This window comes from Schistocerca gregaria, chromosome 1 (genome assembly GCF_023897955.1).
Source record: "Schistocerca gregaria isolate iqSchGreg1 chromosome 1, iqSchGreg1.2, whole genome shotgun sequence".
NCBI classification, from domain to species: Eukaryota; Metazoa; Arthropoda; class Insecta; order Orthoptera; family Acrididae; genus Schistocerca; species Schistocerca gregaria.
The window spans coordinates 865,259,529-865,836,244 of record NC_064920.1 but is presented as its reverse complement, the minus strand read 5'-3'; positions in this window follow the sequence as shown (position 1 = coordinate 865,836,244).

Sequence of the window (576,716 nt, the reverse complement as noted above, 5' to 3'; positions counted from 1 at the left end):
AGAATTTGAGGTGGGAAGAAAAAAAGAGAGATTTTTGCGTTTCCTTCGTTGAAGTCCAAGGTCTATTCCTTTAGCAGCTATATCAGCATCAGACTCTTGGGATGCATGAAACATGTCTTAGCATTAGAGTAATATGTTTCGAATTTTTATATATGATTCAGCATTTCTCTTTTAGCAATAAAGCAAAAAATATACGTCTGCTATTCGCTGCCTGCTTTGTCGATTACTTTAATGATGTGTTTGTGTACTCCGTTTTCTTCATTCTGGGGTTGCAACCAAGAGCTGAGTTTAAGACGCACTTCTAAGCACAGGTGCTCGTGCTGGCTTTATTTTTTGTTGTCAAAGTAGAAACACTATCCACTACATTCGGCTGTTTAGCAACCGATGTGAGACATGAAAATGTATGTGGCTGTAACCTGTAGTAAATTTTTTTTCCTGAGCGTAAATAATTGATTTCAACCACCTTCATATCTTGGATCTTTTTTCATTAACGAATTCAGAGCGTTGGCGGCTCCATGAAACATGGTTACTAAACCAGTTAACGTAAAATAGAGCTAACGGACAAGCAATTCGTGACTCATGATCTGGCTGCCCACATTTCGCACATTTTGCCTGGCATAACGTATGAGTGCCTGTGCGGGTGGTATTTACAGCAGCGCAAGCGATGTAGCGTGTAATATCTTATCAGAGGTAAACGGACACTACTACACTACTGGCAATGAAAATTGCTGCACCACGAAGATGGCGTGCTACAGACGTAAAATTTAACCGACAGGAAGAAGATGCTGTGATATGCAAATTTTCACAGAATTCACTGAAGGTTGGCGCCGGTGGCGACACCTACAACGTGCTGACACGAGGAAAGTTTCCAACCGATTTCTCATACACAAACAGCAGTTGACCGGCGTTGCTTGGTGAAGCGTTGCTGTGATGCCTCGTATAAGGAGGAGAAATGCGTACCATCACGTTTCCGACTTTTATAAAGGTCGGATTGTAGCCTATAGAGATTGCGGTTTATCGTATCGCGACACTGCTGCTCGCGTTGGTCGAGATCAAATGACTGTTAGCAGAATATGGAATCGATGGGTTTAGGATGATAATACGGAACGCCGTGCTGGATCCCAACGGCCTCGTATCACTAGCAGTCGAGATGACAGGCATCTTATCAACATGGCTGTAACCGTTCGTGCAGCCACGTCTCGATCCCTGAGTCAGCAGATGGGGACGTTTGCAAGACAACAACCATCTGCACGAACAGTTCAACGACGTTTGCAGCAGCATGGACTATCAGCTCGGAGACCATGGCTGCGGTTACCCTTGAAGCTGCATCACAGGCAGGAGCGCCTGCGATGGTGTGCTCAACGACGAACCTGGGTGCAATAAAGGCAAAAGTCATTTTTTCAGATGAATCCAGATTCTGTTTACAGCAGCATGATGGTCGCATCCGTGTTTGGCGACATCGCGTTGAACGCACATTGGAAGCGTGTATTCGTCATCGCCATACTGGTTTATCACCCGGCGTGATGGTATGGGGTGCCATTGGTTACACGTCTAGGTTACATCTTGTTTGCATTGACAGCACTTTGAACAGTGGACGTTACATTTCAGATGTGTTACGACCCGTGACTCTACCCTTCATTCGATCCCTGCGAAATCGTACATTCCAGCAGGATAATGCACGACCGCATGTTGCAGTTCCTGTATCGGCCTTTCTGGATACAGAAAATGTTCGACTGCTGCCCTGGCCAGCACTTTCTCCAGATCTCTCACCAATTGAAAACATCTGGTCAATGGTGGCCGAGCAACTGGCTCGTCACAATACGCCAGTCACTACTCTTGATGAATTGTGGTATCGTGTTGAAGATGCATGGGCAGCTGTACGTGTACACGCCATCCAAGCTCAATGCCCAGGCGTATCAAGGCCGTTATTACGACCAGAGGTGGTTGTTCTGGGTACTGATTTCTCAGGATCTATGCACCCAATTTGTGTGCAAATGTAATGACATGTCAGTTCTAGTATAATATATTTGTCCAATGAATACCCGTTTATCATCTGCATTTCTTCTTGGTGTAGCAATTTTAACGGGCAGTAGTGTATTTAATGTGGAATTGACCACTAGATGTCACGAGAGGCAAGCCCGCCAGCACAAAAAAAGTGGGAAACAGTCTGTTGTCAGTACAGAAACTGCTACAGTAAAATGGGCCAGTGAGGAGACTCAGTGACTTCGAACGTGGACTAATCATTGAACGTCACCTGAGTAACAAAGCCGTCAGGGACATGTCATCCCTCCTAAAGCTGCGCAAGTCGTCTGTTGGTGACGTGTTTGTGAAGTGGAAACGCAAAGGAACAACCATAGCTACACCAAGATCAGGTAGAACTGATGTACTGATCGACAGACATCGTCGAGAGCGGTCGTGAGGAACTGCATGAAACCAACGGAAGGAATGACTCGTGCGTTCTAAAGTGCCGCCATCAGTCAAGCTGGAGCAATGATCGTGGTTAGAGAGTTAAAGTGATAGGGTACAGTGGTCGTGCAGCTCCACATGAGCCACAAATTTCAGTAGTCAACGCTAATTTCACGCTTTAGGTGGCGTAAAGAGCGATGCCACTGGACAGTTGATGAAACGACTGTTTTAGATTGATAAATCACTCTCCCTGTGACAATCGGATGGAAGGGTTTCAGTGTGCCGAATGTCTGGAAAACGTTACCTGCATCATGCTTAGTGTCAACAGTGAAGTACAAAAGATGTGGTGTTAGAGTCCGAGGGTGTTCTTCGTTGTTAGGATTTGGGCCCTCAATTGCGCTTAATAAAACTAAGTTCTGAAGGATATCAACTCATTTTACAGCTCTGTGTACGGCATACAGTACAGAAACAGTTCGGGGACAATGAGTTCACGAACGTCAAGCGAATGGGTAGGTTCCCAGGTATGTGAGGGGCTCGAAGACTTCTTAAATAACAAATGGTTCAAATGTCTCTGAGCACTATGGGACTATGGGACTTAACATCTATGGTCATCAGTCCCCTAGAACTACTTAAACCTAACTAACTTAAGGACAGCACACAACACCCAGCCATCACGAGGCAGAGAAAATCCCTGACCCCGGCGGGAATCGAACCCTGGAACCCGGGCGTGGGAAGCGAGAACGCTACCGCACGACCACGAGATGCGGGCTCTTAAATAACAGAACTCTGTATGTTGTCCTCGCCAGGACTGGCCCAGGAATGTGTGATAGGACCACTGTTATTTTCTAGTTACATAAATGATTTGGTGGACAGGGTAACCGAGAGTCTGCGGTTGTTCGATGATGATGCTGTGGTGTATGGGAAGGTGTCGTTGAGGGACTGTAGGCGGACATTCGAGTACAGCATTAGTAGTGTGCTGGTTGACACAGTCACGTCGATTAACTATCTAGGAATAACGTCGCAAAGCGATATGAAATGGAACGAGCATGTGAGGACTGTGGTAGGGAAGGCGAATGGTCGATCTCAGTTTATTGGGTGAATTTTAGAAAAGTGCGGTACAGCTGTAAAGGAGACCGCATGTAGGGCACTAGTGCGACACATCCGTACAAGGTCATATTAAAGGCAGAAACTAAATCAATTCATAGGTAGGCTGGTAGATTTGTTACCAGTAGGTTCAAATTACACGCAGATATCCTTAATATGCTTCGGGAACTCAAATGGGAATCATTGGAGGGAAGGCGACATTCTTTCCGAGGAGCGCTATTGACTAAATTTAGAGAACTGGCATTTGAGGCTGACTGCGAAAGTACATTTACAGTAAGGACCATGAAGATAAGATTAGAGAGATGAGGGTTCTTACGTAGGCATATAGGAATTCGTTTTTCGTAGTCTCTATTTGCGGGTAGAACAAGAAAGGAAATGAATGGTAGTGATACAGGGGACCCTCCGCACACACGACACGGTGCCTAGCGAAGAATGTATAAAGATGTAGATGTAGATTGTGTCAGCATGAAAATGCACCCTGTCATAAAGCAGCATCTTTGAAGCAACGGTTTATGGACATTAATTCCTGAATTTGACTGGTCTATTCAGGGTGCCGATCTAAGCTCAATGGGTCACCTTTGGGATGGATAAGAACGTCGACTTCGCTCCAGACTTCAGCGACCAGCATCACTGCCTTCTCTGGTATCGGCTCTTTCTACACCGACATCCAGACATCTATTTCAATTGTCATCAGCTGAGCTCAAGCAGCCTTGAAGGCGAAGGATGGACATAGGTCTTACTAATGTCCACTAATAGATATCCTGATACTATTAATCAGAGGGTGTATGGGAAAGATTTATTTTATTTATTCCAAGGATCAAATGCTGGTCACCTTTACCTTCGTAATACTAACTGAATTTTCCGTCGCTGCGTCGAGGAACATGGTATATTAAAATGGAAACACTTCCCAATGTTCTGCAGTATTATATTAATTTCGGCACGATCATGCTTTCGGTTTCTTAGTAGGCTACCTTCAGGTAACAACTGAATGTCGTAAACAAAAAAAATATGACACGCGACTTCATAGACAAGATACAAAAATGATGACTTGTAGAATGCTTACACTGGCAAGCATTGCATTTTTTCGTCGCACATAATGTTTCTCACCTCTGCAACACCCTCTTTGCGCTATTCCTTCCGCACTGTCGGCCGCGGTGGCCGTGCGGTTCTGGCGCTGCAGTCCGGAACCGCGGGACTGCTGCGGCCGCAGGTTCGAATCCTGCCTCGGGCATGGGTGTGTGTAATGTCCTTAGGTTAGTTAGGTTTAAGTAGTTCTAAGTTCTAGGGGACTCACGACCTAAGATGTTGAGTCCCATAGTGCTCATTTGAACCTTCCGCAGTTCATTGATTTTTATGGACACTATGTCACGGTATAACGCTGCAATTCCGCCGAAATCAAGTATGTTTTGCCTCGCAATGATCCATCAGGCTTCTCGGATTTTAGAAGACTTTCTGCTTGCTGGTGGCTTGACGTTGTAACGGAAAAGATGCTGTTACGATACCTTGGTACAGATGTCAGGTTTCTTGTCGCTGTTGATAACGGTTTTTGATTCACCCTTCTCACTTTTCACTATTAAAATAGTTTGCTCTCGAGGGCTACTCAACGCTCCTTTGTTTGTTGGTTGGATGTCTTTAATACCAAAAGCTACGTCAGTCCCGGTCAGGAAGTTTTGACGTTGTGAGAACACAAACGTTTTATTTCCACTCGGGGTCGACTCAGGCAGAGCCCCACAAACCTGAGTTTCAGAAGCTTCCCCACTCCTGCCCGCCAACGAAAGTCAGCAACGGTGAATGAATGGATCTGTGCAGTCCACGACCTGATGCAACCTGGCTGGCTCACAATTCATCTCTTCTGTGGAATTGGGAGCTGATGACACTGACAGCAACTGAAAACTCCGGGTTTGCTGAATTGTGTCCAATCATGACTGTCTGGATTCTCTGAGGTGTTCGCCGTTTACCACCACACAGGGGGAAGTGTACTTTATTGAACTTTGAATTTGTATCACAAATACTTGACAATTGTTGTGAATATTCTGAAGAAATCTAGGCAGTTCTGAAGGCAGTTATCCAGCAAAGCTTGCTGCACAGGCGTGAACGTAGGCCACTCATCCAGATCCATACATTTCGAGAAAAATCAGTCTGTGCTATGTCAAAGCAACAACGCCAGACGATCAGTTTTTTATATTCTGAATAACAAATGGCACTCGTTTTTACTTATTAAATATGCTACCATGAATAATATTTGAATTAGCCGGCCGGAGTGACCGAGCGGCTCTAGGCGCTACAGTCCGGAACCGAGTGACCGCTACAATCGCAGGTTCGAATCCTGCCTCGGGCATGGATGTATGTGATGTCCTTAGGTTAGGTTTAAGTAGTTATAAGTTCTAGGGGACTGATGACCTCAGCAGTTAAGCCCCATAGTGCTCAGAGCCAATAATATTTGAATTAGTAGCAACATAAGTCCCATAGTGCTCAGAGCCAATAATATTTGAATTAGAAGGAACAGAGAACTTGAATTTCACGAGTTAGCTAAACTATCCCGGTTCCAGTTAAAACAAGAGTTGCTTGGAAAGAAAGAATGACACAAAGATAGTATCGTATTGATGGCCGGGAATCCCACCTGCAGAAGTTCGGCCACCGTGTTGCAAATCTTTTCGGTTGACGCCACTCTGGGCGGCTTGGGTGTCGGTGACGATGAAATGATGAGGACAAGTGGAGAAAATCTCCGATCCAACCGGGAATCTAACCCCGGCCCACGGCATGGCGCAGTCAGACACACTGACCACTCCGTTAAGGGGGCGTACAGAATGGCACAATCTCCTGCATTTGAGCTATTTCAGACTTGCTCCATAGTGTCGCACTTTATTCACGGAAGCAGTTTTACACTGGCCCCCACAAGGCTGAGTGAACTCCGCACTAACCTTTCTCCTCCTAGGTAAAACTGATGCTACCAGAACTCATCGAGAAACCGTCCAAATGAACCACGGACCTTGCCGTTGGTGGGAAGCCTTGTGTGCTTCAGCAATACAGATAGACGCACTGTACGCAGTGTGGATGACTGACTGATCTGGCCTTTTAACATCAACCAAAAACACCTTGCTGTCCTGGTACTGTGAACGGCTTGAAGCAAGAGGGAATTACAGCTGTAATTTTTTCCGAGGACATGCAACTCTATTGTATGGTTAAATGATGATGGCATCCTCTTGGATAAAATATTCCAGAGGTAAAATAATCCCCCGTTCCGAACTCCAGGTGGGAACTACTCAGAAGGATATCTATCAGGAGAAACAAAACTGGGGTTCTCCGGATCGGAGCGTGGAACGTCAGATCCCCTAATCGGGCAGGTATATTAGAAAATTTAAAAAGGGAAATGGATAGGTTAAAAGTTAGATACAGTGGGAATTAGTGAAGTTTGGTGGCAACACGAACAAGACTTTTGGTCAGGTGAATGCAGGCTTTTAAATACAAAATCAATAGGGGTAATGCAGGTGTAGGTTCAATAATGAATAAGACAATAGGAATGTTGATAAGGTACTAGGAACAGCACAGCGAACGAATTATTGTAGCTTGGTAGACACGAAGCCCACACCTGCCACAGTGTACAAGTTTATATATCAACTAGCACTGCAGATGATGAAGAAATTGAAGAAATTTATGATGAGATAAAAAATTATTCAGATAGTTAAGGGAGATGAAAATATAATAGTGATGGGGGAACTGCAATTCGATAATAAGAGAAGGAAGAGAAGCAAAAATAGTAGGTGAGTATGAACTGGGCCAAAAGAATGAAAGAGAAAGCAGCGTGGTAGAATTTTGCAAAGAGCATAAGTTAATCATTGCGTACTTGGTTTAAGAATCATGAAAGAAGGTTGTATACATGGAAGAGGCCTTGGGACACTGGAAGGTTTTACATTGATTATACAATGGTGAGACAGAGATTTCGGAACCAGATTTTAAATTTTAACGCATTCCCAGGGGCAGATGTGGACTCTGAACACAGTTAATTTTAATAACTGTAGATCAAAACTTAATAAATTTCAAAAAGGTAGGAAATTAATGAGATGGGACCTGGATAAAGTGAAAGAACAGGAAGCTGTGGATAGTTTCAGAGGGAGGGTTAGGGAACAATTGAAAAGAACAGGGGAAAGATATACAGTAGAAGAAAAACTGGGTAGCTTTGAGAGATGGAACAGTGAAGACAGCAGAGGATCAATTAGGTAAAAAAGAAAGAGGTGTTGTAGAAATCCTTGAGTAACGCAAGAGATATTGAAATTAACTGATGAATGGAGAAAATATAGAAGTGCAATAAATGAAGCAGGCGAAAGGGAATACAAACATCTAAACAATGTTATTAATTGGAAGCGCAAAATGGCTAATCAGCAATGGCTAGAGGACAAATGTAAGGATTTAGAAGCATATATTACTAGGAGAAACTATAGACACAGATCGCAGCAAAATTAAAGAATTTTTTGGAGAAAAGAGAACCACCTGGATGAATAGCAAGAGCTCACATGGGAAACCAGTCATAAGTAAAGAAGGCAAAGCTGAAATGTGGAAGGAGTACATAGAGGGTCTATACAAGGTAGATGTACTTAAGGGAAGTATTATAGAAATGGAAGAGAACTTAGATGTAGATTAAATGGGAGGTACGACAATGTGAGAGGAATTTGACAGAGCACTGAAAGACCAGTCGAAATAAGGCCCCGGGAGTAGTCGATATTCCATCAGGACTACTGATAGTCTTGGGAGAGCCAGGCATGACAAAACTCTTCCATCTTGTGAGTGAGATGTGTGAAACAGGCGAAATACCCTCGGGTTTCGGAAGGAAATAATTCCCATTCCAAAGAAAGTTGTTTCTCACAGGTGAGAATATTACCGAAGTGTTAGATTAATAAGTCATGGCTGCAAAATACTAAACGATTTCCTTACAAAAGAATGGAAAAGCTGGTAGAAGCAGACCTCGGGAAAGATAAATTTGGATGCGAGAAAACATAGGAAAACGCGGGGCAATACTGACGCTACCACTTCTCATAGAAGATAGGTTAAGGAAAAGCAAATGTACGTTTATAGCATGTGTAAGCGTAGAAAAAGCTGTTTGGAATACTCTCTCTCAAATTCTGAGGGTAGCAGGGGTGAAATAAAGGGAGCAGAAGGCTATTTACAACTTACTGGTATCAGACGGCAGTTATACAACGAAGCGCCGAAACTGGCATAGGCACACGTACTCAAATACAGAGATATGTAAACAGGCAAAGTACGGCGCTACGGTCGGCAACGCCTATATACGACAACAAGTGTCTGGCGCAGTTGTTAGATCGGTTGCTACTGCTGCAGTGGCAAGACTTATGTGAGATTAAATGTGGTGTCACAGTCGGCCCACGAGCGACGTGACACACCATCTCAGAGGTAGCAATAAAGTGGGGATTTTCCCGTACGACCATTTCACAAGTGAACCGTGAATATCAGAAATACGGTAAAACATCAAATCTCCGGCATCGCTGCAGCCGGAAAAAGATCCTGCAAGAACGGGGCTGACGGCGACTGAGGAGAATTGTTCAGCGTGACAGAAGTGTAACCCTTCCGCAAATTGCTGCAGATTTCAATGCTGGGCCATCAACAAGTGTCAGCATACGAACCATTCTACGAAACATCATCAATATGGGATTTCGGAGCCGATGGCCCTCTTGTGTACCCTTGATGACTGCACGGCACAAAGCTACACCGACATTGGAGTGTTGATGACTTGGAAACATGTTACATGGTCGGACGAGTCTCGTTTCAAACTGTATGTAGTGGGTGGACGTGTACGGGTATGGAGACAACCTCATGAATCCATGGACCCTGCATGTCAAGAGGGGACTTTTCAAGCTGGTGGAGATTCTGTAATGGTGTGGGGCGTGTGCAGTTGGAGTGTTACCGGACCCCTGATACGTCTAGATACGACTCTGACAGATGACACGTGCGTGAGTACCCTGTCTGATCACCTGCATCCATTCACGTCCATTGTGGTTTCCGGCGGACTTGGGCAATTCCAGCAGGGCAATGCGACACTCCACACATCCAGAATTGCTAAAAAGTGGCTCCAGGATCACTCTTATGAATTTAAACACATCCGCTGTCCACCAAACTCTCCAGACATGAACATTTTTGAGCACATCTGGAATGCCTTGCAACGTGCTGTTCTGAAGAGATCTCCACGCCTTCGTACTCTTACGAATTTATGGACAGCTCTGAATGATTCACGGTGTCAGTTCCCTCTCTTCAGACATTAGTTGAGACAGTGTCTAGTCGTGTTGCGGCACTTCTGCGTGCTCGTGGAGGCCCTACACGATATCAGGCAGTTGTACGAGTTTCTTTGGCTCTTCATTGTAAGAGCTGTGGGGCATGAAGGGGAAGCGTTGGTTGAGAAATGAGTGAGGCAGGGATGTAGACTATCTCAAGCGTTAATCAATCTGACATGTTGAGCAAGCAGTAAAGGCAGCGCAAGAAAATTTAGAGTAGAAATTAAAATTCAGGGAGTATAAATAAAAACTTTGAGGTTTGACGATGACATTGTAATTCCCTCGGAGACAGCAGATGACTTGGAGGAACTGTTGAACGGACTGGACAGGGTCTTGAAAGGAGGTGTAAGATGAACATCAACAAAAGCAAAACAAAGGTAGCGGAATGTAGTCGAACTAAATTAGGTGACGCTCAGGGAATTAGATAGGAAACGAGACACTTAAAGGAGCAGATGAGTTTGGGCAGCAAAATAACTGATGGTGGCCGAAGTAGAGAGGATATAACATGCAGACTGGCATTGGCGAGAAAAGCTTTTCTGAGGAAGATAATTTTGCTAACGTTAGTTATAGATTGAAGTGTTAGTAAGTTTTTTTGAAAGTATTTGTGTAGAGTGTAGCCATGTATGGAAGTGAAAGACAGGCGGTAAAATGTTTAGACAGAGGAGAATAAAAGATTTGAAATGTGGTGCTACAGAAGAATGCTGAAGATTGTACTGGTAGGTCACGTTATGAATGAAAAAGTACTGGATACAATTGGGGAGTAAGGGAACTTACGCGACAACCTGACTAGAAGAAGGGATTGGTTAGTGGGATATATTCTGAGATATCAAGGGAGGTGTCAGAGTGGTGCAATGTGGGAGAGGGGGGGCGGAGGAGGAGGGGGTTAAAATCATATAGGGTGACCAAGAGATGAATACACCAAACAGATTCAGGGGTGTGTAGGTAGAAAAGTTACTTGGAGATGAAGAGGCTTGCACAGGATAAAGTAGCGGAGAGCTGCGTCAAACCAGTGTTGGGACTGAGGACCCGGCATATTCGATTCTGCCCCGAGCCACGCAATCCAATATATCACGTAGTAATACTGCCCGCCAAGACAGGAACTGGGGATTTCGTAATGGAAAGAAGGAAAACTATACAGGGAGACTGCGGCTTGAATAAAATAAACATGTTCAAAGGGGCTGTAATTGCAGTAGCCACATGGACATGAAGAGACCACAGTGGGGGAGTACTATATCAAACCAGCATTCAGACTGACAACCTTAACAACGGGTGAATCCCAAGTCGATCCAAAAAATTTCGGATACTGTTTAGGGACATTTTCTGAGTACGGTATTTTGGTATAAGGGATGACTCATTACAGAATCATAACAAAACAAAGAGCAATGCAACAAGCCTCAGACGAAAGGAATTTTTTACAATGTGGATCACCGTGATTACCACCGAATAAAGTGTACTGCGGTATACATCGCTGGTTGTATGCTGGAGAATTCCGGGTGTTTGACGTACTCCTTTCGCGGCTGCGCCAACCGTAGCTACCACGTCCACGTGGGTATCCACCGGAATGTCGTAAACTGGGCTCTTCACATGCCATTGGTGTCACGTCTAATAGCCGAGCTGGCTACTGCGACTAACCCGTTGTTGCCTAAGCTGTACTTCAGCGTTATGGCACGAGATGACTATTGGCCAACACATCATCAGTAAACCTACACACCCTGCTACGTGCAGGGTGCGAAAAACATAACATGGGTGGTAGATTCTTGCTACTATATTAACGAAAATTAATACCGAATGTTTTCAAACTGGTTTCCGTCTGTAACAGAGACTTTGTAGGGTCTTCCATTGAATTCCCTAATGATTTTCTTAATCTCTCCGAAAATAGCTGTGGCACCATCCTGGAGTGTTGCATCTCTGAAGACTCGTCTTTCAGATAGCCCCATTAGAAATAATCAATTTGGTTGAGATCGGGACTGTAAGGGGGCCATTCCAGACCATCTCCAGTGAATGCTAAGGTGTCCAGGGCAAAGAGCTGCTCTCTGAACCTCTCATGAAAGAAATCAAACACATCCGCAGAACGGTGTGGATTTACTCCATTTTTCATGAACCAGTAGTTTCGCAGGATTTGGCCTTATGTGCAGCCGGTACATATTAATGTTCCAGTATTTGTCTGTAGTGTCGTCTGTGACAGGCCCGTCAATAAAAATTGGCCCAATAATGCACTGCACACTCACTGCACACCAAGCAGTGTCTTTTTGGTGATGAGGTGGAGCAGGAGCTTGAACGTGTGGATTATCAGTAGCCCAGTGGCACCAGTTCTTTTTGTTGACGTACACACCAAAGGTTGGCTTATTCGTGAAATGAAGTAAGTGTTCGTATTACAGGTTTGAGTTGCGGGCTCTCAAACAGAATTTCAGTTTTAATATTAATGTAACTTTGCTTGACTTTTATGGTGACTTTCTTTTTAGTGAATTTTGCAAAGCCTCGAACGAATAATGGCCCTAGTAATTAAAACAATTAAAATATTATTTTGTAGCTTACATTCGCCGGAAAACAAAACATCAGTCTTCGATATTTAAAAGATACAAATTGCTGGTCTGAAAGGACACGCATTATAATACAAGACCGCTAATAAAATATCAGGTAACGGCCATTATTCTTCGTCAATTACCTTCGCTCTGATTGCTGCGAAATATTATTACACAAGTATAAACTGTTTATGACAGAAGCAATAAGGTTCGGCATACTGTCATTTTTAATAAAACACCGATATTTTTGATTTCTTACTTTATCAACTAAATAATTGTACAGCGGCTTGTAGATTACGCTAAGACGTTCTTCTCAAAACTCTTACAGACAGAACAGAAGAATAAGAATTGAATATTTTTGTCTTTTGTTTTAGAATAAAAATTATCTGACATACTATCTCTTAAGACTATTACATGTATATAAATTCATTCTTTGCTACTACTCGGCAGATTTATTCCATACAGAATTTTTCTTTTCCCTTACAGATCTATCACACTGCCTCTTAAATAATGAGGCTGAGTGTCAGACTTCGGTCGAACTACTTACTTCTAACATTTTTTACAATATTTTTCAAAAACATACATATATCAGTTCTCTTTTAGATTTATATACAGTAATCAGATTTAAATTCTCGCACCGAGCTTCTTGGCTCGTTGTTATAGCCTCAGTGTGAGCAGAATACGTCACAGCTGACGTCACGCAATGTTCGTATTTCAACAGTCTCTGATATGTACAACAGCTCGCTGTATTCTAGTCTTTCCACAGTGAACAACAGTTTAATACCTTGGCACATGTAGCTTAATATTTGGCTTGTTACACCAAGAGCATCAGTAGAAGAGGAAATCATACATTTTAACATAAAAACAACAACGTAATTATGTTAAAGGAAGTCTAATAAATATAATTTGTTTTTACACACAAAATAAATGTTGCTTATATTTACAGCATACATACTGATATCATCAACTTAATAATTTTAATGTCTTTTCAGATTGTCGATCATGCGCAGTGTTTACTAAGAGCCCAGACAAGCTTAAAATCGTTCTAAGGTTAGTGTTTCTGAAGTTAACTGTTTATAAGAGAGTCTTTTCTCATAATCCATGTCCACTACACGCTTTACTTGCAATGTTTGTTTTTTGTGATGCTCTTTTTTTTTTACTGAATAACACACGCATACAACGATATGCATCTAGTGGTCTTCGTGGTGGCGATTCAAGTACCATATAACACTCAATCTTTGCGGAGCCGTGCGGAAGAGTGATAGAATTTCTGTGTCGACCCCTGTTTTGCATGCTGTACTTGGCAGGTGGGTTGTCGTCGCGTTCCCGAGAACATTTCGCCCTCCAGATTCCACGCTACTTCTCACACCCGTAGTATTCACTCGCTTATTTTTGTTTTTTGCTGTTTGCTGCAGCCTTACACTTGTTTCAGTGTACACTATGCTGAACTTTCAATATTTGACTTTTTCACAGTTAATGGTACCTTAGAACATTCCTGTCATCATTTACATGATTTCGTTCATTCTTTTAAAACTTTTCAGTTGAAATACTTGCCATTCTAAACATTCTACTGTACGTTTGCTTATGCAACAATTCTACGTTTCTTTTGTGTCACCATAAGATTTTTTAAATTACTGCTGGAACCTGAAAGCAAAGATTGGGCCCAGCACAAGTCACATAACAACACATTAGCTCTAGCGCATTTGAAACGTAGTTCGTTTGCAGGAATGATTTCTGTTTGTGTCAGTGCGGCGGTGCGATTACTTTCGTCTACTATCTGCACCTATGTGTGAACTCGGTGCAGCAGATCGCCGGTAGGAAAGACGAGCAGAAACCTACCGTACTGCAACTCGCACCAGGCTGCATACAACGAAAGTATTATAAGAATCGGGAAAAGGTCTTAATTTTGAATGAAACGTAGAAATACTGGCAAAACTTCGGTATATTCTGAACCTTGAGATGTACACATTGACTACCAAGCCCATACTAATGTTAACACAGTCATGCACGAACCCTTTAATTCAAGTTAGCAAGTTTATCGTAACATACTACCCGAAATCTAAACAGCTACTAAGAACGGATTGTTATTAAATGAAAATGATCGCCATACTATTAAGTTTATCGGTGTCTAATGCACTCAAGTTTTTAGTCACCGATCTGCTCAATTTGCCAAGAGGAATTACTGTCTTTTCTCATACATAAAATTACTTAAAAAATTAGTACTTTCTAAAAAACACATCGGAATAAACATACCTTCACTTTAAAACCACTTTTGAAACATGTAGCACAATTAAAACGGACAAATTTTACTTTCTTCGAAGTCCATACTACACACGACCGTACCACTGAAAGGCTGGGCTCCGACTTCCTTATACTACTATAAGCATTCTATATCTCCAAGTGAAAAGACGCGCGAAGAATACTCCGTTCTGTTTGGTCAGTTTTCCGTGAAGCCAATGGAAAAACATTATTCTCCCGTCTTAGTCCACGCTTTTCATGACTAACCAATCAACACACTTGTAAGTAGGCTGTTTAGGTTTTTTTATTGGTAACGCCACGTAGCGCTCTGTATGAAGATCACTGGCCGTGCTGTGTGCAGTCTGTGGCTGGTTGGCATTGTTGTAATACTCGCCATTGTAGCGTTGGGCAGCTGGATGTGAACAGCGCGTAGCGTTGCGCAGTTGGAGGTGAGCAGCCAGCAGTGGTGGATGTGGGGAGAGAGATGGCGGAGTTTTGAAATTTGTAAGAATGACTATTAAGGTAAATACACTGTTTGTTCTCTATTAAAATCTTTCATTTGCTAACTATCCCTATCAGTAGTTAGTGCCTTCTGTAGTTTGAATCTTTTATTTAGCTGTCAGTAGTGGCGCTCGCTGTATTGCAGTAGTTCGAGTAACGAAGATTTTTGGTGAGGTAAGTGATTTGTGAAAGGTATAGGTTAATGTTAGTCAGGGCCATTCTTTCGTAGGGATTTTTGAAAGTCAGATTGCGTTGAGCTAAAAATAATATGTGTCAGTTTAAGCAAAGTCTTGTATAATTTTTCTAAGGGGACGTTTCACACTTTTGAACTGTACTTTCTCCAAAATAAATATTTAACATTATGATATTTTGTTTATACTTTACGTTATTAATTATTATCAGTGGAACAATGATGTACATATTTACTTTAGACCATATTCACGCATTATTGACACTAATAAAAGCATATAGAAAAGTGTACAAACTTAAATAAGCAAAAAAAAAAAAAAATTAAACAGAACACTTCATAAAAACATTCTCTTGACCTGTTTCTTGAATGTCTCTGTGCACTACTGGACACTGGTGGTCAAAATTCTTAACTACATTAAAGTTCTTTCTGTTTAGTCCTGTCCGCTACTGCCCTCTAGCAAATGAAAATTTGAACTACATACGCGACTGAAACCTCATCAGACCATCTGTCACTGTGTATGCAAGAGTCATTCTCCGGATACACAGGCTCTAGACAGGAGCGATATAGCGTCAGGTTCACACGTGCTCAGTCTTCAGCCATTACTTTTTCATAGAAAATTCTTGAGTAGCACAACCTCCATTATGCAGCATAATATATTAAATAAATCATTTAAATCATAATAAAGTTTTATTCCTCGCCATCTCTTCTTTCTTCAAGGCTGCTGACTGGAAATAAAATATCTTAGACGATTTTGTATGTTTGTAAGCTCTAGACATGGCGTTGTGCTTAACATTCGTGGTTAGTGATTCAGTTTCCTGCTTGTTTCTTAATGTCTTTTTTAAGCTTTTATATGAAACTTACGTAAATCTCTATGATGGTATAAGTCAATTATTTTGTTTGTTCTAGGATTTTGTACCAAATACCACCCAGCTTGTGGAATGCGAGCAGTGATGTATGGATCTTCATAAACAAGCGCTCAATTACCATTACGTATCTTTACTGCACAAGATTGCAGCTAAGTACACAGTAGTACTTGGATGCCTATTGTAAATACCCAAGATCGCTTTATAGTTTTGTCAAATTCGTGTTTTCTGATTCTGCCGTTATTTGCTAGGATAATTAATATATCTCGTATACTGTTGTCATAGGATTTCGTTTGCCCAGGAATCAAACCAGGGATCACACCGTTCATTACTTTCCTTCACATCTAAAGTAATTTCTGTAGAGGTATAATTAGAGTCATATATTGGCATATTATTGCAAACATCCTTGAAAGGAGACAAATAGTTCACCCACTTGGAATGATTCCCTGACATGCACGTTCGCATAAAACGGTTTAGTTCCTTGAATACCCTTTAGCACGGATTAGATTGAGGGCTAAATCTTGAGATAAGGATAATTTTGATGTCATTATCTTTCAAAAGCTTCCTCCACTTATAACCTGTGTAATACGATGCACTGTCCAAAACGATGGCGAGAGGTTTGCCAACGGTAGGTATATAATCTCTACTTACCCATTTGAAGATTTTATTGACTGTAGCACATTTTATGGAATACAGTTTCACATATTTCAAGGAAAGGTCATACAGAGCGAATAAATACTTGACATCGCCTCTACTTGTAGGATATGGTCCATTTATGTGTGTCGCTAGAATTTCATTAGGTTTCCTGGGAATAATCGGATGCAATTCTACTTTACAACCTAGATTCTCAGGCTTTGCTTTTTGACAAGTAGTACATGTTATGATAAGTTTGTGAATTTTTCCCCGCATGTTTGTGAAACAACAGTAAGTGTTTAGTTCTGTATATATTTCTTTGTGTCGCAGCGTCGCAGAGTAAAGTGTGTATACCAGATTAGATTTACTTCTGATTCTTGTGGAATACAGAGGCGCCATTGATTACTATCTGAAAGTTAGTAAAGCGTCCTGATATAGTTTATAATGCTTTCCAATAGGATGGCCAGTTGACATATTCCTACACAAGTCTATGTTATATTGACGGTAGTGTTTGTCCGGCATCAACATGACGGGATAGTTGTTCATGTGTTCCAGATAATTTACGTCACGAGATACTCCCTGTGTCATTTCCTATCGCGATAATCGCGGGTGTACGAGTTTGCATGTCATTAAAACGGTTAACGCCTAGTGATCAGTGTATACCATGTCTTTCAAAAATATGATAGTTAAATTTCTTAAAAGCCCATATAATTCCCAAGGTTTCCAACTCTGTGATTGTATAAGTACGTTCGCACTCAGAGTTCGACTATCAAAACCAGTAATTTTTACCTCTTGGTTGTACCCTGTTCCTGTTACCTCAAAAAGACATGTTCCAAGCCCTGTGCAGGACACTTCGCTTCAATACGGAAATGTTAATTAAGATCAGGATGACTCAAAATATTTGAATTACCAATGTTTCCATTATTCTTTTAAAAATCTTGTGTACATTTTTCCGTCCAAATTCAAGCATGAGTCTGCTTTAAAGGTGCCAGCATGTGTTTGCTGTTGAGTAATTGATTAGGTACAAAGCTCCTAAAAATAAGGCTAAACCCAGGAAAGATTTTAACTGTTATGTGGTACGTGGGTGAGGAAAATTCTCAGTGGCATCCAGTTTACTAGGATCGTGTCTAATGCCTTCACAGCTGATTATGTGTCCCAAGTCCTTAATCCCCTTCCATACAGACTTTGATTTATGTAGATATGCTGTAACATCAGCTTATGCGAATTTACATAATGTCTTTTCTAACATGTATACGTGATCTTCCCATGTCCGTGTGGCTATAAGGATGTCACCAACGTACATTACCTTTTTCAGTAATTCTGTGCCTAGAACAATGTCTAGAGCAGAGTAGTACAATTAGTCCGAATGTTAGTACGCGAAAATGTTAACTGTGGCCACCAAAAATAAACACAATATCCTTTAGATTAGATTAGATTCAATTTTCGTTCCATAGACCCAAAAAATGAGATGATTCTCGTGGGTGTGGAACATGTCAAAAAGTATGACATAAAAACATAAAGCAATTGAATATAGTACTTACTATCCCGATTATTTGTTAGGAGATTGTCGAAATACGCGAATAGAATGTGGTAAACTGGAACAGCTAATATTTACAGAATTAACATGCTGTCAGAATGAAACATTGTTATGCACTATTAATAAATTTATCATAAACAAAATACCTAATCCTGACTGTTGTGAGCAAGTGCATCAAAACTGAAATCCAACAGACATATTTACTTTAGCTGGCTTAACAGTCTCTGTTAAGACATTCATCTATAGAGTAGAAAGAGTTGCCTATCAAAGTCTTTCAAACTCTGTTTAAACTGTGCTTTATCTGAAACCAAGTTTTTAATGGTTGCTGTCAATTTATTAACAACATGTGTTCCTGAAGGAAAGTGATTTTATGTCTTTATGTAGAGTGTTCTTATTCCTCGTATTGATACTATGTACTGAGCTATTGGTTGGAAATGGAGATTATTACTTGCAACAAATTTCATTACAGAATAAGTATAATGAGAAGCAGTGGTTAGAATACAAAGTTCCTTGAACAGGTTTCTACATAATGTTCTCGAATTTACACCACAAATGTTTGTTATCACACGCTTTTGCACCCTAAAAACTATTGCTTGGCTTAATGGGTCACACCAGAATATGATCCCATATGACATAACAGCTTAAAAGTAAACAACGTATGCAAGTTTTTTGTATTTATATTTCCTACATCTGACATCATTCTCACTGCAGATACATACTTGTTTAGGTTCTTAAGCAATTCTGTGGTATGCCCTTTCCAACTGATTTTATTATCGAGTTGTAATCCCAGAAATTTAACATTGTCAACCTCTTCAATCTTTATATTTTATACACACATGTTGGAAGGAAAACTCTTACAGGTTCTGAACTGCATATAGTGGGTCTTCACAAAGTGTAATGACAGTGAGTTAGTTTTAAATCACTTATCAATCTCAGTAAAAATTTGGTTAGCAGCTATTTCTAAATCTGGGTTTCTCTTCCTACTTGTTTGAGCTGCAAACAAAATAAACTTAGCGTCTGGCAATGTAACAGATAAGAGGTCTTTAACGCATATACCAGAAAAGGTAATGCACCCAAGATGGAATCCTGAGGAACACGACATGTAATTAATTCCCAGTCAGCTGAAGATTCACTGCTTACTCCACAGGTATTTTGCAATGACACTCTTTCTTTCCTGTTAGATAAATAAGACTCAAACCATTTCGCGCCAATGCCAGTGACACCTTAATATTCTAATTTACTTAAGAGAATGCTGTGATTCACACAAAGGCTTTTGACAGGTCACAGAAAATGCCAGTAGCCTCTAATTTATTATCTAATGCATTAAGTACATTCTCACTGTAATTGTAAATAGCTTTCTCTATATCAGATTCTTTAAGAAATCCAAATTGTGACTTGGTCAATACATTATTTGCAGTCAGATGCTTAATGAGATGCTTGAACAAAACCTTTTAAGATATTTTTGAGAAAGACAGCAAAAGTGAAACTGGTCGATAGTTTGATGATGTATCTTTATTCCTCTTCTTGTAAAGAATCTTAACTTCAGCATATTTTAGCCAGTCTAGAAATGTTCTGCTGATTAGAGACTGACCACACAAATAACTTAAGACAGAAAGCTCTCATGTGCACTCCTTGATTAACTTCGTTGATATGTTATCATACTCACTGGAATACTTTGATTTTATAGGATTTTATGCTGGATGCTACTTTATGTGAGAACTGTCTTTTCCATTTTACTGAAGTTATTTTTAAAGACTGGTCTTAGATACTCCATTGTGCTGTTCACTGAACCTTACAACCCCAAACTGTCAGTAACAGAAATGAAGTACTTGTTTAAGAGGTCTGCAACACTATATGCACTTGTTACCAGAGTCTCATTTATTTTTAGAGCTATCTGTTCTACTTACTTTTTGGTCCCACCTATCTCTGTCTTCACTATATCCCATACAGTTTTCATTTTGTTGCCTGATGTAATTATCTTTTCCTCATAATAAAACTGCTTCGATTTCTGGATTACTTGCTTCAAAATTTTGCTGTATTCTTTGTATAGCATTACTATTCTAGAATCAGAGCTGTTCCTAGATAGTACATACAGTCTCTTCTTGGTCCACATGATCTCTTTATTCCTTGTGTAAACCACAGTTTATTTTTTGACTTCTGTGTGAATTGAGTTACCTTTAGGGGTAAAAAATTTTCAAAAGTGGAGGTAACTTTATTAATGAATGCTTTGTACTTTACATTTGAGTGAGAATTATTGTAAACATCTATCCAGTTCATGTACACTCCTGGAAATTGAAATAAGAACACCGTGAATTCATTGTCCCAGGAAGGGGAAACTTTATTGACACATTCCTGGGGTCAGATACATCACATGATCATACTGACAGAACCACAGGCACATAGACACAGGCAACAGAGCATTCACAATGTCAGCACTAGTACAGTGTATATCCACCTTTCGCAGCAATGCAGGCTGCTATTCTCCCATGGAGACGATCGTAGAGATGCTGGATGTAGTCCTGTGGAACAGCTTGCCATGCCATTTCCACCTGGCGCCTCAGTTGGACCAGCGTTCGTGCTGGACGTGCAGACCGCGGGAGACGACGCTTCATCCAGTCCAAAACATGCTCAATGGGGGACAGATCCGGAGATCTTGCTGGCCAGGGTAGTTGACTTACACCTTCTAGAGCACGTTGGGTGGCACGGGATACATGCGGACGTGCAGTGTCCTGTTGGAACAGCAAGTTCCCTTGCCGGTCTAGAAATGGTAGAACGATGGGTTCGATGACGGTTTGGATGTACCGTGCACTATTCAGTGTCCCCTCGACGATCACCACAGGTTTACGGCCAGTGTAGGAGATCGCTCCCCACACCATGATGCCGGGTGTTGGCCCTGTGTGCCTCGGTCGTATGCAGTCCTGATTGTGGCGCTCACCTGCACGGCGCCAAACACGCATACGACCATCATTGGCACCAAGGCAGAAGCGACTCTCATCGCTGAAGACGACACGTCTCCATTCGTCCCTCCATTCACGCATGTCGCGACATCACTGGAGGCGGGCTGCACGATGTTGGGGCGTGAGCGGAAGACGGCCTAACGGTGTGCGGGACCGTAGCCCAGCTTCATGGAGACGGTTGCGAATGGTCCTCGCCGATACCCCAGGAGCAACAGTGTCCCTAATTTGCTGGGAAGTGGCGGTGCGGTCCCCTGCGGCACTGCGTAGGATCCTACGGTCTTGGCGTGCATCCGTGCGTCGCTGCGGTCCGGTCCCAGGTCGACGGGCACGTGCACCTTCCGCCGACCACTGGCGACAACTTCGATGTACTGTGGAGACCTCACGCCCCACGTGTTGAGCAATTCGGCGGTACGTCCACCCGGCCTCCCGCATGCCCACTATACGCCCTCGCTCAAAGTCTGTCAACTGCACATACGGTTCACGTCCACGCTGTCGCGGCATGCTACCAGTGTTAAAGACTGCGATGGAGCTCCGTATGCCACGGCAAACTGGCTGACACTGACGGCGGCGGTGCACAAATGCTGCGCAGTTAGCGCCATTCGACGGCCAACACCGCGGTTCCTGGTGTGTCCGCTGTGCCGTGCGTGTGATCATTGCTTGTACAGCCCTCTCGCAGTGTCCGGAGCAAGTATGGTGGGTCTGACACACCGGTGTCAACGTGTTCTTTTTCCCATTTCCAGGAGTGTATTTGAGCAATTTTCTGAATTTCTTACTTTTTGAATGATTTATTACCCTCCTGTACTCAGATTTAATAGGCTTTTTTAGCCTGACAAATTTCGACATTTAACACAAGATGCTCCCTACCACTTTCGCGCAACGACGCTCTGAGCGTGTTCTTTAGGGAATTAACTAGTTTGAACCTGGGACCTGCTGCTGGTAAGGAGACGCCAGACCACACATGACATGTCGAATTCAGAAGAGTTCAGTGAGACTAGCGATGATATAACCAAATACTAAATGATCTCAGCGTCAGCTCCACTGCACTCCCTGTAAAAGAATCTTAATTCTAACTAAATATAGTGGAAAGGGTTCAAGGCTTTCCTATTTTTAGTTAGCTGGTAAAATAACGTCGAAAAAGCAGTTAAGTTTACCATTGGAAATTTATTCTAATCACAAAACATCGTTTATAAATTGCACTATTGATAAAAGGAAATGTTTTAATACAGGATGGTAAAAACCAACAGCGTTCAACAAAAATGTGAACGAATATTCCCTAAATGGGTTTCCAAGTTCTACAATCGATCGAAGGATGACCTATGCCATATCACATCTATAATCTAGGTTTAAATTAAGTTTCACAAAAGATAAAACTATCAAAATGGTCTACAGTGACCCTCAATTATCTTTAATTACTTATTTAACTTGTCGTAAATTACAGTGGCTGATGTGGCTTCTCAATAACTATAGAAAAGAAAAATCATCGCGTTTCAGATCTGTTCTTCAGGTGGCAAATGTGAACACCATAAGTTTTAATTAACGATCACCATTAGTACTACGCAAAAAAGGGGTGTAACAGGTGAGACTTCTGCAGTTCTGAGTGAAGCTTTATGCGCTCAAATATGCGGCATCGCGTGCGTTCATTACCTTGTCGGTGTTTAGGCAGCGTCAGGGCGGCAGCGGCCGGCGCAGCAGCCATCCAGCTCGCCGTCTCGGAACTAACTCTCCTCTAACTTCTCCTTACTACAATTTACCGAAGTTAGTTTAAAAAAACTATCTGGCTATGTTTTCATCTGACCAATCAGGGTCTCGATGTTAACCTTATGCTCCGCCTACAAAAATTCTGTCTATCCACCACTTTTCGTGGTGGGGCAATGTTTTTAAAGTTTGCAACGTAACAGAGACGCTAAAAAGTCTCACGCTAAAACCTGCAGCTAGTGTGGTCCTTTTAGCGTTATCGTAAGATCTATACTGCTCTTCTGGAGGGCTCTATCTTTTAATATGGGCTGGGGGTTGTCCTTGACGTACCTGAGACGTGAAAAAGCCTCACGCTAAAACGTGCGGGTTGTATAGTTGTACAGGTAGGCTCGCGGCGTGGGTGCCCAGCCCCTCCCTTTTCTAGCTTAACACGGTTCTGCTCTCGGCTTCTGTCCTCGTTTCTCCCCTCGGAACTGCGTCTGCCTCACGGTGGGAAGGTACGACATGCATTTAGGCATTCTTGTGTTAGTCTGTGGTATTCCATTTGCTCACTCGTTATTCGTATTACTTTGGTTAATTTAATGTCACGATTTATTCGGAGCTATGTGACATACTACTGGATTTGCTTATCATGTCAGGGTTTTCATGTAAGGTGTTGGATTTGCCTGACACCTTACAGTGTTACTGACTGCAACAATCGTTCGCTGATAGATGTTTCCAATAAATCCATATTAAAATCACCAGCAACCACTATTTCCTTTTTTTTACCATGAGATAGGGCAGCAGCGCTTCCAGACCTTTTATGAAGAGTTTAAAATTCCGGAAGGTGATCTGTATATCTAGTATTAAAAATGACTTATTATGAAATATTACTCCTGTTGTACAAGCTTCTAAGTGCTGCCTTGAGCAAAATTAATTAATATAAATATTCTTGAAATCAAAACAGTTTCTGACAAAAATGATAACTACTTCTTTCTCCATATTTTTTCTACAGAGGCAAGAATCCTCTAACATTTAACATATCTATACCAATGGTCACATGATGTTTAGAGAGGCAGATTACATCAACTGGTTTGGTGAACTCTAATTCTTCAACATAAATAAGCAACTCATTAAGCTTACTTCTTAGTCCTCAGATATTCTGATGCAGTAACGATAACTGATTTGGATAAATGGTTCAAATAGCTCTGAGCACTATGCGACTTAACTTCTAAGGTCATCAGTCGCCTAGAACTTAGAACTAATTAAACCTAATTAGCCTAAGGACATCACACACATCCTTGCCCGAGGCAGGATTCGAACCTGCGACCGTAGCGGTCGCTCGGTTCCAGACTGTAGCGCCTAGAACCGCACAGCCACTCCGGCCGGCTGATTTGGATCTTCTGATGCAATAACGATAGCTGATTTTGTGCACTGGCTGAATTACAACTCTATGAACTTAATTTTCCTCCCAATTTGTGAGTATCTCTAGTTTCAATCAGAAGCTGTCTGCATGAATTGTGTATGTCAAAGTCTGCTCTCTGTCTGCCTGTTTTATCAATGTGAATGTTATTTTCAGCCTGACTCTGAACATCTTTTGTTTCTGCTGATCTGTCACTAGTAACCACTGGTACTTTACCACTTGTGACGGTGCCCCCCCCCCTCTTAAGATATTTGCTATTAGTTCATACAGTTTTCCCGCTCCTTTCCTGTTGTCGTGAAGGCCATGCCTAGTATAGTCCCACCTGTTGATAAGAGTCAACAAGAACCACACTGATATGAGACCCCTTATCTGATCCAAGCAGCCATTACACCTCTAAATTAACTCTACTAACAGAAGAGTTTAAATGAGGCTGGTCATGGAGCCTCAGAACAGACACAGGTTCAACACCAGTATGTCTCTTGCTGAAGCTATCTTTACCAGGTCACTCTCAATCAAATAATTAGCCTTCCTCTATTCTGTTGCCCGCCCCACCCACTCTTACAATGTTGTCTTCCTTTGTGAAGTCTTTCTAAAGTGAACCTACATCCTCTATCACCTGTTCCAGACTTTCACTAGGTTTAAAAGAACTTGTGACCTGGTAACCTGACCCTAATTCGTCCTGCAACAGTTGGCCAACACCTCTACCATGTGAACTACCTAACAAAGTAACTTTCTTCTTCTTGCCAGCTTTTCCTGACTTCTTACTTTTAAAACACTTTTTTAAGGTTTGTTGTTCCCTGTCTACTCCTACATGTTTATTTCCCCAATCCCCAGGCCGCTACAGTCATCCACCTGAAAGAAACTGCAACAATCCTCACACAACACCCTGGAACTAACAATCCTGTGGCAAGTTATACACTTCTCACTCATGGCAAACAAATTTTAGCTTTAGTCTAAGTCAAAACAAGAATAAACTTCGCAGACTACTAAATTAATATATTAAATTTCTTAGAAAGTTTAGGCCTAAAGTTTGGATACTAATTCAGAACTTCTGGAGAAACAAAATTTATATAACCTGTATTGTTTACGTGACGAAATAAAATGTAAACAAGTAGCTGAGCCTACACTACATAAATTATTCACTTATTTCGGAACTTCTCACTTTGGCTACTTACTAGAGAATCAAATAGATAGCGTATAGGAATACACTAACAACACAAACTTTACTTTATTGAAATAATGACGTAACTTACAGCATATGACAACGTAAACAAATCCTAGTCCAAAATTCGCTCCTATGAAATGATTTCTTTTTTCACAAAATAGGCAAAAAATGTGGAACATTCAATTGATAGCTTACAATAGGTATTAATTTACCTAATTACCATGTAATATTGCCTTTGTTAATTGCTATTGCTCAAGTAAACACTTATCTTTATGAGAGCTGTGAATGTGCACGATTCGTCAACCAAAGAAGCTACACTGCAAGTGTTGCTTAACGGTACCTGCCAAAACGAATTCTTTAAATCCACAGTTGAAAAGTACTTTAACTCTAAAAATTTTTACAGCTGTTCTTCGAGATTTTCTGGTTTTGTGCAAACTGGCATGATGACTTTGTTGATCTCACGCGCATCCAGCTAAGCATATATTTCCGTTTGATTTGATTGCAGTTAATGAAGGACTGCAACAAGGAGGTATTAGTGGTTCTATGATGTTCCACTTAAGCATTTGCAGCTGCTTGGACAGAGGAATTTTATGTGTTATAACAAAAGATTTCTTGAGGTTTAACTTCCATGTTATACATTGTACATACGTATTGATCACACCTGGTTTCTTTGCAAATATGTAGATTTAGTTTAGCTATAGCTTGTGTAATGCTTCTTGTTGTTGCTTGTTAATAGCTGTTGTTTCATTTGATTTATCATTAGTTCTGGATTGTAGGTTTGCCATCTCATGATCAAATACAGATTTATTGCTAGTAGTGTCATCTTGTTTTTGCATTATAACTGGATCTTGTATCCCGTGGTTCTTGTGGTGTATCTATGTATCTTGTGCTTCAGTGTCTGCTTATATAGACTAATGTCGATCTGAATGCCGTTGTGCTTCGTAAAACATGCACCTTGTGAGAAGCTAGTTATACTGTCCTTCTCTCTTAATAAATCTACTCCAGTCAGATAATTCATGACCAGGTTTTGTACAACGAGGAACGGTCGTTCTATTATTGTAACATTTCCTACTTCCATAGTCACAAATATTTGCTTACTTACCCTATTGGATTTGCATCCAACCGCAGTCGTGATTAGATATCTTTGAACAGGAAATTCAGTTATAGATCCTAATTCAAACATATGTTTATATAAAAATTGTGAGATATGGCGCTAGTCGCCGATCCCGTATCAGTCATAATACTCGACACCTACAATACCTTTAGTCGTTGCTAGAAAGATCTCTTTTGCTGGTGAACGACAATGAATATGTTCCTCAAGTACCTCGTCTGTTAAACTTGTATCGTGATTGTACCTTAGTAAAATTATGCGTAGTTTGCTACATTGTAGTCTTGGTATGTATGGTGTCGTGTTTTGATTTGTCATATTACTGTTGCTTGGTTGACCATGATTCGTTAACTTACTGTTTTTCTGCGTACATTTGGTGGTGTTTGTCAATGACTTTGCTGGTTATTAAAGTATGAAAAGCCACTATGTCCATAGTTGTTTCCGTAATACTGTGGTTGTGGATTGTCTCAATACGGTCATTTTTGCGTGTTATGTCGACTGTAATTTTCACGTCGATGGTTGTTGTTATTGTTACCGGCTTTTCTGTTCTTGTTTGGTTTGTTTCCATTTGAATGCGTGCCATTGTTATTATTATTGTACGCATTCCGATATGGCTGCATATTTTGCTGTGCCATGCAGTCGCGTGCCGTATCTGTTATTGCGTGCACTCCGTCTTCGTTAATGATATCAAGTGAATCTAAGACCGAAAGAAACTATTCTACATCAAGATCTGCTAACTGTATTTACTTTTCCACCATGTGGAACTGTAACTATGTATATGGATTACATCTTACGAACACACACAGGATCATCCTAGAAATGTGTAATGTTAAAATACTTTTCAAAGTAACGACGAAGATTATCTTGCCATGAATTGAACTGCTATGGTTTTGTAGCATTAAAGAACAAATAAAATGAACATTAGAACACAATTACAATAGTACTTCCACGTATGTCGCCAATAAAAATTGGCTTATTCGTGAAATGAGATAAAGTCCGTATTACAGGTTTGAGTTGCGGTCTCTCAAACAGAATTTCTGTTTTAATATTAATGTAACTTTGCTTGAGTTTTACGGTGACTTTCTTTTTAGTGATTTTTGCTCTCGTAATCGAAACAATTATATTATTTTGTAACTTACACTCAGCGGACCATGAAACATAAGACTTCGATATTTAAAAGATACACGTTGCTGATGTGAAAGGACACACATTATAATACGAGGCCGCTAATAAAATATCAGCTAACGGCCATTATCCTTCGTGAATGATCTTTGCGCTAATTGCTGCGAAATATTACTACACAAATATAAACTGTTTATGACTGAAGCAATAAGGTTCGGTACACTGTCATTTTTAATAAAACACCGACACCTTTGATGACTTACTTTATCAACTAAATAATTGCACAGCGCCTGGTAGAGTACACTAAGACGCTCCTCTCAAAACTCTTAACAGAACAGAAGAATGACAATTAAAAGTTTTTCTATTTTGTTTTAGAAATAAAAATTATCTGACATACTATGTCGTACGCCTGTCAAATGTATATAAATTAATTCTTTGCGCTACTCGGCATATTTATTCCAGACAGAATTAGTCCTTTCCTTTAAAGAACTATTACGACATGTCTGCCTCATTATTAAACCTGATCCGATCCGTACCTACTGTTGTATTTTCAGATGCCTCGGCCACCACATTTCCAAAACAATATAGTCGCTTCTCATCCCTGTCTGTCAAAGATTGGCATCGTTGAATTTTCTGAGGAAAATCGTAAATTTCTTTTTCAAATGGCTGTGAGCACTATGGGTCTTAACTTCTGAGGTCATCAGTCCCCTAGAACTTAGAACTACATAAACCTAACTAACCTAAGGACATCACACACATCCATGCCCGGGGCAGGATTCGAACCTGCGGCCGTAGCGGTCGCGTGGTTCCAGACTGAAGCGCCTATAACCGCTCTGCCAACACGGCCGGCTTTCTTTTTAACTGTACTTCAGGAAGACGGCCGCGACATCCTGAATCGCTATGCTGCATGCCTTGTTGATGTAGTGGGCTCCTCACTAAATGCGGTTCGCAGTCGTTCCACAATCTACAGGGTTACAGCTGGGGCTGATCGTTCTGACTGTTCCTTCCTGGAATCATACAGGGATCTGGTCTTTTCAAAACAATCCATTGCCCTGTTAAGAAAGAGGGAAAACATTGCGCAAAATTGATATCAGAGGATGCTTAAATTTTGTCATCATAATTTGAATTCAGTCTTGCACTGTAATTTCTCTGAGAAATGGTCTTTCCGGATGATGCTGTTCTAGGACCAATGTGATGTTGAAAGTGCATCCCACCACAACGATAGGTCCAGATTTTGAGTAAAACGTTTTTACAATCAACTGACGCAGTTCAAGTGTTAGTGCTGCCCTTCTGAATTCTGAATAGAGACATCAGTGAATGACCCATAGAATTTTCAGAGCTACAATACAAAAATATCACATGGAGATTAATGAATGCAATCGTGTGGGCGAATAGTAAAGTGGGATTATTATTGTCATCAGAAAGTATTGTGCTTGAATGGGACAAGTGTGCTTCAATGGTTAACGGGCGTCGCGTCGGATAACGTTGTGGAAGCCGCACAATATTTCAACTAGACAGCAGCTCGTCACCTTCAGGGGCTTAGTGATGTGTTGCTGCATTGTATACGCTGAATCGCTAGAAGAGCGCAGAGGCCAAGGATTAAGGCTATCGTATTACTTCATCGTAGAATAATCATAGAGCACTGCGACATCCAGTGCCACCTGCCGTACAAACGGGCCACGGGCTTCTCATTCGCGATGCGGGAAAAGTGCGGCGGCAAATAGCGGATCAGCGAGCGTGCGGGCAGTGTTGGCGCCCAGTGTAAATGTGCGGACATTGATTCTCCATCTGTGTTGACTCGGCTTCGTTCGACTGCGGCTGACGATGCCTTAGTATCGCCAGTCCTGGTTCCCATGCCTTGATGAGGTGAAATCCAATGTCTCTATTGATCAGGTCAGTACTTATCCGAATTTCGACTGCTTCTTTAACGATGGAGTCCCTGTACGTAGTTCATGCTGTGCCCCGTGTCAAGGCAGTGTTCAGCCACAGCAGTCTTTTCTGGCTGACCCAGTCTGGTGTGGCGTCTATGTTCAGCAAGTTCGAATCCTGCCTCGAGCATGGATGTGTGTGATGTCCTTACGTTAGGTTTAAGTACTTCTAAGTTCTAGGGGACTAATGACCTCAGAAGTTAAGTCCCATAGTGCTCAGAGCCATTTGAACCTTAAGAGTGCTATAGGTCTCGTCAATGTATGCTTTCCCACACTGGCACGGGATTTTATATATCCCTGGTCTCCTTAGACGTAGGTCGTCCTTAACAGAACCCAGCATAGTTTGCACACGCGCTGGAGGGCGGAAGACACATTTTGTTTGATGTTTTTTGAACAGTCTGCCAATCTTAAAGGACACACCACCAACATAATGCAGAGAAACCGTCCTCTTCGAGCTCTCTGTTTCTTCTGGCTGTTCTTCAGATTTAATGCATGCAGGTTTAACTGCACTACGGATCTGTTTATCGGAGTAACTGTTTTATACAAATACGGAGAGCAGATGGCGACGCTCTGCTGATAAGTCAGCGTATACAGGGTGTCCCATTTATCTTGACTACCCTAAACAACTGTTTGTTCTGATGCAAATTACAAAATGTTTAAAGCAAATGTTCTTTAGCCGTCAGGTGGACATCAATCAGCACGATTGCCTTCGTTGGTTTTTTGCAAAGATATGATCAGCAGTATGACTTTTTTAAATGGCATCTTGTATTTTTTATTCGGGAGTTTATTTCCTCTCCTATTCAAAAATGTACCACAGTATACCATTCACTGAAACACAACGTTATTAATTACATGACACAACATTGACTTTGAGCCTGGGACCACAAACTTGTCCACTTGCTGGAGCTGTCAGAAAACAAATGAAAACCAAGTAAAAACATAACACAAAATTGACTTTGACTCTCCTGTACCACTGCCCAGGAGCAGAACATTCAAAGGGGCTCAATGTGGTGACCCTGGACCCTGATACTCTGGCGCACTCGTTGAATGAAATGATTATTTACTGCTTCCAGTATTGCTACTGAAGAGAATTACACGTAAGCACGATACTTTCATGCATGTCCTCTGGAGTTGTTGGAATGTCGCGATAGACAACGTCTTTAATGCATCCCCAAAGAAAAAAAGTCCAGAGGATTTAAATCAGGAGACCTAGCAGGCCAAGTAACTGCTCCCCCTCGACCAATCCGTCTGGCAGGATACCTTCGGTTTGGAACACTACGTGCACGCAAGCCATTATTTGCTGGACATCCATCGTGTTGATAACACATAAGCATTCTTCATGGTATATACGTGGACAAAGAAGATAAATTCCCGGATTTCTCCCGGATTTCCCGGTTAAAAATACATTTTCTCCTGGGTGAAAACATATTTTTTTCCTGTTAATTGACGGTACATTTTCTCTCGAAACTGTATAACGTATCCATCCTTTGAATTGTTATGATTTTTTAAACGGGCATAGAATTTCCTGGCGCTTTAGAAAACGAAACACAGGGAAAAAAGACCTTTTGGAAAGATCTTTGACGTGCAGTAATATATACGCTGCATATTTTCGTGCATATTTTCGTAATACGAAAGTCTAAATTCGAATTCCACCAAACACCGCATGTTACTTTCCAAAGCATTGAAATCGAGATTGCCAGTCATAGCTCATGTCACGTGATTTTCACCAGCCGATGATACCAGGTATTCAGCACTTATGACACGTGATGAAGTCAGCCAATAGCAACATCACTGTTAAGTAGCGCAAACACACAAACAGAAGAAGTTAATGGTTTAAATTAATATACATAGTGTTACTACAAGAAAAGTAAAGCTTGCACTTATAATATTGGTCTTTAAGATTAATACGGAATATACACAGCGTTGCTACAAAAAAAGTAAAGCTTTCACTTACAATATTGGTCTATAATATTAATGCGCTGGAAGAGAAGCTAAGCTTTCACATATAATGTTGGTCTTTTATGCGCGTATTACAATTTAAGATATATCACAAATGTGCCATTAAAATTTTTAATAACTACATAAATGTCTGTTCTTCTGGGCTCGAAATTCATCTAAATGACTCGTCATCAAAGAGTTTATTTTTAAATGAGATTCAAACGCTCTTTGATTTAAGAAATTTATCGTACATTCCCGTACGTAGTTCAACTTGCCTAAAAGGAAATTTTCTTTGATAGTAACGCTTTTCAAACCAACATTCGGGATATTTTCCCGCGACCTGTTAGAAATAGGTTCGTTTCTGCAGTTGCCAGACAGCGCCAGATGACAGGCGTCACCGCGATTGCGCAGCTACGATGTCGTAGGGAGCCGTACGTTTGTACGTGTAAAACATTAAGAGAACTTACATTAGAGCGTAAAAGAAACAAGACATTCGAACCTGTGGCTGCTTACACAGCCAACAGTCACATTTCTGCAGCAAGAAGCGGGAGAAGGTGCATGCGCATGATTCCGCTTGTAACTGCTAAAAAGAATCTAATGTAAAAAGTTGTGACGTCACGGTTATCGGAGGCAATTTGTTGTTACGAATAATAGCATATTTTTCCTAAAGCCTTTGACAAATTTTGCTGTTGGCGGACGCTTGTATGAGCACTTTGTTTTGTTGCTGTATATGACGCATTTACTTTGCAGTTTAAGTTTTATTTTCGTTTCTTCACTCGTTCATGTTTTATTGCTGAAGTATTATTCTGCAGTAGCAGATACAGTAATATTTTTTGTTAGAGTATCGGTTCTTACCAGTCAAAATTACAAAAATTTGATTGAAAACAAGGAAAAATTCCCGGAATTCTAAAATATTCCCGGGTTTTCCCCGGTTTTCTCCCGGATGAAAAAATTCCCTGGTTTTTCCCGGATCTCTCGGTTGTCACGGGTCGTATACACCCTGTTCTTGTTCTTAGCGGGACTTCATGCAGAAGAGGAGGAAGAATTCGTCTGAGGAAGTTGACATACGCTGAGCCGTTTAGACTAGTATTGATGAAATTAGAGCCAATAATTGTAATATCAAGCATCCCACACCAGACGTTAACTCTCCATTGACGCTGATGTTCCACCTGTCTAAGCCATCGTGGGTTGTCGCTGGACCAATAATGCATGTTCCTTGTGTTTGACTGTCCTTTGAGAAGGAACATTCATCGGCAAATAGAAGATTGGAGAAGAAGTTTGGGTTGGCGAGAATTTGTTGCTGTGCCCACTGACAGAACTGTACACGGGTCTGGAAATCATACCCACGCAGTTCTTGATTTAGGTGTACATGATAAGGATGGAATCGGTGAAGCGTAGGAATAAGATGTACACTGGTTTTAGAAATGCCAATCTCGTGTTCAAGCTGTCGTGTGCTCATATGTGGGTTCATAGCAACGGAAGCGAGAACAGTAACTTTGGCAGCTTCGCCTGTGCGAGTGCTACGACGATTGCGTTTCCTGAAGCGTCGCAACAAGACGAGAAAGCATCCGTCTGGAAGGTGGGTTCTTGTCTGGATATCGTTCACTGTACATTTCCGCTGCCTGTGTAGCATTTCGCCTGCTTTCAATAACAACAACAACAATAATAATAAAAGTAACATTACGTCGATGCAGTTTGTAGGAAGGGCAGTCTTTACTATATGCCTTCTCTACACAACAGTGTTTAAAAGGACTAAACTACTGTACTAAATGTACCCGCACATAAGAAAACAGTATTGGTTCAATGGCTCTGAGCACTATATGACTTAACTTCTGAGGTCATCAGTCCCCTAGAACTTAGAACTACTTAAACCTAACTAACCTAAGGACATCACACAGCCGGTCACGGTGGTCTCGCAGTTCTAGGCGCGCAGTCCGGAACCGTGCGACTGCTACGGTCGCAGGTTCGAATCCTGCCTCGGGCATGGATGTGTGTGATGTCCTTATGTTAGTTAGGTTTAAGTAGTTCTAAGTTCTAGGGGACTGATGACCACTGCAGTTGAGTCCCATAGTGCTCAGAGCCATTTTTTTTTTTTTTTTTTTTTTTTTTTTGACATCACACACATCCATGCCCGAGGCAGAATTCGAACCTGCGACAATAGCGGTCGCACGGCTCACGACTGTAGCGCCTAGAACCTCTCTGCCAAAAAACAGTTTAGCAATTACTGTTCTGCTAACTTACATTCCCCATAGATGAGTAGCATGTCTACCTTCCCATCGTTGATGTACATTCTACTTACACAACTCTTCAACTGACGATGGTAGACGGAACGACGGTTCTGCATTCTACTTATGTTTACATTTGTCCTCTGTCAACGTCAGCATGTGGATGCGTTCCATTACCTCCAGTGCCCGCACTAAGGGCTGGGAGCGTCAACAACAATGTTGTGTTACGTAATTAATAACGTTGTGTTTCAGTGAATGGTACATTGTGATACATTTTTGAATAGGTCTTTAGGGGAGGAAATGAATTACCGAGTAATAAGTATAAGGTGTCATTTAAAAAAGGCGTACTGCTGTTCATATCTTTTTAAAAAACAAACTACAACTTGTAACATCCCCCTTCGCTTCTATCGGCAATGTTAGAAATATATGACCGCGTAAGAATGTGCCTAAACAATTGGAACAAAATTTTGAAAGAGCTATCGATTCGAACATTCAATATAAAGTCGATAAATGAGGGATAGGTTAACAAAAAGATGCCTTCTAGGACAACTTATTCCGCCTACTTAATTACTGTAACATTTAGTATAGTTTTTCGAAAGGTTTGTGCTATCATTCACGTACTGTGCCAACGAGAAGGTGTACCACGTGGATCAGAACAGAATACTAAGAGTTACTGAAATAGTTATAGCTAAAAGAAATACGGTCGCCAGCCCAACTGGGCAAAATTTCTGTTCGGTTGGTGAATTAATGAGCCGAACAGCCAATGTGAAGAATTACTCGAAGACGCTTGGCACCAGAGGGCTGCACGCACTTTAACAAAAACAATTGAAACATTTACGTAATAAAGCGAGCAAGAAAATAGTTTGCACTCGAAATACCATTAACTAATAGAGCTGAAGTTTTGAAAACGCTTAGACTAATGGTTACTTACTGTTAAGACAATGGCGCCACCTTACAATAACGTCTACTATTTTCATATGAATTTTGGAAAATGGCAAAAAATAATTAAGAGAAACTCTATTGAATTCTGAACAGGGAAATAGAAATTAATAATTACTATATCAAAAGGTAATTATTATACTTTAGCACGACTGCAAGTCAAAATGTGAACAAACAAGAACTTTACTAAGAACAAATTACAATAATCACTGATATTTGCGTCACTCATTAATTCTGGTTAGTGCTTTTGTTCATAGTGCCAGGAATCATTTTAATCTGATTAGTTGATTTACTATTTGCAACAATAAGATTGCCTCAGATTAAAGATCAAATTTAAAGTTAGTGATACTGAAGTTACTGAATGCTTTAAGTTCAAACCTTTAATCTAACTGAATCATTTAGTTCATAATCAAAATTAACTGGCACTGCAATTTTCATTTTTCATAAACGGTACTCGGATTATTGTAACAATGGGACAGGACAGGAACCTACTTGGTGAATGATTTTAGGAGAATCACGGGTAAACAGTTTTGATTAAACTATGGTAATTATTCACTCGCAAAACACCACAAAGCTGAGTAATACCGTTACTAAACTAGTTGACAATAAGCTGTGATGCAGCAATCTTACTTCAGTCCATTCTCGCCGTGACGAAGTTGCTGACGACGATACTGCTGCTGGCTCCATGATCATTGGCGAGCGCGGAAGTTAGTGGCAATGATATTGGCGTGGCAGGTTCTTGATGTTGCTGCAGCCAATATATCCACCGCCCACGCTAATCACTTGCCACGTGCCGCTGAATAATCACTCCTCCAGTACAGTGCACGCCATCCATGCGTCCACACTTCACCAGTCTCACACCAGAGTTCTCTCTCTGTGTAGCGCGCGCTCTCACGTAACATCCTCCCGCGTCCAGAGACGTTGACAAAAAACTAACGCTTCCCTAACAATCCCTCGGCGATTACTTAGCGATATTTACATAATATGCATAACTGATTATACAGCAAAATAAACAAATTAATTCATACATCGTGCACATATAAATTTAAATAAATATAAATGCAAGAATATATACAATAATAAATGGTCAAACAGCACATCGGCATGAAAGCGTTACAAACTACACTCCTGGAAATTGAAATAAGAACACCGTGAATTCATTGTCCCAGGAAGGGTAAACTTTATTCACACATTCCTGGGGTCAGATACATCACATGATCACACTGACAGAACCACAGGCACATAGACACAGGCAACAGAGCATGCACAATGTCGGCACTAGTACAGTGTATATCCACCTTTCGCAGCAATGCAGGCTGCTATTCTCCCATGGAGACGATCGTAGAGATGCTGGATGTAGTCCTGTGGAACGGCTTGCCATGCCATTTCCACCTGGCGCCTCAGTTGGACCAGCGTTCGTGCTAGACGTGCAGACCGCGTGAGACGACGCTTCATCCAGTCCCAAACATGCTCAATGGGGGACAGATCCGGAGATCTTGCTGGCCAGGGTAGTTGACTTACACCTTCTAGAGCACGTTGGGTGGCATGGGATACATGCGGACGTGCAGTGTCCTGTTGGAACAGCAAGTTCCCTTGCCGGTCTAGGAATGGTAGAACGATGGGTTCGATGACGGTTTGGATGTACCGTGCACTATTCAATGTCCCCTCGACGATCACCAGAGGTGTACGGCCAGTGTAGGAGATCGCTCCCCACACCATGATGAAGGGTGTTGGCCCTGTGTGCCTCGGTCGTATGCAGTCCTGATTGTGGCGCTCACCTGCACGGCGCCAAACACGCATACGACCATCATTGGCACCAAGGCAGAAGCGACTCTCATCGCTGAAGACGACACGTCTCCATTCGTCCCTCCATTCACGCCTGTCGCGACACCACTGGAAGCGGGCTGCACGATGTTGGGGCGTGAGCGGAAGACGGCCTAACGGTGTGCGGGACCGTAGCCCAGCTTCATGGAGACGGTTGTGAATGGTCCTCGCCGATACCCCAGGAGCAACAGTGCCCCTAATTTGCTGGGAAGTGGCCGTGCGGTCCCCTACGGCACTGCGTAGGATCCTACGGTCTTGGCGTGCATCCGTGCGTCGCTGCGGTCCGGTCCCAGGTCGACGGGCACGTGCACCTTCCGCCGACCACTGGCGACAACATCGATGTACTGTGGAGACCTCACGCCCCACGTGTTGAGCAATTCGGCGGTACGTCCACCCGGCCTCCCGCATGCCCACTATACGCCCTCGCTCAAAGTCCGTCAACTGCACATACGGTTCACGTCCACGCTGTCGCGGCATGCTACCAGTGTTAAAGACTGCGATGGAGCTCCGTATGCCACCGCAAACTGGCTGACACTGACGGCGGCAATGCAGAAATGCTGCGCAGCTAGCGCCATTCGACGGCCAACACCGCAGTTCCTGGCGTGTCCGCTGTGCCGTGCGTGTGATCATTGCTTGTACAGCCCTCTCGCAGTGTCCGGAGCAAGTATGGTGGGTCTGACACACCGGTGTCAATGTGTTCTTTTTTCCATTTCCAGGAGTGTAAGGCAGTCTTGCTGATTGATGTCCCGCTGATGGCTAAAGCACATTTGCTTGAAGCATCTTGCAATTTTCTTGTGTACAAACAGCTATTTAGGGTGGTCAAGATAAATGGGACACCCTGTATATTGGCGAGCCATTGCAGCAACACGTCAGTAAGTACCTAAAGATAACGAGCAGCTGTCTCGTTGAAATATTGTGCTGCTTCCACAACGTTATCCGACGCGACGCCCTTGATCCACCGAAGCATTTACTACGTCGGTAAAGTCTTAAACAGCACTTCTGGAACAAGTTTGTTTGAAACAAGACGCATCGTGCTACTTGCATTGCTGTACTGATGTTTTCATTATAAAGATGAGTAGTGTAAGAAATCAGACAAAACCAATAACTTTGTAACGAACGAAAGGATACTATGTGTCACTTATACCAAAATACACAGAGAATATCCCGAAACACCATCCGAAATTTTGCCAATAATGATCGAGTTATGTCTATATAATTGGTCTTATCGATATTATACGACGAACTGCAGGAATAAAGTGAACATCTGGGGACTAGAAGAATCATAAATCAGAACGTCTCTCATAACATTGTCAGTTTTATGAAAAGAATACCCAAGTGAACGTTAGGAAGAGTGTGGACGTTAGGAAGAGTATATTTTCGAAAAAAAGAGAAGAAAAATCTAAGCGTCGACAGATTTCACTCCTGTGCTGTTTGGTGGTCTCACTTTTCTGCACTTTGATATATGTGTATGTAACAACTTAATCCACATTAAACGTTTGTAGTAGGCCCGTAATTTACTGCCAGCGGTTATTCAGTCATGGCGCTTGTGGCACGATCCAACAGAGTAAAAATGCCTGACTGCAAAGTAACGGTTCGACCTCACAGGACAGGCCTCATTTAGCTATTTTTATGCATCACACAGCGGGCATGCCATCGAACGAGGTTAATGGCTTGTCTAGAATGCAGAGCTAATTACTCGGCGACAAGCGCGGGCTGTGCGATCCGATCTGTTATGCCTGGTCGACCAGTAGCCTATCTCGGATCTCAGTTCATTTACAGGCTGCATCGGAATTAATTGATCGTTACCACGCTGCGTGAGACGGGGATACGAAACACTTGCTGTAATTTAATAAATTCAGCCAGCCTTATGACTTATTTGCGGGCTTAAGAAAAGTGAAAACTACATGTATCGAACGAAGATATGCTATAAAATTATCAGCATAATTAATATAACGAGCAGCCGCGTTAATTAAAGATTATCTTGGTCGCTGTTTTGAAAATAAACATGTACCAGAAAAAAAAGCAGCAGAGAAGAAAGGCATCAGTAATTTATAGAGGAGGGTGTTTAGCACGTGTTCTGCTTACACCTTAATTACTATTTTTGTATACAACCTCCTGCTTCTACACCAGTTTGTAATTTTTCCTAAAATACGTATTAGTGGCTTATTTGTCCATTAAAATCCAGCGGAACTTTGAAAAACTATTTCACCTATATGAGTTTGGAAGAATCCTACTGTACGTGTCTACAATCTCATGGACGACATAGTTAGATTTTCAGTCAGAGGCGGAAAGCAATGCAATGTCATCTAACACTGCTACCATATCGTAACATCGTCCAGCCACCCGTACCTCTTCATCTCTCCGCTTTTGCAATATCTGAAGGAGCTATATGACACCCATCCAGAGTGACTGAGGTTCAACCTTTAACCCGTAATTACTTTGTGAGGATGTGTGCACATTTGACAAATTAGAAACAAGCAGTAACTGCTCAGATGTCTAGTATAGTTTTATCTTCATATTCTGTAAAAATCTTTGAACTTTAATACTTACTAAATCACTTTGCACATAGCGCAGTTAGTTATTACTGTTTCGAGAATAAGCTATAGCCTGAAACATTTTTATAGTATCTTTCTACAACTACAATTAGTCTTTTTCAGTTCTTTGCATCTGATTCCGTCCTCCTGTCACTCCCAAACTTCCCTGTTACCCGCATCTCTCTTCCTCTGTCGAGTTTCGTGCCAATGCTTTTAAGTAACTACTTTTTGTTGTGGCGAAGAGCTCCGGAAGTCTTGATGAGGCAATACTGATCATTTATATTTTACTAAGACGGGAACTGTACCTCATCACTCCAAATATTTGCGGTTTACACCAAAATCAGTGAAATTTAGTTTCTTTATTTCGGTACAAGAGAAGCAAGGTTGTCTCAAAGAATCAGAATGAGTTTGGGAAAATCCATTCGTGTGAACCGCAGTATGCTTTATTCATGCTTGACATTTTGCAGGCAGTAGATTGTAATATTTCTCGTTTAGCAGGCATCGTATATAGACTCAAGATTCTCTTCTCAGAACAGTTGAGGAGCAGCATTAAGCAGATGACGTAATATGTAGTGTGAGGTACCATTAGCAGATGATTTGATCAGCACGCCTTTCGTGGGAAAGCCTGCCCGAACTATAGTCCATCATTGTGATTGGCAGTTGTATTCGGAGACAGTGCGTCAAAACGATAACTTTCCATCTTAGTATTAAAAAAAATTTCCATTAAATATCGCTGACATTTACATATGAGCATCTCTAAACAGCAGGCTGTCACTTGCTTATTTCAAAATTCTTAAAAATAAGCAAAACTAAGAACAAATATTAAATGGAAACGCAGACGAAGCACTTCGGATATCTTCGCGCCCCGCCTAAACGGCTGGCTCGAGCGGGAACAACAGTCGTTTGGTACGGAAGAAATGTCTGGTGCGGTCGGTTGTGTTTAAATTACACAAAGAAATTTTGAGTCTAGAACAGTCAAAAGTACTAGTAAATGTGTGAATAATCATCGGTGTTTAGAGAGGGAATTTATGAAATGGTTAAAAAGTTGGAGGATAAAGTTTATATTTTGCAGTGTCTCCTGTTCTGCTAGAATAAATACGAGTGGCACCCATAACAGTGTAAGAATCAGTCATTTAAGTAGTATCAGTTCCCCGCTACAACGGATCTACGATCTATGTGCTGTTTTCTGAGCAAGGGATATTTATAGAAGACTGAAGGTTGGTGACCTTTATCAGAAACCCCTTTCATTTCACCCAGAGCAATGAAAGCAACTTCTCAACTTGCATGTATTACATTCTCAGTAAAAATGGGAACAGTGACAGGTAATCTGTGGAAACACAGAGGAGGAAAATATTTTGGAAAGACATACACATTCTTTCTCAAAAATAAAGTTCTTTAACGACGCAGATGTGTAGGTAGGTTACGTCTTCTTAGATTTCCGGAAGACGTTCTGTGACGACCAATTTAATCCAGGCTTTGTTTTCATCATATCTGCATTGTTTTTCTTCACATTAGATATTTATTGTGTTGTGGTAACTTTATGTAATGTATATCTGTGTGTTTTACATGTATGTGTAATTTCATTGTAATTCTTGATCTCTGCACGGTAGAAGAATTAATATTAGTGCTTATTGTTAATAATGCAGGGAGGTAAGGCGACAAATGTATTCGAGATATATTTATTCTGTTTCATTAGAATGAAGAATTAATATTAGTGCTTATTGTTAATAATGCAGGGAGGTAAGTCGACAAATGTATTCGATATATGTTTATTCTGTGGCTTGTAATAACCAATAATTTTAGACGGCCACTGTGAACGAGCTGTTCTAGGTGCTTCAGTCCAGAACTATGCAGCTGCTACGGTCGCAGGTTCGACTCCTGCCTCGGGCATGGATGTGTGTGATGTCCTTAGGTTAGTTAGGTTTAAGTAGTTCTAAGTCTAGCGGACTGATGACCTCAGATGATAAGTCCCATAATGCTCAGAGCCATTTGAACCAATAATTTAGAAAGGAAGGTGAGTTCGCAAGAGGAGAAGATCGCAAGAGGAGGGAAGAACAAAGGAAGAAGATTTGGTACAAAGAAGACATTGGGGACGGTTCATCGTAGAAAACGCCAAATACGTTTTGAACATACTATAGCCTCAGAACGTGTCAGCGACGGCCGGTGGTAAACTGGAATAATTCAGCTATGCCACAAATCATCCTAGGGCATATCGAAATAGATATATGTCTGTAATTTACATTCGAAGAGAGACTCTGACCTATATTAAGCTGCCGAGACAAATACAGTATACTATTGTTATTCGTGTAGAAACTGTGTTGCGTGGTTAGATGCTGTCATGGTTGGTATTGTATCTACGGGCTAAGCGTCGAGTACTGTTCGACTTTATTTTAAAGTAGGAATAAATAAGCTAGCTGCCTAATAAAGAGTATGTTTATTAGCTGTCCAAGGTTAATACTGTGTGGTGTTTTCTATGATTAGCGGTCGGTTGAGTCTTGCGACGTTTTACGGTGGAGCAGTGAAAATTGGTTTCTTTCTTTTACGTGTTTTGACGCCGTGACTCTTCAGTATAGACGTCGCAATGTTATTAGGTTCTGGAGTCTCTCCATATCATTTACGGGATTTAGCATCGCTACATTTGCTCCAGACCGGCGATCAATGAGACAACGAAGCGTCGGCACAGAAGATATCTCAGCATTCATCCCAGGTAGGGAGTAGCAAAAAACACCTATATGCAGTCACACTGTCAGATGCTAACCGGCACTTGTCAACACAAAATTTCCGAGTACAAACTTTTAAAGTGTGTCACAGGTGTTCTTAACACCTTTTGATTTATCTCTTTTATAATTCTCTCGCAGTAGCTCAGCGGATTAAGATTACGTATGTGCTATAAATGACCAATTCAGTGCAAGGACTTAACATAATTTTTCACGTAACGAAGGGTGTTGACATAGTGATTTACATTCAAGACACTTGTCTTATTATTTCATTACTGTGCAGACATTACAAAACTAAAGTGTAAGGAACGGGTTTTACAAAATTATTGGAGCTAGTCAGCTTCTTCGCTTTACTGCTACTTTGAAACACTGCCTACGCATATTTCCAAGGTCATTTATTATCGCATCGACACTTACTCTCTAGTACTAGTATTCAATTTATCTACTTGTGTGAATAACTTACATGTATTCATTCTGTGTGTGGTATTTGTGATATGTGTCCGCAACCTCGGTAAAACGAGTTGCCGAAGTGTAGAGAAATGAGAAATGTTTGCTTGCTTGTTGACCCCTATAGAACAGGACGTACAGCTGGGCTACGGTAATACTAACATTTCATATAACAGTCTTAACCGAATAGTAACATCGAGTTACGTACATCACTATCGTTATAGTTCGACGTAGTACCACATAGTAAACTGATAACCAAGATCGCAACGACAGCCTTCGCAAATATGCGATTGGTTCTCTGAGTAATTGATTAATAGATCCTAATACTTTACACTGGACGGATAATGCCCAACTGAAACGAAAGTAACATCGTGTGTGGCACGAAGAGGCATATTTGATTGGGTCCCTACGTCTACATCTACATCGATACTTTGCTAGCCACCGTACGGTGCTCGGCGGATGGTATCCTGTACCGTTTACTTATCATTTCCTCTCCTGTTCCACTCGCAAATAGAGGGAGGGAAAATCGACTGTCTGTACGCCTTCGCACAGACTTACATTTTTCCACATTTAGGGCTAGCAGCCGTTCATCACACCAACTAGAAATTATGTCTCAGTCGTCTTGTATCTTCCTACAATCACTGAACTTCGACAACTTACCGTACACCCCTCTATCATTACCAAACAACACAGACTGATGCCCTCCCTATCCGCCTAATCATTTACGTATATAGAGAAAAACAGCGGTCCTATCACACGTTCTTGGGGCACTCAAGACGATGCTCTTGTCTCTGATGAACACTTGCCGTGGAGGACAACATACTGGGTTTTATTACTTAAGAAGTCTTCGAGCCACCTACATACTTGTGAACTTATTCCATATCCTCGAACCTTCGTTAACAGCCTGGAGCGGGGGGAGGGACTCACTGTGTCAATTGCTCTAATATAAGCTGTGTACATAAACAATTTATCAGCAGCTCTGCATGGTTATTCCCTACCAGTGCTGTTGTCTACTGGTAAGTATCATTGCTGGTTTTTCCGCAGGGAGGGTAAGAAGATTTGCACAAAATTTCTATCTGGTAAAAAGAATGGCAGCCTTCTTTAAATGAGGATAAATGGAATGCAATATCTATAGAAAAAAGAGAGAAGCCAGTAGTATCCGATGACGACATTAGGGGTGAACATCTTGAGTGTGTCACGTCATATACTTACATATAATAGAAATCACCAATATGAAGAAGGCCGATCATATGAAATAAATCTTAGAGAAGATGAATGGAACAGTGAAGAGCATCTGCAAAGCAAATCGCGTACGAGGTGCTAACGTGACCGACAAGTTAAGATGCAAGAAGCTTAAACGTGGATGTACGCCTTTTGGTGAAACTCCAAAAACGAATCCAATAGGTTTAGTTGTAATCTAACAGAGGAAAGTATTCTACGTTGGAACACACCTCTAGCCATTCCTGTGTACAAACTTCATACATTTTCTCATTCCATCTTGAAATGATAGCATTCGCTTTATGTGTGCTGTTGTCTTTTTTTGAAACTACAAAAATTACTCCGAAAAAGTAACGTTTTTCCAAATAGGAATAACCTACAACATGGTCATGTAGCTGGAAAAAAATATTCTGTAAAATTTAAAAGTGTTTCAGTCGATAAAATATTGTCAATACTGTATTTGATATTATATGTATTATAAAATATATTACATCAATGTATTACATTATCATTCTACTTCATGTGAACAATCAATAAGTAAAATCAAATTAGGAAGAAGTGTTATTAAAAATGGTTTGAAATAGAAGCTATTAGCAACTAACACAAATTTCCAGTTCAAGACATGAAAAGTATTAACACATAAAAGAAACTAAGTTCATCTGTAAATATCGCGTGTTCATTGGTGGAAGACGTTATACTACTTCAGGGTACAAGACGCTGCACAGCCATTTTTACAAACGCTACACAAAGCACAAGCTTATATGTCACAACAAAATACAGTACACAGCACCAGATTTGCACCTGGTGGCCAAAATTGGAACTAATTTTTTCCAGCGCAAATCAGTTCCACGTAAATGCGTTATGACATCTGCCATGTTTCGCTGCCACTTGATAATTACAGCCACGCACTAGACCTTTTTGCGTGGTTGCAACATTAATTATAACACCTAGTATGTATGCACAGTTATCTTTGACTTTCTCGTAAATAATGTAACTTCGCACAATTTTAGGCGTTATTTTAATACTGTATTCTGGTTGGCTGGAGAAGAGTGGGAGGGAGGTATGGGGTACAAAGCACAACTGGTTTAGTTCTACCATTTTGTACATTTTTATTTTCTCACTAGCAAAATTGGGCTAGTCCCGCAATAATGGGTCTTTTAAATTTCCAGACAGTTTTTAAATTTCTCTCATTGACAAATTTTGTTTTAGAATTTCCCATTTTTAATAATTTCCCAGCATTGATTTTTTCAAATCCGTCCAATTTTTTAAATTTCCTTACATCCACCATCTTGTGTTTCTAAGCTCTGCTACCACCAGAGGTGGTAGAAAGTTGACCTATGCACCAGAACGTACTTAGATATTCAAGTTATCTTTAGTATTATTATTGTTTTTAGACTGCTCTGTTTGTTAAATTGTGTGCTCAAAATGGTTCAAATGGCTCTGAGCACTATGGGGCTTAACATCTGAGGTCATCAGTCCCCTAGAACTTAGAACTACTTAAACCTAACTAACCTAAGGACATCTCACCCGAGGCAGGATTCGAACCTGCGACCGTAATGGTCGCGCGATTCCAGACTGAAGCGCCTAGAACCTCTCGGCCACCACAGCCGACAATTGTGTGCTAATTGTGTGTCTCCTTACACATAAGTCGAATTTTAAGGAAGTATTTGGTAAGTGTTGTTATAACTCATTTGTAGTCTCGAATTAAGAATCACAAGATTTTTTTTCTTTCTTTATTCTTTTTCTTTTCCGGTAGCGTTGTGTGAATATTAAGTTAGAGTATTGTGCTTAGAGCAAAATGTACCTAGGAACACATAATGTTTCCTTATCGGTGTTTCTGTTCAGTGACTAATTTTAGAATCACATGAACAGACATGCGTTAGAAACTGCCATAAGAGGTTTCTGGCATTGTATTCATGAGCTTGTGTTTTGTGTAGCGTATGATGATATTACCTCCACGCTGTCATCTGACAAGCCATAATGTGACTGAACAATACGGCTTCCGAGAAGAGAGACTGTTTTACATGAATGTCAGCAATTAAAATGCTCCATTGAGAGAATGCCAACTGAATGGTCTGAGGAGAGGCTAGATGTCATTAAATGGTTGAAAGAAGATGATAATGAAATTTGGAAACACAGGTGAGCTTGTTGGGGCACGTGGAAGAGGAAGTCATCCTATTCTGGTGGAAGTTACTGACAAGGTTGCTGTTGCTGTAACTGGCCATGCAACAAATGCCCTGGGCAGTGCTGGTGCTCATGCAGTGTCACGAGAATTGTCTATCCCATGGTGAACAGCACAAAATTTGGCGTTGTATTTTACGCTGGTGCCCCTAGAAGGTCCAGGTAGTGCAGCATCTAAAACCTAATGACCCACAGCAATGTTCTGAATTTGCTCTTCAGTTTCTGGCATGGATGGGAGTATGGGAGTTGATGAACGTGGCCAAGCAATATTCTATGGAGTGGTGAGGTACATTTTACACTACAGGGTATAGTGAACACAGAGAACTGCCGAAAATGGGGCACTGTTAAGCCGTGTGTTGCGGCTGAAGAGCCATTGCATTTGCAAATGCGACGGTGTGGTGTGGATGCACAGTCACCTTTATTCTTAGTCTTTTCTCCACAAAGAATACACCCAGAGGGCCTGTCAGGTATACTGGGACTTTTGCGTGACTCCTGCTTTGGAAGGGAACAACTGGGTGTAAACCACTGTTTCCATGCAAAATGGGACAGCAACTCATGCTGCTCGCCCAGTAAAAGATGTGCCTAATGCAACCTACCACAAACGTGTTATCTCCAGAGGTTTTCGTGATGCATCGCCTGCAATGATTTCATCAGTGTTACATTTGACTCTGGGGTATCTCAAAGACACTGCGCTGTGCACGGCTCGTGTTCATGCCATTTACCGTTTGTCATATTCTCTTACGGTACTGCCGTCTCATTCTTATTCCATTTACTGGCGTCACTAACTTCCCACCTAACTTGCCCGTGAGTGGCAGCAGAAGCGCTTATCGGTAAGTGCACTGTCGTACCATCTCTGGAGCGACCGATAGTATTTCCGGGTCGTTGTGTGTCTGGAGTTCAGTTGGAGACAGACCAGCAATGCAGTGGGGCACTGAACAGCAGTCGGGAAGGAAGCAGCGTCAGGCACCGAGCGCCAGTGAGGTGCGGACAGCCAATACTTGTCGACCGCTGGCGAAACACATGTACTGTCCGACTCAAGAAGACTGCAGCGATTACGACCGTGGGTTGCTCGTCGTTCGGTCTGTCATCTCATCGGCCCAAGTGTATTTGATCTTTTGACCGTTTCCGGTTGTGTGGTAGTCGGTCGGTTGGGACAGAGCAGCGAGAAAGTCTCCGTGGCCGGAGCCGCTGGTGGCGTGCGCGCGTGGTTGGAGTTTTGAGGCGCTTCTTGCGAGAGTTACGAAGTTCGTCGCCCACCGATACAGGACACTAAAGTTGAGTGCTCAGTTAACCTATCAAGCCTCAACTGCTGTAACACCTGCCGGCTGGGGTGGCCGTGCGGTTCTAGGCGCTACGGTCTGGAACCGAGCTACCGCTACGGTCGCAGGTTCGAATCCTGCCTCGGGCATGGATGTGTGTGATGTCCTTAGGTTAGTTAGGCTTAATTAGTTCTAAGTTCTAGGCGACTGATGATCTCAGCAGTTAAGTCGCATAGTGCTCAGAGCCATTTGCTATCACACCTCTTCGTTTGATCCTGGTTGTCGCTGTCTGGGAGATTCCCACGAGCAACAACTTGTGTGCATTGAGGTCGGCTACAATTGCAGCCATCTTCCTGTTTGGTGTTTGACTTAATTTAATTCATTCCTTCATTAATGAAGTGTACCAGCAGTATCTTCTACGTTGTGGCCGTTGATGTTCCAGTGGCCTGCCCAGGTCATTGACGTAGTTTTTGGCAGTGTATTTTCCTCGTCACGTTGATGCTGTCCAGCACGGCGTGTAGTTCGACAGCTGAGGTGTTGTTGGTAGTTTTGGGCGTTAATTCTGACTTGACTGGATTGGGCACCAGTATCCAGAACGTTGTGCTATTGATATGTTGTTGTCGTTTTGCTGGTCGAGTGGAGCAGAACTAATCTTGTTGGTTGGTTCGTCGGCTGGCTTTCGGTTGGGTTGCCTTCCAATTAAGAGGTTGTCGGTCTGGCTTCCTGTCTCACCTAAACGTGCGTTAGTGTTACCTTCCCAGGCCGATCCTTGGAACCTTCTGAGCTCCGCTCCTTGTGTTTTACAAAGTGATTTCCCTTTTAGTCTTAAGTACTCTGTGTGGCCTTCAGCCGAGTTTTAGCGTATTAAAGTTGCAAGACTTCTTCTTAGACCTTAAGCCGTAAAGAAAATTGTTTCTTGTTTGGTATGTGGCCTTCAGCCAAGTTTCAGCCTTTCAGAATTAAAATTGAAAATTCCTTGTGCCTAGGCCTTAAGCCGTAAATTTGTTTCAAGTTGGTATGCGGCCCTCAACCGAATTTTCAGCCTCTTAAAATCAAAATTTGAAAAATTTTGTCTAGGCCTTAAGCCGTCAGAATTATTTTCTAGTTTGCGTGTGATATTCATTTATTTTCTAGTTTGTTTGTGACCTTCAGCCGAGTTTTACAGCTTGAATTAAAAACTGGACATTTTTTTGTCTGGGCTTTAAGCCGTGAGATTGTTTGGGTTTCGTATGTGGCTTTCAGCATGTTAAGCCGTGAGATTGTCTGGGTTTCGTATGTGGCCTTCAGCCGTGTTTTATGTGAAGCATTTTGCGATAAAGCCTTTAGCCTATTTTAGTTGAAATTTAGAAGCTCTTCCCTTTAGGCCTTAAGCCGTAAAATTGTTTTCTGCATGGTATATGGCCTTCAGCTGAGTTTTAATCTATCTTAAATTAAAAATTCAAAATCCTTGTCTTGCCCTTAAGTCATAAGATTGTTATTCAGTAGAATGAGGCCTTCAGCCGAGTTTTTCACGAAATATTTTAACATGAGGCCTTCAGCCTTTTCAAATTGAAAGCTCTTCTTCCTAGGCCTTAAGCCATTAAATTGTTTTGTTGATATGCGACCTTCAGCCGAGTTTTCAGCGTATTTAGATTAAACATTGAAAACCTTTGTCTCGGCCTTAAGCCGTAACACTGTTCTTGGTTAATGTGAGACCTTCAGCCGAGTTCTATGTGAAAAAATTTAAGCTAAGGCTTTCAGCCTATTTAAACCGAAGATATTTTTTTTTTCTAAAGATGTGAAACCTCCAAAAAAACCCCTGTACCTCAATTCCCTGCTTAGGCCTTGTGCCTTGGATTTTCGATGTGACCTTCAGCCGAGCTAAATTAAATCAAAGGAGGTATTTCGTTAAAATCTCGAGAGTTTGTGATTCTTGCTTGTGTGATTGTCTGTTTTAAGAAATAAAGTTTATTTGTTGAGTGCAACTGACAGTAACTTATTTTAATGCCCTTCCCCAAATATAACCTCAGCCGCTCTGTCCTGCTAGCCCAGGGCTTTCAGAGGCATTTACCAATTTCTAACGAGACTTTATTTTCATACAAAACTGATTGCTTAAAAATACTAAAGTCTCTACACTTTCTGTGTGCTCCAATATCTATGAAACTAACATACAATCCGCACTGGATAAAGCAAGTAAAACGCCGGATAAATAATTTTTTAACGTACTTTTGCTAGGAGAAAAAAGGCGCAACATATTCCACGCCCATCTCACTCGGCTGATCGGCCACGACAGACCGTGAGCTGGCTGACTACATTGGCTAAGTGTGTTATTATCCAAACTGCTGGAGCCCTCCACCTATAAGCATTTTTATGTTTCATCTGTTATTCTGTAAATCAAGTGAAGCTGTGCTCAACTTGAAGAATAGATTTAATACTGCAGTGCTTTACTAGGCATGGTGGTGTGCCTAACTTTTTCCCACCTCTAGCAGACACAGACAGTTAGGAGGGGACCTACATTTCAACACGTACTACGGAATACGATGCAACTTGAAATATCGTAGTTACCGTTATTATAGATGACAGAAGCAATAATAATAGAGATAACCTTGAGACCAACCGGGGATCGAAACCTCAGCCTACGTTTTGTAGTCTGGAAATCACTGAGCCACAAAGGCACATTTCTCGACAAATGATTAATAAATTATTTATAAAAAAAGAAACTGCACTTCTCCAAGGGAACGAATACTAATTCTGTACAAGAAGTGACCAAAGGAAATACAGTAGCATTATACACTGAAGCGATAAAGAAAGTCTTACACGCATGCATATTCAAACACAGAATACACTATGTGATCAAAAGTATCCGGACACCTCGCCCCCCCTCCCCCCAAACAATACGTTTTTCATATTAGTAGCATTGTGCTGCCACCTACTGCCAGGTACATCGTATCAGCGACCTCAGTAGTCATTAGACATCGTGAGAGAGCAAATGGAGAGCTCCTCTGTAAATGAGATTTTCACGCTCCTAAGCAACCCTAGGTCCACTGTTTCCGATGTGATAGCGAAGTGGAAACATGAAGGGACACGTACAGCACGAAAGCGTACTGGCCGGCATCGCCTGTTGAATGACAGAGACCGCTGACAGTTGAAGAGGGTCGTAATGCGTAATAGGCAGACAGTTATCCAGACCATCACATAGGAATTCCAAACTGCATCAGGATCCATTGCAAGCAGGCTACTATGACAGGTGAGAAAACTTGTATTTCATGGTTGAGCGGCTGCTCATAAGCCACATATCACGCCGATAAATGCCAAACGACGCCTCGCTTGGTGTAAGGAGCGTAAACATTGAACGATTGAACAGTGGAAAAACGTTGTGTGGAGGGACGAATTACGGCACACGATGTGGCGATCCGATGGCAGGATGTGGGTCTGGCGAATGCCTGGTGAACGTCATCTGCCAGCGTGTGTAGTACCAACAGTAAAATTCGGAGGCGGTGGTGTTACTGTGTGGTCGTGTTTTTCATGGAGGGGACTTTCACTCTTTGTTGTTTTGCGTGGCACTATCACAGCACAAGCCTACACTGACGATTGCACATGTTCATAATGCACGGCCAGCGGAGGAGTGTTTACACGACAATAACATCCCTGTAATGGATTTGGCTGTACAGAGTCCTGACCTGAATCCTATAGAACACCTTTGAGATGTTTTGGAACGCCGTGCCAGGCCACACGGACGGACATCGATAATTCTCGTCAGTAGAGCACTCCGTGAAGAATGGGCTGGCATTCCCTAAGAAACCTTCCAGCACCCGATTGAATGTATGTCTGCGAGAGTGAAAGCTGTCATCGAGGCTAAGGGTGGGCCAACACCATATCGAATTCCAGAATTACCGACGGAGGGTGCCACGAACATTTAAACCATTTTCAGCCAAGTGTCCGGATATTTCTGCTGACGGGGGCCCCACACGATATTAGGCATGTGTACTAGTTTCTTTGGCTCTTCAGTGTATGTTACTCGTTATTTAATTTACATATAATTTAGTGACGAATAATTTTGTTTGAATAATCAACTTATTCCAATAATATACCAGATAGAAATCTATTCGAATAATACCTATCTTTTTTCAGCACTACACTTTACGCTTCCTTTCTCTTTCTGTTCATATTCTGAAATGTAAAGAGTCGTATTAATTCACCTGTTGAGTTTACTTACGAAAGCCTACGGTGTAGCTGGACTGAAGCTTTTTAGTTAATTATAAACGAATTTGACAATTATAGTCTGTTGTCTTACCCTCATTGTAACTCTTTTTAATTTGTTCTGTTAGAATATGTCTAAATGTCAGTGCGATTTTAGCATCTAATTGAAAGCGAAGATTAAATCATCAGCTATTATTGCGCGGAAATATACAGTTCCTCAACTGAAACAATGACCTTCAGTAACATTCAGTATTCGGTTCTCACCTTAATTTTTTCAACATTGTGGTAAAAATTCGTGAATCTCAGGTACACAGCACACACCTACTCCATGAAACATGTAAAATCGACAGCTAAAAATAAATTATAATCCTAAATGCATCTGAATGGTTGCCGGGCCCTTTAGTGCCACTAGTCTGTGTCGAAGGCCACGCTGCTGTTGCCCAGTACATGCGACAGCGCCATGAGGTACCGAGTGAACAAGCTGTCAGCCACTTGTTTCTGCGTGCGCGTGCATAGCGAGTGATGTAGACGAGCGCTATTCCCGCTGATTAGCCACGTAGCTGTAGTGCTCTGTGGCGGATAAGCCTACTAGGACAGCGTCACAAATTCGTTGCGGGGCTGTATTTCTCATTGACGCCGGTAGCGACGTGAAACGAGAGAGCGTGCCCAGCTAAACTGGGCTGCCATTAGGAGCAGTGTGTCATACCTGAACGTGACAGGGATTCAGTGCTGGAAATATAAAATTAATAATGTTTTATTGTTTACAATTTATTTACACTATCCAGAATGAAATTTTCACTTTGCGGCAGGGTGTGCGCTGATATGAAACTTCCTGGCACATTAAAACTATGCGGCTGACCGATACTCGAAACACGAAGGTCCCGAGTTCGAGTCTTGCTCTGGAGCACAGTTTTATTCTGCCAGGAGGTTTTATTTACGCTATAATCAAAATGTGTATTATGGTGTGTATTTCCTATGTTTTAGTGTAAGTGAGGGAGTGTCTGGACAAATACATCTAGTGGTGTGCAGTCTAAGAATGGCTCTGAGATACCCATCTGCCATTTATGGTCGATATTTCGATTTTCTAAAACTATAAGGCTGAGAGAATTTGTTCGCGTGAGTATGTAGAACCAAACGTACGCATTCTAGCTGCCACTTTCGCAAGTAGCTGAGGAAATCCGTCTGATGGAAGCTAAGAATAAAACTGAATGCTGTTATTTACCATTCTAAACTTCTCCCTTAGTAAAGCGGTCACATTGCAGAACTAACCTCTAATTGCAACTCTGTGGAAACTATTTTGACGTCAACCAAACATGGTGACATGAAGATACAGTCCGGCTCAAGTGACCTCAGATCCTCAACTCATTTCGCAAATGCTACGTCTGAATTAACGAGGAACTGTACGAAAAAGACCATTACTAATGGTAGGTGCGTATCTCGTCACACTACGGAATTGCTGTCCTGGAACTGATTTCTTCATATCTCCAGTTTCTTTTCCATTGCGAGATCAATTAACTGATCTTTTCCTCGCAGAGAAGAATTAAGAGTATTCAAGTAACTCCGTATCTCAGTAAAAAAGGCTAGGTTAACAGTCCATTAAGGGTCAGTAAGTTCAGGAACAGATCCTCCTTTCACGTCCACAAAAAGATTTACCTGATCAGGCAAAAGAAGGACCGTTCAAAGGTTTTACTCCTACTTCGCCAGCTTACCAACAAAAGTATGGAAGATCATTGAAACCAGATTCTAGAGAATCCATGAACTCTCAGACGTATGTGATTTAATCCTGCAGATACTATGAAATATATGGTCGTAACAACAATATTCATAATAATGCAGAACTGCACAGTCTTGATGAATGCGAAAGCAAAATTACTAAACACAGCTTTCCGAAGACAAAGTAAATTTCAAAATTCCAATCAAGAACAGTTGCCAATATGAGTAACGTAGAAGTAAATATCTTCGGAGCTGTGAAGCAACTTGCCGGCGTGGGTGGCCGTTCGGTTCTAGGCGCTACAGTCTGGAACCGCGCGACCGCTACGGTCGCAGGTTCGAATCCTTCTGGCATGGATGTGTGTGATGTCCTTAGGTTAATTATGTTTAAGTAGTTCAAAGTTCTAGGGGACTGATGACCTCAGACGTTAAGTCCCAGAGTGCTCAGAGCCATTTGAACCATTTGTGACGCAACTTAAATCGCTAAATAAAAGCAAGTCTTCTGGTCTAGACTGTATACCAGCTACGTTCCTTTCAGTGTATACTGTTGCAATATCTCTATACTTAACAATCATATATAACCGTTCGCTCGACGAAAGATCCGCACTCAAAAACTGGAAATCTGCACAGGTCACACCAATATTCAAGAAAGGTAGTAGGATTAATACACTAAATTACAGGCCCATATCGTCAACGTCGATATGCAGCAGGATTTTGGTACATATATTGTGTTCGAACATTATGAGTTACCGCGAAGAAAACGGTCTATTGATACACAGTCAACCACGATTTAGAAAACATCGTTCCTGCGAAACACAACTAGCTCTTTCCTCGTATGAAGTTTTGAGTGCTATTGACAAGGGATTTTAGATTGATTCCGTATTTCAAAATTTCCGGAAGGTTTTTGACACTGTACCACACAAGTGGCTTGTAGTGAAATTGCGTGCTTATGGAATATCGTCTCAGGTATGTGACTGGATTCGTTATTGCCTGTCAGAGGTCACAGTTCTTAGTAATAGACGGAAAGTCATCGAGTAAAACAGAAGTAATTTCTGGCTTTCTCCAAGGTAGTGTTATGAGCCCTTTGCTGTTCGTTATCTACATAAACGATTTGGGGGACAATCTGAGCAGCCCTCTTAGGTTGTTTGCAGATGACACTGTCGTTTATCGACTAGTAAAGTCACCAGAAGATCAAGACAAATATCGAAATGATTTATAAAAGATATCTTTATGGTGCGAAAACTGGCAATTCGCCCTAAATAACGAAAAGTGTGAAATCATCCACATGACTGCTAAAAGTAATCCGTTAAACTTCGGTTACACGATAAATCAGTCAAATCTAAAGACCGTAAATTCAACTAAATACCTAGGAATTACGATTACGAGCAACTTAAATTGGAAGGAACACACAGAAATTGTTGTGAGGAAGGCTAACAAAAGACTGCGTTTTATTGGCAGGACACTTAGAAAATGTAGCAGGTATATTAAGGACGCTGCCTACACTACGCTTGTCCGTTCTCTTTTAGAACACTGCTGCGCGGTGTGGGGGCCTTGCAAGATAGGATTGACAGAGTACATCGAAAAAGTTCAAAGAACAGCAGCACGCTTTTTATTATCGCGAAATAGGGGAGAGAGTGTCACTGAAATGATACAGGATTTGGGGCGAACATCACTAAAAGAAAAACCTTTTTTGTTGCGGCGGAATCTTCTACGAAATTCCAATCAACAACTTTCTCCTCCGAATGCTAAAATATTTTGTTGAGACTGATTTACATAGGGAGAAACGATCACCATGATAAAATAATGGAAATCCGAGCTCTACCTCTGCATTTGCATGGATGCTCTGCAAATCACATTTAACTGCCTGGCAGAGGGAAGATATAGGTGTTCGTTCTTTCCGCGTGCTATACGAGATTGGAACAATAGAGAATTGTGAAAGTGGTTCGATGAACCCTCTGCTAGGCACTTAAAATGTGATTTTCAGAGTATCCATGTAGATGTAGAATCACACAGCCCACTGAGTGGAATTTCTGTCCTGGGCTCAACGTAGATTTTAGAAGTGCCACAAATCCCACACTCCAGCCGGTATTATTTGGGGCTCCATCAGTGGCTACAGAAACCAGCGTAATCCAAGGCAGATTCATATTCTCAAGGGCATGTTCAAATGCACGAAATATATCTTCGCCAGTACAGGCACCTCTCATGGGGATTAAATCCAGACGCTCTTCTGTGGTATGCAGATTTATATCCCTCCTTGGAAGAAAATTACTAATTGTGTTGTGTCAGTAATGTCGGAACTTTCATCAAGGCACAGAGAATATGCAATGAATCATTGCCCTCTTTACCTGAATCGATACTCAACAGCTGCAGTAAGGTCTTCTTTGCGGCGTGCAATGGTACGACGAGAAAGACAAATTTCATTAATTTGTGGACAACTTAGAAGACATGCGGATTCACTGGCAATGTAAAGCTTTCTGCCACACACGGCCCAGCAGAGAACGGTCGAGGCTCTGAAACAATTAAGTGATCAGTTGTAAAGCTTGCCGATTACCACATTGTTGTTTGAAGCTTAAGATTCCTAGATATAATAGCGTCCGCTAAATAAAATTGTGAAACAACTCTAATAATGTTAATAGTTGATATCAGGTGAAATGAAATAAAAGAGCTTACCTCATTACCGATGAACCCTTTTAACTGTGCTATTAGTTGCTGGCGATCGTTTCCCTGAACACTGTAACACATGCCACAATGGTTTGAATTGTAATGTCGCTCAAGTTTTTATTTTTTCGTTTTAGCAGACATGTCAACATACCAAACATTTAGCACCTTCTCCAATTTGCACAAAATGCCACTGCCCTTCCTAATGGTTGGAGGGGTTGGGTTGTTCGGGGGATCAGACCAAACAGTGAGGTCATCAGTCTCATCGGATTAGGGAAGGACGGGGAAGGAAGTCGGCCATGCCCTTTCAAAGGAACCATCGCGGCATTTGCCTGGAGTGATTTAGGGAAATCATGAAAAACCTAAATCAGGACGGCTGGACGCGGAATTGAACCGTGGGTCCTCCTGAATGCGAGTCCAGTGTGCTAACCACTGCGCCACCTCTCTCGGTCCTTCCTATTGTTATTCTTCTTGGACTTTATTTTCACTAGAACGTGTTCTCTTCTCACAGTCAGCTGAATCCATGTTCTTAGCAACTGATGTCCTGCAGCAAGGCAATAGGTTTGTTTGCGTAGCCAAGACTGATAACACGCAACTACTCCGTCCGCATGCCGCAGGCGAAATGACCCGTCCGAGCAAGCCTGGTTTAAGGTTAGGACAGAAGTAGAATAAAACATACGTCTGTTTAAATAAGTGCTGGGTGGCTGACTCTAAATAAAAAAACGTTCCATTTTTACTGTGATGCAGTGCGACGTTTCCCTCCGTCGACACTGGGCTTGCCTCCTTTTCCGACTGTACATGTGTATTAAAGTAGTCAGTATTTCTCCGACTAACACGTTTATTTCGTAAAGCATTTGTCCACTGTAATATGGAGATCTAAGCTACAATAACGGAGCATAAGGTATCCCTAACGAAAATGTGGAGTTACACCTTTCGCCGCTATGATCTTCAAATATGAACAGTGCGCCATCTCTCTATGTGTTACGCAGTTACGCAGCGGTCACCAATCATTCTGTGACTAATCCCAATGCAGGATATTTCTCTCTTTAAAAAATTTATCTACCGTATGAACTTTGTCTCCTATCCACTCTGCTGTACACTTTGTGGTGTACAGAACAGCTTACTGAAAGTTGCAGTTCGTGTGGACCTCATACAGTAAGTGTGAGATCACACGATGCAGCTGCAGTGTAAACAGCGTTATCATCATTCTGAGGACAGAGTCTTGGCTGCCGGCCCGTTCGTCAACTCTGCCGTGCCCGCGTTCCATTGTCCTTGTTAGGAAGACGCGCGGACTGTGTACGAGGGGTTACGTCAACGTGACGCCGCGCCAGCTGGGACTTCGCTTTGCGGCTGCCGGCCGCCACGCCTCGCGCGAGCTCCTAACACGGCGCCGGCGATCGCGGCGGCGGTAAACACGCGCCTGCCTGCCCTCCTAGCCGTGGGACGTTCTCAGGCCTGTTTCACATGCTCAGTGATCAGACGCTGCGCCCCAGATCTCAGGACGACTCCTCAGCATGTGAAACTTTCTTACTACCTGCATTCTACGTTTTAAAAGTTGGAACCCACTGCACGTGTGGATTAGGTGACATTTATGAGGTTCAAATGGTTCAAATAGCTCTGAGCACTATGGGACTTAACATCTGTGGTCATCAGTACCCTAGAACTTAGAACTTCTTAAACCTAACTAACCTAAGGACATCACACACATCCATGCCTGAAGCAGGATTCGAACCTGTGGCCGTAGCGGTCACGCGGTTCCAGACTGAAGCGCCTAGAACCGCACGGCCACACCTGCCGGCTGGTTACGAGGAATGTTCAAAAAAGACTGGCACTCATTTTGTATACATATACTTCCTACCCAATGAGGTGCACTCGTGCCTTCTCTGGTGTCACTCCTGGATGATTTGATAAAGTCTATTCTTTGTCAATTACGCTTTCCGTTCCATAGTTTCATTGCCAAAACGAAATCCCTTACAGTGCGTTTTGGTAGTGGGATAGAGGGAACAGTCACAGATTGTCGTATGTGGAGTATAAGGTGGATAATTTACCACAGAAATTCTTTCCCTGGTCAAAAACTCTGCCAACGATTGGATAATGTGAGGCCTGATATTACACTGATGAAGCTTCCACCACCCAGCAAGTTGTTTCCTTTTTTTTGGAATGTACTACTTTGTCAGTTGGCTCATGAGTTGTCTAAACTATACCTCAGTCACTGTAGCTCCTCTTGGAAAAGTACACTACGTGATCAAAAGTGTCCGGACACCTGGCTGAAAATGACTTACAAGATCGTGGCTCCCTCCATTGGTAATGCTGGAATTAAATATGATTTTGGCCCACCCTTGGCCTTGATAACAGCTCCCACTCTCGCAGGCGTACGTTCAGTCAGGTGCTGGAAGCTTTCTTGGCGAATGACAGCCTATTCTTCACGGAGTGATTCACTGTACAGAGGTATCGATGTTGGCAGGTGAGCTCTGGCACGAAGTCTGTGTTCCAAAAAATCCCAAAGGTGTTCTATAGGATTGAGGTCAGGACTCTGTGCAGGCCATCCATTACAGAGATGTTATGGTTGTGTAAACACTCTGCCGCAGGCCGTGCATTATGAACGGGTACTTGATCGTATTGAAAGACACAATCGCCAACCCCGAATTGCTCTTGAATAGTGAGAAGCAAGGAGATGCTTGAAACATCAGTGTAGGCCTGTGCTGAGATAGTGCCACGCAAAACAACAAGGATTGCAAGCTCCCTCCAAGGAAAACACGACCACACCACAGCCTCCGAATTTTGCTGTTACGCTGGCAGATGACGTTGAACGAGCATTCGCCATACCCATACCCTGCCATCGGATCGCCACATTGTGTACCGTGATTCCTCACTCCACTGTTTCTCCACTTTTCAGTCGTCCAATGTTTACGCTCCTTATACCAAGTGAGGCGTCGTTTGGCATTTACCGGCGTGGTGTGTGGCTTATGAGCAGCCGCTCGACCATGAAATACAAGTTTTCACACCTCCCGCCTAACTGTCATAGTACTTGCAGTGGATCCTGATGCAGTTTGGAATTCCTGTTTGATGGCCTGGATAGATGTCTGGCTATTACACATTACGACCCTCTTCAACTGTCGGCGGTCTCTGTCAGTCAACAGATGAGGCCGGCCTGTACGCTTTCGTGTTGTACGTGTCCCTTCACGTTTCCACTTCACTAATACATCGGAAACAGTGGACCTAGGGATGTTTAGGTGCGTGGAAATCTCGCGAATGACACAAGTGACACCCAATCACCTGATCACGTTCGAAGTCCATCAGTTCTGCGGAGCGCCCCATAGTGCCCTCTCACGATGTCTAATGGCTACTGAGGTCGCTGATATGGAGTACCTTGCAGTAGGTGGCAGCACAATGCACCTAATATGAAAAACGTATGTTTATGGGGGTGTCCGGATACTTTTGATCACATAGTGTATAAGTTTATACGACGCCTTTTGTATCCGAAGAACGAGTGATTGCGCAGGCTTCCGTACCGACGCGTTTTTGGCGGTGTTAATACGTTCGTTTTGTGGGTCATAACAATATTCAGTCTTTCATCGGCAGTGATGATGTTTGCTGTAGCGTCATACACATCAACATGATTCTGTTTTTGCTCCGGAGTTACCAACTGCTGTATCTGCAATGTACATACCTTAGATACCTTAGACGTGGGCAAACGTTCCTTTAAAAGAGTGTGAGTACTTCCATACGACGTTTCCATAAAGATGCTAAGATGTCGATCACTGCGAATAATGAAGGCCACAATGTGAATTGTTGTCTCTTTCCAGAGCCTAACTGCATTTTTTTCCTTGCAATTCGCAACTTTCGCAGCCGTCTTGTGCCAACGAAAATATGCTTCACGGGACAGCCATGTGGTGGACACAAATATTGACACACCACAAACTCAACGCATTACCATGCCTAACACGGTGTAGGAAAACTGTTGGCATTCAAAACAGTTTCCAATGGTCTTCGAATGGATAAATGAAGGTCCTGTGCGGTTTTTATACAATACCTTCCGAAAATAGTGGCAAGTGCAGTACGATGATGGATAGCGATGATGTACCCTTCTTTCAAAAGTAGACGACAAAGGCTCAATAACATTGAGATCTGTTGGCTATGGAGGCCAGGGGAGATGCGATAATTTATCCTCGTGCTCACAGAATCACTCTTGGACGATGTGAGCTGCGTCATCTTCCAACACAGCACCGCCACTGGGCAACTAACATAGTACCATTGAATGGCCCGCCCAGTTGGCCGTGCGGTCTAACGCACGGCTTTCCAGGCGGGAAGGAGCGCCTGGTCCCCGGAACGAATCCTCCCGTCGGATTTGTGTCGAGGTCCGGTGAACCAGCCAGTCTGTGGATGGTTTTTAGGCGGTTTTCCATCAACCTCGGCGAATGCGGTCTGGTTCCCTTTATTCCGCCTCAGTTACACTATTTCGGCGATTGCTGCGCGAACAAGTTCTCCACGTACGCATACACCACCATTACTCTACCACGCAAACATAGGGATTACACTCGTCTGGTGGGAGACGTTCCCTGGGGGTTCCACCGGTGGCCGAACCGCGCAATAACCCTGGGTTCGGTGTTGGGCGGCAGAGGGGTGAAGTGGACTGCGGTAGTCATCGTGGGGTTGTGGATCACTGCGGCTGCGGCGGGGACGGAGCCTCTCGGTCGTTTCTAGGTCCCCGGTTAACATACAACATACAACCATTGAATGGACTTGTTCAGCCAAAATGGTTACTTAATCCTTGGCAGTAATACGATCTTCCAGAGAAACCATGGGGTCCATGAAATACCACGAAATGGCTCGTCAGATCGTCACTGGACCCCTACCATATTCCACTCATGGACCGTAAACTCGGCCAGAAATTGGAAACAGTGTGACACATGTCTCATCCGATGAAATGACCTTATCAATTGGTCCAAAGTCCAGGTTTTATGGCGTTAGCACCACGTTTTCCTGTTATGGGCATTGGCAACACTAATGAGTGGTTTTGGAATTCCAGCTCGCTTTGCAATTCTTTTCGTGTTGTTTTCATGCTGACAGGTTTCACAAGCGCGACACTCAGTTTTTCAGTGACTTTTCCATCTGTCGTTTCTCATTTCTTGTCACAATTCTTTTCAATGACCGTCAGTCACGATCTTTCAGCACACACATTTTTTCGCGTTGTAACTTAGTGGATGATGCTTTTCCGCTTTCCCTGTATGTGGCATAAATTTTCGATACCGCAAATCTTCAAACACAAAACCCTTCGGCTGTGTTGTTTACGGCAGCACCCAGCGCAGTAGCACCAACAATTTGCTCACGTTTCAATTCACTTGGCTCCGACATAATGCTGTCCCAACTACCCAGAGCGCTGCCGTGACCACGACTGACACTTTCGGCGTATTGAGGATGTTGCACAGGTGCTGTTCGTGGTCAAATACGAGAGCGCGACGTGCAGAACTCGCTTTCATTTATATTCAAGAATGTATGGTGGCGCTCCATATCCTTGTCCAACTCCACTAGCGGCTCATAAAAAGCAGTTTTCAATTCGTCATAGATCACAGAATCATTTTTGTTCAGGCGAACGCAAAATTTTATCGAGTAACGCTTTTCAGGAAACTCAGACATGCTGAAGTTTTGGAGTCATCAAACATGCACAGCCACTTCCATACAGTGCTGCAACTCTACTGGAGGAGCAGGAAGAACCACAGAGTGGCCGTCTACTGAGACCAGCACGTAATTTCCTCAGACGGAAGTGCATCGCTCTCCTGGCCTCTGCGCAGTGTTCATTAAACCTACCTCGCCTCGTAATTCTTACGTGTATCTTACCGATACTTTTCCAGTGTTGTTAGAAAGGTTTTTGTCTTGGGAAAGCCTGATGTTAGTAAAAGACAAAAAAGTAATTTTCTTTCATTGAGTACTTTGGGCTTTTTCCTTTCTATTGAACATCATCATATTCTTTTTCTTAACGTCGAACGTGTTTGTTCACATCATTTGGCGTTACTTCCAGAACGCCACGATTTTCATTATTAACGATCGGGTTTCTTGAATAATTGATTTAAATATACAAATATTTAAGGAAGTCTTGGAATTATTTTACAATATTGTTACTTTTGTTAGTTGTTGCTTTCATCTGACATCTTAAGTGACTATATGTGACAGTCCACTACACGTTTTAGTCTCGTCATCTTTGTACTCTTACTGGTTTCAACTATGTCTTTCACATATTTTCACTGTGTCTTTATCTTTGTATCATCATAGTTCAGTGTATTCTAATGATAATTTATAGGTGTTGGATCTTAATGAACTCCGTGGCTTTTATTCAGTTCAGCATTGTTGATGTAGAAAGCAGCGAGCCACAAATGCTTTAAGAAAACTTGTACTGTCATGACTGCTTTCAAGCTATCACTCCTGTTTTCACATAGCTTGGTTTATTACAGTATTATATCCGTTAGCGGCAAGGCTTCATCTCCTGCAATTTGTTCTAGAGAACGTCGTTTCGTCTACTTTTCCTCCGTATCTATTTCTGGTAGAATGCACACATATATCACACAAAAAATATGGCATATAAACAATGCTTGCTATAAGTTGCAGCTTTACAAGTGTTTGAAACTGACTGTATTTGCATTGAACACTTTTTTTTCTCAGCTGCAGCTGTTTTTGTTAAATAAGCACTTCTTTCATCTATGATCTGCACATTCGCCATTGAGTTATTTATTGAACGTGTTCCTTAGTTTAGCCTGGTATTCCTCTGAACTCATAAATAATTTATCGTAATGACTGTTCCGTACCTTACTCGGTAAGAACGGAACCGTTACGGGACCACTTCATTGTCCACCTGCTGTCAGTCAGACTGTTGAGCCCCTTTTTTCTCAGGAACGGGTAGAGGTATGAAGTTAAAATTTATTCCAACCATTAAGGTCTACGGTTTCTTGGTGGTGTAAAAAAATGAAGCTTGTAAGTTAAAGCAATCAAAAGATACTGCCATTTGGGATATCTTTTGTTGCTCGCAAACTCACTCATCAAAACCTATAGATGAAATATCGATATACATAATCCAATTTGTACGGAGACCCCTGAGAGCGACTCGTACTCGCATTTGTTCGGTTTTTCTCATATTTGTAACTTTGAGACTGATGAATTGATTCTTTTTTAGATTTGTACCCACTTTTATTCTGAAAGATGCTATGAGTATTACTGGAACCCAAGACTCCTCTGTTGAAAATCGTTCCTCGATGGTCGATTGGGTATTCACCACTAAGAAAAACAGCGAACAACGCATGCACGACCAACCTTTCGGTTCCATACCGCTATCGGGGCTATTTATTCCTAACAAAAAACTGATTGCTGTTTTACTTTTTTGCGAAAATTAATCTGTATCTATATACAGCCACTACTTTACCATGTAGACAAAACACTATGCATTGACTATAGCCACGGAGTTTCTCATATAAGAAATCATGGACAAGTTTATATTTGGTACTGGAAATGTCAGAAGACTTCGCATTGTCAGAAGCTGATCAAGCTTTTTACTACGAAAGATAATCCTAACCACCTTAAGTATTTCTTAGTTGTAGTTGTTATATAATGTAAATCATGATTTATTGATTGTATTTTTATTCCAGGCATCCTTTTGTATTTCTGTTTGTCACGTATTACGATGTAACAATACGCATTGTAGCTTTACAACACCACAGAATGGCATTGGCAACAACAATCACTCACGGTGCTCAATGCAGATGCGGGTGACGCTTAATTATCAGAAAATAAACTAAAAAAGTTCTTAAAAAGAAAATGAAACCATTAACTTCCCAGATTGATCAAAAATGTTCCTAGTAATGACACCTATTTGAACGGGAACGCTGACACAGCGAGTGCATAATTCATTCATATAGAATCGACTGATAATATTTGTTAAGACAAAAGAGTCGCCTCTACATATAGTTGCAGGACAAAAAGAAAGATAATATTCGTTAAAATTAACCAGTAATTTACTGATACTTAAAAGTGACATCTCTCTGTGACAAGGAGAAACATTACTGAGCAATGATTTACGAACAGAATTACATTCATCAGTAGTGAAGTAAGATTCCTGCCTATTTCGAAAGCACTGTATAAACGCAGGAGGCACCTGAAAGCTATGTAGAAGACTGCCACCCAGCAAGCAAATGACTTTTCACAGTATGAGCAGCTCGCTGATGTAATAAAGACTGGAGAAGATCGACTCACGATCCCAGTACAAAAAAATTACTGTAAAAAGCAAACTCTCGTTGCGGAATAAACTCGCAAATTGTGATCTGCACAGACGAAATGCAGCGCAAATGCCAAACGTGACACTGAAAAAAAGCAGCGAAAGGAGCGCCAAGCTGGCCCGCACACCTCCCGATATCGCCGCCACGAAACGTCACCCCTGTGGTCCCGAACGGTGAACACCAGGTGTGTCCTCCTGTCAGCATTCCAACTCCCTCCTGAACTCTACCGATTCTAGGAGAGGATTCATGAGTTTTGTCACCGTGGCAGCAGAGAATTTCTGCACAGCTTCCAAAATGCAGGGGAAAACCGCAGAATTTTCTCCACAAGAGCCTGTTGCATTTCCGTAATCAGACTAGCAGTTTGCACTGGCCGGGCTGTCGGGCAGCTCGTTTCCCACGCTATGTACGGTAAAATGGCGGTGGCTGAATATCTGCATATGCTTTTAGTAATGTCTGTGGGAATTTCTGGCTACCCCGCAGGGACCACTCATAGTTCGATTTGCGGTACTCTGGCCTGGGAGCGCCGTTCCCTCGGCGGTCTCTCCCGCAGCTCTGTCGTCCTTGGCCAAATTCTGGGAAACCTCCCGAAAATTCGCTCCTCGACCACCCAACGCTTAAAGCTTGCAGCTGGCCTTTCTCACTACGTTCCAGTGGTGGGTAATTAACGAGCTCGTATTCCAGATTTCACAAGCCCTATTCCTCCATCCAGAAAATTTAGGATAACACAACAGCAATTGATTTATTTATCATCACTTAGCAACATCTGACTAGCCACTTACGTCATATTTGTCGTGTATGTGGTCGTTACACATAAGGTCGCTCCAACTGCTACTGCTAGATATTTTATAGTAGTTAAGGTTTCCAGCAGTTTGCCATCAATAATGCGGCTGTACAATAGTGAATTTCTTTGCCTATGTACGATATGTTACATTTCTTTACGAACAGGATCTGATGCCATTCCTGGGCCGATACTTAATAAGCTTCTGTTTTTTCACCAAACGGCAGTGCGGGACTGTGTCAAATGCCAAGAACAGGAACGCGGCACCGACCTGAGCGCCGGTGTGTACGGTGCTTTATATCTCATGGGGGAACAGAGTGAGCTCAGTTTCACAAGATGTCATGTGGATTTTTATAGAGCAGATATTTTTATCAGAGAACGTCAACAACATACCGATCAACCGCATGTTGCCTGTGCAGTTCTGACTTATCTCGATACAGAGGTTGGCCAGCACATTCCCCCCTTCTCTCATTCACTGAAAACAGATTTTCATTGGTTGGCAAGAACCGCCACCAGACGCCAGTCTGGGATAAAGCTGCAACAGGCATATGCCAATAACCCACAACGTATAACGCCAACCACTAATCCCGAACACTTAATTCATGACGAATAAGCCATTAGTCATAACCCATAATCCATGATGCCCGTAATGGATATCCACGCTCATTAGACTCGATGCTGAGCTGCATTAGAACCATTGTTGCTGCCACAGGTGGCAGCCGTGAATGCTGCGTTTTGCATCCTGTATCCCGCCAATGTATCTACAGATTTATCATTCTTCCTACTAAACTCTATAAACGCTATAACTAAAATTTTGTATACTTTGTAGAGGAGCAACTCTGATAAAGAGCAATATGTATTTAAAATTTTTCACGACGTATATCACTGATCTGTAGAGTTCTTGTTGCTAAAGATATACACTCTAAGTAAAAAAAAAAAAAAATCAAAACAAAACGCACTAGGGGGAACTGTCCGAGTAGGATGAAAATTGATAGATGTGATGTACATGTACAGACAAGCAAATAAACACATGATTACAATTTCAGAAAAATTGGATGATTTACTCAAGAAAAAGAGCTTCACAAATTGAGCCACCTATAGCCCTTATACAAGCAGTTATTTGGCTTGTCATTGAGAATGACGTTGGATGTCCTCGAGAGTGATATGGTGCCAGTTTCTGTCGACTTAACGCGTTAAATTGTCAAAATTCCGAGCTGGTTAGAGGGCACTGCCCATAATGCCCACAACGTTCTCGACTGGGGAGAGATGAGGTGACCTTACTGTCTAAGGTAGGGCTTGGTAAGCATGAATAAAAGCTGTAAAACTCCCGCCATGTGTGCGTGGACATTATTTTCCTGAAATGTAAGCCCAGGATAATTTGACCTGAAGAGCAACAAAGCTGGACGAAAAATATCGTCGACGTACAGATGAGCTTTTACGGTGCCTCGGATGACAACCAAAGGTGTCCGGTGTCCTGCAATGAAAGGAATTGGCCCACCAGACGATCACCGCTGGCTGTCGGCTCGTATGGCGGGAGACATTCGACTTTGTATCTCACCGCCGTCTGGAATGTCTCCACACACATCTTCGGCCTTGGAATCTCAATGGCTGGCGTAGAAGTGTCTTCAGTGACGATTCGTGCTTCGAATTAAGCCCCCATAACCAGCGACGACGTGTCTGGCGATGCCCCAGACAGAGGTGGGATACTAACTTGACAGTCGCCCGCCATGCAGCTTGCCAAGGAGTGATGGTCTGGGTTGCCATTGTATTTCACAGCAGGATCCCTTTGGTTGTCATCTGCTGTACACTTACAACATAGGGGTACGTCGACGGCGTTATTCTACGCCCCGTTTTGTTGCCCTTCATGGAAAGTGGTCCTGGCCTCACATTTTAGCAAGATAATGACCGCCCGCACGGCGAGAGTTTGTCTTCGTTCTTGCCGAACCTTATCGTGGTCAGGGATCTCTCCCTCCCCCCTCCCCCACTGAGAACTTTTGGAGCATTATGTGTAGGGTCCTTTCACTATCTCGGGATCTGACGATCTAACGCGCCAGCTGGACAGAAGCTGGCACGATATCCCTCAGGATAATACTCAACAACTGAGTAAATCATGGCCAAGCCGAATATCTGCTTGCATAAGAACCAGAGTGTACCAACGCGTTATTGACGTGCTCAATTTGGGAAGCGTTTTCTCTTGAATACAAAATTCAATTTTTCTCAAATTCTAATCATTTGTTTGTCTTTACATGAACACCACATCTACTGATGCTCGTCCCATAGGGATAATTACTTCTTTTTTTGTATTAGAGTGTATTTCCAAAATGTTAGGAGACTCACTTCAAATTGATGTTAATTGATAATATTATCTTGGAACTCTTCCATTTGGTCCGTGTTTGCATAGAAAAACAGTAATATCACAAATTGAGTCCGCTTTGATGCAAAACACAGGGCACATGAGAGCTCTAAGAAGTGACAGCTCACATTCAACTTTTGCAGAACATCTAATGAACAAGAACCATAAGCCCACTAATATCGAAAACGATCTACTTATTCTGAGAAACAGCAGAAGTCTATACCGACAACTAACAACAGAAGAAAATTACCACATACAAAAGGCTATAGTCGAAGGGAAAAATGTAATAAATGAAAACACAACACTCTGCAACAACACACTCTTTACCGCTCTGAGAGAACTGACCAAGGACACAGAACAGAAAGCACACACACGCAAAAGAACCACTTCCCCATCACACACACAGACATAAATAATGAACACAAGGCGTCGTAATTCGCGCTACATTTTTTCATAGCCTTTCTCGCCACTTGCGATACGCCTCTCGCGACACCCGCGAACAGCAAGATGGCGTAATATTCTGGACCAGAAACAAAGTGCTAATGTTTCGTTTTTTTGTGTAAAAAGCAGCCACACACCATCCAACGAACATGTGTACACGAATAGCTAAGCAACAGCTAAATACACACCAAAATAACTGGTTTCCACAACACTACCACAACCCCAAGTATATACTGCTGACATACGAAGTTCACCCTTGAGTATTTGTTTACTAACAGCCGCTCACATGGTTGCAGATGACATGATGTTCGCCAAGTGAAATACAGTAGCAGAATAAAGAGCACAGAAAATATGTCACAAACAGCGCCAATAATAGCTTAAAACATACTGTAGCAAACAATAAATAAGGTAGTATAAAATTATCAATATAAAAATATATTTCAAAAGACGATTTGTAAAAATGTAATGTTTTACTGTGTTTGTAGAACCTTACCATTCTCTGCATGTGTATAGATTAAAAAAAAAAAAAAAAACACTGATGATGGTGATATTTGTCGCCGAAACTAGTTTGGGATAATAAAGAGATAAATAACAGTGTGTTTTGCATCAAGGCGGACTCAGTTTGTGATATTACCGTTTCTGATGTTAATTTTCGAAACTGTTGCCGGAATAAATGAGTATACTGGACGCGGCTAAATAAGTTTTTTTTTTTTTACGTTTTTGTATGAGAGCTATGCGTTAAACAAGTAACGCGTGTGACTGTGGGAGAGGATTGTGTGTGGGAACACCTGCCGTTCCGCGAACAGAGCGTCGGATTCCCGCGAGCGGCGCGCAGGTGAGTCAGCGCGCGCTTCCGGTGCAGAGCTGGCCCGGTGCTCCACTAGTCAGCCACTCGGCTGCGTCAGCCGCCGCGCCGCACGGCAGATCCCGCTTACCGGAAACTGATAGCCGCCTCCCTGGCGGTTCCGTCTGCACGGGCTGACTAACCACTTATCCAGGTCACTTTTGTCCTACTCTCTACTCTTACGCGCACACAACTTTCTAATGTTTGTTCGTTGTCCACCGGGAGAAAGGACTAAAGCTGCGAATGAGGGTGCAGATTAAGACCGCGTAATGCTGTCGTATGGCGAACGATATCATAGTGTTGCTGCACAAAGGGGCACTGTTCCACGGCAACAGCGAGCCGGTGACTCGTACTATTACTCTGTCACTGTAGTTGGCCACTGTGGTTAGTGATTCACGCGGATGTGGATTCCCGCAGTAACGCTGACTCTGCGTATATCCGCGGTTTCGTCTGTGGATATCCACAATAAAAACTACTTTGGGCTTGAAAGTTAAAAGATTGTGACAGTGTGTGTGTGTGTGTGTGTGTGTGTGTGTGTGTGTGTGTGTGTGTGTGTGTGTGTGGGTGGGTGAAATCTTATGGGACTGAACTGCTAAGGTCATCAGTGCCTAAGCTTACACACTACTAAACCTAAATCATCCTAAGAGCAAACACACACACCAATGCCCGAGGGAGGACTCGAACCTCCGCCGGGACCAGCCACACAGTCCAGATTGTGACAGTATTATGACTTTTGTCTAGTTTAACATCACAGGCGGTCGATAATAACGATTATTATTGTTTAAGTCACTGTTATTATCCGTTCGGGACGGATTACAACTATATTGGACTGAAAGTCCCTCATCCTGCTGACGGTAGATACGCGGTTGTCATCTACAAGGACTAAAGATGGCGACATGATGATGTTCCTAATTTTGCGTGCTGTTGCACGTTTGTCCATCATTCCAGTGGCTGCCTTACGCGTGAGTCATTCCTGTTTTGTTTGTACAGTGCATCCAGCGAAGGATTCCCTAATTTCAAAATTAAATATCTCGAACTGTAAGACTGAGAGACGAGCGCAACAAACAGTATGTTTATTGTGGAAGCCGTAGGAATTTTATACAGAAGTTATAAAGAAGTTTCTAAATAATTCGAAGAGCTGCTAACAGAGGGCGCTGTAATCGCCGTACATAGTTTCTGTAACTATTGCGCCGCAGATCAGAGCTATCCGTTCCACCGTTGAAACGTGCAAAGAGATTAATGTGCCAAAGGAAGACGTTGAACTCGTGCATTCTATCTAACAGCGTATTTTTCTGATACGGGAATACAACGGATTACAACGCAGTACTACGGCAACAAGACAAAGTTTTCAAACACGATTTAACGTCCCAAAAGGAGATGATACGGAAACCATTACAATCTTTTCGCCAAATTCCAACGGACAGCCGCGGTGTTAGAGGCGCCATGTCACGGATTACGCGTCCCTCCCACCGGAGGTTCGAGTCCTCCCTCGTGCATGGGTGCGTGTGTTATTCTTAGCATAAGTTAGTTTAAGTAGTGTTTAAGTCTAGGGACTCATGACCTCATCAGTTTAGTCCCTCAGGAATTCAGACACATTTGAACGTTTCCAACGGACAGACAGCGTGGCTGATGATCCAGCTGGGAATGTTTGCCCCAAGCAAACTATATCTACCCCTGAAAATGTAGCAAAACCTTCTGGAATTATCCAACAAAATCCAAGCAAATCACTCTGAACAGCTGCAGCAGAGAATGGTTTGAATTGTTCCAGCAAGCAGAAAATACTGAGACAGAGATTACACATGTTTCCATTCAGTATCAAAAGCCAACAGGCCATACTTGTATGGACAGTGGGACAAAGGACTGACTTTGCAAACCACAATCTCACAGTGATCGACAATGAATAATATTGGCTGCATCTGGTTTACAGGTGAAGCACAATTCCACCCGAATGGAATCATCAGTAAACTGGCGAGTTTGGGTTTCCAAAATCGCCTTTAGTGTGAAGCGAAACCACCGTATTCTCCCACAGTCATTGTTTTCGCTGCAGCATGCATCAGAAGCGTCGCTGTTCGTTTTTTCATGCCGAAAACGGTCACTAGAGAACGACACGTTGCAACTCTGGAACAGTTTGTTGCCAGCGTCGAAGGATCAACAAGGCACTGAGTGGTTCATGCAAGATGGGGCCAGACCACATCACACAGAACACGTGTTTCACTTTCTTAATGAAAAATTGGGAATAGAGTCATTGCGTTGGATTGTTGCAAATTTACTGGAGCAGGGTTGGATTGGCATCATATTCGCATGATGTTGCTCCTTGTGACTATTTTTGTGCGTCACACTGACTACCGGAACCATCCAACCATGCTGGAAGAGCGTGAATCTGTGGGATATACACTCCTGGAAATTGAAATAAGAACACCGTGAATTCATTGTCCCAGGAAGGGGAAACTTTATTGACACATTCCTGGGGTCAGATACATCACATGACCATACTGACAGAACCACAGGCACATAGACACAGGCAACAGAGCATGCACAATGTCAGCACTAGTACAGTGTATATCCACCTTTCACAGCAATGCAGGCTGCTATTCTCCCATGGAGACGATCGTAGAGATAATGGATGTAGTCCTGTGGAACGGCTTGCCATGCCATTTCCACCTGGCGCCTCAGTTGGACCAGCGTTCATGCTGGACGTGCAGACCGCGTGAGACGACGCTTCATCCAGTCCCAAACATGCACAATGGGGGACAGATCCGGAGATCTTGCTGGACAGGGTAATTGACTTACACCTTCTAGAGCACGTTGGGTGGCACGGGATACATGCGGACGTGCATTGTCCTGTTGGAACAGCAAGTTCCCTTGCCGGTCTAGGAATGGTAGAACGATGGGTTCGATGACGGTTTGGATGTACCGTGCACTATTCAGTGTCCCCTCGACGATCACCAGAGGTGTACGGTCAGTGTAGGAGATCGCTCCCCATACCATGATGCCGGGTGTTGGCCCTGTGTGCCTCGGTCGTATGCAGTCCTGATTGTGGCGCTCACCTGCACGGCGCCAAACACGCATACGACCATCATTGGCACCAAGGCAGAAGCGACTCTCATCGCTGAAGACGACACTCCATTCGTCCCTCCATTCACGCCTGTCGCGACACCACTGGAGGCGGGCTGCACGATGTTGGGGCGTGAGCGGAAGACGGCCTACCGGTGTGCGGGACCGTAGCCCAGCTTCATGGAGACGGTTGCGAATGGTCCTCCCCGATACCCCAGGAGCAACAGTGTCCCTAATTTGCTGGGAAGTGACGGTGCGGTCCCCTACGGCACTGCGTAGGATCCTACGGTCTTGGCGTGTATCCGTGTGTCGCTGCGGTCCGGTCCCAGGTCGACGGGCACGTGCACCTTCCGCCGACCACTGGCGACAACATCGATGTACTGTGGAGACCTCACGCCCCATGTGTTGAGCAATTCGGCGGTACGTCCACCTGGCCTCCCGCATGCCCACTATACGCCCTCGCTCAAAGTCCGTCAACTGCACATACGGTTCACGTCCACGCTGTCGCGGCATGCTACCAGTGTTAAAGACTGCGATGGAGCTCCGTATGCCACGGCAAACTGGCTGACACTGACGGCGGCGGTGGACAAATGCTGCGCAGCTAGCGCCATTCGACGGCCAACACCGCGGTTCCTGGTGTGTCCGCTGTGCTGTGCGTGTGATCATTGCTTGTACAGCCCTCTCGCAGTGTCCGGAGCAAGTATGGTGGGTCTGACACACCGGTGTCAATGTGTTCTTTTTTCCATTTCCAGCAGTGTATAAATCAGTTTCCGTTGAAATACTACAAGATGTGATGATAAATTTCATTGTTCGGTTTTGCTACCTTCGTACTGCGGCTGGTGGACATTTCGAAAAGATTGTGATATGCTTGCAGAGGACGAGTTTAATTATGCATGCCGATAGTGTACAAGCAGCACAACATACTACGCAATATGTTAGCATCTTTTCAAACTATTTCGAAACATCTCTACAAAGTTTTTACGGCTTTCACAATAAACATACCTTTTAAATTTTCTTTATTTGAAGGTCTATGGTCACAAATCTTTTTGTCATCAGACTACTGGTTTCGGTCTATAATGACCATCTTCAGATCTGTTCTATTAAAACATGTCCTAATGTACTGCAGCCACACTGTCATCGTAAAGTGTTAAACACAAAAGAAGCACCAGCAGACCGGTAGTCTGATGACGAAAAATTTGTGACCACAGACGAAAAAGCAAAGGGAATTTATTCCATTTCCGGTCACTGTTTTATTCTCGATTATATCTTAGCTTGTGGAACATATGTTTTGCTGCACTCGTCTATCAATCTTAGTTTTCGATATACGTAATTCTGAAATCACGGATTCCTTTTCTGGAAATCCTGTCATTTATGTAATAACTGAAAGCTGCCACAGAGTGAATTTTTCGCTGTTCTATAACAATCCATCCACTGAAATTTTCGCTTCATTAAATGACTCCTATCCGTTAATTACAGCCGGCTGTAGTGGCCGTGCTGTTCTAGGCGCTACAATCTGGAACCGCGCGACCGCTACGGTCGCAGGTTCGAATCTGGCCTCGGCCATGGATGTGTGTGATGTCCTTAGGTCAGTTAGGTTTAAGTAGTTCTAAGTTCTAGGGGACTGATGACCTCAGCAGTTAAGTCCCATAGTGCTCAGAGCCATTTGAACCATTTAGTTAATTACATACTACATGGATAAAGTTTGCCATAAAATCAGAGATGCTATCAATGTTTCTCATAAAAATTATTAATGTATACAACCCAACGCTTATTACAGAAAAGTATAACTTGTTAATATCATTTAACTTTACGGTGGATTAATTTGGTAAATGAACTGTGTAGCTAACATTTAACGCTACGCAAGGTGGGACAACCTCTAGTAACATTATTTCATTTGACGTCTCAGTGTTGAGGAAACACATTACAGGAAATTTCACAAAATCTGTTTTAGTAATTACGACAGAATTCTGTAAGCTAAGGAACATATCTAAAATACGAAAACTATGTCCCTTTAAAATGAAGCAATCACCAGTCTCTACGTTTTTAATCTAAGCTATGTGATATACGAGGTTCGACTTCAGCAGACGAAAAATCAAACTAGGGACAAGGACAGCGTTAGAGATCCAGCTCACTAAACACGTTAAAGTGGCTTATAGAAGGACACTTCCTGGCAGATCAAAACCATGTACTGGCCAAGACTTGAACTCAGTACCTTTGCTTTTCGCCAGCAAGTGCTCTACCAATTGAGCTACCTAACCGTGACTCACGACAAGTCTACACAGATTTACTTCCGTCATTGCTTCATCTCCTACTTTCCATACTTCACAGAGGTTCCCATGATAAATTTGCGGCACTAGCACTCGTTGAAGAAAGGATAGGACAAAGACATGGATTAGCCCGGGGAATGTTTCCAGAATGAATTTCTCACTCTTTAGCGGAATGTGCACTGGTATGAAACTTCCCCGCAAATCAAAACTGTCACTGTGTCCCTGGCGGTGCGTCGTGCAATGAGCTTTATGTCCAACAATATGTTAGCCATGGCTACTTTGGTGGCGACTCACGCTGGAAGTAGACTTCAGAATCTGCGCTGAAAGCAGGGTCCTCGCCCAGGGGTAGACTCTACAGGACGTCATCATTAACATGTCACGTTGCTGAATGGAACTGAACGTCATAGTTATAACTTGAAAGAAACAGAGCCCATCACTGAAGGCGGTATTATGTTTTGGTCAGAGGATTTGCCAACACTTTGAAATGAGTGTGTAAGGGATTACACTCTCCGGTCACCGTGAAATGGCGGCTATAGACATAGTCATGAAACATTTTTATTCCAAATATGATTGCCACAGCTTCTTTTCCTATATGATTGTAGCTATACTGTGCATCAGAGAAAGTCTGTGATATGAATACAGTTGCCCACTCCACCTCGTTAAACACATGTGAAAGGACCACTTTCAACCAATAGTCCAACGTATCAGTTGCCAAGATTAGGGGCTTGGTGCGCTTATAAGCTTTGAGCAACATGGGTTTGAGGAGGGCCCAGACGGCTTTATTACATGCTGGGGTCCATTCCATTAAACGTTTTTGCTTAAGACGTGGTGTAACTGTTATGCAATGGCTGAGTTGCCCCAAAACTGATTTTGACTTGCTGGTGTTTGTGGAGACCAGAAGTGTTTCCACTCTCAATATACTGTGTGGTAGAGTGGATATCTCACACACTAAAAACGTGACCCAAGTATACCATTTGGTGAAAAAAGGCGAACTTGCCTTTATTACATTTGAGGTTGAACTGTTGGAGAACCATGACCAGTGCCTGCACGTTGTTGGCCAAGTCCTGTGTGTCCTTGCTTGTGATCAGAATGTCGCCTAACGAGGCAGCGCTGTAAATTGGTCGGAGAACTGGCAATGCCAAATGGAAATCTATTACTAGGAACCATCTGGAATCATCAGCCAAAGGAAGATGGAGTTATGCATCACGGAGGTCAAACTTGACAAGTGCAATTCTGTCATTTGTAGACATGGCTAGAGACCGTGGCTGTTATATAAATAAATTGTTGATGGTGTACAGTAACCAGTCACCGTCTGATGATGAATCGTAAAAAATTCGAAACCAGTTATGGTACGTTTTGAACAAACTAACCTGAAACCAATTTTTCCCTGGTTGATGTACACCATCAACAATTTAATCTTTGCAAACGTTTTTCCACCCAAAAATGGGGCTTTATGTCCTCTGACTTGGGACTGGCATAAGCATCTATGACAGATTGGACATTAATGGTTGTCTTGAAGTACTCCACTGGAAATGGCAGTCTCGAGATAAAATCTGGAGGCTGGAAATCCATTCGTGGTAAAACTATCTGTTTAGTTTATGGCAACTGAAACACTTGTGGCTGGCTGTCGCCACATGCACCTGGATGCTAACAAACTGGACTTAACCTTTAACAGGGCAGACCAAGGGGTAACACTTCTGGGTTAAGCAGATACAGAAGGTGGTAAATGTCTGGGACCACAAATGCCAGAAAGAAGGTATGCTGCTGGGTGTCACCTGTGATGCTGTGGGTTGAGAACTGCTGTTCCATGTGTGCAGCATAGTTCGCTATGACTCGACTTTCTTGTCGAACTGCTGGTACGATGTTGGTGCCGTCCAGAAGCCACTGACGGTGGAGTCGGTCGAGGAGAGGCAGTTGGAGTGCTCTGGAGGAGGCGTGCAGATGACGGCCAGCCACTCAATCAGGAGTTAGTGGGGGTGCGGCATTTGCTGGAGTAGTAACAACACCTGGGCAGAAACATCCACTGGTTCCATTACCCTGGATGCAGTGTGACAGTAAATGTGCTTGAAAGTGGAGGAACACACACCAAAATATTGTCTACCTGGGTTGGAGTGAGCGTGTGAAACACTGACTCGAAGAAAAAAGTACCTCGTCATCAACTGCTGTGTCCACTGAAGGTGGAGCAGGAAAATTATCCAGCCAAGCAATGAATATGATGTTTATTGTAACACATGCAAACAAACTTTTCTGAATGGGGTCAGTATGGGACACAACAACTGAAAACAAGTCACTTCTCAAATACTGAAAGAATGAAAATAATATCCGAAGGTCAAAGGCCCAAAAATGTCGCAGGTAGTTAAAAGTTCCAAATTCCAATATCTATTCAGTAAGGATGCCACAATCAAAGGCTAGAAGGGATATAAAAATGTTTATGTCCTGAAAGGACGAGTGAAAGTCGAAGTCCAGAACAGACTCACAAAACTTGGGTCTGTACATATTACCGATGAAAACTGAAGACAAATATTAGAAAATCTAGTTACTGGTCATGACATTGGAGGTCAAATCTCGTTGCTGTAGAGGCCATGAATGGTGTAGGTGTGTAGCTGGCACCTTCTGGAAGTAAACGTCGATGTGGATGGCAATGTCATCGTAGGAGCGACTCGGAGAGAGATACCGATTGTGGGAATGCTTTCGAAACTGACTCAGGTCAAGGAAACTCACTCATAGTGAACTCTTGGAGCGCAGCCTGTACACGTGCCTAAATACTGTCTGGGCGCCAGGATACCGCAGGTACTACTTTCAGTCAACTGGCCTGCACCAGAGAAAAGTTTCCCACGGACAGCGACCCATGGCAGCGCTTATTTTGCCACATGGTGGCCGGGCAGTGCAGACATTCCTTCTCTGTCATCTGAAGAGCTCTCCCTTGTGAAATTTGTGCCTGCATAGTCTATCTGTATTGTTGGTTACAGGCTGAGTAGGCGAAAGGCCTTGACACGGTAAAACCGAAGTCTGCCATCTGGGTTACTTATGACAGGACCTATGTGATAGTTGTATTTCATATCCTTACATCCATGTATTTGTATGAGTTGATCGATTGCAGTTCATCGATAGTACAATCATTTGATACTACGTCTGTGCACAATTTTTTATTTCTGAAAATTCAAAGCAAGTTTTAAATCTTTGCAACACTCTGAAACAATATTATGATCTGATTGCATATTTGTGCAACTTTTTCAGACAGTACTTTATTATAGGTAACTGCATACCTACGAAGAGTCTGAGGTTACTATTAATACTGTCTGAAAGGTCATTAATGTAGAATAGGATCAGTAAGTGCCCCAAGGATCCCCACACACATCCTTGGGGCACACCTGAAATTACTTCTACACTTGTCAATGGCTCTCCATCTGAAACAATACACTGTGTCTAACCTAGCAAGAAATCCTCAAACTAGTCACAAATTTGGCTTGATCCCCATACGATCGGTCGTTGGTTATTAAGCGTTGGTATGGTACACGGTCAAATGCTTTCAGGAAGTCAAGAAATATTACATCTGGCTGACACCATTAATCCATGGCCTTCAGGCTGTCACGTTAGGAAAACGCTAATTCAGTTTCACATAATCAATATTTTCAGAATCCAAGCTGGTTTCTATGGAGAAGATCATTCCCTTCGAGATATCTCATTACGTTTGAGCTCAGAATGTGTTCCAAAATTCTACAACAAACGCAAGTCATGAGTACTGGGGGTAGTTTTCTTCTACCCTTGCTGCAGGTAGATGTGATCTGCGCTGTCTTCTAATCATTGCGTATACACTTTTGGTCGAGGGACATGCAGCATATTGCGTTTAAATGAGGCGCTACCTCAGCATCAAATCTGCTGTAGAGTCTGCTAAGTAATCCGTCTCGTCTTGGAGGTTTGTTCAATTTTATTACAGTTAAGGGAGAGACCATAAGCAGAAAATCATTCAGCAATTGTTTACAATTTCCTCTGTTGCTGCGTATCTGTTGGTATTGATTACAAGATCATCAGCAAAAACAGATAACTTTGCTTGATGTGTGATAAGTGAAAACTCATTAATATGCTTCCATCTAATCAGCAGAGATGTTATCTCGTTCTGTGGATCGTTATCCTACATCTTGTTTTAAGACGTTTCATTGAGATTTAATTCTGTTATTCAGATTGGTAATTTTAGACATAGCGTGCATAGTCCTAGATTTATTAATAACTTTTCTTGGTAACACGTAGCAATTTCAGTATTATGCAATGAAGGCAGTGTCTTTACTCGTCCTTATTAACGTGTAAATCTCCCTGTTCGCCGGCAGGAGTGGCCGAGCGGTTCTAGACGCTTCAGTCAGGAACCGCGCGACCGCTACTGTCGCGGGTTCGAATCCTGCCTCGGGCATGGATGTGTGTGATGTCCTTAGGTTAGTAAGGTTTAAGTAGTTCCAAGTGCTAGGGGACTGATGACCTCAGATGTTAAGCCCCATAGTGCTCAGCGCCATTTGAGCCATTTTTTCTCCCTGATCTATATACAAGATATCGTGCTCTAATCGTATTAGTGATACATTTTGGATAAGTTTAAAACAAATTACGTACGATTATTGAATAAGCATTCCTTATGTCTCTTTACTGCTAATGTTCATAGGAAATGCTTATTGAATAGCTAAAGATTATCAATGAATGCTTGTCCAGAAACCAGAGTAACAATGAATAAGTAAATAAATTCTGTAAGTCACTCTGTGTAACATGTGCCTTCATGTAAATGTGTTTGTGCTAAAAGATGTCTGCACTCTCGTATATTTACATAGACGATTTTTTCATTGTTTCACGAAATAGTCCCAGAACATGCAGTTATAGATATCCTTGAGGTTATTCAGGTAACTCAAAACACAGAATTATTCACACTAACATATATTGGTATTTATGGACAAGGGAACAACATTTCGGAACATAGCCTCACTGGCACACCCAAAGAAAATCTTTTCACACTTCCCAATAATGTGTAATTAACAGTTGATGTGTAAATAACAGATGCTGCAGAAACGCGTCGTGCCAATAAATATTGCCAAATAAACGTGACTGAAGCTGAAAATGTGCTATTTTATAAATCTCACGTATAGATAAAGACTTACAACCTGTCCCGCCACTGCAAAAGAATGAATTTGCATACAAATTAAATGCAAGTGGTACCATACATCCCTTATCATTCTGCATCATAATTACTTGTGGAGGTTGTCCAGAGTATGAGTAAATTTGGCTCACTAATTCGAACTCACACTAGTCATATAACCCGTAATTTCCTTTTTTTTCTCAAATTACTCTGAATATCATGGTCTTCTGGAAAGAAGATCAGTCTTTTGTGGATTTAAGATACTTATTGCTACTTGGATTGTAGCTTATTACTCCTTCTTTGCAGCACCACTGTCCACAAGCTCGAACAAAGGTAAGATTGCGAGGCCAAAGACAAGAAAAACAAGAATCCTCTGTAGCACATTGTACGAACGGCTGTGGCATCAGAATATTTATGCTCTGTGATGAACTGTGGATGTACTAGCAGCGTGCCGTGGGTGTCTCTGGAAAAGTACGTGCAGGATGAAGTCAGCGGGGCAGAGTGTTGTTGGTGTCAGCCCGTCGGAGCGTGGCCGCTGACGTCGGGACGAGACGAGGCTCATCCGCAGTGACAACTGCGTTCCGTATCGCCACAGCGGACTCATACCCCAACGCAGGAAGGAAACACCACTAATCATCTCAGCAAAAAACCTTTTTCTGCTCCTAGAAAAGCGAGGCTTCGAGTCACTATAAATACAGAATATATGAGCGATACGAGCTCATTCGTAACCAGACTCAGTTTTTCAATAATTATCGTGTGCCGGACCGAGACTCGAACTCGAGACCTTTGCCTTTCGCGGGCAAGTGCTCTAACAACTTTTTTTTCTTTGTTGATCTCATTTTGTTCTATTTTGTTCGTTGTATATGCTCGGGGCGGACGTCTCATGACACGCGTTCAGGTTGTTCGTTGATCCATTCACTCAGTCTTTTTATTACAGAGGGTAGCTAACCCTCTGACCGAACACGCTGAGCTACCGTGCCGGCACCAACTGAGCTACCCAAACACGACTCACGCCCCGTCCTCACAGCTTTACTTCTGGAAGGTAGGAAGCGAGGTACTGGCAGAAGTAACAGCTGTGAGGACGGGGCGTGAGTCGTGCTTGGGTAGCTCAGTTGGTAGAGCACTTGCCCGTAAAAGGCAAAGGTCTCGAGTTCGAGTCTAGGTCCGGCACACAGTTTTTAATATGCCAGGAAGTTTCATATAAGACAACTGTTTGAAAGCCATTACTAGGCTGTGCGCTGCGCTCGGTATAGGTGTTTATCAATGTTACAGCACTCGAATCGTACGTACGATAGAAATGCGCGCGACTGAAAACAAGTGTTTATCGATTCGACCATTCCGTCTGCGTCATTCTGTGCAAATCTTATGAACTGATTGCCACAGTGACAGATATGCGAAAGCTCGTGAACCCAAGACTCAGAGAAACCAAAAATCTATGTGGAAGGTAGTAACTGGCTTTGTTCGCAGGTAATTTTAGTCTTCCATCAAATCTGTGTCTACGACTGTTCACCACGTTATTGTATTGGATCTCCACTATACATTTCCAATTATTATTGCATTATGATACTGATAACTGTCCTTAGTACCTAGATTTGGTCACAGTCAATTTGTTGTACCATTGCAGGTTAAATGTAAGGCGCAAATGTTAAGTCTCTCGATAATTTAAGAGGGTTGGAACTCAAATAGTGGCAACTATTTATTTACAGCTCGTACAAAATAGATACATGCTTCAAAGTTAGTAGTCACCAGCTGGTCGCAGGTTGTGTTCCAGAATTGAACAGCATAATGATAGAAGTGATGACACTTTCTGCAGGACCTGACCATCATTCGGCAGGATAATGCTCAAGCACGTAAAGTGCAATCTGTTACTGATTTGTTTGACTGTTGGGGCTGCTAATTGCTATACCACCTACTGCACTCCCCTGGCTTAAGCCCTCGTAAGTTCAACTCGATTTCTAAACAGAAGGAAACACTTCAAGGTATTCGCTTCAGAACTGCTACAAATTCGTCGGACAATAGACCGCACCGCTCGAGCTGTCAACACAACTGACTCTACTAAGAGTATCCTACGACTTCCACATCGCTGGCAATGGGGTAGAGACAGTGCTGGTAATTACTCTGAAGATCAGTAAAACTTTGAAACACGTATCTATTTTGTTCGAGCTGTACATAAATAGTTTCCACTATTAAAGTTCCAATCCTCGTAGTACTATAGCTGCATGTTCGAATTTCAGTTTCTAGAAATGAAGTTTGTCCGTACTTCCTTTTCATCAGGTCTTCGTGCATTACCAGGAGAATACCGCAACTGGATTCGCCTCTAAAATATTTGCACCTTGTTGAGATATAGCTGAAACGAACCAAGCTCTTTAAAGCCCGCCGCGCTCTCATGAGTATGCAATGAAAGATACAAATTAGTTAAAAGTCTGGGATGTATTGGTGGCGTGAATGTATTCAGTTTGCGTCCATCAAGAGCTTTTCAAGATCCCTGGACAAATCTTTCCCAGACAACACTGAGTGTTCACAACATCACTAATAAACATATGGGCAGACAGACTTCAACTGAAACCTCCTGATGGTCACCACAGTGTCAATAAAATCAACTAGGGCAGAATCACTTCCACACACTAGATGTTCGATTGGAAGAAACGCTTTCTTTTGCGTTACTGTGGATGTGGACGCAGTATCTCAAAATAAATAACTACACAAGCATTTGTCAGTAAATTTTGGTTGAAACGGACCAGCAGTGGAGACTACATAAACATTTACTCCAATTAAACAGTGGGAGGGATAAATACCATAGAAGATGTGATCATATGAACGTTCATTTATTTCATATGACTTATCTTTCGTGAAAATTAGTAGGTAGAATTTCTTTACTTGAACTTTTACGTATGGTACCCTATCGGAGACCATTACAGTGGACTAGGAATGTAAATTATCAAAGTAAAGGTTACTGACAAACACCTCCATGTTACCACGATTTTAAAAGATACAGATCTTGTGTCATTTTCAGCTTGTCTCGTCGTTGCCTTAGAGCCACATGGATATAGATAAAAGATCCATCAGGAAAAACGTCAGTAACGTAAGCTTTAAATACAGTGCACCCACATACACTTGCACGTCAGAGCCAGTTGTCTCAGATGCTCAGTTATTAAGCTACTACAGAAAACATGATCTGACAGTAAGACGCCCACAGAAGTAGTGTGTTATCCATTAACTATGAAGTCAGCACTGGGAGGGGCGCCAGCGGTGTTCTGCTCTCACCTCATCTGACGAAGGGGGGCGCAGGAACAGCAATAGCGAGGCGAGGCGTCGTGACAAGCTCCATCTTCTCCTCTCTTCTCCATGCATGCATCAGGGCTTATGTAGCATTATAGGGCTTTTGTTGAATTATATTACTTTCCGGACAACATTTTTCTGCGTGTAATTATCGGCTCACAATCTGTCTATAACGGAAACGATTTGGTACAGTCACAACAATACTTATCTCCTCCATATAGTCGTCTGGAAGTAAGAGGAAACAGACAGCATTATTTATGAAAACGAGATGGCGCGATATTTCCCCCAGCTTCTTTCCCACCGACTGTGGACTCCACAGAAGGCTTCACAACTCTAAATTCAGTCCATCTTAAAAGCACCATATTGGTCCTTTGGTCATATTGGTCTTGAAAGCTGGTCAGTGAATACAATTATCAAGCTGACATTTCGAATATCTTTACAGTATTCCACTTCAGTTTTTGAAGCAATCGTCTCCTTAGCACCACCACCCTCTGCATCCTTGATTATTGTGTATACCAGAGCTGGATTCCGGTATCCAATGGAAGGAGGCTTTTGGTTGAGCCTGGAGATGATGAGGCGGTCTTCCTGTAAATTTTCTAGGTGGGCTGTGATCAAGTCCTATAAGATTGCCTAATGACTTCCCCATGACGGCAGGTATTATTCCAGCACCTACTGGAAAGAAATCTTACTAAGGACTGCAAGGAAAGGGGAAGGAAGATTTATACATCCCATGGACCACGAGGTTATTAGGAGATGGAGCACAAGCTCGGAGGTGGGCAACGATGGGGAAAGGAAACGACCATGTCCTTTACAAGAGAACCATCCGGACGTTTCTCTGGAGTGATTTTAAGAAACGATGGATTTCCGAATGGGGGTTTGAACCGTCGTCGTCCCGAATTAGCAAACAATGTGCTAACCACTGCGGCACCTGGCTGGCTAGGTTTCAAATAGTCAAGGCTGAAAACAACATTATACGGAATAATGGGAGCAGAAAATGGCCAACTGACGTCCCTCAGTACTATTCCTGAGGCTGTTTGGGTAAGTAGGATGAATGTTAACGGAAATTTCTTGAAGCTACTTAGAGCTCGTAAAATCGGGAGACGGCCCTTAGCCTTGTGAGGTACAGGGCAAGCCTTGTATTCTGTGGGGTGATGATGATGTCTGATAAAAGTAAACTGGGGTGAACAGAAATGAAAATTCCAAAAAAAAGTCTATGCTATCGTGCTGGAAGACTAACGGAAATATCATTCAAAAGTTGTTTGCCAAGGTTGATAGTTAAGCAGTGGTATGGGAAATTATGAAAGTTCGGATGTGGTGCGGTATATGCTTACTTTTAACTTTATTTGTAAGCAATCTACACTGTGCTTTCGAAATTTGTAGGATGAACAGAAACACTAATTTCAGTGCTTCTTCCAGAACCACCTGGCACAATTTTCAACACAACAAATTATGCTATGAGTAAAGTATATGGAAAACGTAAAATTCCTTAAGATTTAAGAGTGTAAAATTTCTAATTTAGAAGGCAAAGGTTAAGTTGACCATTTTTTAATGAAAAATTATTTTTTTTATATGGGGAGTTCTTTGTTAGTGAATCAGGTTTTGTTCAAAAGTTGTTCTTCATTACTTATGGGGTACGACTTGTAGATTTAAAGACATTTTTAAACATGATATCGGTGACTTACTGTATTAACAAACAAACCAAGGTCATCATTTTAATGGAACTGTAAAGTAATTATGGATGTAACAATATTTGTTTGCAAAACAGAACAAAAAAGTATAATTCACGCCACAGTTTTAGTTTTGGTACTGAATAAAAATTCTTTTGTACCAGATATATTTTGCTACTTAATTTTTGTAGACACAAAACAAATTAACATATTCTGATGCACCTTAAAAGTAGTGGGACAAAGTTCGTACAGCCCCACGTTGCATCATTGCCAAATTTATACAAGATGGCGGACCCAAGATGGCGGCGATAGATAGGACAATGTCGCAATGATGTAATGGTGGGTAGTTCAAATTGCGGAGGGAAGATAGGTCAATTGCGCTTCCTCCAGTAACCTGTGAAGTGGTGAAAAAGGAAGGTTACTTGGGCTACCTCCACTAACCTAAGTCATCCGACCGCCACCTCTTCCTTGGAATTGGTGGCAAAGAGACTCAGCCTGTGCTGGGCTGCTGGATAGGAACGACTGTACTTTATCTATTATGTAACAATTTTTTTAGCGATGGATTTCATGTAGTTCATTAATTACAATGACACAAAACACTAGCTCTGACATGCTTAGGTCACAATACACTGCCTACAGACATGCAAACTACTCGTAAATCACCGAAATAATGCAGTACACTGATGTACACATATGCAAACAACTCGTAAATTATCAAAATACTGCATGTAAAACACTCTGTAGATACACTCACGAAATAATGCAAGAGACATGCAAACAGCTCGTAAATTGTCAAAAAATAATGCATGTGTAACGTTATGCAAACACGAATAATGCTTAAACAGCCAAAAATAATGTTGTGCACAAACACTCAGTGCACATGAAAAATCATCAACCACAACGTATCAGAGGCTCCAATGCGCACATGCACCAATACTGCCATGAGCCACTGCCAGACAGACAACTGCAGGAGCCCAAGTCATTGCTCTCAAACCACTGTCATCTACAGCAGTAGGTGAAAGTCGCATCTGTTTTCGGGTATAAAGTTAGAATTCTCGAAGTTTTAACTGATGTCACATGCCTATATAAATAAGAGCCAAGTCACCTTCTGGACCACATGCATGTGTTCACCTAGGCACCATTGCTATCGTGATGATTCAGAGCTGTAGGTCTAGAGCCAAGAGAGATGTCTGTATAGCGGCTCACCCTTGGAGACGCAGCTAAAGGGTTCTGTATGATATAATGACGTCATAGGTCGCGCCATAGAAATCGGTTCCAACGCTTCCAAGAATAGCACAGTGTCCGTTGTTCCTAGCCATCCTAATGGGACATGCAAGCTGTGTCTAGATGTGCACACGTTTAATTGCCCCGTGTGGCTGACACATCACTGCGATATGTTCACGTACTGACTCACCAATGCAGGTGCATCTAAAAGCATCTCAGTGTTACACTGCCGTCACATAGCTATGTAAATAACAACCAAGTTGACCTCTCAGAAAATGTAAAGTGTCACATATATAGTTAATGGTCGCTTTTGGAAGAGCTTCTGTGATGTCTCATCTTGTCTGCATGGAAATTCTTGTCCTAACAGACCCTGTTTACGAAAATACCCCAGAATAAAGCCGAATGCATTCCTCCTGATGGTCCTAACGTGGCACCCCATCCATACATGTGTTACCCTTCCTGGAAATCGTTAAGTCCTGATTTCAACAAACATCTCCAAAACACAAACCTTCTCACCACTATGTAGAGGTTCGTATGTCCCAGCACAATGGATATCTTGTGAATGAATGGAGCATTCTGATTGGCTCTTACTGAATTTACCCGTCATATTACCGATGCTGCCGGTGTGGTGGCATTGCCCGTCTTTTTCTTTCTGCAGTCGAGACTTTAGCGGCAAAACTTTTTTGCACAGATCGCCATAGTGCACTGACAGTTAAACCCTGCAAAAGTGGCCTACAAATCATCTATTACAGAAAAACTCTTACTCAATTACACTGCTCTGCCACAGAGGATGGAAGCTAGAAATTAGAGTGTGAAACGGATCTCTAACCCAATAATATCGATGTAGTAAACATACAATTCGTGTCCTGTGCCATACAAAATCGCCCCTTTTGCATCATGCATATAGCTGTCGAGTGCCAGACACTCGTACATATACCACAAAGACAGACAGCATAAGCATATGCATCGTATATTCTCCTTGCCACCCTAGATACTTTTACTGCAAGGTCGGGTAGTCATCCACCACAGCCAAAGGTCACAGTCCATGCGCTCCAGGCGCTTGACCAGAGCGCCCTCAGTGGACCCAGGCCACTGTCCAAACTGTTGTACTAAGATGGGCTCGTTTCTCCTCGGCTCAAAGGCTTTATTTACTCTTTCTGGCCCTGGCCTGCTTTAATGATTGCTTTCTACACCCATCTCCATACTCTGGGATTACAAGAACATATGTAATTTCACATGGTTTGCCAGAATATCATACCATTTACGCAATACTTCTCCATATCAAGCACACAGCATTATTGATTGCATAGCAGTAGTCTCGTTTGCACAGTATAATTCCGAAGATATAGACTGGAAATTATTACTCTAGAAGTGTAGTGTGCTGTAAACCCCTGAGTAACTAGGATCTTATCCCCTCTGTGACGACCTTTAAGTGAGAACTCGAAAAAAAAAGAAAAGGAACAGAGGTAACCAATATTTCCAATCGCGAATACCGATGTCGGCGATCTAATAGGTTCCGAATTATTTTTATAATTTACAAAGTCAGTTAAAGTGTTTCTTTTGTATAGAGAACCAGCAAATGTGTCTTCTGCTAGTCTTTCACATGCTAGATACTGACACCACAATCAATGTTCTCTCAAGTAAATAAAGGTGCGAAATGAGCAGAAGCAGTGAACTGGGCAATTTACATGGGAGGGAATAATGGTCTACCGCAAACACACGTCCATATTGAATCTTCTGAAATTTCCACGCGATCACGAAAGCTGTCCAACACATACTAAGTATTAGTTCGCTATTTGGCCGTCTAGAGGACGACACAGTTAAGTCATTTCCATTCGGATGGCTCCTGCCATTAGGAGGAAACGTGAATCATTCCCGCCACGTATACCCCAGACAGAATCGTCCTAGGAAACTGGCCACATACATATTTTATCAGTGTACTTACAATTAAATATTACAATAGCGGTCTCAATTGGATGACATTCGACAATGAGGTAAGTATCGAAAATACTCCTTTCCGATGGCTGTGGCCCTGGAAATAGAAATATCTATACAATTCGTAGGACTTGACATACTTTTCCCTTTGCTATCACAGTATTAAACGTCAAATCCACACCATCCTTACAGCTGGACATAGTCATTTCCTTTGCACGTGTCAGAACACACACACTCTCTCTCTCTCTCTCTCTCTCTCTACATACTTTATAAGACTGATGCTCAAGGCGAACCTATCATGTACTCCCTGCTTCTAAGTATAATACCTCACAAATAACTGATTGCCGCCGATACGAAATAATACTGCCCGAAAATCAGCGATGGGGTGACATGTCTCATACGTTTTTCCTATGAGTGGTACCACTGTGTCCTAGAAGGAGAGGCGTGATCGTCTTCCAAAAAAACACGATCGCAACGACCATGTTACTGTCACAATTGGTCTTAGTTTACAGGGGCAGACAAGAATCCATGTTAAAAACTATACCGGCTTTATAAGTCGAGGTATGGAATTACCTCCAAATGAAGACAAATATTGCGACACTGAATATAGACGGTGATCGCCGGAGTGTATATTATCAGACCAACAGTGCGGTTACACGTCGCTGACAGTGCAACCTCGTAATAAAATTACCTAATTTAGAAAGTGATTCGGCTAAACAACGTGGTATGAAAATGATATTTGCAACCAGGACCGCGCCCTGGGAGCCATCCACGACACTTGCACATACACAGACATACAGAAACCAGAGCAAACACACTGCAAATGTGAAATATGTGGGTGGAGGTGACTGGATGCGGTCGAGTACAGTGGTATTCTACACCTCCTGATCAGTGAATTTGCGCTATATGTTGGCAGCTGTACTACATTCAAAAGCATGTTTTGAACACGGGAGCAGACGTCATGTCATGATTACACGGGTAGAAGTGACATAAAAAAATCGACATAATTGCGGAAAATACGTATAAATTCAGAGAAAATACAACGAAATGAGAGGAAATAGAGGATGTACTTGTGTGTTTTCTGGTTGATGTAGAAAAATTCTTGTACTTGGGAACGAGTATGCGACAGGCAGACGAATACAAGAAGACATTGATATGGAGGCAACGAGACCCAGATAAACAGTCATTTTTTTCTCCAAGGCAGGTGATAGTGATACACATGAGTTGACTGAAGTCTTTGACGTTTTCCTGGAAAAACAGAGAATCATCTGCCTCTAAACTTGCATCTCCGTTAAAGAATGTCACAGAGCGGATGGAATGGTCAGTTCAGATGGAGTTATAACGAGGTACGATTTAATGGTAGACTGAAGATGCATTCTAGACAGAGAGAGAGTGAGAGATGTTGCTCAGTTTATTTGACAAAAAAATAGACATGACTTTCACCTGCTGGCTGTAGACGACTGTGGCCTGAGAGTAATGGTTTGTGCCCCTGTGGTTGTCTGTCTAGCAGTGGCTTGTGGTGGCATTGGTGTGCGCGCATGTTGGAGCATCTCATATGTTGTGGTTGATGATAGTTAAAAATCGTTTTTTCACATGCACTGAGTGTTTGTGCACCAACTTATTTTTGGCTGTTTAAGCATTATTCATGTCTGCATAGCGTTACACATGCATTATTTTTTGACAATTTATGAGCTGTTTGCATGTCTCCTGCATTATTTTGTGAGTGTATCTGCAGAGTGTTCTACATGCAGTATTTTGATAATTTACGAGTTGTTTGCATATGTGTACATCAGTGTACTGCATTATTTCGGTGATTTACGAGTAGTTTGCATGTCTGTAGGCAGTATATTGTGACCTAGGCATGTCAGAGCTAGTGTTTTGTGTCAGTGTAATTAATGAACTACATGAAATCCATCGCTAAAAAAATTGTTCCAAAATAGATAAAGTACAGTCGTTCCTATCCAGCAGCCCAGAACAGTCTGAGTCTTTTTCCCGCCATTTTTCTCCAGACTGCTCTGAGATGCCTGGCTCTCTTGTGGCAGTACTGGTACTATTGAAACGTCCCCTTAGAAAAATTTATACACGACTGTGCTTAAACTGACACACAATATCTTTAGCGCAACGCAATCTGACTTCCAAAAATCCCTACGAAAGAATGGCCCTGACTAGCATTAATCTATACCTTTCACAAATCACTTACCTCAGAAAAAATCTTCGTTACTCGAACTACTGCAATACAGCGAGCACCACTACTGCCAGCTAAATAAAAGATTCTAACTACGGAAGGCACTAACTACTGATAGGTATAGTTAGCAAATGAAAGATTTTAATAGAGAACAAACAGTGTATTTACCTTAATAGTCAAAAAATATATGATAGTTCATGACATCCAGTCTTACAAATTACAAAACTCCGCCATCTCTCTCCCCACGTCCACCACTGCTGGCGGCTCACCTCCAACTGCGCAACGCTACGCGCTGTTAGCATCCAGCTGCCGCTGCCCGACACTACAATGGCAGAAAACAATGCAAACCAGCCACAGACTGCACACGGCACAGCCAGTGATTTTTATACGGAGCGCTATGTGGCGTTACCAATAAGAAAACCTAAACAGCCTACTTACATAGCCCCCATGCTCCCCACAAAAAAATTTACAAATTGTTTTGGGCAGTGGCCAATACAGGTTTGAAAATTTTTTTCATAATTACAATAACAAAGAAATGAAATGCACACACTTATCGATACAATGTTGGTCAAAAGCTAAAATTTTCTCACAGTCCATAAAGACAGTGCTGATCATTCATCAAAGTAAAATTGCAGTGTTTTTTTTTCCTCAAAGTCTGAGTAGTAAAAGAAAATGCACACGGAAGTAGTGGATTTCCATGCAGTCTTGAGGAAGTGTTGTCCTTCCAACAGAAAGGCAGTGCTAACTCTTGACAAGCAGACAGGTAATGGGCCACAGCAGAGTCAGTCGACGTTGAAAACTATCGGTAGGTAGGTCATCACAGAGCAGACCCACTGTAGTCCTGGTAGAGATTACGGTATTGGTGGGCCACCAGAGGTGCAGACCCATTGCAGTCCTTGTAGAAATAATGGTATTGGTGGGTCATCAAAGGTGCAGACCCACTGTAGTCCTTGGAGAGATGGCCAGCAGCCATCTGTTTGACTGTGCAGGCGCACAATCACCATTGAAGAGTCTTGCAGATAATATAGCAAGTCCATAACCACCACTTGTGCACTCACAAAAATTGTTTTTGAAATGTCCTTACAACCAGCAATGCTGTTATCCAGTCCCTTACTGAATTATGAACACACGTGCAAACACTATCAGTCCCTACTTCTCACATATTGTCCATATACAATGACCAACAGAAACGTGTGCAGTGGAATGTAATTTACAAGTTACTTAATTTGATGAACTGGTGTCAATTACAATTTTATAACATGAAAATACAATAACAAAGGTACAAAATACATCTTTAAAGAACATAACAATACAGAGAACATTTGCAGTAGTACAGGCTTTACAAAAGAATCGAAATAGCAAATACATCAGTGTTACAAAAATTACGACATAAGTACATACATAAAATATCAGAATAACTTTTGAAACATCAACTTCACACATGAGCATTAGAACAAAACAGAATAAATAATGTGTAAACATCTTTACAAAGTAAATAACATGTTATTAATGCAAATTATATTTGAGGATAACAGTATTCCTCATCATAGTGAATGTAGCTTAGTATTAGAAAAATTCTACAACATAAGTCTTATCAGATAAACATATAAAGACAGGAAGAACATAAATACACAAGGGTACACAAACACATAGTGGGATAACACAAGGAAAGGGCAGGGTTTGTTTTACTGCAGTATTTTGCAACAAAACTTTCTTTACTTCTCGGAGATCTCCCTTCGTTCTTCATTATTTCCAAAAAGTCCTATCTATACCTGCTTTCTGTACTTTTCTTATATAACCTCTCAGTGCATTTCTTCAAATCCATCGCAACTCATTCTCTTACATAGGCTACCCCCTCATAAGCTAACTTAAATCTACTGAGCTCAGATGCTTAACTAAGGGACGAGGCAATGCAGCGGCACAAAACAATTTACACAAACAACAATGATAAAAAAATGGAAATTGGCAAAAAAGGCAGCAATATCACAACTAATATAAGGCAATGCGCAGCAAACAAGAAAAATAAATCAGTAATAAAATTGGCTTATCCTAGTAATACAAAGTGACATTCAGTAGCACTATGAATGGCAAACAGCCGCAGCAAATGCTATAACTTATACCTAAACATGAAAAAGCTACAAGCAGAAAAAAATAGTACACTAAAGACAACAATGCAGATAAGGGAAAGATATAATCACATCTTAATGGCTATGTAATTAAAGTGGTGCACCACAACTTATTCTATGAAATAAATTACCAAGTACTTGAAAAGAAAATTATGTATGCAGTTCCTGTTACTAGTTCCTTCTTATTGTTCTTTCCTTTCCAAGTGCTCCTTTTTTTTTTTTTTTTTGAAGAATGTGGATCATTAAATTATTATTTAACAGATCTGTTGACAGAAAGTTTTCACATTAGCAAATGCATTTACTTTTATTTTATAAAACCAATGTTGTAACACAGCTGGAAAACAGATATCAACTGAAATAAGCAATAATACAAAGTAAAGAATAAAAACATCATTCAATAGCTATTTGGCATTTCATAAGTCAGAAGAAGTTCTCTCAACTCTCGTAGAAAGACACTTGTCATAATCAGGTGTGCAGATGTAAGAATGTTTCCGAGAAATGAGCGTGTCGTATTTGCGGTGCTTTCTACAAAGGAATGTCAATAGCGAGGATAACGGCATCTTTTTTTTTTTTTTCTCCACCTGTGCCTCTGACAGGCACACACTAATGGCTTTCTTTTGTCAGGTGGTTGTCTCGCAGCTGGGTGCCCACGACGCATTACATGCAGGTGGTCACTTAACTGTCTTATCAAAATATTTACGACACCAGTTTCCCCTACAGTGGCAGTCTCATATAAAAAAATTCACAGGTCAAGAATTTGCGTTACAAATATGTAGAAACAAAATCCTTTAAATAGAATAGTGTCCAGATAATTTTCGCCACATAGTGATACATTCACGCATATACACTCATTTTATAACTCTTAAAGTACGATTCTCGGTTTTCAACATCCTTTCTCACAAATCAGAGTCCCTAACCACTACTCTTTATTCCTTACCTTATTCGTCGACACTTCTTCAATATTTCATCATAATAAATAAGTAGCATAATCAAATTCCTCAAATAGCATCAGCTTAAACATACCTCAGCAGTATAATTCACATTGTCGTCGTAATAATAACATCAAACACCTCAGTCAAATTCTCAAAATCGTCGTAGTTTCCTCCAATAATTTCAAAACCTAAAAAAATTCTCTGCTCATGTCAAAAGTGTCATCTACCTCAAACGTACTTTAAAACTCGTGATCCCATACCAAATATGTCATTCAAAGCTCTCATAGTATCACAATGTTTCCGAAAAAATATGAACAGTTCACAAAATACAACTTCGTAAGTGTGAAGTTATCCAACTGTGTAATTACGTAAACATCTGTCACTGATGTAGTATAATAAATGTTTGTTTCTCTCAGTTAAATGATCAGATAGCTGTGTAATTTATGTGTTAGATAAATACGGTACCGATGTGTAGAGTTGTATAAGCAAATACCATATTAGCTAGGGCTCCTTGTGCTTGCCAAACACATGGTACACAAAGCAAGCGTGTACCCCCTGAGGATTAATGTAATTATATCCTCAGGTGTTACAGATTACAGCAATGGAATGAAATGTATCACGGAAAACTTTCTTTGTAATTCAAGTATGTTGAAAAATAAATAGTTTAATGCGTGTCCTGTAGCGCTAAATGTGCGTCTTGCTGTAAGACAATCTCTGTGGAAGTGTCGTAGTTATTGTCCTCCGAAAGCTAAGTTCTGCAGAAGTCAATGTACTTACCTCATGATAAACGAAATTGAAATGCTTTGCATATAGATATCTTAGTTATTACGCTTATTGCCATGATGAAGTAAGTACTGTACTGTACATATTGTTGTGCTACAGAAAAGGCTGTCTCATTGTAGCTATACCACAAACGTTACTACTAAAACATGTTTTACTTTCCAGAAAAATTCAGAAAAACTGTGCAGATATAAAACAGATAAACTGCAAAAGCAACATTGTAAATTGTCACTCATTAGTAGCGTCGTGATAAAATCGTATAGCTGTCACATAAACTAACCACTGAGTCATCTGGTATCTCACAGAAAGTACTTTAAATCCAGAATTTATTTTCAAGTAAACCAAAATGTTGCATAAAAATCTCATTAGCAATACTGGTAAATGTTCTAAGTATGTGAGCCTTATAGTCGTTTCGTAATTGTGCAACTAACAAGCTAGAATGTACACACGCAATAACACTGTGATGTCTGTTCACTATAACAATGCACTCGTAAATACTGTCTAAATATGTTCCGTAGGTTCTAGACTGGATAGTAAACTTCAAACATTGTTGCATGTTAACAGTTTCTCAGTGTGACAAAGCATACTAGAAATGTGAAGTGAAGTATTTTATAGCAAAGACTAAGTTAAAAAGCAGATTATCTTTCAATAAACGGTTTTACATGTGAAATGTGGTGCAAACCTTTACTCTTCCTAGTACGCAGAGTTTCAACTTCAACGCAATTATCATGTAGTATATGTCGGATTCTGTAAGGTCCATTGTAAACTAGAAAGAATTTGTGACTCAAGTGTTTCTTCTTATGTGACAATGGATGAGCCTTAATGAGAACTTTCTGACCAATATATAATTTCTTTGCATTTGCTTTACCATGTAATTTTTTTCTTTTGTCTGCAGCATAATTTATATTTTTAATAGCCAAATCAATTATGTCTTTGTGTCGAAGTTTACGTGTATTCGGAAAAGGTACAAGCTCTCTGATTCTGTTAGGTGGTTCTTTATTCTTCAGTACAAGAACAGGTGGTAAAGCAGTAGAGTCATGAGGCATTTCATTCAGCACGTTTTGAAATAAGTGTAAATATCTGTCCCAATGCTGATGCTTTCTGTGACAATAAAGTCTGCAAAGCTTATTGATTTCTTTCATAATCCGTTCAGACGGGTTACAATGTGGTGAGTACAATGAAATAAAAACAGATTTGATTTTATGGTTACGAAGCATGCGTGACCAAACAGCAGATCTGAATTGCGGTCCGTTATCTGAAATTACTTTACTAACGTGTCCAACTTCACGTAAGAAATTTCTAACAAAGGCGTTGGATACAGACCGTCCAGTGGCTTTACGTAACGGAGTGAAAGAAACAAATTTTGAAGTAAGTTCAACAGCGACTAGAACGTACGAAAATCCATTAGATGTTCTGACAAGCGGTCCCAAGAGATCAACAGCAGCAAATTCTTTTAATTTAGAAGGAATGATAGGAAACAATGGAGCACGATGAGTGACAGTAGATGGTTTCGCCTTTTGACAAAGTTTACAAATAGACAAGACTCTTCGAATTCTCTTTCCCATATTGTTAAAATAACAAGTCGTTCGAAGAATATGATAACATTTTCGTGGACCAAAATGTGCATAGCTGAAATGAATGTACCAAATGAGCTTATTAACAAAATCGTCTGGAATGCGAAGTACCCATAGCTTGTCATCAACAATGCATCGTTTGAACAGTATGTTGTTTGTAACCAGATAATAATGCCGAATCTGTGTGTGTGTCTTTTCATGCCATTTACTTTTGATGTCTTTCCAAATCGGATCTTTATCTTGTTCATGAGCAATGTCCTTTAAAGATGTGGTGATGAAGTTTTCAAAGGCGACTTTCTGGATGTAAAGAATACTAAAATTTCTCTCGAGGTTGCTTTCTGTGTTACTTTTCTCGAGCCCAGCCGGTGCGCGTGACAGTGCGTCCGCAACAATGTTCTCCTTGCCGGGAATGTAGACTATTGTGAAGTGGAATTCTTGCAGAAACAATGCCCAACGTTTTAACCTGTCACGATTTAATTTTGAAGACATAAGAAATTGTAATGCACGATGGTCACTGTATACTTTAACGTGCTTACCATAAAGAAAGAAACGGAATTTGTTAAATGCCCAAACGATAGCTAAAGCTTCTAATTCAGTAACGGAATAATTTTTTTCAGATTTTGTTAGCACTCGGCTAGCAAAAGCAATGGTTTTCTGAACAGTAATGTCATTTTCTGTGGCTTCTTGAAATAAATGGGCACCAAGACCGACTTTAGAAGAATCCGTGCTAAGGCAAAAATCTTGTGAGAGATCTGGATGAGCTAGTATTGGCGCGTTAAGTAACGATTCTTTCAAAGAATTGAATTCCAACTGTGCTTGGTCGTCCCAGTTCCAAATAGTATTTTTTCCAGTGAGAGAACAAAGTTTTGGTGTAACTAGAATTTGCATATTCAGAAAACGACGGTAAAAATTTACGAGACCTAGAAAACTGCGGACTTGTTTTTTTGTGGATGGAAGTGGAATGGCTCTGATTGCTTCTAACTTTTCAGGATCCGGCTGGATGCCTTCAGAAGAAATAATATGTCCCAAAAACTTCACTTTTGTCCTACCGAATTCAGACTTTTCCAAGTTAACTGTAATTCCAGATTCTGCAAAGATATGTAACACGCTGTTGAGGATGCGATTATGTTGTTCCCATGAGGCTTCTGCTATCAGAATATCGTCCACATATAAGGTGATGTGACGTTTTAAGAGCTCAGGTAATATGGAATTTAGACCGCGAATGAATGCTGCCGAGGAAATGTTCAAACCAAAAGGAAGTTTCCGAAACTGATAACAAACGCCGAAACAAAGGAAAGCTGTATATTTTCTACATTCTGGATGAAGTTCGATCTGATAAAAGCTGGATCTGAGATCAATGGAAAACAACACTTTTACACCATTAAAATTTTGAAGAAGTTCTTCCAACGTTGGCGGCCTGTCTGTTTCAGGAATAATGATAGTATTGATTTGTCTCGAATCTAAGACAAGCCTGATCGATCCATTTTTCTTCTCAACAACATGTAATGGATTGTTGTATGAGCTTACTGCAGGCTCAATAATGCCCTCGTCAAGCATAGATTGTATTTCTGTTCTAACACGGTCCCTATAATGTGCTGGAATTACGTATGGTCTAACACAAAATTTTGTATGCTCACGAACACGAAATTGGTATTGAAATCCCTTGATTGTTCCTGTTTTGTAAGTAAAAACTGTGGAATGTGCTTGTAAAATCTCAAAAAGGTCCTGCCTATCAGTGTCATTACAATTCTCAATTGTTTGAATTTTATTCTGAATTAACTCATTAGTTTCAATTGTGCCGTCGATATCATCCCTGTCAGTACTTGCAGAGCGACTGTTAGTGTCTAGTTCCGTAGAAAATTCCGAACTGTTGTCTAACAGAAGGTAAAGCCGATTAGTTTCCTCGTCATGGTTTGAGAGCCAATCTTTAAATTTCAAAGCTATTGACTTACCTTCTTTCTCTAAACTTATTTCAGCATCGTGAAAGTTTAAGATTGCTTTGTTTTCATTCAAAAAGTCTACTCCCAGTATAATTTCCGTCGACAATAATGGAACAATAAGAAAATTCATAGAGAAGCTGTGGCTTTGACAAAAGAATTCTAAGTTGGTTTGTTGGCGTACATCTACACTTTTTCCAATGACTGCACCTTGTAATTTAATCTTGCGTAACGGAAGTGTGGGGCAATCTTTCGATTTGCTGCATTTACTAAAAGCTGTTTCACTAATTACTGAAATGGGACTGCCTGAGTCAAGTACTGCCGTAAATTTTACGTCATGTGAATCACAGGATATGCAATGTTGTTATGTTTTACGTCCTGTTCCTGGAGTAAGATGTCCCTAATGTCTTCCATTTTAACGTAATTACTAGCTACGGCAGCTGCGTCGTCAGTTTCATAAGTACGTTTTGAGGCTGCCAGCGGTATGAGTCATTGCCTATTGTGTCTTTGTTGGCGCACGTCGTTATTGGGATTTGGAGACCTAACTTCTACAAATTCATCTTGTCGAGAGGGCCCTGCTCCCTGCTCTGTTTGATTCCCGCCAGTTCTGCTGCAATTCAGGTCTGTCGTTACGATCATATCGTGTGTCGTCATGTCGGTAGATTCCATAGTTTCTTTCTTGTCGGTCACGTGGTGGAGAATTTCTCCCTGAATCGTAACTGCGCGCTGGACCGTTGCGTCTTAAGTTATTCCGTCTCCCTTGATAATAATTATTTTGGTTTCCATATTGTATGTTTCTCTGATTGTCTCTGTGATAGTCATTACCGCGGAGAGGTGATCTTTCCCTGTAATAATTACTACTCTGCCAACGGTTGTCATACGGGTGGTGTCTGTTTTGGTCACGATTTACGTTGTACGAATAGCCTTGTCGTGTATTATTTCTGTCATCGCGGAATTGTGACAGGTGTGACCTGTAATTGTTGTGCTCCTGCTTTCGCGTTCCGCGATTGTCAGTGTCAATTTCCAGTTCTTGTAACAGTCCCTGAAAAGCTTCAATGTCGTCTTTGCATCGTCCTGCTAAAATAATCTGTCGTAAATGTTCAGGTAATTTGATTAAGCAAATGCGGATGAGTTCTGAGGGGCTGTATGGGTTTGAAAGATACTGATTCTTATGTAACATGTCTTCAAAATATTTGACAAGACTGGAAAATTCAGATTGTTCGAAATGTTTCATCATTATGATGCTATGTTTTACTCGGTCTTGTGTAGCTTGAGACCAATATGCTGAGAGGAACGCATGATAAAATTCTCCTTCACTATGACAATCGTGAATGACCGATCGCATTCTTACAGCTGGTTCATTCTCCAAGTAGCCACACATAAATTCTAATCTGTGCTCTAATGACCAGTTGGGAGGAAAACAATGAGAGAACTGATGGAGCCACGCTTGTGGATGAATGTCTTTGCCAGAATTCTTAAATGTTTTGAATTTACGTGTAGTAATGAACAGCTTATAGTCAAAATCATCGTGTCGGCGGGTAGCATATCGTTCATTGTTACGTCGTGTCGGCAGTTCCATCTCAAAATTCGGTGCACCTTGCCAATTTCTTTCACAATTTCCGAAATGCCCTGTGTTATTATTTTGTGGCTTTTCCGTATTTATAAGTCCCTCTTCCCGTGTTGGAGCGCGACTGTCCTCTGAAATACGTAATTCTTGTATTACCTGTGTCAGCTGATCTTGCACTTCCCGGATTTCTCTTTGGTGTTGTGTATTAATTTGATTCTGATTTTGTTTGAATTTCATAATTTGTTCGCACCCTTCTGTATCATTCAGATCATCATCTACCTTTGTAGATAAGTTAGTGAACTGATCTGAAAGTTCGGCTACTTTCTCCGATAGTGAACACATTTCCTCAGTGTGTTTTTCTGAACCAAGTTTCAGAGTGTCCATTTGTGATGAAATCGAATCTACTGTGACCTTTAAGTTTTCCTGAGTTCTTGCAAGTTGCGTAACCAAATCGGTGGATGCAACTGAGTCCATTTTAGCTTGCAAGGTGTCGTGATTTTCACGAACAATAGTTTGCAGTTCTTTTATGGCTGCTTCATGATTCTGTAATGCATTTTCATGCCGCGAAAAAATAGGTTGAAAATGCTCACAAATTTGTGTTTTAACGTCATTACAGATTTTTTGGCATTTCGATTCAATGTTATGTAACTCAGTAGTTAAATCTTCACGTGTTTGTTCAAGTGTGGTGTCTAACTTTCGAAGATTTTGTTCCATTGTGTCTAACTTTTGAAGCTTTTGTCCCATTTGTTGCATTAATTGTAATAACAGTGCACTGGTGTCTGAAACATGTTCCTTAGTGCTATTCGGCAATGCATTTGAACCGGCAATATTCGCAGTTTGAAAAACAGAAAATGTGTCTTGACTTATTTGAGAGAGCGGTGAGGACGCAAAAACCTGAATCTACAGTATTTGCAAGAATGCGTCCTGTCATTTCCGATTCCTGACGCGAGCTGTTGCCGACCGATCGATCGATAATGCTTCCCTGTTCACTAATTGTTTCACTGTCTATACCATTATTTGCAGCCCGCTCCATTTCCCTATGCACTATTCCCAAATTACTACTTTGAACATTAGTTAATTCATTACATGGTGGCGTTAACATATTGCTTTCGTCTTCACTGTCATTTCTCAGTTTACTTTGGAGCCTAGTATTACGTTTTTCACACGCCATTATTGTCACAATATTTCACACAACAACACAGAAAAACACAATTCGAAGAGCAAAAATAAGAGAACACATTAACATAGCACTGAAAATAATATCTAGTTAATTGCAAGCGCAGCTGCGAAATACTTGGTGCAAATCTACATGCATGCCACAACTGTTGTACTGTACAAGAATGAAAGACTACAACTACAAAGGAAATTCTCTCTATGATTACGTGCTAGCAATAAACAAAGGCTACACTAACTACACAAACTGCAAGAAAAAAAATCAGAAGATTCCAGTGAGGTATCCTGGCAGGGTCGCCATATGAAACGTCCCCTTAGAAAAATTTATACACGACTGTGCTTAAACTGACACACAATATCTTTAGCGCAACGCAATCTGACTTCCAAAAATCCCTACGAAAGAATGGCCCTGACTAGCATTAATCTATACCTTTCACAAATCACTTACCTCAGAAAAAATCTTCGTTACTCGAACTACTGCAATACAGCGAGCACCACTACTGCCAGCTAAATAAAAGATTCTAACTACGGAAGGCACTAACTACTGATAGGTATAGTTAGCAAATGAAAGATTTTAATAGAGAACAAACAGTGTATTTACCTTAATAGTCAAAAAATATATGATAGTTCATGACATCCAGTCTTACAAATTACAAAACTCCGCCATCTCTCTCCCCACGTCCACCACTGCTGGCGGCTCACCTCCAACTGCGCAACGCTACGCGCTGTTAGCATCCAGCTGCCGCTGCCCGACACTACAATGGCAGAAAACAATGCAAACCAGCCACAGACTGCACACGGCACAGCCAGTGATTTTTATACGGAGCGCTATGTGGCGTTACCAATAAGAAAACCTAAACAGCCTACTTACACTATGTCAGCTGGATTCTGCACCCCATGGTGAACACACAGGATGCAGCTACTGCTTCAAATAGTGTAAATAGAGACTGCCTGCAAAATAAAGACTTACATCCATCTCATCCAGCAGCGCAGCACAGGCTGAGTGCTTCTTCCACCAGTTCAAAGGGAGAGGTGGCGGTTGGATGATTTAGGTTAGTAGAGGTAGCCCAAGTGACCTTTCTTTCCCACCATTTTCACAGGTTAGTGGAGGAAGCGCAATTGACCGTTTTGCTGCCAAAATTAGAACTTCCCACCGTTTTCTGGGGGCAGGGGGGAGGGGGGATTAGGTTAGTGGAGGTAGCCCAATTGACATACCTTCCTGCCAAAATTTGAACTTCCTGCGATGACGTCAGTGCGACATTGCCATATCTGTCGCCGCCATCTTGGATTTGCCATCTTGAATAAATTTTGCAACAATTTGTCCCACTACCCTTAAAGGCTAAAGTCTATTCACCGAGGGCTGGGACGAAACATAAACAGTGTCACGTGAGCGATTATGCTCGTTTGCAGAGAAAGCATTTGGTGTTCACGTGATACGTAGTGGTGTGGAAAATCCTTGGCGCACGCTTTGCAGCTGGCGGCATTCGGCTGGTTGCCGAGCTGTCACAGCGGACTGTGAAAAACGTGGGAAACAATGTACAAAATAAATTTAACAATATTGTTAAAATAATGTTAAACTGAGTTCATTTTGTCGAAGCAGATTTATTTTCATTCAGGTTGCTAACAAATCGCTCCAATCAAACATAATTAATTGTTAATTTTAATAACAAACCAGTAACAATAATGATAAAGGACGAAACAAGGTTCACTCTGTCGAACTTGAACTGTTTTCATTGAGGTTTATAACAAACCGCTCCTCTCTCTCCTCTATAATGCAGTCTAATTTCCACATTTGAGTTTCCACTTTTTCTACGACATGGAGGACGCACTTGTTCCAATCCTCTGCAGTCACTGTTCTTACTGCTTCTTCTAGCAGTACTTTAACTTCCAGTATTTTATATGTTTTGTTTTTCTCTACAACATAGACTTTGATTCTAGCCCACACTAACTCTTTGGCGTTTAATTCACAGTGGTACGGAGGAATTCTGAGAACTGTTTTCCCTGCATTTTTCGTCATTTCATCTATTGCGTATTCGTTGTGCGTTGTTCTGTGATTTTTAACTGTATCTAAAAGTTCTTTCTTCAACATACCGTATTCGAAATCGATGTTTTTAGATTCTAGCCACTCTGATATTGGGAACATTTTGTTTTCTCCGAGAATGGTACGGCGCGTTATCAAGAACAATAACTGCGTTTTCCTGAAGCCGAGGAAGAACATCTTGAAACCACTTCTCGAAGGTTTCGGCGCACATCTCCTCATGATAATCTCCACTTTTCTTGGATTCGAAAGTCCACAAACATCCTTCAACGAACCCTGTTTTGCTGTCAGTGTGTGCGATAATCAGACGTTTCCCTTTACCTGATGGGCCCTTGCTTCCGGTGGATAATCCGGACACAAACGCTTGTTTTAAGGAATTTATTGTGTCATCTACCCAGACGTAACTTCGTGTATGTCGCGCCCCGTTCACCCACGTCTCGTTCAAATAGTAAATGGGTCTGCCTTCATCGCTTAACCGTTTAACGGTTCGAAGATAACGCCGCCTCCATAAAATGATGTCATCCCTGTCTATTAGCACGCTATCGCGCCCACGCTGGATATATTTGAAATTCATTTCTCTCAATAACTTGTAAAATGTAGTTCTCCGAAAATTGCTCAGATCTGCATCTTCGTTTACGACTGTAAGCACTTTTCTCAATTGTTGGCAATTCGTTACGAAAAAAAAAAATCGTGTACTTTCCTTCGTATCGCATTTCTATCGTAGTCATCGACACTTTCATAAAGTTTCTGTCGTAATTTTCCTTTCTTGGGAGACTTCAAAGCGTGTGTGGGCTTGTACTCACTTATCACACGATACACTGAAGAACGTCCAACACCTGTAGCTGCAGCTGTTTTCGGAACAATGTCACTCATCTACTGCTCTGGATGTAACAGTTCCGTTTTATACACATAAAGCACCATGCGCTTCTCAGAAGAACTTAATGATTTCTTCTTTGCTCGCTTCTTTGGTGGACTCAGAACTGACACGTCGACCTCGCTCGCCGAGTCCGTGGATGACATAATGAGGACAGCCGCATGTGATGCTAATGAAATAAGTGAATATATAAAATAAGAAACCATGCGATGCTATTGGATGCGCACATAAACAGTGAATGCTCAGCGTGACTAAAAACACATATACTTACTCTAATAATCAACAACTAGTCTTTCAAGCGTCTTTACAGATGAACTTAAGATATCCTGAAATCGCCGCTGTCCAACACCCACTAACAAGCTCACACCTGCAACTGAGACAGCCACACTGAGTGAGCGCCGTGCCTGCGAACGGCACTATGCATCGCACATAAAGGACAAACGGTTGCACCCATCGCATTCGAACAAACTACTAATTCAAACCTTTCTGAAACTTTTTTAGCTTACACCCCCACAAAAAATTTAAAGGGGTAAAGTTTGTAGCTTACTATATTTCGGACGATGATTTGGTAATAGTTCTGCATCAGACGTGAGATTCTAATTTATTACTTCACTATTACTGACTCTGTTGGGCAGAAAATTTGCAAACGTCATCAACATACAGTACTAAAGGCAATTATAAAATTATTTTGCTGTGAGACACACAGTTTAGGAGATATGGCGTGTTAAATATAGAGTAACGCGAAAAAATAACTTTTCCTGAAAGCTTAAATATTTCTCTTTTTCAGTGACAATAAATTTTAATGTAATGTAAAAATGGGTGTCGGAAGGAAGTTCTCGGATCACTTTATCATGTTCAGGTGCCAAATTATAAAAAAATACGACTCTCATTTTTTAATTTCTGACGCCCATGCCTTGTACAGCCCTCGACGGCAGCTCTGTGGTCACGCGCCTTGCCGTGTTTACAGTACGTCTCTTGTTCCGGAGAATGGAGTGTAATGAATAGAACAAATAATGCCATTAACACTGCTATTAGTATCCAGTCACATCTGTGGGGTTAACAGAAAGAAAAAAAGTTATTAATATTGTATCTTATGAACTAGATCCCAGCGGAATTTCACCACACAGATGGCAAAGATAATAAACAGCAGGGGCATGTCGACACAATGGCATAAAGCCTTCACACGTGAATAATGTACAAAGATATCATCATCTGAGAGAGGATGTGTAGTTGGGCTCAAGGAAACCGGTTGGTGTAATTGGCGAATCGCTCGACATTTGATTAGGAGCGATGCCAGTAATCGTCACGTTTGCAGGAATGGGTGAACCACGGTCGAACACAACGTCAAGGAGAGAGCAGTCGACCCGGAGAGACGATAGAGCGTGAAGACCGAGAATCGTCAGAGAGCCGCTTAGAGCTCGGGATTCATCATTGCCCATCGATTCAATGTGAGACTAATGCTTCAGTGGCAACAAGGATCATTAGTTAGGCGGCTCACAGGAAGGAGGCAGAGCTCAGAGTGCCCACTGTGGAGATTACTATTGATCTCTCTACACCAACAAGCCCGTTTGCAGTGGTGTCGGCCACATTCTGCCTGAAACCATATTGACTGGAGTAGAATTGTCTTCAGTGATGCCTCCCACTTCGAAATGAGCCCCGATGACAAGCGATGACGTGTCTGGAGCAGTGGGATACGAGCCTGACTGGCGCCGACCATATGGCATGACAACCAAGGCGTGATGCTCTCGGGTGCCATTTCTTTATTGTCACTATCCCTTTGCTCATGATCCACAGCCCTCTCACAGCGCATCAGTACGTCGACGATATTCTATGCCCACTTTGTTGCCCTTCATTAAAGCCATCCTGGACTTACGTTTCAGCAAGATAATGCCCTCCCACACACGGAGAGAGTTTCTGCTGCTTGCCAAATCCTACTTTGGCCAGGAATGTCGCCGGATCTCTACCCAGTCCAGATCGTTTGGAACATTATGGACTGGGCCCTTCAGCCAGCTCAGGATTTTGACTATATAACGCTCCATTTGGACAGAATTTGGCAGGATTTCCCTCAAGAGGATATGCAACAATTGTGTCAGTGCCAAGCTGATAACTACTTTCATAAGGGCCAGAGATGGACCACCGCATTATTGACTTGTTCAATTTGTGAATCACGTCTTTTTTAATAAATCATCCAATTTCTCTGAAATTGTAATCGTTTGTTTTCTGTACATGTACATCACATCTACCGATTTCCGCCCCATTCAGATAATTCCTTCACGGTACGTTGTTTACTTTGTCTTAGAATGCAATTTTGATTTTCATGTTGCTTCTTAATATTTTATTTTTATTATAAATTATATAAATTGCAAATTAAATTTAATAAATTACAATTATAAATGACATTTTTTTCTTTTAAAGTTGAAAGCTTTGTAAATTTAACTGCGCAGAGGATTAATCAGGGCATGCGAATAAACGTTTTCAATAACCTGGATAGCAGTACGTCGCTTGATTAGTCTTACTCGCCGACACAGAAGCTAGGAAGATGGACGAAAGGAATGTTTCGGGTTGTTTCGGGTAGACCGTTCGCCTGGTGCAAATCTTTCGAGTTGACGCCACTTCGGCGACTTGCGTGTCGATGGGGGTGAAATGATGATGATAAGGACAACACAACACACAGTCCCTGAGTGGAGAAAATCTCCGACCCAGCCGGGAATCGAACTCGGGCCGCTAGCCACGACATTCCGTCGCGCTGGCCACTCAGCTACCAGGGGCGGACCAATTCAAGATGAAAATAATCTTTTAGAAAGAAAACGGCAGCCCCGAAATATATTTGAAACAGACCTGCTGGGTCATGGGAAAAAGGAGAAGTTAAAAATTATTGAAAAACTTTTGGAATGAATTTAGAAAGTGATGTATGGATTTGAGAACGAACTAACTATATTCTACATATACTAGAATCGATACAAAGAATGGCAGTAGTAATTAATAACAACCCAAAAATTATTTCTCACTCCTTAACAGAGGTTCCACAGATTCATATTTCGAGTTATCACTTTCCAGAAGGAGTTTAGTGAGACAGATGTGAAATACAATAATTTACCAGAGAAAAGGTTATTACAGAAAAAATTACGTATGACTAAAAAGTAATTCATTCCCTTGTAGGCGTTATGTAACAACGTTTATGTGACCAGGAGCTAATAGTGCGAAACAATCGTGTAAGTGTTGAAGAAGCCTGTGAATTTGAATCTCACCATAGTGAGGCAACTTTCCGTCGCTTGGTGATAACTTGCCACTAGCAATCTGAAATGTCTACAAATTGGATGTTGTGTTCGTATGAGAACTATTGCTCATTTCTGATTGTGCAGATGTTATATGACTTTTTTGTTGAAAAAGTAATTGTACCGTATAGCGTTCATAAACGAGAGCACTGTAATAATGTACGCATAAGCTGTATAGTGCTGTAAACAAGATAAATGAATAAAACGTAATTGTGACGAAAATGCGGATACTAAACATATTTCGTCTCATCTTTCAGGCTTCTGACTTTCAGTGCTGAGAGTTAGCAGTTTAGCAGTTATTGCCGCGGGTGACGTAGCGAGGAAGACACGTTGTGCCGATCAGACCGCAGCATGTGCGTTGCAATATCTTGCTCACAATTTATCTTATGTTATGGGAGGTCAGAGCGAGGTTAGGTGCGACGTGATCCTAGGCGTGAAATGAAGCCTCTTAACTGAGATGTCGAAGGAAAATACGAGCAATAAACTGCTGCGAAAGTGTGTCGGCTACGCAGGGCCGCCCAGCGTTGGCTGCTAAGTCTATAATGATGACGTATGACGGCACGCCACGCCCCATTCCATCGGAAACATCTGCCGCTTGTAACGTACCGAACAACACTTGAACTTCATTCTAGCCATTTCTCAATTCTTCTTTAGTATGTGCTGTCAGGCTTGAATCTATGGTGACAAATGACGTTGTCTCTGATCCGCGAACGTGTGGAAGGGTTTTTGTAGTGCCTGTGACGCATGATCACCAATGTCTCGCCTACTCCCTACTCATATACTATGTGGTAAAGGTCAGAAAAGAATGTCATTGGCATTCAAGCCAAACGACACACACAGCTGAAGCACAGAATTGCATTTAAAAACTGTTACATATCGACACCACTTTCAGGGCCTTTCGTTCCAAGCTTCGACACGGATGTCTTTCGATTAGTGCCGTCTGTGAATCGTCGCTGTTCTTTGTCAAGCTGAGATTTCGCCATCGCCCTATGCACTTCTTTCATCGTAGAATTCACAGGCATATGAACTACTGTGTACCATTTGCATTTCATATCCTTTTCCATTGCCATCGTAGCGACAGCTGCAGCTCTCCGTTTAATTTCGCATGGTAACTTTTTCTGCCCCCGTACTACAACTCTGTATCCGCCATACGTTGCCATATACTTTTTAAACGCAGTGCCATAGGTCTCAACAAGAAGTTTCCAACGACATCGTCGTATATAATTGAACGCGTTATGCAACAATCAGTCACTTTTTCTACCAGCTCTTTTTCTGTAACACTCTAGCCCTTCGACCGTCCTTCCACTACACTCTTCTCTTTTTCTGCCGGGAACATAAACAGTGGCCATTATCGACACATCACCGGTCACAATGTGAGACACATAAAAAAGTCAGAGTCAAGAAGGTTAACTGAATCAATTTCTGGAACTACTGCATCGAATCACATTACTATTAAGAACTCTACTATCAACCCGTCACATCCACAGCCACCAATCGAGACCTCGAAGAAACGGCACTGTAAACTGGTAATAACCTACAACCACGATGTATTTTATCACTTTGTATTCCATAATCCTTCTCCATCTCAATATCTTCAAGAAGTATCGGAAACGCTACAGAATTGTCATTACTGCTTCATTCACGATGGAGAAGAAGAAAAAAGACGAATGAAAACCCAACAATATATGTGAACGAATTCATATGTCTTCTTCCCACACTCTGCTCCTCACCATCTCGCTTCGATTCCAAATCTCCGAGTGGTATAAACAAAACAATTATACCCCATCCGTCGTCACTAAGTAACTAGTATGCAGTGGTTCTATCATCAAATAAATCATCATCAAAATCAAATAAACAAACTGTAACTTTTCCATTAAGATTTCTCACTCAACCTGTAATCCAACACTACCTTAATTATATCCACTCCACTACCCTGCCAAATGACACCAATTTCAACGCAATCTAGTCTAACCCACAACTGTGGTTCAGGTTGGTTGACCATAACATTTACTTTGAGGTGACACAATCTAAATTAAATTTTCAGCCACCCTAAAAATCTGCAACATCTTCTGTATAAAATGTGACAGGGGCAACCTTCCTTTTCCGAATGTTCACTGAAACTCTTCCGTAGTAGAATACCTAATAATAAAGCAATGAACCAGCATCCTATGTTTTACAACCCTCATGATGGTAGCCACAATTTTGTGATTTTGAAAACCTCATCGAATGAATTCACTGCCAAATGGAAACCTCCCAGATCGTCTATATCTTCTTTAAGGCTCTGAATTTCTCCCCTCTGAATTAATTTTCAACACAAATAGCGTTTCTATCCAAAGTCCTGCTCGAAATGTAAAGTTTCCTTAAATATTTTGCGATAATATAAGGCGTGAGCATTGTGGTTTAAAAAGATGTTAAGACGTATCGTGCTTGCGTGAGTGGGTTCCGTAGCCTGTGAAAACCAGTGGGCCATGGTGTCTTTGTACTGCTCAAGCAGACCTCCACCAATGTCTTTACCTGTGTAGCCTTGGTGGCAGAATAAGTTTCTTCGTCTATACGTCTTGAAATTAGGAAACAGATTATATATTAAGTTGCACATATACAATTTGAACTGAGGGCTGTGATTCATTGGCTGACTGTTTGATGGACTCTCGAAAATTTTGGGCACGTGTGAACATCCAGACCATTGGGTTCCCACTTCTGTGCAGTAAATGGCTGAGTCTGAAGTGGTCCCCATGGCAGCTCCCCTATAAGCAGCATTCGAACAGGCTACTTACAAAGAGCTATTCTGGCTCTCCAAATCTTTTGTCGGACGTACACTCACTTTTCACTTCTGCACCAGATACCACACCATTTTTGAGTTTAACCACAGCACGTGATATAAACTTGTTGTCTCCTTGGATATGAGTTCTGTTCCATTCTTTGTTGTAATGCATAACAGAAACCTTCTTCTAGAATGTAGTTTAGTATAGTTTGGAAATATGCAATGCAGATTTTTATGTTTACATCTCTATATACACTTGTTGCCATTATTGTCACTCTACCGATACTTTTAGTGAGTACCAGTTACTATCGTGCTTCGTATGGTACGAAAAAGAGGGATATTTCTATACACTGCAACTGACTTTGATGTTAATTATTATCTAATTTGTTTTAAACTCATAATGAACTAGCGTTATTAACTAACTACCATCTTTAAATCTAACTTTAAAAGAACCTTTCTTTATTTTACTCTAAAAACTGTATTGATACTTCACCAGATATCTTGACGTGCAGAAAAGACTACAAGCATGGTAAAATACGAGTATAACACATTTACAGCAATATCATGGATGCCTGACTCCAACCCTTATGTCTCGTGCCTATTCAATAGTTATATTCTGCTACCGACACTTCATTCCGGCTTCTTAACAAAATTAAGTTATATTGCTTAAACTGTAATAGGATATTTACTTATAATTCCTTAGTTAAGATGTGTTAATGTTATCGAAATTGTGATGGGTAGTCGCTCAGGTTCCACTTAAAACAGGATTCATTCATGAATTTTCGTAAGCAACGACACTTCGAACAGTTACCAGTTGCAACTGTTCAACGGCATTGGCATGTGCAATGTTTGCATTCTAGAAGAGCCTCTTGTTCAGTAAGAATAACTATCAACTTTCGCTAGTAGCTTTCTTTGACTGATTATGTGCCTTTACCAGCACTAAGTCAGCTTTGTGTGGCTATCTGGCCTTTGCACCTTTCCTTTCCTTCCAATAGCTTGCAGCTTTAAACAGATTTTCTCTTGAGCTTTTTCTGATAACAACCAATCCTATTCTCCTGTTGTGTGGGAGATTTGTGTATAAACCTATGAGATATGCCAGTCACTTCCCAGATACAGTCTTCTGTGGTGCATACAGTGTGTGCTAATGTGGCAGATCATTCATTACTTCCTCTAACTAGCGAGTCCTGTCAACTTCTTAAGGCAGTGATGCTTGTAACTAAGCAGAAGTTGTGCAGTTTCTCTCCTCACCTGCCATTCTTGACTCTTTCAGTGCGCCCATCCATGTCAGTGACAAGAATTAAGAGATGATTTTCCTTGGGTGATCTCATTGTGGTTTATTCTGTTTTGCTATTTTGACTGTTATATTGCCTGTATCTTTCCTCAGCATTAGTAATTAATCTGATATATTTTTGAGCAGAGCTCTGTAACAACCAACACATATGCATAGCTGTTGCTGCATAGCAGTGAGCCAAACAGGTCTACTGCTGCAAGGTTTCTCACCTGCTTTCAGGTTATGTTGTACATCATAGGTCAGTTTGCTGCAATTTTCAAATACCAAGTAAAACAGACTTCAGAGACTTTTCTTGGACATGTACCGTTTGTTATCTTGGTTGTCACGTTCTCCTCCTTTTTAATTTCATTAAACTCAAAAGCCCATCGTACACTACAGTATTTTTACCGATTAATTTATTTAATTTCCTATCTCCTCTAACAATTTCCTACATGCATCTCTTCAAAGTTCGATGAGAAACAGAACGGTTTTTCCTGATGTTCACGTGTAGAGTCTATGTCAAACACAAAACTGGTAATTCATAGCGCACATAAACTTCCTTTCCAGACAAATCGGAAACTTAGTTTTGAAAACCCTATTTCGTTTCCCAAAAGCGCTATTTAATATTTATTCCCTTTCGTGACCATCCAATAATTCTTTTAAGACGGGTACGGCACAAGAAAACCTGTTGAAACTGTACTGACTGGCCAGGGGTAGTCAACACCAGACCGCCAAGTGTGAACAGGAAGAAAGAGAGTGAAAAGGAAAGTGAACAAAAGAGAGGTCTTGGTAGATAAGCAAGATACAATAAGCAATTCTGAGAGCGAAGACCAGAAACGTGGCGAAATCTGAAATCAAGTTACAACAATATGTTACGTAAACGCTATGAGAGCACAGCAATTACACAACTGTCAGTTTCACTGTTTGTTCCTTTTTGAACCAGACGACACCATTTAGTGAAATTTGGAAATTTGTGGCAAGGTCTTATGGGACCAAATTTCTTAGGTCATCGGTCTAAAGTTAATCTAACTTAATGTAACTTAAACTAACATAATCTAAGCACAACACACACACCCATGCCCGAGGGAGGACTCGAACCTCCGACGGCGGAAACCATTTAGTATTTGCCATCTTCGTTGAAGAATTTGTTAAGTACAAACATGTTCTTCCGTGCAAATTCTACCAATATGACTTCTATCATTTTTGGTCCGTACCCAAACTTTCCTAATGAAAAAGTTATTCTTTAATGCCTATCCCACTCTTGCACTAAAATCTCCCATAATCATATAGAAGTGTGACCTGTTATAATTTATTGGAGTATGTAACATTGATAGATGTGATCTGATTCATCATCAGTATGTAAGCACGTTGTTGCGTCGACTTAAATGTTTTCCACTGAATACAATTTATTTCATTTTGAAACAAGTCTTGTTATTATATCTGTAGTTCCTTTGTAATACTCTTTTCAGTCTTTATGTTTAAAATAAAACAGATACCTAAATCTCCTCTCTGCTTTGTTCTTCTGCAGCATAACATATTTCCTAATTTTAATTCTATTTTACCTTCATTATTTACTGCGCTCCTGACAACTCTACCGCACTCCAACAGTACGCATGCGACAGCAAGTGCCACCAATATACTCCAAAACGCAGCTCATAAAAACGGTTTTTTCCGAGGCTCAACTGAGACAAATACAGCAAATCGTATGGTTATTTTTACATTAGATGTTGTCTACCGTGTACCTTAAGGCACTTTCGGAGAAACCATTTAGTTTGTGGGTGGTTCCTGAGAAAAACAGAAAAAAGTATTTTTCACCATGTTCTCGCTATCAATGTCGGGTAGCTGAATAGTTAATCACAAGTTAGGTCGTTCATATTTTAACGGCATATTCTCTAGGTATTTATTTAGAAGTGCCATCGTGCTGGCCGGCCGGGATGGCCGAGCGGTTCTAGGCGCTACAGTCTGGAACCGCGCGACCGCTACGGTCGCAGGTTCGAAGCCTGCCTCGGGCATGGGTGTGTGTGATGTCCTTAGGTTGGTTAGGTTTAAGTAGTTCTACGTTCTAGGGGACTGATGGCCTCAGAAGTCAAGTCCCATGGTGCTCAGAGCCATTTGAACCATTTTGAACCATCGTGCTGTTTTCAGAAATCTTTATCCGTTATCGACAAACACCTCAAAAACATTGTTTTTGGGTACCAAAACCGAGCCGCGGATTCCAAGACGACTATGCACAGCGAATGGCTGTAATTTTTGCGATATATTTCCAAGATCCAGAAATCGAACAATCTTTAAGATTTTCTTGATATATTTATCTGCTACCGAGAGACAGGTTCAAAAGTTACGCTACTCGTACACGTAAAATGCGCAATTAAAATCCGGTGTGAGGCGAAAACGTAGTTGACAAAGTGACGTAGCAGTGAGAAATATGCTGTAAAGTGCCTCCATTATCATCATAAGGATTCTGGAGACCCCATGTTGTGATACTGAAGCACATGCAAACTTTTTGTGCATTTAACATCCAGTCTATGTGTAATATTAGTTATACTTGATTTCAATTTCACATTTGTAATGTATCATAATTTTACTGATCTATAAAGCTCTTTTCATATGAGTGACACGCCCTGCTGTAGCAGAGAAAAGAGGGGAACCAGCAGAAAAATGCTCCTATCAGAGCACAGAAAAAGTGAATATGCTCCTGTTTGAAAGGCTCTGACTGAAAATTGGGGTACCAGCTGCCTTTTTCTGCCTTCCTCAGCACCTTCAAAAATTTTGACACCGGAACATACTTGCCCTATTTTATGCAGAGAGAGAGAAGGAGACAGTGACAACGGGAAACAGATGGAAAAATATAATACTGGGAGATAATAGACGGTTGTGTTATAGAAAGAAGTGGATGGGTATGAGCTACTTAAGCTCTTCTACTAACCTCTCTTCAAATCGCAGCGTTCTGGAAATTAGTTTCTGTAAATAATCGGTTGCATTGATCAATGTTATGATCTATGTAGTTAAACAACGGGTAGAAAGATATAGACGCAAAAGCAGTTGAGCGTGCCCTTGGAAAAATTATACAAGACTGTGCTTAAGCTGACACACAATATTTTTAGCGCAACGCAATCTGACTTTCAAAAATCCCTACAAAAGAATGGCCCTGACTAACATTAACCTATACGTTTCACAAATCACTTACCTCACAAAAATCTTCGTTACTCGAACTACTGCAATACAGCGAGCGCCACTACTGCCAGCTAAATAAAAGATTCAAACTACGGAAGGCACTAACTACTGATAGCCATAGTTAGCAAATGAAAGATTTTTATAGAGAACAAACAATGTATTTACCTTAACAATCATCAAAAGTCATAATATATATAGCAAATCATGACATCCAGTCATACAAATTTCGACGCTCACCTCCTGATTTCAGATGACGGTGATAGTGGCGGAAAACCTTGCACAATGATTACGCCAACGCCCGTCCACTCTGTGGACAGCGTAACGAACGATGTGTGGATGGGGATAGTTGTCTCCCTGCCGGAATTGTACAACCTTACCCTCACAGGGCTATATCGTGTGCACACCAAATACCCCCACGCCACAACAGCATGGGCAGACGACGAAGAAAACATGTCTGGAATCCCACTGGGGCCGATGCACTCAGTTAACCCCATTCACCAATGATTTATACGTGTGTCCCTGAGGTCAGGCGAGATGGAATAATGTCACCTTTTTCTCCCAGTGATGGTGGCCATAGTCAACATTAATATGATTCGCAGCGCAGTGAAGATACAGTTACTCTGAGATATGATTCGCGGGTCAGATGTCTACGTTGCCTTATTACAAGAGGTGCATATTGCAACGATTCTGGATATTTATGGATATGACTTGTACTGTTGATGATCAGGCTGGGTGTGGGGTAATAATCTATGTTCGAGAGGGGCTATTGGTCACAGACGTGACCATACTCCCGTCCACAAGGGGCGTACCCATTAGCAATTGAGAACGCCTGTCATCAATCTGTACGCTCCATCAGGCACGTCCAACCGACGACAATTTTCTGTTTTTTAGTCTCCTGACATCGACCCCCCCCTCCCCCTCCCCCCCCCCCCCCCCCCTCGTTCCTTGGTCGTTTTGACCACACTGCAGTTGGAGGCGATTTTAATTGCGTATTGCGCCCAGAAGACCGACATCCCAGCTACTTACCATGCCCAGCCCTACGTACAATGGTGGAAGAAGTCCACTAAATTGACGCATTGGAGAAGATCCACGGTTACGTCCCTTTCAACAGACATCTTACAACTCATTCTTCAAGCAGGATAGATCCCATCAATGTCTCCAACACACTGCAGTCCGCAGTGCTCGCCTTCTACGACCACTCACGCTCATCAATTCCCTCCTACTTCCACCGCAATCAGTCTGCCGCAGCTGTGGGACATGGAAGTTAGCACGTCTCTTCTGCATGATCCAATACGTTGACAACACGTCGCAGCGGTGCGGACTTCCTGCGAATGACGCCTTCCCAGGTACCCTTCTACGCTGATGTGGTGGCTCAACTGCACCAAACCAATGATCACGAGGGAGTTGGTCTAATGCAGGAAAGAATCGGTTGAATGGCACCAAGCCACGATGAATTACTAGTACACAGTGCCCCGGGAACTCGACAACATACCTCCATCATCTGAACCGCACAGCGAACGACAACGCATTAATGGCAAGCTCCTTTACTTGACACACAATGATCTACAGAGTGTGGTAGTGAGAACACGTAGACAGAATATCATGCCAGAGGAAACCCCATCTATGCTCCATACCATGTTTGACAGTCATCGTCATTGTCAACAGCTTATCAGTACCACAGGAGATGCGACGTCAGATGTTCTCCGAAACGTCACACGTACTCTCGACGCTACGGAGGCAACATCCTTGGTGGTAGTAATTACCACGGGCGAAGTGACGACGCTATCGCCAAAGGCTGGCGAACAACTCACCAGACCCAGATAGCCTTATGGTTGAATTTTACTGGGAATTCCCTGACTTGATGATTCAGCGTTGGACCGAAATGTTCCATGCGTTACTCATTCCCAACTTCCAAGTGTGAATGGCCATTGAGGCCGGAATTTCAGTTCCGGTACATAGACCGTCCTGAGGTCCAGGGAGGTCCACTTACTCCTCTCAATGCAGACTATAGGAGCCATGCACAACTACTGGCGGCACGCATTAACACGGTACTGTCCGCCATCCTTTGAAAGGAGCAGACATTGCGCAGTCGTCGTGCCAACCTACAAACTGCCAAGGGCGAATATCGGAAAGAATGGCTTGCCACATCCTGCCACCTCCTTGTGACTCTCGAATCAATCGATATCGATAGTGCTTTTGATAGCATCTGACACCAGTTCCACTTATCAGGGGCCATGCATAGGAAGTTTCCCCCGCATGCGTCGACACTATGACGCCCGCTTACTGGTGCCACATCACACACGACAGGCGGGACTGATTCCAGTACATTGTTCCGTCAGACTGGACTGTCCCCTGTCCACTGTGCTGTGCCCTATCGCCCTCGAGCTCTCTATCAAAAGCCTCTTAAGGTGCCTTACAGAACTCACCTTATGTGGACGTGCACCCACAGAAAGACATAATGCCATTGAATGGATGCGACAGTATGGAAGAACCTCAGGAAGCATCGTTAGTGTGGTCAAAGCAGCGATTATGAAGATCTGTCATGGCCTCCAAGATGAAGGGGCACTGCCGCTGCCCACAGAGTTCAAGCACCGTTACGTGGGTATCATATTAACCAGACATGCACACTTTACGACGGCGTATGCCTACCGCCGTTTGCTTCAGACGATATGAGCCCCCATCCAACACAACCTCCACAACACCTTGAATCCAACCCATCGAGTTGCTTACGTCAACACGTATGTCATGCCGAAGCCGGTAGACGTTGCCCCGTTCTTCCCTCTGCCAATGTTCTATTACGACAGTTCGAGACAGCCTTTGCGTACTTTGTATCACCTGGAACCCTCACCCTTTACGCGTCAGCAAGAGGACTCGGTTTCGTCCATCTTAGAGACAGGACATGCTGTTTGTACTTAACTACTATGATAAGGGGTTGGAACAGGCCTTCTTAAGCTGGCCTACCCCATCTCACTGGTCGGTATGGCCAATATTCCTTCAACAAGTAAGTCGATATGTGGGAAGGTGTGAAACTAAGTCGTCAGTAAACCCTGACATTTGATGTATTCTTTCAGTTCACTAGCGTAAAAAAAAAATTCTTACATTTCCCAATAGTTCTTCAAAAGACACTTTTCTGCTTAAAGACTTTAGAGTACACTTGGACTGAATTGCGGCAAATATGATTTTAAAGCCGTTAAATCTTCATTTTCGGCGTCAGATACTTCAAAGGTCGTTTCATGTTTTTTTCCCATGTGGATCTATGTTTTTAACTATATCATTTGTTTGCACTCTCGGCGAAAAACGAGCATATTCCAACAATTTTTTACCGAAACGAATGAATGTGTAAGGACTAGTGTTACACATGTGTAACTGTATATATCATAACGGTAGTAACAGCTACTTATAGTCGCTCGAAACCCTGATTCAGGAAATTATCCCGTCTTTCACTTATTGGTTTATTTGCGGCTGCCATTCTTTGTGCTAAATTTTGCGGTTCCTTTATTATAAATATGCTGTTGCAAGTCAGGGACACATAACATTGAAAAAAATCTACTGATTTTTTGGCATACATCGGGATGTGATACGTTGATGACTAAAAGCGCTAATTGATCTCTAGGTGCGAATATTTGGATTGGAATTAATTTTCTCCACTGACTGTACTCAATCAAGTTTAGTGAAGACCCCACTGATGGTGTAGAATTGCAAAATTTGGTTGAGATGAGCTCTGGTTGTATGAAAGCAGACAAGCGAGAAGCAAAAACTGTAACGTTCATGAGCGATGCACAAATAGTCTGTTTGGTAGTGTATTATGTTTGGTGTTTGATTTCCTCTTGATCATATAATTTTGTCTCCGAAGCAACGCCAGACACTTTCTTTGCTTGCCCAGAAATGTTGCCAGTGAGAACTACGAGAAAATTTGACTGTTATGAAGTTGTATTTTGACGACATTAATGTTTCTGACTCCAATGACTACTGCAAAAGGTTCTTCCGTATCATCTACGCTCACTTTCGACAGTCCGAAATAAAATTAAAATTTTGCCCTTGACCATTTGCGTAAACAAAGTAAACACCATATTAACTGATGTCACCAGTGAACACCCGTCAACTGGGCTGGGGACTGGCGTTGATCTAGGGAAGAAAGAAGAAAGAAAGATTAGGTTTTAACGTCCCATCGACATTGATGTCGTTAGAGACGGAACACAATCTAGGATTGTTTCGAGAATGGCGAAGGATATCGGCCGTGGTCTTTTGAAAGGAACCATCCTGGCATTTGCCTAGAATGATACAGAGAAATTACAGGAAACCTGATCAAGATGGTCGGCCGTGGGTTTGAATCGTCGTCCTCCCTAAAGCGAGTCTGTTGTGTTAACCATTACAACACCTCGGTCGGTGTGTATCTAGGGATCGGTTCCGGGAGGGATGGCGGGAGATTGGGTCATAATTTGTTACTAGTGTAAGTAGGCTGTTTACGTTTTTATGTTGGTAACGCCAAGCAGCGCTCTATAAGAAAATCACTGGCTGTGCTGCGTGCAGTCTGTGCCTGGTTGGACTCATTGTTGGAATATTCGCTAGTGTAGTGTTGGGAAGCTGGATGTAAACAGCGCGTAGCGTCGTACAGTTGGAGGTGAGCCGCCAACAGTGGTGGATATGGAGAGAGAGATGCCAGAGTTTTGAGAGATTACTATAAGAGGACGATCTGAACGTGTGTCAGCCAGAAAAAGGAAATTTGTAAAGATGGATGTTATAAATTGATATACAGTATAATGATGACTTTTGAACATTATTAGGGTAAATACATTGTTTGTTCTCTATCAAAATATTTCATTTGCTAACTATGCCTATCAGTAATTAGTACCTTCAGTAGTTATAATCTTTTATTTAGCTGGCAGTATTCGTGCTCGCCGTATTACAGTAGATCGAGTAACGAAGATTTTTGTGAGGTAAGTGATTCATAAAAGGTAAAGGTTATTGTTAGTCAGGGCCATTCTTTTGTAGGGATTATTGAAAGTCAGATTGCGTTGCGCTAAAAAAAATATTGTGTGTCTAAGCTGATGATCAGAATAAGTAAAGAGTGTACATTCAGTTTTACTCAGCTGTCTTTGTATCAAATAACGTAGAAGCTTACTAGCACAATTATTCATAATTTTTCTAAGGGGACGTTACACTAGCTCTCCTCTGTCCCTTCTTCTCCCATAAGTTACCTTCACCTACCATCATTTTTAAAATGACAGAGATTACTAGGATTTCACAATAACCACTCGCAGACGACAGGCGGCCGCGCTTGCACTGGAGGATATGTAAAGCGAGTCGGATGGGCGCGGAAAAGATATCAGTCGTCCTAAAGTGGAAATGGAGCAATTTATCTGACGTCCAGAAGGGCATAATCATTGACTTTCGGGCCAAGAGTGGAAGCAGCTCCGAAACGGCTAAGTTTGTAAACTGTTCAAGTGCCGCTGTGGTTAAAGTATACACTGCATGGCAAAATGGCGCTATCCAAAACCCGCGCAGAGCCAACTGTGGTGCGGCATGGGCCAGATATGACAGGGGTGAGCGAAGACTACGGAGATGTGTACGGGCAAATAGCTGGGCACCTGTTGTACAATTGAGCTCCCTGAAGAAACAAGGGACTACCAACAGTGTCTTGTCAAGGACCGTCTAGCGAATGTTGCTCTGTATGAGTCTTCGGAGCAGACGCCTGCTTCTTGGAACGATTCTGATTGCTGTTCATCAGCAGCGAAGGCTGGAATTTGCACTTCAGTACCGCATCTGGACGTCGACCAGTGGCGACAGGTGAATGATATGGTGTGCACCATCAAAGAGGTGGCTGTTGGATAGTTGCAAGGGTCCAGGCAGGAGGAGAGTGTATTATGGTGTGAGGATGTTTTGTGGCATTCCCTGAGTGATCTCGTCAGTCTGGAAGGCGCAATGGCTCAGTACAAGTACGCACATTACCTTAGGGGCCATGCACACTCCAACATGCAGTTTGTTTTCCGTCGGCACAATGACTTCTACTAGCATCACAATGCAACATGTCACACAGCCCGCAGTTTATGTATGTGGTTTGAAGCGCACTGGGATGATTCTACAGCACTCCTCTGGCCATCAAACTTCCCGTATTAAAACTCAGTCTAGTATTTGTGGGACCACCTTGATCGGGCTGTTTGCGCCATGAATCCTAGGGCGTATGACCGGGGCACTGGAGTCGGCATGGCTCCACATCCCAGTCGGTACCTTCCAGAACCTCACTGACTCTCTGCATGTCTCGCAGCGGCCTGCGCTGCAAAAGGTGGTTGTTCAGGCTTCTGACAGGTGGTCACAATAATATGACCGGACAGTGTAATTTGTTCACATCACAGCTTAGTGCAACAGTTTACCATAAACTGCAAATCGGGGAAATATATCACCAGCTGCGACATAGTCGCGTATATGAACAGTGATCCAATACTGTCAAATGTTTTTTATTCCAGTCTTTGATCACAATATTAATTCTTTTGACGGTGACCGGTTTCAGTCAGTAATGTCCATCCTCAGATCTTTTCTACACCGTGTCCTAAAGTGCTAAGGCCGTAGTGGCATAGTCAAAACATATAAATATACTAAGCACAGCATCGTCACATAGATCTAAAAGAGCAGTTGCAAGAATGACTATGTGAAGGATGTGGCTTATTTTACACATTATTTTTCATCTACGTAACGATCCTGTGCTGAGCATATTTATATGTTTTGACGATGCCATTACGGTCTTGTCACTTTAGGACATGGTGTAGAAAAGATCTATGGATGGTAATTACTGACTGAAACCGGTCATCGACAAAAGAATTGATATTGTGATCAAAGACTGGAATAAAAAAGGTTGGGAAAATATGTAATCTGAACAGCATTAGTTTTAAAAATTAGAAGCTTACATGTGCCATGCAGCTGACTTACGAACTACATTAGCACTAAAGTCTCACAACTGTGGTAAAGTCAAAATTATGCGAGATGAGATAGAAGTATGCTATCAATATTATCGGTACATTACTTACTAGCAGAATCATAAACACTGATTTGCAGACTATGGCTATATGACCCTGTAAATGCTCTCTTTTCAGGCGTATCCGCCTACTTTCGACAAAGCTAGTCATTCTTCTATTTCGTTTTTAGTAGAAATTTATCTTCCTTTACTCAGCTACCTGGAGTTTGTCGTATCTGTTAATAAAGGAAATGGAACCTCCTGAATTACTGTGCGGTCATAACGAATACTTTTAGAATATAGCCGTCTAGATAGCTTAACCCTTTCTCTCCAATCTTTTTAGGGAGAGTGCTACCGAAGCAACTAAGAACAGAGTAGTGGATTGTAACAAATATATTTGTCTTAATTCATGTACGAAACACTTCTGGGCATTCTGAGAACCGTCAGGATATACTCTCTAAGACACTAAAAAAATGCACAATGAAGGAGGATGGAACTCAGTAGATGTGATGTACATACACTGACAGACAGGTGTTAACAATTTCAGAAAAAACTGGATAATTTATTCAGGCGAAAGAGTTTCACAAACTGAGAAACTCAGTAAGGCGTTGATCCACCTCTGGCCCTTATACAAGCAGTTGTTCGCCTTAGCATCGACTGATGAAGTTCCTGGGTGTCCTCCTGAGAGATAACATGCCAGATTCTGTCGAAATGGCGCGTTACATTGTCAGAATCCGGAAATCGTTGGAGGATGCTTCACATAACTCTCCAAACGTTCTCGACCGGGGAGACGTCTGGTGACTTTACTAGCCAAGATAGGGTTTCGCAAACTCGAAGACAAGCAGAAGAAACAGTCATCACGTGTGGGCGGTCATTATCTTGCTGAAATATAAGTCCAGGACTGCTTGCTTTGAACGGCAACAAAATGGGGCGTATAACGTCGTCGACATAATGTTTGGAGCATTATGAACAGGGCACTCCAACCATTTTGACGGTCTAATGCGCCAATTGGACAGAAACTGGCACTATAGCCTCAGGAGGGCATCCGCTGTGCTGTAAAGGTGGTACGGATGACAACCAAAGGAGTACTCCTATGAAAATGAATGGCACACCAGACCATCACTGCTGGTTGTCGGATCGTATGGCAGTCGACAATCAGGTTGTTACCCTACCACTATCTGGGGCGTCTCCAGACACGTCTTCGCTGATCGTCGAGCTGACTTCGAAGCGGAAGTTATCACTGAAGACACATCTGCTTCAGTCAATGGGATTCTAAGCCGAAGACATGTCCGAAGGTGCCCCAGTCGACAGGGGGATATCAATCTGACCGCCATCCTCCATACGGCCTGAAAACCAGGAGTGATGCTCTGGTATGACATTTCTCTTAGCAAGAACCCTATGGTTGTCAAACATGGCATCTCTACAGCACAGTGGGAGCCACCTGGACTTACACTCCTGGAAATGGAAAAAAGAACACATTGACACCGGTGTGTCAGACCAACCATACTTGCTCCGGACACTGTGAGAGGGCTGTACAAGCAATGATCCCACGCACGGCACAGCGGACACACCAGGAACCGCGGTGTTGGCCGTCGAATGGCGCTAGCTGCGCAGCATTTGTGCACCGCCGCCGTCAGTGTCAGCCAGTTTGCCGTGGCATACGGAGCTCCATCGCAGTCTTTAACACTGGTAGCATGCCGCGACAGCGTGGACGTGAACCGTATGTGCAGTTGACGGACTTTGAGCAAGGGCGTATAGTGGGCATGCGGGAGGCCGGGTGGACGTACCGCCGACTTGCTCAACACGTGGGGCGTGAGGTCTCCACAGTACATCGATGTTGTCGCCAGTGGTCGGCGGAAGGTGCACGTGCCCGTCGACCTGGGACCGGACCGCAGCGACGCACGGATGCACGCCAAGACCGTAGGATCCTACGCAGTGCCGTAGGGGACCGCACCGCCACTTCCCAGCAAATTAGGGACACTGTTGCTCCTGGGGTATCGGCGAGGACCATTCGCAACCGTCTCCATGAAGCTGGGCTATGGTCCCGCACACCGTTAGGCCGTCTTCCGCTCACGCCCCAACATCGTGCAGCCCGCCTCCAGTGGTGTCGCGACAGGCGTGAATGGAGGGACGAATGGAGACGTTTCGTCTTCAGCGATGAGAGTCGCTTCTGCCTTGGTGCCAATGATGGTCGTATGCGTGTTTGGCGCCGTGCAGGTGAGCGCCACAATCAGGACTGCATACGACCGAGGCACACAGGGCCAACACCCGGCATCATGGTGTGGGGAGCGATCTCCTACACTGGCCATACACCTCTGGTGATCGTCGAGGGGACACTGAATAGTGCACGGTACATCCAAACTGTCATCGAACCCATCGTTCTACCATTCCTAGACCGGCAAGGGCACTTGCTGTTCCAACAGGACAATGCACGTCCGCATGTATCCCGTGCCACCCAACGTGCTCTAGAAGGTGTAAGTCAACTACCCTGGCCAGCAAGATCTCCGGATCTGTCCCCCATTGAGCATGTTTGGGACTGGATGAAGCGTCGGCTCACACGGTCTGCACGTCCAGCACGAACGCTGGTCCAACTGAGGCGCCAGGTGGAAATGGCATGGCAAGCCGTTCCACAGGACTACATCCAGCATCTCTACGATCGTCTCCATGGGAGAATAGCAGCGTGCATTGCTGTGAAAGGTGGATATACACTGTACTAGTGCCGACATTGTGCATGCTCTGTTGCCTGTGTCTATGTGCCTGTGGTTCTGTCAGTATGATCATGTGATGTATCTGACCTCAGGAATGTGTCAATAAAGTTTACCCTTCCTGGGACAATGAATTCACGGTGTTCTTATTTCAATTTCCAGGAGTGTACATTTCAGCAAGATAATGCCCACCTGTCGTGCCGAGTGTTTCTACTGCTTGTCTTCTACTTGCCAAACGCTAAGGTGGACAGCTATGCCGCCAGATCTCTGCCTAACTGAGAATGTTTGGAGCATTATGGACAGGGGCCTCCAACCATTTTGACGATCTAACGCGCCAATTGGACAGAAACTGGCACCACAGCCCTCAGGACGACATCCAACAACTGTGTCAGTCAGTGCCAAGACGAATAACTGCTGAAGAAGGGTCAGATGTTTTCTGAAATTGCAATCATTTGTTTGTTTGTTCACGTACAGCAGATCGACCGAGTTCCGTTTCATTCGGATGATTCCTGCATGGTCCGTCTCTTTTTCTTGTTTTTCTTAGAATGCATTCATCACATCTTATCAGGTTATTTACTTGATGAATATATCAGTTCATATTACCCAAAACAAAAGGAAACCAGGTTATAAACGTTAAAACACTCAAACAATAACGTCGTATCATGCGAGCAGGGCCCGTACTTTCTTATGATTAAATGAGCACCACAGCTATACGAGACACTGTCGACGTTTTCTGTCCTATGTGGGCAGAGATATTGAACTATCATAGACACATAGTTTCCTGTGCTACAGAGGGGTTATACAGACGTCGAGACTGAACGGCAGTGAATGAATTTAACTTTGTTTTATGACTCTTCCAGGAAACGGTTATTTCTATATTTACAACGTCCACTTCCGCGCCTCGTGTGAAGTCGGCAATAGTCGCGGTCGGCGACGGCTGTGATGCAGGGACGTGGCGCCACCCTGCGCCGAACCTGACCAGCGCAATACTGGCGAGGCCACGACCAAGGCCGCGTTACGCTCGCTGATGGAGGCGCAGGCGGTCTCGACCTGCCCAGGTGGGCACTGCTCCCGCACTCGTTGACTCCTCCAACTCGTCTGGCGGAACGCCGCTCCTTTTCTCCTACTCATCAGGTTCACCCTTCGCTTCACAAACAACCGCTAGGTGGCACTGCTGAGATGTCACAATACTAATGCTTCCAAATTTGATACGTTGTGGTTAAAACAACTGTAGATGAGAAATTCAAGTAGTTTGTTTACAGAAAGCATTTACAGAGGCAGTGTTTTGAAAAAATGAAAATTTTCAGTCGACTTTTTTTTCTTTTCCAGTTTCAGTTTCCTGAAAGCCTAGCTCATCAGCAATGTCACGAACCTTTTAGTTCAACATTTGATAATTCATCATCTTCAGTAAACAATTTTTTACAACTGGTTTGCAGAATTTCTTTGTACTAGGGTTTCTGTCAGAGATGAATTATGAGAAGGTCGATAAAAATCGTTTGTTGTTCTGGGAATCATCGATGATGTCTGAAGTGTGACCCGCGTCCGACCATCCAGTTCACCACATCCTGAAGCACGACATCTATTGGCTCTGAGCACTATGGGACTCAACTGCTGAGGTCATAAGTCCCCTAGAACTTAGAACTACTTGAACCTAACAAACCTAAGGACATCACATACATCCATGCCTGAGGCAGGATTCGAACCTGCGACCGTAGCGGTCGCGCGGTTCCAGACTGTAGCGATTAGAACCGCTCGGCCATCCCGGAAGGGACGCCATCTATTATAGAGCTCAAATCTGACCCGAGTGCGCTCTTATATATAATTAACAGTGAATATTACAGAACATACTTCTGGTGCAAAGTACAATTATAATTAAGTGAGGAATAAAATTTCGTTGAAAGCGCCTGGGAAAACACTAAGTGGAACACGCTTGTCAATTACGCAGCATTGACAAAACCTATGTCTACACTCAGAAGACCTGAAGCAAAGACAAGCAGGATGGCCATTGCCTCAGACTGAGAGAGAGCGTCAGAAACACCTTATTCAGCACCTTGACAACAGTACAGAGCAGACACAATGATGTCCCATAAAAAGGACTACGTGTAGTAACTACACGCAGGGACGACGAAAGAACACCTTTCAGGCTACAAACTTTGCATAAAAGAGTGTATAACACTATCACTGCCTTTCGTTTATGTACTGAAACTATTTTGTTCACCAATTATGGTTTATAGAAGTCATGTAATGTTACCCTCTCGAAGGAATTTTGTTATGTTGACCGTGTTGTGCCTAACGGAGGTGGCTTATCGGAAGTGAAAGTCAGAATTACGTAAATATTTAAACAGTAATAAACAATATTTTACCTGTCTACACATTTCAAAGAATAAAGAAAACGGTCGCCAGCCTAATTAGGCAAGAGAATGATTGACATTCTAGTTCAAGAAAATAGGTATAAGTAAACACAATCTATACTTTACCACAAGCGAGTGCAATGAACTCTGGCACCTACATACAGTAAGTTCACATTATGATTGGAGCTAACGATCAGAACAAACTATTTGGATAAATATAACAGATAACGAAACACACTATTACATTGAGGACTTAGTCAAATTGAATGGTCTCAATAATGTTACTACTAATATTCACGGCAGAATCGTAAATTGGACATAGGTTCAATATTACCTTTCAAACATATTCCTATCTGACATGAAATATAGATATTATTCACAGCAAAATTAGTTATTGTGCGTAGATTAAGTCTCTCAATACTAAATACCTTTTTACTTAGAATGAAAATTAAATGGAAGTCACTAACAGACTACTTCTCACTGTCTTTTGAATAAAGAAATTATTGTTTTCTTAGCTAGTGGTCTTTCTATTAATCGTTATCTAGCATTAGCACAATAGACAAACGTGGATCCTGTTACACCATTAATATTCACTTTTAATACACAAGAGGAACCCAATATTGTACAGAGTTTAACTTGAATAGCAAGAGTAATTAAAACTTTCTATAATTAAGTAACTTTGTGCATTTGAACTACATTCAATGAAAAAAAAGCACTCCGTCTTCAGGCCACGAGTGGCCTACCGGGACCATCCGACCGCCGTGTCATCCTCAGTGGAGGATGCGGATAGGAGGGGCGTGGGGTCAGCACACCGCTCTCCCGTAAGATGGTATACAAGGGGGGGCCCTTAATCTTGACCACTGTAACAGAGCAGACTAAACACACTTTCAATACACTAAAGAAACAAGGCTTTAACAAACATGAACATGTAACTTTCAACAGTAATAGTTCTCAACTTTTACTGCAGTAGAACACAACTTGATGTGGTTATAAGACAATAGCTCACCTTTGGGTGATTTTCAACAGACTGCATTGTGATCATTTAATTTGCAAAACTCTATAAGCCATAATTTTGAGAACATTCGCTTTAGTAGTTGGCAACAAAATAGTAATAAACAGTTTTAATGGAAAAATTATTTTCAGCAAGCATCATTTACTACATTACTCGTTCTGCTACATTAACTATAACTTAGTTTCTTCTTACTATCGTCGAATGGCATTAATGAGTAAACACTGGGCTTTCCTATTTACACAATACGGACACTCGGTAAGCATCCTTGACGTGGGAAGGACCCTAAGTGGTTGTGTGACTAGGGATAAAAAATCAAGGAAGGTATAAGAGTTCGAGTAGAAGTTATCTTACATTTGCGCACACTAAAACATTAAATGAGCTGATCCTTCACGTTACATATTTACAGTTCCTTGGTTCCTTTTTTCAGGGACTGCGCAACGTGGTGGCGAGTGCATGTCGGTGGGTGGATTAGCAGGCGGAAATGCTGGACCCTGTCATTTCTTGGTGGCGATAATAGATACCAATTCCAGAATAGTTCCAGCTCTTTATCCGTCCATCCGAGACATTGGAAAGTGGCACAAAAACCCTCTATCGGCACCATCACAATACATGATGAGTTGACAGTTTGGTAGCTCGTTCCCAACTGACTCCCAATTCCACCTTTTCTACCTAGGCCAACCACAATTTGCGCTCGCTGCATGCTTCCGTTCCCGAGGGGAACCACAACACCTTTTACATACAATATAACTAAGAACCCTAAGTGAGGATCATAAATTACATAACAACAGCCAAACATATTAATTAAAACAGAACATTTGCACATATTGGTATTCCTACAAAAGATTATTTAAACAAAATTACAATTATATACATTAATTTTCGTTCCTTCCAAATGAGACAAAGAATTTAAATGATAGATACACTACATTGCATAGAATCAAACCATGACATCAAAGTTTTTTACACAGAAAAGAAAAACCACTCTCATGGTATCGATTCAGTCCAACAACATTTACAGAAACTCAACGATGTAACATTAAATAAAACAAAAAGGCAAAATAAATCAGTAGAGCATTAGAGCTATGATGTTACAAGTGCTCTGTAGTTCTGAGACCGAGCATTAAGCCAGCAAAGAACGCTGAAGGGCTCGGATAACGGGAAGACATTCGGTCACCAGTAGGGGAGCATCACTTCATCGACTGCTTAAAATACGCTCTCCTTCTTTCCACTCATTCTAAGTCTGGATACTCCATCTGTGTCACTGCTACCGATGGAAGGTCAGCCCTACAAGTTCCAAGATGATCCACTGAATACGATGAAAGATTACCAGCCGCTGCCGACATGGAGTCTACTGCTACAAATCCGCAACTGTCCAGCTCCGGAGGAAACTTCAACTCTCTGAACGGCTTGCAGCTGGTCACACTCCTGAATACCCGAAGATGGGGGCCGGGCTGATCTCTCGTGAATGAAGATCTGATCTGTCCATGTGCAAGCTGCTCAGCCTGGGAGCTGGGTGCCTGTGCTGCCACACCTGGGCAGTTCAAGTACTACCTTATCAGCTTGTAATGTTCTTTAAAAAAATGTAATAACAAACTTTACGATTACGTTGATGGATGCCTGATCTGTGGAATGAGTACTGAACTCGAACTGTCATGATGCGTGTTGTAAGTGCTCAAGTGGTTGCTTACTCTCTGTTATTGTTAGCAAAACTATACAGCAATTGATTGGGCAATACAACTCCCAACATCAATAAAGAAATATAGTCACTGCAAAATACATTCAGCCCCTTAGTCACTGAATAATTTGGCCCTTTTCAAAAGTGATAATTTTGGTCCCTATGCACATAACAAATAAATTAAATTGTCTTGCCTCTAAAGCAGCAACGGTGTAACGCCATATATTCTGGTCGCTCATAAAAAAATATAAATGCTAGCTACTGGCTCACCGATGCGCAATGCTGGCTGTGATACTTTGAAATGTATATGAAATTGTTTTGGCTGGTAAATGAAAACATTTATAAAAATCCAACTTCTTTGAAAAACATATAACCTGGAGAGGGAAGCGGTCTGATTGTGGTGAATTTCTAACACTGATTTCTTTTTTAGGAACATTTTGTTGCAAATTAAATTTGGCTTTTCAAAAACATCTGTCAACTGAAGTTACATTACTCACAATTGATCAAAAAACAATAAGACTTAAACAAAAAGTATTATCAAACCTCACTAAAAGGGCATAGATACAAATCATCAAATTACACGTAGCTTTGTTAACAAATCTTAGAAGCATTACAAAAGTGAAATATCCAACTAACCTTTTTATAAAAGCAGTTTACCTACGTTTTGGGTTACTTAACAATGACAAATTATCCGTCAACTCATTTATGCTAATGCGCTGGCAAGAAACAAAAATAATAATTATTTATCATCTTAATCTTGCTTTCATGAAGACTTCTGCTTTCAAGTTCAACAATATTGACATACCTAAATTAATGTAACACTTGGTGGCTTGACACAACATACAACAAAAACTGTCTACTCCATCATCTTTCCTCCACAGGCAGCTGCCTACAAATGTGCCCCCAGTGCTGTCTTACTCCAACACTCTCAGACCAGAAGCAGTACCTTTGGCTCTGTGGTCGCGCACAGTCAGCGATCCTCATTATCGAGCCTATCAGAGACATTCATCGTTTATAGTATACTAGTTTCATTTTAATTTATTAATATTCTTATCCTATTCTTCTGTCACGTACAAGTGTGCCCCAGTAGACTCCTTTCATAACCCTCCAGCGGGGTTTAGCAAATTTGGCATATATTTGGAAGTACCTTGTACAGCAAATCTGTGGTAAATTTGTTTAACTCTAGAACATCATTAAACTTGAAAGAATTCATAGTGCTCAGGTGCAGTAGTATAAATCGTAGTCTGGTTATAATATGAAGAAATTGTCTCATAAACGAGGTTGCGGACAAATAAATCATGTAAAGCAGAATTAGTGTAAAGTCCTAAACGTCAAGAGCATAGGTGAGGATTGGGCAAGGGAAAGTAAGAGACATGGCTGAAGCCTATGAGCATGTTGAATGACTACAGGTTCAACAACTTATTAGTGACCAATGTAGATTGCATTCAGTGTACCAATACATCTGAACTCCGTATAATTTTCCTTAGTCATCTGCAGAAATACAATAGGTACGTGGCAACAGATTACCAAGAACCGTAGTTGGCGATTATCATAATGTCAGTAATGTGATGACCTGCACCATTACTGCTCTTCATAGTGGAGGTTTTTCTGAGATCCAAAGACATATATAGTCGCTTATGTTGAAGTATGAATACCAATAGTAAATTGATCCAATACCATGACCAGAGGTAGGGGACTAACCAATAAAGTAGCGAAGGTAAGGCAGTGGAACATGACCATTTCTACCTATGTCAGCATCGAGTGATCTACCTGATCAGAAAAAAGTTCAGTATCATAATGAAATTACAGACTGGATGAAGCAACAATGCTTTACATCAGAGTCAATAGGCAAAAGTGAAAGTGAACTCTGGATAAGATAACATCAATAAGTGTGACATCAGGCTGCCAATCAGACATAGAATAGCCAAACATTACACAGAACAGCACTGGTTCATAACATTATACTGTGGCTCTTTATGGCCTTGTATCTGCAATATTGAGACATAATGGCATTTTGTACTTGGAATACATGCAAATCTTAATAAGTAAAACAATTTTATAGAAAATGTCAGTCAGAGACTCCAAGTGGCTTTTCTAGACACATAAATGCTGATCTTAGTAGCTATAAAATGAATGGGGCTTAGTGGCCTAGTACATGAAATACATACAAATCTTAATATCTGAAGCAATTGAGTAAAAATATCAAACAGAGGCTCCAAGTGGTCTTTTTGTATACATAAATGGTGACTTTAATAGCAAAATGTAACAAAGGCCTAGTTTTACATAGTATGAACATCAAAGCTGAGAAAGTATCATAAAATATAATTAGCTTTATATGGCACTCAGAGGCCTATGCATAATTCATAATGAGAATACATAACTCGACATTGCATTTACAAGGACAAACTGCATCAGTAGCAGTATTACATAAAATTACAGCTCTGTATGGTTTGTATGAGTACATATTAGACAAATAGAATAAAAGTATGGTATCATGTGAGTAGAGACACAATATTTATAAGTTGTGTAACACCCTTGGGGATTAATAAAACTATTTATTAAATGAACTATATCTCTAACAATGCGAATTTCTACAAGGAAGGATATGGGACTGGTTGATAAGGACAGTGCACTTTATCTGTGAAGTCATTTGTCTTAAGCCAAGAACCACTATGACCAAAGTAAAAAAAAGAAATTTAATTTTAGAACATGCAAGCATAAAGACCAGAGTACTAAGTGCAATATACCTTACTGATTAGATAAATGTAACACACCACAAAAAATCATGAGATAAATATGCAAAGATGCGAATAAATTGCAGAAATAGTGGAACCTGTAAATGTGATTAGTAACCCCCCCCCCCCCCCCCCAAAAAAAAGAAGTCATGCACGCTACCATAAGAAGGCAGTAGCATATGCAGTTTCATAAGGAATGGTAAAAAAATGTTTTTAAGTGTAAAGCTTCTGTGACAGTCTCCCACAAACACCACCAATCATTTAGCACAAGGTAAGGCAGCTTTTCCTAGAAAGGACGCAAAACACACAAAATATGTATTAACATCATTATAGAAAATAATCAATATGTCAATATCATTCTCATTATTCCATAAAATTAGTGCAGCTGAGGGCATGAGCATTCATTTAACATTACTATTACACCTAACACAAAAGGCAGAGAAAAAATATCCTTAATCATTTTCCTAATTTGCCTAGTACACCAATAGGAAAATGGTTGTAAAAGCCTAACGGTAAAGAACATGAGAAGTGTCAATGATGTTTAATATTCCATATACCTGTAAGTTACTTAGGTCGTGCTTTCTATGTAATGAATTTGTTGCACTTCCATGACCTTCAATTTATGAGCATAATGTGCCGTCTGGATACAATGAGACTTTAGTACATTGGTTCTGCATGAATATACAAAATGGATGAGTACATGCAATGGACATGAGTTACAGGGTACATTGATTTCTGAAATCAACATAGGTGAAAGCAAGTAAACTATGACATCATCAGTTAACAGAGATATTTAGCAAAATATAACACAAGACTGAGAATAAATGAAACATGGTAACATTATAAAGTACAAAGAGTGACTAACCTAACGAAAAATGTAATAATAATTCATCAGACAATAGCTTAAATATCAGTAGTAATACTATCTTGGCTAAGGTGTGCAATAACGGCCAAGTGGAGTAGCAACCATCAAAAAATGGCACATTTTGTGGTATCAGTAAAGACAAAATAGCATCAGAAATAAATGAACATAAGATATATAGAGGATATATACGAAAAGGACACAAATTATTATTATATAAAAAAATGTTTGAGTTACAGTTTGCAGCGATCAGACCACCCAAGGGATGTGATCCGCTGGACACATGTCAAAATAAATGGTGTCTCTTTAAGTTGTTTTCATGGATATACGTATGAAAACAGGAAACTGTGCAAGGCCTAAGCTTACGGTAAGAGAACCCACCTGCAAATGCTGAATAATCAAGGAAACGTGAAAACAAGGTACCAATAGAATTTGTATAAGCATGTGAAAAGCATCAGGTAAAAAAATCTGTCTTGTGTCATATTATTATCCACACTAATATGTATATCAGAATAAGCATACACGAAAGCTGGCAACATAAATACGTACATCTATAAAATTTTGGCAATTAGCATAGTTCCTGAAAAAGAGCAAAACAAATTTATACCATGCTGAAAAAAATAGTTCTGATATGTGATCATCAAATTTCTATCTAGTTACGTGAAATGAACCAAAGCAAAAGTTATTCTATGAAGTGCTTGACGTTGCTGATGTGATAATTGCCTCGCGATTTTCTCATCCGTAAAGTTTCAACATGAATCACTTTCGGATGGGGTATATTACGTATCCTAAAAACTTCAGTACATTAAAGTTCAAATTTACTGCAACGACGTTTTCCTCGGTTGGATGGGTAATGAGTACGTATTAACACTTTTTGTCCTATGCGAAATTTCTGAAGGTTACTCACCTGTTTTTGTTGACGTTTGCGGCGCTGTGCTGCACGCTTTACATTGTTAAGTGCGATGCCTATAATTTCATGGTGACGTAACCTTCTTGTAGAAGGAAAAGGTTTGTTAGGTGGATCTGTATTTTTCAACACAAGATACGGCGAAAGCATGATAGTGTCGTTTAGTATGGAATTGATGACGTCCTGAAAATCGGAAATGGGCTTGGCCCAATCAATATGTTTTTGTGACAGTATGTACGGCAAAGTTTTCCAGTGTTTTTCATGATGCGATCTGATGAAATGGAAGAAGCATGGTATCTGGAAATAAAAATGAGTTTCATATTTCTAGCTTACAGTGTGCTTTTCCGTATTACTGATCTAAATAGCGGTCCATTGTCGTAGATTACCTTCTGAACATGTGCAATATCAGGCAAAAAATGTTTAGTAAAAGCATTAGAAACATTTCTAGCAGTGTATTTTCGTAACGGAGTGAAAGATACAAATTTCGAAGTTAGTTCTACAGCAACGAAAATGTAACAGAAACCTTTATTAGTTCTTGGAGTGGATCCAAATAGAACAACAGCTGCCATATATCTTAATTTCATGGGTACAATGGGGTGCCGAAGGGCAATATGGGATACTGTGGAAGATTTAGCTTTTTGATAAATTTTGCAAGTCGCTAAGACTCGTCGAATACGCTTTTCCAAATTTGTGAAATAACAGTTCTGTCGTAGTATCAGAATGTATTTGCGAACATCATAATGGGTGTAGCTCAAGTGTGTATACCAGATTAATTTATTGACGAGTTCTTCAGGTATGCAAAGAGTCCAATTATCGCTGTCAGGGCGAGCGCGGCGAAACAGAATATTATCGTGCACGGTGTAGAAGGTTCTGGTTGTTGTTTGGCTCGAGTCACGCCATAGAAGTTTGATCTCTTTCCAGATGTCGCTTTGCTCAGCTCTCTGGCGATGTCTTTTAATGATGCTGAAATAAAATTTTCCAAAGCTACCTGTTTAATGTAGAGAATACTGAAATTAGTTTCACAGAAATTAGCGGCGATTTCTTGCTGGTTACTGCGCAGTGAGGATGAAAGTGTATCTGCTACAGTATTCTGGATTCCCTGGATCTGCACAATCGTAAAATTAAATTCCTGCAAATAAAGTTTTCAACGACTTAGTCTGTCATTGGTGAATTTAGGTGATAAAAGAAATTGAATAGTTCTTTGCTCTGTGTATATGTTGTGTCTCTGCCGTATAGAAAGTGAAGAAATTCAGTGAAAGCCCAAACAGCACATAATTTTTCGAGTGTGAGGATGCGACTAACAAACGCGATGTTCTTCTTAACAGTGTACCGTTTTCCTCTACTTCCCGCAATACATTGACACCAAGAGCAGTCTTGGAGCTGTCTGTAGCAATCGAAACATTGTTTGTCGGGTCAGGATGTGATAGAAGTGTAGCGTTAAGTGAAGCCTTTTTCAGATTGAGAAACTCGGTCTGTGCTTGGTCGTCCACCACCAGATAGTATTTTTACCAGTAAGATGACACAATCTGGGGGTATCTAGTGCAGAGTGTGAAACGGCAAAAAAATTGATCAAACCGAGGAAGCCGCGAATTGTTTTTTGGTACATGGGATTGTAATGTCACGGATGGCTTGTAGTTCGTCGGCATCGAGCGTAATGCCGTCTGCCGAAATTACGTGACGTAGAAATTTATTGGAAGTCTTGTAGAAATGAGATTTACTAAGGCTCACGGTAACACCTGTAAGAAAAGTTTGCAATAGCATGCGAAGAACAGAATTATGTTCAGACCAAGAAAGTTCCGCAATTACAGTGTCGTCAATGCATGTGGTGATTCTTTTAATTCATTTGGAAGAGTAGTATTAATCGCACGGATGAAAGGAGCGTAACTAATTGTTAAACCGAAAAAATAATTTAAAAAATTGGTAGCAGTAACCAAAGCAAAAGGAAAGCAGTGTGTTTTCTGCAATTAGGATGCAGTTCAATTTGCCAGAATCCAGATTTTAGGTCTAGAGTAGAATAGACTGACGTTCCGTGAAATTATTGAAAGAGCTCTTCCTGCGTTTGCGGATGATTTCGTTGATCTGATGTGAATCCAAGACAAGACGAAGTGAGCCATCTTTCTTGTTAACAAGGTGAAGAGGGTTAATATATTGACTAACGGCTAGTTCAATGATACCGTGGTCTAACATAGCCTGAAGTTCTTGCTTGACTTGATCTCTACAGGTGAACAGAATGGAATAATGTTTTGCCTTAAGTGTATCATGCGGTTTTACTTGGAATTCATAAACAAAACTGGACTTATTTCCCGGTACATTGTTAAATACTTCAGAGTGTTGTAAACTGTAACTGCTGGGGCTCATTGTAGGTCGTAGCTTTACATTCGTTTACCTTGCTGTTGATCGTCTGCACAACGTCGTAGTGAAATTCGTCAGGGATGTTGTTACTACGGAAATACGTGTTTGTAAAGAATGTTGTATGACAATTAGTATTCTTAGATGTTGAAATGACCTCCACTCTTTTAATATCTTTTTCTTCAGCTGACAAAAAATTCTGAAAAGTGACAGATAGTTGTTACGTATCGCATTTTTACACTCCTGGAAATTGAAATAAGAACACCGTGAATTCATTGTCCCAGGAAGGGGAAACTTTATTGACACATTCCTGGGGTCAGATACATCACATGATCATACTGACAGAACCACAGGCACATAGACACAGGCAACAGAGCATGCACAAAGTCGGCACTAGTACAGTGTATATCCACCTTTCGCAGCAATGCAGCCTGCTATTTTCCCATGGAGACGATCGTAGAGATGCTGGATGTAGTCCTGTGGAACGGCTTGCCATGCCATTTCCACCTGGCGCCTCAGTTGGACCAGCGTTCGTGCTGGACGTGCAGACCGTGTGAGCCGACGCTTCATCCAGTCCCAAACATGCTCAAAGGGGGACAGATCCGGAGATCTTGCTGGACAGGGTAATTGACTTACACCTTCTAGAGCACGTTGGGTGGCACGGGATACATGCGGACGTGCATTGTCCTGTGGGAACAGCAAGTTCCCTTGCCGGTCTAAGAATGGTAGAACGATGGCTTCGATGACGGTTTGGATGTACCGTGCACTATTCAGTGTCCCCTCGACGATCACCAGAGGTGTACGGCCAGTGTAGGAGATCGCTCCCCACACCATGATGCCGGGTGTTGGCCCTGTGTGCCTCGGTCGAATGCAGTCCTGATTGTGGCGCTCACCTGCATTGGCACCAAGGCAGAAGCGACTCTCATCGCTGAAGACGACATGTCTCTATTCGTCCCTCCATTCACGCCTGTCGCGACACCACTGGAGGCGGGCTGCACGATGTTGGGGCGTGAGCGGAAGACGGCCTAACGGTGTGCGGGACCGTAGCCCAGCTTCATGGAGACGGTTGCGAATGGTCCTCGCCGATACCCCAGGAGCAACAGTGTCCCTAATTTGCTGGGAAGTGGCGATGTGGTCCCCTACGGCACTGCGTAGGATCCTACGGTCTTGGCGTGCATCCGTGAGTCGCTGCGGTCCGGTCCCAGGTCGACGGGCACGTGCACCTTCCGCCGACCAGTGGCGACAACATCGATGTACTGTGGAGGTCTCACGCCCCACGTGTTGAGCAAGTCGGCAGTACGTCCACCCGGCCTCCCGCATGCCCACTATATGCCCTCGCTCAAAGTCCGTCAACTGCACATACGGTTCACGTCCACGCTGTCGCGGCATGCTACCAGTGTTAAAGACTGCGATGGAGCTCCGTATGCCACGGCAAACTGGCTGACACTGACGGCGGCGGTGCACAAATGCTGCGCTGCGGCCAACACTGCGGTTCCTGGTGTGTCCGCTGTGCCGTGCGTGTGATCATTGCTTGTACAGCCCTCTCGCAGTGTCCGGAGCAAGTATGGTGGGGCTGACACACCGGTGTCAATGTGTTCTTTTTTCCATTTCCAGGAGTGTATATAAGCAATGACTTCTTTAAGTTGATAACAGCGTTATGTTCGATAAGGAAATCCATGCGAAGTATGACGTAAGTTGTAAAGAGAGGAACGAACCAGAAATTAGCTTGAAATATGTGATCAGCAAGTATAAAATATAGACGAGTTTGCTGTTTCACATATACTTCCCTGTTAGAGACAGCGCCTCGAACTTTCGTTCTACCAAGTGGAAAAGTTGGATAGGTATTGACGGCGTTACATGTTTGAAACGCTACTCCAATTACCACCGTTACAGATGAACCACAGTAGATCACTGCAGAAAATAAATATAAGCCAATTTTAATTTCAGCTATGGGATGAGAAATATTCTTTTGAGTCACGTGTCTCTCTTGTAGCACGGTGTCCCTAATGTCGTCGAAAGTTATGAAGTGGTGCTGAACGGTATCATGAGTAGCAGAATAACAATGTGCGTTTTCCGATTGAACAGCGTCGATAGTTTGTAGACATGCATTACTAGTGGACTGATTGGTGGCGGAAGATTGCTGTGATGGTTCAGTTACGTGTACTGTACGATTGTTTAGATGTGCAGAATGCCACGATGAATGGAAAAGAACATTAGGTTCATTAAGAATGAAGCAAGAGTGCTGAGGTTGATTGTGAAATTGGCTTAAATAGTTGAGTATTCCTTTCATGCTTGTGGCGAAAATTTCTTTGCTCTTGATCATTTCGACGTGACTGGGACTATTGGTTTTTATGGGAGAAGTTATTCCCTCGCGGTTGTGTAAAATTACTAGGCTGGGCTGTACTGGCAAAGCTGGGCGGTGGCACATTGTCCTTCGTTTGGGTTTGTAGATCGTATTCTTGTTGAATATTTCCGAGCTGCTGCTACTGCGGCAAGAACTGCAGGTAGAAACTGTGATTGTCGGCGTCGAAATTCTGATATTGTTGCTGTTTCTGAAACCATTGGTTATCAAAATGTTGTCTCTCATTAGAATGTCCATAAAAATCGTCGTCGGAATTTTTTTTTATTTCTCTTGTTATGGAATGGGCTGGCTTGTTCGTTGTAGCCCAATCAGTTACTCTGCTGTTATAATTGAGAATAGAGGAGTCCGATTGCTGAATTTCTAATGATTGTAATACATCTCTTAATGCTGAAATACTTTCATTCTGCTGTCCAGTGAGAAGGGAAACTCGTAATGAAAGTGGAAGTTTTGAGATGGATAATTAATTGTATGAGCCCCCCCCCCCCCTCCCCCCATGAACGATGGACCTTGCCGTTGGTGGGGCGGCTTGCGTGGCTCAACGATGCAGGCAGCCGTACCGTAGGTGCAACCACAACGGAAGGGTATCTGTTGAGAGGCCAGACAAACGTGTGGTTCCTGATGACGGGCAGCCACCTTTTCAGTAGTTGCAGTCTGGATGATTGCCTGATCTGGCCTTGTAACACTAACCAAAACGGCGTTGCTCTTGTGGTACTGCGAACGGCTGAAAGCAAGGGGAAATTACAGCCGTAATTTTTCCCGAGAGCATGCAATTTTACTGTATGGTTAAATGATGATGGCGTCCTCTTGGGTAAAATAGTCCCCTATTTAGATCTACGGGCGTGGACTACTCAAGAGGACGTCGTTATCAGGAGAAAGAAAATTGGCGTTTTACGGATCGAAGCGTGGAATGACAGATCCCTTAATCGCGCAGCTAGGTTAGAAAATTTAAAAAGGGAAATGGATAGGTTAAAGTTAGATACAGTCAGAATTAGTGAAGTTCGGTGGCAGGAGGAACAAGACTTTTTTCAGGTGAATACAGGGCTATAAATGCAATATCAAATAGGGGTAATGCAGGAGTAGGTTTAATAATGAATATAAAAATAGGAGTGCCGGTAAGCTGCTACAAACATCATAGTGAATTCATTATCGTGGCAAAGATAGACACGAAGCTCACGCCTACTACAGTAGTACAAGTTTATATGCCAACTAGCTCCGCAGATGATGAAGAAATTGAAGAAATGTATGATGAGATAAAAGAAATTATTCAGGTAGTGAAGGGAGACGAAACTTTAATAGTCATGGGTGACTGGAATTCGATAGTAGGAAAAGAAAGAGAAGGAAACGTAGTAGGTGAATATGGTTTGGGGCTAAGAAATGAAAGAGGAAGCCGTCTGGTAGAATTTTGCACAGAATGTAACTTAATCATAGCTAACACTTGGTTCAAGAATCATGAGAGAAGGTTGTATACATGGAAGAACTCTGGAGATACTAGAAGGAGTCAGAGAGATTATATAATGGTAAAACAGAGATTTTGGAACCAGATTTTAAATTGTAATACATTTCCAGGGGCAGATGTGGACTCTGACCACAATTTATTGGTTACGAACTGTAGATTAAAACTGAAGAAACTGCAAAATGTGGGAATTTAAGGAGATGGGACCTGGATAAACTGAAAGAACCAGAGGTTGCACAGAATTTCAGTTAGAGCATAAGGGAACAACTGACAGGAATGGGGGAAAGAAATACAATAGAAGAAGAATGGGTAGCTTTGAGGAATGAAACAGTGAAGGCAGCAGAGGGTCAAGTAGGTAAAAAGACGAGGGCTAGTAGAAATCCTTGGGTAACAGAAGAGATACTGAATTTAATTGACGAAAGGAGAAAATACAAAAATGCAGTAAGTGAAGCAGGCAAAAAGGAATAAAAACGTCTCAAAAATGAGATCGACAGGAAGTGCAAAATGGCTAAGCAGGGATAGAAAGAGGACAAATGTAGAGGCTTATCTGACGAGGGTTAAGATAGATAATGCCTACAGGTAAATTAAACAGAATTTTGGAGAAAAGAGAACCACTGGCATGAATATAAAGAGCTCAGATGGAAACCAAGTTCTAAGCGAAGGAGGGTAACCAGAAAGGTGGAAGGAGTATATAGAGGGTCTATACAGGGGCGATGTTCTTGAGGACAATATTATGGAAATGGAAGAGGACGTAGATGAAGATGAAATGGGAGATGTGATACTGCGTGAAGGGTTTGACAGAGCACTGAAAGACTTAAGTCGAAACAAGGTCCCGGGAGTAGACAACATTCCATTACAACTACTGACAGCCTTTGGAGAGCCAGTCCTGACAAAACTCAACCTTTTGGTGAGCAAGATGTATGAGACAGGTGAAATTCCTTCAGACTTCAAGAAGAGTGTAATAATTCCAATCCCAAAGGAAGCAGATGTTGACAGATGTGAAAATTACCGAACTATCAGTTTAATAAGTCACAGCTGCAAAATACTAACGCGAATTCTTTACAGACGAATGGAAAAACTGGCAGAAGCCGACCTCGGGAAAGATCAGTTTGGATTCCATAGAAATGCTGGAACACGTGAGGCAATACTGACCCTACGACTTATCTTAGAAGAAAAACTAAGGAAAGGAAAAGCTACGTTTCTAGCATTTGTAAACTTAAGGAAAGCTTTTGACAATGTTGATTGGAATACTCTCTTTCAAATTCTCAAGGTGGCAGCGGTAAAATACAGGGAGCGAAAGGCTATTTACAATTTGTACAGAAACCAGATGGCAGTTATAAGAGTCGAGGGACATGAAAGGGAAGCAGTGGTTGGGAAGAAAGTGAGACAGGTTTGTAGCCTCTCCGATGCTATTCAATCTGTATATTGAGCAAGCAGTAAGGAAAAGAAAAGTTCGGAGTAGGTATTAAAATCCACGGAGGAGAAATAAAAACTTTGAGGTTCGCCGATGACATTGTAATTCTTTCAGAGACAGCAAAGGACTTGAAAGAGCAGTTCAACGGAATGGACAGTGTATTGAAAGGAGGATATAAGATGCACATGAACAAAAGCAAAACGAGTATATTGGAATGTAATGGAATTAAGTCGGGTGATGCTGAGGGAATTAGATTAGGAAATGAGACACTTAAAGTAGTAAAGGAGTTTTGCTATTTGGGGAGCAAAATAACTGATGATGGTCGAAGTAGAGAGGATATCAAATGTAGACTGGCAATGGCAAAGAAAGCGTTTCTGAAAAAGAGAAGTTTGTTAACATCGAGTATTGATTTAAGTGTCAGGAAATCGTGTCTGAAAGTATTTGTATGGTGTGTAGCCTTGTATGGAAGTGAAACATGGACGATAAATAATTTAGACAAGAAGAGAATAGAAGCTTTCGAAATGTGGTGCTACAGAAGAATGCTGAAGATTAGGTGGGTAGATCACATAACTAATGAGGAGGTATTGAATAGAATTGGAGAGAAGAGGAGTTTGTGGCACAAATTGACTAGAAGAAGGGATCGGTTGGTACTAACAAACAGGAGAGAAAGTTTTTATAAATAGAACATTATATAATTAGTAAGGTACGCCGAAACAGAACTTTTCCACAGTTACACAAAAATGTTAGTGTCCGCATGTATTGTTGACACTGTTAGCTTTTATTGTTTATGTGAATTAATAAGAAAATTTGTTGTAAGGATGTTAGTTGAGTAGATTAATACTGCAGGGCGATGAACTATATGTTAATGGAGTGTGAAGTCATTATAAAATATATCTTGTGTGTTTAATATGAAACGATTGGTCTACAAGTTAAGAGTGGACATGATTGCAGTACTGGTGTTATGTCAGAGTTGAGGACAGCGTTAGCGGAGCTTGTTTAGATGTCATTTGGTGGTTGTCCTTGGCCTGAGCAAGAGCTCGTGTGGCCTACAAGCCGCTTATGATAATGTGGTATGCACATAGCCGAGCTTCGTCATTTTAGTCCAACAGTTTGTGATTCCCGTGGCGTATTGTTCTAAACAATTACACTGAATTTTATTGATGATGTTTTCCACGCTATTACCCCTGCTAGGTAGGCCTCCCAGCCACCGTGGCTGTGTTCGCTGTAGCATACATTATTGCGATGCCAGGATCAGTGCTAACTTCAGTGACTGTTCTCAGAGGCCACCTGCAGTGGCAAGACAACTTTGCCACGGTCATCATGGGACCCAACCAGATGAAGTGAAGACATCATTCCGCTTGAAGAACCAGCAAGGGAAGAGTGCGTGATTTCCGGCAGTGGGAGCCAATCACGCCAATGTGCACAATCAGTGCTTGACAGTGTAACCCATGGCCCGAAAGTCTGCAAGATAGTCTTCGGTGAGCAGTCTTTCGGAAGTTCAGTCTACGGTGAGAAGTCGATTATCTTGGACGCAGTCATGCAGCAGAGTTTGTCTGGAATTTGCAAGCGCCATACTGGACCACTCTGCATCGTAAACAGCGTCACCCAACTCTTCATACAACTCGACAACATATCACTTGACATCATATCACCATATCGGTTGGACCCAATACGTCTGGAAAACCGTGGCCTGGTCTCAAGAATGTGTCCTATCAACCGATCCAATACCTCCTCGACGGTTTACCCACCCGATCTTCAGCATTCTTCCGTAGCGCCCTACTTCAAAAGCTTATCTTCTTGTCTGCTTATCGTCCACGTTTCGTCTCCTCACAAGGCTACTCGGTAGATAAATATCTTCAGGGAAGACTCCCAATACTTAAATTTACGTTAGATGTTTACAAATTTCTCTTGTTCACAAACGCTTTTCTATTCCGTTGCCAGTCAGTATGTCATCTTAAGTGATGGATTGGGTCTTCCGACACTGATTTTGTATCGACTTTTATTTATTTTTGTGAGATATCTATTTCGATAACATGCGTTCATCTTTGGCACTACTCGCAAATGCCAAGTTGTATCATAATATGAAGGAAAGTTCATCAATTGTTCCTTCGGATGGTTGCTCAAAGTTCAGTGGTCTCCATGGCACTATTCATGAGGAGAGGGGGAGGGGCGACCTTTCCATTCATTTCCAGTATTGTCTACGGCAGCCCAGAATTGATAATACATTGCACAAATAGTGGTTACAGTCATTAAAACAACACAGATGCTCTATAAGTTGAAGGAAGAAGATAACTGCTACTTCAGGGTTCCCAAAATATCCATTAAATCTGAAGGTTTCAATGCGTTGCAAGAGATAAACAAAGAGCCGTTTCGAAACACCTGCTTTTCACTAGAACCCCTGATATTTCGATATACCTAGAATCGAGGTTGAGTCACTAACGACACGCGTATTTTCCCTTTTATTATCCTGTGTCAGTGGGTTATCGTTACTACTAATGAATCTATTCTTTGAAGTGCCGGAAGTTTTATTTTGATATCAACAACAATAAAGTAGCTTTTCACTAATTATCATCTGTTATCTTAAAAACAAATAATGATATATTAATCTACATTTGTTGCAGACAGTTTTCTTGCACATACTTTAAAAATGACTTGTTTCCTTGACAGTTAGACTTTACAAGGCAACGTGTTCTCTTTTCTTGTCTTTCAGGAATGTCTTCGGGTGTGACGGAGGTAGTAGTCTTCCTGGTTGCTGCAAACTTCTCGGCAGGCTCTCCTCCAACCTGCAGTATAAAGTCTCCGTATTTCAACTTTTTAAAGTTTACAGCATTGTACAATACCCAGGCATTTATCCCATCCAAATCCAGCAAGCTCTAAAATGTGTGAACAAGCCAAAGTCTCAATGGTGCTTTGACATAGTATCAGCGAGCCATTTGGTCGATCACCTCCATTTTTAGAGCCCTTATGAAATGTAATTGTGTGTGACTTCTTTTTCAAACCATCTTCAATTTTAAACATACGGATGCCCAGTGCTGAGAATAATGACATTCTTGTTGCTCCTTCCCTAGTAAACTGTCAGTGTGGTATCATTCTTCTTCAACAATACTGTGCTCTATAATACTTCCTTTACCTTCTTGATACAGACTGGAATTTCCCAACGAGATCGAGTTATGGTGCCCACCAGGCTTGTAGCAGGTGCTTTCAAGGTTTCAGAGAGAGCCAAGGAGGTGAAAAAACTGTCTCATGTGACATTTCTTCCCCTACTGAGGTAATGGTGTATCAATTTTTCACAACAAAATCGTCAAAACAACTTCACTTGGCCTAGTGTCATCCTTTCCTTGATGCGGGAAAGCATTCACAATATATTCGGAATCTTTATCTACTGCCATCTAATACTTTTGCAGGTATTTGTTCGGTTTTGAGGCCATGGACTGTTTGAACCTGCAACGGCACGTTCAAGGAAAAAGCTGTTAATCTATTGTTATATACGGACATGGTATGTCTGTTCGCAATGAAATCATACCAGATTTCTGATACTTAAAGAAACCTGTCTTCTTTCAGACGTTCTGATCTTGTGTATCTAATGTAAAAATCTGAGACAGTGCATTATGTCTCTGAAACTGTCACGAGCCATTGTTAACTTCCAAAAATTGTTTCCCAGCTTCATTGATCACATTGTATCTAGCTATAAGCTCTTCGCTCCTATGGCACCACGGATTTGCAATATAACCATAAAAGCCTCCGGTTCTTCAACGTTCATAATCCAATCAGCAGAACCCAATACTCGACGTGCTTCGGTCTCAGTGCATTTTCAATGCGTTTCAGAATTTTGTCCGTTATCATAAGATGCCAAGCACCTTAGCAGATCTCAACCACGTTTCTATTTGGATGTGGAGATGGTTCTTCATAGTCTTTCAAAATATTCTGTTGTCCATATCTTCCAGCTGAACAGTCGCCTATATCTCCCATTTTGCAAGGCGTTCTGTCCGGAGCTGCAATATCTCCAGCCTAATTGAAGGAAACTGAAATAGTCCACAACGTTCGTCATTCCGTTGTCAACGACGCCCACGGCCACGAGATTACCTAGCCTTTTAGGCAACTGTTCCTGTAAGAGTAGTAATTAGTATTACAATACGTACCGGTATTCAACATATTGTGGAATATTAGAGTAAAAACACACCTTCATAAATGTAGTGTAAGACTTGTAAAACCTCACGAAAGCAGCAGTGTATAAATATAACTGTTGCAATTGAAATCTGTGTCTATGCAGCACATGCATAAACAATAATTATTTAATTGTTATAAAAACAAACACATAACACGCATACCTTCCTCATCAATATTCAGTAGAACATCCTGAGGCTTAACATGATCGTCTGATGAAAAATCTGGAACTACAGGCGGTGGTCGGGATATGTAAACATTTCAGTACCGTTACTCGGTCAGGGAGATAGCATCCTGGATATCCTTGTATGCGACTACAGTGGGATTAAAATTCAGGTTGAAAGGATACCATGATAAGATTTGCTGAGGACAGAAATGTCCTCAGCGAAAGTGAAGAAGAATTACGGGTCTGTTAAGAATGAAGAGTCTAATGAGTACGAATGTGGACTGAGAGTAAACTGGAAAAAAGAAAGAGTAATGCGAAGTTGAAATGAGAATAGACAGAAACGCAATATCAAAATTGGTTCTCCCGAAACAATTGAGATTAAGGAATTCTGTTAATGTGGAACCAAAAAGCTACGATGGACGAAGCAAGGAGGCAGTAAGAAACAGCCTAGCACAGGCAAAGAGGACATTCGTGACCATCGGTAGTCTACTGATGACAAACTAGGCCTTAATTTGAGAAAGACTTTTCTGAGAATGGCCGTTTGGAGCATAGAATTGTTTGGCAGTCAACCATGGACAGTGGGAAAACCGGAACAGAAGAGAATCGAAGCGTTTGTGATGTGCTCTGGAAGACTGCTGAAAATCAGGTGGACTGGTACGATAAGCAATGAGGAAGTTCTAATCAGAATCACCGAAGTAAGGAATATACGGAAACGCTGACAAAAACAAGAGATAGGCTGACAGGACGAATGTTGAGTCAAGCAATATGGTACTAGAGGGAACTGTAGAGGAAAACAGAGTAAAGTGGAAGACAGGAACCGGAATACATATAGTGAATAAACAAGGACATAGGTTGCAAGAATGATACTCTGAAACAAAGAGGTTGGCACAGGTGAGGAAATCATGGCACAACGCATCAAACCAGACAGAAGACAGGTGGCCCACTTAAGCGTCTAAGCGCAAATATCTCTGGAACAACAATAAATACTGAAAAACGATTTTCATGAGTATCAATGTAAGGCTAAGGCTCATGAAAATGACATTCTAAAACGGAAGCAAATATTATTTTCAACACAAACATCTGTTTTTGTTGTTTTTTTGAATGATTGATATCCCGTACTATTTCTTATGCAATCAAGAAGATGAAAAAATCACAAAAAGAAAGGCGTTCGTTTATCGCAATACATCAATTACATCCCATGAAGTTGAGAGCAAAGTCGACGCTTGAAATAAACGAAAATTGCCGCTATTGCACATCCCGAAATGCAAGTATGAATTGCATGTTGCTCGTAATAGCGATGTGATTGTCCTGCTATGACGAGACAAACGCTGTACTTATTGCTATTTACTGGAAACAATACGTATGTCCAGTCACACAAAATAAGAAATAAGGAAAGGGTTTACTCGTTCTTGCTTCACTGATCTTTACTACAGAACTAAAACAGTAACGGTAACAAAATATCAAATATCACGTGCCAGAGTAAACATAGTTAATGGCTGACCAAGGATCTAACAGAGGCGTAATTGTAAGTTGTGCGTAGTAGTACATCAGTTACATTATGGTACATGACAGGTACAGGACATTTCACTCAACATTTTTGATGAATACGTTAGAACTGAACTTCTGCACGTGGTGAAGCGATTACACAAATATGCAATAGTACCTAAAAAACAAACATACGTCTCCTCAGAAGCACATAAAATATACGCCGGTATGCAGTCACGTTTCTCATAGCAGAAACGCCACAACGTATGTTCGAAAAGGTGGCCAGCTACAAGTCAACGCCGCTGTGCACGCTCCAACAGTGATCGACTCACCGCTGGCAATTTTTCTGGTATTATTGTCGCCCATGTAGCGGTAATACGGGCTTTCATGCTGTCCATTGTTGTTTGAAACTTGTGATACACCCTTTCACATGTCCGCAGACAGAAAACTTCATAGGGATGAAGTCCGGCAAGAGCACTGTAAATCTCTGTCCAGGACTGTCCTGTCGATGTAGGAACTGTTGGTTTAGTACACTGACCAGTGCTGTTCTGTACTGTGTAAGTAGACACCCAACACATGCAAGAGAATAACCGTTACGTGCATATCAGTGTTTGTGATAGGAAAACCTATTACTACTTTTGACCTTCGTGATAACAGGGAAAGTAAGATCACGTACGTAAATCACATCGCGATTACGAGCAACGTGCGGTTCATGCTTGTATCTCGGGATGTGCAATAGCGGCAGGTTTATTTTGCGTAAGAGGGTGGAAAAATTTAACATGAGACACAGGATGCTCCACTGACAGTTTGAGACTGAACGATTTTAGGTAGGGAACCTACGATCAGAGAAATCAGCTTAAGGAGATAATAGTAATAGTATCACAATACTGTCTACTGTTTTATTTACATTAGTTACAGTTAACTGCAAATACACTAGGTGATAAAAGTATCCGGACACAACTAAAAATATACGTTTTTCATATTAGGTGCATTGTTCTGCCACCTACTGCCAGGTACTCCATATCAGCGACCTCATTAGTCATTAGACATCGTGAGAGAGCAGAATGGGGCGCTTCGCGGAACTCATGGACTTCGAACGTGGTCAGGTGACTGGGTGTCACTTGTGTTATACGTCTGTAAGCGAGATTTCCACACTCCTAAACATCCCTAGGTCCACTGTTTCCGATTTGATATTGAAGTGGAAACGTGAAGGGACACGTACAGCTCAGAAGCGTACAGGCCGACTTCGTCTGGTGACTGACAGAGACCGCCGACAGTTGAAGAGGGTCGCAATGTGAAATAGGCAGACATCTAGCCACAATTCAAAACTGCATCAGAATCCACCGGAAAAACTGTGACAGTTAGGCGAGAGGTGAGAAAACTTGGATTTCATGGTGAAGCGGCTTCTCATAGGCCACACATCACGCCGGTAAATGTCAATCGACGTCTCGCTTAGTGTGAGGAGCGAAAACTTTGGACGACTGAACAGTGGAAATACGTTGTGTGGATTGACGAATGGCGGCACACAATGTGGCGATCCAGTGGCAGGTTGTGGGTATGGCAAATGCCCGGTGAACGTCATCTGCGAGCGTGTGTAGTGCCAACAGAAAAATTCGAAGGCGGTGGTGTTACGGTGTGATCGTGTTTTTCATGGAGGGGGCTTACACCCCTTGTTGTTCTGCGTGGCACTATCACAGCACAGGCCTACATTGATGTTTTAAGCAACTTCTTGCTTCCCCTCTGTTGAGGAGCAATTCGGGGATGGCGATTGCATCTTTCAACACGATCGAGCACCTGTTCATAATGCACGGCCGGTGGCGGAGTAGTTACACGGCAGTAACATCCCTGTAATGGACTGGCCTGCACAGAGTCATGACTCGAATCCTATAGAACACCTTCGGGATGTTCTGGAAGGCCGACTTCGTGCCAGGCCTCACCGACCGACATCGATAACTCTCCTCAGTGCAGCATTCCGTGAAGAATGGGCTGCCATTCCCCAAAAAATGTTCCAGCACCTGACTGATGCCTGCGAGAGTGGAATCTGTCATCGAGGCTAAGGATGCACCAACACCATATTGAATTCCAGCATTGCCGATGGAGGGCACCACGAACTTTTAAGTCATTTTCAGCCAGGGGTCGGGATACTTTTGATCACAAGGTGCACTATCATTGACACAGTGAACGTATCATTTGTACTGCATCTTAGAAAATGTGCTGAAACTGACGGCCATCAACCTCAATGCAAGCATCGGCGAACAGCATTCTGACGCACCCTGACAAATATCCCTTTTGCGTTTCGAATGACATCACAGGCAGGTACAATTCTGGCAACTATATCCCCATAGGACCTCGCAGGCTACGAAATAGGACCTCCCCTTTCAATCCAGCTACCAGAAAATACTGCCTAATAATCAGGCTCGACCTAGTCATTTTATTGCAGGAAATAAAAAAACGTACATTTAAATTAACAGCATAGTACATGTAAACTTGTACTCAATTTAGCTAAGTAAGCTGGTAATCAGTAATGCTAGACACGTTTTCTGAAATATCTCCTTAAGCAGGCATCTCTGACTCTAGGCTCACTACCTTAGATTGTTCAGTGGAGCATTCCCTGTGTTCTGTTACATTTTTGCTGTCCCTTAGACGAACATTATACACTCCTGGAAATTGAAATAAGAACACCGTGAATTCATTGTCCCAGGAAGGGGAAACTTTATTGACACATCCTGGGGTCAGGGGGGTCAGGTACATCACATGATCACACTGACAGAACCACAGGCACATAGACACAGGCAACAGAGCATGCACAATGTCGGCACTAGTACAGTGTATATCCACCTTTCGCAGCAATGCAGGCTGCTATTCTCCCATGGAGACGATCGTAGAGATGCTGGATGTAGTCCTGTGGAACGGCTTGCCATGCCATTTCCACCTGGCGCCTCAGTTGGACCAGCGTTCGTGCTGGACGTGCAGACCGCGTGAGACGACGCTTCATCCAGTCCCAAACATGCTCAATGGGGGACAGATCCGGAGATCTTGCTCGCCAGGGTAGTTGACTTACACATTCTAGAGCATGTTGGGTGGCACGGGATACATGCGGACGTGCATTGTCCTGTTGGAACAGCAAGTTCCCTTGCCGGTCTAGGAATGGTAGAACGATGGCTTCGATGACGGTTTGGATGTACCGTGCACTATTCAGTGTCCCCTCGACGATCACCAGAGGTGTACGGCCAGTGTAGGAGATCGCTCCCCACTCCATGATGCCGGGTGTTGGCCCTTTGTGCCTCGGTCGTATGCAGTCCTGATTGTGGCGCTAACCTGCACGGCGCCAAACACGCATACGACCATCATTGGCACCAATGCAGAAGCGACTCTCTTCGCTGAAGACGACACGTCTCCATTCGTCCCTCCATTCACGCCTGTCGCGACACCACTGGAGGCGGGTTGCACGATGTTGGGGCGTGAGCGGAAGACGGCCTAACGGTGTGCGGGACCGTAGCCCAGCTTCATGGAGACGGTTGCGAATGGTCCTCGCCGATACCCCAGGAGCAACAGTGTCCCTAATCTGCTGGGAAGTGGCGGTGCGGTCCCCTACGTCACTGCGCAGGATCCTACGGTATTGGCGTGCATCCATGCGTCGCTGCGGTCCGGTCCCAGGTCGACGGGCACGTGCACCTTCCGCCGACCACTGGCGACAACATCGATGTACTGTGGAGACCTCACGCCCCACGTGTTGAGCAATTCGGCGGTAGGTCCACCCGGCCTCCCGCATGCCCACTATACGCCCTCGCTCAAAGTCCGTCAACTGCACATACGGTTCACGTCCACGCTGTCGCGGCATGCTACCAGTGTTAAAGACTGCGATGGAGCTCCGTATGCCACGGCAAACTGGCTGACACTGACGGCGGCGGTGCACAAATGCTGCGCAGCTAGCGCCATTCGACGGCCAACACTGCGGTTCCTGGTGTGTCCGCTATGCCGTGCGTGTGATCATTGCTTGTACAGCCCTCTCGCAATGTCCGGAGCAAGTATGGTGGGTCTGACACACCGGTGTCAATGTGTTCTTTTTTCCATTTCCAGGAGTGTATATACTGGGTGATCCATTACTCGTCACCGGGCCAAATATCTCACGAAATAAGCGTCAAACGAAAAAACTACAAAGAACTAAACTTGACTAGCTTGAAGGGGGAAAGCAGATGGCGCTGCCATAGGTCAAACGGATATCAACTGCGTTTTTTTTAAAAATAGGGACACACATTTTTATTATACAGGGTGTTTCAAAAATGACCGGTATATTTGAAACGGCAGGAAAAACTAAACGAGCGGCGATAGTAATACACCGTTTGTTGCAATATGCTGGGAACAACAGTACATTTTCAGGTGGACAAACATTCGAAATTACAGTAGTTACAATTTTCAACAACAGATGGCGCTGCAAGTGACGTGAAAGATATAGAAGACAACGCAGTCTGTGGGTGCGCCATTCTGTACGTCGTCTTTCTGCTGTAAGCGTGTGCTGTTCACAACGTGCAAGTGTGCTGTGGACAACATGGTTTATTCCTTAGAACAGAGGATTTTTCTGATGTTGGAATTCCACCGCCTAGAACACAGTCTTGTTGCAACAAGACGAAGTTTTCAACGGAGGTTTAATGTAGCCAAAGGACCGAAAAGCGATACAATACAGGATCTGTTTGAAAAATTTCAACGGACTGGGAACGTGACGGATGAACGTGCTGGAAAGGTAGGGCGACCGCGTACGGCAACCACAGAGGGCAACGCGCAGCTAGTGCAGCAGGTGATCCAACAGCGTCCCGGGTTTCCGTTCGCCGTGTTGCAGCTGCGGTGCAAATGACGCCAACGTCCACGTATCGTCTCATGCGCCAGAGTTTACACCTCTATCCATACAAAATTCAAACGCGGCAACCCCTCAGCGCCGCTACCATTGCTGCACGAGAGACATTCGCTAACTATATAGTGCACAGGATTGATGACGGCGATATGCATGTGGGCAGCATTTGGTTTACTGACGAAGCTTATTTTTCTTCCAAAGGAATCATTGACCCATTTTTCAGATTCGAAACGATTACTGCATCACGCTATCTGGACATTCCTCGTGAATTTGTGGCGGTACAAACTGCCTTAGACGACACTGCGAACACCTTGTGGTTTATGCAAGATGGTGCCCGGCCACATCGCACGGCCGACGTCTTTAATTTCCTGAATGAATATTTCCATGATCGTGTGATTGCTTTGGGCTATCCGAAACATACACGAGGCGATGTGGATTGGCCTCCCTATTCGCCAGACATGAACCCCTGTGACTTCTTTCTGTGGGGACACTTGAAAGACCAGGTGTACCACCAGAATCCAGAAACAATTGAACAGCTGAAGCAGTACATCTCATCTGCATGTGAAGCCATTCCGCCAGACACGTTGTCAAAGGTTTCGGGTAATTTCATTCATAGACTACGCCATATTATTGCTACGCATGGTGGATATGTGGAAAATATCGTACTATAGAGTTTCCCAGACCGCAGCGCCATCTGTTGTTGACAATTGTAACTACTGTAATTTCGAAAGTTTGTCTGCCTGAAAATGTACTGTTGTCCCAAGCATATTGCAATAAACGGTGTATTTCTATCGCTGCTCGTTTAGTTTGTATTGCCGTTTCAAATATACCGGTCATTTTTGAAACGCCCTGTATATTCGTATAGTACGTAAAGAAATATGAATGTTTTAGTTGAACCACTTTGTGATAGATGGTGCTGTAATAGTCACAAACATATGACTCACAATTTTAGACGAACAGCTGGTAACACATAGCTTTTTTAAATTAAGATACAGAACGTAGGTACGTCTGAACATTTTATTTCGGTTGTTCCAATGTGATACATGTACCTTTAAGAACTTATCATTTCTGAGAACACATGCTGTTACAGCGTGATTACCACATTAATGCAATAAATGCAATCAATGCTGAAAGTGATGTGCGTCAACCTCAAAGCATTTGGCAATACGTGTAACGACATTTCTCTCAACAGCGAGTAGTTCACCTTCGGTAATGGTCGAACATGCATTGACAATGCGCCAACGCATGGTGTCAGGCGTTGTCGGTGGATCACGATATCAAATATCCTTCAACTTTCCCCACAGAAAGAAATCCGGGGACGTCAGATCCGGTGAACGTGCGGGCCATCGTATGGTGCTTCGACGATCAGTCCACCTCTCATGAGATATGCTATTCAATACCGCTTCAAGCGCACGCGAGCTATGTGCCGGACGTCCATCATGTTCGAAATACATCGCCATTCTGTCATGCAGTGAAACATCTTGCAGTAACATCGGTAGAACATTACGTAGGAAATCAGCATACATTGCACCATTTAGATTGACATGGATAAAACGGGGGCCAATTATCCTTCCTCCCCTAATGCCGCACCATACACTAACCCGCTAAGGTAGCTGATGTCCCACTTGTCGCAGCCATCGTGGATTTTCCGTTGCCCAATAGTGCCGGTTTACGTTACTGGTGTCGGTGAATGACGCTTCGTCGCTAAATAGAACGCGTGCCATAAATCTCTCATCGTCCCGTAATTTCTCTTGTGCCCAGTGGCACAACTATACACAACGTTCAAAGTCGTCGCCATGCAATTCCTGGTGCATAGAAATATGGTACTGGTGCAATCGATGTTGATGTAGGATTCTCAACACCGACGTTTTTGAGATTCCCAATCCTCGCGCAATTTGTCTGCTACTGATTTGCGGATTAGCCGCGACAGCACCTAAAACACCTACGTGGGCATCATCATTTGTTGCTGATCGTGGATGGCGTTTCACATGTGGCTGAACACTTCCTGATTCCTTAAATAACGTAACTATCCGGTGAGCGGTCCGGACACTTGGATGATGTCACCCAGGATACCGAGCAGCATACATAGCAGACGCCTGTTGGGCATTTTGGTCACAATAGCCATACATCAATACGATATCGACCTTTTCCGCAATTGGTAAACGGTCCATGTTAACACGGGTAATGTTTCACGAAGCAAATAACGTCCGCACTGGAGGAATGTTACGTGATGCGACGTACTTATACGTTTGTGACTATTACAGTGCCATCTATCACAAAGCAGAAAAAGTGGTCCAACTAAAACATTCATATTTATTTAAGTACTACACGAATATGTAATAAAAAATGGGTGTTCCTGTTTTAAAAAACGCAGTTGATATCCGTTTGACCTATGGCAGCGCCATCTAGCGGGCCAATCATAGCACCATCTGGTTTCCCCCTTCAAGCTGGACAAGTTTCGTTCTTAGTAGTTTTTTCGTTTGGCGCTTATTTCGTGAGATATTTATGTATTTGTGTGTGTATGTATGATGAAAGTCTCCAGAAAGTTTGCTATATCTCGGACTGGTGCTTGATGACGTTGCACTACCCATTTGTGTTAGCGTATTTACCTGCATCACATTCTTCATCTGCACGTAATGTTGCCATTATAATTTTCTGTAAGCACACACTTAGTGACAGTACGTCTGAAATCCATACCTACGCCCGAGGCGGAATCGAGTTCGAGACCTCCACTTCACGGGTCGGCTGCCGCCACTAGACGGAATGGCAGCTTCCAACTATCCTGCCTGCGATTACCGCCACGATACGCCTTTCCTGAGCTCGTGTTCTGGAGGGTAGTAGCAGGTTTTGGAAATTACCCTCCCCCTCAGATGGGTGTCAACTGGAGCGGCGGTGCCCGCTGCTGCTCGCTGAGACAGCGCCGACGTGCCCAGCCGGAGCTAACGACCAGCCTGGCGCACGCCCTGCGCGGCTCCACGTGACGTTTACTACGTGCTGCGAGCCTCTTAATTATGACTGCGCCGCGGACGAGATTACGTACTGCACTGACTGCTGTCCGCCTAGCGGAAATTACCATACATTTGCGGCTCACTCGTGCGCCAGAGTGCCTCTAACGCGCGCTTATTTTGATCCCTCTCGGTTTAATTCGTGCCTCAGATTGCTTAAATGCCGCCTTCACACACCATTATCTCATCCTTATTTTGCTCGATTATTAAATCTCAGAACTTTGGACATATAGCTTATTTGCAGTAACTTTTGCAGCTCTCTGAATATCTCGTCGATTCAGCTGCATCTTAAATATAACTAAATAAGCATACACACTCACTCACACACACACCTGAAATAATCGCAGAACACTGTTCTTACAGTAATTCTACACGTGTATGATATGACCCTTGGGGTAGGAACAGTCCCCAAAAGGCGAAAGAATCAGCAATGATCAATGGCATTAGGATGCAGAAGGCAATGGAAATCACTGCATTAAAGACACGTAACGTTTATCTACAGGACATGTGGCCTGTAGTTGAAAAGCATGATGATAATCTCTCCATTGGCAAAAAAATTCGGATTAGTCCCCCATTCTGATCTCCAGGACGGAGATGCTGAAGAGAGATGCCCATAAGGTAAAGATGTAATTACGGTCTACGAGTCGTTGCGTGCAGTGTCAAAAATTTGAACGTACAAGGTGTATGTAGGCTGTTTAGTTTTTTTTTTATTTGGTAACGCCACGTAGCGCTCTGTATGAAAATCACTGGCTGTGCTGTGTGCGGTCTGTGGCTGGTTGGCATTGTTCTAATACTCGCCATTGTAGTGTTGGGCAGCTGGATGTTAACAGCTCGTAGCGTTGCGCAGTTGGAGGTGAGCCGCCAGCAGTGGTGGACGTGGGGAGAGAGATGGCGGAGTTTTGAAATTTGTAAGACTGGATGTTATGAACTGCTATATATATTATGACTATTAAGGTAAATACATTGTTTGTTCTCTATCAAAATCTTTCATTTGCTAACTATGCCTATCAGTAGTTAGTGCCTTCAGTAGTTTGAATCTTTTATTTAGTTGGCAGTAGTGGCGCTCGCTGTATTGCAGTAGTTCGAGTAACGAAGATTTTTGGAGAGGTAAGTGATTTGTGAAAGGTATAGGTTAATGTTAGTCTGGGGCATTCTTTTGTAGGGATTTTTGAAAGTCAGATTGCGTTTCGCTAAAAAATATTGTGTGCCAGTTTAAGCACAGTTTTGTATAATTGTTCTAAGGGGACGTTTCAAAGGGAAGCTAGAAAGTCAGAAAAGGGAACTGCACGGGCTCAAGCTAGATGCACTGGGTTAAGAGTAGTGAACAGGAAAGAAGGCAAGGATTTCTGGTCAAAGGATTTCTGGACATACGAGTAAAGGGTAACATCAACAACAGCAGAAAGTGGTATAATGGAAGTAGGATTCGTTACAAGAAGGAAGGTAGGGCTGACAGTGGATGCTGCGAACTGTTCAGAGATACGCTTGAAGTGGTCTGAGGCTATAGGTACTGCGATAACGAACAGCTTAATAGGTAGTTCAGTTCAAGAGGAATAGATATCCCTAAAAAAGGCTAGTCGCAGAAGCTGGAAAGAGAAACGTAGGTACGCGAACAAGCCATGAATAAGAGAAGAAATACTTCAGTTGATCGACGAAGGAAGGAAGTACAAAATCTTGTAGGATAACTCAGGAATACAGAAATACAAGTACTTAGGAACAAAATAAATGGGAAGTGCACGGAAGCAAAGGCGAAATGACTGCATAAAAATTTGAAGAAATCGAAAAAAATGACTGTCGGAAGGACTGACTCAGCATATGGAAAAGTCAAAACTGCCTACGGTGAAGTTAAAAGTAAGGTAGGTAACATTACGAGTGCAATAGGAAGTCCCGTGTTAAGACGGGTAGAACGTCAAACTGGCCGACTTGGAGCACGAGAAGCATCACAGGACAATTTCATTTCCACTCTCTATACTTTTACAAGTAAATTCATGAAACTTTGTCAGCATGACCAGGAAGGATTCAGGATTCACAATCGTAGCAGCGGAAGCTCAAAAACATAGCAAAATATTTTTTTTACATGAGAAATTTCATCATTTTACACTTACTACTGGCTGCATTTGTTGCTATAGGTACAGTTTTCTTCATAAGTAAGAGAGACTGTTCGACGAATTTTGCACAGCACACAAACCATACTTATAGGTGTCTGAAACTCTAGAATGTATTTATTTTATGAAAAAATGAATGAGCTGTTACGTTTTAAACTTTATGTTTAGAAAAAAATCAAATTTTGTAGTTAATTATCTCAATTTTTACCACAGTTTTTAATAAATTTGGAAAATTTTAGAGTTTCATACACCTGTATGTACGGTTTATATGCTGTGCAAAATTCATCAAAGATCTCTCTTACTTGTGAAGAAAAATGTCGTATAGCAACAAATGCAGCCTACAGTAAGTGAAAAAATGATGAGATTTCATATCTAAAAAAAATATTTTTTATGTTTTTGCACTTCTACTGCTATGAGTGTGAATCCTGAATCCTTCCTTGTCGTGCTGACAAAGTTTTATGAATTTATTTGTAAAAGTATAGACAGTACAAAATAAAATGTCCTGTGATACCTCTCCTGCTCCAAGTCGGCCCGTTTGACGTCCTACCCCCCTTAAGTGGAGAGAGCGAGTAGGTGCAAACAATATATTTAAGGACTGTATGAGGGGAGGACCTGTCTGATGATGTGATAGAAGAAGAAACAGGGAACGACAGGGAAGAGATAGGGTATCCAGTACTAAAATCAGAATTTGAATAAGCTTTGGACGACTTAAGATCAAATAAGGCAGAAAGGCTAGATAGAATTCGATCGGAATTCCTAAGATCATTGGGGAAAGTGTCAATAAAATGAATGTTCACGTTGGCGTGTAGAATGTATGGTACTGGCGATATACCATCAAACTTTCGAAATAACGTCATCTACACAATTCCAAACATGGCAAGAGCCGATAAGTGCGAGAATTATCACACAGTCAGTTTACAGCCGATGATTCCAAGTTGCTGACTTGAGTAATATACAGAAGAGTTGAAATGAAAATTGCAGATCTGTTAGATGATGATCAGTTTGGCTTTAGGAAACGCAAACGCTCCAGAGAGGCAGTTCTGACGTTGAGGCTGATAATGGTAGCAACACTGAAGAAAAATCAAGACACCATTGGAGCATTTGTCGACCTGAAAAAAGCATTGACAAGGATAAATGGTTCAAGACTTTCGAAATTCTGAGGAAAACAGGGGTAAACCATATGGAAAGATGGGAAATGAACAATTTTTACAAGAACAAAGAGGGAAGAAGAAGAATGGAAGAACAAGAGCGAAGTGCTCCGATTAAAAAGGGCGAAAGACAGGGCTGTAGTATTTCGTCCCTACTGTTCAATCAATACACGAAGATGCAATGATGGAAATGAAAGAAATAATGAAGACTGGGATTAAAATTTATGGTGAAAGGATATCAATGATAATATTCGCTGATGAGATTGCCATTCTGAGTGAAAGTGAAGAAGAATTACGGGAGCATTGCATGGAATCGTGTAATGAGTACATTGTATGGACTGAGAAAATCGAAGAAAACGAAATTAATGAAAGCCGGCGCAAATGAGAACAGCGAGATACTCGACATCAGAATTGGTAATCACGAGCAGAGGAAGTTAAGGAATTCTGTCACCTAGGCAGCAAAATAACCCACGATGAATGGAGCAAGGACGACAAAAAGCAGACTAGCACTGGCGAAAAAGGCATTCCTGGACAAGACAAGTCTACTAGTATCAAATATAGGCTTAACGCGAGAAAGAAATTTCTGAGAATCGTGCGTTTGGAGCAGAGCATTGTTTGGTTGTGAAACATGTACTGTGGGAAAACTGAGATGTGGTACTACAGAAGAAGGTAAGGAATGAGGAGGTGGCCCAGTGAGGAAAGGAATATACGGAAATCGCTGACAAGAAAAAGGAACAGGACTACAGGAAATCTGTTAAGATATCAGCGAGTAACCTCCATGGTACAAGAGGGAGCTGTAGAAGATAAAAACTGTAGAGGAAGACAGATTGGAATACATCCAGCTAATAACTGAGGACGTAGGTCGCAATTGCTCCTCTGAGGTGGAAAGGTTGGCACAGGAGAGAAATTCGTAGCGAGTTTCTATGATGATGAGTGTAGACAGTTCATATTCAAAGATGTGGCAGCGTACACACAATATGATGGAATAATAGGGACATTCTCAGCAAACATTGCGTAACTGTGGTCTTTCAGGTATGTGAAGTGTGCTAAGACATGGAAGAGTGCAAAGTGGTTAACACATTTCTATAGATCGAATTCATTGGGATGATCCTGACATACTCTATAAAGATATGGTGACGGCACTTAAATTAACCGATCACACGGAAACCATCGTCTAATTGAATGGGAAGGAAAAGATCTCATGGATGCGTCGAATCTCTGAGTTTGCTGCTATTCAAGACCTGGAATTCTACAGGTGTCCTTCTCTCCATTGACTCAAGAACATGTACGAAAAAGGTGTTGCTGTGTCTGCTTATGAAAATGTAAAATTACTTTTAAGTTGGATGATAAATAAATGAATATTTACCTCACAATCTCTGCGTTCTTCTTTCTCAGTCCTTAGTCCTCAGTGCTCACATTGAGCATTTCTAAGGTTCTTGGTAAAATTGTTTGAGTTGCTCTTTTATTTGACTTATCATTTATAAAAATGGGACTTAACATCTATGGTAATCAGTCGCCTAGAACTTAGAACTACATAAACCTAACTAACCTAAGGACATCACACAACACCCAGCCATCACGAGGCAGAGAAAATCCCTGACCCCGCCGGGTATCGAACCCGGGAACCCGGGCGTGGGAAGCGAGAACACTACCGCGCGACCACGAGATGCGGGCTATCGTTTATAACTGTGAGTTTAATATAATAAATATTAGAAAGCGTTAAAACCCCAATATTCATTTCTAAACACCCTTTATATAAACATACGTAATGCAATAGGGGATAGGGTTTATGTTTGTAAATAACAACAAAGATGTATGCTGACTAATTTTTTCCTTGCTTTATTCAGTTCTCACGAATACAATATAGTTATTAAGGTACAATATAATTCTTGAGGTACAATATAGTATTCTTGAAGTACAAATTGTCTCTGCTATTCCAATGCAGAAATATTTTTAACTTACACGCTACAACAGTAACACTGGTACGAAATTTTCTTTTCATAAAACTATGCTAATAACTAATGCAGAAATACTTTCTTTACTACTACAACTAAATTCCACGCCGCAGTAGCATAGCTTTTACAATAATTCTAATGAATTGGGCAGGATTAGAATCTAATTTCAAGAGTCCACAATAGGAAAGGTTTTTACAATAACAATTCTGATGGGCAGTGTGCTGTATGTACACTTAAAAACTATTCCTACTTGGATGGCTAGCAGCAGGTGATAAGCTTAAAAGCTATTCTATTTACAATACTCACATGGTATATACAGGCTACACAGACATTGCGTATGAACAAATAAATCAATTCTCAATTTTTCTTCTTTTTGCCTTTTTTAATATTTTTTGTTTATGGTTTTTTCTTTCTTTCACACATATGTTGTGCATATATAAACATAATTTCTTTTTTTTTTTTATCCTTTCTTTTCCACACATTCTCTCTCTATGCATGTATACACACATGTACATAGTACACAAAAATATTTACATGACACACCCACCCTCCCGACCACCCACCCACCCGCCCACCCACCCACCCACGCACACACACACACACACACACACACACACACACACACACACACACACACACACACACACAAAATTACTTACACTATGATAAAATGGTCATACTACTATCCTGCAGACTCTCTCTCTCTCTCTCTCTCTCTCTCTCTCTCTCTCTCTCTTTCGCTCTCTTTCTCTCTCTCTCTCACTATCGCTCAGAGTCCCCTGCCCCTGAGTAGTGTGAGTACGGCCGAGTTTCAATCCTGTCATCGCAAATGACGCTTTTTTTGTCATGATGCGATTGACCAATTTTAGACTGTAGCACACTGTACACCTCATGTCCTCTCGATAGAATACTGGTCTGCTATACCATATGTGGCGGTTGCAGTGCAGCACCATGAACACCACTACACAGGCACCGCAAATAGTCCTCGATAGAGAGGGCTCTCGCTGCCACGCAACACACACCCTTATCCCGCCTCTGGGTGGCACCTTCCAATGTGCGATACACATACATTTTTGATGGTAGACCTACAAACTCCACAATCGGCAGTCCATTCGCCTCGTCCTTCATAAGACCAATAACCTTCTTGTTCTGTGGAACAATACCATAAGGATTATCGGCCGTGTATGAGGATTTGTCGAATTCTGTGGCACCCAATTAAATCATATGGGTCGTAGTTCTTCACTCAATAGATGAAGCTATCTGTATCCATATAAAGTAATTTAGGATCTGCGAAATGAGGTTTTGCAAACTCATAATGAAAACGATCCATGTGGGGTTTGGATAGGTCTCCTATGCATGTCCTCACATAAATAGGTTTGGTAAACTCTACTGCAATCTTCGCCATCTTCATAGTAATAAAGTTCTTATTGAATATGGTGACCTGCTTAAAATTTGGTCTGGCAATGCCATAACGCCCATCCCATTCAATTGTAATCAAAATTTCACGCCGTCCCCTCAGATTTTCCATTTTTTACCGAAAATTGAATAATTCATTGATTTATAAAAATCTTTCTAAAAATCACATGTCCCGGGTGATTCTAAACCAGCTCCATATCCAAGCTGAGACATTGCTGGAGGTTAAGACAATGAATAATGTATCTCCTCTTATGCCCCAGTGTTGTCATCAGTTTTGGTGTGGAGCCTCCTCGCGAAACTAGTTGCTCTGGACACAGCGGCAAATCGATTTGCACATCATGCTTACTAATAGGGTATGTGAGTTCTGCCTCCAGCACATACTCTACAGCAGAATCAGCTGCCATACCCCCCATAACTTTTCCACCTAATCCCTTGCATTCAGGTTCGGGCACCCACCGAAACTCACCAATAGGCAGTGATTGCTGCATGGCGTGCCCGTATAAGTCATTCGCATTGAGTTACATCAAGAGATGCATTGAATCTGTCACCCATCCAAGATTATTTGCCTTCACGTGCCTGTGCACACACTGGCATAGTCTCCCTCCTCCCCCCAGATCCCACGCTCTAAGAAAAGAAGCATGTCAGCATCGGTCAATAATTCAATGCTCCAGCTCGTTTTCTTGGGCATTGCGTCCGAAGACAACCCAGGTGCCGTGTAATGAAAGGCGGGATCCAGAGAATGTGTGGTCATTCATAGACCTCAAAATTTCTCGAAAACGTCTGCAAGTAAGTGCACATCTGTGTCTGTGTAAAGCCGTGCGTACACTCCTAATGTGGAAATAACGAATTCCCGCCAGACATTCAAGGCATTCTGATACTCTGCATCCATTGTGGCATCGAATGTAAGGTTGCTGGAGAATGCAGTTGTGTGAAGTAGTCTGGTTTCGTTGAGTGTCTTCATACTATACATACACTCATAAGGGGAAACCCTCTTCCTAGTCACAAGTTGAAACTTTCCCTTGTCGGGAAATGCAGATCGAGTGATGTGCATATCCCTCTGGGGTAGAGTTTCAACGAGTTTCCTGATTGGTGCCTGCCGTAGCGTATCAAGGAAGCGGAGCATAATTTCTTGGCGTCATTCATTTGGAGAATGAAATGTAATTCTCGACGCTCTCAGATAGGACAGTGACCTGATTGTTCTCCAAGCGGAAATCAGCCAAGTGCTCAACTGGAAAGTGAGCGTCCTACACGCTTAAATTGTGGAAGAAAACGGGCATGTGTTTAAGTAGCTGGTACTTCAAATTGCACTCATTGTGAGCTGCACCACAGAACTTCTCGGCAAGATAACAATGGTCCCTACGAGGACATTGCGCTTTTCTGTCTAACAGCAGCCCACAGATATGACTATCAACAGCGTTATTATACAAATCTTCATTGTCCTTCGATTTGGTCATGGGAGCGTTGCCGCTGTGAAGCTTAACAACCTCCCATGAAAGTTTTTAGAGCTCAGTTAGCAACCAAACCGCAGGGCTGTCCCCCATGTAAGATTTGTAGTGGTTAAGACTGGAGTCATATGAAAATACAATTTGGTGCGCTGCTGCATATGGTACGTGTTTTTCTGTAAAGGCGGTATGTGAGGCTGTAGGGTCACCGTCACAGCGGGTCACAGGAGCGAGGAGTCACTCAAAGTCGGTGTACTCTGTAAATGGGCATAGCTCCTGGTGAGCATTCTTGAACATAATGAAACTGTTGTCCTCAGTAGGCATAATAACTCGGATGGGGTCCTTGGGAGAACAGTCTACTAGATGCGCTGCTAATACCTTGTCTAATGTGAGATAACTGAGGCACCTTAAGCAAATATGTTTTATGCGATGATCAGATGATAGTTGAGAGGAAAGGAGTCGGGACATGTCTTTGATCCAACATAGTGATAATTATCACCTTCAGAGAAGAGCAGCATGTTTACATGCACCTTACACTCACCGGAAATTTTGAGAAAGGGAGGGGCTGACGACGATATGGTTGTCTTGCTCATCTGACTTGCTTTTCTTCTCCAGGCCGTAAACATTAACTGATTTGCTGGTATCCTGTGGCTCAAATTTAGGAATGTCCTGTATCTTGACAGGGAACGCTATAACATAAAATTTATAATCTGCATGAATATTATTATCCACATGGTACATACTGGGACACTCAGGATGATCTCTTTGATCGCACATTCTTTCACAAGGCAGGATTGACCATGCAAAACGAAACTGATCCTTTCTACTTTTGACATTAATGCATGCATGCTTATCAGCTATATCTTTAGGGAGCTAGACCCTCCATTTACCAGATCAGAGACATGTGTATGAATGTCCAGTTGTGGAATTCTGCTGAATGCTTGAGCTGAGCCTCTCACTTCCATCTCAGAAAACCGGCCCAATATAGCACTCAAGGTGGATTTGCGAAACCACTCGGCGGTTGATGTGCTCCACATTATCACGCCATTCCGCCCCCCCCCCCCCCAAAGATAATGAATATTAGTCTCCAACACCAGGGATGCGATAATTCAAAGCAAAGCACTGCACTGCATTTAATTTTGGGATACCATGGATAATTGACTACCTTGAGGAGCTCCGCTTCCACTACAGGAAGGCATGTGCTTAGAAATCTATCAGGGTCGTAGTACCTTCCTGCTGGGTTGTTGATCCAGATGAAGGAGATTCGCTTCTCAAAGGCATCAGCAACCACCGAGTACTCTAACTGTGGTATGGTATGATTGACCTGATGTCCTTCACTAAAAGGATGGGGGACCGAACAGCCACTGGCCACAAGATCCTCTCTATTACTAATACTATGACTAGAAGTAGTCGTTGGAGTTGGCGAGTTGGATATTGGTGCGCGCTCTACTTCACGTGACGGAACAGGAGGAGACGCTGCTGAATCGAGCTGCTGCGAGAGGGCTGCCCATGGACGCCAGAGTGATGGTGTAGCGGCCTCGGCAGCTGGGGCAGCGTCAGGCCCGGGGGCGGTCGCCATGGCCACTGCGGTAGGCACTTCCCGGGCGGCGACTAGCGGTGCCCTTATAGGCGAGGCGTGCCTTTCTGGTCGTCGCTTTGATAAGGAGGACGGATTAGCCACCACCGGGATGCACGCCACATCGTGTTGAGACGTGTCTGCTGTAGAAGAAGAAGAAAAGAAGAAGAACAAGAAGAGATAAAACAAATAATAGTCAAGTACTATGTTTACCACTGCTGGCGCGGTGAAAGAAAGAACTGGACGATCACATGGTTATAAGCAGAGTGAGTAATTACCTATTTCGCTCTAGCTCCAGGGCAGAAACAATTGATCAGGTGACTCAACCGCACCCTCAAAAAAATTATCGTAATCATCGTAAAGGAGAGAGAGATATGATCGATTTTGTTGGTCCTCGTTTAGAACAACTACAACAAACAAGATATATAAGCCAATTTGTTAGAGAAAAAAGAAAATTTTTATACTGCTACTACTACTAGCACTACTATTAGAGATAGGTAATATATATTTTTTAGACTTACAAGTATGCTGCTTGGCCATCTCATTATTTGCCAGAGGCTGTTCATGTGTCCGCTGATGAACAGCCTCCAGCTGCCTGTCCAGCAAATCAAAGTCGTATAGAGCTGTTCCTGTAACATAATTTTATTTATTTTGAACGCTGAGTTACACTGAAAGGTCACACATGCATATTTTTCTCCATACTTACGTGGGTGCTGTTGTCAGTTACCTACAGCTGGGGGCAGAAAACAATTACCTAGTGCAGCAGCAGAAACGCTATGTGGAACAGCGCCCAGCTTTGCCTCCAACTGAATTTGAATTTGCTTCAGGTGATCTAGAAAAAGAAAGTATGAAATAAGAAAAAATTTTGAATTAAAATGAAAATTATACTCACAAGGCAATTCTGACTGTGCACCGAACACAGGAGGCTGGATATCCAGAGAGTGTTGCAGTCCAGCCTGCTTCTCTCTCTCCTCACACTTGAGGACAAAATCCGTGAGTTTTACTGTAACAGGAAAACGTAATTAATAAGGCGAATTTAACATAAACATGTAAATTTAGACTGAAAATAGAAATTATTTACTCACTTGGCAATCCCTTATCCTGGACTCTAAGTTTCTTCCCACTACACTCTGAGGTGTTGCCGGAGTTAGCTCTCTTCATATTGATAAAAGAACTAGTGAACACAGAGACACCCACACGAATGAACGCTGAGACGAACTAAGGACGAGTGAGAAAGACTGTTGGAGAGTGACTCCTTGTATAGATGTGATGACATGGCATCACATGATCTCAGCGTGAACCAATGGGTGTTGAACTTTTTTTGGGGGGGCGGGGGAGGCTCACTAGCAGTAATAGTGACTGAAAGCTGAACTAGCCAGACGCTTCCAATACCTCGACGAGAACTGAGTATGTGATAATTTATGGATTTACAGCGAAAAATTCATACTATTAGTGTAGATGCTTTTTGGAATACACACTGTATGGTATTGAATTCAACCTCTGAATCTGAAGTCATTATGTGTATATTATGAACTCATTTGAGGAGAATGCAGTTACATATATTCTTGATCAAGGAAGAGAAGTGTTTTTATTGCATCTCGCTCAGTCTGCGATCTTTGTGATTTTCGAACGTGAAAGCTATATACAGGTAATTCGAGGCTGCTGGTATTAAGACTAGTGTTTCTTATATTTAGCTTAGCTTTGTAAATGCTGAAGGATATCATTTAGAAAGTCTTGAGATAACAAAATGGTGATTTTTGTTTTAGTATTTAGGAATGGTGTACAGCGGAAAAGATGAAATGCTGGTATATTTTGGTGAACAGTTAATGTTAGGGTAAGAATTTTTCTATGCAGACAAGCTGAGACATCAAGAAAGTGAATGTTAAGTATTTGTGGGACATTATACAGTTTCCAAGAGTTCGACTTGGATCTTATTTTTACATAGTGATATGACTTTTGTATGACATTGAGAACCTTGTTAGATGAGCGCTTTTCGCATTATGCACCAGTGTGTTTTTGTCTATGAGATGTGGGTGCAGTACACCATGGCAAAAGTAAACATGTCCCATTAGAATCGCGAGCGGTGGAGCTGATTTCTATTGCGCGATATGTGACGTCAGTATGCGCGTATGGGCTAGACGCTGCGACGTCAGTATGCACTCTCATAGGCTACACACGTCATGCATGTCCCGTTAGGATCGCGAGCGGTGGAATAGATTTCTAGAACACAATCTGTGATGTCAGTATGCGTGCATGTGGGGTAGGCATGTCAGTCATGTCCCATTAGGGTCGTGAGAGAGAAAGCAGTCTAACAGATGAGAGGGATGACAGTGATCTCTGGTGGCAGTACTGTGTAGTCAGCCTGGACCTCATGGTGAACACACTGTTTTCTTCCATTTTCACCCGCCATCTTGGATTACATCTTGGAATCGACGACAGCGCCCTCTGGTGCAGTAATGCATACTAATTCAGATGGACTCTGAACGTCATGACAAACACAGTTTCCTACCATTTTCCCTGCCGTCTTGGGTTACATCACGGAATGGATGACAGCACCCTCTGGTGGCAGTACTGTGAACTAGGTCAGTTGGACTTCGGACCTCGTGGCGAACACACTGGATAGTGGTAGTGCCTCAAATTGTTTAAATAAAGACTGAATGCAAAATAAAGACTTATGTCCAGCACAGGCTCAGTCCTCTTTCCGCCATTTCCTAGGAAGAGGTGGTGGTCGAATGACTTAGGTTAATGGAGCTAACCCAAGTGACCTATTTTCCCGCCATTTTCTTAGGTTAGTAGAGGTAGCCATGGTGTGTTGTATTGTCTTGATACAATTTGAACTTCCCACCATTTTCTGAGAGGAGGGGACAGGGGGATAGGTTAGTGGAGGTGGCCCAATTGACCAATCTTCTCGCCAAAATCCGCCATCTTTGATGACGTCACGGCTGTTATCTTGGATGACGTCATGTGCTTTTGCAAGTCTACAGGCCGCCATATTGGATGACGTCATCGCCTTCATCTTGGATACATCTGGCAACAATGGAGAGTGGGGTGACCCATAGGTTGTCCCACTACTCCCATACACGAATATTGATGAATATATTTCGTATGAGTGCAGTTGCAATCTTACGAATTCATCATCCTCCTCCCTGGTCTTTGTTTAATGAATCTTTACACGTTTTCCGTACGTCCACCTTTGTTCACTGAAGAAGAAAGTTCTCCTATCTTACCCAGTTTATCTTAATTATATTTAACACTGAGGCGAGGTAGCCTTAAGCAGTGGTTACAAATACATAAAGTAAGGATCTAAAGCTATATAGGTAGGTCTGTGTCTTTGTTGACCTACGAGACATGTGCCAGCGGACACGAAGTCATTGAAATAAATTGTGCTACTTCACGAGACAGGATTTTTAAAATTATTATGTACATTGTTCTCCTGTCTTCGAAGGATGCACTCGCGTAACGAATTCATGGTATCCAGATACTGATGGCTCCAGTATGATAATATTGATACATCTGGTTGTCTAGATATGAAGTGACATATAGAAGATGACATATAGAAATGCCGAAACTGGTTCTAAAAATAAAATAACTTCTCGAAGAGTTCGGATTTTTGGCAATTTTCCTTGGGAAATATTTGACTAGCCGCTATCCCATGTCCACAATGGATCAGTAGAAATCTATCTTGATCTTTCTTGGTCTGGCTACTGGTTGCGTCTCTATTGGTCAATAATTAATTATTATTTTGAGCATTTTATTTTCCTTCAGTCTTATGATATGACCCCAACATTTTTTTCTATAACCTGCGATCTGTTTGTTTATGCTTTAAAAACATAGTCCCTGGATGGTTGTTGTATCCCTTATATTATCAGACGGTCTGCAGCCAGATGCTCTTCTTAAAAACATCATTTCCACAACTTGTATTCTTCGGTCATTTACAGCTTTTAATGACCAAGGCTTACTACTACAGCTGGTATTGTCATTGCTTTGTAAAAGTTTATTAGGGTTTCTATTTATTCAGTGTCCTGCATATGGTCCGATTCAATTAACATAATTGAATCTTTCAATTTTTTCCCCAGACATTTGGCCCTATCGGCATATCTACGGGCCACTCAAATGAATCTGTCACACTGCATGATTTACTGGACTACTTAAGTCAAAGGATCTTCAGTCCGAAACAGCGCGACTGTTACGGTCGAAGGTTCGAATCCTGCCTCGGGCATGGATGTGTATGTGATATCGTTAGGTTAGTTAGGTTTAAGTAGTTCTACGTTATAGGGGACTGATGACCTCAGATGTTAAGTCCCGTTTGTGCTCGGAGCCATTTGAACCATTTGAACTTAAGACAACGGAATTTTGTTTTTCTTTATTGATTATACACTCCTGGAAATTGAAATAAGAACACCGTGAATTCATTGTCCCAGGAAGGGGAAACTTTATTGACACATTCCTGGGGTCAGATACATCACATGATCACACTGACAGAACCACAGGCACATAGACACAGGCAACAGAGCATGCACAATGTCGGCACTAGTACAGTGTATATCCACATTTCGCAGCAATGCAGGCTGCTATTCTCCCATGGAGACGATCGTAGAGATGCTGGATGTAGTCCTGTCGAACGGCTTGCCATGCCATTTCCACCTGGCGCCTCAGTTGGACCAGCGTTCGTGCTGGACGTGCAGACCGCGTGAGACGACGCTTCATCCAGTCCCAGACATGCTCAATGGGGGACAGATCCGGAGATCTTGCTGGCGAGGGTAGTTGACTTACATCTTCCAGAGCACGTTGGGTGGCACGGGATACATGCGGTCGTGCATTGTCCTATTGGAACAGCAAGTTCCCTTGCCGGTCTAGGAATGGTAGAACGATGGGTTGGATGACGGTTTGGATGTACCGTGCGCTATTCAGTGTCCCCTCGACGATCACCAGAGGTGTACGGCCAGTGTAGGAGATCGCTCCCCACACCATGATGCCGGGTGTTGGCCCTGTGTGCCTCGGTCGTATGCAGTCCTGATTGTGGCGCTCACCTGCACGGCGCCAAACACGCATACGACCATCATTGGCACCAAGGCAGAAGCGACTCTCATCGCTGAAGACGACACGTCTCCATTAGTCCCTCCATTCACGCCTGTCGCGACACCACTGGAGGCGGGCTGCACGATGTTGTGCGGGACCGTAGCCCAGCTTCATGGAGACGGTTGTGAATGGTCCTCGCCGATACCCCAGGAGCAACAGTGCCCCTGATTTGCTGGTAAGTGGCGGTGCGGTCCCCTACGGCACTGCGTAGGATCCTACGGTCTTGGCGTGCATCCGTGCGTCGCTGCGGTCCGGTCCCAGGTCGACGGGCACGTGCACCTTCCGCCGACCACTGGCGACAACATCGATGTACTGTGGAGACCTCACGCCCCACGTGTTGAGCAATTCGGCGGTACGTCCACCCGGCCTCCCGCATGCCCACTATACGCCCTCGCTCAAAGTCCGTCAGCTGCACTTACGGTTCACGTCCACACTGTTGCGGCATGCTACCAGTGTTAAAGACTGCGATGGAGCTCCGTATGCCACGGCAAACTGGCTGACACTGACGGCGGCGGTGCACAAATGCTGCGCAGCTAGCGCCATTCGACGGCCAACACCGCGGTCCCTGGTGTGTCCGCTGTGCCGTGCGTGTGATCATTGCTTGTACAGCCCTCTCGCAGTGTCCGGAGCAAGTATGGTGGGTCTGACACACCGGTGTCAATGTGTTCTTTTTTCCATTTCCAGGAGTGTATTCGGTGCGTTAAGAATACGTCTGAAAGTATAATTTTCTAAATGTGTCTAGTAAGATGCTGGAATTTTTTTTCTGTGCGGCAGCATGTCACGATCCATTTGCTCCTTGCTGCAATTCACATACTATTCTAGCTACCTGTTCATACTAATTTCTCTGTCAACTAATTGAAAAGAAGTGATTTATCTGCAGGGCTCTGACTGATATAAAGCCTACTGATTTCTACATCTATGCTCCACGAGCCACCTTACAGGGTGTTTCTGAGGGTACTTTGTGCACAACTATCACTTACCCTTCCCCTGTCCGAATCGCCTGTGGTTCTCTGGAGGAAAGACTGCTGTGTGGGTTCGAATCCCTCTAATTTTGTCGTTATGGCCTCTTCGCGTGGTGTATGTAGGAGGAAGTAATGTATGGTTGACTCTTCTAGGAACCCAGATTCTTGAAATTTTTGGCAATAGACCACACCGCGATGCAGAACGCCTCCCTTGCACCATCGGCCACTGGAGCATCTGCGGGACGCTTTCGCGCTCACTGAATGAAGCTGTAACGAAACGTGCTGCTCTTCTTTGGCTCTTCTCTATTTCCTCTATCACTCCTTTCTGGTGCAGATCTTCGACTGACAAGCAATATTACAGTACTGGTCGATCGAGTGTTTTGTAAAGTACCTTCTTGAGTCTGTCTGGCAACTGCCTCACCCGCCATCAATTTTTTTGTGGTCGCTCCACTTCAAATCGCTCCGTACGCATACTTCTAGATATTTTATGGACGTAACTGCTTCAAATGATTGTTCTGTAGTCGTGTAATCGTACAATAAAGGGTCTTTTCATGTATTCCCAATACTTTACATTTGTTTATATCGAGGGTCAATCATTCCTTGCACCAAGAGTCCTGCATTTCGATACAGTTTTCTATCATTGCGACTTACCGTTAAGGATAGAAATTTGAAATTGGGAGAGAGTGTTGATCTTATTCTGTAGTCGTCGTTTAATAAGGGATTTTTTGAAATAGGAGATGAGCTTTTTTCGAAAATATGTCACTCTTAAGGAAATTTTTAAACTAGATCTACGAAAATCGGTGTTTGGTTTCTTGGTCAGAAATAAAGTAATAAATGTTTCAACATTTTTGGAAATTTAATTCCTATGGGGGTGAAATAGTGGGTGAAGATTTTGTTGAATAAATTATCGAAGAACTATTAAAGCAGTTTTAAAGCTGCATCTATGAAAATTGGTATTTGACTTTCCAGTTACAAATAAAAAAACAAAATACATGTTTCAGTGCTTTTGGAATTTCAGCCTTTACTATGGTGAAAATTTTTATATCTCCTTATGCAAGCATTTTTGAGTTAATTTATAAAAATTTGTATCTGACTTCTCTGGCAGAAATAAAAAAATACGTATTTAACTGTTTTGGGAAATTCAATTCCTAAGGGATGAAATAGGGAGTGAAGTGTTTTATGAAAATATTTCATTTTGAAAGTATTTTAAAGCTAAATCTATGAAAATTGGTATTTGAATTCTCGGTTAGCAATGAAAAATCACAGTTTCACTATTTTTGGAAAGTTTAGTCCTAAGAAGGGGAAATATGCCCAGACTCATTCACAGAATCATCATCACCCAGCCCGAACGGCGAAGGACACAAACTTGAAATTTGAAAAGGTTGCGGATCTCATACTGTAGTTGCCTTTTAAGAAGCTATTGTTCGAAATTCCACTTATAAGGGGAGGAAAAGGGGATGAAAGACTTTTTGAAAAATGTCGCTGTTAAAGCAGTTTTGAAATTAGAAATACAAAAATTGATATTTGGTTCCTCAATCATAAACATAAAAAAACTTGTTTCTGCATTTATTGTAATTCGACCACTAAGAGGGTTAATAGTGGGTGAATGTTTTTAAAAAATAAATCGTTATTGAAGAACTGCTAAAGCATTTTTAAAACTGCATTTATGAAAGTAAGTATTTGACTTCTAGTTTGGAAATAAAAAATACATGTTTCAGTGTGTTTGCAAATTCAAACCATGTAAGCAGTCAAACAGGGAACGAATAATTTAGTGAATTATTTCATTATGAAAGCAATTTTAAAGTTACACGTATGAAAACTGGTATTTGACTTCACGGTTACAAATAAAAAAAAAACGTGTTTCAGAGCTTTTGAAAACTCAATTTATAAGGGGCTGAAATATAGGATAAAAATTTTTATGTAAATATTTCGAGAGTTAAAAAAAATTTAAAGCTCAATTTCAGCCAGATAAAAATAAATCTGTATTAGGGGACGAAAGTTTCAATAAGAATATCACCACAAAAATGCAAGCGGCGTGATTAACCAAACCCTTGGACTCCAGGTATTAGAATCGCTTTTTTGTCAGAAGTACCTTCGGAAAAGACTACGCCGCTATGGCCTTAATTAGCGTGAAAAGTTAAAAAGTTTCGAAGGTGTTGCAATTTGTGAATTCGATTAAAGAGAAACAAAAACAATCTATGCATACTATACAGTCTATGCGAGGGAAGCAGCGGAGTCAAAAGCAATGGTTCTATAACACTTCTTGGTGTGCACCCGAACTCTGTTCAGAATGACATTATGTGTTCTGTTAGCTAAAAACTCGTCAATCCAGTCGCACAGCTGGTCTGATACTGCGTACGTTCTTGTATTGTAGATTAGGCGCAGTGCAGAAATGTATCGAGTGCCTTGCGGTAGTCAAAGAACACGGTATTTACCTGGGCACCTTGTGTCCACTGCTTTGTCTCGTAGAAGAACAGAGCGAGCTTGATTTCACACGATTGCGGTTTTCGGAACCCATATTGATTCCTACAGAAGCGATTTTCTGCCTCCTGAAGTGTCATAATACGCGAGCATATCACATGTTCCAAAATTCCACAACGCACCGACGTCAGAAATACGGGCCTATAGTTTTGTACGTCTGTTCAACAATCCTACATGAAACTGGGAATGAGCTGTGCTTTTTTCCAATCATAAGGAATGTTTCGCTCCTCTAGAGACTTGCTGCTAAAAGAGGGACACGGTCCTTCCCATACTTTGTGCAGAACCGTATTGGTATCCTGTCAGATACAGTGACCGTTCTTCTGTTGAACGATTTAAGTTGCTTTTCTATTCCTTGGTCATTTGTCTTTCGTGCGACAATTTAAAGGAGGTCTTACAGTGCGAGACTCCTTTGTGAAAAAGATTTGGAAAAAGACGGTTAGTACACGGGCCTTTTCTGTCTCATTTTCTATTTTAATGCTATTGTAGTCACAGAGTGACTCGATGGATGGCTTAGATCCGTTTATTGATTTAACAAATGATCAAAAATTACGATTTTCTGTCAAGTTGGTAGATGTAATTTCACTTTGGAATTCGTTGTACCCTTCACTTATAGCCCTCATTATGCTGATTTTGGCTACAATTGGTTTTCTCTGTAAGTGAGCATTCGGCTACTTTTAAATTTGAAGTGAAGCTTTATTTCCTTTCGTAGCAGCTTTCTAACAGGCTTGCCAAAGCAAGATGGATATTTTCTACCCCTCACGAATGTACACGGCAAAGAAGTGTCTAAAGCCTTTTTCTGCGATGCTCTTCAGCTTTCTCCATTGATGTACAACATTATAAATGCTGGAGATGCAACTTTCATGATGACCTGACATGTAATTTGAAGTCTGATTCTTGCATCTCTTGATAAACAGAAAGAGCTTTCTACCTTGTGTTCCTATTTACAGCCGTGTTCAGTGATTGTGTAACGGACTTACGATCACTGATCCCGTGATCTGCGCTAACGGAGTAGAAAAGTTCGGGTCTGTTTGTCAGCATCTTCACAAATCGGTTCTCTGGTTAACTCCTAAAGGTAATTTCCGGATAAAGGGTTTTCAACAATTTCACTGAGTCTTTGTGCCTATTACCAGTCTATAGCTGGTAAGTTAAAATTTTCACCTAAAATTTTAACATGAGCAGAAAATTTACGCGAAGTATTCAAGTTTCCCCTGAGTCGTACAGCCAGTAAGTGTTGCTCCGGCAGGGGGTCTATAAAAGCGTTCGTAACCATGACCATAATTGATCCATCCGTAACACTTATCTTCACCCAAGTTATTTAGCATTGTGAGTCGCACTAAACCTCATTCGATATTAACTAATTGCCATAAACATGCATCTACCAGCACTGTTTAACCCATCTTTGCGTTATAATTTCCAATTGGCGTTTAGAATTTCGTTGGTACTGACATCCGATTTGAGCCAGCTTTCTGTCCCTAGTGCTACGTGGCACAGTTATCTTTTAGAAGTGAGATTAGTTCTGGAACCTCTCCACAGATGCACCTGCAGTCAATTGCTACTATATTAACATTTTCTTTCTCCGTTCTGCTATGACGAATGCTGTCCTGTCTATACCCAGAATCCGCCTTTTCAGATCTGTCAATAGATACGTCTACCCTAAAAATTCTACGCGTACTCGGCTACCCTGATAGCCGCTTCCTGCATCTACTGTACGCATGGCCTATGAAGGGGCCCTATATTTCTCCATCCGATAGCTGCCGAGAAATCTGCAGGCAAGATCGTCACAGGTAGTCTGAGCCTCTGGTTTACGGCTCCCAGCCGACTCCAAACCAGAGGACTGCGGCCGATTCTGAGAATGATGCTACAAAACTAAAGTTCTACTTGCACCCCGCGGGCGAGGCAAGCTGTGTTCACCAAATCAGCCACCCGCCTGTGGGAATCGCTCATGGCCTCTGATCTCAGGCAACAAACGTTATCGTGCTTACACGAGTGACGCTTTGCAGCTGTGTGCATCCAGCACGCTCAATCGCTATCAGCAGAGCCTCCTCCGTACCCTGGACGAGAGCGCCCAACAAGCAACCAGGGTGGACACTGGCCTTCTCTCCAGATCTGCCCGCTATTTCCCTGAGGGGCTACATGACCCACCTGACATTGGAGCTTGCAGTGAGTAGCAATCTCAACCTCTGCACTTGCCCAGCCTTCTCAGGAAGATCGACCGTGATCCCGAGAGGCGACGCGTCTCATACTGGCTGAGTTGTACTTCCAGCAGTGGACAATACCTCAAACCTGCTTTTGAGGCGTATGGGGGGCAGCCGTGCGGCATCTACCCTCGTTCGTCTTCTGCCTGAGTTTCACGATTTCGCCTACGTACGCCAAACAACGGCATGCAAATGTCGACAGGTAGGGACGAGAGTCTCGGGAGGTGCAGCACAACAGGAGTTCCACGCAGCACTAAAGGCTCCAGAGGTGCCAACGCATTCGCCTAAGATCCCAATGCCACCGCAGCGGAGGGCAACAGTCTGAAGCCTGTTGACCACTGACAGCAAAGCTTCCACCTGTTTCCGGACAATCCCCCTTGCCTCCGGACACAAAACGCACAATCCTTATCCATCTTTAACAAATTCTTGTCAATATTACAAGTAACGCAACACAAAATCAAATCGCCGCTTAGTGCAATCTAAGTTTGATCTGCTACGCAGCCTCTCGTCTACACCAGCTGACAAATTCACCTTAAACAAAGTTGTTGTTGTTGTGTGTGGTCTTCAGTGCAGAGACTGGTTTGATGCAGCTCTCCATGCTACACTATCCTGTGAAAGCTTCTTCATCTCCCAGTACCTACTGCAGCCTACATCCTTCTGAATCTGCTTAGTGTATTCATCTCTTGGTCTCCCTCTGCGATTTTTACCCTCCACGCTACCCTCCAATACTAAATTGGTGATCCCTTGATGCCTCACAACATGTGCTACCAACCGATCCCTTCTTCTGGTCAAGTTGTGCCACAAATTTATCTTCTCCCCAATTCTATTCAATACCTCACCATTAGTTATGTGATCTACCCACATGACCTTCAACATTCTTTTGTAGCACCACATTTCGAAAGCTACTATTCTCTTCTTGTCCAAACTATTTATCGCCCATGTTTCACTTCCATACATGGCTACACTCCATACAAATACTTTTAGAAACGACTTCCTGACACTTAAATCTATACTCGATGTTAACAAATTTCTCTTCTTCAGAAACTCTTTCCTTGCCGTTTCCAGTTTACATTTTATATCCTCTCTACGTCGACAATCATCAGTTATTTTGCTCCCCAAATAGCAGAACTCTTTTACTACTTTAAGCGTCTCATTTCCTAATCTAATTCCCGCATCATCACCCGACTTAATTCGACTACATTCCATTATCCTCATTTTGCTTTTGTTGATGTTCATCTCGTATCTTCCTTTCAAGACACTGTCCATTCCGTTCAGCTGCTCTTCCAGGTCCTTTTCTGTCTCTGACACCAGTTTTTCCATTTGTCTATAAAGAATTCGTGTTAGTATTTTGCAGCCGTGCCTTATTAAACTGATAGTTCGGTAAGTTTCATATCTGTCAACACCTGCTTTCTTTGGGATTGAAGTTATTATATTCTTCTTGAAGTCTGAGGGTATTTCGCCTGTCTCATACTTCTTGCTCACCAGATGGTAGTTTTTTGTCAGGGTTGGCTCTACGAAGGCTATCAGTAGTCCTAATGGAATGTTGTCTACTCCCGGGGCATTGTTTCGACTTAGGTCTTCCAGTGCTCTATCAAACTCTTCACGTAGTATCATACCTCCCATTTCATCTTCTTCTACCTCCTCCTCCATTTCCATAATATTGTCCTCCAGAACGTCGTCCTTCTATAGACCCTCTATATACTCCTTCCACCTTTCTGCTTTCGCTTCTTTGCTTAGAACTGGGTTTCCATCTGAGCTCTTGATATTCATGCAAGTGGTTCTTTTTTCTCCAAAGGTCTCTTTAATTTTCCTGTAGCCAGTATCTATCTTACCCCTAGTGAAGTAAGCCTCTACATCCTTACATTTGTCCTCTAGCCATGCCTTCTTAGCCATTTTGCACTTCCTGTCGATCTCATTTTTGAGACGGTTGTATTCCCTTTTGCCTGCTTCATTTACTGCATTTTCGTATTTTCTCCTTGGATCAATTAAATACAGTATCTCCTCTGTTACCCAAGGATTTCTACTAGCCCTCGTCTTTTTACCTTCTTGTTCCTCTGCTGTCTTCACTACTACATCCCTCAAAGCTACCCATTCTCTTTCTACTGTATTCCTTTTCTCCATTCTTGTCAATCGTTCCCTAGTGCTCTCCCTGAAACTCTCTACAAACTCTGGTTCTTTCACTTTATCCAGGTCCCATCTCCTTAAATTCCCACTTTTTTGTAGCTTCTTCAGTTTTAATCTACAATTCATAACCAATAGATTGTGGTCAGAGTTCACATCTGTCCCTGGAAATGTTAATGCGCAAAAAGTTATGGAAAAAACTTAGAATAAGTTAATAAACACTAGTTTACACAATAAAATACACAATAAAGTTTACTTCTTCTCAAAAGTAAGTAAAAAACTGAAACAACATTAAATTTCTGTGTGTTAGACAAACTGCCACAGTTACATGCTTGTCCTCTGTCCTCTGTGATTGCCTCTGAGCAACAGATTCACACTCAGTCACCTGACGTGACGCTTCGAATGGTGGAAAACATCAGGAGACAGTCTTCTCACACAAAAATAAGCGCTGAAATTTACGTAAAAAGATTTAGGTATTAAACACTAGCCTACACAGAAATAATATCCTGGTCCGGTTCACTTCTTGACAGAGTAAATGACACAGACTAAACTAAATTACTGGGTATTAGACAAACTGATACAGCTGTTGCAGCTACAGGCGCATCCTCTAGGTTCAGCGACTGAAAAACTGACACATTTTGTTTTATTTATAATTAAAGTTACATTATTTGGGTGTATAAACAGTTTATTCTGTTGTAAATAAATATTTCGGTCTTTCTCCATTTTCAAGTACCGCACTCAAATGCCCGGTATACCGCTCTTGTAGCTTATTAACACCTAATGCTTGCAATCGTTTTAATTAGCTTAATCTTCTCCAAATGGCTCACTAGGCAAACTGTTGATAATCTTTCCATAGATTGCGGCCACAGTTATATAATACTGTTGGAATTTTATTTTGATTAGAAAATGAGAAAATAACTGATTTTAGTTTTAGTTTGAAGTTACTATTTTGTTTCCCAAGATGAGTCGCAAAAGTGGTCTTACAAACTCACTGATCAAAATATGGTATTAGTCACCTCCTCAAATGAGAACACTGTTCGCTTTCACGCGCTGTCGATGATGTAGAATTGGTGCTAGGGAGACATGTGACTCTGCACTGCTGTTGTAGTGCAGTGATACGTACGCCCCACTCGATTCTATGGAAGCAGCACACTAAGATGCACTCTGTGATCAAAAGTATCCGGACACCCTCAAAAACAAACGTTTTTCATATTAGGTGCATTGTTCTGCCACCTACTGCTAGGTACTCCATATCAGCGACCTCAGTAGTCATTAGACATCGTGAGAGAGGAGAATGGGGCGCTCCGCTGAACTCACGGACTTTGAACGTGGTCAGGTGATTGAGTGTCACTTGTGTCATACGTCTGTACGCGAGATTTCCACACTCCTAAACATTCCTAGGGCCACTGTTTCCGATGTGATAGTGAAGTGGAAACTTGAAGGGGCACGTACTGCGCAAATGCGTACAGGGCGACCTCGTCTGTTAAATGACAGAGACCGCCGACAGTTGAAGAGGGTCGCAATTTGTAATAGACAGACAGCTATCCAGACCATCACACAAGAATTCCAAACCGCATCAGGATCCACTGCAAGTGCTATGACAGGCGGGAGATGATATAACTTGGACTTCATGGTCGAGCGGCTGCTCATAAGCCACACATAACACCGGTAAATGCCAAAAGACGCCTCCCTTGGTGTAAGGAGCGTAAACATTGGACGATTGAACCGTGGAAAAACGTTCTGTGGAGTGACAACGTGGCCATCCGATGGCAGAGTGTGGGTAAAGCGAATGCCCAGTGACCCTCATCTGCCAGTGTGTGTAGCAGTGCCATCAGTAAAATTCGGAGGCAGTGGTGTTTCGGTGTGATCATGTTTTTCATGAAGGGGTCTTACATCCTTTGTTGTTTTGTGTGGCACTATCACAGCACAGGCCTTGTTTCCCACTGTTAAAGAGCAATTCGGGGATGGCGATTGCATGTTTCAACACGTTCGAGCACGTGTTCATAATGCACGGCCTGTAGCGGAGTGGTTACACGACAATAATATCCCTGTAATGTACTGGCCTACACAGAGTCCTCGCCTGAAACCTATAGAACACCTTTGCTATGATTTTGAACGCCGACTTCGTGCCAGGCTTCACCAGCCGACATCGATACCTCTCCTCAGTGTAGCACACCGTAAAGAATGGGCTGCCATTCCCCAAGAAACCTTCCAGCACCTGGTTGAACGTATGCCTGCGAGAGTGGAAGCGTCATCTAGGCGGAGGGTGGACCAATGCCACATTGAATTCCAGCATTACCGATGGAGGGCGCCACGAACTTGTAAGTCATTTTCAGCCAGGTGTCGGGATACTTTTGATCACATAGTGTAGATCGACGTGGCACAGCTGCAGAAAGGAGCTCTCGTATTTGGACGCGCCCATTACCACACTGTCAATGACGTTGCCTTATTTAATGGTGTGTCAAAGCGAACTGTCCAACATGTCTAAAAGAAAGCTTGTACAACTTGCTGCCATGTAACACGGCGTAAGACAACGGTTGTATAAAGATGTTAACCGACAGGGAACGAAAACGAGTGTCATACGTTTTCAGTGACCATCGGCTTCAAACCTGATCGAAATTAGTGGTATCAGTGAACGCCGGCCCATCTCTAAGGTCGACGTTGCAAACAGAAATGCATAGATTGAACATTGAAGTCCTGTGCTTCATAAAAGGCCATTCCTCATACTGACACGTAAAGCTGCACATATGCTGTTGCTCAAATAGCATATAAACTGGGCCGTAGCTGGTTGGATGCGTGTATTGCGGTACAAGACTAGCAGTTTTGACTGGTTTCAAATGATCTAAGTTTTCGAGACCGGCCACGATTCTGTGGGAAGGTATGTGGAAGGTGTAGTGCAGACTGAATGTGGCACTATGATGTATTGGGGGCGTTTTTCGTACTACGACTTGGGCTGAGTCATCCGGGTTACCGCGAACGGGAACTGCGATATTTATTTCAAAATTCTCGGTGACTGTCTTGCACTTTCTTTATCTTCATGATGAGTACGTTGTGTACACTCGCATCATCCAACAGGATAAAAACCGTTTTCACAGGGCTGCACATACATGCCATTGTTTGACGAACACTTAGACACACTGTCACACCTCGTTTATCCCGCTAAATCACCTGTTTTTATGCCGTAGGAAATGGCAGCCAACAATCGTCCAGTTCCGTAACTCTACTGGATGCAAACATCAGTCAGTAACTCTCCTCCTTACTGAACTGAAGCGATTATCAAGGCTAGAGTGCATTTTACAAGGTGGTAGCAATGTGTCTGTTGGTTTTTGCTCCAGTTTGCTTTGTGAAAAATATTTTCTCTGTGTTATATGAGAAATAGACATGTATTTAGTACGTAGAAGACATAGATGTTCCTATCTCATTTTGCGCTTTGGTGTGCCTCTGCCCTTAGTAGGATTTAGGTTGCAAATTAACAAAGCAAAGGTGAAAGTGGTGAAAGCATTAAGAAAAGCACTTCGTAGTGATTGTCCACGATGTAATGATTTTAAATGGCAAAGACTGTTCATCATTTATGCAAATTTCTTCTCTATGTACACTACTGGCCATTAAAATTGCTACACCAAGAAGAAATGCAGATGATAAACGAGTATTCATTGGACAAATATATTATACTATAAATGACATGTGATTACATTTTCACCCAATTTGAGTGCACAGATCCTGAGAAATCAGTACCCAGAACAATCACCACTGGCCTTGATACGCCTGGGCATTCAGTCAAACAGAGCTTGGATGGCGTGTACAGGTACAGCTGCCCCTGCAGCTTCAACACGATACCACAGTTCAACAAGAGTAGTGGCGGGCGTATTGTGACGAGCCAGTTGTTCGGCCACCATTGACCAGACGTTTTCAATTAGTGAGAGATCTGGAGAATGTGCTGGCCAGGGTAGCAGTAGAACATATTCTGTATCCAGAAAGGCCCGTACAGGACCTGCAACATGCGGTCGTGCATTATCCTGCTGAAATGTAGGGTTTCGTAGGCATCTAATGAAGGGTAGAACCAGGGATCGTAACACATCTGAAATGTAACGGCCACTGTTCAAAGTGTCGTCAATGCGAACATGAGGTGACCGAGACGTGTAACCAATGGCACCTCATCCCATCACGCAGGATGATACGCCAATATGGCGATGACGAATCCACCCTTCCAATGTGCGTTCACCGCGATGTCGCCAAACACGGATGCGACCATCATGATGCTGTAAACAGAAACTGGATTCATCCGAAAAAATGACGTTTTGCAATTCGTGCACCCAGGTTCGTCGTGGAGTACACCATCGCAGGTGCTCCTGTCTGTGATGCAGCGTCAAGGGTAACCGCACCCATGGTCTCCGAGCTGATAGTCCATGCTGGTGCAAACGTCGTCGAACTGTTCGTGCAGATGGTTGTTGTCTTGCAAACGTCCCCATCTGTTGACTCAGGGATCGAGACGTGGCTGCACGACCCGTTACAGCCATGCGGATAAGATGCCTGTCATCTCAACTGATAGTGATACGAGGCCATTGGGATCCAGCACGGCGTTCCGTATTACCCTCCTGAACCCACCACCGACTCCATATTCTGCTAACAGTCATTGGATCTCGACCAACGCGAGCTACAATCTGACCTTCATCAAAGTCGGAAACGTGATGGTAGGCATTTCTCCTCCTTACACGAGGAATCACAACAACCTTTCACCAGACAACGCCGGTTAACTGCTGTTTGTGTATGAGAAATCGGTTGGAATCTTTCCTGATGTCAGCACGTTGTAGGTGTCGCCACCGGCGCCAACCTTGTGTCAATGCTCTGAAAAGCTAATCATTTGCATATCACAACATCTTCTTCCTGTCGGTTAAATTTCGCGTCCGTTGCACGTCATCTTCCGGGTGTAGCAATTATAATGGTCAGTAGTGTATCATTTACTGATGGTTGATACCTCAAAAATAAAAAATAAAAAAATCGGTATATCACGGAATTTCATTCTTATTCCTGATCAGTGCTGTCAGTGCTGACTCTAGAATTTTGCACAGAAGGAGAGTAGGAAAAATAAATGTAAAGAAGCATAGCGTGGAGAGCGTTTCGACATATAACACGGACCGAGACACGCCCGCCATATTGTAAGAACACGTTCTGGGTGATCGATCTACCTCATCAGTTGGTGTTTTGCGTCGTGCGGCGTGTGCTGTGCAGGCGTCGGCTTATAGGCTAAGGCTGCTTGTCCCCGCAACGTCTTGCAGCGCAGGAATGTGGTACTGCAGCGACCTGAGGGGCGTGACTAATGGCACAATATTATGTTTTCAGGCGAGTCACGCTTCTGTTTAGATAATAATGATGGATGTGCTGTGTCTCCCAGGCCGTGATCTCATGCTTCACGAGAAACAGAGAGTGTATTCACACCAGGAGGCCCGCAGGGCTGTGCGCTATGGTATGCAGCCTTATCTGAGATGAAAGCAAATAGACTCTAGTAAATGATTATGACACGGTCAAAAGTCTGCACCATAAAAGCGTTTATATAGAAAATAATAGCTCGTTCAGTTACAAAAATTTCTCTATTATAGAAGATTAAAGCTGAGATCTATTACGAGTTACTGGTTCTCTATTACAACACACGTAATCGTTGACCTACTAGTGTTTCACTGCCCCTTCTTAAGAGGCGTTTTAATAGCAGGCTTTAATACGTTGGCGGCATGGAGAGTTTAAAGACCAATATTACACCACACAGAGCACTTGCTGTGGTCATTCACTGCCTCCCTGTTGTATGTTACTGTGGCAGCATCCAATTAATGACGGGATCATATTTTACGTTACACTGCATATGCAATTTTGGGTACAAGAAGGCTTGAGAAGCGTCTATCACAAAGAATCCAAAACAGATAATGTTGTCAGGAAATACACAACATACGAGTAAATTACACATTATTATTGTAGGCCAAGTAACTTTTATTGAATGGGGCTTTACACTTCAGAGTGACAACGTGGTCACCAAGTCTCTGCAAACAATGGTGGAAACGCTGTATCAGTCGATCAGTTCTTCGACGATAGGAAACCGCTCCTTAATTACCAAGCTACTCGAGAAAAGCTCTGTGAACGTCCTCATCGTTGGAAAGTCAGACACTAAGCAGGTTCGGATATGTGTATTGACAATGTAGTAATTCTGAGACTCGCACCATAATGTAACGACGCAACACATTATGTCTTATAACAAAATTCGAAAAGCAACGATAAAGACGAATACGATGGTGGCGCAGATGCATGAAATAGGAGCCATGAGCAAAATATTTTTACGAGTGTACTTTTGGGAAACGATTATAGTCCACTATCGAGTTTATGTCGGAAAGCATAATCCGTCCAAGGCAAGGAATGTTGACACGAAATTTGAGACTGTCTGTATGATTGGCGTCGTAGAAGTTGTGGACTAGCAACGACTGTATTAAAACTGCCATTCAAAAATATTAGGGCAAGGAAAAGATATTTTCTCATTAGATTTATCATCAGTCCATTAGATCCACTGCTGAATAAAAGTCTCCTCTGTACCAGATTAAAATGTTTCCACACCTCGTCGGTCATGCAGAGCACCTTAGTCCCTCCTACCCTGACCTGCTGCTCCGCCTCTGTCAACAAGTCTCTCCTTCCTTCCGTCTCCGTACAACTCATGTCCTTTGCCATCGTAATTTCAATCGCTTGCCACTCCCAGGCGGCGAACTCACTGAAAATTACCCGTCCCTCTGAACAAAACCCATCAACCAATCCCATATCAAATCAAGGCTCCAGCCCACCATTACCTCGCTCGGATGGAATCTTACTCGTCTCCTAGCACTTGTTACTTTGCACATCAGTATCACACATTACTTTCCGTCGAACATCCTCCGAAATACTTCTCGTATCAAAAGACTACCCCACATTTAGCAGGAGGCCCATAACACCAACCTCATGATGAAAACAATACAGATCACATCATCATGCAGAAGTAAAACGGTCAACTGAAGGTGATCCTCGCAGAGGAAGGCTTTCGGATGCGAGAACTAATGCAAAAGTCGACAGAGTCCGGAATCTTGTGCGTGCAGGTCATCGATTGACAGTCAGAATGATTGGGACCGAGATGAGTGTTGTTGAGGGAAATCTGCTCAAAACTGTTTCCGAGAAACTTCATTCAGGATCAACAGGATATGAGGAGCGAGTGATTCATTGCCTTTTTGGAATCGACAGAAAATGGTCTACGTATCCTGGAACGTGTCATTACCGATGACGAGATTGAAAGCACACTTCGAAGATAAGTCTCCTTCGGATTTCTCCATTCATTGCAGTCTTCAGTTCTATACATCCATGTATCTGCTGGCAATCTGTCATCTATCACGTCGTTCTCTTGGAATTTTCTTACATTTTGCTATATAGTGAAGAGATTGCTTGCGTCTTCAATTCACTCACTTAGCTACGTGACTGCGCACGTCCATCTCATTTTCGTTAAAGTCATAATTACATTTACCACTCCAGAGTATTTCTTATTCCCAATATGTATCTCTCCACTGCTTGCTGAACAGACCTCTGGTTCGAAATGATTCCCGCATTAAACGTCTGTCTCTCACTAACAAAAGCGACATCTGCTAATGCGAAGAGATTTTGGGATTCCCTTTTTAGGCAGTATGTTGTTTTTGAAAAGTCGGTTTGGCTCACCAAAAACATTCTACTCAAGTTTTAGGGATCCGTACCTGAAACGGCGAAAACTGAGCCTTTATAGGATCATTTTGTGACCCTTCTGTCTGTCCTGCTGTTAAGACCGCTGCTTCTAAGGAACGGGTAGAGATACCAAGTTGGTATTAATGTCACATACCAACGTCTACGGTCTGCTGCTAGTGTGAAAAATTTAAGTTTCTAATTGAAAATAGTCAAAAGACATGTCCATTTATGTCACATATGTCGACAGTCGCAAACTCACTCATCAAAAATTATATGGTACTTCCCATTGACCTAAAATCATGAAATTTGGCAAGAAGCGTGTTTCCACACTACAGGTAAAGGAAAAAAATCTGAAAGCAGTTAATTTCTAATTACATCACACAGTCATAGTTTTATTGCCATTTGTCAATACGCCTTTTTCTCAGAAACCGATAGAACTATCACGCTGAAATTTATGTCAAATACTAAGGTATACAGTCCATTGATGGTGTAGGAAATTTGAGTTATAAGTTATAACAATCAAAGAAAACGGCCATAGCTGTCACATATTCTCCTACTCGCAAATTCAACTTGCAAAACCTGCAAATGAACACTTGACATCGAATCTGGTGGTCTAGCAAACGTGACCAGTACCATGTGATGCACCAGCACAGTGACAGGGGGAGGGGGTTGGGGGGGAGAAGGAGGCGTCGTGGCCAGGCCTCGGATTTCGACCCCTGCCCACCTTGTCTCCACCCAGCCTATAGCTGACGGTGTCCGTTCTTTACTGCCGGTACAAGCATTTTCTGTATTATAAAAGTAAGAAATAAGGCACCGTGTGACTGAAAAAAGTCGTAAAATTCTCGCCTAGAAACCGAGAGGTCGCACGATCGAGTCCCAGTCGGGCCACGGACTTTTAAATCTACTTTTTAACCTATGCCAAAAAAAGCGGGAAAGCGCCTGCCTGCAAACAGAGGCCGCTGTATCGATATCGAACGAAACACAGATGTCTTCCGTCTTCGTTTTAACCTAGCCTTTACCTCTCAGCTGTGAGGAGTCGCCAGAAATGACTCATAGTTCGAATTATATGTTAAACCATAGATTCCCGTTGGATAGCTGGGAAAGGTTAGGGACTCGCAGTCACCGAAGTGGTGTCTAATAGAGCTCGTTCCCGATTTGCAGATGGTCTTTCGTTCAATATACACTTTGAAGGCCAGTCTGTTTCTTTGTTCCATTAAAATTCAATACTTTTTCCACGCTGTTAGTCATAATATTAGTTAACATACTGCACAGCCACAGAAATCGAGATATGTTACCAGAAATAAGGGCGGCACGTTAAAGCTTACTACATTATCGCTCGTTAGGTGCAATCTGTGTGACAGCACGGTAGCAGCTATTGTAAATGCCAAAGCTCCCGATCGCCTGTCATGTTAACGAATGCTAGCTGCTGCATGCACGTTGCTGCTTCCAAGATGATAGCGAGACAGTCGTGTTCAAAGATGGCGGTAACTTCCACTTTGCTGATACACACGGAGAGACACGCCTTAGATCTTCAATCGACTGTGTAAACTGAAATCCGGAAATCATTTCCCCGTGATTTTTCTTACTTCGTGCGCCAGTCAGTACTATACTTCCGTGAGAGGCGAAGAGGTGCCCGATATCGACACAACTTGCGGAGGAGACGCTGGCGGTTTCTGTGGTCCCAGACCGGCTCGGCCGTTGGAAGTTAAGTTTACCGGAAATATATGGGTGCTGGTTCTTCGAACACGCGGACAAATGGTGTCTCTACACCCCGGGGTGCTCCTTGGTCAGTTTCAAAGAAACAGCTCCAACATTAAGAAAATTCGTCATCTTGAGCAGTTTTAATAGGCCTATTATGCAAACGGAGAACGGAAAAAATGTGTAGCCCCCCATCCCCCGATATTCAACCCTGCAGGCATGACATAGATGGTATTTCTGGATCAGAGAAAATTAGTTTTGATATTCAAATTAATTGATTTAATTAGTGAGCTATTTAATTACACAACTGATAGGTCCATGTTTGGTAACAATAAACTCATCATCTCGTCAGAACTGTGAATCTTTATATATCCTTGTTTTCAGGTACTGGAAAAGGTAGCTTTGATGGATTCGTCACGTGTTGCGTCTGTCCACGAAAAGTCTATGGGCTACAACGACATGGTCCCTTACAAAAAGGACACTAGCAATAACCCCTTCTATATTTCTCAAATTCGAGCTTGTGCTCCGACTCTACCCACCTTCTCGTCGAGGACCCCTCAAAGCCTAATCTTCCTTCTTTCTTAGATTCATCTCGTGAGCTATTTCACTTTTATTTCAGATTTAAAATTTCTGAAAATGTTTATTGGTTGATGGTAGCTGATGAATTGTGGCATCTATCACATATATACTCTTAATGATGTCAATCGTTTATTTTACCAAATCGAGCTTTTGCTCCTTCCCTAACATTCTTTACGTCAAGGAGTCCTGAAAACCTGATTTTCCTAACTTTCTAGATTCATCTCGTGAACTATTTGACCTTTTTTACAAAAGAATTTTTGAAAAATTTGCTGTCGGTAGAGGGTTTCTGTGCCATCTGTCACCTTAGCTAATGAATTGTTATGTCTATCAAATATGTACTATTATTGGTTTCAGTCATTTGTATTTGCTGCTGGCCGCGGTGGCCGAGCGGTTCTAGGCGCTACAGTCTGGAACCGCGCGACCGCTACGGTCGCAGGTTCGAATCCTGCCTCGGGCATGGATGTGTGTGATGTCCTTAGGTTAGTTATGTTTAAGTAGTTCTAAGTTCTAGGGGACTGATGACATCAGAAGTTAAGTCCCATAGTGCTCAGAGCCATTTGAACCATTTTGTATTTGCTAAATGCTCATTACATCTTCATAAAATGGTGAGTTCATTGCATATTTCAGAATTACTTGCCTTCTTCTTAAATAAATTCTCACATCCTAAATTACTGGTTCCCTGGCAGACGATTTTGTTTCTCTTTAGCTCTGTCTTTCTAGTCTGTGATCACTCGAAAATATATTCTGTTCTAGGAAAACTGTACAAATGTATGACCTCCGTCACTTCATAACACCCAAAATTTCCTTGTGAAGAAACATTCTTTAGATGTTTCCAGAATGAGATTTTCACTCTGCAGCGGAGTGTGCGCTGATATGAAACTTCCTGGCAGATTAAAACTGTGTGCCCGACCGAGACTCGAACTCGGGACCTTTGCCTTTCGCGGGCAAGTGCTCTACCATCTTTCTTTTTTTTTTTTTTTACTCTTCTTTATTATCAGATTGACTTGGTATATTTCACGAGAATTCAGACAACCATAGTCAAATCATCATTTAATATTAGCTGCAAAAAGAAAATCAACAAATTAGTTGAAACACAAATAAAACATTTCTTCTGAAGGGGAAGACCAACCCGTTATCCCACCCGTATGAATTTTGGGTGTATATATGTACATGCAAAAGAGAAAAAAAAATTACGAAAAAATACAACAAGGGAGGGGACTCAAACTCAGGGAAGAAACAGGAATCACAGGGGAACTTAACCAACACCTTGACGGTTAAACACAAGAAAAAGCATATTCGCAAAAAGCGTTCGGTATTGTGGTAACCGCTGCCATTTCCAATGAGCAGTTGACAAATAATGGTGAAAAACGCGGGGATCTGGGTCATTACCGCCTTCAATGACGTAGTGGACATAGTAACCCAAGAGCCAGACAATCGTGTTCGTTTTCGTCTGAGGAAAATAAGAGATGTCCGGATGTAAGAAGATGTCGTCTGGGAATGCGGTTTCAGGCCCTCTAGTAAGAAAAGCTAATTGACGGCGGACCCAGAGCCAATGATCCCGTCCGCAAGCAACTAGCCTGTGAAGTAAGGTGTCAGTTTGATGACAAATTCTACACACTGATCAGTCGGACGAAGGCCAATACGAAAAAGACGATCACCAGTAGGTATCAGACGGTAAATGACCTTATACCACGTTGAAACAATCTCCATCGGCAAAATGGAAGACTAAGATGAGACCAGACCGTTTTCCATGACGTTGACGGGGAAGCAAGTTCAACAGAAGAAGGGAAACATGCTGTACCCCAACGGATTTGTAGCATGTTGGTAGTAATATGCGTCATAGAAAGTATATCAGCACCCAGAATACCGACAAGTACAAAGTATTCACGAATGTGCCGCAATTTAGGATTAATCCGTCCAACATCAACAAGAGGGGTCAGACTGGCCGGCCGGAGGCGGGAAAGTAAACGAGAGGTGACTGAATGCGGAGCCCGCGTACAGGTTAAAACATTGCGGCGGGCAAATAAGATGGACGTCTTCACTTTGATATCTGAAAGACACAATCCTCCAAGCTTCCGAGGCCTGGCCACAACTTCATACCGGACACGGAAGACATGGCGGCGCCACAGAAATCGACTAGACAGCTGTTTCAGCGTGCGGGCCATCATCGCGGGAAGCGGGAAGACCTGCGCAACGTAGTATATTTTACTGAAGACATAGGTCTCTAAACCCCGTGCCTTGTGAAGGAGGCTAAGGGAACGGCGGTCATGTTCAAGGATCGCCCCGTGAACACGACTTGTAACCTCACGCCAATTTAGTGCCGCCATTTTGATCGGATTACGATCCACTATGATCCCCAAGGTCTTATGGCGATCGACAACCGTCGCCCAAGGAATGACGACATGATCAAAGCCTCTCAACGGCAGGAACGTGCATTTGCGATCATTAATGCGAGCACCAGCAAGACCACAAAATGAATCCAAGGTATCCTTAAGCCGCGGTATGTCCTCGGCATGTCGTACTAAAACCATGACGTCATCGGCGTATGCACGGACTGCAAAAATTTCCCCCAATATATTCCAGCCACGTAATTGCATGGTGAGATGGCGAAGTAAGGTCTCTAAGGATAGAACAAAAAGTGACATGGATAAGGGGCTTCCCTGGGGTAACCCCCGTCTGATCGATATCCGGGGGGTAGGGTGACCGTTCACAATCACCGAGACACTGATACCGGTAAAAAGATTAGTTAAGACTCGTCGAGCATCATTATTAAAGCCGACAGCGGTGAGCACTCTCGATAAAAAATCATGGCTGACGCGATCGAACGCTTTTTGGAAATCAAGAAAAAGCAAAGCCCCTGGGATATTAGCGGCAGCCGCCACCGAGATTACATCGCGACATTCGAGAACGGAAGTCAGTATCGTGCGTCCAGGCACACAGCTTTGGTGGGCGGCAATAATGGTATCGAGCAGCTTAGAGAGACGGATATTAATTGCTCGAGCGACAAGTTTATAATCAAAGTTAAGGAGCGTAATAGGACGGAGGGAATCAATTGCAGGTCGACCTGTGGATTTCGGGAGGAGGACCATTCTGCCTTCCTGAAAAGGAGCAGGAAGTGAGACTCCCCGCATCACTTCATTTACCATTGACGTTAAGGTGTCACCAATGAGCGGCCAAAATTGAACATAGAACTCCTTAGGAATACCATCTAATCCAGGCGACTTGCGGGACTGCGATCCTGCAACAACATCATATATGTCATCCTTCTGAAAGGGACGCAGAAAGGCGTCGTTTAATTGAGGAGTGACGACGCGAGGCAGCAAGGAGGTAAAGTCGTCAAGAGAGGTTTTCGCCGGGACATGAGTATCGTACAGAGCAGTAAAATAGGTGTAAACGAAGTCAGAAATGTCACGGTGAGAGGTGAACACGCGGCCGTCAGCGGTTGTGAGGGAGGCAAGACACCCACGTTTCCGGCGCGACCGTAAACGCACTAGATGGTAGAGTGACGTCAGTTCCTCTTGTAGAAGGGAACGTGGTTGAGACCTCGTCCGCAGGCCCTCCATTTGAATGCGTTTGAGCTGCAGCAATTTGGCTTTGATGCGCTGTATTTCAGTAACCCGTAGGGGAGCATGCGTAGCACTATCGTACAGTTGACGTAAGACAGAATAGTAAAATTCTTGCGTTCGTCGATCTTCTGCCACCTTCGCAGCCCCAAAACGCATGAGAGCCCTACGGATGTGTGGTTTTGCATACAGTGTCCACCATGCCACGATAGACGGGTACCGGTCCATAGTACGAGAACAACGAGTCCAAATGTCCTCCAGGACGATACCAAGGGAGGTATCTTGCAAATACGCGATATTGAGCATCCAAGGAGGACGAAACAATTTTACCGGTTGTCGCTCGTAATTAAACGTAACGGCTACAGCGCAATGATCAGTAAAACAGGCTGGTATCACATCAACAGCCAGAAGTTGCCCACACAAGGAATCGGAAAGGTAAAAGCGATCGAGGCGACTACTAGACGTGGGAGTAAAGTAGGTATGTCGCACAAGTGTAGGATAGCGAGAAACCCACACGTCACGCAGGTGCAAGGAGCGCACAAGGTCGTCGAGTTCTTTACTGAAATTAAAATTAGGAGACTGATCTACCGGCCGTAGAACACAATTGAAGTCCCCACCTAAAATTATCTTTGTCGGGGATTTACGAAGCAGGTAAATGACTTCTTCTTTATAGAAACTCGAACGTGCGGTAGTACAACCCGAACCAGAAGGGGCATAAAGAAGGAGTAAACTGAGATCATAAAACGTGCACCCGATCCCCCTTCCACTGTCGAGTACTTCGAAATTCATCAACGGAAGCCTTCTCTATAAAACAAGGCAGTGCCCGTAGAAAGTTCGGAAGCGACATTAAAAAACGTCGAGAACCCAGGAATGGAAAACTGGTCGAATAGGACTTCCTGTAAAAAAACAACACCTGCCCCAGACTGATAGATAAACTGTCGCAAAGCGGCGAGCCGAAGCTCAGAACATATTCTGTTAATATTCAGAGTAAGAAATGTATATGCTTGCATGGAACTTCAACCCAGAAAGAAGAACAAAGATCGGTAGAGAGCCGTCAGCTGACGGAGCAACATACAAGTAATCATACCAGAAACAAGCGCTGAACCACAGAGAGAAAAACTACGAAACAGAATCCTCATCTTCCCACTGCTTTTTCTTCGGCCGTAACGCGGCTCTCTGTGGCTGTTTACGGATTCGACTGCGGCTCCGCGGTGCCGACGCTGCAGCGTTCGGCTGCGTGGGAGCATCATGTAGACATTCCGTGTCAGATTGCGGGAGAGAGGCCTCTACATCCCACTCGTCCGCAGACATGGGTTCACGGTGGGACAGTTGGTGAATAACAACGGGATCCACTGGCTCTGGAGAATCAATCAGTTGTTTGATGGGAGGAGGCTGTGACCCAGAGGGGGCGACAGAAATTCCAGAAGGGGGATGCGAAGCAGAGTCAATAAAAGAAGTGTCAGAGAGAACCGGAGAAGACACGTGGCAACCAGAAGCAGGTTCCGTCACGGGCGTCTCCGAAGAGGCTGCCGCGGCAGCAGTAACAACGTCAGATAAGGTGTCAGGGAGCTTCTGCAAAGGCGTGATAGCACCTGTGGCGTCCTCATCCACGATTTCCGACTGAGAAAGAAAGTCCTTTACCGGAGGCCCATCGGAAGGGCGAGCCAATAAGGAAGATTCATCAGCCGCATCATCCTGTGTTCGCCGACGCTTGTTGTGAGAAATCAGCGCGGGCACATCGGAATTAAGGGCAGCAACATCCCTACTCAAGGACAACGGGGGAAAATCACGGCCGTTGTCGGGCAACGGATCACTGCGTCCCTCAGTAACAGTGAGCGATTCAGTCCTAGATCCTTGCGGGAGAAGATCAGCTAAAGTCAATTTTTTACGCTGTTCGTATGTAGGTTTTAATACCACCACACGCCGCGGACAATTAGTACGGAAATGACCAGTTTCATTACAATAATAACATGTTCCTTCCTGGCCACTGTACGTGATATGGACCCTATAACCACATACCTGTAGGTGAGAAGGAATAGGTTTTTTGACCACCATTTCCACCGACCGAATACCACTATATACCTGTAAGCGGTGCTGGGCAGACCAGCGTTCCTTTCGAATATGGCGTACGTCCCCATAAGGAAGCAAAACGGACTTCAGAAAAGAGTCGTCAACCTCGGGCGGAAGGTTAAATACCCGAACATTCGTATATATCACTTCTGCATTTGCCAAGAGAACCATACTAGTGGAACCATCACGGTGCGTAAAGGGTACCTGAGAACCATGACGAGAAAGTAGCCTATCAACCTGGAGCGGGTCAAGAAACTTAACAAAAAAACACATATAATTCGCTGTCGAAATATGCGGTATGCACCTGATCAGTAGTGACCTTAACTGTATCGACTAACCAGTCATGTATCTCCAAAGAACCGGGCTGGACGTGACGCGTGGATTTGTCAAAGGTAAAACTGACTGTACCTGTACGCGGAACTTTCGTGGGAACCATGGTGGACATCACGGCGAGAGACGACGCCGCGACAGGAAGGGCCGCACGAACACCAAACACCAGCCGACAACCAGCGATGCGACGCGCACGGAGACCAACACGGCACTAAACTGACAGGAGGAAAACACGCTGCGCTACGGTAGAGGCGGAACTAAGAGCACAACCTAGTCGCCCGACGCGCGAAGCGAGAATTTTTTTTTTTAACGAGGATGATGGAATGATGAGGATAACACAAACACCCAGTCCGCGGGCAGAGAAAATTACCAACCCGGCCGGGAATCGAACCCGGAACTCTTAATCCAGAGGCAGCAACGCTAGCCACTAGACCACGAGCTAGGGACAACCATCTGAGCTACCGAAGCACGACTCACGCCCGGTACTCACTGCTTTACTTCTGCCAGTATATCGTCTCCTACCTTCCTAACTTTACAGAAGCTCTTCTGCGAACCTTGCAGAACTAGCACTCCTGAAAGAAAGGATACTGCGGAGACATGGCTTAGCCACAGCCTGGGGGATGTTTCCAGAATGAGATTTTCACTCTGCAGTGGAGTGTGCGCTGATATGAAACTTCCTGGCAGATTAAAACTGTGTGCCCGACCGAGACTCGAACTCGGGACCTTTGCCTTTCGCGGGCAAGTGCTCTACCATCTGAGATACCGAAGCACGACTCACGGCCGGTACTCACAGCTTTACTTCTGCTAGCATCTCGTCTCCTACCTTCCAAACTTTACAGACGAGATACTGGCAGAAGTAAAGCTGTGAGTACCCCGCGTGAGTCGTGCTTTGGTAGCTCAGATGGTAGAGCACTTGCCCGCGAAAGGCAAAGGTCCCAAGTTCGAGTCTCGGTCGGGCACACAGTTTTAATCTGCCAGGAAGTTTCATATCAGCGCACACTACGCTGCAGAGTGAAAATCTCATTCTGGAAACATCCCCCAGGCTGTGGCTAAGCCATGTCTCCGCAGTATCCTTTCTTTCAGGAGTGCTAGTTCTGCAAGGTTCGCAGAAGAGCTTCTGTAAAGTTAGGAAGGTAGGAGACGAGATACTGGCAGAAGTAAAGCAGTGAGTACCGGGCGTGAGTCGTGCTTCGGTAGCTCAGATGGTAGAGCACTTGCCCGCGAAAGGCAAAGGTCCCGAGTTCGAGTCTCGGTCGGGCACACAGTTCCAATCTGCCAGGAAGTTACACTCTTTAGATGCTTTTCGACTTCTACTATCGAACCACTCGTTAAAGTATTGTATTAGGGTTTACCGTCATTCATAGTTTCCTGTAAATCTTCCTAATAATGTTCTACGCCAGCAGAAGGTGAGCTTGGTGTGGCACACATTTAATCCCATTCCATGGAATACTGTAAAACGAAAGAACAACAGACATCTTGTTAGTGTCTTTGTGGATTAATGAAGCAGTAGAGATCCATCTCAAGTATAAACCGGCACTTGGCAAAAAGAACGCTCAGCGTCAGACACGGGACACGAACCCAGTGACAATGAGACAACAACCGAGTCGTCAGATCTATGCCCCCTACCAACTCCAGCCGCAGCGGCGACTGCGCAGGACTGCAATACTGATAGGAGTGTACAGGATTGAGGGACGCACCGATGGACCAGCCGACCGTTCCTGAAGATGTACTGTTGCCGAAATTCTTGCAATACCTACAACTCTACCACGTCGAACATCCAAGAAGAATTTGAATGTATTTGCTACGTCCGAGTTGCTCGCGGCATCATACTTTGCAATCCTCAAACCATTGTTACTGTTTTCACTCTCTCACCTGATACACTGCTGAGAGATTCTCTCTTCCTCAGTTTGGCGCAATAGTCACCAAGTTCTATTTTGTGGTCATATTTAGGCATTTTATCACAAAACTTAATCAGTTAATCATAAAATCTAACACTTCTTGATCTGATTCAGCTGTTGGGGATTTACAGTCGAAACCGTTTATATCGACGTCTAAGGGAGCGACGGTTTACGATCGGTATAGCCGATAGTCGCACAAACTGGGTTTTTGCTTTATTTATTTTTTTAAAATAAAGATTTCGTATCTGTAAGTTGTAGGCTGCTATAAAGTTAATACTTCAAAAAGGATCAGAACTACAGTACACGTGCAGTATTTTCAACAAAGTGCTTGTCGAGAGAGTCTGAAGAGCAACTTTTTATAATGTTTATGCAATACGTACAGCAATAAAATGCCAGCAAAATGTAATAAGTCAATAAAGACGTAGAAGCAATTTAAATTGTTCAGTAATGTCGAACACGGCATTGGATAATGAATGAGATAAAGTGATGACCATGTGTAAAATACACTGTAACTGCTATATAGTATAATAGTCATGAATGACACCACTTCGTTCGAGTTAACTTATGAATCTTTCCATTTCCTTTCTGTCTCATTTCTCGTCAGGGACACTATTCACAGCTCCTATCCGCACTAAGGTATGAACGTCCCATGCTCGAAATTGAAAAGTAGATGTTCCTCTTCAGCACACAGTTCTACTTCGTGAAGAGAGTCTAACATTCCTTGCTAAAATATTCACGACGACAGGCTTTTTACAAGTCCGGTTATTACTTTTTCGGTGAAGCCCCAAAACAGACAACGAAGCTTTCATTTCAGGATTAATTAGTGGTTTGATGACCAAATCTATAGACACTCCATGACCTATGTTGGTGGACATACTCGTCCAGCGCTACGCTACCAATATCAAAACCAATAAAAGTATGCCCCTTGGCTTGCAGCCGTTTACCTCAGCCAATTACTCGCAATACTGTTTCCCGCAACCAGCAATACCGCTGTTATAGTAGCTGCCATGGGGCAGCAGGTTGGGTCTGGTCATGGTACATTAGCCTACCAAAGTGTTTGACGAGACAAATGAATGGTGCTAAACCTCGGCAGAGCTACGCTCACAGCAGCCTCAGATTTGGTGCTTCTGAATCTCAGAGAGTGGGGTCGAAAGATTCAGTTCACGCGCTCATCATGTGTCAGCAGAGCTCCAGAGTCAGTGCCGTTATTTAATAGAGTAGTTTTTTGTTGTGTGAGTCGTCAGAATTAAAGTCTAGAAGGCCGCATGCAATGAGGTGCGCCTGAAAGACCACACCGTCCAAAACGCTGGCTGGCGAAAAAAATGGCTCAAATGGCCCAGAGCACTATGAGACTTAACATCTGAGGTCATCAGTCCCCTAGACTTGTACTCTGCTGGTCATTCTACCTCTCACTGAGGTTTGTCTTTTTTCGTTTACAGAACTGCCGATGGTAAGTGTACGAAGTTGCATTGATATTCGACCGTGTCTTCTGGGTGGTTCACCTTTTAATGTAGCAAGGAATATGGCTATCTGCTGGACATTTACTTTTTCTTTTTTTTCTTTCGAGATTCGAGAATCCCGCTATAGAAGTAGTTTTTTATGGCAACAAATATCTTTTATCTATATTTGAAAAGAGTTCTGCTGTCTGAAACGTCTTGGCGGATTGAAACTGTGCACCTGCCCAGGACTCGAACTAGGGACCTTTGTTTTTCTTACAGGAAGTGCTCTACCAACGTAGCTACTCAAGCACGGTTCACGACCCGTTCTCACAGCTTCTTGACTTCCAAACGTCACAGAGATCCTTTTGCAAAACTTGGGAGCTAGCACTCCTGGAAGAAAGGAGATTGCGGAACCGTGGCTTATCCACAGCCTGGGACATGCTTCCAAAACGAAATTTTTCACTCTGTAGCGGAGTGTGCCCTGGTATGTAGCTTCCTGGCAGATTAAAACTCGAACTAGGGACCAGTTCTCTTATCTGCCAAACATTTTATTTCCATGGATGGACTGTAACACACGGCACACACGTTTGCACCAAATTTCGATGGAGCCCTGAAGACGTGTGGCATCAGTGTTACGTAGATTTTAGAAGAAGCAACCTGTGGCCGTTTTCTACTGCTTCAGAAGCGAGCTTAAAGCACGTTGTTATCCGATACGATATTGCAGTGTCTGTGTTTGAAAGAAGTGAAATGCAACGCAATATCCAATTTATCCACCAATACCAGGCTAGCAACTGTCTCCCATGTGCGGGAATCACAGTAAGTGTAAGAGTGCACGCATATGGAAGATCTGATCTGGCCTTGAAGTGTGCACTGATAGACAAACTGTTTAAGGCGACCGCGCGGGGCGTACGGGAAATCCGAGTATGAGTTCCGATCCGCATACATTTTCAATGTCGTCATTTCATTCGACAGCTGGAGGTTGTCCGTATTTGCAACTGTGAATACATTTTCTGTACCCCTCCATGTTGTGATCAATGGAAATGATTTTAAACATGAAAATATTTTTTTGTTATGTCTTCTATATTATTCGTTTGAGAATAGCAATTGTAGTAATACATAGACGCACCTTGTAAATTCCTGTAATCTTGTCGAAGATCTACAATTCTGGTTTTTTGAAATAGTTTCCTCAGCCGGCCAGAGTGGCCGAGCGATTCTAGGCGCTACACTCCGGAACTGCGCGACCGCTGTGGTCGCAAGTTGGAATCCTGCCTTGGGCATGGATGTGTGTGATGTCCTTAGGTTAGTTAGGTTTAAATAGTTCTAGGTTCTAGGGGACTAATGACCTCAGCAGTTAAGTCCCATAGTGCTCAGAGCCATTTGAACCATTTGAACCAGTTTCCTCAGAAATGAGCCCAATAAAACCTATTATTTATTTGATATATTGCAAACTAATATACAGAATTTTCAAATTACTATTTCTTCAAAAGAAAACAAATTACAAATCAGAAATTCTATAAAAAGTTACTTATCACATATTCATCGAAGGATACGAATCACAATTTCTACAATTAATCACAAATTCTTTGCAGAAGTCTTTGATGGTGCATTCCACAGTCACAAATCTACATCTATATTCAAAACTCATATGCAATTAACAACTTTAGTTGCAGAGTACATGACATATTTAACTTTCCCTGGACATCTTATCTTGGAGTACTGTTTGGATGACGTGATCCACATTTTACGCTGTCACTACGCAGTCACGTTTACGATTCTCTATAGGTTGGTTGGTTGATTTGTGGGAGGGGACCAAACAGCGAGGTCAGAGGTCATTGGTCCCATGGTATTAGGGAAGGATTGGGAAGGAAGTCGGCTGTGCTCTTTCAAAGGAGTCAAACCAGCATTTACCTGAAGCGATTTAGGGAAATCACGGAAAACTTAAATCAGGATGGTCGGATGCGGGTTAGAACCATCTGTAACACCATTATCGATTGTAAGTACTTTATACAGTGTAATTATGTGTAGGAGACAATGAAGTGATTGTTCTGTACTAGTTAAGATCTTTGAATTGTCAGAAGGAAACTGGAAGTTTATGATGTATATAGATGTATATATATATATATTGTAAAAACTGAATAATCTTGAAAAATAATGGAACTTAATAAAATATGTATGCTCGTAAAAGAGAAATTGTACTGTGAATACTGGTTCATACTTACGGAAATTGTATGATATAATGGAATATGTGTAGGGAATCCCCTCCGCTACAGAAGGGGCTTGGTGCGCGGGAAAAGGTCGTTTTGACGGTCAATATGGGCGGCAAGAGAGAGAGCACATTGCGCAGTCAGTGGCCAGCAGTTGTACAGTCAACACTGTGGGTGCCAAGTGAGGCATACGGAAGTCGATTTATGTTGAAATTTCCTCGGATGTGTTTTCGGCTGTAATATGGTGCTCTTATATTATGGAATGGCTCTATAATGATTAATCCATCGTCAAGAAGAGATTCGTAAAAAGCCTTAAACAGCAAGAGGTGAGACCAGATAGCCACCACGTACTTGCCACCAATGTTGCGCCACTGCTCCGCCAACTTCAGGAGATCAGATATGTGTAATAGAATGGACCAGTGTGTTTGTGTGTGTTTTTCAATAATAATTTCAGAGATAAAAATATGTGTTTGAACTTTGAAATTGCCCTGATCATGAAACCTACGCAGGGTCCTATCCTAAACATGCTAAAGACCGAGTATCCTGTTACTGAATTATCAGTGAATTGTTTCTACTATGAATGTGCCACGTTTCAGTGATAGAGTGTATAAATGATGCTAGTTAAACGATCTGCTTCACAGGTAATGAAAGAGGCACAAAATTTGAACTTTCGTGAGACTTAACTTTGTTGTGAGTATTACTAGGAACTAATTTCTGAAGTTTTGTTTGTAAATATTGAGTAAATTGCTTATAGTATTGAAATATAAACAAATTCAAGTGGGGTTAGAAATCCACATTAGTGTAATGCAATTTGTCTCTAAAATAGTTACAGAATTTGCTTATAGAGTAACTGACAATTTATGGGCCCCCACTATATTCTTTACCATTATGAGTATGTTAAACTAAAGATTGTTTTTTGCTAGAGTAATCTGAAGAATTTTCATAAATGAGAGAGGGTAAGAAAGTGTTTGTACAGTGTTATTTATCTGCATTGGTGGTGTGTGTCTGTGTTAGTTAAACAAAGACTCTTTCCGTGCCCAATTTTAGTCTCGTGAGGTCTTCGATAACAATTTGGTGCTGAATTAATTAATGGTTGAGGTGATGATTATTATCAACAGGAGTAAAGTACCGTTTATCTGAATGAGATTTTCACTCTGTAGTGGAGTGTGCGCTGATATGAAACTTCCTGGCAGATTAAAACTATGTGGCGGACCGAGACTCGAACTCGGAACCTTTGCCTTTCGGGGGCAAGTGCTCTACCAACTGAGGTTCGCAGGAGAGCTCTGTAAAGTTTGGAAGGTAGGAGACGAGGTACCGGCAGAAGTAAAGCTTTGAAGACAGGCCGTGAGTCGTGCTTGGGTAGCTCAGTTGGTAGAGAACTTGCCCGCGAAAGACAAAGGTCCCGAGTTCGAGTCTCGGTTAATAACACAGTTTTAATCTGCCAGGAAGTTTCATACCATATATCTTTCTGTGACTGCTAATTTACGCGAATGATAACTACTGCTAATCACTGTTCAGTTCGTCCGGTAGTTTTGTGTGTTCATTGCACTTTACAAAGAGAGAAATAATGACAGTCCTTTTTGCAAAATTATAATTAAATTCTTTGAAATTAAAGTTCCCACATTATTATGCCTAATTAGGCTGGCGACCGTTTATTATTTCAATCACGAAAACTTTCACTACTTCAATTATTTCCTAAATTTTAATCTTTCAGCTTTTTATTAATTGCCATAGTCACGAAATTTATGCTCGATACCCTCTGTCCATTAGGTTAACACACGGTCAGACATTTCAAAATTCCTCCCAGATGGTAACGTCATATTTGGCATAACGTGCGTGGAGGTGTTATGCGTCGTCCTCCCGAATGCGAGTTCAGCGTGCTAATCACTGCGCCACCTATCTCGGTAGACCCTATAATACCACATCTGTGTAGCGTAGCCTGTTCAGGATATTGTTTACGTGATCTAAGTCTTCCTGCGTAATTCAGATCCTGACGCTAGTAGCCATTACGCTGGCCTCATGGCTCAGGATGAAAATTACTCAGGGAGATACTGCGGCCGCTAAACAAGATCCAAACAGACCACACCAAAACTGCGGCTGTCATACATAAAACTTGTAAAAATTGTAAATCGCTGGAATGGGACGTATATTGAGGCTGAATATTTCTTGCAATTTAGCTTGCACGTGATTCGGACAGTTTAAATATAAAGCCCACTGAAAAATTGTACTTCGCATTCTCTGGTAGATCAGCTACGGTGGTACATGAATTCACTCTTACCCGAAAGGTTTCACTGTCTCATTAGTCCGCGATTACAAGCAACATCTCTCTCGTACCAGACCGAAATTCTTCACACTTTGTCGGTCACCTTTTCGTCTAGAAGTTGTTGTCAACTACTTATATATGCGGGAACTGATCGTTAAAACAGTCACTCAGTATCAGATATTTTCTGAAAAGCCTAACAAAAAGATCTTGTGGTAAAAAAACTGCAAGATGACAAATTATGTGGCGCAATGGATATTAAACCATACTTGTATTTGAGAGATTGGGGGGTCAAAACCCTTCGCAGCCAGTCTGACTTTGTTTCACACAGTCTCATTACACACTGGCTGAGACAGTTCCTTAAATAAAAACACTTTTTTTCCTATCTCTTCCTTATTCATCACTACCATTTCTCATAATGTCGATGTCACCAGGATGTCAGTCTTAAAGGTTCCTTTTATTATTTTTATTGCCGCTTTCCTTAAATCAAGCATTTTCCGCAGCTACTTTTATCATTCTTTCAGGTAACCTCGACTTCCAGTTTCTTCTATAATGGAGAACTGAACGGGTCAGTGCATGCGGATTTTCACAGAAGGTTGCTAGACTTGCCACATTTTAGACTGGGAGACCGGTCACGACGCACATTGTAATGTGATACAGACCCCACATTAGGTGTTGCAATAGAAACTTGTTTACCTTTGGTTCGCTGTCATGGCCATTTCTCCTTAAAGTAAGGTTAAGTAACGGAGGACAAACGTCGCCATATATATCTGGACAGTGGAAATTACAAAAAGAGAAATAAGATGTTTATGCAGACGGATGGTATGATTTCGAAAAGAGCAACCTTCCGGCAAAAACATATGATGCCACACCCAGAGGTGCCCAGCACGTCGGACCATGAACCAAATTGGGCCGTATCTGATGCAAGATCGCGCTGCGAGTGCCTGCGTAAATAGCGGGCCAGAGTGCCGGCTTTGAGGTTTTGCCCCGAAAGCAAAGACTTCATGAAAACCATGAAACCATCTTGATGTGTTGTAAAGTACTAGAACACACCTTTGTCAATCGGACCTTCACAACAATTGTCGAAAACATTCATAGTCGCCACGACCGTTAGTTTTAAAGATTCGGCGTTTCAGTCAATTGCTTTTACATGTAAGCAGTTTCTCTAATTGTACGCAAAAGATATTTCTTGTGCAGTAATCTTAGTTACTGAAACACTATAACCCAAGCTGCATTTGAAAAAGACACAAGTTTTTATTTACGTGTGTAGGTACAAATAGGCGTATTGGAAAGTCCATAAGCGCTGTCTTTAGCACTGGCGTCTGCAGGCAGTGAGAGGGGAAGAAGGAGGGGGAGGGGAATAGTTGGGCCAAGAAGGGGTATGCGCCCCTCCTGAATCTGAACTATTGAATTTGTATTGATTATAAATTTTTCGCGTGCTTCTAGCAACGATTGACTACGATTCTACGAGGGATATCCAGAAACTAATGCACCGCATTTTTTTCTCAGCCGGAAACTGTGCTACGAATGCGAAACGTTACGTATGTATTATTTGAAGCCTCCTGAGTGAGCGCGCCCAGTTTCCGTCACTTCTGACAGATAGCGTAGCTGCAGAACAGTTTCAAAATGACATCTGTAGGTGATGAACGTCACTGAATTTTTCACTGCAGAGAAAGAAAGTGTGGGGAATATTCACAAACACTTGTGCAAAGTCTGTGGAGCATCTGCTGACGACAGAAGTGCAGTTAGTCGCTGGGCACCGAGAGTGAAGTGATCAGAAGGCATTTCAGCGGAGTTCAACGATTTGCAGCAGTCGGGGAGACCATCCACGGCTGTCACACCTGACGTGCTGCAGCAAGCTGGTGATGTCATTCTCGAGGACAGACACTTTGTGACTCGGCAGTTGGCGATTCAACTGTCGATCAGCAAAGGAAGTGTGGATGCAATTATTCGTACTCTTGGATATTCAAGTGTGCAAGATGGGTCCCGCGGTGTCTAACGGTGTATCACAAATCGCACAGAAAAAACATTTGTCTTGATTTGTTACAACGTTTTGAAGCTGACTGTGAGGCCTTCTTGTTCCGGAGTGCGGCAGGTGATGAAACATGGGTTCACCATTTTGAGCCCGAAACAGAACGACAGCTGATGGAATTGCGCTATTCCAACGCCCCCACAGAATTAAAAATTCGCGCTTTCGGCTACTTTGGCGCCACAAAAACCCAGGAGACGTTTTGCTGTAACACGAGAGTGCTCGGCACCACACAAGTCTGAGGGCTGTTGAACACATCGCAAAACAGGGTTGGACAGTGTTACCCCGTCCACCCGACAGCCCTGAGCTAGCACCCTCGGACTTCCACTTGTTTGGGCCATTAAAGGATACCATTCGTGAAAAACATTTTGATGACGATAAGGTCGTGATTCACACAGTGAACCACTGGCTCCGTCACAAGGACCAAGGACTAGCACCGACAGGGCATACACGCCCTTGTTTCGCGCTGGAGGAAGGCCATAGAATGGGATGGAGATTACGTGGAAAAATAGGGTGCGTAGATAAGACACCATTCTCTCATGTGTGTAATTCTCATTATGGTCAATAAAGAACTGTTGAAGAAAAAAAATGCCGTGCTTTACTTTCTGGGCAACCCTCGTGCTGAGCCGTAATTTTAGCGTTTTCGAGTGCTACGGGAAATACTGTGGCTTTAGCAATCACCATTGCTGTTGCGTTAGTTTGGTTGCACCGCTGTTCACGCAGTGGTGTCGGAGATTTTGCTGAGTCAATTTGGAAGAGAACCTCTATCAAACAGCGCGAAACAAGCGTTTCCAATATGAATGGGGTTAGGTCGCATCTTTATGAAATTCTAAAAGAACTATACAACCGACGTGTTTTATACACTCTGTGTCTAGATGCCATCTGCTGGGATATATTTTAAGCCCTCTATCTATTAAGGTGTTTCCACGAGTAGTCAATGTATCATAATTTATTGTAGGCCTATTTATGTACTTTTTGTACTTTTTGCTAATTTAGCAGTTTAATTGTAATATGATATTTCAAATAGTTGCCATTTTTCGTCTCGAAGTTCCTCCTCATTTTGGAGGTAGTTCACAATAATTACTGAGATGTTATTAGTGAGAATGAAGATCCATATGACTGTGTGGATGATGTTTTTATAGTTCTGAGGACGATTACAGTGATCGTGTCATCATCGGTGGGGTGGCAGTGTTTCCACGTGATTCCGACAATAACAATGAAGGTGATTCTGTGCTTGTGAGTGATTTGTTTCGTCGAAATATTAATAATGACTGCAGCTTACCATGCGGAAATCAACGGTTCTGTATTCAGTTGCACATGGTGGAACAATTTTAGTGAACTGAAGAAGGTAGCCATGCTACACTCCAGGTGTTTGCACTGCACATCTATATATTTAAAGATAAAAACGCGGCTGTAGAGAAGAGACAGGGAAGTATGAAATTTGGATGCCGAAAAGTTATCTTCTTCAGGAGTTGTGGCGTTCTCCTTATGTAGGGGACGAGGTTCAGTTGTTTAAAAAGGAGGACAAACAGCTTCTAAAAGGAGGACAAAGGAAGAAAAAAGAGGACACATCAAACGGTCAACTGCAGATGAGGATACCACCCGTCAGCTATGGACAAGTCACGTGACTGCCAGGAATTACCGGTAAAACTAGTTTCATTGTTACTGGTGGTCAGGTAGTGATTCCCACAGCAATATTTTTCTATTTTAAATTAAAAAATATTGATTGTGATGACAGTATGGCATCAATTGGTTTTATATTTACCCGTAGTTTTAAGATTTAACAAAGATGGCTGCCTAAACGCCACTCCTGATTGGCTACTTTCGTGTGATATGTCCAAAGCTGACGGGTGGTATCCTCATCAGCAGTGTTCCCATTAAATATTCGCTCAATTTTAATAAATGAGTTTATTATTTATAGCCATAACATACACACAGTCTTTGGCCTACAATCCATTGTAGCTAAAATGATGCCTAACATTATGGAATGCTAATGCTCCTTCTCCAGCAAGAACCCTGTGGCTTATAGCAGAAGTAAATTGTTGTTGCTGAAATAATGTGTCTATCCTAGACATTGATCTAGAAGCCTGAAGGTTTTTTTTATGCTTCTGAGTGGGAATGTGATGTTCAAGATCTTGGCCACCTGTGCAAGAGATTTAATATTTCACTGATAAAGCAACATGCATTACGTTTTATAGCGTTCAGACAGCCAATATGATTGCGTGTTTCTGCCTGGAATTGAAACTAGTTGTCAATTGTTACTGATGGTCCGGTGGTAGTTAACTGAGCATTATAAGAAAAATTAAAAACATTGATTGTGGTGACAATGTGGCGTCAATTGTTTTGTTATGTCAACAACACGAAATTGTTTACAAAGTGAAAAACTTAAGACCATTCTCTTCCCTTCATTCGACGCACCGCTACCAACATCTACAATTCAAGCAGCAGCTGAAGACATTTAAACTGCACTTTAACTTTCCGATTACAAATAAATTGAATGACTATGAAACAATGAAATAAAACCATGATAGTTAATCCGTCGAGATGCTTCTTACCTTTATTGGCCACTGAGACATACGTTCCAGCTCCACGTATCTTACATTCCGCTTCAAATTCATATCTCCCTTTCCTGAAAGCCGGATATTTGCAGGAAAGGACATCAGAAAATGTACACTTTCGTTTAGGCATAGCCAAATATTTTGCCTAACTCACTCGGTAAAAAATTACACTCACAAATCAAACGTGCACTACAGGAAGCCAAGCCAATACAAAGCGAAGATACGAAACGAAAATTTTAAATAATCGATATTTGCATTCGCTTATAGGTCGATCAACGATAATATCGTCGATCCTGGTGCCACCTACTAACACCGCCTTCGTGCCTGTTTATCACGAAGGCTGTGCCAATAGTTAAAGTATTTAGAAAAGAGCAATAGAACGGGACGAATTGTAAATTTAACTGTATAACGCTAAACCTTGCGAAAAAGCCGGACACTGTAAAAATCCACCCGGTCCCCGGACAGACAGCTATAAAGGAGGACATGTCCGGATTAATCCGGACGTCTGGTCACCCGACCTTATGTCTATGGGCCGCAACGCGGCGCAACATGCAATGATAGTTACGAAGCCTGCATTCCAGCTGGCATTACTATTCAAGAATGTGTCACACCGGGGAAGAGGGCGGGGGAAGGTGTGACGTCACCACATGGGAAGCTGACACGCAGAGCCACTGACAAACAAATGAACTGCGGCGCGGTGACTCCGACCACAGGACGTCGTGCGCGCCCGGGCTGCCTCTCAGCGCCTAGGCTGGCCTTCCCGTCTTCGAGACCCCAACGGCGTGATCGCTGTCGAGTAATTTCTCTGCGAGCGACCATGTCTTAGCCCCGCCAAAAAAGTATGTCAGTACAATTGAGATGGATCTTTTTAACATAAACGTGAATCAGTTGTGGAGTGCAAAACGATAACGAGTGTTTAGTTACATCCTTAGGAGAGACTTATTCGACTAACTTGTGCTACGTCTTGCACCCCAGTGCATCTAAGGTTTGCCTATCCAAACCAGATACTTTTCAATACAGAGCCATTCGCACCTGTCTTGGAGCCATGCGTTCGACGCCCATAAATTGGCTTTTACTGGAGGCAGGAAAGATGCCGTTGGAGCATTAGATGCCAAATGTTGTCTGACAAAATTTATATTTAGGGCATGACTTATATGGAGAGTTCAGTCTACAAACGTAGAGACTGCATTGGTCGATTATCGACAGCTTTCAAGAAGAAATAAACTTCTGGCGATGTGTTGCAAATTTGACACCTGGTCTCGCATCATATGTTTTATTTGATGTTCTTCACATTTACCTTTGTTTGAATATGATTTCGATACACTCAGCTGCCAGATTACAGTCTATTATTGTAACATGGCCAGCTCGGAGAGCGTTGATTTAAATTACTACTTTGATCGTCTCGTTCCAGCTCAGTGGCCTGGTTATGCATGTATGTGTACCGAAGGATCTAAACTTCCACTAGGGTACTCTACTGGATGCCTTTTCTGTGCCCTCATCTCCAAGCCCGAAAACCCTTCAAACTCCTTAAAAGCGCTCCTGATTTTACAACGGAGACAGTTGCATTTTTAAGAGCTCTCAAGTTTTTATATTCATCTACCTTCTCAAACATATTAATCGTTTCTGATTCCCAGAGCGTCCTTAAAAATATTCAACACCGGAGATGGACTGAAACAACCAACCGTTTTATGCTTGATGTGTTTCTGGAATATGTTAGCAGTTTACGGAGGCGTCAGACAATCCATTTTTGTGGGTGCATGCTCACGCTGTATGTCTCCTGGATAAACAATATATGAAATCATGATAAATTGTACTTAACGTCATTTACATTTTTTTATTTCTTTGTGAAACGTAAAGGCAAAGATGTAAAAGTGATCGCAACAGCCGGCAGAGAAAAAGACTGACACAGGCAATTAACTGGTCGCTGAAGCTAAAATGACAAAATTGCATTGTATTTTATATATATAACCGAATTAAGGGCAATAATTTCTCTGTACTTCTTGACTTGCTGACGAGTGCGGCCGCATGCAGTGCTGTATGCGTACCTATAGTAGACGTGTTTTGTCTGTCGAAACGTTTAGCCGCCATTAGGGACAAGATTCTGTAAAAAGGTGTGTAACGTAAGAAACTTACTTTTTATAATATAATCATACATGACAAAGAGTGATATTAATTTTTTAGATAGCTTGCCCATCTATATATACCTACTTTTTCAGCAAATTTAGCTTTTTTGGACGTGAAGCTGAGCGACGATTGGCAGAAGCTTCCGCCTCTACGACCATAGAAATTAAATATTTCAGCAGCCCGCCTACAGTGCGGGAGATAGAAAAGTAATAACAGTAAATAACATTAATCTACTTCTCTTTCACCAAAATTAGCAGAGGTGTAGGAGAATATTTTATTTCAGTGTGAATTTTTATCTAGACGTTGGCACAGATGTACTCTCAATTTCACGTAAAATTTCAAAGCAAATAATTAATTTTGGTAAGATTCCTGGTGGGTTAGGTCTGATCTAACTATAAAAAATTCAAACAATTATCTTTTGTGTCTCATGTTCTAAGAGCAAGTTGGCAAAAATATTTTTACGTGCTAAAGAAATCCACTGCATATTTTTCAAGTGCAACAATATAACATATAACGTGATTTTAACTGTTAGCAAAAGTTTTAATAACCAAAATCAAGTGATATAATATAGCAAAGAATAGTGAACAGTTAGAAATTAACTTAACAGCCTGCACTGTATGATTAACATTTCTTCTTTTCTAGTCAGACCAGAGAATGAAAATAATAAATTCTGTATAATTCACACTCATAGAAAATGCCACCACAGGATTAACTCCATGTTATTATTCATCTCTCCGTAGGCAATATTACAGAGTATCATTTAAAATCATAACTGTATTGTTACATTGTTGTAATTTCTCTCAATAATATTCATCTGAAATTCTTCTTATTTGCCCCCGTAAGACGCAACGTAACATAATACACAAACATAAGGAGAGACGGAACAGCTGGCATCTGCTATAATGAGGAAGTTGTCTTGGAGAAGACTGCTGCCTCTCTCAGCACGGGCATTGATCGGAAATTGCCGTGTATAGATTAATTATGTCAGGTCAAGTGCCACGGAAAACATTAATAGCAGAAGAGGTACAACATGTCCCAGTAATTGAAAGATGGTTATTGTGCCGTGTTACGTCAAATTCCTATAAATCCGTTGTTTTTAGAACACATTTGGACCTGTCAGCTATTTCTACTACCATTCGACTCCAGTTCAACCACGCCTCTTTTTCTCTCCAACTACGTCGTATCTCGTATCAACATTTACAATTCTCCTTCACGTGACTATGTGTCTGAGTCAGGAGCTGGTATAAACCAAACCTTGTTTTCATGTTCCAAATTTGTTTATGAACGGTTAGACTTTTTGAAGACACTGCTTAGTATCAGATATCGCCTTCCTGAAGTGGCCTCTTTTCTCTTATTTACTAAATACATTTGCCATTATAAAGTAATTCTTAATATCCTCAAAAATAATGGGAAAATCTGTAGGTTTACTTTCATGTCTCTCGTGTGATGAATTTCTGAAACGGTGTGAATTTATAAATCAAAACTATCTAATTTACTTCTAACTGTCTTTGTTAATAATTTGTGGTCAACAAAATTGTGACAGCTCGGGTTCTTAAATTTGTAATTATGTACTTGCGTTTTCTCTTCATACAATTCAGAGTTCCGTGCGGGATAGCCGTGCAGTCTGGGGCACCTTGTCACGGTTCGCGCGGCTCCCCCCGTCAAGGGTTCGAGTCCTCCTTCGGGCATGGGTGTGTGTATTGTCCTTAGCGATAGTTAGTTTAGCTTAGATTAAGTGGTGTGTATGACTAGGGACCGGTGACCTCAGCAGTTTGGTCCCATAGTCCTTAACACAAATTTCCAAATTTTACAATTCAATGTATGTTATACCAATATATTTTAGATGGCTAAATAGAGTAGATGTTCTGGAGGCCAAATAAATTTAAAAATCTTACTCAGAAAAGAGAAGAGTGAATAGATCTACTAACAGGACTTCTACTTTCCGTCAATCCTGCAACATAACAAGAGTTTTCATGACAAATAATGTAATATTATTTGTAATGAGTTAATTGCGTAGTTGGCAGGAAACTGAGATAGCCACGCATACTCGTGAAATGATTTGGGAAATCATGAAAAATTCAACTCAGGGTTGCTGCGCTGTTCCACGTAACAATAGTGAGAACTCATTATCAAAACAGTATATCCTAAATTTAATTCACGTTGGTGACAGTAGCTGTTAAATGGACCTTAGCTGTTCGTGTTAAGAACAGAGGAAGTTTACAAGACAAGAGACTATGACATGGGCTCGAAAGTATGCAGCTTTTTTACCAACCGCCTTATTCTTGAGGATGTCTGCTGAAAAAGTACGCTAAAGAATGAAGTACATTTTTGTGAATGATAGAGAAGGACGCTGATATCACATACAGGTCATTTCTGTGTATGTGTTAATCGAATGGATGTAGTTATTTATTTAAAATAATTGTACACTGTCATAACCAAAATTTATGAGATACTGTATTTACTGTGAGGTCAGTTGAAGAATTCCTCATTTATTAAGTAGTATCCTAAAAGAGGCTCGTCTTGCTTCCGGCTTACAATGGTCTTCGTCTCTTAATGTAATGGATGATATTTCAAGTGTTTTGTTTTTTACCTGAAGTTTTAGATAAATTGTCCAAGGAGACAAGGACAAGGCGTGGAGGGCCTTTGATTCACTTACCTATCTTTAACCGATGAAAGTATAGTCCACTCATCGAATAGGACGTGTGTGATGAACCAAAGTACAACAGTAGATTAGTAGTCAGGTAGCTGCGAAGCAGCGTTTTACTAAAGTTATTCGGTTATCATAATGGGTCGGTAACCTAAAATCGAAGCAGATTGTTTAAATACATTATGGTACGTGTTATAATGATAAAAAGCACCGTATGATAGATCACCCGTTGGATTCTGTCTCAGGATCTTCGGCAGACTTTTGTTTAACGATTTTCCTGGCCTGATGCGTTTACATTTTCCTGGAGACATAGTCCATCTCAACTTCGACTTTGCTGCAAATGGAGACGGAGGTATTGAATTAAAATCCGTATGAAGGCTGGGACTTGAGCATAGGTCTCCTGCTTGCTAGGCAGGTGTGCTACTCACTACATCACCATGGCATTGTGGTTAACACAGCTGCCGGAATACCCTAGTCCAGTGTGGTGTCTAACACAAACTTCAATTCACACCTCAGCCCATCTTTATATTCCCCTTCTTTAATTGTCAGCACACTGAAACACTGTAACCCACGCTGCATTTAAAAGCGACACAAATTTTTACTTTCGTGTGTAGGTAGAAATAGGCGTATTGGAAAGTCCATAAGTGCTGTCTTTTGCATTGGCGTCTGCAGGCCGTGAGAGGGGGAGGGGAAGGGGAGGGGAATGGTTGGGCCAAGAAGGGGTATGTGCCCCTCCTGAATCTGAACTATTGAATTTGTATTGATTAATAATTTTCACGTGTTTCTAGTAACGATTTACTACGATTCTACGAGGGATATCCAGAAACTAATGCATCGCATTAATTTCTCAGCCGGTAACTGTGCTACGAATGCGAAGCGTTACGTATGTATTATTTGAAGCCTCCTGAGTGAGCGCGCCCAGTTTCCGTCACTTCCGACAGATAGCGTAGCTGCAGAATAGTTTCAAAATGGCATCTGTAGGCGATGTACGTCACTGAATTTTTCATTGCAGAGAAAGAAAGTGTGGGGAATATTCACAAACACTTGTGCAAAGTCTGTGGAGCATCAGCTGTCGACAGAAGTGCAGTTAGTCGCTGGGCACCGAGAGTGAAGTGATCAGAAGGCATTTCAGCGGAGTTCAACGATTTGCAGCAGTCGGGGAGACCCCCCCCCCCCCCCAATTGAACCATGGACCTTCCCATTGGTGGGGAGGCTTGCGTGCCGCAGTGTTACAGATGGCCGTACCGCAGGTGCAACCACAACGGAGGATTATCTGTTGAGAGGCCAGACAAACGTGTGGTTCCTGAAGAGGGGCAGCAGCCTTTTCAGTAGTTGCAGGGGCAACAGTCTGGATGATTGACTGATCTGGCCTTGTAACACTAACCAAAACGGCCTTGCTGTGCTGGTACTGCGAATGGCTGAAAGCAAGGGGAAACTACAGCTGTAATTTTTCCCAAGCGCATGCAGCTTTACTGTATGATTAAATGATGATGGCGTCCTCTTGGGTAAAATATTCCGGAGGTAAAATAGTCCCCCATTCGGATCTCCGGGCGGGGACTACTCAAGAGGATGTCGTTATCAGGAGAAAGAAAACTGGCGTTCTACGGATCGGAGCGTGGAATGTCAGATCCCTTAATCGGGCAGGTAGGTTAGAAAATTTAAAAATGGAAATGGATAGGTTAAAGTTAGAAATAGTGGGAATTAGAGAAGTTCGGTGGCAGGAGGAACAAGACTTCTGGTCAGGTGACTACAGGGTTATAAACACAAAATCAAATAGGGGTAATGCAGGAGTAGGTTTAATAATCAATAGAGAAAATAGCAATGTGGGTAGGCTACTACAAACAGCATAGTGAACGCATTATTGTGGCAAAGATAGATACGAAGCCCACACCTACTACAGTAGTACAAGTTTATATGCCAACTAGCTCTGCAGATGAAGAAATTGAAGAAATGTATGATGAAATACAAGAAATTATTCAGATAGTGGAGACGAAAATTTAATAGACATCGGTGACTGGAATTCGAGTGAAGGAAAAGGGAGAGAAGGAAACGTAATAGGTGAATATGGATTGGGCTAAGAAACGAAAGAGGAAGCCGCCTGGTAGAATTTTGCACAGAGCACAACTTAATCATAGCTAACACTTGGTTTAAGAGTTATGAAAGAAGGTTGTATACATGGAAAAAACCTGGAGATACTAAAAGGTATCAGATAGATTATATAATGGTAAGACAGAGATTTAGGAACCAGGTTTTAAATTGTAATACGTTTCCAGGGGCAGATGTGGACTCTGACCACAATCTATTGGTTATGACCTGTAGGTTAAAACTGAAGAAACTGCAAAAAGATGGGAATCTAAGAAGATGGGACCTGGATAAACTGACCAAACCAGAGGTTGTACAGAGTTTCAGGGAGAGCATAAGGGAACAATTGACAAGAATGGGGGAAAGAAATACAGTAGAAGTAGAATGGGTAGCTTTGAGGGATGAAGTTGTGAAGGCAGCAGAGGATCAAATAGGTGAAAAGACGAGGGCTAGTAGAAATTCTTGGGTAACAGAAGAAATATTGAATTTAATTGATGAAAGGAGAAAATACAAAAATGCAGTAAATGAAGCAGGCAAAAAGGAATACAAACGTCTCAAAAATGAGATCGACAGGAAGTGTAAAATGGCTAAGCAGGCATGGCTAGAGGACAAACGTAAGGATGTAGAGGCTTATCTAGGGGTAAGATAGATACTGCCTACAGGAAAGTTGAAGAGACCTTTGGAGATAAGAGAACCACTTGTATGAACATCAAGAGCTCGGATGTAAACCCAGTTCTAAGCAAAGAAGGGAAACCAGAAAGGTGGAAGGAGTATATAGAGGGTCTATACAAGGGCGATGAACTTAAGGACAATATTATGGAAATGGAAGAGGATGTAGATGAAGATGAAATGGGAGATACGATACTGCGTGGAGAGTTTGACAGAGCACTGAAAGATCTGAGTCGAAACAAGGCCCCCGGAGTAGACATCATTCCATTGGAACTACTGACGGCCTTGGGAGAGCCAGTCCTATCAGTTTAATAAGCCATAGCTGCAATATACTAACACGAATTCTCTACAGACGAATGGAGAAACTAATAGAAGCCGACCTCGGGGAAGATCAGTTTGGATTCCGTAGAAATACTGGAACACGTAAGGCAATACTGACCTTACGACTTATCTTAGAAGAACGATTAAGGAGAGGCAAACCTACATTTCTAGCATTTCTAGACTTAGAGAAAGCTTTTGATAATGTTGACTGGAATACTCTCTTTCAAATTCTAAAGGTGGCAGGGGTAAAATACAGGGAGCGAAAGGCTGTTTACAATTTGTACAGAAACCAGATGGCAGTTATAAGACTCAAGGGGCATGAAAGGGAAGCAGCGGTTGGGAAGGGAGTGAGACAGGGTTGTAGCCTGTCCCCGATGTTATTCAATCTGTATACTGAGCAAGCAGTAAAGGAAACAAAAGAAAAATTCGGAGTAGGTATTAAAATCCATGGAGTAGAAATAAAAACTTTGAGGTTCGCCGATGACATTGTCATTCTGTCAGAGACAGCAAAGGACTTGGAAGAGCAGTTGAACGGAATGGACAGTGTTTTGAAAGGAGGATATAAGATGAACATCAACAAAAGCAAAACAATGATAATGGAATGTAGTCGAATTAAGTCGGGTGATGCTGAGGGAATTAGATTAGGAAACGAGACACTTAAAGTAGTAAAGGAGTTTTGCTATTTGGGGAGCAAAATAACTGATGATTGTCGACGTAGAGAGGATATAAAATGTAGACTGGCAATGGCAAGGAAAGCGTTTCTGAAGAAGAGAAATTTGTTAACATCGAGTATAGATTTAAGTGTCAGGAAGTCATTTGTGAAAGTATTTGTATGGAGTGTAGCCATGTATGGAAGTGAACATTGACGATAAATAGTTTGGACAAGAAGAGAATAGAAGCTTTCGAAATGTGGTGCTACAGAAGAATGCTGAAGATTAGATGGGTAGATCACATAACTAATGAGGAAGTATTGAATAGGATTGGGGAGAAGATAAATTTGTGGCACAACTTGACAAGAAGAAGGGATCGGTTGGTAGGACATGTTCTGAAGCATCAAGGGATCACCAATTTAGTATTGGAGGGTAGCGTGGAGGGTAAAAATCGTAGAGGGAGACCAAGAGATGAATACACTAAGCAGATTCAGAAGGATGTAGGTTGCAGTAGGTACTGTGAGATGAAGAAGATTGCGCAGGATAGAGTAGCATGGAGAGGTGCATCAAACCAGTCTCAGGACTGAAGACCACAACAACAACAACGGGGAGACCATCCACGGCTGTCACACCTGACATGCTGCAGCGAGCTGGTGATGTCATTCGCGAGGACAGACACTTTATGACTCGGCTGTTGGCGCTGCATCTGTCGAACAGCAAAGGAAGTCTGGATGCTTTGCATGTAACTGGAAAATCCTGCCTGTACCTCAGGCGTAGATAAATTCTTTACTTCAGCTTCTATCTTTACCGAAGATTTTTCTGACGTTTCGTCTGCACGAGTGGCTGGCGTTGCCCAATGATCATCCTCTATTACCGGTGGCATCAACACTCGTCCAGGCTAAACGTCGGAAAAACTGTTAAACCAACGTCGGCGATAGTTCTCGTGACAGATGTCGGCAGACAATAAGACAACAAGTCGCCAAGAAAAAAAAGAAAAAAAGTTCAAATGGCTCTTTGGGACTTAACATCTGAGGTCATCAGTCCCTTAGACTTAGAACTACGTTACTTAAACCTAACTAATCTAAGGATATCACACACAGCCATGCCCGAGGCAGGATTGGAACCTGCAACCGTAGCAGCAACGCGGTTGCGGAGAGAGGCGCCTAGAACCGCTCGGCCGCAGCGGTCGGCTGGCCACGAAAGACTCACCAGTTCCGCGCTTGTGATGATAATGTGGAGATCTGTCTTTGGGGTAACGATGTTCGAGTTAATGTGTTGCTGTCAATGGGCTGTCCTGTCATTAACGGCACGCAGGGATACCACAACTTTCACGTTATGGTAATGATCTCGGTGTGTCGGCCTAATGGCGCGGTGCCCTTACGGTGCGATGACAACGGAGTCTGCTACGCATACGAAATCCGAAACAGGTACGTGCTGTAAGCGAGCCAGACTCTTCAATCATGCTCCTCTGTTCTTCTTTTTCGCACTCGGCACGGCGGAGACGCGCCAGTGTCGCCTCAGTTGCCGCGCGCGCCCTCCGAGTCCGCTTCATTACGGCGGCCCGATAATGCGGTACAAATTGCGCGCCGTATATCGGCGCGAGATAAATCAGGGCCCGGGCACGCGCGAGCGGCCAGCTCTGCTGATTTACTCGCAGCGAGCGCCGCGCCGGAATCCGAAGGCTCGCAGGAAGCGGAGCTCGTAATTAATGGACTTATTTCCATAAGCCGGCCGGCAGCAAACAGCTGTTGGAGGCCACGATTTACGCGTCGAGGCGTAACTAGGCAAGTGGACCGAACGAAGGCTGCGGAAAGTTTCGCCCAGGTGTCGCGGAGTCGCGGCAGGCAGCGGCCGACCCGGCCACCTCCCGCCTCTGGGGCGCCAGCGCGCCGTTTCTTTTCCCTCCTCAATCTCGCGTTTCATCTGTCAGTGGAAACTTTTCGCACGCTGACCCACTTCTGCGCTGGAATGTCTCGTTTGCCGACTGTTGCCGCGAGTGGGCGGCCGGGCGCCGTCTTGTCGCTCGTTGGCGCCGTACACGCCCACCGACTGGAGCTGCCATCACTACCAACCATTCGTCACCTCGCCGAGCAGTAGCCGCGATACCCTCCTGGCATTTGTGGTCCTAGATAAACCCATGACAGTGCAAGGCTGTGCCCTCGCAGTCTAGTAGGTTTATATCTGCAGAGATATTATGGAAATTTGCCGTTTGCCTGGGTAAGGGAGGGACAATCTACAGTGCGGGAGAGATGATCTGCCTGTTTAGAAAATAGTCAGAGCATCAAGGGGGAGACTTACCACGGGAGCGGTGCTCAAGCGACAGGCACGCGGCTGACCTCCACGTCTCTTTTTACGGGTTTATCAAGATACGAGACACTGCGACAACTCCAGGATATCGCATGTGTACGCGCTACATGTGGCGAACTGCCCTCGTTCCTTACGAGACGGCATTCACAACAGACTTGTATTACTCTGGGTATTTATGAAGTGTAACACACTTGAGGAAGTCCTTTTATACGGACGATCTGGCTTTGGCCACTTAACAGAGAAGTCATGAAGCTGGAGAAGAAATATCCAGGTCCTAGTACTATACATTTCTTTCTTTCTTTCTTTCTCGGGCCTGTGTCCCGCTCTAACGCGAGGTCGGCTTTGTTATGACCAATTTGGCAGTGTTAATGGCAGAGGTTGGTCAGATGCCCTTCTTGCCGCCGCCCCAAACCCCCCTGGGACAGAAGTAGTGTACCCCAGCTATCTGCGCCTAGTGTAAGACATGAAATAGTGCGAACGTTTTCAAATGTCTTGTGAGTCGTGGAAATGAGGCGAAATGTGGGGACCAGCCCGGTATTCACCTAACGGGATGTGGAAAACCGCCTAAAAACCACATCCAGGCTGGCTGGCACACCGGCCCTCGTCGTTAATCTGCCAGGTGGATTCGATCCGGGGCCGGCGCGCCTACCCGAGTCCAGGAAGCAGCCCATTAGCGCTCTCGGCTACCCTGGCAGGTAGGTCCAAGTACTATGCATTGGCTCTGAACACTATGGGACTGAACATCTATGGTCATCAGTACCCTAGAACTTAGAACTTCTTAAACCTAATTAACCTAAGGACGTTACACAACACCCAATCATCACGAGGCAGAGGAAATCCCTGACCCCGCCGGGAATCGAACCCAGGAACCCGGGCGCGGGAAGCGAGAACGCTGCCGGACGACCACTAGCTGCGGACATTAACATCTCAAAAAAGAAGGGTAACACCAAATCCAGCGAGGATCGATGGTAGTTGCTTTCATTTTCACCACAGAATGGGCAATACAAAGCTAAATGTCGCGTTTTCTAGATCAAGTCCTCCACTACATCACTTACCAAATTAAGTTCTCCACCACCAACAGTAACTAAATTGAAGGGTGTCTCAAAGGGTACGTTGCAGTTTGAATGTGTTATAACATTCAAACTAATTAAAATATTCACGCCGCATGTGTCAGACAAACTCAGAAGGTTCGTGTGTGTTCCAGGTTGACGTGAGTGAAGCATTACAGTGGTTTAAGAAAAGGGTCAGTGTGTGGAATGGTTTATTCAGGCCCAATCGTACACCCAGGTTGAGAGGAACTTCCAAATACGTTCCAGGAGGTAACCACCCTCCCGGACGTCGATACGCAGGTGGCGCAAGAATTTTATGCAGACAGGAAGCGGTGATGTGAAGGATCATACTGGACGACGTGGAACAAGTGAAACAGACTCAGAACGGATTTGGGTGGCTTTTCAACGTTCACGGCACAAGTCTGTTCGGAGGGCGTCACAGGAATTGCAAATTGCTGCGGCGACCATGCACCCGGTTCTTCGGAAATGATTACAGATGTACGGTAACCTTAGTTTTCTCCACTGTGCACGCAATGAAACCAGAAGATAAATCACGACGTATGATATTCGCTGTCGACGTTCCTCACCGTTTGGAGGAGGATGGAGATTTTCTAAACAACCTATCATTTTCAGACGAAGCAACATTCAACGTGTCTCATGTGTGGTAAGGCGAAAAAAAAAAAAAGATCGCATCTAGGCCACAACCAATCTGCACACTGCCATGGGAGAGGTACGTGACAGCCCAAAAGTGAAGTTTTGTTTGATGGTTTATCGCATTCTGGGACCGTTTTTTCCTGAGAAAAAATTGTTAATTTGAACAATTACCTTGATATGCTGGAGCTAGTTGCATTACCAGAATCGGCTGACCGTCAAGACACAATCGTTTTCGAAGAAGATGGTGCACCGCGACATTGGACTCTGACTGTGTAAGATGTTTTAAACCAGATGTTTCCAGTTCACTGGATTGGCAAGTGTGGTCCAATTTCTTGGCCTGCTATGTCGCCTGTCATTGTACAGATGGTCTTCTTTCTACGGGGGTACGTCAAGGACATAACCTACCAAACATCTGTCAAACCCCATCTATAATTTAAAGAACCGTATCGTTGCTGCCACTGTTACAGTCGATGCGGATATGTTGCGCCGAATGTGCACAGAAACTGAACACAGACTGGACGATGTGCGTGCAATCAAAGGCGGGCAAGGTGATATTGATCGAATGTCATATAAACTTTGTGAGATATTGTGTTACATAAGCCAAACATGGTGTGAATATTTTAATTTTCTTGGATGCTACAACACATTAAAGTTGTACGTTGTTGTCTTCATAGAAATTTGTCCCACAAAACACACAGCAAAGCTGAGCTGGCCCATTAACATCATACAGAAGCTGCGTGGTACCTCTTGGGTCACAATAGCTGCAACAACACGGTGCCTTAAGTGTGTGTTTATGCAGGCACGGCACAGCAATGTTGACTGAAGCCATCTGAGTGTTACCGGCGCGTTTAACCTGCATCATCACTGCACGCCCCGTTGCTTGCTACGAACCTCGACAGGTGATGAGAAATCAGGCTGGTTTGTATTTCGTATCGCGACCATCACCGTTTGTCCAAGAACCTGAGCCGTGACTGGCTGTTTGTAGGTCACTCCGGCAGTGCAGCATTTAAATTTGACAACACTCTGCTTGCTATGTGCACAGCTGTAGGTTAATTATCCCAGCGAACAGCGAGGCTGAAGCATAAATGTAACAACGGACCTGGCAGGCAGCGAGATGTGACATGTCGGCAGCGAGGGCGCAGCATAAACATACCCTGGACACGTCTACAACGCTACCCAATACAGTGTTCCAGTATGGTTTAATACTGTAGTTGACATGTGAGAAAAATCAGTGTTCAGTTATTTGCAGCAGTTACGACTATAACAAGGTGATTTAGGTCTACTCCTCTTCACTGGTTATCTGTAAGCCACATTGCACCACCAGAGCAGCTAGGACAGAATGCCGTTCTCAAGGAACAATTTTAAATGTCCAAGCTCCCAATTCATCCTGGTGCTGCTGCTCTTGGAAATAGCCGAATAAAACCCAGGCAGTCACCCACTATATAATGACGGAAACGCTGCACGCAATGGACTTTAGTATCAACGAGGAATAGCGTTATTAAAAATGGTTCAAATTGCTCTAAGCATTATGTGACTTAACATCTGAGGTTATCAGTGCCCTAGACTTATAACTACGTAAACGTAACTAACCTAAGGACATCACACACATCCATGCCCGAGGCAGGATTCGAACCTGCGACCGTAGCAGCAGCGCGATTCCGGACTGAAGCGCCTAGAACCGCTCGTCCGCAGCGGCCGGCAATAGCGTTATTCACGAAGAATATGTGGAACTCATAAGACCAGGTACAAGGCCAGCTGGCAAGGAATTATCGTAATGAAGTTGGCAGATGGTTAACAGGTTTGGTACAGGCCACGACGTATGTTCCCAAAGCCTCCACCGACGATTAAAAATATCATCTTCTCAATGTATCTGTGGCAATGAACATCAAGACTACCAAACACATCATAACAAGCTGTAGCAAACGAGGGTATCTTGGAAATCGAGCAGGTTCCCTTGATGTTAAAGAAGCAGCCCATGAACAGGCTGAAAATTTAGATATTAGTTTGTAGATTAGTCCTATTACGTAAAGTTATGCAATTCATATATATTATTTGTATTTCAATTTGTATGACATGTTAAATAAATAAACATATTTCTGACTTGTAACTGAGTAAGTTGTAATTTTGCATGTTGTACCAATAAATGGTGTATCTAGAAAAGCGCATGAATCATCCCTTCCGTCTCTTACTCGGAGCTTTTGTGTCGTCACGCAAAGCCCCACGACGGCCAGCATACAAGCATTCTTAAACGATGAGCGCGTCCCAATACGTGACCTGTTGCCCCACCGATTTAGTCTGAAACGTTTATTGGCGGACCATAATAATCTGCCGTACTGCCACACTATTAAATCAATCTAAATATCGGTCACCTCGCTTTGATAAACAAGACAGTGTTAAACATGCACCATTTTTTACAATTGCCAACCAACTACATTCAAAAATACTCTAAGATTGGGAAATTATACGGAAAAAAGTGACTGCACCCCCTGGAACTGATTTATAGCAACTACCACCAATAATATCTTCCACAAACGAAACAGTTTAACCGTTTAAAGACAAAAAGCAATATGTCACACCCACCTCAATTTTCCGTGATAATAAAGATCGTACAAAGCCTACCTGTTCCCATCCTGATGGCGGAAATTGGCTTTGCCGTTCGCTACAGATAAAGGTCGATACCGAGGATGTGGCCAGAAATGTTATATTACAAACGGTGTAAACCTAGTCCACATTGTAAAGATTACTAAAACGGTATATAATTTTAATTAAGATTTCCCAAAAAGAAAGGCACAGATACGCTCCTGTCTTATGTTCTTGGTAGGAAACAGAGGTGACAACATCTTTCATTTGCCACATAACTTAAAAGCACTAGTCTTAAATCACAGTGTTGTTGGATAGCCACAGTACTTTATCATACGTATATATATAAGATACTCAGCGATATATATATATATATATATATATATATATATATATATATATATATATATATATATATATATATATACTGAAGTCGCCCTTTGCGCCCGTCTGTATGTGGGAGTTAATCTCAGGAACCGCTGTAGTGATTTTTATCCGGCTTTCATTAATAGATACAATTATTCACAAGGAAGGTTTCTGTATGTAATTCATAAGTATTTCGCACAAATTGTCTGAATTACGATGAAATTAAATTTGTGCTGTGAAAGCGAAGTCATTGCCACCTACCGAACGCCTTCCATAACCCGGGAGAACAGTAGAAGTGAGTGCAGCATGTGGCTGGTTGGACCAGCGGCAGAGCATGTGGCGGTGAACCAAGAGGCCTTGGGATCGAAGCCCGGCTGGGTGACTTTCTTTCACTTTGCCTTTTGGTCTAGCGTTCACCTCTCATTGATGTGGGGATTCGCCAGAAACGAAAGGAAACGTTTCTCGGATTCGACGTTACGCTGTATGTCCCCGTTCTCCGGTTCGGTCACTGGTTACGGACAAGCAGGTCTCTTAAGTGACATCCAAGTAGTTGCCATCGTTTTAGAACAACTCCATAACAAAAAAGTTGTTTTCAATTACTTGTGCATAAGGTGAAACATTTTATGAAAATCTACTTCAGCATGGGATGCAGCTTTGCTTCGTTTATACTGAACAAAATCTTGCAGCATTGCAGCAGATGACTCAACTTTCAACTTTCTGCTTTCCTTGAGTCAAACACGATTCTTTGCGTGACGCGACGACTCAGAAGATTTTGAAATATTTCTGCAAATGGCTGAGAGACGCCTTTCGAAATATGTCGACAATTTCAGACTGCCGAGTTCTGCTTCCCTCAGATTAGCAATCGCATTCGTACTCTTAATTCACTGCACATTCTTCGAGAAATGGAAGTCTAGATTTGAAGTATTTTAACATATATGACTAAAACGAAAAGATAACCATCTCGTTATCAAGTTGTGATTGAGACAATACGAAAACTTAAATTTTGTAACCAACAGATTCCTTGCAATCGTTTGAGAACAACTGTATAGCGAAAAAACATTCGAATCCAAAATATGTGGTGTTTTATTTTTAGTTCTACAAGTTAATCGTTTTCAGGAAAACTGCTTCAGCAGCTTTGCTTCGTTTACGCGCAGGACATTCTTTCAACAGGGCAGCAGATGACACACTTTCTGCTTTCCTTAAATCAAACCTCTACGTGGACACAATTTTTTGCGTGGCAGAGTGAAGAAGTCTGCAACAAAGTGTCCACAACGAAGAATTACGGTATTGGATCTCAGTAATGCATAAAAGTGCTTACTAAGCGCCATGTACTGTAATAGGAGCTAAAACTGTATATCTTGCAAGTTTTTTCTAATTTTTTTCTTTTATTTGTGCTACCTCTGCCAGCTTACTGTCAATATTGAATCACTTACACACACATACACCTATGGTTCGCATACATATTTCCGTTGATTGTAAGCATATTATTTATTATGTTCGACCATAATTGACATCAAATATCACTCCAAATACCATTTCAGTGTGGAACTATAAAATTCATACATCCAGACGACTTGCCTGGCGTGTGCTGTTCAACTCGCGTAAATTATACGAATTTTATGCGTAACTCTAAGCAGTGGACCGTAAACAAGCGGTCTGGCCGTTAATATTTAACGCGACATGTACGAAGTCGGGCCAAGTCGCTAGTCTCTTTATAAATGAGATTTAACTATTAGGAAAGTGTTGCGAAATACAGGAGGAAGTGCGGAAGAACGAAGACTGGTGTAGCCCAGTAAGGAAATGAAGTGTGACTCATTTAGTTAGATTACACCATGAACTCGAAATCACTGTAATCTGTCAGTACATCAAATTTCTAGATGAGGCAAGGTGCTTTAAGATGGTTCAGAAAAATCTACTAATGGAGAAAGCAGACGAAGGAGTGCATTACGTCAGATGAAGAAATGCTATAGCATTAAAGACTCTGCAGAAAAACATGAAACTTCCGTAAAAACAGGTATGATATAAACGGTACATTAAAGCCACAGATCAGTACAGAGACATTTCTGGCAACAATAATTGTATATATTTCGAAGTCTTCTTGAGTTCCAGTAACGTTTATTGGCGCTGATTTTTGCCTACTACATTCCTTTATTGCCCATGAGCAATTCTGTGATTGTCACTAGAACATGACGCAGAACAACTTGTCAAATGTGTTTCCTAAATGAGTTCAACCTTCAATTAAGTTATAATTTTGTTCCAGCGGATACTTCAGCACACGGTCTTTTGGTGTAGAATCTGGATTCTGGGCTCCATCAACTTACAGACGTGTTCAAATTATCAAACTAAAGGATATATTTTAAATACTCTTACGTTCGCTGGTAGAAAAGTAGGAGAGTAAAGTATAAAATAAGATGTAATACCTGACTGGTTTTATTAATAACTTCATTCTTGACTGAGGCTATGAAATTTCCCTTTCAAGCAACTCACAGATTATTGTATTTTCCACAGTTAACGACTTTTGTTATATTTCCTCCAAATTGTATTAGTGTAGGCTGGTAGTGCACGAGCTTTGAAACCGTGTTCGGTGTTGTTTTATATTTCTGATTTTATTCCATAAACTTCTTATTAGGTTAATAGGACGTTGTATAGCTGGTGAACTTGAATATGCTTAGTATAAGAATAAATTTGAAGTTGCAGAAGAAAGTGAAGTTATGGGACAGGCAAAAGACTTTTGGTGTTGTAGCACTTCTTGCTGAAAACTGTTATACACAGCAAGAAATTGCTGTCAGAATGAGAATATCACAGGAAACTGTCTGCAGAATCAGACTTTCAGTGCGCAAACGTAGTTATCAAATCCAAAGAGAGAAGGAAAATGCGGACGTAAAAGAAAAATCGGTCCTAGAACAAAGAGAGGGCTCACAGACATGACAATGAACAGTAAACTTACCTCGACTGACTTGAGCCATCAGCTAATAGATTTTAGTGTTGAAGTTTCTCCTGTGACTGGGAGGAGGGGGCTGTTTGATCGTGGATTGAGGAAAAAGTAGAAAAGCACGCCTGCAAATGAAAACAAAAAAACTGCAGTGGGCTAAATGACTCCGAGGTTGGACGAGTGAGGACTGGACGAAGGTATGTACAATTATGTGGGAATAAACAGTAAAATTAAGAGTTTGTGTTCCAAATTGTGTGTTTATTGACATTTAAGAACCGCAAATTTGAATTTTGGGATTGTTGAGGTCTCTTCTGCTAGTATTCACATCTTTTCTAATTTAGAGTTTGTATATATCCATTAGGTGTACTTCAGTGATGAATCTGTATTCAACGTGACGGGAGAAAGCAGCCAGTATGTTCGTCGAGAGTAGGAGAAGCGTTGCAGGCGAGTGTGTGCATCAATGTGTGAAGCATCCAACTTCCGTTATGGTCTAGAGTGTGATATCCATGCAAGGTCCTGGAAGATTACACACTGTTGAGGGACAATAAGGCAATAACAATATAAAGAACTCCTGGAAGAGGAACTTTTCATCCAAATAAATGAGTGGATCCTAGTAAAGACGCCATTTTCGTGTTTGATGGAGCACCTTGACACAAAGGGAAAAATGGAAAGTGTTGCCCTGGGCAGGAAATAGCCCTGACAGGGGTCCCAATGAAAATTTGTGAGCTATCGCCAAATGGACGATAAGGAAATTTACAATAACCATCAAACAAGGTCTCATGGACAAACTAAAGGAAATCTGGTACCACGACATGACATTAAAATACCATGTGAAAAGTTGATAAACACGACGCCAAACAGGATAAAAATGTTGATTAAGAACAGAGGGATACACAAAAATTACTGAATGTACGAGTACCACCTGTACGTTGGTGCAATAGTCTAAAAATGTAAAGTTCTGTCAAAAATGTCTTTACTCTAATAATATGAACACGTCTTTGTATTTTGTGATACAAGTCTTACACATTAGTTTTCTTGTCTATTGTTACTGTTGTGGTTATGCTGCCAAACATTTTGTTTTATCTGGAAGTAGTTTCGTCATAAAACGCTTGTTACAAGATCTGGATGTTTAAAATTTTTTTGCTTCCTTGATACTGTCTTTGAAAGGGATGATCAGTATGAAAGAATACACACTTTCATAGTAAGATACATCTACGACTCATTTCCTGATAAAACATAGACATAATCTATGAGATGAAAAACTGTACTTAGATACTTAAGGGTTATTCGTGAATGGTCATTGGCGAAGTATTGCATTTGACTAATCTGTACGAATTTTTCAAGTTTCAATGATAGAACATAAAACCTTACGATGCAAAAGTGTTAGTTAATTGTTCTTGTGTCTAAAACAAGTGGTTTGTAATTGTTCAATGTTGAACAATCGTTCTTAAGCTTATGTGAACAAACTTCCTGTGTCCACTGTGCCTTTTCATTTACGGGGGTTGCGTTAGCTAATACTCCATAAGAAAAAAACTGAGCTTTATTCAGCTGCAAGGAAAAAATCTAATACTTTCAGCTCCAGAGCTTTTCTCCAAAAAAGACAGTATGAAGTTGAATGAGCAACTGTCCTACAGTAAGTCCGGTGTAAGTTACGGAACTGAATTCTAAAAGTATTTAGAAATTCATGAAAGTATATCACAATATGTTTTGCTCGTGGAGACGCTACGCCTAAAACGTGTCTTGTGTCATGTAGTGCCTGCTCTTCGTTTCTCAGATTTGTAATTGACAGCGTTACAGGAAATTACTGTGGTCGTGGGGAACTGTGTAATACCTTACGAGGATTGAACGGTCAGTTGCACGCTGTCGTCGGATACCGACTGGAAGCTTTTCATTGTCTTTCCACTGGCTTCCCTTTCTAACAAGTTTCACTAGTATTACCTTTCAGATAATTTTATGTTTCCAATTTTCATTACTTTGTCATTAGAACTCGCCATTGTACTAAGTTATCATTACAGCGTGTTTCTTCGGGCTATACGGCCATCATACACTCCTGGAAATGGAAAAAAGAACACATTGACACCGGTGTGTCAGACCCACCATACTTGCTCCGGACACTGCGAGAGGGCTGTACAAGCAACGATCACACGCACGGCACAGCGGACACACCAGGAACCGCGGTGTTGGCCGTCGAATGGCGCTAGCTGCGCAGCATTTGTGCACCGCCGCCGTCAGTGTCAGCCAGTTTGCCGTGGCATACGGAGCTCCATCGCAGTCTTTAACACTGGTAGCATGCCGCGACAGCGTGGACGTGAACCGTATGTGCAGTTGACGGACTTTGAGCGAGGGCGTATAGTGGGCATGCGGGAGGTCGGGTGGACGTACCGCCGAATTGCTCAACACGTGGGGTGTGAGGTCTCCACAGTACATCGATGTTGTCGCCAGTGGTCGGTGGAAGGTGCACGTGCCCGTCGACCTGGGACCGGACCGCAGCGACGCACGGATGCACGCCAAGACCGTAGGATCCTACGCAGTGCCGTAGGGGACCGCACCGTCACTTCCCAGCAAATTAGGGACACTGTTGCTCCTGGGGTATCGGCGAGGACCATTCGCAACCGTCTCCATGAAGCTGGGCTACGGTCCCGCACACCGTTAGGCCGTATTCCGCTCACGCCCCAACATCGTGCAGCCCGCCTCCAGTGGTGTCGCGACAGGCGTGAATGGAGGGACGAATGGAGACGTGTCGTCTTCAGCGATGAGAGTCGCTTCTGCCTTGGTGCCAATGATGGTCGTATGCGTGTTTGGCGCCGTGCAGGTGAGTGCCACAATCAGGACTGCATACGACCGAGGCACACAGGGCCAACACCCGGCATCATGGTGTGGGGAGCGATCTCCTACACTGGCCGTACACCTCTGGTGATCGTCGAGGGGACACTGAATAGTGCACGGTACATCCAAACCGTCATCGAACCCATCGTTCTACCATTCCTAGACCGGCTAGGGAACTTGCTGTTCCAACAGGACAATGCATGTCCGCATGTATCCCGTGCCACCCAACGTGCTCTAGAAGGTGTAAGTCAACTACCCTGGCCAGCAAGATCTCCGGATCTGTCCCCCATTGAGCATGTTTGGGACTGGATGAAGCGTCGTCTCACGCGTTCTGTACGTCCAGCACGAACGCTGGTCCAACTGAGGCGTCAGGTGGAAATGGCATGGCAAGACGTTCCACAGGACTACATCCAGCATATCTACGATCGTCTCCATGGGAGAATAGCAGCCTGCATTGCTGTGAAAGGTGGATGGATATACATTGTGCTAGTGCCGACATTGTGCATGCTCTGTTGCCAGTGTCTATGTGCCTGTGGTTCTGTCAGTGTGATCATGTGATGTATCTGACCCCAGGAATGTGTCAATAAAGTTTACCCTTCCTGGGACAATGAATTCACGGTGTTCTTATTTCAATTTCCAGGAGTGTAGTTTAGATGCATTTCTTTCCCCTTTGGGTCCAGTGCACAGCGAGTGGTTTTCTTCTGTATATTAAAACGCGATGCACAGAACACATGGAATTAGAAAAAAAAGAAGAAATAAACGTAGGAAGTTAATCCACCTTCGCAACTCACCTCGTACAAGATAGTTACATGGTGCACATTATGCAAAACGAGCGTGCAATTCTTCATGGAATGAAGAAGGGATACTTAATGGACATTGCATGAAGAAATACAAACTATCGCCCACCTAAAGAAAATCCAAGGAAAAGACACTCAACGAGCTATGCACACTAAGGAACATCAGTTTCTTTGACATCTTCTTTGGTTAAGGATATTCCGCAAGTTGGTAGCTGAACCTAAGTGGCAATTGTAAACGTGATCTTGTAAGCAGTCACATAGGGTTGAAAATATGCCATTGTCTTCTATTACCTAACCACGACATTATTGCATTTGACCTCACGTGTTCGTTATCGGAAACACGCGATGACAGTACAGTAAACTAGTACACTGTTGATTAAGGGAAACATCCCGCCATGTAATTTACTGCAAGACAGTTGTGCATATGCTATCAAGTTATTCAGCGTGTCCTCGATAAATACACTCCTGGAAATGGAAAAAAGAACACATTGAAACCGGTGTGTCAGACCCACCATACTTGCTCCGGACAATGCGAGAGGGCTGTACAAGCAATGATCACACGCACAGCACAGCGGACACACCAGGAACCGCGGTGTTGGCCGTCGAATGGCGTTAGCTGCGCAGCATTTGTGCACCGCCGCCGTCAGTGTCAGCCAGTTTGCCGTGGCATACGGAGCTCCATCGCAGTCTTTAACACTGGTAGCATGCCACGACAGCGTGGACGTGAACCGTATGTGCAGTTGACGGACTTTGAGCGAGGGCGTATAGTGGGCATGCGGGAGGCCGGGTGGACGTACCGCCGAATTGCTCAACACGTGGGGCGTGAGGTCTCCACAGTACATCGATGTTATCGCCAGTGGTCGGCGGAAGGTGCACGTGCCCGTCGACCTGGGACCGGACCGCAGTGACGCACGGATGCACGCTAAGACCGTAGGATCCTACGCAGTGCCGTAGGGGACCGCACCGCCACTTCCCAGCAAATTAGGGACACTGTTGCTCCTGGGTATTGGCGAGGACCATTCTCAACCGTCTCCATGAAGCTGGGCTACGGTCCCGCACACCGTTAGGCCGTCTTCCGCTCACGCCCTAACATCGTGCAGCCCGCCTCCAGTGGTGTCGCGACAGGCGTGAATGGAGGGACGAATGGAGACGTGTCGTCTTCAGCGATGAGAGTCGCTTCTGCCTTGGTGCCAATGATGGTCGTATGCGTGTTTGGCGCCGTGCAGGTAAGCGCCACAATCAGGACAGCTTACGACCGAGGCACACAGGGCCAACACCCGGCATCATGGTGTGGGGAGCGATCTCCTACACTGGCCGTACACCTCTGGTGATCGTCGAGGGGACACTGAATAGTGCACGGTACATCCAAACCGTCATCGAACCCATCGTTCTACCATTCCTAGACCGGCTAGGGAACTTGCTGTTCCAACAGGACAATGCACGTCCGCATGTATCCCGTGCCACCCAATGTGCTCTAGAAGGTGTAAGTCAACTACCCTGGCCAGCAACATCTCCGGATCTGTCCCCCATTGAGCATGTTTGGGACTGGATGAAGCGTCGTCTCACGCGGTCTGCACGTCCAGCACGAACGCTGGTCCAACTGAGGCGCCAGGTGGAAATGGGATGGCACGCCGTTCCACAGGACTACATCCAGCATCTCTACGATGGTCTCCATGGGAGAATAGCAGCCTGCATTGCTGCGAAAGGTGGATATACACTGTACTAGTGCCGACATTGTGCATGCTCTGTTGCCTGTGTCTATGTGCCTGTAGTTCTGTCAGTGTGATCATGTGATGTATCTGACCCCAGGAATGTGTCAATAAAGTTTACCCTTCCTGGGACAATGAATTCACGGTGTTCTTATTTCAATTTCCAGGAGTGTATCATGATAAAAACTAGCGATAAGCCGACGAAGCAGACTCACTTCCACTTTCAATAATATTGTGGTTGATTAATACAGTTCTCTGTGCTTTATCTGTCACCCACTCACATTAGCATTGATAAGTTTACACTCGGATACATCGTCCACTGCAACTGTTCGAGATTTTATTAAAACTAAGAAATTACTTTATCTTTTTATTGGTAAAGCGTGACGTATTACAATGTAACTCCATTCAGAGCTAAAGCATTTTGATAGTTCTACTGCATCAAGTAACACAGTTTTTATAAACACGAAAATCTCATTTTTCTCAGGGTATCATTAAGCTCAAAACTTTTTAAATCGACCTAATTTTTTATCATATGACATGGTTTTATAACATTACAGTATACTGTATATACTATTTCTCTACTTACACTGAACACATGTGAGCTTCATTCATCTCCTGTTATGTAAAATATTTATACTGTAACGTTCTTTATAAAAATTTTGGTGTTTTTGTTAATGAACATTAAATGCGTAATGTTTGCGTTATTCAGATTTATTGTGTGATGTTTTTTTGAGCAAATGACTTAATCTGCAAAACCAATACACAATTTTCACAATGATATCAGTCCCTCTGAAATTTACCCAGTATCGTGAGCGCCGAGTTCTATGGCCCTGTGGAATAAACTGATAAAATTCCCTATGCAAATAACCATTAAAATAAATTTTCATTATCTCTAGAGTCGCAACGGATGTCATCTTGGTATTCTGTTCTCTCCATAGTAGGCACAGAAAATATTCAATCTTGGCTAAGGGCTGTGCAAAGCTGCTCACATTGAAGCTGTTACGTACATTAACACTTTTCTGATTCTGGCATATCAATATTTTTCTGACGCTGATTGAAAAATAATTTCTTTAAAAAATATGGAAGAGGATGAGGTATTGATAAGAGGATATCCTAAGACCAAATGCTTCAGTTTGAAAATTGCATTCAAAATAAAGTTTCTCCTTCACAAAACCTGATATAAAACATTTCATATTAATTTCAAAATCAGTTAACTTCTCAACTGATCTACAATTCTCCGTTACTCTCGTAATTAAAAACACTTGGATTGTTACATGACAAAAAGTCTGACATCATTTGACAAAATAGATTGCAGAATTTAACTTCTCTGTATCAGGATTATGAAACATTCAAAATATTATCAATTGGCTATACCTAATCAACCTATACATTAAATCTGATAGGGGCGGCCGGTGTGGCCGAGCGGTTCTAGGGGCTACAGCCTGGAACGGCGCGATCGCTACTGTCGTAGGTTCGAATCGTGCCTCGGGCATGGATGTGTGTGATGTCCTTAGGTGAGTTAGGTTTAAGTAGTTCTACGTTCTAGGGGACTGAAGACCTTAGAAGTTAAGTCCCATAGTACTCAGAGCCATTCGAACCAAATATTATAGAAAGTACCTGCTTCCTCCATTGAAGGGTCAGCACTGTAAAAATTAGCGAAATCCACATTGCGTTGCTGCATACTTAAAAACGAAACATACAAAATTTCATTACTTTAGAGATTTCTTCTAGTTACTTTACTTTTGAGTTACAATATCATTCATCGCTTCATTTTATAAAAATTGTATTATGCTGCGTCCGTAGACCAACAACTAAATTCTCACAGCTGGCCACTAATTTTAAGCCGTACATTCTACCTATAACAGAGTGCAACGGCAACTGTTACTTGCCGGGCCGGCCGAGCGGTTCTAGGCGCTACAGTCTGGAACGGCGCTACTGCTACGGTCGCAGGTTCGAATTCTGCCTCGGGCATGGATGTGTTTGATGTCCTTGGGTTAGTTAGGTTTAAGGTGATCTAAGTTCTAGGGGACTGATGACCTCAGACGTTAAGTCCCATAGTGCTCAGAGCCATTTGAACCATTTGAACTGTTACTGCGCTCCGTGCGCCCTTACTTACAATCCATTCTGCCACTCAGGCAACACTTTTGGTACAGTGGTATCACAATTACAGTCTCTTCCACATATGACAATCGTTTCAGGTCATTTTTCATGAATTATATTACAGAATCTTACTCAACGTACAGGTGGACCCCTCACAATATATTCGTCACATTATGCATTACCAATGGCAGTTTCACATCCATATGAAAATGGCCTCATTGCAAAGCCCGAAACTAGTTGTTAACTTAATAAATTATATGTTTGAAAGTGAAGAAAGTTTTCGTTAATTTATTCATTGTAGACGTTCACAAGCTGTCAGCCAGTTCACTGCGGCTAAGAAAGAACTACGCAACGACACAGACAGTTCCAGCCGTCGGTGAGGCTATTCAAGGCACTTTGGATGCACTTGTCAGTGTGTCAACAGATGCTATCAGCTCTGAGAGACTTGTGTATTCACCTCTTCAGAGTTTAACGTGTATCGCAAGTAACGAAGCTTGAGTCAGCGGTCTAAAAATACGGACCGAAGCTGTTGCTAAAGTGAGTGGCGAAACGTGGGCTGCGCGACCAAAAGGGGAGAGCCGGCCGTGTCCGAAGGGCTGTAAGGCGAGCCACGTGGCAGAGGCCGGCCACGAACGGGGACGTGGCGCCCGGCGCCCAGCAGCCAGATTCACCTCGCCTCGCCTCACTTCACCTCACCTCACCTCACCTCACCTCGCACAGATGCTATCTCGCCGTGACGCGCGGCGTGGGCCAAGGATGCGCGCCGCTGCTTCGCCGGACCTGGCCAGACCTTACCCAACGTCGGCCGACAGCTGGCGCCACAGGGCGCAGGAGAGGGTCCGGGGGGACGTTCTGCCACTGATCCTCAGCGATCAGCAAAGTTGTTCTGGCAGTACGGGCAGCTGTGAAAGTGTTCACTAGTGCTTTCATGTGCACGGGAGGGGAAATGCACAGAAACTTCCTCGTTTTCTTACGTTGTAAGGTGCCAGGACATGGGCACTTACACATTAGCTTACCAACATTAGTATTAATAATAAAGCGACTGGCAAGGGCATCAGATCATGACTCTGTTGAATTATGATAGATATGAGGCACTCTCGAGCAGTACTACCTGCTTGTCTGCAGGACTGAGCCACTAACTTAAAGCGTTGGCGAAAAGAGTCGGAGGTTAAAAATGGTTCAATGGCTCTGAGCACTATAGGACTTAACATCTGAGGTCATCAGTCCCCTAGAACTTAGAACTACTTAAACCTAACTGATTTCAAATGGTTCAAATGGCTCTGAGCACTATGGGACTTAACATCAGTGGTCATCAGTCCCCTAGAACTTAGAACTACTTAAACCTAACTAATCTACGGACATCACACACATCCATGCCCTAGGCAGGATTCGAACCTGCGACCGTAGCAGTCACAGGTTTCCGGACTGAAGCGCCTAGAGCCGCACGGCCACTGCGGCCGGCTCGGAAGTTGACAACTGTGGAATGTAAAGTCTGCAGATGGCCGTAGCTCGCCGGGCCGCCGTGGGCGGCAGGTAGCGGTCGCCGGAAACGCGGGACAATACGGCGCTTTTAGGGATAGCCCGGCATCCGGAGCCACCTGTGCTGAGCAACACGTGGCGAACACGAATTTCTTTTGCCTAGGGGCGTTATGACCTACTCGATCATTGGGTAGATCTCAGTGGAGGGATTTCGGCGATGATAGAGCGTTCGACAATGGCCGAAACTGAGTATTCTTCCGCCGCGTTTTCGTACTCGTGGGAGGCGAGAGAAATGGGGAAGAATTTCGCCTTCAGCCATCGAGCGGTACGGACTTCAAGACGGCGTGTTGGTCGTCGTCTTCGAAGGGAGATATACGGTCTGTATCGCAGTACTGCACCAACGCGTGTTCCGTGCAGAGTTCTGCGGTTAGAGCTCTTTGTGTGCTCAGAAGCGAGATTTTCACCAACGCCTAACCACTTCCAACAACTTACCTAATATTCTCGATCTAGAAGTTATCCGTGCGAGGTGCGGAGTATTTATTAACGCAGCTGACGGTAATAGGGGCGCGTAATTCCAAATCGTGCCATTCTCAGGAGTGTGTGAGTGGACAAAGAGATTCAATTTTTTTTAAAATTTTTGTCAGTTGTGGGGAATATCAAATTAAAATGTCAATATTACGATCGAATTATCAGTACCTGTAAGCTTTACATGTACTCTAGTCACTGCACAGCTTGCCCAGACGGGAAGGAAAGAAGGTTTGCAGTCTTCTATGTCAGCGACGGACCGATAAGCTTACAACGTATATTTTCGGTTATGGAGTGGAGGGGGAGGGGGGGGGAAGAAGAGGAGAAAGGGGGGGGGGGGGGTGGGACTCCAAAAACAAATTTACACATGTCATCCCACACTGACACCATTTCCAAACAAGAGCTGATATTTCTGAGAAGAGATATGTTCTAGGTTTTCTGCAGACACAGTTCTGCTGCGGTACGAATAATCGATGCATCACACTGTGGGACTGAAATGGCGTGCTTAGTTGAAACGTACTCTTAAACTGATGTACGGGGCACAGTACGATTCTTGAGGGCTAAACGACTAAATCACAGATTCACTGTGTAATTCTGGCTGTGTATGGAATAAATCCAGTGTCGAGTCCAGCCGAAGCGACACAGGCCGTACGGACGTGAGTGACGCAGATCGAGAAGGAAGGCCGCCTTCATCGAGCACAAGCGATAATGTCGAAGCAGACGGGGAACTGATTCGCAGAAACTGCAGATTTTTCAACGATGAGAGCTTTCACGCAGCGGTTCTCGAATGGCTCTGTGACTAAAGAGTGAAATGCTATCGTTAAAAAACTGAACAATTGCTAGAACGTTCCGATAATTGTTTCAGAGACTTTGTGACTATGATGAGAAATAGTGTCTTCTCTGGCCGTCACTCTGAAGTGTAGTGCAGCATTCCATATGCCACGGATTACAGAAAAAAAAGAAACAGTAAACTTCGAGCTATGTTTAATGCACAAGAACTTCTGTTGCTTACCTAAGAGACTGGGCAAGTACGTTGGTTTGCGGCCTGACCGGTTGCAGAAAACACTTCAGTAAGGTAAAGGCGCCCATTCACAAATAGGCTGACTACGCATGATGCCAACGACAAATCCGACAGGGTTCGTGAATCTTCAAGTAGAACTGACAAACCACAGGAAACTGAATAAGGCAAGAAAGAAAGGGTAAGGCCTCTACTACGAAAAGAATTACGTAAGGTCTACCATTCCCGAAAATAGGCGGAAACGACTTAAAAACAGTCCTCCTCCCCAATCCCTCCAGCCAATTAGAGCCCTTATAGCCATAGTCTGAAGATCCGTGTTCATAATCGTAGTATTTTTCCAAATACAAATAGCAAGTGCACACTTCAATTTTTTGTCCAATTTCGTATCATGCATATTATAACTCTGTCGAAGTAGAGGGTATTTGGTGCTATTACAGCTTTAAATCAATTGCACGACATCTAGATCTCAAATTTTCGGGTTAATGCTTTCCAGATTATGTATTTCTCTGAATTTCGATCGATGAACTTATTTTAAGGTAATGTACGAACAACTTCTTTCTCGTGGTTGTAGCCCCTGGCGCCATGTTAATTACTAGATTTCCTCATGTTAGTGGTAGAAGGCGGCCGGATGCCCTCCCTGTCGCCCCCGCCCCCCTTTGCATAGGACAAAATTTGAGAATCCCCAAATGTTTCTGTGACAGATCATGTGAAAGTGGCTACCATTCCGGTACTCACGTAGTTGGATGTGGGAAACACCTAACAACCACACCCAGGCTAGCCGGCAGACCGGCTCTCGCCATTCGACCCGGGGGCGGCTCGTCTCCCCGAATCCTAGCAGAGTGCTAACGACCGCGCTATCCGAGCGAGTCGCCATGTAGCGGGTGGTTATAATTGAAGTGTAGCTAGTCACAGGGATCGAGTATCGGTTGTAATTATCGTATTGTAGCGAAACTTAGTAGATATTCTGATACTGTAAGGTGGAACCAATTTACGCTGGAAAGAGAAAGTTCCAATTTTGGCCACCAGGTGCAAATCTGGAGCTGTGAATGCAGGAAAGACGTACATAAATGTTTCCTAATATAATGGATTAGGAACTGGACGTGAGCAGAAGAGGTCAAACAAGTGACAAAGGCATAACGTTGACTATGTTATTAACCGCCACTTACACAATTTGTTCAATTTGAGCACCGGAGACGTCGACGAGGTGCTGTACGGCACCAGATTTCCACCTGGTGGCCAAAATCGAAGCTAACTTTTTTTCCAGCGTAAATCGCTTCCGAATTAACGTGGTAGCGTATTTACCACTTTTTTCTCTGGCGTACGATAACTGCAGCACTTAATTATAACCACCCGGTACTGAGCACTGTTGCAAACAAATTATTATTATACTAACAATTGTGTGTCTTGTTGTTATTACTATTAAAAGCGTGTGACCATTTCCTCGCACCCTCCCCCTCACTTCTCCGTCATTGGATCCGCAAATGCGTTCGGGTGCAGAACTGCCCAGCACACAGCTCTCACAACAGACGCAGTTTTCCGCATCCATAGCGATGACTAACTGCAGGAAAAATCAACTATAATGCAAAATAAAGAAAGGCACAGAACCAAAATTTGTGTTAAGATGTATACAAAAATGTCTATTTTTCAAATCTTCGAATAATTTGGTTAAAAACTGAATTTCTATATGCAGAGATAGTGTAAATCTTTCTCCTGTTGTACAATAGAAAGAAAATAAAATAAAAACGGATGAAATTGTAAGGTCGGCGTAGAAAAGAATGAAACATCGCGTTTGCCGAATGTTTTTTTTTTTTTTTTTTTTTTTTTTTTTTTTTTTTTTTTTTTTTTTTTTTTCAAGCAAAGCCGGATACTGGAGTTACCTTCAATCTCAAGAAGACCTTTATATTACTGTTATTTAAGTTAAAATTAAAAATATGAATAATCCTTGATCATTAACGTGACTTACGATCAAAACAGCTGTAATTATACCAAGGATGTATCACCATCATTTTACGTACTTGTGGTACAGTAACTGAAAACTTGCATTTCTCTCTTTGGTGCTGTCTCCCTTTCAACAAAATGCAGGCCAGATTTTATCAAGTAGTCTGTGTGGTAGGCCGTTTATATATTTTTACATTTCATTTAGGCTACTTTACTTCCATTGTCTCCATCACCATTATTCCAATAAAATACTTGCGTACTGCGCATACGGTGCTCCAGTGGTCAGAAAGTGAGATACACCAGTTATAGAGTTGTTTCGAATGAAACCGACGGCTTTGGAGCAAACGAAAGAACGGTGTTCCTCGTGTTAGCACGCTTCAAATCTCGTTCTCTAGTCTTCTCTTCCTTTCCCTCCAGTGTAAACGCTTACAGATAAAAGCGAATTGCGCTGAAGATAATTATGCGAATGATTGTTCATTTTGTATTCGCTTCCGTTTGGTTCAGTGTGAAAGAGGTTTATTAGTTTGGCGATAGATTAGCTTACTGTAGTACACGCAGTTTCTGGCTGAAATCAAATAAGCAACCTGAAGTTATGCAGGGTGTCCCAGGAGGGATGGTTTCTATTCAGGGATATGACAGGAACGATCATTCTAAGCAAAATCTACTAAAATGGGCTCTAAAATGAATACCTTAAACAGTTATGAACACTTCTTCGTCTTTGATAGTGTGAAACACGTCTTTCCTGCTGAACAACGCCACATAGCTCTTAAGGCATGCATTTTAGAGCCCATGTTTACTACGCATTTTTTTTCTTGTTTTAGTCCATACTAAATCCTCCCAAGATATAAAAATCAAAGAGCTTGCATTAGAACATATGTTTCATAGTATCTAAGATGGACAAGTGCTCATATCTCTTAAGGTATGCACTTTACAGCCTTTGTTTACGAGACTTTTTTCTTTTTTTGATGTAAGGAAAGAAACCCGCCCCTAAGGTTTGTAGATGTTTTTTGGGACATCATTTTATATATATGTATATATGCCAGATAATGGTATACAGTTCGTTATATTAACCTTAACTAATCAGAATAAAACAATTAAACCTGAACACCTTTGTTTGGTTAACGAGAAAAATTAAACTCATTAGGAGGTTGCTCAAACACAGTTTGAGAGATAAGAATAGTGTCCATGAGACGTATGAATGCTACATTTGTCATTAATAAAGTGGTTAAAATCCTACATGAGTGTCTCCCCAAAAGAATTCGCATTAATAGGTCTTCAAAGTTTAGTAGATTACTATAAGGGGAAATGTCGTCTACGAATAAAACGAAAGTAGCTGACAGCAGGAACAGCTATGATGTTCATGTAATAGTTCATTGCAAGGAGTACTGGAGAACACTGAAGAAAACATACCACTCACCAAATAAATGTGTTAACGAGAAGATAATTAGATATGGTTACGAAAGAAATGATATGTGAGATTAATTATGGAGGAGACTAGCAGAACAATAAAAGAGTATCAGATAGCTCTTGAGATGGAGCAGCAGAGTAGGGGTAGGAATGGGTTGACTACGAGCATCACGCTTTTAAGTTTTAATTAGAAACCACCGCACATTATTTGATAAAACATGAAGCAATTTAACTCATCAGCACATCAGCACAATAACTATAAGATAGAGAAATTACTTATTTATGTATGTGATTGGTACTGAATCAGATCAATCAACACAAAATTCCATTCAGCAAGAAGTAGCGCTTCATATCAGGAGCTGACATCTAAGGCGTACTATGTATAACACGGTGTTGGCAGGTTTGGTAAATAACGCTTGAGATGTAACTTAACGAAAATATTCTAATATAACAACTTGCGTTTGTTTCCATCTGCTTGGTACTCTCCGTCGCTACAACAACTCACAAGAAACTGCTGCTTGAAGGGGAACACGTTTGTTCACATAATTTCTGTACAATTTCACTCCAATCAAAATTTCTTTCCAATCTTGAGCGATTTTAGTTTTTATTTTCTGTTCTTCGATCGGCTATCTTAGTATCTGGTATGTCAGATTCATCCGATGGTACGAAGGAGGAACCAGTTACTATCTTCCGCAGCTTAACTATTCTGGAAAGCCGAATTCCGTGTTACGACCTTCTCTCTGTCGCCATCACTGTCGGTGCAAGTATTGTCACGGGATGACAGAATATGCTATTTCGATCCGCTTACTGATTTTACGTAAGACGAAACTTTCTTAGAATTTTTTTCAGATCTGAGACGTAGATGCAACAGCCTTTGGCTGAAACTGGTGTGGTCACACCTCTGCTGAGAATGGGTTATGTTACTTCTCATGTGTGCCCGCACATCACCACACAAAGACTATCTGAACCAACAGAAGCCCAAATGTCTCTCCCACCTTTATATGGACCAATTAATTGCAGGATTTTAGAATCCAATGATAGGCGAGTGTAGGTGATTGAGATGTTAAAGAACACCAAATGGTATGAAATATGATATTCGGGAGGGAAAAAAGAAATGAGAATTGCATAGAATTAAAATCTGGATTGCTCTGTTGCAAATGAACAGGGTAGAGTGTAAATTTAGGCTTAGGCTTAATTGTAAACAAGGGAATAAAAAAAAACATCGAAATGGGTCCACATTACCTAATCCGTTTTTGTCATTGCTCACGCTCTATTCTCACAACCTACTAATACTTAGTAATAGATGCTCGATAAATTTCTACCTCTGTATCGCTGTTGTAACTAGGTCACTGGCACACACAGCTCTTTGATACGACAGCCATTCTCAGTTCTGAAGTAATCTTTACTCATTAAGGTTCCTGGAATATGAAGTTTGGCAGCGTTGATTGCTAGCTTTGTCAATTGTATCAGAGTGATTACCATCATTAGTACAACTTTTCTTTGCTGATTTTTCAAAAACTAGGCCTCTTAATATTTTGTATTCACATCTTTTGGTGTTACGGTTAGCACTTTTTCACTCTGGATCGGTTCTTTAAACAATGCTTCGGGTATCTGCCGATTTTCGGCACGATTGTGTTCCGGCAGCGTGTGTTAAGGCTGATACTGGCCTCGCCAGGGATACTGGCGGGAAGTGGGTCTCTGACGACGAGGAGAGGAGGGTTGGAGAGCACCGGGCGAGAAGGACAGAACGTCAGAGTGTTGGGGTCCGGATGGTCCGAATTGTGCATTAATAATTGTGGCACTCTGTGGTAATAAACTGATGGTGAAACCGAGACGCTTGGGAATTCTACGCTGCTGTGGAAACATAAGCCGTGGACTCTGCAATTGTATGGACGAAATTTACGGCGAGATGTGGTCTATGTCGTTTGTCGGTGTTTTGCCACGGCAGATAAACAATACAGCGTAGGCCCAACCTGAACACACTGTACTGTAGCTTGTGCGCCCTGTAAGTAGGCTGTTTAGGTTTTTTTATTGGTAACGCAGCCGCCACGTAGCTTTGTATAAAAATCACTGGCTGTGCCGTGTGCAGTCTGTGGCTGGTTTGCATTGTTGTCTGCCATTGTAGTGTTGGGCAGCGGCAGCTGGTTGCTAACAGCGCGTAGCGTTGCGCAATTGGAGGTGAGCCGCCAGCAGTGGTGGACGTGGGGAGAGAGATGGCGGAGTTTTGAAATTTGTATGAATTGATGTCATGAACTGATATATATATATTGACTATTGAGGTAAATACATTGTTTGTTCTCTATCAAAATCTTTCATTTGCTAACTATGCCTATCAGTAGTTAGTGCCTTCAGCAGTTTGAATCTTTTATTTAGCTGGCAGTAGTAGTGCTCGCTATATTGCAGTAGTTCGAGTAACCAAGATTTTTGTGAGGTAAGTGATATGTGAAACGTATAGGTTAATGTTAGTCAGGGCCATTCTTTTGTAGGGATTTTTGAAAGTCAGATTGCGTTGCGCTAAAAAAAATATTGTGTGTCAGTTTAAGCACAGTCATGTACAATTTTTCTAAGGGAATGTTTCATACGTCGACCCTTAGCTCAGGATACCTCACTGGAATCTTCTGATTTTTTTTCTTGTAGTTTGTGTAATTAGTGTAGCTTTTGTTTATTGATAGCACGTAATCGTAGAGAGAATTTCCTTTGTAGTTGCAGTCTTTCATTGTTGTACAGTAAAACAGTTGTGGCATGCATGTAGTTTTGCACGGAATATTTCGCAGTTGCGCTTGCAATTAACTAGATATTATTTGCAGTGCTATGTTAACGTGTTCTCTTATTTTAGCTCTTGAAATTGTGCTTTTATGTGTTATGGTGTGAAATATTGTGACAATAATGGCGTGTGAAAAACGTAACACTAGGCTACAAAGTAAACTGAGAAATAATAGTGACGACAAGCGTATCTTACCAGCATCACTGTGTAATGAATTAACAGACATTCAAAGTAGTAATTTGGTTATAGTGCATAGGGAAATGGGGCGGACTGCAAATAATGGTGTAGACAGTGAAACAGGTAGTGAACAGAGAAGCATTATCGATCGATCGGTCGGCAACAGCTCGCCTCAGGAATCCGAAATGACAGAACACAATATTGCAAATACTGTAGACTTAGGTTTTGGGTCCTCGCCGTTTTCTCAAATGAGTCGAGACACATTTTCTGCCTGTCAAAATGTGAATGTTGCTGGTGAAAATGCACTGACAAAAAGCATAGAGAAACAGATTCCAGACACTAATACATTATTATTGCAATTAATGCAACAAATAGAACAGAATCAGAAACAAATGGGACAAAATCTTCAAATGTTAGACACAATGGAACAAAATCTTCAAAAGTTAGACACAGTGGAACAAAATCAGAGAGAAACACAGCAAAAGCTTCAAAAGTTAGACACAATGGAACAATAGCTTCAAAAGTTAGACACCATGCTTGAAGAAACACGTGAAGATTTAACTAATGAGTTACATAACATTGAATCGAAATGTCAAAAAGTCTGTAATGACGTAAAAACACAAATTTGTGAGCATTTTCAACCTATTTTTTCGCGGCATGAAAATGCATTACAGAATCACGAAGCAGCCATAAAAGAACTGCAAACTATTGTTCATGAAAATCATGAGACCTTGCAAGCTAAAATTGACTCAGTTGCATCTACCGATTCGGTTACGCAACTTGCAAAAACTCAGGAAAACTTAAAGGACACAGTAGATACGATTTCAAGACAAATGGACACTCTGAAACTTGGTTCAGAACAACACACAGAGGAAATAATTTCACTATCGGAAAGAGTATCCGAACTTTCAGATCAGTTCACTAACTTATCTACAAAGGTAGACGATGATCTGAATGACACAAAACCTGTAGCCTTCACTGACACTGAAGAGTATGAACAAATTAGAAAATTCAAACAGAATCAAAACCAGATCAACACACAGTACAAAAGAGAAATGTGGGAAGTACAAGATCAGTTGGTTCAAGTAATAAACGAATTACATATTTCAGAGGACACTCGCGCTCCAGTATGGGAAGAGGGACCTAGAAACACAGAACAACCACAAAATAATAACACAGGACACTTTGGAAATTATGAAAGAAATTGGCAAGGTACACCGAATTTTGAGATGGAACCGCCAAAACAACGTAACAATGACCGACATGCGACTCGCCGACATGATGATTTTGACTATAAGCTGTTCATTACTACAAGTAAATTCAAAACATTTGAGAATTCTGGCAACGACATTCATCCACAAGCGTGGCTTCATCAATTCTCTCATTGTTTTCCTCCCAACTGGTCATTGGAGCACAGGTTAGAATTTATGTGTGGCTACTTAGAGAATGAACCAGCTGTCAGAATGCGATCGGTCATTCACGATTGTCACAGTGAAGGAGAATTTTACCATGCCTTCCTCTCAGCATATTGGTCTCAAGCTACACAAGATCGAGTAAAACATAGCATCATAATGATGAGACATTTCGAACAATCTGAATTCTCCAGTCTTGTGAAATATTTTGAAGACATGTTGCACAAGAATCAGTACCTGTCAAACCCATACAGCCCCTCAGATCTCATCCGCATTTGCTTTATCAAATTGCTGAACATTTACGGCATATTATTTTGGCAGGACGTTGCAAAGACGACATTGAAGCTTTTAACAATTACAGGCCACATCCGTTGCAATTCCACGATGAAAGAAATAATAAGTGGACACGACAAGGCTATTCTCACAACACAAATCGTGACCAAAACAGACACCACCCGTATGACAACCGTTGGCAGAATAGTAATAATTACAGGGAAAGATCACCTCTCCGCAGTAGTGACTATCACAGAGACAATCAGAGAAACAGACAATATGGGAACCAAAATAATTATCATCAAGGGAGACAGAATAACTTTAGACGCACCGGTCCAGCGCGCAGTTACAATTCACAGAGAAATTCTCCACCACGTGACCGACAAAAAAGAAACTATGGAGTCTACCGACATGACGACAGACGATATGATCGTAACGACAGACCTGAATTGCATCAGAACTGGCGGGATTCAAACAGAGCAGGGCCCTCTCGACAAGGTGAATTTGTAGAAGTTAGGTCTCCTAATGCCAATAACGACACGCGCCAACAAAGAAACAGACAATGACTCGCACCGCAGGCAGCCGCGTGCGCAGGCTCGCTCAGAGAAAAATAACATAAGCTAACCTTGAGCAAAATTCCAGTGTTCCTTACTGACGTAACCACATGATAATTGCGTTGAAACTGAAACTGTGCGTACTAGGAAGAGTAAAAGATTGCACCACGTTTCACATGTAAAACCGTTTATTGAAAGATAATCTTCTTTTTAACTTTGTCCTTGCCATAAAATTATTCACTTCACGCTACTAGTACAATTTGTCAGACTTAGAATCTGTTAACATGCAACAATGTTTGAAGTTAAATATCCAGTCAAGAACCAAGAGAACTTATTTAAACAGAAATTACGAATGCATTGTTATTGTGAACAGACGACACAGTGTTATTGTGTTTGTACAATAATGCTTGTTAGTTGCACGATTACGTAACGACTATAAGGCTGACATACTTAGAACATTTACCAGTACTGCTAATGAGATTTTAATGCAACGTTTTGGTTTACTTGAAAATACATTCTGGATTTAAAGTACTTTCTGTGAGATACCAGATGACTCAGTAGTTAGTTTATGTGACACCTACACGATTTTATCACGACGCTACTAATGAGTGACAATTTACAATGTTGCTTTTGCACTGTATCTGTTTTATATCTGCACAGTTTTTCTGAACTATTCTGGAAAGTAAAACATATTTTAGTAGTAACTTTTGTGGTATAGCTACAATGAGACAGCCTTTTCCGTAGCACAACAATACGTTACAGCACAGTACTTACTTCATCACAGCAATAAGCGTAATGACAAAGATATCTCTACGCAAAGCATTTCACTTTTGTTTATCATGAGGTAAGTACATTGACTTCTGCAGAACTTAGCTTTTGGAGGATGATAACTACGACACTTCCACAGAGATTATCTTACAACAAGACGCACAGTTTAGCGCTACAGTACACGTATTTGAATGATTAATTTTGTACTTAAAACATATATTTTTAAAGATATTTGAACTACAATGATACAATGGTTTTCCGTGATACATTTCATTCCATTGCTGTAATCTGTAACACCTGAGGGTATAATTACATTAATCCTCAGAGGGGTACACGCTTGCTTTGTGTACCATGTGTATGGCAAGCACAAGGAGCTCTAGCTAATATGGTATTTACTTATACAACTTTACACATTGGTACCATATTTCTCTAACACAGAATTACACAGCTATCTGATTATTTTACAGAGAAGCAAACATCTTTTTACTACGTCAGTGACACATGTTTACGCAATTACGCAGGTGGATAACTTCACACTTATGAAATTGTATTTTGTCTTTACTTTGTGAAATGTTCATATTTTTTTCAGAACTATTGTGATACTATTTGAGGTTTGAATGATGTATTTGGTATGGGATCATGATTTTTAAAGTACGTTTGAGGTAGATGACACTTTTGACATGAGCAGAGAATTTTTTTTAGGTTTTGAAGTTATTGGAGGAAGCTACGACGATTTTGAGATTAGGCTGAGGTTTTATGATGTTATGATGACGATGTGTATTACACTGTTGCGGTATGTTTATGATCAATAAGCTGATGCTATATGAGTTATTTGATTATGCTATGCATCTGTTATGATGAAATATTGAAGACATGTCGACGAATAAGATAAGGAATAATGAGTAGTGGTTAGGGACTCTGGTTTGTGAAAAAGGATGTTGGAAACCAAGAATAGTACTTCAAGAGTTATGAAATGTGTGTAAATGCGTGATTGTACCACAGTGCCGCCGAAAATTTTTGGTCACTGTTATATATACAGGATTTTGTTTCTACACATTTGTAACGCAAATTCTCGACCTGTGAAATTTTTATATGAGACTGTCACTGCAGCGCAAACTGTTGTCGTAAATATTTCGGTAGGAAATTTAAGTGACCTGCACGTAATGCGTCGTGGGCACCAATCTGCGGGACAGACGCCTTGAAAAAAGCCATTAGTATGTGACTGTCAGAGGCACAGATGGTGAGAGAAAAAAAAGAGGCCATTATCCTCGCTATTGACATTCCCTTGTAGAAAGCATCGTAAATACGACACCCTCAAACTTGAAAACATGATTACACTGTAGAGTTCTTAATTTATGATATTTACTGAAATGAAATCATGAGCAACGTTTCATGTCTATTGTCTTGCTAGTTGGAGGTTTGTTTACTGCATTATGAAATGCCTTATGGCTAGTGAATGACGTTTTACGCCTTGCTTTGCCTATTTTGTTTAATACCTAGTTTCTGGCTGCACTGCAGCATTGGTTACAATAAAATTTATGGATGTACTAATATAAATATTTTATGCCTACAGATCCAGTAAATAATAACTTTATGATGTACTTAAAAGAAAACGAAGGAGCTCAAAAAGACATTTCCCTTCACAAGAATTGTATACAGAATTTTCTTTTCAAGTACATGGTAATATTTGTTTTTCAATAAGTTTTTGTGGTGCACCACTTTAATGATACAGACATTAAGATGTGAATGTACATTTCCCTTATCTGCATTGTTGTCTTAACTGTAATATTTTTTCTGCTTGAGCTTTGTCATGGTTAGATATAAGTTATTCCATTTGCTGCTGCTGTTTGCCAGGCATAGTATTACTGAATTTCACTTTGTATTACTCTGTTAAGCCAGTTTTACTATGGATTTATTTCTCTTGTTTGCTGCACAGCGCCTTATATTAGTTGTAATATTGCAATTGCTTTACCAATTTCCATTTTTTTGGGTCATTGCTGTATGTGTTAATTTGTTTTGTGCTGCTGCATTGCCTCATCCCTTAGTTTAGCATCTGAGCTCAGTAGAGTTAAGTTAGCTTAAGAGGGGGTAGCCTATATAAAAGAATGAGTTGCGATGAATTGGAAGAAATGCACTGAGAGGTTATACAAAAAATGTACAGAAAGCAGGTATAGGTAGGATTTTCTTGGAAATAAATGTTGAGGTAAGATACTGGAAAATAAATAATGAGGTAAGAAATATGTGAACATATAAATACAAAAAAGCATGCTTTGATAGGATTTTTTTGGTGGAAACATGTTGAAATAAGACGAAAGATCTATGGAATGAAGTTTTGGGTTGGACTGCAGAACCAAATGTTACCCTGAAAACAAACCCTGTCCTGTCCTTTTGTGTTATCCCACTATGTGTTTGTGTACTCTTGTGTATTTATTTTCTTCCTGTCTCTGTGTACTGTATCATGGAATTTTTTCTCTTCTAATACTAAGCTAGATTCACTATGATGAGGATTACTGTTATCCTCAAATGTAATTTGCATTAATAATATGTTATTTACTTTGTAAAGATGTTAAACATTATTAATTCTGTTCTGTTTTAATGCTCATGTGTGAAGTCTATGTTTCAAAAGTTATTCTGATCTTTATGTATGTACTTATGTCATAATTTTTGCAACACTGATATGCATGTTCATTTCTATTCTTTTGTAAAGCCTGTTTTACTACAAATGTTATCTGTATTATTATGTTTTAATAATGTATTTTGTACCTTTGTTGTATTCTTGTGTTATAAAATTGTAATTGATACCAGTTCATCAAATTAAGTAATTTGTAAGCTACATTTCACTGCACATGTTTCTTTTGGTAATAGTATATGGACAATATGTGAGAAGTAGGGACTGTTAGTGTTAACACGTGTGTTGACAATTCAGCAAGGGACTGTATAACAGCTTTTGGCGGTTCTAAGGACATTTAAAACAAATTTTTTGTGAGTGGACAAGTGGTGTTTTATGGACTTTCTATATTCTCTGCAAGACTCATCGATGGTGATTGTGCACCTGCACAGTCGCAACAGATGGCTGCTGGCCGTCTTTACAAGGATTACAGTGGGTCAGCACCTTTGATGAGCAACCAATACCATTATTTCTACAAGGGCTGCAGTGGGTCTGCACCTGTGATGACCCACCACTACCATACTCTCTACCAGGACTACAGTGGGTCTACTCTGTGGCGACCTACCTACCAATATTCTTCAAAACTTCGACTGACTCTGCTGTGGGTTTGCTCTGTTGTGGCCCATTACCTGCCTGGATGTCAAGAATCAGCACTGTCTTTCTGTTGGAAGGACAACACTACTTCCTCAAGACTGCATGGAAATCCACTACTTCCGTGTGCATTCTCTTTTACTACTCAGACTTTGAGAAAAACACTGCAATTTTACTGTGATGAACGATCAGGACTGTCTTTATGGACTGTGAGAAAATTTTAGCTTTTGACCAACAGTGTATCAATAAGTATGTGCATTTGATTTATTTGTTATTGTAATTATAATTATGAAATTTTTTTTCAAATCTGTATTGGCCAATGCCCAAAACAATTTGTAAAATTTTTTGTGGGGAGCATGGGGGCTATGTAAGTAGGGTGTTAGGTTTTTTTTATTGGTAACGTCGCCACCACGTAGCGCTCTGTATAAAAATCACTGGCTGTGCTGTGTGCAGTCTGTGGCTAGTTTGCATTGTTGTCTGCCATTGTAGTGTTGGGCAGCGGCAGCTGGATGCTAACAGCGCATAGCGTTGCACAGTTGGAGGTGAGCCGCCAGCAGTGGTGGACGTGGGGAGAGAGATGGCGGAGTTTTGAAATTTGTAAGAATTGATGTCATGAACTGATATATATATTATGACTATTGAGGTAAATACATTGTTTGTTCTCTATCAAAATCTTTCATTTGCTAACTGTGCCTATCAGTAGTTAGTGCCCTCAGTAGTTTGAATCTTTTATTTAGCTGGCAGTAGTGGTGCTCGCTGTATTTCAGTAGTTCGAGTAACCAAGATTTTTGTGAGGTAAGTGATATGTGAAATGTATAGGTTAATGTTAGTCAGGGCCATTCTTTTGTAGGGATTTTTCTAAGTCAGTTTGCGTTGCGCTAAAAAAATATTGTGTGTCAGTTTAAGCACAGTCATGTATAATTTTTCTAAGGGGACGTTTCAGCCCACAATAAGGATCTAATGATATTGGAGAAGAAAGCAGTGGAATACGGTACGTGTATTAACCTTCAGTGACTTCTGCGGTGTTAGTTTACTTAACGTGGAGATTGAGCAGTAACTGTCACTTTACAACAAAATTTACGATTGTTTGAAAGTGTGGCCAATGCCAGATGGGAGTTGTCATAAAGTTATTATATTTCTTATTTGTGAACATAGTTTTCTGTTATGAGGGTTACTCATTGGACAGATTTGAAATTGTCAGTTCTGCACTGTAGTTCAGCGGGCTATAAATACTGAAATTTGACAAATACGCTAACTGTGAGTTTTAGATATGTTTTTGTATCTGCGTGTTAAATGGAAGTGAATTTTTAAGTCTGTAAGGTACCTTTCCACCATTACGATTCTCTAAGTTTTATTTGGAAGTGATTTTTTTTGCTATTGTTATTGGTTTAGAATTTATTACCCGATTAATCAAAATATCAGTTATTTAACCAGCCTTTCTATGAAGTGTTTTAAGATTTGTTTTTCAGTGAACTATTATTAATACAGTAATGTTGTATAAGCAGTTATTGAAGGCACCCATCTCCATTAGCCAATCAACCATGGCCGGATGGGAACGAGTATGATGCAACATTAGCGGACTAGAGGCTATTTGTTAAGTTGTGGCAACGCTAATCCTCTTGTTTGTTGTTCTTGTTGAAGTGTCTAGTCACTCCTAAATTAAATACTAATTCCGCAAAGGTACATTGCTAGTGACGCATGATGCATGTAGGAGGTGATGAAATGAGTGTACTGTATCTTCCTTCCTCCTATCATCTTCCACATCCTGATATAATGCACAAATTGAACCTCAATAGTTTTATATGGCCTTAAGTCTGTGGCAGCTAGCTCACCAACACACTAGGTTGATTGATAAGACCGTGGTTCGCTGTTGTAAAGTTGGGCAGGGACGGCCACATACAGTGTGAAGAGCTGCATACTGCTAGGAATGGGAAATATAGCACAATAAGATAGTTCACTTTATTCGTGTTGTTGTTTACAATCACATATTCTAAAACTCGTTGAATCAAACAACCAGACATTATGTGTATAGTGACACGGAAAGGGTTAGGGCCACAGTGTAGCACTGCCACTCTCTTTCAGCGCTAAGTCAAATGCCTAAGTCAAACGCCTAAGCTGCCATGGATGTTGCAATAGGCCATGGGAGCAGGAGAGCACAGAGTCGACCAAAACACCGTTACCTCTGATTCAGCAGCACCGCTAGCGAGTCTCTACACTGTGGCTCAGCATCGCAAGAACAACGACTTAGCAGAAAGGTAAGGATATTGAGAAATCGTCAGGCCAGTTACTACACTTACAAGCTATGAACTTGTTTTGGCGTACATGATTGGAAGTACTGCTTCAGTAAAATAAGTATGCAACAAACCATTGTAAGTACCCACCGTTTTTAGCCAAAGGTATCACAGGCTGGCAGCACCATCTATGAGGGAAGATTTATGCTGATCAACGAGGTGACACAAGACTTGTCATCCACCAGCCACAGACCTACTGCTGCCACTAAGTTCACCATTTAGAGATTATGGGCCAACCGCATGCTTACTTCAGCCACAGTAAACCTTTTGCCCTAGAGGGCAGCTGTTCGAGACAATAGTGATACAGCCGCTCAGCCATCTACACTTGGGTCTACTGCTGACGCTCTAGCCTCCCCCCTCTCCCCACCACCACCACCACTCACATGGCTGAACACCACTGCTGAGGGCTGTCTGCCTATATAAAAATCACGGTGGGTCCCTTGCGTTGACGTTCAAAGCCTTCCTCAGTCGGAACATGTGCTGCTACAGACCCAGAAAGTCAGTATTTCTGCCCAGCCCATGGCGTCCTAGCATGTTAAATTGTATTTGTACGTTCATTACTCTGTAGAAATCAGCATGGGTTTCGAAAAAGACGGTCGTGTGAAACCCAGTTCGCGCTATTCGTCCACCAGACTCAGAGGGCCATAGACACGGGTTCACAGGTAGATGCCGTGTTTCTTGACTTCCGCAAGGCGTTCGATACAGTTCCCCACAGTCGTTTAATGAACAAAGTAAGAGCATATGGACTGTCAGACTAATTGTGTGATTGGATTGAAGAGTTCCTAGATAACAGAACGCAGCATGTCATTCTCAATGGAGAGAAGTCGTCCGAAGTAAGAGTGGATTCAGGTGTGCCGCAGGGGAGTGTCATAGGACCGTTGCTATTCACAATATACATAAATGACCTTGTGCATGACATCGGAAGTTCACTGAGGCTTTTTGCGGATGATGCTGTGGTATATCGAGAGGTTGTTACAATGGAAAATTGTACTGAAATGCAGGAGGATCTGCAGCGAATTGACGCATGGTGCAGGGAATGGCAATTGAATCTCAATGTAGACAAGTGTAATGTGCTGCGAATACATAGAAAGAAAGATCCCATATAATTTAGCTACAATATAGCAGGTCAGCAACTGGAAGCAGTTAATGCCATAAATTATCTGGGAGTACGCATTAGGAGTGATTTAAAATGGAATGATCATATAAAGTTGATGGTCGGTACAGCAGATGCCAAACTGAGATTCATTATAAGAATCTTAAGGAAATGCAATCCGAAAACAAAGGAAGCAGGTTACAGTACGCTTGTTCGCCCACTGCTTGAATACTGCTCAGCATTGTGGGATCCGTACCAGATATGGTTGATAGAAGAGGTCGAGAAGATCCAACGGAGAGCAGCGCGCTTCGTTACAGGATCATTTAGTAATCGCGAAAGCGTTACGGAGATGACAGATAAACTCCAGTGGAAGACTCTGCAGCAGAGACTCCAATGATTTATTTTGGTTTTTGTTTCATTTAATGTTACATCGTTAAGCTTCTGTAAATGTTTTTGCTTGAATAGATGTTACAAAATTGTATACTCTTTTCTTTGTTTAAAACTTTGATGTCATGATTTGATTCTATGCAATGTAGTGTATCTGTCATTTGAATTCCTTGTCTCATTTGGAGGGAACAAAACTTACTGTATATGATTGTAATTTTGTGTGAATAATTTTTGGTAGAAATGTCAATATGTGCAAATGTTTTGTTTTATTTAATGTACTTGATTATTGTTATGTAAACTGCTGATCCTCACTTAGGGTTCTTAGTTCTTTAGTATATAAAAGCTGTTGTGGTTCCCCTCAGGGAAGGAACTGTGTAGCGCGCTCAAATTGTGGTTGGCCTAGGTAGAAAAGGTGGAACAAGAGTCAGTCGGGGGCGAGCCACCAGTCGGGGACGAGCTTCCAAATTGTGCACTGCCATGTAAATGTTGCATACTGTGCTGGTTCCGAGAGGGGTTTTTTCTGCTACTTTCCAATGCCTCGGATGGATGGATAAATAGCTGGAACTGTTCTGAAATCTGTATCTATCATCGCCACCAAGAACTGTCAGAGTCCAGCAATTCTACCTGCAATTCCACCTACCGACATGCCATTGCCACCACATTGCGCAATCACTGTAATGGAGCACTATAGCAATGTACAGTGAAGGATCAGCTAAATGGATGTGTTAGTGTGCTCAAATATAAGGTAATTTATAACTGAGTTTATATACCTACCTTGATTTTTCTCCTTATCGTAACACCTCTCAGGTTCCTCTCCGTTTGAACTAAAGTGATTTTCGAGTGTCCCTACTGAAAGAACATTAAAGACCAGTGTTTTTGCTAATTAATGCCTCTTGAACATAAAAAAATTAATGAAAGTAATTTTCCTAATAAAACTGCGTATTAATGTATTGTTTCCAACTTCAAATTAAGAGTTCGCAAGACTGAGGCGTATAAAGTTTTGCTTCGTAAATGATCTCATTACTGCCTGTTGTAAATCACAGAAGGTGAGTCAGTATCTTACATATATGTTAATTTTGTCTCTCAACGTAGTAAGAGTGGAAAACTGCAGTATGAAATGTTATATACTCATGTTTGTTAAGTGTTTGTCTCTCTTGTGTATTAGAAATGCATATGAATAGTATACCAGGATCTACAGTTTGTCTATTGTGTTAATGCTCGGTAACAAGTAACGGAAAGACCATTCATTATGAAAACCATAATTTCTTTATTGAAATGATAGTGAGAAGCAACTTGTTATTGGATTCCAATTAACTTTCATTTTAAATAGTAAAGTATTTAACTGAGAGAGACTTAACCTATATCCAATTAATGATTCTGGAGTGAATAGTAATAATAACGTTATAAAGACTATTGAGTTGGTGTAAGCCCTGAAAGTAATAGTGCGTTCCGGTATCTGTTACAATTTTGCAAATATTTCGTGGTACTCCAGTTGTTAGCTTCAATCTTAAAACATACGTATGTGTCAAGAGTTCACTGCACTCGCGTGTGACAAAGTATAGGTTGTGTTTATCCATTCAAGTTACTAATAACTATTTTCCTGAACGAGAATGTTAATCATTCTCTTGCCTAGTTAGGCTGGCGACCGTTTTCTTTACCTGTTAAACAGTGCAGATAGGCAAAATTTTATTTGTTACTGTTCAAATATTTCCGTAATTCTGACTTTCACTTCCGATAAGCCACCTCCGTTAGGTACAACACGGTCAACACAACAAAATTCCTCTCAGAGGGTAACACTGCTCTGTTGCGTTGTAATATAATTGCTTTAATAAAATAGTTTTATCACACAACCTGCTTCCAGCTTTAAGGTTATGGTACAGCAGTAGCAGACGCTAGTGTTATACGCTCAGTAGCTCGGTACGGGCTTTTGTTAAAGTTTTGAGTACATACCTACAACGAAGAGTCAAGCAGTATATTGCTCCTTCCTATGTATATCTCGCGAAGAGACCATGAGGATAAAATCAGAGAGATTAGAGCCCACACAGAAGCATACCGACAATCCTTCTTTCCGCGAACAATACGAGACTGGAATAGAAGGGAGAACCGATAGAGGTAGTCATTGTGCCCTCCGCCACAGACCGTCAGGTGGCCTGCGGAGTATGGATGTAGATGTAGATTATGTGACACATAAACACAGAAATCATTGTTCGCCTGCTTTGCTCTGTGGTAACGTGCTCGCCTCCCGCGTTCGATTTCCGGCCGGGCTGGAGATTTTTCTCCACTCGGAGACTGGGTGTTGTGTTGTCCTCATCATCTTTTCAACCTCAGTACCGGCGTGAAAGACGCCCAGTGTGGCGTTAAGTGAAATAAGACTTGCACTTGGCTGCCGAACGTCCCCGGATGTGGCCTTCCGGCCAACGATGCCATACGCTCATTTCATTTTACAGGAGTCATTACGTGGATTTGTAACTATGAATGTTAGTTTTCACCTTGTTGGTATGGGCAGTACTGTCTAGAAAGTAAGAAGAAGGCAGTTAGTAGTGTAAGTCTAGTTGACGTGCAGATTACTAACGTAATGCAGAATTATTATCTCCAAGATCTTGTGTAAATGAAGATTCTGAATCGTCTGTAGTGACTGGCGAAGTAAATGTGAGATAATTGAAGGAAGGACGTATGTGAATAGCAACATCGGTGAATTTAAGTGCAGTAGTGCCTACCCTATTGGGTGGTAATAGGTGTTGATTAGAGGTCATGGAGCCTGTGCCTCTCGTGCGCGAAAGTGTGAGTGTCGATGATTTTTGTATCATGCAAAGTGGAACTGCACACAGTAAGTTTGTTGTAGATACTGCGGAGGATACACAGGAAGCTATCGATAAGGTTAATTGTGTAGCAGATGTTGTGAGCAATGAAGTGGTGCAGACACATTTATTTCCGAAAGACGCCGTTTTCTCAAATAGGGGGTGAGTAGGAGAAGAAAGAGGAAATTTACTTGTAATGTTAATGATCTGGCCAAACCTACATCTACATAAATACTTCGAAGGCCACCATATGCTCTATGGCAGTGCGCACCCTTTGCCACTTGTAACGTTACCTAAATTTAACTCAGTGTTTTTCAGAACTTTTCATAATTGGTTCGAGAAATGTCTCATACCAACGATACACTTGTATCAGGAAAGCACGACACCTAGAATGCGACGTGATGCAACATATCTAAATGATCATATGCAATGCAGTAATTGCTAATTGTGTTAAGCTGAATTCTTTCACTGTCGAAGAACATAAGCATAATGGTGGGTTATTTATGATAAGGTGCCTTGCATAAACCCTACAAAATTTTTCCTTGGAGCACTCAGAAAATAATTTTTCAGGGAACAAATCAACTGGGCCGATAACGCTAATTATTACCGACGTAATGTTTATGATAACCACATTCTCTTTCGTTAAAATAATGACGAAATTAAGAATTTCAACAAATGCATAAAATGTATAACAGCAGCAAATATACTGTCGAATATGAAATAGATGTGTATAAATTTCGTAGATATAAAAACAGCTAATGCTAACGGTTTCCAGAAGTGTGACATATTTCGTAAATCAACCACAAGTGACTATATGACAAATAACTCATCATGTTATCCACTCGCACATAAAATAGCGTATTTACGCGATATGATTGGCCGTATATTTACAGTTGTAGTATAGTACAGCTTGCTGTGCTGATTTCTTTTGTATGTCTGTGTGCAAGTATAATGTCTTATATCTGATGTTTTATTATCTTTGCCGCTTCTACCAGTACACTTTCTTTTTTTCCTTTGCATGTGTTTGCGTTGTTTCCTAGGAAATGTTCTATGTCTTGTGTATCAAGTGCTTTCTTTTTTATCCAAGAAATAAATCTCATTCGTCTCATGCTGTTATGATTTAATTACAGCCTGTTCAACAGATTGTGGGTCCAGAAAAAAGTGTTAGTTTTCTGGGGTAACATTTTCTTTCTCCACGTCAACCAAGTCTCCACAGTGGATTCATTTACATCGACAGTTTTACTTGGAAAATGGAAAGGTAAAACATGAATCGAACGAAGCTTTTCAATATCCAGTTATTTATAGGAGATTTTCAATTATAGAAGTAGCAAATGGAAATTACTTTTCGAGCTGAGAAATTACTAGATGTCATTGATGGAAGTAAAGAAAGGCCAGTTGAAGGTAAAAATGCGCAGAACTTGTTGGATGAGCTTAATGCAAAGCAAATGATTTTTATTTCGTCTGGCACGAAATTTGACCAGCTGTGAATTGTTATGTCGTGTGCTACAGCAAACTGTATGAGAAATCGGCTCAAGATAATTTAGGAGCAGCTTTTTGTAATACATAAAGCGGTGTTGAAACAACAGCTCTTTAATTATAAGATCTCACTCTGTGATACTATTGTTCAACATATTAGTAAAGTTGCAGCATTAGTACAGTCTCTTGCAAATGTCGCTGAAATAGTGGGAGGTACAAATAAGACTGCCAAAGTTTTAGATGCACTTCCCGGTAAAATGTGGTTCTTTTGTTACATCTTGTATCTCCAGTGATGAAATCAGGCGACTTTGGATAAATGAACAACAAGGTTACTGAAAGAAGAACAACGTTTGTCACGGATTGAAGAAACAACAGCTGCGTTTGCTGCTGTTAATAGCAATTAAAAAAAGGGTAAATATCTGGGTTAGTGTTTGCAAAGCAATTGATGCAGAAGAACTGTAAACAAGAAGAATGTTGAGTGTTGTTATTGTTATAAGAGAGGTTATTATAAGGCTGAGTGTAAGGAAAGAGTGATGGAATTGTCAAGAAAAAGTCAAGAACCTAAACATCAAGCTCTGGGTGCACAAATCAGGAACATTTTTGCTACTAAATGTGTAATGTTTGGCTTGCACAACAACACAGAACCTCAAACTAGGAGTGTTTTTGATGTTCAAACCAATTGGGAAGATTGACGTTGCTGTTCAAACAGGAGATGATTCAAACACTCTATGCTGAAGGTATTGCAGCAGTCAAGTTAACTGCACTAGTAAATGATGTATCGGAACATTGTACACTGTGTGTGTACCTGGTTTGAAAAAGGTATCTTTTTTCAGTAGGAGCAGTAGTCAGTAAAGGTACAGAGATAACATTTAACAGTTGTAAGACTGAGGCATTTCGTGACAGACTAGTTGCATTTGATGTAAAAGTTGAAAATCAATGTTATAGAATATATGTACTGTGGCTATACTATGCAACTCTTGTTTGCTGATTTTTAAGACACAATCGCTAACAATTTATAGTTTGAAACTTTTTTCGGTGATTTTGTGAACATGTCTACCAACTGATCTTGTGGTTTAACATAAAAAAACAAGAATACAACAATAATTTACTTTTTTCCCGAATATAATCTAGTTTACATCAATATGTTTAGTCCTTTTGTGGTGTTCATTGTTTCTCGTTAACTGTATTGCGCTTTGGTTGACCACAAAGAGTGTTGTTGGTTGCTCCATGTTAACTCCAAGCTCGTGTAAGAATGTTGGAAGCCAGGTGATTTCCGCAGCTATGTCAGTTCGACCTATATTTGAGTATTGCTCATCAGTGTGGGATCCGTACCAGACTGCGTTGACGGAGGAGATAGAGAAGATCCAAAGAAGAGCGGCGCGTTTCGTCACAGGGTTATTTGGTAACCATGATAGCGTTACGGAGATATTTAGCAAACTCAAGTGGCAGACTTTGCAAGAGAGGCGCTCTGCGTCGCGGTGTAGCTTGCTGTCCAGGTTTCGAGAGGGTGCGTTCCTGGATGACGTATCGAATATATTGCTTCCCCCTACTTATACCTCCCGAGGAGATCACGAATGTAAAATTAGACAGATTCGAGCGCGCACGGAGGCTTTCAGACAGTCGTTCTTCCCCCGAACCATACGCGACTGGAACAGAAAAGGGAGGTATGACAGTGGCACGTAAAGTGCCCTCCGCCACACACCGTTGGGTGGCTTGCGGAGTATAAATGTAGATGTAGATGTAGATGCTGCAGCAACCTCTGCCTCTGTCGCATTTCTGACAACACATTTTGCTCCCCGCGGTATGTCCATGAAACAGGCCCACTGGTCAGCGCGCTGACATAGCCCGCTGTTGAACGACAAGTATCGATATCTTCAGCAAGATCAACAAGAGAATATAAATAGATATGTCATGCAACAGAAGCATATACCGTATTATTTCTTTTGTCTGTTCTTAATATGATTGGCACTTCCCTTGACAAGTAAAAATTTTATATGGATTGTAATGACTCCTCCATTCTTACATTTCACTCGACACACTAATTGCTTTTGCTTAAAAAGCGAATAAATTGATGATCCTTGCCGTTTGAGGCTCAGATGTAGCAACAACTGTGAAATTGGTTTGTCCTGTGTTGGGAAACACTTTTATTGAAGTCTTATCACTTCTGTATTGTTGTCCTTTCAGTTACAGTTATAGCGGTTTATTTGGTACGATAAATAAGGTAGGTACTGCATTCTAAAGAAGTTTCCTACGTTCCACTTTCACTGATTCGACTGGAAGTGTTCAGAAACGTCACGTTGTTGAGTAGATAGAGGACGTCTTTCTGTAAAAAGTCAAGTCTCCTGCTTTTCTAGCCGTTTTTGTTCTTAAAAGGAAACAACATTCTTCATTAAATATCTTTATGCTACAAGGGAATCGTATATAAACTGTCCTGTAATTTACCGTTTCACATCTCCCAGCGTTCTTACGAATCTAAAAAAAAGACGATTTGGTGTAATTTTTTAGTTACTGTCTATTTTTATGGCACTACATACGCTCTCTATTGCAAAAAATCTGTTACAAAGAGGCATAAAGAACACCATTCTCACTCATCCGATAAAGTATTTCCGCTTCGCGCTTTGTCACAGTGGGTAACAAAAACGTGACGGAGTGTCAGGACTATTATGTTAGGCTGTGATATAGCTTTTGTGCTGATTACTTTTGAATGTGTACGTGCAAGTATAATGGCTTTGTACGTCTGCTGTTTTATTATCTTTGTCACGTCTAACCGTCTCATGGTCTTTCATTCCTTTGCACATGTTTGTGTTGTTTTCTAGGAATTGTTGTGTGTCTTGCATTGCAAGTGTGTTTGAATGTGTGTGAATTCCTAAGGGACCAAACTGCTGAGGTCATCGGTCCCTAGTCTTACACCCTACTTAAACTAACTTATGCTAAGAATAACACATACACCCATGCCCGAGGGAGGACTCGAACCTCCTGCGGGAGGCGCCGCGCAGTCCATGACATGACGCCTCAAACCACGCGGCCATGCATTGCAAGTGCTTTCGTTTCTATCCAAGAAATAAATGTTGTTCATCAATTGCTACTATATTTTAATTAATGCCTCTCCAACAGGAGTTTCTCTCCTTACGGAGAATATGAAGACACAACTGGATACAACTGAAGTTGTAGCCACAAACAACGGCTACATTCCTAATATAGTCGATAAAATATACAGAAAGGAACTTAAGGCCAAGAGTGCGAACGAAAATAAGGAAATAACATTAATGACAATAGAAAGAAACAGGAAAACGAATCCTTTACACTGCTACATACTGGAAGTGGTGGTGGTGGTTGGTGTTTAACGTCCCGTCGACAACGAGGTCATTAGAGACGGAGCGCAAGCTGGGGGTAGGAAAGGATTGGGAAGGAAATCGGCCGTGCCCTTTCAAAGGAACCATCCCGGCATTTGCCTGAAACGATTTAGGGAAATCACGGAAAACCTAAATCAGGATGGCTGGAGACGGGATTGAACCGCCGTCCTCCCGAATGCGAGTCCAGTGTGCTAACCACTGCGCCACCTCGCTCAGTATACTGGAAGTATTTCTGAAAAAAATAAATAACTCATTTCTTATTGCCTATGTTAAAAGTAGTTTCTGCACAGAGAATAAACTAGGAAATGCGAGAATACACAGAACATACAAAGCTAAAAATACGACAAATCAAGAATGTGTAATATTAAACGCAGCGACTGTGACGTATTGTACATTGGAGAAAGAGGACAAAAATTTACTAAAAGCTACAAATAACATAAAAACAAAAGCGAAAACAGTGTCTTCACTTTTAATATGCATATACGAGGACACTCTACAATAGACGTAAGCAACAACCTTTTCATTCTTCATACGGCTGAAAGAGAAAGTTACATCAGACCTTGAAGAAAACAGAAACCTACACATATTTAAAAAAAATCTGAATAACATTTGAAACGACCAGACAGAACTTATAAATTAAAAACCGTTTTGAACTTCGTCAAAATTCTCATCGTTTATAGTTAATTGAGAACAAAAAACAATCCTAAATTTTACATACGGTTCCGAGAGTTCCCAGAAGAACATCTGTGAATGCGCAATGAAGCGGAGCATTATTCTGTGGCGACGAGCGCGCGGGCTATCTTCTTTAATATTTGATTTTTATTATTGTTCTTTGTATTGACAGATTTGAGCCAAAAAATAAAAAAGTTATTGGTTAGCTACTTTGATTAATCCTTTTAGCGGGCAGTGATAAGCTGTAGTAGGTTAATCGGTATTAGTCAGTTTTCATCAAAGATATGAATTTAATAGCCAACCACATATATGTCACACATTGGTAAAATAATATAATATTCATGCAAAATGCACGAATACCAAAAAACTATCAGTGGATCTCGCTTTCAAAAATAGAATTTAAGATCACATAGATCACGTAATGTAAGTAAAATATTATAATACAACCCAAAATTATACACTTATATGTATATACTTACAGATGTACGTAGGACTACTTATAATAATTTGGTTATATCTAGGTATAGCTTGAGAATAAAATGTAAAATATAAAAAAGCGGTTCTGATAGATTAATATTGCGATAGTGTACATGTTATATAACTTTACAGTTCGATGGGAACGCTGTTACCAGCTGCGTGTATGTGGGAGTGAATCCAATAATTTCTCTCTCTGTCCGCCACCCCCGCCCCCCTCCCTCTCGTCTGGACATTGCCACATTCCTGTTTCGCCGCTTCAGTTAATTCTGCCAGTACCTCTCTAGTACTTTCCGAACTCTGCGGAAGCTCTCCCACCTACATTGCCGGACTAACACTGAACTTTGAAACTTTAGCAATGATTAATTTTTAGGAAATAGCAGCTGGCAAAAGAAGTAATTACTCAAAAACAATATTGTACTGCAATGGCTTATTTCAGATAGTAAAATAAGTTTCGTAATAAGTAAGTTTCCCGAAATTAATGTGTTAGGGACAACTTTCATGATAGCTACCTGAAGGGGTACAAATTGTTTGATATGCGATTGGATCTGTTCTTTTGTACAAGTTATAGGAATGTGTTACATGCACTACTACTTATAGTACTTTCCACCTGAGAAACTAAAAATAAAGGAATGACACTGATTATTAAAGAGAAAATGACAAAATGGTCTTTCAAGTCTGATTTCCTAGCAAAGAGGAGTACTGGTCCTTGTGTAGACAATTTATTTTACAAAGCAACCACCAAGCGACCTCTTAAACTGGTACCGACCAAACTATTGTAGCGTGTGAAGCTCGACAGTTTCCATTCAGCTACTTCGGAGATAAGGATGCAACCTTTAATTTTTTTACATGACTCTGCAAAAGGCTGTTTTCACTAAGTCTTCAATACAGGCTCTGTAATATTGTCATAATCTGTAAAACATATACTTCGGTTTATACTGCGGCGTGTCGTTGTAAATACTGAAAATGAGAGTCGTTTAAACACCTGTCGTAAGATGGCTGGGCGCCTCGCAGAGAGGGAAACTGACAGAGCACAGTGGCCCTTGGTCCGGTTGCCGAAACCTGCTCGGCAGGTGAAACTGCCAGCCACTTCACATTTGCCGTGGTACGCAAACAAGATTTCCAAGGAACCGTTTAACACCGAGTTCACACTTCGCTGACGCCTTATTTTTGTTTCCCACAGGTTAGCGAACACTCTTAAATCACGGTGCATTTCAAAGTTAATTGAGCTTGTATTTAGAATGTTACAGTGGACTGCCCCCCCCCCCCCCCCTCTCTCTCTCTAACCATCTGCGAAGCATGTAAATTCTGATATTTGCGTTCTAATTAGGACACACTCATATACGTACATATAAACTGAATTCAATCTCCGAGTCTGAATAAGGTATTGGGACGTTTCCCTTCGTCATGAGGGGAATGTCGGCACTGGAAATCAGCTCCAAAGCCTTCCACGTTGGGAGTCGCTCTGCCTCAGTTCTAGCTTACGGGAATATTTGGCTCAAAAGAACAAAGTTCTACAACAGATCGCCCCATGAAAAAGCTGGAAATGAAAGATGTATTAAAATGCACAAAAGTGAAAAATTAATTTTTGCTTGGGACAATGATCAAATTTATCTAGAAATAAAATAGTTACATTCCCTAGACACGATCATTTTGTTTTTAGGGGCTTCCTGGCCAATATCGGAACTGGTATTCCCTTTCAAAATATCTCAAATTGGAAGTTCATCTGCCCCGCTAGCAGTCTACTGGCATATTTAGCTGGACCGAAGTTTGTTGTAGAACAGCCTCCCATCTCTTAGGAGTAGGCAGTGGGAAGAAAAAAAAATACAAAAAGTCTGTTGTGTCTTTTAGCTGTTGATGGGAATTAGCGTGCATTCGCACTGATGATGGATGGTGTACGAGGCCATTGGTAGCTTCAATTCCTCAGTCGAGACTGCTGTAGGTTTCTTGAATTACTGTAAACAGCTATCGACATGGCTCTTCAGTGAAAACAACTATTTACAAATAAGTTCAGTAAATGCATCATCTCTGATGAACTTCATTGGCTGAGAATACTCTGTGTAAGAAGGTGGACACGTACCTGAAGAGTGAGGTCTAAAACTCCCCACCGCTTTTTTAGCTTTAGAAAGCGGAACCCTTACTTCCCGCTCTAGGCACTTACGTTTATCATCAGAAAAAAAATCCTTCACAATCTAGGTAACAGAATCTGAGTCTTTCGGATATTTGTCAAACAAGGAAACGGACAAATTGACTGATTTCCATACGTGAAAGAAGAATGACAAAAATAACTCGGAACGTTAGGTGATAAATGCGATGATACTCTTCGGTAATACAGAACATGTAATTAAATAAAGCCCTGGTACCAGTACTTCAGAATTTAAAATACGTATGAAATGTAAAATCTGCTTACGTTAGTTTCCTACACTCCGTCAGCAGCAATTGTGGACGCAGATCATGATTTCTGTATGTTCCATTGAATAAATGGCATTTCTTGTGCAAAGTAGGTCGTATCACAGCAAGAGATCGTGGAAAGAGTAATAACTGTAGAGCCAGTGAACCATAAGAGCACCGCAATATGTTACATTCGATTCAAGGCTACAGGGCGAACTTTTAACTCCATGAGCGAATTTTTTCCCATTGAACATATTAGTTCACGTCATACGTCCCTGTGTAGAATTCAAAATGCAGAATGGAGTATTATATGCTGGTTTATAAATTTTCAGCAGATTGCCGGTAGAGATCACGCAGGGAATCTCAAAATACTGAAATGCGAAGTAGGAGAGTATGTTATTCATTACTTGTATTGAATATTTGGCCTCAGGGATGTAAATTTCTATTAATACTGATGTTCACGTTATAAGGGTTATTGAAGTTTCCAGTCAAGTAGTGCCCACAACAGAAAAATATTCGTGATCCTCCTGTGACCTACGGTATCTGATGAAAGGGATCTGGACACCTACAAGTGGACATTAATATGGGAGCTGCACACCCTTCGCCTTTTTGACGGTTTCCGCTCCGCTGGAGAAACTGTTAGTGAGGTGTGTGTATGTCTCTGGAGGAACGGCAGCCGATTCTCCATCAAGAGCCGGAACCAGAGAAGTTTGCTGGACGCAGGGGTCTGGAGCGACGTCGACCTCGTGACTCATCACAAAGGAACTATGGGCTGACACATTTCGGGAATGTCATTGTTCACAAACCATTGCCTCACAGCTGCTGGTTTGCGCCAGGGTGCATTTTCATGCTGATACCAACACTCGTCGGCTCAAAACTGTTCCGCTGTTGTCAGCAGTGCACAGTGGTGTAAAATGTGTTCATATCCTTCCACATTTAGCGATCTTAAGCGCAATAAGGGGACCACATCCTAACCACGACAAACACCACCCCCTTCAGGCTTCACTGTTGACAGTGCACATGACGGCAGGTAACTTCCCCGACGCATTTGGCAACCCCCAAGTCTTTCATGGGACTGCCACAGTATACAGCGTGATTCGTTACTCCAAATGACTCGTTTTCAGTCATCCACTGTCCAGTGGTGTCGCTCTTTACAAAACCTCAAATGTTGCCTAGCACTGACTACGAAATGTGTGGCTCATGAAGAGCTGCTCCACAATTGTACCCTATTCTTTTTAATTCCTTACGTTCGGTCATTGCGCTAGTTGGACTGCTGTTGGTGAGGCGTGCACGACTCGTGTTCAGGCCATTTATTGTCTGTCGTCTTCAAATACGGTACTGGCGCCTCGTTTTCTTATTCCATTTACTGGGGTCACTAACTTCCTGCCTTACTTTCCCGTGAGCGGCAGCAGCATCGCCTATCGATAAGTGCACTGTCGTGCTATTCGCTGGAGCGAACGATAGTATTTTCGGGTCATCGTGTGTCTGGGAGTCAGTTCGGGACGGACCAGCAGTGCAGTCGGAACGCAGCAGCAGTGAAGTCGGGAGACGGAGCGCCGGTGAGGCGACCACTAGCGAAACACATGAACTGTCCGACGGAGGGCGATTGGAGCGGGAGATCGTTGGTTGGTCGTCTCATAGGCCGACGTATACTTGATCCGTTCACCGTTTTGCGGGCCTGGGCTGTCGGTCGTTTGCCGTGGAGCAGCGAGGAAATCTCCGCGGGACGTAGTTTGGCCGGCGCCACTGGCGGCTTCTACGCTGTGTCGGAGTGCGTGGCGCTGTTCCCATTCCCATTGCTGCGAGGTCCGTGGCTCACCGACCCTGGACACGAATGTTGAGTTTTGGTTTAATCTACCAACAAGTCAACACTGTTCACATTGTGTCGTTTGGAGTTCGTTGTCTGTTGGCATATTCCCTCGAGCAACAAGGTCCCTTTAGTCAGCCATAGTGCCAGTAGTGTCAGTGTCGTCCTAACCGCCGTCTGCTTCACGTCTGCTGTGCAGCGAGCTACCTTAATTTAAGTATTACCTGTATTTTTCTTACTTGTCGCTTCTTCTTCCGTATGTTTTTGCTTTTAGGAAACTTTAATTGTCGAGTGCTATTAATAGTGTTCCATAGATATCGTGTTTGTTTTGAATACAGTCAGAGAGCGTCCCTTTAGTCAACCATAGTGCCAGTAGTGCTAGTGTTTGTTTTCAATACAGTCCAGAGACAGGTAGTGCTATTTTCATTGTTTTCTGCAAGAAGTGGCTAGCAATCACAGTTTAGTCAATAATCAGCCGCCTTTAGTGAATTAGCAGTCTAGTTAAAAGTTGATAAAGTCTGTTCAGTAAATTGAAATGAAATGTCGTGTGACGTCGGGTAGACCGTTCGCCTGGTGCAAGTCTTTCGATTTGACGCCACTTCGGTGACTTGCGCGTCGATGGGGATGAAATGATGATGATTAGGACAATACAACACCCAGTCCCTGAGTGGAGAAAATCTGCGACCCAGCCGGGAATCGAACCCGGGCCCTTTGGATTGACAGTCTGTCGCGCTGACCACTCAGCTACCGGGGCGGACTTCAGTAAATTGATTCCTTAGCATAGGTAGGATGTGTGACTGCTGTGTACGGACGCAGGAGGAGCTGGCCACCCTTCGCGAACAGCTGAGCTTGTTGATGGCCGCGGTCAGCCGTCTTCAGGTTGCTGCCTCGGAGTGTAGCGCCAGTGGGGAGTCTGGTGCGTCGCAAGGTACACTCCAGGTGTTACATGCTTCACCCACTGTCCCTGCTGTCGAGAATCTTTCCGGGTACTGGGCGCGGTTGGGCCACCCTCTCCCCAAGGGGGTGGCGGGTTCAGCGGCGTTCGCAGCGCACGAGGCGGAGGGTAAATGTAGAGGCTGTCCGTGTGGCGTCGCCCGCTCTACCTGTGAGTGGACATGTGGCTGCTCCTTCAGCAAGGTCCGAGCTGGCACTTGGGGGGAGGGGTTTATTAGTTATTGGGAGCTCCAACATTAGGCGGGTGATGGAGCCCCTTAGGGAAATAGCGGAAAGGTCGGGGAAGAAGGCCAGTGTTCACTCTGTCTGCTTGCCGGGGGGTCTCATCCGAGATGTGGAAGAGATCCTACCGGCGGCGATAGAGAGCACTGGGTGCAGCCGACTGCAAATTGTTGCTCATGTTGGCACCAATGACTCCTGCCGTCTGGGTTCATAGGTCATCCTCAGTTCGTACCGGCGGTTTGGCGTTCTCGCTTCCCACGCCTGGGTTCCCGGGTTCGATTCCCGGCGGGGTCAGGGATTTACTCTGTCTCGTGATGGCTGGGTGTTGTGTGATGTCCTTAGGTTAGTTAGGTTTAAGTAGTTCTAAGTTCTAGGGGACTGATGACCGTAGATGTTAAGTCCCATAGTGGTCAGAGCCATTTGAACCACGCGGTTGGCGGAATTGCCGAAGGCGGAAAGCCTCACTCGCGGGGTGGAATCAGAGCTTACTATTTGTAGTATAATTCCCAGAACCGATCGCGGTCCTCTGGTTTTGGAGCCGAGTGGAAGGCTTAGACCAGAGGCTCAGACGATTCTGCGGAGATCTGTGGTGCAAATTTCTCGACCTCCGCTATCGGGTGGAGAAATGTAGGGTCCCCCTGAGTAGGTCAGGCGTGCACTACACGCCGGAAGCGGCTACGAGGGTAGCGGAGTACGTGTGGAGTGCACATGGTGGTTTTTTAGGTTAGAGAATTCCCTCCCTAGGCCCGACAAGACGCCTCCTGAGACGCGGCAAGGCAGGAGTAGGCAAAATGCAACAGGGAATAACAATATTAATGTGCTAATAGTAAACTGCAGGAGCGTCTATAGAAAGGTCCCAGAACTGCTCTCATTAATAAACGGTCACAACGCCCATATGGTACTAGGGACAGAAAGTTGGCTGAAACCAGACGTAAACAGTAATGAAATCCTAAACTCAGTTTGGAATGTATACCGCGGAGATAGGCTGGACAGTGAAGGGGGAGGTGTGTTTATAGCGATAAGAAGTGCAATAGTATCGAAGGAAATTGACGGAGATCCGAAATGTGAAATGATTTGGGTGAAGGTCACGGTTAAAGCAGTCTCAGACATGGTAATTTGATGTCTCTATAGGCCCCCGGGCTCAGCAGCTGTTGTGGCTGAGCACCTGAAAGATAATTTGGAAAATATTTTGAGTAGATTTCCCCACCATGTTAGAGTTCTGGGTGGATATTTTAATTTGCCGGATATAGACTAGGAGACTCAAACGTTCATAACGGGTGGCAGGGACAAAGAATCCAGTGAAATATTTTTAAGTGCTTTATCTGAAAACTACCTTGAGCAGTTAAACAGAGAACCGACTCGTGGTGATAACATATTAGACCTTCTGGTGACAAACAGACCCGAACTATTTGAAACAGTTAATGCAGAACAGGGAATCAGCGATCATAAAGCGGTTACTGCATCGATGATTTCAGCCTTAAATAGAAATATCAAAAAAGGTAGGAAGATTTTTCTGTTTAGCAAAAGTGACAAAAAGACGCTTATAGAGTACCTGACGGCTCAACACAAAAGCTTTGTCTCAAGTACAGATAGTGTTGAGGGTGGACAAAGTTCAAAACCATCATACAATATGCGTTAGATGAGTATGTGCCAAGCAAGATCGTAAGATATGGAAAAGAGCCGTCGTGGTACAACAACCGAGTTAGAAAACTGCTGCGGAAGCAAAGGGAACTTCACAGCAAACATAAACATAGCCAAAGCCTTGCAGACAAACAAAAATTACTCGAAGCGAAATGTAGTGTGAGGAGGGCTGTGCGAGAGGCGTTCAATGAATTCGAAAGTAAAGTTCTAGGTACTGACTTGGCATAAAATCCTAAGAAATTCTGGTCTTATGTCAAAGCGGTAGGTGGATCAAAACAAAATGTCCAGAGACTCTGTGACCAAAATGGTACTGAAACAGAGGATGACATACTAAAGGCCGAAATACTAAACGTCTTTTTCCAAAGCTGTTTCAGAGAGGAAGACTGCACTGTAGTTCCTGTTCTAGATTGTCGCACAGATGACAAAATGGTAGATATCGAAATAGACGACAGAGGGATAGAGAAACAATTAAAATCGGTCAAAAGAGGAAAGGCCGCTGGACCTGATGGGATACCAGTTCGATTTTACACAGAGTACACGAAGGAACTTGCCCCCCTTCTTTCAGCGGTGTACCGTAGGTCTCTAGAAGAGCGTAGCGTTCCAAAGCATTGGAAAAGGGCACAGGTCATCCCCGTTTTCAAGAAGGGACGTCGAACAGATGTGCAGAACTATACACCTACAACGTCGATCAGTTGTAGAATTTTGGAACATGTATTATGTTCGAGCATCATGACTTTTCTGGAGACTAGAAATCTACTCTGTAGGAATCAGCATGGGTTTCGAAAAAGATCCCTTATCATTTAGCTACAAAATAGCAGGTCAGCAACTGGAAGCAGTTAATTCCATAAATTATCTGGGAGTACGCATTAAGAGTGATTTGAAATGGAATGATCATGTAAAGTTGATCGTCGGTAAAGTAGATACCAGACTGATATTCATTGGAAGAATCCTAAAGAAATGCAATCCGAAAACAAAGGAAGTAGGTTACAGTACGCTTGTTCGCCCACTGCTTGAATACTGCTGAGCAGTGTGGTATCCGTACCAGATATGGTTGATATAAGAGATAGTGAAGATCTAACGGAGAGCAACGCGCTTCGTTACAGGATCATTTAGTAATCGCGAAGGCGTTACGGAGATGATAGATAAACTCCAGTGGAAGACTCTGCAGGAGAGACGCTCAGTAGCTCGGTAAGAGCTTTTGTTAAAGTTTCGAGAACATACCTTCAACGAAGAGTCAAGCAGTATATTGCTACCTCCTACGTATATCTCGCGAAGAGGCCATGAGGATAAAATCAGAGAGATTATAGCCCACACAGAAGCATACCGACAATCCTTCTTTCCACGAACAATACGAGACTGGAATAGAAGGGAGAACCGATAGAGGTACTCAGGGTACCTTCCACCACACACCGTCAGGTGGCTTGCGGAGTATGGATGTAGACGTAGATGTAGAACGTGGTTTTCAATTTGGAAGATTGTAACCACCCTCTGGTGGAGTTTCACTGTATTTGGTTACTTGAATTGAAATGCACCAGCGGAATCTTCTGTCTTGTGGCCGTTAACGTTCCGGTTACATGCCCTGGCCGTTGTCCAGCACGGTGTGTAGCTTGACAGCTTTATGTATGACAGGTTGTGGGCGCCTACGTTGTTCCGTTGAACTCCCTATTGTGCCCTGGTCGGGTGAAGTGGAAGTTATCTTGTCGGTGGGTCCGTTGACTGTCGGTCGGTTTGGTTGTCGTCGGATCGTGAATGGTTGGCCAACTGGCTGTCTCACCTAAGCGAGCGTTAGTGTTTGAATTCCAGGCCGACCCATCTGAACAACCTTGGGTGTACTACCCTTTTTTATTTGTTCTTGTTGTTTGCACTTGTGTGGCTTTTAGCCGATTTTTAAAAAAATTGAGATTGTTTTGCCTTTAAGGCGTAAGATTCTTTAGGCATTCAGCCTATTTTAAAGAAGTGTTCACGTAAAACCTTTGGCATTTTAAAGGTTTTAATGTTGTTGAATTTTAAGTGTTCGGCCTTCAGCCGATTTTGAGTTTGAGTTGTTTTGCTCTTAAGGCCTTCAGCCTAAATTAAAGAGCTTTTGCACGTAAGGCCTTTGGTATTTAAAAAAAAATGTTATGGTGTTTTAAGTGTTATGACTTTAACCGATCTGAATTTAACTTGTTTGCTCTTGAAGTGTCTGTTTCCTTGGGCCTTCAGCTTAACTAAAGAACTGTTTTAAGATAAGGCTTTGCCTTTAAAATTTCTATATTGGTTGAGTTTTGCCTAATTAAGAACTGTTTTACCTAAGGTCTTGTTTTTTTAATTTTTTTTTTACAAAAATTTGATGTTGTTTAGACTTAAGTGTTGGGCTTTCAGCAGAGTTTGAATTCAAATTGTTTGCTCTGAAAATCTCCGATCCTTTGGGCCTTCAGCCTAAATAAAGAATTGTTGTAAAATAACGCTTACCTTTTAAATTTCTGATTATACTTGCGTTTTAAGTTATTGGCCTTCAGTTGTTTTTAGATTAAAATGGCTTTCAGCCGGTAATTAAGTCCCAAAGATTAAAGCTGTGTGTTTAAAGAAATATTTTTTCCGGGCTCTTGTAATGTTTGATCAAATAATAAAGATCTATGTTCGAGTGTAACTGACAACCACCTATTTTGGCCTCTTCCCACAATTTAAACTATCTGTCCTGTCCTGTCCTGCAGGGCCAAAGTTAGCACTTTGAACAAATGAGGGATTCCTTCCGCCGATTTCATGTGACTTTTAATTACCCTGTCCATCGGTACACGAAGCTTGTGTTGCTTTGGTTTTACCCCTGGTTGTTCCTTCACGTTTCCATTTCACAGTCACGTCGCCAACAGTCGACTTGAGCAGTTCTAGAAGGACTGAAGTGTCCCTGATGGATTTGTTACTCAGATGACATCGAGGCGACTAGCAATGTCCGAAAGCACCGAGGCCTCTTGATCGACCAATTTTCTGTTACTTCATCTCTACTGACAACACAGTACTCTCCGCCCCCTTTTGTAATAGCGGGCCCACCACTCGTGACAGCAATGATCTATTCCGCATTACATAGAAATGTCCAGCTACTTTTGATCGTATAGTAGCTGTTCCCATAATTATTAAAATACGTGGAATAGAACTAGTCATAATTTGCTGTAAATACTCTCTACAGAAGCAGCCGCAATGCTCTCTTCTGCCTAATAATATGAAAGATGACTCGTTCAATATCCATGATAGCTCATTTTAATGATCACTTTTATGGAACACTCTTTGTGAATCAGTGAATGAGTGGACGAATGAAAGAATGATTAAATAAATCTCCGATCTGGATAATTTAGCTTAGATGGACCTGCCCACACAACGGCAATGCTAGATCCGAATGACGCTTGATGTATGGTGTCGGATAGGATTCCTCGCTAAAAGTAAGTCACTACCTGTTATTATTGGTTTTATCGGATTTATCCCTGCAATTATCCGTCCCCAGGTGACCAGCAGATCAATGTGCGCGCCGGAGAACGCTCCTAATACGCTCTCTACTGTGACGAGGCAGTGGGCATACTTGGCTGGTTTCCGTGTAAGCACGGTGGCGAGTTCTGTGTTCACCAATGTCAAATGATAACAGCAGTCTGGTGAAATCACGTAGCAATTTAATACAGCTGTGATATACAAGTACATAAATTGTTATTACCACTGTACGTAACACTTATCAGCAGACCTCATTAAACGTTGTAAATAACTTCTCCCAAACATCCTCAGTTTACCTGGATGCGCTGCTGTAGCCACCGAGGGATGGGTTCCATAGTAGATATCTACCACTGTCACGCCAGCACGCATTGACTGTCATTGGTTGAGTTTATTGAGCTACTAACGTTCAGCGCAACCGTATTTTAGTCACCATTAATGTTCACCTTCGTAGCAACTCCTTCCGCCCTTCAGTATACGGCGCCACGAGCGCCACTGATCTCAGCTGTTCCTTTTGCCTCTTACAGCGCCGACTGCACTCCTTCACTGTTGGCTGCCGTACAACAGATGGCGCAAGCTTACCTCATCGCGTCGGACTTATATAGCAACAGGTAGCAAAGCTAGCGTAGGTTAGTGTAGACTGTCCAAGCTAGCGTAGAGTATGGTGTATTTTTTATTGCTTTGGTCAGCAAAGATCGCAACCGTGTTACCTGCACGTTAGGTGTGTTGCATACCTATTGGGAGTTACCTCATTTCGATCACTGTTTGTGATGAATGTGTTGTTACTGTGGATTTCCCTAGAAACCGGTTGCGGTGAACGATCTAGACACTGAGTGAGGATATATAAAGGGCTGCGTAACCCATGGAACATTTCTGTTCTACATAGCTATACTCCTCCGCACCTATGCTCTACGAATTCACAAAACCTGTAGGAAAATAAATTCACAGGCGAGAACTATCCACATTCATTTAACGAAGCCTGTTAAAACATTATCCCAGGTGGGACTTTAATAATACCAAGATATTGAAATACTGCTTGGAAGTGTTCGGCAAAGGATTCTCCACTTGTCAGGTCTACACACTGTCACAACTAGGTAGTCAGTAAATAACTTAGCACTAAGAATATTGTGCAGCCAGATAGCTAGCGTAGCCCGAGGTACCAGCGCTGCCCAAGGCCCCATTGCAGTAGCGAGGAATGACGCGGTATCCCAGTGTTAGCTTAGTTTGTCATTCCCTGATTACATCTAATGCTGGAATTATTGTCTCTATAAAATCGGGCATTTGTTCGCCATCCAAAAGCCACTTCCCACGCCATTTTACGTATTTGCGTTAGTAATATCAATTAAACTACTATTTCAACTTACTAAGCCTCTGAGGTTCGAAAGCAATCGGCGACGCCTTTTGAGCTCGACCAATCCTCGTCACGGTTTCTCCAAACAGGCGACACTCTTTCAAGTAATCTCTTCAACGGTCGTCGCATCACATACGTCAACTTTCTTAGATAACTTCAGCAAAATACGTTTGTTACTAACATTGTGACCAATCCTTTATCTCACGCAGCTAAACTGCCACTAGAATTTTGTTATGTATGCTTATCTACCAAACAGTACAATAACTGACGCACTATTTTGTCTCCTATCTACTTCAGACGTGGACGAGTCCATTCCTCCGGACTCGAGGGCTACTTCTCCACTGAAATTAGCTCTTACTTTTCTTTGTCATTGGAAGTGTACCTATACACCAACTTTCTACAAGTTTCAAACCTCCACGCTTCGCCTCTGCTCGTGAGGTTGTTTTTACTAGCGCTCTTCGAAACAATAGTTAACACGACTGCCAGAATCGTCTCTGAATTCTGCTGCCTCACTACGCTCAGACCTTCACAGACGTCAAATATGATGTTCTGTGTAGATGTCTATGTAGATTGCATTAACGAACTGTAGAGTTCCACTCCAAATTTTCAAGCCTACACACAATAATTAATCTTCAAATTTCCCACGCCTATGTTTACACCAAGTAAACAATAATTAATTTTTAACTGAACTTACGTTACGTTGTTATGTAATACTGCTGTCAGTTGCCGAGAACACTTTTGTTGATGTGAAATCTTCTTTCTTGGCTCCACAGTCATTTCTAAAAAAAATGGCTCTGAGCACTATGGGATTTAACATCGGAGGTCATCAGTCCCCTAGAACTTAGTACTACTTAAACCTAACTAACCTAAGGACATCAGACACATCCATGCCCAAGGCAGGATTCGAACCTGCGACCGAAGTAGCAGCGCGGTTCCGGACTGAAGCGCCTAGAACCGCTCGACTACCGCAGCCGGCCAGTCATTTCTGAATTCCTTTCTACCCTGGTGATGTCTAATTGCAGTTGTGGATATTCTTCGGCACATTATCAAAGACTGAGTTATTGCCTTGTTTTCCAACGGTTTTAGCACATTTTTATGATACCGAATACAAAAGCTCTCAAAATATTAGAATTCCACCGAAAGCAGACATCCATAAACTGAGAATTGGTACAGGAAAAAGAGAAAGAACTATACAAACTGAAAAAAATGGACTGAATCTGCAAAGACAATAGAAATTTACAACGATCATACATAATAGTACTTATTTTAACGTAGCTTACCTACATCTAACAACCGCAATTCATTTCAGCTTGAATAGTAAATACGGAAATTCTAAATACTATTTTTCGTAACATCATTAACATAAATCTTTGTCTTTAAATTCTTCAAATCTCACAATGCAATAAAAGATTTTAGATTTTACCGGAAGCACTGTCGCTTGTTTGTACTTCGCTCCTACAAATTCGTGAAAGACCTCATCCACAAAATATCCCAACAGATATTTGCTTTTCTCAGTAGAGGTTCAGTTATTTCTTGCTGGTGTAGTTTTTTCCTCGATAGAGTCTGAAACTCGTTTTAGGTATATAGGCATCCAGAACTAATGCACGTTGCCTTAATCTGCGGCATTTGATAACAGTTTACTTCAGTTTCAGTAATTTCTATTTTCATGACATTGTCTAATAAAAGTGTATGCAAATGAGGGCCGTAACTAGTTACGGGCAACCGAGAGCATATTCCAAAAATGGTTCCGCCACCTCTTCCTACGTGACTGCCCGCTCCCTCTTTCCCATGTCACCAAAATGCCACTTGTCTCTCATAGCCCCCAGCTGCTGCAAAATCTCTTGGATTGAGCAGTATATCAACAGACTTTACTGACATCCTGTTTCGAGAGATGATGATATAAAATAGTTCATTGTGCTCTGACAATGTTAAATTTATTTCCATTTACATTCCTGAATTCATTACAGTCTGCTCAGTTCTCAATTGCGTGGTGAAGGTCAGCGGAGCCACCAGGAAGAACACATACAATAACTACCAACACACGAATTAAATGACTTCTGTATCAAGTCTTCCGCACAACTACTGCGAAAGTGGTTGAAGACATTCTGTTTAGAGAATTCTCTACCCGTCCACGTAGAGCAGTACTTGTTTTCTCTTGATATGATGCGCTGGCGTTAAGTCAGACTTATTTGTACACCTGTTACCTATCAGTGAGCTAATGGCATAGGTTGATTGGAGCGAACGCCATTTAGCTCGCATTCGAAAGATTAGTTACAGAACATAGGTGTTCCACATCAACGATGTATGGACATCCGTGGTCGTGTTTCGCTGCATGACGCATTTTCAGTTTTTCTACTTTTCCTCCCCATTTCAATTCATCCTTATTTCCTTCTTCTGGGTGCCATGGGCCCCGATCCTCAGGAGCGCCAAATCATAGGGCCGGTTCGCGCAGCCTAGTTACGTAGCTGAGGCAGGAAACCACAGCGGTGGTTAGACCAGCGACAACTGCCCTCAGAATGCAACATGACTGACACAAACGGGCTGGTGCATGAGAGAGCACGGCGTATTTAAAAACTGCCCTACGATTTAAACAAAGTTTAGAATGGAGCACCGACACGCCACAATAGAGAGAGAGAGAGAAAAAGATTCCTGGAAACGTATTTAACGGCAGCTGTGTACGAGTCGCTCGTCAGCTAGGAATTTGCATAAGAAGCTCTACTGGATAACATCATCGACTATGAGGTCACGCCCCACAGTCAGAATGGAACAATGTCGGAAATTCCTGACACACCCATGACGAAACTGAATCTCTCTGGGCTGAATCACTGGATGCGCGATGCGATGCGACCGAAAGTGGGCGTTCGTGGCGCCGGTGCCGTAAAGCTGTAGCGCGTACACAAACGGACCGGACCAGCTGCAGCGGCGGCCTCGGAGGGCTGACTCACGGGCCTGCCTCCGCCATCTTTATGGCCGCTCTTAGGAGTGCTGACAGTCTGGCATAAGCCACCACAGTTACACACTTCGCAAAGGGCAATACGCAACTCCTTATTAGGGCTTCGAACACCTTTATTAACACTGATGACCGTTAAAATTACAATTCCATAAAAAACACTGTGCAACACATTTAAAGGTTCACTTGTAATTGTCTCCCATTGCGACACAGAAGCTTGAAATTTAGGTTAAAGGCGCCTGCATCCTTCCTCTGTAATGAAGCAAAAGCGTGGCTCCCTGCGACGTCACCCGTGGGCTGAGCAGCAGATGTCGACGCATGTGAATAAAATGCCAGACCTCAAAAGTTCATGTGAGGCGTAAGGCCGATTAATGATGTCACATTGCCACCAAGTACCACCGCAGTTTTGCCACCGCCACTATCAACGTAGCACACGATGGGAAGGTCGTCATAATCCTTCTTGTTCACATTTCAGAACTATTTATTTATTTCATTAACATTACAAAGTAACCCACCGCCTTGAAATGTAAAGTGGGTCGGATGCTTCTGAACCCAATAGCAGAGACTTCTCATTGTTACAATCTTATTGGTATACAGTTGTTAACGCTTTTTTTAATAATATAAAGAACATAATATATAAATATTTCTCTAAGGCTACAGTGAATTGAATGCTTAACAACTGTTAAATGGTTCCATATAATTTCTTACTACCTAGTTGATGAGAATATAATTTATATAATGCAAATGACAAAGAAAAAGAAAAAAAGAAAATGTAACTCAATGAGCGTGGTGAACATAATTTGTAGTATGTAGAGGGAAGTGATATGCTGTATTTGGATGTGTTCAAAATGGTTCAAATGGCTCTGAGCACTATGGGACTCAACTGCTGTGGTAATTAGTCCCCTAGAACTTAGAACTACTTAAACCTAACTAAGGACATCACACACATCCATGCCCGAGGCAGGATTCGAAACTGCGACCGTAGCAGTCGCACGGTTCCGGACTGCGCGCCTAGAACCGCGAGACCACCACGGCCGGCATTTGGATGTGTAATACAGTCTAAGTAGCATGTTGGTTAATAATGATCTATTTCTACCTATTTCAGATGAGAAGGTCGCGGTACAACCCCGAGGTATTCTCATCTGAAATGGTTTGCGAGGGAAGTCATAATCTCGATGGTTCAGCGTTCAAATTATGCTGGTTTCTTATGGGTGGCCGAGAATCGACGCGAAAAGGCCTCAGGAAGTGGCACAAAGTATTTCAATGGGTCCACCCATTTCCTAGGGGCATTGATTTTCTTGTATTTCATCCTCGAGATTGACACGTGACAGAAGGGCGAAAAAGGAGGGATGAAAATTGATAAATACCCCCTCTGATAGGATCAGTTTCGAATTTCGTCTAATGGTTTTGAACAGTCCCTAGTGGTTCCGTACTGCACACCAAAGTAAAACTTGCGTCCAAGCTACACTCCAGAGAGGGGGGGGGGGGGGGACATCATGTTGACTCGGATATCAGATTTGTTACGTACGTAGAAAAGCGTTGAATCGTGCAGGGGATGTCATCAGTGGGAAAATCTGTCAAGAACGTCGCACTACAGACTACTATTTTTAGAGCGTGAAATATGCGTAAATGAACGCCTAAAGGGAAGAGTTGGTTTCACAGACGCGCCTTATGCCTCTTCATGAGGCCTTTCCGTATGGTTCTGAGTGGCGGAGTGTCTGATATATTTTGCTCGGTCACCCATAAGAAATGTTTATTTCATTGCTAGGCGTTGCGGTTATTTGAACGCTACACATCACGCTTCTGTCCTCCCTGATATTGCGCGCAAACCCAGATCTGGCCTGAAAAGATCCTGTAGTAATTTCCCGTGCCCGGTGCTCTCGTTGGATAAACCACTGTGGGCGCGCCTCTCTCCGTCGCTGCGTGAGGTCAACCGGCAAAATGTGGTCGCCTTACTGTATGTCTGCGAAGCTGCCTGTGTGGATACTCCATTTCACGTAAACAAGTGCGTCTCTTGATTCAAGTTATTCCATCGTGAACCAATCGATTACATATTTAATTATTTACACGTCAAGTTCCGTAGGACCAAATTGAGGAGCAAATCTTCAAAGTCATGGAACGTGTCAGTACATGAAATTACAACAAAAAAGTAAAAATATATGCTCATGAACCTGAAAAAAGTCAGTCCATAAGTTTAAGTAAACCCTATCAGGAATAGAATAAGAATCAGGATAATTTTTCAATGAAATCCTCGACAGATTACTGCTAAGATTTTTGAATTCGATTGGCAGCTTATTGAAAATGGATGCAGCAGTACACTGCACACTTTTTTGCACAAGAGTTAAGGAAGTCCGGTCCAAATGCAGGTTTGATTTCTGCCGCGTATTAACCGAGTGAAAGCTGCTTATTCTTGGGAATAAACTAATATTGGTAACAAGAAACGACAATAAGAAATATGCATATTGCGAGGCCAATGTCAAAATACCCAGATTCCTGAACAAAGGTCCACAAGACGTTCGTGAACTCACATACCTATCGCCCGAACCGCCCATTTATGAGCTAAAAATATCCTTGTAGAATGGGAAGAGTTACCCCAAAATATAATACCATACGACATAAGCGAATGAAAATAAGCAAAGTAGACTAATTTTCGTATCGAAGTATCACTTACTTCTGACACCGTTAGAATAGTAAAAATGGCAGTATTCAGTCTTTGAACAAGATCGTGAACGTGGGCTTTCCACGACAGCTTACTAGCTATCCGAACACCTAGAAATTGGAACGGTTCAGTTTCACTAATCACATGCCCGTTCTGTGAAATTAAAACGTCAGGTTTTGTTGAATTGTGTGTTAGAAACTGTAAAAACTGAGTCTTACTGTGATTTAACGTTAGTATATATTCTACAAGCCATGAACAGAGGTCATGTACTGCACTATTTGAAACCGAGCCAATGTTGCACACAACATCCTTTACTACCAAGCTAGTCTCATCAGCAAACAGAAATATTTTAGAGTTACCCGTAATACTAGAGGGCATATCATTTATATAAATAAGAAACAGGAGTGGCCACAACACTGATCAATGGGGCACCACCCACTTAACGGTACCATACTCAGATCCCACATCACAGCCGTTACCAACATTGTGAATAATGACCGTTTGCTGCCTGTTGCAAAAGTAAGAGGTGAACCAATTGTGAGCTACTCCCCGTATTCCGTAATGGTGCAACTTCTGGGCCAATATTTTGTGATCAACACAATCAAATGCCTTAGTTAAATCGAAAACTACGCCAATCGTTCGAAACTTTTTGTTTAGCCTATCCAGTACCTCACAGAGAAAGGAGAATATAGCATTTTCAGTTGTTAAACGACTTCTAAGGCCGACCTGTACATCTGATAGCAAATCGTATGATTTAAAATGATCAATTATCCTTACACACACAGCCTTTTCAACAACTTTTGCAAACACTGATGGCATAGAAATAGTTCTAAAATTATCTACATTATTCCTTTCTCCCTTTTTATAAAGCGGCTTTACTACTGAGTACTTTAATCGCTCAGGAAATTGACCATCCCTAAAGGAAAAATTACAAATATGGCTAAATACAGGGATAACATATGCAGCACAGTACTTTAATATTCTACTACACACTCCATCATAACCATGAGAGTCCTTAGTCTTCAGTGATGTGATTACTGTCTCAATCTCCCTCTTGTCTGTATCACAGAGGAGTGTTTCAGACGTCAATCTTGGAAAAGCATTTGCTAAGAAATTTATATGATTTCCTTTAGATACTAAATTTTTATTTAATTCACCAGCAATGATTGTTAAATACTGTACATATAGCTGATTTATCAGTAACAGAAATATTTTTACTGCGAACTGACTTTATATCGTCGACCTTGTGCTGCTGACCAGACTCATCCTTCACAACTGACCATATGCTTTTAATTTTATCCTGTGAATTAGCTATTCTATTTGTGTACCACATACTCTTTGCCTTCCTAATAACATTTTAAGCACCTTACAATACTGTTTGTAATGGACTATTGTAGCTTGATTGTGACTACTTCCAACATTTTGGTATAATTCCCTCTTTGTTCTACATGATATCCTTATCCCACTAGTCAGTCACCCGGGCTGTCCATTACTGCTTGTACCCCGTTTAGAATGTTCTAATGGACACCAACTCTCAAAGACCATGAGAATAATATTAGCGTGAGTGCCGTGAGATCTCGACCTAAGCGAGTAGCAGTATTGCTGAACGGGCAACTGCAGTCTCAGCAGGTCGCAATTCTACAGCAGTCAAATTCTGACACGTGGTGGTAGGCGTTCTTTCTTCTTACACGAACCGCAACACCATCTTCTCACAAACGACTAACACCGAAATGCGATTACTGAGTGAGAAACTTGCACCGTGATATTTTCTCACACAAAATGTAGACGGCTATCCAAACATACCCGTATCCAAACATACTCGTATAGTACACATAATGACAATTTGAAATTTGTTGCATCTCATCTTTATGGCGCTGCAATTTTAATGGTCAGCAGTTTAGTAATAAATTGACAGTTCTATGCTCAGCACGTAACATATGCTCTTCCGTATTACCTTTGTGCTCACGTCGTAACTGAATCAATTTTTTCTGATGGTGGCCTGCTGACGGAAAGCAGTCACAGCAATAAAAAAAGATTGAGACTGTTTTTCATACTGTATAGTAATCTCTGGAGTTTCTCAGATGTTATGGGTAAATTTTAATGAATAAAAGTTACATGGAGACTTAAAAACAGCACTCTTTCTTTAAAAGTGCTCATGTTCGGTAATAACAATATTGAAACAATGACTCAGCTCCATCGCTTATTTTTTTGTTACCACAACTGGGCAGCAAAGAGGGAAGAGTTTTTGAACGCAGTGCATACTTAATATTATTACGAAAATCTTGGGAGGGAGGGAGTTGAGGTGGCGTGGGGCAAGGAGAGCTAATAAGGGCATTTTATATTTTATTCTGTTTATTGTTATCCTCCCGTTTAATGAGAACGTGAGCCTCGGTAGCACTCAAGAGTGGAATTAAGCAGGTGTAATATGTTTTCCGGCATCGAATTTCTGTCCCTATCTTCATATTACTCAAGAGTGGATAATAATTAGCCGTATTCAACATTATACTGCACAGAACGAGGTGGTGCATTCGAGAGGACGACCGTTGAAACACGCGTCCGGCCACCCTGATTTAGGTTTTCCGTGATTTCACCAAATCGCTTCAGGCAAATGCCGGGATGGTTGCTTTGACAGGCACGGGCGATTTACTTTCCCGTCCTTCCCTAATCCGATGGGGCCCATGACTAGTCACTCTGGCCAAATCAACCAACTGTACAGATGCATATGACAGTTACCCATCCGAATGAGTACATATTTCACATTATATCTTCAGTCTGAAAAAAAAGGAACAAGGAATCAGCTTCACCACGATATAAAACATTGCATGAGCAATTTAAAGGATGCCAAAAATTGATATGATAACGTAGACACGTGTTACGCAGAACTCCGGAATGAAATCTCTATGACATCGGCTTGTTGGGAAGGCGTTGTAAGAAGTAAGAATCGGAAATGCTACCGATTGCAAAGAAAACGAAGAGGAAAAAGAAAAGATCAGTGAGAGTTAATACTCATTCCTTTGGTGTTCGAAGGGACAAAGTGGATATAATTTTAGTAATTTGCTCGTCACCTTAGAACTGGTACATCTTTCAGGACTCTTCAGATTTTAAGTTTCGGCTTTAAATTTTGGATAACGTTTTCTAAGAGATTCAATCACGTCCAAACTCTCCACGTAAGTTGCATACGTATTGAAATTTCATTCTCTGAGCATAGTTTTTAAACACACTTGTACGAAAAATCACCGTGGTTATTAGAGAAGACATGATCTACATTAAAACAAAGGAAAGTCGACCGTAGTAATAGTTACCGAAGTTCAGTGCTACAATTTTATTGTTTGGGGTAATTTGAGGAGCGTTCCACTCGGCGTCTTTCCCGAGCACGGTGTGCTAGGATACTCGCTTAGAGTCGCAGAAAGTCTCTGGCCTTGCCTCAGTAAGCAGCAATGCATTACCCATACCCACTTGTTATTCAGACAATGTCATTAAATCAGTGTTCTCACCCCGCCAACAATACACTATGTTTGATTGGCTATCTGAGAAGGACGAACACTTTGAACCGGCTCCCAGTCCTCTGTTAACGAATTTAAGGTTAATCATCTTGAGAACTCATAAACTATTCTTCAGAAATTACACTACTGGTCATTAAAATTGCTACACCACGAAGATGACGTGGCGACAGACGCGAAATTTAACCGACAGGAAGAAGATGCTATGATATGCAAATGATTAGCTTTTCAGAGCATTCACACAAGGTAGGCGCCGGTGGCGACACCTGCAATATCCTGACATGACGAAAGTTTCCAACCGATTTCTCATACACAAACAGCAGCTGACTGGCGTTGCCTGGTGAAACTTTGTTGTGATGCCTCATGTAAGGGCCGGCCGCGCTGGTATAGCGGTTCTAGGCGCTCAGTCTGGAACCGCGCGACTGCTACGGTCGCAGGTTCGAATCCTGCCTCGGGCATGGATGTGTGTGATGTCCTTAGGTTAGTTAGGTTTAAGTAGTTCTAAGTTCTAGGGGACTGATGACCAAAGATGTTAAGTCCCATAGTGCCCAGAGCCATTTGAACCTCATGTAAGGAGCAGAGCTACGTACCATCACGTTTCCAACTTTTATAAAGGTCGGATTGCAGCCTATCGCGATTGCGGTTTATCGTATCGCTACATTGCTGCTCTCGTTGGCCGAGATCCAACGACTGTTACCGGAATATGAAATCGGTGGGTTCAGGAGGGTAATACGGAACGCCGTGCTGGATACCAACGGCCTCGTATCACTAGCTGTCGAGATGACAGGCATGTTATCCTCATGGCTGTAGCGGATCGTGCAGCCACGTCTCGACTCCTGAGTCAACAGATGGTGACGTTTGCAAGACAACAATCATTTGCACGAACAGTTCGACGACGTTTGCAGTAGCATGGACTATCAGCTCGGAGACCATGGCTGCTGTTATCCTTGACGCTGCATCACAGACAGGAGCACCTGCGATGGTGTACTCAACGACGAACCTGGGTGCACGAATGGCGAAACGTCATTTTTTCTGATGAATCCAGGTTCTTTTTACAGCATCACGATAGTCACATCAGTATTTGGCGACATCGGGGTTAACGCACACTGCAAGCGTGTATTCGTCATCGCCATACTGGCGTATCACCCGGCGTGATGGTATGGGGTGCCATTGGCTACACGTCTCGGTCACCTCTTGTTCGCATTGACGGTAATTACAAAAGTGGACGTTGCATTTAAGATGTGTTACTGCCCGTGGCTCTACCCTTCATTCGATCCCTGCGAAACCCTACATTTCAGTATGTCCTGTACGGGTCTTTCTGGATACAGAAAATGTTCGACTGCTGCCCTGGCCAGCACATTCTCCAGATCTCTCACCAACTGAAAACTTCTGGTCAATAGATATCGAGCAACTGGCTCTTCACAATACGCCAGTCACTACTCTTGATGAACTGTGGTGTTGTGTTGAAGCTGCATGGGCAGCTATGCCTGTACACGCCATCCAACTTCTGTTTGACTCAACGCCCAGGCTTATCAAGGCAATTATTACGGCCACACGTGGTTGTTCTGGGTACTAGTTTCTCAGGATCTATGCACTCAAATTGTGTGGAAATGTAATCACAAGTCAGTTCTAGCATAACATATTTGTCCACTGAATACCCGTTTATCATCTGCATTTTTTTTTCTTGACGTAGCAATTTTAATGGCCAGTAGTGTATTAAATACTTCTCCTGAATATGTGCAATGAAAGTGCGAAATACTTTCTGCCGGCTCTCAAGTACTTGATTGTTGTGAAAATGTAATGTAAATCCTTATGCATATCGATATTAAGTACAGAGAAACCACTACAATAGTTTCGTAACAGAAACTATGTACCGGCCTACTGTTCTGAGTGAGTTAATTATTCACAGTTACATAACGAGAGATATTAGTTTGATCCACGGTTCTTACTAGTGTATTCCCTTACAGTTGTCGTGCAAGGTGAAAGTTTCATTCTTGAAGTAAAGCATAATCACCAGCGAAAACCTGCGACTGCGTGACACAGAAAGTGTGAAAACTTCCGAAGATAGATACCTAGGGCAGGTTAGTAATACAACGATCAGTAGCAATTCCATTGGCTTTTTATTACTCTTGCATCCCCTGATTTCAGCTGTAAATGACCGTCTCCAGTGCATTCGAGTGACTTATAATCCAACAAATTCTCAGCAGTGGTAAGCAGCCAGGAGTCATATTTGGTACTATGAAAACTATATGGAGGTATTACAGGAATCCGTGGGTTGTGCTACAGACAAAATTAAAGAACAATACAACCACTTTAGGCTGAAAAACTGTTCCTGTGTCTGATGGTAATTTTTGGCTGGTGAAATGAAATCAACGGGAAGGTGTGCAGAGTGAACACATGCAGCGAAAATAATTTGAAATATTGTACATTACATCTTTGATGTATATTAGGTTAAACACTCCGGTCTCCAATTGCTACAGAAGATAGCTTAACACAAGTTGTTTGGCAGTCATAAGAAACGCGGCTGCTAAGTAGGAAGCAGTATCAGTGTGTACGACCCTGCGAGTGCCATGCCTTTGCCACAATGTCAGCCAATCACATCTGTTTCCATCAGCTCAGTAGCGAGCGCGTTCAACCAACGACGACCCACAGAAACTTGATTGCCTCCATAAAGAGTGAACGCTTATGAAATAGACCTAGGAAACACTAATCTCGGTGCAGTTACTACCGTATTTTACTTCCTTGGCAGTCCAATTCCACCTTGATGTAGCAAGTTTCATTAAAGCTTTCGAATCAGATTGTGCTTAATTAGCCTGGTTATAAGTGATGAATGTGAGAATTTTTTGAATGGCCTGCACATTGCTTCACGTGTTATGTGATCATATTGGAGCGATATACCTGTCAGCTCGAATGGAATCCAAACGAACAATAGAGTGACGCAGTAAATAACACAGTAAGGCAGCGAGCCAACAAATGAACTGCACCCAGAATTACGTTATGCTGCCTAAGCTTGGCAGGGCATGAAAGAGGAAAGCTGTTCATAAAGCAGCTCTCCATTATGGACGGGGGAGACAATAAGGAATGGCGTATAAGGGAGCGAAGCAGATGAAAGATTCGAGAGTGAAAAGAATGATGGAGAAAAACATACCGCCTGCATCTAAATGAAACGGATTACAGGTAAGCTTTTGTGAGTGATTTACTGAGGAAGACGCCCTGTTGAATACAAAGCAAAATGAGCATGATTCAACAAAAAATTAACAAAACTGGCAGGCAAGCACGGCTAACAGATGGCGCCCGGCTCTTATTTGGGAGGAGTCGTAGCTGGCTACCGAGGTGGCTAATCTGATTAGAAACTCGTTAATTATACGGCCCTGAGTACAGTAGAGGGAGAGTGGGGCATTTACAGGAAGACGACTGGTCATGGTCTGTATTATGATTCCGTGTCTTGTTAGAGTTTGCAAAAATTCCTTCAACTGAGGTACGCTATGTCACTTATTCTAATAGACTATAAAAAAAAGATGACTACCGTCTCTAACTTTTTACTCCTGGACGACTTACCTCAATCACCTTTCAGTATCATGATCTTAAAGTGTTTTTATAGTGGTGAAACTGCTCTCTGGGAGATGCGGACGGAATATGATGTACAACGCTGTGACTGCAGACGTCTACCAGTAGCACGACAGGCGCAACATCTGCTAAATTGCTCACCGATAAATGCAGATAAGTGCCAGTAGTTGAGTTGTCGCCCTCGTATTTGTCACGTACGTAGTTGACGTGAGTCATAGCATCTTTTGCTGTAGCATACTGACGACAGGCGATCGTCCTCAGACCTGTCTGAAGCGCAAATTTCTCCCACATATGTACAAAGGTATCTTTATTGACGTATAAGTGCTTCGACCAGTGTATTTTCTGACGTATATTTGTTCTTTAGACTGTTGTTTATACCTTCAATAGGTCTATTCAAAAGACTACACTTAAGGGATAAATTACAGCATGTGATCTACCATAACCACTGTCAAGTATAGACAAAGTATTCATATTAGCGTAGTTTCAGTAAAAATTACATGAGGCGTAGGTTGTTTTCCCCTCCACCCCCCCCCCCCCCCCCCCCCGCCGCCCACTGATCCAGCGATACAGATAGCCGTACCGTAGGTACAACCACAACGGAGGGATATCTGTTGAGACGCCAGACAAACGTGTGGTTCCTGAAGAGGGGCAGCACCTTTTCAGTAGTTGCAGGGCAACAGTCTGGATGATTGATTGATCTGGCCTTGTAACAGTAACCAAAACGGCCTTGCTGTGTTGGTACTGCGGACGGCTGAAAGCAAGGGGAAACTACGACCGTCATTTTTCCCGAGGGCATGCAGCTTTACTGTATGATTAAATGATGATGGCGTCCTCTTGGGTAAAATATTCCGGAGGTAAAATAGTCCCCCATTCGGATCTCCGGGCGGGGACTACTCAAGAGGATGTCGTTATCAGGAGAAAGAAAACTGGCGTTCTACGGATCGGAGCGTGGAATGTCAGATCCCTTAATCGGGCAGGTAGGTTAGAAAATTGAAAAAGGGAAATGGTCAGGTCAAAGTTAGATATAGTGGGAATTAGTGAAGTTCGGTGGCAGGAGGAACAAGACCTCTGGTCAGGTGACTACAGGTTTATAAACACAAAATCAAATAGGGGTAATGCAGAAGTAGGTTTAATAATGAATAGGAAAATAGCAATGCGGGTAAGCTACTACAAACAGCATAGTGAACGCATTATTGTGGCCAAGATAGATACGAAGCCCACACCTACTACAGTAGTACAACTTTATATGCCAACTAGTTCTGCAGATGACGAAGAAATTGAAGAAAAGTATGATGAGATAAAAGAAATTATTCAGGTAGTGAAGGGAGATGAAAATTTAATAGTCATGGGTGACTGGAATTTTAGTGTCGGAAAAGCGAGACAAGGAAACGTAGTAGGTGAATATGGATTGGGGCTAAGAAATGAAAGAGGAAACCGCCTGGTAGAATTTTGCACACAGCACAACTTAGTCATAGCTAACACTTGGTTTAAGAACCATGAAAGAAGGTTGTATACATGGAAGGATCCTGGAGATACTAAAAGGTATCAGTTAGATTATATAATGGTAAGACAGAGATTTAGGAACCAGGTTTTAAATTGTAAGACATTTCCAGGGGCAGATGTGGACGCTGACCACAATTATTGGTTATGACCTGCATATTAAAACTGAAGAAACTGCAAAAAGGTGGGAATTTAAGGAGATGGGACCTGGATAAACTGAAAGAACCAGAGGTTGTACAGAGTTTCAAGGAGAACATAATCAAACAATTGTCAGGAATGGGGGAAAGAAATACAGTAGTGAAGGCAGCAGAGGATCAAGTAGGTAAAAAGACAAGGGCTAGTAGAAATCCTTTTGTAACAGAAGAAATATTGAATTTAATTGATGAAAGGAGAAAATATAAAAATGCAATAAATGAAGCAGGCAAAAAGGAATACAAACGTCTCAAAAATGAGATCGACAGGAAGTGCAAAATGGCTAAGCAGGGATGGCTAGAGGACAAATGAAGGATGTAGAGGCACATCTCACTAGGGGTAAGATAGATACTGCCTACAGGAAAATTAAAGAGACCTTTGGAGAAAAGAGAACCACTTGTATGTACATCAAGAGCTCAGATGAAAACCCAGCTCTAAGCAAAGAAGGGAAAGCAGAAAGGTGGAAGGAGTATATAGAGGGTCTATACAAGGGCGATGTACTTGAGGACAATATTATGGAAATGGAAGAGGATGTAGATGAAGATGAAATGGGAGATACGGTACTGCGTGTAGAGTTTGAAAGAGCACTGAAAGACCTGAGTCGAAACAAGGCCCCGGGAGTAGACAACATTCCATTGGAACTACTGACGGCCTTGGGAGAGCCAGTCCTGACAAAACTCTACCATCTGGTGAGCAAGATGTATGAAACAGGCGAAATACCCTCAGACTTCAAGAAGAATATAATTATTCCAATCCCAAAGAAAGCATGTGTTGACAGATGTGAAAATTACCGAACTATCAGTTTAATAAGCCACGGCTGCAAAATACTAACGCGAATTCTTTACAGACGAATGGAAAAACTGGTAGATGCAGACCTCGGGGAGGATCAGTTTGGATTCCGTCGAAATGTTGGAACACGTGAGGCAATACTGACCTTACGACTTATCTTAGAAGAAAGATTAAGAAAAAGCAAACCTACGTTTCTAGCATTTGTAGACTTAGAGAAAGCTTTTGACAATGTTGACTGGAATACTCTTTTTCAAATTCTAAAGGTGGCAGGGGTAAAATACAGGGAGCGAAAGGCTATTTACAATTTGTACAGAAACCAGATGGCAGTTGTAAGAGTCGAGGGACATGAAAGGGAAGCAATGGTTGGGAAGGGAGTGAGACAGGGTTGTAGCCTCTCCTCGATGTTATTCAATCTGTATATTGAGCAAGCAGCAAAGGAAACAAAAGAAAAATTCGGAATAGGTATTAAAATCCATGGAGAAAAAATAAAACTTTGAGGTTCGCCGATGACATTGTAATTCTGTCAGAGACAGCAAGGGACTTGGAAGAGCAGTTGAAGGGAATGGACAGTGTCTTGAGAGGAGTATATAAGATGAACATCAACAAAAGCAAAACAAGGATAATGGAATGTAGTGGAATTAAGTCGGGTGATGCTGAGGGAATTAGATTAGGAAATGAGACACTTAAAGTAGTAAAGGAGTTTTTCTATTTGGGTAGCAAAATAACTACGATGGTCGAAGTAGAGAGGATATAAAATGTAGACTGGCAATGGCAAGGAAAGCGTTTCTGAAGAAGAGAAATTTGTTAACATCGAGTATAGATTTAAGTGTCAGGAAGTCTTTTCTGAAAGTATTTGTATGGAGTGTAGCCATGTATGGAAGTGAAACATGGACGATAAATAGTTTAGAGAAGAAGAGAATAGAAGCTTTCGAAATGTGGTGCTACAGAAGAATGTTGAAAATTAGATGGGTAGATCACGTAACTAATGAGGAAGTACTGAATAGGATTGGGGAGAAGAGGAGTTTGTGGCACAACTTGACAAGAAGAAGGGATCGGTTGGTAGGACATGCTCTGAGGCATCAAGGGATCACTAATTTAGCATTGGAGGACAGCGTGGAGGGTAAAAATCGTAGAGGGAGGCCAAGAGATGAATACACTAAGCAGATTCAGAAGGATGTAGGTTGCAGTAGGTACTGGGAGATGAAGAAGCTTGCACAGGATAGAGTAGCATGGAGAGCTGCATGAAACCAGTCTCGGGACTGAAGACCACAACAACAACAATAGGTTGTTTAAAAATATAGGCGGGAATGCGAATAACATATGAAATGCGTTTAGTATCCAAAAATAAGAAATGGTTACTTCAAAAAGATTTTAGCACAATAAGTGCCTGAGAAAACAATAATCTAAGAAAAAAAAGGAGTACGTGTGCGCAGCGTCCCATCGACGAAGAGGCGACTAAAGATCAAACTCAAGCTCGGATCAAATAAGATGGATAGAGGCGGAAATATATCACGCTCTTAAATAAATAAATAAATTTTTCCTACCTCTGGTTTAAGAGAAACGGCTGTGAACCTCAGTCTGATTGGACAGACGGGGATGTAAATATCCATCCTCCGGAATGCGAATTCAGTCCGTTACCAGTAAGCGGTCTCGCTCATTATGTGAGCTTAAAATGTTCGAGAGCAGCCTTTGTATGCCAGTGGTAAAAATCCCTAATTATTGTTACATGTCGATGACCCATGTGCAATTAGGAAAAGAAAAACTGTCATATCGGTTGCCAGTTTCAAAGTGTAAACTTATCTTTTTTTCTTTTTTTTTAATTTTAAAACCTGTACAACAGGCAGGCTGTCAGCAGCGCTCTATGCTGCTCTTCAGCCAGAGGATAACAGATGAGAAAAAACAGAAAGATTACACATAGGTTACAGAACGGTGGGCAAGAAAACAGTTGACACAGAAAGGCAAACACGGAGCCGTTCACACTTGACGATAGTCCACACTTAAAACTGGTGACACGACGCACAAACACTGAAGACGGCGATGGCACAGGTGAACACTGAACACTAAACACGACGGCACACACGAGACACTGATAGCGATGATCTCCGGCGCGCGAAAGTCCACGTATCGTGTGCGAGTCCGGGGACCTGCAAAGAGGGGAAGAGGGGTGGAGGGGGTGGAGAGGGGAGAACAAAGACGCCAATGGCTGAGGACATGGGAGGAGTAGAGGGACAGGGGAGGGGAAGCCCGGGGGAGGAGTGGGGAGAAAGGGATGAGGGAGGGAGGATGCCCAAAGGAACAGAGACAGGAAGAGGGAATGAGGATCAAAGTTGGTAGGAGGGGTATATGGAGGGAAGGAGGACATCATCAGGGAGGGGGAGCTGGCGGAAGCCACCTTCGGAGAGGGTAAGGAGGGTAGAGAGATGGAGACCGGGTGGAAAGTGGGAATACAGGTGCGGCAGCGGGCGGGGGTGGGAGAGGATGGGCAAGACAAGCGGGTGAGGAGGATCGAGTTTGCGTGATGTGTACTGGATCCTTAGCCTCTCAAGGAAAAGGAGGAGGTGGGGAATGGAATGAGAACATACAGGATCCGCGTGGGGGAGGGAAGACGGTTGCGATAGGCGAGGCGGAGAGCATGGCGTTCAATGATTTGGAGGGATTTGTAAAAGGTAGCGGCTGCAGAGATCCAGGCTGGATGGGCGTAACAAAGGATAGGGCGGATGAGGGATTTATATGTGTGGAGTATGGTGGAGGGGTCTAGATCCCACGTACGACCGGAAAGGAGCTTGAGGAGATGGAGATGGGAGCGTGCCTTGGCTTGGATTGTCCAAAGATGTGGGGTCCAGGAGAGTCGACAGTCGAGGGTGACGCCAAGGTACTTGAGGGTGGGGGTGAGGGCGACAGGACGGCGATAGATGGTGAGATAGAAATTAAGGAGGCGAAAGGAAGGGGTGATTTTGCCTACAATGATAGCCTGGGTTTTGGAGGTATTGACCTTGAGCAACCACTGGTTGCACCAAGCGGTGAACCGGTCAAGATGGGATTGGAGAATGTGTTGGGAGCGCTGCAGGGTGGGGGCAAGGGCAAGGAAGGTGGTGTCATCGGCAAACTGGAGAAGGTGGACGGGGGGTGACGGCGGCGGCATGTCCGCCATATACAAAAGGTACAGAAGGGGGGAGAGGACGGAGCCTTGGGGCACACCGGCGGAGGGAAAAAAGGTGTAGGAATCTGTGTTATGGATGGTGACGTAGGAAGGACGGCGGGAGAGAAAGGAGCCGATCAGACGGACGTAATTAATGGGAAGGGCGAAGGTTTGGAGCTTGCAGAGGAGACCGGAATGCCATACGCCGTAATAAGAACGTTCGAGGTCCAGGGACAGGAAGATTGCAGAGCGATGGGAGTTAAGCTGTTCGAAAAGAAGATGAGTGAGGCAAAGGAGAAGGTCGTCGGAAGAGAAGGATGGCCGAAAGCCACACTGGGTGGTGGGAAGGAGGCGGTGCTGGCGGAGATGCTGGCCGATGCTGGGGGTGAGGATAGACTGAGGTAAGGCTGATGGGATGGTAGGAGGAGATGGCGGAAGGCTGTTTACCAGGTTTAAGGAACATCAGGATAAGTGAGGTTTTCCACAGGTCGGGGTAGTAACCGGTGGACAAGACTACATTGTAGAGCCTGGCCAGGGTGGAGAGGAAAGAGACAGGAGCTTCACGAAGGTGATGGTAGGTGACACAATCATGACCAGGAGCGGTGTTGCGCTTGGTGCGGACCATAGCAATCAGATCCCGTGTAGTGATAGGGGCATTGAGTTCTGTGTTTGCAATGTTGTCCAAGTACTGGAAATCAGGCGCTAGGGGAGGGACAGAGGTGTCAGTTCGATCGCAGGCATCCGCGAAGAGGGAGTAATCGAACTGGGGATCGTCGGGGATGGAAAAGACATCAGAGAGGTAGGAGGCAAAGTGATTGGCCTTACTAAGGGTGTCAGGGAATGGGTGATCATCATGGAGGAGAGGATAGTAGAGGGAGGGATAGTTCCGGTAAGGCGACGGAAGGCTGACCAGAACTTGGACGAGTTGATAGGTAGGGTGGCATTCAAACGGGTGCATGTCTGTCGCCAGTCCCGGCGTTTCTTGGCCACGAGCAAATTACGAATGTGTCGCTGGAGTTGCCGGTGGCGTTGGAGTGTGTCCGGGTCACGCGTTTGGAGGAAGGCACGGTAGAGACGACGGGATTCACGGAGGAGGAGGACGGCCTGTGGGGGTAAGGTAGGACGGTGGGGGTGGATGGCGGCAGTAGGGATGTGGGCCTCGACGGCCTCAGACAAGGTCTGCTGGAGAAAGGAGGCGGCATGGGCTACATCGCCAGGGTGGCGGTAGGTGAAGGTGTGGCTATCGACCTGGGTGGAGAGGGCATCCGGGTAGGCATGCCAGTTGGCACGGGAATAGTCATGGATATACTTTGGGGGAAGTACGAAGGTTGGGGCGGGGGAGACGACCGTCGGAAACGGTGAGGAGGACAGGGAGATGGTCGCTACCAATAGGTTCCAGGACATCCACCGTTATGCGGCCAAGAATGTTACGGGAGGAAAAGATAACATCGGGAGTGGAGTCGGATTCAGGACACGTGTGCTGGGGGATGGGGATGAGGTCCCCTTGAAGGGAGGAGAGGAACCGGTGCCACCGCCGTAACTGGGCGGCGGAACGACTATGGATGTTGAGGTCGGGGGCGATCACGTAGGAGGAGAAGGTACGGTCAATGTGGGAGAGGAAGTCGATGGGAATAGGGACGTTAGGGCGGACAAAGATGGTGGCGTAGGTGACGGTAAGGCCAGGGAAGAAGAGACTAAGGATCAGGTGTTCGGTGGGATCGGGAAGGAGAGGTTGGAGCCATACTGGTATCTGGCGGTGGTGACCAATGGCAACTCCGCCACGCACAATCGGGAGGGGATTTTCGGAGCAGTGAAAGAGGTAGGGCGACGTGTGGACGGTGTGGTGGGGTTGGAGAAAAGTTTCATTGAGGAGGAAGGCATCCACGCGGTGGGTGGCAAGGGTGTGAAGGAAGAGGTTCTTGTTGGCGGGAAGGGAGCAGATGTTGTTGAAAAGGATATGGTGCTGTCGCGCCATGACAGGGATTTAGACAAGGGTGTCAGGACGGGAGAAGGTGAAATGGGCCTGGTTGCTGGAGTAGGTGGCATACATTTTCAAGTCGAAAATGGAACGGGCAGCGAGGGAGACCTGTTGAAGGGTGTGAGGGCGCTGGAAAGGGTGGATGTTTTGTAAGATAATGGTGAGGAACCTGATGATGTACTCTGCGGTGGGGGGGGGGGGGGGGACGAAGGGAATTGCCAGGAGGGGTGGGAGCGTCCAGAGGACGGAGGAGTTCAGGAGTGGTAGGAGGGGATTGGGCTTTACACTTTTGGGAGTAGGTGTGATGGGGGAGATTGCAGGTATTGCAGGAAGGAGGGTTATTGTAGGTTAGTGCACTGCCGGAGGAAGTGCGTTTGTTTACAATGCGGGCAGATGGGCGCCTCGTGGCACTCAGCTGTTGGGTGTGCGTTATAGCGCAGACACCTCTGTTAGCGCAGGGATTGAGGAGGAGAACGGGAGGGGTCGACCTTATAGCGCTGGTGGAAGAGCAGGGCACCCTCCTTCAATAGACAGTCAATGGAGGGGGCATCCTCAGAGGAAACCCACATAAAGCAGGTGGGGCCGGACAAGTTGAAAATGCGGAGGACCGCCCGCACCTCTAGTGTGGGATGCGCCTTGAGCTCCGCCAACACCTCCTCCTCCGTGATCGTCGGACTGTGCCGAGTGATCACAGCGGTGAGGGTCGGCGGGCGATGCGGGGGTTGGGGTTGCCTGTTGGGGGATGGAGAAGGAGCAGGGGTGAGGGAAGCGTTGGGGCCAAAATGGGTGATGGGGAGGCGGGAGAGGATTTCAGTATGGAGGGTAGGGCTGGGGGAGGAGATGAGAACGGAATCCTGTCTGGGAGTGAGGAGAGAGACGGGGGCACCAGGGACGTGTTGACGGAGGGAGAGATTCCGAGCCTCGAGAGGGGGATCCAGACGGGAGCGGAGGTATTTGTATAAATAGGGGGGAGGAGGAGGAAGTGGAGGGAGCAGGGGCAGTTGGGGCGACATCCATGGCATCCTGGGAGGGGAAGGAGGATGGGGCAGGGCCTTTTTGAGAGCAGAGGAGGTGGCGGTGCCACTAGGGCGCTTAACGGCGACAGATGGGTGGGTGGTGACATGAGGGATAGGAGCTATAGGGAGGTGGTGGGAACGTGAGTTCCCGGCGTGGACGCAGCAGACGGCGCCGGAGATGGTGACGGTGAAGGTGACGGCGGTTGCGGTGACGGCGAAGGTGATGGGGAGAGTTGGGCGTGGGCAGTGGCCCGACAGGTCACCACCCTAGCTGGAGCCGCAGTAACATGCTGGGGAGTGGGAGGAAAGCAGCAGCCCCGACCCTGTCCGCGGTAGCGGCACCAGCTGAGGCATTCCTGCCAGTCGGCGTCAGCTTCAGCTTCCACGCCAGCAGAGTGGGACTCTGGTCGTCGTCCGTCTACGTCTTCGTCCGTCCCCAGTTTTCTTCTTCTTCTTCTTCTTCCCCTTTCCATTTTGTCCTGTGTACGTTTCTATATCCTTGTCATCATGTCAGCCCCCACCACCACTACGACCACTACAACCTCAGCCATAGTCTACATGTCCCCCTCTGCCGCCACCACCACCATTACATGGTGTGCCCAGTCACACCCCTCCTCTTTCCATCCCTCCTCTTCTCACTCTCCCTTCACCTTCGCTCTTTGTCGCTCCCTCTCCAGCTCCTTCCTCCCACTCCTCTCCCTCTGATCCTTTCCCCGCACTCCCCGAGCCTGTTACTGCAGCTCCAGCTAGGGTGGTGGCCCGTCGGGCTACTGCCCACGCCCAACTCTCCCCATCGCCTTCGCCGTCACCGCCACCGCCGTCGCCTTCACCGTCACCATCTCCGGTGCCATCTGCTGTGTCCACGCCGGGACCTGCCCGGTCCTGCCATCTCGCTATAGCTCCCATCCCTCATGTCACCACCCACCCTTCTGCCGCCGTAAACGCCCTAGTGGCACCGCCACCTCGTCTGCTCCCAAAAAGGCCCCGCGCCGTCCTCCTTCACCCTCCCAGGATGCCATGGATGTCGCCCCACCTGCCCCTGCTCCCTCCTCTTCCTCCTCCTCCCCCCCCCTTCTTTACACAAAAACCGCCTCTCCTGTCCGGATCCTTCCCTTCTCGAGGCCCCCGCATCCCCCGCCGACCCTCACCGCTGTGATCACTCGGCTCAGTCCGACGATCACGGAGGAGGAGGTGTTAGCGGAGCTCAAGGCGCATCCCACACTGGAGGTGCGGGCGGTGCGCCGCATTTTCAACTCGTCCGGCCCCACCCGCTTTATGCGGGTTTCCTCTGAGGATGCCCCCTCCATTGACCGTCTATTGAAGGAGGGTGCCCTGCTCTTCCACCAGCACTATAAGGACGACCCCTCCCATTCTCCTCCTCAATCCCTGCGCTAACAGAGGTGTCTGCGCCATAACGCACACCCAACAGCTGAGTGCCACGAGGCGCCCATCTGCCCGCATTGTAAACAAACGCACTTCCTCCGGCAGTGCACTAACCTACAATAACCCTCCTTCCTGCAATACCTCCAAACTCCCCCATCACACCTACTCCCAAAAGTGTAAAGCCCAATCCCCTCCTACCACTCCTGAACTCCTCCGTCCTCTGGACGCTCCCACCCCTCCTGGCAATTCCCTTCGTCCCCCCCCCCACCGCTGAGGACATCATCAGGTTCCTCACCATTGTCTTACAAAACGTCCTCCCTTTCCAGCGCCCTCAAACCCTTCAACAGGTCTCCCTTGCCACCCGTTCCATTTTCCACTTGAAAATGTAAGCCACCTACTCCAGCAACCAGGCCCATTTCACCTTCTCCCGTCTTGACACCCTTGTTTAAATCCCTGTCATGGTGCGACAGCACCGTATCCTTTTCAACAACATCCGCTCCCTTCCCGCCAACAAGAACCTCTTCCTTCACACCCTTGCCACCCACCACGTGGATGCCTTCCTCCTCAATGAAACTTTCCTCCAAACCCACCACACCGTCCACACGTCGCCCTACCTCCTTCACCGCTCTGATAATCCCCTCCCGATTGCCTGTGGCGGAGTTGCCATTGGTCACCACCGCCAGATTCCAGTACGGCTCCAACCTCTCCTTCCCGATCCCACCGAACACCTGATCCTTAGTCTCTTCTTTCCTGGCCTTACCATCACATGCGCCACCATCTATGTCCGTCCTAACGTCCCTATTCCCATCGACTTCCTCTCCCACATTGACCGTACATTCTCCTCCTATGTGTTCGCCGCCGACCTCAACATCCATAGCCGTTCCGCCGCCCAGTTATGGCGGTGGCATCGGTTCCTCTCCTCCCTTCAAATGGACCTCATCCCCCAGCACACCCATCCCGAATCCAACTCCACTCCCGATGTTATCCTTTCCTCCCCTAACCTCCTTGGCCACATAACGGTGGATGTCCTGGAACCTATTGGTAGCGACCATTTCCCTGTCCTCCTCTCCGTTTCCGACAGTCGTTTGCCCTGCCTCGACCCTCGTAATGACCCTCCCCCAAAGTATATCCATGACTATTCCTGTGCCAACTGGAATGCCTACCGGGATACCCTCTCCACCCAGGTCGATAGCCACCCCTTCACCTACTGCCACCCTGACGATGTAACCCATGCCGCCTCCTTTCTCCAGCAGACCTTGTCTGAGGCTGTGTTGGCCCACATCACTACTGTCGCCATCCACCCCCACCGTCCTACCTTACCCCCACAGGCCATCCTCCTCCTCCGTGAATCCCGTCGTCTCTACTGTGCCTTCCTCCACACGTGTGAGCCGGACACACTCCGACGCCACCGGCAACTCCAGCGACACATTCGTAATTTGCTCGTGGCCAAGAAACGCCGGGACTGGCGACAGACATGCACTCGTTTGAATGCCACCCTACCTATCAACTCGTCCAAGTTCTGGTCAGCCTTCCGTCGCTTTACCGGAACTATACCCCCCCCCCTTTTATCCTCTCCTCCATGATGATCACCCATTCCCTGACACCCTTAGTAAGGCCAATCACTTTGCCTCCTACCACTCTGATGTATTTTCCATCCCCGACGATCCCCAGTTCGATTACTCCTTCTTCCCGGATGTCTGCGGTCGAACTGACACCTCTGTCCCTCCCCTAGCGCCTGATTTCCAGTACTTGGACAACATTGCAAACACAGAACTCAATGCCCCTAACACTACACGGGATCTGATTGCTACACTCCGCACCAAACGCAACACCGCTCCTGATCACGATCGTGTCACCTACCGTCACCTTCGTGAAGCTCCTGTCTCTTTCCTCTCCACCCTGGCCAGGCTCTACAATGTAGTCCTGTCCACCGGTTACTACCCCGACCTGTGGAAAACCTCACTTATCCTGATGTTCCTTAAACCTGGTAAACCGCCTTCCGCCATCTCCTCCTACCATCCCATCAGCCTTACCTCAGTATTCAGCAAGGTCCTGGAATCTATCCTCACCCGCCGCATCTACCAGCATCTCCGCCAGCACCGCCTCCTTCCCACCACCCAGTGTGACTTTCGGCCATCCTTCTCTTCCGACGACCTTCTCCTTCGCCTCACTCATCTCCTTTCCGACCAGCTTAATTACTGTCGCTCCGCTATCTTCCTCTCCCTGGACCTCGAACGAGCTTATGACCGCGTTTCTCATTCCGGTCTCCTCTTGAAACTCAAAACCTTCGCCCTTCCCGTTAAGTACGTCCGTCTGATCGGCTCCTTTCTCTCCCACCCTCCTTCCTATGTCATCATCCATAACACAGATTCCTACACCTTTTTCCCCTCTGCCGGTGTGCCCCAAGGCTCCGTCGTTTCCCCCCTTCTGTACCTTTTGTATACGGCGGACATGCCGCCGCAGTCACCCCCCGTCCACCTTCTCCAGTTTGCCGATGACACCGCCTTCCTTGCCCTTGTCCCCACCCTGCAGCGCTCCCTACACCTTCTCCAATCCCATCTTGACCGGTTCACCACTTGGTGCAACCAGTGGTTGCTCAAGGTCAATCCCTCCAAAACCCAGGCTATCATTGTAGGCAAAACCACCCCTTCCTTCCGCCTCCTTGATTTCTATCTCACCATCTATCGCCGTCCTGTCGCCCTCACTCCCACCCTCAAGTACCTTGGTGTCACCCTCGACCGTCGCCTCTCCTGGACCTCCCATCTCCGGACCATCCAAGGCACACTCCCGACTCCGCCTCCTCAAGCTCCTTTCGGGCTGTACATGGGGTCTGGACCCCTCCACCATCCTCCACACCTATAAATCCCTCATCCGCCCTATCCTCTGCTATGCCCATCCAGCCTGGATCTCCGCCCCCCTACCTTTTATAAATCCCTTCAAATCCATGAACGCCATGCTCTCCGCCTCGCTTATCGCATCCGTCTTCCCTCCCCCACGCGGATCTTGTACGATCTCATTCCTTCCCCCACCTTCTCCTTTTCCTTGAAAGGATACAGATCCTGTACACCTCCTGCAAACTCGACCCTTCTCATCCGCTTGTCTCGCCCATCCTCTCCCACCACTGCCCGCTGCAGCGCCTGTATTCCCACGTCCCACCCGGTCTCCATCTCTCCACCCTCCTTACCCTCTCCCAAGGGGGCTTCCGGCAGCTACCCCTCCCTGATGAAGTCCTCCTCCCCTCCACCTACCCCTCCTATCAACTTTGATCCTACCCGGCCCCACTTCTTGTGGCCTCTCCACTTGGCACCCTGCCTCCCTTCTCTCTCCTTTTCCCCCTGACCCCTTCCTCCACCCCTCTTCCCCTGGGCTCCCCCCTTTTCTTCGTCCCCTCCCCTGTCTCCCTTGTCCATGGCATCTGCCCTCCCCTCTCCCTGTCCCACTCCCTTCCCCCTCCCCCTCCCTTGGCTGGTCCCCGGACTCGCACACGCTCAGTGAACATTCGCGCGCCGGAGATCATCGCCATCAGTGTCTCGAGTATGTGCCTTCGTTTTGTGTTCAGTGTCCTTTCGCCGTCACGCCACCACCGTTCACGTGTGCCGTCGCAGTCATCCGTGTTATGTCCGCTGTGTCAACAGGTGTTAGTGTTTTTCTCATCCAGCGTGAACTGCTTTATGTTTACTGTTTTTTGTATCTACATTTTTTGCCCGCCGTTTTTACTGTATTGTCTGTGCCATCTATATGTCATGTTATTGTACCACTCAAGGCTGAAGAGCAGGGTAATATGCTGCTGCCAGCCCACCTTGTATGAGGTGATTAAAATTACAATAAAGAAAAAAATATGCCATGTGTTTGTTATGCCAAAATTGAGGAGCATAACTACGACAATCTGGAAACACGTATTAGATGGAGCTTCAAAAAGAAAGTTACACGTTATTACGGCAGGCAAAGCACCCTTTACTGAATGCTGCACTGCACATCAAAGTGAAACCGATACGTGACACTGTTTTTCGATATTGTTACCAAGTCTCTGCTAAAAACGGTCGGAGTGTTCTACTAATCATTCAGATGCTCCACAATAAAAATCTGCTTCTTGGTTACGGTGACCGAGCGAGGTTGCTCATTGGTTAGCACACTGGACTCACATTCTGGAGGACCACGGTTTTAATCCGCGTCCGACGATTCAGATTTGGGTTTTCCGTGAGTTCACTAAAGCGCTCGAGGCAATTGCACGGGATGGTTCCTTTGAAAATGCACGGCCGATTTCCTTCCCCCATCCTTGACACAAGCCGAGCTTGTGCTCCATCTCTAAGTCATGTAATTGTTAGCTTTGCCGCCTCTGGAAAACAGGGTCCAGTGTTCGATTCCTGGCCAGTTCGGAATTTTCTCCGTCCAGCGACTAGGTATTTATGTTGCCATAATTTCATCATCATTCGAGAAAATGACGAGCGTGGACAGTACGGGCGTTAATAACCACGCCGTTGAGCGTCACACAAATCAGAATCATCATCATCCCGATCATCACTCAAGTATGTGCAGCCTACATCGTACTGTTTGCACCATTTTGCTACGGCTGGACTTGATACACAATTGCTACACATACCGCCGGAATTTCACGGTGAATCAGAGAGATTTAGAAGTTTTGCTCACAAGATCGTACAGCCCTTGTACTTCAGCACTGGAGTACGTTTCCAATTGCTGTGACGTTTCCATCCCACGCTGAACTTGTTACCCGTATCGCTGCAGGACTGTGTATGTAGGAAACCAGAAACATGTACTCTCTTCTGACAATAGGCAATTGTTGTTGCGCAATGGTCTTAACGTGGGAAGACGTGTGTAACTTACTTTCTGAAGTTCTTGCGTAGCTATATCCTAACTGCTGTATTTCTGTAACTTTCCTCTATGCCGTCTACTAAGTGCGTTCCTTTGTTTCTTATCTTGTCCGGACCCGTCGACTTCTTCTCGAGACTGCTGGACTTCTGTTTGATGCCAATGTTCACATTCGACAAAAATGTAAGAAGAGGATTACTTAACACAGCGTTGACTGAAAACTCGGAACTGCTATTTATTCAAAACTATATTATTGTTATGTTGTTTTGTAGGGCGAGCAACCATAGCCAAACTTCATTATCGGCGCATCCTCAGGCAGTATACGCTATTTATAACATAGTAGCGTTGAGCATTGCCCTGTAGCCACTCCCCACCATTGTTGGGGTGTGGCTACAGCGCAATGCTCAACGCTACTTTGTTATAAATAGCGTATACTGCCTGAGGATGCACCGATAAGTGGTGAAAAACCGGTCGCAGATTTAATAAAAATCATTCATACAGCCAGTGCGGAATTTGATTTGGAAAAATACACTCCTGGAAATTGAAATAAGAACACCGTGAATTCATTGTCCCAGGAAGGGGAAACTTTATTGACACATTCCTGGGGTCAGATACATCACATGATCACACTGACAGAACTACAGGCACATAGACACAGGCAACAGAGCATGCACAATGTCGGCACTAGTACAGTTTATATTCACCTTTCGCAGCAATGCAGGCTGCTATTCTCCCATGGAGACAATCGTAGAGATGCTGGATGTAGTCCTGTGGAACGGCTCGCCATGCCATTTCCACCTGGCGCCTCAGTTGGACCAGCGTTCGTGCTGGACGTGCACACCTCGTGAGACGACGCTTCATCCAGTCCCAAACATGCTCAATGGGGGACAGGTCCGGAGATCTTGCTGGCCAGGGCAGTTGACTTACACCTTCTAGAGCACGTTGGGTAGCACGGGATACATGCGGACGTGCATTGTCCTGTTGGAACAGCAAGTTCCCTTGCCGGTCTAGGAATGGTAGAACGATGGGTTCGATGACGGTTTGGGTGTACCGTGCACTATTCAGTGTCCCCTCGACGATCACCAGAGGTGTACGGCCAGTGTAGGAGATCGCTCCCCACACCATGAAGACGACACGTCTCCATTCGTCCCTCCATTCACGCCTGTCGCGACAACACTGGAGGCGGGCTGCACGATGTTGAGGCGTGAGCGGAAGACGGCCTAACGGTGTGCGGGACCGTAGCCCAGCTTCATGGAGACGGTTGCGAATGGTCCTCGCCGATACCCCAGGAGAAACAGTGTCCTTAATTTGCTGGTAAGTGGCGGTGTGGTCCCCTACGGCACTGCGTAGGATCCTACGGTCTTGGCGTGCATCCGTGCGTCGCTGCGGTCCGGTCCCAGGTCGACGGGCACGTGCACCTTCCGCCGACCACTGGCGACAACATCGATGTACTGTGGAGACCTCACGCCCCACGTCCACCCGGCCTCCCGCATGCCCACTATACGCCCTCGCTCAAAGTCCGTCAACTGCACATACGGTTCACGTCCACGCTGTCGCGGCGTGCTACCAGTGTTAAAGACTGCGATGGAGCTCCGTATGCCAAGGCAAACTGGCTGACACTGACGGCGGCGGTGCACAAATGCTGCGCAGTTAGCGCCATTCGACGGCCAACACCGCGGTTCCTGGTGTGTCCGCTGTGCCGTGCGTGTGATCATTGCTTGTACAGCCCTCTCGCAGTGTTCGGAGCAAGTATGGCGGGTCTGACACACCGGTGTCAATGTGTTCTTTTTTCCATTTCCAGGAGTGTATATTATTATTATTACTTACTGCTTTTGTACTATTCATATCCTCATGTTAATATTGACGTACTAAGAATGTCTGTTTATACGTACCCTTGTCAGTTAGAATAAATAGATAAATAAATGAATTAATAATATCCATCGAACAGAGCTAATGGACTTTGACACTCCAAACTACTCAGCGCATATTATATTGCGTATGGTGACGATGATCCTGTGTCGCACGTCTCCTAAAGGAGATTACGATTAAATTTCTATTTTATAAAAATAATGCACCTATATTCTCATTAGGGAGTGTAGATAAATCGTATAGCTCCCGTGTTGGAAAGGGTGCCCTTCTTTCGCGACTTCACATCGAATAAAAAAAAATGGTTCAAATGGCTCTGAGCACTATGGTACTTAACATCTATCGTCATCAGTCCCCTAGAACTTAGAACTACTTAAACCTAACTAACCTAAGGACATCACACAACATCACATCGAATAGCTGGGCGTTTCATGTCATCAGCATATCGTAAGATACTCTTTGTGTCACCAGTGTGATTGTCATATATAACCATGGTTATATCATAGACGTCGAACACACCGGATACTTCATTTTCAAGATCGTAGATTCACTGGACAATGCGCCAGGGGTGGCTCAAGCCCACCTTGATTCAGAAAAGTCGCCGTCAGTTCAAAATGTTCAAAAGTGTGTGAAATCATATGGGGCTTAACTACTAAGGTCATCAGTCCCTAAGCATACACACTACCTAACCTAAATTATCCTAAGAACAAACACACACACCAATGCCCGAGGGAGGGCTCGAACCTCCGCCGGGACCAGCCGCACAGTCCATGACTGCAGCACCTGAGACCGCTCGGCTAATCCCGCGCTCGCCGTCAGTGTCGGCTTACTTAGGCACTAATGTGCTTTTGACAGCGGTTGCTGTTGTACATCGCTGAAGTGAGCAGCAGGTAGACAAGCCATGGTGAAGCAGATCAATCCTCTATTGAACGCTATTACACCTAATATCCAGGAACAACTTCTCACTGTGCACGTAGAAACATCGTCACCGGTCGACGAGCAGAAGAAGGCTGCCTGGACTAATGGGCAGCGGTTTATGTTCGTACACACCTACAGCAGAGTGTGCGCACGTCGAAAACAAGTATTAGGCATTTAATGCGCTTGCCACCTATTGAACCATTCAGGCAGGGGCGGAGATATTTTTATGGTAGTCGGAGAGAGAGAGAGAGAGAGCGAGGGAAGAGAGGATAGAGTAGAACGCACTGTTTTATAATTTGATTGTCTGCAGCTTGCCACAGGAGATCGATACCTTCATCAAGACAGTGTACCCTCTTGTCGCTCCACAACTGTGAGACGGGCGTGGTCTAGGATGGCTTTTTCAGTGTTCCGTGGCTTATACACTAACGGTTAAAGTCTTCCGATACGTATCACAACTACGGATTGCGGTTAGAACAGGGATTTCGTTTTGAATATTCTGTCACATCCCCTTTCTGATAACAAAAAAGGTAAACATTCGTCTGGTTCGTCTGGAGATGAGTACCACAACAACACCGACGTGGCTTTATCTCAGAAAAAAACACACTATTACCTTTGATGATGCTTTAGGTGATCAAAAAAAAAAAACGCTAAATGTCAATAAGAATTTAAGCCTTTGTGTTTTCTAAATGACTGTTTACAGTTAGTAGAGGAAACATCCATTCCTGCACAGTTCTCTAAGATTTAAGTTTATTGCACTCTCCCTCTTACAAGGGACATTGTGGTTCTTTTATTGCATTATTTAAGATTGACTTATAGTTCAAGGCAATGGTTACTTCAGAGCTGGTGTTTTCTGTATTATTTAGATAAAGGTACTAACTTGTAAACATACAAAGTAGACCGCGGGGAAGTGAAGTCAAATACCACTTGAACACACGACAGAGTGCTCAAATATCGGCCATAGCAGGCAAATTAACCGTCCAAAAGAAATATAACTGAAATGGCAGTACATACCAAAACATTCTCAGTGCCTGACAGATTATGAGTTACACAAGAAAAGCGTTAAATCCGTTTCAGCCAACAACGATGCATTTCCAAAATAAATGTGACTCTTCTTGCGTAAGAATAATCCGCTTTGGAGTGACGTTCATCTAGACCTCAGGAATCCATGAGATCATCCAGGAAGGTATAGGTTGAATACTGCAAGGATAACTGCTCTTTCTCCCCTTGTGTGTCAGTTTGTCGTGAAAGAGACTGGAAGTTTACAGTTATAGACCAAATAGGCGTTTCGTGAATGATCGTATCATATGATCTAGCGCGTGACATTGCTAGCCTTATCTAGGTGCTCTGAAGTACTGTGTCTGTTTTGTGAAAGGGATCTATTGCTGAAAACGGAGGTCTCGACTTACAAGAGCTGTCCATCTATCATGCAAAAGGTGACAGAGCAAGAACGTGAACCGTTATGTTAGGACGGTGACAGATGCAGTCCGCTCACAGTGCCGCAATCAAAGGCACAAGAACGCATGCTGTACATGCGTTAAGAAGTTCCTTCTTGAGAAGACAAACCGTTACAAAATATACTGCATTGCCACAATTCTTATGATTTTGCGATTCATCTTTGGAGAAAGCCGTTGTTAATTAATAAAACGGAACCTATTTCATCGTGATGTTGGTTGATTGGTTTTAAAGGGGGGAAACGGACCAAACTGCAAGGTCATCGGTCCCTTGTTTCCAGTATAAAATTACTCAATGGAAAGAAGAAAACAAAGAAGACGTACGGGCAAAGAAGACGTACGGCAAAATAACAGGAGAAAGGAAGAACCAGAAGAACAGAAGAACGAAAGAAGGACAACAAATACTACAATGGACAAAACAGGACAAGAAAACCACAGAGAGGCGCCAGAAATAGGGAGAGGAGATTAAAAACAAGAAAGCAGATTACCATGACTGGCTAACCATGAGAATAAAAACGGAGAAGCCAGCCTCTCTGTTACACATTAAAACCTCCACCCTAAAAGCCCTAGGTTGGAGGACAAAGGACATGCGCTAAAACACGGATCAAATGATAAAATGCACCCTCACGAATGAAACGTAAAACTAAAGCTGCTCTTCAAGCATTGTCGCCCAACACCGAAGGTAGGGTGCTGGGAAAGTTAAAAGTCCAACGCAGAGTGGCTAAAAGTGGGCAGCCCATCAAGAGGTGGAAGACTGTCATTTGGGAGCCTCAGCGACACTGAGGTGGGTAATCGCGATGGAGGAGGTAACCATGTGAGAGCCGCGTATGGCCAATGCGGAGTCGACAAAGGACAGCTGATTCCCTGCGAGAAGCCCGCAGGGAAGACTTCCACACATTCGCAGTCTCCTCAGTGACAAGCAGTTTGTTGTGCATACTGTTACGCCACTCTGTCTCCCAAAGCCAAAACACCTTGCGGCGTAAGATAGAACGCAGGTCCGTTTCAGAGATGCCCATTTCCAGGAGCGGTTTCTGCGTAGCCTGTTTGGCCAGCCTGTCAGTAAGTTCGTTGCCTGGGATTCCGACGTGTCCTGGGGTCCACAAAAACACCACTAAACGACTGGACCGTTCCAGGCCAGAGAAGGACTCCTGCATGTTCGCTACCAAAGGATGGCGAGGGTAGCACTGGTCGATAGCTTGTAAGCTGCTCAGGGAGTCAGAACAGAGCAGAAACGAACCACCAACACAGGAACGGATGTAATGAGGTGCGCGACACACGGCCACAAGCTTATACACTGCAGTCAGCTGGTAAGGAATGCTGTTCAATTTGGCCTCTGTCGGCATAGGCGAAGTCAACATTACCATCAGCCATCGAGCCGTCGGTGTAAACAACGTCAGAGCCCCGGAACACGTCAAGAATCGAGAAGAAGTGACAGCGGAGAGTTGCGATGTTAGCTAAGTCCTTTGGGCCATGCAAAAGGTCGAGACGAAGCTTCGCTCGAAGTGTACACCGTGGAGGTGTACGCGAATGGACCTCAAGTAGAGGTGTTAAAGGCAAGGACTTCAGTTCGGAGAGAAGGGATCGAACGCGAACCGTAATCGTGAGCCCTGACCTGGGCCGCCGATGCGGGATATGAACTGTCGCGGGTGGGAAAAGGAGATGGGAATTCGGATGCTCAGGAGAACTACGAATGTGTGTAACGTAACTGACGAGCAGCTGTGCACGTCGGATCCGCAATGGAGGGGCTCCGGCATCCACCAGGACACTGGTCACCGGACTCGTTCTAAAAGGTCCGGTCGCTAGGCGAACGCCATAGTGGCGCAATGGGTCGAGGAAACGCAACGCCGAGGGCGCCGCCGAACCATAAACCAGACTCCCATAGTCAAAGAGAGATTGAACAAGGGCTCTGTAGATCTGCAGCAGCGTAGAGCGATCTGCACCTCAGTTGATGTTGTTCAGGCCGCGGAGAGCATTGCGGTGCTGCCAGCACTCGCGCTTAAGTTGACGAAGGTGAGGTAGCCAAGTCAATCGGGCGTCGAAAACCAGTCCTAAGAATCGATACGTCTCCGCTACAGTGAGTGGATCGTCATCAAGATAAAGTTCAGGCTGTGGGTAAACGATACGACCCCGACAGAAGTGCAAGACACACGACTTCGCGGCTGAAAACTAGAAGCTGTGAGTCAGAGCCCGTGCCTACGCCTTATGAATGGCCCCCTGTATGCGCCGCTCAGCAACACCAGTATCGTAGGAGCAATAGGAAATGGAGAAGTCATCCGTGTACAGATAAGGGGAAACCGACGTCCCTACAGCTGCTTCTAGGCCGTTGATGGCCACTAAAAATATACTCATCACAGAACCCTGCAGAACGCCGTTTCCTGAATACGGGGGGAACTATACGAGGCACGAACTCGGACATGGAAAGTACGGAGGGACAGGAAGTTCTGGATAAAAATCGGGAGCGGGCCCCGGAGATCCCACCCACAGAATGTGGCAAGGATATGATGTCGCCAGGTAGTGTCATATGCTTTACGTAAATCAAAAAATATGGCAACAAAGCGTTGACGTCTGGAAAAGGCTGCTCGGATGGCAGACTCGAGGGACACAAGATTATCAGTAGTAGAGCCACCCTGGCGGAAGCCGCCTGGACATGGAGCCAGCAGCCTATGTGACTCCAGGACCCAGCCCAACCGCTGACACACCATACGTTCCAGCAGCTTAGAGAGAACTTTATGCCGATAGCTATCCACATCAAGCGGAGTTTTACCGGGTTTGAGCACCGGAGTGATGATGCTCTCCCACCATTGCGATGGAAAGATGCCATCACACCAGATTCGGCTGAAGATGACGAGGAGATATCGCTTGTAGTCAGATGAGAGATGTTTAATCATGTCACTGTGGATCCGATCCGGCCAAGGAGCTGTGTCGGGGCAATGGGCAAGGGCGCTGACGAGCTCCCACTCTGCAAGTAGGGCGTTATAGTGGTCACTGTGGCGTGATCGAGATGAGTTTCCTTTCCATCTGCCATCTGAGGGTGCGAAAGGCTAGGGGGAAGTTCTCCGATGCACAGGCTCGAGCATAGTGCTCAGCAAAGTGCTTGGCAATCGCGTTTGCATCGATAGAGAACACGGCATTTATGTTAACACTAGTGACACCTGTTGGGGTCTTGTACCCAAAAAGACGTCTGATCTTCGTTCAGACTTGGGAAGGTGACGTATGTCACTCAATGGTCGACACGTACCTCTCCCAACACTTCTATTTCCATCGTTTATAAGTAGGCGAACGAGAGCACGGAGCCACTTAAAGGCTATTAGGTGCTCTAGGGAAGGGTTCCGTTTATGTCACTGTACAGCTCGCCGACGCTCTTTAATTGCCTCAGCGACTTCCGGCGACCACCAAGGCACTGTCTTTTGCCGGTGGTACCCTAGAGAACTAGGGATCGCGTTTTCCGCCGCAGAAATTATCGTTGTAGTCGCCTGCTCAAACATCGATGGCACCACGTGGGGGAGGTTCAGCGGGGACAGCAGAGGTGATGGCTACCCAATCTGCTTTGTTTAAAGCCCATCTGGGTAGGCGTCCGTGGGCGTGGGTATCTCTGGCTGGGAGGGCTTTACTGATTCAGTCTCTGGGACGGAGGATGATCGTGAAGCCCTACAACCACCTGCTTTTGGGCACTTCAGCCACTGGCAAGTGTCATCTTTCCCACTAGCAGAAACCTGGGAAGGGAATGACTCGACCCCTTCCTAGTGAGAGAACCACGAACTGGTGTCCCTGATGGTTGGAGAACAGTGGTCCAAAGGTTGGTGGTGCAGGAGCAACAGGGAGAGAAGTGTACCGCACCATCAAGGGGGCAGGTAGTCTTCCAGCTCTGAGAGCCAACTAGAACTCGCGGAACTTATGGGGCTACAACTGTTGTCGTAGTGGCGGCATAAGAGGAGGTCACGCCACAGAATGTAGTGCTCAAATTTCCTCTTGGTGTCAGTGTAGGTCAGTCAGTCCAGGGTCTTGTAATCCATGATTTTCCTTTCTCGCTGTAAAATCCCACAGTCTGTTGAGCAAGGGGAATGATGCTCTCTGCAGTTGACACAGATGGGAGGTAGGGGACGTGGAGTATTGGGAGGCGATGGATGTGAACAATCTCGACATGTGATGCTGGAATACAGCAGGAAGACATGTGACCGAACTTCCAGCTCTTAAAGCACCGCATTGGGAGAAGGATATATGGTTTGACATCGCAGCGGTAGACCATTACCTTGACCTTTTCAGGGAATGTGTCACCATCGAAGGCCAAGATGAAGGCACCGGTGGCAACCTCGGACCCCGATGGACGTGCCGGATGTAATGAACTCTTCGTCACTCTAAGTTGGCGCGCAGCTCGTCATCAGATTGCAAAAGAAAGTCGCTGTGGAATATAATACTCTGGACCATATTTACGTTCTTATGAGGCGTGATGGTAACGGAAACGTCCTCCAGCTTGTCACAACCGAGTAACGCCCGTAACTGGGCAGAGGTTACCACTTTTATGAAGACTGACCCTGACCGCATATTGGACAAGCCCTCCACCTCCCCAAACTTGTCCTCTAAATGCTTTACAAAAACTGAGACTTCATAGAGACAAAGGAGCCCCATCAGCTTTCGTACATACGAGGTACCGGGATGAACAAGGTTCGCTGCCATCCTTAGCCTGGCGTTCCTACCACGGTGTGGCAAGAGTGGAGAACGATTTAGGATCATACTTCCTTGCGTTGTACTGAGATTTTGAATGCTTAGAGACTGCTTTGATCACCAGCAAGTGATGACATGGTGCGCTTCATGGCACATCAAGAGCCCTGATGCCATCCACTCCAACCAGGGGTCCTTCCCATTGGCGCCACCCAGCCGGAGCAAAGGACACCTGGCAGGATGGCCATTGTTGGGAGTCCTGACACCCCCCGGATGACGCGCATGTACTCTTTGGCATACATCAGGTTGAGGTCATTATAGAACATACAGGTGAAAGAAATCTTTTCCAAAGGAGCCATTATAAAATTCGCTTAACGGTTTAGTCTTAAATCAGATGAAAGTTGACCTTGAACGTAAATAAATGTAACATATTGCGCATACATAGGGTAAGAAATCCACTATTGTACAGCCACACTAGAGCTAGAGACAACGTCTGCCGTAAAATATCTAGGCTTAAGTATCCAAAGCGACCTTACGTGGAATGACCGCATAAAACAGATAGTGGGAAAAGCAGACACCAGACTCAGATTCCTCGTAAGAATCTTAAGGAAATGTAACTCATCCATGCAAGAAGTGGCTTAGAAGGCTCTTGTTCGCCTCATTCTTGAGTACTGTTCATCTATCTAAGATTCCTATCTGGTAGGACTGATATAGGAGATAGAGGTGATCAAACGAAGAGCGGCGTGTTTCGTCACGGGATCGTTTAGCTGTGCGAGGGAACGTTAGGAGATGCTAAACAAACTCCACTGGCAGACGTTACAAGAGATTTCCTATTGAAATTTCGACACAGCACTTTTAGGGAGGAGTCGGACAACATGTTCCCTCCCCCCGCCCCCCACCCCCACCCCCACCCTCCCCCCGTCTCCACATACATCTCGCGCTCGCGTATTGACCACGAGGAGAAGATTCTAGAAATTAGAGCCAATACAGAGGCTTACCGGCAATCATTCTTCCCACGCACTATTCCGAGTGGAACCGGGTTGAAGCGATCAGATAGTGGTTACCTCCGCCACACATCATTACGTGGCTTGCGGAGTATGACGTAGATGTGGATGAAAACAGAACCACCACTTTCTTGAGGACGAGTAACAGCGCCACCGCACTCAGTCTTATAAACAGTAATTTGATATTCAGCACTGTAGTCCCTTGATTGTTGACAAAGATGTGAAACATTTAGGACGATAGTGCCACAGTTATCCTATTTTCTCAATGAGTAGATAGTGATCTACAGTGTGGGGCAAATAAAATTAGCCCGGACAAGTGAGTACGACTGGACGTGAACGTATGCATATAACCACACCCCGTGACGCACAGACCACGTGTTCGCCCGCCATGTAATCCACGGCGGTTCAGAGCGTAGTGCGGGCTATGTCAGTGTGAGTGTAGCAGCGCAAAGGAGACGATGTTGCTCACAATGGAGAAGCGGGTGTCCTTTTGTGGAAAATAACGTGACAACAAATTCGTGGAAACTGTGTGCTCAGTTGTTTGCTGAGAAGTTCAATGGTGTAAGTGCTAGCAAGGAGTGCTATGCGACGCTTATTCTGAAAATCGCGTCAGACAGGATTTGTTTTGAATAAGTCAAAAAGATCCCGAAACGTACCGGCATACTAGAAAATGTGGCTGCAATTCACCAGAAAATGCTTCATAGTCCTACAAAATCAACGCGAGGCCTATCCTAAGAGACCGCTAAAGACCGCCATACCACGTCGATCATGCGGACGAATATTCCACCTGGACCTGCTCATACATCCCTTCCGAGTGTTTGTTTCCATGTGTTAAAATTAGAAGATGCTCCTCAGCGCGTCCAGTTTAGTGAGTGGCTGTTCATTGATATGACAATGAATGCCTTGTACATTGTCTGTTTTTTATGTCTGTTGAAGCCTGGTTTCACCTGAGCGGGTATGTCAACACACAGCTCCACAGGTTCTGGGCGGCGGAGAATCCGCACAACTTCCACGAAAGACCATTTCGTGATCAGAAGGTTGGGGTTTGATGTGCCGTGTCTACATTCCGCATTGTTGGTTCCATCTTCTTTCATCAGATGTTGACTTCGGCGAGTTACATTGCCAGCATTCCGAAACCATTGGTGGCAACTTTGACGGAGGAGGAAAAGACCTACAATTACTTCCACCAGAATGGAGACACTGCCCATACAGCCGGCCGAACCTTGCAGCACATTTACATAATCTTCACGACCGACAGCGTTGTTAGCAGAGGTCACGGCTCCACCCCGGTCACCTGATCTCTCAATGTGCGAGCCCTCAAATCTAAGATGTATCGCAACAGCCCTCACAGTCTTCAAGAACTGCAGTACAACATTTCGGATGAGACTGCAGCAATTCCAGCAGTTAACTTCGATCCGCCTTCAGCAGCTTTTTGTTCAAATCCTAGCGTCGTAGTCGAACATGAAAGAGATTGAATGTTTTATGTACCGTTTATATTCACAGTGTTTACGAAACTCTCTTTTCTGAGGAGGAAACTGTGACAGGAATGTAATACCTGGCATGCACCAAAATTGGTTGGTTCCTGAACTTCACGAAGATTCCAATGATGTAATTTTTATGCATGACGGCGGCTTGTTTCCGTTTCACCTTGAGGTGTGACGTTATCTTAACTACAGCATCCCACGTCGTTGGGTTGGAAGAGTTGGAGAACAAGATCTTGTTCACTGCTTTTGGCCTTAGATATCAACAGACGTCGCCCCTTGAGTTTACTTTGTGTGGGGTACGCAAAATACACAGTCTTTTTCCCACCTATGGCAGCTATTCTTCAAGAGCTCTCTGCATTACGTTGAGTATCATGGAAAATTTATCGTGTGCAATAGGAGTCAGTAATCGCTGTATCTTATGACGTGGCATTCATGAAGAAGACGTGTTTGGAATAGCTACAAGTACGTCTGCTCTTTGAGGAAGTCGACTTCGTCACTTACACTGAAATTGTAGCCTTCTGGAGCGCAGCCAAGTCCGCTCTTCTTCAAAGCTTGGTCCAGAGTGAGTACAAGTAAGTTCAACACCTATCTTATCCGACTGATTATCGAGTGGGCGTTGATTACTCATCCGTCTGTTAATAATTAACAATATACAACCAGAAAATTCCCCGATGCCATTGCACGGACGTCACATAATAACACACTCGCAATAGGATGACTATAAATAGTGTGAATGTGGGTAGGTTTCTAAGTTATAATTAGTATTCACTTACGCACACTACCAACGGCTTTGTCTCGTTGAATAAACCGGTTATCGTCAGATCACCGAAGTTAAGCAACGTCGGGCGTGACCGGTACTTGCCTCTCCGCCAAAAGGGAGGAGGAAAGGTGGCGTAGAGTCTGTGATCTCCAGACTTGGCTCCGTTGCCGTGGATTACATTCCAAATCTCTCTGCAGTGTCTCATGAAATGAGGGCATGTGACACTGTTAGTGGTAATCCGTCCGTCAGATGGGGACGTGAAGCTCGGCCGTCCCCTTGCAGCTTTTCGAGAGGAATAGGCTATCTGCCAACACTCTTTCCATTCTGTCATCATCGTGCAACGCTAACATAACACCAAAATCTCTCTCTCTCTCTCTCTCTCTCTCTCTCTCTCACACACACACACACACACACACACACACACACACACACACACACACACACATTGTAGATAACCACTCTTACCAGATACACTTAACTCACATCTTTCATACTTCATGAAGGAAAAGTGACACCGTGCACGAAGGATATACGGTGGCCGAATTTACCCGCTGCGGTCTCCCAGCCAGCCATGCCATACGACGTTACTTTTCCTTTTGTTTACGTGCACTAAGAAATAAGTCTTCAGGGACGAAAAATTTGTCAGGTATTCACGGTGCGGATACCATATTTTGATGTAAACCATCCCAAAAATCTTGTTATTGATTTTTAGAAATATGGTATAAGTCGTACTGGCTGTGTAAAGAGTCGGAACTTTTTTTTTTTGCCGAATACGAGTCCTGCAATTATTCTCACCTTCCACAAAAATCTTGTGAAAGTATTACTGGCAGTGGGCGCCCATACAATAGTTTGTAGCAGGTGTCTCGACCTGGGCCCATGGAGTAATTCTATTATTTTGTTAAAAAAAGTAGTCATAAAATATTTTCATTTCAGATCCTGTTAAAAACCTGTGTAATATCGAATTTTAAACCATTTACTCGAAAGGAAAACGCCTGACTGTATCATATTTTTTCTTTCCTTGAGAGCTACGGGTAGGTGGGTGGGGGGACGGCTTCTTATTAGCACTACCGGGTTTGTAATTGTAGACACTTGTGCAGCAGCATTTTACTTCTTCAATAATCGCGATGAAAAGATCAATTTCTGATATCAACTAAGTGGACGCATTAGATAAAAAAAGGATGAATTCATCTCGGTATTGCGTTCTTTCTGGATTTCATCATCCTAACTAACACATATCGAGGAAATAATGCAGGTTCCGAGAGTATAGTAAGAACCAGTGTCCATTGAGTATCATTCTCTCGTTAATCATTGCCGGTCCTACGTAGCAGCAAAATTAAACTTGATCTGGTGTTACGTGTTTGTCTGAGTGGTCCCAAGATCAGGACCATAAGCTGTGGAACAGTGTTGTGGGAGATGGGAAGAGGGAGAGGGCATTCAGTGCCATTAGAACAGACTTATACAGCCCGTTAAGACATCAGATCATCGCGGTGCTGTAGGTTTTGAGACGACTCTAAAGTTGAACTGAATGTGTGGAAGTGCTCGTGTGTTGCTGCGATTCACCACAGAACGATTTGCGCTTAGGACAAGTAGCGTCTTTCACGACGTTCTTCCCCGTCTCCAGTTTCAAGGGTGAGTGAAAGGTGGCAGCTGACATATTTCTGACAAAACACCAACGGGAACGACTCTTGCGTCCCACCTCCACCCCCTAAGCTTCAAATCTTGGCCCAGTCATCCTGATTTCTGAAGCCATACATGGAGAATGCCGTCGTAAAAGACACGAGCGATTCCCTTCCCCAGCCTCATCCAAAATGCAAGTGTTTAATAGCCAGCGCCCCCAAAGTTAACCTGTTGTCCTGCCAAACGCACCAACGTCAATTACAAACCTCGTATTATAGGCCTTCGTCTGCATTTAAGATATATTTGCCCGTAATGTAATAACACATTACTAATGCTTTCCTTGTATGGATATTGTCCTTCAATTTGCTGCTTATCTCACGGCAGGCATTCAGAAGCCAGACTTCGCTGGAAACAGAGTGAGCTCTCATAGATATTGTTTATTTATTTCAATCTGGTCACACAGATGCACACGTGTTGAATCAATTCAGCTGCGTCAGATTAAGAAGAAAGATGAAGAAGAAAGATTTCGTCCAGTGTAGACTCTGTATGTTAATCAAATAGCATGACCCAATATTGAGACTTGAGGTGTTTTGATTCGAACAGAAGTGATTAAGCGAACGTCTGGTATATTTTTATACAAGTAGACTCACAGTTCACTATTTACCTTCCTGAATGTTCAGAGTTAGTCATTAAATTTATGATCCTTTCGCACGACGTGTAAGGTGTCAGCTGCTCTACAATGTGGTGTGGCCAAAATGCTATGTGAATCGGTTGCCCGTTGCTTTAATAAACCAACCAAAGTTTTTCGGAGGTTTTCTTGTAGTCTCTACACTGCATTAAATAACCAGTCAACTACTTCGTCGTTTACACATTAGATATTCATTCCACGCGTTATTAAGATATCAAAACACACACAGTACCTTCCACAGAAGTAACATGGTTTACGAGGGCTATTCTTAAAGTAAAGTCGGATCTGGCCCAAAATGGGCAAAAGAGTGAAAAATCTGATGAAACTGTGCACAGATGTGTTGGGCAGTGTCTCTAGTATGGCCGTCGATCACGTCACGTCACTGTTTTCAGTTCTGAGCGCACAGTGAGCACGTAAAGATGCCTAGAAGATAGTGTCGCTGGCCAAGTATGAGGGCCAGGTAAGAGATTTCCCCTCTCGTCATGCAGCCCACATCTGTTACGCGTTTCCTTCCTCATACAATTTTCGGCCGCACTCTGCAGGGGTAATGAAGATTCTCCTGCAGCGTTTTCTATGGGAAGTGTTTGATCGGCCATAATATAGCCCGTAATTGGTTCCCAGTTGCAGGCGTGGTCTAGGCGTAGAGTCTTTGATTAGTAATCAAAACGTCCTCGGTCCCGGATTAGAATAAATATCATTGCCAGTGGCGGCCGAAGACTTTCGACATAAGAAAACACTTTCATTCAGCCAACTACCTTATCAAAGAGGGTAGAACATAGGTGCAGGGAATTCCCTTGCCCTTGGGGTGGGAAACTGCCCAAAAAGGCAACGATCAACGGAATAGGGATGTATAAGGCAATGGAAACCAGTGTATTAAAGACACATAACGAGCATCCACAGGACATGTGGTCGCAACTGAAAAAGAGTCATGATGATGTGTCCCATAGGCAAAAAATTCCATACTAGCCCCCTACTTGGATCTGTGGGAGGAGCTTTCCACAGGGAAGCTGACTATCAGAAACAACTGGGATAACCAGCGAAAGAACAATGTTATACGAGTTGGGGTGTGGAAGCTAGAAAATCTGAAAAGGGAAAGCCTAAGGTTGAATCTAGATTTAGTGGGGGGTAATTAACTAAAATGGAAGAAAGGAAATTATTTCTAGTCAGGTGACTATAGGGTAATATAAACAGTACCAGAAAATGTTATAATGGGAGTATGATTCGTTGTGATTAGGAAGGAAGGACAGAGAATATGTTACTGTGAAGAGTACAATGATAGGGTTGTTCTCACCAGAACCGACAGAAAACTAACGCTGATAACAAAAGTTCATGTACTCATGCTGACGTCGAAATCAGAGGATAAAGAGATAGTGAAAATGTATGAGGATACTGAATCGGTAAGGAATAGTTCGGTAGGCAGTTCAGTCGAAGAGAAATGGACATCTCTAAAAAGCGCAATCACAGAAGTTGAAAACAAAAGCACAGGCACAAAGCACGTAATGCAGAGGAGAGAGCGGATAGGTGTAAAGAGTACATTGAAGGCCTCTATCAGGAAGTCTTGTCTGATGACGTGATAAAAGAAGAAACAGTAGTCGATATAGAAGAGACAGGGGATTCAGTATTAGAATCAGAATTTAAAAGAGCTTTGGGAGACTCAAGATCGAATAAGACAGAAGGGAGAGAGAGTATTCCATCAGAATTTCTGAAATCGTTGGGAGAAGTGGCAATAAAACGACTATTCACGTTGGTGTGTAGAATGTATGCGCCGAGAAATATACCGTGAGACTTTCGAAGAAATAGCATCCTCACAGTCCGGAAGATTGCAAGAGCCGACAAGTGCAAGAATTATCGGACAATCAGCTAAACAACCAATGAATCCAACTTGCTGACACGATCACAGAAGAATGGAAAAGAAAATTTCGGAGTATGGATGTAGATGTAGATGTAGATCGAAGGAATATATAGAAGTCATTTTTCCCCAGCTGGGCTGAAGAACGGAACTCGGAAGTTCTAACTAACCGGCGATTTGGAAGCTGTTCTTGGGCGAGTCCGACAGCCAATTGCACCACAAATTGTTGAAGAAGTTACTGTTTCCATGACTGAGAACGGTGGACGAAATGTGCGATATTCAAGTTGTGGACGAGCTGTGTCACGGCAGCAGAACGTTCCATGGCACAGGCGGGTAAGTTTGTTGGTAAATGAACGGCGAGAATTGTTTTGAATTAATACATAATATAGTTTATTTAGGAACTGCATTCAAAAATATACAGGTAACTGAATAAAATCTTACTATCGAAATATTCAAATGTGCTTGGAATAAGGGTCGAGGTATCTCATACACAATCTGACCTTAAATTAGACTTAATGGCTTTTGATATTCCGTCTAACATTGAAAGGTTAAAGATTCTCGAGGTGGAATCTGACTTCTACGTAAATCAAATACCTTAAGACGATGTCTCAGTATAAAGTTAAATGGGCACTTATGACTGATTGTGAAAAAGTTGGAAGCCACTAAATGAATGCAATGTGCAACTCAGAGATCAAAATGCGTCCAACAGACTGTAGCTGCAATCAAGTCAATAGTAAATGCAACCCTGAATGTAGATTCTGAACTGGAATAAGTGAAGCTTATTGAGCATTGCTCGTTCAGTAAAATTCACTATACCCTAATTTCTGCTGTCACGGTCTCCGTGTTATCTATTCAGATGCAACAGCGTGAAATGGATGCAAGTTTTGAAGTATTACGCCGCCTGGTGTCAATTTATTAATCTCGCGTGGTCTGAGCTAGATCACGCCAGTAGACAGCTGCGAGGGTTGTAATGGAGGCAGAAATGTTTTTCGGGAGGCAGAAATGTCCTCTCGACTCTCATTTCACCGTCTCTAGCCAAGGGTGGTGTTCGTTGCAAGTTCTAACATTTATTTTCCTCCTTACCACCAGTGCTTTCGGCTACGACTGTTTTCCGTCTCCCTTTAAACTATCTCCATCGCTTTCGACCCTACATTTTGTTGCTGTTAATAAGTAAAAAGCTTGCATTTCAAGTGGAAAAACGTGAGGATTCTGGTTTCTTTTCAAGCGGCTCAAACTGGAAAGGTTCTATGTTTTGAGGGTAACGTTCTCTCTCAAGAGACATCAAATTTACACGTCCGACAGTCATCCAGCTTGGGCATTTTCTGGGGAAGAGAGCGTTACTTCACACGGGAGTGGTTCCGCTATTCCTTCCAGGCGCGCTTTGTGGGCAGTTGCGCTGGGATGGTCTGGCCGGCCTTCATTTTCCGATTTGAGCACAGGGGCCGGCAGCTGTGGCCGAGCGATTCTAGGCGCTTCAGTCCGGACCTGCGCTGCTGCTACGGCCGCAGGTTCGAATCCAGCCTCGGTCATGGAATGTTGTCATGTCTGTAGGTTAGTTAGATTTAAGTGGTTCGAAGTCTAGGGGACTGATGACCTCAGATGTTAAGTCCCATAGTGCTCAGAGCCATTTGAACCATTTTGAGCACAGGGAACGTAAGCGTCAGCGGCCACACGGCCCAGCTGGGCTCCCGAAATGAATTCACAAGCTACTACAAACTGGAACTTTAAGTGAAATACATGAATAGTACTACTCTGTACCGTAATTCTGACTTCCTATCAAGTGACATTAAATATCAACTTCGTATAACTTCATGGCGCTGGGGCAGAATAACATTCTCTGGTTGACATATTCTAAGGAATTTATACGTGGAGTTACTATTAGGAATAATCGTGACTCCACAGCACATCGTTCGAGAAGTTCTGCGAAACAACTGTGAAATGGAATCTTACTATAGTTCCAGGCTGTCGTGGATGCAGATGGTGTCACACTGAGCAACGTTTGTAACCTAGAACGTGGTACACAATTAACAAAAATTGTCCTCTCGTGTGGAAATTAAAATGTATTTCTTTCAGTGGGTTATTTGTTATTTCTATTCCGCACGTCCTTCAAACTTTTCTACAAAGTTTCATTGCCCGATAAAACCCTTGTTCCTCATGAAGAATCTCTGAAGTAGCAGAAGTTTAACTTTAACAAGCTAGTAAATCTGGAATCATCGGTATCGACATCCCCAGTCGATATGATTTATTTTCATATGTTTTTACTGACGTCTGTCCTTAGAAGGAAGGCAAGATGCTTACAGTTGAACGACACGTCCACACGGAGGTGACGGGATGGATCACCACCTCTGACGGCCTGACTGAGGTAAGGCTTTGTCACAGGCACCTCTCCGACCTTCAGCTGAGGTGACGCAGGGGAATCACTGTGGCCCGGCCCGACGGCGTTCTGAGGCCCTCCCCCTTCGAAATACGAGTCCAGCGTCTCAACCGCTGCGCCATCCAGCTCGGTACACCGGCCGGTACCTGAAGTCCTGCCGCGCTGGAGAATTGGAATGACGAAGTACATTCCACTAGCTTGTTGCTTTTGTAATCTTCTTATACGGACGGGGCGAGCAGTGGCCTCGTTGCATGAGGAAAACATCTCTCCTACCTCAACGGAGACACGTTTGACGTTGCGCAAAAGAATAGTGAATATCGAATGCTGATGGCCTTGGCTCACTTTCGCCGCCTAGCGCCTACACAACACTTCCCAGCGCACAGGCGAAATAGGCGACGATTGCTTATGGAAATCCTCGGCTGTCGCTGTTCATTCCGGGGTACCGTAACTCGCTCGCTGGCACACGGCGCCGCCTCTCGGCCAATTAGTCGTGCCTTACTGAATGCCGGCCGTTCTTCATGCATTTCACTTGTAAATGCTAGTCAAGATCTCATAATTCCTGAATGTACAGCCAGCAGCCGCCGCAGACAACTGGAGGCAGTGCAATGTGCGCTATGACAGTGTGATTTGCAGCTATTAAATTGTGTCTTGCTCAGACGACAGTGAAGCACTAAGTTCCCTCTACAGCAGTACTTTGTCACAGAGAAAAAGTTGCGACCCACCGATGTGACTTACTGATACATTTAAAGGCTGCGCCCTACAGAGTGATCCGAACTATAATCAAGCTTTCAGAAGTTAATTAAAACTGTTCGTTGAGTTCCTTGACGTAAGAAAAGAGCGTTCTGCAGTGGCTCGTTGCAGAGTAATAGCTGCGGTTACTTATTCCGATTGTCTCTAGTATTCCACTGCACTAAAAATGCCTATACGCGTATTACGAAATAAGTATCGTGTTAGTACAAATTTGTTTCGAAATATTCAGGCCACAGCCTTTCTCAAGAAAATCAATCCACTGCTAACAGACTTTATGAAAACCAGGAATGACAAAAGAAATCTTGGGAAGACGATTTGATTCATGTCAGTCAAAGTACACAATAAAACTATATGTAATGAAATTACATGTAATAAGAACGCTACTCAAAGGACCGCTTTTAAAAATATCGAGCCACCGCCATCAGACTACATTATACAGAGCAGCAAAAGGTCAACGGGAAGACAAATGTCAATTATTGAAATGTAGTGAAGGAAAGTATTATGAACGAATACTGCCGAACATTTCCTCGATGTCATCACTGAGACTACGTACATGTTTAATAATCCGCATGAGGTTTAATCACGAATCATTTCCCAGTTACCTTCACAGATATAAACACGAAATAATCCTTACTATGAATGTGACGGAGTTGCAACGGGAGGTATAAATCACATTTTCTTCACATGTAACCGGTATGCCAGTGGTTTCCCAACCTGGCCGGTCGGTGCGGCCGAGCGGTTCTAGGCGCTACAGTCTGGAACCGCGCGACCGCTGCGGTGGCAGGCTCGAATCCTGGATGTGTGTGATGTCCTTAGGTTAGTTAGGTTTAAGTAGTTCTAAGTTCTAGGGGAGATGACCTCAGAAGTTAAGTCCCATAGTGCTCAGAGCCATTTGAACCATTTTATTCTTCCCAACCTGGGGATTATTGCTCCCTCAGGGCTAAAATGCAATATTTTGGTGGTGGGGGGGGGGGGGGGGGGGTGGGGAGGGGGGAGGGGGGGTGTTAGCTGTGTTTCGTTCATAAAAATAAATTATTTCTAAAATATCACTGCACTTATAACTACTTGTTAAGAATGTAATACTGATTGCAAACGCTACAAGACACAAAATAAAAAATTTAAAAATGAAAAAAAAATATGGATGATTTATTCAAGAGAAAGGCCTTTTGAAATTGAGCAAGTCAATAAAGCATTGGTCCACCTCTGGCCCTTATGCAAGCAGTGATTCGGATTGGCATTTATTGATAGAGTTGTTTGATGTCATCCTGGGGGATATCGTATCACAATCTTTCCAACTGGTGCTTAGATCGTCAAAATCACGAGCTGGTTGGAAGGTTCTGTCCGTAATGCCCCAAACGCTCAATTGTGGAAAGACCTGGCGACCTTGCTGGCCAAGGTAGGCTGGGGAAAGAACGGAGACGAACAGTAAAAACTCTCGACATGTGCAGGGGGGGCGTTATCTTGTAGAAATGTAAGTTCAGGATGGCTCGTCATGAAAGGCTATGAAACCGGGAGTCGACGTACCGCTGTTCTGTGGCCATGCGGCGGCATCAGTCATATTGCTATCCTAGCGTATCCCTCCCATTACACTTCAGTTACATTATGCACGCCCGCACACGGCGATATTTTCTACTGCTTGTCTTCCTGCTTGGCAAACCCTACCTTGGCCAGCAAGGCAATGGATCTCTCTCCACTGAGTAGGCCTGGAACACCATGGGCAGGGTCCTCCAACCAGCTCGGGATTTTGACGATCTAACGTGCCAATTGGACAGAATTTGGCACGATATCCCACAGGAGGACGTCCAATTACACTGTAAATAAATGCCAAATCGCATAATTGCTCACATAAGGGCCAGACGTGAATCCATGCTTTACGGACCTGCTCAGTTTGTGAAGCTCTTTCTCTTGAATAAATGGTTCATTTTTTCGTGTGCACATGCACATCACATCTACCGATTTCCGTCCCATACGGAAAATTCCTTCGCGGCGTGAGTTGCTCTTTGCTTTAGAGTGTAATTAACCAATAATTACTTTTTTCAAAATGGTTCAAATGGCTTTGAGCACTATGGGACTCAACTGCTGTGGTCATCAGTCCCCTAGAACTTAGAACTACTTAAACCTAACTAACCTAAGGACATCACACACATCCATGCCCGAGGCAGGATTCGAACCTGCGACCGTAGCAGTCGCACGGTTCCGGACTGCGCGCCTAGAACCGCGAGACCACCGCGGCCGGCTACTTTTTTCAGATATTAGTATTAACGATTGAGAAAGTATGGTGGAGGCTACAGCCCGTGAAATGAATGTACTAACACGTAGTTCAAGGACTACACATATACTTTGTACCGTGCATCAATGACCATAGAAATGAGATATATATATCAAATGTGCTTATCTAATGGAAGCTTCTTCTCTGAGTTGTAATTCCTCATATAGATCAGAAATTATTTCATTATTTACTTCTCAGAAATAAATAGTAGCCCTAAGTGCAGTACACACGTTTTATTTAGTTGGGTTGATTGTAAATGGGAACGCAGGGTGTCTGTGAAGTAAGTGTCGCTTTGGAAAGGATTGGTATAATGGTAACATGTTTTGTAATAGGTGTCTACGCTCAATGAGGAGAGCTAGCTTTACCTGTACTTCTCTAAGCGGGAGTTGTAGATGGCACTCGCGATACACTGAGATTTGGGTCATCATTCTGTTAGAAAGGTTGGCGTAAATAAGCGATACCAAAAGTCCTATTGACTCATTATCATTTCGTAGTTGAATAAAGAACGTACAAAAACTAAATATCAATTATCTTTCGTCATTTAAAAACTGAAACAGATCCAAGAAAACTCATTTTCATTCTAAAATTTAGTAAGGCACCAATGTTGACAGGAGGAGGACGGAGTGTACTAGCTACTATCTGATTGCACTCTGAAGAGTAATGGTCTCGGAAAAGTTGGGAACCACTGCTGTATGCAATCTAGCAAACTGACACTGTGGTATAAAATTGGTTCAAATGGCTCTAAGCACTATGGGACTTAACATCTGAGATCATCAGTCCTCTGGACTTAGAACCACTTAAATCTAACTAGCCTAAGGACATCACACATCTACATCTACATCTACATTTATACTCCGCAAGCCACCCAACGGTATGTGGCAGAGGGCACTTTACGTGCCACTGTCATTACATCCCTTTTCTGTTCCAGTCACGTATGGTTCGCGGGAAGAACGATTGTCTGAAAGCCTCCGTGCGCGCTCGAATCTCTCTAATTTTACACTCGTGATCTCCTCGGGAGGTATAAGTAGGAGGAAGCAATATATTGGATACCTCATCCAGAAACGCACCCTCTCGAAACCTGGCGAGCAAACTACACTGCGATGCAGAGCGCCTCTCTTGCAGAGTCTGCCACTTGAGTTTGCTAAACATCTCCGTAACGCTATCACGGTTACCAAATAACCCTGTGACAAAACGCGCCGCTCTTCTTTGGATCTTCTCTATCTCCTCCGTCAACCCGATCTGGTACGGATCCCACACTGATGAGCAATACTCAAGTATAGGTCGAACGAGTGTTTTGTAAGCCACCTCCTTTGTTGATGGACTACATTTTCTAAGGACTCTCCCAATGAATCTCAACCTGGTACCCACCTTACCAACAATTAATTTTATATGATCATTCCACTTCAAATCGTTCCGCACGCATACTCCCAGATATTGTACAGAAGTAACTGCTACCAGTGGTTGTTCCGTTATCATATAATCATACAATAAAGGATCCTTCTTTCCATGTATTCGCAGTACATTACATTTGTCTATGTTAAGGGTCAGTTGCCACTCCCTGCACCAAGTGCCTATCCGCTGCAGATCTTCCTGCATTTCGCTACAATTTTCTAATGCTGCAACTTCTCTGTATACTACAGCATCATCCGCGAAAAGCCGCATGGAACTTCCGACACTATCTACTAGGTCATTTATATATATTGTGAAAAGCAATGGTCCCATAAAACTCCCCTGTGGCACATCAGAGTTTACTTTAACGTCTGTAGACGTCTCTCCATTGATAACAACATGTTGTGTTCTGTTTGCTGAAAACTCTTCAATCCAGGCACACAGCTGGTCTGATATTCCGTAGGCTCTTACTTTGTTTATCAGGCGATAGTGCGGAACTGTATCGAACGCCTTCCTGAAGTCAAGGAAAATAGCATCTACCTGGGAGCCTGTATCTAATATTTTCTGGGTCTCATGAACAAATAAAGCGAGTTGGGTCTCACACGATCGTTGTTTCCGGAATCCATGTTGATTCCTACAGAATAGATTCTGGGTTTCCAAAAACCACATGATACTCGAGCAAAAACCATGTTCTAAAATTCTACAACAGATCGACGTCAGAAATATAGGTCTATAGTTTTGCGCATCTGCTCGACGGCCCTTCTTGAAGACTGGGACTACCTGTGCTCTTTTCCAATCATTTGGAACCTTCCGTTCCTCTAGAGACTTGTGGTACACGGCTGTTAGAAGGGGGGCAAATTCTTTCGCGTACTCTGTGTAGAATCTAATTGGTATCCCGTCAGGTCCAGTGGACTTCCCTCTGTTGAGTGATTCCAGTTGCTTTTCTATTCCTTGGACACTTATTTCGATGTCAGCCATTTTTTCGTTTGTGCGAGGATTTAGAGAAGGAATTTCAGTGAGGGGCTTCCTCTGTGAAACAGCTTTGGAAAAAGGTGTTTAGTATTTCAGCTTTACGCGTGTCATCCTCTGTTTCAGAATCATCATCATCCCGGAGTGTCTGGATATGCTGTTTCGAGCCACTTACTGATTTAACGTAAGACCAGAACTTCCTAGGATTTTCTGTCAAGTCGGTACATAGAATTTTACTTTCGAATTCACTGAACGCTTCACGCATAGCCCTCCTTATGCTAACTTTGACTTCGTTTAGGTTCTGTTTGTCTGAGAGGTTTTGGCTGCGCTTAACTTGGAGTGAAGCTCTCTTTGCTTTCGCAGTAGTTTTATAACTTTGTTGTTGAACCACGGTGGGTTTTTCCTGTCCCTCACAGTTTTACTCGGCACGTACCTGTCTAAAACGCACACAGACATGCCCGCGGCAGAATTCGAACCTGCGACCGGAGCAACAGCGCGGTTCCAGACTGAAGCCTCTACAGCCGCTCGGCCACAGCGACCGGATTTTGGCATATTTAATGAAATAATCTTTACTCCTAATGTCATGGAGCAACAACGAAAAATATAAATCACAATTTTTTCGCTTGTAGGCTGTACTCAAACCAGCTAACAAACTTTTCTACGGTTAGTTAGTTATCATCAACTATTAGTCGCTAACACATGCAGAAATTTTCTTACACCGGAATAATATGCTTACATTGACATACGTTATAGAGACGTAGAAAATTCCTAAAACCTAGAGTTTTTTTACGTGATTATGTGTAAAAATGAACAGTAACTACTTTTCTGTGTTGAGTAGTGCTTGGTATTTATTTATTGTAAACCACTGAGTGCAGTGTATGTAGCTGACCACAAACTGTATCTCATGTCAGCGCTAATTACAAGATCTTAGCTACGGTGGTTGAACTGCGAACGCAACCAGTTTCAAACAAGAACTGTGACGTTTGTCATTACAACACCATATCCGACAGAAGCGTAACACCTTCTGCCTGCGACCTCCGCGAAAGACCAGTGACTTTGGATTGATCAACAGTTGCAGTGCCATATTATTTTTACCCTTTACGAAGGCATGTGACGTCATCATTCATGAACATCTCATCAGACCCATGAATAAAATGAAATACGGTGCATGTTTCTTGAAACTTGTTAAATGGCTCACTGCGGACGCTTCATCACGAATTCTGATCAACAGACATTTGAGCGGGCCTCTTAAAATTCAGCTTCCACCACGGTGAAGATGCTAACTTTCGATGACTTTGTATGGAATCGCTACAGAGCACTCCTTAAGGAACATCACGACTGCAGCAACTCGTGTGACCATCATAAACGTCACGAAATGTTGCACAGCATACGTCGACGACATATGTATTACCGTATCATAGTCACAAGATCTCAGTGATTTTACCGAGGCCCAAGAGAAAATCAGGACGTGGCGCTTACGTCACAGCACGTGATACTACAAACTCCGGCGAAGAGCGAGTAACCGTGTCATTCGAGTTTAATAATGCGTGACTGCGTGTTTAAATGCAAGCAAGTTCTCGATAGCACACGACAAATTGAAGATCTTTAGAGGGTACCTCTCCAATTTAATACTGATTTCCCGTGGGCCCTGCGCTAAGTGTGGCGCACAAGCCGACTAGTGTGACGTTACGAGTTCGTTGCTGGGCTCCTATATCTCGCTGGCTCAAGGATTTTATTGTGGGGGCGGAGGCTCGGCTAAGTAAAATACATGAAATAAATCACCTGTTATACGTCGATAAAGGCTTCGATGACACAGAACAGTGTGACTCGTACCAACAAAGCATCTGCCACAAATCACTCGGACCACACTGGAGGGAACATCAGACAAAACGTCGACACGAAACTGGGCAGGTGTGCTAATCTAAATTTGAGCAAACATCAAACTGTACTGCAGTAGGCAACTTAATTTTTCACAAAAAATGCTTGCATGGCAAATCGAGGTAATAAGGAAACTAGGTTACTTAGCACACGTCCATCCAGCGTCTGTTCCTGTACCAGGTAACATCCGACGAGTTGTGTGCTGATTTGTCATGAGGGAAAATATTTCCAAAGTGCATTAGATACACTAACTTTGCCAGCGAAGTGTGGCCTAAGCCTAATGGATGTAAGGTAGAAATTCAAATCTCTCCAGATAAACCATGCGTGCAGAAGTACGGGAAAGTGGAATCATAGTACAATCAAAGCCTTAATCAACAGTTAGGCACCAATAAGCACGGAACCGCTAGACGAAATATAAGCGATATTAAGAGCTTTAAAACATTATGTAATAAATATTCTAGTTCAGCTAATTGAACAGGAACCAGAATCTACAGCATACTTTAAAAAGCAAACTGATCTGTGGGTTAACGAACAGCAGCAAACAAAATCAAATAGAGCAATCTTCTCTCTGATAATATGGGATACCATCTGGAAACATCGACACAGAAGTGTCCCATCAGCTAATGTTGAATATACGTGCTGCATTTTTGTTAACGAAAAAATAGTAACTAAAGAATAATTTTACGACATCCACCTCAGTGTCGATAAGCTAATTCACAGATCCAGTGCTCAGCTCAACTTTCGCATGTGAGTCATGAATTAACCTGCAGAACCGCATCTGACATCAGAACCTGCATTCGAAGGAGACTTGCAGTCATTGATCGGACAAGCACAGACTGCATCGATATAATGGAAATGATAAGTTCGCTAACGCAGCGAAATCCACGACCTAAAAACAACGCAGCAGTTTGAATGATTGGACACAGCTTCTCGTACTTGTGCAATTTGCAACGGGACTCTGTTTTCAACTATTACTCATATATAAAATAAGAACCCCAAAGAATAATATTCCATAAAAACTAGGCAGATTTTTTGGTAACATTGTGAACATAATGATCATATTATCACAACTACGAAAAGAAAGGAAAGAATGGAGCGGCCACAATAGTCAGTACAAGAATGAAATATTTCAAAGGGCCGAACTTTCGTTCTTGTAATATAAGGAATCCCAGACACAGCACAGAGCAAAATTTTTGCGTTGTACCAGGTTTCCCACATGTAAGGGGTCTCATGAGGTGTGACAAAATCTTAATAAAAGTGGATATGAAACCAAATTTGTACGTGACATATCATTATGATTAAGAAATGAAGGTACATTACAAGAGGAGCTGGAACTGACCATTCCACCTGTATACAGAATTTAACATGACGCTGCATGTTCGCCAACGTGGCAGCATTTGTGAAATGTGGCAGCAATGAAGTTTTGCAGTCTGTGTGTGGGTCTCGTTTTATGTAACGTGGCTTTGTTCGTGGTGTTCCGTACGACTTGTTCTTCTGGTGCTGTTTAATTCCGACGATGTATCGGTATTCTTTCGATGAACGCATGTTGCTTGAGAAAAAGTACTTTTAGGCATGCCAGTGACTGTTTTATAGCGTTTCAGTGGTTGACTTACACCATAGAAACACTGCATTGAAGGCTTGGTAACGACGCCGGAGGAAAGCGGAAAACGTCTGCACGTCAGGGAGCGTCCGCAGTTATCGGAAGTAAGTGTGGGCGAGGTAAAAACACGATTGTTGGCTTCTCCGTTTACCGCAAAAATCTAGCAGTGGCCCGCACACAAGGTGGGAGTGGGGAGACGGGGGCGGAAATCAAAGCTAGTTTTACCTTGTGTAACTATTTTAATATAAATACAGATTTAGTTAATCCTTTTAACAAATCAGACCGGTGAACAAGTATTCATTCTCTATTTTCATTTGCCTTAGATGATTCATAAATTTGTTAATGGCTCATATTTCCGCAAAACTACCAGTTAAATATTTATTTGACTTACAGCAATGTTAATGAAGGAAATATAATTCGACCGATGATAGCACCTTGATTTCACAAGCAGCTATGTCTTTGAAGATGAGGAACATTCTGAAAGCGATTTGTTTGATGAGGCAGAAGGCAGAATAAAGTATCTTTCGTAGTAGCGATACTTGCTCCATTTGAATATTATCCAGCCATTGTCTATGTTGCAAAAAAAGTTAAGGTGCCATCACATTCTCCAGCATTTCTCAAAATATTTAGAATACATCTGATCAGAAGCATCTGGACACCTATTACTGGACATTAAAATGCAGTGTCGCGGTTTTAATTCTACTGGAGACACTTTCAATAAGGTCCCTGAATGTCTATGAGGAATGACAGCCCATTCTTCTTTAAGATCCGAAACCAGAGAGAGTAGAGATGTTGGACGTTCCGGCCTGGAGCAAGGTGAACGTTCTAAATCATCACAAAGGTGTTGTACTGGACACAGTTCGGCACTCTGGATAGACCAGTTCATTTCATTAATATCATCATAAACCGTTGCCTCACTGATATTGTTTTATTACAGGGTGCATTGTCATGCTGACACAAAAAGTCATCGTCTTTGAACCATTGCACTATTGCAAGCTGTACACACTGCTGTAAAATGTGATCATATAGTTCCACACTTAGCGTTCCCTTAAGCGCAATAAGAAGACTCCATCCTAACCACGAAAAATACCCCCAAACTGTAACACCACTTCCTCCGTACGTCACTGTTGGCACTACACACGATGTCAGGTAAGATTCAAGGGGTGTTCTCCAAACCCAAACCGACCCACCAGGGTATAACGCGATTCGCCTCTCCAAATCATTCAGTTCCACTCATCCAATGCCCACCACCTCAAGCGTCGCTTAGCAATGACTACAGACAAGTGTGGTTTATGAGAAGCTGCTCTGCAGCTGTACCCAATTCTTTTTACTCCCTGCCCACAGTTATTGTGCCATTTTGACCCCTGGTAGCACTTTGGAACTCACGAGTCATTCCTTCTACTGACTAGAAGGCCGTCAGTACATGAAGACTGCCTGGTCTTCGTTTATGTGCGGTTGTTCCTTCCCGTTTGAACTTGACAGTCACATCAACAGTCGACTTGAAACGTCCCTGATGAATTGATTTCCCCGGTTGCATCCAGTTGCAACTCCACGTTAGAAGCCACAGTGCTCTCCTGACCTATCCATTCTGCGAGCACTGATGATACTAACTTTAGCTGCGTAGCCGGCCGCGGTGGTCTCGCGGTTCTAGGCGCGCAGTCCGGAACCGTGCGTCTGCTACGGTCGCAGGTTCGAATCCTGACTCGGGCATGGATGTGTGTGATGTCCTTAGGTTAGTTAGGTTTAAGTAGTTCTAAGTTCTAGGGGACTAATGACCACAGCAGTTGAGTCCCACAGTGCTCAGAGCCATTTGAACCATTTTTTTAGCTGCGTACCTTCAAAATTCCTTTACTTAATGCTAACGGTTTCGGTGCTGCGACGCACCGTCATCAAGCTTTCAACTGGCAAAAACTGGAATAAAACCAATTATCCATACTGCCGTTGATCCATTTTTTGCCAATCGATGGTCTGGTGACGATGTCGTGTAGCATTAAGTCAAGGAATTTTAAAAACACACGACTGAAGGTGGCACCATATTTTTTCCCTTTCGCACAGAAGATGGATTCCTGTAAGTTCCATTCTATTGTGACTGCTTCTCTAGTAACAGCCACAGTACTTCACGCTTCTTTTCATACTGACGAGTCCGCCTCTCGTGACGTCTATGCTGTATTACATAGGTCGTTCGGATAATTTTGATGAAACAGTGCAGTTTCTCTCAGAGGAACTGTGCAAGATAAGACTGGTAGGTCGTGTAAACCGAATAGCAAAATGATTCAGGCTGTTAAGACGCCGGTCGTAACCCTATTCCGTGCGAGTACACCATATTAGGCGGGTTTTCATATAATTTTGTCGTATCTAGTAGTTAGTGGTCGTTTTCAAGTATAAATACGAGTACAAGTAAATGACTCTGCATTTCAGTTATTTATTTTTTACTAGCAAGTCAGACCAGTTGCACTTTGTGTAAACCGTGGGTTGTATTACCGTCGCAATTCCTGGCCACAGTACAGCACCTAGCGAGGATGCGTATAAAGAACGGAATACCCTTAAACCTGTTTTAAGAGATTGTCCCCGCGATAGCCCGCTTCGCTGCAGCGGGAGGCATTCGCACCACTTATTGTTTATCGCACCTGTAGAAGCGCTAAACCTACAGGACCGGCCGATGGCAGAGGCCTGCCATTAGCGTGGCAGCTGGGCGGGTCAGACTCCCTGCGGCCTTCCCGCAGCTGGCTCAGTTATCGTCGGGGCTAATTGCGGTCGCAGAATTTAAAAGGCGTGCTCTTTACCTCGTGAAATATGGCTGGCTTCCAGCCGGGCTGTTAGCTCCGGTAGTCAGCTGCCATAAAGGTTAGCTGCAGCGCGGGGGACGTCACACAGGGGCAGCCACATCGCAAATGCCTGCTGCACCTGGACACTCGACATCTGAGAGTACTCGTACCTGCAAATAAACCGCAAGAAGTCCCCCTCATCTGATCGGTACTTTATTTGTAGAAGACGTACTCACAGCAGTAAACGAACATGCGTAATAAAATATGTCGATGAATTAATATCTTCTTTCCCTGTAGAATGCATCAATAAGCAGGCTTAGCGTATCATATTAAGCTGTAAACTTTGATCAGGCTCTATAAAGTAGACTGAAGACTACGTTAAAAGATTGAGCGAAATATTTATGTTTACTTTCTGGCATATAATTCGAGTCCTTAGCACTGCTTTCTCAATTCCATGCCTCCCGTTAGATCAGATTGAATTATAGTAGCTGTACTTTTTGCTCAATGGATCCATAGTGGGGAGATTCCCAAGGGCGTAGAACATGCCATAAAGCTAGTATATACATTGCAAGAAAAAAAGAAGGACCGAGGGACCACGAATAAATTAACCGAATGGGACGGAAGGCAGAAGAGGTGATGCACGTGTAGAGACAAATATATCATTACAATTTCAGAAGAACTGGATGAGTATTTCAAGAGAAAGAGATTCACCAACTGAGCAAGTCAATAACGCGTTGGTCCATCTCTGGTCCTTATGGAAGCCGTTATTGGATTTAGTTTGGATTGATAGAGTTGGTGGGTCTCCTCATGCGGGCTACCCCTTGAATAGTCAAAATCCCGATCTGGTTGAAGGACCCTGCCCATAATGCTCTAAACGTTCTCAACTGGGGAGAGATCCAGTAGTGTCTGGCAAGTAAGAACATAACCGTATGGTGGCCGACATTACCTTGCGGAAAGGTAGGCCGAGAACGGCATCCCATGAACGACGGCAAAAATGGACGTGGAATATTGTCGACGAATCGCAAGGCTGTACGGTTGATGCGCATGACAACAGAAGGAGTTCTACTATGAGAAGAAATGACACCCCAGACCCACTCCCAATTGTCGGGCAGTATGGCGGGCAACAGGCAGGTTGGTATACTACCACTGTCACGGGCGCCCCCAGATACATCTTCGCTGGTCGTCGGGGCTCATTTCCGACTCATCACTGAAGACAAATCGATTCCAGTCAATAAGATTCCAGGCTGAGGACACGTTTGGAGATGGACAGGAGCCCTTTGGTAGCCACCCGCGTCACCCTTACAACACAACACGAATCACCCGATCACGCCTCCACAACATAAATATGGCGAACTTGCCTCTGTGTGCAGACTGCGGAGTACCGGACACGGACGAACACCGTTTCACATGTGGCGCGGCAGAAGACGTATGGCGCTTCGTGCGACAATTTTTTTCGTTTTTTCTACGACTGACTCCGAAACACATCACACCTCGGCTTCTACTATTTCCGGATGGACAATATTTCCTGGAGACCAAAACCTACGCAGACACGTGGATCCGTGGGCATGCAGTACAATACTTATTTCACGATGAACACAGCGGTACGTCGACGATATTCTATGCTCCGTCTTGTTGCCCTTCATGGCAAGCCATCCTGGGCTTACATTTCAGTTAGATAATGAGCGCCCGAACACGGCGAGTTTCTACTGCATGTCTTCGTGCTTGACAAATCCTTCCTTGGCCGGCGACGTCGTCGGGTCTCTCCCCAGTTGAGAACATTTCGAGCATCACGTGCAGGGCTCTCCAACCAGCTCGCGATCTGCGCCAATTAGACAGAATTTGGCACGTTGTCTCTCAGGAGGACATCCAACAACTCTATTGATGTAACACCAATAACTACTTGCATAAGGGCCAGGGGTGGACTAATGCTTCATTAAGTTGCTTAATTCGCGGAACACTTCCTCTTCAGTAAATCATCCAGTTTTTCTGAAATTGTAATCATTTGTTTGTCTCTACATGTACGTCATGTCTATGTCCCATTCGGACAATTCTTTCCTGGTGCGTTGTTTCTTTTGTCTCGAGTGTATAACGAAAATGTTACAACCGTTGTTAACGTTAAACTTCAATATGCTTCACAATAGAGTTATCGGATCACTTTGTTGCCCGTTTATCTCTTTTTGTCTGTCTGTCTATCTATCCGACTGCTAAAAAACCCTTTTTCTCGGGAAGGGGTAGAGTATCAAGCTGAAATTTTTGTCACATACTAAGGTCTGTTGTCCCTTGGCGTTGTAAAATATTGATGCTTCTAAGTCAATGCAATCAAAGTACCCTGCCATTTATGTCACATATTTTAGAATCATGAAATTTGGCAAAAAGGAAGATTGCACTTTACAACCAAAGGAAAAAATCGAAAAACTATAATTTTGTAATTATACTGCACGGATTTTTCTCATTTCTTTTCTATCTCTCCATCTGTCTGTCTGTCAAGACCCCTTTTCCTTAGGAACGGGTAGACCTTAGGGATCGAAGAAACCGACCAACTGAACCGATACCGGTTTTTTAACTATCCATACTCGCTAGTTTTCAGTACTTCTTTGACCTCGCTTATAACAAAACTTATCGCCAAGAAAACGTATTACGTCATAGTGCGTAAGAGCTGATTCGCACTTACGGTAGATGATGGTAATGGAAATGGAAACCAAAAGAGAAAACTAGAATCATACCATGGGAGCTGCTGAAGTAAATACAAGAAAGAAATATCGATCTGAAAAGGGACGGATGATTTCCAGCACCTCTGTGATATAGCCACAAGTGTTAGTTACATATGAACTACGTTTCATAATGAGAAAATTTACGATGATTGAACAAAAATTTCCTCGACTGAAGTAATCGTTTAGATACATACAGGGCATCCCAGGCGAAATCGTCAACGTGCAGGTATATGACAGAAACGATCATTCTAAGCAGAAATGTCTAGTAAACATAGGCTCTAAAACATATATCTTGTAAGTTGCTCTCTGTATTTTATTTCCGTCTGAAATTTAGCCCAACTTTACAGAACATAATATAAACAGAACTGTAACTGATCTGAATGTAGCTTGACTTTCTGTGAAATGCATAACAGAACTAAATCAGTTTTCTGGCCCTAATCAGAATTTCCACTTACATCGTTTCTTGACAACATTGTTGCAGTTTTCTCGAAAGCACAAGAGCAAACAGTAAGCAGGTAGGGATAAGGTACATCACTGTACCTAAATATATGTTCAGACTGTTGCAAGTAATAATGCTTAACGATAAACAGTGGGGTAAGGAGAGTAGCTATTCTTACGAAATGTTATGCCAATACAACGAGTTTAGAATGAAATATGTATTCAAAAAGACTGATACTTCGCGTGATCTTTACAGATAATGTTGGTCTGAACAATACTACGCCTTACAAAGTGAATAATGATTTTAAAAGAGTACAAAGTAACAGAAAATTCCTCTAAAACTCAAACAGCTTAATCATTTTATGTGCAAATCTATGACTCAGGGAAGTGGGGTGGTCTTTTTCTCAGCTCTGAGCCAGACAATAGCTGACAATAATCATTCCTAGCTCCACAATGCTACAGTCTTACTTCTAACGTCTTATCTTCAAAAATAATGACATTATTCAAAATGCCTGTTCCTTTCACCTTTCAATGTGTACATGATATTCATCCTTGCTATCGTTTCTTCACCTAAGAGATACAATCACAAATCGACACAGCATTACTAAATACGACCATCACCTACCACACTTCAACTATGAATGAATCAGACTGCGCAGAGGTAAAGACTGCCAAGACAAGACCAAGGATTGTTTAACAGTAACGTAGCTTTCTCTCTATTTGACGTGCACATCGATGACATATAAAAATCAAAATGAGGTGACCACCTTACACATCCTCCATTTTTCCACAGTTGAATGTTTTGCTAAGATAATTGAAAATAGGAATGGGACGAGGAACAAAATTCTAAATATTATGGATACATACAAAACATGTTACAAATGCAAAGAGATAAATAGCTTTAGAAGAATACGAGTTAAAGAACTATAAGTAAAAGTTTTATACAAAATCAAGGATATGTGAGTGATTAATCAATAGAGTTCACAAGGGGAGGTTATAAATTTTTTATGATGTCTATGAAAACGTTCTGTCCAGGCTTATTTGGAAAGTTTTTATGTAAGCTCTAACGGCCTGTATGAGTTTGGTAAGTAATGATTTCAGCGTAACATGTCTTCAAAGTATTTTGTTGGGCTCGAGAAGCCAGACTTTTAAAAGTTACGTGACATTATATGCTATGTTTTACTCAATCCTGTGTGCCCTGCGACCAGTAGGGTGCCAAAAATGCTTGACAGAAATCATTTACGCTTTGTCAGTCTCTCACTATTGAGCGTATTCTTGCCGCCGGTTCATTTCCAAATAACCACAGAAAAATTATTATTGTGTTCAAGTGGCCGATTTGGCGGCAAAGAACGTAGTAACTGATCAATCCAAGCTTATTGGTGAATTTCGTTCTTGTAATTCTTGAAAACTTTGAATTTACATATAGTCAAAAGGTGTTTGTAGCCGAAGTTAACATTTCTGTGTGAACAAGATTGTTCTCTATTGCAACACATCGGCGATTCATCGTCGTATCTGGTTGTGTGGTACTGTTTTCGTGGGCTAATCGCTCAAACACCATAAATTTGGATGGTCACCTAAGTTTTCTGAATATGAATGTACACGGTCAAATTCGTGTTTCTTTTCATTCATGGTGTTCCTGTAACTTTTATTTTCCCAATTAATTTTCTACTGGTTTTCTTTAAAAAAATTTAATGGCGGATATTGTGCTGTGTCTGAAAATTTTACTGCCGTTGTGTCATTTCAATTTCTGTCTGCCTTACTTGACAAATTTGCCATTGCGTTTTTATGTCATTAGCTTTTTCTTTAACTGTGCTTAACTGTTGTTTTTCTTCTTCAGAATTTAGGGTCGAAGTTTCCACTTGTTGGCTAATTTCTTTTGCTTTCGTGGTAAGATGTTCGTGCTGTTCTCTTATCTGTGTAACTATCGCACTTGGAACTACAGTGTTGGTTTTAGCTAACAATTCGTCTTTGTCATTGCGCCGAGTTGTCTTCAGGATTTCATGTTCCGTTTCTAGCTCACGTATTCCGGTTGCAAAACTGTTAATTATTGGTTAAGGTCATTTTTAATTTCTTCCCTAAGTGATTTACTAATTTCTTCCTGTGTTTTGTCGATTTTCTTTTTCATTTCATCTCGTGTTTCTTTAAGCACTTGGCGAATTGATTCTAGGAAATTTGCCGGATTCGAGCAGTGTGGCTCAACGTAATTGTTCACTGACGGTGACGTGTGCTGTGTTCGTTCGAAAGGCACTCACGCAAAACCTGATTCTGATGTGCCTTTTACCAGTTATAAAATTTCGCACAAGAGCGGCGACTTTTGTAAGCTTTCGCTAGACTCTGGTGACTTATCACCTTGAGAATTCACATGTTCATTACCCATTAATTGTTCTGTTTCATTACTGTTTTCTAAACTAATTCATAACTGTGGATCCGCACGGATTCCTGCAATCTCATGTAAACTACTGGAATACGATAATTGCTCAATATTGTTTTCTGTTGTATCAAGCATGATGAAACACTATTCCTTGGAAAAACAAAATTGCTGCAATTACCAGACAAAATTGTACCATCATGCACGCAAAAATTTAACAATGAAAAAACAAAAATGCGCACGGAACCTGTACTATTATGCCGACGGTTTATTAATTAAGTAATCAATAATCTTCACAATACAAAATTTCACAAGTTCACACAGAATTTTTAAATGAATTGCCCGAACAGGAAGTACAACATTACTTAAATTAGCGCAGCGGCATTTTAGCTTTCGTGAAATCCAACACTATCTGTGCCCTCGCCATGCTTAGGCAACCGCTAAAATTTTTCTGTAAAGGCATTAACGGTCTTATCTCACAGTGGGATAAACGTATTAACTGTTACGAAATTACAATGAAATCCAGACGTTGACAAATATCAACGGGAACAGTTGAAAATGTGTGCCCCGACCGGGACTCGAAGCCGGGGTCTCTTGCTTGCATGGCAGACGCTCTATTCGACTATTTCCGGAAGGCAGTATATACTTAATGAAATTACAATGAAATTCAGATCTTTTTTTTGTTTGTTTTTTTTCCCCAGAGAGGAGGCATGGAAGGGATGGTAAAAATGGCTCTGAGCACTATGGGACTCAACTGCTGAGGTCATCAGTCCCCTAGAACTTAGAACTACTTAAACCTTACTAACCTAAGGATATCACACACATCCATGCCCGAGGCAGGATTCGAACCTGCGACGGTACCGGACTGCGCCCCTAGAACCGTGAGACCACCGCGGCCGGCGGCATGGAAGGGAGGGTGGGGAGGGACGAGTGGGCAGCACCCGAAGTCTAGCCACAGTGTCCCCCTCGCTCGTCAAGGATCAGGGATAGTGAGGGGAAATAAATTGAGGAAATTGTTTGTACTTTTTTATTTTTATTTATTTATTTTTTCAATATATATGTAATTTGTATTGCCTGTATACCACACGGAAAATAAATGAACCTAGCACCGCTTCGTGCGCTGAGTAAACAAAACAAATATCTCGGTACTTTCCTAGACCGAGTTAATATAAATAGGGAAACGAAAAATGTGCTTCGTACATGATGCAGAAGAGTGTGTCGCGTACTGTCCTTACGCTTCATCATTCAGGTACGTCTTCACGCATGTCGTATGTTATTCCACGGATAATCGGACATGTTCTTGCCAGCTTAGTCAGCGGGTATATTCTCCTACGTCTTGATGATCCAGCTTCGCGGAGGGTCGCGTTGGGCACTACCTGAGTAACTGGAAAATATTGTCCATACTATGGGTTCCGTACAATCTTGCAATGACGTTTTTGTAGGTAGTTCCAAAAGTCCAGTACATCTTTTGGTTCATCGTGAAATAAGTATTGTACCGCATGCCCACGGATCCATCCGGAAATAGTAGAAGCCGAGGTGTGATGTGTTTCGGAGACAGTTGTAGAAAATACGAAAAAATTTGTCGCACGCAGCGCCATACGTCTTCTGCCGCGTCACATGTGAAACGGTGCTCGTCCATGTCCGGTACCCCGCAGTCTGCACACAGAGAAAAGTTCGCCATATTTATCTTGTGGAGGCGTGATCGGGTGATTTTTTTACCGTTGACTGTGATGTACCATGTGGATCGCACGTCTGTATCCAGTGTAACCGTGTGTATCGTCCGCCACACCACCTTCCAACTAACCTAAGTGTTTTTGGCCCCCACTATGTTTGGTGGGCGCCTCTGCTGTATGACGCTATATATATCCCGCGCCGACGCCTGTTTCGTCGGTGGTACTGCGAGACGGACATAACTGTTTTCATTGATAAAATAGAAGGGTGGAGATATGTCTTGCTCGTCAGTGGGGTCATAAGGGAGGACGGAGCTAAGGACTCCAGCAGCAAACCTGTCAAACTTTCCAAGTGGTGGCGCCACAGCTTGATCTGCGAGCAGACAAACAGGGCCACCGCTCTGTCGTGGACATAGACTAGGTCAAGAGCTCTCCTTTCTGGGGGAAGGGTCAGCGACTCAAGACTGACTTTGAAGAGCATGCCTGCACTGGTGTAGGCTCCGAATACCGATAATAGATGTCGTGCCATCAGTAACGGTATTGGAAGGACACGCGCTATGTGTGGAGGGCGCGATGCGAGGTAAACATTGACGAAGTGTGTCCTTTGAAGAATGTCGAGGTTTCACAGACGAATGTTGGAGATCTGGACCCGAATTTGTTGTAATAAGCGGCGCTAACTAAGGGCCGCAGTGCGCCCTGTGTCGGCGTGAAACTCTATTCCGAGACATTGGACGGTCTCACTAAGCTGTAGGGGGTCGACACTCGCTGGGGCCAAGCATCTCCTATGACCATGGCGATCGATTTGGCGAAGTTGAGACAGTTGCCGGAAGCCACACCGTATGTGGTAATCCATTTTAGTGCGCTGGTTATATTGTTGCGATTGCGAAGCACGAGAACCAGACCGAGCGAGGTGGCGCAGTGGTTAGACACTGGACTCGCATTCGGGAGGACGACGGTTCAATCCCGCGTCCGGCCATCCTGATTTAGGTTTTCCGTGATTTCCCTAAATCGCTCCAGGCAAAACCCGGGATGGTTCCTTTCAAAGGGCACGGCCGACTTCCTTCCCTAATCTGATGAGACCGATTACCACGCTGTCTGGTCTCCTTCCCCAAACAAACCAACCAACCAACGAGAACCAGGTCGTGTGCATATGCTGTACAGCGAAATGTGACGTCATGTGAGACCGTGAGGAGTTGACGGAGGCAGCAGAGGAGCGGTTCCTGTGCCACAGCGTAGAGTAACGTCGACACGGAGCAGCCTTGACGATCTGAAAATCGGGAGGGACTACGTGACGTGCCCGTTAACGAGCACCTTGGAGGTCGCTCCTGCATCACGACGTCTGTGAATTCCTGTGGGTACTGCATGCGTTGGAGAACGGACATTAGGTACGTGTGATCCACTCGATAGAAAGCTTGGTTAAAAATATAGTGATGCCAGAGCTCCTGGGATGCGGCGTGCCCTCGCTAGGGCTGTTATGTCACGGTATTGACACTGCGCTGAGTGGATGTTATTGATACCCCCTAGGGAAATCTGATCTGATAGGATGACGTGAGGCACGGTTGGTCTATACGATTTGCTAATAGTCTGGTGAATATCTTCATGTCGCAGTAGACGAGTGTCAGCTTGCGGTAATCATGTACTCGAGAGCCACCTGTCGGTTTGTGAACCGATATAATCATTCCTTCTACGAAGCTACTCCGCGGAGCGGGACGTAAGCTCCCGACAGATGACCGTCAACTTGGGAGCCAGTAAATACTGGAAAGTTCTATAAAACTCCACACGGAACCCGTCGGAGCCAGGCGACTTGTTCGCCGCTCCTTTACCTATGGTGTCGACAACTTGGTCCTCCGTAATGTCGTTCAATAATTTAGTTTGTAAATTATGTGGGACAGTGGCATAAACCAATCGTGAGACTCCTGTCACATTGAGCAGAATAAAGTCGTGTGTAATGGTCGAAGAAGGCTGCACCAATATCGCGTTGTGTGGTGTTGTGTCGACCGTCCTCAGTGGTGATGGCATGTATCAGCGCCCGTCTTCGCAGTTCACGTTGTGGGTCGTTCCGTTGCGAGTCGCCGGCCGCGGTGGTCTCGCGGTTCTAGGCGCGCAGTCCGGAACCGTGCGACTGCTACGGTCGCAGGTTCGAATCCTGCTTCGGGCATGGATGTGTGTGATGTCCTTAGGTTAGTTAGGTTTAAGTAGTTCTAAGTTCTAGGGGACTAATGACCACAGCAGTTGAGTCCCATAGTGCTCAGAGCCATTTGAACCATTTTCGTTGCGAGTCTGTCATGTGGTCGTGCTCGGACGATCGTCTCTTCGAGGTGTCGGCGCATATGGGCTACAATCTGTGACTTCGCATGCTCTACTGTCATCTATCGTTCCGGTGTGGGTGGCAAGGAGGAACATTCGCTAAGGATGGTGAAATAAAAATCGAGGGTCTGCTACCTCCATGCAGCGGTCTCACGACCATACGTAATAAAGGTTCTCCGTATGGCCGGCTTGGAGCAGTTTAACCACCATCTGATCAATGTAAGATACGTCGGGAGGCGGCAGACGCACGATCTCCCCGTGTCCTCTATGGCACGTCGACAATCCGGAGAAGCGAGATGAGCCAGGTTTAATTTCCAGGGATGTCGATTGTTCCAAACCCGTTGGCGACGAAGGGTGACGGCACATATAAAGGCCTCGTGATCAGAAAAGGCTATTGGCCACACATCCGCGTCGCTCACTGTTGCTGCGAGAGAACGGGAGACGTAAATCCTATCAATGCGACTAGACGAGTGACTCGTGAAATGCGAGAATCCCGCATGTTCCTTGGACATGTTCCCATGTATCTACCAACTGGAGATCACTGATGAGTGTTCCAAGTTCGGGGCACGCTGAATGGAGTGGCAGCTGATCGTGCTTGCTCTCAAAAAGTGGTGCTACTCCTTCTGCGAAGAAGAGCGACGTATCGCGACGGCTATTCGTTCCGGAAGGGGCGCACACATTGATAAAATGGACGCCCAGCACCATTACGGCCATTCCTCTTACTTCGGAGAGATATCGTGCTTCGTTCGCTTCGAGGCCCTCCTTGAGGATAAATGGGACTCCACTGCTAATTGGCGAGACGTGTGACACATGAGCTGTATAACCATACATATCCGGGAAATCGGCGACGAAGACTTCTTGTAGAAAGACAATGTCAACGTCTGCTGCATTTAGCATGTCTTGAAGCAGCGACAACTTCGTACGTGACCGTATGGTGTTAATGTTGATGGTCGCTAAGCGACAGATCTGTAGATCGTCTCCTGCAATGGGAGCCGCCGCCAGCGTCGCCGTAAAAGTCGGGGCCTGTAATCTACAGGCCGCATCTGCACCGTCATCTGTTGCTACTCGGGAGGGGCCGAGTTGTGGGAGGAGAGACCCCTCTTCTCATCCACCACGGCGGGGGTAGAATCGTCTTCAATGTCGTCCGCCCAAGGTCCGTAAGTTAACAGTGGCTGCGGTAGAAAACTTGTGAGCTACGTGACCAAGGATGAATCCACAGTTTTTTCTGGTTGTGTACCAGTGGCGGGCGCTGTGCTTGTGATCTGTTTGCGCGGGAAAGAGGAGACGGGTGTGCCGAAATCAGAGAAAGTGACAGGTGAAGGTGATCCTGTGTCATCCATGTTTCCCGTCTCGTCGGCTGTCCGGTAGTCAGCTGGAGAAGACTTCCGCTGGAGGCAATTGTTTGAGGGTGTGCGACGTCGCTTTTTATGTTTCCTCGGCGACCTTTGTTTGCGGACGTGGGTTTGTGTGTCCGAAAAATTGAGTGGTTCTCGCATCGCCTCCCCCTCAGGGAAAAAGCAGAGGTCGGTACAACCCTACCGTCGAGTGCCATTTTTCGTCAGAATCTTCCTGTGGAGTCGATGGGCGGCTTTCTGCAAGCTCTGCAGGACGCGGTAATGGTGTACGTCAACCAAGGACTTGCGAAGGGTGTGCATTCTAACGCTTCCTGTCTTACGTCTGCATGACGGTCGATCGTGTCACCCCAGCGTAATTGAGGGGAGGACCGTGAGCGTAGGAGGTGGTGCCGCGTCATCTAATGGAATTTGTGTAACACGAAGTTGAATACACGCCGAGCGTACATGAACCTCCTGGCCGCAACCGGAACAAGTACGAGGCTGCCCATAGTACATTACGATTGCGCGATATCCACCAATGACTAAGTAGGAAGGCACGTGTTTCTTTAATTCAGTTTTGACTTGTCGGACGCTGTTGAGGACCTGGTATGTCTCGAAGGTGTTCCATTTTTCAACCACGGTGCTAATTAACGTCCCATAAGGGCGGAAAGATGCGGCAACTACGTCCTGCGGCACTTCGAACGGGAGTTCTAAGACTCTTAGTGTACATAATCCTAGTCCTGCATGGTCAACGGTAACCGCCCCGATGTGACCATAGGAGGGTTTGAATTCAGATTGTTCGCACATCTGCTCACAATAGCGTGACACAACTCGTCATCGACCATCTTGACGTAAACGACGCTGCTTGTGATGGGTATATTGACATAATATACACAGGAAAAGTGCTATGACATGCACTGAGTGTAAAACCAACATTTGTAAGGAACATAGTGGTGTTCTTTGTGTTTCTTGTTTGGCACATGTTGAAAACTAAGAAAAATGCAATTTTATGTGAACAATGAATAATAAGTTTTTGTCAAAATATTGCCTATATACATAATATTGTGAATAATGAGTACGTTATAATTGAAAAAATTGGTTGTAATAAATGTTATAAAATGTAAACTGCAACTTATAAGTGAATTAATAAAATTATTTGTATATGTTGTATCTAAATAGATGTAACTAATAAAAATTCACTTTTAGAGTTTTTTTAAAAAAATTAATAAAATATTAATGAGGCCCACAAGATCCTGTTACTGTATCTTAGGGTTAAAAGAAAGTGTTCGTTTTCTAGGCAACCACGGTTCAAATTTGAGACCGGTAACACATAATAAGAATTCCGATTCTTTTCCAAAATAAATGAAGTTGAGTGTGGGGATTGTTTCTTTGCATGGGCAGCGGCCAATAGAGCGCGTATTCTTTGGCGATGCATCTCTAATGACGTAAAGATCCACAGGAAGATCTCATCGAATATCTGCCATCATTCCTTGAACGAAACGAACCATTAGGAACTGTAAAGGTTCGATTTCTAACTGGATTCCTAGTGAGGCACACTGGTGGACACGGCAGCGGCCACGCAGCCACTGGCGCCAGGAGTAGCAGAGGGCGAGGTGTCGGCTGTCTTTGTTGCGATATGGCTGGCGCCAGCGCGGCGGCGCTACCGGCTTGCCAAACCTGGCGCCAGTAGCCGCGCCGACCGTCACGATCCACCGGCCGCTCGCCCGCGCGTTCGCCTCAGCTTGAGTAATAACCAGTCAGGCTCCGTACAGCTCGCAGTACCTAATCGACAGCAACATTTTCTTGTCACGTTCACCGTGGCGATACCCGTAACGGCAACCTACGTTGGAAGCAGACAACGGAGATGGGTTCAGTACACTTATACGTTGCAGTTAACTATATAAAGTGGTTGGCGAAAGGTCCAGTACAGTCTCTTTCAAAAAGATTCATCCAATTTTACGATGCTGCATGTTATTCATGAATGAAGGCAGAAATGTGTGGTAAATTGCAGTGTACGCATAAGACTAAAACGTTTTTAATCATCTGACATTGGTAGCGTTGTAGGGGCGATCTTTAAGTATAGTGTTGTTATCTTCTTTCGAAAAACTTTTTATTTGCGAAGATCGCAAGTAAGGATATACCAGTTAAACAACCTTCAGCTCTGAAAGTATGCAGAAGACTACAGGCCAATATTCCCATTGTAAATAAATTAATGGTGCCATAATATTTGAAAGTGTATGCACAAAATATTAGAAAACAGTGTCTATATCGATTACAAAAGCGAGACGCTTTGTCACAGTCATGTTTTAATTCCAAATTATAAGAAGAAATTGAGTAAAGTATAGGGAAATAATCCGAAGTTACCGGTAAAAAAAATGTAGAAATGATCTTTATAATAGAGATACCTAAACAATTGCAGTTGCCTTGTACTCCTAGCTATATGCAAACAATTTAACGTAACTACATCATATAGTAGTATTTCTGTATGATTTTACAGAAATTTTAAATATGGTATATCGTGGAAAGTTCCTAAGCAAGTAGCGTACCTTCAACAGAGTGGTGATGTTAATTATATAAGAAAAACTAGATTATGATGGGCAGTCTCCACGAATTAGTGGACCACCGACCCAGTCGTGATATCAGTTGTATAAGAGAAACTCATTTAGACTGCACTTAAATGCATGTCAGTGTTTTTGTTTGAATAATAGCAAAAATGATACAATATTGATGATTCTGACCATAACCTGATAAATATGTCTAAGATAATCAAAATGTTTATAAAAATAGGAAACAAATAAGTTTAAAGGCATGAGCGATGTGAGTGCATTTAATGCTGTATAAGGAGTAGGTGGAGCGAAAAAAAAGTGCTAGCTTACATATAACCAACATAAATGAACAGTAAGTAGAGAGTGCAGCATTGTAAAATATGGCAGTCATAACAGTACCAGAATAACGTTTTATAAATGCAGTAATTACACCCTCTTCAGTTTCTTAAACGATAGGGTTATACGTTTACAAACCACACAGTTGTAGTTTAATAATACATTGTACATAGATCGATGTCTACTTTATTACTATGTTGGCTGTAATAACGCAGACTTTGATGGACGCACAATCTGTTATTAAACTGAAAACTGCAAATTAATATTAATCTCAATGTAAAATAAAGCTCTTTATAGAGGTTAGCCATCACCTTGGTATTTACAATGAACCATCGTTGTGGACTGCAATTTACTGAATCAGAATATGGTCAAGATACGATCAGAATCAAAGTAACACTTACACACTACGACTGTGTAGACGATTTGCCAGCACAAAATGTGGTTGTACTAACATAACATAAAGTTTAACTGAAGAGGTATAATTTATTTACTTCAGTGGTTTGTTTCGGATGTTAAGCAACCATTTTCGTTACAATTATCGGTAAAGCGACTAATTCATCGCAGTCGCCGGTGTCGCAAAATAACGTCTAAATAAATGCTTGAAATGTGAAAGAGGCCATTGAATTATGTAAATTTTAAGTTGTAAGTGAGATAATAATTCGTTACCAGAATCTGACCAGTAGATGCCGCCCCGTACCACCGCGGGGGAACACTATCAAACTGAGATTCTTTCATCCCGCTCTAGGCGACAACACAGGTAGATGAGCCAGACCTGTATCGGATTAACTATTGTTGCACTATTACAGTGCTTGTGTTGTTCAGAAGTACGAAACAAACAGCCGTTATGAAATACATGAAGTGTATTTTCTTTTGCTAATATGGACAACAGTAAGTTGTATAAATGATCGACGACAATGGAAATATGTGGTGGACCGGCCCTCGAACCCGGATTCCCGACTTATCGGAAGAAGTCGTCTTATCATTAGGCTATATTGAAGGAGAAGTTGCAGTGGTTAGCACAATGGACTCGCATTTGGGAGGACGACGCTTCGAACCCGCGTCCAGACATCCTGATTTAGGTTTTCCGTGATTTCCCTAAATCGCTTCAGACAAATGCCGGGATGGTTCCTTTGAAAGGGCACGGCCGACTTCCTTCCCCATCTTTTCCTAGTCCGATGGGACCGATGACAGCGATACGACGAACGTATCCGTTGGGACACTGTGGTGAAATTTGGCGTAAATGGGGTATAACAGCAGACGACCAACACTGCTAACAGCACGACATCGCCTGCAGCGCCTCTCTTGGGCTGATGACCGTATCTGTTGGACCTTATAAGACTGGAAAACTGTTGTATGGTGAGATGAGTCCCGATTTCAGTTGGTAAGATCTAATGGTAGGGTTGGTACGTGACGCATCCTAAGTTGTCAAGAAGGCACTGTGCAAGCTGGTGGTGGCTCCAGTATGGTGTGGGCTCTGTTTACCCGTAATGGACGGGGTCCTGTGGTCCAACGATGGAATATTTATGGATAATAGTGAGTCATATCACTGGGCTATAGTTGCTCGCTATTGGTTTGGAGAACATTCTGAACAGTTCGAGCGTATGATTTGACTACCCAAATCGACCGACATGAATCACATCGCACATTTACAGGACATAATAGAGAGATTAGCCGGTGCAGAAAATCCTGTACCGGCAACGCTTTCGCAATTATGGACGGCTATAGAGGCAGCCTGGCTCAGTGTTACAGCAGGGGACTTCCAATCACTTCTTGAGTATATGCCACGTCGAGCAGCTGCACTACTCTGGGCAAAGGGATGTCCAACACTATATTAGGATGTATCCCATGACTTTTGTCACCTCAGTGTAAGATAATGACAAAAGTAGGTCCCGTAGGGTGGGATGGGCGCTAGGACAGGCAGAGAGAGAGAGAGAAAGAGAGAGAGAGAGAGAGAGAGAGAGAGGTTTCCCGTCCTATCAGGGAGTTCGCTTCTGCTACTGATGAAAGGATCCAAAATTATGCAACGGAATGTCGGCGATTAGTTGTAATTTCGAGTATCTGTTTCCATGACACGGAAAAGCAGCTGCTCTTTCCCATCTTGTTAGTGCACTACTCACGGTAAGACGCTTTACTTGATGCAGTCGCGCCGCGCCGAGAGTAATACACTAGCCGTGTGGCAGCGGTAACAGTAGAGCGTTGCGTTCCGTGACCCAGTATGCGAGCGCAGGCGGCGTAGGCGTCGTGTTGGCAGGCCTCGGCGCTGCGGTAAGCGATCTCCTTACTGGGGGCGGGGCGGCGGAAATGACGGCTCAGACGGCGACAGCTCATTTGCGGCGCAGCTGCGGGTAATTGTCTGCATACGGCCCGCCTCTGGTGGCGGCTGTCGGCTGTCAGCGCCCGGCCGAGAGGCGGCCGTTCTGCCGGCCGGGAGGTGGCGCCCACCTTCCGGCGATTAAGCCTGCTGCCGCGGCCGCGGCCGCTGCCGCTGCCGGCTAGGTAATTACCGCTCGCAAGCGGGTCACGGACCCACGCCTCGCCGGCGCGGCGCCCGCTGCACGCGATACCGCGGCTCCAGTTCGGGCCTCCAGCTCGTTGACATTGTCTCTGCGCTGGAACCTAACGAGACACTGCGCGGGCGTTCGCGACGAAAAGCGGAACTGCTTCGACATAGCTTTCGAATCCGTATGTCCGACACTCACTGAAAGGACTGGACCTGTCTGCAGACTGCAAGGATCTTGTCCATACAACTACAGGAACATGTGGCCTCACACGATGCGATACAAACGTCTAAAATACTGAAAGAAGAATGAACTTCCTTCCCCCCTCCTCCTCGAGTATCTCTCGCCATTTTGAAATCGTATATAACCACATACACTGTCTGCCCCCGCTAGTTGAGTGGTCAGCGCGACAGAATGTCAATCCTAAGGGCCCGGGTTCGATTCCCGGCTGGGTCGGAGATTTTCTCCGCTCAGGAACTGGGTGTTGTGTTGTCCTAATCATCGTCATTTCATCCCCATCGACGCGCAAGTCGCCGAAGTGGCGTCATACCGAAAGACATGCAAAAAAAAAAAAAAAAAATTGTTCAAATGGCTCTGAGCACTATGGGACTGAACAGCTGAGATCATCAGTCACCTAGAACTACTTAAACCTAACTAACCAAAGGACAACACACACATCCATGCCCCAGGCAGGATTCGAACCTGCGACTGTAGCGGTAGCGCGGTTCCAGACTGAAGCGCCTAGAACCGATCAACCACTCAGGCCAGCGATAGGTTATCTACACTTGCAATCGGCAAACGATCTACCCGACGGCAGGCCCTAGTCACACGACATTTACTTTATTTTACCACATACACTACCTATCTACATACACTATCTCATCCTTATAGATATTAATGGACAGTAATATGACGATTTTCCGCCTTGCCCCTTTATGATGGTCTGAACTGCCGGCCGCGGTGGTCTCGCGGTTCTAGGCGCGCAGTCCGGAACCGTGCGACTGCTACGGTCGCAGGTTCGAATCCTGCCTCGGGCATGGATGTGTGTGATGTCCGTAGGTTAGTTAGGTTTAAGTAGTTCTAAGTTCTAGGGGACTGATGACCACAGCAGTTGAGTCCCATACTGCTCAGAGCCATTTGAACCATGGTCTGAACTTTGCTGGGGACACTTGGAAAGAGTCCGCACCAAAAAGTCCTTCAGCAAATCATCTTACACCAACAGATACTGCTGCGCGGGGTAGCCGTGCTGTCTGAGGCGTCTTCCCACGGTTCGCGCGGCTCCCTCCATCGGATATTCGAGTCCTCCCTCGGGCATGGGTATGTGTGTTGTCCTTAGCGTAAGTTAGTTTAAGCGCCCATGCCAAAGAGAATGACGCACCGACCCAGGACAATTGCAACACCTTGAACAGAGAAGTAAAAATCTTATCACGAGAAGAAGGAAGAAACAAATCCGCAGGGACCAGATGAAAACAAAGACAAGAAAATTACAATATCGTGTTGGTGAAAATTAATTGGGACAATACTGGCGAGGAAGATGAATGACCAGAGGCATGCACAACGAATGTAGGAGGAAAGCACGAAGTAATGAGTATTGCAGAGCTATTTGAGATGGAAACCAGGGAAAGCGAATTCAATGAGGATAATGCGCAGTCGACAGAAGTTAAAATAAGTTACAAGTGGGCATACAACCCAATGTATATAATGATGTATATAATGAAGGATGTTATGAAGCGATAATTAGAGCATTTATATGCGATTATGTGGTAGTAGCGACGAAGAAGGAGAAGATAGGCGAGGATGAGGAAAAAGTAGAGGATGTAGAAGAAAGCGTAAATGAAGGAAGAAATAGAGAAGAGGAAATAAAAGAGAGAGAAGTAGCAGTCGAAGCTTATACTACAGAAAGTTCGAATTCACAAGAGAAATTCCTAAAAAGACTCATGTATGATTCAATGGAGGATTCGTTGATGCAAGAAGAAGAAGAAAAGAACCAACCCTTTCAAATTCAACCAATTGTGAAGGCCATGGTAAAGCATATCCCAGTCAATATTGTAACTGATAGCGGAGGTGAACTGACTGCAATCTCAGAAAATTTATTCATGCAGTGTAATGCCAATGAGGAATTGCCAGTTCTGAAAACACGTAAGATTAAAGTAAGAGGTCCTATTAGAAACAATACTGCGGAAGTTACGAGACAAACAAGGTTAACTCTTTCATGCCAAGGTCAAAAGATCGAAGCCAACTTCGTGATTATACCTAAACTAATTGTAGATTTGATTATAGGTGCAGATTTTTTAAATGGGAGACAAGTGATAATAGATATGGGGAAAGGTAGCGTAACATTCGGGAATGTCACACTTGTCTTTGAGCAAAAGCTAAAATTAGAAGAAATACCAGTTATAAACAAACAATTAAGTATGACGCGAGATAAAGAGGATAAAGAATTAGAATGGTATGCACAAAGGAAGTAATCGCCTCAACTCATGTTAGAAGTCCATTAAGAAATCGACGAAAAATTGCAAGAAGTTCAAGGTATTTCAGAACACAGTAAAAGAGAATTAGAGGATATTTTACGAGATAAAGCAGAGGTATTTTTACCTAAGACTGGCAGTATTAAACACTTTCAGTACAAATTTGAAGATTAATTTGATTACTGGTAAATAATCAGTACAATATTTTAAGATTATGTTGCAGATAAGATCTTCAGGAGAGAGAATAATGAAGAGAGAGGAAAGTGGGAAAAAGAAAGTAGTTTCAATAATAACACCAATAGTACCATAGATTAAGGTGAAGGGATAAAGCGTAGATAGTCTAACAGCATGCAATACTAAAATGCTACATACCACTACACTACACAAAAATAAAAAACGAATTTGAGGATTCTTGAGTAGACGTTAAGACTCCAAATATCTTAGAATTGTAACATGGAAAGGGCGCCGAAATTTGTAAAGCTTTTTAAGAACACGTAAAACAATGTAGGTACCAGACATATGTTAGATGATTATAAGTAAAACTTTTTGTAAGAACCATTGTAAAAACTTCAGCAAGGAAGAGCTGCAACTACCCACAAGTTGCAATGCGAGAAGTATAAAGAAAGAAAAGGACACAATTAGCAAGACACGATTCCTACAAGGCAGAAGTGTCGAGAGAAGGGAAAGGATAGCGAGACCAACAGAGGGCCCATGGGCAGTAAATCAGCCCGCTAGGCTGAACCCTGCAGAGACACGACAGGACACTGAACGCCAGAGGGTATCTGAACACCCCCACTCAGTGGAGCAAGCCCAATGTGAAGACCACTTGGGCAAGCCACCACTGGCAAACAATATGTGTAAAAGTCACACTACCGCTATTAAACAGCATGCTGATGCACGAAACTGAAGAAAACTTCCACAAATTAAAAATGACACGCCCAAACAATTTATCAAACTGTTACTAAGAGGAGAACTTCAAAGCGACTAGTTATCAATAAATATTTCCATATCCTGCCCAGAGAAGAATCAAGAAGCAAGTAAGAAGCAGAGAAAAAGCAGGAAGAACAGAAGTTGAAGATTCCCAAGATTGAGACCAAGAAAGAAGATGGGTGAAGAATAGACGACATACCTTCCCATATCCCTATCCTATTGTAAACTAGTCGTCTGCGAAGTATTACAACGAAAAACTATCGCTTTCAGCGACACATAACGATGACTTTCACGCATACAAAGCCAGTAAACCACGAGATTCTGCACTCACAGCTCCATTCCATAATGGGACCACAACAACAGCAACACACACTTGCAAAGCCAACAAGGAATGATGAACGAAGCTGTACATCAAATACTTGCCCACATCCATCTCCTTCAAGTTCATCACCATAATGCAAAAACATTCACCAACCTCATGCTTAAACATTCATAGGATTGTGTGAATGTGTGAAATCAAATTATGAGATGTAGGAATTGTGCAAAATAAATGTGTGAAAAACTAAACAAGTTAAGTAAACCAGAAAGTTAATAAACTACAAAATAACAGTCATTGACAATGGACTTAAGTAAAAAATAGACTATCGATAAAAATAAGTCATTAGTTCTGAAATGGAAAAAATATAAAGAACAAAAGTAAGGCATAATAAATACTAAAACAATATTCCACTTATTTTCTCCTCATAAAAATAAAAGAATAACTATATTTTACTTATTTTCTACTTATAAAGCCAAAGAATAAAAATTATCTTTTTGGATGTTTTCCCTTTTTTTAAAAAAAATGTACCATTTATTAGGATAATATCTCAATACTTGTGTATGTACATTTCTTTGTCAAAGCAATTCTTGGAAATAATTCTTATTTGTTAGTGTAACAATGTTGAAATGAGTGTCTAGAAACAAAAACATTTTACTTGTACATGATATTTAGAAAATGTGTTAGGAATAGATTTTACTTAATTACTACATTCATAAAAACAATATTTCTAAGAAAATCGATGTGAAAGACCCCTTACTTTCGATAACAAACTTCTTAAAAAACAAACTACACTCTTAAATAAAGAAAGAAAATAATTAAAAATTAATAATAGCATAAAAATATTCTTCTCTTGTCATTTTTAGTATTAATGTGGAAGAATATAAATATATAAATTAGTAATACAAACTAGCATAGAACAGAATAACGTGGCTGAACTGTACGCAACAAAATTTAGATAAATTTAAAAAATTTTGACTGACTTAGACAGCGATTCAGTCATTGCCTAAATTCAGTGTAAAAATTAAGTTCGAAGTGTGGTGATACGTAAAGTGTCAAACAAATCCAACACCCTCCATGAAAACCCTGACATGATAAGCAAATCCTGTAGCATGTCACATAACTCTGAATAAATCGTGACATTAAATTAACCAAAGTAATATGAGTAACAAGTGAGCAAACGGAATACCACAGACTAAAACAAGAATGCCTAAATGCATGTCATACTTTCCCACCGTGAGACAGACGCAGTTCCAAGGGGAGAAACTAGAAGCCGAGAGCAGAACCATGTTAAGCTAGAAGGCCCTACGATGAGGGACGGACTGGACACCCACGTCGCCAGCTAACCACTAGGACAACACCAGCTGCAAGTTTTAGCCTGAGATTTTTTCGCGTCTCTGTTACGTCAAGGACCACCCCCAAGCCCATGTTAAAAGCTAGAGCCCTCCAGAAAAACAGTATAGATCTTACGATAACACAAAAAGGGCCACACCACCCGCAAGTTTTAGCGTGAGACTTTTTCGCGTCTCTCTTACGTTAGGACCACCCCCCAGCCCATGTTAAAAGATAGAGCCCTCCAGAAGAACAGTATAGATCTTACGATAACGCTAAAAGGACCACACCAGCTGCAAGTTTTAGCGTGAGACTTTTTCGCGTCTCTGTTACGTTGCAAACTTTAAAAACATTGCCCCACCACTAAAAGTATTACGTTTCTCATTGGATAGACAGAATTTTTGTAGGCGGAGCTTAAGGTTAACATTGAGACCCTGATTGGTCAGATGAAAACACAGCCAGATAGTTTTTTTAAACCAACTTCGGTAGTAAGGAGAAGTTAGGACAAGAGTTAGTTCCGAGATGGCGAGGTGAGCGAAGCTATGCTGCCCGCCGGCGCCCTGACGCTGCCTAAACACCGACAAGGTAATGAACGCACGCGATGCCGCATTTTTGAGAGCATAAGGCTTCACTCAGAATTGCAGAAGTCTCATTTGTTGCACCCCCTTTTTGCGTAATACTAGTGTCGATCGTCAATTAAAGCTCATGGTGTTCACATTTGCCACATGAAGTAAAATTCTGAAACGCAATGATTTTTCTGTTATATTGTTATTGAGAAGCCACATCAGCCACTGTAGTTCACGACAAGTTAGGTAAGTAATTAAAGATAATTGAGGGTCACTGTAGACCATTTTGATAGTTTGCTCTTTTGTGAAACTTAATTTAAACCTAGATTGTAGATGTGATATGGCATAGGTCATCCTTCGAACCATTGTAGAACTTGGAAACCCATTCAGGGAATATTCGTTCACATTTTTTTGAACGCAGTTGGTTTTTACCATCCTGTATTAAAACACTTCCTTTTATCAATAGTGCAATTTATAAACAATGTTTTGTGAGTAGAATAAAATTTTCAATGGTAAACTTAACTGCTTCTCGGACGTTATTTTACCAGCTAACTAAAAATAGGAAAGCCTTGAACCCCTTCCACTAAATTTAGTTAGTAGTAAGATTCTTTTACAGGGAGTGCAGTGGAGCTGACCCTGAAATCATTAAGTATTTAGTTATATCATCGCTAGTCTCACTGAACTCTTCTGAATTCTACATGTCATGTGTGGTCTGGCGTCTCCTTACCAGCAACAGGTCCCAGGTTCAATTCCCTAAAAAACACGCTCATAGCGTCGTTGCGCGAAAGTGGTAGGGAGACACGATATAGAACAATCAGACACCACCCAGAATGTTAGAAGCATGATGGCCCATAACATTCCTCAAGCGTTCACCAGACCACAAACCTTCCCTCTGACAGTCACAGAATACATGGTGATTCATCACTCCAAATCAGTTGTAGCGATCATCTGCTGTCCAGTGCTGTCATTTGTTAAAACATATCAAGCGGCTCTTTCCTTTGACTACACGACCTGAACGACCACGGCAACCCATTCATTTTAACGCTAACTGGATTGCTGGCAGCACTTTTAAATTCATGAATGATTCCTTCTGCTGGTTTCATGCGGTTTTTTTTTTTTTTTTTTTTTTTTTTTTTTTTTTTTTTTTTTTTTTTTTTTTTTTTTTACGACCAACCTCTGCAATGTCCGATTTTACCGTCCGGCAGTACTTGAGGTCTTGATAGTTTTGATCCTTCCTTCATGTTCCGACTTGACAATCTCATCACCTGCGGCCGACTTGGGCAGTTTTACAAGAACTGATATGCCTCTGATGGACATGTTACACAAGTGACATGCACCGACTGCCGGCCCAGCTATCCAGGGGTGTTAACGCAACCACCTTCCGGATGGGGCGATATGCCATCTCCAGACTGAATCTTCACAATACTTCAAGCTTCTCTGTATACTGGGAAACCTGCCTCCCATTAATCTGGTTATCAATTCTGCTTCACATAAAAGTGTCTGGATATTTTTTATTAGATAGTATATTTCAAATACTTCAAACTACACCCACAGCCTTGGATCTAGAGCTGTAATGTTCTCGATTATTACCATGTTTGAAAGAATGATCCCCAGAAGGACCAATATTATTCATATTTTCGGTTAAATGTGTTTTTAGGACGTCCATGTAAACCTTGTGGTCAAAAATTCCGTTAATACACACATCTAAAAAAGTTTTGCATCACCTCGGTTCCGAGAGTTCCGGAAAAGCAATCAACATAAACATCATTTCCGTCCTTTTTTTTTACTCATGAAAACCACACATTGCATGTTGTACCACCACACAGCAGGACATTCACGGGTGGTGGTCCAGATTGCTGTACACACCAGTACCTCTAATACCCAGTGTCACGTCCTCTTGCGTTGGTGCATGCCTGTATTCGTTGAAGAATACTACCCACAAGTTCATCAAGGCACTGTTGGTCCAGATTGTCCCCTTCCTAGCACAAAGTAGCAATGCGGACGCGATCGAACCGCGGTATTGACCGTGTAGGCGTGGTTGAACTGCAGACAATACGGGCCGTGTGACTGGAACTGATCGGCTCCTCATGCATGGTTGGTTACATCTCTGGGCGGGTTTAATGACATCTCTGAACAGTCAAAAGAACTGTGTCTGTGACACAATATCAATAGCCAACGTCTCTCTTCAGGAGTTATGGGAACCGGACTGATGCAAAACTTTTTTTGGTGTGTTTATATATATTTATGTGGAAACCTACGGCTATAACTTGTTAATGCAATACTTGTGTTTGCGTGTTTGGTTTATGTTATCTAAAGTGAATGTCAGATTAACATATAGCATCCTCGCACTCAAGCTGTAACGAAAATGGACTATTAATGTTCTACACTTTTCTCTAAGCGCAGTACAAAGAAAAGCGGTCGCATTTTGTTACTGACTACTGCATCATCTAGTACACTGACCCTTGCTACTGTACTCTAATCAACTACTCACCCTCTTACGTTCGCGTCACTCTTCTCCATAAAGTTACACAACGCAGTGTGTATTCGGAATACTCAGACCAATAGGAGAAGAAACTGACGACTTCTCATAGAAAGAGGCAGAATGGGGAGGGATGGTCCGATCACGACACCGCAAACTATTGTGACAGGACCGTAATTGTTTAACTGTTCACGATATTTACAATTGACCTGGCAAATAAGGTTTGCAGTCTCAAGCTGTTGGTGGACGAACAGTTGCGCACTGTTACGAAGTCGCTGCGAAATGCAGACACATGAAGACGCTCAGGACCTGCTGCAAAGCTTGATAACTGGCTCTCAACAACTGTAAATCAAAAGCAGAGCGCATAAAACAAATAGAGCCTATATCATTGGCCTACAAAGTTGGTGATGAATATAACCTATCGCCGCCCGGTGTGGCCGAGCGGTTGTAGGCGCTTCAGGTTCGAATCCTGCCTCGGGCATGGATGTGTGTGTTGTCCTTAGGTTAGTTAGGTTTAAGAAGTTCTAAGTTCTAAGGTACTGATGGCCTCAGAAGTTAAGTCTCATAGTGCTCAGAGACATTTGAACCATTTGAGATAACCTATCCGCATAGCCAAACGTGTAAATGCCTCAACGTCCGTACACTGGAAGACACGCCAGCCAGCCCCGGATTCAATCCGCCTCACGGATTAGCGACGGGAGCCGCAGTGATAGCCTACTTGTCTACAGTTTTTAGGCGGTTTTTCACTGGGGTGCTCACATCGAAAACACTTTCAAAACACATAACATGCGCTGATCCGATTACTCTAGACGCAGGCAGAGGGTGTACACGGTTTCCTCCGCGAGGGAGAGGGGGGGGGGGGGGCTGGAAATGGCGACGCCACCGTAATAAGAGCCTACGCAGAGGCGTGGTTGATACTCGCTATGTACCATACTAGCACCGGCACGTCACTGGCTGGATTAAAGGCATGAAACGGAAGGAAAGTATTGTAGCTAAAGATATAATCACAGCCATCAAGTCTCTAGACGCATTGGTATGGAGCGATTTAAGGGACCACAAGTACATAAATCTATCCTTGGGAAAGATATATAACAGATTCAGACGTTCTGATTGAACAGCAAGGAGTGCAAATCGTGAACGCAAGAGGTCGCTTTCGATTAGTTCTAGAAACTTGCTCAATCTTCTGAGAATCCAAGCTGTTTTAACGCAAGAGATAAAGATTCGTTGCAGAAGACCGCCCTCACTAAAGGTTTTTTTGTCACCGAAACGCTCAACCAATCGCAGTGGGAGACGCAACAAGCTTTGATTTGCAGGTTGCACCGGTGTCACACTTGTTGGCAGAAAGTATCGTCAGACTGGATGGCTACCTCTTTCTGGCTGGAATGTTTCCTGTTGCTAGTCGGACTGCGAGCCCAACCAAGTCGGCAGGCCCTCAAGCAAACTTATCATTTTCTGGAATTCCTTGCCATTTCCGTAATATTTATTTTCCTACTACTTTATTATTTAAAAGTTAGCTGAGAGATTTGGAATTGGCAATACAGAAAAATATAAACGCTTTTAGTAAAATCTTCTTTGTGGGAGATGGTCATGACTGCAACTTGGATCCACTTCTGGTTAGGTGTTTCGGAATCCATGAGTTTCCGGCAGTTTATGATTGTTGTAAGGTGTTAACTGGTTAGTCAATTTAAAGTGGTGCAAACCCCAGAAGTCCTGCGCCATTCCTAAGTGTAACTACCTCGAGTGCTTCAAATACCATGTGCTACCAGGCGAGTGCGGAAATCTCATTTTTGAGGTTTTGGAACCTCCATTATTTCTTCTAAGAATGTGATTATAATAAAATATATGGAAGTGTTCTGTTTGTGTTGGTATGTGTGGTCATGGAAATGAACGGAAGGGAGATGGTGCAGCACAGTAGAGTTTGGAATAATATCGGGGGACCTCTTAGATTAACGTCTCTGTCCGACGGTTGGATCTCCATCGATTGTGTCTCTTTATGGGACTTTGCGAAGAGATTCGGAATTCAACGAAGAACTTTTACTTTCAGCTTGGTGATCAAGAATCTGTACGTCACAGTTGCCTAGCAATCGCCGGCTATGAGAACTTATTTTAAACCCTTCTTCAGATTTGGCTATTTTCGAGGCGAACGTCACTGTACTACCGATCTCCTGCCACCAATATCATTCACAGTGCAGTCCGGTGAGTGATGATCACAGGGCGCATCGCAAGCACTTTCTCCAGGACTTGCTTGTCTGTTCAAGTGCAAACAGCTCTTTGCGTATAGTGGAGTACCGCATTGCGTAAAAAAAGCGGTACCAGAATCTATCGCCGTGTTTCTAACAAAGCTTGCCTAGTTGCCCTAAACGGACCTAGAACGAAGTGACTGTGTCATCAGTGGGTTCCATTACCCCGTTTGAGACTTCATGGTATTTCCAATATTACCACGGATCGATGACTGACGTACAGCTGATGTGGTTTACCTGAGCAGACTTGAGTTATTGCACTTTAAATACTGTATTTTGTACTGAATACTGCCTACACATACCTTTCTCCTCAGAGTGTTAACATGGTGTGTTTTTGAAAGTTTACGACAGAATCTTGGGAATATTCAGTGAATCTATTCTTCTGTCACACGTTCAGAACGAAGACGTACTACGATTTCACACTTAAAACATCGTACCGAAGGAAAATCGCAGTTGTTTGTTTGGAGTGATAAGTTGAAGACACGGAAATTTAAAAAGTGTTTCTTGAATAAACTTAGAATGTATAGCAGCAGAAGTACGACAAAAAGAAGAGAAACTACAATACTTGGAACGAAGACAAATAAATAAAGTAAAAACTTAACGCAGAAATGCATAGTACTATACAATTCTTGACACAGTCCACCTTACCTATCACTAATAATAATTACGGAAAAGTTAACGACTTCTTTTGTACTAACATTGAAGTTAACGACGTCTTTTAAAAACTCTTGAACTGTTTGTATACATAGAGCAGAGGAAGCTTCCATCGTCTGATAACAATTCACTAATCAACTCTGTACATTCTGAATGTTCGATTAAAAAGAAATAAAAGAAAATAAAATAAAATCTTACAGCCTACTCTAAGACTGTGCCTTGAAAACGATTCACTGTGAAACTGTGAAACCAGTTCATCACCTTGGTCCATTTTACTTCTTACAAGGACTTCAATTTCAGTCTATGTCATTACTTGACAATTGCTGACGCATCGCTGCAACCACTGTGACGAATCGTATATTGCTAGGTGGAGTGTCGACTTTCACAAATTCATGAAGGATTTAACGTTAGCATTGTATTACGAGGGATTATTTTCATTTTATGCCGGCTGGCTATTTGACTGATCCTTGACTGATAAACGGATTAAACTTCTGGGTCGCCTGAGTACCTATTAAGCATGTTAAGAATAGATGCTGATAGTGTTACGGGGATACTCGATGTATTGCTGTGGAGGCTCATTGCACAGACTGATATTGCAGTTACTGTGATGGTGCCTAAACTCGCTGTGGCGTCATAACTTTCCATCTGGTTCGGTTGGTTGAAATTCTTGCCGTTTGTAGCTGTTTCATCATTGTAGTTAAGCCAGTAATGCGGAGAAAGTCGGCAGTTGCTGAGTTTAATGTGATTATGCGTCCTAAACTAAACTCTAAACCTCTCTGTAATATTTTAAGATGTGTGTAAAGACAGCGATAGGGCATATGTCCCTATTGGATGCCATGTTCTTCCATTTAAACCATCGGCTGTATGGTGGCTGCACAATAGTGACAGGAATAAATGCTATTTCATTCACAATTCACTCAAAATTCACTGCGAAAGCTGACACGTAGCAGCAATTGCGAAAAACAGCCATACTTAGGGCTCTCCACAATAACGGTATTATAATATCATTTCTTTTCCAACAGAGCTATTGCGGCTATACAACAAAGTTATTACCGTAGTACTATTTGGAACGTTGAAGTTTTTAATGACAGTTTGAAACGGTTAGTAAATTACACAAAGTAGTCTAAGTACAAAAAAGTTGACAATTTATTATTAAAGTATTGGAAGCTACTTTCGCAGATACCATAACAAACTATCTGAGAAACGGATTAACCACCTCTGCCTTCGATTTGTGTTTCATATTTTCCTTTCCACTATTCCATTCTTTAAGGAACAGTATAGTTTAAAAATGTTTATTTAACAGTATGAACATAAAAAAATAGGTTATCCTTTGTTTAATAGTCAAAATGCTTGCTGATGACCTAGTAGCAACGCAAATTATATTTATTCCGAGTAAGGCGTCCAAACGCACTGTTAGATATTAATAAGCGGACTGCACCACCTGAACACTGTACTGTTGAAACGTCCCATTAGAACAATTTATACACGACTGTGCTTAAGCTGACACACAATATTTTTAGCGCAACGCAATCTGACTTCCAAAAATCCCTACGAAAGAATGGCCCTGACTAATGTTAACCTATACGTTTCACAAATCACTTACCTCACAAAAATCTTCGTTACTCAAGCTACTGCAATACAGCGAGCGCCACTACTGCCAGCTAAATAAAAGATTCAAACTACTGAAAGCACTAACTACTGATAGGAATAGTTAGCAAATGAAAGATTTTAATACAGAACAAACAATGTATTTACCTTAATAGTCATAATATATATATATATATATATATATATATATATATATATATATATATCAGTTCGAGACACCAATTCTTACAAATTTCAAAACTCCGCCATCTCTCTCCCCACGTCCACCACTGCTGGCGGCTCACCTCCAACTGCGCAACGCTACGCGCTGTAAGCATCCAGCTGCCGCTGCCCAACACTACAATGGCAGACAACAATGCAAACCAGCCACAGACTGCACACGGCACAGCCAGTGATTTTTATACAGAGCGCTACGTGGCGGCGGCGTTACCAATAAAAAAACCTAAACAGCCTACTTACACTGTGAGTCTTTGACTTTTCACATATGCCACGCCCAACAGTCGTCTCTTAATCGGATTTATGTTGTCTCCACAGATCATGTTACCTCTCTACACGTCTCTTTGTATGATCGAATTTGACTGTGTTATCGCTTCGCCTCCCAAACATTGTCATTCACTGATGATAGATCTCTACTGGTTTCTTGTCAGTCATCCCATGAAGCGCCTTGTGATCTATTGCACCTATCCTAGTTCGCATCGCCTGTATCAATTTTGATGACGTAGGCATCTCCATTCCCCTGAAAAGTCGTCTCACATACACTGATAAGCCAACACGTTATGATCACTGCCACTTATAATGTTGGATGCCTCCTGGTGACCTTGCGGGCGGTAAGGAAAGTATGTAAAATGAACAGAGACGAATGATTACCGTAGCGAAGATAGGCTCGGCAAATGGAGATATCTACCGAGATAAGCGACCTTGCCAAAGGACAGGTTATCATTACGTAGAGTCTGTGAACGAGTACGTCGAAAACGGCAAAGCTGACCGAATATTCAAGTGCTGCTGTCGTGAGCATCTACGGAAAGTGATAGAGGAGCAGTGAAACAACTACTAGGCGCTAAGTGGTTGGGCGTCCACGACTCTTCACTTGTCTGCTCTCTAAAATAGGATAGATGGGCATCTGTGGCACCTCTCACCTCTGCCGAAAGAGCACAGTCCCGTTGGACGCACATGCGTTTCGGAGCGCATGATTCAGCGCACATCTTTGTTCAACAAGGAACTCCGCAGAAGAGGGCCTCTGCTCTTTCCACGTTTTACGATTGTAGTTGGATCGGGATTATCGAGATGTGACCGTGTATCAGTGGAAACGTATCGACTCGAGAGATGAACCGCGTGTATGCTACACCAGGTCGACGATCGTCTCCACCAACGCTTTCATTCAGGAGAACGGCTGCTCGAAACGTGCGCCGTGCCGCGAACGCAATACTATGCTATGATAGACATTCTGTACTTGCATGGGATCTGTGGTAGCTATTAAACAGGTGGTCATAATGTTTTGGCTTATGGGTGTATGATTGTAAAAGGTATTAATTTTACCCCTGTTGCGTTGATATTTATTTATCAGCTCGTAATTTGTCGTAAAATTAAGAGAACAATGTTGCAACTTGGTAGCTGAGTCACGCGGGATACGTTGTGCAGCTATTCCCGTAGATCACTGTAATGTTTCTCTTACGATTGGACTGTGATTAGGAAATGCATTTGGCGTTAATTGTATCTGCAAGTTTGTAAACAGTGAGACATTCTAATTGTATTGCTGTCTGGTCCAAGACGACGAATTTCCGGTCTACTTTCACTCCTCTTTCCGTCCCTGACGCTTCGATGTGTATCCCTCCATGGCACCAATCTATGGTTTACAGGTCACGAAACTAACTGCTCGGTTCGGGGTATCTCGGTATACCCTTTCAACAGTACCACTTTCAATTTTTAGTGTTTCTGTCGACCTAATCATGTAGTACACAAAGCGCTTATCTTCTTCAATAATACTGCACTGACCAACAACGAAAATGTTTCGGCTCAAAAATAGTTAATTCTTATACATTTCCATTTGCTTAGCTAAAAAAAAATCACCACAAAAATGAGAGATAACTCTTGATTCAAAAATAACGCGACATTTCATTTTTTAGTCAACGTTTTCAGTTTGGGGGAAATTCCGTTTTCGGAGTTGGCACACCTATCCAACAATAAAACACAATGTAGTTAAGCTATTTGTAGGTCATAAACGTAGATACTTTGCTGTGACTGTGAGTTTCGTATAGTTTCTGCTGTAATTAAAGCAGAATTTCTGTTTTGAGAGTGCTTTTGTAGTGTAAAATTCGTAACAGTGCCACGAAAATGTGTAAATAATGTGAATAATTCTTGTTACACTTGTGGTGAAATAACATTTTCCTCACAGCAACTCCATCTGAGTCCTCTTGTGAAGACTGTCTGTCAGCATTATCTCGGTATGAGAGTGGGGTTCCAGGATAAGTCTTGGGCTCCAACTGTATGTTGCAACACATATTCAGGTACACTGCGAGAACGGCTGAAAAATATGAAACGATGTATGGCTTTCGGTGTGCTATGGTTTGGCGGGAGCCTACAAACCACACACATGACAGTTATTTCTGCTTGAGCCCACTTATGAAGCAGGACTGTCTACGAAGAAAAGGAGAACAGTTCAGTACCCGCATCTTCGATCTGCTAATACATCCATTCCGCATTCAGGTAGTTTATCAGTTCCTGCTGCACTTGAAAATTATATGTTTGAAGTAGAAAATGAAGACAATGTGAAACAAGAAGAACAAAAATAATAATAATAAGAAGATGAAGAATCGAACAAGCCTTCCCCATCCCGTGTCCCTGATTTTGTGGGAAAAGATGACAAATCGCACAGAGTCAAGCGAAATTGAGTGATTTCATTAGTGACCTTGACCTGTTAAAGGAGAGGGCAAAAATTCTTGGGTCTCGACTACAGCAGTGGAATCTTCTCGAAAGGGATGTCACATACTCACAGTACAGAAAACTTCTCATGGAACTGCTTCCCTTTTTGTAGAAGAAAGACAATCTAGTTGTTTGCTGCGACATTTATGGTTTGATGAACTCTTTTAATTTTGATCATGCTCCAACTGAATGGCGACTGTTCATAGACTCCTCCAAGCTGAGTTTGAAAGGTGTGTTACTTCACAATGGCAACCGCTTCCTTACATTCCTGTTGGTCATACAGCTTACATGAAGGAGACATATGCAGATGTGACATCCCTCTCCGACTCAATGAAATATCATGAACACAAATGGAAAATCCGTGGTGATCTAAAAGTCATTGGCATACACTTAGGAATTCAACTGGGGTACACAAAACATTGCTGCTTCTTATGTATGCGGGACACTAGGGATAGGAAATTGCATTATATTAAAGTAGACTGGCCTGCAAGAAATCTTAACCGTAGCGAGAAAAATGTCGTTGCCTATCTTCTCGTCGGTCCAAAAGATGTTCTTCCATCCCAGCGTATCATGCTGGGTTTGATGAAAAATTCGCCAAAGGTATGAACCAAGAAGGACGGGCCTTTCAGTACGTAAGAGTGAGATTTCCTCAATTAAGTGATGGTATTTTTATCGGGCCACAAATTCGAGAACTTGTAAAGAAGCCTGCATTTAGAAAAGTTTTGGAAGGGGAAGAAAAGGAGGCTTGGGAAGCCTTCAAGGGAGTCGTTCGTGGATTCTTAGGCAACAAACGAAATGATAACTACACTCAGTTGGTGACAATGCTTCTGCAAAAATCCACTCCCACCAAGACTTTTTCTCCCCTAGTTTTTGAGCTGCCAGTGATAACTACGGAGAAAGATATCAGGGCCAATGGAATGAAGCAATGCTTGCAGATTACATGTGGTCTTTATATATATATATATATATATATATATATATATATATATATATATATATATATATATATATATATTGTTGCAGCATTCTTTCATTGCTTTTTTGTTGTTAGTGTGAACTTCAGATGTTGATTTGTTGCAGGTCTGCATGTTACACTATCCCGTACAAACTATATCAAAGCTTATACTAAAACGTCTTTGCAGTGAGAATAAACCATTTACATGAGTTACTAACGTGCCAGGGCATCAAATCCATTACACTATTCACTAAAAACAGAATATTCCAAGTTTTAATTAAATGAGTTAGTGCGACGACGAGTGATGAAGTAGTGGGGTATATAAAGCAATTATGTGCTTGGTTTCTCTCTAAGTTTGTAGGAGGGGTAACCACGAGGCACACGGCTAACAGTCGAATGCCATGCGACAATTACCTACAGTCCGATGTTGGTACGATAATAAAGCTATAGTCAGTGCATTTGTCAACAGAAACTGCTATAAAGACAGTTCAAGGCTATTCATTGATACTGCCTTTTTAAAAAGGACTGACGGGAAGTAAACATCTATTACAAAATATATTCCAGTTTACTCAGTTTTGCCGCTACAGTCCAGTAGAACAGCTACTTCGTAAGAATGCATCAACTGTTTTTTTTTTAACTGCTCTAAATATAGCCTATGTCTTCTATACACATTATCTTTCCTTGACCCTTCCCTACAAAAGGGTTTATTCTAAATCAGCAATTTAGCTTCGCCGACTGTTCTCAGTCAAAGAAAACTACGCAATGTGAATTATTCCTAGGTATTCTTGTAAATTGATAGGTTTCCAGCTTTCACCGTGTTTTAAAAGCATAATTCTGTACTTTTAATTACGAAATACACTGTATTTTCTGGCAGTTTATTTTCATTTTCTTAAAATGGTTCTTATAATCAGACTAATACAGTATTTAAAAATGAATCGGTCTTCGTCTATTACTGTACACTCTTTAATGGCTACATATGTTTTAATCCAGACTTAAACTGGTACGCACTTCGAGATTAAATGCCAGTCCAGAATGCTCCAAAATGATATTTCAAGAACTAATTCTCTTCATCTTTTCCAAATGGATCCCCCTTCTGGTCTGTCCCGTCTACTGATTCGTCCTTCCCTTAGTTGTCTCCACACATACTCCTCTGATGTGCTTGCATCATGTGCTACGGATGTCTGTATTGTTCAGTCACGCATGGGACCCCACCGTGAGAAAGTCCGTTTTGAAACCTTCTAATCACGAGTTACCGTAGCTGCTTGTATTCAGGAAACTTGTACAAATTACCCTTCGCTTGAATCCAGTGTAATGCAATTGACGGCATGCATGTAATTTCCCAGTTTGTTCTCATGGCAGCAGAAATGAAGAATATTTAGGAGAAACGCTGGTCAGTATGGCTACACACTAGGCCAGGGGTGGGCAAATGTGATATTGCGGTTGCTCGCGCCTTGATTGTACACACCGCTCGCCCGCGGGCGCTGTGGGCCAACGGTATCAAATGGCTTGGTTCAAATGGCTCTGAGCACTATGGGACTTAACTTCTGAGGTCATCAGTCCCCTATAACTTAGAACTACTTAAACCTAACTAACCTAAGGACATCACACACATCCATTCCCGAGGCAGGATTCGAACCTGCGACCGTAGTGGTCGCGCGGTTCCAGACAGTAGCACCTAGTAGACAGTAGCACCAGACAGTAGCTCGGTCACAACGGCCGGCCGCCGACGGTATCCCATCCACATCTATTCAGGAGTTCACTACACTCAGCTGGCGGCTACACGGGTAGCGGAGGCTGTGTGGCGTGGACTGGGCGGTTTTTTAGGTTAGAAGGCCTCGGGAAAGTGCGGGATGGGCTGCAATGTCAAAGGGTGCTTGGCAATTACAGGACGTGCTTGGATCAAGGAACAGTCGGAATTATAGTTGTAAATTGTTGTAGTTGCGCTGGAAAAGTCCCTGAGCTTCAAGCGCTAATAGAAAGCACAGAAGCTGATATCGTTATAGGTACAGAAAGCTGGCTAAAGCCTGAAATAAGTTCTGCAGAAATTTTTACGAAGTCTCAGACGGTGTTCAGGAAAGATAGATTAGGCAGAATTGGTGGTGGAGTGTTGGTGTCTGTCAGTAGTGGTTTATCTTGTAGTGAAGTCGAAGTAGATACTCTGTGCGAATTGGTGTGGGTGGAGGTTATACTTAACAGCCGAATTAAGTTAATAATTGGCTCCTTCTACCGACCCCCAGACTCCGATGATACAGTTGCGGAACAGTTCAGAGAAAGTTTGAGTCTCGTAACAAATAAATACCCCACTCATACGGTTATAGTTGGTGCGGACTTCAACCTACCCTCGGTATGTTGGCAAAAATACTTGTTCAAAACCGGTGGTAGGCACAAAACGTCTTCCGAGATTGTCCTAAATGCATTCTCCGAAAATTATTTAGAGCAGTTAGTCCACGAACCCACGCGAATTGTAAATGGTTGCGAAAACACACTTGACCTCTTGGCCACAAACAATCCAGAGCTGATAGAGAGCATCATGACTGATACAGGGATTAGTGATCACAAGGTCATTGTAGCTAGGCTCAATACCATTTCTTCCAAATCCATCAGAAACAAACGCAAAATAATTTTATTTAAAAAAGCGGATAAAGTACCACTAGAAGCCTTCCTAAAAGACAATTTCCATTCCTTCCGAACTGACTATGCGAATGTAGACGAGATGTGGCTCAAATTCAAAGATATAGTACCAACAACAATTGAGATATTCATACCTCATAAATTGGTAAGAGATGGAACGGATCCCCCGTGGTACACAAAAAAGGTCCGAGCGCTGTTGCAGAGGCAACGGAAAAAGCATGCGAAGTTCAGAAGAACGCGAAATCCTGAAGATGGGCTAAAATTTACAGACGCGCGAAATTTGGCACGTACTTCGATGCGAGATGCCTTTAATAGGTTCCACAACGAAACATTGTCTCGAAATTTGGTAGAAAATCCGAAGAAATTCTGGTCGTATGTAAAGTACACAAGCGGCAAGACGCAGTCAATACCTTCGCTGCGCAGTGCCGATGGTACTGTTATCGACGACTGCGCCGCTAAAGCGGAGTTATTGAACGCAGTTTTCCGAAATTCCTTCACCAGGGAAGACGAATGGAATATTCCAGAATTTGAAACACGAACATCTGCTAGCATGAGTTTCTTAGAAGTAGATACCTTAGGGGTTGCGAAGCAACTCAAATCGCTTGATACGGGCAAGTCTTCAGGTCCAGATTGTATACCGATTAGGTTCCTTTCAGATTACGCTGATACTATAGCTCCCTACTTAGCACTCATATACAACCGCTCGCTCACCGATAGATCTGTACCTACAGATTGGAAAATTGCGCAGGTCGCACCAGTGTTCAAGAAGGGTAGTAGGAGTAATCCATTTAACTACAGACCTATATCATTGACGTCGGTTTGCAGTAGGGTTTTGGAGCATATACTGTATTCAAACATTATGAATCACCTCGAAGGGAACGATCTATTGACACGTAATCAGCATGGCTTCAGAAAACATCGCTCTTGTGCAACGCAGCTAGCTCTTTATTCGCACGAAGTAATGGCCGCTATCGACAGGGGATCTCAAGTTGATTCCGTATTTCTAGATTTCCGGAAAGCTTTTGACACCGTTCCTCACAAGCGACTTCTAATCAAGCTGCGGAGCTATGGGGTATCGTCTCAGTTGTGCGACTGGATTCGTGATTTCCTGTCAGGAAGGTCGCAGTTCGTAGTAATAGACGGCAAATCATCGAGTAAAACTGAAGTGATATCAGGTGTTCCCCAGGGAAGCGTCCTGGGACCTCTACTGTTCCTGATCTATATAAATGACCTGGGTGACAATCTGAGCAGTTCTCTTAGGTTGTTCGCAGATGATGCTGTAATTTACCGTCTAGTAAGGTCATCCGAAGACCAGTATCAGCTGCAAAGCGATTTAGAAAAGATTGCTGTATGGTGTGTCAGGTGGCAGTTGACGCTAAATAACGAAAAGTGTGAGATGATCCACATGAGTTCCAAAAGAAATCCGTTGGAATTCGATTACTCGATAAATAGTACAATTCTCAAGGCTGTCAATTCAACTAAGTACCTGGGTGTTAAAATTACAAACAACTTCAGTTGGAAGGACCACATAGATAATATTGTCGGGAAGGCGAGCCAAAGGTTGCGTTTCATTGGCAGGACACTTAGAAGATGCAACAAGTCCACTAAAGAGACAGCTTACACTACACTCGTTCGTCCTCTGTTAGAATATTGCTGCGCGGTGTGGGATCCTTACCAGGTGGGATTGACGGAGGACATCGAGAGGGTGCAAAGAAGGGCAGCTCGTTTTGTATTTTCGCGTTATAGGGGAGAGAGTGTGGCAGATATGATACACGAGTTGGGATGGAAGTCATTACAGCATAGACGTTTTTCGTCGCGGCGAGACCTTTTTACGAAATTTCAGTCACCAACTTTCTCTTCCGAATGCGAAAATATTTTGTTGAGCCCAACCTACATAGGTAGGAATGATCATCAAAATAAAATAAGAGAAATCAGAGCTCGAACAGAAAGGTTTAGGTGTTCGTTTTTCCCGCTCGCTGTTCGGGAGTGGAATAGTAGAGAGATAGTATGATTGTGGTTCGATGAACCCTCTGCCAAGCACTTAAATGTGAATTGCAGAGTAGTCATGTAGATGTAGATTCCAACACCGCTCGTTTGTTACCGATGCGCGGACAGCATGACGGGCCCGTTTGTTTCGTGTCTTTAGTGTCGTCGGTATCGAAATCTCTTTGGAGTTCACAGTAGGACAAATTTAGTGAGAGGAAAATGGCTGAGAAAAACCTGAAGTCCTCAAAACGAAAATCGGTCAAATTCCTTCTGTTTAATCAACAGTGGGAAGAATTCTTTACTGAACCACAACCCAGCCCTCGTTTGTTGTTTTGTAAATCTATTTTATCGACGTGGGTAAAGCGCAATGTGAAGCGACATTTTCAACTCCTTCATGAGAAACTCGTGATGGCTTTGCATTCTGAGTTAAGAGAGAAAGAAGAAAGTTCGTACAGATATATATCATCTCTTGAAAATATTACTATTATTTATAAAACATTATATGGTTTTGTCTTCGATTGTTCCATTTTCTTGCAACGTATCTACAGTAAAAGAAATATGTCATCCACAATCCACGTAGCTCTTAAATCCAGTGAGTCCCTTCAGCGACAGAGAATTTGTTAAACAATCTTGTGTCGAGAGATTCCTCTGGTTTTTGGTTTTGGGTGAAAGCATGGATGTGACGGATGTTGCTCAGACTGCTGTATTTGTGAGAGGTGTTGACGCTAGGTTCAGTTTGATCGAGTAACTCCTTGATTAAGGGCCAATACACGATACAGCTACTTCCGACGGCATGTATTCTTGCATAGGAAACGTTATTGAGAAAACGGCCTTTATTGGGAAAAACTTCCTTGATGATAACACATGGAGTTATTGAAGTGGTCAAATACTATGCACATCTTGTACCGTGTCGCAAGTATTCCCAGCATTGTCGTACTGTAATAATAACGACCCTGCAATGAGTGTGAGCGTGACTACAAAATTGGGTGTCAGCTGAGAATCGTGTACATATTATCGGCAGTCTTCAGTCCCGGTAGCGAATGAGACAATGCGAAACGCGCGCACATCGTGCCCATACGGCGATGTACACTGATGAGGCAAAACTTTATGACCACTGCTCACCGAGAGCCTGTATGCTGCCTCGTGGCTCCCAGGGCACGTGACGCGGTAAGAGAAGTATATGGGCGGAGAGGAGACGAATGGGGAATCATTCTAACGACGATGAGTGACGCAAATGCGGAAATCCAACGACTTGAGTGACTTTGACAAAAGCCAGATTGTTGTCGCCCAATTCAAAATGGTTCAAATGGCTCTGAGCACTATGGGACTTAACTTCTGAGGTCATCAGTCCCGTAGAACTTAGAACTACTTAAAAGTAACTAACCTAAGGACATCACACACCATGCCCGAAGCAGGATTCGAACATGCGACCGTAGCGATCGCGCGGTTGCAGACTGTATCGCCTAGAACCGCTCGGCCACTCCGATCAGCTTGTCGCCCATTGCCTGGGAGCGAGCACCTCTGAAATGGTGAAGCTTGTCGGCTATTCGAGTGCTACTGTTGTGAGCATCTGTGAAAAGTGGTTGAAGAGTGCAGAAATCACGAGTAGGCGACAAGAAGTTGGACGGCCATACCTCATCACAGAACGTAAGGATCGGAGGCTTGCCCGCTCTCTAAAGTAGGATAGGCGGCGATCTGTGGCAGATCTGAAAACAGAGTACAGTTCTGGCGCAAGCACAAGGGTTTTGGAGCACAACGGTGTGGACATTCATGGCGCCCGCGACCGCAATATCACATTTGCCCACCCCCGGTCTAGTGTGTAGCCATACTGGCTAGCGTTCCTCCTAAATATTCTTTATTTGTTCTGGGTGTCATGCGAACCAACTGGGAAATTACATGCATGCCGCCAATTACATTACGCTGGATTCAAGCGAATGCTAACTTGTACAACGTTCATTGCACAGTGTTGAACATGGTGCTCCGCAGCTGAGGATCTCTATCATGCTGATCCAACATCATCGTCAATGATGGTTACTGTGGACACGTGGTCATCGAGATTGGACTGTGGATGAATGGAATCGTGTCACCTGATGATTGATGAACCCCATTATTGTTTAACTAGAGCGATGGTGGTCTCCAGATAAGCCGCCATCCACGTGAATGACTGCTCGAAACACGCATCGCACCATGGACACAGGCAGGTGGGAGCCGTATTATGCTATGGAGGACATTCACAAAGACTTACATGGATCATGGAGCAGTAATCGAAGGAACCGTGACAGTTGCGGGTTACGTGAACACTATTAAGGACGACCTGCAACCCATTATGCTTGATGTCTTCCTCAACAGCGACGGCATCTTCCAGCAAGTTAACTGTCCGTTCCACAATGACAGAATCGTGCAGCAGTGGTTTGAGGAGCATGATGGTGATCTCACTTTGATGTCTTGACCATCAAATTCCGGTTATCTGAATCCGACTAAATCCAAGTGGGACAACATCGGGCGGCAGCTCCGCGCCAGCAAAAATGGTTCAAATTGCTCTGAGAACTATGGGACTTAACATCTGAGGTCATCAGTCCCCTAGAACTTAGAACTACACTACTGGCCATTAAAATTACTAAACCACGAAGATGACGTGCTACAGACGCGAAATTTAACCGACTTGAAGACGATGCTGTGATATGCAAATGATTAGCTTTTAAGAGCATTCACAAAAGGTTGGCACCGGTGGCGACACCTATAACGTGCTGACATGAGGATAGTTTCCAACGGATTTCTCATATACGAACAGCAGTTGACAGGCGTTGCCTGGTGAAACGTTGTTGTGATGCATCGTGTAAGGAGGAGAAATGCGTACCATCACGTTTCCGACTTTGATAAAGGTCGGATTATAGCCTATCGCGATTGCGGTTTATAGTATCGCGACATTGCTGCTCGCGTTGATCGAGATCTAATGACTGTTAGCAGAATATGAAATCGGTAGGTTCAGGAGGGTAATACGGAACGCCGTGCTAGATCCCAACGGCCTCGTATCACTAGCAGTCGAGATGACAGGCATCTTATCCGCATGGTTGTAACGGATCGTGCAGCCACGTCTCGATCCCTGAGCCAACAAATGGGGACGTTTGCAAGATAACAACCATCTGCACGAACAGTTCGACGACGTTTGCAGCAGCATGGGCTATCAGCTCGGAGACCATGGCTCCGATTACCCTTAACGCTGCATCACAGACGGCAGCGCCGGCGATGGTGTACTCAACGACGAACCTGTGTGCACGAATGGCAAAACGTCATTTCTCGGATGAATCCAGTTTCTGTTTACAGAATCATGATGGTCGCATCCCTGTTTGGCGACATCGCGGTGAAGGCACATTGGAAGCGTGTATTCGTCATCGCCATACTTGCGTACCACCCAGCATCATGGTATGGGGTGCCATTGGTTACACGCCTCGGTCACCTCTTGTTCGCACTGACGGCACTTTGAACAGTGGACGTTACATTTCAGATGTGTGACGACTCGTGGCTCTATGCTTCATTCGGTCCTCACGAAACCCTACATTTCAGCAGGATAATGCACGACCGCATGTTGCAGGTCCTGTACGGGCCTTCCTGGATACAGAAAATTTTTGACTGCTGCCCTGGCCAGCACATTCTCCAGATCTCTCACCAACTGAAATGGTGGCCGAGCAACTGGCTCGTCACTATACGTCAGTCATTACTCTTGATGAACTGTGGTATCGTGTTGAAGCTACATAGGCAGCTGTACCTGTACAAGCCATCCAAGCTCTCTTTGAATCAATGCCCAGGCGTATCAAGGCCGTTATTACGGCCAGAGTTGGGTGTTCTGGGTACTGACTTCTCAGGAGGTATGGAGCCAAATTGCGTGAAAATGTAATCACATGTCAGTTCTAGTATAATATATTTGTCCAATGAATACCCATTTATCATGTGCATTTCTTCTTGATGTAGCAATTTTAATGGCCAGTAGTGTACTTAAACCTAAGTAACCTAAGGAGATTACACACATCCATCCCGAGGCATTATTCGAATCTGCCGTCATAGCGGTCGAGCGGTGCAAGACTGAAGCGCCTAGAACCGCTCCGCAACACCGGCTGGCCCGCGCCAGCAAACCGACCGTTCGTAAATTACGGGAAGTATGTGACCTGTGCTTAGGCATCTGGTACCACAAACCTCTGCAAACCTATTAAGTACTTGTCGAATCCATGGCACCCAAATTCACTACTGAACTGCGATCCAGAAGTAGACCGACACGCTTTTCAGTAGGTGGTCATAATGCCGGTGTAAGTGTCCACGGTGCCCGCGGCCAAGCTCGCGAGCAGCAACGCTTGCGCTCGCTGCCCGGCGGCCACCTGCCCCTCTGTCACAGCAGGAGAGGAGGATCGCAGGCTGCGAGGCTCGGCCGGCTCCGGCTGGTCGTGTCCCTCGCAGGCGGCTGCGGGTTTAGCGCCGACTAATCGCCCCGCAAGTCGCGGCAAGCGTTACTGCCGCACGATTAATTTACAGCGCCGGGGCGCCACCCCCGTCAAACGAAGCGGCCGTTTTACGGCTCGTGCCGTAACGCGATTCAATTAACCGCTGACGGTGAGTATGAGTAATGAAGGCGCCCCTTAAATACGGCCGTAACACTTTGGGCGATTTTAACTGCCGTGTGTGGGCGGACCGACATTTGCATGGCTGGTAGCGGGAGCACTGAGGACGCCGCTCCGTCCTTCCCCCGTGTCCTACTTGCCGCAGGGAGGTAGGGGTTAGGGGGGGGGGGGGAGAGCTGTCAGCTGCCGCCCACGCGCTGACACCTGCTCGCGGCCGGCGGGCCGGCAGGTGTGTGCGGGGGCGGCGCCGACCCGGCGCCTGCAGCTGCGCCTCAAGGCCGGCCGGCTGCTGCCTGCCGCTCCACATCTGCCTCTCTGGCCGCAGCACCGGTGTTCGCGTTTCGTCCAGCCAACTCCGTCACTTTTTGGAGACAGCTCTCGAACGGTTCATCAGACATATTTAAGTTGATAACGCCGGTATTACACTATCAAATTTCTTTGTCCAATATCTTTTTCAAATATCTTTGTCAAAGATATTTGATGGTCTAATAGGGAACAGTGTCTTGAAAGGAGGATATAAGATGAACATCAACAAAAGCAAAACGAGGATAATGGAGTGTAGTCGAATTAAGTCGGATGATGCTGAGGGAATTAGATTAGGAAATGAGACACTTAAAGTAGTAAAGGAGTTTTGCTGTTTGGGGAGCAAAATAAATAGTTTGGACAAGAAGAGAATAGAAGCTTTCGAAATGTGGTGCTACAGAAGAATGTTGAAGATTAGATGGGTAGATCACGTAACTAATGAGGAGGTATTGAATAGGATTGGGAAGAAGAGAAGCTTGTGGCACAACTTGACTAGAAGAAGGGATCGGTTGGTAGGACATGTTCTGAGACATCAAGGGATCACAAATTTAGCATTGGAGGGCAGCGTGGAGGGTAAAAATCGTAGAGGGAGACCAAGAGATGAATACACTAAACAGATTCAGAAGGATGTAGGTTGCAGTAGGTACTGGGAGATGAAGAAGCTTGCACAGGATAGAGTAGCATGGAGAGCTGCATCAAACCAGTCTCGGGACTGAAGACCACAACAACAATAGGGAACTTTGACAAATGTCGTCAAATATTTGATCAAATCTAGGGCGTCGCCGTAGAGTTGATCAAAGAAGTCGTTTGTCCTCTGTTCACTGTAATGCGATATGTTACCACGTGGAGCGGGCCTCAAATTGTAAAGCGTCTCATCCGCTTCATACATCTCTATTAAACCAGAATTGGTTTCAGAAACCAATTGATACATGCTATGGTAATAAATAAAAATAAAAATTGGTAAATGATGACTAACTGACAACCTCAGCTGCAGACTGGTGTTGTTGATATACCTCGATGTGGACAGCTGGAAATGCTTACATGGCAGACGCTCTGTCCATCTGAGTCACCGAGGACACAGATGAAGAGCGCGACTGCAGGGACTTATCCCTTGTACGCTTCCCGTGAGACTTACATTCCCAACTGTCCACAATTCTACATATCTACTGTACCTTATAGACATTTTTGTGCAAGGGTTAAGTCCCTGCAGTCGCGCTATTCATAATTGTCCTCGGTGGCTCAGATGCATAGAGCGTCTGCCATGTTAGCAGGAGATCCCGGGTTCGAGTCCCGGCCGGGGCACGCATTTTCAGTTGTCCACATCGAGGTATATCAACAACACCTGTCGGCAGCTGAGGTTGTCAGTTAGTCATCGTTTATTCCAGGGAAAAGCTGCACGGTCATCAATAGTAACTGTTCTTTCTAGAACAAGTTACTGTGTTCGTATATATATAAAAATTGATCTTAATGACCGTAAAGTGCATTCTTCTGTATCACATGTGCACGCAGTGCAATTGTGGTAGAAGCAGCTGCTGCGGTTAATAGCAATTTGTACTTGTCAGCCATCTTGAACTTTGACGAAAAATTTGATGACAGTGTAATACCCCTTCTACCGCTACCTCAAAGATTTTTGTCAAATATATTTGACGGAATGTTGGATCACATCTCTGATCAAATCTTTGACAAAGAAATTTGATAGTGTAATACCGGCCTAACACACGGTACCTATTGTACACTGAATATGAAGGGCCGAATTTTATGACACACGCTGTGTTAGAGGACACATGATTCCCGCTATACGATCAATATGAAGGTCCGAATTTTATGACACACACCGTGTTTCGTAACATCTACATCTACACTCTACAAACCACTGTGAAGTGCATGGCAAAGTGTACCTCCCACTATAATAATTATTAAGACTTCTTTCCTCTCACGTATCAAGAGCGGGATGAATGATTAGTTAAATTGTGCGTGCTTAGAGTTACACTTCACCAAAACTACGGTTCGGCAATTTGGGCACACTACATAAATGACGTAGTACATGGTAGGATTGTAGTTAATACCGCTACAGTTGGTAGGGAAAGCAAAATAAATGGATGTATAAGAGAAAAACTGGGAGCCCACGTGTTCTCTTTGTTTTTCTGTTTGTTTGGTTGTTTGTTTCGCACATAAACAAAATAGCAGATCATCAGTGTTAGTCCATTGTGTATTTCATATCCTTACAGAATATTAACTGCATCTTATAAGTAATAAAAATTAGTTGATCGCATAACTTCTGCGCTTTTATGTAACCAAAACTGTTACTTTTGATGCAGCTTCAGCTTACATGCACAAACATAAAAAATTTATGTACTTATTTTGATTTTTGTACTCAATAGAACGTTCTTCATCACGATCAAAGGCAAGAGTTACCTGTTATTACTGGTAAATGCGAAAGTTGTTTATGAATAACAGAAACGTATATAAGTTAGACAAAGTACTGAAGATGCTTGATACATTTTTTGTTTTATTGTTTTTTTATTTTACATTTTTATTGAGAAAATTTCGTCTTCTAGCGCTATACGGTAAATCTCTATTGTTTTCTTTATTTTTCCTATAACATCCCTCTTTTTCGCGTTACAAATCAACACTTTCGAATAAAACCTATCTATCCGTTCACTTCGTCCAACATCTCAGTCACACTCTCCCGCGGGTCAAACAAGTATGTGACCACTCGTGCTGCCTTGCTCTCTATGCGTTCAATATCTCCTGTTAGTCTTGTTTGGTACGGGTCCCACACACATCAGAACGATAATGGGTAGCACGAGCGGTTTGTACGCAATCTCCTTGGCAGTCTGATTGCATTTTCCTAGTATTTCACAAACAAACCAAAGACGGCTATCTGCTTTACACACGACTGAGGCTATGTGAACGTTGCACTTTACGTCCTTTCAAAGTGTTGCACCCAGGTATTTGTGAGTTTACCAGTTCCATATTATATTCATAGGATAACACGTTTTTTTTTTCATTGTGTGAAGTATACAGTTTTACAATTCTGAACGTTTAAAGCAAACTGCCAATCTGTGCGTCACTTTGAAATCCTATCAAGGTCTAAATACTTCTGCAGCTTCGTTCAGACTGTCCTACACCGTACATAGCTGCATAATCTGTGAAAAGTGTGATTTTACTATTAACATTGTTCGCAAGGTCATTAATGGACAACACGAACAGCAACACACTTCCCTGGAGTACACCCGAAAATTACTTCTAATGTGGTCGATGACTCTCCATCCAAGACAACAAGCTACGTCCTGCTTACCAAGAAATTTTCAATCCGTGCACAAATTTCTTATGATGCCCCTTACGATCGGACTTTCGACAAGAAGCGCAAGTGTGGTACTGAGTCAAATGCTTACCCGAAGTCGACAAATACTGTATCTTCCATCTTATACTTAACAGCCGAATTAAGTTAATAACTGGCTCCTTCTACCGACCCCCAGACTCCGATGATACAGTTGCGGAACAGTTCAGAGAAAGTTTGAGTCTCGTAACAAATAAATACCCCACTCATACGGTTATAGTTGGTGCGGACTTCAACCTACCCTCGGTATGTTGGCAAAAATACTTGTTCAAAACAGGTGGTAGGCACAAAACGTCATCCGAGATTGTCCTAAATGCTTTCTCCGAAAATTATTTCGAGCAGTTAGTCCACGAACCCACGCGAATTGTAAATGGTTGCGAAAACACACTTGACCTCTTAGCCACAAACAATCCAGAGATGATAGAGAGCATCATGACTGATACAGGGATTAGTGATCACAAGGTCATTGTAGCTAGGCTCAATACCATTTCTTCCAAATCCATCAGAAACAAACGCAAAATAATTTTATTTAAAAAAGCGGATAAAGAGCCACTAGAAGCCTTCCTAAAAGACAACTTCCATTCCTTCCGAACTGACTATGCGAATGTAGACGAGATGTGGCTCAAATTCAAAGATATAGTACCAACAACAATTGAGATATTCATACCTCATAAATTGGTAAGAGATGGAACGGATCCCCCGTGGTACACAAAAAACGTCCGAACGCTGTTGCAGAGGCAACGGAAAAAGCATGCGAAGTTCAGAAGAACGCGAAATCCCGAAGATGGGCTAAAATTTACAGACGCGCGAAATTTGGCACGTACTTCGATGCGAGATGCCTTTAATAGGTTCCACAACGAAACATTGTCTCGAAATTTGGTAGAAAATCCGAAGAAATTCTGGTCGTATGTAAAGTACACAAGCGGCAAGACGCAGTCAATACCTTCGCTGCGCAGTGCCGATGGTACTGTTATCGACGACTGTGCCGCTAAAGCGGAGTTATTGAACGCAGTTTTCCGAAATTCCTTCACCAGGGAAGACGAATGGAATATTCCAGAATTTGAAACACGAACATCTGCTAGCATGAGTTTCTTAGAAGTAGATACCTTAGGGGTTGCGAAGCAACTCAAATCGCTTGATACGGGCAAGTCTTCAGGTCCATATTGTATACCGATTAGGTTCCTTTCAGATTACGCTCGCTACCTCAGGTAGCACCTGAAGAAGACAGCGAGGCACGCTGTTGAAATATCGTGCGAGAACGACGCGAAAATCCGGCTGGATTCCCGAATATCCAAGATGTCAACAGATCGCCGGGAAAGCATGAAGAATTACAAATTATTACTATTGTAACTGTTTTGTAATAGTTATGTATGAGCTGATCCTGGTCAGACGTAAGAGAGGGCCTTAAGGCCCGAATCTGGTCAGGCTAAATAAACAAATACATAAATAAAATGTACTTGAATGTGACTCGAAAACTGGAAAACGAGTCTGCTGGCACATACATACATTTCGTGTAACGATAGCGCAGAGGAGAGAAATTAACGTTCGTACGAAGACATACAGACAATTTTCCCTCGCTATATTTGGCAGTGGTACAGGAAATGAAAAGGCATTAGCTGACTGGTACAAGGTACTCTCTGCCATGCACCGTACGGTGGATTCAGGAGTATATGTGTAAATGAAGAATAGTGTACGATTCACAACCACTTAACGCAGCATGAGAATAGTGAATGTAAAAATACCTTAACTGATGAAGACCAAAGACAAATGTCACGCGTTGTCAACGACAGTTGGTTTCAAACACGCCATAAATTGCTGTTGTCAGTGAATGCAGGTCCCGCTCGACCAGTTCCCAACCGAACATTGCGAAATGAACTGCAGAACTGCGTACAATGGAAATCTCGAGTCGGCTACCTCGGAAAAGGCCATTGCTCACAGCAGCACGTAAAGCTGAGTCAAACAACGTAGAAAGTGAACATTAGCTGACTGGAGTCGTGTGTTGTGCCTCTACGAGTAGGGATTGTCGCTCTTTTCAAAGGATACAAGACGGCGAGTTCACCAACGGCCTAATGCGGCGTCCAACCCGGATTGAGTGCATTGTGTAACTCAAGCCGGATGTGATTCGAAATATTTTTGGGGTGTTTATCCTACCATGACTCTGCCTGCTCGTTCAGGTAACCGTGAACATGACCACGATTTTAATTGCAACATTCTCGGTGACCAAGTGTTCCCTTTCTTTTACATCTGTGCGAACAGTGTGCTGCAGAAATTCCCGTCTTTCAAGATGACAGCACCCATGTTTAGAGGACAGCATGTATACGTTCCTGGTTTGGCGAACAGGCCGGCAGCTTATAACGCATCAGCTGGCCCGCTAAATCACTCGATTTTAATCCCACAGTAAATGAAGGCCTCTACGACGGGCAGGACTTGTCTGATGTGATTGAAGAAGAAGTGGCAGTCGACCTGGATGGCACAGGGCATCCATTATTGGAGTGAGTTTAATAGAGCTTTGGAAGACTTGCGATCAAATAGGCATGAGGCTAGATAATATTTCTTCGGAATTTCTGAAATCTTTCGGGGAAGAGGCAAACAAGCTACTATTCAAGTTGATGGTTAGAATTAAAAATCTTCAGACATACTATCAGTATTTTGGAAAAAATATCATTCACGTCCTAAGTCCGAAGACCGTAAGTGCAGATAATTGCGGAAATTATCCCTCAAGCTTACCACCTCATACTTAAAAGCTGCTGTATTGAATAATTCGATTCCCGGCCTTGGTACAAATTTTCACTGGCTGCTTCGGTCCATATACATAAAATCACATCTGTATGAGACCAATAAAGTCTCTAAAATTGTTTAATTTCATTTGTATAAGTACCTGCACCTGGGTTCTAGGATGGATCTCCCAGTTACGCTCGATGCTGAAGTGCTGTTCCTGAACATGGAGAACCTTTGCAATTCTGTTCGTGTGTACGGGGGAATTTGAAGTAGACTGGGGCGTCAGTTAGAATATGGATGGAGGAGAGACGGATGCCAGGGTAATCCAATCAAGTGGGTGAAGTGCTGTGGCCTATTGGCTAGCCGGCACGGTAGCTCAGCGTGTTCGGTCAGAGGGTTAGCTGCCCTCTGTAATAATAAAAAAACTGAGTTAATCGATTAACAACGAACTTAACGGATTTTATACGACGTCCGCCTGGAGCAGATTCAACGAACAAAAGCGAACAAAATGAGATTTTAAAAAAAAGTGGCTAACGCAACTGCCTAGTAAGCGAGAGACCCGGGTTGGATTCCCGAAATTGGTATAAATTTTCACTCGGTGCTTCAGTCTATATACATGAAATGATATCCGTGTGAGACCCGTCTCTGAAACCGTATCATTTTTTTTTTCAACAATATGCATAAGAATGGTAAAGAAATTGAGAAGCTGCTAGACGACTATCAGTTTGGCTTTCGGAAAGTTACAAGGGAGACAGTTCTGTCGTTTTACTTGATAAAGGAAGCAAGAATTAAGAAAAAATATAGAAAATTCACAGGATTTTTCGACCTGGAAAAAGTGTACGACAAAGCAAAATTGTGCAAGGTGTGCGAGAATCTGAGTACAATAGCAGTAAACAGTAGAGAAAGGCGGATAATATACAATACGAACAAGAGCCAAGAGGGAACAATAACAACGGAAGTGCAAGAACAAAGTGCTCATATTAAAAAGGGCATAAAACATGAATGAAGTCAGTCACCCCTGCTGTCCAGTCTAGACATCGAAGAAGCATTGATGGAAATAAGAGAAAGGTTCAAAAGTGGGAGTGAAATTTGCGGTGAAAAGATATCAATGATAAGATTCGCTGGTGACATTGACAGCCTCAGTGAAAGTTAAGAAGAATGACAGGACGCATTAAATGGAATGAACTGTCTAATGAGCATAAAATATGGATTGAGAGTAAACCGAAAGAAGACGAAAGTAAAGTGGAGTAGCAGAAATAAGATTAGTGACAAGTTTAACATCAGAGTTGATGACAATGACGTAGACGAAATGACAGAATTCTGCTGCCTTGGAAGACAAATAACCCATGACAGCGGAAGCAACGAAGACACGAAAAGCATTGGCACAGCAAGGGGTGAATTTCTGGCCAAGAGAAGTCTGTTAATTTCAAAAATCTTGCTTAACATGAGGAAGAAATTTCCGAGATCGTACGCCCACTTTTAGATCCTAGTACTGTATGGATTATGGACTGTGGGAAAACATCGAAGCGTTTGTGTGCTGATGCTACAGACGGATGTTGAAAAGTAGGTGAACTGATAAGATGCGGAAGGAGGAGGTTATTCGGACGATCTGCGAAGAAGACGACATAGGGAAAACACTAACAAGAAGGAGGGACTGGATGATAGAACATTAGTTAAGACATCAGCGAATGACTTCCATGGCACTGGGCGGGGCTGTAGGGGGTAAAAATTATAGGGAAAGACAGAAATTGGAATACAGCCAGTAGTGAAATGGTAGGATGCAAGCAAGTACTTCACTGAGATGAAGAGGCTGGCTCAAGAGAGGAACTATGGTGGAGCGCCCGCCATAGAGTGGAAAAAAAGGAAACATCAGTCGGGCAGTTCAGCCGGTGACAGTCAAGACAGTCAGGTTGGCATCCCACTGATGTCTGGTGATTTTAGAAATGTGTCTTCAACCCGAAATCTCATTCAGTAGAGTTGAACTGTCTTCAGTGATGAGTCACGGTTCGAATGGAGCCCCAGTGACCAGCGAAGATGTGTCTGGAGACGTTCCGGACAGTGGTGAGTTACCAGCCTGACTGTCTCCCATCATACGGTCTGAGGACCAGGAGTGATGGTCTGGGCTGCCGTTTTATTTCATAGTAGGACCCATTTGGTGGTAATCCGCGGCACCCTTAGAGCACAGCAGAACGTCGGCTATATTCTACTCCGCGTTTTGTTGTCCTTCATAGCAAGTCATCCTGGGCATACATTTCAGGAAGATAACGCCCACCGGCAGATAGTGAGAGTTTCTTTTGCTTATCATCGTGCATAGCAAACCCCAATTTGGCTAGCAAGGTCGCTGGATCTCTTCCCAATTGAGAACGCTTGGAGCATTATGGGCAGGGCCCACCAACCAGTCCGGGATTATGTACCCAGGTGCTGGTTGCGGGCCCCTATGGCCAATAACAACCAACGTCCATACAACACGGAGCCTACACTCAGACAGTTACGTCCAGCGTAACGTTGCAGAACCGAGGCTCGTCTGAGAAGGCGACGTGATGGCACTCGTGCGTCCAGTGTTATCGTTGGGTGCATTCACTGTTGACGTAGCTCCGCTTGCTGCTGTATCAGGGGAATCCGCAAGAACGATCGGCTGCCGGAAGTCTGTGGCGCTCCACACGTCATCGCAGAGTTCGTGTAGGTATTTTTTTCGTTTTGCAGACAAGCGCTGACTCGAGGCACATGATGTTGCTGTACGATCCTGCACGGCCGAGCATACGACATGTCTCCCCTCACGGACTCAAGTCGTCGCGGCAGTTGAGATCTTTAGTGCCGCTGGGCATGTCCCTCGTGGACCGTTCGATTCTGTATTCGCATCACAGTCGATGGATCCTCACCAATGCGAGCATCAATATCGCGGAACGTTAAGCCGTAGACAGGACACGATCCTTCCGCTGTCGAATTCCGACTTTCCCTGGTATGTCTTTCTCATTCTTACAGGAGGCTTAACACAATTTTCTCAGAAACAACCAACAGTCCGCTGCAATACCTGAATGAGTAACACACTACGTAATGTTTCCGTATTGGTATTATTCCTATCTACTTTGTATGATTGGGCTGAAATTCTAATCATATTCATATTCCACGCCAATTTGACGTCTGTTTCATGTCACCCGGCGAACAGTCTACCCGACGGGAGGCCCTAGTCACACGATATTAACATTACCTTCAAAGCGTTTCAATTTTAATGGCCACCGCTGTATCAGGGTACTGTAAGTATAATAGTATGTTCATAATCATTACTTCGGGACCGTCTAACCGCAACTGACAAGAGAGGGCCACGACCTTGGGATTACAGATTTACTTCAAACTTCGTACGCCTTTAGTACGCCATTAAAACAACATAAAGTGCAAATAGTAATGTACATACTCTGGAAATTCGGAGAAAATTGCAAGAGAAGTTTCACGCGTCTGTTATGTGACTGATGTATCTGTACGAAGGTACTGCGTATAAGAGGTCACCGTAGCTACGTCCTAGCCGGCATGCAAGCTCAGTGTGTTCGGTCAGATAGTTAGCTGCCCTCTGTAACAAAACACAAAACAAAAAAGCTCAGTGAACGGATCAACGATAAATTTGAAAGGGTGTCATGGGACGTCCGCTCAGAACAAATGCAACGAAAAAATAAAATAAAAAAATTAATTGGTTAGCGGTCGCGTGTTGCTAGTGGGTCGTGGAGAAGGCGGTGTTTCAAATCCCACTACCCAATAGCTCCGTAATCAATATTCTTTCATCAGTGGCCACACCTAATTTACATGACGTTTCAGAGATAATATAATGAAAGAAAACCGTATTTGCTTAAAGTTTCATTTCATGTTTTTCGTGTCTGTATGTCAAATACCGTCCTGCAAAGTGTGATATGTAGAGCACATCAGACGAGTAAATCTACACTACTCTTGCGGTCTGGCAAGTTGTGATTTACTACATTACTAACTGTTAATAACGACATTCGCATAATTATTTATCGAGTTTTGACTTCAGTTTTCCAATCCTGTCAGTCGTCCTTGAAATTTTAACTACAAATGGTAAATAGTCAAATAACGTGAGAAATTAATTACAACTTCATAAAAATTCTCGTGTTTGTTTTCATTATAGTACCTCTCAAATATCATATAAATTAAGTAATGTGACCAGAGATGAAAAAAAAGAAAATAAAATAAAGTGATACAAAGACTGGGACCACCACCTCCTAGCCGCGCCGCTTGTAACAAGCGAACGCTAAGCACTTGACCACAATGACGTCCTACAACTGACACTTTCGCACAGATACATCAGTTACATAATAGACGCTTAAAACTTCGCTTTCGATTTTCTTGGGAATGCTATTTGCGCATCACGTTGTTTTTACAAGTTTCAAGTAAATCAGTGATCTCAGAGTCAGGACGTCCCCTTGTGAGTAATACGCAATTCTTGTGCCGTAAGTGTTTCGCCTTTATTCTTTGGAACACGTCTTCAGTGGCATGGATTATGTACATATTTTTGTCTATACTACGTTGTGTATATAGGTTATAATCAGTTCTAGCACTTTTGCTTCTCTAACTTGCAGTAATAATTTGAATTCTACTTACAGATGTCGAGAATTTTGATCTACATGTTGTCTTCTTCCTCCTTTGTTACAGCTGTTCTTCTTCTGATAACTGGCTTTTGAAATTTCTCTTTCACTCTTCACAGCTCTAGGATTTCAACACACGTTTTGATATTGTGTTTTGGATGCTGCTGCCAACTGTCCAATGTTATTGGCAGCTATTCAACGTGCTTTTGGTGTGTGTGTGTGACCTGTTTGTGATTGTGTGTATGTGTGAAATGGTATTTGTTTGTGTGTCTGAGAGAGAGAATACATATGTATTTAATATGCCTGTATATACAATACAAAGTGAGTGTATTTTATCTTATCACTTTCTTTATTGAGTTAAGTAGAGAATCTGTGCTGAAGTGTCTCTCGTCGTTTATGACACTTTTTTCGGCAATGCCTTTCTGGATGCGGTAGTTTTCCTGCGTTTTTATAAGTTATCTGTCGTAGTTGCTCATTCTGATTATTTTCATATCTTGTTCCACGTTTGCAGGACGCTGGTTGTGGTGTTATGGATGATCTGCAAATGTGGAATGGTTTGTTTCGCATATCAAGCACCTAATGTGTTGTTTGTTCTATGTTGTAAAATGCCAGTTTAGTTAGAAGCGAAATTTTGAAGTGGCAATGATCTGAAGAAGAACAGCTGTAACAGAAGAATAAAAACAGAACATGTAGATCAAATTCCACGAAATCTGTAAGACGAACTTTGAAGTGTTACTACATCACAGAAAAGTAAAAAATGCCAGAACTGTTTATAACATGTACACAACGTTCTAAACGTAAAGTAAACAGTATAAACAAAAATATATATACGTATTCCACGACAATGAAGATAACGTGCAAAGAATAATGGCGAAATGCGTATGGTACAAAAATTGTGATTTATTTAGTTGTGATTATACCACACCAAAGCAATAATCATCAACAACCTGTAATATTATAAGCAACTGAGAACGACAGGACTACAAATGTGGATGTTATTATACGTATCTTACGCAGAGAAAAGGAGCCAACGAACACCAGCAGGTAAAGCAGTAATTTTAGACCATTGGATGGTCAGAAATAAACGTGTTCATACGCAAGTTGTGCGCTGTCGACGTGAAGCCCTCATTTCGAAAAATTATGGTAGTGTCGCTTGCTGTTGTTAAGGCGTTTGCAGTGTTAGTAGCAGAGGTATATACGAGACGCACAGTGCCAAGATGCCTATTAAGAGCAGAGTGGGTTCTGTTGGCCGCGTCACCGTGGGACTATTGGCAGGTAGGCGGCGCGCTCCATGGCTCCAGCCGCCCTGCTAAAAATAGCTCCGCTGCATTCCTGCCGCGCCGGCGTCTTTTTATGTTGCGGCCAACGGCGGTCGGCATTACTCATAAGCTGACACAGCACAGGGCCTGTGTGTGCGGCTGCACCTCTGACCCCAGGCTGGAGGCCGCTACCGCCGGCCACAGCGCACTCTCAGCCAAACAAAACACACTTTCTACACGCCGAGCTCTTACGGCAACCTAGGTCCTGTTGTCGATTATTAGACCCATCGCGTGGCAGTTTAGCGTAATCACTAAAATTTGGTATCGGGCAACCTGAAGATGTTCAAAGAAACGAAACAGCTCATAACACTATACATAGAGGTGGCAAAAGTCGTGGAAAGCGATATGCACATATACAGGTGGCGGTACTATCGGGCACACAAGGCATAAAAGGACAGTTCATTACCGAAGCTATCATTTGCCTTCACAAGGGAAAAACTAAATCGCACCATCTTCAGATTTAGTGGTAAGATGGCTCAGTGGACAGTCAAACACCAAACACAGATTATGCACGAAAACAGAAAGATGGTGAATTGAACTGTGAAAAAAGAAGCGAAACAGAGACAGTGTACGGTCCAAGCTCAAGATGTGCAACATTCAGTGAATTTTAAAAGCCACTTCGTCGGGGTTATGTGGTTACAATGTTGGACTTCAAAGCGAGAAATCCGTGTTCAAATCTCCCTCGCGCCACACTTTAATTTTTTTGTGAACGTGGTGTTAGGTGTAAGGAAGAGGCCTATAATTAAAGTTGATTATATGACCAGCCGAAAGCAAGTGGCTGCCGAATGGGAGCCCAAACGTTTGATGACAAGGCAACAAATAAACCGAGTCCTCCACCGGAAAGCAGGCCTGGTGTTTCACACACAACATCGGTGACAGAATGTGTGTCATATGATAGGAATCTCTTATCGACGCAACCAACTTGCACGCCTGGTGAATGAGTGAGATAAGCCTCCTTGCCCGGTTTAGGTTTTAATATGAATGTGATCACTTCCAAAGAAATGATGAAAATATAATAGTTTACCGCATACGTTGCAACAAAGCTTCATAACTACACAGCTTTCCTTGTGCTCTATCAAAACATACGTTTTTAATGTTTTTTGGCGTTTTGATTCTTGAATTCCTTTGTTCTAAAACAATTCACACCCATTTATTGCCGGCCGCAGTGGTCTCGCGGTTCTAGGCGCGCAGTCCGGAACCGTGCAACTGCTACGGTCGCAGGTTCGAATCCTGCCTCGGGCATGGATGTGTGTGATGTCCTTAGGTTAGTTAGGTTTACGTAGTTCTAAGTTCTAGGGGACTAACGACCACAGCAGTTGAGTCCCATAGTGCTCAGAGCCATTTTGAACCCATTTATTAGTTGTTTTCATTGCTGTGAGAGGTCAATGCGGCATTTCACCTGCTCTCACCATTCTTCACATTTACTTGCAACGATAATATATTTTTACCACATGGCTCATACTCTATAACCAATGAATAGTATGACAATATTGCCAAGACTACAGAAACAGAAAAAAACACGTCAGTTACCGAACGGCAGTTCATAATTTTGCGAAAAAATTAAGGGGCACGAAGGAGATTTTAATCCGGATCTCCCGCTTTGGTAGTCGAACACCGCGACCACGTAACGACGGCTCTGCCAATTCTCTCGATGTTGCACAGCTTGAGCTTGGACCTTTCACTGTTTCTGTTTTGCTTCTTTATCACGGTTCTGTGCATCTTCTTCCTGTTTTCACGCTTGATCTGTCTTCAGTTTTTGATGGGCTATTCACTAGTCCATCGTAGGGGAGAGCGGGGAGTGCTGAGACATATTTCAGATTTTATTTTTTACATTTTTTGTTTTAATCTTGTTTTAATTGGGAAAATTATGATATTATACTTCAATTAGTTGTGCACTTCTCTATGGTATTGACGCTTTGATTAACCATATATATCTCCCAAAATTAAAATATTTGTTTAATGCTGCAAAGTGTATCAATGTTGCCCACATGGGGGAAAGTTGATACTAGCGAGAGGCAATTTGATACAAATGTATAAATAATAAGCTAATTGACAATAAGGTAGCAAATAATCACTCAATAGATAATCGAAAACATTTATTAAGCAGAATATAGTACAGAGGTAACGTAGGACATATTATTAACTTATTTTAAACACACAGATCATGAGATTGTGTCCATAACCTATTCAGAATCACTGATTACAAAGTCGGATGTACAGTGAATACAAGTGTACATCTTACAGTCTTTACCACATTCCATATGGGCTCATTCTTTGCAAGAAATGCACTGTATCCAGTCCTGACTTGGCTTGAATTCGGAGAATGGTTCAAAACATATGAGACACAAGGCGTCGTTCTCTTCCTCAGACTCTGGTGCAACCTTCATTTTATTCTTTGGGACGCATTTCTTTTTCTTCACATTGTTCTTCTCCTTAGTCTGACTCTCTGTCATTTTAAAAAGACTTCTCTTGGCGTTTTCTGACTAGGCTACCATTGTAGCTTCCTTTTCTATGGCTTCCTTTTCCAGTCTCAGTGGTGTGCTGGTAAGGATAGCGGATTTTAAAGGTTTCTTCCCTTTTTTGATATTTTTTCGCTCTCCAGCTTTAGGGTAGGGGCGGATGTCTTGAGGGCTTACAGTGAATACACCTAGAGAAACATTCTTACTTGTAGATGGAACTGCAGTTGTAGTCTCAGTTCGGATCACTTTGGACTGTTGACCATAAGCGTTTCTTGTCCCAGCCTGAGAAGTCTTGACACTGCTGTCTTATGAAGTAATCTCTCTATCCGTGACTGCGCTGGACAAGAAGTCATCATAAGTAAACACTTCTCTGTTGTACTGCGCGATTCCTGCTGCTTGAAATCGAGATATAATATTTGTAGTAGTTATTGGTCTAGGTAGTGCCATCTTTACTATGCCAGGAATGTCGTAGATTGTTACAGTTTTCCCTGGATTGTTGATCATCCAGTCGTCGACTGAAGCGAAGTAAAATTTCTTGAACGGCCATTAACTGACCTGTCAAGCGGTTGCAGGCGGTGGGAAGTGTGCGGGGGAAACGACAACATGACGATACCATTTTCTTTGCAGGAGTTGAGCACTTCAATAGATAAATGTGATTCATGGTTATCCAAAACCAACAAGCAGGGATTGCCGTTGGTTGATCTTACGTGGCCGTCAAAATGTTTAATGAACTTCAAAAACGATTCAGATGTGATCCATCCGGATGGGTAGGAAGTTCCAATACATCCTGGTGGTCCGTTAATAATGAAGTTATCCTTGAAGAATACCCTTGGAAATATGAACATCGGAGGGAATGAGTTGCCGATGGCACGGACAGCCAATACCATAGCGACAGTCTGCCCCTTTCCGCTGACGTAGCTTTCCCTACTTGGCGTACTCCATTCTGAGCAACGAGTTTGTTTGGTCTCTGAACTGTTTGCACACCGGTCTCGTCGACATTCCAAATATCCTTAGGTTCAAATTTGTATTTATCTAAAGTACTCTTCAAATTGTCAAAAAATAGATCAACATTGGCTTTATTAAAGCTGGTAGCGCGACTAAGGCTCATAGCCTCAGGCTCCCTGATTGACAGTCGAGGGTGTCTTTTCATAAATAAGCTAAACCAGTCCTTTATAGCCATTTTATGGTTAATCCATGAATGAAGCAATGTAATGATATCCCTATTAACCACAACAAGTTCGTAAGCTAAAACTTTGATGTTTTGTGGCGTAAGTCCGTAGTAGATTTTAGAAGAGTGTATTATATACTCTTCGAGTTGAGATTCTAATTGGTCTGGAAAAAATTGTTTTGGCGTACCCCTTTGAAACCATTTGACCTTTTTTCTTATAAATCTAAACAATGTCATTTTGTCGATATCGAAGGCTACAGTTGCTTACCGTAAAGACATGGTTTTGGTCTTGACGACTTCATAGGCTTTTTCAAAGCTCTCATTCGGGACTTTCCCTCGATCTGTCTCCCTGGTATAATTCCGCACCATGTTTCTGTAAGAAAAGACAAAACTCGAATTTTTACAATATTGGGGTACGTTGATACACCGTATCAATTTGCCCCATATACGCTTATCAACTTGCCCCAGTGAATAAGTTTCTCTTAAGTCAAGCCTAAGTCTCTAAAATGTAAAGTCTAGAAAGATGAAACTATCATGAAATTCTTACCAAAAACAAGCGTTTAACTGTGCCAACAGTGAACTTCCTGAAGAATATCCTCTTGCTGGTACGCCGACTCAAACACACTAGCCAACAATTACTTTCTACTCATGAAAACACAATTTCAACAATAGAAACGCGTAGAGTACTCTGTTGACAGCTGGACGCCGTGTGGCACTGCGTCGCGGTAAACAACAGCCTCTACTCACTCACGTCCGCCCTGCGCATGCGTGTCAGCTCACAGTCCCATCTGTATCAACTTGGCCCACTCTCCCCTACCGCTAAATCTGAGGGGGGTTCGATGGGGAGTTCCTCTTGTTAGGTGATTCATGTGGAAAGCTATCCGTCGTGATTACGGCTGTACGACGAGAATTAACGCACTTTGAACGCGGAATGGTAGTTGGAGTTAGACGCGTGGGACATTCCATTTTAGAAGTCTTTAGGTAAATCGATGTTGCGAGATCCACAGTGTCACGAATGTGCTCAGAACACCAAACTTCACGCATTACCTCTCACCACAGAAAATTCTGTGGCCGACAGTCTTCACTTGATGACCGAGATTAGCGCCGTTTGTGTAGAGTTATCGGTGCTAACAGACAAGCAACACAGAGTGAAATAACCGTAGAAATGAATGTGGAAGATACAACGAACGTATCCGTTAGGACAGTGCTGCGAAATTTGGTGTTGATGGGCTGTGGCAGCTGTCGACTGACGCGAGTGCCATTGCTAGGAGGACGACATCGCCTGCAGCGACCCTCCTGGGCTCGTCATCATATCGGTTGGACCCTAGACCTCTGGGAAACCGTGGCCCGGTCAGATGACTCCAATTTCAGTTGGAAAGAGCTGATGGCTGGGTTGGAGAGTGGCGGAGACCATAAAGCAATGGACGCAAGTTGTCAAAAACACATTATGAGAGCTGGAGGTGGCTCCATAATGTTGTAGACTGTGTTTTCATAGAGTAGAATGGATCGTCTAGCCCCCCTGAACTGATCATTGACTGGAAATGCTTATGTTGGAGTACCTGGAGACCATTTGCCGTCATTCATGTATTTTTTATTGATGACAGTGTGCCATGCCACCGGGCTACAACTGTTCGCAATTCGTTTGAAGAACATTCCGGACAGTTCGAATGAATGCTTTGGCCACCCAGATCGCACGACATGCAACATAGCCGAGTGGTCAGTTCGTGCAGAAAATCCTGCACCGACAACACTTTCGCTATTATGGACGACTCTAGAGGCAGGACGGTTCAATATTTCTGCAGTGAACCTCCAGCTATTTGCTTATTCCAAACAACGTCCGACTGCTGCATTACGTCGGTCAAATGGAGGTGCGAAATGACGTTAGGAGGTATCCCAAGACTTTTGTCACTTCATTGTAAATGTATAATAATACAGCTGAAGTGGTTTCATTAATCATTAACATTAATGCTAGCTGCGGGTTCAATTATATCAGGGTTACAGCATAATCAAGATATTATCTGTTCCGTCTCTATTCGCTTCTTCAGGCATGAGTTCTCTAATAAAGAGTGGGGACAAATCAGAGTGTATTTTGCAAACAAGAAATGTAATCCTCGTGCCGAAAATTCTTTTGAGTACTAAAGTCCTGCTGATACCTCACAACTAGGTTTGGGGTAGATTAAGGGAAAAACATGATAGGTGGACTCACACATGTTAATTTGTTGTTTCTTGTCACTCGCTTTATTACTTAATGACAAATTAACATTATAATTCACAACTTATTAAAGGGATAATAAATCTGAACAAAGGTTGAACAGGCTCAAATTGTCCTTAAAAAACACTTTTACAATTATACCATTAAAAACAGGACATGAAAACAAAACTGTTACATCAACTGATCGTGGATGCAAGCAGTTTCAACAAACGATCTTATCAGTCAGATGAACTACAATAACAGCCATTAAATGTACTAATAATTGCTCAATTCATTTGAAAAAATAACCTTAACAATTGTATCGTTAAGAATAGGACTTTACCATATAATCGGAAACACAGGGTTCCCAAAAACAAAAGTTACACCCGCGATTACATCAACTGAGTGTGGCTGCAAGCACGTTCAACAAACAATTCGATCAACCAAAAGAATTACAATAAAAATTGTTAAATTTACTAACAAATTTCAAGCCTAGCTGACCGTTACACAGCTGAATAACATTTATCCAAATCCCGGGTTGCTCGCAAGGCAGGTCACTGATCGAAGCTGTTGGGAGGCCACTTAGCAATACATAACCATTAATAAAAATCCCCTAAACAATAAACTACACAGTCCCTCAAACAAACCAACTAGAAAGGTACAAAATTTAAACATAAATGGCCACCCATATATCGCAACTAAACATTAACAAAAAGGCTTAATAAATATACAATTGCCCAAATTTGGAGATAAATTGAAGTACATTCAAATGAAATATACTTGAACTTGTTACACACCAGAAGAAACTTTGGCACAATCCTTAATAACTAAAAAATTGCCCAAAATTCAAGGTAAGCTAAGAGCTACAGCAGACGGCAATGACAGCCAACAAGGAGCGAGCAGCCAAATTTCGCAGCTAGTGTAGTAGCTAATGACTGTGATCAAAGTAAGATACGCCAGTTTATTTTGATAAGTAGCAAGTCTTAAACTGCATACGCTGTAAGGTAGTGATAAGGGTGCCATCTTTAAAGAACAGTTGTTGTTGTTGTGGTCTTCAGTCCTGAGACTGGTTTGATGCAGCAGCTCTCCATGCTACTCTATCCTGTGCAGGCTTCTTCATCTCCCAGTACCTACTACAACCTACATCCTTCTGAATCTGCTTAGTGTATTCATCTCTTGGTCTCCCTCTACGATTTTTACCCTCCAAGCTGCCCTCCAATACTAAATTGGTGATCCCTTGATGTCTCAGAACATGTCCTACCAACCGATCCCTTCTTCTGGTCAAGTTGTGCCACAAACTTCTCTTCTCTCCAATCCTATTCAATACTTCCTCATTAGTTATGTGATCTACCATCTAATCTTCAGCATTCTTCTGTAGCACCACATTTCGAAAGCTTCTATTCTATTCTTGTCCAAACTATTTATTGTCCATGTTTCACTTCTATACATGGCTACACTCCATACAAATACTTTCAGAAATGACTTCCTGACACTTAATTCTATACTCGATGTTAACAAATTTCTCTTCATCAGAACCGCTTTCCTTGCCATTGACAGTCTACATTTTATATCCTCTCTTCTTCGACCATCATCAGTTATTTTGCTCCCCAAGTAGCAAAACTCCTTTACTACTTTAATGGTCTCATTTCCTATTCAAATTCCCTCAGCATCACCCGACTTGATTCGACTACATTCAATTATCCTCGTTTTGCTTTTGTTGATGTTCATCTTATATCCTCCTTTCAAGACACTGACCATTCCATTCAACTGCTCTTCCAAGTCCTTTGCTGTCACTGATAGAGTTACAATGTCATTGGCGAACCTCAAAGTTTTTATTTCTTCTCCATGGATTTTAATACCTACTCCAAATTTTTCTTTTGTTTCATTTACTGCTTGCTCAATATACTGATTGAATAACATCGGGGAGAGGCTACAACCCTGTCTTACTCCCTTCCCAACCACTGATTCCCTTTCATGTCCCTCGACTCTTATAACTGCCATCTGGTTTCTGTACAAATTGTAAATAGCCTTTAGCTCCCAGTATTTTACCCCTACCACCTTTAGAATTTGAAAGAGAGCATTCTGTCAACATTGTCAAAAGCTTTCTGTAAGTCTACAAATGCTAGAAACGTAGGTTTGCCTTTCCTTAATCTTTCTTCTAAGATAAGTCGTAAGTCAGTATTGCATCACGTGCTCCAGTATTTCTACGGAATCCAAACTGATCTTCCCCGAGGTCGGCTTCTACTAGTTTTTACATTCGTGTGTACAGAATTCGTGTTAGTATTTTGCAGCTGTGGCTTTTTAGACTGATTGTTCGGTAATTTTCACATTTGTCAACACCTGCTTTCTTTGGGATTGGAATTATTATATTCTTCTTGAAGTTTGAGGGTATTTCGCCTGTTTCATACATCTTGCTCACCAGATGGTAGAGTTTTGTCAGGACTGGCTCTCCCAAGGCCGTCAGTAGTTCCAATAGAATGTTGTCTACTCCCGGGGCCTTGTTTCGGCTTAGGTCTTTCAGTGCTCTGTCAAACTCTTCACGCAGTATCGAATCTCCCATTTCATCTTCATCTACACCCTCTTCTATTTCCATAATATTGTCCTCAAGTACATCGCCCTTGTATAAACCCTCTATATACTCCTTCCACCATTCTGCTTTCCCTTCTTCGCTTAGAACTGGGTTTCCATCTGACCTCTTGATGTTCATACAAGTGGTTCTCTTATCTTCAAAGGTCTCTCTAATTTTCCTGTAGGCAATATCTAACTTACCCCTAGTGAGATAAGCCTCTACATCCTTACATTTGTCCTGTAGCCATCCCTGCTTAGCCATTTTGCACTTCCTGTCGATCTCATTTTTGAGACTTTTTATTTCTTTTTGCCTGCTTCATTTATTTTTATATTTTCTCCTTTCATCAATTAAATTCAGTATTTCTTCTGTTACCCTAGGATTTCCACTAGCCCTCGTCTTTTTACCTACTTGATCCTCTGCTGTCTTCACCACTTCATCCCTCAAAGCTACTCATTCTTCTTCTGTTGTATTTCTTTCCCCTGTTTCTGTCAATTGTTCCCTTATGCTCTCCCTGAAACTCTGTAAAACCTCTGGTTCTTTCAGTTTATCCAGTTTCCATCTCCTCAAATTTCCACCTTTTTGCAGTTTTTTCACTTTTAATCTACAGGTCGTAACCAATAGATTGTGGTCAGAGTCCACATCTGCCCCTGGAAATGTCTTACAATTTAAAACCTGGTTCCTAAATCTCTGTCTTGCCATTATATAATCTATCCGATACCTTTTAGTATCTCCAGGGTTCTTCCATGTATACAACCTTCTTCCATGATTCTAAAACTAAGTGTTAGCTATGATTAAGTTGTGCTCTGTGCAAAATTCTACCAGGCGGCTTCCTCTTTCATTTCTTAGCCCCAATCCATATTCACCTATTACGTTTCCTTCTCTCCCTTTTCCTACACTCGAATTTCAGTCACTCATGACTATTAAATTTTCGTCTCTCTTCACTATCTGAATAATTTCTTTTATTTGATCATACATTTCTTCAATTTCTTCTTCATCTGCAGAGCTAGTTGGCATATAAACTTGTACTACTGTAGTAGGTGTGGGCTTCGTATCTATCTTGGCCACAATAATGCGTTCACTATGCTGTTTGTAGTAGTTTACCCGCATTCCTATTTTCCTATTCATTATTAAACCTACTCCGGCATTACCCCTATTTGATTTTGTGTTTATAACCCTGTAGTCACCTGACCAGAAGTCTTGTTCCTCCTGCCACCGAACTTCACTAATTCCCACTATATCTAACTTTAACCTATCCATTTTCCTTTTTAAATTTTCTAACCTACCTACCTGATTAAAGGATCTGACATTCCACGCTCCGATTCGTAGAACGCCAGTTTTCTTTCTCGTGATAAATACATCCTCTTGACTAGTTCCCGCCCGGAGATCCGAATGGGGGACTATTTTACCTCCGGAATATTTTACCCAAGGGGACACCATCATCATTTAATCATACAGTAAAACTGCATGCCCTCGGAAAAAATTACGGCCGTAGTTTCCCCTTGCTTTCAGCAGTTCGCAGTACCAGCACAGCAAGGCCGTTTTGGTTATTGTTACAAGGCCAGATCAGTCAATCATCCAGACTGTTGCTCTTGCAACTACTGAAGAGGCTGCTGCCCCTCTCAGGAAGCTCACGTTTGTCTGGCCTCTGAACAGATACCCCTCCGCTGTGCTGGTACCCACGGTACGGCTATCTGTATCGCTGAGGCACGCAAGCCGCCCCACCAACGGCAAGGTCCATGGTTACAGAGGTATAATGAGGAAAAACCTCAGGCTTGGCAAACAAGCCGTAAGCTCCTGAGATCTTTAAATTCACCAAAGAGCTTTAACCATTGGTCCCCGCACGAACCGTGACACTACGCCTTGACACGCATGAAAGGTCCAGTTCTACTTAACCTGAGCCACACCGACGCGGCTAGCAGGGGCGGCCGACTGCCGTCCAATCATGACGCTGTGCCATGATAGGAGTGCCGCCTCGCCAACAAACACGCCAGACGCTCCGGGAACAGGAAAGCGCCGTCTGCCGCTAAAGGGGCCCAGGAAACAGGATCGCGCCGTTTGCCGCTAAAGCTGCCCTGCCAACACAGATGAAAAGGGATCAAAAATTGTTCAAATGGCTCTAAGCACTATGGGACTTAACGGCTGAGGTCATCAGTCCCCTAAACTTAGAACTACTTAAACCTAATTACCTAAGGACATCACACACATCAATATCTGAGGCAGGATTCGAATCTGCGACTGAAGTGCCTAGAACCGCTTGGCCACAACGGCCGGCAAAAGGGAACAGTAATCGGCGCCGATAAAGCTTGACACAAGAGAAGCCGGAAATGTGTAGATTAATGGCAAACGGGTACCAATGGGTTAAATTTAACACTCCTAAAAACTACTAATATTCACTACCGATCATGTAAGCACCCGCTGATTCAGTAACACAAACATATTCATATATCACCTTGCCTCCCACACAGATCCAGCCACAAGTTATTCCATTCACGGAACCTGTCACAGGGAACCCTCTGACACTTGCATGAAATACGGACTAGAACACAAATTGGAGTTAGTAACACTTACCGATGGTCATGGTGCTCAACTACTGGTAGGCCCCATTCCATATAACACAGGCGTGGCCTCACAATATCATGTGTTCAAAATAAGGATTGGTTTAAATGGCTCTAAGCACGATGAGATTTAACATCTGAGGTCATCAGTACCCTAGAACTACTTAAACCTAACTAACTTAAGGACATCCATACCCGAGGAAGGATTCGAATCTACGACCGTAACAGCTGCGCGGTTGCGAAGCGCCTCTAGCCGCTCGGCCACAGCGGACGGCTCAAAATAAGGAAAGAATACTTACTCCACTTATGTGAGAAGCAGCCACCACTTGCAGGATTGCAGTCAGGGCGTTATTGCTTCCAATCCGCACGGACGGTCTTCGAGGTGGCGTAATTCTTAAGTTTGGAGAGTAGGCCGGGAACTTGTCGACCATCTTGCACGCTACGTCCTTCTCTCCTCGCGCCGCCCGCCGCTAGCACTTCTTACGCGAGCCGGCCAGTCTTCACCGCGACAGATTTAACCTTACGCCGTTCCTCGAAACCCGCGCCGGACAGCCGGAGTCCCTGAAAATCCACAACTCGCCAGCCACGTGCCCCTCAGCTAGCTGGCCTCCAGAGGCCGCGACAAACCAGCAACATACACACCTCGACCAAGAGCCGTAATTGGCGAGACACGATCGACTGGACATTTGCAACCTAAGCAGCTAATCGCGCCAGTGGAAAGCAATACCGCCAATATCAGAGCCGCCACGGCGCATCTACCATGTTTGGTACTATCTTGCGCTCCTACAGCTTCTTGCGACTGGCGAGTTACAATACACAGGGACTCACCGCTTAAGACAAAATACAAACCACCACTCAACTTTGCAGACGGCCTGAGTGCCCTTGCGGTTCTAGGCGCTACGGTCTCAGGTTCAAATCCTGCCTCGGGCATGGATGTGCGTGCTGTCCTTATGTTAGTTAGGTTTAATTAGTTCTAAGTTCTAGGCGACTGACGACATATGATACGAGGGCGTGCTGACAAATAATGCCTCCAAAGTTTTTGTATTCACATCTACATCTACATTTATACTCCGAAAGCCAGTCAACGGTGTGTGACGGAGGGCACTTTACATGCCACTATCATTACATCCCTTTTCTGTTCCAGTCGCGTATGGTTCGCGGGAAGAACGAGCGCCGGAAAGCCTCCGAGCGCGCTCGAATCTCTCTAATTTTACATTCGTGATCTCTTCGGGAGGCATAAATAGGGGGAAGCAATATATTCGATACCTCATCCAGAAACGCACCCTCTCGAAATCTGGCGAGCCAGCTACACCGCGATGCAGAGCGCCTCTCTTGCAGAGTCTGCCGCTTGAGTTTCCTAAACGTCTCCGTAACGCTGTCACGCTTACCAATTAACCCTGTGACGAAACGCGCCGCTCTTCTTTGTATCTTCTGTATCTCCTTTGTCAACCCGACCTGGTACGAATCACACACTGACGAGCAATACTCAAGTATAAGTCGAACGAGTGTTTTGTAAGCCACCTCCTTTGTTGATGGACTACATTTTCTAAGGACTCTCCCAATGAATCTCAAGCTGGCACCTGCCTTACCAACAATTACTTTTATATGATCATTCCACTTCAAATCGTTCCGTACGCATACTCCCAGATATTTTACCAAAGTAACTGATACCAATGTGTGTTCTGCTATCATGTAATCATCCAATAAAGGATCCTGCTTTCTATGCATTCGCAATACATTACATTTGCCTATGTTAAGGGTCAATTGCCACTCCCTGCACCAAATGCCTAATCGCTGCAGATCTTCCAGTATTTCGCTGCAATTTTCTAATCCTGCAACTTATCTGTATACTACAGCATCATCCACGAAAAGCCACATTGAACTTCCGACACTATCTACTAGGTCATAACTGTTTAAGCTTTTTATATAAAACAATCTTTATTAACATTCTACAAACTAAACTAAACTCCTTCCGAACAGGTCTCAAGAAGGCCCAATGGTACCGATCGCCCGCAGTATCACGCACAGCCAGCAGGCATCATTGGATGCTGATATGGTGGGGCACGTGTCCAGCACTCTGCTCTCCCGGCCATTGTCAGTTTTAACGACCGTAGCCGCTACTCTTCAATCAAGTAGCGGCTCAACTGGCCTCGCTGGAGCTAAGGGCATCCCGCTTGCCAACAGTGGTGCTAGCCAACACCGACAGCGCTGAAATTCGGTGATCTGAAGAGAATAGATGTTACTACTGCGGCAATGTCTACATCCTTACTTCTAAACGTAGTATCACGAGGCGAGTCCGGAACTGCGCTGCTGCTACCGTCACAGGTTCGAATCCTGTCTCGGGGGTGGGTGTGTGTGATGTCCTTAGGTTAGTTAGGTTTAAGTAGTTCTAAGTTCTAGGGGATTTATGGCCTCAGCTGTTGAGTCCCACAGTGCTAAGAGCCATTCGTAGTCACACTGGCGATGAACACATTTTTCCCAACGAGAGACCAGTTTGTCGATACTGTCACTGTAGAGTGTTTGACTCTTTTACGGAGTCACAACCTCACCTCTCCTCGCACCGCTTCATTTCTGTCAAAATGACGGCTTCGAAGGTGTTCGATCAATCTTGGAAGCAGATGAAAATATAAAAATCGGATGGGGTCGAGTCGGGACTGTATGGAGAATGTACGATGACACTCGACCCAAGGCGTCGGTCTGTTGTAGATGTCGCAGCGCTTCTGTGTGGCGTGGCACTGTCATGCCGGAGGAGAGAGTGCTCCATCTATGGACGAACTCTTGAAATTCGAAACTCGATTACTGCACTCTGTTTCTGACGTATCGACATTGTTACGTTACACATCGCCATGCTACACGCTACAAGTCGGAGCCTACAAATATGTAGTCATGAAGAATAACGATACATAATGGTAATAACGTTTGTATTGTTTAAAAAGCTTTCGGAATTTTAACATACAAAATTCGGAGGAATTACTTTTCAGTACGCTCTCGTACATTCTTCTATTGAGCTTAAGTGAATAGAAGCACAGTTGAAGGTCTAATAAAATCTACTGATACCCTGGTCATTAAAATAGCATTAAATAGCAGTACAGAGGGAGGGTAGCAAATAACGGAACTTTAATTATTGTGCATTTACAGTCAGCAGATGACCTGGAGGAATGTGGGGTGCAGTATTTGGTGTACGGAGTTGCCAACTCTGGTAACAATAACGGCTCTCGCCCGTCCTGCCATTGAGTCGAACTGTGTAAGCATGACAGATGCGGGTGCGTCATTCCGTGCTGCTTCATCTCTACGCGAGGCTTCAGAAACTACAGTGTTTGGTGGTGGCGAGCCAAACCATACGCAGATGTCGATGGGTGACAGATCTGCAGGACTTAAATAATCATGGCAACAGCCAAACACCCTCGGTATCGAGTTCCATTGGAACAGCACAATTAAAATGCGGACTTGCGTCATCTTGCTGAAGGGTAACAGTTATGTAGATATCAAAGATATAATTGCTTTATACATTGCCTGAGTGATGGGAGTAGGCGCCGGCCACAGTGGCGAGTGTAGCAGCTGAAGCAGTGTACGGTCGCACCATTCATAGAGCAAGTACACTGTTGAAGGGACGCTGCAGAGCTGGCAGTGGTAAGACGAGCGGAAGATCAGCAAAGCTTGCTCCCACGTGTAGCGGGTCTCTAGCCTGTCCATCTGCTGTTTGAAAGTGTGCGTGAAGTCTTAACACGTCACAAACGTAAAGCATGTTCTCCAGATTAGCCCCTATACAAATCAGTGATAACTGTCTTGTATACCCAATTCTATCTTATATCAGGCGGTGAACCTATATGACGACGACGACGTATGCAAATCTACAAAGTTCGTTGTCGTCGGTTGTTGTTGTTGTTGTGACCTTCAGTCCTGAGACTGATTTGGTGCAGCTCTCCATGCTACTCTATCCTGTGCAAGCCTCTTCATCTCCCAGTACCTACTGCAGCCTACATCCTTCTGAATCTGCTTAGTGTAATCATCTCTTGGTCTCTACGATTTTTACCGTCCAAGTTGCCCTCCAGTACTAAATTGGTGATCCCTTGATGCCTCAGAACATGTCCGACCAACCGATCCCTTCTTCTAGTCAAATTATGCCACAAACTCCTCTTCTCCCCAATTCTATTCAATACCTCCTCATTAGTTATGTGATCTACCCATCTAATCTTCAGCATTCTTCTGTCGGATACTAAGCATATAGATACATCTGAGGTGATGCTGTACGCACAACCGGGACTCGTCTGAGAACACGACGTGTGGAGAGCTATTGTTGGACGCACCAATATCGCTGCACCTCTTTCTCTTACCGCGTCTCCAGAAGCAACATCAATGGCCCCGTGGTGACAGTTGGTGTTGCTTCACACGTTGTCGCACTCTCCATGAAGATGTTTGTGGTGCAGCAAACATTCCCATTTCCTGACTCAACACATGTGATGGGACTGTACTGTCCTGTATAGCCGAGCGTACAATGCCTCTGTCCTCTCGGGCGCTAGTCCACTGGGACCGCTTACAGTATTTGCCACCAAACCAATCGATTCATATTTGCATGACCATCACGGGGTTTCGACCAAAGCGAGCAGCGATAAATTGTAACAATAAACCGCGGTCTCGATAGGGCACGAATTTTGAGACATGCAGTTTCTAAATGGGGAATCTGCTGTGTATTCTCCTCATAGAGAGTGTAACAGGTGGAAGTGCACATATTTTTATATGTGGTACCTTAATATACACATACATCTGTGTGTTGCTTGTTTTTTCTCTGTATTGAACAGTCTTCCTATAAACACATCAGAAATTCTACGACCTGACGATTTTATATGGTCGTAACTGCACCTAGAACTGAACTACGCCTATCCGTACAGACAAACCGTTCTGGGTCCATCCATCCACATTTCAACACCTGAGCTACTACCCAGGGGAAAATAAGCATTAATGACTTGCTCTTGCCATATGTACTCGGAATACTAATCAAACTAAAAATATACTCTTTTGATCCATTGTGGACATGGGACAACGGCTGGTCAAATATTTAACAATGAAATTCACCAAACAGCGGTGAAATTGAGAAGCTATTTTATTTTATTTTCGCTACCAGTTTCGGCAATTCATTATGCTATCTACAGTTCCAGTCAAGTCTTTGAACGAACCACTGGAAGTACGAATCCAGAAGCATAGGACCTCAATGTGCCAATATCGATTATGTTTGAGAGTTGCAAATAGGGCCTGAAGATGGCATAATGAATTGCTGAAACTGGTAGCGAAAATAAAATAAAGTAACTTCTCAACTGCACGGCTGTTAAATAAAAACATAATATTCGTAATAGCAATAATTATTAGACTGCAAATGAAATACATACTAATGTGATGCTGCTCAGGAAAATGTTCTCAATCACCAATAAAAATATGTGCACTTATACTTTTTGCACCCTGTATAGAGAATGTAGATCGTGTTGCTCCTGTAGTTGCTTTGTAATGCTAATAATTTATATACTGAAACAAGTAGCATAGCTCATGACAATAAGATGTTTGTTACATTCTGTCTTCATGGTTTTGCCATTTTAACGACCAGCAGTGTAAAGAATACTGCAGGGAATAATTATGAACAATAAATAGGGTTCCTCGTGAAACCTTCCCGTCTAATATTGGATGAACGTTTGCTTGCTGACTAAACGCTGCGTCTCTTAAAATCTTTTAACTGCTGCTCTGTCAAGACTACCTGCTGATTATTACGACAAAACATAAAATGTGTTGTCGCCGTGGCCCTCAGTCGTTACCTGAAATTATTAAGACTGATTCTTACCTTTAATTATTTATACTGGATCGCCATCTGACTGCTACAGCAAACTGTGGAATGAATATACTTACTTCTCTTTAACATAATTATAAGCTGCTGGTGGAGTTTCATAATACTTTGTGACTGGAATTCTTTAAGTTGAAGTTAATTCAGATTTGATAAAAGCTGAAGCTCAGTTTAGACTTTTCTTTTAAGATAACAATAAATTCCGTAAAGCATTTACGTGAATGATTTTGGGATAGAAAATTCTTAATGCATTTAATCTGGTAGAAGTTAACTATATTCTGACAACGATCTTGACAAACAATTACAAGGGGTATAGTTCTTTACAAAAATTCTTAAAAAGTAGCGTTGCGCTACATACCTAATTTTCCATCAAAATTACATAACTATATTCTGAGAATGATCTTGACAAACAATTAAAAACTAGCATTGTGCTACATATAGCGAGTGGCTGGCGAGCACACCGCTTCTTTCAAAGTGTTAATTCATACCTCGCTTACAGCGACCTCCTCTCATGTCTCGCTAGCTACGACTGCCTCGTCTCACATCTTACTCGCAACTGCTCGCTTCCAACGCTCAATGCTACAAAAGTGCGGTCTCGCCGCCAACAATGGTTTTTGATGCAGACAATCCCTGCTACCATTACAGATGTACTACTGCGCGCTGTTTCCCGCTCTTTCTCAAAATGTATCTATGCGCGGTTTCCCGCTCTTTCTCAATAATACACAATGCAATTTAATTAACAAAACAATTTAAATAAGAAACAGTTCAGATAATTACATGCTAAAACAGTTTAAATACGCCTATTACATAATTACATATGCCGCTACTCGGCTTTCTTAAAATTTTACTACGTTGTTGAGTCATATGGACTCAACATAAGTATAAAATTTGATTATAGAAAATAGTTTGAACAAAGTGTATACACAAATGCTGTCATACGAAATGATTTGTCTATCTCTAATAAAGAGAATATGTAAATAGAAAGGGTTTTAGTAGGAATTGTACATCAAGTAAAATTTGGTTCCCTTAAATTTAACAACAAGAATAAGAGTAAATGTGAAAATCAATATACAGATCATATGAAGCAATTGAAAGTTTACATTATGAAACATTTAATTCAAATTGGCATCTCTTAGTACCACAATTAAGGAAGGTACAAAAGGAATTGGATAGCATGGTCAAAGCACTGGCAACTGTCTGTGAATGCACTCAAAAGTCTGTTCCTTTCCCTCACATAGCACAACACCAGGTTTCGCCATGTGGTTCCATCATCGCCTTGCTCCATAGTTTTAGTGTACCCAAACACTAAGTACGTCGTCGAATAGCCTGAGTTGCCGCAGCCACATCAGGATTAAGTTCCATCTCCAATGGTCCATTAAGGTTGGTGGTGTGCATCTTGGTATGCAAACACCTATTGTCGTACATCATACTGTGGTGTGTATCTAGGTATGCAGGCACCAATTGACATACATCGGGCTGTGGTGTGCATCTAGGTATGCAAACACCTCGTCGAGAACATCATTGGTTGAAGTCACGTGTTACACAATTCACTGATTCTGTGCTCAATAACCATGGGGATGCACAGGAATTAAGGTACAGGTAAAATTTTTTTTGGCAATGGGTTCACGGACATTGTTGGCACCATAATTTGACTACCAAATAATTTTCCCTATGACAAAATATGTTGTGTCGTAATTTGTAACAATATGTAGTTTTAATTTAAGAATTCTTCCAGAAAATTATTCCCATATATAAAAGACATAAAAGTTCCTACTTATTCAGTATTTGATAGTATACAGATTTGTTATAGACAAGTACATTATTACTTATTCTGTATTTACATATCTTAGTTTCTTACATCATTAATTGTAAATTTTGTTGACAATGCATTTCTTGACTTACTGTCCTAAAATTTTATCTTCCATTCAGGGGTGTAGTCGTCAGTTATGAGTCGTCAAATGTCAGGTCATAATATACAATAAAATTACTGTCATAAAATTATTTAAAGTATTCTTTTGCAGCTGAAAATTTAGGTAAACATTATTCTGGTTAGACATTGTAATGTGTGGTCCCCATCCATAGTGTTGCAATGTGTCACATGCTAGCAAAATTATTTCTTAACATTATACATTTCTTATATACTAACATAACATACACATTCTTCTTCTGCATCTGTGTCAACTCTCTGCATAACCTGTTATAAACATTCAGCATTAATTAACGTCAGCGCACGGCATGACTTATTATAAAACATTCAGTATTAATTATCGTCAGTGCACGGCATGACTTCAATAAACATCTTCTGGTACTTCTCGTCCGCTCCTGGCATGACCTATAAAACACTTTATCATAATATTAACTGCTGCAAAATCACGTCAGCTCCCGGCATGACCTATAAAATTTCTGTAATGACAATTAGCGTCAGCTATCTGCGTGACCTAAAGATTCACATCCTTATTCTAACTAAAACTACGTTTCATTTTGATGACGTGTGACAACAATGCTGCATTCTGGAATAAAGAGTACATGTTAATGTTACCACTAAAATAATTGATTAATGAACGATCTATATTATCAGTTTAGCTATTGCAAAAATCGACATTTTCTTAAGTAATTATGTCACGTTATAAAAAAAATTTCTTTCATTTATGAGCTCTCAGTGCACAAATTCATACGTCGTGTCGTTGTCTGCATGTTCTCTTTAAGTTAGGAAATGTTTCTCGTGTTTTTATTTGTCTTGGCTGGCGTAGCATCATTAAGTACTGCTGTGTTCTTTAAGGTACGGTGAAATATTAGCGGCCCACTGCGTGTCGCGGCTTTGTTTGTTACTGAAGCGCGCTGAAACTACCATTGTTGCATACTTACGTGTCACGCCGTCCTTTCGTCAGCTGAAATGCAAAAATTTAAGTCAAGAAATGTTTCACGTTGGATACATGATGATTCCCTAATGATTTCTTCTTACGTAGCGTTTCCACATGCACTACATTAGCGTGTGGAATATTACGAACTCTGTAAGGGCCTGCATACAGAAGTTCGAATTTACGGCATCTGTGCTTACCTTTGTTGGAAAGAAAATGAGTGCGAATCAGTACTTTGTCGCCAATCTCGTACTTCTGTAGTCGACTTACCTGCTTCTGTTGTTTCTTCCGCCGATCTGCAGCTCTTTTAGTGTTTGCTAATGCTGTGTCTATTATTTCACAATGTCGAATCCTACGCGTCTTAGGAAAAGTAATTAGTTCGGTAATTTTGTTCGGTGGGTCTTTATTTGTCAGTATTACGGTTGGTGATAGCATCGTAGATTCATTGGGTATTGCATTTATCACTTCTTGAAACTGTAAAATATATTTATCCCATGTTGTATGTTTTTTATGACAATAAATTCTGCATAACTTCCCGATCTCTTTCATTATTCTTTCTGATGGGTTGGAAGAACTGTGATATCTTGATATGTAAATAGGTGTTATGTTCTTACTTTCTAACATTTTCTTCCATACGTCTGACCTAAACTGCGGACCGTTATCCGAAATAACCTTCTGTACACGTCCTACTACTGATAGAAAATCTCTTACAAACGCTCTTGATACTGTTCTTGCTGTTGCTTTCCTTAGTGGAGAAAATGTTACAAATTTGGATGTTAGTTCTACAGCTACAAAAATATAACTATAACCATTATTTGTTCTGGGGATTGGACCGAAAAGATCCACTGCTGCCATGTGTCTTAACTTAACCGGTATGATGGGATACAATGGTGGAATGTGTGACACTGTTGATGATTTAGCTTTTTGACATATCTTGCATGATGCTATTACTTTTCTTATGTGTTTTTCCATGTTATTAAAGTGGCAATTTTGTCGCAGAATCAGAAAGCATTTCCTCGCTCCGTAGTGTCCATAACTTAGATGTGTATACCATATCAGTTTATTTACGATCCCTTCCGGAATGCATAAAAGCCAATTATTACCGTCTCGGTATGATCGAATAAAGAGTATATTTTGATGTACAGTGTAATGAAGTCTGACTTTAGCGTTACTTCTGTCTTTCAAAAGCGTTACAATCTCTTTCAGTGTTTCATCTTTCTGCCGTTCTCTCTCTATATCATGTAATGCTGCTGATATAAAGTTTTCGAAAGCTACTTGTTTAATATACATAATACTATGGTTGTTGTAGCAAAAGGTATTTTCTTTCTCCATGCGTTTATTGTGAATGGACCTCGACAATGCGTCGGCAACAGTATTCTGCGTGCCTGGAATGTGTATAATGGTAAAATCAAACTCTTGTAAGTATAATTTCCAGCGGCTTAATCTATCGTGCGTAAGTTTTGCTGACAATAAAAACTGGATTGCTCGGTGATCGGTATATATTGTTGTATGTCGGCCATATAGAAAATGACGGAATCGCTTAAAAGCGTAAATTACACATAGTGTCTCTAATTCTGTTACAGAATAATTGCGCTCTGCTGGAGAAAGTATCCTGCTTGCAAAAGCAATGTGTTTCACGACTGTCTTATCTTCTTCCTTTATTTCTTGGAAAATATGTACTCCTAGTGCTGTGGTTGAACTATCTGTTGCAACGGAAAAGTTTTGTGTTGGGTCAGGGTGTGATAACAAAGGTGCTTTTAATAATGCTTCTTTCAAGTTCTCGAATTCAGCTTCAACGTCTTCATTCCATGACCAAAGTGTGTTTTTACTTGTAAGCTGGTATAGCAAGGGCGTGTCTAATGCTTTGTAGTGGATAAATTTTCTAAAATAATTGATAAGACCTAAAAAGCTCCGAAGTTCCTTTTTGTTTGTTGGCACGTCGATGTCTTTCAGTGCTTGCAATTTGTCAGGGTCTGGTGCGATACCTGTTTGTGAGATAATGTGCCCTAGAAATTTTATTGACGCTTTACCAAATTCAGATTTACGCAAGTTTATAGTTATACCATTCTGCTCGAATGTATTCAGTAATTGTTGAAGAGTATGATTGTGTTGTTCCCAGTTTTCTGCTGCAATTAAAATGTCATCGACATATGTAGTAATTTTGTTTTTCAGATCTTGTGGTAGAATAGTATTCATGCCTCGTATAAAGGCGGCAGACGAAATCGTTAGTCCAAACGGAAGTTTACAAAATTGATAGCATTCCCCAAAGCAAAGGAATGCCGTATATTTTCGGCAATTTGGGTGTAGTTGGATTTGCCAAAACCCTGATTTGAGGTCGAGTGTAGTATAAATGGAGGTGCCATGAAATTTTTGCAGTAACTCTTCTAACGTCTGTGGTCGGTTTCTGTAATGATTATTTTATTAACTTGACGTGAATCTAAAACTAAACGTAGTGATCCATCCTTCTTTTCAACAATGTGTAGTGGATTTATATATTGGCTGGCTGCTGGTTCTATTATTCCTTGATCGATCATTGCTCGTAATTCTTTCTTAACTGCTTCTGTGTGTATGTGTGGGATTGGATAATGCTTTGCTTTGAAAGTCTCGTGTGGTTTCACCTGAAATTCGTACATAAATCCTGTCATTGTTCCTGGAACATTGGCAAAAACTGCTTTGTGTTGTACCAGAATATTTTCAAGTTCTGTGCGTTCTGCGTCGCATTTTGCTACACTATTGTCTACCTTGCGTGTAATTGTCTCGAACATATTGTACTCCTGTTCCTCTACCAAGTCATTATTAAGTGTGTTCGTGTATAGTGCGATATAACAATCGTTATCTTGAGAATCAGTAATAATCTCGATCCTGTGCATATTTTGTTCTTCGGAGGATACTGTGTTTTGAAATCTTACGATCACTTCCCTGTTTTCCTTTTGTAGTGTGAGGTATGACGATTTGAAGTCAATCTTCGCATCGTACTGAACAAGAAAATTTATTCCTAATATCATGTCTGTTGTTAAATTCGGAACTATCCAACAATCACTGTGGAACGTTTCCCCCTGCAAAAACAAATGTTAATTGTGTCTGTCTTTTAACTTCAATGCCTTTTCCTGCAAAAGCTCCCTTGACCTTCGTTCTGTTTAAAGGAAATACTGGGTAATCATTATTGCTATTGCATCTGTTAAATGTGTCTTTGTTAATTACGCACATAGGCGAACCTGAATCAATTACCGCTAAAATATTGTGCGACTGTAAATTTATCTCTATTATTGGGTGATATATTGTTTTCTGTAGGATTGGTTTTTCCTGTAACAATGTGTCTCTCACGTCGTCAAATGTAATGGCATTTTCGGTCGTTATGTTTTCTCTGTGTGATTTCATAGTATCGACATTAAGAGATTCATTGCAGGTTTTCTCTAGTCATAATTCTTCCGATATGTGATTTTCAGCTTGGGAGTTTGGTATGTGTTCTATCAACTGTACAGTTCTGCCGTTTTGATTATTAGCAGTGTCTGGTGGATGAAATCTGGTGTCTGGTACATTCATACGGTAACGCAGCTGTTGGGCCCTGTTGTAGTTTCCGTTAAAATTGTCATTGTGGAACGTCCTCGGCGGTCTGTGTTCGTTTTCTTTTCTCCTGTCGTTATAACTGTGACTGTACGGCAGCCCACCTGCACCCCGTAGAAACGTTTGTTTTTGTTCATTTTGCGGTCGACCCGCGTAATGGCCTTCCCCGGTCGCATTATCTGAGCGATGATTCATATGGAAATTTGACCTATTCGGTTGCGTGTTAAGTCTCGGATTCTGTTGCTGTCCTGAATATAAATTTACCGTGTCAGTATAATGTTTTTCATTACTCCTGTTTTCGTTGTCATTTTCGCTGCGAAAGCGTTTACTCGGATTGTTATTACCAAATCGTGTTTGTTCAAAAGTAGCTGAGTTTGTTTTCCGTTCTGTCGTGAAAAATTTTTGTTAACAAATGCGTAGTCTGCCTGGTGTGCTTCTAATAGTTGTAAGATGTCTCTAAAAGCGGATACATTGTCCTTTTGTTGCCCTGTCAGTAATGACACTTTCAAAGCTCTGGGCAGTTTTGAAATGCAAAGCTGTATTAATGCCGATTGACTGTATGGCTCGTTGAGGTACTGGTTCTGTTCCACCATGTACTCGAAAAATTGTGTGATTGTTGGAAAGGTAGAATTTTCAAAGTTTGGCAAACTAAGTAGCCGATCTTTGATGCTGTTTTGTGTAGTGTCAGACCAATATGCTGATAAAAATGCTTCCTCAAATGCTTCTACGGAAAAACATTGTCTAGCAATTGGTCGCATTCGTCGTGCTGGTTCTCCTTCAAGAAAACTGACAATAAATTCTAACTTATGTTGTACTGGCCATGATGGTGGAAGTGCTCCCCTGAACTGTTGGATAAAATCCAACGGATGTATTTGCGCCCTGTCGTTTTTAAATGTTTTAAACTTTCTAACTGAAAGAAAATGTTTGTGATCAAAACTGTCATGTCTGTGTGTGTAAGTGTTGTCGTATTGTCTTGAATATGGATTCGGGTGTCTTTCTTCCTGGGTAAAATCTCTTACTCTCTGAAGTCTACCAACATTATATGTATTATGGATCTGAGGCATTTCGTAACGGTGTGTGTTCTGTTGAAAATGATTATGTGCGGCGGTTTCTTGTGCGTCCGCTATCTCTTGCTGTAGAGAATTTATTTGCTGATGCAATGAATCATTACGCGATTTTAGATCTGTGATAGTTTGTTGTATATTTGTCAATGGCGTGTTATTACTATTAGAGTTCTGTTGCACTGAGACTGGTGCAGTGTCGTCTGATCTCTCGTCATTGTTAGTATCTAAAAGATCTATTCTTGTAGTGAGTTCATTGATCTTTTCTGTCAGTTCGTTTCGTAATTTACGGTTGCTTTTGGTGACTTTCTTAAAATCTGCCTTTAAATTTTCTGTGTCATGGTTAATTTCTATGTGTTCTATTTTGTCAGTTAGTGTCTGAACGTCCTCTGTTAATTTATCTTTAACATTCTGGATTTCAGTGTCTGTAGAAGTTTTCACATCGATTGTCTGTGTTTGGATTTCTGTAAGCCTGTCTTGTATTTGATTATTTGTTTCTTTGACCGTTTCGATTTCTTCCGAGATCGACTGTATGTGATTGTCTACATATGTTTTGCCCTGGGCAAACACTTTCTTTTTGTCGTCCTGACGCTGTTTAGTGATTGTTTGTAGTAATTCTTTTCGTTCTTTATCCTGCGATCGCACCAGTTTACGGTGACGTATCAAACAGTTTTCTGTGTGATTGTTAAAACGTTCATCAATCTGAGCGTTTTGTTTAGCAAAGTTTTCTGTCATTGTTTCCCGTATACTAACTGCAAATGTTGCTTGGTTATCGGATATTTCTTGAATTTTGTCGCGTAATTCTTGTGTTGATTGTGAACATTTTTCAGCGACTGTTTGAATTTCTACTTTGATTTCGTGTTTTAGATTTTGGTACATGTTGTCTAATTTCTGATCTGTGTGTGCGTGTTCTGCCTTAATTTCGTTTTTTAGATCTTGTGACCTTTTTTCTAATTCTTGTGACCCTCTGTTAAAGTTTTGATTCATGTCTTGTCTCATTTGTAGCAAAAATGCCATTATTGGATCCGTTTCGGATTGACTTCTGTGTGTATTTGTATTCGTTGTTAAAGGCTGTAGATCTGTGTTCATTTGAACATCCTCAGATGATTGTGACTGCGTCACGTTTTCTGTAATTTCGGAATTTTGGTCATGAGAACTGTTGGATCTGCTACGCAGGTTGTGTAGCTGTGTACCGTTTGAATCTAAATCAGTGCTTAATGGAGTCTCTCTGTCTGACTGCATTGTAGTGGTTTCGTTACTGAAACTGTTATGTCTACTATGCGGAATTTGTGACTGTGTACCGTCTGTTGCATTTAATGCCAAATTATTTTGCACTACCGTTTCATTGTCTGTGGGCATTTCTGAAGTTACTTGTTCGTTAAACGCTTCCATATTGTTACAGTTATTAAATGTCTGTTCACCTAACGTTTCAGAATCAGGGTTTTCACACGTATTATTACTGCCTATTCCAGAAAAGAATCTCTCGTCAGTATTTTGTACAGTTTTATCAGTTTGAGAACGAGTAATTATTCTGCGGGACATTGTCTATAATCATCACACGCAACAAAAAGTTTTATCAGTTTGAGAACGAGTAATTATTCTGCGGGACATTGTCTATAATCATCACACGCAACAAAATATATCACTGTTCAAAGCGGATTCAACACTGAACAAACACTTTTCCACGCCGAATCAATAAAGCAAACAGAATTGCCGATGACCTGTGAATAAAGGTTATACACTTTAGTATATGCGTTGCGCCACTTAACAGTAACTTATTCACACTATTATCAAAGTCAGTATATTCATATCCACAGTAGATTCACTAAAATGTCGTACTGAATGGATATCGCCAAGTGAAACCTTCCCGTCTAATATTGGATGAACGTTTGCTTGCTGACTGAACGCTGCGTCTCTTAAAATCTTTTAACTGCTGCTCTGTCAAGACTACCTGCTGATTATTACGACGAAACATAAAATGTGTTGTCGCCGTGGCCCTCAGTCGTTACCTGAAATTATTAAGACTGATTCTTACCTTTAATTATTTATACTGGATCGCCATCTGACCGCTACAGCAAACTGTGGAATGAATATACTTACTTCTCTTTAACATAATTATAAGCTGCTGGTGGAGTTTCATAATACTTTGTGACTGGAATTCTTTAAGTTGAAGTTAATTTAGATTTGATAAAAGCTGAAGCTCAGTTTAGACTTTTCTTTTAAGATAACAATAAATTCCGTAAAGCATTTACGTGAATGATTTTGGGATAGAAAATTCTTAATGCATTTAATCTGGTAGAAGTTAACTATATTCTGACAACGATCTTGACAAACAATTACAAGGGGTATAGTTCTTTACAAAAATTCTTAAAAAGTAGCGTTGCTCTACATACCTAATTTTCCATCAAAATTACATAACTATATTCTGAGAATGATCTTGACAAACAATTACAAGGGGCATAGTTCTTTACAAAAATTCTTAAAAACTAGCATTGCGCTACATATAGCGAGTGGCTGGCGAGCACACCGCTTCTTTCAAAGTGTTAATTCATACCTCGCTTACAGCGACCTCCTCTCATGTCTCGCTAGCTACGACTGCCTCGTCTCACATCTTACTCGCAACTGCTCGCTTCCAACGCTCAATGCTACAAAAGTGCGGTCTCGCCGCCAACAATGGTTTTTGGTGCAGACAATCCCTGCTACCATTACAGATGTATTACTGCGCGCTGTTTCCCGCTCTTTCTCAAAATGTATCTATGCGCGGTTTCCCGCTCTTTCTCAATAATACACAATGCAATTTAATTAACAAAACAATTTAAATAAGAAACAGTTCAGATAATTACATGCTAAAACAGTTTAAATACGCCTATTACATAATTACACTCGTTAAGCAGAATAATCAGTAGCAAGAAGTTTATTTCTTCTTGTAATTCTTTGTCAGATTCTCGAGCAACAAGAGGTAGAGTAGCTCGTCTTTATCTTCCGTTATCTCTTTTCCCTTGAAACAGTTTTGGTTTCATTGAGAATTTCATGCCCATCAATTGCGGGAAGCTACTTGAGCGAAGAGCCGCACTAATGAGAGAGTGGCCTCTTATTCGAGGAAATGGGCACAGCATGCATATCCTATGTGCCAAATGTAGTTGACCAGAAACTTTTGTGTGTGTGTGGCACAACCATAGTTTTATTCTAAAATGTATATCGTTACAGTGAATTGTCCTCTTCAGCATCCGGCTGGAGTGGCCGAGCGGCTCTAGGCGCTACAGTCTGGAACCGCGCGACCGCTACGGTTGCAGGTTCGGATCCTGCCTCGGGCATGGATGTGTGTGATGTCCTTAGGTTAGTTAGGTTTAAGCAGTTCTAAGTTCTAGGGGACTTATGGCCTCAGCTGTTGAGTCCCACAGTGCTCAGAGTCATTTGAACCATTTGAACCTCTTCAGCAAGTTGTTGCCAGATACGTCCATCATTAAATGAGTGCAAAAATGTTCAAATGTGTGTGAAATCTTATGGGACTTAACTTCTAAGGTCATCAGCCCCTAAGCTTACACACTACTTAACCTAAATTATCATAAGGACAAACACACACACACCCATGCCCGAGGGAGGACTCGAACCTCCGCTGGGACCAGCTGCACAGTTCATGACTGCAGCGCCTTAGACCGAAGTGATTGCACTTTATACAGTTTCACAGTAGTCTATGCATGTATGTAACTGATCTGAAGATGGCAATTTAAATTGCCGGATACCCTCTGGCTGCAACTTCGGCAGCTGTGATGGAGTAAACTTGCAGGGGTTGAAAAAGTCAGCGCCGGCCGCTGTGGCCGAGCGGTTCTAATCATTTCAGTCCGGCACCGCGCTGGAGCTATGGTCGCAGGTTCGACTCCTGCCTCGGACATGGATGTGTGTGATGTCCTTACCTTTTCCTTTTATTTTTTTGGTCATCAGTCTACTGACTGGTTTGATGCGGCCCGCCACGAATTCCTTTCCTGTGCTAACCTCTTCATCTCAGAGTAGCACTTGCAACTTGCAACCTACGTCCTCAATTATTTGCTTGACGTATTCCAATCTCTGTCTTCCTCTACAGTTTTTGCCCTCTACAGTTCCCTCTAGTATCATGGAAGTCATTCCCTCATGTCTTAGCAGATGTCCTATCATCCTGTCCCTTCTCCTTATCAGTGTTTTCCACATATTCCTTTCCTCTCCGATTCTGTGTAGAACCTCCTCATTCCCTACCTTATCAGTCCACCTAATTTTCAACATTCGTCTATAGCACCACATCTGAAATGCTTCGATTCTCTTCTGTTCCGGTTTTCCCACAGTCCATGTTTCACTACCTGCTGTACTCCAGACTACATCCTCAGGAATTTCTTCCTCAAATTAAGGCCAGTATTTGATATTAGTAGACTTCTCTTAGTAGACTTACCTTAGTTGGGTTTAAGTAGTTCTAAGTCTAAGGGACTGATGATCTGAGATGTTCAATCACATAGTGCTTAGAGCCATTTGAACCATTGAAAAAGTCAGCCACCCAATTCCAAACAAAGATTTATTGATACCCTTGGCCTAGGTTTCGACAATTTTAAAATTGACTTCTCTAGAAGGTGTGATGGATCTTTTTACACCAGATACTGATTAAGTACATTGAGATCTGGACAAATAGACGTCTATAGAAAGAATATTACATTGTTAAAAAAAACTTACTAGAAGGTGACTTCACGTAAAGTGACAACCCCAGAGTCTCTCAATGCACACAACTACACAAGTAACATACACATACAATAGCACAAATACAGAAGCAGAAATCAATCAGAAAGATGAATGAAGCGTGCTAAAATAATAAATAAGTAAATGACTGGGCGAAAGAGGGAGAATAATTTATGTTAGATTTCACTTTTTAGTCACAGTTTAGTATTTTTGGCTTACGTCATCTTTCGATATATCATTTAGTTAACACTCCTTCTGCTCTCTGGAAAATTAGATGAAGCAAAAAGCAGAAACGTAGAGAATTTGAGTTACATGCTTTAACCATGAAATGTAAGCTGGTGGGCAATGTCGCTGTGAAGACTTAGCACTATTGTTGGAATGAGTTATGCAGGGTACGCAGTTACAACAAAAACTGCATAGCAAAAATACGATTGAAACGTTCCGCGGAAAGCTGGAGAACATGCGTTTATTGTTCGACTGCTGATTATAAAGTAGTAGGTTGGTTTCACAAGTCGTACCTGTCATATTTAAGTGCGATATACTCAAAAGGCATGAACCGCACAGTTTGTCGCTATTTCTGCAACTAAAATGAACTGTGGGAGGAGAGAGTGAGTGACGGTGAAATGAGCTGTCCCAGTGCCCGCTGACCGCGGCGGCATGCAGAATGCTAGTTGTCCAATAAATTTTACGGCTGTGGGGAGGCGAGGCGCGTTTTACTGCGCACGCGCGTAGCCGCGCCTCCTTCCGCCGGTTACGCCGGCGGGTTCGCCCTCGGCTGTGTCGTCATTGGCGCCTCGGAGAATTCGGCGGTGACCGCGCGTTCTACTCACGTGCCAAAATCAATTCGTGAAAGTCACGAATCCTCTGGGCTACACATGTTTGGCAAAGTACCACCCGTAAAATAAATTTGTTAAGAGTGGCTCGGCGTGCCTACCAAACAACTGCGAAACGCCTGTGGTATTTCTTTGGTGCGAGATGTTGCAAGTTTAGACAAGTCCAAACTCCGAATAGAGTAAAAGAATTTGAAATATAGAATTACGTACTGTGAAAGACAGTAAACATTAACCGTGCGATTAATCACATTTTTAGGGATATGAATTTCAATCTTTTGGAGAAATTAATCTCAACTGACAGTGTTAACTAAAATGTTTTGGCTCGTCGTAACGCTCCGTTACAAGTCACATGCAGAACGTGTATGGCATCGAGTTTGAAAAGAGGTGTCAGGCAGTAATAGTCTAGGAGCCATGTGAAATTTGTTGTGCACCGTATAATTATTTTTTGTCTATGGAACTGAGCGCAGTGGTGCAGAGATTAAAACACTGGCCCTTCAGCCTGACTTTTGTCGTAGGTGGTTTCTAGCGATCTCGCTGTTGCCAGGACGTCTAGTGTTCGATTTGTAAAGCTACCTGTCTAAAAATCGGGTAGACAACAATCCCTTCAATGCTTCACTGCTAAAATCTGAGACACTGAATGAAATATTAATTAATAACCTTTTTATTATTTGAAAGATTACGTACGTCCTCGATCTGCACTTTATCAATGTTGATTATACTTACAACATACGTGATCGATTTCACAATACGCGTTCCATCAGCAGATGAATCTGGGAAACGACTTACCTTTATTTCTATTCAGTGAAACACGTCCATGCACGGATATCCGGCAACCACTATTTTTCCACATCTATACCGATAATAAAGCCCTAAAAGCGTCGTATCTGTCTGAACAGACACGCTAATCTTCAAAACTACTATACGAATTTTGATGGGGTTTCTAAAGATAACTTGAGCATAGCTTTATTTTATCATATCTAAATCCGGGAAGAAGATATAGAAATTCGTCTTAGTAGTACGAATGTTTAACCATCACGGCGTAGTACGCCAACGAGCCATTATATGGCGCTGTGAACTTTTCTAACTCAGAGAGAGACGTATTTTCAGACGTTTTTGTCAATGACGGAATTATGGGTTCAAATGGCTCTGAGCACTATGGGACTCAACTGCTGAGGTCATCAGTCCCCTAGAACTTAGAATTACTTAAACCTAAGTAACTGAAGGACATCACACCTATCCATGACCGAGGCAGGATTCGAACCTGCGACCGTAGCGGTCCGGAATTATGGGCCTCAATCTTTTCTTTACAAGAACAAACTAACAGCGAATTTACTTGGCTGGGGAATATGTATTTACTGATTTCATTTTTTCTATTAAAAGCTTAACGACATTGCTTTGCTTCTTTCGATAGGTTTTGTTTATATTCTTTGCTGGTATCAACTCCCATTCTGCTCTCAAAGTTTGGAAGACGCTCCATATCTTTGATGGTTCTGGCTCAACCTTCAAAGTCCGCATCTTCTTCGAATACTCATCCATAATTGACCACTTGCTCCACCATGGGACCCTGATCTACAAACGACGACACACCGTTGAAGCATCCAAATACCGTCCTCAATCCTACCGCTGACAAAGATGCCTAATATATTATAAGGACAACCTACCTGCTGACTGCAAATACTCTCCCACCTGCCCCCACTGTAAGTCTCACCATTTCCTTAAGAAATGTCCTTTCCTCATCTAAAACCTGAAACCTGCACCACCCTACCTGTTCTTCCAAGTCCGAGGCTCAATCTCCGCCTTCCAAATCTGAGCAGACAGTTCCCATCAAACTTACTGATAGGTTACTTCGCCCCAAATCCTCCGCCCACCTCCCACAGCTGGAGACATCATCCACTTTATAACCATAGTTCTTCAAAACATTCACCCTTTTCAGAGGCCACACACCATACTCTAAATTTCCCTTGCTGCCCATTCTGTCTTTCACTTCAACACACAAGCTCCTATTACCGCAATCAGGTCCACTTCCCATTCACTCGTCCCGAAATTCTAGTCCAAATCAACCCAAGCTTTCTCTTACAAAATTATGGTGCGATAGCAGTATAATATCCTGCGTCACGATGTCTGCTTATTTTCAGTCAACAAACACCTCTTCATGCACATCCTCTCCCAACACCATACTGATGCTTTCACACTGAATGAAACCTTCAACCTCATCATACTATCCGCACTTCGCCATACATCCTCCACTGAACAGATAATCCTCTTCCCATGGCCCACGTCGGAGTTTCTATTGGCCACATCAAGAACCTCCCTATTCGGCCACATCCTCTCTACAACGTTCCTATCGTACACACTATTCTCACTCTCTTCCTCACAACTATAATTGTTACGTGTGCCACTATTTGTATCTGACCACATCATTTCATCCCATACGACTTCGTCACCAACATAAACTATATTTTTTCCACCTATATTATTTCCGCTGACCTTAATATCCATAGTCGGTCCCACGCTGAACTCCTGCAGTGCCATCAGTTTACTGTCTACCCCCTTGGTGATTGGGCCTCTCCAACTTCACACCTACCCTGAAAGAAATTCCACTCCTGGTGTTACCCTCATATCTTATAACCTCCTTGGACACATTACTGCAGCAGTCCTCGGCTCTATCGGAAATGAACGTCTCCCTGTCCTTCTCACCATTCCCTATACTGCACATTCTATCCATGCACCCATTCCTCCTACCTCTCCCAAAAAATATAGTACTACTTCCATAGCAACTGGGGAGCCTACAGGGACTTCCTCCCATGACATCCACCACGCTCCCACCTTCCTACAACAGACGTGGTTAAATGCCATAATTCACCACACTCCTTCCACGTGCTTTCCTACTCGTCAGCGAATCTCGTCACCATTGCCGATGCTTCCTGAAAACCCTTGACCGAAACACACTTACATGCCACCGACAAGTACTCGTATAATGACACATCCGAAATCTGCTAACTGCAAAGAAACGCAGCGTTCGGCGCCAAACACACACGAGCATCAACACCACACTGCCCATAAACTCTTCTAGGTGTTGTTGTTGTAGTTGTGGTCTTCAGTTCAGAGACTGGTTTGATCCAGCTCTCTATGCTACACTATCCTGTGCAAGCCACTTCTTCTCTGAGTAACTACTGCGACCTATATCCTTCTGAATTTTCTTAGTGTATTGATCTCTTGGTCTCCCTCTACGACTTTTACCCTCCACGCTGCCCTCCAGTACTAAATTGCTGATTCCTTGATGCCTCAGAACGTGTCCTACCAACCGATCCCTTCTTCAAGTTGTGCCATAAATTCAGCTTCTCCCCACTTCTATTCAGTACCTCATTAATAACGTGATCTTCCATCTAATCTTCGGCATCCTTCTGTAACACCACATTTCAGAAACTTCTGTCCTCTTCTTGTCTAAACTGTTTATCGTTCACGTTTCACATCCATGGATGGCTACACTCCATACAAATATTTGCAGGAAAGACTTACTGACACTTAAATCTATACTCCATGTTAACAAATTTCTCTTCTTCAGAAACGCATTTCTTGCCATCACCAGTCAGCATTATATGTCCTCTATTTCGATCAACCTCAGTTATTTTGCTGCCCAGATATCAAAATTTATCTACTGCTTTAAGTGTCTCATTTCCTAATCTAGCTCCCTCAGCATCACCTGGTTTAATTCGGCTACATTTCATTCTCCTCGTTTTGGTATTGTTGAGTCAAGTTACGTCCACTTTTCAAGACATTGTCCATTCCGTTCAACTGTTCTTAGAAGTTCTTTAGTGTCCCTGACAGAATTACAATGTCGTCGGCAAACCTCAAGGTTTTTATTTCTTCTCCCTGGATTTTAATTCCTACTCCAAATTTGTCTTTGGTTTCCTTTACTGCTGTTCAATGTACAGATAAGCTACATGCGTGTCTCACTCCCTGGTTGAAGAGTGGTGACTTGTATCCGCTGACAGTCCACACAGCCCAACACCGCCGCTGCACGGCATATCCACGCGGTCTGGGGCACCTTGCCACGGTTCGCGTGGCTCACCCAGCCGGAGGCCTGAGTCCCCACTCCGGCATGGGTGTGTGTGTGTTGTCCTTAGCGTAAGTCAGTTTAAGTTAGATTAGTAGTGAGTAAGTGTAGGGCCGATGACCTCAGCAGTTTGGTCCCATAGGAACTAACCACAAATTTCCAAATTTTCAACCCCAGCCCATATGGGAAAGGGGAATGCAATAACAAAAAACTAAAACCGAATTTATTAAGTTTGCTTTGTGATGTTGGTGCCTACTCATTACACTACAAGTTGATTTCGTTTTTAAAGCTATTCGATACAACCTGCAGAGCAACGACATCCACCCTACGTTTTTTTAATGCTAGATCTTGTCTTTTCAATCGCTGAATACTGTACTCCATTCTGAACAAACAATCCACACGCACAGAAAACAGACAACCAGGTAAATCATACCGCGAGAAAAATTGTTGATTTTAATCTTCGTTGATCCATTATGGATCGTGGGACGACGACTGGCATGAACTTCTTGATGCAATAATCTATCAACAGCCGTATGTATTGTGGAAATTTATTTTATTTTATGAACTTCTATGTGCTACCAGTTTCGGCATTATATTGATGCCATCTTCGGGCACCACTCGTCATAGTCGTAAAATCACTATACACGGAAGGAGCCATATAACTGGATCCGTGAATCAATTCATCCTGTAACAGCTCTTGGTGGTCAGGCGACACAGACTTCTTTTCATGAAGTAAAATAAATTTCTACAATAGATACGGCTGTTAGTGAATTATTGCATCAAGAAATTGTTGATTTTGTCTATTGAACACCAAGCTAATGCTACCAGTGATTTGTCACATTCCACCGCCTCAACTACAACCCGTAAGTGCTATGACGAACAAGTAAAACAAGATCGTGGTTAGCAAAAATTTACAATCCATCAAGATACTGATGCCGCAGAACATAACGGACTCCGCTCTAGACGACGACCAACAAAAATTGTAAAGGACGCTTGAGAGATAAGTTCAACCTTACTAATGCATGGACTTAAGAATGGACTAAACAACAAAATAATATTATGGCGTGTATCACTCAAAAGCCAACGGCATTTGACTTATCACGCAAAACATGATCAATGCTAAACAGAATTCAAGCCCGACATTGGAGATGTGCTTACTTTTTGTAAAAGTGGGGTAACCAGTCATCCCTGTACTGTGATTGCTGACAGTTTGTTTCCCTTACATAAAACCAAGTTTTGTAATTGCAAGGCTAAAGAGTTCAGGTTAAATTTCTGGACAGCTTTCATAAATATGGAGATTGCATTACGTGTTGCTACCTTTAGGCTGCAGTGTAGAGGGATTACTTTATATTCCGTGCAATTACGCACGGAAGCCCTTGTTTTCGTCAGTAATATTTATTTGGATTTTTTCAGCTTTTCATTAATTTCTAATATACATTATGATGATATCTATTACTGCCCATCCTCGACTTCAACGATTACTACACTATTTTCGGGATTTTTGGTAACAACGTTTCCTCTTTATGTATTACATATGTTGATATGTACTGTATGTTTTAGAAAAATATGTAGCCTATGTCCGTCCGAACGTTTATTAGAGTATCGTGTAAGACACTGAAAAAAATCGCGCAAGAAATTTTCGCGATTTTTGGTAACAACGTTGAAGGACGACTTGTCTTTCTATAGGGTAGTAGGATAGACTGCCGTTATATTTCCTCCACTTTCGTTGACATGGTATCCCCAACATCATTAGAATGTAGTCCAGTATGTAGTAACCTCCATCTGATTTTCATTTCTCTTCTTAAGTTAATGCACTTCCGGATCGGAAGTACTCTTTTCAGATGAGGTCGGTTCGAATCTTCTTGTTGTATCAACACCAGAATTCAGCTCTCGAGGGGCAGCAAGTGGATGGGCTATATGTGATATCATTAAGACAGATGGAGTGACAGCATGTCACACTGTTGATAGTGATCTGCTCTCGAAGGAAGACTTAAAGCTTAGTGTACCCTTGGTGTTTTTGGATACAAGTAATCTACAAGCTGCAACTGGATTTCATCTTCTCTCTCACGATTACGATATTATTTGCTGTTTACATGCATAGCATTCATCTTTTCAGGAGATACAGTTAAATATCTGACTCTTTATCGACAGGACGGAAGAAGAAAATGTTAGCCTAGTAGGCCTTTTACAAGAGAAGAACGTGATGACACCATAAACATGCACCGTAATAAGCACAAACAAGTATTCAGTGTATTCTATTCGATGTATTAACTTCAGTTTAGTTGATCGTTGCCTTCATTGTACAAATACAATCATTTCCTTCCGAACTGTTTAGTGATTCCACTGAAACTTCGGAAGCAGAGTCAGAAATCACAGATGGTTTCTATCTACGAAGGCTGTGCAGGTTCTTAGTGGAGAAAGCGCAGCCGATTGCGCACGAGACTGTTGTGGAAACACACAATTCTGAGCAATTGTCTTACGCGACAGAAGGAGAAAAGAAAAGTCGAAAGCCATGCGTCACGTAGCGCGGAATCGTGTCACGCAGGGAGCCGGTTGCGAACTCTGAGGGGGTCAAGGACGGACGCATTCCAGGCGCCGTGCAAAGATTGCTCCCGCGTGGCGTCAGCGAGACTGCGGCCAAAACAGAATAAAAACATTGCGCGCGGAGGTAATCCACTCTGACGTGCCACTGTCTCCCTGCCTCTTGCGTAGATCGTCCATTGTCTTGATGGTAGTAAATATCTTACGTCGGTCATTGCCTCTTTCGTTGCCGTTGTTCATCGAAGGGCTGATATTAAGAGTGATGAGATGCACCATCTTCCGTAGATGTAATACCGGACCCAGAACGCGGTATTTGTAACTTACTCCATTGGAATTGCTGTGCGCTTGAATACTGCTTCGAGTATTTTGTTGGCATTCCTGTCGCAATAAATGGAGGTAATAGTGAAGCAATCTACCTTCCTAGAGTGCCTCAACGTCTCATTAGCATTCTTCGAAAGTTCCTCAGCTCATCAGGAATCTGCAATGTCAGGAATTACGTGGCATATCTTGGATATCCATTTCCACTTTATGCACAAACGTCAGCAATGCCAACCGTAGTGTACATCGTCCGTACCAAAAGCTCCGAGACCTACGTCATTCCGGATGTACAAGGGGTGTCAGACTGAACCAACAATTGTAAACAACACACTTGGATTGGACCAGTGAGTTGTGAGCAGGCAGTGTTAAGTAGTGGCTGTGCGACTCTAGTATGTCTACGTTTTTGTGTCACAAATTCCAATGACGCAATATCTCTGAATCAAGTACTCAAGTCATTCTCCAGGATGTTTTGAAGAAGATCAAAATCTTTGGAAAGTATGTCCCACACAACGATGAATGGATGCCTGCCGTGACTTGATTACTGAAATGCTAAACGTCGACTGTTCTTTTCTGGGACAAATCATCATGAGTGACGGGATTTGGTGTTATGAATACACACCTACCACGTAGCGACAAAGCGCAGAGATTCGCATGAACGGCCAACGCTTTGACGTCATAAACGACATTAAGGCCAACGTCACGCTCGAGTTGAACAACATCCCAAAAGACGAATTTTCTGACAGTTTTCCATGGCTGTATGAACGTTCCGTGCGTCATATTCAAGCGGTGATGGGAGAGCAGGACGGGTGGGAGGGGGGGGGGGGGGGGGAGAAGGAGTGAGCAGTAGGAGTCTATGTAGAACCCCTGAAGGATTAAAACTACCATCCTAACGTTTCTCTGTTTTCTATCAAACTATTCTGGATAAAGTTCCCTAATAATGCGATAATTCTACGGGTATGCTTCTGTAGACGGGCTCTAAGTGCCTGAAACCCATCAAGAAAAAAATTTCTTTCGTGCAACTGGTTGCTGATTTTTTCGACTTCTACTCTTGCAGTTGTTGAGGACAGATAAAATACAAAATTTCTGCAACACATATTTACTGCATCTTATTATTTCCTTTCATTCGCAAGAATTAGATAGTCTATGAGTTCCGTACACAACATTGTCTTCAAGTTCTAGGCAGCGTCGTCTAATAAGTAAACCAAATGTCTCTAAGTTATATGTAAAGCATAAATTGAAAGTTTATTTATTACATTATGCTTATGTTCTGTTCCGATATAGACATTAAATGTCACATATTTTCGTACACCGACCTTTCTACAGCTATGAAATCTCGTTGAAGTTGTGTGGAGTATCCATTTAGTATTAAGTTACCTGACAATGGCCGAAAACCAATTCATAGCGAACAATTAAATAAATATTTTTGTGGAACATTAATACTGTGTATTCAAGATTTTAGGATGTAACTGTTCAATAAGCTATCCTATATGCTTTACACTGTCAGGATAGGGGGCGATCTAGATTAATGTAGAAACAGAAGTACGACTTCAGACCGCTAAGATCGCTATTGTACAGCATTCATTGTGATCACCAGCTTGAGCAAACTACGTTGCCATCATCAGACCTTCTGTAGCACATTTCAATGAATCTTGATCAAATGGTTATTATATCGCATCATATTATAGAGCATTGTTTCATGAACATGAGAAAAATATTACATCAGCAAGTCAAGCATATACTATTGTTATCATGTTCATGGAATATCGCTTCATGATATGATATTATAAATATTGTACAATAGCGACCTTGGCTGTTTGAAGCTGTACTTATGTTTCTACTTTCACATATACAAATCGTATGTGTACTACCTGACCAGGATATTAATGCACTTGGCTTCCCGTGGCCGTTATCGGTGACTAACAAAAACGCAACAGGCTGTGAGGGATTTCAAGACACGTAAGCCTAAATTTTCAAGTGGTTCTGGGTGTCCCCGTAAAAAGTCAGGATAAAAACTAACGGTGAGGCGACCGAAGTGCCCTCACCCCCAGGTGCAATAATATTGTGGTCGACTAGCAAAGTACTTTGTACACAGTGCCAGAATTAGAACCCACACAGAAGAATACAGGTGACTAATGAAAAAGCGAGGTTTTTCCTCAGTGCTTACTCGAAAGATTAAGTCATCTTGAAAAGAAAAGATTCTACTTGTAGTCTTAACACGTGGTTTTCAACAAATCACAAAAAAAAACAATATATGCAAGAATCTCATGGAATCGACGCGCGGCTAGCCGCGTTGTCTAAGGCGCCTTGTTACGGTTCACGTGGTTCTCCCCGTCGGAGGTTCGAGTCCTCCCTTGGCCGTCGGTGTGTGTATTGTCCGTAGCGTAAGTTAGTTTAAGTTAGATTAAGTAGTGTGTAAGCCTAGGGACCGATGACTTCATCAGTTGGGTCCCATAGCAACGTACCAAAAATTTCCAAAATTCTAATAGAATCATTTGTAGTCAGTGCATCTCTAAAATAAAAGTCCTCTAGAGAAGAGAGTTGGAATCTGGGTGTACCTTTAAACGTGGCTACCAAGACATGTGAGGGGCCGAGATATGCCAGGATCTGCACCAAACATTTTGCTGGAAACGGTTCTTATAGAATCAGATTGCATGCCTATGGAGTACCGCTTCAATTGTACGACTCGATTCGTGATTTCCTGTGAGGGATGTCACAGTACGTGGTAATTGACGGAACATCGTCGAGTGAAATAGAGGTGATAACACGCGCTCCCCAAGAAAGTGGCATTAGCGGGAAACAAGCGAATACGTTTCTCTTTAAAAGACTCCGACAGAAAAGTGGGGAATCCTCATTCCGCCTTCCTCACCAAAAATTTTGCCATGCGAACATTTAACACAACATTCTAAACCATTTTCCCTAGTCTCTATTTGTAGTTAATCTTTCATATTCAGCATCTCCCTCTCACTATATTGTCTCTCTCTCTCTCTCTCTCTCTCTCTCTCTCTCTCACACACACACACACACACTCTCTCCTTTTACTCCTATTGATTTACTAGATATCTCGCTGGTACTATCTCCACCCCATCTTGGAAGCAAAAAATTTCTGGGGCGTCCAACTTATTTTTTCGCTAATACTCACGTGTTTAAAATTCGGTCCAAAATGCGCCCTCCGCTATACTTATGTGTTAAAAGTTCGACGGTCTAGGAGGGTCCAGACCTCTTTCTCTTTCACTGCCAACTTCTTTCCGATACCACTTGCACTGTCTCCTCTCTCTTCCACCGGAACCGTCTCTCTTTCTTCTCAGAAAATCACGAATAAGTTCGCATGCCAAAATTTTTAGTGGAGATGGCAGAATGAGGATTGATGCGGCTGAGTCTCTACTTTTCTGTCAGAGACTTTTAAAGAGAAAGGTATTCGCTTTTTTTAACCACCGAAAAGAGCATTTTCAGATGGCTCCCTTCCCTTCCATGTTACAGCACGGCGTAATGTTTACATAAAACGAATTCTATAGGTCAGTAAAATTATGACAGTTTGTGTACTTCGAGACATTTTTGTACTTGCCACAAATGAACAACAAATAAATACGCATCATATAAGGCTAACAAAAAATCGTTTGCTTTAGGTTTTTGCTGGATTATTTGCTCGCCGACCGCAGTTCATCGAAAACGCTCGGCTTGTGATTTGTATCTTAAAAGACTAAAAAGTATTATAAATATTTTACTGAATTTGCAGCTTTCCAGTTTTTCATTATTTTATAGTAATTAGAAACTCTTGTCAGCAATGTTAAGTCACTTTTTAGCCCATTTTTTGTCACTGTAGTACAGCTTTGGGCATATTTCTATAGACGTGAAGTAACCATTACACAGTGACAGAAAGTCATAAAGTTTTATTGGTGAAAAGATACTGACTAAAAACACAATCTAATGACCTCAGAACCGTTGCGATGACCATCGGTAACGGATAATGACAACGGTGAATATTTAGAAGTTCACCAAGTACATCATCTTGAGGAATTATGGTGAAAATTTCGACGATCTGCCGTGAACGTAAATTATAGAAGTAGCCGTGCCCACAACTGGTTCCTTTCGCATCCAGAAATCACGGTTTCTCAGGGTTTTCTGGGGAAACGCTTACGAACGAAATGAGCTTTTATAAGCCGACAGAAGTCCATACTAGCCTACAGGTAATGCCAAAGAAATATCCGATTTTCTCAATTTGCCTGTGCTGGAGAAAGTGAGTAATGTTTAAATTTTGACTCTCTACTGTCCGACAGCTACAGTATACCCGTCGTTCTGATGCGTATATAAATAGTTGCTAGATCAAGGGCTAACCAAAACACTTTCACCCTTACTTCTGTAGTCAATAGAATGTGAGACAGAACCCCTTGAAAAACGGCATGTTAGTGCGCTGCTTTTTGTAACGTATTGAAGAGTGACTGAGACACAATATCTGTATCGTGCGAAAAGAGGCAATGGTCTCTGAATTAGGAGACGTATGAGATCATTCACATGAGTTAGAAAATAAATCCGTTATATTTCTATTACACGATAAACCAGGCAAACCTAAAGGTCGTCACATCAATTACATACCTAGGAAATACAGTTACGAACAATATAAATTGGAACATAAATAATGTTATGGAGAAGGCAAACTAAAGACTGCGTCTTAGCGGCTAAACAGAAGATGCAACAGGTTTACAGGTCTTGTAGAGAGTCTGTCGTCCTCTTCTAGAGGACTACTGTGCAAAATGGGGCCATTACCAGATAGTGTTGATAGAGGACTTCGAAAAAGTCCAAGGAAGACCATCTCATTTTGTATTATAGCGAAATACGGGACAGACTGTCACCGATAAGCTAGCTGCGGTGGCAATCATTGAAACAAAGGCGTTCTTCGTTACGATGAGATCATTTCACGGAATTTCAATTAATAACTTTCTCCTCTTAACGTGGAAATATTTAATTGTCGCCAACCTATATAGACAGACATGAACAACGTGAAAAAGTAAGCGAAATCAGAGCTCTTACTGAAAAATTTAAGTGTTCATTTTTCCCAAGTGTTGTTAGAAAGTAGAATGGCAGGGAAATATTCTGAAGGCGGTTCGAAGAACACTCTGCCAGGCACTGTATGAACTGCAGAATAATCATGCAGATGCAGATTAAAATGAAACCAGAGCCCTTGCGTGAGGCCATTTAATCACTTAGATCCTGAAATAATTTTTACAGACTGTAACGGGAGTAATTAAACGTGAATGACTTGCTAAACAAAATTAATACATAACAATGGCAGAAAAAAGAGGCAGGTGTGAAAATAACCGAAAGCAGCCCTCGTACAGTAACATCAACAGCCAGCAGTAAATTCCATACTACATACCTACCATATTCAATAAACTGTCGTCGCGTGCGCTAATCATAATTACGGGGTTTACAGGTATGGAAGTCCATGTGAGCGAGAGTGTATACATACGATGGACAGGACTTCGTAACGGGAAGAACCATTTGCGTTTGGCGGAGTAAACGTTGCACGCTTGATTTGAATACAATTGCGGACGACTCTGTGAAGTGGCAGCGCCAAGTGATTACTGTGCAACTCGCTGGAACGTAATTACGTCGGCTAAGTTGATTGAAGCTAAGTAATTTTATGTGTACTAGCTTAGGGCCCGATGCTTCGCTCGTGTAGACTTTTTGTTTTTTTTTTTTTTTTGTTTTCCCTTAATCGAATTTTTGTGTTGTTCACAGATTGCAGCACCTTTCAAACTTTCCACGCTAATTAAAGCCATGGTCTTTCCCGAATGCACTTCTGACCAAAAAGCGATTCTGGTATCTGGAGTCCAAAGTTTTATGTTAATCATATCTTTTGAGTTCTTGTGGTGGTATTTCCGCTGAAACTTTCATCCCATAACATATGCATCTTTGTATCTAACGGAGGGCTGAAATGCAAATTTTCATAGATTTAGCTTTAAATTTTTTTAATATAATGAAATATTTTCATAAGAATTTTGGTCCTTGATTTCTCCTCATTAGGAGCTGGATTTTCCAAAACACTGAGAAACACTGAAACACGTAATGTTTTTTATTTGTAACCGAGAAGTCAATACCAATTTTTATAGAGATAGCTTTAAGAGAGCTTTAGTAGTTTTTTTAATAATGATTTACTTGTTTAAAAAAAAAGAAGTTTCACCACGAGATTTCACTCCTCCCCCTCCTTCTCCCAACCATAGGGGATAAATTAAAAAAAATGAAATACGCGTTTTTTTACTTCTGACTGAGAGACCAAATACCAATTTATGAAATTTCCTGTCAATTACAAACAGTTAAAATTCTAAAGTTAAAGAAAATGTCTTGCTTAATCGTCATTAATCTCATTTATCCCATGTGATACCCTGAATTCAACAAAAAAATTATTTGTTGTGTAAAATAAGTTACTATTTAAAGTAAGAAAGAAAAGTTTACTAGTTGCATTCTGATGAAAGACAATATCACGGACGAAAATTTTGCTCCTTCCACCAAATTCCAGTAATGTATGTCGTGTGATACTTACCATATTACTAGCTGAGAAACCCAGCATTGTCTGGGTATTCATTTTGCCAGTTTTCTATTAGAAACAAAAACAAACTGTGTTTGTAGTGCAAGATAGAAAGAAAATTATTTTCCTTGTGTTCGTGAAAACAACTTTGAAATTATGAAGCAATCGTACAAAATAATATGCCTACTGTAAATGTAGAAGTAAATTATACCGGACATTTTTTGTATGCTGGGGACAGCTGCTTCACTTCTGTACAACCCGATTTTATAAACGTCTCCATGGCCACGTCTCTTCATAGATTTCTTCTTTCCCATCGTTGGAGATTTTTGTTCTTAACAACTCATTTACAACGTTCATTATTGTATCGCGTCCCAATTCGTCCGATAAAATTCTATCGATAATCCGTCAGATCCTAACGAATAAATCGAGTGCGATTTGCAGATTGTGTCGTATATATCCGTGACGCTAAATTCTGAAAAGAGCTCAATGTTACCTTGTTCTGTCACCTTGACTTCCATTCGGTCCAGTTCTTCTTCAGTTCCGTTTTCATTTGTTTTTAAATAGGAATATAGTTTCTGGAAATACAGGTACGCTTCGTTCGATATTTCTGACTGCTTTGTGTATTTTTTGTATCGATTTTTAGCTCTTTTAACAATTTTCTGATCCTGCACTTCCTATACTTTGTCAAATAATATAATGATGATATTTCTTCCTGTGTTGGAAATTTGTGGTAAGGACTATGGGACCAAACTGCTGAGGTCATCGGTCGACAGGCTTACGCACTACTTGATCTAACTTAAACTACCTCACGCTAAGGACAATACACACATCCATGCCCGAGGGAGGACTCGAACCTCCGACGGGGGGAGTCGCGTGAACCGTGACAAGACGCCCTAGACCGCACAGCTACCCCGCTCGGCCTAAATTAATGGGAATGTTACGTAGTCTTTACGCCTAGCCTACAAATGAACTAGTGAAAATCAAATTCTTTAACACGAACGTGGATCACAATCTATATCATTTGAGAGTGGCAGTGAAGTTTGAAGTAGTGAAGGCACTTTTACCTGAAACGTTGGACACTTATATTACGCTACTCAGCAAAATGTATGACGTGAACTCACCATATTTCTAATACTTCGTAGCCAGAGAACCGCCATCAGAAAGAATTCAAATACGAACGTCCATGAATAAGCTGCGGCACAAGTCGTCCAGTAGAGGACCACATGCAGGATGCAGAAGGAACAGCAGCCGAATGTAAAATGCAGAACGCTTTGTCCGCCGTTCAACGGGGCTCACAAAGTACGCGACACGGCCCTCGTAGGTCTGTGTCTGGTTCATGCCATTACTTTAAGCAATTGTTGACCCTGCTAGAATGTATTTTTGTAAGAGGCTTACGACTCGTAATTCGCCTAAGATTGAATAGTTTGGAAGTTGACATATTAACGAACGACTGTCGAGATGTAATTCCAACACACTGCCAAACTTTATTAAATTTTTGTCGTATAATCGTATTAAGAGCATAAAATTCGAAGCCGGTCGTAAAGTTCCATGTTACATGTCATCAAAGCTGTCAAATAGTTACACTGCTTGACAGCTGCTAAGAAACAGAGACATTTTGGACAGCAATACTCACAGGCACTGATGAACGACATGAAGTACGGTACATACATGATAGAAGTGGAGTGGTATGTTTATAACGAAAACTGGTACAGATGTCAGCGCATGAGAAGCCAGGATAACAGACATAAATAACTTTTAAGTTTGACACAGGTCAGACTCCCAGCATAGAGATTGATATTATCTTGTCAATGAGGACTATATCCTCTTCGGCCACCAATGCACATTTTGCACCCTATATTCAGGCTGGCTATCAAACTGTTCAGGAGTGCCTGGGGGCAGACGTTTCGGGGAGAGGGTGTTCGTTGAGAAAAACGTCTGCCAAGAGCGTCCCAGGCATGCTCTAAAGAGTTTAGGTCTGTGGAGGCCGCAAGTCTTTCCACATATTCAATATCATCACTTTCCACGTCTCCGACACCTCACCGCTCCTGTGTGGACAGGCACTGTAGTCCATAAACAGAAAGTCCGAAGCTTCCGCGCCCCTAAACAGACAAACATGATCCAGAAAAATCTTTCTGCAATACGGCTGTGCTGTCACGTTACCTCGTGCAAAGAAATGCCTGCCCATACAATAGCATCTAGGCCACACGAATGAGATTCATCAGCAGTTTGTGGTGTGTAAATGTTACTGTTTCTCTCTATAACTACTGATGGCCTGAATCACTTGCCACAGTGAAGCGTGATTTGCCGGAGAACATCACTCTGCACCACTGTTACTCGCCCGAAACCAACATGCTCCCTAAACCAACGAACATTTTGTCGACGATGGCGCTGTTGAAGTGGGATGCATTTAACAGGTTTTCGAGCTTACAGACCAGCTTGGTTTAATCACCGCGAAATCGTTCCGGCAGAGAGACGTGTAACGGTAGCTGTTGCAAGGTATTCAGCGATCTGCGAAGGAGTAACACGCCTGTTCCTTTTCGCCACTAGGGCTACGTAGCGGTCCGCCTGTTGGTTCGCCTAGGAGCACCAGCATGCTTTCGTGTAACACTTCCGCTTTCAGCGGCCTATTTTAATAGCGAGAGTACACTTTTGGATTCACTCATTACTGTGTCCACAGTAGTGACAATCTGAACGGCTTAGAGCTGCCCATCTGTTCGACAATACCAAATGAAGTCTGGCGTACATGATGCCGTACCACACGGAATGTCGAGCTAATCGGTTCTACATCAACCTTCGTCACACAGCGAGCTGCATGGACTGTCGAATGCGTGTTGTTGTGGTCTTCAGTCCTGAGACTGGTTTGATGCAGCTCTCCATGCTACTCTATCGTGTGCAAGCTTCTTCATACCCCAGTACCTACTGCAACCTACATCCTTCTGAATCTGCTTAGTGCATTCATCTCTTGGTCTCCCTCTACGATTTTTACCCTCCACGCTGTCCTCCAATACTAAATTTGTGATCCCTTGATGCCTCAGAGCATGTCCTACCAACAGATCCCATCTTCTAGTGAAGGTGTGCCACAAATTTCTCTTCTCCATAATTCTATTCAATACCTCCTCATTAGTTATTTGATCTACCCATGTAATCTTCAGCAGTCTTCCGTAGCACCACATTTCGAAAGCTTATATTCTCTTCTTGTCCAAACTATTTATCATCCACGTTTCACTTCCATATATGGCCAAACTCCATACAAATACTTTCAGAAACGACTTCCTGACACTTAATTCTATACCCGTTGGTAACAAATTTCTCTTCTTTAGAAACACTTTTCTTGCCATTGCCAGTCTACATTTTATTGCGTCTCTACTTCGACCATCATCAGTTATTTTGCTGCCCAAATAGCAAAACTCATTTACTACTTTAAGTGTCTCATTTCCTAATCTAATACCCTCAGTACACCTGATCTAATTAGATTACATTCCATTATTCTCGTTTTGCTTTCGTTGATGTTCATCTTATATCCTCCTTTCAAGACACTGTCCATTCCGTTCAAACGCTCTTCCAGGTCCTTTGCTGTCTCTGAGAGAATTACAATGTCATCAGCAAACCTCAAAGCTTTTATTTCTTCTCCATGGATTTTAATACCTACACCCAATTTTTCTTTTGTTTCCTTTAATGCTTGCTCAATATACAGATTGAATAACATGGGGGATAGGCTACAACCATGCCTCACTCCTTCCCAACCACTGCTTCCCTTTCGTGTCCGTCGTGTTTTCTGCCATCTGCCGTCTGGTTTCTGTACAAATTGTAAATAGCCTTTCGCTCCCTGTATTTTCCTCCTGCCACCTTCGGAATTGAAAGAGAGTATTTCAGTCAACATTGTCTAAAGCTTTCTGTAAGTCTACAAATGCTAGAAACCTAGGTTGGATACAGAGTGTTATTCCGTGGAATCGGCATACGTTTCTTAGCAAGTGTCAGTTATTCCTTAGCAATTGTAAAGCAGTGTAGCTAAATATCATAGCAATTTTACTTCTTATTTTTTAACCTGCCCCGTGCTGGCAAGAACAGAAATAGCTGGGCGCAAGAAAGAAGGCTTCTGGAATGTACGGTCACTGGACCCCGAAGGAGAGCAGTGCTGCTCAGGAGTGGTGCAATACTCGTTCTGAGAAGGGCCAGAAGAGATGGGAAGGGACGGTTTGCGGTAACGCGGCGCGAAGAATCGTGACGAACCGGAGGCAGGGCAGCACGGCGATGACTCAGCGGGAGGTAAATATAACGGGCTGCTCATCACGGCGCCTTATAAAGGTAGGTTATGGTCCAGCCCGGCAGTGGCTGTGGGACTGGAGGCGTTGCGCCCGGTCCCAGCAAACCCGTTCCTTATTTACGAATCGCCGGCCCGCCCGCGTCCCGCTTTTATTCTAAATTTAGCCGCGGCGAAGAATTGATTGCGCTCGCTGCGGGTGCGTCAGATAAGATCTGGCAGGGGCGGAGCCAGCGAGGGGAAATAAGAAATCATAAAAGAGTAGGTCAGTTCCCCGCTTTCTCGGCGACCCCGCCGCGCCGCGCCGCGCCGCGCCGCGCCGCGCCGGCGCCACCCACCCCGGAGCGCAGCCGCCGCTGCCGCTGCCGCTTCGCTTTGCATAACCGCGGCGAGGCGAGGCGCGTGGGCGGCCGGCGGCCACACTCTCCGCTCTGCTCCCTGGCACGAAAATAAAAGTGTCCGACCGCTTTACAGCTTCGTGCAGGTGCCTTTCTTCCATTCGCAGTGCGTCGCTCTCAGCAAAGTGGCAGCACGTAGGATGAAGAGCTTTGCTGAGCGAAAGGAACTGTTGACGGCCTCCGGCGTTAGGCATTCGGTCTGCTGCTATTCTCAGTATGAGGGATGTCTCACGTAAACTGAACTTTTCAAACATATCGCTGAGAAAGGTCGCATAGATGTTAATACCTTGGACTCGGTGTCCCTAGAGATTAGACCCTCGACCCATTGTTACTTTTTGTACAAAGAATACGAAGTTTGGCTTAAAATTACGCAGCTGATGATGTCACAGAGTAAGTACCCACGCGTCAAAGGTGACCGACCAATATCTGTGAAGCGTGAGTCCTTCTCAGTCGGATGCGGCATCTCTGTTGTCTGGAGACAAATCAGTGTGGCTGAGGCCTTCCTTTTGTCTCATAACTCTTATTTTGTTTTGCCGGAAATATGATAAGTGTAATAATAGTGGAGGGTAAAAATCGTAGAGGGAAACCAAGAGATGAATACATAAGCAGATTCAGAAGGACATAGGTTGCAGTAAGTACTGGGAGATGAAGCAGCTTGCACAGTATAGAGTAGCATGGAGAGCTGCATCAAACCAGTGTCTGGACTGAAGACCACAACAACAACAACAATAATAGTGAAGTATCACATGACATTTGGAAACCTGTTACTATATGAGGTGTATAGAGAAGACTGTTTGTCACATACGCGACTTTTTGAGTGCTTCGAGCTAGAAGATGGCTCATGCCTGGGACGCACTTCAACATAAAAACGGATGAAAATATAAAAAAGTTCGTAATCTGAATTGATGTGACCGTCGTTTCGGTATTCAATCTATAGCTCAAACTGTAAGAATTGACAAATAATGCAGAAGGCAAATTTTACGCAACTGGTTTCACATGAGAAACGTGTGTGCGAAACTGGTGCCGAAGACTCTCACGATCCAAAAAAAAGAAGCTTGTGAAAATGTTTGTACTGACAATTTCAATACGATTGTGAATGCGTTGGAAAGAGTGACAACATGTAGACGAATCTTGATTTTTCACTTTTGATCCGGAAACTAAGCGCGTACTTGTGCTTTGGAAGATCCCAACTCCACCGTGAGCATGAAAAGTTTTGATGAGCAAATCAATAGTCAAAGCGATTATGATTGTTTTTTTTTTTCGATATTCAAGGATTGTATATCTACACTGGGTTCCTGAAGGCCAAATTATTAATCAACATTACCACTTTCAGGTTCTTGCAAAATTCTGTGAAAAATAATTACACGAATTGTGGAAGATCAACAAAGACTACCCTACTTATTCGCCTGGCCTACCGCCATGTGAGTTTTGTGTGTCTCTCCCCAGGGCCAAATCTGCATTAAAAAGACCATTTCAGTCTTTTGAAGCAGTGAAAGGAAAAGCCCCACGGGTCATCAAGCCGATCACACAGGAATACTTCCAGCACTGTTTCCATCAACAGAAATAACACGCGAACCGTTGCGGGCTTACAGGAGGGGAGTATATGGAGAGTGACAAAAATTAAATGCGTATGGTTTTTTTTTTTTTTTAAATACAATGCTTTACAGCAACAGTCTCGTTATTTTGTAGACACACCTCGTATTCCACGTTACTTGGACAACCCTAAAATTTCGCTGACTGAGATGAAGCGATAGTTAATAGCCGGCCGGAGTGGCGGAGCGGTTCTAGGCGCTACAGTCTGGAGCCGCGTGACCGCTGCGGTCCCAGGTTCGAATCCTGCCTCGGGCATGGATGTGTGTGATGTCCTTAGGTTAGTTAGGTTTAAGCAGTTCTAAGTTCTAGGGGACTGATGACCTTAGAAGTTGTCCCATAGTGCCCAGAGCCTTTTTTTTTATAGTTAATACTTTGAGCTCGTATTCGAGGGGAATTAAGTTCCCATGCCTGTCCTCCTATCCTGATACTGTACGGGTCTTCCGTCGTTTACCCCTTAGAAGTTGTCCCATAGTGCCCAGAGCCTTTTTTTTTATAGTTAATACTTTGAGCTCGTATTCGAGGGGAATTAAGTTCCCATGCCTGTCCTCCTATCCTGATACTGTACGGGTCTTCCGTCGTTTACCCCTGTCACTTGAGACGTATTTGGAGAAAATTTCTTCAGCAAGTGCACGTCATAATTTTTCACCATTTTACACTTTGAGTTAGTGTCTCATGCCTCGTAGATTTTTTGTCGTTGGCGTATTAAACTCAAACCCTCTTTCCGTTCCGTGATATTTCATATCCTGATAAAGAAATGGAAATTTTTACAAAAACACTGCACATTTCTAATGAGATTCGTGAAATAGCAGAAAATAGGAGTCAGTGATAAGACGGTTTTTATCAAATTTTAAAAAAATGCTTGAAATTTCAGAAATAGTTAGCATTAGAAATATGATAAGTAATATCATCATCATCTACATTCATGAATTACGTTCGGGGCTCTGTTACGGCTTCAGCTTCTCAGATCCATTATTTCCTGGGCCGATCTACGTCCCTTACCCCTGCACTATATAATGCAAAACATTTTTTTAGGACATCTGCCTTGTTGCATTCCGTTTACATATTTCTCCCATTTATGGTTGTATGTGTCAGTTTTTTCTGTTATTGCAAATATTTTAAGGTCATTTCTAATATACTCCTTTCTTATTCTATCTTCCAGTTTACATTCTTTATGTGATCTGAGGATGTAATAATGACGTCAGTGTGCGATTTATGTCTGCCTTATTTAGGGTACTATTCGAACCTCAGTTCCACTAATCAGCAATGGAACAGGTAGTCTTTTATAGAATTTCGGTTGCGTTTCTTTAGTTATCTTTTTGTTCAGTGTTCATTTTATTGTTCTACAGATACGCTGAAAGTTTGCTGTTTTATTCTTTATACTGGATCTTCATCATGATCAAAAGAAATGTTGAGAACTGGTAGTTAAAAAAATTTATTTGCCCTATTACTTTGTTATCTACAACTGCTGATGATCGTACCTGTTTTCTTCGGAATCCATTACTTTTGTCTTTCTTATCGGTATTTTGAAGTTATAATTTTGACTAATTTGGTTTAATTTTAAGAAATTTTTTTAATATAATTCCTCTTCTGAAGTAACTATTATGGTCTGGCCGTGTAAGTAAATTAATGTTTTTATATGATGGTCTTCATGTAGTATTCTTCTCTTACTACATAATGTCATTCTGACTTATTTTGTTCTATGTTTTTATTAAAAATTTAATTTCATTGTGTAAGCTTTTTATCGCTGATATGATGAGTCGCGGAAATTCATTTTCTTGCAGCTTCCTCCTGTTTAATCTATCAAACGCCAAGACGCAGTCGGTGAAAGCTGTATGTGTCTCATTATTAAATTCTCTTCTTTTATGTATCAATATCTTCAAAGCAAATATACTATCCATTATTACTCGTCCAAATATATATACACTCTGGACTTCAGTTACAAATTTTTCGGCCTTTCATCTTAACCTTACAGCTGAAATTATTGCACAGGCTTCATATCCCTTTGTTAAAATATCGCAGAAAGGTACGAAGAGTCTCTTGAACTTTGACAATAATTACCACCCAAGTAAAATCAATATGAAATGCAAAAAGTGTTTATATTACAGCTGAACTTGGGATTGTATCAAATAGCGTCCCTCAGCATGATAAGGGAAAGGGGGAGAAAGATTCCTTCACTCACACGGTTCCAATTAAACTACTTGGAGTGATGATTTTACATCTACACACACAGGCGTGACTAAAGGAAGTTGCTGCAAAATAAATGTCTGAATTATTGAACGGGTACTCTGAGAATCCCTTTAATACGCGTCTAGCACTCGCTTTCCCCGTTATCCGTATTATTTGTCGTGTCAAGTGGAGGAGAGACTTGCAGTGGAGGTTAACGCACAGTAACATGTGCGGAGAATATCCAGTTACAAGCCACTCTGATGCTAATTGGTAAGTTGATACCTATCCCTAGGTTATACGCGAGCGTTAATGCAGCCTTTCAAGAACTGGAGGCCGTGCTACGAGGTAAGTGCCTGGCAGGTCTCCCACATTGCTCTGCTCTCAGATGAAGCATTAGCGTGTCAATTAAATTTCCTCGAAAGAAGTACACGTATCTTACTCAGATTGAGGACAACAACCGCAACTTACATTTAGGTACCAGTTAATCATCTTGTAGAATTATGATCTGCCGTTTTCTCAATACTGTTTCTAAACCCATACGTCTCCTACGAAAGTGGATTACGTACAGACGTTTTACCAACTGTCTTCTTCTTCTACGTATTACAGTCGTGTGAATCCGCGAATATAGTACGGTGCTACCTTTCCCTTTTCCTGTACACTAATGTGACACTAAGACGAAAGGTATATTCGTACGCGAAGTGGAAAGAAAAGAACTACCGCAGATGAAAATTGACATCAATAAATGCTAACCATCCATTTTATTTCTGTATTAGTGCTTCTACTCCTGACATTCTTGAGGCATGGGACCCGTTTTTGTATACCGTGTCCTAGAAATGTAACCTTTCATAACCGTACCTCACAGTTTTTACACTCACACGGCTTTATTCTTGTAGGAGGTACACTTGCATTCTGAAATATCGTGCGACGTTAAACCCACCTCTCCATAAAAACTTATAACGTTACTCGTATGTCCCCAACAACATATAAATAAAAGTTCCTTATAATGTAGAGCCGTCTATAACGAGTTGACACATCAGTTACTTTCCATTGCCATCATTTTAACGCATTGAGCCGTAATAATTAATTATGCACGTTGCTTATTAATATTCAAAATTTGTCTTTCTCCAACCGTTAGCGTTATGCATGTTTTTCTTTAAAGACAAAAGAAAATCGGAGACACAAATACAGTTGTCGATTTAGCCGTTATATAGGCCTCTTTATTCAAACTTACTGCCTTAGGATTTCAAGTGTTCAAGCATTTCAAGAGGTTTACAATTTACAAGCTGCACCTGCAATCAACACTACATATTATTAATGCCTAGGAAGGTAACAAGATACTGTATAACAACCACGAAGCAGTATTAGCTGCTCGAGAAGGAAAACAAAATTTTGATCTTCCGTGAAAAGTAATACTGTCGCATCAACACACGTTACAGTAAGCGGGTTCGAACTGACCACAAACATTTAACAATCTCAAACATCTAAAAGACAGGCTGCTCAGATGCAGTGCAGCTATTACAGAGTTCATAATAAGTGATATTCAAATTTGACATGGCTCTGACTCTTCTAATTTAGTACCCAAACTGAAAAAAACCATCGCGTCAGCATGGAAAACAGTATAGTGATTAGGACACGTTTTAACTCATTCTGAGTGAGGAGGTTGAGTTTACTAGCTGTCTTTGTCCTATCTGTGTGTACCGACACAATGCTTTAGTTTAACCAAACAGAGACGATGGCGGAGCTGCAGTCTCCGTATCCTATTCTTTGCCCATTTAGTATATCGGCCTGTATCTGTAAAGGCTTGTATTTTGTTAACAGACCATGTACACATCTACGTCCATTTCAATACTTCGAGTCCTGTAAATTTATTGCCATCGGTTCTGTTATTATTTTAAAGAGTCACATGCATCTATCATATCTTAAAGAGTCCTATTTCTTTATTATTGCTACTGACGCGGTTAGGGGCGACAAAAAATCGAATTTAAAAGCAGCTGTCAACTCATTCCAAAGACATAGTTTAGATATGCTGATAGTGATTTCAATTTTTCTTTATGCAATTCATTCTTTAGACACAAACAAACATTCCTCTTTGATTTAATTATGAAACCAGTACTATACCATGAATACAGACCAAAGGCAGGGCACGAGAAAAACTGAGGACGATGTAGAAAGCTTATATTCCCTCACTGTTTGATTAACTACATCATGTTCAGATTATTCAGTAGAAAAAACCTGTATCACCTTCACCTCACAAGTGGGTGCCGTTTTATTTGTGGTCGTCTTGAAAAACTGGGCCAGAAAATTGGAGTCATCGGTGTACCCTACTAAATCGGCGATAATTCTCACAATGCCTAGAACTCAGTAGTTCGAATCCGCGCGATTCGATACGAAGTTCTCAATACCGCAGAAATTCTTTCCATCTGTTTTTGAAAATCTTTGTATGTTAATGGAAGAACAGTTACAATGTACCTACTGAATGTTTCTGCTGTAAGAAGTAGATCTTGAATATGGGATAATTCGATCAAGAATGAATTGTTTACAACGCGTTGAAAAAATAATACTATGTTTGCAATGTAAACAGTTTGATTTGATGTAAATGATAACCTGCATATCCCAGCCTGGCCAGAGTAAAGAAAAAACGATAAAACAAATAAATAAAACAGTTGCTAGTCGTTCGCTGCTAAAAACAAATCGCAGTTTCTCAGTGTTTGATATTACCAAGGAGCTGCAAATAAGGGGAAGTGCCGCTACAATGAACATTGCTTTGACGCCGGCGTCTAACCATTGGCAGACTATTGTTTACAACTGCTCCTTGTTCTTAATTTCTGCCCTGTGTCAGTTGTTTTAAATAGTAAATATTACAGCGCTTTTATTAATAACATAGTGTCCAGAAGGTATTTTCAGAAGCTTTCCTGGTCTTAAAGGTGTATTTGATCCAGTAATACGACGCGACTGACCTCGTTAATGTAACTCTATGATTTTCTGTCTAGTAGGTGAGTGAGAGACTTGCGAGCGATCTGGCAACACTATGTTGTTCTACTTAGGGAGACCTGTGCATTCATTCTTTCTAAATCTTCCAAATGCTCAGTCCGAGTTCTGTACAACAACCATGTGATCTTTGAGAGCGCCATCTGTGAAGTTATATTTTTCTTGTGTGTTACGGAAATGGCACAACGGAATTTAAAGCAACGTTATGCCATCAAGTTTTGTGTTGAACTTAGGAATCTGCGAGTGTCACCTTTAAAAAGTTGAAACAGAACTATGGGGGACATTCTTTATCAAGAGTACAGGTTTTTCGCTAGCACAAATCATTTTTGAAAGGCTGAGAACACGTTGAAGATGAAACTCGCTCAGGGATATCTTCAACTTCAAAAACAAACCATACGGTCGAACGTCGACTCCGAGGGAGTACAGCGGAGGGCAACAGGCAACTACTTTGAAGGGGAAAATGTTATTCTTTCAAAAAAAGTTAAAACTTTGGTAACCAAACAGTCTCATTGCTTTTCTCACAAACCTCTCATGTCCTCTTCCTGAAAATGCTGGGAACATATTTTGCTCTGTCTGGACGGTTTGCAAAATTTTCTTCTCACGACGTTCAACCAGAGCGTTCTTCGAGTTACACTGACAGGAAATCTAAAACTCACAACAGAAAAACAACCGGCGCAATATAATTTCATGTAAATAAATGAAAATACCGGTTGAACAAGTTCACTTGCAAATGAAATGTGATTCGTTTACCCTTTAGACTACAATCAAAACGAACAGTAAGCCTGTAAATGATGCAAGTTGACATCTTTTTATCAAAATACTTCCACCAGAGGCTAATATTTGGGCCTACTAACATAGCGGACGTTGGATTCACTTCTGTGACGTCATGACAACTCCGTTCATTATACATCCATGAATATTACTACTAACTAGGGATAATAAATTCTACAACTCATTAAGAAAATAAGAGAAGGTATATTCTGACGTTTATGGCATTCTGCATCTCGTAAAAATATGTAATCACAGAAGTAGAAGTGAGGAAGTCAGAGATGAACTTCAAGTTATTTCCATGCCTGTTGCAGAATATAGTAACATTAAAAGCTTGTGTTGTGTAACTGATCACACATAAGAGGCCTGACTAACCAACCGTCCAGAAAAAAAAAGACTCAGAGCACATGGTATACGCCAAAATTGGCGAGCAAGGTCTCTGGTGTTACGCTGCCCCACTGCGTCGTTCTTGGGCTGTGACAAGTCGTTATCTGGCGTCAGTGCAGCAGGCGTCATCTCGAGCTGTACTTTGGCATTCGGCAGCCAATTATCAAGCCACTGTCAAGATTCGATGCTATTTAAAACTTGCACTTTCCCGTCTACTGTGTTTTTACGTAAGAGCTACTGTGACCCTACGAACAGACACGGAGACAGTTGGTTGAGTGCTGCAGAGAAAAATCTTCGTCCCAATTTTCAAAACATAGTAAGAATAGTGTCACACGATTCGTAATTCCACATTTTGTTCGCAAAAGGAATATTTTAAATTCCAAATTTACTACACTTAAATGACACTCTATAGACTGTGCAAACTTTAAATTCCAAGTTATCTTTACTGTCACTTTAAACTTAGTTCAAATTGTTTACTTATTTATTCATTTACTGATATAAGGGGCAATCAAAAAGTTTATGTTCAAACGCCGTACTGTCTAGAATCGGTATGCGAATCAGGCAAAATCGTCATGAGCATTGAGGCAATCGTCTCACTGACCCATCAGGTTGAAGATACCATTTTAGTAAAACACCGTATCCTGCTGCGTGGAAAAGTCCATATCTGCCTGCTGCGCATCCTCGTCCGAGAAGAATCGTCGACCGTTCAAGGGCTTTTTTGAGGGACAGTTGGCGTGATAATCACATGGGGAGACATCAGGGCTATTGGGCGGGTCTTCGAGCGTTTCCCACTTGAGTTGACGTAATTTCTTGCAAAATTGGAACGCTGCGTTATTATTGACTTTGCGAACCATTCCACAAATGTGGTTTCCGACATACTTGCTACCATACACAATTTTTTTGTTCTCCGATGAATGTCTACGGGTGTCTGTCCTCCTGCAGCCAAGAAAAGAATAACAGCATGTTGGTGTTGTTTGGACGAATTTGGTAATAATTTCGCCATAGATAACGTTAACGCATTTACAGCACTGATGTCGGAAAGACAAGAAATCCACACTAGTGGCTTGCCTACACATCAGTGCTTATATACGCGCATCGGACGCGCGCTATGTAGTATACAAGATACAGCAACGTCCTCAAACGGAAACCTTTTGATCGCCCCTTATACATCATCACACGTTACTTGGATACGAGATTGGGTTAGTTGCTCTTTTACATTTCTGGTTATTACGTTACTGACAGCAGCTATTTCACTTGTTTAATTAACTCTGTCCCACTTTAGGAAGTGAGTGGTGAGAGTAATGGCGGGAATTAGCTTTTCTGTATGACGGTCCTATTTATCGTTGTTTGTAATTCTCTCTCCCGCCCTGATATGAAGTGTTAAAATACACTTGCGACATGTAGGTTACTCTGCCGAGCACTAGTACACAGAAGACCTCTGTCATAATATCGTGTACAATCTCAGTCCTAATATCGTGTCGTAGCTCCTTTCCCGGTGTAGTGCAGCATCTCGACGTGACATGGACTCAACAAGTCGTTGGAGGTCACTTGAATAAATATCCAGCCACGCTGCCTCTGCAATCATTCGTAATAGCGAAAGTGTGTCAATTATGTCCGACAAATGTTCGATGAGACTCATGTGGGGCGATCTGGGTGGCCAAATCATTCTCTCCAGTTGGCCACAGTGTTCTTCAAATGAATGGCGAACAATTGTGAAACCGTGACATAGAGCACTGTCAGCCATGAAAATTCCATCGTTGTTTGGGAACATGAAGTCCATGAATGGCTTTAAATGGTCTCCAATTAACCGAAGATAACCATTTCCGGTCAATTATTTGTTCATTTGGATCAAAAGATAGAGTATATTCAATGTAAACACAGCCACATTATTATCTAGCCACCGCCAGCTTGCCAAGTTCTTGTTATCGACTTGGAGCCCTGGCTCCGAAGTCGAACCCTACCATCAGGTCTTATCAATTGAAATCGCGTCTTATGCGACCGGATCACGGTTTCCCAGTTGTCTAAGGTCAAATCGATATGGTCACGAACCCTGGAGAGGCACCGCAGGCGATGTCGTGCTGTTAGCAAAGACTCACTCGTCGATCGTCTGTAGCCATAGCTCGTTAACGCCAAATTTCACTGCACTGTCCTAACGGATAAGTTCGTCGTATGTTCCACATTGATACCGCGGTTGACTCACGCGGTGTGGCTTGTCTGTTAGCATCGAGGACTATTCATAAACGCCGATGCTCTTGGCCGTTAAGTGGAGGTCGTCTGCCACTGTGTTCTCCGTTGTGAGAGGTATGCCTGAAACTTGATATTCTAGACACACTTTTGAAACTGTGGTTCTCGTAATACTGAATACTCTAAAGATTTCCGGAACTGAATGTCCCATGCGTCTAGCTCCCATTGCCATTCCGCGTTCAAATTCTGTTAATACGCGTCTTGCGGCCACAATCACTGGTACTAACATGAATCACCTGAGTGCAACTGACAGCACCGCCATTGCACTGCCCTTTTATACCTCGTGTACGAGATACGACCGCCGCCTGTATATGTGCATATCGCTAAACCATGGTTTTTGCCATCTCAGTGCATCATTTAGTATTTGTGTTGATCTAGAGCACTGTGGTTCAAAATGGCTCTGAGCACTATGGGACTCAACTGCTGTGGTCATTAGTCCCCTAGAACTTAGAACTACTTAAACCTAACTAACCTAAGGACATCACACACATCCATGCCCGAGGCAGGATTCGAACCTGCGACCGTAGCAGTCGCACGGTTCCGGACTGCGCGCCTAGAACCGCGAGACCACCGCGGCCGGCAGAGCACTGTGGAACAAGAGGGTTAAAGGTGGTGCCCCTTGTCCAACGAGACTGCTGACGACGTAAACCTCATCCGACGTACAAATCACACCATTTCAACAAGATAAGCTCAATATACGTAAAATCTCGGACAATGTCGCTTGATTTGCTAATGCAGAATCTTCCTCTAACACCTATTCTACCCCTGCCTATAACGTGCTAACGATAGAACATCCTTCCATCATCAGCAAGCGTCTGGCCCAAGCAGAGCACCAACGCCTTAGCGTGCGTCACTTACTTCAACTACTCACACAGCTACCTTTGGTTTGTAAACTTATAACTGTAACCTACCATTTATATGAAAATTACTGGTTCCTATTACCACTTAAACTCACAGAGGATGGGTTTCTATGCATCTCACAAGAAGCTAAGACCGTACACCATCTTATTTAATAGTCGGCTAGCAATTTTTGAGCCGAGAGGTTCTAGGCGCTTCAATCCGGAACCGTGAGACTGCTACGCTCGCAGGTTCGAATCCTGCCTCGGGCATGGAGGTGTGTGATGTCCTTAGGTTGGTTAGGTTTAAGTAGTTCTAAGTTCTAGGGGACTGATGACCTCAGATGTTAAGTTCCATAGTGCTCAGAGCCATTTGAACCCAGCAATTTTAGAGTTACAAATTCAATTACTAAACGTGAAAGTTTGGGAACATTCGCCACACATTTTCTTGTACACTTTCAATGACTCGTGTTAATACAACTTAACGTGAAAAATACTGACGTGAGCACCATTTCAGTACACACAGTACTGGCATTATATAACGCATTTCACAATGTCGCATGAACTGATGCATACCGCGTACTACTTCCAGACTGGACCTAGAGAATATTTCATTGTAGATTACTTTTAGCCATTCGTGGCATAAGTAATTCCTGTTGTGACTGATTCATTCAGCTGTTTGTTTAGTGAATTTCGGAACTTCTTTTTCTTGGTAGCCAATTACCAACATCTATACTACATTAGCGTCTTGCAAGTATATTAACTGACGTGCAGTGTTTTCCAGTAACATTAGGGTAAGTCCAGGAGACTTGGACCGCTGGGTGAGACTGACCAGCGGCGTATTTCACAAATACGCAGCTAGAGAGACGCTCCCGTTGTTTGCGAAAAAGGACTTTGGTGAGCAAGGGGGGTGTAAAAGTGTTTCTCTTATTTCATATTAGTTCTGCAGAAAAATTACACTCTCTGTTCTGGTAAGCCGAAAAGTTTCATCATGTAGTTATATAATTTCAGCATTAAGGCTTAGTTTGCACATTATTACTATACTGATGCAACTTTATTAATTAATTTATTTATTTATTTACTGCGTGGTTGATAGATATGTAATCATGAAAGTAACCTAAAATGGCTATAGATTTCGTTTCCTGCAGATAGAAGTCGGTGTGATTCATCACTCCCTGACAATAAGGAGAGATGGGCTAGTATTTGGGAGTGATGGACCACTCGTTTGAATGTGAGAGCGATGGGGCACAATTAAATTTAGCTTCAAGGCATGTGGATAATACCACTGGAGATGTGTGCCGTCTATGCTTATTTGTCGGAAGAATTTCATACACAGGCCAACGAAACACTTCAAAGCTGATCTCGAGCACATAAAAAAAGCAGTTACCCGCACAGGTCAAATCACATTACCAAGACAACTCCAGGCTCAACTCCTACAAAAGCTAAATTTTCGAAGAATACCATATCAGAACTGACTACTCTTAAGCCAACAGAAACAAAACGTTTGGAAGACAATCACCTGTTCCTTCTATTGCTGAAACCAAGAATTTTAAGTGGAAGGCAGCAACTGTATCCAGAGGGCTAAATATTGGAACTATTAAGAACAAGCGGGCAAGAAAAGAAGATAAACAGAAAAAAGGATAAGTATCTCCAAAGGGAAGTACTGTTGTTGTTGTTGTGGTCTTCAGTCCTGAGACTGGTTTGATGCAGCTCTCCATGCAACTCTATTCTGTGCAAGCTTCTTCATCTCCCAGTACCTACTGCAACCTACATCCTTCTGAATCTGCTTAAAGTATTCATCTCTTGGCCTCCCTCTACGATTTTTACCCTCCACGCTGCCCTCCAATGCAAAATTGGTGATCCCTTGATGCCTCAGAACATGTCCTACCAACCGATCCCTTCTTCTGGTCAAGTTGTGCCACAAACTTCTCTTCTCCCCAGTCCTAGTGAAGAGAAAAACATACTGAAGAAGGTATAAAAGGGAAATACTGCAAGTAGCTCACCATGTTCATACTCCACATAAAAATATGAAATTTTAATAGTCTCTTTTCCTCACGTATAACCATTTTTATACAGTCCACCTCTGCCAGTATACTGATCCATCTCACACATACACCTATGGGTGAAATGGAGCACTCATATATGTTTTCAATTTTATCATACCACTTGTATGTTAAGTGACAGTGCTTCGGTAATATATTGTATTTAAGTTTCTATGATTTCCTGTGCTAACATGCTGCCAGAAGTAAAAAAAAAGAATGAAAAAAGTGGATCAATTATCAAGACTTACCCCGTATAATACAATATTGCAGTGCCTGTGTCGTTAAGAGCCAACGGCCTCGCTGGTTTGCTAACACCGGTTCCTGTCAGGTGACCGAAGTTACACATTGTGAGGCTTGGCTAGCACTTGATGGGCCACCGTTCGAGTCTGCCGAGTGCTGTTCGCAAACAGGTGCACTCAGTCCTTGTGAGGCCAACTGAGGAGCTGCTTGGTTGAAGAGCAGCAGCACCGGTCACGAAAGCTGACAACGGCCGGTAGAGGGGTGTGCTGACCATATGTCCCTGCGTATCACCATCCGGTGATGCCTAAGGGCTCAGGATGACTATGCGGCTGGTCGATGCCGTTTAGCCTTCCAGGTCTGTTTGGGTGGTGTTAGTTTGTTTGTTTTTGTGTTGCTAAGACGAACGATGCAATGTTCCTTCGGACATGCCCACAAGCGAGAAATCTAATCCTTGTCGAGTCCCGGTCTCCCACTAATTTGCATTGTTGTCAGCCCCAATACAGCTGATCGTTGTTCGTATTCATGGAAAACATTACATAAAACGCACGGCACTTGCGAAATGTATAGGGTTACTAGAAATGTTGGTCGTCAGCTCGTGAATGCACAACGTGAAGAGAACTGGTCCTAGCCATAGTTACCTAGGTGTACATATAGGTATATATGTACGTTAGGGGTGCGTATTGTGTCCTGACTATTCAGAGAGTCTCATTTTCGACGGAGATCTGACTAGATTATCATGAGGCATGTGATTTTCCTTCTTGGTACTGGTACTATATTGAAACTACTTTTAGATGTCAAACATCGAATCCAACAGTTGACTTCGATCAATGATTTTTTGCATAATGTATCTGAAGATAGCAAATTGACTTTCACAAGTCGGTTTTTCATAGCCATGTTACTTGTCTCGACGATTTTCGAATGCTTCGCTTTCGATTCTTGTCCTAGAGAGACGTAATTTCTGATGGCTACTACTATTACTACTACTACTACTACTACTACTATAGATAGCGCTTCGTATATTCGGTCACTTTCATGCTCAGGAAATGACACTGTTAATGAGTTTCAAGTTAAAATTATATAATACTTATAACACAGTCATCTTAATATATGAAGTTCGAAGCATAACACATATAACTCGATGACGTAACGCTGTCAGATTCACAAGTGTTACGAAACTTTAAACCCTAAACGTACTGAAAAAGTTCAAGGTTTGATATAACGTGTAGCGAAAACTACACTTATGCAACAGAAAGTGTCCTACAGCGATACCTTGTAGCAGAACGCCCAACAAGAATTGGGCGGAGCACAAATGGAAATAAGGGTTATTGTTGTTCAGAAGTATCCAACATGCGAATGTGAAATTAGAATACGTAAGCGCAAGTGGTTGTTCCACGGATTGGTGTCAAGCAGGAAATCTAGCACCGCAATACGGAGAAAGTCGTCACCTCGGCAGGTACTGTTTCAAGATTTACGAACAGGGCGTGTTCAGCTGTATTTACGCGGCTAGAAAACGGAGAAAACGTTTATCTGAAGGGAATCACTGTTTCCCACTTACGCCCGTTATCACCGATTTGTATCGTGCAGCACCGCAGGCGGCGTCGAGCAGTGACGCGAAGACAAAAGCTGCCTCCCGAGTGCGTCACTATAGACTCTCTGGTATAGTGTATTAATTTAAAAGGTGGTAGCTTTGAACTGTCTATGGGAATACTTAAATTTGGCGTCCAGGAATGTGCTGGTGCCGAAAAACCAGAACTCATTACTTCTGTAGCCATTGCAGATGAGCAAAGTTTATTTGTCTTCTTCAGTTTCACAATCCTCTCTAGCTAATATCTCTAATAAGTGAGATAATGCTTCACTTTTCAATGTCGAACGCGCGATTATGTCACTCTAAGATATCAGTTTAAAACAATTTACTTTTCGGATGCAAAAATCTTTTCGTTGTCTAGTTAGTACGGAACTGCTCAACATTTTTCTCTTATAGTGAATACCGACAATAGCGCGTGACACACCCACTCACTCACTCACCCACTACCCACCCTCCCACACACATACACACACGCAGCATCCGTACACAGAAAACACACATACAATTATAATTTTTGCCTGAGGCAACGAAGAACGAAACCAGATAGACATTTCAGTTATTCCTTATACAAGTAGGGAACCCCTTAATCCCACTACCAATCGACCTGGTTATTCTCTGTTAAGAACCACGACTCTGTCTACATCTAGATCCGGATCGAAAACAGCCTGCTCTATTCCTTGTAGTGGAGAATGACATAATAAATACATAAGTCAAGTTCGCATTCTCCCGGTTCCGGTGAAGGTTCTTATGAGATTTTGGTTGGTTGTCATGCAAGTGTCAGATCTGGTGAGCCCATCTTATTCAACCCCTAGTGGAAATCGCACAAAAAGCTTGCTTGATAAATCACTGAAAAGGACAGCAACTCTATAATGAGACGGATCTATAACAGATCGTTCTACTCCCTGGAATGGTGAATGAGAAGTGAAAAAACAATGAAATAAAATAGTACCAATCTCCCGGTTGCAACCAATATTTTCGGGAGGTTTCCAATGGTTACTAGGCGAATGACCGACTGGGACCCCATACACCGCGTTCCCATCCAACTGTGGTATTTGGCTGAAAAGGACAACGTTCTACAACAGACCGCACAACTCTCGTGACTTGAGAAAAAGGAAACGAAATGGTGGCACACGCTAACAAGTCCCATTCTAGAATATAGGTTAATAAGAAAAATTCGAAAAAACATTCAACTGAAAGACGTATCCTGTGGGTAGCTGATAGGTCCCAGGACTAGAAACCCAGAGAAAACACGATCTATAGGCATATAAACGCATAAACGCAACACCGCTACTTCGCTAGATGCACTTTTTTTTTTCTGCATCTGTCTACTGACTGGCTTGATGCGGCCCGCCACAAATTCCTTTCCTGTGCTAACCTCTTCATCTCAGAGTAGCACTTGCAACCTACGTCCTCAATTATTTGCTTGACGTATTCCAATCTCTGTTTTCCTCTACAGTTTTTGCCCTCTACAGCTCCCTCTAGTACCATGGAAGTCATTCCCTCATGTGTTAGCAGATGTCCTATCATCCTGTCCCTTCTCCTTATCAGTGTTTTCCACATATTAATTTCCTCTCCGATTCTGTGTAGAACCTCCTCATTACTTACCTTATCAGTCCACCTAATTTTCAACTTTCATCTATAGCACTACATCTCAAATGCTTCGATTCTCTTCTGTTCCGGTTTTCCCACAGTCCATGTTTCACTACCATACAATGCTGTACTCCAGACGTACATCCTCAGAAATTTCTTCCTCAAATTAAGGCCGGTATTTGATACTAGTAGACTTCTCTTGGCCAGAAATGCCTTTTTTTTGCCATAGCGAGTCTGCTTTTGATGTCCTCCTTGCTCCGTGCGTCATTGGTTATTTTACTGCCTAGGTAGCAGAATTCCTTAACTTCATTGACTTCGTGACCATCAATCCTGATGTTAAGTTTCTCGCTGTTCTCATTTCTACTACTTCTCATTACCTTCGTCTTTTTCTATTTACTCTCAAACCATACTGTGTACTCATTAGACTGTTCATTCCGTTCAGCACATCATTTAATTCTTCTTCACTTTCACTCAGGATTGCAATGTCATCAGCGAATCGTATCATTGATATCCTTTCACCTTGTATTTTAATTCCACTCCTGAACCTTTCTTTTATTTTCATCATTGCTTCCTCGATGTACAGATTGAAGAGTAGGGTCGAAAGGCTACAGCCTTGTCTTACACCCTTCTTAAATCGAGCACTTCGTTCTTGATCGTCCACTCTTATTATTCCCTCTTGGTTGTTGTACATATTTTATATGACCCGTCTCTCCCTATAGCTTACCACTACTTTTTTTCAGAATCTCGAACAGCTTGCACCATTTTATATTATCGAACGCTTTTTCCAGGTCGACAAATCCTATGAACTTGTCTTGATTTTTCTTTAGCCTTGCTTCCATTATTAGCCGTAACGTCAGAATTGCCTCTCTCGTGCCTTTACTTTTCCTAAAGCCAAACTGATCGTCACCTAGCGCATTCTCAATTTTCTTTTCCATTCTTCTGTATATTATTCTTGTAAGCAGCTTCGATGCATGAGCTGTTAGGCTGATTGTGCGATAATTCTCGCACTTATCAGCTCTTGCCGCCTTCGGAATTGAGTGGATGATGCTTTTCCGAAAGTCAGATGGTATGTTGCCAGACTCATATATTCTACACACCAACGTGAATAGTCGTTTTGTTGCCACTTCCCCTAATGATTTTAGAAATTCTGATGGAATGTTATCTATCCCTTCTGCCTTATTTGACCCTAAGTCTTCCAAAGCTCTTTTAAATTCCGATTCTAATACTGGATCCCCTATCTATTCTAAATCGACTCCTGTTTCTTCTTCTATCACATCAGGCAAATCTTCACCCTCATAGAGGCTTTCAATGTATTCTTTCCACCTATCTGCTCTCTCCTCTGCATTTAACAGTGGAATTCCCGTTGCACTCTTAATGTTACCACCGTTGCTTTAAATGTCACCAAAGGTTGTTTTGACTTTCCTGTATGCTGAGTCTGTCCTTCCGACAATCATATCTTTTTCGATGTCTTCACATTTTTCCTGCAGCCATTTCGTCTTAGCTTCCCTAAACTTCCTATTTATTTCATTCCTCAGCGACTTGTATTTCTGTATTCCTGATTTTCCCGGAACATGTTTGTACTTCTTCCTTTCATCAATCAACTGAAGTATTTCTTCTGTTACCCATGGTTTCTTCGCAGCTACCTTCTTTGTACCTATGTTTTCCTTCCCAACTTCTGTGATGGCCCTTTGTAGAGATGTCCATTCCTCTTCAACTGTGTTGCCTACTGCGCTATTCCTTATTGCTGTATCTATAGCGTTAGAGAATTTCAAACGTATCTCGTCATTCCTTAGAACTTCCGTATCCCACTTCTTTGCGTATTGATTCTTCCTGACTAAGGTCTTGAACTTCAGCCTACTCTTCATCACTACTATATTGTGATCTGAGTCTATATCTGCCCTTGGGTACCCATTACAATCCAGTATCTGATTTCGGAATTTCTGTCTGACCATGATGTAATCTAATTGAAATCTTTCCGTATCTCCCGGCCTTTTCCAAGTATACCTCCTCCTCTTGTGATTCTTGAACAGGGTATTCGCTATTACTAGCTGAAACTTGTTACAGAACTCAATTAGTCCTTCTCCTCTTTCATTCCTTGTCCCAAGCCCATATTCTCCTGTAACCTTTTCTTCTACTCCTTCCCCTACAACTGCTTTCCAGTCGCCCATGACTATTAGATTTTCGTCCTCCTTTACATACTGCATTACCCTTTCAATATCCTCATACACTTTTTCTATCTGTTCATCTTCAGCTTGCGACGTCGGCATGTATACCTGAACTATCGTTGTTGGTGTTGGTCTGCGGTCGATTCTGCTTAGAACAACCCGGTCACTAAACTGTTCACAGTAATACACCCTCTGCCCTACCTTCCTATTGATAACGAATCCTACACCTTTTATACCATTTTCTGTTGCTGTTGATATTACCCGATACTCATCTGACCAGAAATCCTTGTCTTCCTTCCACTTCACTTCACTGACCCCTACTACATCTAGATTGAGCCTTTGCATTTCCCTTTTCAGATTTTCTAGTTTTCCTACCACGTTCCAGCTTCTGACATTCCACGCCCCGACTCGTAGAACATTATCCTTTCGTTGATTATTCAATCTTTTTCTCATGGTAACCTCCCCCTTGGCAGTCCCCTCCCGGAGATCCGAATGGGGGATTATTCCGGAATCTTTTGCCAATGGAGAGATCGTCATGACACTTCTTCAACTACAGGCCACATGTCCTGTGGATACACGTTACATTTCTTTAATGCAGTGGTTTCCATTGCCTTCTGCATCCTCATGTCGTTTATCATTGCTGATTCTTCCGCCTTTAGGGGCAATTTCCCACCCCTAGGACAAGAGAGTGCCCTGAACCTCCTCCGCCCTCTTTGACAAGGCCGTTGTCAGAATGAGGCTGACTTCTTATGCCGGAAGTCTTCGGCAGCCAATGCTGATTATTTGCCGAAATTTAGGCAGTGGCGGGGATCGAACCCGGGACCGAAGACGTTTTGATTATGAATCAAAGACGCTACCCCTAGACCACGGGTAGAAGAGTAGATTCACTTAATAAGGAAATTCAGAGAAACCTGACCACCGAGTTGCTAACAGGAACTTACAACGCGTTACATTTTCCTGCTTTGAAGTAGGTCTGCCCGTCACCCAAGTATTATCACAGAAAATACTGAACCTGAAAATCGAGGCAATAATCGAAGATAATCGAACAGCAGCAAGTGACGTCCGCTATACTTGTAATAAAATTTAGAAGAAGAAATAGAATAGCATTAACTCCTGGAAAAATGCACCGAATAGAATAAGGATAAATGAGAATATGCCGTGAGTATGACTGAGTTTTTAGGGAGATGTCCCTCAGTACACGAGGGAGTACTGAGGTCCACGTTACCCCTATAACATGCCGATAAATTATTAATAAAATTAGAACATAAAGTTTAGAAATAACGAGAAGGGTGCTACGCAGATCCGAAATAAATGAGACTCCAAGCGTGTTACGGAAGGTAAAATAGGGGAACAAAGAACCCTCAGGACAGGATACGAAACGAAAACCTCAATATTCACAACACGTATACATATATCATTTCCTATTCTCTTTGGTTCTTACAAGGGAACCTCCCCATCGCATCCCCTTCAGATTTAGTTATAAGTTGGCACAGTTGATAGGCCCCGAAAACCTGAAAACAGATCAATCGAGAAAACAGGCAGAAGTTGTGTGGAACTGTGAAAAAAAACAAGCAAAATATACAAACTTAGTAGTCCATAAGCAAGATAGGCAACATCACCGTGGTCCCGTGGTTAGCGTGAGCAGCTGCGGAACGAGAAGTCCTTGGTTCAAGTCTTCCCTCGAGTTAAAGGTTTAATTTTTTATTTTCAAACAATTATATATTAGAGAGGCATGTCCCTTCGTCTACTTTCGTTACTTTCTTTATTTTGGCAAACTTATGATCTGTCCGTCCGTTCGTTCATTGATGTCTCTGTCCACTGTAATAAGTTCAGTGTCTGTGTTTTGCGACCGCACCGGAAAACCGTGCGATTAGTAGAGGAAAGGACGTGCCTCTCCAATATATAATTGTCTGAAAATAAAAAATTAAACTCTTCACTCGAGGGAAGACTCGCATTCCGCAGCTGCTCACGCTAACCACAGGACCACTGCGTTCCTGAGCTCACACTATCCTTGATGTTGCCTATGTTGCATATGGACTACTCAGTTTGTGTATTTTGCTTATTTTTTTCATAGGTACACACAACTTCTTTCTTTTTTATCGATTGATCTGTGTTCTGTTTTTCAAGGCCTATCCACTGTGTCAACTTACAAATAAATCTGAGGGGGATGCGATGGGGAGGTTCCCTTGTTAGTAAGAAATATACACTGAAGCGTCAAAGAAACTGGTAGAGGAATGCGATTCAAATACAGACAGAAACAGGCAGAATACGATGCTGCGGTCGGGAACGTCTATAAAAGACAACAAGTATCTGGCGCAGTTGTCACTGCTGCTACATTGGTAGGTTATCAAGAAGTGAGTTAGGACGTGGTGTTATAGGGCGCGCACGAGCAATAGCACACAGCATCTCCCAGATAAAGATGAAGTAGAGATTTTCCCGAACGACTATTTCACAGCTGTATCATGAATATCAGGAATCCGGTAACACAATCAAATCTGACATCGCTGCGGCGGGAAAATATCGTTCACGAAAGGGACCAACGACGACTGAAGAGGATCATTCAAGGTGGCAGAAGTGCAACCCTTCCGCAAACTGCTGCAGATTTCAGTGCTGGGCTATCAAACAGTATTAGCGTGCGAAACATTCAACGAAACGCCATCGACATGGGCTTTCGGAGCCGAAGGCCCACTCTTGTACCCTTGACGACTGCAGGACACAAGGCTTTACGCCTCACCTGGGCCTGTCAGCACCGACATTGGACTGCTAATGACTGGAAAGCTGGCGGTTGTGGTCGAGCGGTTCTAGGCGCTTCAGTCCGGAAACATGCGGCTGCTACGGTCGCAGGTCTGAACCCTGATTCGGGCATGGATGATTGTGATGTTCTTAGGTTAAGTTAGGTTCAAGTAGTCCTAAGTCTAGGGGACTGATGACCTCAGATGTTAAGGCCCATAGTGCTTAGAGCCATTTGAACAACGACAGGAAACATGTTACCTGGTCGGATGAGCCTCGTTTTAAATTATATCGAGCGGATGGACGTGTACGGGTATGGAGACAGTTACATAAATCAGTGTCGGCAGGGGATTGGTGTGATATGGGACTCCTGAAACGTTATATAAGAGACTGATACATAAGCTTCCTGTCTGATCACCTGCATCCATTCATGTCCATTGTGCATTCCAACGAACTTGGGCAATTCCAGCAGGACAATGCGACACTCCACAGTTCCAGAATTGCTACAGAGTGGCTCCAGTGTGAGTTTAAACAGTCCCGCTGGCCACCAACTCCTCAGATATCAACATTATTGAGCATATCTGGGATATCTTGCTGTTCAGGAGAGATCTCCATCCCCTCGAATAATGTTACGGTTTTATGGACAGCCGTGAAGGATTCATGGTGTCAGTTCCCTCCAGCACTACTTCATACGTGAGCTGTGTCCGCTCCACGTCGTGTTGCGGCATTTATGCGTGCTCGCGGGGGCCGTACACGATATTAGGTCGATGTACCAGTTTCTTTGACTCTTCAGTGTATAGACTGATCAATCAGAACATTATGCCACCTACCTAATAGCGGGTATGTCCACCTTGGGTACGGATAACAAACGCAACGTGTCGTGGCATGGAAGCAGTGAGGCCGTGGTAAGTCGGTGGAGGGAGTTAGCACCATATCTGCACACACAAGGCACCTACTTCCCGTAGTTTCCGGGGAGGGGGCGGTGAGCTCTGATGCCACGTTCAATCAGATCCCAGATGCGTTCAAATTGGGTTCAGATTTGGCAAGTTGGAGGGGCCAGCATATCAACTGTAACTCGCCACTGTTTTTCTCGAATCACTCCATCACTCTCCTGGCCCTGGGTCATAACGCGTTCTCTTGTTGAAAAATGCCACTGCCGTCGGGAATCATGATCATCATGAGGTGGTGTTCGTGGTCTGCAAGCAGTGTACGATACTCCTTGGCCGTCATTGTGCTTTTCATGATCTCCATTGGACCTACGGATGCCCATTTGAATGTTTCCCAGAGCGTAATGGAGTCGCGCCAGTTTGTCTTCATCTTGCAGTACAGGTGTTAGGAGCTATTCCACTAGGAAACGAAGGATTTGCGCCCTCCCATGATGAAGAAAGGTATCGGGATTCATCAGACTTTGCAAATCTCTGCCACTTCATCAACATCCAGTGGGAATGGTCAGATGCCCATTTCGGTCGTAGGTGCCGAAGTCGTGTTGTTAACAGTGGCACGCGAATGGGTCGTCGGCCACGGAGACACATCGTTCGTCGCACTTTGCTTTCAGACATACCCGTACTCTGGCCAGCATTAGAGTCTGATGTTGGTTCCGTCACAGTTCGCCGCCTGTTCTATTTTATCAGTCTGTCACCTTACGACGCCTGACATGTGTAATGAAGGGTGGCGTCTAGACGTGGTTTCTTTTTGGTCCCGCCACATGTTGAAGACACTCACCACAGCACTCCTCGAACACCCGATAAGTCGTGCACTTTCCGAAATCCTCATGCCGAGTCTCTGGGCCATCACAGTGTGCCCTTGGTCAGACTCAGACAGCTCGCGCGCCTTCCCCATTTTACATACTGGCAGCACGCTCACTGAGGCTACGAGCACCGTGCGTGTGTCTGACTAGCGGTTAACCCTCGCCAGGTGACGCTGCTATCGCCTGGACGGGTTTATATCTACAGTAGTCCGGTGGTGGTAATGTTCTGTCTGCTCAGTGAAACAGATAATAACAAACAGAGTCCCTCTGCTTATTACCACAGACGCCACCGGTGTTTCTTCGATCTCCTGTTGTCGAACATCACTGGTGCGACCGCTCCCGCTGCCTCCATAAAATATGCAGTTTACGTCATATAAGTCCGATGCACACTTTCTTTAATAAATTCCATGGAAACAATATTTATGGGTTTAAGTCTGGCCCTCGTGTCACAGATATGTCTGGTCCACTATGACTACTCTCTATCCACCATCCCATAAATAACTTTTTCCGCCTTATCGTTTCAGTATGACGAAGCGTGCGGAAGGCGCTGAAGTCAAATTTTCGTCAAGTAGTCATGGTTTATGGTTTCCTTGCTATTATGGTGAATACTGTTAGTGCTTCTTTTGAAAAAGACTAGGCCCATTTTCTTACCCATTCTTGTCAAATCTGAGCTTACAGTCCGCGTCTGATGCCCTGTTGTCAATGAGGTGTTACATCTACGTCTACAATCTACATCATACTCAGCAAATCACTTATCGGTTTACCGAGCGAGGTGGCGCTGTGGTTAGCACACTGGACTCGCATTCGGGAGGACGACGGTTCAATCCCATCTCCGGCCATCCTGATTTAGGTTGTCCGTGATTTCCCTAAAACGTTTCAGGCAAATGCCGAGATGGTTACTTTGAAAGGGCACGGCCGATTTCCTTCCCAATTCTTCCCTAACCCGAGCTTGCGCTCCGTCCTTAATGACCTCGTTGTCGACGGGACGTTAAACACTAACCACCACCACCACCACTTATCGGTTTGTGGCCGAGGGTAATACCTGTGGTACAAATAACCGATGCCCGCTTCCCCGTCCCAGTCGCGAATGGCACGTGGAAGAATGATTGTCAGTAAACTTCTGTATTAGCTCTAATTTCTAGACTTTTCACGTCGTGGTTATTTCGCGAGATGTATGTAGGAGCAAGTAAGATGTTGTGCAACTATTTCCAGAAAATGGTCTCTCGAAATTTCAATGGTAAACTTCTCTGTGTTGCACAACGTCTCTCTTGTAAGGTCTGGCACTGGAGTTTATTGAGCAGCTCTGTAACGCTCTCGGGCCAACTAGAGTACCCCGTGACGTAATGCTTTGCTCTTCGTTGAATCTACTCTATTTCTTTTCTCACGCCTACATGGTAAGGATCCCAAATTGAAGTACAGTAATCAAGAATCGGTCGAACAAGCGCCTTGTAAGTCACTTCCTTGATGGATGAGTTACATTTTTTTAAGATCCTTCCTGTGAATTTCAGTCTGGCATCTGCTTTTCCTACTATATGTTTTATGTGGTCATTCCACTTAAAGTCACTCTGGATAGTTACTCCTGCATATTTTACAACAGATCTCCGGCGATGCTGAGGGAATTACACTAGGAAATCACACAGCAAGAATAGTAGACGAGTTTTCGTATTTGGGCACCGAAATAACGGACCATTGCCGCAGTAAAGAAGGCACACAATGCAGACTGCAATTGGAAGAAATGTTTTCCTGAAAAAGAAAACTTAGAGAACAACGAATAACACCGAATAACCCTAAGTGCTAGGGAATCTTTTCTGAAAATATTTGCCTGTAATGTAGTTATACACTATCTCACGGAAAGTATCTGGACGCCTATTAGTGGACATTAACATAGAGTGTTTGTACCCTTCGCCTTTATGATGGCTTGTTCTCTACTGGGGACATTTTCGATGTAGTCTGGAACGACGTGGACGCTGTAACTCATGCAGAAGCTGTTCCATTGGTTTCAGGTCGGGACTCAGGGCAGGTCAGTCCGTTTCAGGAATGTTATTCTCCACAAACCGTTGCCTCACGAATGCTGCTGCTGCTTTATGATAGGGTCCATTGTCATGCTCATACACCCTCGGTCATCGTCTCTGAACTGTTTCACTACTGTACGCACTACACAAGGCTCCAAAATGTGTTCATATCCTTCCGCATTTAGAGTTTTCTTGAGGGCAATAAAGCGACCACCAAAAACGCCCCCATACCGTAACACCGTCTCCTCCATACTACATTGTTGGCTCTAAGCAAGACGACAGGTGTCGTTTTCCAGGTATTTGCCAAATACAAACCCCTCCATCGGCTTGCCCCATGTATAGTGTGACTCATTTCCAGTCATCCACTGTCCACTTTTAGTACCATTTCAAGCGTCGCTAAGCGTTGGATACAGAAATATGTAGCTTATGAGCGGTTTCTAGAACATTGTAACTCATTATTTTTCAATCGATACAACAGTCATTGTGTTAATTGGACTTTCTTAGCACTTTGGAACTCAGGAGCGATTCCTTCCGTTGGTTCCACACGATTTTCTACAGCCACCTCTGCAATTCTCTACTGTTCCTGTCTGTCAGCACATGAGGTCTGCCTGGTCTTGATTTAGGTGTGGTTGTTCCCTCACGTTCCTACTTCAAAGCAGATCACCAACAGCTTACTTGAATGGCTTTACAAGGGTTGAAATGTCTCTGGTGGACATGTTACTCTGGTAGTATCCAATGACTAGCCAATGTTCGAAGCCACTCAGCTTCCATAACCGAGTCATTTTGCTATTACTGTTTCTCGACTGACAACAGTATACACCATGCTTTCGTTTAAACTGGCGGGTTCGCTTCTTCTAGCGGTTAGTTCCTCTTTATGCGTGGATGTCCGGATATTTTACACAAAGGGGACAAGTCATGGATTAGCGATATGCACATTTACAGACGGTGGTTGTTTCGCGTTCACAAGACATAAAAGGGGGGGGGGGGCATTGGCGGAGCTGTCATCTATACTCAAATGATTAATGTGGAAAGGTTGCTGACATGATTATGGTAGCACAACGGGAATTAATAGACTCTGAACACGGAATAGTAGTGGGAGCTAGACGCATGAGATATCCATTTCGGAAATCATTAGAGAAGTTGATATTCTGAGATCCACAGTGTCAAGAGTGTACCGAGAATACCATGTTGCAGGCATTACCTCTCACCATGGACAACACAGTGGACGATGGCCTTCACTTAACGATCGAGAGCAGCGGCGTTTGTGTAGAGTTGTCATTGCTAACAGACAAGCAACACCACCTGGAATAACCGCAGAGATCACCGTGAGACCTAAGACGAACGTATCCGTTAGGATAGTGCAGCAAAATTTGGCGTTAATGAGCTATGGGAACAGACGAACGACGCGAGTGCCTTTGATAGCAGCACGACATCGTCTGTAGCGCACCTATTGGGCTCGTGACTCTATCTGTTGGGCTCTATACGACTGGCCTGGTCAGACATGTTCAGTTCGTAAGAGCTGAAGGTAGGTTTCGAGTATGGCGCAGACCTTAAGAAGCCATGGACCTAAATTATCAACAAGGTACTATGCAAGTTGATAGTGGTCCCATAATGGTGTGGGCTGTGTTTAATGGAAAGGACTGGATCCTATAGTACAACTGAACCGATCATCAACTGTAAATGGTGTAAGGTGTCAGGCAAATCCAACACCTTCCATGAAAACCCTGACATGATCAGCAAATCCAGTAGTATGTCACATAGTTCCGAATAAATCGAGACATTAAATTAACCAAAGTGATACAAGTAACGAGTGAGCAAATGGAATACCACAGACTAACACAAGAATGCCTAAATGCATGTCATACCTTCCCACCGTGAGACCGACGCAGTTCCGAGGGGAGAAATGAGAAGCCGAGAGCAGAACCGTGTTAAGCTAGAAGGCCCTACGATAAGGGACGGACTGGACACCCACATCGCCAGCTAATCACTAGGACAACACCAGCTGCAAGTTTTAATGTGAGATTTTTTCACATCTCTGTTATGTCAAGGACCACCCCCCAGCACATGTTAAAAGCTAGAGCCCTCCAGAAAAACAGTATAGATCTTAAGTAAGTTATGCTCATCTACTTTGAGACCATTTGCAGGCATTCGTGGATCTCACGTTGCCATCCAACGATGGAATTTTTATTGATAACAATGCGCTATGTCACCCGGCCACAATTGATCGCAATTGGTTTGAAGAATATTTTGGACCATTTGAGCGAATGCTTTGGCGAGCCACATCGGCCGACATGAGTCCTATCGAACATTTATGGGACATAATAGAGAGTCAGTTCGTGCACAAAATCGCACCGGCAACACTTTTACAATTTAAATGTTTATTTGACTCTTCGCTAATGAAGTCATAGTCAACGTACATAAATTTTTTTCTTTAAAAGGAAAGGGTTACATTATATAAATTATTTTCTTTAAAAAGAAAGTGTTTATTTGATACTACAATAGTGAAGCCATAGTCACAGCACTTAAAATATTTTCTTTAAAAAGAAGAGGTTACACTACCGGTTTCTACGAACTACGTCGTCATTTTCAAACGTAAAAAAAAAAAGTGTTGGAGAATGTATAATGGGATGTTTCACATTTGAAAATGACGACGTAGTTAGTTGAAACTGGTAGTGTAACCTCTTGTTTTTAAAGAAAATATTTTAAGTGCTGTGACTATGGCTTCACTATTGCAGTATCAAATAAACATTTACGTTATATTCTGGCCACACCCCTTACGACAGTTATCTCAGAAAATATAACTTTCGCAATTATGGACGGATACAGAGGCAGCATGGTTCAATATTTATGCAAAGGACATCCAACGATGAGTCCATGCCACGTCGAGCGAACTGCTGCACATGCCGGGCAAGAGGAGGTCCCACTCGGTATTAGGAGGTATCCAATGACAATGACTTTTGTGACCTCAGTGTGCAGTAAATATAGACACGAGACGTGGACGGTAAACAGTAGGGAGAGTTTTGTACCTGGAGGGTAGAGTACCTAGGAACGCATAGTGTGTCCTCAGGGGTATTTCGATAAGTTCTCCACATGGCGATCAGCCATACTGCCCACTCAATTGCGGAGGTGGCTGCATCATAAGAAATAAGCTCCAAAAGATTAAATAGGTAAGTTTGAAGAGAATTATAGTCCTCACTTAGACATCTGATTTCCTTCAGAAACAGGAATAGTCCAAGCATCCCATCAACAATCTGAAGATCTCTGACCAAAGAAAACCACCCTGGAATATCGCCATATCACACCATCTTCAATCCTACAACCATGCTTCAATGCAACAATCACGAAGAAACCAACAAAACACCGAAACTGCTCCTAGCTCCAAAAAATCATAAACACAACTAGACGGCCACTTACACGTTGGCCCTCTCTAACACACACGTAAAATCCCTAAAACCCATATCCGTCACCGTAGACTTCAGTAAATAATTAACAAACCGCCAAATATAGTAAATAGTCTCTCTGAAAGACTCAGTCCAAACAAAGTCCCCAAATCAGAACTTCTATACTGATCTCCTTTGCAAAATCCCTCTCTTTACTTACGCTCCCAAATTGACTTTCGCATCTCTCTCACCACGTCCCACAGACCTAACAAACCCAGCCTCTCCGAGGTCCTCTCAGTTTTACTGCTGTGATCACGAAGGTCGACCCTGGCATCATATATAACGCGGGAAGGGAGGAAATTTGAATAGAGCTTCCATCCAGATATAGAAATTCTGAAAGCTCTCTGTATCAACAATGACCTCGGACCGACTCACCTGGTCCGTATGGTTGACTAATCCACCTCGACTCAAACGAGGGAGCCCTGATATAACATCGCTGCCACATAAATGAAACTTCCATATCCAGCCCCCAGTCCCACAGCCACCAATGTGTCCCTTTCACAACCACCAATGCCTACCTGACGACCTGAGCAAGCAGCATCACTTTGCTCGTACCTCTCTGACATCTTTACAACTCCTCATGACCTTCATTTCGCCTACTTCCTATTCCCCCCAGTTCATGAACGTACAGAAAATAAATGGCACTAGTTTCCATTTCTTGGAAAAGATATCAGAGACAAAGCTGTATTCACCCATCGCAATATATGGTTTGAAACAAGTATTACACTAAAAACGCAGCACTGCTAACAGGCACTACTGTATTATCTGCACACACAGTATGTTCCCCTTCTTTCTTAATATCCCTTGAAAACCTTTACAGCACGATCCTCTGTTTCCGATACTATTCACAGTTGTGGAAAACCTTCACAAATCTTTCTTCAAAACAAACAAATTCACTGAAGGTACTTCTTCCTACGGTCCCATCAACCTTCCCACGGTGTTCTGCAATATCTTCGCCATACTTTTCCAACAGTACAGAAAATCCGCAATTGTCTGTGTTCCTTGACATCGTAAAATCCTATGACCGTGTATGATAGTCTGATCTCCTTTTCGAACTTAGGCGTATGCGCTTCCAATAAAGTATGCCCTTCTTTTTGGGTCCTGTCATTTTGTCAGTCTTTTTGTCTCTATTAGCAATACCAATTCCCATATATTCAATCCCGCTGCAGGTGTGTCACGAGGCTCTGCCTTTGCCGTCTCCTTAATATCCTCTGCACTGTCGATATGCGCGAATCACCTTCACCTGTCCTCCATTTTCAAAACACTGATGACACCACTGTCCTAACCCTCAATCCTATATTCCAGAAATCCCAATAATTCCTAAAACTTCATGTTAACCATTTTACCCACTAGTGTAACCAATAGATCCTCAAGATAAACTCTTCCAAAAACCAGTAAATAATTATAGGACATACCATCCGTAATTTCCGGCCACATGACTTCTACTTGACCATTTACGACGGTCCTGTACAACTAATTAGCTCCCAAATATCTGGAATTAACACTTGAGACCATCAACTAACATGGAAATTCCGCCTAAAACTATTCAATGGACTTCACGGCGACTGCGAAATCTTGGTCCTATCTATCCTCTTCTGTGACAATGTTGAATGGATATCAGAACGAAGTTGTGTCACTACCTCCAAATCTCTGGAAACCGTGCACTCCGCCTCACATTCCGTATCCTCCCCCCACACGAATCGTTTATTAACTCATCAAAACATCATTTTTCTTCATGCACACTGAAAACCTCTTTACGTCCGCAATCAAAGTATGCTGACGCCATATACCTAAATATTACACTAATCATTCACATACACATTCCATTTTCTCTTTCAACCGAGTTCCTCTCTGACACAACAAAATTCAAATTGATTTTCTTCCATGCTATCAGCTACAGCTCTCCCCCACCCATAATACATCACATCAGGGCTCCCCATGTTCTCTTCCCTCTCCATCCTTCCCTGCACCTTCTCATCTTCATATTAGGGCTGCTCCTCGCTTTCTGTCTTTCCACCTCCCACTCCAATACATACCATCATTTCCATAGATACTACCCGACGGGTTCCTATGCTTATACCTTCACCCTTCAACCCTACAGAACACCAAACGTTTCTACTCCTCAAAAACATTATTTCTCGTGTCCAGGTCCTTCGACGATTTTATTATTTTCAGCCACAATGGCTATGTTAATGAACCGTGACTGTGTGGGATAGTTATTTATTTCTAGTTTCTGCTACGTCACTGGAAGCAGAAACTAGAAATAAATGATCTTCGACGTTTTTGTGGAACGGCAGTGATCCTTTGCAAGAAATGTCACCGCTTTCTGCAACATTTTTTAAATGTACAGGGGTAGACAAAAATATGGAAACAGCAAGAACAGTACACCTTACCGTGCCTAATACGATGTATCAAACCTGTTGGCATTCAAAACGTCTCGAAATGAGTAATTACAGGTTTTGTATCCTTTTCAAGGGAATGTTACACCAGCAAAACAGTTGGAAGTTCAAGTAAAGATTATACAGGTGCATAGCAGTCACGTACCGTTCTCTCCAAAGTACAGCACAAAGGTTCAATAATATTGTAATCTGATAACTGTGATGGCCAGGGAGATGCGTCAGTTCATCCTCGTGCTGACAACACCACTCCTGGACGATGCAATATTTGTGAACGGAGCCCTGTCGGCCTGGAGTAAAGCATCACCATTTGGGTACAAACATTGTGCATGGGATGGATCTGAATAGCCAAAACGGCCTCATAATTATTTCCACTAATGTTATGTTGCAGAGTAATAAGGGACCCATGGAATTCCACGATATGATTGCCAAAGTCGTCACCGAATCCCCGCCACGTTTCACTATTGGCAGCAAGCAATCTGCTTCGTACGCTTGGGACAGCGTACGCCAGACGCTAACTAGGTCAGAAGTTGAAAACAATGTGAAAGAAGACTCATCCAACGAAATGAGTTTCTTGCATTGCTCCATAGTCCAGATTTTATGGATCTGGCAGAACGTTTTCCTGTTCCGGGCATTTACATTACTGATGTGTGGCTTAGGAATTACAGCTCGTTCTGCGTTTACCAGCTTGAGGGCCTAACTTCACGGTGTTTTGGTGCTGACAGCGTTCAAAAGTTCGACGTTCAGTTCTGCAATGGCTTTTGGAGCTAACGTCCTCTTGTTCGCCTCAGTCCTCATCAGTGACGGTGTGTCACGATCGCTCAGTATCCAGTTTCGTCAGGTTTGTAACTTAGCGGATGTTTTGCCGACTTTTCATGTACTGGATATAGATGTTCGACACAGTATCTCTGAAGCACCAAATACTTCGGTTACCTTGGAGCGTCCGTCGCACGAGCACCAACGATGTTCCCACATTGAACTTCACTTAACGCCGAGACAATTCATTCACCACAGCTACACGCAACACTAATCTGACCATGACTAGCACTTGCAACGCATTGAGGTACTGAAGTTGTGCCGCCTACGTCAAATACTGCAACACAAGCTGTGAGTTCGGCTAGCGCATTCATTTGCGTTTGATCAAGCATTTCATCCGGTTTTCCCGTATTTCTGTCCAAATACTGTTCCTGTTACAGTTTTCAATTTAAATTTATGGTATTTTTGGTTGTAACGAAAAACAAAGTAAATCATCGGTTTAAAATTTACGTAAGTATCATCGAAATATGCCTTTTTTCGGATATATTTTAAAACATTTGTAAATGTTTCATCTATCAGTCATTATGTATAAGGGGTGATCAAAAAGTTTCCATTCAAAGGCCATACAGTCCAGGCTCGGTATGCCGATCGAGCAAAATTGTCGTGAGCACTGAGGCAATCATACCTCTGACATACCAGGCTGAAGATGGTTCAAATGGCTCTGAGCAGTATGGGACTTAACTTCTCAGGTCATCAGTCCCCTAGAACTTAGAACTACTTAAACCTAACTAACCTAAGGACATCACACACATCCATGCCCGCGGCAGGATTCGAACCTGCGACCGTAGCGGTCGCGCGGTTCCGGACTGTAGCGCCTAGAACCGCTCGGCCACTCCGGCCGGCTCCAGGCTGAAGATACCCGTTTGGTAAATCACCGTGTCCTCCTGAGTGAATAAGTCAGTAACTGGTTGCGGCACATCCTCGACTGACAGAAATCGTCGACCCTTCGAGGCCTTTTTTTAAGGTACCGAAGGCGTGATATTCGCCTGGCGAGAGATCAGGACTCTGGGGCGGGGGTTCGAGTGCCTCCTAGATCTACCGGCGTCTTGTGTCACATCTCGACCAGTACGGAGCTTGGCATATCATTCCCCAACGATGATTTCCGAAAGACGTGCCGTCCCATACATATACTTCATTCTCCGATGGATATCTACCGGTGTTTCTCCTTCGGCAGCCGAGAAAAGAATAACTGTATGTTGGACCTTTGTGGACGCAATCGGTAATAATGTCGCCAGAGCTCAGTTTGCCGCATTTACCGCGCGTTCGTTGGAAAGAAACGAATGCCACCTAACTCCTTGCCTACATGCCGTGTTTATATACTCGCAGCGTAGTCGGGCTACGTCACATATACGCTGCAGCAACGCCCTCAAACGGAAGTTTTTAATCGTCCCTTGCATATTTTAAGAACTTTTGGCTGCAGAGCGGCATATTTTGTGCTGTTGACAGCCCGCCCCCGCCCATATGTGACGCGAGGTATTACACAATAATAAAGAGAAAAAGGCTACTTCTGGTAAGTTTTATTTTTGCCCACCACTTGCTGGTATTGGACAGCTTGGTGGCCTGTCTTCATTTACGTCAGCTACCTCTTGAAGATGACATCACAGTCGAAACGGTCGATAGTAGAAAACTAAACAATAATTGCAGTCGAACAAAGAAAATTTTTGTCATTTGGAAATTTTATACGACTGTGAGATGTGTACGCCAACAACGGCATCTGCCTTCCTGCGAAACATAACACGGAACAAAGCTGTCCTCAGCGAAAGGCACCCACTTCACTTTCTTGAAAACAGGTTTCAGGCAAAGTTAATCACACAGTGGAGCGACATCCCATTCGTTTCACATGGTTTGCTGAGTAGAGCTAGCCGGTACAGCTGTCAATGCAGAAAGATAGCAGCGAGTTACTGTTTTCGTCTCTCAGCTTCCACAGTGGGCTGCACGGGTAGCCGGCCTGCAGGCGCCCGGCTGACAGCAAATGGTTCAAATGGCTCTGAGCACTGTGGGACTTAACATCTGAAGTCAACAGTCCCCTAGAACTTAGAACTACTTAAACCTAACGAACCTAAGGACGTCACACACATCCATGCCCGAGGCAGGATTCGACCTGCGACCGTAGCGGTCGCGCGGTTCCAGTCTGAAGTACCTAGAACCGCTTGGTCATAAGGGTCGGCGAATGACAGCAGCGGTGACTACCATCATAGTGCGTTTAAAAGTAGTTGCGGCTTTTGACGTTTGGCTGTCGGGAGGGGGATATGACGATATTGCCCAGCTAACACCAACAGCAAGCCCGGTTTCCCTACGACGCCGTCAGCAGTTAAGCTGGTAAAGCGCCCCTGTCGCCATATAATGGTGGTATTACGCATTATATGCATCAACGTTTGTCAGCACTCGCAAAGTAGTGTTTTCTGGCGTTGAAGTGTTCTGTAGTCGTGAGGTATTGTGAACAAGTGTTTTGTCTTGGCATTGCATAACTAACAACAGTGCAGTACATGTAAATACGAGAACAGCAGTAAAAAGTGTAATCCAAGAACACTTTCACCGCCTGCTGCAAAACATTCCTCGGAATTCGATTGTAGTAAAGGAGAAAAAATCATACCACTCTGCTGTGAAGCATAAAGCTCCAACAATGCAGTGGAGGAAAGCGGTAATTTTGCTGTAGGTACAAAAATATGATAAAGTTGAACCTATACAAGGCGGAGTTACTGGAACATGTTATGCTTTACAAGCCAACACTTCACGCTACCAGGTCGACGAAATGGCTATCGGTAAAGGGAATTGTTCAATCAGGCCTCCTCCGACAAAAGAAGCACCTGTAAGTGTTATACGACGTGACTTATCTTTAGTTGTCAGCCATACCAAGAAGGTTGTTAAGGAGACACTGATTCATGAAGGACAGTGGCGAGTTTTGAGGACTATGTAACTTCTCTTGTTGCCTTTTTAAAATTTGCTTTTTTGTGAAAACACAGCAGTGTTTCGAAATATTCATCTCACTAACATTCTAATTCAGTGGAAATTACGACAGAATCCTGAAGTAGTGTAATATTTAAATTAACAACTGAGTTTAAGTCAGGTCAATAGTTTATGAAACAGTCCATTGTCAGTATAAAAATAAATTTGTAACTTCTCACTTATATCGTTACAAAACCCACAGCAGTTCTTGTTCCACCAGCTATCGACGGCGCTCAATAATTACATTATTTTACTGAAAAACTCTGTAGTGTCTGGAATATCGCGGTAGATATGGAAATTTTGCATTTTAATCATTTGGCCAAACACTCTTGTCTTTGTGCGCTTTCATTTGCCAAAATCGTGTTTCGATATCTCAGTCCATTTATTAGGTACGAGGAATTTATGAATATTTCATTCTAGTTTTCACTGACTCGCGAGTTCATGACGGAGCGTTTTACATACATTCCATTTTCTCGGGATTGGAAATGGCGATATCTTTCCAGGTTAAAAGAATAATTCGATGTATTATCTACATTTAATACGGAGCAACACGTAATCTAACATGCGCCAAACATAAATTCCAACGATACGTATGTTTCGCTGCAAACTAAGAATTTCTTGCAGTAGTTAACCTACTATCGAAATATCGCAGTAACTATGACCATTAACGAAATGATAGGTGGTTCAGCATGAAGATGACAAATTAAACTATAACATGTGCGAGAATGAGTGTATATTAGGGAGTAGTTTCTTTAAAATTGTTTGAGAAAGATCGGTGATCAGCCAATCTGCGGTTCACACATTCAAGCGCCGTGCCGTGTAGGCCACCTGAGGTCACCTGCTGACGCGCCCAGCACTCGCGGGCAACTACGCTTCGCTCCATTCGCTGCTTACTTAACTGTCAAAACTCGCACTACAGGCGGGCATCATCGCGAGTGTTACGAGCGGGATGTAGAGAACAGGAACGGCACTTACCGCCTGCCCGGCTCGCTCGCCTGCTGCGGCTACACAGCTACCCTTGGCGCGTTACGAGCCTCTTCACGTACTCAGAGAACGATAAGAACAAGTTTACACCTGCTGTAACGACAACGCAGCCTGTACTAACATTCAGCACTACTGCCGTATCTCAGAACACAGCCTGCATAGGCTGAGTTGGCTGAAACCGATGCGATATTTTGAGAATTACAAAACACAGCAGACTTTATGGCAAGTGAGAAACGTAACTGATCTGATGATCAAAGTCTATGAAACAAGAGAATTACCATCAGATTTTCGAAACGGAAATCACACTGCTGAAGAAACAACGAACGGATGAATGAGAATAGAAAAAGTTCAGTATTTTTTGGGATCCACAGATCCAAAGCCCCCAGATGTTTAAGAAACGTAAACATGATCCGTAGTAGTTGTAACGTGATTTTTATTTAATGGTGCGATTAGGTAATTTCGACCACACGTCATTGTGAAGCACAGTTATAACATCTGTACTTCATGTCATTTTCAAATCACTCTTAATAATAAATGAAAAGGAGAGCAAAGTTCAGAATACGATCTTAAGAAGTGTCATTGTAGAGTAGATCCTTCCGCAAAATGACGGAATATGGCTACTTTTTACTTGTAATTAAGAGTAATTTGAAAGTGACATGAAGTACAGATGTTACAAATGTGCTTGACAATGATTCACAATTAAATAAAAATCGCATTAGTGTGCTACGGACCATGTTTACGTTTATTAATGAGAAAAGTGTCAGGCGATCGATCTGGCTTCTTACGATTATAAATTTCTGAACAGAATAGTTATTGTTGTCGTCTTCACTCTGAAGACTGACATGATGCAGTTCTCCACGCTGCTCCATCCTGTGAAAGCCTCTTCATCTCCGAATGAATACTGCAAATCCATCCATCTCAACCTGCTGTGTTCATCAGCCTACCTCCCTCTGTAAATTTTACCCTTGAGACTTCCTTTCATTACCAAACAGACAATTCACTCGTATCACAGAATGTGTCCTATGAAGCCGGCCGGAGTGGCCGACCGGTTCTAGGCGCTACAGTCTGGACCCGCGCGACCACTACGGTCGCAGGTTCGAATCCTGATTCGGGCATGGATGTGTGTGATGTCCTTAGGTTAGTTAGGTTTAAATAGTTCTAAGTTCTAGGTGACCGATGACCTAAGACGTTAAGTCCCATAGTGCTCAGAGCCATTCGAACCATATTTGTCCTATCAACCGACCGCTTCTTTTATTCAAGCAGTCAAGTAAATTTCTTTTTTCCGAACTCGATTCATTACTTCTTCATTACTTACACGAACCATCCATCTAATTTTAAGTGCTTTCCTGTGGTACCACATTTCAGAAGCTTCTATTCTCTTCTTGTCTGAACCGCTTATTGTTCACATTTCACTTCCGTACCAGGCCACACTCCAGACAAATATCGTAAGTAAGCACTTCCTAACCCTTCGATTGCTAATGATCATGGACATTACTATTGAGATAGCTGAATGGGAACGGCTAGAAAGCCAGTAAAAAATTTTACTGACTCATTTACTAATCTAATTGCTTCAGCATAACCTAATTTAATTCGACTATATTTTTATGATCTCTTTTTAAGACACTATTCATTCCATAAAGCAGCTCTTGCAAGTAATTTACTGTTTCTGACAATAACAATGTCATCGGCAAACCTCTAAATGTTTATTTCTTCTCCCTGATATTTAATTCACTCTCTAAATTTATCCTTGATTTGCTTTACTGTTTACTCAATGTGGTCTCACGTGTTGCTACATTCTCTATCTCCGAAACTAAACTGATTTACAAAAAGGAATATCACTAACAGTAAAAAAGATAGTGGAAAGCCCTCAGAGAAGATCTGCGGGGCAAAGTGGCCTAGTGGTCCTTATATTTAGAAGGGAGGTGGTTCAAATCCCAGTCCATCCATCCAAATTTTGATTTTCAATGGATTTTCTACATCAGTTAAGGAAACTGCCTTGGCAGTTGCTTTGGAAAGGGCACCATTGCTCTCCTTCCCCTACCATTCCTAACTCGACCTTATGATTTACTTTAATCACTTCGTTATTGACAGTAAGTTCAACTTTAATGTTCTTTCTTTTCCTTCAGAGAGGGATTAGATGACGTATGCAGTACAGAATTAGGAAGAATAAAGAGAAATTACGAAACCTTCAAAACAACCAAACACGTTGAGTAAGTCTTCATCAGTCTAAGGTGAAATAAGTTTAGAATATTGAGTAGGGATAAGGACCAGAAAGGAGTATTAATCTACAGATTCTTGAAAGAACAAAATTTTCACTTTGCAGCGGAGTGTATGTTGATATGAAACTTCCTGGACGCTTAAAACTGTGTACCAGACTGAGACTCGAACTCGGGGTCTTTATATTGGGCGGAAAAGGCTTCTACCGACTGAGCTTCCCGAATCACTACTCAGAACCCGTCCTCACTGCCTTACGTCCGCCAGTAACTCGTCTCCTACCTTCTAAACATCACAGAAGCTCTCCTACGAAACTTGCAAGACTGGACTTCTGGAGGAACAGCCCTCACCCGCGGAAGTCAACGGTCACGAGCTTTAGTCTCGGTCGGCACACAGTTTTAATCTTCCAGGAAATTTGATATCAGTGCACACTCCGCTACAGAGCGAAAATTTCATTCTGGAAACATCCCCCAGGCTGTGACTAAACCATGTCTCCATAGTATCCCTTCTTCCAAGAGTGCTAATCTTGCAAGTTTCGCAGGAGAGCTTCTGTGAAGTTTGTAAGGTATGAAACGAGGTACTGGCGGAAGTAAAGCTGAGAGGAGCAGTCGTCAGCCGAACAGCTCAGTCGGTGGAGGCCTTGCCCGCACAAGGCAAAGGTCCCGAGTTCGAGCCTGGGTCCGGCACGCGGTCTTAATCTGTCACGAAGTTACAAAATTCTTGTCTGATTATAAAAATTCGTCAGTCTCCGCACTTCATCTATTTTATCACCTTCCAAATGAGAGAACAAAAAGTGAAAGATCATTACGTTAAATGTTGTGTAACATGTAAGTCAAAGAAACAGATAAGAAACTGGGAAAAATTTCAAAAGAGGGCTAAAATTCCAGTAGAAAAAATACTGGTGCTCAAGTTCACGGACGACATACTCTCTTTGGTCGTCGGTAACAAAGACGCGGATACCTACTGAACTGAAAGGACAGAATTATATGGCATTTAATTGGAGGTATAATAAACACAGCTAGACAGAAGTCATGACGAGTAGTATAAAGGAAAATTAGTGAATTGCTACAATGTATCAGTTGGATAACATACAGTCCGAGAAGTGAAAATAATTTGTTTGGTGAGAGAGTGACGTATTATATGGTCTATTATTGTTGGCCATATACAAGCCGTTTGGCTCGTGTTCTCAAACACATTCACTGTTTTGTGCGGGATATTATCGCTGTGTTAATACTCGAACGGGGAGAAATGGCAGTTGGTATCGGTTGGAGAGTGGTCTTTGATCAGTGACGACGAGTCCCACTGTGCGTGCAGAGAGAGTAGAGACGTGGAATAAACCTACAGGCGAGGCGGACTAAACAGTGTAGTTCTCTCAGATAAATTCTTAAAATCTTTTGGCTAGGTATGATCCTAATGAGGGCCTTTGAAATCGAACAAGATAATGACCTGACGCCACTAAATCAAAAGGAGGAAGTTGAGGTGGATCGTACACACTTTTCATTAAAGTCAGGATACTGTAGAGAGACATGGTCTCTTTCGGAATCTACAGGATAAAAGGGAAGGAGGAAGACCAAAGGCTTGTGGAGAAAGACAGTACAGGAAGACCAAGGAGGAGGGAAGACCTTCGCAGAGTTGGGCATCGCCCGAAATCAAGTACGTTGATGGAGCCTTGCAAATGCCATATTCTCGGCAAAAGAGCAACAGGAAATAAGGAAGTCAAGACTTCCTCTCTGACCCAGCTCCTCCATAAGACCACTGCAATTCAACTACCAGTCCATTGTTGTTGTTGTGGTCTTCAGTCCTGAGACTGGTTTGATGCAGCTCTCCATGCTACTCTATCCTGTGCAAGCTACTTCATCTCCCAGTACGTACTGCAGCCTACATCCTTCTGAATCTGCTTAGTGTATTCATCTCTTGATCTCCCTCTACGATTTTTACCCTCCAATACTAAATTGGTGATCCCTTGATGCTTCAGAACATATCCTACCAACCGATCCCTTCTTCTGGTCAAGTTGTGCCAGAAACTCCTGTTCTCCCCAATCCTATTCAGTACCTCCTCATTAATTATGTGATCTACCCATCCAATCTTCAGCATTCTTCTGTAGCACCACATTTCGAAAGCTTCTATTCTCTTCTTGTCCAAACTATTTATCGTCCATGTTTCACTTCCATACATGGCTACACTACATACAAATACTTTCAAAAACGACTTCCTGGCACTTAAATCTATACTTGATGTTAACAAACTTTTCTTCTTCAGAAACGCTTTCCTTACCATTGTCAGTCTACATTTTATATCCTCTCTACTTCGACCATCATCAGTTATTTTGCTCCCCAAATAGCAAAACTCCTTTACTACTTTAAGTGTCTCATTTCCTAATCTAATTCCCTCAGCATCACCCGACTTAGTTCGACTACATGACATTATCCTCGTTTTGCCTTTGTTGATGTTCATCTTATGTCCTCCTTTCAAGACACTGTCCATTCCGTTCAACTGCTCTTCCAAGTCCTTTGCTGTCCCTGACAGAATTACAATGTCATCGGCGAACCTCAAAGTTTTTATTTCTTCTCCATGGATTTAATACCTACTCCGAATTTTTCTTTTGTTTCCTTTACTGCTTGCTCAATATACAGATTGAAGAACATCGGGGAGAGGCTACAACGCTGTCTCACTCCCTTCCCAACCACTACTTCCCTTTCATGTCCCTCGACTCTTATAACTGCCATCTGGTTTCTGTAAAATTGTAAATAGCTTTCGCTCCCTGTATTTTACCCCTGCCACCTTCAGAACTGGAAAGAGAGTACTCCAGTCAACATTGTCCAAAGCTTTCTGTAAGTCTCCAAATGCTAGAGAAGTAGGTTTGCCTTTTCTTAATCTTTCTTCTAAGATAAGTCGTAGGGTCAGTATTGTCTCACGTGTTCCCATATTTCTACGGAATCCAAACTGATCTTCCCGGAGGCCGGCTTCTACCAGTTTTTCCATTCGTCTGTAAAGTATTCGCGTTAGTATTTTGCAGCCGTAACTTATTAAGCTGATAGTCCGGTAATTTCCACATCTGTCAACGCCTGATCTCTTTGGGATTGGAATTATTATATTATTCTTGAGGTGTGAGGGTATTTCGGCTGTCTCATACATCTTGCTCACCAGATGGCAGAGTTTTGTCAGGACTGGCTCTTCCAAGGCTGTCAGTAGTTCTAATGGAATGTTGTCTACTCCCGGGGCCTTGTTCCGACTCAGGTCTTTTTCTTCTATTGATATGTTGTTAAGCGTATTTGTGGACTCCTTAGTAGATGACGCAATTTCTGTCTGTAGATCTCCTGTACCCTTCGCAAGTGACAGCTTTCCTTAGACATTTTTTGGCTACGTTTTCATAGTGCGGAGTGCGCCTTTGCTGCTTTGCCGGACTGAGCAGCGCTCACTGCGTGCGTCACCGCACACTCGTGTAAAAACAGACTCGGCGCACACAGAGACATTGGGAGACGGCCGCCCTCCCTTTCATCTCCGGTTTTCCGCTTTACGGTCGCTGGAGCAGCCGCAGGCCGACTGACCTGACTGCTAATGTCGCACACTTACTCCACCAGTTGACAAACCAGGCCCGGTTCCGTTCTCTTCCTGATATAGCAAGAGGTTTAGACCAAATAACACTACCCAACACATTGCGCAGCTGCCTCGGGAATTCAAAACAGACTCTTGTAGTCCGATGTTGAAATCGCAACGTTAGAAAATTGTAGTGAAATAGGAAGACGCTTAGAGGGCCGACCCTTCGTGATTGGCAGTTAATCCTCAAGCTAAGCAAAAAAAGTGATTTATTGCCCTTAAATAGGCCGCAAGTCTTGTTATTACACGATTAAACGACTGCAGAACAATCACGGGAAGCGGTCACGTTTATTAAATATTTATGAGAATGCATACGGCACAATTTCAAGTGGAACGACCACATAAAACTAATAGTAGGGAAAGCGAATGCTGTACAGAGATTATTGGGAAGAATCCTCAGTACATGGAGACCGACAACAAAGGAGGTAGCTTACAAAAACCTCCTTCGACCAATACTTGACTATTAGTCGTCATTATAGGATTGATAGAGAAAACAGAAAATTCTATGAAGATCAGCGTTTCCCTGTACAGGTTAGCTTAATTAGCAAGAAAGCGACACGGAGAGGTCAGCCATATCCAGTGGCGGATGCTACAAGAGAGGCATTCAGTCTCAAGATGTGGTCATATAATGAAGGCTTTCACAACTGGTGCTGATGGATTCCGGGTTGTATGGTCGTGGTCGAAGAAACTATTCGGTTCCTGACATTCCATACAGAGCTACCCTGGGCATCTACGGAGGTTCTTCGGGCAACACTGAGTCTTGTCGACTGACACCGTCGGAGAACTACATAAATTCTATGTAAAGTGGATGTGGTCCACAACGATCGAAGGGGCCATGTGGTTTGGACTAAATGGTGCTGGTGCTCCAAGGTAAAACGCAATACAATGGTGTGTTTATTCAAGACCGTTAATGCTATGTTTTGAAATCCCTATATGTACACTGCACGCCATAACAGAGGTAAAGATCGCTACAGATCTTCATCGAAAACCAGACTGACGTAAATGTTGACTATTTCTGGTACTCAGAGAGTCTGATTACCGAAAATTTCGTAGCACTGAAATCGTCATCAACTTTTGATCAGCAGGCTGCTACAGATTTAGCACAAACAGCTCATAAAATTCCAATTTTGGTGCGTGCCATCTACGCATGATTCATACACTCAACCAAAGTGTAAAAGGAAAAGGAAGTTATTTGAAGTGACACTGCTCAAAAACAGAAAAGTTGAAGTTGGTACGCCAGATCTCCAATGAACTACATAAATACATGAACTACATATAGATCTTTCTCTCACAACACTCACGAGTGTTGTGAGAGAAAGATCTATACTGATTCTGATGTATAGCACCAAATCTACCTGTTTTATAGTCCTGTTGAGAGGTCAACAAATGGCTCTGAGCACTATGGGACTCAACTGCTGTGGTCATTAGTCCCCTAGAACTTAGAACTACTTAAACCTAACTAACCTAAGGACATCACACACATCCATGCCCGAGGCAGGATTCGAACCTGCGACCGTAGCAGTCGCACGGTTCCGGACTGCGAGCCTAGAACCGCGAGACCACCGCGGCCGGCTGAGAGGTCAACAGCTCTGCATGACAATACCCAGGGAACTCCAGATAGTGGAGAAGGAAAAACTTATTACAGACTCATTTGAGAACAATTAAAAGAAAGAAGGCAGCATCCTTATGGAATATATTATAGGAAGAATTGCTGGTGGCCATTTACAAAGCAAGTCTCCCGAGCTATGTAGGGCGCTTGAGGGTACTAGTAAAACTATAACAACAACGACATCTACTGGTACTACTAATACTAATTGCCTATCTACAATGACTATTTTCATTTCTTTATATTTCCACAAACAGAACGATTAATAATAAATTACGGGTAATCGAAAGAAGTTAACAGAAAAAGAATGAAAGAATGGACGTTTACAGTAGAAATTCATCTTTCGAAAAGAATTATGATTCGGTGGAGTTTCACGCATACAGTAAACAGATTTGACGGTATGACACGTTATCGGCCAAGATAAGAATGAATACTTCTTTAAAAAAAGCATTGTATACTTTTAGAAGTGGTAGTATTCTTCAAACGTAAAGAAAATTGAAGTAAACATGAGTCCGGAAAAGCATAAATGCTGAGATTCGAACACCTGTCAATAAGAGAAGCTGGAAGACGTCTTGTTGCAGATATGACTACAGCCTTTGCTTTAGCCTACGGTGTGCTTCCGGGAGGCCAGCCGAGTTATTGTTTCTATTTTATGCACAAAATTTTTATGACCGATTCAGTCGTCTTCTTCAGTTAGTCCGAATTGTGGTGTTATGTTGTATTCGCAGACCGGACTCCAACCAGTCTGGCTGGAGTCCAGGCACAGGTGCCAATAACAGCACAGTTCGTGGCAACTAAAGAAGACAACTGGATCAATCGTCGAAATTTTGTGCATAAAATGGAAAAAATAACGCGCCTGAACACCCGGAAACGCAATATTAATCAGTGACACTGAGAAAACCTGAGATGTCGTTGCCTCTGTCAACAGGGACAACGGAGTGTATTGTCTATCTGTATTACGGTAATCTAGGTAAATGTTACCCCCCCCCCTCCCCTCCTGCCAAATGGTTCAAATGGCCCTAAGCACTATATGAGGGCATCAGTCCCTAGACTTAGAACTACTTAAACCAAACTAACCTTAGGAAATTACACACAACCATGCCCGAGACAGGATTCGAACCTGCGACCGTAGCAGCCGCGTGGTTCCGGACTGAAGCGCCTAGAACCTCTCGGCCACAGCAGCCCCCCCCCCCCCTTCCACCCCCATTAACCATGGACCTTACCGTTGGTGGGGAGGTTTGCGTGCCTCAGCGATACAGATAGCCGTGCGGTTGATGCAACCATAATGGAGGGGTGTCTGTTGAGAGGCAAGACAATCGTGTGGTTCCCCAAGAGGGGCAACAGCGTTTCCAGCAGTTGCAGGCGCAACAATCTGGATGATTAACTGAACTGGCCTTGTAACACCAACCAAAATGACCTTGCTGTACGGGTACTGCGAATCGCTGAAATCAAAGGGAGACTACAGCCGTAATTTTTCCCGAAGGTAGGCAGCTGTACTGTATGGTTAAATGACGATGGCATCCTCTTGAGTAAAATATTCCGAGGGTAAAATAGTTCCCCAATCGGATCTTTCGGTGGGGACTACTCAGGAGGACGTCGCTGACCGGAAACAAAATTGGCTTTCTACGGATCGGAGCGTGAAATGTCATATCCATTAATCGGGAAGTTACGTTAGAAAATTTAAAAAGAGAAATGGATAGCTTAAAGTTAGACAGATGAAATTAGTGAAGTTCAGTGGCAGGAGTAACAGGACTTCTGATCAGGTGAATACGGGATTACAAATACAAAATCAAATGGGGGTAATGCAGGAGTAGGTTTAATAGTGAGTAAAAAATTGAAATGCGGATTAGCTACTATGGACAGCATAATGAACGCATTATTGTAGCCAAGATAAACACAAAGCCCACACCTACCACAGTAATACAAGTTTATATGCCAACTACCTCTGAAGATGATGAAGAGATTGAAGAAATGTTTGATGAGAAAAAGAAATTATTGAAATAGTTAAGGAAGACAAAAATTTAATAGTGAAGGGTTACTGGAATTTGGTAGTAGGAAAAGGAAGAGAAGAAAAGTAGTAACTCAATATGAGCTGCGGGTAAGGAATGAAAGATGAAGCATGACTTAAGCATCCCTAACACTTGGTTTGAAAATCATGAAAGAAGGTTGCATACGTGGAATACCTGGAGACACCGGAAGGCTCAAAAATGGTTCAAAGGGCTCTGAGTACTATGGGACGTAACATCTGTGGTCATCAGTCCCCTAGAACTTAGAACTACTTAAACCTAACTAACCTAAGGACATCACACACTTCCATGACCGAGGCAAGATTCGAACCTGCCACCGTAGCAGTCGTGAGGTTCCGGACTGAGCGCCTAGATCTGCTAGACCACGGCGGCCACACCGGAAGATTTCAGACAGATTACATTATAGTAAGACAGAGGTTTAGGATACAGGTTTTAAATTGTAAGATATTTCCAGGGGCTGATGTGGACTCTGACCACAATTTAATGAATGTAAAGAGTAGATTAAAACTGAAGAAACTACAAAAAGGTAAGAATTTAAGGAGATGGGATCTGGATAAACTGAAAGTACCAGAGGTGGGCGAGAGTTTCACATAGAGCATAAGGGAACAGTTGACAATAATAGGTAAAAGGAATATAGCAGAAAACCAATGGGTATCTTTGAGAGATGAAATAGTGAAGACATCAAAGGATTAAGTAAATAAAAAGACGAGGACTGGCAGGAATTCTTGGTTAACACAAGAGATATTGAATTTTCACAGATAAAAAAAAAAGTTTTGCATCACCTCGGTTCCGAGAGTTCCGGAACCTGTGCAGAAAATTGGAATAGAGACAACATACACATAATTTCCGTCCTTTTTATTGCTCATGAAAACCACACATTGCATGTTGTATCACCACACAGCGAGATCTTCAGGGTGGTGATCCACATTGCTGTACACACCGATACCTCTTATACCCAGTAGGACGTCCTCTTGCATTGATGCATGCCTGTATTCGTCGTGACATACTATCCAAAAGTTCATCAAGGCACTGTTGGTTCAGATCGTCCTACTCCTCAACGGCGATTCGGCGTAGCTCCCTGAGAGTGGTGGCTGGGTCACGTCGTCTATAAAAAGGCCTTTTCAATGCAGCCTAGGCATGTTCGATGGGGTTCATATATGGAGAACATGCTGGCCACTCTAGTCGAGTGGGCCGGCCGCGGTTGTCTAGCGGTTCAGGCGCTCAGTCCGGAACCGAGCGACTGCTGCGGTCGCAGGTTCGAATCCTGCCTCGGGCATGGATGTGTGTGATGTCCTTAGGTTAGTTAGGTTTAAGTAGTTCTAAGTTCTAGGGGACTGATGACCACAGATGTTAAGTCCCATAGCGCTCAGAGCCAATTGAACCATTTCTAGTCGAGCGATGTCGTTATCCTGAACGAAATCATTCAATAGATGTGCACGATGGGGGCGCGAATTGTTGTCCATGAAGACGAATGCCTCTCCAATATGCTGCTGATACGGTTGCACTATCAGTTGGAAGATGGCATTCACGTATCGTACAGCCGTTACGGCTTCTTCCATGACCACCAGCGGCGTACGTCGGCCCCAATAATGCCACTCCAAAATAGCAGGGTCCCTCCACCTTACTGCACTTGCTGGACAGCGTGTCTAAGACGTTCAGACTGACCAGGTTGCCTCCAGACACGTCTCCGACGACTGTCTGGTTGAAGGCATATGCGGCACTCATCGGCGAGGAGAACGTGATGCCAATCCTGAGCGGTCCATTCGGCATGTTATTGGGCCCATCTGTACCGCGCTGCATGGTGTCGTGGTTGCAAAGATGGATGTCGCCATGGACGTCAGGAGTGAAATTGCACATCATGCAGCATATTGCGAACAGTTTGAGTCGTAACACGACGTTCTGTGGCTGCACGAGAAGCATTACTCAACACGGTGGCATTGCTGTCAGGGCTACGCCGAGCCATATTCCGTAGGTAGCTGTTATCTACCGTCCTTGGGTGGACTGGGCGAGGCATATCATTGACCGTTCCTGTCTCTCTGTATCTCCCATGTCCGAACAACATCGCTTTGGTTCACTCGGAGACGTGTGGAAATTTCTCTTATTGAGAGCCCTTCCTGGCACAAAGTAACAATGCGGACGCGATCGAACAGCGGTATTGACCGTCTAGGCATGGCCGAATTACAGACAACACGAACCGTGTACTTCCTTCCTGGTGGAATGACTGGAACTGATCCCCTGTCGGACCCTCTCCGTCTAATAGGCATTGCTCGTGCAAGGTTGTTTACGTCTTTGGGCGGGTTTAGTGACATCTCTGAACAGTCAAAGGGACTGTGTCTGTGATACAATACCCACAGTCAACGTCTGTCTTCAGTAGCTCTGAGAACCGGTTTGCTGCAAAACGTTTTTTGATGTTTGTAATTGGTGAAAGAAGAAAATATAAAAATGTAGTAAATGGAGCAGGCGAAAAGGAATACAAACGTCACAAAAATGAGATCGACAGGAAGTGCAAAATGGCTAAGCGGGAATGGCTAGAGGACAAATGTAATGCATACGTCACTAGGGGTGAGATAGATGCCGTCTACAGGACAATTAAAGAGACCTTTGGAGAAAAGAGAACCTCCAGTATGAATATCAAGAGCTCAGATGGAAAACTAGATCCAAGCAATGAAGGGAGTGCAGAAAGTTGGAAGGAGTGTATAGAGAGTCTGTGCAAGGGCGATGTACTTGACGGCGATATTACGGAAATGGAAGAGGACGTAGATGAAGATGAGATGGGAGATATGATACTGCGTGAACAATTCCACAGAGCACTGAAAGACCTAAGCTGAAACAAGACCCCGGGAGTAGGCAACATTCCATTAGAACTACTGACGGCCTTGGGAGAGCCAGCCATAACAAAACTCTTCCACCTGGAGAGCTAAATGTATGAGACAGGCGAAATACCCTCAGACTTCGAGAAGAATATAATAATTCCAATTCCGAAGAAAGCAGGTGCTGACAGTCGTGAAAATGACCGAGCTATCATTTTAATAAGTCACGGTTGCAAAATACTATAACGAATTCTTCACAGACGAAAAGAAAAACTGGTAAAAGGCTACCTCAGGGAAGATCAGTTTGGATCCGTAGAAATGTTGGAACAAGTGAAGCAATACTGACCCTACGACTTATCTTAGAAGATAGGTTAACGAGAGACAAATGTACTTTTATAGCATCTCCATCCTTAGGGAAAGCGTTTGGCACTTTTGACTGGAATACTCTCTTTCAGATTCTGAAGGTGGCAGGAATAAAATACAGGGAGCGAAAGCTACTTATAATTTGTACAGAAATCAGATGTCAGATACAAGAGTCGAGAGGCATTAAAGGGAAGCAGTGGTTGAAAGGGAGTGAGACATGGTTGTAGCCTATTCTCTATGTTATTCAATCCGTATATTCAGCAAGCAGTAAAGGAAACAAGAGAAAAATTTTTGAGTTGGAATTAAAATCCAGGGAGAAGAAATAAAACCTCGAGGTTTGCCGCTGACATTGTAATTCTGTCAGAGACAGCTAAGAACTTGGAAGAATAGTTGAAAGGAATGGACAGTGTCTTGAAAGGAGGATATGAGATGAATATCTACAAAAGCAAAAGGAGGGTAATGGACTGCACTCGAATTAAATCATGTGATGCTGAGGAAATTAGATTAGAAAATGAGACACTTAAAGTAGTAGATGAGTTTTGCTATTTGACCAGAAAAATAAATGATAATGTCCACGTAGAGAGGATATAAAATGTAGACTGCCAATGGCAAGGAAAGCGTTTCTGAAGAAGAAAAGTTTGTTAACATCGAGTATAGATATAAGTGCCAAGAAGTCTTTTCTGAAAATATTTGTGTGGAGTGTAGCCATGTATGGAAGTGAAACATGGACGATAAACAGTTTAGACAAGAAGAATTTAGAAGCTTTAGAAATGTGGAGATACAGAAGAATGCTACAGATTGGATGGGTAGATAACGTAATTAAAGAGGAGGTACTGAATATAATTGGGGAGTAGAGGAATTTGTGGCATGACTAGAAGAAGGTATCGGTTGGTAGAACACTTTCTGAGGCATCAAGGGATCACCAATTTAGTACTGGAGGGAAGCGTGGAAGGTAAAAATCGTAGAGGGAGGCCAGGAGATGAATACACTAAGCAGATTCAGAAGGATGTAGGTTACAGTAATTACTCGGAGATGAAGAGGCTTGTACAGGATAGAGTAGCATGGAGAGCTGCATCAAACCAGTCTTTCGGCTGGAAGCCACAACAACAAACAACAGCAGAGAAACCTTACTCAGACCATTACATAGTGTGCTGTCAGTTGTGGTTTTCTAGTTGCGCTGTAGTGTAGTGTAGAAAAAATATATACAAATCTGGAGTGTGCTGTTGTGCTGTCTGTAGCTGAGAACGGTTCAGTACATTTTTTTTACTCTCTGCCATCCCGTGCTAACACTGGAAGCCTACTACTCCTCAGTGATATGTCGGATAGCACGCTGACTTTCCCAACGTCTTGTGGGCACAGGTTCTCTAGCACCGCAGAAGGTGAACGTTGGAGGGTCTTACGCAGGCCACACGCATGAGATCTTGGAGCGTATGCTACATTTATTTGACAAAATTTTAATTGGCAACTTCCAGTGTGTCCATGCCAAAGGTCACCACCATAGTAGATTTAAGTTCTGTCAACGACTGGTCTAGATGCGTTGATTACATTTAAGATTTTATTTTCAGATGAATCTGCAGTTAAGAGATTGTGCTGTAAATGTTCATAATCAGCATACAAAGATTGATAGCCCCGGTGTAACAGTGGAAAAAGGGCATCACTGCCGCTTCTCATCAACGTAAGGGCTGACGTTCTTGGCGTTAAATTAGTGGAACTATACGCGGTGCCATAGGAATTAAAGGGAGATCATTGTCTTGAATTTCTCTTTAAGATATTACTTACATTGCGGAGCTTATGCCATGTCATAAAGCTCTCCAGAAATGTTTCATACTTAGTGGCGCAACAGCGTAGTTTCAGGGTAATGCACGGGAACATATGACGCTGACATTTCAGGAGCTGCGGCGGACTAAGTACGTTGGAGGCCTGGGGCGGCGAAAGTAGTTGAGGCTACCGGTCAGCTTAAAGATTGATGTATTTGCAGTGCACTTTTATTAAAAAACGAATTATATCTGTACTGGCTGACAAAATAAATCAAGTATTTATAATATCTGTATTCTACGCTCTAGTAAATGTGATACATATATGTACGTAGAGAAATAGGCGAGGAACCTAGAATACGAATCAGCACTTAGCACGGCAACCACCACGTAGAATGTGTGCAATTAAATAATAAATATGGAATAAGAAAGTTACCTTTTATTTTATGTATATGGAAACCAAATTTGTACAGTTGTAATATCAGTTATTTTCAAAACCTCAGTACGAGAAAGTATTAATTCTTGTTATTATTATAGTGCAATTATCATGCCTCTTTAAATCCTCAATAACGTCGTTGAAACCTATTTCATTTGAAACTTTTATTTCAGTTGTTTACATTGACAGAATAGCTAGTCTTTGATGATTCTTATCAGAATTTTAGTTTACAAAAATTTCTCTTGTTTGGTGCAACGGAGAAACATGGCCAAGAAGTATTGACTCGTCAGTGATGCAATGAAGTCTTATTTAATTATAAGTGAACGATTTCTTTGGCTGTCCATCTAGCAGCAACGTCCATACTCGTATCAGATTCACGTAGGTGCTTATGACACATTTATAATTCTTACAGCACCTGCTCCTTATCAAACTCATTGTAAATTTCTACGAGATTCTTCAGTGCTACAGCCAGAGCGTCATCGGAAGCCTGAAGCATAAATTTTGTTCCAGCACTTGGAAAATTTGGTGATTTCCGTCATGGCAGTGTATCGTAACCATACTTGTATAAATCGACCTATGCATTCACATACTGATCGAGGAACTTCTTCTTGAATAGATAATCTAGCAGCTTGAGGTAGTTCACTTGACATTGTTTCATTTACCATCTTTCTTACTCGTCGGTCAATGTTAATGCCCACATCATCTGTAGTGGCAGCATAAGTGCCAAAGTAACATACTTTTTTTCGCCACTAAATTCATTCAGGGTTGTTAATTTGGCGAATCCTCTATCGAAAACCATTTTTGGAGGTTGTTGACATTGTTGGATAAATTTACGTTCTCCAGCGTCGTGTGACAAAATTTGATGTAAGTCAAAAAGATAAAGACTGGAAGGAGGCAATCTGCTTCAGATCTAGTATTAGGGTTTGCCTTGGAAGGGTCTTGCATATGTTCCAAAGTGCTCATACCGATTTCTTTTGCGAGTAACTGAGTTGTAATGAGCACTCTAGCGAATATCTGGCAGTCGCTTCAAACATTTCTTTATAAGTAATTCACTTATAAGCAGAAGACGAGAATAATGAATATAACGTCTCTACAGTACCAAAACAGGTCGTGATAGAGAGAACAGGTGAGAACACATGAACTGCACAAAGAATCAAGGAATGGTTGGGACAGGACTGGACAGAGTGTTAGGAGTGACTTGCCGAACGTTTCTGTGCAATCCTCCACGTACACCCGACATCGAGGAGGTGCTGTTGAATATCTCGTGACATTCTCTGCAGGGTTTCCCGACATAATAAACTTAATAAGGGTTCTCGAACTTCCATACTGTTTTCTTCTATATAAACGTAACTAGTTATTTGATTTATGTGGTCAATTCTGTTCTCATCGGGAGCGCTGCGAAAAGTCAGTTCGTAATATTTGGGCTTTTTGTAACTTGAATCGTTTTTACTTAACATGTTTGCCAAAAACAAATATAAATTCGTTTTGTATCCCTTTCGACAAGTAAGAAGGAGATCTCTCTCGCCCGCCAGGGGATTCTTCGAGCTTTAAACGATGCTCTTTTGATGCTAGATGATATTTCGCCATCAAATCTAAGAATTTCCCTCTGTTTTCCGATGAAACCTCTTTACGATGACCGCAGAAAGCAAGGTTTTGATGTACTAAAAATAGTTTAATACCTAAAAGGCGTTATAAAATGTTATGGCATTTCTTGCTTCCGTAATTAACGACCTTCCGATTATCTTTGTCAATGGTTTTGTTAAGTTTCCAGACGATGGCGAGTGTTTTCCATTTTACTGAATTTGACAGACATTCAGGCTATCCTCCATGTTTTGACGTCTTTGGATTCAGTTTTGACCATTGTCGGAACCCAGAAATAAATTTATTTTTATTGGCGTCGTCCTCAAAAGCAAATAATCCGTTTCAAAAACAGTACAGTTTTTTCGTTGATGGTGAGTATAGCGTCCATTTCCTTAAACATTTAATTTTGTTCAAATATGAGTAAAATCAAGACGAAGTTAAACAACAATGTGTTCCTTTGGTGTGTTCACCTGGTCTTTATGCTGATTCACGTAGTCGATCCCTGTTTTGATGCACTTCGGTATCCTTTTCAGTAATCACAGTTCTGATACTGTCTGGAACAGGCATTAGCCAGTGTACAGGACATTCGGTGAAGAGCAGTAGATGTTAGATGCATCACAACAAGTTTATTCCCGCTAAGTTTTTCATCATTACCAAATTTATTATCTTTCTTTTTACTGTCACTTACGTAAGAATCTTCATTAAAATTACATACAGTAGGCTTTGTACCTATCTTTGTAGTCTCAACATCAGTAACTATCTGTACGTCGCAGCAAGATTCAACAGTCTGGTAACGCTTATCTTCGCCAATGTCTATTTTCTCAACGAGTGGAAAGTTATATGGATAAAAATCTATCGAATGATTTAGCCTCTTCAATCTTCACTTTTCATAATTTCTTTCCCTAGAGCCAAATGGGCTAATTTTTCTCACTAAAAACAGACTGTAATCAGATAATGATTTGTGCGATACTGGGTGTGTTTAGCAAAGAAAAAGTTACAAAACGTTTCTCTACGGCTAGTTGCGGCATAGTCCAGATGATTCTAGTGTTGATATCTACAGTTGGTAAAAATTGTGGCTCAAATATAGATGACTGCTCTAGTTCACCTTGTTGAATTTTCATATGCATAAAATAGACTATATAATAATTATATGTAACTCTAAAAAGGAAATTTTTACCAAGTATTTATTTAGCTAAAAAGTTAATAAATGTTTGGCAAACTCTTCACTACACTCATGGGCATACTTTTAAGGTGTACTTTTAGTATGCCGTTTTAGATGGCCTAGATACCAAAGAATGTTTCGTGTAGCATAATTGTATCTAACAGACAAGTGGTTATCAGTATAAAGTTTTTAATTTTCTTGCAACGTTTTACGAAAATTTTAAGAATTCTGAACACACGCATTGACAACTGCCATAGCCTAATAATAGGTATGTGAGTTTATATTTTTCATGCGTGTAGGGCATCGAACTCTAAACTGCCTCTTAGTTATTGAAAATATTTGGACTTTGTTTGGGATTTGATTAAAAATGGTCCCGATCCACATTTTACGACAGTAACACGTCCAGTGTCAGTCAGCGCCCATCGTAGTCACTGAAAATCAAATGACTATCGTGAACAAGACATTTTAGTGACTGAAAGGCAAGTTGTTGAGAAGTAGATATTAGAATAGACTTTTTTCGATTAGGAGGAAAAGGTACAGTAAATCGCTACTTGCGTAAATTCATTGAAGAGTCAAAGAAATTGGTAATATCGTGTAGGCGCCCCGAGAGCACCCAGAAGTGTCGAAGTACTACGTGGCTTTGACTCGACTAAAGTCTGGACGGAACTGACAACATGAATCCTGCAAGACTGTCCATGAAGCCGTAAGTATACGAGGAGGAATTCTCATCTGAACAGCATGTTGCAAGGCATCCCAGATGTGCCCAACAATGTTCATGTTTGGGAAGCTTGGTGGCTAACGGTAGTGTATAAACTCAGAAAAGTGTTCCTAGAGCCACTCTGTGGCAATTGTGGACGTGTGGGGTGTCGCGTTGGCCTGTTGGAATTGCCCAAGTCCGTCGGAGTGCACAATGGATATGCCTGGATGCAGGTGATCAGACAGGATGCTTACATATGTATCACCTGTCAGAGTCGTATCTAGATATATCAGGAGTACCATATAACTCCAACTGCTTGGAGAGTCCCCTGCTGACATGCAGAGTCCACGGATTCATGAGGCTGTATCCATACCCGTACACGTCCACCCGCTCGATACAATTTGAAACAAGTCTCGTCCGACCGGGCAACATGTTTCCAGTAACAACAGTCCAATGTTGGTGTTGAAGGGCCCAGGCGAGGCGAGGCGTAAAGCCTCACGTCGTGCGGTCATCAATGGTACACGAGTGGGCCTTCTAATATGAAAGAGCATATCGATGATGTTTCGTTGAATGGTTCGCACGCTGACACTTGTTGATGGCCCAGCATTGAAATCTACAGCAATTTGCTGAAGGTTTGCACTTCTATCACATTGAACGATTCCCTTCAGTCGTCGTTGGTCCCGTTCTTGAGGACCTTTTTCCGGAGATTTGATGTTTTACCTGATTTATGACATTCATGGTACACTCGTGAAATGGTCGTAAGCGAAAATCTCCACTTCATCGCTGTGTCACATCGCTCGTGCGCCGACTTTAACATCACGTTCAAACCCACTTAAATCTTGATAACCTGCCACTGTAGGGGCAGTAACCGATCTAAGAAGTGCGCCAGACATTTGTTGTTTTATATAGGCGTTGCCTACAGCAGCACCGTATTCCGCCTGCTTACGTACCTCTGTATTTGAATACGCGTGCTTATAACAACTTTTTGGCGGTTGAGTGTATCTCGAAGAAGGAAGGTCATGTAACCTCTATACAGTATCTCTGAGTCTGCGAGAAAGCCTCGCAGTTGGCGCACTTAACAGTCAATCTGATACCTCTGTATTCAGTTTTGATGCAAACGTACATAGGCGTTCCAGCTCCAGCAAGTGAGAGCTACTCAAATACCAGACTAATAACTGGATTAATAACTTTTTGTCAATAAATGCACTGTTGTCCTCGGTCAACTTCAGACTCATTCACCTAGCGAATACCCATGCCGGTGTTTCGTAATCGAGACATTATTAAAAGTTATATGTTCAGAATCTTAATACTTTGACTGGATCGTCTATAACTGGGAAATGCTACTTCCTTACATCTTCTGACGTATGAATTCTATCGTAAGTACTTGTGCATTGAAAGTGCAACTAATATCTCACACCTCTGTGCCTATGAGAATGCCTTTTACCTTGCTGTTGATTATCTACATCTGTAGCAATCAATCCAGATGCTCGCCATGCTGGAATGCTATCCTTAGATCTCTCTTATACGATCGCCCTCTTGCCGGACTACGTCTGCAAGAGAATAGGCTAATAAAATTAGAAAGAAATATAAATAACCAGGATCAAGGTAAATAAATATTACTATGTTAGAGGATCTTTAACTGGTAGCAGTCCAGTTGGTGCCGCGGAGTGTGTATGGCGGTATACATTTTAGACGTTTTCGTATGGCTGGAAGAGAAGACGGATCGTTGGTCGCAAGAGCTGAGGGAGTAATTGCTGGACTGATGGTATGGAATCTGCTTTGTGACGAGGAATTTGGAGGTGAGTTGGAGCTATGCGAGAAAGGATGTTGACATTTGTAGACAGTTTAGAGAAGAGTAATGTAACCCTTTCGCTGCTACAGACGTGCATTCAGCTCTGAGAAGACTTCAATAATGGCTGTACTGCTCGACAAATACTGATGACTGTTCTGAGAGAAAGCGTTCCGGCCGATGTGAAATACTTATCATCCGGTTTTTCGAAAACTATTAGGTTAAAAAAATTGATTTTTGCACATCTTACAGTCCGATGCTTTCACTCAGTAAAGAACTAAATTTATTTTCGTTATCCATCACTCTGCGCTGCATCAGATTAAGTAAATTATGGCAAGTAGTTGTAATGAATTCGCAGAGGTCAAAATAGATTGCTTAATATTTCAGGTATGATTGGTTTTATCTCATACATTGCAGTAAATAAAATGCAGATAAGATTCTGAAATTTTATTTAAAATTGAGAGCAGAACGACCTCTCGTTTAGTTCTCGAGTTATTAAGTTTTATTTCCGAAGAAAGGTCGCGCTCGACGCGACCGTTCACGTCCTTGCGCTTCGCGGATCATGTGGTAATAGCAAATCATCATACACGTTTCAACGTTTCTAAACGAGACATTCTGCAAATAATAGCACGAAATGAGGCACATATGTTGCATGATATTTACTCCAAACTTTTTTAGCACTGAGAGATCGGCGGCTCAGAACGCTTTCAGGCGCCCATAGCACTGCCGGAGAGGCGGTGCGCGTGTACACGCCCGCAACTGAGCAGGGTCATGAATCGGAGCGTCGAGCGCGACCGTTCTGCGCATATAAAACCCAATAACTCGAGAACGAAATGAGATGGCATTCTGCTCTCAATAAAATTTCAATATCTTATCTACATTTCATTTAGTGCAATGTTTGAGCTAAGATTTACCGCACCGGAAGGTTTACAGGATTTAGTATTACCTCCACGAACTCATTAAAATTTCATGTATCGTTTTGGTTAATCTAATGCAGCAAAATAACTATGATGGATAACAAAAAGAAATTGAATTGTTTATCGAGTGTAGGTACCGGACTGTAAGACGTGCAAAAGTCAGATTTTGTGTTGTGTGGCAGGACGTGTATTCACTTCTACAGCAGCAAAAGTTTTATATTTCTAGCATGGATGGACAGTTTTAAAGTAGGTAATGCAGTGATTAAAATTCTTCTGAGTATTATGCCGCGTCATTGCTAAAAACTAACAACAATAATAAACTAAAACTGACGTTTCGGCAGAATTGCAACGGCCTTCCTCAGGGCACGACTGATTTTGCATAGAGATTGATGCTTCTATTTATTACAGACTATCGACGTCTGACGTCACTGTTGTAAAACTTTTAATTGGCCCTCTAGTATGATTGGCTAGTCATGACGAAAGGGACTGTCAGTCCACTTCCGCGCACACCAGGAGGAAAACTTGCCGACCTGAAGCCGAACGCTGATTGGCGGACAGCTACCAATCGTTGACGACTTGGACATCCACGAATAGCCTCTTTCCTTCCATCTTCCCTTACGTCATGACTAGCCAATCATATTAGAGGGCCAATTAAAAGTTTTACAACAGTAACTTCAGACATCGATAGTCTGTAACAAATAGAAACACCTATCCCCATGCAAAACCAGTCGTGCTCTTAGGAAGGCCGTTGCTATTCGGACGAAACGTCGGCTTTAGTTTATTATTGTTGTTAGTTTTTAGCAATGACGCGGCATAATATCCAGAAGAATTTCAATCACTATGACACTGGCCGCGGATGCCTGAGTTCTTATATAGGTAATGTAGGGTCTGAAGAAGAGCTGGGGTCGGAAGTGAATAGCTGTGGTATCAGGTGGAAGATGAACGAGACAATAAGAAGCGAATAACATCTTCAGCAGTGGGGTAATGACATCGGGAAATGTTAGGATAAAATGGAGCGTCGGTAGGGAGAAACTAAAGTTTAGTATGCGGGGGTTTCACTTTGTATTCGCCTTACATGTTTGAGAACTGATACTGTGGAACTGGTCTCCACAGTGTGTCTGCACAGGCAGCCAGCGTCGGAGGTGATGATTAGCTTTGCTGTGGAACTGTAACACCAGCTCAAGGTATTAAAAAAGATTGCGAATACATTCCCCACTGTTGTTGCTTCGGCTGCCTACTACTAACTCAGAGCTTCCCCCCTTCCCCCCCCCCCCCCCCCCTAAACGCTAACAACACTGATCGCTGGATGGGTGTAGCGTCACAGTGACCTTCGACCCTGACGCCAGAGGCACGAACTGCTGTGATTAATTACGGTACTAGGTCTTGCCACGAGGGTGAGGCTGCCAGAGCCTGTGCAAGTACCAGGTACCACGTACCACGTACCACGTACGGAGCATTAATTGCCGCCGCGCAGCGCGCTCTGCCGGACCGCCCGAACACTGCGCCATTACTTGGTTTTTATTTGTACCGCGGTAACTCACGGCCTAACTGCGGGCCGTGATTTACCGCTCGTGAGTTACGCACTCGCTCCGAAGCTGGTTTACAATCAATTTATTTCCACCGAATAATGGAGCTAAAATAAATCGGGTGGCGGCAGTTCCCGCCAGAGCCCCTTCCTGCGCTGCTACATCATCCTGATGCAAAGCCTCGCGCTGCCATAGCAGCCTCCGTCGCCACACGTCATATCTTTACGTTTACTGTTTATTACTGCTGATATTTCACTTCCAGAGGAACTCTTACGAATGTATTCGAACAATGGTACCTCGGACATACTTATGGTGTTCTTGTCTCCTGGCAGTTTGGAAAGAACCTAATAAATTTCAGCAGTGTTTCTGACAGCTTTCTTTACCGGTTACATTGTTATAATGTAGACACTAAATAGCTTGTAACCACTGGCGCCTGAAGAAGTATGTTGTTAATTTTAAAGCCATACAGTGGGCCCCAGGAGGAATGACCAAAATTCAGGAATATGACGGAAGAAATCACTTGAATTAAAAAAAAGCTTCATTTTGAAACACGCCATATGCGTAATGGTTTCGGAGACACAATACATTTGATGGATATTTATTTTTGGCCTAGTGGCATGCACGTATGTGTCTTACCCATCCAACCTCTTTGACGTTATATTCCTACCCATCTTAACCCGTTGATTTCAGTCTCTTCGTTCGGTGTTCTTTCTGCCATTAAACTAGGGCCGTTTAACTTGTAATTGCCCATTGAGTGTCGGGAATGAAGTAGTTCGAGGGACTGAGAGTGCATCAGAGAAAACCATCGGTTAATTGTCCTTTTACACTCACTGGCTAAAAGGCTGTGCTACTACGCCAGGGAAGAAATTACGGCTTCTGCTGTGATAGTGCTCCTACTACTGTCGAAGAATACCGTCGGCGCTGCCTTACACGTCGAATTCCTGATCGTACAGTAGAGTGTTTAGCAGAGTTTTCAGAACATTGCGTAAAACAAGTTTTCTTCTAAATTCCCCTTTTCACTCTGAACATGTAACTGAACAACCTGTGCTGAAACAATAGCATCCGAGTCCTATCACCAGTACGATTTTCTGCGCCTATCAAGCTTCAATGAACACGTGTAGCGCGAACATTCCATGCGGAAAACTTGTACCCATTTCACATATCGCACTGGTTACAATGCCACATAAACTTCATCACTGCTTTTATGACATTCATTATTTGCTTCCATTAATACTGTTCACAAATCAAGCCACATTTATGCGGAATTAAATCAACAACACATGCAATAGTCATCGATGGTCGCAGGAAAATCCACACGCTATAATGGAACTCAATTTCCAAGTTCGATCAATTTTCGTGCACCATGATCGGTAACTTGATGATAGATATGGTCATTTTAGAAGAGAGAAGCTCAGGAAAGAGTCACTTGTACTTTTTTTGGAAAATTCGTTTGTTGAACGCCCTGAGGACGTTCCTGTGGTCGCACAGACTGCAGAGTACTGTAACCATGACGGATTCCCAACACAATTTACTAGACGGACCGAACGAAGTGGCGCAATGGTCAGCACACTGGAGTCCTATTTGGGAGGACCACGGTTCAAACCTGCGTCCGGCCATCCTGATTTAAGTTTTCCCTGATTTCTGTAAATCGCTCCAGGGAAATGCCTGAATCCTTCTTTTAAAGGGCACGGCCGACTTCCTTCCACATCCTTCCCTAATCGGATGGTACCGTTGACCTCACTGTTTGGTCTCCTCCCCGAAGCAAACCAACCAACCGCTACTACACGTGTGACGGAACATCTCAAGCGCACTTATCCTAATCGCCGGGTTTGTCATGGTAATACAATTAACAGACCACCAAGATCGCCAGCTCTTACGCCATTACACTTTCGTCAATGGAGCTGGATGAAGTTTGAAGTGTACTGCATGGTCGCGTCATGGACGCTGCGGTCCTAAAATACATTGAAGCTGATAGTGGAATATTCGAACATTTATTGTCAACTCTACAACAGTTGTAATGTGACGTGTACAATAATGCTTACACGCGAGCATGTTAGAAATCGCATTTTGTAAAACGCCTGTTGTAATTTTCGCTTACTGTTGTGCATGTGTACATATGTAAATTTCACAATGTACCGAGTAATACAGAAAAAAATAACGATGTTCATTAAACGTTTTCTACCTCGGAAACCATTCGGAATAGGGCCACATCCATATGAAGCTTTTCGCTTCAAATGATCCCTCCTGCCATATCCCTAAATACTGATTGGTCCTCCTGGGTCACCCTATGTTGATTGTTAATCCACCGTTACTATTTCAAAAATATGAAAACATTTTTCGGAGACTACTGCCAATCACAAAACTGGTAGCTAGTAATTTCTGAAAAACCTTTTCATATTTTGTTCATCACGTGGAATGTTCTGTAGTGAGTTGATTGCCCTCAAAGAACCAAATGCAATTGTATGCCTTAGCCGACTTTGTTGCCTTACTGGTTAAGACATTGGAGTTATCTTTAAGTGCAGAGCGTTTCAATCTGGGTAACCTAATTTAATTTTTCTGTGGTTTTCGTAAATTTATTCAGCTGAAGATTATGACGGTTCCTCAGACACATTAAATCGACTTTCCTCTCCACTCTTGTTCATCCAGGCACTGCATCATCTCTGATTACTTCACCGACGAGGCGTTAAATGCAGCGTTTCATGTTTTGCTTCCACGATGACTCACTACTGCTGGCTTCAAGTTGTCTACACTGTATTTCATTAACTGTTAAGTCCCACTGGACTGGCACGAGAACTACACGAAACTGTAGTTACGTGTAGCTTTCAGTTTGAAAGTATTCATAGCGGTCCGCGCGGCTCCTCCCGTAGGAGGTTCGAGTCCTCCCTCGGGCCTGGGTGTGTGTGGTGTCCACAGCGTAAGTTAATTTAAGTTAGATTACGTAGTGTGTATGCTTAGGGACCCATGACCTCAGCAGTTTGGTCCCATAAGACCTTACCACAAATTTCCAATTTTTTTCCATTCATGGCTAAAATAAGCTATTCCCCTTGGTGGAACATCAGTTTTCTTTAATATTTACGTTGGCTGTCAATTACAGATATAAATTTATCTTATTCCAGGTTTTTGTTATTGTTAATAGCTTAGTAGTGCACTATTCCCTTCTACCCGTGGTGTCTCACGGGATCCACTTAATATATATTATTTGCAAGCACACCAAGTTCCAGTTATTTATCCTTTACCAAACAACAAATAATACTGGGTAAACAACAAAAAAAAGACCTTCACCAATTATTTGTAATAATATGGGTCTGGTTCGCATTCTTTATTTTTTGATTATTATATCCTTCCTCCTCGGTTTGTGTTCATCATGACTCACGTATTTATCTTCTATTCCTTTATCCTTGTTATCCTTCTTACTGCTTTCATCGTCATAACCTTAAAATCTGTACGGTAACTTTCCAAACCACAGCACGAATATTATATTAAATACGAATTGCAGTCGAGGTTACTCAGTAGTGCTCAAGATTCACTAGTAGCTACGTAAAGTTTTATTATTGTACTTACATATTTTTTTGCCTTTTTAATATATTCATACCATCCTTATGCACGTTACTTTCGTATCTGTGTTCACGTTGTCTAACACAATCTCACTTGAATGAGAGTTTCACTCTGCAGCGGAGTGTGCGCTGATTGGAAACTTCCTGGCAGATTAAAACTGTGTGCCGGACCGAGACCTTTGCCTTTTGCGGGCAAGTGCTCTATCATCTGAGCTACCCAAGCACGACTCATGACCACTCCTCACAGCTTAAGTTCTGCCAGTACCTCGTCTCCCACTTTCCAAACTTCACAGAAGCTCTTCTGCGAACTTTGCAGAACTAGCACTTCTTGAAGAAAGGATATTGCGGAGACTATGAGACTTAACATCTGAGGTCATCACCCCCCCTAGAACTTAGAACTACTTACACCTAACTAACCTAGGGACGTCACACACATCCATGCCCGAGGCAGGATTCGAACCTGCGACCGTAGCGATCGCGCGGTTCCAGATTGACGTGCGTAGAACCTCTCGGTCACACCGGCCGACTGATCCAATCCTGGAAGAGCCCAGCACTTTATGTAAAATCCAGCTCGTCTGTAAGGGAAATTTAATTGAATGAGTTAATCATGAATCAGACACATCCTTGAGATCCAGCGATGAATTTAGTGTATGCAATGGATTAACTACCAGCATAATTTATTTAGGCCCTGGCAGTGAAAATGAAGGTGTGGTAACTGACATATTATTTATCATTTAAAGCTTAAATGTGATAATAAACTCAAGATTTATGAGTATACCGTGGTTTATTACGAAAGACAACTGGAACTATAAATCACTAAAAACAATTATGTGAATATTACTTTACGATAATAAACTTTCCAATGAAACATTGCAACTAAAACGCCGACAAGGAGCTCCTTGCATGCGAGGTCGCACGAGGACAATCATGTTTATGGTATTCGACGCGTCACATATTGTCTACCACGCAACCACATAGTATTGGCTGCTAATAGCGACAGGGGGCGGGAGTGGAGTTATCCAGTAGTGAATACAGCATAAAGCCATGGGGCGTAGTTGAACAGCTTAGCCGAGGGTAACTCACAACAATGCTACAGCGCTAGTGGTGCTGATACAAAGCAGAGTAGTGGCTACAACAAACGAAGCAAAATTGCATTAAATCTTCAACAGTTGCCGTAGCTGCAATTTCGCCAGAAAGGAACCCAAGGAATCTCATACAGTGAAAAAGAGGTAGCACGTGGCTGATGAAATATTAACGTTTCTGCAAGATGAGTCAGTGGAATGTGTGGTGTTGTATGCGCTCAACTGTGCGGACATTCATGACGATATGTGCTTAAAAAGTGGAAGTGATACCGAAACAGGTGTCGAACCGCGTAATTCATCATCATCCTTGTCAGACAGGGAGCCACAAATCCAGTCTCCAGTGATACTTAGTAAAAGATAACTGTTGTCCAAGAAGCGGTTACTAAGCGTAATTACGTGCGTGGATAAGCATCGGCAGCATAGTAAAAAAACAAATATGAACAGATTTCGCAGAAACATGACCGTATAGTATATAAGATAAACTACAGTTATTCAAGGGATGACGAGATATCTTTGTTACAAAATCTATTGTTTGCAAATTTCAAGGATACTCGATACACTTTGCATAATTTCAAAAAGTGAAACATATTTGGAAGACGTAAGATGAAATTTCAAACAAAGCATCAACTTGACGATGCACAGCGAACTACGGAATCGACTCTAAAATTTCTAGATGAGATAAAAAAACTTGTAGCACATTTCAGTAAGAAATTTGTTTTCAACTCTAAACAGTCGGGATTTGAAGAAGAAATGCATATGAAAGGAATCCTGGAAATTAGAGGTACCAAGAGAGTTGTATCAAGATCAACTAACATAGATGTCTTAATGCATTCGTATGCAATTATGCTTCCTCGTGTGCGTGACCTTGCAAGGGCAGTAGGAAATATTTATGTCACAGCAAGCAAGAGTGGGAAGATGGTGTAAGAGAACTACAACTACGGCATGGGCACTGCTTTTGGCCAATAGCTGGTCAAAACAACTTACTGTTACTTGATTCCTGGTCTGCATATAAAAACCGTATAAACCCCTTTTGAGCAAAGTATCTCTCCGGAAAAGTGTGAGACATTGCAGTTCATACCACCTGGAACCACTGGACAAATTCAGCCTCCGTACATCTGATTTTTCCGTGCATTTGAAACATATTATCGCAATATCTGTGGCTACGTGTTAAAGGATGGCCAGTTTCACGATAAGTTCCGAGACAGACTTCGATTGGATGTCAACACGAACCATCAATTCTCATCACCTCGCTACACCAATATGTTTTTATATGCATTCTTTAAGGGCGGTTACTTTTTGAACGTCCTGCATGATTTGTAACTCCCATGGACTTCGCCTTCGATCTTGATGGTGCGAACCTTTGTGATGACTATGGCGCGCCATTTTTCATATGGTGTTCATGGTGCAAGGTAATGATTTGCTTTGAAACATTTCTTGAAATTCGACGATGTCCATTTTGTAAAGTGCAATGGTTACATCACATCGAAGTTTGATCTCAGCACCTTCCAGACATTCATTTTCTCTCGTCCTCCTGCTGCACATGGTGAGCTATGAACAGCTAATACTTCTCCTGAAACTTCCTGGAATATTAAAACTGTGTGCCAGACCGAGACGAACTCTGGACCATTGCCTTTCGCAGGCAACTGCTCTACCAACTGAGCTACCCAAGCACGACTCACGCCCCGTCCTCACAGCTTTAATTCTGCCAGTACCTCGTCTCCTACCTTCCAAACTTCACAAAAGGTCTTCTGGGAAACCTGCACAACTAGCATTCCTGGAAGGCTGACAACAATCTGAGTAATCATGGACTGGAATTAAAAATGAAGTTATATAGTTTCTTGATCGCTGCTTTTATTCGCGCTTACGTCTCACCTTAAAAAAGAGAGAAAGAAAGAAAAACTTCTGAAAAGTAGTAGCTCTTACGGACTTCCGGATACGCTGGAGACTGAAATAGTCATTCAAAAATGGTTCAAATGGCTCTTAGCACTATGGGACTTAAAATCTGAGGTCATCAGCCCCTAGCCTTAGAAATACTAAAACCTAACTAACCTAAAGACATCACACACATCCATGCCCGAGGCAGGATTAGAATTCCGGACTGAAGCGCCCAGAATCGCTCGGCCTCAGCGGCCGGCCAATAGTCATGCACAGATGAGGAATCTTGCGCAGGATAAACCTGGAAAGCTGCTTCCAACCTGTCATTCAACTGAAAACAATAATAACAACAACAAATGCAATAGTCTTACATGAAATAACAATCTTCCTTTAATAAATATTAGATGTTAAATGAATAAACTCGATATGGCAGTTACCTGATAAAAGTAGCCGATGATGCTAGACTCAAATCATTGTCCGTTAAGTTCAATGAGCTGCTTGTAAGAGGTCCTCTATGTACTGGGCAAAAAGAAACTGGCAACAAAAACGGACCAATTCTACTGAGACAGGCATTGCAAACGCGACGATCAGACGTCAGGTTCACCAATTCAGTTCTAAAAACTGGCTTCATTACATTAAGGTATGTTTCAGTCAGGGCTGAAGCAGCTCCCACAGACTGAGATCGATAGCCTGACAACAATCTGAGTAATCATGGAATGGAAGTAAAAACCAAGTTATATACACTCCTGGAAATTGAAATAAGAACACCGTGAATTCAGTGTCCCAGGAAGGGGAAACTTTATTGACACATTCCTGGGGTCAGATACATCACATGATCACACTGACAGAACCACAGGCACATAGACACAGGCTACAGAGCATGCACAATGTCGGCACTAGTACAGTGTATATCCACCTTTCGCAGCAATGCAGGCTGCTATTCTCCCATGGAGACGATCGTAGAGATGCTGGATGTAGTCCTGTGGAACGGCTTGCCATGCCATTTCCACCTGGCGCCTCAGTTGGACCAGCGTTCGTGCTGGACGTGCAGACCACGTGAGACGACGCTTCATCCAGTCCCAAACATGCTCAATGGGGGACAGATCCGGAGATCTTGCTGGCCAGGGTAGTTGACTTACACCTTCTAGAGCACGTTGGGTGGCACGGGATACATGCGGACGTGCATTATCCTGTTGGAACAGCAAGTTCCCTTGCCGGTCTAGGAATGGTAGAACGATGGGTTCTATGACGGTTTGGATGTACCGTGCACTATTCAGTGTCCCCTCGACGATCACCAGAGGTGTACGGCCAGTGTAGGAGATCGCTCCCCACACCATGATGCCGGGTGTTGGCCCTGTGTGGCTCGGTCGTATGCAGTCCTGATTGTGGAGCTCACCTGCACGGCGCCAAACACGCATACGACCATCATTGGCACCAAGGCAGAAGCGACTCTCATCGCTGAAGACGACACGTCTCCATTCGTCCCTCCATTCACGCCTGTCGCGACACCACTGGAGGCGGGCTGCACGATGTTGGGGCGTGAGCGGAAGACGGCCTAACGGTGTGCGGGACCGTAGCCCAGCTTCATGGAGACGGTTGCGAATGGTCCTCGCCGATACCCCAGGAGCAACAGTGTCCCTAATTTGCTGGGAAGTGGCGGTGCGGTCCCCTACGGCACTGCGTAGGATCCTACGGTCTTGGCGTGCATCCGTGCGTCGCTGCGGTCCGGTCCCAGGTCGACGGGCACGTGCACCTTCCGCCGACCACTGGCGACAACATCGATGTACTGTGGAGACCTCACGCCCCACGTGTTGAGCAATTCGGCGGTACGTCCACCCGGCCTCCCGCATGCCCACTATACGCCCTCACTCAAAGTCCGTCAACTGCACATACGGTTCACGTCCACGCTGTCGCGGCATGCTACCAGTGTTAAAGACTGCGATGGAGCTCCGTATGCCACGACAAACTGGCTGACACTGACGGCGGCGGTGCACAAATGCTGCGCAGCTAGCGCCATTCGACGGCCAACACCGCGGTTCCTGGTGTGTCCGCTGTGCCGTGCGTGTGATCGTTGCTTGTACAGCCCTCTCACAGTGTCCGGAGCAAGTATGGTGGGTCTGACACACCGGTGTCAATGTGTTCTTTTTTCCATTTCCAGGAGTGTAGTTTGTTGATCGCTCATTTTATTCACGATTACGTCTCAACTTAAAAAAGAAAGAACGAAAGAAAAACTTCTGAAAAGTAGTAGCTCTCACGAACTGCTGGATACGCTGCAATTACTTGTTGAAAAAAAAGCGTCTGAGATATTGTACTACATTAGTAGTGCCTCGATGCGCGGAGTGGCCGCGTGGTCTAGGGGCGCCATGTCACGGCCGCGCGGCCCCTCCCGTCGGAGGTTCGAGTCCTCCCTCGGGCATGGGTGTGTGTGTTGTCCTTAGCGTAAGTAAGTTTAAGTAGTGTGTAGGTCTAGGGACCGATGACCTTAGCAGTTTGGTCCCTTAGGAATTCACACACATTTAATAGTGCCTCACTTGACTTACCCGTGACGTCAGTCAATGAGCTGAAAAATATTACCTGAAAGTATTAAAGTCCTTTTGTAAAAGTAAACGTAAGCTAGTGACCTCTAATTATAGGTTCATGTAGCTCATTCCCGTGTTCTCAAATATTTTGCAGAGAAACTAAATACTGCCCCACTTTCGTGACAAGAACTTGAAAGTAGTCTATTTACTCTTTCTAACTACTTAAAGGAAACTAAAGTGTAGGACACATTAGATTAATATTTCTCATGAACATCATAGTAAGGGCTATACTAGTTATTCACATCTTAATGGGGCATGTTGTTGTTGTTGTTGTTGTTTTGGTCTTCAGTCCTGAGACTGGTTTGATGCAGTTCTCCATGCTACTCTATCATGTGCAAGCGTCTTCATCTCCCAGTACCTACTGCAGCCTACATCCTTCTGAATCTGCTTAGTAGCGGTTCTAGGCGCTCAGTCAGGAAGCGCGCGACTGCTACGGTCGCAGGTTCGAATCCTGCCTCGGGCATGGATGTGTGTGATGTCCTTAGGTTAGTTAGGTTTAACTAGTTCTAAGTTCTAGGGGACTGATGACCACAGATGTTAAGTCCCAAAGTGCTCAGAGCCATTTAAACCATTTTTGAATCTGCTTAGCAGTCCGGAACCGTGCGAGTGCTACGGTCGCAGGTACGAATCCTGCGTCGGGCATGGATGTGTGTGATGTCCTTAGGTTAGTTAGGTTTAAGTAGTTCTAAGTTCTAGGGGACTAATGACCACAGCAGTTGAGTCCCATAGTGCTCAGAGCCATTTGAACCATTTTTTTGAATCTGCTTAGTGTATTCATCTCTTGGTCTCCCTCTACGATTTTTACCCTCCACGCTGCCCTCCAGTACTAAATTGGTGATGCCTTGATGCCTCAGAACATGTCCTACCAATCGATCCCTTCTTCTGGTCAAGTTGTGCCACAAACTCCTCTTCTCCCCATTTCTATTCAATACCTCCTTATCTTCTTCAGAAACTCTTTCCTTGCAATTACCGGTCTACAGTTTATATCCTGTCAACTTCAACCATCATCAGTTATTTTGCTCCCCAAATAGCAAAACTCCTTTACTACTTTAGGTGTCTCGTTTCCCAATCTAATTCCCTCAGCATCACCCGACTTAATTCGACTAGATTCCATTATCCTTGTTTTACTTTAGTTGATGTTCATCTTATACCCTCCTTTCAAGACACTGTTCATTCCGTTCAATTGCTCTTCCAAGTCATTTTCTGTCTCTGTCAGAATTACAATGTCATCGGCGAACCCCAAAGTTTTTATTTCTTCTCCATGGATTTTAATACCTACTCCCAACTTTTGTTTCCTTTACTGCTTGCTCAATATACGGATTGAATAGCATCGGGTAGAGGCTTCAACCCTGTCTCACTCCCTTCCCAACCACTGCTTCCCTTTCAAGTCCCTCGTCTCTTATAACTGCCATCTGGTTTCTGTACAAATTGTAAATAGCTTTTCACTCCCTGTATTTTAGCCCTGGCACCTTCAGAATTTGAAAAAGAGTATACCAGTCAACACTGTCAAAAACTTTCTCAAAGTCTACAAATGCTAGGAACGTTGGTTTGCCTTTCCTTAATCTTTCTTCTAAGATAAGTCGTAGGGTCAGTATCGCCTCACGTGTTCCAACATTTCTACTGAATCCAAACTGATCTTCCCCGAGGTCGGCTTCTACCATTTTTTCCATTCGTCTGTAGAGCATTCGCGTTAGTATTTTGCAGCTGAGACTTATTAAAATGATAGTTCGGTAATTTCCACATATGTCAAGGTTTCTTCGGGATTGGAATTATTATATTCTCCTTGAGGTCTGAGGAAATTTCACGTGTGTCATACATCTTGCTCACCAGATGGTAGAGTTTTGTCAGGGTGGCTCTCCCAAGGCCGTCAGTAGTTCTGATTTGAATGTTGTCTACTCCCGGGGCCTTGTTTCGACTTAGGTCTTTCAGTGCTCTGTCAAATTCTTCACGTAGTATCATATCTCCCATTTCATTTTCGTCTACATCCTCTTCCATTTCCATAATATTGTCCTCAAGAACATAGCCCATGTATAGACCCTGGGACATCTGTAAATTAATTCTTTAAAGGAAATGGTCATGATACGTTAGTAATTGGGCCCAACTAGCAAATCCGAATGAAAGATGTCATTTGAAATGATTTCGGCCAAAACGTACGCGATCTGTCGTGACGAAAACGACTGCTTTGATCGCTTCGTTCAGCATACTTGAGGCGAAATTAAATCTGTTCGGCAATGGATAAGCAATCACGAATCAGTGGCCCATTCTAGCGTTAAAGAAAAGCGGATTGTTGAGTTAACGATTGAAGCTAAGTAAACCCCGCGCTTGCATGATCTCCGCGAGGCCGTGCCACGCTTACCAACTTAAAACACCCGCCACCGTAGAGTGGAGGCAGCTCCAGCACTGCTTCCAGAAGCAAGAGGCAACGCCGCCCGGGATGCGTCTCCGAGATCGCAGTCTGCTAGTGCCAGCGCCGCTCCTTCCACTCCACTCGCAGTCAAATTTTCGTGCTTCCCCTCTCATTTTCACTCAGCCCCTTCCTAGAAAAACGCATAGATTGTCTCGTCCGATCAAAATGCCACAAACACAGATCGGCCGATCAGGTGCGAGAAACGAGGAGTTGCTCTCCCCTACAATGTGAAGTTTTGTACGTGACCAATCACATTTTACCATCATGAGTGGAAGCTTGTGTTGTTTATTGAACTGCGTGGTGCCAGTCTGTCTTGACAATAATTATTTTCTGATGGGAGGAATCCGACTACTAGCGACGCCTCACCTCACGGACGTTGTGTGTGGAGCAGTGGCTGGAGTGTAGTTGGCCCCAGGGTTGGATGGATACCACTACGTCTCTGTGCGACTTTTGCTATTAAAAAGATGCCGCATGCATGTGAATGAGCTATATCTGTCTCGAAAAGAAAGCGGCGAGTATTGTACACTCCGTCGTCAGTTACTGGAATCAGCAGCCAGGTTTTACGAATATATTAGAAGGAAGAAAAATTCTGTTACATATTGGAGATAATGTGTGCTGATCTTGAAAAGCAAGACTGCTGAATTTATGTGAAGTTGTGGAGACATACGTCAATTAAACTTCAATGCCTGTTATTCGGCATACGTGCGGAAGACAAACATAAAATTTAGGTTTTCCATGATTTCCCTACATCGCCAGGAGAATGCCTGAATGGTACCTTTGAAAGGGCACGGCCGACTTGCTTCTCCACTCATCCCTAATCTGATGGGATCGATGACCTCGCTGCTTGGTCCCTTCCCCCAAATCAACCAACGAACCAATCTGAACACCTTAAGCACTGAAAAGTGGAAAAGCGTACATCACATTTGAAAACCATTTCATGTAACAGAATCACCATCCTATTGGCATAAACATCCTAGTTAGAAGTATTAATAATTTGTAGACTGCTAATACCCACCTACCACTACTGTAACTTCTAGTATGAGATACGCCACCCTTCTCACATGAACAAATTATTCTCTGTGGTTATAACTAACGCCTAAAATTTCAGATAAAGATTTTGCCTAGAATGAAATTTTCACTCTACAGCGGAGTGTGCGCTGATATGAAACTTACTGGCAGATTAAAACTGTGTGCCAGACCGAGACGAACTCTGGACCATTGCCTTTCGCAGGCAAGTGCTCTACCAACTGAGCTACCCAAGCACGAGTCACGTCCCGTCCTCACAGCTTTACTTCTGCCAGTACCTCGTCTCCTACATTCCAAACTTTACAGAAGCTCTCGTGCGAACCCTGAAGAACTAGCACTCCTAAAAGATGGGATATTACGGAGACATGGCTTAGTCACTGCCTGGGGTATGTTTCTAGAATGAAATTTTCACCCTACAGCGGAGTGTGCGCTGATATGAAACTTCCTGGCAGATTAAAACTGTATGCCGGACCGAGACTCGAACTCGGGACCTTTGCCTTTCGCGGTGCTCTACTTGCAAGGGCTCTACTTGCCCGCGAAAGGTAAAGGTCCCGAGTTCGAGTCTCGGTCCGGCATACAGTTTTAATCTGCCAGCAAGTTTCATAAAGATTCTGCCTATTTGTGGTTCCAATAAACCTGCGATTTCCGCCCATAGATTCCCAACTATATTCCGATTATGATATTTTTCATCCTCAAGGTGCCACAAACACCTTCTTTGGCTAAACTTGTCAGTTTCTCACCGTCCAACTTTCGTGTCGTGTCTTGTCGCCAGAGCAGAAAACAAATCTGAATTTCGCCGATTGTCTTCTGAAGTCTGTGCGTTCGAGCGGTGAGATGGGCTGCATTGTGACCGAACAGGTAGTGACGTTCTGATCTGAATACCTCGACCATCTTCGGGCGATGTCGGTCGTAGGCGGTGTAACGCCCCAACGACCACTTTAAAGTCAATTAAGAAAGAACATGAAGTAGGGAAAGTTATCTTGGCAGTTACGACATCTTTGCCGATGAGCTAACACGAAAGAGTTTTGTCAACAACTACATTGTACACCACTGAGCATATTTGTTAACGAAAGAGACAGAAGAAACATCGTATTTCAGCAATGGACAAATATCCATGTAACAAATGTCAAATTAATATCTCAAAAGTTAAGTGCGAAGTAATGTCATCAGAGATAACTTTTATGTGGAAGAGAGTTGTAAGCGCAACGAAGAAATTCAATGCGCCTAGAATGCTCTTCCACAGAAGCAGTCGCTTGCTAGAACTCATCAAGTGCAGACGTATTAGTGCAGTTCTGATCTGAATTATTGAGATTGCGAATCGTGACGAGATTTTTTTAGAGTTTAGAAATGTTTGTTGCGTGACGGGATTCATGGCTTAAGAAACTGATTTTATGAACTGAGACAGGAACAGATAGACTCATTTAACGGTGCACTACGGGTAAATTGAAATCTAATAACGGAATTAGTGAACATTGGACTTGACTTTAAGTTAGTTGGACCTTAAGGAGAAGTGAACATTCTATGAAAGAATACACGCAATTAGTCTTGAGTACGAGCCAAGTACACGACATAATGAACAGTTACGCTTAAGTGTTGAGTTGTGGTAATTGCCAAGAAACTATAACTCAATAGGACTGACTATTCCGTGTGCGTGTAGCGCGGGAGTTATAATTATTTAGTGACAAAATAACAATAAACTGTTCGTTACCAGTTAAATACCCGGTGTGGACTACATCATTAAATAGTTTGATAAATGACTAAATCAACGACTACTCATGAAAGACTATTTCACTGAAGTGCAAATATTCACGTCATTAGTTGAGAAGTGAACTTTAAAATATTTGCGTATTACGACGCAATCTTACAAAGACTGAATGAAAGAGTATCTCTGGATCTCGCTGCATACCAGCACAACAATTCCATAGCAACGAGACAGCGGCGTAAGAAAAAACTGTTAACTAAATTATTTCCTCGCAATGAATGGTGTGTGCTATACGAACGAGAGAAGAACAAATGACTACTACAAATCCGGGCAATTAACAATACAATATTAATAATAAAAAGCAGCAATTATACGAGTTCGCATAAGTGGAAACGCTGCGGGCTTGTAATTGAGATACAACGACTACGCGAGGAACGCCTTATCGGAAGTTTTTCAGGTTTTTTCTCCCGTTGGTCTACGGGGACTGACGTTATATCGCATCGTGTCTCTACTCAGCCGCGAGAGCTTTGGCAGTAGCAGCTCTACGGCGTCGACTACATCAGCACGCGGTTGGAGTCCGGGGGCATGCGACACACACAGCACGAGGCTTCGGGCTGCAGCACGTTCTCTCCAACGGGTCAATGTGAACAGCGTGGCCCACAGTAGGGAGTCGCCGTGCGGCCCTCTCCGCTAGTCAGCTGCTGCTTTATAGACGCGAAAGCACTTGAAGAGGACCACAGACTCTGCCAAGTCTTCCCAAGTCTGGAAGCGAGAATGCGGCCAAGCGGTGCACTCCAATGGGGCGACATAGCGCATGTTGCCAGGTAAAACTTGCATCGATAGAATCGGATACGCTGATCAGTGGTCTTACGGACGACCAAGTCGAAAAATTGTATCTGTTTTTGAATAAATATTTCATATAAGACTAGGATATTGGTTTAAATTTCCACACAGATACGTAATGAAATTCTATTCTGACATTGCTTTTTGCCCTTGTAGGGAGTATAAAGGACTCTGAACGCAAATGAATACGTAAACCATTGAGCGGTGTGCTCCAGGAAATCGTGAACATAACTCCCTTCTATTTGCCCTTCTGTGTCAATAATACGATTCCTTTTCACCACATTCCGGACAGCTTATTGTAGTGTTTCTCATTTTGACTGAACATATACACTGCGAAGTCCAGTCCGTGGATCGTAAAAACGAACTAGAGACATTTCCCCTAGATGGCGGTCGTTAGCGTGGTACCGGTTTGCGGCCGTTACTGGTTATGAACAATAGGGTGCAGGGTTGGTGCCTCCGAAGAAAACGGCCGTCGTGCGTGCGGACAGCGCTCGTAAATGAGTGGGAGGATGCGAGGAGACAGCGGCTAAGCGGCTGTTAACATGCTGACATTTCGCCGCGCCGCCGGCCGTTGCGTCACGTGAGGCAGGCGGGCAGGCGGGCAGGCGGCGGCGGCAATTTGGACGTGCCGGATCCGGCTGCCCCTGCGCGGCTCGGGTCACGCGGGATGCGCGCCGCGGGGTTAACCGAGGTACGCCACGCGCCCCTATCGTGATCCTGCATTAGCAGCCGTGACGACGCAGCGTACAAGAGGCAGAGCTCAGCGAGGCAGTCGTAAATGTGACAGAACTCACGCCTTTCCTAATGCGATGGTCGATGTCATAATGTCTCCATTGTAGCGTCACAAATGTTCTTTTAGCACTCAGACTACCCTTGACAAGTTCTACCTCAACCATTCTGCGACCTACATCACTGTAATTTGTTTAGAATGTAGATAAAAAGGGGGGACTGTTGTAAGGTGTCAGGCAAATGAAACACCTTCCATGAAAACCCTGACATGATAAGCAAATCCAGTAGTGTGTCACATAGCTCCGAATAAATCGTGACATTAAATTAACCAAAGTAATACGAGTAACGAGTGAGCAAATGGAATATCACACACTAACACAAGAATGCCTAAATGAATGTCATACCTTCCCACCGTGTGACAGACGCATTTCCGAGGGGAGAAACGAGAACAGAAGCCGAGAGCAGAACAGGGTTAAGCTGAAGGCCCTACGATAAGGGAGGGACACCCACGTCGCCAGCTAACCGCTAGGTCGACCCCCAGCCCATGTTAAAAGCTAGAGCCTTCCAGAAGAACAGTATAAATCTTACGATAACACAAAAAGGGCCACACCACCCGCAAGTTTTAGCGTGAGACTTTTTCGCGTCTCTGCTACGTTAAAACCACCCCCTAGCCCATGTTAGGAGATAGAGCCCTCCAGAAGAACAGTATAGATCTTACGATAACGCTAAAAGCACCACACCAGCTGCCAGTTTTAGCGTGAGACTTTTTCGCGTCTCTGTTACGTTGTAAGCTTTAAAAACATTGCCCCACCACGAAAAGTATAACGTTTCTCACTGGATAGACAGAATTTTTGTAGGCGGAGCTTAAGGTTAACATTGAGACCCTGATTGGTCAGATGAAAACACAGACAGATAGTTTTTTCTTAAACCAACTTCGGTAAATTGTAGTAAGGAGAAGTTAGGAGGAGAGTTGCTTGCGAGACGGCAAGGTGAGCGGAACTGTGCTGCCCGCCGCCCCCTGACGAACACCGACAAGGTAGTGAACGCACGCGATGCCGCATAACAGTGCATAAACCTTCACTCAGAACTGCAGAAGTCTCATCTGTTACACCCCCTTTTTGCGTAATACTAGTGTCGATCGTCAATTAAAGCTCATGGTGTTCACATTTGCCACTTGAAGTAAAAATCTGAAACGCGATGATTTTTCTGTTATTTAGTTATTGAGAAGCCACATCAGCCACTGTAATTTACGACAAGTTAGATAAGTAATTAAAGATAATTGAGGGTCACTGTAGACCATTTTGGTAGTTTTCTCTTTTGTGAAATTTAATTTAAACCTAGATTATAGATGTGATATGGCATAGGTCATCCTTCGATCCATTGTAGAACTTGGAAACCCATTCACGGAATATTCGTTCACATTTTTGTTGAACGCAATTGGTTTTTACCATCCTGTAATAAAACACTTCCTTTTATCAATAGTGCAATTTATAAACGATGTTTTGTGAGTAGAATAAAATTTCCAATGGTAAACTTAAATGCTTTTCCGACGTTATTTTACCAGCTAATTAAAAATAAGAAAGACTTGAACCCCTTTCACTAAATTTAGTTAGTATTAAGATTCTTTTACAGGTAGTCCACTGGAGCTGACGCTGAAATAATTTTTTGGTTATATCATCGATAGTCTCACTGAACTCTTCTGAATTCTACATGTCATGTGTGGTCTGGCGTCTCCTTACCAGCAACAGGTCCCAGGTTCAAACAAGTCAATTCCCTAAAAACTCTCTGAGAGCGTCGTTGTGCGAAAGTGGTAGGAGACACGATATAGAACAAACAGACGCCACGCACAATGTTAGAGTGTTGTTGATAATTCTTCCGAGTTATATGGCCGTGGTCCATGGAATACTTCTATTCCTAACGTTTCGTCCAATACTACGTTTGACATCCTCAGAGATATGGCTGGTCCTGTTGAGTCCTGCCGACTGACGAGTCGGGCGTCGGAGAGCGGCCTAAATACTGAGGGAAGTGGGCGTGTTCTATCTTGCACGTAGTAGCAGAGAGAAAACTAATCAAAGATAAAATATAACTATAGATAGAAATCACTTATCGATTCTGTAACGCCACTGTCCGTATCTCTCTTAATTTCAACAACAATGGAAGAACACGGTGTTTTTACCTTTCATTAGTAAGGTTACAGATTGAATCGGCAAAATTTTGCTGAAACATAAAGTGAAACCCGTATTCAAACCTACTAGAAAAATAGGACAAGTACTTCGTTCTGTTAAAGATAGAAGACCAACATTATCATCTAGCGGTGTGTATAAAATTCCGTGTACCTGTGACATGGTCTATATTGGTACTACGAAAAGAAGTGTGTATACGAGGGTAAAGGAGCATAAAAGTCTTTGCCGACTGGGTAAAATAGATAAATCGGCCGTTGCGGAACATGCACTTCAGTCCGGTGACCATGTAGTTAAGTTTTCTGAAACTACAGTTTTAAGTGCTACCACGAACTATTTATTATACACGACTGTATAGGGAAGCAATTGAAATTTATAAATATGAAGATAATTTTAATAGAAAAGAAGAGGCCTTGAAATTAAGCGAGATATGGACAGTGGCGTTACAGAATCGACAAGTGATTTTTATCTATAGTTACATTTTATCTTTGACTAGTTTTCTCTCTGCTACTATGTGCAAGCTAGACCACGCGCACTTTCCTCAGTATTTAGGCAGCCTTCCGACGGCCGACTCGTAAGTCGGCAGGACTCAACGGGACCAGCCATACCTCTGAGGATGTCCAACGTAGCATTGGACGAAACGTTAGGAATAGAAGTATTCCATGGACCACGGCCATATAACCCGGAAGAATTATTAACAAAAGTACCATCCGGTCGTGAAAGCCTTCATTGTATGATTAAACAGGGTGGAGGTCTGCATGTTATTCCTCAAACGGTTCAAATGGCTCTGAGCACTATGGGACTCAACATCTGAGGCCATCAGTCCCCTAGAACTTACAACTACTTAAACCTAACTAAACTAAGGACAACACACACATCCATGCCCGAGGCAGGATTCAAACCTGCGACCGTAGCGGTGGCGCGGTTCCCGACTGTAGCGCCCATAACTACTCGGCCACTTCGGCCGGCTGCGATTCCTCACCGAGATTCGAAACAAAAGTTTGTGTAGCAAAATCAGGTCCGGTAAGTTTTGAAAACACATGTGTGAAAACGAGAAGCTTGCAACACTGTCACGTCACGCAGCGCATGGAAATGTACAAAGGAACATGGATCACCCCACACAACTTTACCAGCCATCGTAGCTTACGGGGTAGACTTCTGGGACATCACCCCCAAATTCACAATGGAGCTATGATTCGAATCCTTGTCAGGTTCTTCTTTTTTTTAGTTTTTGGAGGTCCGTTCCCTAGTTCTCGTCGTTTATTAGTAGAGCATCATTTTGACACATGACGGTAGCCTATCACAGGACAATGGGATTCATTAAATCGCATAAATGTGGCTACTAAATGCGCAGTGCACAACCATAGCTGAACCATAGGGTGCCTTCCCGATGGAGTACACAAAGAATCAATACTTCGATATGCTTTTGGTGCTGGACGCATCCGATAAGCAAGATGCTGCTGCTGCTGCGCCTGTGTTTGCAGCACAGTACCCTCAAAGGTCCTATCCATATAAGAATGTTTTTCGTCACCTGGAGAAACTTCTCCGGTTCGCAGGTAATCCTCGTCCACAAGTAATTGACAGAGGTCGTTCAAGGACCAGACGTGTTTTGCACATACCGCTAGGTGAATACCGGGCTGGTCCCCATCTTTCGCCTTAGATACACGGCTCGCAGGCATCTGAACGCATTCGCACTATTCCATGGATTACACTCGACGCAGACAGTTGGTGTACACTTATTCTGTCCCGGGGGGTACGGGGTGGCGGCAGGAAGGGCATCCGGCCAAATCCGATTAACGATGGCTGACGCTGCGTGACTGCGGGAAAAGGCTCAAGCGATAGATGTCCAAGGACCAGACGTTCTCCACAAACAGAGGACGCTATTCTTGAAACCGTTCACCAGTCACCTCGGCAAGTACCAATGGTATTGCAAGGCAGTTCCAGATATCTCGAAGACTGGTTGTTGAAGTGATGCGCGATGAAGAACTGCATCCATACCATTACACGTTAACTCAACACCAGCGGCCAGAAGACCGCATTCGACGATTACAGTTTTATGAATGAATTTTGCACCAACTGGATGATAACGAACATTTTATAAATAACTTGATATGAACTGACGCATCTGGTTTCAGTCTTAAGGGTATTTTCAACCTCCACTGAAGCCATTATTGGTCTGAACGGAAGCCATATGTCACCCATGAACGGGGCTTCCCAGCACTGTGGGCTGGAGTCGTGGGAGGAATACTTTTGGGTCCTCATGTGGACAAGTTGAAAGCGTTGCTGCATACTACGCTTCTTTGCACTGCTTTGTCTGACATATTATAAAACTTTCCACTTGGTATGCGGCGACATCTACGATTTCAGCGTGATCACGACACTTTGGAATGAACGTTCGTCAATATTAAAATGAAGCGTTTACAGGGAAAGTAGATTGATGGTGGACGTCCAATGTTCTGACCTCCACGTTCCCCCGTTCTTTATCCACTGTATTTTCCTTTGGGGGGACACTTAAAGGAATAAGTTTGTAGCATTCCACTCATGGATGTATACGAGCTAACTGCTCGCATAAATGCCGTTTCGGCAATGGTGGATCCAGGTGTGTTGCGTAGGGTCCAACGAAGTATCATCCAGCAAATTTCGTAATTTTTATAAAATCAAAATGGTCGCTTTGAACATCTTGTCTAAAGTGAACGTCACTCGCACGTCCACGTAACGGCTCTGTGAATATATACCTGGACGTCAAACAATGAGAACAGAATTATTGTGCGTAGCGTAAAGTGCAGTCTAGTGTATGGCTACCTATTCGTACCTCGTTGGATACAGACGATGGCACTGTATTCGCTGTTATTTTCTGTTGGCTTTACTTGTAATGGACGAAACAAAGTGATCGTTTACGTCTATAAGAAATTCATTTTAAGTCTTAATGTTTAAATAAAGGTTAACAGTAACAGAAAAAAATACACTACGTACCGCGTTGTGTTGGTGTAAACTGGCTGCAATTTGACGCTTTAAATGAAAAGAAAAAAGTCTCAGGCGAACGCGACTCAAACATCGGCGAGTCTGCACACCCGTTCCCGTAGGTATTACGTAATTGGTTGACATTTTATACAGTACAACACTTGTTTAAATACAGGTCATAAAACAATTAAAATATAAAACAATGAAGATTCCAATAGTCAGCTGGAGCTGTATTTATTTCAGTCCGTTAAAGACCCACACAATCGGGTTCGTAACTTTTAAGTTGCTTGCTTTGGCGTATAAAAGTGCTCTGTCATATGGTACAGGGAGTTACAGAATAATGCAGAGTAACAGTTGGCGTGGCTAATCAAAATTTTCAGCACTCCTCAATTGATAAAATAAGCAGCTAGTGAAAAAAACTCCTGTATTGATTTGACAGAGCACTGAAAGACCTGAGTCTTAACAAGGCCCCTGGAGTAGACAACATTCCATTGGAACTACTGACGGCCTTGGGAGAGCCAGTCCTTACAAAACTGTACCGTGAGCAAGATGTATGAGACAGGCGAAATACCCTCAGATTTCAAGAAGAATATAATAATTCCAATCCCAAAGAATGCAGGTGTTGACAGATGTGAAAATTACCGAACTATCAGTTTAATAAGTCACAGCTGCAAAATACTAACGCGAGTTCTTTACAAACGAATGGAAAAACTAGTAGAAGCCGACCTCGGGGAAGATCAGTTTGGATTCCGTAGAAATGTTGGAACACGTGAGGCAATACTGACCCTACGACTTATCTTAGAAGCTAGATTAAGGAAGGGGAAACCTACGTTTATAGCATTTGTAGACTTAGAGAAAGCTTTTGACAATGTTGACTGGAATATTCTCTTTCAAATTCTGAAGGTGGCAGGGGTAAAATACAGGGAGCGAAAGGCTATTTACAATTTGTACAGAAGCCAGATGGCAGTTATAAGAGTCGAGGAACATGAAAGGGAAGCAGTGGTTGGGGAGGCAGTGAGACAAGGCTGTAGTCTATCCCCGATGTTATTCAATCTGTATATTGAGCAAGCAGTGAAGGGAACAAAAGAAAAATTCGGAGTAGGTATTAAAGTCCATGGAGAAGAAATAAAATCTTTGAGGTTCGCCCATGATATCGTAATTCTGTCAGAGACAGCAAAGGACTTGGAAGAGCAGTTGAATGGAATGGATAGTGTCTTGAAAGGAGGGTATAAGATGAACATCAACAAAAGCAAAACGAGGATAATGGAATGTAGTCGAATTAAGTCGGGTGATGCTGAGGGAATTAGATTAGGAAGTGAGACACTTAAAGTAGTAAAGGAGTTTTGCTATTTGGGGAGCAAAATAACTGATGATGGACGAAGTAGAGAGGATATAAAATGTAGACTGGCAATGGCAAGAAAAGCCTTTCTGAAGAAGAGAAGTTTGTTAACATCGAGTATAGATTTAAGTGTCAGGAAGTCATTTCTGAAAGTATTTGTATGGAGTGTAGCCATGTATGGAAGTGAAACATGGACGATAAATAGTTTGGACAAGAAGAGAATAGAAGCTTTCGAAATGTGGTGCTACAGAAGAATGCTGAAGATTAGATGGGTAGATTACATAACTAATGAGGAAGTATTGAATCGGATTGGGGAGAGGAGAAGTTTGTGGCACAACTTGACCAGAAGAAGGGATCGGTTGGTAGGACATGTTCTGAGGCATCAAGGGATCCCCAGTATTAGTATTGGAGGGCAGTGTGGAGGGTAAAAATCGTAGAGGGAGACCAAGAGATGACTACACTAAGCAGATTCAGAAGGATGTAGGTTGCAGTAGGTACTGGGGGATGAAGAAGCTTGCACAGTATAGAGTAGCATGGAGAGCTGCATCAAACCAGTTTCAGGACTGAAGACCACAACAACAACAACATTGATAAAAACCGTTATCAATGATGTGTGTCCAGTCTGTGTTAAAATCACGAACTGTCATCACCTTATCTATTCATGATTTTAACACACATTGGACATTCATCATTGATGGTGGTTTTCATCGGTTGAGGTGAGCTGATAGCTTTGTCTAGGCACGCCAGCTGTTACTCCACGGCGTTCTGTAACTCTCTATAGCTAATGATATAGCATTTCTGTACGCCTGAAGATGCGACTTACAGTTACGAGATCGGTTGTGTGGAAGTTTAACCGACTTAAGTAAATACAACTACAGCAAACTAATCGACTTTTCGTTCAGTTTTATATTTTGATAGTTAAAACACCCGTATTCAAAAACCTGTTGTACTGTATGAATTGTCAATTAGTCATGTATAACTATTTTAGCTGTGGCTGCCCAGCTTTAAAAATTACCCGAAGATATTGACTCGTCTCACTGAGCTAATGGGACAGCTGCAGAACAGTTTAATGTTCATGCTACCTGTTCTTGGCTACATTACGCGCAGTTACAGCGTTGCCAAAGCCTCGTTTATTAATCACATTTCTGTTAAACTTATTGGCGCGACCAAGTTTTGATAGATACACTTTTGTCTTGAATAGGGATGAGGAATCGCATACCGGCCTCCAACTGCGGCGTTTTGACTTTACCGTGTATACTGACGTGAATGGAAAGTTCTACAAAAGGAGATATGTTGATTAAAATTTCAACCATATGCAAGTTAATTTTCGGCACAGAAAAAGATAGCCCTACAGATGTAGAATGGTGTCAGTACATGATGGCTACTGGATGCGTCTAATGTTACTGCAACTTTGCAGGTGGAGATCGCAATACTTCCGCATGTAGGTTATCGATATCCCTCGGACTCTGTGAAAGGTCGATACATAGACATGAGAGACATAGAAGCGCCCTACCGTCAAATCTTACGACGAGATGGACTCAGAGCAACAGCGCGACACAGGGCGTTCCAGAAGATTAAACTATGATAAGATAGTAGAATAGTCGGTTAATACCTGAAGTCTAGGTATATGTTACTCGTAGTGTATCATTACAAACCGATGAGAACAATTAACTGGAATCTGGATTCAGATCTCGAGTTGCCATTCGTGGCTCGTCACTGACACCACACCACTAGGTACTGAGACCGGTATGGTCCAGAGCGAGAGTGAGCTGAGACGCTCAGTAACATTTTGTGGTGTTCAGCTATGGATTTTTCTTATGTTCGTGGCTATCAAATTGACTTGAACTTATCTGTAGATGACCAGGTGAAAGTTCACATGAAGCAGTGATGCTCGAGAACCATATCCTTCCAACTTCTAGAATCACTGTGTCGGTAACTACTGAGTGCTAAAAATGACTGATTTGTAAGTAGAAGTGAGTCTGAAAGCTCACCATTATGCACCAAGAATGGTAAAGCCTATTATCATGCTCTTCATGACCAGGGAAGCAAAAACCATATTTCACCAAGATAATACAGTCTGCTTTGCGATGTGAGGATGCGTACTTCTAGCTAACAGCTTTCATGAACTGACATAGGGTATGTTGGTGTGTTTCAGATACGCAAGAAATCTCTCAAGATGACAGTTTGGTCCCCTGCCAAAATGAATGCAGGAGTATATTGGTGGCAGAGGGTGTCACACCTCTTACTGATGTCGATCATAGTCAGCAGCTGCGAATGGAATGAAAGTTCAATCCTTAAGACTTCTCGGGTGTGAAATTCTGGACAAACTTTGATAAATATCTGTCTCATGCTTCGTGTTTTAACGTTCCTTTATAGAAACATAGGTGCACATATGGTAGAAAATTTCTCTATTACTGTGTGGCTATTATGTGTTTGGCTATTTATCTAAAGATGAAATTACGAAACTGAATCTTAGTAAACACCATCTGAACAAGCCTCGGAAGGGAGAGACATGTGACCGGCACACCGCTCTCCTGGCCGTTGTCAGTTTCCGTGACCGAAGCCGCTATTTCTGAATCAAGTAGCACTCCAATTGGCCTCATAAGGGCTGAATGCAGCCTATTTGTCAACTGTGCTCGACATACCAGGAGGGTCCCCCAACGAAGTGCTACCCACGCCTGACAGCACTCAACTTTGTTAATTTGACGAGAGCTGCTGTTACCACTACGGCAAGGGCGTTGGATGAACGTAGAAGTCTAAAGTCTGTGTTAGATTTGCATTTACTACTCAAAGCTTTTTTTTTTCTTTTAAGATAAGGAGAAGTATGAAGAGTGGAAGAGTGTGCAGAGCTTCTTACGGTGAACGCCTTTTGTCCATAACATAGGCTGTGTGTTCTTGTAATCCTCTCCATCTTCTGCTAGCAACACCACTACGATATAACTTTTCCGAGAGCTTTAACTTATTCCACTATGACATAATGACTGGCAATTACCGGAATGATGTCATATTATAATTCAAAAGATGTTATTTACTAATAAGGCTATAACAACAATATGGGAATTGTGAGCCCACCTTGATGCAAAACACTTTTGTTGTTTCTTTATTCCCCAAACTAGTTTCCAGAACAAATATCGCCATAATCAGGGGGTTCTTTAAATCTAAAACTCGCAGGAAATAGCATAGTTATAAAACATTGTAAAACATTATTACATGTGTAGTGTTTGTTTTATAAACATTGTTTTCTGTAATACTTTCACAATCCCTTATTTATTATACGTTACAGCATGGTTTTAAGATTGTTGTCGCTGTTTGCAGCATATTTTATGTCTTTTTCTGTTCTAGTTTGTTTTTTTTCAACACGCATCATGTCATCTGCAACTGTGTGAGTGGCTGTCAGTAAACAAATACAAAGACGTGAACGTCCGCGTTGTATGGTGCGAAAAGTGGAAACTGATTTTAAGTAATGAAAAGTGTAAAGTCATCCACATGAGTACTAAAAGAAATCCGCTAAACTTTGATAGTACGATTAATCACACAAATCTAAAGATTGTAAATTCAGCTAAATATTTAGGGATTACAGTTACGAATTACTGAAACTGGACCGATCTGATAGATAATGTTATGGGGAAAGCAAACCAGATATTGCGACTTATTCTTAGAACACTCAAAAAATTCAGCAGGTCCACCAAGTAGACTAATTACGCTACACTTGTGCGCCCTCTTCTGGAATACTGTAGCGCGGTGTGGGGTTCACATCAGATGGGACTGACGGGAGACATCGAAAGGGCCGGCCGCGGTGGTCTCGCGGTTCTAGGCGCTCAGTCCAGAGCAGCGCATCTGCTACGGTCGCAGGTTCGAATCCTGCCTCGGGCATGGATGTGTGTGATGTCCTTAAGTTAGTTAGGTTTAAGTAGTTCTAAGTTCTAGGGGACTGATGACCACAGATGTCAAGTCCCATAGTCTCAGAGCCATTTGAACCATTTGAACATCGAAAGGGCTGCAGGTTTTGCATTATAACGAAATAGGGACAGAGTGCCACGGACATGGTACGTGTTTTGGCGTGGCAATCAATAAAACAAAGGCGTTTTTTCGCGAAGGTTCAGTCACCATCTTCCTTCTCCGATTCTCTAACACCAAAAATAGATTTTGCGCTTACCTACAGAGTGAGAAAGTATCATAATAACAAAATAGGAGAAATCAGAGCCCTCACAGAAGGATTTAAGTGCTCGTTTTTCCCGCAAGCTCTTCCAGAGTGGAACCTTAGAGAAATCGCTTGAAGGTCGTCCAATGAATCGTCTGCCAGACACTTAATTGTGAACTCCAGAGTAATTACGTAGATGTAGATGAAACTTGATTATGGGCTCGTCTGCGCCACTTACCGTCAAAATTTTCGCTTCTATGATGTTACATTGAAAAAAAAAAAACTTCAAGCCTTTGTGAGGGAAACATTCTGAGGAGATAACACATGAAGTTAAGTTGTGCCTTGCTTTTCGAAAGATTCCAAAGATCGAGTTAGGACCTAAGTTCTCAGTCTTTTAGCCCTTCTAGAGTATTCAGAAAGACTCAACCATTTTCTAGATATTTTCATAAACAAACTGAAATAAAAATGTAATGAGTAGATACCCAAATCACAAAGGAAACATAATAAATTCGTTTTTCGTCGTAAATTGTATATATAAAACCTATCAATAGAAGCAAAACAATCTCGTAAGTTTCTAGTACACAAAGCAGAAGCAATAAATCCGTAAATCCTAGCCAAGAAAATTCACTAATAGTCTATGTGCGTAAAGATCATATTGGGTCGTTTAATTCTGTCCCTGACGTAAACTTCTGAACATAAATCTATCACGGAATTAAAAAACTAACGGCGCCATATTGATTCTTTAGTGTTTTACTCAATGACGATTAAACATCCTAACTACTAAGCTGACAGAAGATTATAGATAAAGTTTGAAATCACGATTTTCTTTTCTTTCGTGATCCGATCTCGACGAGATAAAGCATATTACGTTGTAGCAAAGTAAGCTCAAGTTACCTGTGAGAAACCCCATGAAAATTCGTCTAATGGTTTTAGAGATTAGTGTATTCAAGCAGACAGAAAGGACGGATTTACAGTTTTGTTATTACTATAAGACAGATATATTTATTTATTATTTCACGTCACTTTTAGCTACCAATACATTCCTTTGTGATAACAGTAACATCAAGCATATGACACATAAATAACGCAACTTTGTGGTCCTATATAGGAATCCATAACTTGCGGAGGAAGGGACGACGGTAGGAATTTCATCTTTGATGTGGCCGTTATTCGGTCGTCTTCTTTCTGACTTTAAAAGAGCACTTATAGTACCCTGCACGAGTGCTAGTTAGGCATAAGTATAAAAGAACTTGTTTTGTGTTTGGTAGCGCTGTAACCAACAGTTGTTACAAAAAATATAGGCATCAGTGTTAAGGAATTGCTTATGTGTTCGATGGCACAATTAATAAATATTTGTTACACTAAAAATTACATGCACAGTACTATTGTTGAGCCGGCACGGAAAACAATCGTAAAAAAACGATGGCAAAATAATTGCATGTTTACATTGTGTTATCGTAACTGTCTAACAACTCGATAAAATTGTTGATTTCGTGAGGTGCCAGACACATTACCGATAAAATACGCTTCCATTAGAGCGCACCATCTGCGTCGCGATGAAAGCCAATTCCCTCCTTTTGACTTCTGGAATCATTTTGTGTTCCTTTGTCCGTGAACCTCTATATCCTTGAGTGTATTGATAATGCGCACAAATGTTTGTTGGAGTCGTAAAGCGAATTACGATGTTTTCTTTGCTTATGTAACAGATGCCACGGCCACCCTCTTAACAGAGCTGTTACTAAACAAGCAGAGGCTCCTGAACCAGATGCGCCATTTCGTACTCAGTTCGCACACAGTGACAGCCCCGAATGTAACGCAGAAACACTTTTTCATAATATCAATACGTCCATTGGAACAGCATCCACACGATATTTAAACAGTGCAGCGTTCATCCATTTTAGTGAAGATTAAGTTTGTTTAAGTAACACTCATTAGTAATTGAGTGTAACACAGGTTTTCTCCATGCTGACGCCGGCGAAGCGACGTGGATAGACACCGCCACCGATGGCGAAAACATTGACGGAGTGGGGGAGTAGGGAGGGGGGAGAGGGAGAAACACAATCTGATCCACATTTCTTCATTACCAACCACGAAGCACGAAGTTAAGTCGGAACTGAGTTTGATGGTGCCCTCAGAGCATCCACTGTGATTCAGACAGGTGACCTCCAGTGCTTTAACTACAAGCTCATGCCGATGGAGAGTTTCTCAAAGCTTTCTGACCCATTTCGGCAGCAGGGTGATGCATTGTTTGGTTGAGTGTACAGATTACTTCGAGGTGTCGTGGGTGAACAAATTGATGGACAGGACCAGCCAGCCAGCCAGTAGGGCAGAGTATAGTTCGTACGTGAGAAACGGTGGCCGGCGGCTTTTCATCTCAGAGTAGCACGTACAACTAGAGTCCTCAATTATACATTGGATGATGTATTCCAACCTCTGTCTTCTTGTGCAGTCTTTACGCTCTACAGCCCCCTCTAGTAACAAGGAAGTTATTCCGTGATGTCTTAAAAGAAGCCCTATCATCCTGTCGCTTCTTCTTGCCAGTATTTTCTGTTGTTCGCCGATTATGAGAACGTAGACATTTCTTTTTTTATCAGTCCACCTAATTTTCAACATTCCTCTGTAGCACCTAATCTCAAATGCTTCGATTCTCTTTTGTTCCAGTTGTTCCACAGTCCACGTTTCACTGCTACACAATGCTGTGCTCCAAACGTACACCCCCAGAAATGTCTTCCTCAAATTAAAGCCTATGTTTGCCACAAGTAGACTTCTCTCGATCAGGAGTGTCCTTTCTGCCAGTGCTAGTCTGCTTTTTGTCCTCATTGCTCCGTCTGTCATGGGTTCTTTTGTTGCCTAGGCAGCAGAATTCCTTAACTTCGTCCGTTTTCGTCTTATGATGGTAAGTTCCTCGCTGTTCTCTTTTCTTCTTTTCGCTTTACTTTCGCCTCCCTTGGCTATCCACTAAATCCATATTCTGTACTCGTTAGACTGTTCATCCACTCAACAGATCCTGTAATTCTTCTTCACCTTCATGAGGACAGCAATATTATCATTGATATCCTTTCATCCTGAATTTTAATCCCATCCACTCTGAACCATCCTTTTATTTCCGTCGTTGCTTCTTCGATGTATAGACTGAACAATAGGGGCGAAAGACTAAATCCCTGTTCTAAAGCCTTTTTGAGCAGAGCACTTTGTTCTTGGTCTTCCAACCTTATTGTTACCTCTTGATGCTGGTACATATTGTATATTACCCGCCTTTTCCTACAGCTTATCCCTATTTTTCTGAATTTCAGACATCTTGCACCATTTTAGATTCTTTAAGTCCTTTTCCAGGTAGACAGTTTCTAAGAACGTTTCTTGTTTTTTCTTCAGTCTTCCTTCCATTATCAAACGCAACCTCAAAACTGCGTCTCCGGTTCCTTTACCTTTCCTAAATCCAAAATTGATAGTCATCTAACAGATCCTAAATTTCGTCTCCATTCTTCTATATCTTATTCTTGTCCGCAACTTGGAAGCAAAAGCTATTTAGCAGATTGTCCGATAATTCTCGTAATTGGTACCTACGGAATTGTGTGGATAATGTCCTTCAGAGGTCTGCTGGTGTATCGCCAGTTTCATACACTCTACACACCCAAGTGAGTAGTCGTTTTGTTGTCACTTCTACTAATGATTGTGAAAATTACGACGGAGTGTTACCTACCCCTTCTGTCTTATTTGATCGTGATTCTTCCAAAGACTTCTAATACCGGATCCCCTGCCTCTTCCCGATCGACTCCTGTTTCTCCTATCACGTCGACAGACAAGTCCTCCCCCTCTTAGAGACCTCTACATCTACATCTCTACATCTACGTGATTACTCTGCTATTCACAACAAAGTGTCTGGCAGAAGGTTCAAGGAACCACCTGCAAGCTTTATTTCTACCGTTCCACTCCCGAATGACACGTGGGAAAAACGAGCACTTACATTTTTCTGTGTGAGCCCTGATTTCTCTTATTTTATCGTGATGATCATTTCACATAGGTGGGTGACAGCAGAATGTTTTTGCAATCGGAGAAGAAAACTAGTGATTGAAATTTCATGAGAAGATTCCGTCGCAACAAAAATGCCTTTGTTTTAATGATTGCCACTCCAATTAACGTATCATGTCTGTGACACTATCTCCCCTATTTCGCGATAATACAAAACGGGCTGCCCTTCTTTGTAGTTTTTTGGTGTCATCCGTTAGTCCCACCTGATGCGGATCCCACACAGCAAAGCAATACTCCAGAATAGGGCGGACAAGCGTGGTGTAAGCAGTCTCTTTAGTAGACCTGTTGCACCTTCTAAGTGCTCTGCCAATGAATCGCAGTCTTTGGTTTGCTCTACCCACAATATTATCTATGTGATCGTTGCACTTTAGGTTATTTGTAACTGTAATCCTTAAGTATTTAGCTGAATTTACAGCCTTCAGATCTGAGTGGCATATCGCGTAATCGAAGTTTATCTTATTTCTTTTAGTACTCGTGTGAATATTTTTCACACTTTTCTGTATTCAGGATCTATTGCCACTTGTCTCACCATAATATATATCTTATCTAAATCATTTTTCAAGTCGTTTTGATCATCTCATTACTTTACAAGACAGTAAATGACAGCATCATCTGCAAACAATCTAAGACGGCTATTCAGATTGTCTCCTATGTCGTCAATATAGATCAGGAACAATAGAGGGCCTATAACACTCCCTTGGGGAACACCGGATATTACTTCTGTTTTGCTCGATGTCTTTCTGCCTATTATTACGAACTGTGACCTTTCTGACAGGAAATCACGAATCCAGTCGCACAACTGAGGCGATACTCCGTAGGCAAGCAGTTTGATTAGAAGACGCTTGTGAGGAACGGTGTCGAAAGCCTTCTGGAATTCTAAAAATATGGCCTTCCATTGTACTTATTGCATTGAGTAATGGTACCCGACTCTTAATGCTACCGCAATTGCTCTTAATTTTACCGAACGCTGTCTTGACTTGTCTATAAACTGAGTCAATCCTTTCGACAACCATTTTTTTCAGTTTCTTCACATTTCTGCAACCATTTCGCCTTGACCTCCCTGCACTATTTATTTATTTAATTCGTAAGTGACTCGTATTTCTATATTCCTGAATTTCGCTAAAAATTTTTGTATTTCTGTCTTTCGTCCATCAACTGAAGTATTTCTTTTGTCATCCATGTTTCTTCGCAGTTACCTTCCTTCTACCCATGTTTTTCTCTCCATCTTCCGCGATTTCCATTTTAAGAGACGTCCATTGCTCTTCAACTGAACTGTCTACTGTGCTATTCATCATCGCAGTATCTACGGCGTCAGAGAACTTCAAGCGTATTTCTTTTGTATCTCACTGTTTTGCGCATTGATTCTTCCTAACTAGTCTTTTAAACTGCAGCCTACTCTTCATCACTGCTAAATTGTGATCTGAGTCTATATCTGCTTCTGGGTACGCCTTAAGTTCCAATATCTGAATTCGGAATCTCTTTCTGACCATAATGTAATCTCACTGGGGTCTTCCTGAATCTCCCGGTTTTTCGATGTGTACCTCCTCCTCTTGTGAGACTTGAACAGAGTACTTCGTCTCTCTTTACGTACTGGATTATTCGTTCAATATCCCCATACTCCTTCTACATAACCGCATGTTCTGCTTCCGACGTCAGCTTGTATACCTGGATTATCGTTGTCGGTGAGAGTTTGCTATCAATTCTGATGAGAACAACCGTATCACTGAACCGTTCGCAGCAATTCTCTCTCTGCCCTACCATCTGATTCATAACGAATCCTACTCCCGTTATACCATTTTCTGCTGCTGTTGATATTATCCTATAATCGTTCGACCGGAAATGCTTGTCCAGTCCACTTCACTGACCCCCCGCTATATCTAGAGTGAGCCTCAGCATTTCGCTTTTCAGATTTTCTAGCTCCCCTACCACATTAAAACTTCTGACATTCCACGCCCCGACTCGTAGACTGCTACCCTTTTGTTAGTTATCCGATTTTTTTCTTATGGTCACCTCCCCCTTGGCATTCCCCTCACGGATATCCGAATGAGGGCTTAGTCTGTAATCTTTTGCCAATGGGGAGACCATCAGTACACTTCTGTTTAACCGTCCACAAGATACACATTATGCGTCTTTAATTAAGTGTTTTCTATTTCCTTCTGCATTCTCATGCCGTTGATCATGGCTGACTCTTCCGCCCTTCTGGGGTACTGCCAATAGTGCCCTGAACCTTTGTCCAATCCTCCGCCCTCTTGGGAATGATACCTGTTATCTTGCGTTTCTACATTAGACATTTATTTCTTGAGAAGCTCTAGGTACGAATCTTCTTTAAACGAAAATCCTGTGTTCTTATTTTATCTTTGACGCTTTTGGTTTGCCGGGGAGAAAACGAGGGCGGATTCATTACAAAGGTATCACCTGTGGTTACTAGTGGGTTTGAAGAGTTGACTTCTGATTAAGGTCTGTCGGCACCCTTAACTGACAACAATATGGTGCACTGTTCTGTTGAGATGGAGATACATTTCTGGAAGGAACGTTTCTTTTTTTTTATGTGCGGCATCACAAGGCTGTCAGAGATGTCTGGAGACCAAACAACGGCTAATTCAGTTCTAGATGGTAACTCACCTCCGTTTGCAGAACACCACAGAAGAGATTTTATAAGCTCTAAGCAGAACTTTTCGCGTATTTGCATTTCTTCTTCGCTATCTCGCCAGAACAGAGACACCTGTGGACTATATTAGTCGACACATACAATATTATCGCATCTGACAATGAGAACACTTCGTTCAGGTTATTGCCAGTCAGCACGTAATAGGAGTTGATAGTATACGCACAAATGCCCTGAAATCATCGACAGTGCGATGTTTACTTGTTTGCCGCAACATCAGCGCACGTTTATGACAACCGCCAAGTGCAATAACATCGTGGTTGAGTAGTACATGTAAGTAGTGGGGCTGGGTACCTACGATCTCAGTCTGCGTTTTTGCTAGATTTCCGATGACATCACCTGGCACTGTTGGCAAATTCCTCTAATACACGTTAAGGTCACCTCCTAATATCATACCCTCCAATTCCCTCACATTGTCTCTCTCTCCGTAAGTATGAGTCTCATCATTCATGTCATGTCCTGCTCTCTGTAGTAGAAGGTTCAGTAAAATGAAGCATCATCAGAGATGAGGCATCACCTCCAGGCAGAATAAAAACAATAAGAAGACTGCTTGTAAATATTAATCCATTCCTCTTTCTCTCATTGTGTATGTGTGTAAAATTTCGCTAATAGTCACGACCTTTTTTTTCCTTTTTCGGTAGCACTACAGCCCTTCGATGTTGATATGCTGCAGCAACACATACATCTGTTCAATGCGCCTGCACCATGGTTTCAAAAGGCATCCTGGTCCCTACAGGTTCAAATGGCTCTGAGCACTATGGGACTTAACTGCTAGGGTCATCAGTCACCTAGAACTTAGAACTACTTAGACCTAAGTAACCTAAGGACATCACACACATCCATGACCGAGGCAGGGTTGTTGGTTAAGGCAGCTATCCTTGCACGTGGAGTACAAGCAGAGCTATAGTTTCTGCAGCATTGTTCCCAGAACCGACCATGATCCTCTGGTTGGGGGCCAAGTGGAAGGCTTCAATCAAAGGTGCAGACGATTCTGTAGCGATCTTGGATGTGGATTTCTCGACCATCGCTATCGGGTTGAGGACTGTAGGAGTCTCCGCCCCTCTTCCCCCCTTAATAGCTCACATGCGCAGTACACACAGGAAGCAGCTACTAGGGAAGTGGAGCCGGCCGTCGTGACCGAGCGGTTCTAGACGCTACAGTCTGGAGCCGCGCGACCGCTACGGTCCCAGGTTCGAATCCTGCCTCGGGCATGGATGTGTGTGATGTCCTTAGGTCAGTTAGGTCTAAGTAGTTCTATGTTCTAGGGGACTGATGACCTCAGCAGTTAAGTCCCATAGTGCTCAGAGCCATTTCAACCTTTTGTTTTGGGAAGTGGAGTATGCGTGGCAAACAGATGCCGCGTTTTAGGGCAAAGAAATCCATCCATGGACTCGATAAGATGTGTTCTGATTGCCGCAGGGTAGCGGCAACATGAAGTCAAGAAGAAGATATGTGACCATGTTGAAAAATATGTGCATTCTCCAAAATACTGAATAGGTCAATGAGGGAAATGTCATTGAGAGGATGCAAGCTAACTTTATTATTCCATTATTACACGTTTAAGGCGGTGCCAGCTTCAGACATCTGCAGAGAACATGATAAAACTACATAGGCATATATAACATAAAAATGATAATCAGACACACAAAAAATATATTACAGGTCATTAGAAGACATATTTCCTGGAAAATCATGTAGCACATAGATACAAAAGTAAGACGTTGTAGTAGTAACGATCATAAGCAGAGTGATAGAAGGTTGCTGATTGTCCACATACCCCGGAACATTACGTTGCACATCGATAAAAAGTTACATGTTTAAATAGTATTGATCATATGAAAACTGATAAAATGTTGTTGATCGCCATACTAAGGTACAAATTTTCAACGGCTGGTAGCGCTATTATGGCGAGAGTGACGCTGTATAGTGCCAAAATACACTGAAGAGCGAAAGAAACTGGTACATCTGTCTAATATCGTGTAGGCTCCGACGTTGCATGGACTCGAGTAATGTCTAAAGTGCTGGAGAGGGGGAGGGGGGGGGGGGGACTGACGTCATGAATCCTGCTGGGCTGTCCATAAATCCGTAAGAGTACAGCCGGGAGGGAGGGGGGGGGGGGGGGGCAGAGAGATCTCTTCTGAACAGCACGTAGCAAGACATCCCAGAGATATATTCAATAATGTTCATTTCTGGGCAGTTTGGTGGCCAGCGGAAGTATTTATACTCAGAAGAGTGTTCCTTCTGGACATGTGGAGTGTCGCATTGTGCTGCTGGAATTGCCAAGTTTGTCGGGATGCACGATGTACATGAATGGATGCAGGTGATCAGACAGGACGCTTACGCACGTGTCGCTGCCAGAGTCGTATCTAGACGTATCAGGCGTCCCGTATCACTCCAACTGCACATGCCCCACACCACTGTAGAGCCTCCACAAAATGCTGACATGCAGGTATATTTACAGGCATTACCATTATTATGAATAGCACGCACGAACTGAGACGTAACTCCTAATTTCAAGTGGAATGGTGGGAGTAATATTTTGGAACGTTCCACATGTGGCTCATGTTTCACTTTCATGGAGCCAGCAGACAGATATCCGGAGTGGCCATTCTTTCGATTGCCATGTGCTCAATCCTTGTGCCATTCACAGAAGAAAAAAGGGTGCTTAGTGTAGTCCATTTGTAAGTCCAGTAACAGGCTGGTCATCTTCGTCATCACGCAGGAGCTACTAATGGTTTTTGTAGTCAACGCACTACAGTAAACACTAAACACTTTCATAAGTTTCTGTCATGTTAGTGGAATGGGTGACAGAAGTAGACCCAAAGAGATCCATTGAGGAGTGACACACCATTTAAGTTTGACTGCGAGGAGTCAATCAAAAGACTCCACTAAGATGCCTGATACTTCACACCAAGCCAACTTCACCAGTCCTGGTACATCACAGCAGTAAACCATGGTCTCATGATCAGAGGAGAAAAATACAGTTTCCTATCACTGCAAGCAAATTTTTGGATTTCAGTCCTGAATAAGACATTTCTGCACTTTCCTTTGGTGAGTTTTGTTCGCGGATCAAAACATTAAGTTCGATCTGCGGAAATAATTCTGGTGAGGTGGAACTAACAATGGGTTCAAAGTCGCCGCTCTCTTAATGCCTTACAGCATCCTTGTTATAGTCCGATTGAGTGCTTGTCGATTTACGTGGGACTTGTGCGGAAGTATCAAAAATGGTTCTAATGACTCTGAGCACTATGGGACTTAACTTCTGAGGTCATCAGTCCCCTAGAACTTAGAACTACTTACACCTAACTAACCTAAGGACATCACACACGTCCATGCCCGAGGCAGGATTCGAACCTACTACCGTAGCGGTCGCGCGGTTCCAGGCTGTAGCGCCTAGAACCGCTCGGCCACCGCGGCCGGCTGCGGAAGTATCGGTAGAGTAATTTCATGAGGCACGGGCCTCATAACAGATCGTAGATTAGGATCACTATACTTTTCTTGTTCCTTTTGCTATACTCATTTATTGTAAAATTTAAAAGTCCTCTTAGTGATATTTTGAAACACGTCGTTCTTTTGCAGTTTTAGTTTGTTATCTTCTTTTAGTCTTTAGTTTCGTTTTCATCTGCAACATTTGACTCTGAATAAATACTTTTTTTAAATGAAAATTAGTTTGAAGTTGAAATATATATAAAATCTTGTTTTTTTAAGAAAAATGTAAAAAGATGATTGCGATATGACCATAAAGCTTCACTTGACAAAAATAGTAGTCATCCTTGCCATACAACGGTTCCCTCCACGCCATGGATATGTCTTTTTCTTCTTGTCATTCATCCACGATCTTAAACGTTCGTTACATGTGCTACACAGTGCATGCGGAGCGAATGTTTTGTCCTGGTCATCAAGCTTGATGCCAAAATCAGCAAAATACTCTTCTTTCACGAAGTTTGTGACATTTCTTCGTTGTTTAAGCACAACGTATGTTCCACAGCTATAAAAATACGTCAGCGCTATTTAAACAACCAGGTGAAGCCATGATTATTGCTCAACGCGATCACAACACTTCACTGATGGTCTTCACTTCTTCTTCTTTTTCTCGCACTACGATTTCCTGAAACAAAAATATCAAGTTGCTGTGAGACAAAGTATCATACTTCAGTGAAATCCCGAAACAAATTTAAGTACATCAAGAGCGTGTGCAACAAAAGAACATATTACTCCGAAATTTACAAATATATTTATGAAATTTTCATTCATTACAAATCTAACGTGATTCAAAGAAACGTTTAGACTTTTCGAATTCTACCGAAATGAAATGATCGTGTGGTATTGTGGCCCGGGAGACCCTATATGGGGAAGTTCGGCCGTCGAGTGCGAGTCTTTCTTCAGTCGACGCCACACTGGGCGACTTGTGTGCCGCTGATGAGGATGAATTGATGATGAGGGCAACACAACACTCAGTCGACGGGCGGAGTAAATTTCCAAGCCGGCTGGGAATCGAACTCGGGCACGCTACATAGTAGGCAAGCACGTTACTACTCAGCTTAACAGGTGGACTTCTACAGAAAAAACCGTTATTCATTGTTAGACGTAGAAATCCTTGCTGAGCTGTGTACTAGTAATGATCTTTTGTGACGGAAACATAACTGAACCCTTTTGCTTTTATCCCTCAGAAAATTACGTTTTACCATTCAGGGTGGAACTACCAGCTTAGGAACCATTGGTATAGACAGACTAGCGTACACTGTTCTAAATCATTTTCATGAATGCAAGTATGTCAACATTGTAACGATGAAAGAGCTGAAGACTTTCGAACGACGTTAACGCATTAAATAGTTTCACCCCTTCACCATATTAATACTTGCGAAATAATAAGTCACATTCTCCATTAGTCGCCACATGGTGTCAACAGCTGCTGTATCAATGAATTGTTGGTACTAGTAGTCCTTATGTAATTACTGGAATGTATTTCTCCTCACGATACAAGATTCATTTTAATCAGTTAACACGAAGACAATGGTACGGTTTTTTCGTTCGTATCTTGCTCACAACATAAACGTGATTTCTGCAAGCACAATTCAGCGAGACTTTCCTCTTTCTCACCGTTGACGCGCAGAAAACGCAGAATGGGCTGTGAGACAATAAACAGAAACTAGTGTAACACAACATGGCTGACAATGAAGTCTGATGCTGGTGTGACATACTTCCCGGCGGCTGGTAACGAAGACCGAAGGCTGCCGAGCGTGGAAGACAGCGAGGGAAATGAGTGTTTCCCCGTTCCCCGCCACACCGGCAGCCCTTCTTTTGAGCTCCGTCTTCCACGAATTGCGTAGAGTACCAGAACCACGATAATACACTGTCTAGCAAAAGAGGAGGCGCGGCAGAGTAGTAGCCAGCAAGACCAAAGGGAACTCGCGCTTTTTAAATATAAAGAATTTCTCCCGAGACCACTGTATCATTAACGGCGGAGAATACTGTGTGCAGTTTTTTTCCCCCTCTTATAACAACCCAACGACCCCCTTAAAGTCAATTAAGACTGAATATCATAATATGATGTAGGGAAGAGTTATCTTAGCAAATACGACATCTTTGCCGATAAGCTAACACCAAGAAGTTTTGATAACAACAACATTATGCATCACTGAGAGTTTTTGTTATGAAAAGAGGAGGAAGAGACCTCAGATTTAATTAATGGACGAATATCCAAGTGATAATTCCAATTAATATCTTGGTCAGAGATAACTTTTATGTGGAAGAGAGTTGTAAGCGCAATGAAGAAATTCAATGCTCCTACAATACTCTTTCACAGAAGAAGTAGCTTGCTGGCTCTCGTCCTGTAAAGAAGTGCGAGAACAATTCTTGTCTTAGTTATTGAGAGTACGGAACGAGACGAGATTGTTTTGCGTTCAGAAGTGTTTCTTGCGTGACGTGGTTCACGAACTTCGGAATCTGATTTTCTAAGCTGAGACAGGAAATGATAGACGCGGTTAACGGTGCATAACGGGTTAATTTAACTTTATTGACGAAACTATTGAATATTGGACTTGACTTTCAAATAATTGGAACTAAAAGAAGAGTGGATAGTATATCAAAGGACTACACTCAATTAGTCTCGAGTAGGACACAATTACACGGCTTCACGAAAATAATACAATTACCCTGAAGAGTCAAGTTGCCGTAATTGTCAATAAACTTAATTTTAATAGAACTGACTTTACCAACCAACTGCGTGTGCGTGTGGTGCGAAAGTTATAAGGTATTTAGTGGCCAAGCAACAATAAACTGTTCATTCCAAGTGAAATATCAAGCGTGGACTACATTATTGATTTAATCAATGATAGTCAACTAACGACTGTTCAGCAGGGACAATTTAATCTGAATATCTAAATACCTACTTCATTAATTGTAAAGAGAACTCGAACATTTTTTTTTTAGCATTACGGCGTAGGTTCACTCAGACGTGATCAAAGAGTATCTGTGGATCTCGCTTCATACAGGTTCAACAACTCCATAGCAACGAGCCAACAACGTTCGAGAAGACTGATAATTACAATGTTTCCTTGCAGTTGGTGGTGTGTACGATGCTGATGAGATAAGCTTTAACAACTACTGCATATCCGGGCAATAAATCATTCAATTTTAAATCAGAAGAAGCTTCCATCGTACGAGTTCGCATTTCTGTCTCCCGTTCACCTACGGGACCTACATCGTCGCGCATCGTGTCTGAACTCCACTGCGAGAGCTGTGGCAGTAGCAGCTCTACGGCGTCGACAATATCAGGACGCTGTTGGAGTGCGGGGACGCCACACTCTTCTTGTTATTTTGGACTTGAGGTACATTGTTGAGGCAATAAAGCAAATTAACAGCTTTTATTAAGCATTAATTGTCTAAATTTGTATACATTGCCCGAGAATATCGGTTTTTAAGAAATTCAATCGTACGATAACTCGTTAGCACGTTCAGAACTGGCCGCAACACTTCAGCAGTAAGCGTGAATGTGTCGAAACGTTATTGTGCCCAACCTCGGTTGCAGCTACACCATGTCCAACCAGAATTCCACGAGTACATCTATCTCATTAAACTGTCGTTTCTACTACCAAGTTTCAGTTTTCTTTAAAAACCTTTCGCTAATGGCTGACAATGGACGCTACAGTCATCATGCATAGTGCTTCGTATACGCGCGCATTTTGCTCTTAACTTGTTCCTCTGTGAATCACCAGTATTTCTTTTACTTCTTAATGCAGAATTATCGGTTTTCTTAGCACTTTAGGAATATTAGTAATGAACCAATGGCTTACTTCTAATGCTCTTGTACAGAGCACAGTGTACGGTATATCTGAAATATGATTAAACCTCTACTATGGTTGCTGACAAACTCTAAGAGAGATATTATTTTTCGTTATCAAATAGTATGTTAGTGACTGCTTGTTGGCTCTGACAAACATGAAAACTCTTCTGACCCTCTCGGCATTTTTGTTTTTTATATCTGATAGCCACTGACATAACTGAAGTCACTAATTCGCTAACATTGCCTACAGGGCAATGTATGCCTCTTGCTAGCAGGTCTAACGGCTTTCTGTCATATATGGTTTGGCGAATTAGTTTTTCTGACCATGTCAGTCATTTCCTGCTAGTATTATCACACGATCACGCGATGGTGGCACTTCACTGATATGGAGCTCAGGGTATATGTTGAAGATCCTGGAAATGTTGTAGGTGAACGTGATAGCCAAAACAATCTCAGTGTAAGAAACCGAGATCGAACACGTTTTATTTACAAGCGGGCTGCTTCGCAGAGAAACGCAGAGCGTTTTGAAAACTTTAAGAGGGACAAGCTCTCAATAGTAGTTACTCTGATACTTATTAAATAGTCTCAGAATTTTTAATGAAAGATTTTCTTATACTGCAAAACCGTTCTGTGTCAAATTTTCCTTTTGAGTCACATAAATTTTAATAAAATTTTGGAATGCTATTTCAAGACGTTTTCTGTAAAATATACGTTTTTTGTTTTTTCTTTTGTGGAAACAATATTTGTGAAGGATTTTAGGGCGCCCATGCAGGATGTATCCTGGATACGAGAAAAAATGCATACAGATTAAAATTATCAATATTAGTTCAATAATATTTATGCTGCACCACTCAAAACGGATATTTGTTTACCAGAAACTAGCATCCTTTACGCTTGATATTGCACATGGGCTTCGTCAGGATGTGTGATGAAGACCATGTGCAACAGTGGCTGATAGTTCGGTTCACATTTTAAGGATATTTCGGTGTCTACAACCCAGACGAATCTCATGCAAGTGTTCGTAGCGATGAAAGTATACGAACGTATGTGTACTGAGGTGCCAAAAGTCATGCGATACCTCTAAAATAACCCCTCTGAGCTCCTTTTGTTCGACGTAGTGCAGCTACTCGATGTTGCGTGGACTCAAGAAATCGTTGGAAGTCCCCTGCAGAAATATTTAGCCACACTGCCTCTATAGCCGTCCACAATTGCGACACTGTTGTCGGTGCAAGATTTTGTGCAAGAACTGACCTCTGGATTACGTCCCACAATTGTTCGATGAGTTTCAAGTCAGACGATCTGGGCGGCCAAGTCTTTCGCTCAAATTGTTCAGAATGTTCTGACATGGCGCATTGTCATCCACCGTTTTTGGGTACATCAGGTCCATGAATGGCTGCAAATGGTCTACAAGTAGCCGGTTCATTTGGATCAGAGGGTACAGTTCATTCCATGTGAACAAAGCCAGCGCCATTATGGAGCCACCACCAACCTGCACAGTGCCTTTTTGACAACTTGGGTCCATGACTTCGTGAGGCCTGTGTCGCATCCGGACCCTACTCAGGTCTTACAAACTGAAATCGGGACTCATCCGACCAGGCCACGGTTTTCCAGTCGTGTGGGATCCAAACTATATGGAGAAGCCCTACAGGCGATGTTGTGCTATTAACGAAGCCACTCTCGTTGGTCGTCTTCTGCCAAAGCACATTAACGCCAAATTCCGCCGTACTGCCCTAAGGGATACGTTCGTCGTATGTCTCACATTGATTTCTGCAGCCATTTCGCGCACTGTTGTTTGTCTGTGTGCACTGATAACTATACACAAACATCGCTGCCCTCGGTCGTTAAGTGAAGGCAATCGGCCACTGCGTTGTTTGTGATGAGAGGTAATGCTTGAAATTTCGTGCTCTCGGCGCACTCTTGACACTGTAGATCCCAGAATATGAAATTCCCTAACAATTCCCAAATCGATTGTCCCATGTGTGTACCGCCAACTACCATTCCGCGTCCAAAGCCTATTTATTCCCGTCTTGCGATTATGATCTCATCAGAAGCCCTTTCACATGAGTCATCTGAGTAGAAATGGCAGCTCCGCCAATGCTCAGCCATTTTATCCCTTGTGTACGCAACACTACCGCCATCTCTATACGTTGATATCACTGTAACATGACTTTTTTCACCTCTGTGTACAATGTTCTATTTAATTTACTTTATTTTCAAACGTTTAGTAACGTTGCGATTCCTACTTACCGATCATTTCATTCACGCTGCGAAATGTTCCATGATTTACTCTTATGTAACTGAAAAAAGGAAATTACACAAAAATAAAGATTACTGAGAAATTCATGCATTGAAGGTGATCAAAGTTGGCCAAAGAGTGGAATGACATGGTACGACACGAATAAAACATTAAAACATAGGTACAACAAAACACATAGAACATGAATGAAATATACAGGAGGGGAGTTCTTCTTTCATGTAGCAAGTCAAGCAATAATGTTTTCCAACTCTAGTTTTATTCATTGACGCTACAAGGGATTGCGTGACACTTACAAACAAAATGACTCATGAATATGCACAGTATCCAGATATTTTAAAATTAACATACTAATCAAATATCAAAGCTACCATCTGTATGGACCTGCACTGTCATGTTATCACTGGCAAAGAAGGAGAAATGCTTGAAAAAAGTCATACTTAAAAACCACCAATAACTGCTCTTGGTGACTCTTGAATATGAATTTCTCCAAATATTTACGACATGTGGAGCACTACTAGCAAATAATGTCATGAAGTTTCGCACACTCAAGCCGGCCGGGGTGGCCAAGCGGTTCTAGGCGCTACAGTATGGAACCGCGCGACCGCTACGGTCGCAGGTTCGAATCCTGCGTCGGGCGTGGATGTGTGTGATGTCCTTAGGTTAGTTAGGTTTAAGTAGTTCTAAGTTCTAGGGGACTGATGACCTCAGAAGTTAAGTCCTACAGTGCTCAGACCCATTTGAACCATTTACCCATTTTTTCGCACACTCCGCTGCAGAGTGAAAATTAATTCCACAAATAATCCCCTACGCCGTGACTAACCAATTTTTTCGCAGTATCCTTTCTTCCGGGACTGCTAGGGTCGCAAGGTATGCGTAAGTAAAGCAGTGGGGGCGCGTCCTGTGCCTTGCCTCATGCTCAGTCGGCAGATCATTCCCCCGTGGTACACAAGGGTCACGGATCCGAGTACCAGTACAACACAGGTTCAACGTGTCAGAGATTTTCAAATCAGAGTGTAAATTTGTTGTAGCAACTCCTACCCCATTCGCGTGAATTACTGCGTCATTCGCAAACCTCAGAAATTTAATTTCTTCTCTCTGACGTTTAATTCCAAATTAAGCCTCATTTCCTTCACAGCCGTTTGAATAACACCGGGGGCAGGTTACAATCCTGTCTCACTCTATCCTCAACTATCGCTTCCGTATCACGCCCTTTAACTCAGGTTTCCAAACAAATTGTACACACCTTTTCACTCCAGTTACTGTATCCGTGCTCCTTCAAAATTACAAAGAAAATACTCCGGTCAACAATGTTTAAAACTTTCTCTGAAACTGCCGCGCGGGGTAGCCGTGCGGTCTTGGGCGCCTTGTCACGGTTCGCGTGGCTCCCCCCCCCCCCCTCCCCCACACCCCCAGAGGTTCGAGTGCTCGCTTGGGCATGGGTGTGTGAGTTGCCCTTAGCATAAATTAGTTTAACTTAGATTAAGTAGTGTGCAAGCTCAGGGACCGATGAACTCAGTAGTTTGGTCCTATAGAACTTACCACAAATTTCCAAATTTTTTTCTCTGAAACTGATGGTTCAATCACACCTGTCAGCAAACGCCTTCTTTCTAATATGAATACTATGTCCTTATTGAAGTTTAATAGTGTTTCACATGGTTCCTGTATCTTATAGACCAGATGGAATAGTTGTCATGGTTGACTCTCTCAAGGATATCAAAAAATTAAAGGAATGGTGCCTATTTCTGATGCCTTGTTTTGTAAAGGAAAACTCGACACTGGCGACAGAAGCTGAATGACCTGTCTGATACCTAATCTGAACGCCGAGCTCTGCCACAATAAAGGGAATTCAGTTTCCTCCCCCTCTCCATACACAATCGCCGTTAACTAAATAACGAATGTCGGGCACCCCTGAGTGCATCTATTTTTCGCTTGGTGACTACACTATTGCACACACAAATTTTTTGATTTCACAATAAGGATAGTCACTATGTACTGCAGTAGTGAAATGCCTGAAGGTTATAAACTGAATAAATTTAGTACTCACAATCACTGTTGATACAAGCATAATCGGTTTTTATTGCTGATGTTTCCATTTCAATTGCATTGGTGTCCGTTTGTAAACTTCTTCATGACTTATCTGAAATTATTAAACTGTACTTTTCATTTACTACAACCCAACTGTATTTGAAAATGTTACAAACGGAGCCCTGAGAAAACAGCAACAATCAAATATAAACAATATTTTCACACGGCGAGTAATCACTACTTTCCACTTAAATGATATGCGTATTTGATCATTTAAGAACAGTACCACTAGAGCATCGTAGTGCATTTATGTCCTATCGGAATATCGTAATAAAAAAAAAAACTATTCCCGTAATTTTAAACCGCTACCTGGAGCTTTCGTTGTTGCCTTTTTTCGACCATCCTTGACACCGCCACTGCCACCTTGTCACATGACTTTTCACTCTCGATTCACGCTCCCTCCTCCGACAGTCCGTATCCACATCGATCATTCGTCTTATTTCGACTGCGTAGAGTCTCTTCAGTGCCAGGTGCTGCGCTCTAGTGAAAGGAAACGGAAACCATACGAGCACGTTCTCCAAATGTATCGCTGCGTTACAAGTGCTTTTCCAAATTCTTCCCGCAGTACCATATCTGCTATTATAGCTTCTTTTTCCTCTATTTTGAGTTATTTTCCGCTGTACAACTTTTCACTCATTTCGTTCCCACATCTCAGCCGTATCTTCTCTGCTTAATACTGGCTTGCCATCTGATCTCTTAATACTGACACAGGTGTCTTTTCCCCAAGTTTTCTTTTCTTTTACTATCGGAGGTTTCTACAAAAAGCTGAAGCATCCAGAATACATAGATGTCAAAGTAACTTTGTACCCTTGAACACAATCGAAGGTATTTAAGTGACGAGACTTACAATTCTCTTCGACACGTAGAACGTCACCAGGAAACATAACTGGTTTTGTCCTTAGTGTTGTTAGCAGTCCTGGAGGGTTAAATAAGGGGCATGAACAGCATCAGATGTTTAGTGATCATTGGGAAGGGCACAGACATGTCGCGTACGCTTGTGCGGGAGCATTATCAGCACCTATAGAGTTTGAAAGGGGCTTCATTATGGGTCGGTCTCCATTTGGCCGACTGATCGAATCATCCAATATCTACATTTTTGGGGCGTTCGGATGTGGCGGTGGCCAGTCTTAGATTGCATGGGAAAGTGAAGGCAGGCATACTGTTCGACAAGATTTCGGTCGACGACAACAAGGTCTTTGCAGCAAGTACGTCGTAATCCCTTCTCATCTGCACCTCCCATCAGAGAACAAGTAATGGATTCCAGGCAACATTTTGCGTCGTTTGGACCATTGGTCTGAGACTCGCAGCAGCCAGACTGGAGAATTGCCGTTTAAGCCTAGAGTCCTGTTAACAGCACAACGCAAAGGGCTGTGTGTTTGGAGTGGTGCCATGGCTAGGAAGCATTAACTGCTGATGAATGGGGCTGCATTATGTTCAGTGATGAATCACGATTCTGTACTACTCCAGATGACCACCTGTGTCAGGTATGTCGACGTCCTGGCGAAAGGTTCCATTCTTCTAATGGCCCAACGGTGTTCCTTTCTGCGTCATGGGGTAAGGAGCTGTGTATTACTTACAGTCACAGCTATAGTGATTGACGGAACTCTGATGGCACAGTGGTATGTCACGGATATCCTGCCTCTACATGTCTTAACGCTCACGCGACGGTGTCAAAATTACAATGCTCGTCCACGCTTGACACATGCCACTAAAAACGTTCTGTGTGATCTGGAAGTACTGCCATGACCAGGAAGATTCCCAGATCCGTTCCCAAAGGAAGATGTGTTGAACTACTTAGGACATCAACTCCTTTCCACTACAATGATGTCAAGGACCAGTTACAACAGTTGTGGCCCAACTTGCCTCAGGAGACCTGAAGAACACCCTTCACAACCGTATCAGTGCAAGCATCAAGGCCAGAGTGTGTTCAGCGTCGCATTGATAAGTGGGGTCATAGTGCGAAGTTCTTAGTAAATTTGACTCAATTATGCTATCACTGCAATAGCATCGTGTACTCTTTCAACCCGTGAGTTTATTTTTCGTTTCCTCCTCCCCTTTTCTTTGTCAGATAGTATACGACCCATAGACACACATGCGTCTAGAGTTCTATATTTCTCCTTTAATCAATCCTGCTTTGCCTTTTTGAAAGTCCTGTCCCTCTCAGTCTTTAGCCTTTCGTTTCTGTTTTGTTTGCTTCATTTACTGCATTTCTGTGGTTTTTCCTGCCCTCATTCACGTTCAGTATCTCGTTTGCTGCGCAAGAATTTGCACTGGATTATCACTTTTCGTCTGTTTGAACCTGTGTTGGTTTCATCGTTTCATCTCTCAAAGCCGTCCGCCCATCTTCTCCAGTACTTTCTTATTCTGTTTCAGTCAATCGCCCTTTTAAAACTTACAGTAGTACATAGTCCATTCACTTGATACAGGTCACATCTCAAAATGGTTCAAATGGCTCTGAGCACTATGCGACTTAACTTCTGAGGTCATCAGTCGCCTAGAACTTAGAACTACTTAAACCTAACTAACCTAAGGACATCACACACATCCATGCCCGAGGCAGGATTCGAACCTGCGACCGTAGCAGTCCCGCGGTTCCGGACTGAGCGCCTGAACCGCTAGACCACCGCGGCCGGCACAGGTCACATCTCCTTAATTTTCAACTCTAGTTTTATCTGAAGTTCATAACGAATAAATTACGAGTCTGAATCTACATCTAGAAACGTTTTATAGTGTAAAATCTGGTTTCTAAATGTATGTCGTTCCATTAAGTAAGCCGTCTGAAACTTCCCCGTGTCTCGGCCTGTCTTCCTTTATATTTCCGTCTTTCTGGATCCCCATCACAACAAGGCCATGTTGGCTAATTGTACAATATCACATCAGTCAATCATCCATATCTGCTGCCCCCTTCAGGAAACACATGTTAGCTTCTACACTGCTATCCCTCCATTGTGGCTGCGCCTATAGTATAGTTATATTTATCATGAGGCGCGACAGCCACGACAATGCGTTAAGGTTTATGATCAACGTACGTGGCAAGACATATTAAATTTCTATGATCTGCCTGTACGAGGTGTGATACATTCGATTTTCAAACCTTTTTGTATCCTATTGGTACACATATGCATGATGTATGTTTACATATACAGCTGTTTTGAAGATTTCGATTATTGTTGATAGTCGAAAAAGGCTATACGTGTTTTCGAGTGTTTGGCGAATGTATACTTACGAAAATGATGGATTAAAGAATTAGCACCAAAATTTTTCTTGAAAAATAGAGTAAAGTGCAGCGCCGCATTCAAAATGTTGACTGTGGCTTTTGGCGAATCTACTATGAGTAAGACAAGAATTAACGAGGGGCGTCAACGTTTGAAAGAGGTTCGAGAATACGTTGATGATGACGACCACCCTGGATGCGCTCGCACACCTATTACTGACGACAATGTGAAGAAATAAAGAAATGGTTCTGTAAAATCGCTCCATTACCATCAGAGAGGTTGCTGTGTAATAGCATAGTATGTTCCGAAATTGTTGAATTTCAATGAAAAACTACGTCGCCCAGACATCGCGCAGGAGTTGCTGAACGAATTAGACAACGATCCAGAACTCTTAAGGGATATTATGACAAGTGACTAAACATGGGTACATCGGTATGAAGCCGAAACCAAGGCCCGGTCGTCCCAAAGGAAACTGCCTGAGGAGCCAAGACCGAAAAAAAAAATCGTCAAGCTCTTCTCACTGTTTTCTTTGTTACAATGGGACAGTGCATCATGAGTTCCTACCTTATGGTTGTACGGTCAATAAGAAATATTACTGTAAGTAATGTGCCGTTTGCTTGAAACATTCCGAAAATGACCAGAATTGTGGCGAAACCACTCGTGGAAACTGCATCACGGTAATGCTCCCGATCAGACATTAATGCTTGTCTGCGATTTTTTGGCAAGAAACAAAACTGTTACAATGCCTCGGACACTATTTGCCTGCTAAAGTCCCCATTCTATTCGCGAGGCCGAAGAGAACCGCGAAAACACGTCGTTTTGCCGCCATTGATGAATTAGAAACAGAATCGTTGGAGGATCTAAACACCGTAACGAAAAGTGAGTTCCAGAAGTACTTCCAGGTTAGGAAAAAATTGCTGGGACACGTGTATAACATCTGACTGGAATTAATGTGAAGGAAACAAAGTTGATGTTGATGAATAAATAAAGATTCTTTAAGGAAAACAAAAATTCCCATTACCTTTCGATCACACCTCATACAAGTACGTCCGGCCCTCATGCTACAGCAGGAACACGCCTGAGTAGCAATGTTAAATCGTATGTGGTTGAGCGGTACTCGGCAAAATAGAAAAGTTCATCAAAGATGGGCTGGCCGTGGTGGCCGTGAGGTTCTAAGCGCTTCAGTCCGGAACCGCGGAACTGGTACGGTCGCAGGTTCGAATCCTGTCTCGGGCATGGATGTATGTGATGTCCTTAGGTTAGTTAGGTTTAAGTAGTTGTAAGTTCTAGGGGACTGATGACCTCAGCAGTTAAGTCGCGTAGTGCTCAGAGCCATTGGAACCATCAAAGACGGCAGATGAACTGAGTAGCTTTTCGATGAGAAGCTACGCTTATGTAAGATAAGGAGCGTCGAGAGCAAGAGACACGTGCGACGTTAAGCGACTAGCGCAGCCTCTTTGACGGGCAGCGTGCCCGCGGCAAGTGTCTCCTTTTGCGGCCGCTGGCTGGTGCTGCAGCACTGCGTCCGTATCGCCGCGTGTCATCGCAGCAGCTTTAGCTCGGGCACCGGCCCGCAACACGCGACCTGACCTTTCTCTGCACTCAGCCAGAGGACCGCGGTTAATAGTCACTGCACCTCGTTCCTCGCTTCACGATGCTGCATCCAGCGACTGGATGTTTCAAAATTATCCTGCCATTTGTGTCTGCCTTGCGAAAATAACACTGGAGTGCACAGATAGGAAAAATAGGGTGCCCGTTTTTCCTGGGATCTCCTGTGTTACGTTAATTTTTTTTAACTCCGCCCGGTTCCCTTACTGACAACCTCTTTCTTCTGTACAGTTCGTCAACGACCATTGTTGTACTCTGAGGTGGCAGAAGTCACGGGATACCTCCTAATACCTTGTCGATCACTCTTTTGCTCGGTGTGGTGCCGAAACTCGACGTGGCATGGACTCAAAAATTCGTTGAAAGTCCCTGCAGAAATATTGAGTCATACTGCCTCTACAGCCGTCCACAGTCGCGAAAGTGTTGCTGGTGCAGGATTCTCTCCACGAATCGACTTCTCGATTGTGTCCCGTAAATATTCGATTGCTTCACGTCGGACAACCTGTGCGACAAAATCATCCGCTCGAATTGTCCAGAATGTTCTTCAGACCAGTCGCGAACGACTGTGGCCAGTGACATGGCGCACTGTCAGTCATAAAAATTCCAACCTTGTTTGGAAACATGAAGCCCATGAATGGCTCTAAATGGTCTCCAAACAGCCGAATATAACCATTTCTAGTCAGTGGACCAGAGCACTCAGTCCATTCCACGTAAACACAGCCACACCATTATGGAGCCAACACCAGCTTGTGTAATGCCTTGTTGAAAACTTGTGTCCACGGCTTCGTGAGGTCTGCACCACACTCGAATCCTACCATCAGCACCTACCAACTAAAATCGGGACTTACCTGACTAGGCCATAGCTTTACAGTCGTCTAGGATCTAACCGATATGGTCACGATCTCAGGAGAGGCGCTGCAGGCGATGTCGTGCCGTTAGACACAGTACTCGCTTTCCTCGTCTGTTGCCGTTCCCCAGTAACGCCAAATTTCACCGCACTGTCCTAACGGATACTTACGTCGTACGTCCCACATTGATTTCTGCGGTTATTGCATGCATTGGCACTTGTTTGTTACCACTGACAACTGTACGCAAGCGCCGCTGCTCTCTGTTGTTGAGGCAAGGCCGTGGGCCACTGCGTTGTCCGTTGTGGTGTCACAAGGCTTAGGCCTGTCCCACCCCTCATTAAATCGATCAAGACTTATACGAATAATTGTAATAACAGTTATTATTATTATGTTCTTTAAGTTTGTTTTTGGGTTTTCAGAAATACTTTGGGAAGAAAGTTTGTTTATGTTGCCGATAACGTGAAAGACGTTGCCCAACAATGACCACGAAAGTTCGACGTAGCGGCAAGTGGGCAAGGAATGAAACGAATGCTGCAAACTACCGCGAGCCATGGGACAGCCTGGACCGCGAGCGCGTCGAGCTTCCTAGGTCGTTGTTGGACAACATCAAAGGAAGAGGTATTCTGCTTTCTCTTAGTAAACAGATCGATCGAGTTTTCAAAGGTCCATGTAAAGCGTATATGCGAGTGACACATTACGTGGGACCCGATGCCTGTAATACTTCCACAGTTATTAAAAAGTTGTTAAACGGCAAAACCAATAGTTCAACATTTATGTAGATGTTAAGTAGTAAAGATATAGGAAAGGAAGAGTTGCGGCGTCAGAACTAAAAGTAATACATCGCTCAGCAACGAAGAAGGACGTAAACAGCGGGCGTTACGTGGTGAAAACAAATCAACTGATAAAATAGCAAGTCCGTAATTAGGCATAAAGCCACGTAACACTACACCGTGCTGAAATATAATGCCTGAAATTGGATACTTTTGGCACACTCTTGAGAATGTGTACCTCGGAATACTGAATTCTCTGACGATTACCGAAATGGAATGTCCCATTCGTCTAGCTTCAATTACCATTCCGCTTTCAAATGTGTTAATTCCCGCCGTGTGGCTATAATCAAGTCGTAATTCTTTTCACGTGAATTGCCCGAGTACAAATGCTAGCTCCGCTAATGGACTGCCCTTTTATGCCTTGCGTACGCGATACGACCGCCATCTGTATATGTGCTTATTGCTATCCCGTCTTTTGTCACCTCAGTGTAAGTACTTTTAAATGTCTGCAGTAGAATCGATAATTCAAACTTCCTGACCGACAAATATCGAAACATTATCGTATGATAATCAATAATGTTCTCGAAATGTAGTCTTTACGTTCATGCTTCTACCATAAGGAGGTGATCAAGCTCAAGGAAGTGTTAGGAGCGGAGAAAGAATGACACAGAGGGGTCGTGAGAGGGAACACATTTACACGTACTTGTTTCTCCGCTAGTACTGGCAATCGACGGATTCACTGGGCTCATAACGATCAACAGCTGTGTTATAAACAAGGCACGGAAGTAACGAAGAGTCGCGAAAGCGGATTGTAGAGACATTCATGTGTAGACACACTCGCTAAATTGTTCACTTCTCTACTGACTCACACAAGCTTACTGTGAGCTATGTCAGCGTGATTTCAGCTTCGTTCATAGATGTAATACCTATTGCGGCCAACATTCTTGTGCAGAATTTTATAACCGGAGCGAAAGAGAAGACAATCGAACTAGTGTCAGTAAGGACATTAGCAACGTTGCAGGTGAGCTAGCAATAGCTGTTTTGTGCTGTCAAACATAACATCATCTACAGAAGTACGGTCTGCGGAAATAAATTATCGAAGGATCTTTCACAAGACTCAAATTCGCCTACGATGATGACATGTAGTAGGGCTAAGGTTTAGCCAATTGTGAAAAAGATTTGGGCAGCACAAAATAATCAAAACTTCACTGATGTCTTGAAAAATTTTGCTAAATCAAGCCACTTTTTGTCTATTGCAATAGATGACTGCAATCACAAAAAAAGAGTCCCTGTATTTGTATGGTATTTTGATTTTGAGAACATAAAAAAGCAGGCTTGTGGACTTCATTGAACAGGCTGATGAGACAGCTATTATGCGATAACAGTGTGATCATATGTTCACTGAAGTTTCACAATATAGCAGCAAAGAGTCTCACTGCATACCATGTAGATAACGCAAATGTAAATTATGGGCAGCATAATTTCGTGTTTAAACTGCCTCCAGAAGACGACAAGCATTTGGTGAAACGAAATGCTGAAATCATATACTGACTTGTGCAACAAACCATGCATGGGATTCAATAGATCTTGATAGTGGTACCCTTGTATTCAAACATATGAACATTCCTCTCTATCACTCATTCCATGAAAATGTGGTGTAGTTGCGTAGTTGAAATTATTGCGACTGAATTTCCGTTGAAATAGTACACTTCTGGCCATTAAAATTGCTACACCACGAAGATTACGTGCTACAGACGTGAAATTTAACCGACAGGAAGAAGATGCTGTGATATGCAAGTGATTAGCTTTTCAGAGCATTTACACAAGGTTGGCGCCGGTGGCGACACCTACACCGTGCTGACATGAGGAAAGTTTCCAACCGATTTCTCATACACAAACAGCAGTTAACCGGCGTTGCCTATTGAAACGTTGTTGTAATACTTCGTGTAAGGAGGAGAAATGCGTACCATCACGTTTCCGACTTTGATAAGGGTTGTACTGTAGCCTATCGGGATTGCGGTTTATCGTATCGTGACATTGCTTCTCGCGTTGGTCGAGATCCAATGACTGTTAGCAGAATATGGAATCGGTGGGTTCAGGAGGGTAATACGGAACGCCGTGATGGATCCCAACGGCCTCGCATCACTAGCAGTCGAGATGACAGGCATCTTATCCGCATGGCTGTAACGGATCGTGCAGCCACGTCTCGATCTCTGAGTCAGCAGATGGGAATGTTTGCAAGACAACAACCATCTGCACGAACAGTTCGACGACGTTTGCAGCAACCTGGAAAATCAGCTCGGAGACCATGGCTGCGGTTACCCTTGACGCTGCATCCCAGACATGAGTGCCTCCGATGGTGTACTCAATGACGAACCTGGGTGCACGAATGGCAAAACGTCATTTTTTCGGATGAATCCAGGTTCTGTTTACAGCATCATGATGGTCGCACCCGTGTTTAGCGACATCGTGGTGAATGCACATTGGAAGCGTCTATTCGTTATCGCCGTACTGGCGTATCACCCGACGTGATGGTATGGGGTACCATTGGTTACACGTCTCGGTCACCTCTTGTTCACATTGACTGCACTTTGAACAGTGGACGTTACATTTCAGATGTGTTACGACCCGTGGATCTATCCTTCATTCGATCCCTGCGAAATCCTACATTTCAGCAGGATAATGCACGACCGCATGTTGCAGGTCCTGTACGGGCCTTTCTGCGTACAGAAAATGTTCGACTGCTGCCCTGGCCAGCACACTCTCGATATCTCTCACCAATTGAAAACGGCTGGTCAGTGGTGGCCGAGCAACTGGCTCGTCACAATACGCCAGTCAGTACTTGTGATGAACTGTGGTATCGTGTTGAAGCTGCATGGGCAGCTGTACCTGTACACCCCATCCAAGTCCTGTTTGACTCAATGCCCAGGCGTATCAAGGCCGTTATTACGGCCAGAGGTGGTTGTTCTGGGTACTGATTTCTCAGGATCTATGCACTAAAACTGCGTGGAAATCTAATCACATGTCAGTTCTAGTATACTATATTTGTCCAATGAATACCCGTTTATCATCTGCATTTCTTCTTGGTTTAGCAATTTTAATGCCAGAAGGGTATTTAGATTTTATTCATCTGCTTTAAAATCAGGATCAAATGTTAGTCGTCCTAGAAAAAATGGGAATTTCGCTTTCAGATATGGTACTGATTCAACAATTTCGTTTTTGTAAGTCAGCCATATAAACGCATAGCCGTCATTAGTGTATTACGAGGAAAATCTTTTATCTTGAAAATGATACTAATCTAACTAATAAAACCGTAGACGCCCTATATACGTGAATCACCGTATGCATTTATTATGTGCTGGTATCAAATATAGTCTTCCGTCTTAGAATTTCAGAATACCCAGTTTTAAGTCCGTTAAAGCCAATGAGGGCATAAAATTTACAATAATTTCTGTACATGACTGCTTCCAAATTGCCCATAAAGTTGTTATAAAAGTTGTAGTACGTAATTATATATCTGTAGGAGTCCAGCGGCAGATTCTTACACTCATCAGGAGACAGCCAGGTGGGACCTAGCCAAGCTCGAGAGTACTAAGAAAACGTCATTGATAACAGCACGTTTATCAAGCAGTAACACAGAATCGTCTTCCAATGCGTCGCACTGCATCTGGGTCGGCACAGCAGCAACTTCGTCAGCAGAAGAGAGACGGTATGTGGTTCCGCCAACGCAGTGAAGCGTCTGGTGACAGCTGTTACGTCGTGGGGCAGCTATAAACGCGTGGACGCCTGCAGCCTCCACATCTCCGTATCGATCTCCAAAGCGTTCTTGTTGGCATCGAAGATATGCGCTCAGGAGTCACGCCCCATTTCCAGCTGAGGTACTCATTGACTCGTAGGGGTAGGCTGTCGGCCCTCATTAAGAAGATCGGAGCCGGCAGCATCGGTGTCGGGAGCGGGGTAAGTATCAGCAATGGCTCTCTCGAAGGCGGCTGACCATCAGCGTCCAGGTCACTCCGGTCAAGCTTGCAGCAGACCTGCAGGCTGATGGTGGCCCCTGCGCCCCATCAAAATAGCTCGGAAGCTGACAGTGCAGCTGCCAGCAGCAGCGTCCTCCCAGCTGGATTCGAGGCTCCATAGACGATCGAAGACATCCAGGCGCGCAAGGGTCGATAGCCATAGCCTCCCCTCTATCTGAATAACTGCAACGGAAGGGCTGAGACTACGTACTAGGCAGTCGGCACTCAGCAAACAGACATTTATTAAGAAGGGCATTTACGTTGGCGCTTACCATGCGGTTTTCGGCGGTGGGGTTGGGACTGAAATCATGTCGTGGTTTTCCCTCACTGGCAGTCTCACCTTTCGGAGGCTCTTTTCTACTGGTTCAGCACCTGAGTGCTTGTTGCTTCATTGTATCTAACCCTCCTTACGACACTAGTATGACGACATCTCTCGGCTATCATGATACAGATTTGGTCGCTCAGTCGTTCCCTCTTGCTGGAACAGCTTCTATGTTTCCTACGAGGTGCATTCAAGTTCTAAGGCCTCCGATTTTTTTCTAATTAACTACTCACCCGAAATCGATGAAACTGGCGTTACTTCTCGACGTAATCGCCCTGCAGACGTGCACATTTTTCACAACGCTGACGCCATGATTCCATAGCCGCGGTGAAGGTTTCTTTAGGAGTCTCTTTCGACCACTGGAAAATCGCTAGGCAATAGCAGCACAGCTGTGGCCACGGAGAGTGTCTTTCATTGTTGGAAAAAGCCAAAAGTCACTAGGAGCCAGGTCAGGTGAGTATGGAACATGAGGAATCACTTCAGAGTTGTTATCACGAAGAAACTGTTGCGTAACGTTAGCTCGATGTGCGGGTGCATTGTCTTGGTGAAACAGCACACGCGCTGCCCTTTCCGGACGTTTTTGTTGCAGTGCAGGAAGGAATTTGTTCTTCAAAACATTTTCGTAGGATGCACCTGTTACTCTAGTGCCCTTTGGAACGCAATGGGTAAGGATTACGCCCTCGCTCTCCCAGAACATGAACACCATCATTTTTTCAGCACTGGGGGTTACCCGAAATTTTTTTGGTGGCGGTGAATCTGTGTGCTTCCTTTGAGCTGACTGGCGCTTTGTTTCTGGATTGAAAAACGGCATCCACGTCTCATCCATTGTCACAACCGACGAAAAGAAAGTCCCATTCATGATGTCGTTGCACGTCAACATTGCTTGGCAACATGCCACACGGGCAGCCATGTGGTCGTCCGTCAGCATTCGTGGCACCGACCTGTATAACACGTTTTGCATTTTCAGGTCGTCGTGCAGGATTGTGTCCACAGAACCCACAGAAATGCCAACTCTGGAGGCGATCTGTTTAACAGTCATTGAGCGATCCCCCAAAACAATTCTCTCCACTTTCTCAATCATGTCGTCAGACCGGCTTGTGCGACCCTGGGGTTGTTTCGGTTTGTTGTCACACGATGTTCTGCCTTCATTAAACTGTCGCACCCACGAACGCACTTTCGACACATCCATAACTCCATCACCACATGTCTCCTTCAACTGTCGATGAATTTCAATTGGTTTCACTCCACGCAAATTCAGAAAACGAATGGTTGCACGCTGTTCAAGTAAGGAAAACGTCGCCATTTTAAGTATTTAAAACAGTTCTCATTCTCGCCGCTGTCTGTAAAATTCCATCTGCCGTACCGTGCTGCCATCTCTGGGACGTATTGACAATGAACGAGGCCTCATATTAAATCAATGCGCATGTTTCTATCTCTTTCCAGACCGGAGAAAAAAAAATCGGAGGCCTTAGAACTGGAATGCACCTCGTACAACTAATGTAGCATTTCCCCGGTCTACCGTTCATTGACACAGGAGCTTCAGTTTCCAGGAGCTGCCACAGTAGAACTTGGACGAATTTTTAGTGCAACCAGGAATACTATCCTAGCGCATACCAAACCTCTTCTTTTGCAGGAAACACTTAATGTGTGGTCCAATGGGGATAGAATGTGATGTTATAATTTGTCACAGGAGGCTCTTATGATGCGCACAACACTGACACATTGGAGAGGGCATGAAAAGAACAACTCGTCAGTGCGTTGACTGTAGATGGTTAGGTCTTAAATTCCGTTATACATCGATGAACTAAAACTCTATTGCGAGAATGAATGCAATATAGTGGATTTGTAGTCACACATCGTAGCAGAGGAATTACACAGGTTGTCCGTCCTAAGAGTTTTCAGCCACATTTGCTCTGATATTTCGGCAGATATTTGCAATTTCATTCTTGCAGTATCTAGCAGGAGTCAGCGCAAACAAATACTGCCCGCCACATATTTCATGTGATGCCTAGTCTGAACGAAAAGTGTCATTTTGTTTCGTGTTATGAAGAAAATGATTTTTTTAAGTGGAATTTTACGTTTCCTTTCGATAGAGTGGTCCCAACTTAGTCTTTTGCGATATTCATTTTAACGACGTGTATCAACAGCGACAACGAATCAAGAAGAATAACCAGCACTTCAGGAGCCACTGAGTAGCACTGCTACATGGTGGGAACAATCAGCGTGAGCCAAGGCGGCGAACGAGTCGCCGATGGTGTAATGGTCATTCTTCGTGTTTTATTACTCCTGGTAGTACACATCAATAAAAAGAACATGGCACCAAATAATATGGGTCTGCGTTGTCGAATGAACACGTAAAATTCCGCTTTAAAAATAATTTCCTTTGTAATCGGAAACAAACCGACGCTTTTTGTTGACACCGGCTGTCACATGATGGACATGATGACCAGTAGATATTGGTGGGAGTGACTCCAGCTACACACTGCAAAAAGGATATTTGAAATACCTTCCGAAACACCAGAGAATATTCACCTGACGACTTTTGGGAGAGACACCCGGCATAGGTGGAGCACAGACGAGTAGTTTTAGCGACGATACGGAGCACAAATAGGGAAATCAACTGTTATTAACCACTTTAACAAAGGCAGATAGGTAGCACTGACACCTGGCAATGAGCGTTTCTGACACGACGAAGCTAGTCGGCTGTTCACGTCGGCAGTACACAGTTAGTTGCCGAGTGATGTGGCGCACTGGTTAACATAGTGGACTCACATTCGGAAGGACAACGGTTCAAACCCGCGTCCGGCCATCCTGATTTCGGTTTTCCGTCATTTACCTAAATCGCTTCAGGAAAATATTGGGATTGTTCCTTTAATAAGGCACGATCGACTTCCTTCTCTAATCCGATGTGACTGATGGCTCAAATGGCCTTAAGCACTATGGGACTTAACATCTGAGGTCATCAGTCCCCTAGACTTAGAACTACATAAATCTAAATTACCTAAGGACACCAGACACATCCATGCCAGAGGCAGGATTCGAACCTGCGACCGTAGCAGCAGCGCGGTTCCGGACTGAAGCGCCTAGAACCACTCGACCACAGCGGCCGGCAGGGACCCATGACCTCGCTGTTTGGTCTCCTCCCTCAGATCAACCAATGGACTGCAGTTAAATTTATCAGCTATATGACAGTAAAAACATTAAAGAATGTTCGGTCACCACAGTTGCTTTAAATATATAAGCTACTAGACTGTTTAAAAAATTATGTGTTGCTGTAATGCTCTGTAAAATAACTAAATAAACCATGTTATAACTCAGCAGAAAGATTAACTTTCCTTGCGTTTACCTATTTAGAAAATATTTCTTTCACTTTCACTTTGTAAGTTAGTGCTGGAGCAGAGGCGCCGTTTTACATAATACGAGGTGGCGCACAGAGCTCTTTGTACACATTTAAAGGATAGCTGTCTGTATTACCAAAGAAAACATGTATGCTTCGGTTAAAGGCTGACCAAATAAAGTAACATTGTAGGAGCTAAATCACTGTTTAATTAAACAATAACAAAAGAAACCTTTCATCGTATCGATTCATTGCCGTACACAAGTTTTACCCCACAGTAGTGACCCACTCGAAGCGTTACACAGTGCAGTAGCATCAGATCCCTGCTAACCGCTTACCTGATTATTAATTATCTGGTAGAAAACAGAGTCACTGTGGGATTGTGTAGCTACATCAGAATCTCGGTCATTTTCTTGCAAGGATAGTAAATTTTTCCTCACATAGCCTGCGGGTCAATTTATGTTATTGGTGCTCACTTGGACACACAACACAAATTAATATTGTGTTAGCTGAAGCAATAATGAGAGAATAGGTACAGGCTCGCAATTGCAAAACAACAATGGAACGTACAAAACAATGATGTCTCTAATTGGCGCACTTTATACACCGGCCCAAGCGCTGAACGCCTTATCTGAAACAGCCTGTATATCAGAAGAAAGAATACAGAAGTAGTTATGGGAAAGCGTTGCACACAATGTGCCATGTATGTGAAATGCTGACTAAAATCAAACGCAATTTTTGGACCATTAGTAAACAAATCCCGTCGACACCGTATCATTGAGAGGCAAGCACTTATTGGTAGTCTAGTGTGGCGTGCGAGATATTTATTTTTCTCCATCGCTTGGCAAAGATCAAGATGACAGAAACTGGGGGCATGCAGTGAACAGATCGAAAAAGAAACTGGAGAATAATATTGAGTAAAATAAAATGTTTCAATATTGTTACAAAACTTGGTCAGGCTATGTAAAACTAAGGCAATGTCAAAGGTTTTGAGTCTCAGCATGAACCAATAATTAGTTTCTTTAAAGACACAGAATTTACAAAATTTTCAAACTGCGTTTTATTAAACTTACGAAGTTGTAATTTTGGAATTAGGTTCATTTGGTAATAAAATCATTCTGTGGAGAGCTTCTGAAGCTACATTTTATACTTTTCGAATTACTCCAAGTTTTTAGATATCTCAAAAGTGCGTAGTATTAAAGTTACAGAGCTCTTCCACCTGTGGAATTAGGTTCAACTGGCCATACAAATTTAAGGTAGCAGTTTTCATAAAACTACCTCCTTTACTTCTTGAATTATCGAGTGAAAATCAATTTTCGTGTCAAAAAATGGAAAAAAAACGAGTGAGATTAATTTACGTTAGTAAATAAGATAAATTGCTAAAATGACAGCACTGTATTTGATATAAGTACTTTCACTATTATATTGTAATTCAATAAAGGTACAGAAATGACAAAGTAATTGGCGACAGGCCACTGTCTATCCTCGATTCCATCTGAAAGATTCTGAAGGCAAATGTTTACAAGATATGGGCTGAAAATTTTATAAAATACTAGCTGTAACGAGCCACACTTGTCTGTGGCTCTGTTTTAATGGAAAAGAAAGAAAGGAAAAAGCACATATTTCTAATATGTATGGGAATTAGATATAGTCTCTCCCTCCCCTTTCTTTATACATCTCCTCCTCCTTCCCCTCTCTCATTCTGTCATTTCTCTATTTAGGTGTAGATGAACTTTCCCATTGCGTTCTATCGTCTTCTGAAACGCCGGACCTGCTTATGAGCAACCCTATGCAGTGCTCATTTCACATTAATTTCCGGTGTACCACTGTAGATGTAAGTGAAGTCAAAGATGAACTAATAAACTTATATTAAAAATTTAAAAAATCTCCGACGCACAAAAATCTAAAGAGTAAAATGTAGTATGTATTGCCCTTTAAGTTTAATATAAGTAGTGATATTTTGATCTAAACGTGGACGCATTAGGATACCGCTAAGTAAATAAAACAGACTCGCGCTCACGGCTTAATGAAGCGTGACCTAGTACGCTATTATTAAACCACTGCAGGACACAGCCCTCGTAGGACACATTTATGTATGAAACTAAGTGGGTACGGTATTATGTTAGATTGTCATATAAAATGAATAGGTAGCACTATTCTTTAACGATGTTAGGCTAATTAAAGACGTAATTTTAACTTGGTTGTAAATAGGTACTCGGGGGAGACGTCGGATGTCGTTGTGAAAACTCTACAATACTTCGTTGGCGCAACTGACCGACATCTTCAGGTGGGGCGCTTAACTTACTTGTTTAGTCTTTAGAGGTTTTGTGTGTGTGTGTGTTTTTAGATTTTTTTGTTTTATTCTGCTTTGTTGTTGCCGAAACGGGCGACTTCAAAAGACAAAAAATTATCGTTCTTGGTCTACTGCACTCTTATTCGGATCTTTCTGAGCTTTACATTACGGTGCTGCATACGTTGATGCATTACGTAGCGTATATCAAGAGAGCCCGTTGGCCGAAAACATTTTTAATTAACTTGGCTGGCGCAATACAAATTGCTGAATAGACTTCTATGAAATATAGGTAAGAACCATCCCCGATTATACCAACTTTCAAATAAAAAAACCCGCATTAAAATCGAACATTTCATTTGGAGCTACGATGCCACAGACAGATACACAACCGGCCGGAGTGGCCGAGCGGTTCAAGGCGCTACAGTCTGGAAGCGGGCGACCGCTACTGTCGCAGGTTCGTATCCTGCCCCGGGCATGGATGTGTGTGATGTCCTTAGCTTAGTTAGGTTTAAGTAGTTCCAAGTTCTAGGAGACTGATGACCTCAGCAGCTAAGTCCCATAGTGCTCAGAGCCATTTGAACCATTTTTGAACAGATACACAGATACACACGTTAAACTTGTTACACCCCTCTGTTTGCGTCGGTGACTAAAACCATTGGCATTTTAACCGAGAAAGTTAAAATCATAAAAATATAAAACGTAAAATAACAATAGCAAGAACTATTATAGCAAAAAGCCCACATCCATTAACGCAAAATTGAGGCACTACAACACTGTCGTACTTCCGGAGTCACTGTATGCATCTGAAACAACACAAGTAGGTGGGCAAACTAAAATCAAAGAAATAGAGAAACAAGAAAGGAAAATTCTTAGGAAAATTTTTGGCCCGATACAAGAGCAAGGAATCTAGAAGAAGAGACCAACATCAGAGTTATACACGGACAAGGTTGCGGATACAATAAGGAAAAGAAGAATGCAGTTCTACGGACATACCCACAGGATGAATGAAAACAGAGTTTCAAAGCGAATTCTTAAAGTCATCAACTCAGGCAGGGGAAAAACAAAATGGATAAAAGAAGTTGAAGAGGACCTCAGACAAGCACACATAACAGTAAACGATGCAGAAAATAGAACTGAATTCAGGTACATCATCAAGAAACATAAATTTGACACCACAACTCAGAAGAGACTAGGACGCAAGTAAACAGCGGAGCGAAAGAAACAACACAGTGAACACATGAAGAACATTTGGGCTCAGAAAAACATAAACAATCATCATAAAGAATTCAGGTACAAACGCTCTCTTTAAATGGGAATAATCGAAAATAATAAGAACAATAAAAGCAAGAATTAAACAATAAAGAAAAATATTAGCAAAATTATAGAGCCTAAACAAGACTAATAATGAAGGCAATCTAGCAAATAAACAATAAAAAATTAAATGAACAGCGAACTGTATACGTTCATGTTTCCCTAGCTATACGAGTTTGCTATTTAGGAATAAATGATGAAACATATCCAGCTGCCTGTAATACACAACGTAAAGATAGGAGGAAATTCTACGGTGATGAAAACCTGTTCCCGAGAAGTTTAAAAAACTATGTACTGTCAGTGTAACTGGACATACGATACTCAGCATATTTGTGCTGTACATAAGCTAGCAAATAGGCACGCTGTAAAACGGGGACGAACGTTTGGCACCCTAGCTGACACCTGGCAGATAATGAGTAATAGTGTAGTTTGTGCACAGCACGGTGCATTGCGCAGTTGGCGCCAGCTCTGGACAGAGAAAGCTGTCGGCAGAGACGCCGCACGCTGACTGGCGCCAGCGGCGGCCCGGCGCCGGCGCCGGTGCCCTCGTCGGCGGCTCCATTAGGCCGGGGCGGCGCTGCGCTGTGCTGCGCTGGCTGGCCACGGCGGCGGCTGCGGCTGCGGCTGTGCGGAATTAATAACTACGTAGAGCGCGCGATGCGTGGCGCGATAGCAGAACCCCGCCCACTTCGCGCCTGCACTGCTGCCACGGCTGCCGCCGCAAATAAATCCCATTTATTTCGCCTCAAAGCGCAGCCGGGCGTTTGCCGCTCTATCTGATGCTACATCTGCGTGTCGTCTATTCTGTTGCGCTGCGTCGAAGATTAAAGCCGGCTCGTTGGCTCTATCTATCTATCTGTGATTCAGATGCACTTCTCCCGCGGTATCTGCTGCCGCATCGGCAAAGCTTATTGCGCTGGATCTCGCCCTCGTTGACTCACTCGAACATCGGACAGTTTAATGCCGAAGATCTGAAGATTGTAATCCGGTTGCGAATCGGAAGAGACTGCAGAAAGAGCATAGCGGAGACTTAGAGAAACACAAGATGTTCAGTCAGAACAAGTGAGCGTAATCTTCGCTGTCGGGGTGCAGCTCAATAAAATTCTTCTAAAGTAAGACATCTGATGTTGCGGCTACTATTTTAAGCAATTTTCTTCAGTGTGACTCAGGCTGAATCAGTCTGAAGAAAGCTTTATGGAATAGTAGGTATCGACATCTACTTAAGTAGTCTGTAAACCACTGTCTACATCTACATCTACATCTACATCTATATCGATACCCTGCAAATCACATTTCAGTGCCTGGCAGAGGGTTCATCGAACCACCTTCACAACACTATTATTCCAAACTCGTATAGCGTGCGGAAAGAATCAACACCTATCTCTTTCCGTACGAGCTCTGATTTCCCTTATTTTATCTTGGTGATCGTTTCTCCCTATGTGAGTCGGTGCCAACAAAATATTTACGCGTTCGGAGGAGAAAGTTGGTGATTGGATGATTCGTGAGAAGATTCCGTCGCAACGAAAAACGCCTTTCTTTTAATTATGTCCATCCCAAATCCTGTATCATTTCTGTGACACACTCTCCCATATTTCGCGATAATACAAAACGTGCTGCCTTTATTTGAACTTTTTCGATGTACTCCGCAGTCCTATCTGGTAACGATCCCACACCGCGTAGCAGTATTCTAAAAGAGAACGGACAAGCGTAGTGTAGGCAGTCTTCTTAGTAGGTCTGTTACATTTTCTAAGTGTCCTGCCAACAAAACGCAGTCTTCTTTAGCCTTCCCAATAACATTTTGTATGTGTTCCTTCCAATTTAAGTTGTTCGTAATTGTAATACCTAGGTATTTAGTTGAATTTACGGCTTTTAGATTAGACTGGTTTATCGTGTAACCGAAGTTTAACGAGTTCCTTTTAGCAGTCACACTTTTCGTTATTTAAGGTCAACTTCCACTTTTCGCACCATTCCGATATTTCTTCTACATCGTTTTACAGTTAGTTTTGATCTTATGATGACTTTATTAGTCGATAAACAACAGCGTCATCTGCAAACAACCGAAGCCTGCTGCTCAGACTGTCTCCCAAATTGTTTATGTAGATACGGAACAGCAAAGGGCCTATAACACTAACTTGGGGAAAGCCAGAAATCACTTCTGTTTTACTCGATGATTTTGCGTCAATTACAACGGTGACCTCTCTGACAGGAAATCACATATCCAGTCACATAACTGAGACGATATTCCATAAGTACGCAATTTCACTACGAGCCGCTTGTGTGGTACAGTGTCAAAAGCCTTCCGGAAATACAGAAATACGGAATAGATCTGAAATCCCTTGTCAATAGCGCTCACCACTTCATGTGAATAAAGAGCTAGTTGTGTTTCACAAGAAAGATGTTTTCTAAACCCATGTTGACTGCGTCTCAATAGACCGTTTCCTTCGAGGTAATTCATAATGTTCGAACACAGTAAATGTTCTAAAATCCTGCTGCATGTCGACGTTAATGATATGGGTCTGTAATTTAGTGGATTACTCTTACTACCTTTCTTGAATATTGGTGTGACCTGTGCAACTTTCCAGTCTTTGGGTACGGATCTTTCGTCGAGCGAACGGTTGTATATGATTGTTAAGTGTGGAGCTAATGCAATAGCATACTCCGACAGGAATCTAATTGCTATACTGTCTGGACCAGAACACCTGTTTTTATTAAGTGATTTGAGTTGCTTCACTACTCCGTGGATATTTACTTCTACGTTACTCATGTTGGCAGCTGTTCTCGATTCTAATTCTGGAATACTTACTTCGCCTTCTTTTGTGAAGGCATTTCGGAAGGCTGTGTTTAGTAACTCTGCTTTGGCAGCACTGTATTTGATATTATCTCCATGGCTATCGTGCAGAGAAGGCGTTGATTGTTTATTGCTGCCAACATACATCACATACGACCAGAACCTCCGTGAAATTAATGACAGAGGATAATAATCATTTTGCGGCTTGTAATGCTTTCTACTCGTTCCAGTCTAGTATGGAGAGCGTGAGCAATGAAGGTTTTTAGCGTATCATGATTCGGTCTCACTTTCAGAAGATTTTTATCGAAATTATATCAAACTTATAACCATTGAAGGGAACTGTGTATTTTGGGCTCTGTTTGAATGTTGGTCTTCCGTCTTGAGCTTACTGCAATTTAATTAAAGACAACTACACCAGACGCGTTTCACTTTTATTTACAAAGCATCTTAAGCGGGTATTGGTGTTTTTAAAATGGTTCAAATGGCTCTAAGAACAATGGGACTTAACATCTGAGGTCATCAATCCCGTACACTTAAAATTAATTAAATCTAACTAACCTAAGGACATCACACACATCCATGCCCGAGGCGGGATTCGAACCTGCGACCGTAGCAGCAGCGCCGTTCCCGACTGAAGCGCCTAGAACCGCTCGGTGACATCGGCCGCCGGTGTTTTTAATAAACACAGATAACTACGTATAGTCTCCCTTTTGAAATATTCAAGCCGATGTATTTGAGTTAAATATCGAAAGGAGTCTGAATAATATTATATGGACATAAACGACAAATTAACTATGAAAATGTATTAAATTAGCTTCACAAAGACTATATCGAATGCAATGTTATAAAAAGACATTATTTATGTTAGATGAGATCGTAATGCATAACGGTCTCGAAACTAACATTATTATCTTTGTTACTATATATAAGAGAAAAAACATATTTAAAGTCACTTCTCCTACTGTATGTAAGGTACGCTTGCGGTAGCTTTTATTCTTTATGTTCTCGTACGTAGCGAATAATTCAAGTGTGTATTCGTGCTTTGTGGAAATATATTCTTCACTGACCCAAATATAAAAATTGAACTTAGCCTGCATTACATTTCGGCGTTATCTTTGGTCATCTACAACTACACTCCTGGAAATTGAAATAAGAACACCGTGAATTCATTGTCCCAGGAAGGGGAAACTTTATTGAGACATTCCTGGGGTCAGATACATCACATGATCACACTGACAGAACCACAGGCACATAAACACAGGCAACAGAGCATGCACAATGTCGGCACTAGTACAGTGTATATCCACCTTTCGCAGCAATGCAGGCTGCTATTCTCCCATGGAGACGATCGTAGAGATGCTGGATGTAGTCCTGTGGAACGGCTTACCATGCCATTTCCAACTGGCGCCTCAGTTGGACCAGCGTTCGTTCTGGACGAGCAGACCGCGTGAGACGACGCTTCATCCAGTCCCAAACATGCTCAATGAGGGACAGATCCGGAGGTCTTGCTGGCCAGGGTAGTTGACTTACACCTTCTAGAGCACGTTGGGTGGCACGGGATACACGCGGACCTACATTGTCCTGTTGGAACAGCAAGTTCCCTTGCCGGTCTAGGAATGGTAGAACGATGGGTTCGATGACGGTTTGGATGTACCGTGCACTATTCAGTGTCCCCTCGACGATCACCAGAGGTGTACGGCCAGTGTACGAGATCGCTCCCCACACCATGATGTCGGGTGTTGGCCCTGTGTGCCTCGGTCGTATGCAGTCCTGATTGTGGCGCTCACCTGCACGGCACCAAACACGCATACGACCATCATTGGCACCAAGGCAGAAGCGACTCTCATCGCTGAAGACGACACGTCTCCATTCGTCCCTCCATTCACGCCTGTCGCGACACCACTGGAGGCGGGCTGCACGATGTTGGGGCGTCAGCGGAAGACGGCCTAACGGTGTGCGGGACCGTAGCCCAGCTTCATGGAGACGGTTGCGAATGGTCCTCGCCGATACCCCAGGAGCATCAGTGTCCCTAATTTGCTGGGAAGTGGCGGTGCGGTCCCCTACGGCACTGCGTAGGATCCTACGGTCTTGGCGTGCATCCGTGCGCCGCTGCGGTCCGGTCCCAGGTCGACGGGCACGTGCACCTTCCGCCGACCACTGGCGACAACATCGATGTACTGTGGAGACCTCACACCCCACGTGTTGAGCAATTCGGCGGTACGTCCACCCGGCTTCCCGCATGCCCACTATACGCCCTCGCTCAAAGTCCGTCAACTGCACATACGGCTCACGCCCACGCTGTCGCGGCATGCTACCAGTGTTAAAGACTGCGATGGAGCTCCGTATGCCACGGCGAACTGGCTGACACTGACGGCGGCGGTGCACAAATGCTGCGCAGCTAGCGCCATTCGACGGCCAACACCGCGGTTCCTGGTGTGTCCGCTGTGCCGTGCGTGTGATCGTTGCTTGTACAGCCCTCTCGCAGTGTCCGGAGCAAGTATGGTGGGTCTGACACACCGGTGTCAATGTGTTCTTTTTTCCATTTCCAGGAGTATATATATATAATCCCTTTCTTGTGTTTCACTTAATAATAATAATAATTAATAACCACAGAAAGAAAGGGGTAATATCGGCCCGCGACGTTTTTAATAAACACCCATAACCACGGGAGATGCTTTATAAAAAATGGTTCAAATGGCTCTGAGCACTATAGGACTTAACATCTGAGGTCATCAGTCCCCTAGAACTTAAACTACTTAAATCTAACTAACCTAAGGACATCAGACACATCCACGCCCGAGGCAGGATTTGAACCTGTGACCGTAGCAGTCGCGCGGTTCCGGACTGCAGCGCCTAGAACCGCGTGGCCAGATGCTTTACAGTCAACACCAATAACCAAGGAAGATGCTTTATAAATAAAAGCGAAACGCGTGTGGTGTAATTCTGTTTAATTTAATTGCAGTAACCTCAAGGCGGAAAACCATCATAATTGATTTTAAGAGGTGCTGCGCGAGACTACTATGTAAACTTTTCTTTGAATATCACGAGAATCTCAAACTATATAGCAGGGTGTCTCTCCTAATAGTCGCCAGGTTGGTCTTCTTTGGTGTTTCGACAGATATTTGCAATTCTGTTTTTGCACTGTGTAGCTGGAGTCAGCCTCACCGTGTCTATCATGCGACGCCCAGTATGACAGAGGGCGTCGATTTCTTTCCCGTTACTAGCTAAATAATCCGTAATGCAGAATTTTCCGCGCCCGTTCGATTGAGCGGTCCTTGATTAGTGTACTCCGATATTCCTTTTATTGATATTTATTAAGAGGGACAGTAAAACAAGAAGAATAAACAACAATCCAGCAGTGACTCGGTAGTGCTTCTGGATGGCGGTAACAGTCAGCGCTGATTAGCGCTATGCTGCTACTGCTGGAGTTCTGGCTATTCACCGTATTGTACTGTCCCTCTTAACACATACTGATAAAACCAGTAAAGGATAAGACTAATGAGATAGGGCTCTGTCCAATAGGCACGTAAAATCCCGCTTTAAAAATTATTTCGTTTGTAACGGGAAACAACGACGCTTTGCGTCGGCACTGTGTGTCGCATGAAAGACGTCATGAGCAGTGTTTGTTTGGGCTGACTCCACCTGCACAATACAGAAACGAAATTGCAAATATTTGTTTAAACACCAGAGATAACGCGCTTGACGACTCTTAGAAGACACATGTCGTACAAGTCCGCTGTAATGAGCCATATCTTGGACAAAAACGAAAACTTAAATTTTCCCCCATCTTTTACGCTGTCTTAGCAGCTCCTTTCACTCTTTTATAAAAGTGATGTTCATCCATTAGCTCACACTCATATCCTAGAATTTACCGAAGGAAAGGTTGGATGGAGGAGCGGGGTTTGAATTTCTAAGCACCACTGACGTCTGCCTGTCTGAGATCGGAATGTTAGGGGTTTTTCTGAAAATGGAAGTTGGGCAAAAGATGCTTGTGTTTTTAGTGTAGATGTCTGTTTTTTGTGTCTGTGTGTGTTGTTGCTCCCTAAAGTGGCGTGTAAGTGTTAAATTAGGGCGTTTGCGAGAAGTGTCAGGTTGTTCTTGGCCTGAATGTTTCATGAGGAAGCTGTGCGAAATTCGCGGGTTTTCGTAAAAGATTTATAGAGATTTCCTGTGTAAATTTTGGGTCGGTATGTGTATATGTGTGTGCTAGGGAAATTTTGACCAGCACCAGAACTGACGCAGGAAGTTTTATTTTGGAGACATAGTGAGCTAGAGTTGTGCCTGAGGGGCCACAGACCATACTTTTCAGCCATCAAAGGAGAGTGTAACTATGAGCTGGTGCCACAGGTAGTCCTCCACCCTTCAAGAAAGGGTACAATCGAGCCAAGAAAGCGCAACCTTTATTCACAGTTCCTGTAATGTGTTTGTGGCCTGTGAGATGCCTGTCAATCTCTAAGACTAAGTATGTGACAGTTATATCAAGGCGAGTTCCGTCCGTCTATGTTCAGGCTGAGGCCAGGGAGTTTCAACTTAGTTGTAAAATATATCGCCTGACACTTAGTAGGGTTTATTTCAATTTTCCATTTCAGCATTGTGTAGCTTTGTCGAGCTGTTGTTGCAGTTTTCTATGTATGAATAAAAGGTAACGACTGTTCTTGTAGGTAGCAGTATCGTCAGTATATTGTGCAATCGGCCGTGTTCGGTTGGATCTTATTCCGTTTCTTACGAAAAACTGATGTCCTAAAAGAAACAAATCAATGATCCAGAGCATGTGCTCTGGGCAGCCTAATTAATTTAGTTTGTAGAGGAGGATATCGTGCCAGATGCAGTGTAAAGCTTTTTTGATGTCCAGAAATACTGTTCCTATTGATTCACTGTCCTGACCACACAAATATGCTCAACCGAGCGCAGGAACTGATGGATAGTAAAGTGCTCAACATGGAAAACGAACTGTTCAGGCACGAGAATAATGTTCTTAATGAGGAGTTGGAGGAAGTTTGCGTAACCGATCCTGGAACTACAGGATGGCCCACTGGAAACACTACGTTTTCATTTTATTATTACGAGGTTTGAAGCGATAAATAAATGGACACCCTAGCTACAAACAGGCGTTGATGTACTTCATTAGGGACATGTTGAAATTGTGTGCCCCGACCGGGACTCGAACCCGGGGTCTCCTGCTTACATGGTAGACACACTATCCATCTGAGTCACCGAGGGCACAGAAAATAGCGCGACTGCAGGGACTTATCCCCTGCACGCTTCCCGGCCATTGACTTTCTTGTGCAAACGCACATACTATGCCCGAACTCGGACGGGACTTGCTAGATTAATCTGCCACGAGTTATGAGTATGATGGGCAAACATCTCTTAGGCGCACTACGAATGTAGTGGTGTGGACATGTTGGGAATGTGGGTCTCACGGGAAGCGTGCAAGGGGTAAGTCCCTGCAGTCGCGCTATCCTTTGTGCCCTCGGTGGCTCAGATGGATAGAGCGTCTGCAACGTAAGCAGGAGATCCAGGGTTCGAGTCCCGGTCGGGGCGCACATTTTCAACATGTCCCTAATGAAGTACATCAACGCCTGTTTGCAGCTAGGGTGTCCATTTAATTATCGTTTCATTTCTAGCAAAGCTGCATGGTCATCTACGGTAACTGTTCTTTCGGAAACAGATACTATCGTCACGTATTACGAGGTTTATCCTGTATTTAAATCAGTATAACTAGTAGATAACTGTTCTATACACATTTCCATTACTGAAAAGTCAGACAGAAGTTTATTTCAAAAAGGTATATGATATCAATGACTTTACTTATTGACGATGCATCGCTGAAGATGTTCCCTTAAGCTACTGATTTGTGTCTCAGTTATTTCTTGAGAAATGGTCTACCTCTCTCCCCGGATTGCAACCTTCATCTTGCCAGTATTGTGGGAAAAAAATTTGTTCTTGAGATGAACCCACATAAAGAACTGAGGGGCTGAAAGATCGGGCAACCTAGCTGGCCCTGCTCGGACGTTCTTTTTGTTGACAAGCTCATTCACATTTATATATAACCACATCTTCAGACATCACAAGATTTCTCTGAAATGCTTCATCCTGGTCAATTCTGTCTAGTAACACTGTGCAGAAATTGATTCTGCTCGGCTTATCTTCTGGTTATAATTGTTGAGCCATTTGCATCTTATAAGGATGAAACTTTAAATCCTCGATCATAATCCTCTGCAAAGATTTGCGAATAATTTGCAATATTATGGAATGGCGACTGAGATAGTACAATCGGATTCGTTGTAGAGTAGTACGAACTCGTCGGATATTTTCCGGAATACGATTTTATGTCTCTTACGCTTCACATTGGTTACAGAACCCATCTCGCTCCATGGTTTTATCCATCTGGATACTGTCGTTCTGTCCGGAACACGGAAACGGCGGTCTATTCCAAGGGGCTTTGTGCTTTGCACGTCTCCAATGTTCTGCACAACACAGAACTTCTCCACTGCCTTAATACGAACTGTATTGGCCAAGTTCGATACTGAACTTAATGACTTACTACGTGGGTCCGATTAGAGGTGGTAGATGGAGCGAGCACATCTACATGTTAGCATGGTGGCCATTGGAAAATATGTTATTTCCGTGAGCCACCCTGTATGAAACACAAAATTTTACTTGAAACACCATAGCTAAGAATATTTTCATCCGCAAAGACATGGCGAAACTGCTGGAAAAGGCAGGATATGAAAATTTCAAATAGTCACCTTTCTCGCTCTCGATTCCGCTCCCTTGCTTTTTGGCGATACCTTCTGTAATTTCTTCATTGACATTTCTCCCACTTCCCGGCCGCGGTGCACCCATGAAAAGGTCAACCAGCTCTAACAGGTTGCATGAGTCGCTACTTCTGGTTGACTGTTTCCAATAGGCTGTTGTGCAGGGCATCCACGATCACAATTGTTCCTCAAGTGTTCAACTGAACTGCACATAGAGCATGTACAAAATTGTCTTCATACACAGTATATGCTTTATACAGTCACATACTAGGACATATGCTTTCGTAATTCTGATTTGGCTATTCGAGTGTCTTTGAAGTTGACATGCCAAAAGTTTTGAAACCACCATTGCTTTCTGATACTTGCCCGTAAAACTTCTCGGAAATTTTCGAACGATAAATTAAAACCTTGCATAGATCGCAAACTAAGAGCTGCGAATATGATTAACATTGAGCTGAATGAACCATCGTTATGTTTAAATTTTTCGCCACCATCAATATTACTGACTATTCTCTGGTAAACGTCGTTATTTACGCATTTATCATACACACAATATACAGCGTTGTTAATCTGAATACTTGATACTTCCTCATCAAGCAAGTGAGTGTCATTAGTCAGCCATTTCCTCTAGCGAGAGGACAGGCTTTTCTGTATTCCTTTCCAAACCATATTTCAAGAATTCTCTCCTGGGGAAAGATATGTTATTTTCACATGCTCAGAAAAGGAATTACGATTTCTGTCGCATCGGGACAGTGAAAGAATTCATTGACAACAAATGAAAATGTGTATCAAGGTCGGGATTCGAACCACCTTCTTCCGATTACTAGGCAGATGCATTAACTATGTACGCCAGCTTGGCACAGAAGGTAGACATCTGCACGGACCACCCAAGCACGCCTCTCCCCTCAATTTATATTCCCATTTGTCGCACACTAACAAAGTAGCGTCACTTGGCCCTTTTACCTCAGTTTTGCTCGTCTCATCACACGAAGTCCCGTTCTGCGCTAAATGATTGGTGACCGGCCTTCCGAATATGTGCGAAAGAACAGACACCGCTCATATAGATACACTACTGGCCATTAAAATTTCTACACCAAGAAGAAATGCAGATGATAAGCGGGTATTCATTGGATAAATGTGTTATACTAGAACTGACAAGTGATTATATTTTCAAGTGATTTGGGTGCATAGATCCTGAGAAATCAGTGCCCAGAACAGCCACCTCTGGCCCTGATAACAGCCTTGACACGCCTGGGCATTGAGTCAAACACGGCTTGGATGTCGTGTACAGGTACAGCTGCCCATGCAGCCCCAACAAGATGCCACAGTTCATCAAGAGTAGTGACTGGTGTGTTTTCACGAGCCAGTTGCTCGGCCACCATTGACCAGACGTTTTCAATTGGTGAGAAATCTGGAGAATGTGCTGGACAGGGCAGCACTCGAACATTTTCTGTACCCAGAATGCCACGTAGAGGACCTGCAAATGCGGTCGTGCGTTATCCTGCTGAAATGTAGGGTTTCGCAGGGATCGAATGAAGGGTAGACCCACGGGTTGTAACACATCTGAAATGTAACATCCACTGTTCAAAGTGCCGTCAATGTGAACAAGAGATGACCAAGACGTGTAACCAATGGCACCCCATACCATCACGCAGGGCGATACGCCAGTATGGTGATGACTAATACACGCTACCAAAGTGCGTTCACCGCGATGTCGCTAAACACGGATGCGACCATCATGATGCTGTAAACAGAAACTGGATTCATCCGAAAAAATGACGTTTTGCCATTCGTGGCGGTGGTCTCGCTGTTAAGGCGCTCAGTCCGGAAACGCGTGACTGCTACGGTCGCAGGTTCGAATTCTGCCTCGGGCATGGATGTGTGTGATGTCCTTAGGTTAATTAGGTTTAAGTAGTTCTAAGTTCTAGGGGACTGATGACCACATATGTTAAGTCGCATATTGCTCAGAGCCATTTGAACCATTTTGCCATTCGTGCACCCAGGTTCGTAGTTGAGTACACGGTAGCCATGGTCTCGGAGCTGACGTTCCATGCTGCTGCAAACGTTGTCGAACTGTTCGTGCAGATGGTTGTTGTTTTGCAAACGTCCCCATCTGTTGGCTCATGGATCGAGACGTGGCAGCACGATCCGTTACACCTATGCGGGTAAGATGCCTGTGATCTCGACTGCTAGTGATACGATCCGTTGGGATCCACCGTAGCGTTCCGTGTTACCCTCCTGAACCAACCGATTCCATACTCTGCTAACAGTCATTGGATCTCGACCAACGCCAGCAGCAATGTCGCGATACGATAAACCGCAATCGCGATAGGCTACAATCCGACCTTTATCAAAGTCGGAAACGTGATGGTACGCATTTCTCCTCCTTACACAACAACTTTTCACCAGGCAACGGTGGTCAACTGCTGTTTGTGTATGAGAAATCGGTTGGAAACTTTCCTCATGTCAGCACGTTGTAGGTGTCACCACCGGCGCCAGCCTTGTGTGAATGGTCTGAAAAGCTAATCATTTGCATATCACAGCATATTCTTCCTGTCGGTTAAATTTCGCGTCTGTAGCACGTCATCTTCGTGGTGAACCAATTTTAATGGCCAGTAGTGTGAAGGCTCATATGATCTTTCAGTGCAGATCACTCTTCGGCCGACCTCGTGCTGGACTTTGCGTGATGCGACAAGCAAAAATGAGGGAAAAGGGATAGGGGACGCTACTGCGTGCGGCAAATGGGGATTTGGACTAAGGAGGGGAGGCGTGAAATGGTTCAAATGGCTCTGAGCACTATGAGACTTAAGATTTGGGGTCATCAGTTCCCTAGAACTTAGAACTACTTAGGCGTAACTAACCTAAGGACATCACACACATCCATGCCCGAGGCTGGATTCGAACCTGCGAGCGTAGCGGTCGCGTGATTCCAGACTGAAGCGTCCATGGACATCTACATCTACATTCATACTCCGCAACGGTGTGTGGTACATCCCGTGCAGTTGTGTCAAACTACTGCGCCAAGATGACGTACATGATTATCGCATCTACTTAGTAAGCGGAAGACCCTGTTTTGAATCCCGGCCTTGGTACAAACTTTCATTTATAGCCATTGAATTCTTTCATTGCCCGTAAGCGGCAGAGATCGGAATTTCTCTTTCTGAACATGTTCTATTACCGGCCGCGGCATCAAACACAGCAATGGTGTCAGCGCTTTCGGACATGTCCGAAAGAACAGACTCCACTCATATAGTTGGATATGTAACTTCCAGTTCTGTTGACACTTCCCTTCAGCACAATCGTTTCGCCGCACACTATAGCGGCGCCATGGTATCCAAATTCGGACTTTGGCACAGCCCCCAAAAAGGCAGCTAATTGTGTAACCTCCCCACCATATTCGTATCTGTTTGAAATTTGGCCCAAATTTACCTCCCACTCCATAAATGTCTACCTATTTCCAAATCTATGTATGGATAACAAACTGTTATCCAGCTTAAACTCATAGGCTAATCTTTAACTAAACAGAACCTGATTCGAATTGAACTGTAACAGGTCCCAATACTACTTGTCTTTATGTTAAATGCGCAACTGAACTAAGTTATCTGGCCCTAATCAAGATTTGCACTTACGTCGCGTCTTGACAACATTGTTGCAGATTCCTCGAAATGACAACAGCAAACAGGAAACGGCTAAGCTAGATTGATATTTCTAAATAAAATTTCCAAACTATGTTTGAGCCGTTGCATGCCACATGGTGCAATGTTGTAATGCTTGATGTTAAACAGTGGGATGGGGAGCATAATTATTCCTATAAAACGATATTCCAAAAGAACGGTTTTAGAATGAAGTATGCATTCAAAAACGCAGAATAAACTTCGCGTGAACTTCACAAGTAAAATTTTTCTGAACAATGCTGTGCTAAACAAAGTGAACAAAGATTTAAAAAGCGTACAATGTAACAGAGAATTTGTATCCAAACCAAACAGCTTAATCAGTTGATATGTTAATACATGAACCGTGGAAGTGGAGTCGTCTTTGTTTACCCCTGGGTAAGTGAACAAAGTTAACTAGCTGCCAAAAAGCATTTCTACAAATTAGGTGCGCAGTGTTGCAGGCTTAGCTCAAACTTCCTCTCGTCTATGAATAATGACATTATTCAAAATTGATATTCTCTTCGTAATCTAATATATACATCTTATTCAGCCATGCCGTACTTTACAGTCAATCTTTCTTCATCTAACAGATACAATCACAAGCCCACACAGCACGCCTAAACACGTCCGCCACCCACGACACTAAGAATGTATCAGAACTGCGCCGAGTGACCGCGCGGTTAGAGGCGCCGTGTCACGGACTGCGCGGCCTCTCCTACCGGAGGTTCGAGTCCTTCTTCGGGTACGGGTGTGTGTGTGAGCGTGTGTGTGTTGTTCTTAGCACACGATAGTTCAAGTTAGAAATTCTTCGAATCCATCTGCGGCATGAAACAGCAAACCAGTGTTTAATAGTATTAGTTGAAAACTGTCTTGGTTGCAATTTTAGTTTTTTTATTTATCAACTACGCGTTTCACCTTATTTACACATGTTCAGGCTGATCTTAATTTTTTATTTCTTAGGGCGATCCTTTAGATAGTGTAGCTAAAGGGCATCGTCGAGTACATCAGGCCAATATCACCTTCGTTAACCTCAGTAGATACTCTCTAGATGGACATGGAAGTTCAAAGGAGCAAATAATAGAATAAGATGGGGCTTAAGTAGTTAGCAGTTTATGCTGCATACTTAGGCCTCATCGTATTCTATTATTTGCTCCTGTGGACGTGTACGCGTTATGCACGTCTTGGAGTCACTGATGTCCACCTAGAAAGTATCTATTGAGGTTAACGAAGACGATGTTGGCCTGATGTACTCGACGATGCCCTTCAGCTACACTGTCTACAACATCGCCCTAAGAAATACCAAATTAAGAGCAGCCTGAAGACGCCTAAATAAGGTGAAACGCGTAGTTGATAAATAAAAAAAAACTAAAATTGCAAGCAATACTGTTTTCAACTAATACTAGTTCAAGATACTTTAAGTTAGTTTAAGTAAGTAAGTCTAGGGACTGATGACCTCAGCAGTTTGGTTGCTTAGGAATTCACACACATTAGAACATTTTCGAATGTATCAGACAGCGGAGAGACAAAAATGATTGTCTAACAATAACGTTACTTGCTTTCTCTGTCTCTCTTATGTCCTCATCGATAACATACAAAAATCAAAAGGACATGACCACCGTACAGTAGGTCTGTTGAATTCTCCTCGCGGTACCTACGAGCCATAGTTTGTTGATGGTAGTCATCAGACGTTGGCTTGAGGCAACCAGTACAAAACAGGTCTGTAATATTTTGCGCCATACGACAGCGATTGTATGTTCGAATGAAGTACGGCAATTCGGCGGCCAAACCTCCGTGCTCACAACTCTTCTTACCTTAAAGCGACAACGTGCACCCGGGCCAAACTTTAAATAACCCTTAGAGGCACGTTGACAAACCAAGTAGTACTCGTAAACCACGTTGATCCGTTCACTTTTGCAGATACAGCGTTCTCTACTGAACTATAGCGGGAAAGTGGATTTACTTTTACTTACATCGCTTAGTGTGCTGTACGAAGAGATTTCTTGTGGTTAAAAGTGTTAAGAATGGGGTTTCCGATAAAATAAAACACATACTATACAGTATTAAAAATCACTGTCATGTTCTGCCAAGTACCGACGAAAAATGTAATTAATGACATACTATACAAGTCGTGAGAGCACTGCGACAAGTTTGTTGCGGGCAGTCTAGTTTGAAGATGTCTTACATTGAAAGTTCGAACACAATGATAACAAATGAATAGATATCCATTTTTTATTCACAAACCATATTTTCCCCCCAATGTTTTACTATCTCCGAGACACCGATCAAAAATCTGAAACGGTGCGATGGAACAGCAGCAATGAGGAAAATTTGGCGATAATGTTCACAACAGGCTCCCACGTTACTCTGTGGCAAGCGTGAGCTCATGTCGCATAAGGTGTGTGACGTGCACAAAGAAATCTTAGTTTTAAATGGAAGAGAATATCTTTAAATCTAAATAATGTAACGAAATGGGTAGTGTTTCCAATCAAGATATACCGAAAACAGTGATGAAAAAAATAAATAAAGAAATAAAATAAAACTTATATAAAAATTTTAACTAGAGGCACCGTCGTATTCACTGCTATAGTTAAGTACCAAATAAGAATGAAATGTGAGTAAAGTATCATGTGCTGAATACTGTCATCATGATTTATGTTTGAAGATACGACGGTTCAAAAGTCCGCATAGTGCCCCCAGAGGCTGACAGTAGGCATAGCACACTGAAGACGTGCGCCCCTCTGCCCGCCGCTTTCGCCGTAGTCCGCGGACGGCTGCGACACGCGCGCAGCGCTGTTTGAGCGGCGCGATGGCATTCTGTCTGTTGGCCGTACGTTACGCCGTCAGGCCTGCAAGTGTACGAGATAATTAACTGTAGCCGGCTGGCCCGCAGACACTTGAATACATTACTAACTGCTGCACGGTGGAGATGGTTTCTGACGGCGACTGCGCCGTTGAAAGGTCGCTACACACGTTCTGTAATACTGGAAGGTTAACAAGGCCAGGCACGCTTCCGCAGTCAAATAGGAAAGTGCACATGAGGAAACTACGTCCCTACGATGGCGGCGGACCAGATATGTCATTCGATATACCAGGAGTAGACATGCAAAGACGAACATGACCACTAAATGCTCTTTTTTAAAATTAACGTAAAAAGTTCAAATTGGTTCAAATGGCTCTAAGCACTGTAGGGCTTAACATCCGTGGCCATCAAAAGTACACTTAAACGTGGACACGATCTCACCTGCATGCACCACTTGGACATATTCGGCTTCAAATTATTTGCAAAGACGTATTTTTTTCAAAATAACTCTTATTTCATTGTACAATGCGTGCTATGCTATAACTTGTTATGTCTTTGATGCAAATTAGTATGTATATCATGGAAAAAATTATAGCTGCGCGGGGTAAACCCACGGTCAGAGACGTCACGATCCGTGCGGCTCCAAAATGGTTAAAATGGTTCAAATGCCTCTGAGCACTATGGGACTTATCATCTGAGGTCATCAGTTCCCTAGACTTAGAACTACTTAAATCTAACTAACTTAAGGACATCACACACATCCATGCCCGAGGCAGGATTCGAACCTGCAACCGAAGCAGCAACACGGTTCTGGACTGAAGCGCCTAGAACCGCTCGGCCACAACGGCCGTCCGCGCGGCTGCCCATCGAGTCCTCCTGCAGGCATGGATGTGTATGTCGTCCTTAGCGTAAGTTAGTTTCAGTTAGGTTAAGTAGTGTGAAAGTTTATGGACCGATGACCTCAGCAGTTTGGTCCCATAAGACCTTACCACAAATTTAAAAACAAAAACAAATCATAAACTGAAAACTGTAACATTGATATTTCATTCAGAGTTTTACCAGAAGTTCTGATTTTATTGCTTCTTCACAATAATATAAATCATTTCAAATCATCACTACCGAATATAGTGATGTAACAGTCTTATTACCTATTATTAGAATGGTTTTCTGAGGTAACTGTTACACTTAAACCTGTAGAACAGAATCACCTTCTGAACAGTTGCAAGCATTTTCCGCTTCCTGAATGTTGACCAGCATGATGATATCACCAGGGATGGATGTAAACCAGCTTAACTCATCTTGATTTCGCCAGTCTTTTTCGAAAATAATTTTCGGTAAACCATCAACATTTTTCTTCTCATCATCTGAGATTGGATGGCTTAGAAGTATTTCACGTTTTGATTCAGAAAAGAGTTTCGTGATGGTCCTTTCAGAAGAGACTTACGCTCTTGTACATCTTGCTTAGCCACGCATAACGCAGCGGCCCCACATACATATGAATGTTTTCCACAACTTCGTACTTGTAATTCGTTTCATTTCACTTATTTGATCTAAATTTCTTAGGCCTTAAATACGGATTTCATGGTTATCACTATTCGCAACTCGTGGTGTAGTGGCTAGCATCCTGCTTCTGGATCATGGGGTCTCGGGTTGGATTCCCGGATAGGTGTTTGTGTTGTCCTCATCATTTAGTTATCATCGTCGTCATCATCATCATTCGTGACAGTGGCTAGACTGGCCTGTGAAAAAAAAAATTGGACCGTGTAAAAATTGGGAATTTGTATGGGCGCTGATGACCGAGCAGTTGAGCGCCGCCCCCCAAACCAAACATCGTCATCGTGGTTATCACAGTCCAGTCTTCACCGAGGGTTTTATACGCCACTCACTGACTGGTAGACCTTATTATATTCATCTTTTGTTCTCCTTCTTCGCAAAAATTTCTCTGTTCCCTCTAAAACGCGGTCAATATATAAGTAACTGAGTCCTACAACTGGAAAAGTGAGACGAATTTCTTTAACAGGACAGCCATGTATTTCAAGAAAGTACATGAGGGTATGAAGCGCAACGTTGTTCTAGTGTTTTACCTCACACCCATGCAGAAAACTTTTACCGAAGTCTTATCTTCAAAATTAACTGATTTTTTTTTTTTTTTCAAAAATGCAACAGCGCTGAAGCCAGCTCTGCAACATCGCGCTCTGGCGATTCATTCGCAAACGTGTAAAATACAGGTCTGGTAATTTCACACTGACATTGTATAAGCAGTAAACACCCATCTTCATTAACTGGACATTGGGGCAACAGTCGCAGGTCAAAACAGAATGACACTGTTCAGTCTGTTCCCGCAACAGTACTTGCTCTGTTACTATGAACCCTTCTCTGTGTGATAAGTTCCGCCTTCTCCTTTGTTGAAACCATCTTCATTTTGTTGTCGATTCTTGTGCACAGACTCAAATATCAGAAGCTGAGCTTGTAAACCATATGCTATAATCATTCATAAATATTCCGTGTAACAGAGATTCCGTCGCAATCAGCGACAGCCTTGTCGTACTCTGTAGTTTGCAGCACGTTCCACTTCGCTGCAGCTCGCTCAAGTTTCGGGTTTCTAGAGAAATAATTTTCAGTTTTTATATTCGGGATTATACTGTGCGAGCGATCGGCAGCATACTGCAATGTGCTTGATATCGAGAAGTATGGCGTGTAGCGTGTATTGTATGATATTCTGGCAGACCATGTGGAAATACATGTGTTCTTGTAATAGCGGAGTCTTGATATCAATCAGGTTGGGGCCAGAAAGAATAAAATTTTTGTGCTGAGGGGAACCGGACCAGCCTTTGTACAAAAATTCGGATAGTGTCCGTGGCCCACAGTGAGCCTTCTGGTCACGATTCGGACCAGCTTGTGTGAGGGGCTAGATGACTCGTGACCACCGCGGTGGATGACCTACCAAGCTCATGGGAAATATTTAGTGCTGCGAGGAGTGTATATGATGAATGTCCTTATGCTACCTGCCTTCACGGTATATGTACAAGTGTCTGGTGGTTAGTAACTATATGCAAGATTCAGAAGTGATGATTCTCTATGGTGCAGTATACGAATTGTGTGTTTACTACAGCATATGGTATGTGGTTATATAACCCCATTGGAAATCGTTTTCACACGTTGCTCAACTGTAGCAGAGCAGTGCAACAGAGGAATTGTCCTTCCGTATTTCACGATCTGTAGACCAATTTACAGGGTTGAATTGTGAGTGCAATATGGAAATCTGTACAAAATAGTTTGGCCGCTGAAAGTCCTGCCTGTAGAAAATGGCGGACAGTGCTCCCACACCAGCAGCAGCAGCAGTTTGGTGCGTAAATTCAGTAAGAGCCAATCAGAGCGCTCCATTCATTCTCAAGACGTCTTTGTGTGGGGCTTAGTGGCCTCTACAGACTGGCCCGAACAAGATGGGGAAAGGTATCTACAGAAAGTTCTCAGTGTAACGTGATTGCTTCTTTGCTTGAGTCTTCAGAGAGAAGTTCAAGCAGACCGTATATCTCTGGCAGGATGCTGTCCCTCATCCACCATTGTCGCTTTAGAGTATCTCCAGACCAGCAGCTGTAGGACACCGAAAGTTGCAGCCATTTTTCTCATCTGTAGGACAGAGCTTCGAATTCTGATTGTGTAATTGTTCTGAGTTTCCCGTCTGTGCTTAGACACCAGTGCGTGCCTCGAGAAGTGAGGAAAAAATAACAGTCCTGACTCCAACAGCAGCAAATATAAACTAAGGCTACTCACCATTTCAGAAAATTGATGAACTCCAAAGCAGAACATAGAAAGTTTTCTCTCTCTCTCGCAGTGCCTTCAAACAAGCTGCTAGAACTCTAAACGTGGTGAGCGTCCTGTTTTGAAATACAGAGGTATTTATTTCAACTTCCAAATATCATCGTTTTAGTGTGTGAAATCAGATATTGCAGTTGATCTCGGTTTCACGAGCTACTTCCTGCAAAATCGTGTGAAGTGTCTCAGGGAGGTTCCTCAAGTGTACAGCGATCTGTTTTTAGTCCATGTTCGAGTGTGGTGGTATACATCGCAAAACAGGCGCAAACTACTGTGCAGTGATCTTTTTGAAAGTGTGTTCAGAGACATATTCAGTAGGATTTAGTAACTCATGAAGCAGCTCGTGCTCGAAGACAAGTGTATTTCCCACAAAAGCATGCGAAGTGTCTCTGGGACAGTTTCACAAGTGTGCCACAATCTATTTTTAGTTCATATACATCACAAAACTGAAGCAAACTACTTACCATCGATCTTTTTGAAAGTGCGTTTAGAGACACATTCAGTTGGATTTAGTAACTCCTGAAGCATCTCATATTCGAAGACAAGGGCATTTCCTACAAAAGTCCACGAAGTCTTTTTGGGACTGTTTCACAACCGAGGCTCGATCTTGTTCTAATGTGTGGCGGTGACGTTATTCCTCAGTATAAAATGTGTAATTGTTTAAATATTTTACGTCACCTGTAAAGTGCTCTCTCTCTCTCTCTCTCTCTCTCTCTCTCTCTCTATCTCTCTATCTCTCTCTCTCTCTCTCTCTCTCTCTCTTTGTGCAGTGGTATATTCAGCTCCTGTGATACCTTCAAGTTGTGTGTGTGACAATATTCCACAACGCCAGATGTAATGACTCCTGAAGCAGTTCGTGTTCAACGGAAAAGGGCAACCATGCGACGGATTTGGAAGGGGAGGAAGGCCTCGGGTCTTTCCAGCACAACAGGAAATGCTTTGCGGCTGCCGCATGACCGTGCTGTAAGCCGGCGTGGAGACTTGGGGCAAAGAGCTCGGCGTGTTGCCTCTCTTCCACCGGGGCGCAGGGACTCTGGGGGTGGCGTTCTGTGTGGTCCAGTGGGCAGCGGGCAGTGGGCGCTGCGTGCTTCACGATCGAAATAATTTTACCAGGGTACTTACGTGTGTTGAGTGTTTCATGGCGATGTTCCTTGCGTGATTGGAATAAAAGAAAAAGCAGTCGGTGTAATTACTTCTTACAGAACCTGCAACTTCCCAAACAGTGAATGATGAGCAAGAGAAATCCAACCCCTGCAAATTGAATTTTTTATAATTATACCCTTGAATTTCCTGTCATGAGATCCTTCCTCTCCACCACAGAGCCACCAGTTTACAGGAAGGAGAGGGGAGGTTGAGAGGTGAGGGGCAGGGTTAGGAAGGTTTGCCAGATGGGGAGGGGTTAATTAATTGATCAATTTAATTAAGTAATCAATCAAATTGGTAATAGTGAGAGTGGTCTATTCGAATAACACAGACCTGAAAGTGTACCTGTATCAGCAAGGGGGAGGGCAGCTGATTGGATGTTTCCTGAGGGTCTGGGGGAGGAGCGAGAGCGTAGTGGTGGGGGAGTGGTAGGTTGAGGATCTGTCAATCAAAAGGAAGGGTTATCCCCCAGGGGTCGTTACCTGCCAATCAGGTAATCTGTAATTTACGGCATACATTCAAATTCTAAATTTACTGTGGTGTTTCTGGCTCTATCTGGGAGGAGGCTGAGCAGTGGAACGTGTTACTTTTACACATAAACAAAAACGATCTGTCACACTACTTCACTTTAAAACTCAGTTTATTTGTAATTAATGTCACACAGTCTCTTATGGAACCTACATCCGCTTTCTTTTATATAGTGTATATGATAAGATACAGTCATCCCTCTTCCCTTCTGTGTGAAAGGAGAATGAGCAAATGTATTTCTAGTTGCATGCTTGATGGTAGCAGACAAGCCTGTCTGCTAGAGATCAGTAGGACCAACGTCAGAACAAGTAGCTACGCTTTCTAAAAGCAAAGAGGTTTCTATTCTTAGTATTGCCCTGTCCGTCCGGTGTCATGTTTTATAGGAAGCTGCCTCTCCGGTCTCTTCCGATTGTATATGTGAGGCACCCTCGGTAGGGACCCACGCCCGTCGGTCCGCGGTGAGCGACTGAAGTGGTAAGATCTTCGGCTAAGCACGTCTCTGCTAAGTCCGTAGGACAACCGATTTCTTAAGTTCAGCTTAACTGCTTTAATCATCTTTGTTTCAGGTTTAGATCTAAAACATCTTATGTTATCTTAAATTGCAATGCAATGTAATTCCAGTGTGAAGTTCATAATATCTTCCAGTAGTTGCTTTGTTACTACTTTGTGAGCAAAATGGAACCACGTGTTGATGATCCGTAACTCTAACTTAGATCATCAACCTTAAATGCGAATGTGTGTGAGATTATAACATCTCGTCTTTGCAATATTTTTCAATATAGCAACTTATCTTTGTGTTCAACCCACGTGGGGTGTACTTGTGAGACCAGTACCACGTGTTTATATAATTGTTTGACCCATCAGGTTAATAGTATGGCGATAGTAACCAGTTCGAGGTTTTTCTTTTGTAGATTGCATTTCGATGTAATTTATTTTAATTATCAAAATTATTGTGGAGTTACACTCTTTGTGTAAACCAAGTTGACCACGTGAAGCATGTGGTGTAATCATCAAAGTAGCCCTCAGCTATCCTTTTCGAGAAGATTTCACAGACAATTAGTATGAATTTATGGTAGTATACCATTGTGTGGTAATTTCATGATGGACAGTATTGTGCTACGACCATAACTTCTTTGGGTGAAATTTGAATCGGTTGGTTGTGGTTAATTTCCACTTGTATATGTTTCACCGTTCTTTGTGTGTTATTTTATGAGTGCAGTGTTGTATGCAGTCTCCCAATCTTGGCTCCATATTTGATGTGTTCTGTAAGATTACAAACTCACATTTTCACAATCCTAAATAAGGCACAAGTTTAGTTATGAATCAAGTTTAATATGCTGAAATTTTAACGGAACAACGATCAATGTTAAAATAAATGTCCAAATATAAACTGATTTATTTCTTTTTATTGAAATTCTCTTTTTATTTATACATCACCGGTTGTCGTAAGATGACTGTCAAGAGATTATAATTAATGTTAACCGCGTTGGCAATTTGGTAAACTAGACTGGATACCTGATGAAAAAGTGGCTCGGTAATGCGAGGATAACTTCACCAGATGGCTCACAGCTTTTAACCCACTTTTATTATCTTGAATATCAGCACCGCTTTCAGAACAACTTAATGCATCAACTTTACAGCAGTACATGGTTGACCCTGGCTGTTGTATGGGACAGTCATGCAGATTATTGTGGCCTTGAAGCTTTCCCTGATGCTGATATACTAGCATCGAAGATGTAGAGTATAACCCTCCAATACTTCTTTCATATCTGTCTGCTATTATGTATATTAGACTTTAATGAGTTACAGAAATACAAGTCTCTATTTGATGTTATTCTTATATACATATTGTCCTCTTTTTACTAGTGCCTGTCATATTAGCTGACCGCACTAAGGAAATATAGAAAAAATGGAAGGCAGTGCCTACATTTTGAAATCATATTTTACTTTACAGATAATTTTTAAAATCAAACGTATATCTCTCAGTGGCTACAGTGTCAGGTAATTCCCTATTCAGAAATTGGTTGTCACAGCTGATCTGGGGTCGGGGTCTACTACTAAGAATTACTTATTTTCAAAACTTAACACTACAATTACTTAACTACTAATCGTCTATATACATATATTCACACAAAATTTTACTCAGGATATAGTCTGGGTTTGTCCTCCTTTCATTAACTGCTTTCGTAGCTAAGCTGGGGAACTGAAACAATATGATGTATGTACATTTTTACTTTCCACTACGAAATATTTGTATTTTCTCATCGAGATTTTCTGGACATGTGCGAACCATCCAACACTAGTCGCACGCTACCATCTAGCTTAGCTCCCGTAAGTAGGGGAGTGTTGTATGATGACAAAGATGATTTACGTTCCACTCTAACATTCTAGTTATCTCTCGCCTTACGGCATCCCTCTTGATCCCCGGAAGTGCACAGTTCGAGTGACAGTAAGTCTGGCGCAGAACCACATCCATGTGGTAAATATATCCTTCGATCATTCTCGACTTTTTTGAAAACACATCTACATATTGTGCAAGAAGTTCGAAAAGCTGCTCCCGTCGCTGTGTATCCAGACACTCAGTTTTTCAACCTTACCCTGAGCACCAGTGTGGTACATTTTGCACCATTTTTCGTGTAACATTCACTGGTTTGGTACTCAAGATACTGGTCATTAAACTGCAATATTTTAGGTGTCACTTGTTTAGTTTTCTGTTCATTACTGTATTTACCATGGACTGACTGTTTTAATTAGATCGATAGCCTCTTCATTACCCTTTTCCGTCAAAATACATTTACCATACAAAAAGTCTAGTTTGGCATCTCTTTCTCAATTCCGAACTCAGAAGACAGACTACAGATAAATTTTTGATTACTAGGAATTAGCATTCATAAGCTCCGTTACTTAGATTAACTGCGACCTGTATCTCTTCCGTAACGACCTGCGACCTGGCACCTATGGCGCCCGTTACTTTACAATTTTGTACGGGTAGGGTTTGAATATGGTTTGTAGCATCAAGAGCTGCAGTAATAGCTTTCAATGGAGCTTGGACTGTTCCTTTCTGAGTTGGTTCACATTTCTTTACTTCAGCGCACAATTGTTCCTTAATGTCTTTTTAGTTATTTGTGTATATCTAAGAAGTTTAATCGCTTCCGATTGGTTCACATGGACCTTTAATCTGCATACTGTCACTATTGATCTTTGCCTCATCTCTAATAAGTTCCGGCTTATTTTTCTCCCGAGCCCTCTTTTTCCTGAAGAGATTTCTTTCCCTGATTACTGGTCTCACACTTTCATTTCACCAAGGTGTTTCCCTCTCTCTTGTCTTTCCACGAACTTCGGTGGCTTCCTTTACCAATGTGTACCTTATTCTGATCCATTCTGCCTCTCCACTTTTCCTTTCATCTCTTGTTAACAAGGATTTTATCCGGTTCTGATATTCAGGTCTCTTTTCTGTTTTCTGGAGTTCCCATACCTTGATTTTTGGCATTTTCTTGTTCTGTACCTTTGACACATCCGCTAGGGATTATTCTGACATCAGTTACCGTTATACTCCTCTCTTAATCTGTGATGATATAATCAATTACAGTCTTTTGTAAACCATCCCAACTGCATCGTGTTATCTTATGGCTCTGTCTCTTCTCAAACCAACCCATTCTCCATACAGAAGTCAAGGAGATGCTCACCTTCTATATTTCTTCTACCATACCCATGGGGTCCCATTACATCTCCATATCCTGTTCTATGTCTCAATCTGTGCATTTAGGTCTCCTATAATGATCACTCCCTCTTTACTAATGAGTTTTTCCGAATCTTCAAGAAACTGGTTCTTATCCTCTCGACAACATCCAGTTTGAAGTGCATACACCAGTACTGAAGTTAGTTTTTCTTTCCCTACAGGGACAGTCATCTGAATTATTCTCTCACTAATGTACTGAATGTCAGTGACTCCTTCTAGATCTTTATTCGTGATGAAAACGACAGCATTCTTCATCTCTTTGTTATTTCCATACTAATACAGTGTGTACTGTTTCCTTAATTGCTTCGTCTCTTTCCTTTTACATTTTGTTTCACTCACCCCCAGTATCATTAATTTTCTCCTTTCTATAAGGTATACTGGTTCTTCACATTTTCCTGTGACGCTGAGAAAGTTGATGGTCCCAATCCGTGCTACTCTTCTCCGGGGTTTTTGCATTTTTGCAAGACCCTGTGTATCATCAAGCCGTAAACCATCATTCCTAACAAGGGTCTGCTCATGCTGATATCTTAATCGAAATGATGGCGTTCCAAGGCTCTTATGTGTCTTGAAAGCAACTACAAGTAAGTTCTTTTACTGGCTTGCTAGGCCTAACGAAATTAAGGATTTTCTTTCAGCGTTAACTTCCTCAGACTTTGATAAGTCAATATCATACTACAAGACAGCAGCTACAGGTTTTGGTCAACCCCGGGTATTTTATTTCCCAGTAGTCACCATATCTAGTGAGCATTCCCCTATCCGCCCCCTGGGGAGGCCCCTGATTGAAGACCAGCAAACTCCACATGGGCAATGATCAGAAACCTCGTACAAATGTACCGAATCAAGAACCTGGAAGTTAAAAGAACAGTTGCAGAAGATAAGACCAAGGCATGGAAGGTATTCACTCATAAATTGGAGGAGGACAGTAGAGGCAATAAGAAGCTGTTGTATAGGGTTGTCAGAGGTAAAAGGAAACCAATGAATGCCATAAAAGCACTTTAAGATGAAAATGGAAATCTGGTTAGGACAGAAAGTGACATGAGATAAGTGCTGAAAAACCATTTTGACCACCTATTAAATAGATCAGTTGAAGAACCAAATACAGAACTGGAAATCCACATTTATAATGAGGAAACTCCCATCACCTGGATGGAAACAGAGGCAGCCTTAAAATCTATACCTAAAGGAAAATTTTCCGATGCAGATGAAGTGAACGCAGCAGGTATCCAAGGCATACAATGACTGCACCGAGTACTCAGTGCCATATGGGGAGATGACAAAATACCTGCGGATTGGAGCAAAGGTGTAATAATTCCCCTGTTTAATAAAGGTAGCAGGCGGAAACCCGCCAACTATAGAGGCATAACTCTATTGTCTCATGGGCTGAAAATACATGAGAAATCATAGAAAAGAAACTGAGAACTATCACAGAACCACAGCTGGAGGAGGAACAATACGGTTTCAGAGGTAACATATCAACAATAGATCTGATTTTTAGCACCCACATGTTGATGAAAAAGTATTGGGAGAAAGGCAAGAACTGGTCATTGTATTCCTGGATACAGAAAAAGTCTACGGTAGTGTTATAAGAGATAAGATTTGAGAATGCCTAAGGAAAAAGAATGTGCCTGAAGGACTAATAAGAAAAATTCAGATCT